Source organism: Grus americana, chromosome 1 (genome assembly GCF_028858705.1).
Source record: "Grus americana isolate bGruAme1 chromosome 1, bGruAme1.mat, whole genome shotgun sequence".
Taxonomy (NCBI): Eukaryota; Metazoa; Chordata; class Aves; order Gruiformes; family Gruidae; genus Grus; species Grus americana.
This window is the reverse complement of record NC_072852.1, coordinates 116,973,966-117,550,681: the sequence shown is the minus strand read 5'-3', so window position 1 is coordinate 117,550,681 and position 576,716 is coordinate 116,973,966. Positions and strand designations below refer to the sequence as shown.

The 576,716-nt window shown below is 41.0% G+C and overlaps 13 protein-coding genes across 40 annotated transcripts; 6 read left to right on the top strand and 7 right to left on the bottom strand.

Annotated features, from left to right (window-relative positions):
- Nucleotides 1-81,542: 81,542 nt before the first annotated feature.
- Nucleotides 81,543-127,655, bottom strand: MRPS6 (mitochondrial ribosomal protein S6). Its single transcript, XM_054819074.1, has 3 exons — nucleotides 127,041-127,655; nucleotides 93,915-94,054; nucleotides 81,543-82,177 (listed from the first exon to the last, which is right to left on the bottom strand). The coding sequence occupies exons 1-3, from the start codon at nucleotides 127,653-127,655 to the stop codon at nucleotides 81,997-81,999; spliced, it is 936 nt and encodes a 311-aa protein (XP_054675049.1). The 3' UTR covers nucleotides 81,543-81,996.
- SLC5A3 (solute carrier family 5 member 3) lies at nucleotides 105,091-127,176 on the bottom strand. 2 transcript variants are annotated; one of them, XM_054808778.1, is made up of 3 exons: nucleotides 127,041-127,176; nucleotides 122,129-123,068; nucleotides 105,091-113,409 (listed from the first exon to the last, which is right to left on the bottom strand). In XM_054808778.1, the coding sequence occupies exon 3, from the start codon at nucleotides 113,105-113,107 to the stop codon at nucleotides 110,966-110,968; it is 2,142 nt and encodes a 713-aa protein (XP_054664753.1). In that variant the 5' UTR covers nucleotides 113,108-113,409; nucleotides 122,129-123,068; nucleotides 127,041-127,176; the 3' UTR covers nucleotides 105,091-110,965. The 2 variants fall into 2 exon arrangements, with proteins under 2 accessions (XP_054664753.1, XP_054664760.1); XM_054808785.1 differs by lacking the exons at nucleotides 122,129-123,068; nucleotides 127,041-127,176 and adding an exon at nucleotides 126,676-127,017.
- A 62,956-nt stretch (nucleotides 127,656-190,611) lies between the features above and the next one.
- On the top strand, nucleotides 190,612-194,142 carry ATP5PO (ATP synthase peripheral stalk subunit OSCP). The gene is made up of 7 exons (XM_054813563.1): nucleotides 190,612-190,751; nucleotides 190,948-190,998; nucleotides 191,112-191,222; nucleotides 191,613-191,742; nucleotides 191,860-191,972; nucleotides 193,578-193,664; nucleotides 193,963-194,142. Exons 1-7 carry the CDS (start codon nucleotides 190,719-190,721, stop codon nucleotides 194,074-194,076), a joined length of 639 nt encoding a protein of 212 aa, XP_054669538.1. The 5' UTR covers nucleotides 190,612-190,718; the 3' UTR covers nucleotides 194,077-194,142.
- Nucleotides 194,143-200,615: 6,473 nt separating this feature from the next.
- Nucleotides 200,616-342,868, bottom strand: ITSN1 (intersectin 1). 8 transcript variants are annotated; one of them, XM_054813498.1, is made up of 41 exons: nucleotides 342,671-342,861; nucleotides 322,293-322,373; nucleotides 309,439-309,498; nucleotides 304,617-304,709; nucleotides 302,510-302,573; nucleotides 294,707-294,867; nucleotides 293,036-293,215; nucleotides 292,314-292,407; nucleotides 289,495-289,595; nucleotides 288,800-288,863; nucleotides 286,485-286,622; nucleotides 285,424-285,539; nucleotides 281,453-281,715; nucleotides 279,893-280,042; nucleotides 279,577-279,717; nucleotides 274,086-274,173; nucleotides 273,772-273,911; nucleotides 264,271-264,395; nucleotides 258,737-258,966; nucleotides 257,315-257,436; nucleotides 255,289-255,303; nucleotides 250,307-250,551; nucleotides 248,506-248,665; nucleotides 247,433-247,638; nucleotides 246,638-246,720; nucleotides 244,296-244,462; nucleotides 237,520-237,565; nucleotides 232,831-232,952; nucleotides 229,618-229,735; nucleotides 225,444-225,635; nucleotides 215,280-215,401; nucleotides 214,280-214,386; nucleotides 212,681-212,864; nucleotides 212,128-212,226; nucleotides 211,119-211,286; nucleotides 209,264-209,476; nucleotides 208,607-208,728; nucleotides 206,246-206,328; nucleotides 206,062-206,145; nucleotides 205,456-205,629; nucleotides 200,616-204,504 (listed from the first exon to the last, which is right to left on the bottom strand). In XM_054813498.1, the coding sequence occupies exons 3-41, from the start codon at nucleotides 309,464-309,466 to the stop codon at nucleotides 204,356-204,358; spliced, it is 5,157 nt and encodes a 1,718-aa protein (XP_054669473.1). In that variant the 5' UTR covers nucleotides 309,467-309,498; nucleotides 322,293-322,373; nucleotides 342,671-342,861; the 3' UTR covers nucleotides 200,616-204,355. The 8 variants fall into 8 exon arrangements, with proteins under 8 accessions (XP_054669473.1, XP_054669482.1, XP_054669506.1 ...); XM_054813507.1 differs by lacking the exon at nucleotides 322,293-322,373 and having other exon boundaries at nucleotides 342,671-342,868; XM_054813531.1 differs by lacking the exon at nucleotides 293,036-293,215.
- Nucleotides 342,869-343,338: 470 nt separating this feature from the next.
- Nucleotides 343,339-367,624, top strand: CRYZL1 (crystallin zeta like 1). 7 transcript variants are annotated; one of them, XM_054833297.1, is made up of 15 exons: nucleotides 343,416-343,467; nucleotides 344,176-344,257; nucleotides 344,645-344,716; nucleotides 347,374-347,451; nucleotides 347,980-348,052; nucleotides 348,668-348,712; nucleotides 352,902-352,970; nucleotides 355,018-355,151; nucleotides 355,967-356,078; nucleotides 359,905-359,928; nucleotides 361,061-361,159; nucleotides 361,879-362,000; nucleotides 362,481-362,586; nucleotides 364,288-364,333; nucleotides 365,020-366,387. In XM_054833297.1, exons 3-15 carry the CDS (start codon nucleotides 344,651-344,653, stop codon nucleotides 365,117-365,119), a joined length of 1,074 nt encoding a protein of 357 aa, XP_054689272.1. In that variant the 5' UTR covers nucleotides 343,416-343,467; nucleotides 344,176-344,257; nucleotides 344,645-344,650; the 3' UTR covers nucleotides 365,120-366,387. The 7 variants fall into 7 exon arrangements, with proteins under 7 accessions (XP_054689290.1, XP_054689272.1, XP_054689280.1 ...); XM_054833305.1 differs by lacking the exon at nucleotides 343,416-343,467 and adding an exon at nucleotides 343,478-343,500; XM_054833286.1 differs by lacking the exon at nucleotides 343,416-343,467 and adding an exon at nucleotides 343,488-343,545.
- An 85-nt stretch (nucleotides 367,625-367,709) lies between these two features.
- Nucleotides 367,710-374,357, top strand: DONSON (DNA replication fork stabilization factor DONSON). Of its 2 annotated transcripts, none has more exons than XM_054833239.1 (10): nucleotides 367,710-368,004; nucleotides 368,346-368,426; nucleotides 369,677-369,880; nucleotides 370,309-370,448; nucleotides 370,954-371,132; nucleotides 371,231-371,354; nucleotides 371,475-371,576; nucleotides 372,576-372,774; nucleotides 373,462-373,677; nucleotides 373,974-374,357. In XM_054833239.1, the coding sequence occupies exons 1-10, from the start codon at nucleotides 367,729-367,731 to the stop codon at nucleotides 374,109-374,111; spliced, it is 1,659 nt and encodes a 552-aa protein (XP_054689214.1). In that variant the 5' UTR covers nucleotides 367,710-367,728; the 3' UTR covers nucleotides 374,112-374,357. The 2 variants fall into 2 exon arrangements, with proteins under 2 accessions (XP_054689214.1, XP_054689205.1); XM_054833230.1 differs by having other exon boundaries at nucleotides 370,270-370,448.
- A 2,453-nt stretch (nucleotides 374,358-376,810) lies between these two features.
- On the bottom strand, nucleotides 376,811-418,202 carry SON (SON DNA and RNA binding protein). 7 transcript variants are annotated; one of them, XM_054833170.1, is made up of 12 exons: nucleotides 417,902-418,201; nucleotides 416,036-416,202; nucleotides 402,864-413,639; nucleotides 401,172-401,332; nucleotides 398,816-398,956; nucleotides 396,806-396,994; nucleotides 392,416-392,526; nucleotides 391,904-392,020; nucleotides 384,514-384,661; nucleotides 380,258-380,326; nucleotides 380,047-380,162; nucleotides 376,811-379,499 (listed from the first exon to the last, which is right to left on the bottom strand). In XM_054833170.1, the coding sequence occupies exons 1-12, from the start codon at nucleotides 418,021-418,023 to the stop codon at nucleotides 379,341-379,343; spliced, it is 12,276 nt and encodes a 4,091-aa protein (XP_054689145.1). In that variant the 5' UTR covers nucleotides 418,024-418,201; the 3' UTR covers nucleotides 376,811-379,340. The 7 variants fall into 7 exon arrangements, 5 of the variants coding, with proteins under 5 accessions (XP_054689145.1, XP_054689156.1, XP_054689191.1 ...); XM_054833181.1 differs by lacking the exon at nucleotides 417,902-418,201 and adding an exon at nucleotides 416,946-417,140; XM_054833216.1 differs by lacking the exon at nucleotides 416,036-416,202 and having other exon boundaries at nucleotides 417,902-418,200.
- Nucleotides 418,203-420,801: 2,599 nt separating this feature from the next.
- On the top strand, nucleotides 420,802-460,656 carry GART (phosphoribosylglycinamide formyltransferase, phosphoribosylglycinamide synthetase, phosphoribosylaminoimidazole synthetase). Of its 3 annotated transcripts, none has more exons than XM_054814036.1 (22): nucleotides 420,802-420,949; nucleotides 428,464-428,612; nucleotides 433,568-433,663; nucleotides 434,385-434,559; nucleotides 435,251-435,362; nucleotides 436,602-436,670; nucleotides 438,619-438,744; nucleotides 439,612-439,699; nucleotides 440,653-440,738; nucleotides 441,351-441,519; nucleotides 442,112-442,343; nucleotides 445,041-445,135; nucleotides 446,321-446,430; nucleotides 447,024-447,222; nucleotides 450,313-450,561; nucleotides 450,901-451,053; nucleotides 452,213-452,416; nucleotides 452,756-452,887; nucleotides 453,508-453,638; nucleotides 454,830-454,971; nucleotides 457,989-458,104; nucleotides 459,330-460,656. In XM_054814036.1, exons 2-22 carry the CDS (start codon nucleotides 428,468-428,470, stop codon nucleotides 459,510-459,512), a joined length of 3,012 nt encoding a protein of 1,003 aa, XP_054670011.1. In that variant the 5' UTR covers nucleotides 420,802-420,949; nucleotides 428,464-428,467; the 3' UTR covers nucleotides 459,513-460,656. The 3 variants fall into 3 exon arrangements, with proteins under 3 accessions (XP_054670011.1, XP_054670022.1, XP_054670000.1); XM_054814047.1 differs by lacking the exon at nucleotides 420,802-420,949 and adding an exon at nucleotides 424,296-424,316; XM_054814025.1 differs by lacking the exon at nucleotides 420,802-420,949 and adding an exon at nucleotides 425,355-425,506.
- Nucleotides 460,657-462,763: 2,107 nt separating this feature from the next.
- Nucleotides 462,764-484,863, bottom strand: LOC129202051 (trifunctional purine biosynthetic protein adenosine-3-like). Of its 2 annotated transcripts, XM_054814070.1 has the most exons (21): nucleotides 484,695-484,863; nucleotides 483,803-483,898; nucleotides 482,972-483,146; nucleotides 481,293-481,404; nucleotides 480,770-480,829; nucleotides 479,799-479,924; nucleotides 479,019-479,106; nucleotides 477,740-477,825; nucleotides 477,069-477,237; nucleotides 474,696-474,927; nucleotides 474,466-474,560; nucleotides 473,622-473,731; nucleotides 471,361-471,559; nucleotides 470,550-470,801; nucleotides 470,111-470,263; nucleotides 468,661-468,867; nucleotides 467,498-467,641; nucleotides 467,061-467,191; nucleotides 465,032-465,173; nucleotides 463,962-464,077; nucleotides 462,764-463,514 (listed from the first exon to the last, which is right to left on the bottom strand). In XM_054814070.1, the coding sequence occupies exons 1-21, from the start codon at nucleotides 484,861-484,863 to the stop codon at nucleotides 463,236-463,238; spliced, it is 3,141 nt and encodes a 1,046-aa protein (XP_054670045.1). In that variant the 3' UTR covers nucleotides 462,764-463,235. The 2 variants fall into 2 exon arrangements, with proteins under 2 accessions (XP_054670045.1, XP_054670035.1); XM_054814060.1 differs by lacking the exons at nucleotides 462,764-463,514; nucleotides 463,962-464,077; nucleotides 465,032-465,173; ... (4 more) ...; nucleotides 470,550-470,801; nucleotides 471,361-471,559 and having other exon boundaries at nucleotides 473,627-473,727.
- A 3,721-nt stretch (nucleotides 484,864-488,584) lies between these two features.
- DNAJC28 (DnaJ heat shock protein family (Hsp40) member C28) lies at nucleotides 488,585-492,065 on the top strand. 2 transcript variants are annotated; one of them, XM_054813297.1, is made up of 2 exons: nucleotides 488,585-488,708; nucleotides 490,663-492,065. In XM_054813297.1, the coding sequence occupies exon 2, from the start codon at nucleotides 490,716-490,718 to the stop codon at nucleotides 491,832-491,834; it is 1,119 nt and encodes a 372-aa protein (XP_054669272.1). In that variant the 5' UTR covers nucleotides 488,585-488,708; nucleotides 490,663-490,715; the 3' UTR covers nucleotides 491,835-492,065. The 2 variants fall into 2 exon arrangements, with proteins under 2 accessions (XP_054669272.1, XP_054669271.1); XM_054813296.1 differs by having other exon boundaries at nucleotides 488,697-488,821.
- Nucleotides 492,066-496,625: 4,560 nt separating this feature from the next.
- Nucleotides 496,626-512,855, top strand: TMEM50B (transmembrane protein 50B). Of its 2 annotated transcripts, XM_054827045.1 has the most exons (8): nucleotides 496,626-496,727; nucleotides 503,681-503,856; nucleotides 505,271-505,383; nucleotides 506,495-506,562; nucleotides 507,487-507,579; nucleotides 507,785-507,842; nucleotides 510,195-510,288; nucleotides 510,390-512,855. In XM_054827045.1, exons 2-7 carry the CDS (start codon nucleotides 503,758-503,760, stop codon nucleotides 510,238-510,240), a joined length of 477 nt encoding a protein of 158 aa, XP_054683020.1. In that variant the 5' UTR covers nucleotides 496,626-496,727; nucleotides 503,681-503,757; the 3' UTR covers nucleotides 510,241-510,288; nucleotides 510,390-512,855. The 2 variants fall into 2 exon arrangements, with proteins under 2 accessions (XP_054683020.1, XP_054683010.1); XM_054827035.1 differs by having other exon boundaries at nucleotides 510,195-512,855.
- Nucleotides 512,763-527,244, bottom strand: IFNGR2 (interferon gamma receptor 2). The gene is made up of 7 exons (XM_054827022.1): nucleotides 526,725-527,244; nucleotides 522,564-522,690; nucleotides 521,902-522,077; nucleotides 519,175-519,323; nucleotides 517,634-517,787; nucleotides 516,452-516,606; nucleotides 512,763-513,965 (listed from the first exon to the last, which is right to left on the bottom strand). The coding sequence occupies exons 1-7, from the start codon at nucleotides 526,804-526,806 to the stop codon at nucleotides 513,792-513,794; spliced, it is 1,017 nt and encodes a 338-aa protein (XP_054682997.1). The 5' UTR covers nucleotides 526,807-527,244; the 3' UTR covers nucleotides 512,763-513,791.
- A 19,128-nt stretch (nucleotides 527,245-546,372) lies between these two features.
- Nucleotides 546,373-570,339, bottom strand: IFNAR1 (interferon alpha and beta receptor subunit 1). Of its 2 annotated transcripts, none has more exons than XM_054844480.1 (11): nucleotides 569,962-570,337; nucleotides 562,110-562,230; nucleotides 560,479-560,672; nucleotides 559,619-559,776; nucleotides 558,311-558,458; nucleotides 557,249-557,363; nucleotides 556,203-556,405; nucleotides 554,854-555,008; nucleotides 553,879-554,032; nucleotides 549,984-550,138; nucleotides 546,373-548,526 (listed from the first exon to the last, which is right to left on the bottom strand). In XM_054844480.1, exons 1-11 carry the CDS (start codon nucleotides 570,212-570,214, stop codon nucleotides 548,299-548,301), a joined length of 1,884 nt encoding a protein of 627 aa, XP_054700455.1. In that variant the 5' UTR covers nucleotides 570,215-570,337; the 3' UTR covers nucleotides 546,373-548,298. The 2 variants fall into 2 exon arrangements, with proteins under 2 accessions (XP_054700455.1, XP_054700465.1); XM_054844490.1 differs by lacking the exon at nucleotides 546,373-548,526 and adding an exon at nucleotides 549,455-549,740 and having other exon boundaries at nucleotides 569,962-570,339.
- Nucleotides 570,340-576,716: the final 6,377 nt, after the last annotated feature.

Sequence of the window (576,716 nt, the reverse complement as noted above, 5' to 3'; positions counted from 1 at the left end):
TCCAGGTAGATGACGTCAGCTGCCCTTCCTTTATCCACCAACGCTGTAACCCCATCATAGAAGGCCACCAAATTTGTCAGGCATGATCTGCCCTTCATGAAGCCGTGTTGGCTGTCACCAATCACCTCCTTGTTTTCCCTGTGCCTGAGCATATTCTCCAGGAGGGTCTGCTCCATAATCTTGCCAGGCACGGAGGTGAGACTGACCAGCCTGTAGTTCCCTGGGTCTTCCTTTTTACCCTTCTTAAAAATGGGGGTTATGTTCCCCCTCTTCCAGTTGCTGGGAACTTTGCCAGACTGCCAGGACTTCTCAAATACGATGGAGAGTGGCCTGGCCACTTCATCCGCCAGTTTCCTCAAGACCTGTGGATGCAACTCATCAGGTCCCATGGACTTGTGCACCTTCAGGTTCCTTAGATATTCTCGAACCTGATCTTCTCCTACAGTGCGCGGTTCTGCATTCTCCCAGTCCCTGCCTTCTGTGACCTGGGCAGTGTGGCTCAAGCATTTGCCAGTGAAGACTGAGGCAAAGAAGTCGTTGAGCACCTCAGCCTTCTCCATATCCTGGGTAACCAAGTCACCCGTTTCATTCCAGAGGGGACCCACATTTTCCCTAGCCTTCCTTTTCTCACTGACATACCTATAGAAGCTTTTCTTGTTGTCCTTGACATCCCTGGCCAGACTAATTTCTATCAGGGCTTTGGCTTTCCTAACCTGATCCCTGGCTGCTCGGACAGTTTCTCTGTATTCTTCCCAGCCTACCTGCCCTTGCTTCCACCCTCTGTAGGCTTCCTTTTTGTGTTTGACTTTGCCCAGGAGCTCCTTGTTCATCCATGGGGGCCTCTTGGTGTTTTTGCTTGACTTCCTCTTTGTTGGGATGCAGCACTCCTGAGCTTGGAGGAGGTGACCCTTGAATATTAGCCAGCTGTCTTGGGCCCCTCTTCCTTCCGGGGCTTTGTCCCATGGTATTCTACCAAGCAGATCCCTGAAGAGGCCAGAGTCTGCTCTCCTGAAGTCCAGGGTAGTGAGCTTGCTGCGCACCCTCCTCGCTGCCCTGAGGATCCTGAATTCCACCATTTTATGGTCACTGCAGCCAAGACTGCCCTTGAGCTTGACGCCCCCTACCAGGCCCTCCTTATTGGTGAGAATAAGGTCCAGCATGGCAACTCTCCTCCTTGGCTCCTCTATCACCTGGAGGAGAAAGTTGTCATCTCCCAGGTGATGGGAAGGCAATATCTAAGTCTGTGTTCAGACTTCTCTTCCAGACCATTTATCCTCAGGATAATTCTTCTGAGGACAGACTGAAGCCCAGGCTTTTCCCCAAACAGAAGCACTTTTGTTTGAGGCAAGCAGTGCTCCTATATCCAGGCTTTGTTAGTTTGCATGCATCAGTATAGCTCCACCTACATATGTGCCAGCTATTTCATCTCAGAGTCTGGGATCCTCTGATTTATATAAGGGAATGATCAAGAAAAACTGGTTTAGGCTTTGAAGGCAGCTGAGCCTTGAGCAGGTGGGAATGGCTTGCTGTTGTTGTCGATCACGGGCACAGGTGTGGAGCAGAGCACTGAGTGAATGGAGGCTATTGCATTACAGTCTGCTGTAAATCACACCTCTTAAACCTATCTCATTTAAAAAGGACTCCCAGGTAGTAAAAGCGGAGTACACTTTAGCCCTATATGCTTGCCAAACACCAGTTTGCAAAACCAAAACAATAAATACTTGTGGTGGAGAGGAATCCGGTGAAAGCAGCACAACCTCATCGTCCTGGGGAGCTGCTCAAAGCTGTCTGTGCAGCACAGTCTGATACCCACTGGTTCAGCACCGCTCTGCCTCCCCAGGTGGGACAGTGGCCAGGATGCTGGTTGGCAGTTAGCACATGTGGCAGCAGAATGGCTTGTCAGACGATGTCCAGAAAGTTTCTGAAACTTCTCCTACAATTATACTGAAATGTGTTTGGAAAAGTGTGTGAGTATTTGCAAGAAGGCTTGGTGATACCATTATGTGAACTCACCATTGTACAATGTGCCATTAACTTTAAGTTCCAGTGAAAGAAATATGGAGAAATTGATTGTCCATACTGCACAGAACAATTGTTTTCTAATGTAACACCTTGCTAAGTTGGTTTTGGTTTTATTGAAAAACTTTATCTGGGTTGATGTTTTTTTCAGACCTACTCAATGCCTCTGGGAGTTATTTGTGAGACCAGTAAAAGAGGCAATGGGTAGTCCTATAGTTTTTGTACCATCCAAAAACTGACCTGCCAGAAGAGCTATTATTTAGCCCCATAATTCCTTCAAGGAAATGACCTAGAAAAGGGTGCCCTTAACACTGAAGGACAATGGGCCCAAAGTTCAGCTGATATCAGCAGTGACTTTGTTAATTATATATTTTTCAAAATATAACTATGAGACTGGGAAGCACTGGAAAATACTGTAAAACTGTAAGGACTGAAAGCCAAATTAAAGGTTAACATAACACTGAATTATTTTGTATTAGAGTTCTGTTTGGTTTTATCTAATTTTCTTTAGCACCCAATTGTACTATAGATCAGCTGCTCCTGAGTTCTGAAATAAATTATTTCTCAAGAATAATCTTACCTTTATATTACTATAATCACCATAACCCTGTTGACAACACTTGTATAATTGATTCAGTCTGTGCATAGGCATCACTTTATGTGCCATAGAAATTATTCCACTTACAGACAAGTCTGTATCGGGCAAGTGGGAAGTAGAGACAACTTGAGAAGAGTGAGATTCATCTTACCTCACTTGGGAAAAAAGCCTTTGTGGTATAGACTGAGTTACTTAAGTTGCCTGTACAATTCTTAGGGAAAGAGACACCATTCCAAAAGGCAGCTGAACACATCCAAGGACAGAATTCTCTCTATATATGGACCCCCAGAGAGTTCCTAATAAATGAGCTTAGGCTGGATAGCTAGCATTTAAATGATGATGCAGAGGTAAGGTAAATACTACCTGAAGCACTGAGCAATTTTTTTCACTTTGAAGTCACTATGGAATTTGGCAAAGCAAAATGTGCGAGTAAAATATTGCCAGAAATTTATCAGAGTTCATGCTGCTGATCTTACACAGAATAAGAAACAAGTGCAAACTGCTTGCTGCTTGATTTTCTTTCTCTGAAACATAAGGTAGAATCAGTACATGTTGGCTCTGTACTGAGTTAGAAAGTTACCGCTTCTCACACCACAGTGAGATCTCCACTGAACAGGGAGGCATTTTTCATGTCCACAAACATATCCTGCAGAAATATAATTTTCTTCTGAGCCAGGTCCTTTGGTGTTCATGTGGTCAGGCAGAAGATAGCATAAAAATAGTCAAGAAGAGGAGATAGCCTGGCTCCTTAGATTTGGAAAGCAGCTGAAATCTTACTACAATTGCAGATTTATCAGAAGGACTTGTCAAATAATCGCAACTTCCTAAATTATTCTTTGCAAAACAGTGATTCATAATCTTATGAAGTATGAGGCATCCATCGTGAGCATGAGATGCGGGAGTTCCAGTGGATCCAACAATGACAGCAGATCACATTTTCCTCTGAGGCAGCTGAACACATCTCAGTAAAGGAGAATTCCTTGGTGTTTCTAAGGAGTTTGAAAAGCTGACTTCTCAGAAGAGTGAGCAAAGAATTCTGCAAGAGGAAAGACCACTACGGCAACTTACACCAGCTGAAATTCTGCCTTCAGTTAACATGCAAGAAAATCACAGAGAGACCAGAACCAAGCCTAGAAAAAAAGGAAGAAGAAATACACAGGCAGAAAGGCAATTAAATTGAAGCAAAATCAGAAATTGAGGGGAAAAGGAGAAAAAAAATAAAAAAGAGAGAGAAGTGTAAGGGAAAAAGGAAAGATAACTGAATGCAGAATCACCAAGCAAGCAAATGAACAATGAACAGATGCGAAGAATGAATTGCTGGACAATGACCAGAAATGTATCTGAGAATTGGGAAAAGAGGCAGAAAAAGGAAGGGAAAGAAACCAAAAATCACAAACCCAATGTTTTTATCTTCTTAGTATTTCTTTGTAATTGTACTGCATGAACCTGATTTTTTTTTCTGAACTAGTTGGAAATCTTGCTGAGAAACTGCAACCTACCACTACCATGCCTCTCAGAGATTCTTCTGTTGTTAATCACACATCAGTACATCCTTTAGTGGTCTTCCCCCATTCTTTCAGGTACGGTTCATACAGATTTTCTCTCTGCTGTGTGAGAGGCCTCTTTTAGTCCCCAGGAGAGGCAGGGTAAATACAATGCAGCTATACTTTTGCACTAACAGAAATAATAAAATGTGTGCACTAGGCTACTCATGCTGCAATGGAATTAGCTCCTCTCTGTATTCAGGGTTAAATTACTGAAGCCCTCTGTCCTCTTTAGCAGGACAAAATACATCTCCTGTGACTCTCAAGCTGCAGCTGTAGAAACATAATTACATGCAAAGTAACCTATTCTTTTTTTTTTTTAATTTTATTTTAATTCTGGCTATTTGTGTCTGTGTTGTTTGTAAAGCAAAACTCATCACACCGTTATATCCTTCCCACTCATATTACAGAAAGGTATCTTTGTTCTCTTCTATGGTTTTCTGCAGGCTGGGAGGTTGCTTACCCTCCGTATTTAAAAAAACACACACACACACACAAACACACAGGCAAGCATGGTATGGTGCTTAACCATCATTAGTTCTCCTCAGACCCTCGCTAAGCAGATCCACCTTTGCTTTCAACCAGTTTTTTAGACCCTTGCTTCTATACAGACTCAGCTACCTTTGAGGTGATGAAACACCACTTTAACAGACTATAATTGGTCTTTTTAATAGCTCTTAGCTATGGTTCCTCTGGCTCTCTTTTTAATATGTCAAAAGTGTTTATACAATAAAACTCATGAGGATACAAAAAAAAAAAAAGTACAGCCTGAAAATCTGTGCAAAACATGCCAGCAAGCTCTGACCTCGTAGCTACGGCCCAAGGGTTAAGGCAGATGAAGATATCATGTGACAGCGTATTCCTTATCCCCCTGCGGCACAATGTTTGTCTTCGAGCATCTGCCTCTGGACAATTGTGTAATACAAGGCAATGAGGTGTCTGCAAGATCCATGTCTCTCAAAGTGAAACTGGAATCCCTCTGCTTACAGCCTTTCTGGGCTTTATCAGGCCAGGCATTACAAGTTTTCATTTGCACTGCGCATTACATAGTTCAATACACAATTACAACTGTATTTCTAAGTGACAGATTAAATTGAGTTCATTATTTTGTGTAAAAACAAATGATCCTTTTATGTTTCCTCCTGGTTTTCACCCTAGGCACATGTAAAAATCTTTCTCCTCTTCTCAGGACTTCTCTGACCCTCTGTAAGAGATTATGTTTTGCAAACCAATTTTACAGCTAAGATAATGCAGCTGAAGTTACCCCAGTTAATTTAGCTAGTGCACCTTGTGTCAGGTAGCCTGGCATCAAACTGGGAACTAGGAGGAGGGGAGGAGAGCTGGGAGGTGAGTGGTGCTAGCTACAATCCTACGTGACCAGCCGGCACAGGCTCAGGATGCTGCTGGAATGCATTTGCTCCTTCACAGGTAGAGAAAGAACAAAATGTACCAGTGATACAGCCTGTGATGCAGTAGCATCAGCCTTGGGAGAAATAATGCTCATGAAAAGCACTCATGGTATAAAAGTTAAATTAGGCTTCAGTCCCCAAACAGTGGCCTAACCAGTGTGTAAATGTAGCACTGAAAGCACTTTAGGCTCAGCAGCAAGGCAAATCATTCTGTCTCAAGCAAGTTCATACAGAGCAAGACTGAGACTCATCCCTCATGCAGACTTACACTCGTGCCACTGCTGTTCACAGCCAGTTCTGTTATTCAGCAGGTGTTCAAACAATTCATGGTGCAAGGTGCAAATTGCTTAAATATAGATGTCACAAAAGTTGCAAAACCTGTAGCCTGAGGGGCAAAATTCTAAACCCTGACACACACACAAAAATTACTCTAATAACTTTCTATTCTTCTAAGAGAATTAGATGTTACATTTTTTTCTGAAGCTAAAATAATCTGGATAGAAACAATGCCCATTTAAAATAATAATCAAGGTGGAATGGAAGATGTGAGCTGTATACAGAGTCTTCAGTGAAAACCATGTGGTGACATATGTCAAATTTTAGACGACAGGTCCTACTTCTTTTATCCTAGAGAGTTCATAAACCTGTGCACAGTAGTTAGAAAATGAAGATGATGAAGATCAGGTTGGCCCCAATTATATATTGCTTAACTTGCCTGTTTATTAGCTAACTCCTTTTATAACATGGCTGCTATGAAGAATATCAAAGTTCTATCAGTTTTATATGGTTTAACTGTGGGAGGTTTGCAATTATGAGACCCACTTTAAAAATATTTAAAGAACAAAAAAGAGCTGACCTTTCAGCAAATGAGTAACTTCACTGGAAATTGTCACTTGCTTAGAGTCAGACATACATGTACATGTTCTGCTGGACTAGGATTTGGAAGGGTTATTTGCAGTGTACAAGACAAAACAAAGGAATTATTTATTACCTGTAATGGGTATTAATTTGAATAAACTGAATCAGTCGATTCAATAAAAAAAAAAAATCACATTTTTAAACCTGCTCCTCCCCCACCTCAAAAATTACTGCTTTGTAATGATTTTTTTATGTGAAACATTACTGTAAAATATTTTCAAGCAGAGGCTGATGCTGTGTGGCTCATACTCAAAACAACTGAGACATTTTGCAAAGACAGGACAAACTTGAACTTCATGATTTTGCAAATTTCTTGAACTATTCTTTTTCTTTCTTAGGGGAGGAAATTCAAGATCTATCTTAAATTTACAAAGCCTCCTGTAAATGTCACCCCGTTCTATAAAGTATCATTACATTTTCTTAAAATGATTACAGCTATCAATTTACAGCTAGGAAAAAATATGCTAGGAGCTAGGGATAGGAGAAACACCTTGTAGAGAAGTGTGGTTAATACATAAACCATAAAACACTGTGTATATATCAGGCCTGATTCTAAACTGATAAATCTCCTTGGCTGCAATTGTTCTGCTGCAGGTAGTGAATTCATTTTTTTAATGAGGGTTTTATCCTGGTTTTCTAAGGAAACAAGGCTTATGTATTCACACAAACTACCCATTCTCACTGATGCCTTTTGAAGCCATTGGCTAATTCACAAAACTTGACAGAAGCTTCAAAGATATTAAATTCACCCAGTATTTCATGGAAATGGGCACGCTAGTGAGGGAGACACATTAGTGCAAATTACTGCAAGGTATTATTAGACACCAGAGAAACCACACAAAACAAGATGGTTCAGAGAAAACAATTCCTCCTCTGTTTACTAGGTCAAATAACCACTTGTTTGTGTCTCTCCACAATTCCTCTTTTTTCTTTTACAGAGCAGAAACATTCCCTAACGTCCTTGTATGTGCCTGTCTTTGAAAAGTACATTACTGTGCTCACCACCAACATATCGAAGTTTCTCATTGTTTCTCTTAGAGTGAGAAGGAAATGAAATTATTCCCATTAGACTGTGGGAGTTGGGTAAATGCTAGGATGGCACAAGCTACCCTCCTCACTAGACCACCTCCCTACTGCTTTACAGGCCCACTCTGCTCCTTTCCTTGGGCTTGCCAAGGCCCCCTGGGCAGAGCAGTGTAATTGTCCAGAATGGATTAGCGTATGAAATCTGGAGTTTAAAAAAATAAAATAAAATCAGGCCTAATTCCAACATCCTTTGAGCTAAAAAGTCCTTGAGTAAGGCATGGCAGAGTTTAGGCACCTGGCACACTGAAGTCATGCTTATCATAATGATGGGAATTTTCTTAAGTGGTATTTACCCCAGTGGGAGCCTGTAAGTGTGATCAGCCCTTAACAACAGGTAAACCAACATAAGAGTTTGTGAGCTTATGAGCACAGGAGAGGGTTGCGGGTCTGCTTTAGGCTGCTAAGAACAATGAACAAATTCAAGGTTATCAACCCTTAATATCATTTAATATTGCCTTTAATATAGCACAACCTTGAGCTCCACTGACCAGTTGCTCCAGTTGCCACTTGTAGTTTCTAGTATTGTTTTTACTTATTAACTCTTTTGGACAAGAGGCTTCTTGTTACATTTGGTGAGGTGTCTGTGTTTATATAGTGAGATGTTGGTCCCTGACTGGGAGAGAGAATGCTCACCAGATAATAATGATGGCAACAGCAAAAATAACCCTTGCCCTGCAATATCCTTGGAAACAAAACACAGTATTTCAGGAAAGAGGGAACTATAAGAGAGAGATCATAAAAGACCAGAGGAGAGAGGTTGAGAGAGAGCAGAGGAGAACGCTGTGAGGGTGATGCAGCAAACCAGGTGAGGACACGTATTCCCTTGCTTCATTCAGGCAAAAGGCTGTCAGGAGTCAGGACGCACAGGACAGTGGCCACTTCATGTAGAGGCATCAAAAGAATTTCTTGTCCCTCTGCTCAGTCCAGGAGAAAAGTTTACAAAAGTGTTCCTCGGCAACTTACTAATTGTTGTGAGATGTTGCTACAGAAATGTGTGAATACTTGCTGTAGGCAGGACATCCTTTGGATCTGCCATCCAGAGACAAGTAACAGGAAAGAAGCTCTTCACTAAAATTAAAGGAGCTTCTCAAAAGTTTCTCTCCAATCCCCTCACAGCCTCAATGAAGAGAAAGAAGGCACTAGATGATCTCCAGAGGTCCCTTCCAACCCCCACCATTCTGCGATTCTGACCAAAGTGGAAAAACTCTTTATTCTGTTGCCTTGTGTTCAATCACATACATTCATGCTGTGCTTAAGTATCCATACAAGGAGGACCACAAAAACCTTGGAAAGATGGTACTTAAATAAAGAAAATGCCTGTAGCCAAAAAGCTAGCCTTTTCTTTGAATCCTGTCAGGGAAAGCTTAGCTTTCACTCTCCTTTCACTGACACAAGCTTGAAAAATCTATCCAGCTGTACACATTACCAGGAGTTGAACTGTAAGCATGTCCTAGTGCTTAAAGTACACAAGTCTGTAAGTGCTCCCCTAACCTACGTGGGAGGATAGAAGAATAAAAGATTCAAAAAAGCTTAAAAGCAGGATAGTGCTGGTTGCCTAGAAAACAAGTCTGACTACTAGTCAAGAATGGAATTCATTTCTTTAGCAAAATGTTACTGAGTGGCTGAAATTTGGGTAAGCAGAACCGCTGTGACCTAAATATAGGGTGCGACCCTGAACCAAAGAAAGGTACAGCCCTTCATTTCTATGAAGAGGTCCTTTATCTGAAAAGATGGTTGGCTTTCATAAGCCTGCTTGTGTAAAATAAGACTGCTCCAGCCGAAGACTGGGGATCTACACTCAGTCCTGCAGATCTCACTGTACAGATAAGCAGAGTTCTGCTGTCCCATGGATAAGTGATGGAGGATCGTTCACGTGAGTAATGTTGCAGGCTTAGCTTCTGGGGCTATTCTCTGTGGGCTGTCATGAACTGATGATGCTCAGCAGCAGTTTTATAAAATGAAGTTAACAGAGATTTTTTTTTTTTTTTTAAAGTGATGTTGCAATTTCCCCCTCGGACAAATTTAACAGACTAAGAAATATTTCTTAGTGAGACAGTATAATTACTTGCAAGAATTGTGTTACAGATGAAAAGTCAAGCCCATAGCCTGATACAAGGCAGTTGAACTAGTTAAGCAGCAAAATTCGCAAAAAAATATGGTTTTGCCCTTTGTTAAGGAGCTCATATTCAAGGGTTGGAATTTAACATACATTCAATTGTACATGTATATATAGCATTTTGTAGGAATTTTGTCAAGGTACAAAATCAGGCTGGAGAAAAGACTAAAAGGAATGTAAGAGTCCCATATTTTCCAGACATTTATACCTGGTTTAATAGGCTTATAATTAGCACACTTACTTAACAAAAATAATCTTACCAGGTTCCCATCACTTTCATCTCAGTTTTTAACTATTTTGATATTCCTCCAGGTTATTGCATGACATGCCAGTAAAAAAGCAGGAGTACAATAGTTTTCTTTGTGTTCCTCCCTCTTAATCTGCAAAACAGATGCAGTGAGTGCGCTGGGCATTCCAGATTGCTTTCAGCAAAAAACATAACTTTGGCAGGTTAGTACTAGTTAAGAGGCATATGGTTTGCTATTCTCTGTGGAAAGATAGCCATAAGTCAGCCAGAAAATTCAGATTCTTATAATTAACAACAGACAAACATTTGGCTAAAAATTCATGAGGGTTTTTTTGTTTGTTTGTTTGTTTTGGGGTTTTTTTTTTGCATGGCTTTCTAACCATTTATCCTTCTCCTTTTTTTTTGGAAAAAAAAAAAGAAGAAAACCCACACAACTATGTGATTGATGGAGTAACTTATGTTGCAATTATCATAACGATGTCCTTGTTATTGTTTCAGAAAAATGTTTGTTTTTTACTACCACCCTCCTCTGATTTGACATGAATTTAAAGATGAAATGAAATAAATCTAGATTATTATAAATCATAATTTGGGGACAGTCTTTTTTGAGTGAAGCCAAGCTGGCTTGTACTTTGCAAACCAATCAGCAAGAGAGAATAAAGTACTTGCCTAGCTTGATATGAAGAAGCTGACTTTAGAGGATAGGCCAGCTACTGAACTTGTATATACTTTCCATTAGCTTTCAGGGGAATTACGTACGTGCTTCAAAAGCAGAGTCTGGCCTATTGCATTAGGCCTATTAGAGAAATTATGAAGCTTTAAAACTTCACGCTGAGAGGGACAAAGCACATCCCTAGCAAGAAAAACTTGACACTTCCTGACTGATATGTTTATGGCATCTAGGGCTCTGCTTCAGAAAAACACTTGTGCGTATGGTGGTTTTTTTTAAGCTGCTGCATAAGTCCAAGCAGAGGTTCAGCAAAGCCCTTGAGCACACACTCAACTTGACAGGCTTGCCCACGAGCCTGGCAGAGGCAGGGCACAGATTCTGTGGAAGGCACAGAGGGCTCACTTCTTCTCGCTTGTACCACTGCAGCTTCTTTCCAATTAACAAATGCCAGTCCGCAGCAGAAGAGGGGTTTCATCATAGGAGAACCTGTGTATCCATGTGCCAGCACCAGCTTCCCGATTTTTATGGAGCTGTGAGATTTATTTTGCTGGGGTCCCATCAATCCTCATAAGCTTCAAGGCTGGTCAGCACCCAGGGACCTGGGGTAGGTGCTGAGGTTCACAACAGGGAACTGCTAACCTAAGCCTGGAAATTTCTGCCTGCAGAAAGCCTGCAGATTTCACAAGTTGTCCTCAGGCTCTGTCTGCACTACAGAGACACCCAGCTGGGCATTAAACGCTCAAGGCCTCTCAGCATGGTAGGCGAAACTGAATGTTGCATCAGCAGGAATGAGACTTACTCGTTCCTGTTCACAAGAGCCAGAAGGACCTATATCTTTCCTGTGGGAGAGGGTGGACGAGCTCTCAGGCTGTGGGCACAAGGGTTGATCAATCAGACTGGTAAGGATGGGAGAGTCCTGCAGCTCCAAGCCAGCTCTTGCTTCTGCCAAGGGGATGAGATCTGACATTGCCAGGGGAAGGGTTGGGGGGTCCTCTCCCTCTCTCCCTCCCTCCCTCCCTCTTCTGCCCTCCAGCAGGAATCACCACTTGACATAATCCAGCTCCTACCTCACCTCCCCAGGACTCTGGTACAGGCATAGACAGCACAGCAATAGCCACTTTGCTGCTTCTCCACTGATTTGGCACCCCAGGTGGCTGCCTGCTCTGCTTACTAAATTAGCCCCCACAGAACTGTGTGTTGGCACTGCTGCAGCCCTCCGGTGCCCAGGCAAGTGCCCCAGTGCCTGCTCACTACCTACTGCAGCCACCTGCAGCAGCCCTGCATGGCATGCTCTGCTGTGAGCCATCCTCCAATGTCACACCAGGGCCCACGTGAGGTGTAGGAGAGAGTCTCTCTCTGGGAATGCATCAAGATAGGACAGTGATCTTGGGGTCCTCAAAGAACCCATGCAACTTTGCAAGACACTCAATCTTCTCTTTCGCTCCCAGTTGCACCTCAGGGGCAGCTATCTCTCTTCAGGGAAGCCACTTCCAGTCCCACAAGGCTGGCACCAAATGAAATTTCCACTGCACACCAGCAACAATATGTAGCTGAGTTTTTCCTTTTTTTTGCAAGCCATGTGCATCCTTTATGCTTGCATGCCGACTAATAAAACAGCAACTGACTGCCACTGAAGCCTCAGAGCTCTGCCACTGTGATGATAATGATGATGATTATTATTATTAACAAAAATAAGTGTATTTCACAGGCTTTTCTGCTCATAATATTTTAATGCTTAATAAAGATTTGGTGCAATACTGTAATTAAAAGTACAGTAGAAAACTTGGAACATGGACAAACCTAAGAACAGCCCGTACCAGCTTAGAGCACATGTCTGTCTAGTGCAATGCTCTGCATTGGGCAGTGTCCAACAGCACACATCTAGAGAGAACCACCAGAACAAGAGAAGTATATATCATTCCTCCTTGATACGCTCCTCCAGTCTCCAGCAATCTACAGCTCCTGAGCTAAAGACAGAGGGTTAGGTTGTTTGGTTATTTATTTATTATGGCCCTCGGTGAATTTTTATTTCAGTCAGTCTCACCTCTGTGCCTGGCAAGATTATGGAGCAGACCCTCCTGGAGACTATGCTCAGGCACAGGGAAAACAAGGAGGTGATTGGTGACAGCCAACACGGCTTCACTAAGGGCAGATCATGCCTGACAAATTTGGTGGCCTTCTATGATGGGGTTACAGCGTTGGTGGATAAAGGAAGGGCAGCTGACGTCATCTACCTGGACTTGTGCAAGGCATTTGACACTGTCCCGCACGACATCCTTGTCTCTAAATTGGAGAGACATGGATTCGATGGATGGACCACTCAGTGGATAAGGAATTGGCTGGATGGTCGCACTCAAAGAGTTGTGGTCAACGGTTCAATGTCCAAGTGGACAACGGTGACGAGTGGCATTCCTCAGGGGTTGGTACTGGGAGCGGCGCTGTTTAACATCTTTGTCGGCGACACGGACAGTGGGATCGAGTGCACCCTCAGCAAGTTTGCCGATGGCACCAAGCTGTGTGGTGTGGTCGACACGCTGGAGGGAAGGGATGCCATCCAGAGGGACCTTGACAGGCTGGAGAGGTGGGCCTGTGTAAACTGCATGAAGTTCAGCAAGGTCAAGTGCAAGGTCCTGCATGTGGGTTGGGGCAATCCCCAGCACAACTACAGGCTGGGTGGATAATGGATTGAGAGCAGCCCTGAGGAGAAGGACTTGGGGGTATTGACTGACGAGAAGCTCAACATGAGCCGGCAGTGTGCGCTTGCAGTCCAGAAAGCCAACCGTGTCCTGGGCTGCATCAAAAGCAGTGTGACCAGCAGGTCGAGGGAGGTGATCCTGCCCCTCTACTCCCCTCTTGTGAGACCCCACCTGGAGTACTGCGTCCAGCTCTGGGGGCCCCAGTACAGGAGAGACATGGAGCTGTTGGAGCGAGTCCAGAGGAGGGACACGAAGCTGATCAGAGGGCTGGAGCACCTCTCCTCTGAGGACAGGCTGAGAAAGTTGGGGTTGTTCAGCCTGGAGAAAAGAAGGCTCTGGGGAGATCTAATTGCGGCCTTCCAGTATCTGAAGAGGCCTACAGGAAAGCCGGAGAGGGACTGTTTATCAGGGAGTGTAGTGACAGGACAAGGGGTAATGGGTTCAAGCTGAAGGAGGGTCGATTTAGAGGAGATGTTAGAAAGAAATTCTTCACTGTGAGGGTGGTGAGGTACTGGCACAGGTTGCCCAGAGAGGTTGTGGAGGCCCCATCCCTGGAAGTGTTTAAGGCCAGGTTGGATGGGGCTTTGGGCAATGTGGTCTAGTGGAGGATGTCCCTGCCCGTGGCAGGGGGGTTGGAACTAGATGATCTTTAAGGTCCCTTCCAACCCAAACCATTCTATGATTCTATGGTTCTATGATTTATCTCATCAGTTCCTGAAGCCCATCAAGGCTGGGAAGTCTTGTGGTGGCAGGTTTTCTCCATTGCTGCACATTATCATCCACCTGGCCTGTTCTCAGACTTCAGCTCCCACTGTAAGCTGTAGGGTAGACACTTTCTTTTGCTAGGACTCTGCAGAGACCAGTGTGTCCCATGAATCAGAATAAACTGGCTAGTCCAGCATCCTTCCTTCTCAAGGGAGCACTCTTACCAAAGAACAGCCAGCAGAGACAGCAGGTTTACACCAATTTGCCATGTCTCCCAACAAGCATGGGGAACTTTGTTTACATGGTGCCTAATAGCTGAAAATGTTTTCAGAGGCCTAACCAGCCTGTTCCTGATTCCAGGACTTAACATTTCAGAAAAGGGAACAAATCTGCCTTCATTTCCCCATCTTTACACCCCAGATGAGTAAATAAGGAATGATAGATAATGAATAGCCAATGTATAATTTGTACACAGATAGCCTTGCTTATGTATTATTTAATATACTATTTAATATCATCATTGATGACATAGATAGTGGGATTGAGTGCATCCTCAGCAAGTTTGCTGATGACACAAAGCTGAGTGCTGCAGTTTATACCCTAGGGTGAAGGGATGCCATACAGAGGGACCTTGACAGGCTTGAGAAGTGGGCCAATGTGCACCTCATGAAGTTCAACAAAGCTAAGCACAAGGTCCTGCACTTGGGTTGGGGCAATCCCCAGTATCAGTATAGGCGGGGAGAGGAAGGGATTGAGAGCAGCCCTGTGGAGAAGGACTTGGGGATATTGGTGGATGAAAAATTGGACATGAGTTAGCAATGTGTGCTTGCAGCCCAGAAAGTATTCACTCAGTCATATCCAGGGCCGCATAACAAGAAGCGTGGCCAGCTGGTGGAGGAAGGTGATTCTTCCCCTCTGCTCCACTCCATGAGATCCCACCCAGAGTACTGCATCCAGGTCTGGGGTCCCCAGCAGAAGACAGGCATGGATCTGCTAGAGTGGGTTCAGAGGCAGGCCGCAAAAATCTGGGCCTCCCATTTAGGAAGGCTGAAGCACCTCTCCTATGAAGAAAGGCTGAGAAAGCCTGAAAAAGAAAAGGCTCCAGGGAGACCTTATTGCACCCTTTCAATATACAAAAGGGGCTTATAAGAAAGATGGAGAGAGCCTTCTTACCAAGGTCTGTAGTGACAGGACAAGGGGCAATGGTTTTAAACTGAAAGAAGGTAGATTTAGATTGGACATTTAGATTGGAGGAAGAAATTCTTTACAATGAGGGTGGTGAGACACTGGAACAGGTTGCTCAGAGAAGATGTGGGTTCCTCATCCCTGGAAGTGTTCAAAGTCAGGTTGGACAGGGCTTTGAGCAACCTGATCTAGTGAAAGATGTCCCTGCCCGTGGCAGGGGGGGTGGACTAGACAATCTTTGAAGGTCCCTTCCAACCCAAACCATTCTATGAGTCTATGTATGAAAAAGGGACAAGCCATACCAAAAAGCAGTGTCTCCCTGTGGTTGACACAAAAAGTGAACACAAAAGGTTGTGAATATGACCAAGATAAGCAACTGTGAGGGATGTTTGCAGCACTGACCTGCTTTCCTTACCATTGGACAAAGACAAATCAGGCATTCCCCCCTGCCTGGACTGTTTTACACTTGCTTCAGTTCATCCCTTTCCCACAAGAGGGTGATGGTCCTCGCTCTCCGGGCAGTAGTACACAAGTGACTCCCAGGGAGGAGGTAAGACCAGGTGGAGCAGATAGAAAGCTCCAGAGCATGCAATGAGCTGTAAACCATGGCTGTGAAGGTTCGTTCACACTCCAGTTACCTGGTAAACGAAAAACATAACTGCTTTATCACAGCCTACCGATAGGCTCCTGTTAAAAAAGCCAGTATTTAGCCGTCCAAGGATGGAGTTGGACTCATACTAACATCCCTTCTCTCCTGAGAAATTCAGGCCTCACTGGCAATTGCCTGGCTGCACTGGCCCCTTCCTCCTGTCTGACCTCCTCTTCCTCCCACAGCAGCGCAGCCTCCCAGTGTGCCAGAACCAGCATTACAAACCTACACAAGAAGTGATTCAGTAAATCGGTCAGACAGCACAGATTCCCAGCGCAGCGCCTTTTTGTATGTGGATAGCAAACATTATTCACATTCTCAGTAGTTCATTAAAAGAAAAGCCAAATCAAGATATTGCTTTTTTTCAGTTTGCCTGCTTCCAAATACCTAGTAATAAAATATTAGTTACATTAGAAATGATTCACACAGACACTGGGCTTTGAAGGGGAGAGAGGCACAGTCAGTACGCAATAGAAAAGGCTGCCCACATGATTTGTTAGCTCTGGAAGGAAAAGACAGCAGCTAGCACAGTGGAGTCCTGGTCCCAGCCTAGGGCTACAGGGCATGCCTGTAATCCTCCTAATAAATAATCTTGAACATATTGCTGAACTCAGATTCGGGTCCCAGGAGTTCTCCCAAGCTCTCCCTCCACAGCAACCTTACAGTCCCCATAACAACCTGGCTAGCTCAGCTATCCCTGTCTTTCTCCACAGTCCTGTTTCCCACTGCTCTGTAATAAAATACTCAGACTTACACCCTAAATCCCTGTTCCTCTTTTCTTCTCCCATTTCTGCTTACATTCCTCTCTCAAGCACTCTCCTTTGTCTCTTCAGCCCATCCTCACAGTGACCTGTCCGTGCTAGGACTGGGGTGACAAGCAAAGTGCACCTCAGAGGTGCCTGACTGGGGTACTTAGCACATCTGCTCCCAACCCCTAGGCTTGAGATCATGTAGGAATTTTCTCCCCGGAAAGCAAGAATCTGGGTTTTCTTCCATTCCTCTGTCCCAGCAAAGGCTGTCCCCTTCTCAGTATGATCTGGGTGCTTTTACCATACCCAACCCCTACTACTCCAGAAATCAAGAATGTTGATGGTCCACTTGGCCAGACCCGATGCTGTTCAGTCACACATTGTGCTCTGACAACTTTTGGTGCAGTTTTGTTACAGCTAGCAGTTTCCAAACTGTGCTTTGCAGACCCTGTTGAGAGGTTTATCTGTGGACAGAAGCATTCCTCCCTACCTTTAAGGGCATCTGCAAAACGACCTTTTATGGTCCCTGTGCAACACTTGTAAATCAGCAAGTCAGCACCTTGCCAAAGAAGTTGCAGGGGCCTACACTCTGGAAGGACTTGAAAACTCCAGCACATGAGGTTGAAGGTGGCTTGTGCCCATGGTTGGTGAATGGTGAGAGAGACTGTTTCTGAAATAACATGTTGCATGGTTGCCTGATGCATCTACAATGGCTTTCTATTTCTTCCAAGCTTCCAAATCCTACCAGATATCTAAAAACTTATTTACTCCCCTCCTTTTCCCTCTGCTGAGCAATTATAAAGAACCAAAAGTCTGGAAAGTATTTCAAACAAATTGGAGGGAATTGTTAAGGAACACTGACTGAATTATAAACTGAAAAATTTATCGTTATCCTGAATGATGGACGGTGGACGGCAATGGACTGAGAACAAGTAGAAATAATTTGTCTTTCCTTGAGCTGGTTAAAAATTATTTGTTTAGAAACGTTGCTGCTTGGAAAAAAAAAAGAGTGTCTTTTTGTGGTTGTACCTTTTCTTTTCCAAAACTGTCACTATAGGCAGAAAGCCCTGGTATTCCGCCCGTAACACAGTTAGGCCCATGCTGCACACGCATCAGCTTCGTGCCTGCAGAACAGGCTGCAGTGCCCCAACGCTCTGCACCTTTCAGCAGAGAATCTCAACTCTTCTGCAAACGCTGCTGGAGTCGAGTGGTGGAGCGTTTGCCAAAGGCAAAATGAGAACAAAAAGCTCTTCTCTGTCCGGCCACTCCCTGCCTGCCTCCCTCCCTAACTGCACAAAAACAGTAATTCTGTGTGTGAATAAAACATGTTTGTTTGTGTACTTTTGGACAGTGGAACTGCAGAATTCAGCTAAATACATCCCTGATCTGTGAGAACTGAAGCACAAGTGCTCTCATTTCCGCCCCCCCCAGCCATCTCTTTCAACAAACTTACCCTTCTGAGCCATCCATTCATTTCCCTGAGGCTACGCTGCTGCTTAAAAGAAACGAAATGTTCAAAATATGGTAGAGTAACCTATTTTGAAGAAACAGGGAACAAAAACTGGAATGACCATGTATCTGTCAAAGCCTAATAAGTCCAACACCATGAATTTCTGTCCCTGACCTGCCTTTGTCCATTATACTTTGACATTGACCGAGGCTTTCCAGGGCATTGCTACACTTCATGAGGCCATGCCCAAATTTTAGATGCTGGGTTGCCATGGGGAATTCACAGCATCCAAGATACGGGGGCCTCCTTTCCCACAATGAGGCATGAGAACAGCACGGCTTAAAGCAAGAGCCACAAAGTGCAGTTTGCTGAGCCAGCCAAGGGAAATGCCAAAAACATGAGTATGTCTCAGTATTGTCCCTCTCCAGGACTCAGATGCCATCAGGAGTTTTCAGAAAAGTCCTCTCCCTCCCAAAGCCAGCTAAACGCTTCTCGGCAGCGTAGGCAAAACTGAATTTTGCTGCTCCAAAACTAAGAGGCACAAGGAGGAAAGAGTTAGACAAAATGGTAGTGCTAGATGGAGAATCAGGGGATGGAGACTGGAAATCCAGGGTTTGCTGGTCCTGCTGGCTTCTGTGGAAGACAACTAGGGGCAGTGATGCTTGCTGGCAGGATCGTCACAGTCCCAGACATCCAGACGCTTCCCTGGGTAGCAGCAGCAGCAGCATCCTGCCCAGAGAAAGGAGACAGTGGTGTGGTTTTGCCTTCTCATCGCTCCTACATAGGCTGCTGCTGTATCTGCCTGTGCCAGGTCTTCCTATATATTGCATACAATAGTATCACAACTTGCAGCCAGGCTTCTCTTTTCTAAATATTGCCTTGATGGCTGGGCTAGGGAGTTACAGGGCACATCTGTACAGTCAGACACAGCACATGACCACGTTAGCTCTGCCCAAGCCAGGAGGGTGCAAGTTGGTGCCAGTTCCAGCCCTTTGCCACCACAGAGCATGGGACTGCACCCACCTTGCACATCCAAGAGCAAAGCAGACCTCCTTACTGCCAACACAGCCTTGATACAACACGTAGAAATACCTTGTAGGACTGGCTGAGGTCCCACCTGCTCAGTGTCAGCATGGACCTGGCATGACACTGACCTCACCTGCTTCCACAGCCATATAAACCCACACCATCCCCCCACCCTTCCTGCAGGTTCAGCTGATTTTGCTGATGCTGTGCCCCTGACACAGCTCCAAAGGGGCTGCAGAGTGCTCCCCTGGGCAACCTGCGATACAGATCCATATCTGGTCAGGCAGGAGAGGGAACTGGACCCCAACATCCCACAGCAGGGATGAATGGGGGAGCCTGGAAATGAGAGGTACTCTTGATCTTCCTTCCCATGATGGGTGATGTGGTACAGGGAGTGTTCTCTGGGCACATTTGGTCAGAGCAAGAGCACAGCAGGTAATACAGACTGGGAGCACCAAGCTTATGATCTTTAGAGAGGTTGGGCCTGAGAGAGAGGCTTGTTGCTTTGACCCCATCAAAACAGGATTACTGCCATAACACCCAGAAACAGGATCTTGGTTGCTTTGTCATCAGAGAGGCAAGTAAACATGGATTTGAGCTGCCCCTGAGGCAACTTAGCAGTGGAGCTAAATTTGGAATCCAAACATTCACAGTGAAGTTAAGGTAGCTGTGTCCCACCTGGGCTGCCCAGCAGAGCTGGGTCTGAGTCTGAAGTATGTGGCGTTGAGGACTTTTTCATCGTTTCATGAAGGATGGGCCACAGTAGTGAGATACATTGCTATGCCTATATATACTCAAAGACAATGGTTTTGGTCAATCAGTAACAAGGAAACCTATCATATGCCTGATTTTCAGCCACTGGCCTGAAGTTACATAACAAAAACAAAACACTCATTTAAGCTTCTCCATAATATAGGGGTGTGCGTAGGGAGACGGGGAGGGGGGAACCAAAAACAAATAAGTTATTCTTGCAGATTTGATGAAAGGTTCATGGGCCAAACAGTTTTGCATGAAACCCAGTAATTTTTACTTCCCTGCTTAAACTTGAAACCAGCCAAATTACATGTGGTTTGTGCTATTGCTGTGAACAGCTTATATGGCCATACTAAGAGTAGTAGTAATTAGACTATCAATCACAGCTATACATTAGTTAATAAATAACATAAATAATCATATACATGCCATGCTTTGATGCCAGGATTTGACCAATTCAGGCAAATTCAACAGTGTTTGGCACAACCGAGCATTCTAAGAATTTGTACATAATCTGCTTTTTTGCAAACCTTTTGAGAAGGAGCTATTTACATGGTAAGCATGTTTTTCTTCAAGAGATTATACTCATTCCAAGTCAATTAACTACATTCCAATGAAAACAGGGAGAATTTTAAATAAATGATACTAGCCTGATCATAAAGAAAGAGAGAGGGAGAATGAGAACACAATGGAAACTCTGAAATTGTGGTCACTTAAATAAAAACCCTTCTGTGCACAGCTGAAAACATTTTCTCTCCTAAAATACTGACATTTTACCATGGGAGAAAGAACAAGAGCATTAATCTTACAGGGGTTTTCACTTGTTTTGGTTGCCAGAGTCTCTCTGTTACTGTCTTACGTTATGATTGGTATACTAAACACATTAATTACACAATTCAGTGACAGAACAATCGGGAGGAAAAAAGGCAAGAGAAGTCTGCTGTGGAATCAAAGCTGAACAAACTGGAGGATAAACCAGCAAGGATCAGGGTACAGCAACTTTTCTTTGCTGAAAGCACAAATGACCTTTCCAACATCTTAGGCAAACAGCTTATCTTAGCATTAGACCACAGTACCACCCAAAAAATGACTACCTACCATAAGAGATGAAGATGGGTTTCTGAGGCAAGGTGTTTTGATGGCCATTACCCAGGAACTCTGATGCAGGGGGAGGTGATCAGAACAACATGTCAAAAGCAACTTGTAACCTGAATGGGTCCCATTCGCTTTGACAGCTACCACTCCTAGTGACCCCACCATGTGAAGAGCAGCTGCCTCTCAAGTGAAATTCAGCATAGAGCAGCTTCCATAGTAGCTTGAGCCGCTAACAGGCTAAAGGAGGAAAACTCTGCATCGCCCAACCTGCCATCTTCATTACTGAGGAGGAAGAGGTCACTCAGTGTGAAAGCACTCATATACTTTTCTGTGCAGTTATATTTGAACAAAAAGGAAGATCCTGACAGCTGAATTCCCTCCCTCTGCGTGCCCCAGATCCACCAGAGGGGAGCAAAGCTGAGCTGGGAACACTGAGTGCTCAGCTCTTATCTGAGTCAACGCATTCACATCCCTGTAAATATCCCATTACATGCAGGCATCCTCTGAAGGTGTAGCATACGTACAAAGCCAGGGCTGCCACAGTCCTTCAACAAGGACAGTCCCTGTCTGCCACATGGAGAAAACCACTAGGTATAAAACAAGTTTGGGTATCAACAACCTGTAGTGTGGTCACTATGTACTCAGAACTTACAGGTTGTATTCTTGGTACTTTAAATTCCACACTGGGGTGCACATCTCCAATGTATCCATCTTCAATGGATACCTATCTGCCTATATGCAAAGGCAGAGCCAACTCTCACATTCCTCCTTGCTTGTCACATTGATAAAACGTGAGTCATATTCAGATGTCAAAAAGGGTCCATCCGCACAGAACTTAAAAAAAGCTTTACAAGCCTGTCAGGTCAAATCCCAGCCTACTGCATTCTGTGTCCATCCTGTGAGGAGCCCCCTCTGAAAAGGGAAAGACTACTGTTGTTGTTATTTCTATTCCCTTAACACTATGGACCAGGGCCCCTTTATTTTAGGCACTGTACAAACAAATTACTCAAACAGTCTTTCCCTCGGGTGCTCCCCAAATAGGAGTGCCTAAAATCTTTCATTTGTCTAGACCTCCCATTTCCTACAAGAACATCTTGTTACGTCGCGATTTATGAATGTGAGAAAATAGCTGAAGTTCGTCTTTTGTGAGCTGAGCACTGCCAAGGTTAGAAAGGAGCTTTCCCTGAGTTCATACATCATGCAGTGGTAGGGTTGCTTCTCTGGAGCATGTGGTTCCTGGTTCTAATCTCAGCTGTGGTGACGACCAGTGTGTTCAGCTACTGCATGAGAAAGTTTGCTAATTGCCAGTGTCTGTTCTAGCATCTGACAGATACAGCAGATGTCACGGCCAATTTTCAATTATGTCCAGAAATAAACTGCATACCCTAGGAGAAACCAGAGCTTTCAGGACTTCCTCATCCCCCAAATCTTAGGTGTTTCATCTGTTTGCCAATAAAAAGAAGGCACAGTGAATAGCAGATTAATAAAAAGCTCTTCCAGCTCTAAAGCTTTATTAGGGAACTTGAAACACCCTTCCCTCTCTTTCACACGGACTGTGCTGTCTCTTGCAGTCCAAGATGCAGGCAGGAACTCAAGGCCTTGAAGAACAGCGCTCTTTTGGACTGTTAACAGCTCTAAGAAGAGCTATGTTTGAACCGCTGTCTATTGCTGCTGTGCATTTATTTCATAGTTTTATTGCCCGTTCAGTAGACAAACACCCACTGTTCTTGCACCACTCCCAGATACAAACCAAAGGCATACAGGTCACCTTTGAACATGCAAGTCGCACTTCAGTAGCTTGGTTCCAAGGAACTTTCACTAGGCAACTGTGGTTCTCTCTCTTGACCAACCTCAAAGTTATAACAAGCCTCTTCTAGCCAGCTTTTCTTGATCACCACCAGCAATTAGCTGAATAGCCTCCCTGGATTTCTGCATTATCCTCTTGTTTTCTAAATCAAATTTAATAATGTTTCCAGGAGTTGAAAAATATCATAGACCAAGCTACAATTGTTTTTTGTCTTTGATGCCTAGCAGAAGCAAGTCTTGACTAGGCCTCCTAGCAATTGAATTCCATCTTTTTGTTTGCTTCCTTTCCTGGTGAGCTGCTACAAATGAAGGTTCAGTTTGTCTGACAAATTCCACAGCTGTGTGAAGTGTTCTTAGCCTCCTTTCACATCTTGATCTGTAAATCTAAGTCCAGCTGAACATCTACAAATTGGCCAGCTGTTAATTTATCTTGGAAAGTCCCATGTGGATATGCCTGGAACCTAAGTTTTCTCAGGTCCTCAGTTCAGATGGGGCCCCTTTTTTTCTCTTCTAAGTCTCATGTCAAGTGTTTGAGCCAAATATGGATATATCTTATCCTACATCCGGATCTAAATAAAAACTGTGCCACAAATCATATTTCCAAGATTTTTTTCTTCCAGCAACTTGTCTTTTTTTCTGAGGAGCACATTCTACCATACTATTAGAGCTAGTTGCTATTAGGCTTGTTTACGGAAGGAGGAAAAAATTAATGACAACATCAGAGAGATTCTTTGGTGAGATCCTATTTACAAAGTATGCCCACAAAGTCCTGTTTCCCAGAAAAAAAGTAGAAACAAATGACAGCAGAACATTTTCTTGCTCACAGTTACTAAGTCTCCCCCTTCTGTCAGTTCTGCTTTTTCTCATGATGACACACTTAACTGTTTCTGTATGTTGGCTTGCTTTTTTTGTGTACTGTGATCGCCAGTGACTGTAGACTCTCCATTTTGCAATTAAGAATATCTCAGCCCTTATCTCTTAGCATCTGACTAGGTCTCATCTATTTTTTTCCTCCAATTTCACTGTGCAAGGAGCTTGCTACAGGGCAAAGATTTTGCCTCAAGGCAACTAGTAACACTTCGCTATAAACAGCTCAGTATCACATGCTATATTCTGCTCTGCATCTTCTGAGGCCATAGTTCATCCCTCAGTCATGTGAAAACTCTGTGCTGACAGGTCACGTAGCAATTGAAGGCATGGCCATGTGGGCAGACTCTGAAGGGTCACTGCTGTTAGCTAGATCACACAGCAGTGATTTTGTGCCATGGACACACTGCCAGGAGTGTCCCAGAGTGCCTCATGCTCAGCTCCCTGCTCATTTTTCCTAAAAACAGTAGGATGCCAGCAGAGAGAGAGTGAGGCTGGGGGATTGATGCTGGCTTTGTACCTTCTGGACTGCTCTGACTCTGGCTACCCTGTAATGCCACGGCTATTATAAATCATGACAGTTTCTCCAAGACTGCTTCTCTGCTATTTCCACAGCCCTTCCATCCCTAACTACTTTTTTATTCCCCCATCCCTAAAACATTTCTTCTGATTTAGCTCCTTGGGCTACATCAAGGGCCCTTATCATTATCCAGTATCTCACTGTGTGTAACCTGCATATGTACCTCAAAGAAGCTGGATTCAATCTTTCTCAATCACAACAATAGGGGTTTGTGGCCCTTTTTGGACAATTGCTTCAGATCATGCCTACATAGACATACACAGACAGAAGACATGAGGTTTTCTGTATGCTCCAGGATGGCTGCATGGCCAGGTGTGCTAAGGCAGCTATTTGACTTCTGGGTAGAAGTTAGGCTGTACTTGCCCATGAAGATATGCCCTCTGACAGGTTTTCTGATACTCCCAAATACAAGCCTGGAAAATAAGTTTTACCTTGCACAGCTCTCCCTAGTGTCATTTCTGGAAGCACCAACTCCATAAAAGCAAAAGCATCCTAGGAAAAATCAAGATACTGCATTTCCCAGAGGTGCAATCCCCTTCATCTTGCTCTGAAAGGTAAAAGGAAACTTTTTTTTTCCCCATCACAATATTCATCAACTTTTTGTTGTGCATAAAAACCTCCAAGTCAGGATTAATCTACATCAAATTTAGACTTCCCTGAATGCAGTCACCAACCACTGAGCTAAGCTTCCTTTGTAGTCAGCCAGCTGAGGTGCTTTGCAGGGCATGATTCATCCCAACCTCAAGCAGGTATCTAAATTAGGGCAAGAAAGACCTCAGGGTAGCAGCTCTGATGTAGACATCTACCCCCAGACATCTGAAGTTCGGTAACATGAATCCCACCTCCAGACACTTTTCAGCTGACCCAGTTTATCAACAACTGTCATTTACCTCAGCAAAAAGCAGACACTTTCATCTGTACTTTTATTTCTGTACTTTTATTGAAAACTCCAGGCTTGTACCTAGGAGAGGTGCTGGGAAAGACTAGCCCTTCAGACAGCACCAGGGACTTAATAAGAATGGAAGCATCTTCACAACACAGTTGACTTCCAGTTTGAGAGCTCACCTGGACCTTTGTCATCTGATTTCACACACAGCTGCATTCCCAAATCAAATATATACTTAATCAAGCACCTTACAGGACTCTGAAGTATATATTTTGCAGCATTTCAGCCCAAACTACCTGCTATTTACTTACTATTATTGTTCAAACAACTCCCAAGACATATATGGAGCTTTATAAACACATAAAGGAGATAGATCTCAGTCCATAAAAGCTTTGAGTCTAAACAAAACATAGCAAATTAAGACAGACTACTGTGTGAGAGCTGAGGAAATGGTTACAACCAGCAAGGACAATTTGGTATAGACTTTATGTATATTTTAAAAAAAAATAGTTTGCACATTTTTCAGTTGCTATTTCTGGCCCTGGTATTCTATGCTTGAAAAGCTTCTTCCTGGCCTCTTTTTATTTGCATTGAACCATTTCCTTCATCAGAGTTTCCCAAGAGACTGCAGGACTGTCGTAAACTCCCTGCCACTCTATTTTAAGCAGGCTATCAATGTACTTGAGCATTGGAACTCTTAGGAGCTGTCTCCACCCTTGCTAGTAGCGAGGCAGTGCTAACCACAGCCCCCTCTCAGGTTGTCTCCTAAGGTGCTTTGAACGGCAGCCTTCCTTGGAAGACCCCACTCTGTTTCCCCGTAGCTGGAAGCCCCGCTGAGAAGAAAAGGAGATGGGAAGAGTTTTTGTGCCTGCTGCACTTTTGCACACAAGACACAGCAGTCTGGCACCTTATTTACTGCTTGTGCTAGGCACGGAGGAAGTCCAGAGGTACCTTGCCCAATACAGCAGAGCCTTGGCGGGGCATGCAGAGGCACAACAGGAGCATGGCAATGCTTCTCCCTTCACCTCTGCCTCTCTCTGTACCACCACGGCTCGTGCTGAAGGAGCACGAAGGAGCAGGGGAACCACTCCAGACCAAGACTCCCTGTAACCCTACAGGCTAATCCCAGCCTGCTAGGCAAAATTTCTCTGCCCTGCTGGGCAGGAGACTAAAGGAAGTCAGGCTGGCAGAGGACAGCAAAGCTCACTGCGGTGGGGAATGTCACCAGCACTCAGGGCTCAGCCCTGTCCTTCCCTGCTCTCAGCCAGCCCCCCGCCATGCTGGCTGTGCCCCACAGGCAGCTACACCATTTGCTGCAAAGGGGAAGAGGGGGGCCATATGAGAAGGAAGGCACCTATAGCACAGAGGGTGGGATTGCTTGCTGCCCCCGGGCAGCTTGAGGCAGTTCCAGCAGGCTCCTGCCCTAGGCAGGCAGGGAGGTCAGAGCTGCTATCTATGTGGTTTCCAACTCCCCTGTAGCCCAGACTGCTGGCTTGCATGCACGACCATGGAAGCCAAAACAGTTGATAAGATTAGTCTTTTGCAGTAACAGATAACAATAATTTTAATTAATAATACAAAACATCTTAGCCTAGATATGATAATTGAATATGATCATATGATCTTGCCCTACTATAAATAAGGTAAAAAATATGTTTATTGGCTACTCGACTAGCAGGGAATTTCTTCTGACATTTTGACCCAGCTCATCTGTCTTCTATCCGCGCCTCTGATATTTCTTGATCATCGAACCTCTGTTTAACATACTTAATTCTATGCTGACACACACTGCCTTGAACAGCTATTCATCCGTCCTAAATTACTACTCTTACTCTTATCGTAATCTGTCTCTAACAGTAATTACACATTATTCCCAACATCACCTCATGCTAAATCCTGAATGTAAGCCTACCAAGACAGTTAGGACTAAATGGTACCACACCATATTAGACAGCTGTTGATGTATATATGTTGCTGCACACAAGCACAGTACGGTGACAAGTCCCTCTACTTTCCATCCCTCCCTGACTGCGTGGCCTGAAGCTTGTGCCCAGCACATGGGCTTGCAGCAGCAGCAGTGTCTCCACTGTAGGGTTTAACATGCAATGGAAGGAATTGAGGAATCTCTGACCACCAAATATGGGGCCAAAATACTCACCGGGACCTCTGCTACAACCACACTTCAAGCAGCACCAGCAAGAAAACATCCAACATGCCTTTTAAGAGAGAACATATACAGAGAGGTTTTCTGTCCTACCTCCAGCCAGTATTGAGGTTGTGACACACGTCCTCTTTTCCCACAGCTGCCAATACCTCTGTTACACCCTTCCTTCAGGAACAGCCATTGACACTGGTTCTGCACGTGCCGATGAACTACCCATTGTGGTTATAACTATAGGCACAGGAAGCCACGCACACGTGCGTAACATGTCTGTGCAGAGCTCTTTTGATGAGACCTGAAATCCCTCAGCCTGGGGATGCTTCCCTAAGCTTTCTCTAAAACGCAGGCCAGGACCTCAGCACAACCTCCTCTGTCACTCTGGTACACTCGTCCTGCTGATTCTTCTAATGACAGTCAAAGCCTAGTTGTGCCTGCCCATTACTACTATCCATAAAACACAGGGATGAAGCTCCCCAGTAATCCAAGGACTATTGACCCCTATAACTCTCCTCAACCTCCCTTCAAGAGCTTGTAGGGAAGCCTTCAACAGAGCATAAGCTTTTCCACTTGCTGCAGAAGGGTGAATTTTATCCCTAGTGCATGCATACTGTATAGTGGCAAAAATTAAATCAAAGTGGAGCTGAGGAAATCAATTAGAGTGGAGTCTCTGCAGGATTTAGATAGTTTGCAATAAATAAGGCCTGGGGCCACACACTGAATGTTGAGAATGAGCAAGTAATAACGAATTGCTACCCAGTCAATGAGCACCAGCCAGCCAGCATGCTAGAGGGGCCATCGTGTCACAGAAAAATAGAGCACACAAGCATGTTACTGGAAACCACATCACACTGCATACATGGAAGCAGCTGGAATGGACAACACACAAGCAGTTTAATTCTTCTTCTTTGTAACTTCTGAGCACTTTATGTCCCAATCTTCACACTTTCTCATTTCTTAGATTGAACGTACTGATACATTGTAGGGCAGAGACTTATTAACCATCAGCATTACCTTCATCAAACTTGGCTCTGAGAAACAACTAGTGAAACTGCATCCTGAAGCAATTAAGGAGTATTCAAAATAGGCACATGGGAAGTAGCTCATGGAAATGTACTGGGCTGGAGCACACTAAGTGTGCCTGAATAGCCCTTGGGAAAAGCATGGCTACATGCTGTTTTGCAAGGGAGGCTGCACTCTGCAGAGAGGTAGTTCAAAACTCAGCATGACTACAAATTCCTTTGTGTGCTGCCATAGTATCTTATTGTGGAAGCATATATGGATCTGCAGAAACTTATTCCACCTGCCTTGAAGGGACTAAGATACACAGTGCAAGCTTGTAAGGGCTGACAGTTGTAGAACATCAATAATTCAAAACCTGTATATAACTCACACTGCCCAACCCATCCCCCTAAGGTTACTTTTACTTAATATTCACAGAAAGCACATTGTTATTTCTTCTTCAAAGAAGTCATGAATAACTTACCATTCGTTACTCAAGCACTTTTTTTTACAATTGACTTCATCTGAAAGAATAAGTAAGCGTAGAAAATGTTGATTCCCCAACCTTTTAAAATCTTCTTAGTTCATTGTTGAGCATAAAAGTATTATTCAGAAACTCTTAGTTTGCAGAAGACTACATTTTTGGGTTTTTTGTTTAGAGGGCTTAATTTTGCTTTGTAAGCAATATTCACCTCTGTTCCTAAAAAAGTAACCCAATGAAAAAAAAGAAAGCAAAAGTCAGACTAGATGAACATTTCCATTTATCTACAAATTAATATATCAGAATTCACACTTCAGACTACCAAAGAAATGTGGACTGCTGGAGTCCTGTTACACCCTGCTTGGCAGAAGATGGTAAATTCTCAAGCACTCCACCCTGGATGATTTTACATGTCTCAAACCAGAGTGGCTTCCTCTACCCACCATGGGAAGAAGCAATCTTCCCATTGCAGGCCTCTTCTATGGGAAGAGGTGGAATCTCTCACCAGTTAGCTGCTGGTTTTCTGCTTATGAATCACACATGAACCCACTGGGAATGGCACCACTTTGAAAGAAGTGTGAGGTTTATCATCAGTTGCCACAGAAACAGTGATTTTCATGCAACTGGTCCACCTGGTTGAGCTAGAACTTTATTTTGGTTTCAAGACAAGTGATGGAATTGGGATGGGATTAGGCCATTGTTTCACCATCAGCCAAAACGGAACCTCAAAAAGGGGTCTTGCCCTTAGCCCCCAGCTGCTCAGTCTTATCTCATGCTGCTCACTTCCTCCCATTATCCCATGTGTTCAGGATGCCATGGGGAATCCAATTGGGATGCTGATCTGGGTTAATACAAACCTTTCCTTATTGAGAGGGTGACTAACTTGGACCAGTTTACAATCCAGTTCTCTCTATGGCCTTGAAAACACTTGTGCTAATGTATGCAAGACAGGGGTGGTGTGGGAATTGAAGTAAGCATTGAAGCAGTGAAAGGGCAAGGCTGTTCCACTCACTGGTTTCTGGTAATATAAAATTATCTTGAAACTAAAGCACTGATGTCACTAGATGAAATGAGCATCTTACATCTAGCTTGAATTTGCCTCTCTTATCATAGAATCATAGAATGGTTTCTGGTAAAACTATAGGGCCCTCTCTAGTTTCAGAATTTTTTTGCTTATGTAAATACCTAAAACTGTGATATCTCCGACATCTTAGCTTCCCATTAATAAGGCAAATCAATTGGCCTTCATCAGTGCCTAACATGCCTATTTCATGGCACAAGTATGGTCCCCTACATGACTTTCTTTCTAAAAGTCCTCCACAGAAGGAAAGGGATGCTATTGCTTTGTACTTGGCACTTCAGCACCTGTTTGGTACAGCAGCTTCACATCAGGCTCGTGGTCAAATGCAAGCCAGTGTCTCTCGCCTCTACCAGTAGAAGCTCAAATAGGAGTGCAGAACATGCCTCTTTGCCTCTTGCAGGTAGGCTCTGCACACACACACCCACACCACTTGCATTGCCAGAACCTCAGCCCCAGAGGAATCATAGAATCACAGAACAGTTTGGGTTGGAAGGGACCTTTAAAGATCATCTAGTCCAATCCCCTGCAATGAGCAGGGACATCTTCAACTAGAACAGGTTGCTCAGGAGCCCGGTACCTGTGGACACTGGGCAGCCAAAGGGGCAGGAGAGGCTCTTTACAAAACAAAGGGCCTGTGTGCAGATTTCTCTTTCCAAGTGCATTTCTCCTCTGAGGGAGGGAACCTGGTGTAGCTACTGCAACACCAGCAGTGACTTGAGCTTATCTGTCCCCTTTGCACAGAGCAGTGCTGGGAGGAAATGTCGGCCTTGGTCTGGGCCGAGCTGACCAGCCCTGCATCCTGGAGATCTTTCCATGACCTCTCCCTGAAAAGGAGAGGGACTTTCTACTCCTCCTTGAGGTGGAGAAAAGGCCTAGAAAATTTTCAGTTGGTCACCTGCACCAAACACATGCCCGTGCAGTGAGTGAATGGCTGTGTTCATTCCCTTACTCTGCTCAAAACCTCAGCATTGCCCTGATTGAATTTGTCCCTCTGCAGCTCCCGCTGTGCCTTGTCAGTCCTCTACTGACACATCTCCTATGTCAGCCCTTTGGCTCAGAGCAAGCAGAGCTTTCTGCTAGTCAAACAAGAGTTTAGTGAGGACAGTGCTGAAGTAGACCTTTACTTCTAATTGAGTTCAAAATGAAATCTTATCCTCCGGGACATAAACATTCTGCAAAACCACCTCCTAGAACAGAATACAGAACGCAACAAAATAACAGCAGAGCGCACCAATTCTGAACTCGGAGACCAACAGATCCAAAAACTTTTGCCAAAGACATAATGGTAGTGAGCAGCTCAGGTTTTAGGTCTCCCATCAGCTGCCTAGAAGCAGGCTAAGCTTGAGTTTTGCAGCAGAACTCTGCAGTGGCAGAGAGGGATTGAGACGAGGAAAACACCTAGAGATCAGTGGTGCCTAAGCAATTTAAATTGAGCAACATATCATCAATATGTGCCCCAAAATAATTAGAAAATAATTTCTAAGCAACTCTGGCTTTAATTTGTCTCCTACCATCACTGAAAACTGAAAGTACATGTAACACCATCACTATAACTATAGGATAAATCTATCTAGCAAGTGACTTACAACTGTAATAGCCATGCCACTTTTAAGTTTATGTATGTGTATATATGCATATATATATTACATAGATATTTATATGTATACATACATATACATATACACATATATAGAGGAAAAACTTTTTTTCCAAATTGTTACGCTATGGGCCATATTTCTTTAAAAAAACCCCTATCCCACAAGGCACAGTGAGCTCTTCACAAAAATCAGCAGTTCAGTGTCATATCAGATGCTGCTTGGTTATGAATTTTTTTTTTAAATCTTACTCTGGGTGGGGGTACCAAACACCAGTTTGCTCAATTTAGACAGTCGCATTTAGCTTCCATGAGGGAAAAGTTAGAGCATGACACTTGAACTATTGGACTAAAACCTGGCCTTGTGTGCCACTACAAATTCAATAGAAGAAATTTAGCAATATGATCTAAATCCCAGCAGCCCAATTCTTCTCTTTTCCCTACAGAGTTTCAATCTCCCAGCCTCTTTTGTCAGCACTAACAACCAAGCAGAGTTCAGGGAACTGCCTGAACTCAGATCTGCTTGTGATCTCATCTCCAGGTTAGTTTTTCAGTCAGAGCAGCCCTTTTCAGTAGCTCACTGGTGGTCACGTGTATGTGAGGGCTCCCTTAGAGTGAAAAGTGTCAGCAGGGTCAGAAAAAGGGGAGCTTTGACAGAGATCAGCTTGAACCCCTGTTGGACAACATCTCACTTACTCTTGAAGCTGTTCTGCTGTGCGTGACGTGACATATTCCCTGGGCCAGGACTCAGTAGGGGTCTACCACTGCCTTTATGAGTGGTACCATTGCCCCAGATACTGACACCACTTGTGCTCACAGGAAGCCATTCATTACCAGCACTTCCCAATGACTGAGACAGCATTTTCCAAATAACGTAAAGGCAGGAAGGAAGAAAAATAGCCAGAGACTTCCTTTCAGGTGACAACTCTGCAAATAGCAGAGGTGAGAGACCCTGGCAGCACTATGCTGATGTATACACGTGTGGAGGCCTTGGCACATGCATGGCCAGTGCTCTGCTCTCCCTAACTGGTTTTCAAAGCTTCTGAGCACTGCTTGTTATTGGCTGTTACTGTCTGCTATTGCCTGCCTTGAGTGTGTGGATACTGAAGGCCTAGAACTAGCAGTGCGCAGTGCTAGGAGCAGCATATTCACCACATTTTAAAAATAACACAATGCACGCCTTGCACCTTTGCTTGAAAGATATCTAAGTGCTATATAAATATGCATGAAGCAATTCCCAGTGATGTGCCAGAGATGTTCTATAGACTGTGCTGAGGCATGTTCCCAAGAGTGAGGACCTGCAGAGGCAAGTCACAATAAAGAAGCATTATTATTGCCTGTTCTTCCCAGTTCACCTTGAGAAATGAGATGTAAATACTGTAATGGCAGCTCTGTCTGTATTTTTCAGTCAATGCAGCCAGCCTCAGAACAGCACAGTAAAGAAAGAAGCATTTAGATGCAGCTCCCAAGTTATATTATCTCCTATGAACACACAGCCCATTGCTTTTTCACATGTATAATGACCTCTATTGCTCCTCAATGTATGCTAAATCACATTCCTGCCTCTGCTGACTAGCAGAGACTTCATATGAGAGCTATACTCAACATGCTGTGGCATAAACCCAGAATTATAAACAAAATGAGTTTCCAAATCATAGTATCAAGTAGTTTGGCACCTACCTATCCAGCCAGCTCTCTGGATCTGCAGTTAGAAGGTGTTGAACAGGGCAGAGTTCTGAATTTAGAGAGCCTGATGTGATCAAATAGGGAGTAATCTGTTCTGTGACTATGCAGTCAAGTGTGTGAGCCTGGCAGGAGGAGATTAAACAAGATTGGGGTGTAAATTTACATTAGTTGAAAGTATAAATCAGGCCTTAGACACATTAAGCAGATACTAGGCCTGTAAATAATGACACAAGCACAATAAACAGACTCTTGGCAGGAGGCTGCCCTTAGGATACAATGGTAGAGGCTCCTGAGATTTGATGAAGGAATAGAAAATAACCAAAAAGGGAAGGGAAATGCTATCAGTCCCCAGTGTGTATAAAACAGGGGACTAAACAAATCAGAGTAACCTTGAGGCATGCAGGCCTCCCTGATCTTTCTCAGCTTCTCAGCTGCCCATGTTCCACTTACAAAGTCGTAAATAATGAAAAGAAGGTTCTGAAGCACTTCAACAACAAAGCAGTTTCCAGGTATTCTATCAGCAAGAGCAGTTTCCAGTGTTTATCACAGAGATAGAATGGCAAAAGCATTGTTCAGGCTTAATCTCATTGGCCACTATAAGATCAAAATCAAAACCAGTCTCCTCTATCCCTCAACTTCTCTAAGATTTGCTCTACATTGGCACTTTTAATTCCTCTTCTGAGGTGGAGAGCTCCAGAACCTTCCCAGTTAGTCAAAACACTGCTATCTAGGATACTAGCACATGGATGCCATGTCTAAACAAATGAGATGCTTTTTACTTTTTCTCCCCAGAGATTCATATGGGGTTTTTGTCCTCTCTGAACTCAAGTTGATAACCGCAGGGTTTATTGGTCAGCACCATTGAGGAAGAAGGCCTTTGACTGGTTTGGGAATAGCTTCCAGGTTGCTATGCAGTCACTGAGGGATGAATAGTGGGTGACTTTTCCATATACTCAAAAAGACTTTCAGTCCAGACCCATGTTCACATTAGCAAGTGAACAGGAGTGAAAGGACATCTATACAAGAGGGAAACAGACAGGAAACAAACACTAGAAATATTTGTGCTTATTCACACATCCATAGGACCTGGTGTCCCTAAGGCTTGCTGCTTCCACAAGTCTCAGTATGCCCAGCATAGCCTAGAGTGTCAAATGAGTAACTGCAGAATGACTGAACTACAAACTCTGCTCCCAGTGTGTTTTGATCAAGTCTACCCAATATGCTGAGACTTTTGTCCCATAAGCACTCTGGCTCTCTCTGTCTATCCCTCCTCCTGCAGCCTGGAGAGGGGAGCTGAGCATAGTACGGGCCTCCTGTATGACACTGTGAGGCAGGAACGAGGGGGAGGATGGTGCTGGCTTCTGTCAACAAGAGCATAAGCACCAGGAGGCTTTGACCCCAGGTAGCATAGAATTCCTCCAGTGTTACTTTTCTCCAGCCAAAAACTACACCACTTGGTCAATCTTGGCCACTTCCTCCAAGAGGCAGGGAGATAATCCATATTGCCAAGCCAATGTTCCTCTGCCCAGACCCAGACTGTTTTTACTTTGCTTCGTGCCCTCTGCCTCACTGACAACACATCTCCCCATTTCAACAAGCCTCCAAGCAAAGCTGTAGCCAACACCAGTCTCGGTCTGTGCATGACTCCAGTTCATCCAGGAGGCTGAGTCCTGGAGGAGGTGAGCACGCCCAAACAGCCCATGTAAATACAGGTGGTACCAGCATTGCTTACGTAAAGCAACAGGGATTAAACTGAAGTTGCCTTCTTATCTTTAATTCTCACCATCTCCCATGCTGAGATATGACAACTGGTCATAGCCAGTTGTAGTCTGTACATACTTTGTGAAAACAGATCTCAATTACTTGCTGGGCTTTACTGATCAAGTCTTTGCCTCTTCCTTTTCAGTCACTTGTACTGCCCCTTACATTCCCTTGGTAGTAAGCCAGAAAAATTTCTCCATCTTGCTTGCTGGCATGCTTTCTGGAGCACTAAGAGCACACAAAACAGTCTTTCTGCTCTCAGTCTCTGTGCCTAGCACTACAGCATTCCCAAGCAGCCACCTATAAACTTCTGCTTAGGTTCTGAAGTCGTGGTCTGAAGCACACCTCAGTGCCAAGTTTTCTAAATCTCTCTACTGACTACATGTGCCTGTCAAATTTCAAGAGTTGCTAAGCAGGCCAAATAGAGGCAATTTATCTTGGAAAAATAGCAAAAGGCATGCCCCTGACACTATGGCATCCCATTGCGAAATCGCAAGCATGGAAACACCAAAGCTTCTCAGCAAAACCTCTGAAAGAATTTTATTTTTTTAATGCAGTGTGGACAAAACAACAATTTTCAGTATCCTTATTCTTGGAAAAGATTGAACTAATCTAGACAAGTTTTCCCCAAAAATATCAATCTGAAGTGGCTACTTGACCCACGAAATACCTACTCAAATGGTTCAAGATAAATGTGTAGGTCTAAACTTTGGACAATGCAAGAGACATACCTATGCTATACATGTGCATGTAATACTCATGCATGTCACAAGAGAAAATAATTAATTTTTCAGTAACAGGCATCATCCTGCTCTGGCACCTTTTGGGTTCTTCACTAGTTTGTCTGGCATCAAAAGAGTCTCCTGGGGTAGCAAGAAACGTTGGAGCACATCCAGGTTTCACCCCCACTGGCTGTCAGGATGCTCACAAAGATGTGTACTCGAAGGTAACGTGCTGCCAATGCCAACAATTTAGAAGTTGCTGAAGTGCCCCAAAAGCTAGGAGGAGGGACTGTTTGGAAAACCAGAGAGGTTCAACACACTGTTAGCTTTTTTTAAAGTCAGGCAAAAATGTAACATTTTTCTCTAGGACAGTAACAGTTTTGGGGGCAGGGGAAACACAGTTGCCTTATACCAAACACTTCCCAGATGCTGTACAGAACAATAGACCTCTGACAAGCTATCTTAGCTGTATCCATCTGCATCCCAAATGTGAAACACTGGCACAAGTGAAAATTCAACTAAAGCCTCTTTTATTCACATCCAGAATCTACATGATGTCTCACAAACCCAGACATGCAGCCACCACAGCCACGCGTCTGTGCAGTCCCCACTACACTCCTCTTTCCCATTTCCCTTAAGGAATCTGGACGAGGAAAGGTTTATAACTGGAATGACTAATGTGAGTGGGTAAGACAGAGATTTTGAGTAGAGGAGAGATTCTCCCTGTTGTCCTCCTCCCACGGATTTCACATTTGTCCTTTCTTCATACAAGGTGTTGCTCTCACTATCCAGAGAATGACCTAACACTTTCACAGGTGCAAGTTTTGCTGCACTCCCGGAGATGCCTCCTTCTTCCACTCAGATGAGACCTCACAGGGCCAGAAGAAAGGAGAAGACTGAGGTTTTTCAGCACACTGATGGACTGCATATCTAACTGCATCCAGCTTAACTCATAAATCCCCCTTACGAGATAATGGGTGGACTGTCAGGAGGAGGCAGTGGAGCAATCCATGTGTGCATGTGTTTCAAACTACCACCTGCACCGGAGTTGTCATGCATTTAGTTACTACCATAGTTCTCAGCAGCAGATCTGAACTGGGAATTCCTCTCTTTAGCAGCCCTGTTGTGACAGCAGATCAGTATTTGCAAGGAAAGCTGGCATTCAGCTCTGATACTTGTTAAATGTCACAACGGGTAGTGGAAATAAGAAAGCAAACTCCTCAGAGGAAGAGGGAAATTCAGCTGAAGTTACACCCCTCAAACTTACACCTCTATTGAACGGAGAACTTGCAGCCTTTCCAAAGACTCCCATGCATTCACTCTCAAATCTCCATCGCCTCTCCTGTTGTGTAGTACACTAATATATAGGTCTATTTTTCTCCTATTTATTTTGTTTAGCATACCATTTCTAAGGAGCAGCTTCACCGTGTGTTATGCAGCAGCTGCCAGTAAGTCACTAGGACAGACAGCCTTGTTTTCCACAGGGAGGTGTGTGTAGTCAGAAAGAAATGAAGCATCTAAAAATAATGCCCTTAACACTCTACATGCAGCTGGTTTTCTCCAATTTTCCATTGGCCTGCTGCTGTATGCTGATGACAGTGTAAGAGGAGATCAGAAAGCCAGCTCAGTACTTTTCCATGGAAGGATGAAATCTCTAAGAATAACAATTTATCAGAGAAGCTGTGTCTGTTTGACCTGGCTCATTTTCAGAGATTAGAAACCAAATAACTCACAATGTATTGTGTTGACTTTGTGGGCTTTTTTTAATCTAAGAAGTGATTTTCATGTTTCATCAGTTCTCAGAGAGGGGGGAAAGAACGCACATCTGTCTTCCAAAGTGGATCAGTGAGAGGATCATAACAAATAATGATAACTTACCCACGTGGAGTGCCTTTCATCTTGAAGGATCCGAGAAATGCTGTGGTTTGTGGTCCAGTCCTGAACTGCTGAATTCACTGCTAATTTCAGTGAGAACAAAAGCATAACTCAAGGCATGGCAGCATCCCTGCAACCCTGCAGGTAACTGGCTAGCCTGCAGAAAGCTCCATATATGTTGTTGGGGAAACAAGTGCTTTTGAACTGACTAGTCATATGCTAGTAGAATTTGCATGCTCTTCCTTTCCTGCGGCAGAAAGAGATCTTATACAGAAGCAACCACCAGCCCTGGTCTTCCACACTGCCAGATGAGCAGGTCAGTTGAAGCGAGTGGTAGACAGTCCTGTTGTGATGGAGGAGACTGTCATGAAAAGAGCTTGAAAAAAAACCTCATCATGACAGTAACTAGCAGGCTCACTATCATGATCTCACATATAGAAATAGACCCTGCATCACTGGCTACACCTGTACTAATAGACTGCACATTGGTAAGGCCCACGCACTGACCCTGAGGTGAACTGGCACAGATTTGCCACATCTGTGCTATTAAACTCTCTTAGCCTACAAATCAGGGTGGACACGTTCAAACTGCTTATGAGGAATGTCCTTGCACTGAGGGAGCTGGCTGCCCCTGCCACCAACATCCCAGGAACTATTAAAATATTAACTTAGTAATTAAACAGTAGGGAAAATCAAGTTGCAGTGCCTGGGTTCAGGTCCTTTTAGTCTTTATTTTACTAATATAGAACTAACTAGTGGCTTCAACAAAGTAGTGTCCCAGTTGGTGGTGGGCTGGCCTATACCCAAAGATGTGGGTGCACACAAAGTCAGGGACAAGCTGGAAAAGGTTGCAGGTTTTACCAGGCAAAGCCTGCCTCCATGCAAAGCCAACAGAGTGGAAATGAAGTGGCCAAGGATGTTTGCAGATTATGCTACTGAGATAAAGGGGCTGGAGCATCTGTCCTATGAAGACAGGCTTGAGAGAGTTGGGCTTTTTCAGCTTGGAGAAGAGAAGCTCTGTGGAGACCTTATAGCAGCCTTCCTGTACCTGAAGGGGCCTACAGGAAAGCTGGAGAGGGACTGGTTACAAGGGCATGGAGTGATAGGACAAGGGGTAATGGCCTTAAGCTGAAGGAGGGTAGGTTTAGATTAGATATTAGGAAAAAATTCTTCTCTATGAGGGTGGTGAGGCACTGGAACAGGTTGCCCAGAGAGGTTGTGGAGGCCCCGTCCCTGGAAGTGTTTAAGGCCAGGTTGGATGAGGCTTTGGGCAACGTGGTCCAGTGGAGGATGTCCCTGCCCATAGCAGGGGGGTGGAACTAGGTGATCTTTAAGGTCCCTTCCAACCCAAACCATTCTGTGATTCTATGGTTCTATGAAAAAGCAAAACCCATACACGAGTAAGGGGTCAGATTCCACTGTTGGTTACCTCCATGCAATCAAAGACATTTCCCTCTGCCATCTCCTCCCCATCCTCCTTCACACCATACAAAAACATGTGTGTTAAGCTCATGAGATGTACATTCCAGCTCTTTCCCAACTTGAGCCCTGACAACTTTGATGACTCAGAAATGCCAGGTGCAACTTCAAAGCAACAATTTCAGTAGGTTATTACAATTGGATCTCCAAATTAGATCTCAGGGATACACATATTAAAAATATAATGGCAAATGATGAAGATATGAATGCATTGCTTGAGTCCCTGGAGAAATTGCTCAAATTCTCAACAGAGAACTGAAATAAAACTACCTGGCTTCAGCAGTGGAGAATGATATGAGGATTCCCTCAGAGGAGGCTTGCTGAAGTCCCCAGCCAACCTAAGGGACAGGGAAAAGTTCTTTCCCGTCTCAGTGGACATCTGTCAAACAAAATGGGATACATTTGCAAGGACTCTGCCAAATTTAGACGTTGTGCACTCCTGCCTGGCTGTCATGACCACTCTAGAGGTCATGCAAAAAGAAATAGTTCTCACAGCACGAACCCAAGTGAAGCAGATTGCATAGCAACCTACTCTTTCAAGTATAATACAAGCTTCTCCATTCCCTCCAGGAAAATCCTGTCTACGTGCTGTGATGCCACATCCCATCTCGACTGCTAAATTTGTCCAACACACAACATCTGGGAGATATTCACATGCACACAAAGAGTCCTGTCCTGCGACACAGAGGGAGGAGCCATGTGGAACCATACTTGCTCTGAATGTTTGCCAGGCAAAATAGCACTGGATACTATATATAAAAAGGTGCAATTTAGAGGCCCAAATCTGCTCCTCCTGAAGGCAATGGCAAAATTGCCACCATCTGCTGCAACTGCTGATCCTTCAGGAGATCCTCAGAAGAAGCAGCAGTGAGGCTCTGTCATTGCGCTGGCAGTAGAAGCTCAACAGCATGGTGGCAATACATGGAGCAGGTGGCCAACAGTCATTCACACAGCTGTTGCAAATGCCTAGCTAGGCAAACCCCAGTGCGAATTACAAATAAATTTAGCCCTTTGGAAAATACTTATGGCTAATATCATAGTCTGAATTTATGATCTGGGCAGCAGTGAAATCCATTGTCATTAGGGATGTGGCTCTTTTCTCATCTAGCAGTCTCTTTCCAGATGTCTCCGTGATATTTTTATGTGAATTTTCTTTCCAATAATCTCATTTCAGAATCCAAATAAACTCAGAAAAACTCAAAATATGGTGCTGGGGTGCGTGCCATATGCTGCTGCAGCATCCCCCAAAAAACCCAACCAATCATCATGCTATGCCTGCACACAAGTCTTAGGCCCACTCTGAGTACAGCATTGTCAAGATGCGCTTGGAGAGGAATCTAGACTACATTTAAGAATGGCAGAGCAGATCAAGATTGCTCAAGTCAGTCCCAATAATACTCCCTTCTTTCTCCAGAAATATCTATCAGACAGCAGTTTCATATCTTTTCTGTTAGCCTCTGATCAGCCAATATATATCACGCTGCAGAGGTCATTCTCATAGCACGACATGAACCTGGATTGTCCCCATGAATTTGGAGACTAGAAATACCTAAGGAGTTAAGGTTAAGTGTTCATTAAGGTACTCTCTGACCCCTGTCACAGTGCTGGTGTTTTGCCACTTCTTTTGGCCTCCACAGGGTCTGCTCCCTATATCCCAGCCCAAAGTCCAGTGAAATCAAAGAAAAATTTCTGAATCCAGAATAGATACAAAGTGATCTAAACTGGATTAAGAGTGAACAAGCCAGAGGGTTATATGCTTTGAAAAAAGTGGTTCTTAGAACATTTGGATTTGACCATTATTTTGTTCCATTTCAAAATTAGGCTAGGAAAAATAAATGTATTTTACAATCAAATAATATTTACTTTGTTCTTGCATGTTCCAGCCTGTAATAACGAATGTGTGCTGCCCTGAAGGCAACTCTATTTCAAGGGAGTTTACTTCATAGATCATGCTTTCTGGGAGAGAAGTAGAAAAAAGATTAACTTTGATGTCCTGTAGCCCAAAGCAAATTGTTCATGAGATACACTCTACTACAAAGAAAGGAGCCTTCTGAGTGTCAGCAAACTATGCATGAAAATAAAACTTTTAACATACAGTAAAATTGTTGTTGATTGTAGAAATATTCCCACAGATTATGATGTCAGTCTGAGTACACGGGATGACCACAGGATGCTGCGTGATCAGGTCTCCAGAGCCAAGCGAGGAACTGCATTTACAGTATTATACATCACTCCTGCTCTCATCTTTTCAGGAAGCTGAATTCCCCAAGTATTAAACAGGCTACACTGAACTAGCTCGATGGTGAGTGTGCAGGAGGATGGGGGAAGAAGAAATTCTCCTGTTGCAGGGTTTTCTCCCGGCTGTGCTACTCTAAAAGCTGGTAGAGCAGGAACACTTCCACCCTTCAGCACAGATAGCAGGCCCTCCTAAAACATGGAGAATGGCAGTCTGTCCCCACTGTTGCTATCAAACTGCAGAGCTGGGAAAATCATTACATCACCCCACACCTCCATGTCGTGAGCAACACTCTGTCAGCCTTGGCTATTTGGGCCGTGCGTTCATTCAGCCAGGGACTTTTTTCTCCGAGGTGTTTGTACAATGCCTGGCACACTAGGATCTCTAGACACTCTCACAACAGAAACTGGTAAGAATCATCATCGTGCCCAAAGCCTGCCAGGGCAACTGCTGGGGCTGCATCCAGGAGGCACAGTTGTGTAATGCCTCCACTTTTAAGTGTTAGGACTTGAAATTTCCATTCAGAGCCCATTAGGCACCACTTGCGGGGGGGGCACAGGGAACAAGAAGTACTGGGTTAGACTACGTTTGGAAGCTCCTAAGTAGGACACAGCTAAGTCTGAACTTTCACCCTCACTCTGAACTCATGACTTGCAAGTGCTCGCCTCCTTACTCCAATATTTTCTTTTATCTTAGTTATCACATGGAGCAGGGGTCATCTGTAGACACAAGGTTCCTTTTTCACATCTACAGTTACCAAACTCTGCCTTCAGGTAGATAGAGTATATCTGCATGTTGCAATAGAGAATGCTGCCATTTTTCCACACTTCTCTCTTTTTCCCAGGTGGATACATCCACAATCCTCAGATTTCATGCACCTGGGAAGGCCTCTCTTCACATCTCCTACAAGGGAAAGTTGTGAAGGGTCTAAAGTTTCCTACCACTCTGGGAGCATCTCTATGCCCAAAACAGTCTTTCCCCTGGACTGTAAAAGTGCTGTCAGCACACCCCTTCCTCACTTCCTTGTTCCTTAGCTCTGATTCAAACAGGGAAGAGGGTCAACAGTACATGGCTTATTGGCCTGGTGGTGCAGTCCAGAAGAAAAGCATCAATGACCTGTTTGGGAGAGAAGAGCTATGAATTTTCTTAATTCTTATGCCAGTATTACACAGTAGTTGTAGCTAATAGAAAAAACATACCGTAAATGCAGGAAGTGTAATCCCAAGATGAGGAATACTTTGCTTGAGATGTTTTGGAGGTGACTGTGAAGAGCAGGGCTTAAATAAAGCCTCAGTGAAGAAGGGAAGGTGGTATATTCTCTCACCCTGCCTCCAAGAATCTGGAAGACTGGGGAACAAATAAAGAGGATTAAAAAGGAGTGAAAGTGTCCCTGAGCCCCCATAAATCTGCCCCAGAATCGGCACACTAAAAATATATTAAAAACCAAACATTGTTTACAAGCAGTATACGAATGGAAAAGAGGTCCAAAATCATCCCACAGAAAGGGAGACGTGACAAAATGCCTACCCAGACATGGTCTGTAGGCATATCTTTGCTCTTACTCTAATTGCTTAACAGAGAAAATTATGTGAAAATCACCTGATTTCTTAATTAGGCAGTAGAAAGATTATTTGGCCCAAATCTATAACCCTGAACAGGAAATAGTTTCTGGTGAAGATAATCCAGTGGAGTAGGATGAGCTCCCTTTGCCTTTTTCAAGGCCTATGACATTCATTTGCAGGACTATTATCCTCAAATTAAATACTTCAGTGATTTTCCCCCCACCCTCACTATCCACAGCAGTGCCAGAGCCTGGCAATCGTGCAACTCTGAATAACAAACTGGCAAATTCACAATGGAAGTAAACCATTTCAATTAGGAATCAGATTTCATTTGTAAGCTTCCAAGAACTTACTTAACTAGAAGCAAAAGAGACCATGTTCCCCAAAATTAGGAATCTGCTTACTAAATGAGAAGTAGCATAGAACCAATACAAGATATCCATTATTGCAGAAAATTTGGTGGAATAGTCCACTGTTATCCTTATTTTGCTGTTGGTTACAAAACAAACAAACAGAGAAAGAGAGAAAAGTTTTAGAGAATAATGTGTCCAAACATCAGTTTCAGCTGTGCTTGTACAACTCCAGTGAGACCAATGCATAACTCAGGGACATGATTTGGATTTAGACTACCCAGTGTAGTGATCATCTCTTAAAGGCCTAACACATGCACACCTCAGTGGTAGGACAAATTTCTGGACTAGAGCATCATTACAGGAAGGAAAGACAGGAATAAACATGGAGGTTCGTCTGTCCTCTAGCAGATAGATCCATGAGTCTCAAATAAGGGAAAAGATGGCTTTGTTGAACATCAGGTTTAAAATAGAAATGGAAAAAATGGCACCAATATCATGTTAGAAAATTACTAAAGACCACCTAAAAATGGAGAGGGGGACAAATGAGTTTTTTCTTGAGCAAATATAAGAAGGACCCAAAGAGAATATCTGATGGTACATGGACATCTCTTGGACAAACAGTTCAGTGGGACAAATGCCTACAACACGCTGAGTGCAGCTTTCTATTTTAGGTAAAGGAAGATGCTAAGGTTTCACTATGCCTTTTGTCCAATTCCAATTGATTGGCAAGTGACAAATTGAGAGATAATTTGAATGAAGTGACAGAGTTCAGTATTCTATGAAAAAGGAAACATGAGAGCAGCAGAAAAGGAATAATAGATCTCAGGAGATCAGACTTCACCAGCTGAGCAAGTGGCTGGTAGAGTCTTCTAGGAAGAAAATTGGGGATAGCTGTGAGTTAGTACTACAGGATACTAAATTGAATGTGCAGTGGCAAACCACAAGATTCAAAAGAAAGTTCTTGATGCAACTTCTGAGCCTGCAATGCTGAGTTCCTCAGTGACCAGAATATCAAAAAGAGCTTGTGCAAATAATGAAAGCAAAAGCATGTAACTCAAGATGAGTGAAGCGGAATAGATAAAACACATAGGAATGAAAATGAATGTCAAGTGACAAGGGATATAAAGGCAATAAGAAATAAATTAGAAGAGTAAAAGTGGTGCTTTTCCAAGCAGGAATGGAGAAGAGCCCACAGAGATGTGAAGTATATGATAACATGCTTCTTTCTGTATTCACCAAAAAAAAAGTTAACTATGATAGTATTAACAAGGAAATAGCAAGGTAGGCCACAGTGTAGAAAACACAGATGAAAAATATTTCAATAAATTAAGGGTGTTCAAACCACCAGGGTCTCAGGAAATCCTCCCTCACATGATAAGGAGCTATCTACAGTAATCTGAGAGCCTTGAGTGATCGCCTTGAATGGCTGGTAGACCAAGAACACAGTATTTCTCTTTAAAGAGGATGGGGGAATTTCAGACCTGTCAGCAGAACAGGGATCTCTGGAAACCAGAAACTCTTATTAAATAAAACTACCATTTTTCAAGTACCCAGAAGATGATAACAAATAGTTACACTGGGCTAGTCAAGAACAAATTGTGCCAAACTAATACAACTCCCTCCTTAGAAAAGACGACAGATCTAGTGGATTCGGGGACATTATGATACAAGGTGTTGTTTCGCCACTGGATGTTGACTTACATTCTCTTCAGTGAGCAAAGATGGTCTAACTCTGGGTCTGTCTGGTGGGGCTTCTCGAATAGGAGAGAATGAAGTATGAGGTCCCTTGCAAACCTTCCCATGACATAGGCATGAGGGGACTGTCTGCTGCGTGACATGATGCTGAAGCCAAACTTGCTGAGAGGTGCTGTTTGAGGTCCACAGTTCTCCTACTCTGACCTCATGGAAAGACTCAGGTTTTTAACTGAAAACACAGCAGAAGTAATATTAAAGGAGGGCTCCTCAGGAGCCAGGTGCTGGCCCTGCATACTACAGGGACTGGGATTTCCTGCCCTAGACCTAACCATCACCCAGCAGACTTGGGTTGAACAATTCCTCTACTTACAAAGGAGAGGAGAAAGGGGAGTAAAGCTAATTAGAATATAATGATTTATATGTTCCCTATTTCAGGACAGGGAGAAGACTAAAAGATCTCTCAAGATGCTGTTCAGATCACTAGTTCTATGATTTTTAATTTTTTTTCCCTTCAGTGTTATGGAGCTATTTTGACTTTCCATAGCAAAGTACCTTCTTTATCATCCACACCAACTGAGTGGTGTCTGTGTTCCTCTTCACTTTGCAATGGCTCAGGTTACTCTCAGCAATAGACCATAGTGAGGCAATCAGTTGAGTTAGAAGACAGGTGGCCTTTTAGGTCCTTATACATCTTTGCTTCTGCAGTAGGGAAGCTGGGAACTGGCGAAAGAGGGCTTGAAGGGTAGTGGAGAAAGACATTATGAAAGCATGAAGGAGAGAGTCTGACTATGCCAAGAGAAGTATGGGGCTATAATATGAAAGGAAGAGAGGTTAAGGGAGGAATGATGATGCTGTGGGAGGAGGATGCCTTGCGAGACACAAAAATGCCAGAAATGATAGAGAATTCAAGAGGATGGGTAGGGAAAGACAGCCAGCAGACACACGTTCCTGGGGAGGGAATAATTTTGGAAACCTCATTTAGTTATTCACGCAATCTTTCCTTCTCTTTCTCTCACATGCAGAAAAACGCACACATGGTGCACACAGAGAAAAATTTTATCCAACTTACTTATGTTAACAAATACACGCAGATAACCTCACATATCAGAATGGTCCCAGAAAATGGCTTAGTTATATTCTTTTATCTAATCTGGTTTTGGTCAGAGGGTGATACCAACATAGGGTATCTTAAAGCATCAAACTTCGAAGCTGATCTCCCTGGGCATACCATATGTTCAAGGGACAGAGAGAGGTTCCTCCAAGAGGAAATTGAGAGCAACAGCCTGATTTACATGTCCAGAATCATGCTGTGTAGCAGGTTTTTTCTCTGGATTACACAGCCTGGGAGCCAGTCTTCTGAATTAGATACCTAAAATTAGTGCAAGTATGAACTAATGTGTTTCAACAGAACAAAGTAAGTGATTGCTTTCAGAACACACTTGGAAGTTCAGGTCATTTTTATGTAAGAAAGATACTAAATACAAATATTTTAATACATTTACAGTCTTCAACAGAATTTTTCAAACTTTCACCGCAAAATTGAAACCCCTCCACAAACTATTTTCCAGTTTTCTACGATCAAAAAATATAACCCCAAAAATTCAGCCAGTCAGATGACAACTAGCCAGTTTGTTTAAGTTTAGGTTGCCAGACACAGGAAGATTTTTTAGCTCTCAGTTTTCCTAATGGAAGACATGAAAATGTAATTAAACCCAGATATTTTTACCAAGGAAATTTCCATTTTGGCTAACATTACAGTCTTCATTTAAAAAGCCATTTCAAGTTAAAAATTCCACTGAAAAGACATTCTAAAGAGATTTCTACTGCAGGCAACGGTGCAATATAAATATCTGGACTGGATAGGAGAGAAAGAAGTAGATGTTTTGATTTGGCAATGTACCTAAACGCAAGCAAACTCTGACCATACAAGTAGTTCTGCTGAGAACACACACTGCAGGACTTTGTAGTTGTTACACTAGATAATCAAAACATAAGCACAAACATCTTTGCATTTGCTGTACTTGGAAACTGCCAATTCTCATGTTTAAAATGCTGGTTTGGCTTACAGTTGCATGCTAGCTCATCTGGTGGCCATTTAGTCATCTAAGATGCTGAATCTTCTGTAAGACCTGAGAAAAGGACAGTCATAGATTTATGCTGTCACTTAGTGACACACTTTCTCAAGACAGACTAATCTGCTGAATGAATGAGGAGCCTGCTGTAAAAAATGCACATTTATTTTATTAGACAGACAGCTAATGTTTGGAGAGTGTTAAGAAGGTAGATTAATTGCTTTGCAATGGGAATTAGAACCAATTCATTGGTGAAAAAATGATTTTATTGTCAAAAAGAGCAACTGAATTAGGATAATTCACATCATTTTAATTAGTAAATGTTTTCTGTCTGAACAGAGATGTTTTTGTAGCTAGTAAGAACATCATGTGCATATAAAGAAGAGAAGTTTCAGCAATTCTAACTTTAGTTCTGGAACAATAAAAGCTGAATAGCTACTTGGTTAAAGATATTCTTTAGACTTACGTTAGTCCCATCATTCTGTGTTCTGCTGTATTTCACATGGACTACGACTACCACAGGCAGAAAGGCCAGTCTACATCTGGATTAATCAGTAAAAACAAAAAAGAAAATACTTCAGAGCTGGTCTTCGCTATTTGTTAATGTTAGCACACAGGCTTGGGGGTATGGCAGAAAATGTACTTTGTATTTCCCTCTATGACAGATGCATTCTCATTTATTTATATTGGATATTACCACATGTCTATCCAGTTATGATGTAGTCAGGGCTGTGGATGTATAATAACATGCTAAGGTATCCTGAAGTCCCACAAATCAATCTGAATCAGAGTCTTGTGCCTCTCTAAACGAGGTTACCGACATGGTGCCTACCTACAAAGGTACCTGAACACACAGCGCTCGACACTGCAGCTGCTTCATGTCTGGGTACTGGGCTCCACAGTAGGATTCCCAGCACTGAGCTAGGCAGCCAGGCTCCTTATAGGGTGCCTAAGGATCTGCCCATACAAAGGGATTCACAAGAGGCCATTCAATGGACAACAGATGCTTCAGATGGCTCAGAGGAAGTGCCAAGGATGTACATTCAAATCCTACATCCACCCCAAGGCTCAGCTTGCCTTAATCTGGGCTGTATGAAGTACTTGCCTCCATGCCACTCCACTCTCTGAACCCTCCCCTGTTCTGAAGCACCTCAGCGTTTTCTTTCAGAAAGAGCAGGGCTAAACCACTCCTGTCTTGCGTGGGGTACTGCTGCCATCCCAGCCAGTAAGAGGAGCTGATGGAGCATTCATGAAGGGGTCTGGGGCCAGTTCCCTTTTCTGGTGAGATTCAGACCTCTCTCTCCTACATGAGCATGCTAGCTGCCAGGCTAATTTCCCCCACCATGTAGGTTGGCCTCTCAGGGGATAAATAAATAAAATAATTGATTCAGGTACAGCCCAGTCCCACAGCAGAGCACTGGGTCTGGTGTGGAGCCCTCTCCTTTCCACCTGTGAGGTACGACAGGGCTTGCTCTCAGCTCTCTAAAGGATGTGGTACAGGGCTTGTAACAGTCAAGAAGCAAGCCACCCCTGGCATTCTGTAAGTGAAAGGTAGGGGTTTGAATAGCAGAGACAAAACTGGGGAGGAAAATCGTTCAGGTTACTCAGTGCCTATTGACAATTAGACTCTTGAAGGCACCTCAGGAGGGGTGACCAAGGTCATCAGCCATGTCTGAGACAGCCTAAAGAGTTTCACTCATAATAAAACAACAGGTGAATTAAGCAACCTGAAGGCTGGAAAACACAAAGAAGTAATCCACCAAGGCCAGCAAGCTGGCATCAAATGGAAGAAACTTTTTGAAATATATTTTAGGGAGAGTTACAAAATCTGAATATGCAGAATATGCAAAATGCAGAATATCATTATGAATTTATCTTGTAAGACAGAAACGGAGACAAAAATCTGACACACAGGACTCTGACCCGAGAAATCACACTTCCAGGAGGTAGGCTGCCTGATGAAATCTGTGCTTAGGCGGGTTCTTTTTTCATCTGTGTGGCTTTTCTGCAGACACTCTGTTGAAGGTAGATCAGAGCAACAGGATCAGCAAATGGCTGTCCAGGAAGACACCTTTGGAAGAGAGGCAGGAAGAAGGAACAGCACAGATGGAGCCCTCAGAAAGTGGGTGTCTAGATAGGTGTAGTATCTAGGGAGAATGAGGATGAAGAGCCTAGATACAGCTAGCCTGCAAGGCTAGCTGGACTGATACAAAGAGACATCTCAGAGAAGAAACAGTGCTGGATACTGCTCAGATTGACACAACCAATCCAGAGGGGTCTAAAGGGGCAGGCTGGTGAGTGCCCACCCAGAGGTGCCTCTCTGCTTCTGCAGATCAGCAGAGACCAAAACCACTGATAATCTGGCTCAGATTTCTGCCAAATTTCCATCTCCATATAAACTCCTTAGCATGAAAGCAAATAATTGGCAATGCACTATTAGACAGACACTGATGGTTTCTTTGCCATTTAAGAAAAACTCTGAACTGACCCAGGTTAACTGGAAGACATTCAGAGATGAAGAGGTCTTATTGCTATCCAAGGAGCTTTTAGAATTGTTTTCAGATATTACTGCAGAGGAAGTTGATTTCTAAATCTTTAAACTATTAAGAAAATATCATCAAGCCAGAAACATCAGACGAATGGAAAAGCTGTGATTTTGCATCTTGAGTAAGAGTGACTTGATGTCTGAATCTCTTTTTTATGATGCCATGCTCCTACCTCTTCAGTCCCTCAGCCTGCATGTCAGAGAGCAGAAAAAAACCAGCCTCTGATTGCAAATAGAAAAAACTACCACTGCAGCACTGGTCCTTTCCATGCTGGAGGACACATCACAGCTCTGAAAACTAGGTTAACAACTGTGTGCACTTTTAGCATAAAGCAAGGCTATGCCAAAGGGGAAATAATTGATAAAATTGGTTTCTGTCCTTATAAATGGCTGATAAATCAGTATTAAAGCCTGATTCTGCTCTCACAAAATACAGTGACAAATCTTTATTTGTTTGCATGAAACTAGAGGGAACCTTGAGAACTCAGTAAGGCTTATGTACTATTGTGCACTGAATCAGTGAAGCGGACCCAGCAAACAAGTTGAGAAAAGTAAAGCCACATTCAGGATTGGATTGCTTGCCCTCATTTTTACTTAGAGAGGCACAAAGAATACCCAGAGGATTAGCCAGTTTGATGGTTAAAAGCTCCAATGCCCTGCCAACGCTCGTTCTCCCACTGTTACTGTCTCTGCCAGCAGTCTAACGATGGGAGATTTCCTCAAGTATGCTACTGTAGACACAACCACAGTGTAAATAGCTGGGTTGCTGCTCCTCCAGGAAAGCCAGCCATGCCAAGAACTGTCAAACAGCAGCAGCAACCAAGGTGGATGGCTCTCTGCTCCTTCTCATTCACAGCAGTGATGGACAAGGTACAGAGGATTAAACAGGTCTGTCACAAGGGCCCACATTGTTATAAGCAAACATTTTCCTCTCATTCAGAATAACTGAAACAACCAAAAAGGAAATTAAAACAAATCCAAAGAACTGCATTAACTTAATATAAGCACCTCATGCTTAAAAATCATACACAAGTGCACACATAATTCCAGCAACTACAGTAACAAAAAAGTAGCTTTTGGGTAGCCAGACCCTTTTCTCTCCTGTTCTGTCTACTCTTCAGCCTCTCCAGAAGATGTAGCACTCCTAAAAGGATAGACTGAGGCTGAGTACAGGGAAAGAGTGTATGGGACAGATGGAGACTCATCTACCTTCAAATCAGCCTCTTACCATAAAGACCCTTCACAGCATTGCTTGAAGTTTCAGCTTTTCTCACATTTAAAAGTTTGTCTTTAGCAGAAACTTCTCCCTGCCCTATTCTACAAAGCAGCAGCGTTGCCTTTCCATTTAGCAGTCTTGAAAAGTGCCATGTTAAGCATTCTAGAAGCTGGAGTTGCCCATGGATCTATAGACTAAAACCACCTCTGGCTCAGATTTCTCCTAAATTTCTGTCTCCATATGAACTCCTTAGCACAAAAGCGAGTATTTGGTGATGCACTATTAGACAGGCACTAATGGTTTCTTTGCCATTTAAGAAAAACTCTGTTTACAGATGCGACAGAAGATAAATGACCTGGTTTTCATTTCCAAGAAGGCTCCTTTATACATCTCTAGTAGTCTAATAGGGGCTTAAGTATAGTTTACACCAACTAGCTTCCACCAGATGACACGGAAGCATTAATATACATGAGAAGCAGGTCTCCCCCTCTATTTTTTATTTGCACAAGAAAATTATTATTTTTATGTTTGCTTGCAGTAAATGCCAAGGATTATAATGTAAATAGACAGGGCAATAGGCAAGTACTTAGGGAAGATGTAGCAAATTCATTGTTTGCAGTGATTCTACTAAGTTCAAAAACAGACCTAGCAATTAATTTGCTTTGATAGAATCATGGTTTTCGTTACACTGTTCCACATATTTAATTATGTACTAATCCACCTCCAAGAAATCAGAGTAAGCTAAACTAGAGAACCATTACCTAAAAACATGACTAGGAGCCAAGCATTTGAAATTCACTTATGGATACAAAACATAAGGCAGACTTCCAGCACAAGCAGTCCCTCGGGTTTAATCTTAAGATCTATAATGAAAAATCTCTTCTATTTACCACTGTAGTCTTTCATCTCTTCCCAGGAGAGAGCAATCATCTTCCCAAACTCTCCCTTGTGGTCCTAATTGTCAAAAGGGAGTTTTTCTGTGACTGGAGCACTGTAAGGCTAATGAATTTACTGAAGTAAAGATTGTATCTGACAAAGACCAACTACTGAACTATAGCAGCGTACTGATTCCCAGCAACATGTTCCGGGCAAATCACCTCCGGTCAAACCAGCATCACTGGTTAGTTTTCATAAAAGCAGTTTGTCACTAGCTCAAGAGACACTGACAAGTCAAAAAAGTTTCATATAGGAAAGATAGTTGCTCCTCACCTGGAACTGAATACAGGCTGTTGTCCAAATCAGGGCTGGGAGATTCATTAGGAAATTGGCACACTTTCAGAGAAGACGACCTTTCGCTGGCAGGTAGGATGGAGTGGATTTTGGTTTATCTGCTATTTGTCTCAACCTGTGGAGAGGGTGGGGTGCTAGAGTAGGGCTAAGTTGACACTGTAGACTCACACTGGGCCAGCTGAGATGGTCAGGATGGCGAGGAGATGTGATCTCCAACTATACAACTTCGGTTGCTGCAAGTCCAACTGTTGACCTAATCACCCTTGCAAAACTGGACTCCTCCCAGGATTGCTGGTTTCCCTTGATGGGGGAAAGAAACTTGTTTCTGTAATACCTAGCACAGTTACAACCAGCTGTATTTAGATAGACCCTGAAAGAAATGTTTGCTGTCCTGCAGCATTCGTTTAGAGTTGGGAATTTTCTTGTCCAAGATGATTTGGTCAAAAGGTGTACATTTACAAAGTCTCATAGTCAATCCCAAGCTTGCTTTCTCAGGAGCTAAAACATTTTGGAGGGAAATTACAAATATGTGTGCCATCAGAACAGTATTTTCTGTCCTGCAAACCTCTCTGAGCCCAGCAAATGTTGCCTAGGCCAGCAGCCAGCCTGGAAACTGGCCAGTTCAAGACACTAGCCTCTCTAGCAAACTCAAAGCCAGTTCTCAGCACTGGCTTGAGACCACAAGGGAGCCCAAGAGGTGAGTGTTTAAAGTAACAGAGTGAAAGGGGAAAAGAGACTTTCTCAATCTTTAAGGCTTCCAAGAGACTTGCAGAGGCCATTGAGTAGTCTTTGTATGACTGTAGTTAGCAAAACAGAGTATGACTTATGGGTATATTCATGCTACAACTTTGTGTTGTAATAACTTGAAAAAGTGATGAGTGAAGCTTTCAGGACTGAGTCTTTACTATGTTAGTGAAAGAGAAAACATTTAGCACAGATCAAGAATACCAGCTTTTGTGGTGCACAAAGGCCATTTCCTTACATTTTTGCACTCTCCTTGATAATAGCTGATAATTTTAAGTGAGCTCTGCAGGCACAAATACTTCAAACTAAACCAGTTTTTGCCAGGACACAACACAATCACTGATGAGAAGACCAAACTGTCACAGTTCTACCATGTCCGGTCACCTGAAATTCAGCAAGGGGCAAATTCCCCTAAATGAACACATTTTTCAGAGCACATTGTGACTCAGATTCCTAAAGCATTTCCACCCAGGACAAAAGATGTGTAAATGTAACAGGGCACATGCATTTCAGGGTCAGATTCCCAGAGGGGACTTCCACACTGTGATGCCGAGTGCTGAGCAGCTAAGTCACTGAACAAAAGCTGTGATGTTGGTGTGAGCACTGAGGCCTTCAGGGAAGAGCTGATTCGATATCCACAGAAACAAATGCAACAAGCAAGGAGCCACCTAAGCCAGCCAAGGGTGGAGTTCCAAAGACTAGCAGGTTCCTTAAATCTGCCAAGGAAGGAAGTGCCCACATCCCATTTTCATCCAATAGCTCTTTTGGTATTGCACTCCTCCAGGCCATGGAGTTGGTACCACTTAAAGTTGAGTCAAGGATCTCCATTTTAGGCTTAGGTAGCTAATATTGCTGTTATACAGCTGTATCTAACCCTTGGTACCAAAATAGCTTTAAAATCTGGAGCTTAAGATCCCAAGTTTCTCAGAAGTTAATACAACTATAATTCCTACATCCTTTTTGAAGATGGTTATTTTGAGGTGAAATTCTTTGAATTGAAATGAAAATATTTAGTCCACAATAAATATCTGGACTTCCCCTCTGATCAACATATAACTCCAGGGATACCTTCAGGTATTCCATCCTATTCTAAACTATTTTTGAAGGAATGATTCATACTTTTGGTTTGCTTCCATTTTATAGCAAGTACATAGCTCTTAAATGTTTGCAGAGCTGCTGAGAAGCAGCTGGGAGGCTCAAGAGACTTAAAAAGAAATTCATTTTCCAACAGGATTGTCTGAACTAAGGTGCAGTGAGACTCGTCAACCCACAACTACTGAATTAGGTCGGATAAATGCACCATAGTAGAGTCTAACACAATGGCAATGGGATTTGGAAAGTGATATTCAGTTTCTTGTGATTCTGTGCTGTTCGGCAATCAGTGTTAAGGGAAGCAGAACTGGAGTGCTTTCTCTGAGCTGCTTGTATTTGCTGATAGCCCAGATATAGGAGACAGAGGCGTCAAAGAGCAAGGAAGGCCAAAATCCCCCCATCCACAGCCACACACACATTTGGAATGCAGCTCAGCAGGGAGGCTCCCAAAATCATTGTTGGAAGAACAAAGACAAGTTTTAGATGACAGACATTTCAAACAACAGAAAAGTTTGAGGAGACCAATAAGAATAACAATTAGAATGGGAAAGGATTAAGTGGCCAACAGAAAACAACAAAAGGAAAATTAACATCTTTTCAAAAATCACAAAGCAACTTCAAAAGCAGGGTAAGAACAATGAAAACCCCAAATTATGCACAGTTTAGCAGCAAAGCTCACAAAGAAATTAAGTGACTCCTGCAGAGAAAGGGTGTGGGGAGATCTTATAAATTTACCAAATTCCAAACAGGATAAAAAAAATTTCTCACACACATAGCCTGGTAGGCAGCCAGTACCACTCGGTGCCATGATTTTTGAAGGCCAAATTCTAAAATGCATTTCTAATGCTAGTAGTTTTGCAAAGGGGAGAGCTAGAAAATGAAACTATATTAACAAAGTCCAACTGGCATTAGTAGGAACTGCCAACTAGTCACACAGCACAATGTGCTTTGTCACACCTTGATTTTGTGCACCCATCACCTCGTCAAACTTTAACAATTTGGGATGAAAGCACTAAACTCAGATGGAATTCTGTCTGTTGTTTGTTTTGAAATGTTCAGCCAAAATCACTGTGCTGTTTCCCAGAATGAGATTTGGAGTTGATAAATTATCTCACCACATAAAGCAAAAACTTTGCTCTGAAGAGCTTTATTACTCCCATATCATTGGACAGGATGTTAAAATTTAGCAGAAGCCTAAAACTTAGCCTATCTGTGTTATGGCTTTACATTCTGCCATAAAAGTCCAAGTGAATTTAATGATAAATCTTAGAGAAACCACACTTCAAACATCCTTAGCAGAGACTTTCTCAATTTCAGCAGCTGATGATTCTGGCTGTTCTTTCTGAACCTTTCTTCTTCTTCTCTGAACCCATATTCCTTCCACAGCTGTAAGTGTTGTTCAGGCTGTCGATAAAAACAGGGAAAACCTGCAAAGGCTGCTTTTGGCTTTTCCAGGCTGGCATGAGGTCTGGCACTGGACCTGAGAGCAGGAAACTGCTCTGCTACACTCGGATGCTGCCCCTGCTGGCATCCAACAGTAGAGTGACTCAGATGCTGAAACGAGAAAAAGGATTCGGGAGAAGAAAAAAGAGGATATTGAGATTCAGAGACAATATGAGAGAAATTGTGATGGATAGTTGGAGGAAAGGACTGGGGCATATTAGTAAAGGAGCTCCTTGGATTAGGAGCTGGAGACAGCATGGGAAGGGGGAGCTGGGGTCATAAGGCAAAGAGCGTGTGACTGGCAGCCACGAGGATGGAGGGGACAGGGAATCTGGTCCTGCTTGGGGCAGGAGCTGGAGCCATGGAAGGAAACAGTAACAGTTGACAGGGAGTCACAGAAATAGATGTGAAGCTTAGAGGTGAGGAAACAGACACTGGCAGCAAATAACTGCAGAGAGGCACTAGGAGGGGAAAAAGAGGTCAAAGGAAGAAGATGAAAAAAGGGGATTCAGATCTTACTGGTGTCTGGGCGTACACAACATTCAGAAACATGAGCCTGTTCAGGCAAAGCAACAGAGATAACAAGTCAGGGAGGAAGGGTCTGGGAGCAGGAGAAGACCAAGACTGAAGGAGAAGCCCAAGGAAGGAGACTACGATGTATAAAAATCAGGGGATGTAAGACAGGGCTGTAGCATGGAAGCAGGGCACAAATAAAAATCATAGGAGAAGAGAAACATCAGACAGAAAACTGGAGTATGCTGTGCTTCAAAAGTAATTCCTGAGGGAAGAGAGGAGAATTACAAATTTGCCAAGTGAGAACAAGCAGGGCCACAGAATCAAGTCAAGACCTTTGAGAAGGAGAGACTGGGACAGAACAGGAGGACGGGCCAGAAAGGAGAGGACCCAAGAAAGGACAAGAGGAAGGTGGGGAACATGCAGCAAGACCAAAGGGCTGTCATGTAGCTTAGCACTGAGCAGAACTGAAGGTGCTCACAGCCCACCTTTCCAGTGCACCTGTGAGACACATTGCTGTTGGTCCACACTGGGAATAGCAGCTGCCTACCACTCTTTGTTAGAGTGTAAGTGCCTGCACATGCTGTAAAGATACCCTGTGTAGCTAAATGTCCCAGCCTTAGTATTCAGAGGGCTGGACACAGGATCACTTTCCTTTTTTTTCCCAGCAACCAAGGAATTTGCACGCAAAATGACTGTGTTCAAAACTCGTAGCATTGTTGTAGAACCCTCATTTACCTCTCTCATATCTATATGCTCAGATAACAGCTTTTTAACCACATAATCACATGCCATTTTTCTTTCAGCCCCATGCCTCAATCCACACATGGAATGGGCCACACTTTCTTAACAAACACCTATTCATTAGTTTGTTTTCCCATAACCATTCAGCATTGGCAAACATTATTTACAGCACACAATTCAAATTGTCTCTGAAGAAAGTAATTACCTCTCACAGTAAATTTCCTTCAGCTTATATCCTTAAATATATCCTCATTCACTTCCTTACTGATTTCCTTTTCTGTGGCATTCACAGTGTTAGCATTTCCAAGGCCTAAAGGCTCAATAGTTTCTTCAGGACCCAAGAATGCAGACAGACGTTTAAATAGAGTTTTAATAATTAGGACCAGCATTTCTGGGAGTGTTTGGTATATTGCCCTACATATTTGTCTGTATTTGAATAAACACCTTTGAAAATCTGGCTCTCTGTGCTTGCACAACATCAATTCATTTATTTTCACAACACTTCCCGGAGGGCAGGGCAGACAATATTATTCCCTTGTTAGGAAATTGAAGCAATGAAAGTGTCTGGTCAGAGTGGGTGCCCAATTTGAAATAGGCAGGAATTGCTTTCTGTAGCATGCTATTGGCAGCAGTTCTGCATGCGCCTCAAATGAGCCCCTAGGCTTGCAAGTAATTCAGGAAATAAGGAACAAACCATTCATGACCACCTGTGGCTGCATGAATGATTGTCCCAGGATCACACAGAGGCTTTGTGGCAGAGAACATGGACAACAGCCTGCACTGGAGTAGGCCAGCATGAGGCTTTTCTTTATCACGCAGCTGTCTTTCCACCGCCTGCAAGCCCTTACACATATTCCTACTTCAGCGACAAGTGATGAGACTCCAGGCAGCAACCTCCTTTGCTACACCAGGATTCATCTCTGGAGGAATAATCCTACCCTACAGACTGTATCCTGTTAAAAACCCCGTGTAATCCCACTGTATATTTGACAAGGTAGTGCAAGCAGTGCTGAATCTGGCCTTGCCTAACTTCTGAGTGAACAGGAGCCTGTGCACTTTATTCAGCTTTAATCAGCATTTGTTTCAGAGCCATGCACCTTAGAGACTGGACATAGGATGAAGATCCTGGGCAGCTGGTTCTGTTGCCAGCTATACCACCAGCCTGCAGGACAACCGCAGCTAGGTTACCTACTTCCGCAGGTCTCCCTTTCCTCTCTTGTAAAATAGGGACATTAATATTGACATCACTTCTAAAGCATTTTGAGAACAATTGATGAAAGGCACTATTTGAGAGTTAGGCACTATTACTGTCATTGCACACAGCAGGTTTGATGTGTAATCCATACATACATGTATTTCAAGTGGCTGCTGAGGCGACACACCAGGCTAAACAAACCACTGCTCTGGTAAATCCTAGATTCAGGTCTTCAGGTAGCTCATCATCATGATTCCATGGTCTGAGGACACAGACACATTTGAGTTTATGCCTTAACCCCAAACTGAGTATAATTACCATATTATAAAGATGAAAGGATTGAGTTATAACAGCAACAACTGAATACAAGAAAAATCAGTGGATCATGCTCACCATGCTAGTTTTGCTACTAACCCACTACTAACCTGAAATTTACACCATCATTGAAATTCCCCATTACTTGTTCACAGTCAGCAGAGAAGCTGTGTGCATAGCTGATCTAGATGTCAACGTAGCTTTTTTACTGTTATTTTATGCAACACATCTAAGCCAACAAGTCTGGTGTACAAAGGGAGAAGAACAAGCTCCCTGAGTGAACAGAAAACTAGCATAAGCTTTGGCATTCAGAATCATTTTCTTTGTTTGATTACTGTGCCATTAAACTGACATTGGAATGACACTTGAACTGCACTTGAACTTTGTAGCCAATTGCATCAAAAATTGAGATTTGCTTTTGATCACCTTTTGAAGTGCAAAGCATCTTCAGAGAGCTTGCTTCTAATCTATATAGTTTGCATTGTATCGAATTGTTACAGATTAGTCAGAAATGAATTTAGCTGCAAGTTTAAATATCAGGAGAAATTTAATAAAGGCCTTCCATTCTGATACTTTGTTTGAAAACCGCAGTATAAGTATGCGCAAGTATGTATGATACGGCCACACTTTAGGTAGCAAACTAATGGCATTTTTCTAACTTCTTATTCTCCCTCAGAAAAACTGTTATTTTCTAGATTTCAATTTTCTAGACACAAATCATTATTAAAAAAATCATTCTGGTTGATGAGATTTAAAAGCAGGATTACAGAAAGATTGAAAAACTCCATTCAATTGGAGAAAATAATTCGCTACTCAACAGATTTGTGCTTTGCTGCTGATCAGAAGATAATAAACCCCACATTAATACCCATGTTACTGAGCACCGTAATACCATATACAAGGAACAAGCACACACTTGATGAGATTACAGTTCCATACATTTGGAAATAGCAAAAGGAAATACTTTTCACAGAGGTCCAGAGCCAGTATGGGGAATTTTCTGCAACAGAAAGTTATTGTGATAAATAGCACAACCATCTTTTTGAAAAGAACAGGATGGTTTTCTGGCCATTAAGCAGCTATGCTGGTGAAGATAAGGACAAATAGAAACACACACATTCTTTCCAAGGACAGCCTTATTTTTTCAGTCTTGTCTGTGGCCTTCAGTGACAAAAGGCAGCTCCAGAAATAAAGCACTGGTCTGCTGCTGCGGTTAAGTCCATATTCATGTCTCTAAGTAACCTACATTAAAATTTCCATTGCCTGAGCCTGGCAGAGAGCTGGCCTAGGGCAGGATTCAAGCCTCTAGATAAGCTTTAGGTCAAGCGTGAATCAGAGGTAAAATGTTTATGGAGTTCAGGGACTGCAAATCCCAAAAGCAGTCAGATAAGAGTTCATGTAAATGTTAAATCTTACGAGATCATCTTTCTTATAAGCTTGGTGCCATCTTGGGCCGTAACGGAATGCGAAAACAGCTTTAAAAGAAAATTTCTGAATACAATGCAACCCAAAACCCAGAAAGCCAAGTCTGGTGCTAGGAACTGTTATCCAGCTCAACACAGCTGCAAAGAGCTGATTAGCAATAGCATTGATATTGAACTGATAGCAAATAGCATTGAACTGATAGCAAATAGCATTCAGACCGGAGGGGCAAGGCTGAGCCTCGCTCTGCTGCCAGAGAAGGTCAGTTCACTTTGGCCAGACGAAAGAAGGAGGAGCAAGGAAAGGGACACTGAAAGTGCAAAATTTGCACACATTCACCTCAGCATCTGCAAAACAATTATAGCAACACACTCTCTGTACAGACCACCAGAGATTTGGCATCCCTGAGCTAAAGACCGCACCCAGGCAGAATATGAGAGTTAGCCCGGCTCCCTGAATGGAGCTCCCCAAACTCCTCTCCCCTCAGCCACCCCACCACCTGGAATAAAAGCAAACAGAAATGTCAGTGTGGAGGTTTCCTACAGGTGAGTGCAGTGCTGAAGCTCCCCAGAAAGGGCATTCACATCCCCTGCAAACTGGCCAGTACTTCTCAGAGCCTACAAACTCTCTTCTCCACACCTGGTTTTCACGACTTGGTTCAGTCATCATGATGCGTCCAAGAGCAAAGGCCGAGTAGAGACGCAGATGTTGTGCTGCCCTAGTAACTGTATTTCCATCCCAGGATTTCTGTCATATCACAGAGAGAGAGATTTACAGTTTTCTTTCTGTAGGAAAACACATCTATTTCTTAGCAGCACGAGGCTAATTCCCTGCCTTGCTGCCTGCAGCTAGGCTTTGCCATGTTTTACTACACTGGACTACCCATTTTAATGCACTGACAGTTTCACTTTCTCTGCGCAGTGTGTGTTTTTGAACTCAGTCCGCAGCATGCTGCGAAGCAGACAAGGGAGGAGGGAGTAAAGAAGGAAGGAGGGAATGAGGGAAGGTGGTTCAGCCCCATGGAAATGTTGCACTTCCCTGGAGATTAAGCTTCTGTTTTCTCAATAGTCCCAGTAAGGGAATCTAAATGTTTAGCAGAGAAAATCTTAAAATAAGATTACATGTACCATGTTGTCCCAGCCAAAAACATTACCCCTGCTTAGCGGCAGCCCAGATGCACTGGCATGAGTTCACACCAATTTGCTGGTGGGTGCAGAGAGCAGAATAACTGTGTTGTCTGCCTGCAGCTACTCCGCCACTCACAAGCCCCATGAAAATACCTCGGGGGGCTGCTCTGCGTTATTTGCCTGCCACCATAAATGCAGACGACACTTTGTGAAATGAGGGAAGGTCTGCCTCTCTGTTTCAGGAAATACCCATCACAAGGCAGCAGCGCCCTGCTGATTTCAACCACAAAACTGCTGGTGTACGGTAGACCCAGTTTCAGTCCACATCCCTGCCCTAAGCACCGTACAGTTTACAGCCTGAGCCTGCCACACAGCCCTGGGGCGTTTGGCCCAGGCCACACTGGCAAACGCTAGCTACTAAGCTAAAACCCTCACAGCCCTTTCCATTAGCCCACATTTGACAAGGAGGTTACCTGCCCACTTGGATGTCCAGAGCACGTGGCTAGGTGAGCTCCAAAAAGCATTTAAAAAGAAAAATAAGAAAGCAAGCCTCAGCAAGTTTATAGTCTTTCTCCATTCATTTGTACTCACTGTCTGCATTGACCAGATCAGACGCAGTCAGTTCCCAGCTAATTTCCCAGGTTCAGCTAGTTGAAAGCAATCCAAACTCAACTTGTCCACTGTACCCTCGCAGTTCCCACATGCAGTCTACTACATCAAGGAAACATCCTACAGTTTCATGCCAGGGAGTACAGTTTCTGGGAAAGATGCCACCACTTCTTCTAATCAATTGTTTTAAGATGACACTACTTCACCATGGCTGAAAGTGCCACTCTTGGGGACATATGAAAATAATTCCTTCATTTTTAGGTCAAACATTGCCCTACAGCACCGCACAACCCACATTACAAGAGAAATTGAAGTGAGAAGAGGCCCATTCTGGTATTGCGATGCCCAGAACAGAGCACAGAGCTCCTAGTGTGGTCCCATCTGGAATGTCATTTAATATCCAAGTCAATGAGGTTTCGAGTCAAGAGGGTTAGCTTAATCCAACTAGTCCTCCCTCCTTGGGGGTAAGGGAGTGGAGCAGTAGTTTAGGTTTCAACCTCAAGTGATACCTCATTCATTTAGAAAAACCCCCAGCTAGGAGAGAGGATGTAAGGCCTGAGATTTCTCACACGCAAAAAGAAAAAGAACAGCATTAGCAAGCCCTCATCCATTTGCTGTGATAGGTATTTATCAGGCCATAAAGAAGCAATGAACAGACTAATCCAATTTTGCCTTAGTAAAGGCTCTGCCTTAAGGGAAACCTGAGCTTGTTATAGTTTTCCTACTGAAAAATGTGAAAAATCCAGACAAGATGGATGCTTCTGAATCCCTTGGGCCTGAGGAGCAGCTTGCAGTACCTGAAGCAGTGCCGCTTCCCTTTGGTACACACATTTGGTTAAGGAGTAAACAAGGCACACCTTATCTGCACTAGATATCTCTGCCCACTGAGCCTTAATTAGAAGCTGAGCATATGCAAGAAAATTGGGATCGATTATCTTAGACAGCATTCTCAGGAATTAGATCAAACACCACCACTGGCACCTACGGAGGGCCAAGGAGGAACAGCAGGAGCCAAAATTACCCACCTTGCCCCGCAGCCCCACTGTTTGTTACACAAATAAACCTACAGCAGCAAGGCTCACTTCTGCCACAAAGCTACAAAAAGCCTTTACCCTGGAATCAGCAAAAACACGCAGAAGTGGAAAAGCACTGAAAACATGCAGACGTGGGAAAGCACTGAAAACACGCAGAGGTGGGAAAGCATCTGAGGAATTGACTGCTTCTGAAAGACACCTCACCTCAGACAAACTCACCAGGACGAGAGATTGCCAGGGCACATTTGTTCCCAGCCTAACAGTGTTTTCACTGCAGTACAAATTTGTCGAGTCAGGCCAAACCCAGAATTTCATGAACTGTCTTTTCAGTGCTCTGCGCCCATGAAAACCAGGCCACATGTGCTCATGAACATGTTCTTATGCACACAAGCAGGACTTTAGTTAAGCCACTGTAGTAGGCAGGTCTATAATTAGGCAATTTTGATTTGATATTAAATGTGGCTGAATTTGGGAGTCAAAATGTAGGTTTCTTTTAGACAGCTGACACGCTTCTTGATTTCACAGGTTGAAAAAGGTGATTGGGAAAATGCTAGAACTAAAAGAATTTTTCAGTAAAGAATCCAGTTCTTACAATGATACCTGCCTGCAGTTTCCCAGTTGCTGAGCCCAAATGAGATAATAACTCAGTGAATTGTTCACATATAATCAGCCATCTAATTGTGCGTGCAACTGTCAAGCTAGAATATGCAAATCCACCTGCAAAATGAATATGTGGATTCTGAAAAGTGAACTTTAAAAGGTCTATGATGACAGGCAGCCAGTAAGGTCTAGTTCCAAAAGTCTTCTACGACCTTATCATGAAAATAAATGGCACTCAGTTGAGTTCTCAGTCCTCTTCTGACCATTTGACTTTGAGGTGACTTTTCCTAGCTACTAAACTGCCTTCCCTCCAGTCATCCTTCACATCACTGTGAGACCATATATAAACTTCAGGAAGGTTCTTCATCAAGGTAAAGTGCACCAGCTCTGCTCCATCTCCTGGAACAGTTCAGAGAGCCAGTCCCCTCATTTCAGTCGTAAAGCAGCTGACAGTAATTGCTTGTTCTGTCTTGCTTCCAAGCAAATGAGAACAAGGACCTAAGGAACAATAGAGTAGAAATGACACTTGTGAAACAAGCATGTTGTAAGTCCTAGATAATCAACTATGACAAATGCATTCATAAATGCATAATTGTTACATGAAGGGAAGGGGCTGGGGGGGGCAGCTGGAGAGGTACTGTGTTCAGACTCACAAATCATTGAAATTAGAGAGAGAAAAGAAACAAGCCACCTGGGGCCAACATAGAATCATCACCAATGGTAGGTCATTAATAAAAGGCCCTAAGGAAATAACATATGGCTAAATGGGAAAATTCAAGAGGCTATTCAGGCTGGACTAGCATGCAGTTGCATGTTTTGAAAACCAGTCATAATGGAGGCAATGATAAATGACTGCAAGCAAAAAACAAGAGGAAACTCAGAAGAGCCAAAATTGAGTTTGAAGAATAAATAGCCTGAAGTATTAAAAGAAATGAGCTAGAGGTCCTTTCAGGATTTGTCTACATTAGTGCTTCAGTTCAGATCAGGAGCATGATTTTGAAGTAAATCTCTCCATCTTCACTTAATACGCTGTGTTCATGTCTCAGAACAGACAATCTAGATTCTTCTCAGATGAAACTAACCCAGAAGATGCACTCTGGGAATGCACTGAATGCTCTCCAGTTGCTAAGTGGTGGTCACTTTATGGGACCAGGCCAGAACAAATCTAAAATAAAAGCCCTTGAAACTTGCAGTGTGTGTGGATCCTGCATCCTCATCAGCACCGATCACTCTGCTTTGCAGGCCTTCTCCTACTGGCCATCACCATGTGCTAGCATATACACAGCCTCAGTGTCTCTGAATCTTGCAATGAGAATCTGAAATGAAATGTGAACCAGGAAATGTGTGAAGGAACCTGGGCACTCACTGGATTGGTGAGGCTTTAGGGAAACAGTCACAACAGAGACTGTATTTCTGAGAAGATAAAGGATTCCTTTAGCACTAAAGATGTTGAGGCGATACCTATCCCAAACCTACATTTTTAGCTCATAAAACAGTCTGACCAGGAGATGAATGTGTCAGCAATAGTGGCTTATGCTAAAGCACAGGAATGAGTTTAAAAAGCACCCACTTTCTAGGTTTACCTTTATGAGCCTGGGTGAAATCAAGTCAGGTTCTTACAGAAATAAGCAAACACATTAAAAACAGTCCCTGTTTCAATGGCTGGGAGGACAGCACAGTTTTGTACCTTTTTTTCAGAAAGCTGAAGAGCTGAGTTACACACTACTAGGCTTCACAGGTTAAAATAGTTTAAAAAGAGAACAAGATGACCCCAGAAGATCACTCAGACATGGTCATTTCTCACAAATGTGGTTTCTGTCCTACAAAAATCATGTGTTATCTGTTTTCTAGAACATATTGGTAAAGGCACTGGAGAGCCATTTGACAAAGCTTTGCAGGCACTCTAAAGACTGCCAACAAAGGCCCTGCAGAAGTCACTATAGGCGTGAGGTGGATGTGATCCAGTCACTGCAGTTTGATGAGGCAGTACTCATCAGCTGATCTGCCGAGGCTCTCTATGCCATTGTAACAGAGCGACTGTCACTCAAGTGTCCATGCTCCACAGACACAAAATGATCCTAGGCTAGGAGACCAGGCAATCTCATGCAGCAAAAATGATCTAAAAATCAGGAAGAAATTATGTGAAAATCAAGAGTCAACTTTCCTCATGGCCAAAGGTGGCAATGAGACCTTTCCAGTGCCACGCTAGGTCTGCTGTCTTTAAACACAGGCACTGATGACCTGGAAAGGAATTATGCAGACAGGCAGCAACATTTCCAAATGGTGCACAGTTATTTAGGTTAGTCAGGCGATAAGATTTTCCAAAGGGACAGACACTAGCTATATGATGCCAAGCAAAATTTAATGCTCATAAATAATGCACAGTGCAGAGGAAAACTGTCTTTCATTGTTGCAGAACACTGCCAGAACTGCATCAGCTCAGCAAAGGGCTACGGGTACCACTTCAGATGAGCCCAGGGTGCCCCTGACTCAGGGTTTGAGTGTAGTCAAAGAACTGAGATATTTTGGCTGCAGAAGAAATGGCCTGCAGAACAATGGAGAGAGATTATCATTCCAGCTTCCTACATAAGCGGAGGTGCAGGCACAGCTGGGAAAAGGCACTGGTCACCTCGTTTCAACGTCAGCATCACAGAAGTCATTACTGATCACTGACCTCCTGTTGTCCTATTCCATCTGCCAACTCAGACAAAATAAGCTAAGTTAATTTAAACAGTTTATACAGTAGGGTTTTGCTGCCATAGTAGACTCGCTTTGATTGGAACAGGTTAAGGAGTATTCACACAGGCAACTATGCCATCAACTCGGAGACAAAGTAAGTTCTTTATGCAGTGAGGTGTGGGAAATAGCTGGGGACAAGCTTGGAGGAGTGTGAAGGGATAAAGAACAGGACAACATTTAACTGCAGCACCAGAAACAGGATGGATTGACTGTACTCAAAAACTGGAAGGCAATTCCAGTGAGGCTATTCAGTTATCTAACACCATTAACTGTAAGTGCATTTAATGCGTTTTAATGTGATGGTAGATAAAATGTTTTGAGTACTGGTCTTATGAATCAATCTTTCCAGGCCTAGTGTGGTAAATGTTAAGCCAAGAGGATCCAGAAGAGTAAACTGAGAACATGTTCTCATTGAAATCTCTCCTTGGACATTCTACAGGGCATTTGTGACTCGTCCCAGCTGTCAGCACCCAAGGGTAAAATGCTTGCAGTCACTAGAAACTCCAAAATGCACCCAAGGCTGCTGAGGTAACACTCCCTTCCTCTCGCTACTACGCAGGCAGGGACAGGTAGTTGCCACCAGCACTCCAAGATGAAGCTAAGCAAACTTAGCGGTCATCCTGGCAGCTGCAAGGCCTTATCTGTTTAGATCAGCAGCTCATTTCCCATGTATACAGAGGGCTTGGGCTCATCAGCACTCTCCATTCACTTACACTGCACTGGGCGCTATCTAATAGACATGCAGGGAGCAGTTTGACTTCACCAGGCACTGTCACAGGAGAGGGATAGGGAAAGAGTTAAAAGTAGATAGACATTTGCTATCACATGGTACTCTCATTTTTGCATTCTCAGTGCTCACATTTTTTGGCCACAGAAGGATACATACCTTGGAATTGTTTGTTTGGGGATGGAGGAAACAGGCGATATGTTTATCTGTAACCATCGCTCTCACACGGCATTGTATGTACTTGTTCTGTTAGCTGGGAACCAGTATGCCCAAACATTCTTACGCACACAAGTAAACAAAGCTGGAAGTTACTTAGGCTGTACTTACGTGGTTACTTTAACTCAGTACAAGTCTATGCTGCCACTGGCTGAGGCTGCTTGGCTTTTGCCTTTACCCCACAGCACATCAGCATGCTCCTGCTCACTGCCCAGGGCTTTCGTGCACCAAGAAGTGAAGTAGCCAAACACTGATCCAGATCACGGAACTAATTCATCTGCAAACAGATCTTTCTTTTTTTTTTTTTTTTTTTTTTTCCCTGTTAGGTTCGTTTACAGACAATCAACCTGGCACAGCATGCAACTGCAGTGGCATTAATACCACTAGCGTTTCAGTGGAAAGGAGAGGTCAGGGGAACATGGTGGCCTTTCCAGCATAATCATCTGCTTATCTGTAGGCTCATACTTAAGTTCTCTTGCTGTCAAAAAGAACTTAGGCAGATACTTAAAACTGATCTTGTGTCTCAGATGCTGTATACAGCTTTTTAGCAGTTTTAAATTCTACCATAAATAAAATTATATTCTACTCATAAAATCTCTACCAGCGAGCTTCACAAAAGTAAAATTCTCTGTGTATGACCATCATTGATATTATGAAATATTTCTATAGCAGCATGATGTCATAGAATATGGACACAAAAAAGAAAATTACCTGAGATCATCTTACAGCTGTAGTTCCAACAGCATACATTCATTTCAGAGCTGATCGAAACTCAGAACTTCTTGTCTCGTCAAAGTTTGACATTTTGAAATTTGGTTTTGATCCAAAGAAAAAAACAAGTATTTCAGTGATTTCTTAATAAATGGACAATCTGGAGGAAAACAAGAGTTAAGAGCTATCTGGTTTCCAGAATCCATTTTAGGACTTTGAATTTTGATTTTTAAATATATTCTGTTTTGTGGAAGTTCTCTTACTTCATATTTTCCTGTTATTTCATGACTAATCAATAGAATTATGCACTGACTAATACTGACATGTCATAATATGACATAATCATAATTTAAATACCCTTCTATTCTACCAAAAAGTGTTATTTTTAAAACCATTAGGGGCAGTTGCTGCCTCATACCAATCAAAACATCTTTTTTTCTCTCACAGGATAGTTTGATGCTTTGACACAGAAAAGAAAGGAAGATAAAACATTTCAGTCAGCACTGAGCAGAAGCTGCTCTAAATTACATTTAGAATAAAATACGAAATAAAATTTAAGTGATAGAATGTTTGAACTGCATGTCATATTGTATGTACTACATCAATGCTAACAGTGCATACAATATTTAGAAATAGTTTAAAACAATGAAAAATGAAAAAAAAAATTTGAAATATAAAAGAACATTACAATTATGTAAAATTAGGTTATTTTCCAAAACAAAATATGCAGCAGGAGGAAGAGAGTAGCAATCCATTTAATTCTGCTGCAATTTTTGAGCCCAAGTCTGGCTCCATCTTACTGATGAAGGCATTTTTCTTTGAAGCTTATATGACCGCTTCTGTGAGGAAAAAAACCCAAACAAACCAACCCACCTGGCTCAGAAAATGTCTTTCTCAAAGAGAAGAAAGTGATCAAAAATATATTATACCAAATTCTTCCGTTTTTTTAAACACTTCTGTGTTAGTACTAATTAACAATCATGCCTTATCTCTAAGTTTTCTCTAATAACCTTCAGGTGACCTGGAATATACTGGGATAATACCCGAGTAATTTGCCCCAGCACATTTAAAATGCTGAGACAACTAAATTTAATGCACGGCCTCTTTGTGACTTTTTTCATTTGTAGGGAAACATACTTAAGCAACATCTTTAGCTCTGCCGATGCCTCTGCAATGGAAGAGAAAAGCCTGAAACACTGTCTGTCCATTCCAGCGACCCGACAGGGACCCACCAAACTGCCGAGCAAAGATAAAACTGGAATTTGCAGCTGTGAAGGGCAGAAAAGAGACAAAACACCCACGAGATGCAGTCGCACAGAGGCACATTCCTCCTGGAAGATAAGGCCGCGGGGGGCAGCTCCTCAGAGCCAGCAGCAGGCCCACACCAAAGTAACGCACTGAAATATTGGCATTTTTCAGAGAGCGCTGAAGCATTTCTGTTGCCTGAACTGCAAGGCAGATTTTATTTAATTAGGTAAAAAAAAAAAAGGCCCCGGTTTTGGGACCCTTGGCACACCATTTACAACACGCACAGGGTGCATGGCAGCCATTACATACCCAGGAACCACCAGGTCCCCACCTGCCCCTCAGGCCCTGCCAGGACTTACCTAATTGGTGTCCTAAGTGACATTAAAAAAAAAAGTAAAAGTAAACCGAAATAAAATAAAGGGTTGTTTTAGATTCAGGTTCCATATGGGTTGACGGTCGTTCCTAAAGTCCCTACTGTCAGGAGGCTGCCAGACAGGCATCACTCACATCATGGCTGCCCCTCCATGCACACCCTAAAACTGCTGCATGCCGAGGGCCCCCTCCTGCTGCTGGCTGCCGAGCCCTGCAGCAAGGCAGACATGAGGCTTTTTGGGCATGACCATTGCCACCCTTTGCTCTTACACGAAGGATGAACATCTCCATGCTTATCGCTGGGAACAGCATAAGGTGCTGGCAGGAAACGAGTCAGCGTCAGTTGGGTGCTCAGTTTCTCTCTTGCCCCACCTCACAGAGAGCCTGAGATGTAAGGAAGCCCATTTATGTAAATGGCAGAAATTCTCCTAATGAAGAGTGGAGAAAACAGCTTCATCACCAGAAGCAGCCCCCCGCCGTGCTCGAGATTGGATTTTGAGAACCTGCTCTGCAGTGGGCCGAGGTTGGAGACAGCATCTGGCAGTGACAACAAAATGCCACATCTTCTTGGGGGAAATAAACATTTGAAGCTGGAGGATGCATGATCTGTATCTTAATATCATCCCTGATTTCATTAAAACATGGTGGTGTGATGGGGGAAGACTTGTTCATGTCATATCATCTCCCTACAAATCTTACCCTGAGCACAGCTGTCGACGAGGAGAATCAAGGGGGACTTTTCTCACAACCTGAGAAGGACAGTGTTTTATGAAAGGAAACTCTGACATCTACTTTTAAAATAAGCAGTTAATTTCATTTCTGTGTGTCTATAAAGCTCATACGGGTTACAATGACACACGCTCAGATGCAGCCTTTCATTGCCAAGTATTTTTCAAAGAGTTTTACAAACTCAGCTGGTTCTATATAAGCACACATGCACATTAGCACATTCCTGCCTGTTCCTGAGGTGCAGCTGCCCAGTAGAGGAGAAAAACCCTTTTTTTAAAGCAGCAGTGCAAAGCAGGAGATAATTTAAGGAATGTAACAGCATGCCCTCGAATATCTTCACTGCCCTTGCTGGGACACAGCAGCTCTTGAGTATTCCTCTGCAGAGCTACATGTACCTTTTAACTAAACATCCAAGGCCATACTGGAACTGCACTGACCAGATTTCATGCAGGGACTTAGAGGGTGCTCATGTCCTAGCTCTATAAGATATGTAGCTAGGAGGTCCAGTGAAAGTGCCTGCATGCCTGTGAGGCATTAAACTCCAGATATCCCAGGATGAACAACTTATGGACTCAGGGCAGGACAACCTCTGTGCAGTAAAAGCTAGTAGGCAGAGAATTACACAACCCATAGTTACCATTGTTTGCCTTGCAGTGGGCGCCCTCCAGCCTTACAACCTTCTCACGCCATCCTGATGCCAGTTCCTTCCCAGACAATTTTCCACACAAGTGTGGAAGCTGAATAACCCTTCCAGAAGGATATTCCCTGTCGTAGTGAGCTACAACCCAGAGTGGGATCCTCTGGTCCACTGTCAGCAGGCTGGGCCAGCATCTTCTGCAGCTGGCTGCTGAGAGCAGAGCAGTGCAGAAATGGAGTCTCACAATCCAAGGACTGAAATGCTAGGCAGGTGTGCGTATGCCAGCAGGCAGCTTCAGGCATGCAGATAGTAAATCAGCAGTAAATGCAAAAGCCAGAAAACACAGACACAGGTTCCTGTCGGAAGGCATTACAAGACTATCAGAACTTGGCTTACGGGCTTTGGTGCCCAGATTTTGGTTAACTTCTTACTGCTGGGCAAACAGTTGGAAACTCTTTGTTTTACAGTAAAACTAAAGCCCTAGTATCTGTTCTCAGCCAGGTAAGCTAGCCTAAGCTTTCAGAAAAATGCTAAGAGTTCAGTAAGGAGAGAATGTCCTGTGTAAAGGGAAATGATCTGAGGCAGGAGAGTTTCTTCTAGGTTCAGATACCAGGTTATTGGATATAAAACCAAGACCCTGGCCTTTTGTGACCATTCAGGTTCTTGCCATCAGGCTTCGCTCTATGTTCTTACCTTCTTCAGTCCAACCTGCAGCAACCCCATCTGCAGAGAATGGGTTTTCTTGGTCACATCAGTCCAAATACACAGCAGTCAGTCCTGAAGGCTGACAAAGTTCTTTGCCAGCAAACTGGAAGTGGTGGACACAAAGGCCACCTTAGTCAGGCAGATCTCTCAGCTGTAGCAGTAAATCTTCATCTCTGGTCACCTTGACTTTGTCCATGCTTGGAGATGTGTGTGGTGTGAGCTGGTAGCATCAAAAGTGCCCACAGGAACAGAGCTTGAGTGTAAACTAATCCCCTCCTACACCTACCCTTTCCTGCCTAGAGAGCAAACTGCTGCGCTCCAGGTAATGGAGGGAGAGAGCCAACACACAGGGAGTGTAAAAAGGGAGTTCAGGCTAACGTGTGAACACGTGGCCTAAAGTAACTAGACACTACACGTACATTTTCTGTGTTTATACCTTTTTATCTCAAACAATTTATGGACAACTTAGGAAATCAAATATAAGAGTGCCAAAGGCCATGATTTGGATGATTTATTTCTAAAAATCATTTATTTCCAAAAATCATTTATTTCCTCACTCCCTCTTGAATTTTCTTCTTCCTGATTAGACCACTTGCTTTTTTTAGTCAAGTGTTTTCTCAAATTATTTCATTATTTTCCTTTGCTTCAGGTGTCTCCCTTTTTTCACTGAAAAATATTTAGCCATCTCTCTTTCCCTTACTCCAGGTTTGGTATCTTTGACTTCCCCAGATTCTCCCCTTTTTTCTCATGTTAAATGAGATATCTTGCCTCCTACTGATCCTCCAGGGAAAGGCTCTTGGAAGGAATAGACTTACTTGCTGGTAATATATACAAAGCTACAAATAAACATAATAGCTATATAAATATAGATGACTTTTCCTGCAACGTGTCTCATAAGTCTGTTACTACTAATGGGAAGCTGTACATCAGAGAAATATAATCATGAGCAGTATAAGACATACAAACAAGCATTCTTACAGACACATCTTGGCTTCTGCTTCTGAAGGTGACAGGCACAGTGCCTCATGCTGCCTTTTTTCTAAGCTTACACCTTCCACTTTGTGCTTCTTTCACTCTTCCAGCAGTGGAGGATGCGGAGAAGCTTGTCTACAAAAGCAACACCAGAGACAGTATGAACAGTAGCAAAGCCAGTGGGCAGATCTGGAAAAGCCATGCATCTAAAAAGCCCTACCTTAATAATATTTTATATTAAAAGAGATTGGTTGCTTTTATCATGTCATGGGGAGTGGAGAACCAGAGATCCCAACTTCCTTTTTTTTTTCTTTTTTTTTTTTTTTAAGATCCCTGAGACAAGGGGAAGATGCATTTCAGAAACTTAAATCCATGGATTTCTCAAACTCGAAAGTGGGAACCTGCCTCTCAAACAGATGGCAAGTTGTAGGAAGCCAGGCAGAAACAACACTCATATTTTACAGCGAGAGTGATTAACCAGTGGAAGAGGCTCTCCAGAGGAGAGACTAGATTAGCGTTTACTTGAAATCTTAATTTGAGGCTTGGCTACCTTTCAGAGAGAAAATCTATGCCAAACTGAACTTGTTGGGCCAACTCAAAACAGGTTGGAGTATGACAATAAGTAGAGTCTGTGATAGCCAGTAGATAAAAATAAATGATCTAAGGCACTTTCTGGCCCTTAAGGTGTGTATCACTCTATGAAGCCAGGAGAGTGCAGTTCTAAAGAAATGCTTTGAGACTTGCTGTACACCTCACCTGATCTCCTCTATCATCTCTGCACAGGACACGATAGAAAGTTCCTCAAACAGCTCACTGGCCATGGACAATGAGAGAAGCACTCAAGTAGAAGAACTCAGAAGAAACTGATTCAGGAATGCATTGACGAAGAGATGAGGGAAGTGTAGAAGAATATGTGAAAATTAATCTAATTATAGAAAGGCACCTGAAACAGCTTGAAAGTCAAGTAAGTGCAAGTACCTCCAAACTGCAGTTTCCTACAATAGAAAGAGGATTGGCACATCCTGTTTGAAGTGATTTGTTTCCTGAAAACAAGGCTGAAATAAAAAAAGAAAACTGAATTTCTTTATGGTAAAAAGTACTGTAGAAAACCTACAAAGAACTGGACAAGGGAAAAAAGAGGATTCAAGCATTTCCATTGAAATTCTGTTCAACCTTCAAGTAAGGGACAGAACTTTGAAAGATGTCAGAAACAAATGGCATCTGTTTATCTGAAGTCAGAAAAAGTCTTATCTTTCCCTAAGCATGCCTACAACACGCCAGCCTGGAGAAGCCAGCAGGCTTTCCATAAACTCCAGAAGGCTCTCAACCGAATGCTACAAGGTATTTTCAAATAATGGACACACATAGCAAAGAGGAGAAAACTCATTAAAGTTAATTGGCCCACCTAGAGAGTCTTCTGTCTGCCAAGAGTTGCTTTTTCTTTTATTTTTTTTTTTTTTAAGAACTCTGTTGCTAGCACTGATCAAAGTCAAAACAGTTGAACTCTCAGTAAAATCTTCCAAATTTTTTTCGCCCAGGTCTGAGGCAAAACTGACATCTGAATGAGGAAATAATTGTTATGCGGGTAACTTGATAAACTTTATTTTCAGGAATTAAAAAAAAACAAAACAAAACTATTATTTTTCAAGGAATGTTTGTTAGAAATCTTTTAGGAGAAGTCTGCAGAAAGCTCTGATTTTTGGACCTGGATGACATCAAGCAAGTTATTGATCTGGCTAATTTTCAGGTATGTGCTTAGCTTTGTGCAAGTAAAGAGTCAGATTGAAATCAGCAGAGCAAGCAAAGGAAATACACATTCTCCTCCAGATCCAAGGAGAAATCAATGTCATAGGAATAAAACAAAGCATGTGCATGTGTTTTCAAGAATGAGATACCTTGATGACTGTCTGGACTTCTTAATTTTCATCCTCACAAAAATAACTTAGTAAATACTTTTGGTAAAACCATTTACCATGGACTCCAACTGGCTTCAGTGGGTTGGCCACATTTATCATTAAAAGAACCCATAACATTTCTGTGGATTCTCACATGAGGAAGACCACTATTGTACTTTCTTAAATGCCAGCATTTAAGGACCATGTAATTCAAATCATAATAACACTCGGAGGGAGCTCTTGTCCTTCACAGTGCAATTAACTGGGGGTTTTAGACCACAGCTGTTTTTAGAGTTCCCAGAGGTCAAGAGGAATGTCACGTGCAGGAGTGATGATAATGCTGTGATTTACAATCTTCTTCACAGTCATCGGCCCCACTCGTCTCTGAGTGATTACTCAGTGTCAGCGGAGGCTGCGGAGAAGCCGGCAGCACAGACCTACACAAGAAGAAGTGCCACACTTCTCAGTAGTGATTCACCCACCGAGCACTGAAAGCCTTCAGAGAAACCTGCTGCAGCCTTCTTCAACTGGAAGGACAGGCTGTATCTATGCTGCCTCATTGGCGTGCTCCCTGGCACCCCTTCCCTGACCCTCCATGCTGCCCTGGCCTCAGACTGCAGGGATGCCACAAGAGCCCCTCGGTTGGTACGACAGGCTGGGAACCTCATCAGTGGCTTTCCCAGAGCTGCCCAAAGCCTTCACACACCCGCTGGATAACACAGCGCCAGCCAAACCACTGCACACCCAAACTGCTCCCTGCCCTGCCACAGACAGTGCATCTCCTCCGAGCTCGCACGTCACCCGGCGCACCAGTGCGGGGGGACTGCAGCAAGCTCCGGCACCAGAGGCAAGTCCCGCTTGCTACTCATCCTGCCACCAGGCCCATGGACTTCCTCCACCCACACAGAGCCTGGGCAGCGCCAGCCAGCTCAGCGAGCCCCTCTGGGCACAGCACCGCATGCATGGGCCTGACAACATTTTGTCATGTGCAAGGTTATTGCTCCCCATCCTCCCTGTCCCAGCCAAGTCCGCTCCACCCACCCCAGAACCTAAGCTGCAAAGCCAGGGTGCTGCAGAGAGACAAGCCCACCTGGTACTGTCTCCAACTCAGGCAGGCACCGGCTGCCTGGTGTGGGAATGCACCTCCTGGCACACGATGACCCCAGGTCATAGAATCAGAATCATTTAGGTTGGAAAAGACCTTTAAGATCATCAAGTCCAACCAAGGCGATGCACTTGGGGACAGAGAAGGAGGCGCATATGAGGATCCATGAAGTGACTCCAGCTCTGAGCCTATGCATTTACCAGCAGCTGTGACACCCCTGATCTCTTCCACAGGCCACCAGCCCACGCCTCACTCTGGCTTGCCACCATTTAAGCCCAGGTCTCATGAGAAGTTTGGGTGGCTGAGCTGGCAGTCTGTGGGCAGGAGTACCAGATGATGGTGGGGGGGTGCTTCTCAGGAGGTGGCCAAGGAAGGAGGAAGGAGAAAGGCAGGTGCAGCACCAGCACTCACTAGCCAGGTCTCTCTGTGCACTCCATAAACCCTACGGCATATCCAAGGACCATCAAATGGGCGTTGCTGTCAGCTCTATCAATCACAGGCGACTCCTGCGGACTGCAGCCCAAAGCACAGCCTGAGACACGGTAAGATCTCAGGACAACCCCAAGCATCTAAGTGTACACTGAATAAATATGCACACATCTTTTAAAGCCAAATCTTGGGCTCATCAATCAGCAGTTGATGGTCCTTTTGCAGTTCACTAACTGGAGAATAAAGTTTCCTTCAGCCACAGTGCAAATATCTCCTAGCAGCTCTGCCAGTATATGCAGCCCAGGGAGAGAAACCCTTTGCAGCTCTATCTCCTGATCCACTAAATCACTTTTCAGCGAAGCTTAACAAGGGTGCCAGAGCAAGCTGGTAGCAATTTTTCTGCACACGTGGAACATGGAAGAGCCACCACATCAAAGCGGGGGCGGCCGCTACTGACCTGGAGGCCAGTCAGCGTAGGAACCCCAGGATGAAAGTCCCCATGAATGAGTAGCGAGACCCAACATACCAATCCTCCACCTTCCAGCTCAGCCTGCATCCTGCATAACTAACAAAGCCTCGGGCTCTGGAGTTTCTTGAAAACTACTTTTCCAGCCCAAGATTATGCAGATTTTCCTTCCTGATGATAGTCCTCCTTTCTCTGGCAGGAATCCTAAGCTCTCCTAATGCGGCTCAGATGAATCTGACCAGCATCACGAGTGCACTAGTTCATTTTTGTTTCGTTTATTTTTTCCCATTTGGCTGGGTGTAGCTGTTATGTAATTTTTTCAATCAATATAGGGGAGGGCATTATTTATAGGGGATTACAGGGATTACTAAAGCAAACCATTTGCATTTTCCAGTGGCTGGTACAACTTGCAATATCCTACCCTGCCTCATAGTTAGCAAGTTGGAGGATCAAACAATTTTGGTTTGATTCTCCTCCAGCATGCTGACGCAGCACAAGTCTTGTGTCTACACTTTGAACGTGCTGGGCACGGACCCATACCCACCGGCTGCTTCCAGTACTCCTCTGTGCAAACATACAGATTGCTTCAGGGCAGGAGGGAGGGATGCGCTCTGGTTTTTTACCCCTGACATTCCTACATGGCTCTGTGGCCTGTACTCAGTGTGGGTCCCTTCAGCTTCTCCATGCAGACCCTTTACTCCTTTGACACCCTTCTCCATTACACTTTTTACCCAGCGTGGTCTGTTATGACCATGGCTGCAGCCACTTACTGCTGAATGGGATGCTCAGCCCTGTTCACCCCTCCACCCCAGCACTATGAATCCTAGCACTTCTAAGGTGCCTACCTCATTGACATTTAAGGAGTGAGTGTATTTCTCTCACAACATTCCCACTCGCTGAGCAAGAGAATGGGAATGATGCCCATGCATTAATAAGATAATAAACATTCTGCTCTTTACATTTTCCTCAGTCATATATCTCCCAGGTACCAATGCATACAGACGGAACGGATTATATATGACATTTTCATTCTGCTTGTCACACACAAAAACAGTGGAGCCGACAGCCTGCAAGAACACCGAGTATGCAACGAGCCTTCTCCACCCTGCCTCACCCCACTGCTGCTTCCAAGGTGAATTGTGAAGGGAAACTCAAAATTAAAGCCTTTTTCTCCCTGCATGTGACTTTCACGTCGGCCCTCAGCAGAAGACTGAACTTACCTCGTTACCAGTCAGAAGCTCCACGAGAGCCCTGCACGTGTTAGGCACTCTCCACGGTGCACCAACCTGCCCTTGCAGGGAAGCGTCATGTGAGTCTTCATCAACAAAAGTTGAGAACTCTGCAAACCCTGCGAAGGTGGCTAAAGGATTCCCCTTGGGAGAAAGTGCGTTGTACTGTCAGAATACATCTGCTCCTACAGAACTCAGGCAGAGGCCTCTTACTGATCCAGTGGAGCCGCACTATCCCCCAAAACTATCCTCAACACAAACGCGTAGAAGATTTCAATAAGCCAGACTCTCTGTGCCAGTTAGCATTCTCCAAACAAGGTTGGCTTGGCAGCCTAAGCACAATGCAAAAATAACAGGGATGAAAACTCTCCCAGGTTTACAGCAAGCATTACCTCCCATTAAAAATGCTTTTAGAAGGCAACCTTGAATACTTCAGAACTGGAATCTGTCAATGCATCACTCCCCCTCTTAACTAGCATTCAATAAGTGGTGACTCTCCCACTCCTCCGCAGCGTTGCACAAATAGCTGTGCAAAGAGGAGCAGCAGTAGCCTAAGGTAGTCCACCAGCTGCAGCCGGCGTGTTTTAAAGGTCTGTTGAAGCAGCGCTAAGCAAGCAACACATTACATAGGTCACGGAGAGCAAGACATTTTTAATCTTCCCTTTGTGCAGCAGTTAGGAAAATGCACGTTTTGGCTCCACATAAATTCTCCCTTTTATCCTATCTGAACCTCAGAATTCTAGGAAAGGACACAATAATGATTCCCTTTTTAATTTCCCTTGTTCTGTTTCAGTGGGTGGAGGAACACAGCACCAGTCCCAATGAATTTTATCAAGCATCTCATTTGCTATAGCTTGTGTTTTTCCCCGAGAGCTCTTCAGTCAGATGTTACGTGAAAATCACGCCAGCAACAAAGTTTGAAAAAAGTGAATCATAAAATCTAAAAGGCCAATAAAAAGAACCTCACATTTTAAACAATGCTCATGATTTTTAAGGCTGTGATTACAGCCACAAGTTCAAATTATCTGGGGGGTTTTGCCTTATGATTTGTGAACATTTATGCTGGAGACACGGACAGTGCTGGACAGATCCTAGGAGCCTCTCTGAGCAGGAATCCCGTGCGGCAGGCTGGGCACGTCTTAAGAGAAATCTCTGTGACTCCAAGAGGACTGCTTTAAGTTTCAGTCTTCCTTCGTAACAGAGCGTAGCAACTTATTAAACAGAAACTGATCTCATTAGGTGACAGGTGATGTGGTTCAGTGATCAAAGCCTAGATTCAACAGTAGGAGCCCATGAGTCATGTCAACTGTTGCCATTCTAACTGCTCCTCGGAAGATTTCCAAAGCAATACATCCCTGCGTGTGTGTTGTACCCAGCTCAGCCTTCAGCTCCAACAGTTTACTCATAGTAGAAGTCCAGCCGAAAGATGATTTTCAGAGTGCCATTAAAACATTTAGTGACAGAAATATTCTGCTGACACCGAGGATCCTGAAATTCTTTAAGCTTGCACTATCAACAAACAGGATTTTGACAGACTAGTCGGAAGTACGGAAGAGGCACAGGCTCTGGGTCAGTGGCAGCAAAGCCCTGCATGCACAAACCTGCTGGGGTCAAGCCAGCGGCCACACCGAGTGCTTTGCAAGCAGAGTGCCGAGTGCTTTGACGGCGCAGAGCCCTCAGTCTGCTGAAGAAACCTCCAGAGTGCAAGATTCAACTGAGAAAGAGATCAGGAAGAAGGCGTGATTGAAGACATACCTAAGATCTTCACCATAAAACCACTTGTGCCCGTTTGTTTGCTGAAGGTTAAATGGAGAAAACATTCCTGAGCCAGGAAAACTGCCAGTTGTTATTTTAATACTTACCCAACTCAGTGTTTCCCCACAATCCACAAACAAGAAACCCAGAGTATCTAGGAGCATAAAACTACTTATTTCATACACTTGGGAACATAATCTAAGGAAGGGTTGAAGAGCCTCACTATCGGATTCTTTGGTAAACAAAATTTAAAGTACTGGTATTCAAACTGTTTAGGCCTTTGGGAACACCAGTGGAGTTTGACACTGTAGGTATTTGGCCATGGTTTGGCTGCACGGACTCTTCTGGCTCTCCAGCGACACCACAGAGCATTCTGAAATTTTATTCTTGGAGATCAAGAGTTGCTTACAGCCCAGTGGGACAAACCCGCCAGCGACGATCAAAAAGGCAAACACAACTGAAAGACGTGCTAAGGTTTCCCTTCCTCTGCAGGGCTGATTTATGACCGTTCAGGGTACGTTACTCGCTTTCTTCCGTGGCACAACTCAGACTGTTTGCTCAAACCCAGAACTGCTCCAATCTTCTGATATACTCCAGCATCCATTCCTGCCTTTACAGCTATTGAGAGAAGGCGCATGCTGTTATGCATTAGCTTCCCAAAATAGCTGACTACCAGTCTGGGTGGCTGACTGGGCTAAACAAATTGCAACCCAAGACTCCTTCCTTAGCCTCCCCCTACCCCACCCCCTATTAAAAAAGAAAAAAAAATTATGTTCATATTAGAAACTATCAATTATGAAGAAAATAGTACATCCAGTTGAGAGCCAGCTATTCAGCAGGCTCTTTATAAATAAATCCTGCTGCTGAGAAAGCACCAGTGCTTATGTAACCACGCACCAGTCCGGCAAGCATGGCTCTGCTTGCGGCCACTGGTTTCAGTGGTCAGTGTTTCGATCCCAAAGGCAAAGAAGACTTTCAGTCACTCCCTTTGGCACATTCAGTACTTCAGAAGACAGGAAAACAGGCTGGAAAACATCTCCTTACGCCTTGTTTTGTGGTGTACTGGAGAGCACTTTCCCTCAGAGCCGGCACTGCTGTATTTTTTGGGGATCAGCTGAGGCTACTGCTGATCTGTTCTTGGGATGAGCTGGACTCAGGAGCCCAAGTCTTCTGCTCTTGACGTCCATCAATCTTCTGTTAAGATCAGAAATGGCCCCACAGAAAAGAGAGGCATGAATGTCTGACTGACCAAAGGTCCTAATTCACAACAAATAATGTTATGCATTTAATAATAAGCTGATGGGCTCATCTCTAATGAGCATCTAGGATTTTCCTACTGAATGCAGGCATCAACCTAGAAATTGGAACAAATTAAATGCAAAATTTAATACTACGCTAAAGGAAATTGAATAAAGACAAACATACAACATTTATATGTGTACAGCCTCTGTTGACAATCTTCTTCATTTTGTGAAGCTGAATTCTGCCTTCTACTCAAATGAAATCTAAGGCCCAAAGTCCTAGACAGAGGCAAAGTGACTTTAACCTATAGGCTTTCTCTTCACCTTCTATTTAAGAAAAGCTTCTGAAAAACTTTTGAGTAAAACACATTCTTTAAAGCATTCTCTATTTCCCTACTTGTAGTTTGCACTTTCCATGCTGCGAACCTGAATTTTCAGCAGCTCACCAGAAAGGGCAGCCCAGGGAGCCAAACCCATAGCACAGACTTACAAACCTACGGCTCCTCCTGGCTGAGCTCATGCCTGTATGGAAGGAAGGTCTGTCCTACCACCAAAAATCATTGATGAGAAAAGTTCTACCTGGAGCAGGCACTGGTGCACACAGCAACCACACAATCAAACCTGGCAGTAACTATAAAAAGAAAAAAAATAAAAAGCACACCTAATATAGATCCAGCCTCTGTAAGGGTATAGTGCATTCTCTCTATTCTCCCAACATCTTTTTCCAGGAAAGAAGAGACAAAATGTGGCAATCTGCTCTTAAAAGAAAAGCAGATTTAAAAACAGGAAGAGAAAAACCACGGGGGAGGCACCCACCAAAACCACAAACACACACGCATTCATGTCTCCTAAATAAAGATGTACAGAAAGAAAATTTCCACTTTTATATTTCTAATTCACTTTTTCTTTAAAAAAAGATACTCAGAAGAAACGCTCATTTCTTTCTCCCCTGAAGTTCTGTATCTAAAAAACCCCCACCTCTCCCTCCAAATCCCCCCCAAAAACCACCCAACCCAGCATCCCCCCAAAAAAGTGACCCAGCTATCTCCACAAAAGAGAACAGACAAACTCATGATGAAATAGCATGCTAGAGAGCAGCTTGTCACAGGTCTCTGGGAATCTGACCTTGGCCTCCAGCCTGGCCTTCCCTTTGGCAACGCACAACGCTGCAGTGCCGGAGGAGGCAGCTTCTGGATGAAGGTTATTCAGGTAAAGAACATCCTCTCTGCCTAACAATGTATTTGTGGCAACTTTTTTCTACAGAAATTACACGCATATTTGTGCTCCTTAGTTGGGAGAAATGGCTGGTGCATTCCTTCAGTAGCATGGGGGCAATACGGAGATCCTCCAGAAACTACTGAATTTGTGTCTGACCTGCAGGAGGTCGTACTACATTAATGTCATCCTTCACAGGTGTTGCTGTTTCTCCTGTTTCTACAAGAGCAAAAGACAGACAAAATATGTGTTAAAACCTTTGTCCTGATGTTTTTCTCAGTTTGGAATATCCACCTGGGTCTAGATGATGGTATAACAAAATATCTTTTATTCTTCGTATGTTTATTCTCCAACCTGCCACCTGGAAGTTTCTGGCCTTTTCCATAGAGAATATTTTTTTACCTGTACTTTGAACAGAGTTATTACCTTATAGAAAGAAGTATGACGTGCCTTTTGGCAGTGTAAGTTATTTTTTCTCGTACCTTTTCTGCTTTTAAAAAAATGAGTCAAGTTTTATTTTTAATCATGCTTTTATTACCTTTTTTCCAAAACCAAGCAAAAACCCATCAAACAAATCACATCCTATGCTGCTATATTTACACTGTAGACTTCTTAATCTCTTATGTAAATATACATATTCTAAAGTAATCTGTCTTTAGAAAAGAATGCTATTTTTAGCATTCTGATGATGGATAAATCTTCATTATCAATGTAATGCTCTAATAGAAAAGAAAATCAATTTTCAGGTTGTCAAACACCAAGATAAGCATACAGATTAAGTCTATTCAAATTCTTTGAAACAAAAAGAAACCTCAAATGTTACAATAACTTAAGATAGTGTACTATACCACACACATAACATGGCCAAAACTGATTATTTTCGATGGACATTAGTTATCACAATTGTTTTCCAAAGCAGGAATAAAAAAAAATTTCAAATGTTTCAAACATGCTATTTGGAATATTCACTTTTTGTTGGCAATTAGTTTATCTTCATAGTTGACTGGGATTATGCCACTGCATTCTTCTGTCTTTGATACAGGATGCTTTATAAAACCACGTCTAATTATATCAATATCACGTCCTAAATGATCCATCATGGTCGACACAATCGACGGTGGGCCCTCTAAGTCTATCAAAAAATACCTGCAATGAGAAACATACACACAATAAAAAAAAATACCTGCACTGCAACAACTTGAATTCAAGTAAGTCTGCTGTGGGATTTCCTAAATTAAACTTTCTCATTTTTTCTTACATTTTAGTACCAGAATTGTTTTAAATAAAAGCTCGGTATTTTCTTATTTAAATCAAGATAAGTTCAATTGAAGCAAGCTCTGCCTGAATTTTTCTTTGTTGTACAGCACTGCATATCCAAGGAGATTAAAGAGAGCTTACTCTTCTTGTAGCTATTCCATTCGTTTCCTCACCTTGGTTTGAATAGTCTGAAAAAATAAAAAGGTAGGGTGGCACATTCATCTCAGTTACAACATGCATTCTCCTTCTTCAAATTCACAGCACTGTTTCTTTGGGGAGCAGATGCCACTGTGAAACATCTCAAGCTTATATACATACAGGCACATTTCTTCCTTTAAATTTCTGCTTGGGAGCTGAATGGACAAAAGAAACCCAAGGAGATGGACTTATCCCAAATTAGGCGCATCTCTGATGTGAACAGGTCTTAAATTTTCCATCTGAGAGGGAGAAGCTGGAGCCGCATACAGGCAGGGCCTGCTGGCGCAGTCGGCACTTGAGGAGCACGCTGTCGTGCTGACCTTGGCGGGACTGAAAAGGTCTCACTTCCACACATGCACAGCATGTATAAAATGCACTGCTCCCCATAAGCACTTTGTGTCCACCGCACAGCTATCTTTGACTTCTATAAAAAAAAGTCGACTGCCTACCAATGGGAAGGAGAACATTGCTCCCCATTAATATCTCAGGTCACCAAGGTCACTTCTGCAATAAACTCCTTTGTTGAAGAACTGAACCTTCTTCAAGAGCTCACTGTAATTTTGCAAGAGGCTTTTGAAACTCCAGTACACCCAAACAAGCAAAGAGGTCTACCTGCTGCACTTCGTGAGCCCCATTTCAGACAAGGGACAGAACTACACACTGTGCATTAACTTAATCTCAGATATGCAAATTCAGATCCCATCTCTTAACATGAGATATACCTTAAATTCACTAGCAACATTATGTCTGTCGTTCCTGCAAGTTATGAGCAACCTAGTGCCAGCCAGCATACTAATGCAAAAACGAGTGAGCCATGTCACTGGCTATCCCTCCTCCCTTGAAATGCTGTGAATGAACCTGCATTGTCAATGGAGCTGTCACCAGAACGCTTTTTAATCACTTTGTCTGCATTTGGCATGGCACTAACTATAGTATAGTAAAAAGACACCGCAACTGTCTCAGAAATCCTATTGAAGAGAGCTAACCACGCACCTCGTTTCCAAGACTAGCAGTAATTTAAAGGCTAACTGTACAGCACAGCACTTCCCACCTAGCTATTTCGTTTTAATCTTTATGCATCTTCTTATTAAAGCTCCCCTTTCCTCCTACTCCACTCGAGCACACCTCCCCACGAAGCATCAGTACAACCTGAAAGCGATAGCCCTTAAATGAAGTCATATTACCTAAGCAGGATCAACCATCCCAGTTTGATTTAAAAACTGTACCTAACAGAGAGGAATTTGTTCTGCAAGAGGTATGGATTCTTACTAAGTCAACTACAGTGTGAGCATCACACTTCACAGTCCAACTTCATAAAGGTAATCTTGAATGGTAAGTCCCCAAGACCAGAAGCTGAACTCTGAGCCTGAACAGGAAATACAGGAGGATGGGGTCATGAACAACAAACCCACTCATATTCTTCATGCTGCATGGAGTTCAGTTTCATCCAGCTAAATGTGTTACATCAAAAATATTACACACAGAGCAGACCCATCGGGCCAGAAATTACTCAAGTAGCGTGTGCTGGATTACTGCACAGTAATGGGTGGAATCGACCCGTGGAAAACACAGCGAAGAAACTTCTCCTTAGGCAGACATCCTTATCCTGAAAACCTTAATAGCCACAATTCGGCTCTGAAGTCTGTTTCAGAAAGACCAGACTGAAGCACTGAATGGAAAAAAATCTCCCTGCACCCCGCACTGAAGCGACGAGTCCTCCAGAAGAGATGCCCAGCTGGTGCAGGCTGTGGTCGAGCGTCACTGAAGCCAAGGGACCAGCGCCAGGTCACGTCAGCGAAGGTGCTGCTCCTCTGACTGCAGTAGTAGGGCTACTGAGAACTACAGGAATAACTTGCCTCAAGAAGGACGTGGAGGAACTCCGGTGGGCTCAGTCCTCCTCGCTAGTCCTCACAGTCTTCAATGGGGAACAGGATTCGGCTTAATATATTAACATATTAACTGACCTACCTACCGTTTTCTGGTCTCCAGAATTAAGAGATACCACCCGGTTAAAAGTTTAGGGAGAGAAACAATTTTTAAGCTTGGACAATTCATTAGAAATGCTGCACAGCAACATCTGAAGGACGCACACCCCTTAAAAAGGGAAAGTCGTGTTATCTGTTAAAGCCATTAAAAGCCACTGGTAAATTTAACAGATGACACTTAACTCTTCTCCTTGGGAGGACGCCTTCCAAATCCTCTCACAGTTGCAACTAACAGAAAGGAGGATGAGGGGGGAGAAATTCTAGCTGGTGATCCACCGCCACTTTCATGCCCCCTTCCCTTAGCAAGAGCATTCATTCGTATTGCAGACCCTGCTCTTTGTGGCACCGTTTCAGTCCCACCACTTCTTGAGAATTCAATTTCATTTCTGCTTGCACGTCGTATGCTGCTTTTCATTGTGTTCCTAAAACGGCAATAGTGGTGACTGTTTTTTTTTTCTTCTCCAAAGGCTGCTTTGCAACTTTGTGCTTTCTCTCACATTAGCAAAGCGTGGAAATTTCCACTGACGCACTGTTGATAACTGAAGGAGAAGGGGGGGATGGGAGGATGAGCTGTTACAGCATATCTTTATGACTCCTCCCATAATAGGTATTTTATCTGAGGATGCAAAACTGCAGTAATTGGGGACAATGTGAGGTTTTAAAAACAACCACCACTCTTCAATGTTAACGAGCAATGATCGCTTTCCTGTGCCAAAAAAAGAGAGAAGGAAGAGGGCCGGTGGAAAAAAAAAAATATTTCTGCATTAAAGAAAGCGAAGAAACTAACAGCTACAAAAGCAATAACCAAACATAATTGCCAATGCACTCCCAGAGGAGATCTGGAACCCTTTACTCCAAATATAGACATTTAAATCAGGTGTCACGAGGCCATTGGGGTTTTTTTTTAACCCACCCTCAATATTAGGCATGCAGCAACATTAATTTCAGTGATCTATGACCTGATACACAATGCTGTAGCTACTGTTTGTGTAGTAAACAAACCCAAATCCCAGTCAGCCTTAAAGATAGGGAAAAATACAGGAATCCAGGAGGGAAACCACCTCATTCTTGCAAGCAAAAATGCAAAAGCATTTAGGCTCTCTGCGAGTCAGCCGAGTCATCAGGGGAGAAATGCAGGAAAATTCCACTGATTCACTACAAGACCACAGTTATTTTTGTCATCCTGCTCGACAGTAAATAGAAGGATGATTTAAATACAGGAGAGCAGACTGAAACATAGTAAAATGATGCATTAACTGAAAAAAATTTTAAATCATATGATCCCAAATAAAGGAGAAGATGCCTTTGCGTATGAGAGGGGGGAAAAAAAAGCCAGGTTTCATTCATCCTTTTTAACATATTCAAGCCAGAAATTGTTTGAACCTTAAGTCCTAAGGACACTCAAGTATTTTGCTTTCAAATGGACAGTCTAGGACTTCAAAGAACCCTGAAAAGCACCTCAATCAAAACTCACTTTTAAATCCTCCTAGACTATGACTCTGTCAGTCTGGGGAGCCAAGGGAAAAGCACATGTACGGTGGAATTGGAAGAGGCCATGCGGTCTTGTGTTCATGCCCAAAAAATGCCTGTATGCTTAAACTTCTCCTTCACGTAGTGGCAGAAAGTGTAAGCTTCCCCAGTAGGGAGATGGAAGACAGAAAATGTTGTGATGAACAGGTAGAGGTGAAGCATCGAACAGGGAAACAGGAAACCACCTGGAGGAAAGCAAGCTGCAGCATTCACGTGAGAGCAGCTGGACATTCGTTCTCATTGAGGTAATCCTATATAAATGAAATCGTGTTGCTACCTGAAAGATCGCTTTATCTCTGGGACCACTGCATTGCTCTGAAGAGAGGTAGTTTGCTTTCCTTCTCAACTCTGGTGGTAGCTACCCTTCCTCAGCAGGGAAGCAGGCAAGTTCATGCTCAGAAGGATTATCAGTTTGTAGCTGGAAGGGCTAGTACACATGTTACTTTTAGCTTTTAAAAAACAGGTATGGAATAGCTGGACGTCCCTTGAAAATCACAAGAACGGCAACTGTGAAGTACCAGATCAAAATCAAAAGCTGGTACCTCAGTAACTAGACTGTGCCACAGCAATGACGCAAATAATCCATAACGAGCAAGTACTTTGGGGAAAAATACATTTTACCATCCACAGTCTTCGGAAATTTCATTTGCCAAATTCTATACATAGACGCCTGTTATTAAGCTAATTAAATAATGGAAAGCCATTTTGCAGCATTGCAGAAAAATTTAAAAAAATACTGTTACACTGCAAAAGAGAAACCAGGCCGACATATCTGGAGTATTTAAAAAGTCATGCTTACTGGGCAGTGTTTAAAAAGGTTACAAAATTGTTATGAGCAGGGCTGAAGTCATGCAGCGAGTATTAATGCTGCTAGTGTCATGTCTCTGCCTTCTGTTTAATTCACAGCTTAAAACCCACCAAAATGGTGACTGATCCCCATCCCACCAAACTCGCTGTTTAAGAGTGGCCATCGCATTTAATCAATGTGCTCGCACAAGGATGCTCCAGAATTTAGTGCATCAGAAAATGATACCAGTGCCTCCACATCACCAACTATTGTACCGTGCCATTTCTTCTGAAAAGCACCAAAATTGCAAATTGTTCTCCCACAGATAAAGTGAGGGAAAAAAACCATTTCAGGGCTCTGATACCTGAGGCACATGCACACTTACATGCATGTGCATGTGGACAAAAGCATTTTAAGTAAAAGGAATGGTTCAACTCATCAATGAAGAAAGCCCCATCTAGTGGAAGAAGACAATCAATTTAGCAGAAAATACTACAAATGTGTATAATACTCAATTATTCAAACTGGTTTTGTTCTCATCCAAGTGCATTACAGACCCAGAAGTCCTTTTTGCTCAAACAGATCAAGATGTTCTAAAATATGAACAGAAACAAACTACACAGGTTGTGCATTAGCTATAAATTTAGTTTCGTGGTATTAAGAAAGGAAAGCTTGCAGCCTCTTTCATCTGTTTTTCTTTCGTCCTCTTTGGTCTTCAATAGCCATGAAAATCACACGTCAGTACATTTATCTGCAGGATGAAGTCCTTTAACTATGCAATAGTTTGTATTTTACTCAGGGGTGGGGAGAAGAGAAGGGTTGTTAAAACTTGTAAACACTCCAGAGAACAGTTCTGATGGGTAACTATTATTTTACTCTTACAAATAAAGTAAATAAAATTGTATCCAGACAGCGTGGGTTATCTGAAGACACTTGAGCATCCCTTGTCCACATGGAATACTATTCTGCCACAAGCTGCTTGTTTAAAAATAAGTTGTGTAAGTACAGTTCCTAAGCTCAGATACTTTATGGAAAGAGGAAAAGCTTGAACATGTAACATAATTTACATAGATATATTTCCAAAATATTCAAATCTCTTAAAACCCACGATGCTCAATTGCTGAAATACTCTTCTTAATAACTATCAATTTCTTGTGCACTGGGCCACCGAGTCGCCCAGAAATGGGAGAGTCATTGCCCCCTTGCCTGAGCACGTGCTTTGGCAAAGCAACGTTACATCACGCGCCACATAACGAAGGCAAAGCACGAGGTGCTTCCGCAGGAGGGCCAACTGCTTCAGACCCCGAACCACCCCGAGGAGGTGGGAGTGATTTTTGGGAAGGCCAGGACAGCCTGCAGGCCTTCCCCGCTGCAGCGGAGGGGAGGCCGGTACCTCAGCTTGGTGCTCCCAGCTCCCGGGGGGTGACCGCAGCACCGCGGGGCCTGGAAGCCAAGCTGAGTTCATCACGCTGTGTCCTTGGGAAGGGACCCCCTTGCTTTGCCGTTTTCCCCCATCGCGCAAACAAGTCCACAGCACAACTAACCCGCAACCTGGATTGCGTGTAACATTGCAACCTGGATTTTTTGACTCCTGATCCCATTAGATGCTATCGATATACACCCTGTGCTCCTTAGCGGACCCTCGCAATCGCCAGGGTCCCTGCACGCCTCCTAGAGAAAACTCCCCATGCACATGTTAAGATAAGCTCCTGAAATACAATTCAGCAAGAACAAAAAGTAAGACCTGAGAAGTTTGCTATTTCAGAGAACAAGTGGGCTGATGAGATAACTGGGAGCGAACAGCAAAACAAAAAGATTAAGAGACAAGCAAGCAAATAACAAAAGAAAATTGCCATCTTTTCAAAATCAAATTTGAAAGGGGAAAAAAAACAAGACAATGAAAAACTGGCAAATAGAACATGGAAATTATTATGAATAATCAGAAATACAGACAGTTTAGCTGGAGAACTCACAAATAAAGTAAATGAAATAATAAAAAAGTGGGGAGAAAGGTCTAAAAACATTACTGTATTACAGGTAGATTAAATAGGGGAAAGCACACACATACACAAAATAAAGTAGAAGGGAAAGGCCACAGTGCTCCACTGATTTACAAAACCGTACTAAATCTGAGCACTGACCACACTGATGCATATCATCTCTTCTACCACAGAGATAACAAAAATAAGAATGGAAGCGACCTTTGGGGAGGAAATGAAATCACTAACAACAAATCTCTAGAAGACAGCAAGATACCCAGTATGCAAAAACCAGTTACACCTGGCCACTTTCTTCTCCCCAAAGCCCTTGTCATGGCTCCTTCCAGATGGATAGATTCCTGGTCTGCAAAAGGTTTGAGCCATTACCTTCCCAAAGGAGTGCCTGAACCTTATTTTTTTAAAGATCTGTTTTGCAGCCACCCTTGTACCATCTCCCCTAAAGTAAAAATATCCTACATACCAACCACGTCCCCCAAGCCACCTCCTTTATCTGATGCCCTGAAGCATGAAGTGTCGCAAGGACATGATTAAGGCATAGCCTGGCAAGGCCAAAGAAAACAGGTATGCCGCAAAGTGCAAACCCACAGGCTGTGCTACTGCCATCTATCATTTTACAAGCAGTTGCAATATTCTCCAGTTTGGCGCTGACCAAATATGCAGCAACGGCCCTGCAATGTCATCACCCAGCCCCAGCCTGGACCTTTTGTTTGAAAGCTGCTTTGAGGGATTCGATGCTTCGGTATCATCTTAAACAGCCAACAAATCCAGAATTTAACATTCCTTGAATTCAAATACTAGTACACACCTTATTTAAATCAGTTCACTTTTGTTTGTTCCATAAATAAGCACCTCCTGGCACATTTAATAAAATATTAAAAAAAAGCACCAGGTTAAAAGCAATTTAAATACAACTTGTTAAAAATTCTAAACAAGTAGTGGCTAGTAGAACAAATATTTGGCACAAATCTATTGCCCATTAGGAGATAAAGTTGGGAATCTCTATTTACATTCTTCCACTGCTTTTTCAGAGACAGTGGCCACGGGCAAATCACTCAGGCTCAGTGCCTCAGCTAAATTTACATACCTAACCCACACTGGAGCCAATGCGTCCTTGTCACATTTTATTCATCTCTAAGGTAAATAGCATTTGTTATAATTTTGTGAGATGTTATTTGAATCATGCTCTTAAATACTGTAAAACCAAAGTATTAATGTTCTACTACAGCACTTAATACCACAAATGTGAAATAGTAGCTAATTCAACTTCAGTTTAAAATATCAGTAAACCAGGGATTTAAAAGTTTGATTCTTCAGACATATCCACACAGTTCCTGAAACATACTATTTTCATAATTACTTAAATGCGAAAGCTGTCAATATTGGGTCTCTAAAAAAGGAGGGTGTTTTCTGCCAAGAGAGATGCATTTAAGAGAAAGACCTGAATTTGTTTTAATATACCCTCAATGCACATGCACCACCTGCTCAGTGAATATCATTTCCTGAGAAGAAACAAGTCAATTATATATGTATGATCTGAGGTCTTCAAAGCTGCCTGGGAGAGTAAAACTGCTCATTCTGGTGACAGCTGTGGGCCACAATCCCCTATGGCAGGCTCTGAAAAATCTCAGCTGTACAGATCAATTGGCAGTAAAATTCTCATTCTCTGTAAAGTCTCCTGGATATTCTTAAATTCGTAATGCGCCTGTAACGCAGTATATCCGAGACAGATGATGCCAAACAACTACAGAACTCAGAGGGGGAAAAGCGCTTTATTAAGGAGACAGCTATCCTCCCTATTGTCCCATGAATATGTATTTTCCAGTTTAATTCTTCACTGTTCTTCACTAAAGACACTACCAAAACCTGGCTAAGTCCAGCAGTAGCTTTGCCGTGCACGTCCCACTTGTGTGTCCTTTTGCTGTCAATCACTCAGTTTTATGCCATAATAAAGACTTACATTGCAGTTAAAAATGGAAGAAAACATACAGCAAAAGTCTGGGACAAGGATGACTGCTAGGGATGCCGCAGAGCACGTCTCAGTCAACCTGCGAATAGCTGGTGCTGCCCTACTGATGGCCCTCGATTTCAGCTTAATAGACACAGCTTGGGTAGCACCGGGAGTTTTATAAGGGAGCAAAGCTAGGCTCACTCTGCTGCTGAGGTTTGGTTTCTTGTGGTTTTATTTATTATGAATAACCAGAATTATTTATTTATTTGGGCAAACACCCCGCACAGGTGGGGGATTCCATGCCGTTGTTCTGAGTGACAGGAAGATGGTTCGTGCAGCGGTCACTAGGACAAGAGCTGTCTCTAAGAGACACACTAGTAACCTGTGACCCAGGCTACAATCATTGTATTGCACTAATTTTCATACAATTTGTTGCTATGAATATTGTGTTCCATTAATTTTCATTATAATTCACCAGCCAGGAGGCCCAAGGAAGTAATGGATTCAGTGTACATCCTAAGTCTCCAACCACCTACATACTATTGGAAAAACTAGCTGAAGCTCTGCTAAGAATCACAAAATTGAAAAATAAACCAAAATATTTTTTTAAAAAGCAAACAAAAAAAAACCAAAATGAAAAGCTTTGAAAGACTCACCACTCTCCCCCCCTCAACACACAGCACCATTTGCACTCTCACAGAAGCCCTTTCAGATACTTCAGAAAAAGTCCTGACTAAGGAAAAGGTGACACACTCTGTACTACTTACCACATCACTCTACACCAACTTTCTAAGAAAAGGAACATAGAATTGAAAATTGGCTATGAAGGAGAAAAGACCTTGGGATTTCTTAGTAAGTAGAGGTGTATATCCAGCTTAGTGAGGTATCTTGAGAAGCCTTTTTTTTTTTTTAACTTAGTCCTGTTAAAGAAAGTTATTAGTTTTTACAGATACTGTAAAGTAGAACCGACTGATTTTATAAGGTGGACCAAGAACTGACTTTTCACTTCCTATTCCTAGATTATGTTTAATATGCCGAGTAACTTATTCTCCAGATCATATAAAATATTGGATGGTATACCAGGAATCTACCATACCCGTACACTGGACTGCAATCTCCCTAGAAAAATCTACAGAAATACAATTCTCCCACATTACCAGGTACTGAAACTGCCTGCTGCTTCCCCTTGTAATACCTCGTGTCTCCTGAATTTGAGTTCTCCAATTAAAAGCACACAAAATAACTATTTCCTGTAGTACCCTCTCTCAATCACTTCTCCCTTTCAAGAAGCCAAGCAATTTAGGGGAGGGAACTGTCATATTCAAATACAGAGGATCCAAATCAAGGGCAAGCAGAACGACTGCTAAATATTTAGAGTCACTTGAACCAGGAGGTGGAGGAGGAACAGCGATGATGACATTAATCTGATGGCTTCCTGCCCGTGTTTCAAGACACGATCGCAATTATTTGCTACTAAAACCTTGCCTCATTCGGAACACAAAATATGTCTGCTCTGAGGTCTCTGCAAAGAAGAGGGTTATAGTCTACAGATCCCCTCGTCCTGCTTATTAAGTAGGTAATCTGCTACAGTGAATGAGTTAAGCTAGTTTACACGTCTGAAAGACTCCCTGGAGAAATGGCTTCTATTCATCACTGCCACGTAGTCCTTGCGATGCTGGTTACTGTCTTCTCCTGTCCTGGTTTCCCTGTTGAAGAATCCAAGACCTGATCTGCAGAAACACTGCCACCCAAGCTGAGTGGAAACTGTCATCTGAAGTGCTGAAATGTTAGAGAGTGCTAAGTGCTCTAGGGGGAAAAAAAATATCTAGAAGCTAAAAGTCTCAACTTCAGCATCCAAAATTAGCAGAACTTAGTCCCTCTGCCTTAGCTCCCCACCTGTACAAGGAGAGTAACGCCAGCTCCTTGTTCTGCTGAAGCTGTCAGAAAAGACTGTGATGTTTATAAAACGCTGGTAAACCAACAGAAGGATAAGGTAATTAGTAATTCTGTCTTGAGACAAGGCTTTGATTAGCTCCCGTGCATAGCTGACAAGGCTTCATCCTAAAATCCAAAACTGGCAGGATCAAGCCATGTTTTGAAGGACACCACGGACCAGGAGTGAAAGACAGTCATGGCCATGACGCCATTGCTTTTGGTTAAGCAACAGGCCCGTGGTGGAGATTTCCTCCCCTAGCCTTTCTGTCAGTCTGCTTTAACTGACAGCTGTCACCACTCCCACTTCGCAGGAGAACGAAGAGGTCCGCAGAAGAGGGAGCGAAACCCTGCATCACCCCCGGGAAGATGATCCAAGAAGGGCTTCATCAAAGGTGCACCTCTGGAGTCACCTCGCCTTGCCCGGTGCCAAACGCCCCTCGAGGAAGACGGTGGGTAGGCAGAGCGGCCAACCAGCCGATTACGGGGATTAGGAGGAGCGCGCGGCTAATTGTTATTTTGATTTCCGCAGGCAGCCCCAGCAGAGAGCGGGTTGCCTAGCAACATTCCTCAGTCCTTGGGAGAGCCAGCATCCATTTTGGAGGTAGCCTCAAGGAGCAGCAACGCACCGGCGTCAGCGAGCAGGGGGTGCGATCCACAGCACCTTCCTCCTGCGCTGCGGGGGAAGCCCGACATCCCAGATGCCAATTCACAACTTCATTTACATTTATCGTACTTCCCGTAAACCACGCGGTCATCTTTAACATCCTTAACAAAAACTCTAGCAGAAACACGCACAAGTCTTACAGGGTACACATGGTAATTAACATTTAGTTCAGATGCATTAGAGAAAAAGAATCAATCCTGCCAATTAGCAACCAGCAAGCAGATTCAGTACGACTTTTATCAGTAAACAGCCTGACTGGCTTGGCAAATAGTTACGTAAAAATGACATAACAAAATAACATTGTGTATGTTGGGGAAAGTAATTCTGCAGGCCTGGACTTGGGCTACCGGTAACACGATAACTAAACGCTAACAAAAAGCCAACGCCACACAGAATAAAAGACACTGAACACTTGAAGCAGAACACACGCGCGCACAAACCGCCACCCAGCTCCTTACTGAGATCACAGGCATTACAGGTGTACTCCCAAAAAGCACAAGGAAGACCAAACAGTGAGAGTTACTTATGTACGTTTTAAAGGAGCACTTAAAGGATTTTAAGGAAAAGCATCGTGCATACCCTCCTCTTCTGTGGCGCTCGTTGTGCTTGGAGATTTTGTAAGGTAGAGACCTTTCTCCCAGGTTTTCCAGGTTCCTCACCACGGCTCCTCTCTCCATAAGAGCCTCAACAGTGCGCTTCAGCACAGCTGCAGTCTCAGGCTTTAAAAGAAAAAAAAAGAGAAAGCGGGAAATGTACACAAATCTGGTTATTCTTATTATGCAATTAGAAGGGACGCTTGTACTTGCACGGCTCAGTGCTGGAAGAGATCGTTCTGTAATCTGAGAGGGCAAAGCAGAAGCAGAAGCAGACCTCCTCCTAAGGAAGAAAATTTTTAAGAACAAACAGCCAATTCCTCTGTGAATTATGGCAACAACAAAGTTTCCAGCAATTTTGAAGTCAGGCCCCAACAACAACAGGAAAAAGGAAATAGTTAATGGATTTAACTCACCTGGTACCACTTTGGCTGACCCTTGCACAGGTGTAAGCAAATACATGCGGCAAAGTGCAATTATGATTTGGCAACAGATGTAAGGTCCCTGGACCATCGATGCCCATTAATACTGTTCACCACAACTTTTAAAGTGACCAGTGTAGGGGGAACACTAATCCGTGGCTTGCTACAGAGACAACAATTAGCACCACGTTCATTTTATATTGTCATTTCAACTGCATGTGCATAATAGATATTTGGACCCTCGGCTACACCACTGCACATCTCGTTACTTTTGCACAGCTGACATCCAAGCCTTTTCAAGAGTTAAGGAACTGTCGTGCAGTAATTAGTCTAACATGCAGAGATTTCACTCCATAGAAAAACAAGTTTGAGGGACAGGCAGCCAAAAAACAGTAGGTAAAACAGATGCAACGTTTTCTTGCTCACTGCTTATCAGGGCTCTTTAGAGCGCTGAATCATTTCAGTAATGACACTCCACAATATCTATGAAAATGTTAATAAAGTACAAATTAGAATGTTTTGAAAACAACTGCAAACTTCTACACAAGAGGTATTTTAAGGAACAGAGAAAAGAACGGATGTCCAACTGAACGCAAACCAAACTGTTCAGCTTTCTTCTGCGTTCCTTGCAATATCTCACATCAAGATATATTCCCAAGTCTACTTGTCCAGTGAGATGGCAACAGCTGTAAGCGGAAAAGTAACGAAAGAGCAGATTTTCAGCTTTATTCAGATTTTGTTAAATCAGACCACCATAATAATTTCACTGTCCCTTCTCAGCCAGAAGAAAACTTGTATAAGCCTTCAATCACCTTATGTGTAAGATGACTGAAAGTTAGTTTCCTAAGTCTAAGGTAGAGGCGTACACCAGTGGTGGAGTCGTCCGACATTCCCTTCTTAACAACCACGCAGATTTAAGTTAAATGTTATTGGGTAAGCTTGCTCCTCTACATCCCTCATACCCTCAAATGACACATAAGCTTTTTATCTGTTTTACATATGCCAACAGATCAGCACATTCCCTGAGAGGCTGCATGTCCAACATGATGTGCAGTTTCTAAACACAATGAAGCCCAAGATCGCATCCCATGTATTTAAAAACAAAACAAAACAGAAAGAACAAGAAAAGAAAGCCGCAGATTTCTACATTAAGGATTGTAAAATATTACGCGTTTTTGCAACCTCCCCACTTGTGGACGTACTTTGAAAACATAAACTAATTGTTGGTTTTGAAAGCTTGTCACTGTAATCCCTCTCATTCTTCATCTCCAAAAAAGATCATGGTTTATCATAGCTTGCCTAAAGCCATCAACCAAACTATATATAGGCTAGCCTTTGCTAACCATAATATCCACAGACACAGGTTCCTTGGTTTGCCTCAGAGCCAGACCAGTTGAGGACATAGGAAATGGTACTGCCTGGCTCCCAACCCTGGAGCCACAACATTTTTTCCTGAACAGCCAGCACTAATTCCAGTACCACAGATGTGGGGAAGCAAAGATGGGGGAGAGAAAAGGAGAAAAATGGAAGCCGGTGCCAGGATATGCATGCCGGAAAGCAGGAAGCGCTAGCAAGAGCGTGTAAGCCCTGGTATGTAATTCTAGCTCTGGTTCCCTCCCTGCTGCGTGCATAGTCAAGCCAGAGCCCTTTCAACTTGCTGCACCCTTAGTGAACTTGGTGAACTTTGCTAGTGAACTTGGTTCGCTATCATTCGGCCACGAGTAGTTACCTTGTTCTCAGAAAGGTACAGCCCCATGGAGCCGACCAAGCCATGGAAGGAAGAGGAGGGAGGTCACTGTAAAATGTCCAAGGGCTTTTCCTTGCAAAACTGCCCCCGGATGAAGTAACTCAAGGACTGTTGTCTACACGTCAAAATTCCCCACTCCTCTACCCTCACATTTTTTAAACTTACAACTGCCCAGAAGAAACATGTTAACTAATATGTCAACCCTGAATCTCCCAAGCAAAACAATCACAACAGAGGTGCATCACAAAACATACTGTGTGTTGTTGGCTTTCTTCATGGACAAGGATCACCACAGCCACGTTCACCAGGCAGCTGCACCCCCAGGGAGACCCCACGCAGGTGCTGCTGATGCCGCAGGAGCTACGTGCATCGAGATCACCCGCACCTTTCCACGGAGAGTCCAGTTCAATTTATTTAAAACTCCACTATTGCCATGAAGTTATACATAGCCCCAAGTGTCACGCAAACCACAGCTGAATGCCATGCCCTAAGCACTTCCTCCATACCTCTAGCTTCTTCCCTTCTCGACAGTCTTTCAGCTTAGCATCATCATCACCCAAGTGAGCAGAAAGCTGCTGTATGCGCAGCCTTCTTCAGCACCTCACCAGACCAATGGAAATGGATGGGGGTGCACCATCAATTACCACCCAGGATCAAAGCCACAAACGCACAGTAATAACCAGCAAGTACTGCAACACAGCACAAACAACCTCTTTTTGAGGGGAAGTTATATACCACCAGCGTGAGTATAAACTATAGCATGGTTTTTATCAGTCATACAGAACTCACAGGGCAACCAGCAAGTGTCTTAAAAACAGGCAAACAGAAAAAAAATGGGGAATACTCTGATGGTAAAGTATCTTCTGTTCTACCGGAGGCCAAACAGACATGAGCTTGTCGGCCATGAAGCTGCAAAGAACAGCTTGGCAACAGACCAGAAACGTGGCAAAGGCTTGAAATAAAGCTTTTGTAATGCTGATGTCTCCTAAAAACCAAGGAGCCACCCGCCCAGTCCTAAAGGAAAGGACAATGCTGCAGCTGGAACCAGAGCCATGCGAAAGGACTCTGTGCCACTGCTCAATTTTCCATCTCGTTAGCTGGCCAGAGGGAGCTCAAGAGAGGACAGAAAGTCAAAGGGATAGAAAAAACAACTGGCTAAAAAAGAAGCCTTCTCAAGCCACCAAAGTTCCTTCAGAAAAGTCTTTAGAGAGAGAAAAGGAAGCAGATACCAAATAGTTAGGTTTTAGGTCTAGGACTGTACTCAAGTTCTTCTGGCCACTTATTCAGTTCAACAGGAAGCATTTAAAGTCAGTGGGCACATCTCCTTAAATTATAAACAGAAAGAAATCCATCATAATTAGCTTGATTATCCCTTCAATGTAGTAATAGTAGGATAAAATCATGTCTTTTTTTTTCTTATTAAACAGTTATAAAAGGTTGTTCTGAGATTATTTACTGAGGTGGAAATCAAAGAATGCAAAATCTATATTTACAAGAAAGCTGCAATTCAAAAGCAGCAAAACTGGGGGGTGGGGGAAACAACTCCTTACTGTCATAATAAAACACTAGAAACTTCTTAGTGAAAATGATAAAAAAAACCACACATACATTTGTGAACCAGCCAAGATCAACACGGGCATAAGAAAGAAAAGCTTTGCAATGAGAAACAAAGGGAAGCTGGAAAGAGTCATTTAATTGTCACACCCCGTTTTAGCACACAAGAAGACACAGCAAACAGATGAAAAAATAATCAGCAGATTAAGAATGGACAGCAAAGAAAAAATCAGTGCTAATATTAGTCAAAACCACAGCCAGGCATACAGCACAGCTAGTGGCAGGGCTGCATCCATTTAGGCAACAGGCTTGAACTCCCGGTGCAAGACGCAAAGCTGCAATTACTATAAAAGCACAAACAACACAGAACAGCAGTCCTAAGCAGGGTACAACCACTGAAGGATACGTTCCATTCAGAAAAGATCCAAATAAAGATAAAAGCAAGAAGATCAAGCAAACAGAAGATGTGGGAACCATGCTGCACCCCTGCTAAAAACGACCTGCACGTGATCGATGAGGCAATCAGGATGTCCAGAAACCGAGCAACAAAAACGTGAGGACTCTGGACACCTGCCTGGAAGTTCAGACCCAGTCGGTCTAGGGAAAGCTGGACATATGGCAGCACTAGGTAGGGACAGAGGTTTCTGTAACTACAACAGTACAGTTTTCCTGATATAGAACAAGGAACACAGGGGAGAAACCCATTTGAACATAACAACCATTTTGTACTTCTGTCGAACACTGATTGAACAAAAAGGCGTGATACTATTCTAGAAACAGATTTAGCAAATAGCGAGAAAGTTATAGCAAGCAAGTCACCGAAAATAAGTTTGGGGGAGTGATCAAAATTGACTCAGTCTGAATTAAAAATAACACCCCATCCTCAAAACAGATCTTTAATTAGCATTTCAGTGGGGTATAAGCCAAGGAACTAGCAATTTCACCTGATGCGAACATGAAGCCCAGGGACTTGGATGCAGAGGAAGCAGCAACTTTTAAAATGAAAGTGATGCTACTATCTCTTCTGTTCCAAAATCCACCTTTCTTCTTCAAAAAATCTAAATTCCACAATATATCTTTTCTTTTTTTTTTAACTCAACATTTAAGATCAAAGGAATTAAAGAAACTGAACTAAAACCCAAGCAATACAAGTACCCTGTAAATACCAAGTCACAGTTAAATAACACGTCAGTCTCAACACTGAACTTAGCTGAGTTTAATTCATTTTAGAGAGCTGATACTCTTGATAATTTCTAAAAAGAACTCTAGAAGGTGTCTTGTAAGTCTGAAGTAAACAGCAACAAAATCCTCCATGATTCAGGGCCATTTCAAGGGTTTATTATCGAAACAGTTAATGTAGCAATTGGCCACAACTTCAGAATCAATTAAACACTTTTCTTAAAACTCCGTTTAGAAACTTACCCTCTTCTTCTCAACCGCAATAAATTATAACATAGACTTTGATGTAACACTCCTGGTCAGCTACAGTCTACTTATCAGAAAGTTGCTAAGGCCAAGCTTACCAGAAACTACAAGTAAGTTTTGTTCCTCTCATGACTTTTGGGTGTGAATTTCATCAAGTTTACTTTATATATATGTTAAGCTTAAATAATCAAGACGGGGGGAAACAACAACAAAAAACAAACCAACCACCGAGGGAGTTATTTTCAAACACCTTTTCTCCCTGGCCTTTGAAATCCATGTGTACACACACACTCATACGCAATTCCTGTTGTTTCCACATTTGTTGTCCTTAATATGAAAAAGAGAAGATATTCACAGAATCATAGAATGGTTTGGGTTGGAAGGGACCTTAAAGATCATCTAGTTCCACCCCCCTGCCATGGGCAGGGACACCCTCCACTAGACCAGGTTGCCCAAAGCCTCATCCAACCTGGCCTTGAACACTTCCAGGGATGGGGCATCCACAACCTCTCTGGGCAACCTGTTCAGTGCCTCACCACCCTCATAGAGAATTTTTTTCCTAATATCTAATCTAAACCTACCCTCCTTCAGCTTAAGGCCATTACCCCTTGTCCTATCACTACATGCCCTTGTAAAAAGTCCTTCTCCAGCTTTTTTGTAAGCCCCTTTAGGTACTGCAAGGCTGCAATAAGGTCTCCCTGGAGCCGCCTTTTCTCCAGGCTGAACAACCCCAACTCTCTCAGTCTCGCTCCAACAGGTCCATGTCTCTCCTGTACTGGGGCCCCCAGAGCTGGACGCAGTACTCCAGGTGGGGTCTCATGAGAGCAGAGTAGAGAGGGAGAACCACCTCCCTCAATCTGCTGGTCACACTGCTTTTGATGCAGCCCAGGACACAGTTGGCTTTCTGGGCTGCAAGCATGCATTGCTGAGCTTCTTGTCCACCAACATCCCCAAGCCCTTCTCCTCGGGGCTGCTCTCAATCCATTATCCACCCAGCCAGTAGTTGTGCTTGAGATTGCCCCAACCCATGTGCAGGACCTTGCACTTGGCCTTATTGAACTTCCATGTGGTTTGCACAGGCCCACCTCTCCAGCCTGTCAAGGTCCCTCTGGATGGCATCCCTTCCCTCCAGCGTGTCGACCACACCACACAGCTTGGTGTCGTTGGCAAACTTGCTGAGGGTGCACTCGATCCCGCTGTCCGTGTCATCAACAAAGATGTTAAACAGCCCCGGTCCCAGTACCGACCCCTGAGGAATGCCACTCGTCACCGTTGTCCACTTGGACATTGAGCCATTGACCACAACTCTTTGAGTGCGACCATCCAGCCAATTCCTTATCCACTGAGTGGTCCATCCATCGAATCCAATTTAGAGACAAGGATGTCGTGCGGGACAGTGTCAAATGCCTTGCACAAGTCCAGGTAGATGATGTCAGTTGCTCTTCCCTTACCCACCAATGCTGTAACCCCGTCATAGAAGGCCACCAAATTTGTCAGGCACAATTTGCCCTTAGTGAAGCCGTGTTGGCTGTCACCAATCACCTCCTTATTTTCCATGTGCCTGAGCATAGTCTCCAGGAGGATCTGCTCCATGATCTCACCAGGCACAGGTGTGAGACTGACCAGCTTGTAGTTCCCCAGGTCTTCCTTTTTTCCCTTTGTAAAAATGGGGGTTATGTTTCCCCTTTTCCAGTGGGTACTTCACTGGACTGCCACGACTTCTCAAATATGATGGATAGTGGATTAGCAACTTCATCCACCAGTTCCCTCAGGACCCGCGGATGCATCTCATCAGGTCCTGTGGACTTGTGCACCTTCATGTTCCTTAAATGGTCTTGAACCTGATCTTCTCCTAGAGTGGGTGGTTCTGCATTCTCCCAGTCCCTGCCTACACCTTCTGCATTCCAATGAAGAGAGCGAAGATAACAGTAGGAGCAGAAAAAGGGGAAGGTGAGAAGAAAAGAAACCTTCTCCAATCTTGTGATACAGAAGCTGGAACCACAGTCAAGAAGCCAGTGCTTCATTCACCATCTCCATACTTCTCACTGGTAAACCTCTTCCTGAGTGCATTGCGAGGGGGTACATGGTTGCAGTTTGCCAATTCAGGTCACCAATTCCTCTCCCCAAAGCAATGAGCTTCTAGTTTTAAGATACCCTGGAACGTTTTCTGACTTCTCAAACTTTCCTTTTGATTCCTCAAGCATTTGGACTGCAATTGCCCAACCTCATGGATCCACCTTCAGAAGACTCTGAGATAAACAAAATGTAAAGCCAGACTTAACCATGCAGCCTAGACTCATCAAGATCTGCATCAAGTTATCCTTAGACAAGTTTAAAAAAGAAATCCTGTGCATGACAGTATTTTTAGATGTATTCAGGATTTTAACCACCAAAGAAAGCAAAAGTTTTGCTCTTTCTTCCTCCCTCCCCATCTTCCAAGATTACAGCTGACTGTTACAGTTTACTGCTTTCATGAGAAAGCTGGTTATACTTCCTCTGGGTAAGAGGTCTTGTGGTGTCATTTTACCTAGTACTATGTTTAATATGACACAATTCCTATGAAAACAGGCTGTGGATGAAAAATAATGCAGCCAACCATACAGACAACTCGACACCAGAATTAAGTTGGAACATAAGTTTGGGAGCTTACTTCTCAAGAATGTCACCTATACCATCAAATTTCTCAAGACAAGACTAATTCTAAGTAAGAATTTTAATTCTGGGTAAGATCTCTATTCGCAAATAAACTCCTCCTTTCAATCTCTCCCCTCTAACTCAGCCTTGTTTCCATTTCCATACATGGCGTGCATGGCTCCCCTAGTATATTCTCTCATCAACTTATTTTAAGCTTTTTTATTCACCCACATATTTAACACCAGCTTGGAAGACTTACAGACGCTGACAGAAAGGATCCAAAAGTGATGGCTGCTATTTCCGAGGTAAGGTGAAGCCCATCATCCCCTTGCCCCAAATGTTCAAAAAGAAAAGGCTGCCTGAAAGCAGAGCTAATCGCTTCTTCAGCTGCCTGCCTGGCACATCCATCACTAGCTTCTCTGCAAGCTGGGGAAGGGACACAAATCAAACCACCATCATGCTGGTGCTGTTACCGATTGCTTCCATGGATGCTTCGGGGACAAAGTCAGTGGTATCGAGAAGAAGGGCTTCGGTGTGTTGGAAACAGTACACAACACGACCAGAGCTCGCAACCCAAGCCGCCTCCCTGCCAGGTGATACTGAGCCCGGTACTTTTCCCCGCAGGGAACAGCTCGCTCACCGCACACGCGCAGGCAGCTCTGAACCCACAGAGATTCTTCCAGCGTAATTGCTCTGGGCACCTTCAGCATTTTTCAAATCAGCTTTCACACCTCTGTAATTGGGGGAAATCTGCACAGCAGCAAAGGAAACAGGCACCGCGTGGCTTCCAGAAGACAAACACTAGTTTGGTTGAGTCACGGCTGCGAAGGCCAAACACAGCTAGTTTTTACATTCTCTGGGTTAGAGGCTTCCAGCCTTGGAGTGCCAGCCATAGTCCAGCCTTGGGAGAAATACCTGCAACTGTCCAAAGCATCCATTGTAGCAGTCGGGTGTCAGGATGTATGCCAACCGAGTTTCCAACACTCCAGACCAAGCATATACCACTAGCACCATCCAGACTAGTCTAAGCCACCAAAGAGCTCCCTTCTATGAGAGAAGTCCTTTAAGGACTACAGATCTGGTTCCCAACATGTAGTTGTCACACCCCTCGTGCACATCCTTACTGCTGTAGAAGAACAAAGAAGAAACGGGACTAAGAAAAAGCTGTACGTGGTCAGTAAAAAAGTTTCCAAAGAGTGTGTGAGGACCACAGCCATAATTTTTAAATCCTCATGCTTTTGCAGAAAAGTAACTACCTTTGGCTCTGAACCAGAATAGCATTTAAGGTGAAAGTTGCATTGTTTTGACCAACTGGTGCGCACAAGTAAAAGTGAGCCTTAGCAATTTTTTGCTCAAATTCTCCTGCACACTACAGCATATGTACTGGGATACTCAAAGCTAACTTACAAAATTAGCTTCACGGTTCAGATAAGTATTAAAAATAGTTGCTGACAAATTCAAGGGTTATAAGGATCATGATCGTGAAGTCAAATTGTCACCTTATTCCTATCAGTCCATGAACACCTCAGAAAAACCAGCAAAAAAGCAAACCACTGAGTACAACCTGATTAAACGTGCTTGCTAGAGAGGCAAGAAAAAAGCACAGAGCTGAAACCTCCTGGCTCGTTCACTTTCCTGGCACAAGAACATGCGCAGGGCAAACTGGGACAACCACATCCAAGGAGGGAGAATTCACTTCAGAGCCAGCAGGCAAAGAGCACTCATTCCCACCATCTCCTTGGGTTTTTCCAGTGAACCCTCAAAATAAATGCTCTTGCAGCATTTATTGAACCTGCCCACAACTTGCCTGGGCCAGGACTCCACACCCAAAGAAATGTTCAAGTCTCAAACATCAGTAAATTGGGGATTGACAGAGTCTTTGCTAATACAAATGGAACCAGCTGGTGACCAAGAGGCTTCTTGAACCTTTTTTAAAATCAATGAAATGGAAAGCTGCTCACTGAATAATCACCTACTAGACCAATTAGGTGACCAATTAACAGCTAACTAATGAAAACACAGGAACCTCACTCCCTCCTGGAAAACACAAATCCAAATCAAGTCTGCAGGCAGGAAAAACTGCTTTTCATCCCAAATCCAAAGCTTCCTCTCCAAAAATATTTTTTATCCATTCCTTCAACAAACAACAGCAAAGCTACCACTTTCCTTTTACAACACAGCAGCAGAAGAGAATACCAAGAATAATTTTGATGAATGCAGCATTTGCTCTGCAGCTGAAAATCTGGGTTTAGCATCCTTCTCTCAGTTTTTCCCAACATCCCATCTCTAAAAGAACATCTTAATCCCCAATACTCAGGTGATTAAACACCAGGCCTGCCCCCCTCCTTGCTAAACCATCATCACTGGGCAATGACAAAGTCATGATTCACACCATGCTATCCATGACTACTAGTTCAAATATATCCTTATGGGGGACAGGGATAAGGGGGGAGAAGGAAGTGCAAGACTCACGTTTGGTCTCTGCTTACAGACCTGTGTCGATGTTTTAATCTTTTTGAAATACAAATCATGAGAAAGTATCTATCCCTCCCTCCCCACCTCCCCAAAGGCAACTATCTAAGCACTGACTACCACAAGCTGCAACTGCTTCCTACAAGGGAGAAGACAGCATCGCACGCATCATTCTCTGAGCCGGCATGACTGCTGGTGCAGGCTCCTTGGAGGACTCGGGCACCAGGATCGCAGTCAGAAATAAACAAGACAGACACAGACACTGAGGCATCCCGGCTGGGGCAGTCCCAAAGGGACAGCAATCACAGCTGGAGGTATTTAAAGACACTCCCAAATCAAGTAAGAATTGGCTAAGCAGCAGCTGAACAGGGCATTTGAAGAAGGAAAAAAAAAAAGTTGCAATTTTGCACAATATCCAGCAAGGCTGCTCTGCTAAATGAGGGCTCGCCCGTATTTTGTTTTGCATGGAACTGCTGCTCTGCAGGGTGTTTCAGCCAGCTAGAGCCTTGTCCTGCCAGCATCCTCAGCTCCAGGTGACAGACAGCTCAGTCCAGCCCCATCTCCCCACAACATGAGTTGGCCTACAGCCTTTGCAGCCAAACTCTGCACCCATGTTTTGGATCCTCAAGTTCTTCTTGCAGTTTTAAAGAATCTAGTTTGGTTTGTTGTTTTTTGGTTGTGGGGGGTTTTTTTTTGGGTTGGTTGGTTTTTGGGTTGGTTTTTTTTTTTTTTTTTTTACTGCTCTAACCAAATACCTGTACCCTGCTTCAAGAGGTCTGTCTTTTAATAAGGGAAAAGTGGGAAGTATCTTTATATATAGGGATGCAAGGCTTCCTACAAGTAAGAATACACATGACAAGTATGGACAGATTCTCCAAAATAGCTTCACAAATATCTATTCTGTTGGGTTTTGGGTTTTTTTCTCTATTTTTATTGAAACTTTGTACAGAAGTTTTAAACATTTCCATACAATACTTTTAGACAGGACAAAATGCCATGGTAAAGGAATGTAAACTGCAAGAAACACAGTCTGAAGTATCCAAGTACTCTCTAATAAGAGTTTTAGTTTGAAGACTAATGCAGTAGGCAAAATAATATGCATACAGTATACAAAGAACAGTATACACAGGGCCAGCAATGCTAACTATGAAAATTTTGCATCAGATTTACTTCAAAGATTTATAGCAATATGATAATTCTATACACTAGACCAAAATTAAATTTATCATACATCGTTTCTATGACAAAAAGCTTGTCATTATGGACAGTAGCAACTTACAATATAATTAAGCTGTATTAGTCTCATTAACACTTCTAAATCTATATTCCTACTACAATATTTTTTTTTCAGTATATTGTCTTATAAGATCTTAACAGACCTTGAAATAACACTTTACCAAAAGAGACCTGGATCCATTATAGTGATCTTATCTACATGCCCATTTGGCTTATTTCAAAAAAAACAAGGGACAAGAAAAAAAGGCAGGTTTCAAATGCTATATGATATCATTTGGTTTTGGTCTGAAATGTATTTTAGTTGAATAGTTAAAAAAACCAAAAAGGCAGTTCATTAACTGGTATTTTATATAAAATCTGCAGAAAAATACAACAGCAACAAAAACCAAAAATACTTCACAGATATCTAAAAAAACATTATATCAGAGATACAAGGTAAAGCAGCATCACTTTGACACTGTGCTTTAAAAATAAGATGAATGAAGAGACTGCTCTAGTGATATTAGAAAATTTGCTTTCTTCTTGAAGAAGACTACTAACATTTTGCACAGCAACTATTTTTATAACCACCTCATTTAAAAACGTGTATTCATAGACACAGAGAATTGTCATATCATTACCATTTTTGCTCAAAGTGTCTGACTTTACACAGTGAAACTGATAATGCTAAGTGTCACCAGATGTCACTATACCATGAATTCAATATTAGAACAGAAGTGAAGCAAATGCTTTAAACCAACACCATAAAAGAAATAATAGAAAGTGTTTTGTAAACAAAACAAACCACTTTTGCAAAACAAGAGAGTTCAGAGATCTCACAGTGAAATCAGAAATCCTAATTATATATGTTTACATTCTAGGACTACTCTTTACCTTAGGCCAATTAAAGCACATTAAACCATTTAATTATATACAAACATTTTCTTAAAAAAAATTTAAAACATTGCACACAAGTCTGCTTTTTAACATCACATAACAAGGTTAGTTTTATTTTCAAAACAATTACATTTAAGGGCACAGAACATACAGAATTACCAAATTAACAGATGAGTATTTTTGCTTCGCTATACATGCTAAATCCAAAGATTTCCTCAAGAAAGCTAGAGCTTCGCAACTCCAACTTCTTCCATGTATCCTGTTCTCTGAAAGGGAGCATCTCCCAACACCTCCTTTATCTTAGGATTTAAAAAAATAGATATATAAAAAAAATAAAGCTGTACGTTTTAAAGTCGTAAGCATCTTCTGCTTTAAGTATTCGCGCAGAGATCCTTTGATGGCTCTGCCTGCTTCACCGTAACCTTGTGGGAAATCCTTTTCACTACGCAGTTACAGTACTCTCATGACTTGCATCAGAAGTCTCATGCTGGCCCTTCTGGGATTAGGGTGGAAAGGGGAACACAGAAGTGGAGAAGTAGAAGATACAGAAGTGGTATACTGAAGGCCATTTTAATTTCTTACAATCTCTCACCGTTTCCTTTCAGGTATTAGTAAAAGCTAACAGGAAAAAATACAAAAAACGCCCAACAGAAGACCCCTAAACTTTGGCAGAGTAACATCAAATCATTCATTTAAAAAAAAAATTAAATAAGAACAGCCTCCCAGAATGTACAATTAAGCTCTCAAGAAGCCTCCTCTTTTTTTTTTTTTTTTTCCCTGTTTTAAATAAAAGGCTTCTAACAAACTTCTGGGAGCAAATTCAAATATCTTAACAGAAAAATAAGTTAAGGGAAACAACAACAACAAAAGGTGTCATTCCAAAATAAGTTTTTCAAGACTGTCGTTCTAAGCTCGAGGCAATAAATAAACCAATCGCTGCAAGACAGAAGCACGTGTCCTCCTGGCTCTACCCCTGCATGATTAGCCGGTCCCAACGAGGAGGCGGCAGCCAGGCATTAAAATAGATGGAACTGATTGTCCATTATGGGAGACGCTTTGTAGTTCAACTGGACCAAAAAGTTAGTGTTTAAACCAAAATGTATTAACCTGGGTTAACAGCTCTTCCATGTAGATCATCATCATCAGATTAGCAAAGGCATGTTTACGCTATAAAAAAATCCTCAAGCAGCTTCTTACACTAAGGTCCATAACACAAGGCAAGGTACTTGCTCACCAACAGATGGTTTGCTTGAAGCCTTATAATTTCTTTTTTTCCTAATAAAGGCCTTTTATTAAGTGGTTATTTGTAGCAAAGGACATTAGCAAGTTCTATGACCTCTGAGACATGACAACAGAATATGCCTGAAGAGGCCGGCATTAGGCAGAGAGTAGCATAGAAGCACATTTTTAAATGACTGAAGAGAAAAAGTACTGGAGAAATAATTTGCTTAAAAGCTTCTTCACAATAACAGGTCTAAAAATGGAGGGGGATGCAAAGTATTACTTTATTAAGATCCTGACTGACTGCCAATTACCACTGTGATTAATGTGGCAACTTGTTAGTTTAGCAAAAGTGAGAACACATTAACTGGGAGATGGAGTATCTCAGATTCAACAGTCAAAGGCTGCACCTTGCATTTGCGAAGGATTGTGACTCGCTACCGCAGTCGACAGAATTTCACCGTGGATCTGACTGCAGTTACACTGAACAGGATACAGGCATCCTGTGTATTAACTCATTGAAGTGTTCTCTTTAAATAGCAAATGACTTGGGCAGGAAAGAGAGGAGGAAAAACAAGCTGGGGAAAGCCATTATAAGCAAACCACTCTTCGGGTGGCAATAAAAGCCATGCCTTCAGCTTCATAACCACGTAAGGCACCCTGGGAAAAAAAGCAAGCACAGATGAAGCAATGGCAGCCGAGCAAAAGGGTCCCTGAGCTAACCTGGCTTCACAGGTTAGGTGGCAATGCATTTGTTAATACTGACAGGAAAGAGGACCGGTTTGGAAAATCCAAGTACCAGTCGCTAATAAAAAGACGTGCCAAGTTCCTAAGGGACAGTGCCTGGTACACGAGTCTCTTTCCCTGTGCCAAATTAGGCATGTTAGCCAGATTCCAGCCTTTTCAAGAAGGTATTGTTGGAGTGAGACTCATCTTTGCCCTCCACAAGTTATTTTTCATCCCAATAAGATCAAATTTTGCCCTAATTACTTTATCCTGCATAGAAACAGTTAACTATGTTTTACATCTTTCATATAGTACTGTCCTTCCCAACTCAGCCCACTAATGAAGTAACTTGAGATGCCATTAACATATTTCACATACAATTTTACCATTAAAAGAGATTCAAAATATTTTTCTAAATTAAGCCAGCCACACGAACCATAAGAAAATGCGTCATCACATTGGTATTAACATCAAGACTCAGGTACGGTAACTCTCCTCTTCTACATAGATTGCAACACCACTCCTACACATACTACTGTACTTCCAGTTAAGAGTAGTCTACTTTCCGGTGGCAACAACTAAACAAAGTGGAGAAAGGTGGGGCACCTCAGCCTCTGTTTAAAGTCGCTGAATGAATGGGATTCAATTGATTTAAATCAACACCAAAACAAACAAAAAACCCCACAAAAATTGAAGATAATAATTTTATCTGAAAATATGTATTATACATCATACCACTAAAAGCTATTTGGAAGGCCTGCAGCCTACAGCACCACTGTACTGGAAAGCAAACTTCCTCTGGCAGTCAAAGGCAGGATTAACCCAAATTTCATCTCTACCCAACTGCTTCACCCATAAGGATTGCTTCTTGTTTACGTGCCAAGGAAACATAGCTGGACCCTTGAATTGATGCTGCTGAACCATCAGCAAGGTCCCTCAGACCGTTTTTGGCCTCGCCAGCTTGTGCTCTCCCCAACAAGTCCTGAGACAAGCTCGGGAGCAAAGACAACTGGAGGGATTATTTTCACGGGAAGCCTGGATACGACCACTCTGTCCTGGAGGGTAAGGGAGTTTAATACTGTGAGTGCAGCCACACGCTGTCAGCTGCCCTCTGTGTCCAAAAACAGCCCCTGACTTGGTTTAGCGTAAGGGCGAGAGCGCCCAGGATGGCAACACGTTCTCCTGCTTTACCAAGGGGGAAGCGGACCAAGCCCTGCAAGCTTTCAAGTCTGCTGAGTTCCACCAACCTGCTGCACACACATCCTCCACCCCTGGAAACTGTTCATCCCTGCCTCGGGCATCCATCCTTTGGGAGAAAGGAACCTCAGCATCTCGAGACCTACTGATCAGCTGTGATCGCCTGGGAAAAGCCTCAATTTTTTTTTTTTTTTTTTTGAAGAATCCTAAAGGCAGACCTCAATTGCCGACACAGATTACAACCGCGCACGCTCCTTATCGCCTGACACAGAATCCCTCAGGAGTCATTCCTTAAAAAAGAAGGTTTGACAGGGTGAAATGGGAGATGGGAGAAGACATGAGGCAAAAGGACTCTGGAAAATAAGGAGCACTTCCACCTCTTTCCCCCCCACTTCCCCTTCCTCTCGTCTTCCCACTTTTTTTTCTCCCCTTATAGACTTTGTATGCAGCAACAGTAGGGCTGCAGAGTATTTCCTTCTAGACATACACAGCAGAGGAAAAAAAAAAAAAAAAAAGAGTCATTTTTCAGTATGCTTACCACACTGAAGACATGCAAAGTCTCACACTTCTTTTTCCCATGTGGTAGAACCTACGTACAGATTTTTCTCTAAAAAGAGGCTAAGCCTAATTATGTCCTAAAGGTTTGGAGACTGAAGAGGCTTAATATATACTCTTCTATTTCAATACACTACAAAACCCAAATAAGAGTATTTCTTTTTTTCCTTTTCCCCCTCTCCTCCATTGCCAGTTTGTCATCTCCAGGGGTTTTTTTTTTTCTCCTTTTTTTTTAAATACAGCAACTTTTCAATAATGGAATTTACAGTGGATAAAATCAAAAGACAAAAATTTTCTTACAAAGAGAAAAAAGACAGAAAGCTACTAACAGGTATCATGTTTCAAGTGCTATAAGATGAGACAAAATATCTTCCTGTTGTTGCCATAAGAGAAATGAGAAACTGAAAAAAAAAGCCTAGAAGCAGTAAGCAAAATTAAAAAATGCTAAGTTGGCCAAGGTAATACAGCTATGGTACAAAGAACAACTACACAGTGATATGCATCGCAGCCCTACATTTAAAAAAAAAAATCTTTAAACACAGCTTTAATCATTTAGATTTTACACATCGGTAAATGATTACTTGTTATCTTCACCTTAATGCTGACTGAGCTCTGTAACTGCCTGACTTCAAACACAGCCACCTGCCTGCCTTTGGTATATTTATACATGTATACATGGAAAAACAAAAGGTTAGTACTGCAAATGGAAAAAAAAAAAAAAGGGAAAAAAGAAGAAAAAGACTCCACACGACACATTCTGCCTTCAGCAGAGATAGGACAACATGTCTCAAATGGTCTCTAAATAGGCTAAAGTTGAGTTGATCTTACAATTATAGCGTAAACAATGCCTGGGTTGTGGTTATGTTATTTGAAAAGAAACAAAAACACAAAAAAACAACAACAAACAAAATCTCCAGAGACCTGTATCAACTTCTGTATGTTTAGCCATACCCTTAAAAGCTCACTATTCACTCACAAAGAGAAATAGACAAACATGAATATTCCAAGAGAACAGACACAGACCAGTCCAGTATTTAGTAATAGTTTAACTTTTGGAGTCTCTTCCAGCATTTGTAAACAAACAGTCTCCTCCTCAATCTCCCGAACAGCTCTCTTATTCATGTTTTTACTTTTAAAGCCACAGAACCAGTCTATGAATTTCAAATGTCTCTCTCTGTCATCAGTCTCTTCCTCATGCTTTTTCTCCCCCATCAAAGCCGCTTGTCCGTTCGAATAACAATCAACTGGTGTCTCAACTTCAGAGTGACTCAGAGAAATCACCGGGTTGCTGTCATCTCTGCAAGTAACCAGAAGATTGATATCCTCCGGCTTAATATTTTTAATATTTTCTTCCGACTTGCCATTTGGAATGATATGGTTCGCATTTTCATTGCACTTGAGGATGCTCTTTTCTTGCACTTTGTACAGCTCCCCCTTTGCGGCGGTCTCTTTTACGTTCCTGTTTTTCACGGCCCAGAAAGTGGTCGTCCGAACTTGCTCCTTCGTAGGCGGAGGCGTGAGGAGGCTTACTACAAAGGTCACAATCCCAGTGATCCAGAACAGAGCTGTCGCAACGTACATGTAATGGATGTTTTTGATAAAGCTTGGCCTAGTATCCGGCTGGTTGCACTCTGGAGCACGATAGATAAACGCCAGTATCAACCGTACCGCTCCAAGAACAAACCCGGCCATTCCGCCATAGAAAGCCCCCTGCTCATTGCAACGCTTCCAAAAGATCCCCATAAGAAACAGAGCAGCCACCGGTGGGGTCAAATAGTCCGCTACCTCTTGAATATAAAGGTACATCTGACCACCTTGCATTTCTACAATTATCGGGACCCAGGCAATGCTTATAACTACCATGAACGCAACAAAGACTCTTCCTACAATCATCAGTTCTCTAGATGTCGCGCTCTTCCGAATGAGTTTGTACACATCAAGCGTGAATATGGTGCTGGCGCTGTTGAATATCGAGTCCAAGTCACTCATCAGTGCAGCGATCATCACAGCCATCATCAGTCCCCGCAGACCAACCGGCACGAGTTTCATCACCAAACGTGGGTAGGCAATGTTAGAGCATCCAGCTCTGCTCCCGCAGACTTGAAAACAGTGTTCTGGATTAATGCAGGCGATATCATCTGCAAACAGTATTCGTGAAATCATCCCTGGGACAACTATAATAAACATTGGCAGCAACTTTAAGAAGCCTGCCATCAGAGTGGATCCTTTGGCATGAGCAATGTTTTTTGCAGCTAAAACTCTCTGAACTATGACTTGATCGGCACACCAGTACCAGACAGAAGCTGGGGTTTGTCCCAACAGAAATCCAGGCCAGGGAATATCTTCATCTGTTGGCTCACGCAACATTTTAAGAGCATCGGGCTTTGGGTCGACATTGCAGGAATCGGTATTGGAAATGTTGTAGGTTAACAAGATAGATGTAATATTTGGTGACGCTAACATGTACCTTCTTTTAACTTCTTCAAACCCACCAACCTCCATAATACTTATGATCATAAGTGTGAGGGCACCAATAATCATAAGCAGAGCTTGAAGGGTGTCTGTGTAGATGACAGCCACAAGACCTCCAGTCACAGTCAACAGTGCAGTCATTCCAATAAGGAGGATAACTGACAAATAGAGGTTCCAACCTAGCGATTCTTGAATAAAAAGTGCCCCTGAATACAAGTCAACTGAGAGTTTGGTGAAGATATAAAGAATTAGAGACAATGCTGCAAAATAGATTTGAATTCTATGCCCTCCAAAACGCTTCGACAAGTATTCAGGCATGGTGTATACTCCCGACCGGATGTAGACTGGGACGAAGACCCATCCCAAAAGCTGCAAAAGCATTAAGGCGTTGAATTCCCACGCACCTACTGCAAATCCACTCGCCGCTCCAGATCCTGCGAGCCCAATGAAATGTTCGCTTCCAATATTGCTCACAAATAAAGAGGCACCGATAGCTACCCAGGTCATAGAACGCCCTGCCAAAAAGTAGCCACTTACGGTGCTCCGATTGTATTTCCACATGGCAAAAAAACCTATGCACATTACAAGCACGAAGTACAGTGCCACAATGGCAATGTCTGCTGTTTCCAAAGAAGCCCTCATTTTTGTAAACAAAATGACTTCGCACAGCTGGCGTCCACTTCTCGCCCCCCAGCAAATGTCTTTTAAGCAACACGTGAACCAGTTAACATATATCAACACTGTGGATCAAATTCTTTGTCCCTTGGTTTGCTGTCCTGATGCTGCTGGTTGTGGTACATTTACTTTCTCCGCTTCTCAAATGGAAATTTGGAACTTAGCACGCACTTTTAATCCACATTCCACAAGAGCATCAGCCTTAACTCAGTTGATGTAGGAGAAATTCTTAGTTGCAGCTAAGTTTAGTGAGGCCTACTGTACCAACCCTGCAAGGCAGCAAAGACAAAAGACAAAGATTGAATTAGAGAAGGATTTCATGAAGTAATGAGAAAAAATTTGAAGTCTAGTAAAACAATGACTGAACACCATAGATTTTTCCCCCCTTATATTTCCTGCTGTATTTATGCAATCCATAATACACAATTAAATATTTGTAAAACTAAGTAGTAATGCCTTTTATAAGTCAACTTTAACGTTTACAAGTACCTCACGGGACGCAGCAATTCTCGAGTATTAAATGACCCAAATTCCCCAGAACAAGACAAGGAACAGAAATACATTTTATTTTTCTTCAGAGTCTCACAAGTCTACTTCTCAAGCCACTAAACAGGCCTTCCTCTTTCAAGCAATCTTAGTGGGGGGGAGGGGTGGGTGGCAGGAGGGGAACACCAAACCCCAAAAAGCAACTGCTAAGGAGCGTTAACCTGGCTACTCATTCCCTGTATTGCTCTATCACCGCACCCCACAAATCTTGATAGATCCTGACATCACATGCACACAATTGAGACACCAGCTGGCTGCTAAAGCTAAAAAAAACCCCAAAAAACCAAACCAAAGTGAAGTCACAATGCTGTGAAGAAACAAGATAAACTTAAGCTGGAGAATCAAGGTTATTCCGCAGGTTTTAGGTTAATTTGCATCTGTCTGGGGTACAGATGATCACAGGATTACTTTTTACTATGAAAGCTCTTCATACATATGCTATCTCACTGAAGAAAAAGTCCCAATCAAGTGACAAAAGCAAAACTACACCTGACATCTGGTTCTAGGGTATTTCTGTCTGCCATGTGCCTTTTGATACCCGCACCCACATGGTTTCAGGATTTTTTTGGGAGCACTCTAGGCACAATAGGAAAAAACAGATGGATTTTGGAAGCAGTTGATTGCTGGGATGCCAGGAAGTGCTGTTCCCAGCACCGTCCATTTGCATCAAAGCATGAAGAGGATCACTAACATCAGAAGTAGAAGGTTTCGAGGCAAAGCATACCCTGCCATTCTACTCCTGAACCCTCAATCACACCCAATTCTACCAAAGCATGTCAGGAAACAGGCACTCATTTAGGCAAGCAGGATTGAAGTGCTTGAAGCGGAGGGAAGGGGATAATAAAGAAACTTGCTGGCAGACAACCAGACAGGTAGGAGCACTGAAGAGCTGCACACTGGCTCCTGCCTCTGCCACAGAAGTAGGATGCTCCTATCTCCTATTTAAGCCTTGGGAGGTATCATTTACCTATACCTACCCAAAACCACTGAATGGGTTTAGAGAGTGCTGGACATAAGATTCTTCTACTTCCTACACTGAATGGGCACAGTGAAGGAAGAGAAGATCAAAGCAACCGGTTTAGTCTAAAGGTTGAGAACACACAGCTTTAGTACTCAAGATTATTACAGAAGAGTAAGAAACAGGGTCTGACTCCATTCCTCTTTCCCACCCACTGGTAAAGGTAACATAGGCACAAAAAAAATCACTGGATTTTTTTTTCTACCCAGAAGGTCTACCAGCCTTAGAAGTCCTACAAGCATCAGCTTCAGGCACTCCCCCTTCCACTTCATTTGCAGAAGTGCTTTGGCACTATACTGAAGCTCCCATTTCCCTATTAATTTATATGTGATTAACACAAACACTCAACATATCCTAGTATTTGGGTGGTTTCCTGTTTAGCATCCCTGTAGCATATTATTTTAGAATAAAATAAATAAAAACATTACGCATTCTCAGACAGACCACAACAAAAACTACAGTTAAGGTTGAAAATGCGCACACTGCCCCCTCTGCCTTACTTTCTGCATTACTGAAGGCAGCAACAGTGCTGAGGTAAGAACGTTCACTTCTCATTAAGGCAGATGCATTTTTAAAAAAAGCTTAGAGCAAACCACAACTTCAGCCTTAAGGAGAAATTCACAATCACGTTATTTGTACAAGCTGGCTGTTTTTCAAGAGTAGTTCAGAATCAAAAAAAGATAATAAGGGTTCCCCACCACCACAAACCCACATGAGAATACAGATATTCATTCCACTGGAGTTATAGCCAATATTGACAGACTACGGAGACATGGCACAAAATGGACTGATTACAGTAGCGTGCTAAATTTATCGTGCTCATAAGCTTCAAACCACAGATGTATTTTAAATTCTTCCACAGAATTCACATTTATCCCCACCCGCAAATGCAGAAGTTAAATAGTCTATTAGTTTAATCCAACACAAAATTATAAACACTTCAGATCATGATGCCATCAGATACAAGTTTCATGTACTATTCTTATGTTTAAGCACTTTTGAGTAACACTTTCTTAGCACTGTGTCTTTTACTCCATTCAGCTAAATTTTCAAATGCAGCTACATTATAATGCTTATACCAAACTATACATATTTTAAGGAAAGAGGAAGAAGAGACACAGTGGAAAGAAGAATAACTACTATCCAGAAAAACAGGATAATGGGCAAACTAAAGAAATATTAGTAACCGATATTTTCCCTCTTCTATTGCCCTGTTCTGTTACTGAAAAATGTTAGACTTGAACTTTAGTTCACCTCCAAACATCTTCCCTGTGGGTTAACCAATGACCTTGCAAAACTGTTCTGTACAGTAATATGCATAAATCACAAAAATATTTGTTAAAACTACATCTATTTGATACAGACCCAGCTCATAGTATGACTATTACAAGCACACTCAATCCCTCTGAAAAGTGTGTGAGTAGAAGATGCAGCTGCCCTTGAATAAATTGTGACATTTCTCAATTAGGATATTTGCCAAACTACTATGGACTGATTCTAACCAAAATAAACAATTCATGAAGTTTCTTGAGCATTTTCCACCAGAAGGTACAGCCAGACCATGCATTTAAAATAATCTGTCTACAGAGACCTGAACCATCACCTTTGTAATCAACATCTGAATTTTGCAGGGTTCAATTTGCTTGGATTGAGCAGGAAGGTGGAAAGTTTTCAGCGGCCGCTACAAATTTGCTGCACTGTCACTGAATTACTGTACTGAAGTAGCTTCTTGTACCAGTTTCTTATTAGACCTAATTCTAAAATAACCCTGGAACTTTTTTTCATTACAAAAATGAGATTCATCCCTCTGAACTTTCAGCAAGCTATGACCTCAAGTCTTAAGAAGGACTTTTGAGACACCCCATGTGAGTTTAATCTCAAGTTATTAGAACAGTGTATATTGTGGCACTGGAAAAAAAAAAAAAAACAAAACCAACCAACACGCAGCACTGCTGCCAAGAACTATGAATTTTTTTCCCTGAGGCTGTTTTCTGGCTGGATCATATCAAAGACACAAAACAATGTGCTTCCCTCTTGTCTGAAGATAGAGGGCCACAGCTTTGGTGAAACAATGCATATGTCTCTCCAACAGGCAGCCTGTCCTTTCAGAAAAAAAAAAAGTCTCAAGCAATTCCCTGAAGAGCTATTAGATAATGTGAAGCACATTTAGGGTGGGATTTTTAGGAGAAATTTGTATGATTGTTTTAAAGGAAAACTTTCTCCACAGAGCTTTTCTAATAAGACAGGTCTTTAAATATGCCAGAATCAAACTGCTTCTGCCCTAAAGCAGCTATTTGTTTTCTGCTCAGCCTATTTCTCTTCTCAGTAGATGGGAAGCTTCCCAGCTGACTTCCCTTTTCTCTCGCAGCTAGAGTCAGTCACAATGGTCAACACTTTAACAGTTAATGTGAGAATGCAGATGCCCGTGTCACACAGGAGTGTCCACTGTTATCATTTGTTAGGAAAATAAGTACATACGTCGTTCAGAGACTTCAAAGTAGTTTTGTGGTTCTTTCTTAGAAACGTTTTTCTTCTCTACTCCCACCGTCTTCAAGCAAGGGTATGATAACTCATAGCAGTACCATTTTACCTACTGAACAACTCACTTGCATGAAAGGAACGTACCCAGATTGCCAGGCTCAACACCTGCAGGAAAAATATTAACAATCTCTCTCCCAGAAAATAAAAAAAAGAATAGAACTGTCATGCCTTGAGCAGGCCTGTACAAAATTCAAGCCCCCCAGTAGGTTGTCTGACTTGCTCGCACTGCAGGCCACCTGCTACAGACACGCAAGTGAGCTCCTACCTGTCCACTGCTCCACAGTAAACACAAGGTTGTCTGAGGTAGCCTCTCTCTCAAGGAAAAGAAAAAAAAAGAAAAAACTTCATTCTATTTATTGCAGCACTCTAGAACGCACACACAAAAAAAAGAGGAGCACAACTGTTCTTGATGGAATAACTTACACATAGCAACTTATCTTTATGTATTACATGCCCTTGAGAAAGGAGAGGCTATCCTTGACAGCTGCTCAAAAAAGCCCTAAACATCCAGGACTGCAGTTTCAGGACTTTCCCCTCATAAACCAGCAGACAGGGCAGAGGAGCCAGGCAGGAATCCCGCCCAAGACAAACGGGATATGTCATCGGAAGCAGGAAAGCTCGGAGGCAGAAGTTGACCTGTAGCATCTAATAAATAAGTTAAGGTCTGGACTGGCATTCCCAGCAGCTCAACAGGCTGGAATAAGAGAGTACCACATTTTCAAGTTACCTGAATCAGCAGCGACCTGACTAACCTGTTTGCCACACATGCTCTGCTGCCCCAAAGCGGTACTGCCTCAACACTTCTGCTGGCCTTGGAGAACACAGGTGCCACAGAGGCAACTCTATAAATCATCACTACCATAACAGTCCAATTTGAGGTGCAAGGTTCAAGTCAGTCACTCAAAGGAGTTGTTACGAACACATAACGCGCTTTTTTTTGGTCTGGGGTTTCAGGAATGGCTCCAGTTCTGGTCTTCATTTTACTGCAGCATCAGAAAAAGTAGCTTGCTCCACAATACATTCTTCTTGATTCTTTTCTAACGGACTGCTGAAGGAGACAGGAGAGAAATAAGTAACCTCACAGCACGCAGTTCAGCAGAAGGAACAGAGAACTACACTGCATTTGCCAGTCAGAAATGTAATGCTACTGTGGACTGTTACAGAACCAGTAACTGGAGTACTGAAGGCCAACTAAAGCTGAAGGGTACTGTGATTAGCAGTGTTAGAGTAGCAGATCAATGTAGTTGTTGCTTTTAACCATTGTTCCCCCCCCATCCCAAGTGTATACGCCTATCAAGGAACAGATTGGGGGGCAGGGGGGAAGCAGAAGAAACGGGATGCAGCTTTATTGCAGTGCTCATTCAGCACTCCGTCAACACAACAGAAGCTGCAGTACTGCAAAGCAAGAAGGTGCCTTATTTTCTGAAACCTGTATCACTAGCAGTGCCTCAGCAAGCCACTTTGTGCCACTGCCTATGGCATTCACATTTGGATGGCTTCTTTCCCCGTGAGTCAGTCCCCAGCACTCTGTCAGAACAGTGGATTATGTGCTTTCACTGTTCTTCTGAAAACTGCTAACAGCTCGGGGGGCGGGGGGGGGAATGACACAATGGAAGGGCAGAGGTAGAAAGTTCCTTTTTATTTGTTAAAATAAAGATACCAGAAAAAAGGAGCACCTACTCTGTTCCTACCTAGGCATACTGTAGTCATCTTATTCAGGTCTTATTAAAGACTAGTTCATCACTTTAAGTGTTAGTTTAAAGAAAATACACAGGTAAGTACTTCCTTTTCTCTTGTCAGCCCAAAGCATTGGCTTATGTTTGCACAAGTGACAGATGTTATCTGGGTTCTCTGAAGAGAGCAGAAAGGACAGCTGCTGCTTAGCACCTCTGAGGAACTGGGCTACTCTTCCCCAGCAAATGAACAGAATCATTCATGCTTCTGCTCAAACTCAAGCAGATGACTACCAGAGGCTCAAACACCCAAAAGATCGGTTGTCACAATAAGCAGCTCCATCCCTCAGCGAGGAAACCATGCTTTTCTTTGCAACTGCAGACAGACAACGTTCTTCCTTCTACACAAGAACTCAAAGTGGAAAGAGGGTACTGAGAAGGCACATGATCAACAGTAACTGAGTAAGGAGCATAATAGGGCAAACAGGGAAAGCAAGCCATTTTAACAAAGGTAAGAGGGGGTATCTGCTCCAGGAGATGGCAAAAAAAAAAAAAAAAAAATAGAAGATTGTGGCATCAGGCAAAATTTTCCCTGCCAGGTAAGCATGTCAAGGCATCAGCTGACATACTAAGTTGGAAGCTGCAGAGGGACACTGAGCCCAAAGACTCAAATTCCTTCTTGTGGCAACCTAAAGTTCAGAAGCACAAACATTTTCACTGCCACTGGCAAGTACTATTTACCTAAATTAGTCTGATGAAGTACTTAGTCACTAAGAGCAACAGCAAGAGAATGGGTAAAACAAGCATAAGCATGCAAGTATTTGATTTCTTTAGAGGATCTGGGATCACATAATCACGTTTTCTGGATGTAGAGGACAAACATTATCACCCTATTAAAGGCATGCCATCAGAAAGTATTGCAAAATCTCTACCACTAGTGAAGATGAGCATTTTCTCTAGTTGCAAGGTACAAAGATGTGATCCAGTTGGTGGTTATCACCACTCAGCTGTAACTGATGTAACTGGAATTAGTCCTAGCCTAGGAAAATGTGATGGTTTACCTGATTTGAAGAAGAGATGTTAGCTAGGAGAATACAGAAATCAGAAGTTACCTGGGGAATGAGAAAGGAGCAGTGGAAGTGTCAGTCACCATGCAACTGGGTAAAATACTAAGAAGAAATTCTTCCTAGAATTTCCAGGGAGAATAAAAAATAGACTCATTAAACTTATTCAGGCCTTCCCCAAGTTCTCATCACATTTATGGCTGCCCATAATCTTTCCAAGAACATAAAGCATCACCAGTTTTACTGAAAGGTGAGTCAGAAGTTTCAGGGGCATACATAACCCTAGAATTTAAATTTGAGGCCCTCCAAGCTTCCTGAGTGCTCTTGCAAGATTTATGATCTTTCTTGGGGATTTCAAGACACCAAAACAAGGCTTAAATAAAGTTATCTTGGTTATAAAGCAACTAGTGCTATTCTACATCAAGCTTTGTCATTACCTGTATTAAAAGCTACCACACATTAATTTATTTTTTTAATAGTATCAAACACATCAGCTCCACCGAACACATTCCCCTCCTGGTATCCTTTGGTTTTAATTATTATTCCTTAGATATTTGCATAACTGAAGCACAAGGACTGGCTTGCAAGTGGACAAGCCAGGATTAAAAAAAGATGTGAGAAATAGCAGAACAATAGTTCCTATGTAGTTCCTCACCATCGTATTTCTAGGGTTCATGACCCTTCTTTTACACCATCAGCTTCTTTCCTTCCCCTCTCCTTCCCAGGGGTCATACATTTTCTTTAGTATCTCACTTCCAGCTCTTGCCTTACTTACCATATTTTTACTTCCCATCTTTCCTGTTCCACTTCTACATAGCTAGTTATATTTTGTCTATCTGTCCTCCCCCGCCTTTCACCTTATCAGCTCTTCTACAGAACACACACCAGAGATATCCCTGGGGGTCCACTGGGCAGGCGGTTTTGAAGGGAACAACCTGATGGTTCCTGCTGCCCCCAGCACAGAGGCTGGTATACGCAGCTCTATCAAGCAACTCTTACACTGCCACAGACTTGTAGCAGAGGAGGTCTGGGCTCAAAGAATAAGCAGCCAGCTCTGGTTGGAGTCAAACGAAAAACAAAATAAGTTACTTATCAATAATCAACAGCCACCAAAGTACTTTTTGAGTGGAAATTGCCAGTGTTACGGCTCTAGAACAAGGGAACTGGAGAAATTAGCTCCTGAATGAATATGTAAAGAAAGCAAGAACTTCCATCATTACAAAATATGGTACATATGATGTATTAGAAGAAAACAAACATATACATATATTCATACTTGAATTAATTTAACAACTTATTCTGTGATATAATGGACATCTTTAAAAGAGTCAGTCACTTTTGAGGGTTTTTACAACAATAGAGAGCAATAATGCTGTTTTATCACTACATCCTTCTTTCCCTTTCAAGAGTTAAAGGATAGACAATCTATTCTCATGCTGAGGTTTACAAGCATCTTCCTGTTCATACACATGATGCATCCACGTGTATACATACACATAGCGAACAAATGAGGAGAGATACACAGCCAAGACAGAAAAGCACATTGCTACACAGGTAACAGGGGCAAAGAGAAGCTGTATCTTAAAGGTTAAACCACCATTCCTGCCCACTGAAGAGGGTCTAGCCAAATCCCGCTCAAGTCTGCCAGTCCCAGCATGGGCACAAGGGCCTGCCCACAGTCCTGCCTCAGCACTCAGGCTTGCGGCTCTACAGCTTAGGGAACAAGAGCAGCAGAGTTAACCAGTGCATCCCATGACATACACCCACTCAAGCACATCACTCAGTACACTGCAGAAGCCTGTATAAACCAAGAGGCTTTCGAGCCCCTTATTCTTGCCATCAACTTAGTACTCACTTTGGACAACTTTGCCAAATTCACCTAGCTAACAACTATCTGCTATAAAAAGGCTCAAAATATTTTGCAGAAGAGAATAATCCTCTATCTCCCCCCCACCCATGCCCAAGCTGGGCACACATCCCACGCTTGGCAGAAACTTAGAACAGGACCACTCTTAAGTCAAGATTGACAAGTGGGAAACATCAGCCAAGAGGGTATCATTCTCAAATGCCATCTGTATCATGCACTTCAAAATCCAGTTATGCTTATGGAAATGCTTAAGGCAGAAAACAAAAAGCCGACTCCTACAGGAGAGTCAACGCTGGTTCTTCTGGTTTTCCAGTCTTGTCTTTTAGTTCCAACTCTTTGGTCTTCTTTCCAGCACCACCCCCAACAGAAGGGTCCTTCCCTGCTAGGCACGAAGAGGAGCCTGTTTCAGTCTACTAAAAAAGTCAAAGGAAATACAGGAAAACTTCTGTGTAATTTTAACCTGCTAAGTAGAGGGGGAGGGGGTAGGGAAGATGTACAATTCAACTGTAAGAACAGGTAGGTTCACCAGAAAGGAAAGAAAATAAAACCAGTATCTGCCTGCTTACTGCCCTCTCCATTTTCCCCCTCCCTTTCTTCCTAGCAACTAAGATATCAAAAGCCCAATTGCTGCAGCTGCCTACACAGCAATTAAACGTAATAGTCAAGATGTCAAGCAACACTACTGCCCATTACTTTGGATTTCCTAAAATAGGTAACAATCTCCACAGCGGGTAGGGAGTTTTTGAAACATGGCAACCCGCTCCAAAGGCAACAAACAGACACTGAAGAAAAGTTACGTTGTGTGAACATGCCAGTCAAACTGAAAACCCAGATTCCACGTAGTATACAGAGGTGGGTGGATAGGTCCCCTAGTCTGGGTATTTGCTGAAACAAGGTAATTAGCTTTTAGACTATGCCACATTCTATGTATTTGTCCTTTGTTATAGGTGAAGTGGTGGTAAAGAGTATGCTGCTTATAAAATATTGATATACTTCCTCATTTTTAGTGAAATACTCTAATATAAAGTATTTTCAAACTGTCCGTTCACTTCAGTTCCAGTTACAAAGTTGTTTTGTTGCAGTCGGGTGTCCCAGCTCGCAAGGGTCAAGTAGCAACCAAGAACAGCATGGGAATACCGCCACCTTCTCCTCTGTCCTAGGTTCCCCAGGCTGCCAATTTTCCTTGGAGGGTGTCTCGCATTGCCGCCCTGTGGTCAGCCTGCAAAACAGCATCAGAGCAATAGGAAGCCATTTCCAGCTCTTCCTTCCCTTTCCCCCCCACTTCCTTCCCCGGGCTCTCAAGGGAGTTTTGGCAGGACAAGGAGGGTAGGAAGAGGAAGCCTCCCCGAAGAGCTCTCCTTTCTCCAGCAAGCGAGAACTCCTGCTACTTCACTAGTGGGTCACTACCCTTTCCTGCTGAAGGTGCTGCTCTGCCATAATCCTCCTGCTGAAAGCCAAAGATGACTCTCCTGGGAAAGAGTTAGAAATAATTAGAAATTCATCTTTTGCTATGAATAGTACAATTTAGAACATGAACAGCTGCATCTCTACTTTCACCACAACTGTAGTCTTTGACTCGTGCTCCTGAGGGCAGACGTGTTGTTTACACACATCTGTATGCTACTGATAACAAGCCTGCCAAACTCTCCAAGCTCACCATACTATTTCTCCTTTCCATGTTGGAGCACAAAAAGCCACACACGAGAGCAAAATTCATTCTTTCCACACTAAGTTCCAGTCACTTGACTGGCCTCCTACCTTTCTTTTCCCAAAGCGTCTCCTCCATATGCTCACACAGAGAGTAACGCGACCCAAGTCCCTCACTGCAGCTACTCTTCAAATACAGTGATACCACAGAGAAGTAGGCTTTTATTTATTTATTTATTTGGGGGTGGGTTTAGGGGTTTTTTTATTATTGTTTCCCTAAGAGTCACCGACTGAGGTCTCTGCTGATGGAGGACTCTGTCCACAGGCAATTTACAAATATGGTATTTCGAGAGCAAGTCAATTACCTGATCATACGCTACCTACAGAACAGGACAGAGAATGGCTGCTCAGCTTTGACTTTACTCTGAAGTCATGAGCTTTTGTGACAAGCACATGCAGACAAGTGGTGACAAAGTTTGAAAGTAAAAGTTTCCCCCCCTTCCCAAGCTCTTGGGTGTTGCATTTTTAAGACACAAAAGGAAAGCTGAAGAGGCTCTGAGGAAGTCTGCCAAGAAGCAAGGGGACACAGAAGTATCCGGTAGGACTGAGAGGTCACGCTCACCCTGTAACCACGTCCAGGCTAGCTGGGTAGTGAGGCTACCAGCTGCACAACAAACTCCATGGGTCACAACAGAAGCCACATGCAAGAAAAGAATGAGGAGGGATCCCTGGCTTGAACACGAGCAGTGCTAGGGAGCAACTGAGTTTAAAGCAAAAATGAATTGGAGGGATTTATTCTGCCTAGATCTATGAAAATGCCAAGGTAACTATTAAAAACAATTGTGGGTGGGGGAAACCCCACAGAATCATGAAATTTGCCTCTGAAGAGGCAAAGTCTACCAGACTGTAGCTCTGAGGAGGTTTGTGCTCAAGCTGCCAGGGAGCTCAGAGGAGTTAACAGCGCAAGAAAGCCAGGCAGCAGGGGCTTTTTTTGCAAGGCAAGGGAGCTGTCAGAGATGAGGAAGGATGCCACAGACACCAAGAGAAGAACCAGCACTTGCTCAAGCCTCAGATTAAAGCAGGCACTGGAGCATGCAGCCACCACACAGAGGGACTGACATGGCAGGACAGTGGACATCTGCCCAGGGTAGCTTCATCAGGAAGCACTAGTGTTAAGAAGCAATGTAATTTACTCAGGACTGTATATGATCTCTACAACTTCTACAGGAAGGAGTTATGTAGTCACTTCATAATTTCAGACTGTTTTATTAGCTCCATACTCAGGTCTCCATGTTTTGACTAATTTAATGTCAGCATTATGATCAAGAATATGCACTGCTATGGGGGTCATTAGAGCAACCCCTTTGTCAGGATTCAGCAACACCATGTAGCATATAACCACTACAGAAGTTTTTTTCAAGTGTTCTCATGATACAAGAAAGGCAGCCGTGGCAAGATACAAAAAGAAAAAGAAAAAAAGCACTTAGATCTGGTGTATTGTCAACAGCAACAACAAAAAAAAACCCACCAAACAAAAAACCCAAACCCAAAACACCCAGCATCTAGAGATGGACTCTCTAAATTTTAGAGTTACAAGGGTAGGTTAGAAACAGCAATACACCTGAACCAGAATTTAAGCGTTTTAACATAATCACAGAGCTAAAAAACACCTTAACATACATCTGTCAGGAAAGAATATACTAGAGTGTCAAACTTCAAAGAGGAAAAGGTCACAGATGTTAAATCCTAAGTGCATCAACGATCATTAGAAGCATCTTACAGCTAAAAGCTTGTCTCTGTGCTTAAATCCTAAAAACCAAAGATCCTTTCCACCAAACAGTGCTCCATGGCATTCTTTCAGAGTAGTCAGTTTATTCATGTCTCAGTATTATGTCAGCGTTGCTACGCTTTCTGCCCTGCTCTGCATTTATAGTGTCTGCATGGCATAAAGCATCTCCCACATTAACAGCATGTATACAAAAAGCATCTCATCACCTTACCTACAGGTTATACACGGATGAAGCAGGGTGTGGAAAGAAAAAATAAAAATAATCACATGTTTACAATTGAAGTCCACCCAAAGCAGCATGTTTTGTCAGAGCAAATGCTGCTCTGAGGTGGTGCAGCAACGTCACCAGATTTTTTTCCCATTGCTGTATTTCTCCACTAGAGGACTCACCTGAGAAATCTACTACAGCTTCTGCAGTTAAGCCAAGTTAAAAAAAAGCCAACCCTGACATGTGGATGCTACATGTAAAATGAATGGAAACGTACTAGTATATGTAGCACATGTAATACATGAAGACGTGCCCCCATAACTACAAAAGAAACACAGCAATGCTATTTAGCTTCCTGTTATTCTATGACAAATACACACATCCATTTAAATGAAGGTTGAATGTGAGAGCAAGCATGTCCACGCTGGGTCAGATGAGAAGGGTTACAGCCTAGCACGAGTGCCGCTACATTCCAACACCAGCACTGCATATTAACCTGGAAAGTAGCAGATTAAGGCTACAGAAGGTACTAGAGAAGGGCCAGTATCAGCTATTATTTTCCAAATAAAGGGTCCCGTCTACAGAGAGGTTTCTATTTTGTTATTATTTTTACGCACAAGTACACACACCCCCCACACCGATTCAGCTCTTGTAAAATAGAAAGAGCATCATAAAACCTCACTCGCTCACACCACGGCTTATCATCATGCCACCAAAAACAGCGGCAACGGCTAGCAACCCTTCCCGTGGGCGATACGGCAAGCCGTATCAGCAGAGCTCAACTGGTGTTAGCAACGGCAGGGAAAAAAAAAAAATTCTTGAGACTTCCCTGGAACAGAGGGGGGCTGGAGAGGCAGGGAGCTGGCACCACACGAGGGTAAGCTTGCCCGAGCGAGTGCTTGCTTTCCCCCACCACGGCTCACCGCAAGGCCTGCCAGAGGCGGGGGGACCCAGCCTGGGGCTGCTGCGACCTAGCAAGGTACCTAGGGAAGCCATCGCAGGTGCTGGGGCGGGGGGGGACAGGCACAAGGCAGTGGAAAGCGCTGGTGCTGCAGAGGAAGAAGGGGACGTGCCGGCACCCATGTAGAGGGGCAAGGAAAGGGCTAAGTTCACTTGCACCCAGCCGGGGCGGGGCAAGAGGGAGAAACGCATCTATTTCTCTAAAGTGGGGGATCTGCTTACCTGCGGACCAAAGGGGAGAGGAGAGAGAAGGGGACTGCGGCTCTAGGGGAGCAACTAAGCAAACTCTCCGAAGGAGCAAGGGTGAAAGGGAAAAAAAAAAAAAAAAAGGAAGGGGACAGAAGGCAAAGAAAGACAGAGGAGCCTCAAGCACGCTGCGCAACTCCGCTTCCGAGCGTGGAGAGTAGGACGGGGAGGGCAGGGCTCGTCCCGGGGCGAGGGGCCGGTTGGGCCGTTCCCCGCCGGGCACCCGGCTGCCGCGGGGAGGCCAGCACGCGGCGGCGGCGAGAGGAGGCAACGAGGGGACGCTGGGGGTCTGTTGGGTCCCACCTGGGTCCCTCCCTCCCGTCTCCCCCTCCCTCACTCACCCTCTGCATGGCTTTCAGGATCAAAGCCAGTTCATAGCGGGGCATCTTAGAGCTGGCTGTAGCGGGAGGAGCGGGGATGCAGCGGGACAGAGGGCGGTGGGGAGGAGGGGACGGCGGCGGCGATACCGGAGGGGGGGGGAACCGGTAGAGGAAGGCGCGTCCCCGGCGGCAGGCGGTGCTGGTGGCGACTCCTGCCCGCGCGGCTCCCAGGCTGCACAGACACCCGGGCGGGCGGCGCGGCTTAAAGGGCGCCGGCAGCTGCGCAGGCTCCGCCGCACCGCCCCCGGCCCGCGCGAAGCGCCGCCTCCGCCGCGCACACGCCCGCCCGCTGGGGGGTCGCCGCTGCTCGCCCGCCCCCGGGCTGCCCCGCCGCCCCGGCCCGGGGGGAAAGGGGCCGGGAGGGGGACACCCGCCGCCGGGGAGCGGGCCCGAGCCGGGCGGACCCAGGCGCGGCGCGGGCGCCGCCTTCCCCCTGCGACGGCTCGGGGCCTGCGCCCGCCTTCCTCTTTCCCGCCGCGGCGGCGGCTGTGGCTGCTGCAGGGAGTGGAAATTTCCACTGTGTCCGCCCCCTCGCTCCCCCCCTCCGCACACACACACAAACCCGAGACCGCACATGGGGGGGGAGGAGGACAGTGCCGGCGGCGCGGGGGGCCCCTGCGCTTGGCTCCCAGCCGCCGGCGCCCCCACGCACCTGGCCGGGTGCACTGGCAGTGGGCGGCACGGCGAGGCAGAAGCGCCCCTGTGCCGGAGGGCGAGGCGAGGGTGCCATGCGGGCTTGGCCCGCACGTGTGGGGCACCCCCGGCTCTTCCAGAACCTTCCACGTCGCAGCGCCTCAGTGCCTGTCGCCTGCTGAGAGAAGCGCAGGTGGATCTGACCCACCTGCAGCCAGCTGGGAGTAGGGACCCGAGGGGTGACGGGATCAAGGTAAAACTGCACAGCTCGAAAGATGGCTGGCCTTGATGCCTGGGTGCTCCTGGCAAGGGAGCTTCTAGGCAAATATTTCCCAGACGGCAGTGCTCAGCATGCACCCTTGGCATTGTACTCACACGCAGCCATCAAGGTCAATGACACAGATACCCTCTGTCAGCAGTGCATCCGACACTGGCATCCAGCCGTGGCTGTGCCGGAAGCCTACAACCACCTGCATCCACCAAAGAGAGATGTTTGGAGAACCTGGTACATCAGGCTTGTTTTCACAGTATTTATTTCCTTCACAGCAGAGATATGGCCCTCCAGGGGTACCACCTTCCCTCACAGGTACCCCAGAGCACCCAACACATAGGATAGCTTTAAGGAGAGCAACCTCACACCAATTTTCTGCCCAAAGTTTTGAAGCCCTCATGACTTGGCCCTGTCTGCACTCAGAAAAGAGGGAGGCAGGGGATGAGTGAGCAGAGCCACCATGCCATGGCAGAAGGGGAAGCAGGGAAGAAGGCAGGTCTTGAGATTAAAAAACTTTAATGAAATAACTATTTTTGAAATGCCAGCCCCATCCCATCACGAGAGGCCTCGGTACCTCACCTGGGAAGCCCAGCCATGCCCTTCCACAAGAAGTAGGGTTGCTTCGCACAGGAGTGATACCATAGTTGGTGAAACAAATCCCAGGTGCAGGTATTGCTAACTGAAAACTTTTCCCAGCACCTTCCACCATGACTTGCACTGTGGGCCTTCCTCGTCTTAAGAGATGTGAGTTCTAGGTAGTTCCCTACAGGTACTGTGCCCTACAGCACAACAAAGCCTATGTGGGTGCTAGGAGCTGTTTTGTGTACCGCTACAAGTTACCAGCTCTTCAGGATGAATTGCTGATGCAGAAGTGTTTACACATATTCCCAACCTCCCCCCACCCCACCCCCCCCCGCAGTGCTTAGGCAGTAATTGCCAGTCAGCTGGCAGGTATAATTTACTGCCTGTTGGTGCTTACCACATACAAGCCCTCCCTGGGTTACTTCGCTTGTTTGGTTTTTTTTAATACGGTGATATCTGGCCTGAGCTTCTTCCTTGTTCTGAACAGGTGCCCGGTCAGTTCCACAGGAAATCCAGATAGTTTGTAAGTGATGGTCCCTAATGGAGGCAAGAATGCCCAGGTATTCCTGCTGTACAGATGTGAATGGACAGTTGTTCCCACCCACCCAGTGCACCCTGCCAGTGGAGGCACGGTCACGCATGAACCACGCTGTTCTCTTCCCACAACATGAAACCCCTATGCCCTGCCACTCTACCAACACTCTACCTGCTTAAAATGCTCCTCCGCCAGAAAAAAGGAAACGTGTTCAATCCCTGTTCCTGAAGTCTTTCTCTCTCACACAGAACTTTATTCAAATCCCCAAGTCTATATACTGAAATACCTAGCGCCGCTTTCAAATGCCAATATTTGATTCTTAGTTGGATATACATTTATATTCACCGTTCATACTCGCTTCTAACTACATTCCACATGCAAGCCCTGCAAATACACATCTGCATGTGGCCAATAAACCCTCCTCCCCTTTTCTGTGAATCCCACCCACACCCATACCTCAACGCTGCATCCAAAGACCCCACAAACATAAGACCGAGCCTGAGTCCACTTATATCTGTCCCGGGATTTGCTCACTCATGCAGAAACGCTTGTGCATGAGATCTAATAAGCACACTCCCAGACAGGTGTTCCTGTATGTATTCACTGAATGAGATCTGTATGCCTGAGGGTCTCTGATGCGTATTAGCAACAGAGATACAGTGACTATATCTATCTGTGAATGCCACACATGTACAGGTGCCTGGTCTCATGCATCATGCCTACATATAGCTATGCACACTCGCTTATGGACTGACCACTGCATACATCTGCAACGCCCTGTATCTTTGTGGGAGTTCCTAATGCTTTCTGACTTTCTCGCTACTGATGTAGTGTGTCCACCAGGTATGAGCTACTTTGAATCCCACAAGTTTCTTTCTCCCTGAAAGCGCTAAACACAAGTATCCAAAGACCATAGGAAACTCTCATTTAATATTTAAAAACACATGTTATACAGGAAGGTCTGAAAAACATGTAGTGGCCATGCCCTAAATACTCAGAAAGGAAATATAAACTCCCCTAATATAGATTATTTTTTTTTAAGTAACAGGTGCAAACTTTTGACTTTTGAGAAGCTTGAGTCATGACATTTTCATGTTGGAGGTTGAGTGTGCTACAAAGGCAAACTGTCCTCTCTGCATCTTCGTGTCTTTCACATCCATCCCTATGCCAGAGAGCAGCACAGAGAGTGCTAATGAATAACGCCACTCTTTCCAATAAAGCACAAGATAAAAATCTGTCCTTGTGCATTCTATATGCATAAGTAAATACAGAACCTTTTCTGTGAAAAAGCTGTTGGAAATGTTTTAGGGAATTAAAAAATGTCATGCAGTATCTCATAGACTCCTGACAAAGAAGCTAGTCCAGCATGGCAGGATTAAGGAGGGAAATCAAAGAAAAAATACTGCACTTTTAAAACCTCAAAATTACCATTAATAGTCTCTCTAAGCACAACTATATTGCACTTCGGTGATCTCTTTCTTATGATGGAATAAATGTAGTTTTGAAACAAGTACTTTGTGCACCACAGAAAAGCCAATTCTCTCCTCTTAATAAAAGCTTTAATTTCTAGCTCTGATACATTGCACAATATCAAACTAAAATCAAAATTTATCACAGGTGTAGGACTAGGACATGGGGTGTCTTGAACTTTAGATCAGGACAGATTTTCAGAGGTGTTAGCAGAAAACAGGAATTGCCTGTGAAAGAGTAACTACACCACCAAGTGTGGGTTTGTTTGCCTGTACTGGTGTTTGTCTATAGACTATAGACAGGGATATAGATACAGATACATGCCTGTTCTCCTGAGTATTGACTCACCTTCTGAGGAAGGTTTGTAGCTGAGCACTGTACGTTTGAGGTAACAGCAGGTGAACTAGGTAGTACAAAGCCTGCATGGGAATACCTGCGTGGCTCTGCAGTCATGGCAGGGATTGTGGTCCAGACGTATTCCAAGGAGGTGATGAGTGGGTCAGAGCAATGAAATATCAGAAGTCGTCTGGTCCCAAGGGAGCAGATGAGTGAGCAAAGCTGAAGCAAAGGAGATAGTATTAATAGATGGGGCTGTTGTAAGCTTGTACATAGGGCTCCTGAAGTATCTGGGTGGGAATGTGGCTCTTGCACATGGGCAGGGTAGCCCCTGGAGGAAGGATTGGAAGGAAACAGAGCTGAGAAATGAAGGCAGAGTGGGACTGTGAGGGTAAAGTGTGGGCCAAAGAGACCGGAGCAGGGACGAGTGGGAAGGAATGTGGAGACTGTGATGTGGTGCTCTCAAACTGGGACTAGGATCTAATGAGAGGATATAAAAGAGAGGATGAGGGGAAAAGGAGAAGTAACAATGGACGGAAAAAGACTACTATGGAAAAAAGGCAATCTTGAAGAAGACTAGGACAGGGAAAGATAGGGTAGTAGGAAGCTGAATGGGCTGTGCTAGAAGAGAACATGAAGAGTCATGTATTCCAGAGCTTCCAATAAAACCACAGATCTCTGGATTCCCCACCCCCTCTCACCCCTGCCACCAGTCCTCTTCTGTCAGCAAATACCTGTGAATCCCCCAACAAAGTAAATTTGTCTAATATTCCTCCTGTCCACACACAGATGACAACCCACCGCTCTTATCAGTTTCCCTGTTAGCTCAGAGTGGCAGGGAGCTCTGCGGTAAAGCTAAAGGCTTCAGCCCTAATGACATTTCCAACAATGGGATGTTGCGTGATGGAAGGGGTTTTGATGTTTTTTCCCCACTGTTTGCTTTTTTAAAAGCTAGATAATTGCACGTATAAAATCTGCTTTAAATGAGGACTAGGTTGCAAAATCAATACTACATAATGAGGAGTGTTATTTTCTCCTTCCCCTTCTTTGCATATACATATGCAAAGTATATAATTGCATACTTTTCTTTCCCTGGGATCTCTGCCACATTTATTTTTCAGGGTGGAGCTGCTCTAGAGCTGCATCAGGACTACATAGTGGGGGAGGCCGCTGTCTACAGGAGTTTTTCCACATTTGTTTCAGCAAATGGAAGATGTGCAGTAAATGACTGAGCAGGATCATGTGAAGAAGGATGAGCTCTTGGTTAAAACACCTGAGCTCTGCCTTAGGAATGGATTCACTCCCTCCTTTGCCACATAGTTCTTGTATGATGCTGGATAAGTCAGTTAAACCACACTTCTTGCAGGTGGCCACGAATTTCATGCTCCTAGTTTCTGGGTATCTGAATTGACATTTTCTGTTCTAATTTGCAGAAGTGCTGAATGATCCCAGATGGAACTGAATTCAATTGGTGCTAGACATATAAAGTGCTCTGAATAAAGAACATATCAACTTCTTGAAATAGTCACTTGAAATATTAACTGTCTCAAACCAAGTAAGCAGAATCTACAAAACCTTAAACTACAGATAATTCCAACGCAAGCCCATGCCAAAACCATCGCACCCGAGAGGTAACAAAATGTATTTATGGCTGATGATTCTTTGCCGCGGACAGGGGAGGAAGAGGCATCTTTCTGCCGTTCAGCCTGATACCCCAGGAGGTGTCCTGCCCACCAAAAACCCAAATCCAAGATGGTGCGGTAAGGTTGCTGTGGCTCACCTGGCCCTCTCACAGAGACCCTCTACTGCTCCTTCATGTGTGTGTTACTGGTTCTGTCAGGTAGGACCATGAGCAAGTCAAATACGACTGCATGGTGGTGAAAGTGATGGTGGAGGGGTCAGGGGCTCGGACAGTGTCCAGTTCTTCCAGGCAAAGGCACTGGCTTTGGCATACTGCAAATTAACGTGTGGTTGGGAAGGTGGAGTCACCGGGAGGGCTGGGGTGAGTTTTCAAGAACTGCTGAGTGCCAGCAGGACCTAGGGAAAAAAAGTGGGAAGAGAGGGCTCAGCTGTGTAAGGAAGGCTTTAAACTAGGAGGTAGGCAGGGCAGTGGTATGAGTCCAAAGGTAATTGTAACAAATGGTGGTTTATGGGGAATACAAGATGATGAGGCAACATCTATAAATGCATGAGCAGGTAGAGGAAGACCCCGAAAAGAAAGCTGCAGAGCCACAGCAGGCACACCATTGGTTTCTGTGGCCCAGCTTACAGGCAGCAACTTGTCTAAATCTCAGCAAGTGGCTCATTAGCCCTCCAATGTGACCATACACTACAACAAACTAAGGACAAGAATAAAAGCATAAAAGGAGCCTGTAAGAATAAAATCAGAAAGGTCAAGGCAAAAAAGTCAATATAATTAGCAAAGGAAAGAGACGGTAACAAGAAAGCACTTCTATGCATTAGAAGTTAGAGCAAGACAATGGCAAATAAAATTATCTACCCTTCGACAAGGAGGGAAAGCTAGTAAGGGCTGACACAGAAAAAGCCAGTGATTAATGTTTTTTTCCCCTCACTCCTTAGCAAAAAGAATTAACTATGATCAGTTGACTAGCCATTAATGTCTAAGGCTAAATAACAGGAAGAACAGAATAGACTACTTCAGTAAGTCAGTTATTTTCCAGTCAGCCAGACCTGACAGAGACCAACTGAGAGCACGCGGGAAACTGGATGAAGCAATCCTAGAGCCGTGAGGGATCCTTTCCTGCAGCGCTTGGGGAACGGAAGACCAGAGACAGGTGATTGCAGTGCCTGGTTTTAAAAAAGAAAAGCAGTTTGAGGAATATAGGCAGAGAAAACAACCTAACTTGAATTGCTGGAAATATATTGAAACAAATAATCAAACAAAGTTTTCTTTTGTGTGTGGGAAATAATGAAATGATAAGTAGAGGCCAAGAAAGACTTGTCAGGAACAAATCATGCCGAACCAAGCTAATTTCCTTCTCTGACAAGTAGCAGGTCTTATGGACAATAGATATTACATATCTTGACTTGAACAAGGCTTTCAACACAGTCTCTTGTGATTTCTTGTAAGCGAGCTAAAACGAAACTATTGTAAGGTGGACTCTTAGCTGTTTGAAAAAAACTACTTGAAGAGGAATTATCGTCAGTTCATTGTTGAAGTGGAAGAATTATGGAAAGCAGATCTGCAGATGCCCTTCCCGGGACTCATACCATTCACTGTTTTCATTGTGTTTTGGAAGATGGCATATCAAGTATGGCTACCAAATTTGTAGAGAAAGATCTACAAGCACCTTAGCAGGATTAGCATCTTGATCAATTGAAGAAATGGTCTAAAACCAATAGGATTCAGTGCAGTAAGAACACATGTAAAACACTGCACTTACTTAGGTAAGAATAAACCCCCAAATGGAAAGCAGCCAGCAAGGCAAAAGACCTGCACAAAAATGCCTTGGAGATTTTGGAAGAGCTCGAGCTGGCTATGAATTAACAATGCCATACTGGTGTGGGAAAGCAAGTATTGTGCTGAAATGTATAAACTGTCTAGGTGAGATATATGAAATAATTTCTCCCCTCCTACTCAGTACTGGCGAGGTCTCAAACTGGAAAATGGACTGATTCACTTTGGTCACTGAACTCAAGAGAGGAATGGGCAATTAGGGAAAGGCCTGAGAGTAACAAAAAGTAGTAAAAGTCTTAAAAAACTGACCCTGGAGGGAAATGTCAAAGAACTGGATTTGTTTAGTCTAGAGAAAAGAGGACTGAGAAGAAACATGATAATGGTCTTCAAATATGTAAAAGGTAGCTGCTCAGGGAAGGCAGTAGGCAACTCTCAGTGCTTAGAGGGGAGCAGGGAGCTTAAACAGTATCTAGAGTTACAGTTTCTGCTATACATAAGGAAAAACTTCCTAGCTAGGAGGCTAAGACAGCCTTGGTGCTGGTGGAGGTCATTCAGTCTTTAGCACTGATGGTTTTAAACACAGCTGAAAAAGGTGTCATTTAGATATTGTTGAGTGTGTTTGGGAAGCGGGGGTACTAGACCCAAGGGCAACAGCTTGTGAGGCAAGTGTACGTAACAACTTGCATACACGTATTTGAAAGGCACACGTAGCATCTGGAGCTGGGAGTCATGGCGTCATGAGAGTGTCATCATTGGATGAAGCAATGTCTCAGCTCCCAGTATGTTCTTTCCAGTGTATGTAACCTCAAAGCAGGGAAAAAGAAATGGGATCTAATATGCAAACTTTGAAAGGTTTCTGACCCCTAGATAATTTCTTGAGGTCTTTTCCTACCTTCTACAATTGTAAATAGACGCAGGCTGTGCCAGAATGGTGGAATTACTGCTGCAGTGGTTTTCTGTTACAGGTGAAAAACAGATATTAAGCCTTCATTGGTAACTTATGCAAATAAAAAAAAATCTAGCTACATCATGCACATTTCTGGCAAAAGGAGCTTGAAATCCCATCACCTGGGAGACAACCAAGTACTAGCATTTCTCCTTTATGAGAGGACTAACAGGTTTTGTCATGAACCTGAAAGACTGTTTTTGTTGCATTGCTTTGCAAACATTTGGGAGGCAACAGTCCTTGTCCTTGTCCTGGGGGCCTGCTGTTCTGAATAGCCAAGCCAAGAAAATGGTGTGAGAAGCAGCAAAGGTACAAAGAGTGGGAAATGGCATGCATCAAGCTGCACAAAACGTGAATGACATGAGTGGGAGTAAAACCCAGGTCTTTCTGGTGTTCACACCAGTACCATCCATCTTTGTGCACTGCTGTCAGACTGTAGCAGTATTGGTTTCAACAGTTAGGTTTCCTTTACAGAGAACTCATGTGAAGGTTGTATTTTATGTTGGCAATGACCGCAGACAGTGTATATTGCTAAGGCATCTTTCTAGTGCTATGAAAGTGATAATGTAATTCTATGCAATTAAAATGACGCCTCCTACATGCATAATGCCTCTCCATAGCTTTACAGCTGTTTGCCATGTTCTCTGTGAGGGCATTTGCCAATAATAAAATGCGTTGTGGAAATATAATAACATGAACAAGGAAATCTAAACTGATCCAATTGTTTAATCTAGTTTAAACCTACATCTTCTCAGAGGAATCCCTAATCCAGATTAATTTACAGAAGTGATGAGGTTTGATCCCATCGCCCTTATAAATCAGACATGCAAACCCCATGCTATTATGTTGCTATTAATAGTGCTGACGTGTATATATATATATACTCATAATCTTGTAAATATATGAGAAAAGCAAAAAAATAAACAAGCAAATACAATTCTCCCTTGTTTCAGTGGAGCCCACCTGTCTCCTGCTTCCCAGGGGAAGCTCTGCATCATGGCTTCAGATTATTCTCTTCCCAAACTCAGGTTTATTAAAGCGAAGAATGTTCAGCCAGCCTTTGTCTTTGCCTCTCTTACAGAGACAGTAACATCTGTGCCAGGTTACCATATACCCAGGTTTCCCTGGACATTTATTCTTTTTCCATTTAAAAATTGTGTGGGGGCAGAAAATGCAGATTTCATACATTTCTTCAGAATTTTCAGATATCAGACAGTCTGCCTGGAATCATGACTTTAAGCATGGCTGACAGATATCCAACTATCATTGACTCACCTATTGCACACCTGCAGATCACCTCTATGCTTCATGCATGGTGAAGCTGATACTTCCAAGAAGCATGAGGGCTATTGACCATGTATTGCAGAGTTGATTATCATCTGTGCAGGACTTCTGATGCAACAGGAATGTTCTGGATTTACTATGCATTCGCAGACCAACTATACCACCTTGCAGAGCAAATCTAATGATTTCAAAAGCCTCAGATTTGGTGCACATGTGTTATCCAGAACACGCATGAGTATTTTTGTCTGAGAAATCCCTGTGAAAAAACCAGCCTCTGTGTCTCTGTGGAGATATTAGAAATACTCATTAAGCAAGAAATAGTTAAGGCTAAAACCTAACTTACGCTGTGCTTTTTCAAAGGTGCAGGGGAAAGAGCAGGTGAGAAGAGAGAGGAATATTTGGGAGAAATGGCCAGTTTATGCCAAGTATGTTCAGCAGGTGAGGAGGCAAATCTACCCCTCCCCAGGCTGCCTGCCTGGCAAGTTAGCTGTGACATGCTTTACTCCCACTTTGAGAAGTGTTACATATCCCACATCATTCATTCCACAGGATTAAGGAATTCTCTCTTGGCATGACATAAAGAGTGTTCGCCAGGCACCTTCTCTGTTTCCCTCTCATGCTGCCAGCCAGAGAAAGATTGTCGCGGGGAAAAAGGCCTCGCTATTAGTCTTTGTTTCTTAATTATGGAGCCACAATTTATAATTGTCCATAACAAACAGGATCGCCTATTTTTCCCAGTATTAACTTCAGTGAACAGAGCTCACTGGAGTCATACCACACGGGAATGTAGTCCTAGCAGTATTATATTAAGAAAGCTATTCAGTGCAATGTGAATAATTTCAAACAGAGAATTTTAACTCTTTCAGATAATACAGTTATGCATGCATGTGCAACCTGCAGTAGATGCCTATACTGTTACAACTGGAAGCTTCAAGTTCAGTTTTTACAGATAACTAATACAGTTGTTACTCAGTTTCTACAATTAACATTTGTGCAAATGTACTAGCCTTTACAAAGGTCAGGCTGTTTACAGATGTTTAATGTTACTGATATCATCCACATGGGACATGAGATCACCTGGGAGTTATGTAGGTTTTAAGAATTTAATAGTAATATTTTTTCTAAAACTATTATGACATTTCTGGTAATTTGTATTTCTATCTGGATGGGAATTCAGTAGCAAAATGTCTTTTTGATAGCGCTTCAAAACCCTACATAACAACAAGACTTCCAAACTGAAAGTAAAAGCCAGAACATTCATCTGAACTCCCCCAAAATCTGGAAGATTTGGGGTTTGGAATGAAATTATAGATCCATGTCTGAGTCTCCCGTTATTTTTCACAAGAGAAAAACCCAAGTCTTGGAAAAGTTATGAGATAGCCTGATATACACTGCACTGGAATGACTTTGAGAATCACTTGGCTCTTCCCTTCTCAACAAACGCAGTCAGTTGTGTCATTGAAAAATGATAGATAGCTTACAGAAGGTTAGCAGCTGGCTAAGGAAGCATTGAACAGCTCAGTCTGAAATCAGGCAGGACCAACACAGTCACGGTGGGACAGGAAAAAGCTGGGTGCAAACTGGAACACAGGAAGTTCCATCTGAACATGATGAAAAATCTCTTTACTCTGAGGGTGACCGAGCACTGGGACAGGCTGCCCAGAGAGGCTGTGGAGTCTCCTTCTCTGGAGAGATTCAAAACCTGCCTGGACACGGTCCTGTGCAACCTGCTCTAGGTGATCCTGCTCTAGCAGGGGGGTTGGACTAGATGATCTCCAGAGGTCCCTTCCAACCCCTGCCGTTCTGTGATTCTGTGAAAAACATTGTAAAAGGCTAGCAAGCACACCAGCACTGCCCCTTCATTTAGCAAGGAAGTATTAAAGAATCACTCCAGATTCTGTAGGTTGCAAGAAATGCTTTCTCCAAGCCTCAGTTCAGAAACCATTCTACCTCCTCCTAATGAACATAGAAACATTTTCAGTCACCCACTTAACCTCTGCATCATTAGAATAATCTCAAATAGCACAATCAAGAGCAGAGAGAGGGGCTGCATCTTTCTCTAACTTTGATCTTTCTGCACTTCTCAAGTCACAGAAGAAAAAGCATAACCTTGATGAAAACACTTAGCTGAAGATCATCTCTAACGTGAAGGCATTTCTGGGCACAAAACCGGTGCTTGGTCCTAAGGTCTTGCAGTTGCAGGTGCCTAATAAAATGTGCAGACCACAGGGATGCTATATAGTGATAGACCAGGATCATCTATGACCTTTAAGAACTAAAACTCCCAACAGATTTCTAAACCACTCACACTGCCCTTCTCCTCCTTGCAGATTCAGCTCTGCCAAGACAACTCACCCAGATGTTAGAAAACCAAAATTGTTCAGGTTTTTGTTTTCATCTGTCACATTAATCAAGAAGAGAAAACATTGTAAAAGAGCTAGGAAAAAGTGTCCAGGTGGAAAAAAAAATGATCACCATAAATTAAAGTACAATGCTAAATGCTAAATCATCTCAGTGGACATTGGGGAAAACCACACTGGGGGAAAACACAGTTTAGGAGATCTTCACAATACAAAAATACTGATACAAAAAAGGAGAGTAAGCCAATGTTCTTTCTGCTGCTAGCGTAGATTAATTTGGAATGACCTGTCGTGCTCACCCAGATCCATTTCTTTTTTCAAAAAAAAAAAAATTCTTACTAAACTATCCCAATGAAATTTTCTAGCTAAACAATGAATATATAACACAATGATAATACCTCTGGTTTTAGTATCATTTTGTTTTTACTTGTCCGATTCAACTACAACTACAAATTAAGTTCTCTTAAGACAAGGAACTGATACAAGTTTACTAAATTTTTTCATGGAATACAACATAATGAACACATATACTAAATAAGTAATCGGCTGTCTCACTTTTTATTATGTTTTTTAAATTTAAATAAAATATGGGATTCTGTGAAATTATTTCTAGCAAGCAATACAACATATCTACATAGTAAATATATTCAGCTATATATCTAATTCCCAGCAAACAGAATCAGTGCATGGATCTAGTGTATTTAAATTATGGGTATATTCAAACCAATCCACATTAAGAACTTAGTGGCTTTCAAAAAGCTAATGAAGCTTGTATTAAATCTTCAGCATAATATACTGCAAGTTCCTCAGTGAATGAAGTGACAGAACAGTACAAGTCTGTCTTAGTGACAATTACAGGCCAGTTCTGCATTCATGAGCATGAAACTTTCAATTAGTCTGAATTTTTAAATGGGATTCTACCATGAAAAAGGCCTGAAATAGGAATCAGAGCTTCCATATTGAATGGAATGACTTTTTGCGGGAAAGGTGCTCCACCTAGAAATGAGAGCATACTCTGACCACCAGACCTGAAAAAAGCATGGGCTCTGAGGATCAGCCCAGGGGTATTTTAATAGCATATGCATCATTTCCAGCCATAACTCTTGTTGGCCTTTTTATGCCCTTAATGGCATCTTAGCTATCCCATTGCCTTCAGTGAATTTGCACAGAGTTAACTCAATGTAAGCAGTAAACAACTCTGTCTCATCTGTAAGAGGGAAAAAGCTCCAGCTTGCTCAGTCTTTTTTTTTTATTCATGGTGAAGTAACAAAGCAAAAGCCATGGAAGAAAACACTGCAAGCAAGAAAATCTGGATGTGCAAAATTGGAGGATCGGCTATGTCTTCCATACTTTGCATAATAACTCAGAAACCTCTCTCAGGACTGTAACCTCAAAAAAAGAGACAAAAATGATACAGCCAACAGATGAAAACAGTTTGCAGCATCATTTCTTACAGATACCAATCTGCATCCAAAATCTCTGACTTCTCAGCTTTCGAGAAAAGCACTGGGATTTGCTTTCTACTGACAGCCCTGCTGGGGCTGTTCTGCAATTTAACACACAATTTAATAACACAGCAAGCTTGATAGGAGTAAGACTATGTTGAACCTGAGTTACTGAGCACAGCAAGTTAGGACAAGCACGGAGTCTGACCGCAATACACACAGCCCTCCCAAGTGTGCGTGTGTGTGTGTGTACAAACACACATGTGCATGCACACATTATTGTCCAGCAAGTGAGAATGAATTGAGACTGGCTTTATGAGGTATCGCAGTGCTCCTCAACAATGCATCCCATTAAAATAAGCACTTTCAGACTTACTTCAGCAGCTACAAGTGTTTGGGAAAGAGTCGCACCTCTTTTAGTGGAAGGTGATCTAGCTGTCACATTTACTGGGACTTGCAATGCGTGCAGGGCAATTACAGTATTGACAATGCTACCAAAAATGAGGTGAATCAGAACAGAACTTTGCTTTCAGAATTGTATATTGTATTTAGCAACATGTGAGGATCTATATACAGAAGTTAGGATTAGCTAAGTCACAGAACAATTTCTATAGCAAATGTGTGTGAAAAACAATATGTGGAAGATACAGCAAAACAGATGACAGTTGCAGGAAAGCAGGAAGTCAAATAGCCCCTTGCAGAGACGTTATGAGTGCTGATAAACAAAAAAAATATTCTAGCAATTCCCATTTCCGCTGGTGAAATTAGATACAAAAAATGGACACTGTGAAACAATGAACTGTATCATTGTTTTATGGGATGTGAATTGTCTGCATTGTGTAATAAGATGTTACAAGTCTGCGAGGCAGAACAACTTGTGCTATTCTCAGCAGAATAACTCAGGGCATAACAGCAACACCTTTCCTTGGTTTTTAGCAGTGGAGCCTGCACAGTTCCCTCCCTGCACAAAATTGTGCAGAGGATATGATACAATCAGTAATTCTCAAAATCACTTCTTTCAGCTGGAGCTTCTTTAATGTGTCACATTCCTAGTTCTCATGGAAAACCTAGATTATAAGATAGGAGGTACCAAACACCTACCTCATGTTAATAGGGCAGTAATGCACTTAATTTTACCCAGTGCTTTACACCCTCTTCCTCTCCAATATTGGTAATGCAGCAGCTGACAATATTGGCATGTTTCCATTGGCACCACCAACTACTCACGCTCAGTGCTGTGCCAACATCCCCTGATGTAAAATTAGAACAGTAAGACCACATCCTGCCTTCCTTTGTTCGCTCACCTATTTAGGCAGCGGTTTCAACCGAGCCTGAACCGTCCATTCCTATGCACATAGAGGGAACCGTGCCCAAAGGAGCCGTGCTGTCCAGCACTCCCACAGCACGCTGCGATAACACAGATTGATACCAGTGGAGTCACAGACTGCTGCAGACATTGGTGGTGCTCTGGGCAGCATTCACACTGGGGATTTTCTTTGCCGACAGAAAGCCTACTGCAACACCCTGGTTGTTTCTCTGCTCATAGAATATGTGCGATAGAGGCTAAAGTCTTAGCTGTAGCCTATGATTAAATGACATGACGTTTTCAGTTACCTGGGGTACAAATACAATGATCTTCCGGTGGTTTCTTCAACTTCAGAAGCTACGAAAACTAGCAATCATCTTTACTGGCTACGATCATTTCCATGGCAATGCTGTTATTTATCTAGTGCTTTGTGTGTGCCAGGCACTCTGTGAAGAGGAAACAAGACAAAGCCCTAACTATTTACAGTTTGATGGCCTGTGTCTGCAGCCCATGGTACTGCTTCTACAGTAATTCCAAAGGCACGCATGTGTGTGTACACACGTGTACATGTTCATGGAGGAGTTGTGGGGCTTGCTTAATTTTCAGGCAGATCAAATCCATGGTTCGGCTCAACAACTGGCCAAATAAATGCTAGTGTTGGCAAGCATATATGGGAGGAACGAGCATGTGGAGAAGAAAGAGCAGCAGAGATGAGACCACGTTTTTGGTGGCAGTGTTAGCATAAACTGTGGAACTACAGTACCAGCATCACCGTAATCTTGTATTTTTGGTGGCTTAAACTGCTGTGGAACTGTGTTACAGCTGCTGCAGAGATGCGAGCAGGACACTCATGCAAGCATTATCACTTGAATACACAATACAAAACCAACAAAGAAATTACTAAAGTAATGAAACAGAAGTTTAATTACCTGTAAGAAACAGCAGCTCCAACCTGTGTAGCATTTGTGGTGGAGTTTCAGACAGCCATGCTGAAAAGAGCAGTAAAAATTGCACTTAGAAATACATAGGAAGTGACAAATGTCCTTCAGCAGAGTGGTAAGGCCAAATTTGCCTTTTTTAACTTTAACTTCCTGGGCTCTAAACATTTCTAAGTCTTGAAGCTGAGCAAGCCCATTATCAGCATGAAAATGCCAAAGAAATGGAAATACTTTGTTTGCTTTCTTTCCTATCTTTCTCAAAACAAAACAAAACAAAACAAAACAAAACAAAGGCTTTTACCACTTTGTAGTTCTACCAAAACGAATAATTAACAATAACAAAATTGTTCCATATCATATGAACAATGGTTCCATACCTCACTTTTTTGTAGACGATTTATATCTATCCTTTCATTTGGCAAGGGTAGCAACAGGTCTAGCTGTATCTATAGATAAAAATATGAATATATGTATCACACAGCAAATGTCTGTGAAAGATTTGAACTGAACCTGTTGAAGTTCTAATAGGTTCAATCCCAGTTTATTCCATAATGTCACCAACAACCACTGTTTATTATCCATAGTAGGGTGTTAGAGTTTAAAGAGATTCTCTTTGGTTTCTCAAATTCTGCAGGTGATATGCAATGTCTGTACCCTCAAAGGATCCAAGTAATAGCCAGACTTTTTCATCTTGTGTCACATCCAAAGATCACTCCTTAGACAGACGATCACTGAACAATGCACCTTTCCAGAAAATTGTATGCTTTCTAATACTAGGTCTTTGTCAACAGACCAGCTCAGCTGTTTTGCTATCTGGACTGCACATGAAAGAATGATCCGTTTGTTTCCTGTTCTTCAGCTGACGACAAACAGGTTTCTGTGTGGGACCCAGGAATAGAAGGAGGAGGACTAATATATAATATGTAACTTGGCATTGCATGCTTTGAGAGTGGTGTTTGGAAACAAGGAGAAAGTAAAAAACAATATGTTCAGTGGAATTTTCCTTCATGTATATATTTTATCTGCAGCTGCAATGTATGGAGGCCAAGTTATTAGAGGTGAACTGGAAAAGAAGCAATAAAAGGCCATTAACTTTGGAAGTTAGGGATGCAAATGACCCATAAGACCTCTGCCAGAGAAAGATTGCTCCTTCCAGGACTGCAATAAGAAGTACACCGAACAGGGGAGAGTAGGAAGCAGATGCACCGTACTTTAACCCTGCCTTTCCGCCTGCTCATCCATCCCCTCTCTCCCCTCTCCTAGGTGGCAGGCGTTCCAGCAGGCGCTGCTCTGATCCTGTCATTGCCCACCCACAAGCTGCACCAGCACAGGAAGCCAGCTGCACGGAGGGAAAAGGAGGGGGAGAGGGGGGAACGTGGACTTTCAGAAACAGGCTGCCGAGTTTTCATGGGCACTTTTCAACAAACAAACGTTATAATAAGAGAAAATGAGAGGCTTTTCCTCACTGAATATGGTTGAGAGATTTAATATGAAGAAAGCCTACTATCAGTATACAGTCACAATATTTTCATAAGGATTTGTCCTTCGGAGATGGATTATACAACTTTTCGTATTACAGGAATGTGAACATTAAAGATCCCAAACGCTCTATATTTTTGAGTTGTTGTAGTAAATGTGCCAGGAATCTGGGGAGATTTCCAAAATGCATTTTAATCCATAGTAGGCTGAAAGTTGTGCACTGCAAGCAATTTTCATTGTTAAGTGGAAGTAAATATAAATTACTGAAGAATCAGAAAACCCTGTTCAAACTAGCAGCTCGCACAGTATTTCAATCGTATGCATACAGTCTTTTGGAAGGAAGGAAGGCAAAAAGCTGTGATAAACTACCACTTAATGACACATTTTCAAAATCTAGATGCTGGTTTGCGCATAGAAAAGCTTTTCCTGCACCTCCTAAACTGCACAAATAGCTTTTCTATACGCAAACTAGCATCTGCAGTATGTACGCGCCTATATCCAGGATGGTGCATACACAGAAATAGATGTGAAAATTGAGACTTACAATTGTAGAGGCCAAGCCGAGTTCCCTTTCAAACTTAGTTTTCAGGTACTAATTTAAATATATAAAAGAGAAGAAATCAGGAGCTAATCTTTCTCCCCTCCCCACTCTACTTATTTCAGACTTTCCCAACTGTGCAAGATATGAAGGGGTCTGAGAAGAAAGTATTATCGTAGCTAATGCAGTTCCCCGGGGTATGAGTCATATACCAGAGTGCCCGCTCCTGCGTGTGGACAGAGGGACTTGTAACACAAAAGGCTCTGAGGAGGAGGAGGGACGGCACTTTAGCAGCCCCCAGCTACTGGGAGGCCGGAGGTGGAGCTGGCTGGTGATAACTGGATGAATTGTTTCCATCACATGGTTAATGACTCAGTATCATTATTCCAGAGTATTTCTTTTTTCATCTCTACCAGCTCATCCAGCACATTTGTGTGGAAAAATGGGGGGACTGGGAGAGGGGAGGTAGGCATTAGGGTTTGTAACTTTTTCTGAGTGAGCATCATGCCTATTTTCCATGCTGCTGCTTTGCCCTTTCTAGGGTTGTAACACTACGACTGTAACACCGTCAGAGAGATTGCCACTGACTTCAGTGAGGCTTGGATCAGAGCTCAGGCACTCCTCAGTCAATAAATACGCCCTTCTCTTCCACAGCAGCAAGGAATTTTAACCCAGTTGCCTATGTGCACATGTATTGCTTCTACATGCACACACGCAGCTGGAAAGCCATCACCCAGGCTGACAACAGGGAGGGGGCAAAGCAAACACTGACTACTCTCTTCCAGCATTCTCCAAAATATCAGGAGTTGTGCCTCTCCACAACACTGGCAATTGCTAAGTAGAAATGGCCGTGACAAGAGTGGGAGTAATCGGCGTATGTGCAGTATATACTGATACGTAGCTGCGGCAGCCCTCGTTCCCTTTAGCTGGTTCCCAGAATAAGAAAGTGATAGTATGTGTAGGTTTATTTTAAGTAGGGCTAGAGCACACATATAGCTGGCTTGTACACAGTCCCCTGCAAATACTGCTTTTTCGGTGGGATATATTATGTCACCATGGCCCTAAATACCTCTGCTTTGCAGACCAAATTCAACACATAACTTCTGAAAAACAGTAACACTTCCAATATCTTTTCTGTTGTCAGTGGAGAAGTGTTAATGTGGATTTTGGTGCTTATCTGTATTTACTGCTAGCCTGCTGGCTCTCTGTCACTAATGCTCATAAAGACACCCACAACAATGAACAGTGGAGCCTTGCTAATGCCTCCCACCAGCCACATGGCATGCAGAGCTTAAGGTTGGAAGGTCACGTATTCCTTCCCTTTGTTTTTATTCCCCATTTGGTGAAGACCTGCCATGCAAGGGCACTCAGTTGCCCGCACTGTTTGGACTGGAAGGCCTTTTTCCACCAGGAAGTACACTTCTTCCCTAGTCTTCAAAATGAAACCCAACCAGCACAAAGAAGATGATCCCAATCCTGCACAGAAGTATTTAAAACAATCGATTGTTGTAACTGAAGTATTAGGGACTGTCCTGCTCCTGTGTCCTGCCCCAGTCAGCAAAGAACAGAGCTACTGGTGACCCCAGTTCATAAAGAGCACAATCACTGAAGGCCAATTTGTACCAGGCAGCCTGGCGCCATGGGACGCTCCTTGCTCCGCTTTCCAGCACCGATTGCACATTGTATCAGCACCTGCTTTTGCCACTGAAGTCAACGCATGCATATGCTAACACAAGACATAGCCCCTCAGCTATTTTCTAGCTACTAAGAGCTACCTCAGTGTGCAGTCTGCTCCATGAGCAATATCTTCTAGTGCAGAGAGCAGATTTGTTGGCTGGGCAGTCATACTACATGTAAGGTCACTACTTTACACTGAGCTTTTCTACCATCTGTGCTTCTCTGCTCTCTTACTTAGGGGGGGCAGCTAAAGGCAGAATTCAGCTCTTATTTTAGACCCCCAATGTTATATAAAAGTTATTCCTCCCAGATGGACTTGGTCCCAGAAGTCACTGTTATAAAAGACTTGCTAAACAGTCAATTTTACAAATGAAGATGAACCAATGCCTCCCCGTGTTATCTGTGTTTCCTATTCTCTACTTCTAGGCATGTACTCAATAACTCAGGTACACACCCAACGAGTTGGAAGAGCCCCTTTGAACTTAACAAATAGGCTATCTTACTAACTAAGAAAATGCAGTTTGTGCTAAATGCAGTTTGTGCTTAGTTTAAATTTGGTGAAGTCTGACACTTTCAGTCACCTTGCATATCAAACAGAAACAGCCCAAAGAGACTAGAAAGACTATCAGCCAAATTATCTCCTGATGAGGGATATTAATATTTGCAGTAATTTCCAAGAAGAAAAGTGGGATGGAAACCAGCGTTATCAAAAGCAGCACCCCTTGTGCATGCGTTCAAGCAGGGTTCACTTGTGCCTGAATTTCTGCCAGGCAGCCACCAATTGCAGGTGGCACTCCGAGGACTGCTTTGGTCCAAAAATAAAATCCCAGGTATCTCAATTTGATAGCTCAGAAATGAGGCATCCTAAACCACTAATCCACTCTTGAAAAGATGGCTCGAGCTCACTGTGTACTCAGGAAGCCTGAGAAACACTAGGAGCAGAAACTTCACCTCCAAGTCCTGTCCTGAAGGACAAGATTCGCAGGCAGACCTAATGACACAACACGCACTTGTGCTGCCTGATCATGAGCAAGGTAATCAGCAGTTGTAGAAAAGATGTGCATAATGGCCATATCCTCACTTTTGCAGATAACATCTTGGGAGGTGAAAAGAGGAACATATCAATTACATGAGCAAGTACGGTATTTGTCCTTCCTTTAACCTAATGTTCTGAAGTGTGTGAAAGATTAGCATTAAGGATTGCCACGGGCCATTTGCTATAACCCTATCTAGACAACTTCCTGAAATAAAAGAACAGATCTCAGTTCCTAGGTAGAAGCCTTCAGGCACACGAGAATATAACCAAAGAATAATTTACCACAAATGTGGGCTAAGCGTAGAAATGAGACAGAGCGGTGGTTTATTTGAGTCAAGAATTGGTTCTGAAGGTAAAAAGTCTCCTGAAGTGCCTGCATTTGGCCAGCGTAACCTCACTGAGGCATCTAAGATCTCACGATTATTTCCTACTCTAAGCATTAAAAAACACTGACATTTTACTGATAACATTATATGATGGCTGTGGCTAAAAGATGCTTTTTAAATACTGAACACCTTAGCTGGCAATATGCTCTCCTTTCTTTTCAGAGAATTAACCCTGGCCACAGTAAATTAAAGAAGAAGAAATCCACACATTAAAATTGCTTGGAAAAGTAGTCACAGGGCTGAAGCATACATTAACAAACCCAATGTACCACAGTGAAGTGGGAAGCCCGCTAATAGCCTTACAATATCAGACACAACAGGTTGCTAATTTAACAAGCTTCACTAATACAGGATTTCTTGGCTGTTTCCCCCTTAAGTAGGCATTTTTGCCAGTTTTAGTTCCTCACTAATTTTGATTCTTCACACTCATTTTTCTGAATTTTTCAACATGCTCATTTTCTAGGTATTTATTTATTTAAGTGTAACAAATCCATCTTCACAGTATTCATCATTCTTAATACACCCAGCATGGATTATAGGAGGTTAGCTCTCTGAATGCATTGGAATGGGGGGACTCGAGACCATACCTGGGAAGTCACTGGCTACTAATTTAAGTGACTCTAGGTGCCACCTCAATGCAAGGTGTGCCTTCTATAGTGCCAAGACTTCACCCTACGTGTTTTCAGAGAATCATAAAAAAGTGACTTGAAGAATCATCACTGCCCTGCAGGCCCATTCACATTGTGGTGTGAAAATGCAAGCAGAAAACAAGCCAGCTCCTCCACAGCAAGCGGTAAAACTTCCTGTGAACTCAGTGAGACCATTTTGCTTCATCTGCATATTGAATCTGCAATTTCCCAGTAACCTTGCTCTACACTATCAGTGAGATAGTGCTGCCTTGTCCCGGCTTCTCCACTGGGATAGATAGCTGGCAGCAGGTCCTGCTCACACTGCCTGCCTCTGGCACCGAGCAGTGGGACCCTCAGCCTGGAGAGGCAGGAGCACAACCCCCCTGCAGCAGAAAGGCTGGCAGGGAGCAAGGTCAGGACCCCACTGCAGGAGAGGGGGAGCAGTCTTTGCAGAAGCAGGAAGAGGTATAAGTTGTAAGTGCGAAAGCAGGAGGTGGGAGGCTGGGACTTTCTATTCCTCAGCTGGGTAAAGTGTTGGTTGAAACAGAGAAGAGGTAAGGGGGGGTTCATGCTGGCCGGGAGCAAGAGGAGGAGGGGAACAGCAGTGGGATGCAGAAGTGAACTTGGCGGGAACAGAATTTATTAGGAGATTATTAATTCATTCACCAGATGACGGCAGGTTAGCCAATGTTCACTGCAGTTAAGTGCGTGCAGACTTCCACACCACACACAACAGCACGTGTATTTTTCACTTGTACAGGTAGGCTTACCCCATGGACAAGAAGTAGTGGGACTTCTGTTTTTCTGAGTTCTGGGCCTTCCCTGCTGTGAAAGGGATCAGTGCCTATATCAGCTGTCCAAGCTGAGAGAGTGAGATTCATCACCAGGTGACCATGATCCAGGTATTCTGCAACAGGCAGAGGCCTAAGGGACAACCAAAGTGTCATCCAGAAAGAGGCACCTGGAAAAGCTTTTGGCACCCCAGACTCTCAGAGTATCACACATAGCAGAAGACACTCTCTCAACCGACCAGAACAAAATCTGGAAAGAAGGGTAAGTGTCTCTCCTTCTAATGGCAACCAGAGGTCTGTCATCTACTCACATAAGAAGAATGAGGCTAAACTGATCTGCGTCTGCTTTAAAAATGTCTTTAATGTTGCTATATCCTTTCCCTACCTCTGAGCTCCCCCCTCATCCTGCTTCTCTCCTTTGCTGACTCCCAACTCTTGGAGACATGATGTGATGAAGCACATGGGAAGGATGTGCCCTACTAACTGGATGCAGGATTCGTTTAAATGAGATTTACACTAAAAAAGTACAGGGACCTTCTCAGACACACCCAAGCGCACCTGTGCTCTGCAGAACTGCCTAGTGTTGGCAGAAAGGCAGTGAAGAGGGCTTGCATCACCCTCCAGAGCTTCCCAAGAACTGGAAGATCCCAGGGGGACCTCCCTATGAAGAGGGCCACGTCTCTGTAGGCAAACCTAGCCACCACCGCACACTGTTATTGTGGCGGTGTTGGTAGCTGTAGCAGTGGACCAAAGGCAGATAGAGTATTTAAGGACCTTTTCTTTTCTTTTTAAACCTGTGTCACAATGATAAAACCCTTTAACCTCTTGTTGCTCCACTGTTTCCAGCCCTGTCAGTAATGGCTATGGAACGGCAGGCTCTTCTCTCCTGTGGGAAAGCAGCTACTTTAGAATCACAGAAAGTAAGCTTTCATTTTGAATAAGCTGGGGAATAATTTATCAGAGGGTGCCCCTCCAATAGATAGAGCAGAGGGGAACACAGCTGTTTGGGCTAGGCCTAACAGGGCATAGCTGTTTTATAGGGATATAATCCTTTCCTAGGTTACTTTCTATTTAAATGGCTTATGCCTTCATTTTTGTTTGTATCACATGCTTCTAAGCCAGGGAAGGAAGACCTGGTCTTGTAATCTCAGACATTTCTGGTCCAGAGTCAAAAAAACTCAGAGATGCAAAGGCTACGAAGGAAGATTTCGTGAAAAGCGTCCTTTGGGATTTGCTCCTGTCTCGTGATACTGACCCTGAGCCTTCCCGATGGCCAGCAAGGGTGTTTCGGGTTTAGTCAGTCCTTTGCATTCACATCCAGGACAAGTGGAGTTCAAGTTCTTCCCAACAGACTAATTAGGCAAAATATTTAGAAATGCTGTAATTCCATTCATGCTTTTGCCATAACATTTAGAGAAACAACAATGCTTTTCATATTCACTGATACCAAGAGCCTCTGACAACGTCTACGCTGGAAAAACACATAGTTCCCTCAATGTACACACACTAATACCCAGGCCTTCATGGCTTTTATGACAGAAATACCTGCTGTACCAATGCACATACACCTCAGCATCCAAAATTTGCTCATATGGGCATATCTGAGAAGCCTTTCCTTGGATTCAGAAGGGCTTACATCTGCTCAATAAAAGGGCGATATCATTTACAGCAGTAGCAGAAAGATAATCAGACAAGTTTATTCTCTGCCAAAATGGGCAATGTATATTTACAAAGCTTTTCTAGTTCCTTTGTTGTGCATTCTTTCCACACACCATTACAGAAGGATCATGTTAACAGCAGTGGCTGCTGCATCGTATCATATTGCCTTTTTATTTTTCCAAATAATTAAAGAAAAAGGAAAGGAAAGGAAAGGAAAGGAAAGGAAAGGAAAGGAAAGGAAAGGAAAGGAAAGGAAAGGAAAGGAAAGGAAATCCTGGAAATGTTAAACTACTCTACTTTCACTAGGCTGTAACAAAACCATTAAAAACACTACTCATCTCTGGTGGGGGGGGCAATACAAATTTTCTCCTGGTTTTTTTTTTTTTTTGGATTAGAGTGTGTCATGATGAAACCATCACTGCGTCATGATCAGCATGCTTAAGACTGCAGCCAGCCAGTTCCAAAAGGGTATAAAAGCTAATGCCCAAGAGTTTATAGAGTGACAGAGCCAATTCTAGTACTGATTTATTGAAACTTAAATTGGAGCACTTAGATTTCATTTCTGCCAAATGATGTCGTTGGAATGCCTAGTTATTTTCTCATGCGAATAACTGAAAAAAAAAAAAAGGCTCTGGAACTCTTAAAATTAAAGACCTTCTCTCTTTTTGTCAGGCTGCAACAAAACCAGCACATTTCCTGGTGCTTCTCTTTTGCCAATGCTTTTTAAAGCATTAAGGTGTTGTTTGTTTGCTTTTTTTAACACGAATTCTGAATGGATCTTCTGGGTCCACGTACATGACACAGCAATCCAGGGAGGCGTGGGCTCCTCCCTTGCCCTACTCCACTCCCGTTCTCTGGTGTGTGCCTAATCCTGTAAACACCTTAAACGAGAGCTGGCTTCGGGTTCTACTATTTGTGCTATCAAGTGGGAAGGCATTTTATTTTTCTGAAAAGAAAGAGCCAATTTATGCCCTTTTATGGACCATTTGAGAACTCACTGCAGTGGAAACTTTTCTGCAATAAAGGTTCCTTTGTTTATGAGCCCTTTGTGTTGCAAGTTGCAGTACCACTTGTTACACTTAGGGAGCATCCTGCAGGCTCTGGTAAGGAAATCAGACCTTCTCATTCCTTCTCCCCGGGATTCAGTACAGGTTTTCCAAGGCTCTCTTTAGCCTGCCATCAACTTATTACAAAGCCGGTGAAAAATACTCTATCATCTAAAGCTAGTTTGTTCCACATGTGGCATGAAAGTCTTCCTCAATATGAATAAGTGCATATTTATGAAGTAAACAACGCCATGGGATCTAACACAGTAAAACACCCTGTATTTAAAATATGAAACTTCCTGTCACCCGAAGCTTGGTCACATTCAGTTAGACCACTTACCCCAGTCCTGTCCTGTTCATATGGTCCCCCATTTGTTCCCCAAAGCTCTGAGACATAAGCCAAAAAAGCTATCATTAACAGGAGAAATTCTGCTCTCTGTTAAAACCAGTTCCATCAGTATTTACGCTGCAGTAAAAAAGCAGTCTTTATGCATAAATTGGTCCTGCCAGAGGTTCTTGTTGCCTTTTCAGTTTTGAAACAGTGTTTTTGTTTCCAATTTACAAAAAGCTTCCTTCACTGCTGAGTGAAAGACCAACCTGACAACCAGGGAAAGAAGAAATTTAGCTAACAGGCTCTGTCAGGGTTATAATAAAACTACAGAACATGTTTGTATCGCCATTTAAAAAATGAATGAGAGGGAAAAAAGAGACAAAATATCTATCTATCTATCTATCTATCTATCTATCTAATTTTAAAAGCTCAAATACTACTTAATACAGCAGTATGCAGTAGGTGTTATTTTTGAAATGGGAACATAAAATTTCAGTCAGTGATATATTTTTTTGACAGTATTATTTAACCACAAATGACAGATAATAATCAACTGGAGCAGCTGAGGGTCTCTTAATAGCATTAAGTTATGAAGTTGTAGAAATGACAGCAAAATAATTATTGTTGTGCTTGTTGAGTTGTAGGAGCTAAGCTCCATGTTTCCATGGATATAGAGTTTCCGGTTTACAGTTTGGTCTTTTCCTATTTAAAGATCAATACTGCGCTAAGGAGAAAGCAGGATTCAATTCAACATTTCTTTTGGTATCTAAACATCAATATTCCAAAGTGCCGGGCAGCCTGAGCACGCACATGCAACCCAGGCCCAATCCAGACCCCTCATTTGCGTGATGCAACCACCTTAGCCGCCTGGCAGAAGAGCCCTGTCATGCTCACAAACATCTTGCCCCAATGCTAAACCTCCAGGACATCTTTACTCCACCTCCAAAACCATGATATGGCAAGAGGTAGAGGTGGCAGGGCCAGGGCCCCTTGGTTTTTGTGACTTCCAAGAAGACACATGGACTGGAGCTCCATCAGCTGTGTGTCTGAGTGGCTCTGTGATCACCATTCAGTCAATCTTTTCCCTCTGGTGCACGGCCCTGCCTCCTCCTCTTTCCCCATATGCATATGCCCTGAGCATCACCATGAGGATATCAAGCCAGAGAGGAATGTCAACAGGGAATAATACGTGGAGGAAGGTGGTTGCATGGGCTGAGATCAGCATAAAACTGTCCACAGGGCGGTGTCATGAGTACTCTGACTTACTTACCCAACCAGCCCTAAAGATGGAGTTAAAGAAGAGCCTGATGTTCACTTCTCCTCTGTACCTATCCCACGCTTGGCTCGCACAATGGAGAAGCTCATACCAGCTAAGCAAATACCAAGCTGTTGCTGGTTTATCCATTTTAGGCTTACAAAATCGGCTGGCATTTGGTCAATGAGGTTATTATTTATTAGTGTTCCATATTCAGAGCAATACTCTGCTGGTCGGTGTAGAGGTGCCACCCCCACTAAGTCAACAGGGTGCAGGAGAACAATGTCTGCACAAAACGAATCACACTTCAGAAATATATGTGCCCCAGACTGAGGAGCTTTCAGGGCTGCATCCATGACGCCAGCAAAGGCAAACAAGTCAAGCAAGAAATAACGAGAAATCATTGTGGAAGATGAAAATGGTGAGAATTTATGGAGTAGGTGGGCAAAACACACTTTCAGACCAGGCATTCGATCGACAGAAAATGGTAACAAAAGCTGTTTGACATTTAATGGTGCAATTAAACTTGTGTGGGGGCAGAGGGTAGCTCTAGTTTGCACATTTTTAACTGACCTAACTCCAGACTCTCAATAGTGCTGTTAGTGAGGTACGGCAAGGCTGTCTGATGCCAGCATCTGTGAGCATGAAGAAGGATCAGGGTGTTTCCCACCACTTCCTGGCACCCGCCTCCTGGCAGCCCAGTCTGTCTGTGTCCTTTCCCAGTTGGTGCCCTCCGTGCAGCACTGCCCTCCCTTCCCCACTACGTTCCCGGACAGAGGGAGTCAGGAAAAACAGAAGCTTTGAAGGAAGTAAGTCAGCCAGCTGGACTGGAAGTCCTCGGTAAGAGTGGCTGTTTAGATGAAGAGGAGCTGGCAGAGGAGGATTAATATTATCAGTAGCCATCACTTAATCAAGGACTTGAGAGAGAGAGAGAAATGGTTTTAGCAGTGCGGAAGGGGCTGAACTTCAGCTGTTTAATAGAGAAAGCTAGCTCGGAAATACCATGCTCAGAAACTCTGCAGGTGGGGTGACTAGACAGAGGTATTGCCAGCCTAATTTGCTTCCCACTCTTGATCAGAATACACAAGCCTCTGGGGTAGCAATGGTTTCGCTTCAAGCTGCAACGCTGTTCTTTTGAATCCCATTATCACCCATTCCTACATTTCTGAGCAATTCTCTGCTCAGGCTGAAGTTTCCCCACTTTGCCTCTGCGTCAGAAAAGATTTTGTTGGATCCTTTCAGCCACAGCAGAATTTTGCAAGAACAAAAAATACATCTGCAAGACGTGCGGGACCTGACAGCCCTTCCCATCTCCTCATCACACCAAGGAGCACAGCCCTTTGCAGCGGTCTTCAGCAAGGCTGAGCGCCTGCATCTTCCCCCTCCTCTCATCTCAGTAGGATGTGTGTGGTGCTCAGCCACTTTGGAAAAAATCAGGCTATTTCCACAGAAATTAAGTCATCTCTTGGCTAAATCCTATCATGTGCTGTTCAGCAGATGTAGGGGGCCTCTTTCTCCGGCCCATGTAGCTGATCAGGTTCTTCGTGCTCAAGAAAGCACTAGCACAGAGGACCAGCTCACCATGTGGGCAAGCTCACGCAAGAGTTTACCACGGCGTGTGGTTTTGGCGGGGTGGCTAGTTTCTTAGGCTTGCTAGCACGACAGCTGCCTTTGGAGGAAGGCCCGGGTGTGTTTTCGTTTCTAGAACGTACTGCCTCAACCATCCCGAGGAATCTTGGTTTGGCCAGGAGGAACCCTGCAAGTCAGGGCCTTCCAGCAGTGTCTCCTCCTCCCTAATTTGGGCAGGATTTAGCTCTGCAAGAGCAGTGCGGCTGAACTTTAAGACCAGTCTTTTTTTAAATTTTTTCTTTTTTTTTAATTTTTAAATAAGGTATAATTACATGCAGCACGGAGACTCATGAATCAACCTGATTCTGTTGTGACAAGTTTAGCTCTGGGTGTGTGATCTGTCCTAGGAGATCACACAATTTTTCCTTCTCATCCCTTTTAATAGTAAAGTACTCTTGCCTGCCCCCTCTTTCTTCTTATTTGATCATCAGCTATTAAAATGACAGAGAGAATAACACCTCCATTTGCCCAAACTGTTCAGCCTGTCATTTGACATCTTTCTCTCATGATCACAAAACAGTTTCCCTGTTTACTCTCCACTCTGACATAGACCTTCTGGTTCCTTCTTTGCTTTCTCCTTTCTGTGCGTGTCTAATACCAACTTGTCTACTGCTGTCCTGCTCTGGTGGGGAAAAAAATGAAGGAAAAGAAGACTACTAAAGGCCATATCAACAGGGATTTCTGTGGAAAAAACGGGACTGAATGACTGTTTATGTCTACAAATAATCTGACAAGGGGCAGGTAGACAGTATGCCGGCATCTGTGGTCATTGGGTTAATCAGTGTCCTTTCATGTCCTTTGCCTCCCTCCTTTCTTATTGCTCTTTCCCACCTGCTTTTTAGTCATATGAGTAGATGGCCACCATAAGGTCTTTGCAAAGGGGACTCTTTTTATTATTTGTGGCTGTGGTAGCCAGAGAAACAGGATTCTTAAAATGTAAGCAATGAATTGTACTAATTTATATCACCCTATGAGATGTTACATGCAGGTCAATTATCATTATACTCCAGATCTAAGATTCACCTTCACTCATAGGACTTGACCTCTCCAGTACTGATGTACACCACACAATTCAGCATGCCATAATTGCCTTACGACCTTGTAATTCTCTTTTTAAAAGATCAATACAGTTCTTTCAGAAGATTTCATGAGAGCAGAAATAAACACTGCAAGCTACTGGTTGTCTTCATCAGGCAGAATGAAAACTAGTCCCATCATCACAAATACTACAAGATCAGATGGCAAAGGACAGAGTAGTGTTGAAGAGAGAGTAATGGCATCTGAACAGCCCTGTCGATGACCTTTACAGCTCCTTGAAGCAAACACACCAGCCTGAAGGACATGTAAAATGCTGCCAAGATGTACCTTGAAGAAAAAAAGGCCACACTCCTGAACCAAAGTGAAAGCAAGTGGGCTCCTTACGTGGTTTCCAAGGTGGAGCTGAAGTATGTCCTGCTGTCCCTGCTGGGCTGCAGCCTGTGCTAGTCTGCTACCTAGAAGCTGCAGAGGGTGGAAAATCACCAGGTCCAGAAGCTGTCCCACCATTGATTTATTCTGAGGCATTCATTATTGAGCTAATCTCTGCTCTACAAAGAGACTGTCAATAATGCCCTTGGAAACAAACCTCTGCCTGCGGAGCAGGCACAACCCTTCCCCTTCCCCAGGCAGCTGGGAAGCAGGCTTGGGACTGTCTCACCTCTCTGGTCACTGCAGACAGTCCCCTGTCTCACTGCCACCAAAAGGGGCAGGGGTCTTTCTCCCACTCCTCCACTGCTTGCTTCTGTGCTCCAAACCCTGCCTCAGCACTCACTTGAGCCCTTGACGAACCAGTGCGGCTCACTAAGCCATCAGAAAAATCTTTGCTGGGCTTGTGCTTCACTACTGCCTCTTGGCAAGGACGGGTGAGCAGCCCTGCCCTGCAGACTGGGTGGTGGGGAAAAGGCAGAGGGAGAGAGCAGGCACAACTATGATGCCAGCCTGCCGGGAGTCAGCCAGCTCAGCCCATCACAATGAACAACACCCTCAGACCATGGGTCAGGCCTGCCATGACAACCCCTTGGTACAACTGCACCTCTTATACCTCCCCAGCCTCTTGCTCCACCTTGCATCCCACCGTGCAAGAGCAGCTCCTGACAGTCCCACCGTGGGCTTCCACCTTGGCCTTGTAGACAGTGAGAAACCCTCCCCATCGTGGCAGTACACAACCAGGCCCATGAAACCCATGTGGCTGTGCCATCATGGGAGAGGGCGTGAAAAGGGGCTGGCGTGCCGTGGGTCAGTACTTGGAGCTGGGTGCCTCCTTGTCCGCAAAGCTGGCAGCTCGGTCCCGCTGCCTGGTCTGTGGCCTGTCTTTGTGCCTTGATATACTTTGTTCTGACCACCAATATAAATGACAAATGGCTGCAGTAAATTTTCATCATTGCCCTCCTATTGCCTGTAGGTTGTTAATTGTACATGACTGAAGTTATAAATCACTGCAATAAATTGCCATCATCGAGTTATCACCTTTAAATTGTTCATCAGTTAACAGCATCCAAAGGATAGCCAGAGTGATGGGGAGCAGGTTTTATGACTCCTCTGTTTATGGCTACAGAGCAGGCAGCATCTCCTCCACCACACACAGACATATCTGCACACTGGGCCACCCAAGCCACTCCACAAAGGAAAAGAGTGGGGAGCAGCAGCAACGCTGCACAGCAGAGGGAAAGGGCATGGCTGGACTGCACCTTTCCTTGCACCCCATTGACTTGGTGCCACCTACGGATTTCACAAGATTTGCTCTTGTTTCACGAGACCCACTCTCATTTAATGATCGCATGGCTGCTGGACTGGTGAAGATGGCCAAGCCTCGCTTCTCTGTTCACCGCTGCTGTAGCCAGCGGTTCTCTGCTCTCCAGACGAAGGAACTGTCTCCTGCCCAGGGAAGCACCGCTGGGTTTCCCCGTTGCGCGGAACAGAACGGCTGCCCTCTGGCTAGGGCTGAGCTTTAAAAATAATAGCTACACTACCACAAACTATCATGAGGCAAATAAACAAGTCATCCAGACATCAAAAATTGTCAAGGAGCTAGTCTCCTGCTGCTTCTCCAGCACTGAAATAAAGTCCTGCTACTCTGGATTTATACCAGTTATATTTGAGGCGAGTTTTAGCCTCAGGTTTCCAAATCCTTTTATTGAATTAAGGGCAGAATTCCTGTTTCCAGTTTCACATCAACATGACAACACTGGTCAAACAAGAATAGTCTATTTAAAAGCAGGCAAACATTTCGCAGATGAAAGACAAACACTGTAGGTATTTATTAAGGCCCTAATCCAACCAAGTCTCTAATCCACTTAGCAAAAGAAAAAAGCTTCAAACAACCATTTTCAAGATTGTCAAGAACTCCAAGGCATCTGAAATGCTTTACTTCATCTCTTTCCTCAAAGGTATCCTCTCTGTGAAAACTTCCAGGGTTTTCTGGATACTGCTGTGATGAAGGACCACAGGACCTTTTTGTGTTTTCGCAGCATCACAGACTTTGAGACCCTCTTTGCAATCTTCTCATTGCATTGCTTTTTTCTTTCCCTGTCAAATCCAGGCTGGTTTTGAAAAACTCCATAAGTGGTTGGATTCAACACTTTATTTTGGAGTACTCCTTCTCAATTTCCCCCCACTCACGGCTTTTTCATACAAAAGACTTGGAAGTTGGTGGCTGAGAACACCTAGATAACTTCTCTCCTAATGGAGCAGTGTTTTCAAAGGCTTCAGACATCACCACTGCAAAATATTTTCATGTGCAGGATGCTCCCTGCATACACATAACATATCTGGAGATTATTCTGCCTTTCCCTTTCTTCCTTTGGCTCTTTCTGCTACTGCTGTTACAGAGCTGTCACTCCTCTTCTGGGACAAAAGGGCAGCTAACGTGGCTTGAGGATATGTGTTTCCATCTCACACTTTTTCATTCTTGGTCTAGCTTCCTCCAGGTGTCTTCAGTTCTGTCTTCTTCAGGCGAGGTCAGAGTGACTGCCATGAAATCCAAGTTCTCTTTCTGTGACAAAACACACAAAGTATATTCCTCTGGTGCCTATTCGGAGAGCCTACAGAACAGTTCTCAACATAGCTGGTATGGTAATGGAGCTTATATATAATTCAAGGTTTTTTCATTCCAATGGCTTTTCTCCTAACAAATAATGAAATTTAAGTTTTAGGAGAAAAGCTGTTTGAAGAGCTGCCTAAAATACGAAGTTTTCCGGAATTGTCTTGTTTCCAAGAAGAAAAAGAACATTTGCCTGTTTTTAGATTAGCAGAGGAATAAATACAGATGATTAAATATATCATGAGTCTGAATTTATTTTTATTTTTCTGATGATCAAATGCTGTGCGACTGGCTTTGTTGTGCAAGGTTTTTCCCATTAGTTATTTTTAGGGGTTTTAGATTGTATTTTCCCCTAACTGGTGACATAATGTCTTGTTAAGACAATTGACCCAGATAAGACTATGCCAACTTCATCAGAATTGGTCTTACGCATCTGGATTTTTGATATTTTGGTGGGTCACAGACCAGTAGTCTCTGTGGCATGGAAAATATTTAATTTTTTTTTTAGACTGCCAGCTTCAGCAAGACTCCTCCAAGTTGACACTGGTTAACAGTGACCTAATTCAAGCTTGATTGGACAAAGATGCCTGGCCCTAAGGGAAACAGTGCAAAGCAACCCACAAAATTCAAGGGTGAGGCAGAAAAGCCTTGTCTTATGGGTCAGCAAGCAACCTGAGGGAATACTGCTGCTTCAGAATATCAACAGCTATCATTTGGAGAAAGCAAGTCATTGCATCAACATTTAAAAAGCTCCTTCAGTAGCTGACTAATCAATCATCTTCCTTCTCCAGACTAAAAAAAAATCGCTCCTAGTGGAAAGCAGTATGCCAGCAAAACGGGGCCACATCTGCTCTGTACTTCCAGCCCCTACTACACAAGCATGCAGAAGACTCTGAGAACTGAAAAGCTTGCACTGCCCTTGTATTTTTAATATCTTCTTACTTTTCTGTTCCTTAGTCTGGTTTCCCAAGGGCACAAAGCTACAGCGTTGTTCACCCAGCTACTAGTTCCCACAATAATATTGCAACCCAGTTGTCTGTTTCTGCTAAAACTGACCAAGAAGGGGAGGTTCCAAAGAGGTGAAAGGTGAGGTTTCTATGCCTTCCTTTTCACCTGGCAAGGGAGAGGTGCAGGACCAGTGCCCCCATGGGATCGAGGCAGCGAAGCCGGCACCTTGTGTATGCCACGCCGTGCTGGCCAGCCGACCAACATGCAGGCAGCAAATGGCGGGGAAGTCAGCACACCTACAGCCAGCTGCTTGCTCAGCCAAACAGGAAGAGAATTTAGGAAACCGATGGTTGAGAGAGAGAGGGCACAAACCCACAGGAAGCAAAGCTGCAAAGCTTCTTCCTTGTGGAACAACTTTTCTCATCTTTTGTTTTAACCAGTTGGTGCGCAACCTAATCTCTTAATTTTTAAGGTGCAAAAGTAAAAACGTAGCAGTGTGCTTGTCCTGTGTACAATTATAACACAGATTTTAAAAATACAATCTTCATCAAAACAAAGGGGCACCCAAAAATAACCCTTTGAACTAACTATGAAACAACCAACAGATTCAGATCATTAATTTCAGTGTTCAGTACAATAATTTACTTGAGATTTATAGCAAAACTTTGCATTCCGCCTTCTAGACTTGAGCTCAGGATTGCTCAAAGCTGGTATTCACATTGGTGACTTCTTAGTATTAAGATTGATTTGCTTTTTATTTAATAGAGTGTTTTAATCGTGGATCAGTGTAGTTTCACTAATAATTGCTTCATACTGATCATGTGTCTCTTGGTTTTATTTTGCTTTAAAAAAGCGTTTTAATAGCATTTCTAAAATAAATGCTGGCACTGAGTCACTTTTATTTCAGTATGTAACATGGGTCCAGAATATTACAGGGCCTGCTATGGAGACCAGGTTTCCATCTGACTAGGTCTCTCTAGGGAACTAGGGGTTTTATAATGTTGTTATATTTTGCTCACGTATTTAGAGTTGGCAGTAAATTTGTGGGGGCCCTGGTCCCCTCCCTCCTGCCATTGACTCACTGGATGACTTGCATTGCTATCCAACCTCAGCCTCTCCCTCCTCCCAGCCTTACTGCTCACCCCCAAAACCAGGTTAGTATCTATTAATCATTTTATTAATGGGATTACATGATCATTTTTCAAGCAATGACCGCAGTTATGGGGAACACAAAGCCACTTTGATCCTGACAAGCAACTACCCTTTTAACTTGATCACTGCAATTTAGTCCCAAAGTAATAGAAGCTGTTGAACTCTTCAGCTTAAAATTTAGCTACAGAGCAAATCAGATGAATTGTTATGTATTGAGCCTCCAGAATGCTGGCAAAGCCCTTTCCAAACTTTCCAAATTCGTCCCCAGATGAGTCTGCTTAGAACTTGACTGGTGCAAGGGTACAATACACTGTGCCCTTTTACAAATTAAGGACAATGAAGCATTTAAAATCTGAACTATTTCTGGACCTTGCCAATGCAGAATCTGACTGTAGCTACTGAAGGAAATGTGGGCAGGGCCAGAATGTCAATATAGGTAAGCTGCACGCGTCCAATTACTGTAGCAACCCTAATGTTTAACAGAAGCAGTGTCTCCAGGTATAAAAGCCAGCCTACTTCTTTTATGCAGTCAGGAATAGCAATGATGTAAACTAACTTCTTGCATATTGACAGTTCCAAGCGATAGACTGTTCCTGACTGACCACTACAGCTAAAGTTGTGATGCAGAGTACACCTCAAAACTCTCTGAGCAGGGATGAAACATTCTGTCCTGGTTTTGGCTGGGATAGATTTAATTTTCTTCCTAGCAGCAGGTATAGTGCTGTGTTTTGGATTTAGGATAAGAATAATGCTGGTAACACACCGATATTTCGGTTATTGCTAGGCAAGGTTTACACCAAATCAAGGACTTTTCGGCTTCTCATACTGCCCTGCCAGCAAGGAGGCTGGGGGTGCACAAGAAGCTGCGAGGGGACACAGCCAGGACAGCTGACCCAAACTGGCCAAAGGGATATTCCATACCCTATGATGTCATGCTCAGTATATAACTTGGGGGAAGCTGGCCAGGGGTTTAGACCGTGGCTCGGGAACTAGCTGGGCATCAGTGGTCTGCAGGCGGTGATTAATTGTGCTGTGCATCACTTGTATATTCTTTTATCATTATTATTATTATATAATTATTATCTTCCTTGTCTGTCCTATTAAATTGTCTTTATCTCAACCCATGAGTTTTACTTTTTTTTTCCAATTCTCTCCTCCATCCCACTGGGGGATGGGGAGTGAGCGAATGGCTTTGTGGTTATTTTAGCTGCTGGCCATGTTAAACCATGACACATTCAAAATGAGAAAAGGTAAACTGCATAAGCAACTTATACACAACACCTTCAGCCAGAGCAAGTCAGCAGTGCTCCATTAATATCTGCAGCTTAGTTCCAGCATGGTGGCATGGGCATGTTTTGCAACAAGCAGCTCTATGTATGCAACTGTGGTGATGAGTCTCCAGCTAATCATGAAAAGATCACTGTCACTGCACCTTTCTGGATAAGGATGACTGTGCCACGGCGGGCATCTGTAAAGCTAGCATGGCATGTGCTCAGAAGCCTTTAAGCACCCTTTGTCACAGTATGTCAGCCAAAATGCTGCTGCAGAGGTTAACACATCCTTTGCCTTAAGCACATGTGTGCATTATTGCTGCTCTACAGCCCTCTGCCCTGAACAGATACTTTGGCTTTAAATCATATAGGTTCAATTTCAGTAGCCTTCAACCTGACAATCTTGTTCCAAGTGTTTTTTACAATGGCTTATGTTGACCACTGGAGCCCAAAGTCACAGATGTAAAGCTAGTCTGCTAAGGAAAAGCTGTTTCTTAAACATCCAGAACTCATTTTTTTCTCAAAGGGAAGTAATAACCAGAAGACCTTACTGACATGTTACTCAACAATATAATGCTATCTTGAGCTAGTGGAGGGGCATCACAGGAAAAGGGAAAGCAATGTGTTTGTTTCAAATTCAACTCGTTGCACCATTGTTTCTGTGCAGCTGAAGAAAAAAAATACAAGAATTTTTTCTAAATGCCTTGTTGGTATGTCATGAAAATAAGGTAAGTGCCCAAGAATGAGTCTATACGATATATATGGAGTACTTACAAAATCTGTGTCTTCTTGAAAAAACAAAAGCTCTAGAGCATCAGAAAGATCCTTCAAACTCAAAACCAAGAAAAAACACTCTGAAGGCTCAGCATCACCTTTCCAACATTTTTTCCAAGGTTTTTTTCTATATTACAACTCTGTAGTGCATTATTATTCCAATACGATTAATCTTCATGCTAATACATCCTTTACACAACCACGTGAAGAGCTGTTTATGGCAATGCAGCTATTCCCAGGCACTAAGTGGGATACTTTCACCACAACAAGTGATTTTTCTCCTGATATAACTGCACTCCCACTAATGACTATACCTTTACTACAACAACAATACCAAGCCATAAAACCCCACACTTCTAACCAAAACAGTTATATTGGCAAAACAAGTAAATGTAGGCCAGTCCTTAGCAATGATAATGTTGAAACACTGGCAACTTTATGAACAGATGAATGCTCTGTTGAAAAAACTGTGACTAAGAAGACTGAAGATTGAGAGTATGGCTCAGTGGGATCTGGCTAGCACCCCATAAAACAACATCACACTTCCCTTATAAAAACCCTGCCACTGAAATACCACCCAAACATTAGAGTGCTTGGGAATGAGCAATGAAGGAATCAAACTGCTTCCCTCCAGCTGAATATAATCCTTCATCACTCACTCCCACCTCATTATCTCAGTCACTCATGGCCATGCATGAACTGCTCTATCTTAGACCACAGCTGTCTTCCAATACCCTCCAGTTCTTGGGAGATTATGTATTTGCTGTTCAACCCTGCTGCTCCTCTACCTTCCATCACATCCACAACCTCCTCCTCAAGTCCCCACTGTTCTCTCATCTGTGCTGTTTTTGCCTGCATGCTCTTCACATATCACCAGTACATGCATTTTCTCCCAGCAATCTCCTTCCATTTTCACTCCCCATTAAGGAACAATGCCTCGGCCCATACTGCCTGCGGTTCAACAGCTCTCAGATGCTTCATCTCCTTCAGGTTGCCTAAAGGTGGCTCTCCCCAAGCCTCTACATTCCTCACGCCATGTCGTGTTCCCATTCAAGCCCACGCAAGACCATGGGCTTCTCCCAACCATTACTCCTGTCTGCAGTAAAGGATTCTGGGGCACTCACACATGTAGCAAAAGCTTTGCTTTGGGAGATATGACACATTTGCTGAAACATTAATGAAATGCTTAAAAAACATGAAAGCATCTGCCAAACATTGATTAAAAATTTAATGTAGCTGCTTATGAGAAACATAAAGGCTTGTTTGAGGCAATGCTATACACTGTTGAGAAACATCATCATTTCGTTGACTTAGTCAACTTACCAAGTTTTTTTTTAAACAATGAGCTTAAGTCACTACCCCTTACTTTAAATTAGGAAAACTTATTTCCTCTTTCATTCTAAAGCCTATTTCTTATATTTTTATATTATGAGGATAGTGAGGATCTAATTAACCCTTTACATGAGCTCCGCTAGGCCCGTTCCTGCATACCTGCTTATCTTAATGTAAGCAAATAAACTCCGAAGATGACACAGGAGCATTCACATGACTCAGGTTACTAACTCCAGAAAGTCACTGCTCTTTCCAGGACTGAAACCACAGTGTGAAGATTATTGCATAGTAAAACCATTTGAATATATGTGTACTAGCCTTTAAGATAATATTTAGAAATTATTCAGAAATAAGCTACTCTTAGGATAAAAACTGGCAGTATAAGATCAGGGTATTCTACAGTTTATGTAGACTTTGCAGCCCCCAGTCGGCCCATGCTCAGCCCAAGACACAGCAATGGACCCCAGGATTTACACACACCCATACACAGAGTTCCTTCAGATCTGCTGGATTTAATCCAATATTTCCAAAACTCTTGGCTGCTACTTTATACACTCCCCACTATGTTAAACAAAATCCTCTTCTCAGTATCATACCACATAGGCCATTAGTCTTTGCAATTCCTTGTAAGGAGTATGCAATTAAAACAATGCAGAGCTGATCAAAATTATCACTGTCTAAAATGTCTCTCTGTTCCCCATGGGTTCTTGGCCGGTCGCTGCTTCCATCCCAATTCCCTGAGATCCTCTGCTCCTAGACACAGCAGAGGGGCTACAAGGGAAGGAACAAAGGTGGCTCCAAGCCACTTTCATATCTCATAACCCAAGCCAGGCCTGCTTACACTGCGCTGGCTTGCAGGCAGCCACCCGGGGGCCCTGATGTCAGCCTAGAGTAACGGGTTGCAACACATTTGGGTTCCTCCCTGCCAGCTCCCCTTGGCTCCCCTCGCGTGCCAGGGGCTGCAGCGGGGAGGGGGGTGGGGAGGTGGCAGCGAATCCCTCTGCCAGCCCAGGAGCCTTCCCTGCTGGAGCCCTCACCCTGAAGGCTGAGAGCAGCCAAGCTCCCTGATTTCCCACTCACCAGCATGAGGCAGAGGGGCCAGATCCTAGCAAAGGCTGCAGGCGCTGAGTAGCTGGGATGCAGAAGGGCTGGAACAAGGTAGTAAGCCTTGTTTTCCAGGGAAATCTTCCTCTAAATACCCATCCGAGGCAGATAAAAGTCCTGTTTCCATGACACAAAACATCACTGTCCCTTAACAGCGCTTATAAACAGGACACGCAATATTGCAAAATGATTTCCAGGGCTAATAAAGTGGAGGAATCACTAGGGTGAGATAAGAGAAGCACTGTTAGTCTCACTGGTCCCCCCATGTAACCCACTCAGTTGCTCCAGCATCACCTTCAAGCATAGCTTAGATTAAGCTACAAGTCTTGCTCTCTCAAAGAACTTAAACCATTAAAAAATGTTGAAATACACATTTTCTTTTCCCTGCCTTTTTCCTACCTCTATTTGTTTGCTTGGTAATGATTACTTCAGCCATTTGTGTTGCAAATTCAATTTGGCCTTTAAAAAATACATATAATTGTTTTGTTCAAAATCATGGGATCTACCCACCCTGCTCTAGCCTGGTGCTTGGAAATGCACGTTCAATTCCCTGTTGTGCCACAGACTGCCCACATTGCCTCGTCCACGTTATTTTCTCTGCATGTGGCAACAGAAGGGAGATGGCTGCATTTCCTCTGGGGAAAGAGAACATAAACCAAGAAAGTAAATCCAATAAAGAAAGCACGATATTGCAATACCTTAGACAGATAGAAATACATGTAAATGTAATGCAATCATTAATTTTCTAGTCACTGGATTAGCACTCTGAATAGGCAGTGATAACATTTGCTACAGCACCCCATTACCTGTATAATCAGTACTGGCACAGGAGGATTACAAAGCCTGCGACTGTGATTACAAAGACTCCTGATTTCTGGAAGCTTTAAATGTCACTGATAACACAAATCTTTGTTAATCCTTTCTGGTTTATGTGGTGATGGTGTCAGTGGGGAGAGGAGGAGGGAGATGAGAAGCCAGGGCAGGGGAAGCGGGGAGGAAGGGAGTGGGGAGGTGGCAAAGTGTGTGTAAGTCTCCTTTCTGCGTTGGTACGCGGCCCGATCAGAGTTCATTGGAATAAATGTAAAGACTCCCACTGATTTCAGTGGACTTTGGACACAGCCCCAGAAGCTTCAAAATGTAAACAGACAGATATGGGTATGCGCCTGCCAGTGTAATTTCCCCTAAATAAAAGCACTCCAGCATGAGAACAGCCCCTCAAACACGTGTGCGGGATGCAAGCTTGGGGAAGAAGAACACGCCAGCCTGCTGCCACGTGTTGGTAACAAAGGATCGCCAGAGAGCCTGGGTCCCCCAGCTCTGAGCAGGGACACTGGCACTCAAGGATGCCGTGGCCTGTGCTCCCCTGTGCTGCCAGAGCTGTCACACACCCCACAGAGGAGTCTGGCTCTCCAGGAGGCACATACCACCTGGATGTGGCCTGCAGCCTTAGCTCCTGCGTAGTCTTCCTCCTGGCTGCTGCCGCTGAGCAGTCCCTGAACTGAACATCAGCACAGCCTTGAGCCAAGCGGAGGGGAAGCTCAATAGATGGGCTGGCTTGGCTCCAAGTTACCACAAGGTACCCAAAGGGGGGGGGGACTTCTAACATGAGCCGTTTCATCAGACAAGGCCAGTGCAGGTGGACCACGGACAGGGAAAGGGTGAATGTAAGGGGAATACCAGGATCACACTGCAGTTTCCAATGCCCTCCAAGCCATTAAAGGCAGCCAAAAGCACAGCCTCTTGAAGTGCAGGCTGCTGCTGGAGAGCATTGTAATATGTCCTGCTGTTTCCTTTGACCTAGGTCTAGCTTTCACAAGACCAAGCAAGAGGCAAATCAGGGAACTGAAATGGCTGAAAATTAGCCCCGTGAAGCAGCTGCGACAACCCCGATCACACAAATACCAGTGCCAGCATGGGGAAGGGCAACACAAACTGGCCAGGGTCAGTGCCTGGAGCAGAAGGTATGTCCAGAGGTGGTGGCATTGCCCTTTAGGATGCAAGGAGAGCAGAAGTCAGGAGGCTGAGGATGGGAAAAGGTTTCTACAGCTGGACTCCAAGCAGTTCCTCCAGATAGGGAACAGAGACAGAGGGAAATTAGGAGTTTGATCCTGCTCCCGGTGAGACCAGTGGTTGTGGCACTGAATGCAAGAGCAGCAGGATGGGCTTCAGAGGCGATTGTCCAAGGATGCGTGCAGGATCTAGGAGCTCTGGGCAGAGAAGTGAGATGCCTGCACCCCTTGTCAGTATGGCAACAAAATGCTTGCTGAAGGGCATGCCGCTGCAGTCACCAGGATTGCACCCATTCACCCAGAGTCCACGCTGTCCTTCACAGAGCAAGTATGACTCTGAGAATTTAATTCCACGCCTTGACTACAAAGGCTATTGTGAAATCAGTGTCAACACACCTTGTGTTAATGCTTGTTGCTCCTCTGGCCATTTTGCACCCGTGCCTCGTGAAAAGTAAGTAGCAATGGAGACTACCGAAACATTTTGAGAGGTCTGAGACTTTCTATGCAACTCCAGCTTCAATTGCACAATTTCTTTAGGAATTTTACACTTGTCTCAGTCTATTAACTCTAAATATTATAATAATGAACAGAATATTCGCAGCAGGAAAATAGTTTTGACCTGACATTAAAGACATAATGATTAATGTCCATATTTAGCTGCTCATAGTAAACATTTTTCTCCTACTCTCAGAACAGGAAAGTATTTCAACACATACCAGGATTCATTGTAACATCATTAATCATGATGAATTACCCTAGTATTCATGTGGATGCAAAATATAATTCCTTGGGAATTTCACTGTAGCTTAGCATTAATTTGTATTTACTCTATTACAAACTCCCATTCCCTTTCAATCCTTCTTTTTTGCAGTTCCCCCAGGTTCTCTTGTGTAGTCACATACTGTAACATTTCATTTATTTAATATTGCTTTCTTTAAGTTTGTATTATTTGTTTGTTGTTCTTTGCCGCTCTCACCCACTCAGCTATTCATTCGTTCCTGTTAGAAATTAACAGGCTATGGCAAAAGCAACTTGTCCTGAGTGAGAGTCATAAATTCACCACCGCACTTCACTAAGGATACATGACAACAACACAACACCATAGTCTCCTCTCTCTTTCCCAGCTCCCCTAGTCGGATTTTCGATCCTCAGTCCTGCAAGTCTATGTAGCACTTAAGCACCTGAAGCTCACTGTCTCCAGCTGGTTCTTATGGTATCCTGCACTTCTTAAATTCAAGTACTACAAGTTACCAATCTTAACAAATTATAGATCTTAAAGTGAGGGAATTCCACAGTCTGGGATCAAACAACATCTCATCTTCACTGAGAACAATCACAACGACAAAGTTATTCTCTCCTTCTTCAGTTTTAATGGAGGAACTGGTATAAAAGCCCTTGGAATTAATAAAAAGCATGAGCCGTACACAAGTTTATGCTTAAACAAGATGTCCTGAGGGCAACTACTGAAGTAATCTGGCTGGAAAGACCAAAGAGCAGATTTGTTTGAATTAGTGCAAGAAAAAAGAAAGAAAATTTCCACTGCCCAGAAAACGAGGACTACAAATACATCCCAATGATATGTCCTCCAACAATAGCTATTATGTTTAACATGAAAAAAAATCTTTATTTATAGCAGGCTTAGATAATATACCTCAAAATATTTCCTTGGTGCGTAGATGTGCATTTTGAACATCTGATTAAGACATTCTTAGCCACAGGCACAGTATATTTTTCTTCATACGTCATCCTTTTTACGCAATTATGGTGCATTTTGTACATATTTGATGCATGGAATATTTATGTGAGAAGATGCTAGCAGAAACATAGGCACTGCCATAACAGATGAGGCAGCTTGTCCATCAAGCCCCAACACCCAGCCTGTAAGGAAAACATTCCCTATTGGTACAATAGGAAAAAAATACCATCCAAGAGAGGTCAGAGCCAGAATTCCAAACCGAAAACACTCAGATTTTGAGAAAAATAGGACCCGTCTCCAAAGCACTCATTTGGAGCCCTTCTCAAAAGGGTCCAAATCCTAGTTACAAGTCCCTCTACTGCACTCCCTTAAATATCAGGAAAGATCAAATACAGATTCAGGACACTACCTTAAGTTCAGCTTCTTGAAGCCCTTAATTAAATCACTGTATTAGAAAAATTAAACACCGAGAAGGAAAACATCACACGGGAAAACTCCACACATTATTGTACAACCAGTGGTATGAATAAAGCCAGGTTTTCTGCCATTTGTTGCCCTTTAACCGCTACCCAAACCAATTCCCTGCACCTTTCCCTATGAGATTCCTATCAAGCAAGAAACAGCACACAATGCAGCTAGTCCAGGGCTACGTATGGGCTGATCAGCCCACAAAACGCTCGCTATCAAACAGACAAACTAATCCCTGAATTCTGCCCACCTGCCCCTCCATGGTGATGTTGAGTTGACCTTCTCTCTCTCCAGATTCTGATTTTCATGAAACTGGTAGGAATTTAATATCTATCTCGTGTAGCTGAAATTAGCCAAAAGGGTCCAAAGTGGTAGGGAAGAGGAGGTGGATTGTAATTACACAAACCTCAGTTCCTTAGGAAACCAAGTTACAGCTATTGAGGACCAGTGTCACTTCTGACTCATACAGGTGTTGCCTTAACCAGGGTGGGGCAAGGGGTCTTTACCCTCACCTTCCTCTTCCTTGCACAGTCCTTTGTCTCCCCTGGCACATGACGTTGCTGTGTATCTGCACCGGCTGCCTTGTTAGGTAAGAGCTTATCTTCCCCAGCGTGTACAAACTGTATCATCCGATGGCATTAGATTGCTCTCTGCTATCAAACAGTAAATCTTCAGTTATCCATAAATCTTTGGTTGCCACTTTTATTACACAAAACAGTGAGCAATTACTTAAATTTACCTTATGACTCATTATAGATTAGTTCATTAAGTGAGTAACCCTTCCTCGTTCATTATGAGATATAAATTCACTCACGTACAGCACTTCATTGTATCTATACCCATCTCCTACCGCACACATGTATTAATATTTATATATGTGAGATAACCTGTGGCATTTATCTATATGCAACTTGTGAAATATCAAGTTGTTGTGAGATACCATTGTGTGGCTCTGGAATTCACCTTTTGCTGACAAGGATTATATCACTTATTGCAAGACACGGGAGCAAGACTGGTAAATAAATCCTAATGGTTTGTCACAGTATCACAGAAGGGTTGAGGTTAGAAGGCACCTCTGGAGGGCATCTCCTCCAACCCCCCCCTGCTTGAGCAGGGCCACCTATGGCAGGTTGCCCAGGATCGTGTCCAGATGACTTTTGAGTATCTCCAAGGATGGAGACTCCACAACCTCTCTGGGCAACCTGTGCCAGTGCTTGGTCACTCTCACAGTAAAAAAGTGTTTCCTGATGTTCAGAGGGAACCTCCTGTGTTTCAGTTTGCACCCATTACCTCTGTGCCTGCCACTGGGCACCACTGAAAAAAAGCCTGGCTCCGTTCTCTTTGCACCCTCCCTTCAAGTATTTCTATACATTGATGTGATCTCCCTGTGCCTTCTGTTCTCCAGGCTGAACAGTCCCAGCTCTCTCAGCCCTTTCCTCATAGGACAGATGCTCCTGTCCCTTGGTCATGTGCAATGTGTCCATGTTTCTCTTGTACTGAGGACCCCATAACTGGACCCAGCACTCCAGGTGTAGCCTCACCAGTGCTGAGTAGAGGGGAAGGATCACCTCCCTCAACCTGCTGGCAGCACTCCTAACGCAGCCCAGGGTACCATTCCCCCTCTTTGCAGCAAGGGCACATCGCTGGCCCATGTTCAACTTGGTGTCCTCCAGGACCCCCAGGTCCTTTTCTGCAAAGCTGCTTTCCAGCCAGCTATTCCCAAGCATATACTGGTACATGAGGTTATTCCTCTCCAGGTGCAGGACTTTGCACTTCCCCTTTTTGATCTGCAAGAGGTTCTTGTCAGCCCATTTTTCCAGCCTGCTACTGTCCAGAGGTCCTCTGATGGTAGCAGGACTCTCTGGCATATCAGCCACTCCTCCTAGTTTTATGTCATCTGCAGACTTGCTAGGGGTACACTCTGCCCCATCATCCAGATCATTAATAAAGAAGTTGAATAGGATTGGACCCAGTATTGACCCCTGGTGTATACCACTGGTCATTGGCCTCCACCTGGACTTTGTACCACTGATCACCACTCTCTGGGCCCAGCCATTTAAGCCAGTTTTCAATCCACTTCAGTCTTTGTCTACTGATACAAGGGCTATATGAAGCAAGTTTTCTCCTGCTTTTGATTTGCAAATGCTCTAGGACATGGCAAAGGAAGAAAGATGTTGACACTCGCCTTCAGACCTCCATGGGAAGGTAGATGGGCAGACTCCAGGTCCATGGGGAGAAGAGAGAAACAGCTAGTCAATATTCTCACAGTTGGGTGGGGTCATGAGCTGGACAGCGGTGAGAAGAAGCACAAAGCTGCAGCAGAAGAATCACAGGCATCCACAAGTAAAAAACTTCAGAAAACAGAGGCAGAAAAAATATATAGCATTTTATGCTTTATTTGCGGGGGAGGGGAGGGTTAGTTGGTCAGTGTATTTCCTGTGCCCTTTTAGAGTTTGACTAAAGGCTGGTACCTCTAATACGTGCTGCACCTAACACACGACCCTTAAAACCTACACTGTAACCATAACGCAGGCATATTGCTGCTCTGGAGGAACATGTGTGTGTGGTACCAGGTGTGGGAGGCACTGAGACTAACTCTATAAAGGGGGGAAAGGAGGGAGCCTCTGTGCTGAAAATGGGCTAGAGGACTTAAGCCAAGGTGTTAATGATATCATGGGACATGGAGTGAAAACAAGTGGAAAGTATTTTACTCCCTTGACAATTTGTTCTCGACTCAGTCAGTTGAATAAGGATGATTTGTGAGATTTTAAATTGGTCTAACCTTCGAAATCCACCAAGGACCTAGCAAGAAACACAGCTCAGATCGTAGGCTTCCTCTCTGGTCAAAACCAAAAGGCCAAGACCCATCTCTGCTGTCATTGGACAACTGAAAGCCAAGATAAAGGCACATGCCATGCTACTCAGCTAAACTTTGAGCTTCCACATCTCCAAATGAAGGACATCACAGGCCCCGATCTGATATCACAATATTGACAGGAGGTGAACGTTCTCACAGCAACAGCTGCCAAAGGGCAAAGTCTTCCTCCTTAAAGATAACATCACCCAAAACATGCGCACTTTTTTTTTAAATAGACTAACGAGCCACTGTATCTGGGTGGATCACACAGTTATTGTATGAGTCAGACCGTAAGATTTATTCAATTATTACCCCATTAAGATGAACTGTCAATGAAGTCAGTGGGAGTTTAATCTGAAAGGGGAAGTGGGGAGTAGAACAAGGGAAACATTTACCCCCTGGCCATGTAGATCTTATTTCAGTCTTATTTTGTGGCTGAAAAGCACTTCAGGTGGTCTGTAAGGCTGAAACATGCTCTTCTTAACAGCAGTCCATTTCTGTGAACACAGAAGATTCTGCCAAATTCTGCACATGTTTTCATACATGTTTAATTTTACTCAAGAGTATCCCAAAACAACCAGGATTGAGTTTAAAAGACATACAATGATCTGGCCACATGACAGCGTTTCATATTTGGACCTATTTTGGCACTGCTTGTTTGGCTTTAAAACATAGTTTAAATCCACAACACCTTTAGTCTTCAATTTTTTAAGTAATCTTCTCTTGAAGTTATAAAACAATTATATCCTTTAAAAGGTCCAGTTCTGCTTGCACAACACTGGCTGACTTGACTTTGCTATGAGAGGAAGAACTGACCTTAATGCTCCACTTGATCAAAAGTGATTGTTTTTTAAAGTAAGTTTTAAAGGTCATCTGAACTAAGGAGCTTCAAATAATTGCATAGGCAGCTGGCATAATAAATAGTTAACTTGCTATATGCTTTCTCCCGTGCACTGTTAAACTGATCAAATTGGCAGGATGCTTCTAAGCTACACCTCTTCGATAATAGTGTCCAAAACAAGCAAACCCTGCGTGGTTTGGTTTGTACTATTCTTGTTTAATCTGGAGCAATCTTGTTTTAAAAAGAATTGATCAGTGCCCAGCAAGATTTTGTGATTAAAACCAAAACAAAACATGTTGGGTCAACTTTCCTCCTGATGTCATTTTACTCATTCCAATAAAACAACACTAGGAATGCCTATGATCTGTGCTACATACTTGCCAACAAACTGTGATCAATGTACTACTAAGATAATAAAAATAATAACAAAAAAGCAGAGAGTGAAACTGGCCTCTTTCCTGCTCCCAGTGAAGGCAGAGTAAAGACCTGCCATTCACTTGGAACAGCCAGCATGAATAATAGGAGTATGAATGCTAATTAAACCAACCGATTGTTTCCTTTTTCATTTTTGTACTTCGATTATATGAACGGCCACTTTTATCTTTGGTGCTTCTCAACAAAACATTCCTTTATTTTCACTTGAAAAGCAGTGTGGGCTGGATTGTGCTGCCTCTCACCAATTTTACAGTGGTTGCAGTGAAATTATCCTGTGTCTACACTGGCAGAAATGTCGGAGAGCAGTGCATCCCTACCTGTAAAGATACACGGTGATACTCATTCAATAGTGGATGTGTAAAAGCTAATCACAATTCCTCCGGAGCATACACCAGTGTTAGAAGCTACACTGCAAGCCTCCTCAGAAACCCTTTTCTGCCTCTCTGCCATCCCACCTAGTGTGAGACAGAGTGGAGCAAAGACTGGGACATCGCAGTCTGTTCCTGAGATCAAGCTCCTGCAGACTTTGGGCAAGAACTTTATCTTAGTTCTCATCTTCTTTAAAACATCCCCTAACAAGTGCTTTGAGAGCTACAAAAGAAAGCCTCTATGTAAGAACTGTCTCAGGCAAGAAGTAATCTGAATAATTTAAACAGCTAAGTTCTTACACAGTCATAGCTGCTTTCACAGAGGACAAGAACCAGATACGCTTGAGTCAGCTGTGATTTGCTGACCTTGGAGGAGGAACTAAAAGTGATTATCCTGTTTCTCTTGGCATTTATGAAAGACATGTTACCATATATAAGAGGGGGAGGGAATGAAAGGAAGTGAAGTGCTCATGTCGTGATTAAAGGTTGACTAGGCTAAAATTGGATAGTTGATTTCAGTGTGATTCAAAGTGGCTCATCCATTTTGAAACACCAAAGGTCTGTTGCATCCTCTTCCAGGAAACAAGGCAATGGTTGAGCTGCAAGGCACTTGCGGGGATTAGGGACCAGCTGGGAGGAGCCGATGACCTGAGAAATGGTGGAAACCCATTAACCTAGTTAGCCATTATTTACAGAAAATATCCTACACATAGGCTGCTATTGCTTTTGCAGTCTGAAAGTGAGGAAAGCAAAGAAATACATAAGAAAGAAATATGAGGGGGCTGGGTTTTGAGGTGGTGCCACTTCAGTTGGTGTTTATTGAGCCATCTCTTGACAAGCCGTGACCTGCAACCACTTGAATCCCTTGAACCATTTATCACTGTTCTCTCCTTGCTTCACACAGAGTACATGGGCAGGAAAGTAACAGAGGTGTATTTTGAGGTACGTATGTTAAATAAATAAATATACATATGTAAGTATAGGTATGTGTATATATGTGTGTGTACATACATATATATGTGCATATACACACTTCAAAGTATATATAAGTAGGTACGTGAATTATCAATGGCATGCATACATACCTATATATGTAGCTCTCTTCAGAGTAAACAGAAAACCACATCAAACAACATAAAATTGTGCCAAAAGCCAAACTCTACAAACAGGCCCTGCAAAGTCTGCCACCTTGGTTCACTCTAGCATTTTACACTTGAACCCAATTCTACCTAACCTGTATTTTCAAGGTTTTCCAGTTTGCAGGCCTAGAAAATTTTCAGTGGAGCTGCAGATCCCTCTGTAGCGATTTGATTCCCACTTTCTTTCAACACCTTTCAATGACTGCATAGGAACAGTCACAGACCAAGAAGAAGCTCACAAACTGCAGGTTGACAGTTGCTGTGTGCACATATGGCTCTTTAGTGGTGATTTTTTCACCTGTTTGTCACTGAGGCTCATGAGAAGAGCCATACAGCCTTTTTTCTACTTACATATCCACCTCAGGCTCCCATTGTTCCATCTGGGAAATCTCACCAAGACGAGATCATGCAGTGCTGGAACAGCTCTGGTCTTAGTGTGAGCACACAGATCAACCCTGCAGACTAAGAGCTGGGCGCTTAGCACAGCCCCGACATTCTGGACTTGTCACGCATCCTTTGCACAGTTATTCTACGCAGGCACAGTGGCCGTCTCTATGGGACTTGGGACATCTGCCCAGCAGCTGAAAGTTCAAGGTGGAGGCTTACCTTCGTCCATTTCTGACAGCATAAAGTTTCTGGGTGGAAGAAGGTATATCGACGTGTGGCAGTCCAGCTTTTGGATAAGATGTTGCGCGCGCAGAAACAGTGGCAGATTTTAACTGTTATGTTTCTGTTGAGAATAAACAGATTCTCTTAAAATCCTGTTTAAATCTTTAAAAATCTGACCTACATTTCCTTGCTTTTACCATATGTTACCAGCCGTTATTTAGTCCTTTTTCTCTATATCACTTAACATCTAATTAGCACTCGAACCATTCCAGTTGTTAACCATCATCACCATTCCAATATTTTCTGCAATTCAGCAGCTGTTGCATTTGTCTATACAAAGTTTTTGAACAATGAAAGAAAAAGGAGAAGGAAACTCAGGGAATATTTTCTCCCTCCTAAGAGTTAATTATAACTACAAATCTGAAATTCACAAGCTTTCTTCTGTTCAGTCTGTCAAACACCAGCACCACAAAATATTTAACAAGATTTGGATCCTGAAAAGATTTATTTCTAGACTTAACTTTAACCAAATAATTACTTGCGTTCTTAAATCCAGGGTTAGTTTTGTGTGGAAAGAGGTGTCAGAATGCCAATACATATGGCCAGTGAGATTTTAGCTGATTGAGAAATACAGGCCTTTTTTTTCTTTTTTCTTTTTTTTTTTTCCTGGAAATAAATATGTCCATTCTAGAACTTTCTGTTCCCAAATTAACCCTGTTTAAATTTAAATACTGGAAAAATTTCTCCCAGAAATGGGGTCTTTATCTTCCTTCTTTGTATCAGAAGTTATTCCAAACCTCTGGCCAGCAATTTTACATGTTCTGTATTGATTTGCCTTTGCTGGCACCTTCCAACAAGGCAGCAAAGCCCAGAGCAGGCTAGCTGAACTCAAGGGTATTCGCAGCATTTATTGCAATAGACACCTCCCTGAACAGGAACCCACATGGGAATGTTTAATCTGGCCAGTCAGAACAGGCCAGTTAAACATCAGCTAGAAAAAGCACTTGACCATAATCTGTGGAGCAGCAGCTAAGCACTGACAGGGGCTGATGAGCAAATAGATTTTCCCAACCCCGTTTCCTGTGACTTGCTCTACAGAACTGTTTAGTGGATTACAATATGCAACTCATGAATATTAGTTTTTATTTTTTGTTTATACCATCACAGTGGTTTGAAAGACATTTTAAAGATAAATTAAATGAGATTCCTCTGAAGAGATCACTGTTCATCAAATACAAACTGAAGCTACGGGAGAAGATGAAAACACCTGGGAGGAAGGACTGAATGGCTATGTGACAGTCAGATGCAATGAATAGCTCTTGAAACTTGAAGATGAACAGGAGTCCCTCTGACCTGCAGGTAGAATTTAACATGAATTTTAGTGGGCTATCAAGGCTGGAAACAGGACCACAATGGTCATCAAGGGGAAGTCGGTGTGACAAGAAGCCAGCAACAAATTTTAGGCTGTCTATGTGAGAGGGAGCCTGGGCAAGGAGTTGGAAATTTCTGTTCTCCTGTCTGTCCTCCTTCTGTCCTCCTAACACCAACAAAGTGAATAGAGTTGCAAGAGAATGACTACTGTGTAAATTAAACCATGGGTTAATTCTTCAAGCCCTTCTCCAATTTTAGAGCAACGCAGCTCCAATGGTTCTAACTAAATTACCTGTGACCTTCATGGGGCTTCTCACCCCATGAGCCCCATGAGATCTGAATCAAACTCTCTTTTTCCCAACTAAAAAGAAAAAGAAAAAAAAAAAAGCATTGACTCCATAACATATATTACAAGGATGTACAATTTGCTGGAGTAAAGAGCAGAATGACATGCTGACTAAAGCATAGGTTGGCATCACTTTCATTGACACGCTGTCAACGATGGGTTCACATTACACCTGAGCACAAATGTTACGACGCAGAACAACAGTGTAATATCTAAAGCTAGATCACATTACTCACCCAGACTGAAACAACAGATTTATTGACAGAGAGTAAGCTGGCTATGGTAGTGTTGCTATTACCCCTAATCAGTACAGCTACATTCATGAATCAGAAAGATTTCTGTAACTGTTTTTCAATAACTGAGTTTTTCAGTGAATTCTTAGTTCGTAGCAACAGCATGGTTTTATACTGTGAGATGGCAGCAATATTAACAGGATTTTAAGGAACAAACAAAATGGCCCCACCATCCTGAAACCAGCAATCAGCAGCCTCCTGTGTACTGGAAAAATATCCAGGAGGGTGTTACTGTCACTGATCCAGGACCGGGGCAAAAAAATGCATGCTTAGGTATTTCTGTAATGCATGTTCATCTTCCAAACCAGCTTTTAGGACTCTGGTATTAAAAATGACTGAATAAAGGAAGGAGTTATACTATTTTAATTTTCCCCCCATTTAAAAAGGGAAAAATGTCTTGAAATGTCTACATCTACAAAAATCCTGATTTCTTTCTCTTCTCTGCTTAGGAGGAGTGTTTCTTCAAACAAACAAAAAAACCAAACAAAGAACCCATAATTTTTTGTTCATTTTTCAAATCACTGCAATCTGAAATATAAACATAAATAAATGTTTAAGTAAAATTAAGAGTAAGTATAAAAAAAACCCCAAAACATCATAAATGTGAGACTGCTTCTAGCAATATTTAAAATATAACTTTGCATACAAAGCTTTTGTGCATATCTTCGTAAGCAAACCTGGGCTGGCTACTCTGCAATACCAAACCAAAAGTGCAAGGCAAAATGCAAGTAACACATTTAAACTAAACATCAAAAGAATATGATCACAGCAAAGTCACATATATTATAGCTCAAACAGTAGTCAGAGGGTGAAGGGAGGAACTGTAGTTTGAGGATCAATGGTCTGACTTTTGCAGGAAGATGATCGTGATGGTCCAAATGGGTTTAACTGGCCTTTTAGTGCACTTGAATTACTATATCCTTTTATTACAAGATCAGATATTCTTTTATCTAAGAATACCTACCACATTCAGTGCTCAGGACTGACAGCACTGAGCTAAAGAACAAGTTGACTTTTTCCTTTTCATCTTCACAAGTTAGCTTGTGACTTCTGCATCATAATCTGTATGTATGCTTCCAGTTCTTCACTGGGAGGGTTCCTGAAGGCATTTCTATCACACTTTCACCCTGACAGACAGGAGTCCAAAAACACTATTCAGTGGTCGCCACCTGCTTTGAGTCGGTGAGGTGGGTATTCCATGAACAAATAGCAGGTGACTGTTTAATTAAAAGCTTGTCCTGAAACACATGTGTGTGCAGGGGCAAATGATCAGGCTAATCTTCTTCCATTTATCCATTCTCAGGGGTTTGGCTCATAACTTTAATACTGTTTTTTTAAGTATCAGACAGAGTCAGGGAAACCAATACCCCCGCAAACACACACACATCCTATCTGCTTGCACTTAATTTATATTAAGTGCTAGTTTTCACTTTTTTTTCCTAATTATATTCATTTCAAGAGTTCTTCCAGGTAAAGTAGGTGACATGTAACCTCTCTGACGTACCACATTTGTCCACACCTTATAGAAGAGCTGTTCTGCTTCTGAACACGACTACATGTTGTCCCTTATCTGCACATGCTGGATAGATATAAAGGAAAGAGAAACATGCAAATAGTTTCTGGAGGAGACCAGCACTGGATTCAGTTCTTGTGGGTTTATCTCTGTTAGAGTTGCTTTTCAGATTATGTTGACTCTGAGTCATTTGGAGAGAAAGACGACTGTGACATCTCTTGTAGCATAAAACAAACAAACCTTATTTCTTGCAAATAAATAGAAGAAAGGGAAAATTGAAGCTGTGATAATCAACTTAAGGAAGTAGAAATGTTGCCTCTTCTTTAAAAAAATAATTGCAGTTCCCAGTAACTGTAGTGGAGTTTGTAGCAGCCTCCTCCTTTACTTTCTCACAGCAGATGCCTACAAAACCGGATTAATGGATCCTCTCTTCCAGCCAGGTGGTAATGAAATGATGATACACTATTTCCAGCTCCTAGCACAACCTCCAACTTGTAAAATGCTGAGACGTGCCCATAAAACACAGACAAAAGTAGGTGGGGCTACTGCTTAATAGTAGTCATAATAATAATATGTTAATGATACCAAAAACTGAGTGGTATTTACCATGAAACTCACAGAGAGAAAAAGTCCTTCGGCTATTTTCTTTTCCAAATTCATTAGAGATTAACTTGTTTCTTTTTTTACTCCTGCTTAACATAACACTATTCAGCTTTCTGCACAAACTTAGATGCTTGCATGTGCTGTATTTGGCACCGTTTTGTGGTAAGGTGTAATTTATCTTTTAAATTTTGCTGTGATGACTCTCAGCACTCAGGAAGAGCTGAGATAGATCATCATTTGTATGAAGACTCCACAGAGGTCTTGCAGCAGGTATAAATGACATTTGCGCTCATAGCAAAGTACCTTGCTGCTGCTGAAGTCCTCACGTTGGCAGGAACCAGGCATGGCACCTGGCTGTCCTAGACGTGCGCTGGGTCTGGCATTCCTCTACCACTCACCGGAGTCCTTCTGGAGCAATTCATGCCTCTGCTTGAGTAACAAGGGGAAGCCATTCCTTGAGACATCAGTGAATGTGCACAGTTATGGGCCTGGTATTTTTTTGCTTGGTCTTCAGTCACCAAAAGTAGAGCAGCTTCCATCTGTTGTCAAGTGATCAGCACTGAGAGGCTTTGTGAACTGACAGAAAGATTTGCAAATTTTTCACACACCTTGAATTTTACTGTAACTGCTGTCAATATTTGTTGAAGCGTTTTATGGAAGAACTATCTTGCTAAAAATCTAGCAATAAACCTGGGCAATCATTCCAATTAAAGTCCTTCAGGTTAAAAAAAAGACAGATTGTAAATATTCTTTTTTATCTCACCCAACAAATATGGCTGCAAAACCAGAACCGACTTGTAGATGACACTTGTGTCTGAAGCACAGGCACAAGATGAATGATATTTTACTTGTCTGTAACAGTAGCTTTCACTTGAAAATGCTAGGTAGATATACTATTCTCAGTGCAAATTCTGAACATCTCCTAGGATTAAATTGGCCTTATGTACAAACAAAGATTGAGAAGCCTGATGGAGAAGCTGAGCGCTGGGCACTGAATTGGCTTCAGTCTGCCATGATTTGGTGAAAAACGTGAAATGGAAGTTCTGTTGCTGTCTTTGTTCTGCTGTTGGACAAATGCCATTGAATGCCATGAGAATGGTTTCTGTATCAAACTGCAGTTGCTGTACTCCTCCAGGATCTGTATTGCAAAGACATACCACTCTATTGTAGAAAAGTACAATTTATCTGGTTCCACCATATGCCCCAAGATGCAGTAAGGTGTGCCTACAATAGGATGGGTTGAGCTAAAACTAAATTTCTGCTCTCTTCAAAAATAATTTTCGGACAAAACACAGTTTTGCTGACTCCATCGGTGCTGCCATATCTGCAAGTACAAACAAAGGGTAATGCAGCTGTTCATCTCACAAACCGTTGTGTGTTTTGACAGTGTGGTTTTCCCCTCTTGCTTCCCTCTTTGCTTGGCTCAAACAATGAGTCTGTCCGCCGATGTGCAGAAGAAAAACACAGTGTTCAGATGCCAGAAGCTATCTGCTGCTGCCTTTTATCAGCTCTTTTGCATCCCTCCCTTCTTGTGACCTGCTAACAGTATCAGTAATGATATGTCCAAAAATTGAACATTTTAGGTGCAGAGATTTCAGAACTATTCCAACCCTGTCCCGTGTAGACCCTTTGCAGAGGCCTCTGGCTTCAGACAAGACAGCTCCTAGTCCTGGGTCCACACACCTGAAGTGAGTTGCAGATGCCATCTTATCCACAGCTCTGGGGACCGGGCTCTCTGTTGTTTGCCTTCTGTAATAACCCCTCAGCTTCTTATAGAATAAGATTGGTTTTCTCTTTTTTTGTGTGCGTGTGTGCACGCAACAGCTGGTTATGCAATAATTTCGGGGAGGGGGCTTGGCAGGCAAACTCCACTGAAATCACACTCATCAGCCTAAAAAACCACCACTGGTGTTTGTGATATGAGCTCTCATCCAACAACGCCATGGTGTGGAGGAGCCTCAAAAATATCCCAGAATGTCGAGTAAATGTCCCTCTTTGTGTACATAACCATGCAGTCCTCACAACAGGATTTACTTATGCCAGTCAAAGAAGAAAAGTGGTGAGGGGGTATATGTTACGTTCCTTACTCTGTCACCTCAACTTTACTGCCTTGTTATTTATTTATTTATTCATGTTAAAGACAACCTGTATTCCATCTCAGGCATGGCAAGTGTTTATATCTCAGAAATCATGTCCACATTTTACATACCGGGAGGTCAGCTCAGCCTGGGGCTGCTTGTGATTCCCATTATAGTCAACAGGAGCTGCACATGTCCACCCGGGAGGCAGTGTCCCTCAACCTCCTGGTGCCGCATCTGCTGGCGAGCAGAAAATTAATATTTTATAGCAGAGAAAAATAACTAGAAGCAGCCCTGCTACACTGTAGTAGCCAGCGCTGTGCGTGATGTATAGCATGCTGCCTAGCAATGTTGCTAAGCAACGCAGCACCATCCAAGAAAATCCTGCATTAGCTTGTAGTGGCTGGTGGGGTGGGTTAGACGTGACACTTTGCACACAGAGCTATGCGGAGAGAGGTGTGCTTTGCTCAAGACTGTTATGGTCATCTCCGATTGCTAATAAGTCTCCCTATTATTCTCCCTGCACTGATGAACTACATCACGATGCACCGTGTGCCACAATAATTCTCCGCTGAAAAAAAATACCTCCCCCCACCCCCCGCCGCTTCCTGTTTCTTAATGCTCTTCAAACCTGATTTAGAGAGTAGCGAGTAGTGGAATTTTACAGCTACATCCCATGATGCTCTCGCTCTCAATCCCATGGCCTGGCTCATACCTCAAACTAACCGTAAAGTCAGATCACAATGATGTGACTCACTATTATATCTAAAGATAGATCTTGTCAAAAGCAGTCATGAGCCCTGGATGCTAGAGGTTGTTTATTCAGCGTTGTGTTTTGGGGTGGGTTTTTTTCCCCTGTCTCGCCTGGCTCCCTAACTTTTGACATTCAGAGGTCTATCCCATGTTAGTGAGTATTTGGGTGAGCTGGCAGGTATGGTACACACTTTTGGTGATCTGGAGGAAACCATAGACAGGCTGCACAGAAGTCTAGCTGCAGGTGTGACTTCAGCCTCACACAGGTCCCAGGTCAGAGATTCACAGTGGCACAGACTGGGTACTCCCAAACACCACATGGGCACAGGGCAGGACGTCCACAGAAAGGAGGGAGACACATTTTTAAGAGGGGTTTCTCCTAAGCCTAACAACCTTTTTTTTTTTTTAATTTACATACCAGCTGTTTTCAAGTGTGAGCAGTCATCTGGAACATTTAATATCCACACAGAACAAAGCAGTGCTGGTGCAGGAGAGAAAGACAAACAACCTAGACACGCACCAAGACAAGAAGGGCTCTCGCCTCAAGAACAGCAGCTCCTGCTAAGGCTGCGAAATGTTCAGCATCAGCTGGAAGCAGATAAATGGCAGGACAGGCAAGATCTGCTCTGTTGTTGGCCACCTCAGCCACCCCATGCGGCAGTGACCAGGCAACGGGGACACAGGGCTCTGGTGAAGGTCCATAGGTATAACAGCTGTGCAGGGCAAACACACCTGGGGAGATACTGTCCAGAAGGAGAGCAGCTCCTGCTGCTGCAAAACGATCCGAATTCCCCCAGCCTCAGACACCCAAGCATGAGGAAAGGAGGAATGACTTTGATTACGCCTTAAACGTAGATACAGAAACTGGAAGGTGAGGGAGCTGGAGATAGTTCTTTGTTGGATGTATTGGATCCATTTCAGCCCTGTATAATTCCACTAGTGTCAAAGGCATTACATCAGGGATAAAACCAACCCATTATTTTTAACCTGGCCATTTCCTTTTATGCCCTTCATTCAGAAAATCCCTATGCAAGTGCATGATTTTAGTCATGTGAATATTCTTACTGGAGGCAGCGTGACTGCTCATGTACTTAAACACATGAATATATACATGCAGGACTGGGGCCTAAAACAGCATTGGAGGAAAAGAAGACCAAAAAGTACTGTGGGAATACCTGAACAACAACGTACTGTGAGGGTCTGTGAAAAGTGTCTGCCCACTTGGGTGACAGTAATATTTCTGGCTATGTTTCCCCTTTTGAGCTTGACAATTTCTCTGACACCAGCAGCATCTTTAGGATTTTAAGGTATGACTGCTGTAAAGGGCCAGGGAGGCGGAGCAGGGGTGTGGAGAACGAAATACCCAAATGCTCCTAAAGTATTTAAAAAAAAAAAAATTAACAGAGAAGCTAGTTATGCAAATGTCCTTTGGGGACTGCAATCTATGTCTGTGACTTTCACAACCTTGCCCTGATTCCCTCTCTTGCACTTGCAAGGAACGCCCTAGGGGGTCTTCATCGGAAGCCTCAACATACATGTTTTTCTGCATTGCTTATGGCTTCACATTTCTGCTGTTCCTCAAAAATTATGACTTCCAAACACCAAGAATTATGATCTCTAACCAGTGTCATATGTCAGGAATGCTCTACAGAAATCTTCTGAACAGCAACGCTCATATATTTCTATCTGGCAACAATCTAGAAGACAGACCAGGAAAACATCAACCAAATTTCTTTGGTGACTCCCCATTCAGTTTCTGTGTTACACCCAGACTATTTTAAAAATTCTCATTTGCAAAAGCACTGCTTTTACCACTTTATGAAGACCTTTTCCAAAAGGCTGCATACATATTATAATGTCTGGCTGCAAAATGAAATGTAATGACAAATCTTGACCTATCAGGTTTAAGCCTTCAACATGTGATCTGAACAAGGGTGACTTTCACAGATACCATACTGCAAGATAAGTGATTCAATGAAGTTTCTGAAATCAGCAGAGTTACTCTGGTTTGCAGCAGGGTAAATGAGATCAGGTTTCCCATAATAAATGAATCCATAAACAAGGTGCTCACATACATACCAAAGAACAAGGCTAAAGAACAAGAGTCAGAAGGCTTGCTGAATTAATTTGTCACTACTGTGGGGTAACAGCTACTAGAAATAGTTATGTTTATGACTCCTAGAACAGTCTTTAATTTCTCATGCTCAGCCAAATGAGGGAAAACATCATCTTTATTTTATCAAGTGGCATGCCCATCGCACTTCTCCTTACTTACATGTGAAATGTTTAAATTTGCTAAGAAAAGAACTAGCTTAGTTTTGTCCCAACTTTCTGTTTCAGGTTTATGTATTTGCCATTCAAACAAGCCAGGCAAATCCATGAAATTCATTTCACAGGAGACTGAGCAAATGGAACGTGGAATAATGTTCTTTAGTTTCTGACATATGATCAAATGCACGTTTGCTACAAGGAAAGGGGAGACATGCAACAGCCTTGAAATGGATAAAAACCTTGCCACAATAACCATAGTTAGTACACAAATAAAGTTATATTATTAGTATTGGCTTCCCTCTTGTGGCAATGAGTAATCTGTAGCCCTAATACGTAATCAGAATCTGCTGAGGCATCTGTCTAACACAAAATGCTGCAATATGCACGCTGGGCAAGATCCTTGCATCCATGCACAAGACAGCTAATTTCAGTTCAAGGTGGATATGAAGATCTACACATGGCAAGTGGATGGCAGAGTGGGGTCTCAGCTCTGCAGAAATACCCCTGATTTGAGTATTTCAGAGATCTACCCTGCTATGACTCAGGCCACTATCTGGACCAAGTTTAAACTGAAGGAAGAGAGGTCTTCCACTTGAAGGTGCACTTTCAATCCTGGCTGAGAAGGGTGGTTCATGTTCTAGACCTGGCAATGATCTCTGCTGATTCTGTTAGTTTAGCAGGCATTGCTGTGACAGACCTCAAGAATATAGACCAACACCTCTAATTCACTGCGTATGTTGCCATTCAGACTCCAGAGGTGAGTCGAGGTTAACATTTCATTTTCCACAGCAGTGATGGAGCAGGCATGATAGTCCTCCTCTTCTTTATTTTCTCCATAGCCACTTGCACATTACCATAATTTGACTGACATTTGTGAGTTTACAAATTTAATTTTTTTTAACAGCAGCGTGTGTGAGAAGGTATCATTGCTATTAATAAAGTGTGTTTCAATAACAGAATTCAAAGCTGTTTATAAAGGATGTTGGTCTCATTCTTGCTTTTTTACAGATGGGGGAACTGAGGCGCAGAATAATTTGAAGCCAATCAGCAGGACCAACGCAGAGCTGAAAATAGATTCCAAATCTCCTGAGTCTCAGTGCAATGTTTTAACTGCTCCTCTGCCAATGTGTGAAATTGTAAAGCTCAGCTATTAGTACTACCTACACCAAAGCATGTCTATTATTCACATATTTTCCCAAACCAGTTATTTTTACCATTGATATTTCATGGACAACCTCTAAAAAAGTCAAATGTCCAAGTGGCCCCACATCACCTTTTATAGTATAAAGCCTTGCAGATTAATGCTTATTTCACCAACCTGTAAAAATCATATCATAGCTCACCCCAAAATTATTTTTTCAGGCTTTCTAAGGTATCTTAAAAGAATGTAGACTTTTTTAAGTCTACACTTAAAAAGTGTAGATATTTTGCCAAGGAAGCTACAAGCACCTAGTTGCGGTTTTCTTCCCCTCTTACAACAGATTACTATGGTAGCATGGAAAATAAACTAGAACACCATGAACACCCCAGAAGTATCATGTACAGAATAAAATCATAATGATTAATCATTTTATCATATAACAATGCTAGACTGAAACCTCCATTGGAGGGCAGGAAAATGTAGGCATAGATGCTTGGTTTTGCAATTATCCCTATGAAGAGCTTTCAGTAGAGTGCTCTGATGCTGTCAGTGAGTTCAGTCACCTAACTTGATTAATATTGCTCTGCTCCTGTTCTGAATTCCTCTAACCATTTTTGTGATTTACAATCATTCTTTCCAGTTTGAAGAAAAAAAGGAATGTTTTCTGTCCCCTGCCACTGAGCGAAACCCCCCTATTTTTCATGGGGAAAATAAGTTAGGTCTTCCCTAGGCAGCAAGATTTTAGTAGGTGGGTCACTCTGCCTGTAAAGGCTTAGTCCCCAGGGAGTCAGCGTGACAGAGCACTTGAACTTACCTGCCCAAGCGGAACTGCTTATGGAGCAGAGGTATGGAAAACAACCAGATGAAGTAGATTCAGTGAGAGTACCAGCTGTTCCTGTGGAAGATAAAGGGCAGCCCCTGGGAAAGAGAAAAAAAGAAAAAAGAAAAAAAAAAAAAAAAAACAAACAAAACCTTCCTTCAGCAGCTGCAGGAACAAAACACAGTAGCAATGGGAAGGTGAGTTGGGTCATAGCTTTTCTATGCCATGTTCTCCCAAGCTTAACTCAAGCACCCTGAGAGGAAACCTCCTCCACTAGTAAATAACATAAACTTTTTACAGAGGTCAGGAACTTGTTTGCAGCTACACCCTGGCTCCTCTGAGACTCTCCCATGCTGAGTCTGAGAATCCCAGGCTTGGCCAAAGGGAAACAGCCAGGCACAATTACTGACTGGCAGGTGCAGAACAGCATTCAAAACAGGCCAAAAGATCATGTTTCAGGTGAGTTGCAAAGTGAGGGGGAAAAGTACTCAGTGTTTTTAGCCTTGCTTAAAATTTGGGGCCACTAGTGTAATTACCAGAATTTTTTATGGGTGGTGGGGTTTTTTGTTTGGTTCAGTTTTTTAAAGGAGCTGGTCAAAGTCTGATGGAGGGTGAGTTTGGCATGTTTTGTGGCACTGACCTGATATGCTCTCTCATCACTGTGAGGACCTCAGATGCAATGTTACAAACCTCATCTTATTTTTACTGCTACATTCTGCAAGTTCTTTGTGGAATGGTCTAAGTCCTGGCACAAGTTTTATGACACCTCACGCAGCTGAGTCCTCATTGAAAAACATCCCCCACCACTACCACAGCTGAAGAATCATCACGTTCTCTCTAGACATAAAATTGCTGATTACAGTGAACTCTGTGGCTGTCATGCCTGTGTGAGCCCATGTGTCTTCAATATAAGCACAAGGGTGTGTCTAAATGTATCTAAACTCAGACCAATTGCTTGCAAAATTTCTCAAATAAAAGGAAAATAAAATATATTTTGCATTATTTCAGTTCTAGTCTGTCTCAAGAGGAGAAAAATATCATGTTTACAATATCACCACATTTACGAAGGATGAGTACTTTAAGGTTACAATCCTACAAGCACTAAAGTGGCAGACCTACAAGTGAATGTTTTTCCAGTTCAAGTACTTACTAAGTGAGCAAATTGAAACCACGGACAGAGGTAAATGTCAAATGATGAGGGACTGGCAGTATGGGGAGTTTAATTGCTTTGTAAGAGGAAAAAACCTCCTAAAAACTCCCATATAATGATGATGGAGGAATCCATTATGATAACAGATATCCAAATACAAGAACCGACTTTATCAGGATTTAAATATTCCTTCCAGTATACGGTATAAAAGTACAAACTGTGTATCACCTGAGAGATTTTACTTGTCTAAAATTAACCTGTGAGAGGTGCTCTGATTTTAATTCTTGAAAGCGCTAACAGGATTTGACCCAATCCCTAGTTCATTAAAGTAACCTCAGCTCTCAGTGATTTGACTGGCCTCAATAAGCCAGACTTCCTGTGTATTAAAATGCTGCAAGATCACAGAGTGTTTCGGAATTACAGTAATGAAATTTGAGATACAGGACCCCACTTCAAATAAATCCATTCTCCACACCAGTCCAAAACTTCAGTGCATGCATATTATCACCAAAAAAAAGACAAAATATGATTTTTGCTAAAGAAAACCAAAAATTTTTCTACATTTTAGATATGATTTCTTAGTACCATAGTTACTAAAATTATCAAGAAGCATGATGTTATGTTAGGCTTAAACCTGCCATGGACTATACTTGTGCCTTTGAATGCCACCACAGCAAATACAGCCAGGGATAGAAGAGGGAACTAAATTCCGACATCTAGAATAAAACCTGTTGGTGATTCTGTCTTATTTCTGGTTGGATGGTAGACCAGCTCTTTTATTCAGACTGTATTTCCTAAAGAGCGTTATTCTAATTCTCTGGTTTTGACGTAGCTGAAGCCATCGCTTCACTTTCAGTTTGTAGCAAGAGCAACATCTAGCGTTTAAAGTCTGCCCTGCAGACTTCATGCAGCATGCTTTTCATTAACACCATGCTTTGTATTTCAATAGAACCGACCATCTGAGCTACTCACAACACAGAAAAGAATTATTCAAACTTGGTAACAGCTCTACAAAGCAGGCAGGCATTTTACCTTCTCTTACAGAAAAGATGGAAGAGAAAGAGTTTAATCATTCAAGATAGTTCAGTAGTAGATAGGACCTGAGTTGCTCAAGGTCACACAGAGAGACTGACAAAGTCAGAGCTGCCTACCCTATGCTTTATCTGGAAGATTGTGCCTTTGCCTCAGGAGACATTTAGATCTAGTTTATCTGAGGGGAGGAAATGGCTCATTGCCTTTCAGAGGTAGCTTCACTGTGTTAGCAGCAACAATGTCTGTGAGGAAAGCACAGCTGACACCTTCTCTGTTGAAGAACTTGTGCAACGCTTGCTCTCCTGGTGCATCTCAACAGAGGGATGTGCGCAGGTGTGTGTTACAGAACCTTTACAGGAACATGAGAAAGGGCAGTGGGTTACTCCATCCTATTACAGCAATTGCAAGGCCCCCAAGCATCCCCTGCAGCCTGGACTGCACTTCCCATCCCATGGCTCCTCCATCTGAAAAGGCACAAACACACGTGTGGCCAGCTGCGGGGCTGAGTGAGACTCTGCTCGTGCAGGACAGCCAGAGGCCGGGGTGAGGCCCACATGGGGAGCCATTACCCAGGTCACTGTGGTCCTCTCCAGAGGCCCACGCCGCCAGATTCTTGCCTGAGGAGCCACCTTCAGCACAAAGTCTGGGAAGGGACAACGAGGGGGACATTTCACCCAGAGCAATGGCCCCTGCAGGGCAGGGATGCCAGAGGGGCCCCAATCGCATTTCCTTCACCCGTGGGCCGAACGGAGGCCGCCCTGCCCACACCAAGCCGCAGTTTCCCACGGGCGGAGCACCGGCGCACAGCAGCCTGTCGGCGGGGCCCGGCCTCACCCCTCGGGCCTGGCTTGGCTTGCCGGGCGGCTGGGGCGCCTTAGCGCTCGGCTTTTGCCCTAACCGCCAGCAGGGCCTGGCGAGGCTGCTCGGAGAGCGCTGGGGAGAGGGACACCGGGCAAGGCGGGAGGGAGTCAAGTGTGAGGAGAGGCTGGGGCCGCCCGCCCTGCCCGCACTCAGGAACTACAGCCCCCAGCAGGCAGCGCGCAGCGCGGCGGGAAAGCGCCTCTCCGAAGAACTACTTTTCCCAGTGTGCCCCGCGGCAGAGGACGGCGGGTAGAGCGGAGCCGGGGCGGTGGCCGCCGTCGCGCCTGCGTGCTGCCTCACCTCGGGGACCGAGCTCAGCTGTGACCTCGAGCGGCGGTCGGGGAAGATGGCGGCGGCAGCAGCGGGGTTCTCCCTGAAGGTGAAGTTGGGGCGGCGGCACTGCGGCCCTCACGGCGTACTGCGGGCGGAAGAGGGGGGCTAAGGAGACAGCGGGAAGTGGTGTGTCGCGCGCGTGTCCTTACCCACCTCCCCCCGTTCCCTCCCCGCCCCCGGCGCGCGCTCCCGTCCCTGAGGCGGGGGGCGCGTGTCAACGCCGGCCGTTATGCGCCCCGCAGGTGCGGCAGCTGAGCACGTCGGCGGCGAGGCCGGTCTCCAAACTGGTCAAGGTGAGAGGGGCAGGGGGGTCACCAGCGGGGCCGCCGGCCTGGCGAGCGGCGGGCAGCCGCCGGCTCCCCGGCACGGAGCCGCTCTCAGCGTCCGCCCGCTCTCTCGCCCCCAGCCCCCCATCCAGGTGTACGGGCTGGAAGGGCGCTATGCCACCGCGCTGTACTCCGCTGCCAGCAAGCAGAAGAAGCTGGACCAGGTAGAGAAGGAGCTGAGCCGAGTGCAGGTAGGGTGTTCTACAGCCTGCGTTCGCCTAAGCTCGCACGGGGGGTTTGAGAGCAGTGAGGCTTGCCTGCTCGTTCTTCTGAGGAGGGAGATGGACTCAGCTCTAGGCGAACTGTGAGACTGCCACTCAGAGCTGGCCTGGCGTGCTGCCGTCTGCACTGCGCCCCCAGTGTTAAGTCGCTTGGAAGCGATACGGGAGGAGCATCGGCTCTAAAAGAAACATACTGTAAATGAGCTACACCTGGAGCTGCCATTTCACTTCCCATCGGCTTCAGATCTCTTTGTTTTTACTTGAGTAGTGACCGTGTTGTCTGCTTTGGGTAGTCCACTTAAGCCTTGTAATGCTTGGAAAACTCTTGGCCTTTATCACGTTGTTTGTGTATCCTCTTAGACTCTCTTGAAGGACCCCAAGCTATCGAGTATTGTTATGAACCCTCACACCAAGAGCACAGTTAAACAAAAAGCCGTGAATGATGCCTTAGCAAAAGAGAAGATGTCCCCTATTATTGTCAACCTGATGAGTGAGTAACCATTTGACTTCAGAAAAACATCTAAGGCTACCTTGTTATTACTGTTAGCTAGCCAGATCTGCTTCTAGTGGGTGCTTTAAACCCTTTCGATGCATCTGCCTCTTCCAGATTTGCTTGCTGAAAACGGTCGCTTGCGTTACACACCAGATATTGTTTCTTCATTTGGGAAGATCATGAGTGCGTACCGAGGAGAAGTGCTGTGCACAGTCACCACTGCACAGGTGAGTTAGGAACCTCCAGATTGAGCTTAACCAGTAGCAGTATAAAAGGCAACTTTCTTTAGCTTAATTTTGCTCTCTGTAGTTTAAGTATTTCCTTCTAAGTAGTGAGGAAATATTTCATGTCTACCAAGATGAAAGTCTTTCTGCAAATAGTTTTTTGATACCCAGCAATTATTGGTCAAAAATTAAACCTGTTCCTCCTATTTCAGCTTAACAGGTAACATCTTTCCTTCCTATGTGTGAACCCTGAGGCTGCTAAAAGTCAGCCTGGTCTGCAGATACAGCTGCCCCTGTTCTTATTTCTGTCATCAGGTTCGTGCAGATCAGGTCAGAACCAATGGATGAGCTATGAGCTAGAGCATGGCAGATACCTGGTAGGACTGAGAATGCCTGTGGTGCTTGGTGCTGTGCTTCACGGGGAGCAGCTACCTAATTCAGCATCTCCAATAGTCGGGACAAGTGGCAAACTCCAAAACTGCACGAAAACTTTTTCAAAAGTAGCAGACAGGCAAGTCTGGCTGGTGCTCAGGAAGGTGAGAGGGAAGGTGGTGCCTCCATGAGCTGTAAACATCAGCCTGGAGGCACAGTGGTTCTGGCACTTCACTAATTTTTTTGTTAATGGATCCATGCCCAGGTCTGTTAGAGCGGGAAGCTGGTCAGCTAGGTATGTAATGTAAATCTCTAGCCCTTGGGTAGGGCTACAGTGAACTGCCAGCCTGGACTAAGTAAAGAGACTGATCCACTTCAGATTAACTGGCTCCCTGTAGGCCATCAGCACAGATTGTCGGCCTAGTTGGTAGCCTTCAGGGACATGTGGACTCACAAGCCTGTGCAAACCTTTCCACAAGTCTTCCTAAATATTTCATACATAATGTTCTTTTCCTGCTGCTTGTTTGTTTATGTTACTAGTTTCTTTTGGCCCTCAAACTGTTAGCTATCAAATAGAAATTATTTAAATTGTCAGTAACACAAAGCCACTACTCTTTGGTGAAGTCTCTGTTGTCTCTATCTCAGTGGCATCCGAGTGACTTGTAGGGATATCAAGGACAAATTCACAATGTCTCTCCCACAGGGATGCAGAGCTCTTCCCTGGTGATGGAGAGAGGTGCACTTAGCCAGGAGCCTTCTGCAGGCCTGCAGCAGGGCTGGGAGCTTGCTGACAGTGTCCTCGGTCACTGCCCAGTGTGTTACATGAAACCGTGTTTCTTCTCAAGCTGATGAGCTTAATTGTTAGAAGCAGCAAAATTAATCTTTTGTTGTACAGCCTGAACACTGCTGTGAGGCAGATCTCAAGATTTTCCATCGAGTGCTTACCTTGGCAAGGATGGGTCCCTGACGCTTGCCACCTGAAGATGTCGGCATTGAACTTTTGCTGGGAATACATGCACAAATAACACGACGTTTCATGAAATTAGGAGGGCACAAAGTGACTACTGTTTCTGTGCTGTCCTTTAGCTATTCCTGTTCAAGAAGGCTGCTTAACCTGCCTTCCTGGTGGAAGTGTCGGTCTTCAGAAGAATCTGAATAGAAAATTTGGGTTCTCATTACACCATTTGAATATTTTCAGATCCTTCAGTTTCCTTGTCTTCTGTTCATATTTTTCAGCCCTTGGATGATGCCCACCTTACTGAGCTAAAAAGTGCTCTGAGTGGATTCCTGGCTAAGGGAGAAGTCTTGAAGCTGGAGACCAAGGTCTGGATTTTTGATTTGTAAATAAATTTCCTCAAGTTCATGTTAAGCTGCACTTCTGTCTCTCTGATCTTTAAAAAAATCATTTTACTGAGTCCAGTTGCTCTATTACGTAGTTCTGTGCTTTCTTGTAGACCTGATGGTGCTTTAATTACTAAAAATCGTAACTTTGGAATACAGTGAATTCAAAGTTATCTTCAAAAAGGCTCTTTTAAAAGCTTTTTTCTTTACAGTGTAAAATTTGTATACTAGTCTAACAAATTTTTGCTAATAGAATTTCTGTTCAATGTTTCTTCTTTAGACTGATCCATCCATCCTTGGTGGCATGATTGTCAATATTGGGGAGAAGTATGTGGACATGTCAACAAAGTCGAAGATCCAGAAACTCACCAAAATCATGAGAGAGACTGTCTAGCAAGCTGTCCTCGTTGTTCACGGTGAAACCTGTCAGATGGAAAAAATAAAAATATTTCTTCTTGAATAGACCGTGTAAAGTATTTTGACTGGGGAAACACAGCACTGAGGGAGACAGGCAATGAAGTTCCACTGCACTGAGTTTCACTCGGTTCTCACTGAACGTTTCATGAAACGGCTTTGAAAATGTAGCTCACCCCGAATGCGGGCGAAGGTCGCTCTGAAGGAAATGGAGAATAATGCTCTAGGAGCTGATAAATAAATGGGGTCATTGCTCCTAAGGTTCTGTCAGTCACCAGAGAAGACTTTTGTGAGAGTGGCAGTGCAACAGTCCTGCTGCTGCACGAGCTGTTTCTGTGTGTGGAAGGCATGAACACACGAGGTGTGAGTGGTGGATGCTTTCAGAAATACAACAGGGGCTGTTAAAACACGCGTGTCGTCAGTGTGTTCTCGGCAGCAAATGCTGTATCAGGTGTGGTTTACTTCCATGTCTCTTTCGTTGGAGTGAGTTTTGTATATGCCTTAAACTAAAATGACGCTTGAAAAGCTTACTTGTGAGAGGCTAAGGTGTTTGTGACTTAAAACTGCATACAGAAACATTTGGAACAGGACAGGGGTTCAGGTCAGGTGATCACAACAGCAGTGTGTTGTGACCGGCTGTGTGTGCTTCCCAGTTACCATTTGGACATGGATGTGTAAGTGTCCAGTTTCTGTTTTGAAGTGCTGTGCCTCTGCTTTCTGTTTAGATTCTCTTCGCCAGGCTCGCGAGGGAGCCTAAACTGCCTGTTTCTCCCTGCTGGTCCTTGGTCAAGAACGGATGTTTGGCTTCATTTTGGATGGATAGATACCATTCTTGTGGGAATGGGGTGTTGAACTGGTAGCACTAGCTCGTTTCAGTTGCGTTACTGAAACCTCTTAACCAGCCACATGATTTATATATTTAGGATATTTGTAAGAAGTAGTTCCAGTAGGGGAGAGACTGTTTAGCCCTGTGCTTTCTCTGGTGCTTCACGCTGGAAGTGAAGCCGCGCAGGGCTGCTGGCCACGCGTCCTGCCCGGAGGCGGGTAGGAGAAGCAAGGGGTGGTGGGGAAGGGCTGGGAATGGAAACGCCCGTGGCAGAACGAAGTGCTGGTTCTGGGGGCGGTGGGAGCGGCAGAGTGGGCTCGTGCTGGGGAAGGGGAGGGAGCGCTGAAGCTTGAGGGGTCGATGAGGACGGTGGCTGGCCCTTGGGACGCCCCAGGAGGCTCAGAGGCGGGGCAGAGGGGCTGCTGGAGGCCTGCGGCCCCAGGAGAGGGGCAGGCTGAGCCAGCTGTGGGTGGCCCAAAGGGGCCCCCTGCACCCCACTTTTCACTCCTGGTGGTGCATGGAGCTGTACCTGCAGCAATGCAGCTTTCCGAAGCTCGGTGCTGTGCAGCAGAGATGCTGGCCCCTTGCCCGGCTGGATTAGCGTGGCCTGGACAAAGCAGCCCCAAAGAGCAGGCGAGCTTCCTGACGCACCCCATCTCGCAGGGGCTCTGTGGCCACGGCGCTGCCCCGTCGCGCCCCCCCAGCCCCAAAACAGCCATGAAAAAATTATATCCTCAAGGTGCAGGTGTTAGCAGGTGTGGAGCTAGACAAAGGGCCCCACTGCTGAATAGGCTACAGAGGGTATTGCCCTCAGGGCAGCTGGCCAAATCCAGTCATTGTTAATAAAAATGAGGAGAAAGATTCTCGGGCAGCAGAGCCACAGGTGGTCACTGACGAGCAGCATAAAGGTTGCTGCTGGTGTGCCCAGCCATGGAGCAGGGCCTGTGCGCGTCTGATGTTACAAAGTAATGGCACCCTGCCTGTTAAGCAAGTGGCTTTGGTTGGGGTTTTTCTAGGGGGGTGAGTGGTTTTCTAATAATTATTTTTTGGTAATTTATTTTTGCTATCTTACTACAGATTTGGTCAACTCTCAATTTTCAAATCTGGAAAAAAATGCAAACAATGCGTTACAGAGATGAAAAGCGGTGTGTGTCAGACACAAAACACTGGTGAGTTATTTCCCTGCCGCTGGGTCTATCGCTTTGCTTATACCTGTGTAGTCCTTTTGTCAAAAACGCTCATCTGAAGATTTACTTAATGTGGCAGACACCATATCACTCTTCTTCAAGCGCTTCTCAAGAATGTAACAGGACGCAGTTGAACTTTAAAAAAAGAAAGGGATTTATTCTTGCATAAGTTCATTTGCACAACTACAGTCTCATCTGTGTCAAACAAATTGCAAAAAGCCCAAAACCGTATCGGCAGTTTCCACCTTGGTGACTGCAGGCTGGGAAGCGGCACAATTTCTCAAACAGGTGAACACATTTTAAAGACTTTTGCTTAATTGGACCTTATAAATTGTAAATCAGATTATTTAACCAAGCGTGGCTGAGGAAACAACACATTCACAGCAACCAAAGTACAGCTGAAATTGTCTAACGAGAAACAGTGGTGTCTGATTCATAATTATTCATTATACCTATGACGAATGCTTTAAAATCCAAAAGAAGCCAACTTCACAGTATGAACGTTTTACTGTAGAATAGCTAGATGTGATGTAAATGAACAATACAAATTAATTCCATTTTCTCTGAAAAAAAAAAAAGTAACTTTTTCTTCTATTTGGCCAGCTCTTATTTTATAATGCCATTGTAATTTTTAGGATCATATGAATACTACAGACAGTACAATACTTCCTTTTTTAAGGGGGAGGGAAAAAAAAGGAAACTAATTGATACTATTTGTTTGGCAGCAAAAAGTGCACTGAAAAAGTAACACCACCACCAGCGGGGAAGGAGGTTCCCCAATTCTAAGTATTAACATTGAAAAAAAATACTATGGCTATTTTTTTTTTTTTCCAACAATTTACCAACCAGGACAACCTGCCCCTCAGCGGATAGCTTTGCCTTTTCCCCATGGGGTAGGGGTTGTCTCACCATGGCGGGGGGGGCACGTACCTGCTGCAGTGGCGGCTTGCTTTGGGCCTCGCCTGGGTGGGATGGGCATGCCTGCCCTGCAGGAGGGTTGCTGCAGGTCCCTCTGCACCAGCGTGACCTTTCAAGGCGTGCTGCTCCGTCACCCCAAAAGCAGCCCGTCCCAGGGTGAGCGTGGTCGTGCAAACCTAGGAGAGCCTGAAGGACGGGGTGAGATGGGGCAAGGGGGAGCGGGAGCAGCGAGTTGGCCAAGCACCCGGAGCCGTGCCCCATCCCGCACCCAACCTTCCCTCTTCCTCCTGGCGAGAACGGATTCCACCATGAGGCCCTTCCCATGGAACAGCCACCATGGCTGGGGGCGGGATTTCCCACCCAATCCATCACCCGATGGACACCGGCTCATAGGTTTTTGAGGGGGGGCACTGCCTGGGGGGTCTGACAGGAGGTCTCAGAGGAAGCACTGGCTCCCTTTGCTTGCACGACACGTTAAAATCCTAGAACTGACCCCTAAATCCAGGGTTAGTGACACTTTTGCAGCTTGACAAGCAGCGCAAGGAATTCACCTACGGTCCGAGCAGAACGTTTGACAACTATATCAAGCAACTAGGCTAGTTTAACATAGTCTTACTGCAGTTCTTTATTCTTTTAAATTAGGTCCTAAATATATCCTCCTATGTACAGAAAAATACTTTCCCAAGGATGGTCCTTATTTTAAAATATTTAAACAAACAAACAAAACTGGGTGCCTATAAACACTTCTCTGTTAGATTTACTCAGTATTTGACAATGATAACATAGCTGTATTTTTATATTATATGTACAAATAATCACACACATATATATAAGTATGTATTGAACTATAGATACATCGATATGCAGGTAGGACAAGAGTGTTGGGGCTAAACAAACGCCTGGATACACGTGGAATGTAGGTACGGAGCAAACCCCTCAAAGCTAAGGTGATTTAACCTGTTTCCCAGCTTTTCTGTATATTTCAAGGGTTTTGATGGCTGGATTTGAATAAACTGAAATATCACAGTGGCAAGCAGAGCAGTATGAAACTAGACACCACTGCTGCAGGAAAAGTCTGGACTTACCACATTTTACTTTTGGAAATGTATTTAATAATATTACAAAAAAATGCATTATCCACAATGTTTCCCCCCCCAACCCTACTCACATGTAACAAAAAGTGATTTATTTATTTTTAAAGGGTAAAAAATTGTAAAATGAACATCTAAAAAGTTCCCTCATAAAAACTCATGTTGAGAAAATATATAATAATTAAGTGCATCTAGAAAAACATTATGTAATTTATTGGTTATTTGGCTTAGTGGCGGCTCAGCGCCATGCTCTGTCTTTCAAGGTGCCCAAGACAACTCACTGGCTGCGTGCAACCTCTCAGGACTTCCCAAACTGGCTTTCTACCAGCACCATACTTGGCAAAGTACTTGGTATTTCCAAGGCCAAAGTCAGCCTAGTGGTTGGGGGTTTTTTTAATTTTACAGTGCTTCCAAATGTGTTGCAATCTGTAACTATAAGAATTATGATTTGCCCAGTAAATACAATTCTGGTGAGTTTAGTGGCTAAAACCACTCTTGGGAAGAAAAAGAAGAAAACAGATCCAGCTGCAAAGACTACAAACTACTGTATTTTGTCTTAACCTTGACTTTTTGTTTGATGCTCTATTACAATCTTCCAATCCTTACAGAGCTTGAACCAACTTCAGAATGTAGGCTCTACATTATCAAAACCTTTTGAATTCCTCCGCGTGTCCCCAGCAAAGCACGTAGGCACCCGGCTGGCTTTACGCACGCCTTTGCACTGAATTGGGGCACGAATTAAAGTCAAGCATCTGCTGAAGTGCTTTGTTGAGCCAGGGGCTGCGGGGCTGCGGCAGATGAGCTGTGAGGGAGAAGCCTGGAAAGGAGTCCCTAAACCAGCACTGTTTCACACAGCTGAGCTTTGGGAGTCGGGGTTAAAGGGAAGGAGAGAGTGATGCTTTCCAAAGGACTAAATTAATGGCAGGACAGAAGCACCAGTTTACTCACAAGATGTACACAGAAGAAAAAAACCTAGTGGGACTGCGACAGAGCAAGGCAGTGAGATGAGGTGAGATGCATTTTCCAGCCACCCACTGCGTTCGTTCATGCAACACAACTGGTGTTTGGCTTGGAGGGAGCCAACAGGCTCAGCGGGTGGGGAAAATCATGGCCAGGAGGGGACCTGGCTGATCTCAAACATGAGCCTGAACCCTGATGGCAACAAACGGGAGGCTACGGGCTCGCAGCATGGGTGGCTGCCAGCCTGGCACTGCTGGGAAGGACAACATGGATGCATGCTCAGGTGGAGGGCTGGACCCCTGAAAGGGAGGAGAGCTGAACCTGCCCTGGACATAACGACTTCCAGCTACATCTGACCAAGCACAGGGAAAATGAGCTCAGGTGGTTTCCTGGAGAGGTGTCTCTGAAGGGCTGACTCCTGTCCACAGCGAGAAAATGCTCTCGAGGCAGATTGACAAGACCAGGCTGATTCTTACTGCAATCAGAGCAATGATGGAGAGGTCCTAAATGGGGAGGGATACGGGTGAAAGGACAGACATCCACCCGGTTGATGTATAAAGGCATTGCTAGCAAATACCTCATAAGACTATAGGCTGGGGAAACAAGAGTGACAGAAAATTGGTATGTTGATGCTGGTGCAACCAATGCCCGTATGGAAGAGGCATGTACCCCTGTACCTCCTGGAGGGTCGTGGGAGCTGCCTGCATGGCACCAGGAAAGCAAAGAGCCTGACAGCAATGTCTACAAGCCTATAAAGTCCCTGTGAAAGCATCTTGGAACAACAAGGTGCCTAAGCACCCCAGAGGTAATTCCTGCACAGAGGAGTACAAGGGCTGTTACAAACACCAAAAAGCTCCACTTCTATAAAAAAAGTGCATGCAAACGCCTGCATAAATACAGAGCTGCACTAAATCCAGTGTGGCTCTCCCAGGCTGAGGGCAAACACATGGTTTGTTATTAATCGCTGTTCTTATATTATGGATGCTTGGGGTCCTGGATAATTGAAGTTCTGCTGAGAGACTTAAACTAACCATGCCCGCCTCCCCCCCCCCCCCCCCCCAAAAAAAAGAAAAGAAAAAAAGATTCCTTTCTTTTCTCTTTGGCATCCTGTTCTGTGTGCAGCCAGAACAACGTTGACATTCTGCTTGTTCCCAGCTACCAGCATCCTTCAAAAGTCATTTTAATTTATTTCAAAAAGTGGTGGTGTTCCCTTCCAGTTTCTGCCCCATTAACTCAGTTCTACTACAAGACTTCAAACCAGGGAAGCACTAGGGAGAAACACTATTCTCCTTGTGAAAATTAATGTACCTAAGGGGAAAATGCAATTCCCAGGATTACAGCTTGGAAACCAAACTACCAGCGCAACTGTTACCATTGCATGTTTTCTCACAGCTGCAGATTTTGCTCTTTCTTCTCTTAGGGCTTTTTTCCTCCCAGTTTATCCAAAGCAAGACCACTGTTTCAAGGAAGGCAGTGAAAGCATTAAAAAGTCACAGTATTATTTTTTAGAAAGGCTTGATTGCCAGCCAAGGAGTTTGATGCTGAAGAATTACTTCTAAGCAAAACGTCTTCTCCAAAAAAAGTAGAGCCTGCTAAAAGGTAGATATGAAACCCCATCTTGAGGGCCAGTCCCAGTGTCCCATGCACCAGTTCAACCTCACCAGTGCCTCATTTTAAGGATAACAGAGACACCTTGTACTCAGCCGCTCTACAAGGATGAATTTTACTAAAGCAAATGCAGACAGCCAGTCCCAGCACTCCACAATATACAGGTTTACAACCTCTGCGTTTTAGTGGGGTGCTTAACGGCATGAATCTGCTCTTTCAATCCAAAATGTGACCGAGCGTTATCTGGGCTTTGATTTTGTTGTTGCGGTTGTTTTGCATAACATTAGGAAAAGCGTACACACATCTTGATGGGGCTGGAAAGGGACCTGCGAGATAAGGTGTGCTATTTTACAGAGATACCCAGAGATCAATAACCAGCATCTGGAAAAATAGAGTCTACGTAAATATATGTATTCAACACGGGTAGCACAGCCTAGCAGAGTCTGGCCTGACAGCCAGCGCGTGGCACTCGTATGGCTCGGCCTTCATATATTGTGGTAATGCCAGCTGACTTGCTAAATACACGAAAGGATATCTAACTTCCTAGGTATTGCTGTGTGCCTCTCCCTTCCCCAAACTCTTCAGAACACAGCAGGCATTCACACAAGCCCACGAGAGCTCACCGTTTTCTCTGTGAAAGCACTAGCAGGAGTACAGCTAGTGAGTCTCTTTTTTTTTCAGTAAAAGGCCTGAGCTTTTACAGCACGAAGTCCTGGATGAGCAGGAGGTCTATGCAGCTACGGCGGGTAAAAAAAAGCAGAAACCTGCAGCCCGCGCAGCCACGGAGTTAATGCAAAGGGATGTGCAAGATGGTAGCACTCCTGAATAGGGAAAACCAGGCAGGAGTCAATGGGTTTCTGAGAACTTTTGGCTAAGCCTGTGAAAGCAGTTCCGTCTGGGAAGCCGGCAGCGCCAGTGTGCTACAGGGCACTGAGGGCGAGCGAACGAGCGAGAAAATAGCGACATCCCGATGCACAGTCGGCTGGCTCGAAGGGAATATCTACATTCTGTCCTCGGTGCACGGGGATTAGGACAACCTTCCTCTTTAGGATTAGACCGATTACGAGGGATTCATTAGATATCCGCAAGCCGAACCCCAGCCCTTCATCATCATCACATTTGCGTAACTCCTATTGACATTAACGGGAGTTAAACATCGCTGTGCATCGAGGGTAAGTGGGAAATCACAAGTGACAGCAGTCGGGAAGGTGCTCGGTTCTGTTACAATTCCCCAAAACGGCGCAGTTGTACAGGCGCGTGATGAGGGGCGCAATCTCAGAGGAGCCCCTGCAGCTAAGGGTCCCTCGCTTCCCACGCCAGCTGAGTCTCAGAGGAAGGTGCAGCTCCTTGCGGCTCCCTTCGAAAACCCGGCCAGGATTTCTGCATTACGCCTGCCGTCCTTTTTTTTTTTTTTGTCCTGTTTGTCTGTTTAGTTGTTACTGTAATTCATGCTGGTGAAATGATAGCATAAAAAAGTGATGCTACTTTTTAAACACTGAAATGAATGTTCACCGTATTTACAGCTACTGAGTAAAATTAGGACAGCGATAAAAGGTTAGACAATGACATTTAATGTTACTCCATTAATATATTTTATCACTTTTTTTTATCCTACCACAACAAAGTGTATTTTCATATACATTATATTTAATAAAATGTATTGATATGGAATTAGGAAAGCATGGGTTTAGTACTATTTACATATTTTAATTGAAACAATTGTCTTAACAACATTGAAAAATAGAAACTTAAAGTTCTCTTAATCGTGTTTTCAGCCAGTTAGTGGTAAACAAATGCATGCCTAGGAAGTTACACTCCCTCTAAGATGTGGTCAGTTGAAAGTTTCTAACTAAAGTGTGTATCTCTGTTTTGTTTCAAAAAATACATAAGTATGTCTGTCATTTCTGATACAAAATTCTACACTATCTTCAATAAATAAATAATAAAGCGATTCTGAAAAGTATGAAATGTAAACTTTGTTGTCCCTCCAACATACATTATTTTTTTTTTTCCCATTGCTTGAAACATTACAGTGGTCTTTTAGGAAATTATAATACACAGACACTTCCCAGCACAGTTTACACTTATTACCATACTGTATCTACCTATCCGTTATGAATATATCCTAATTTCCTAATGGAAATCAATAAGACTTGTAGTGCTAGAGAACACCGCCTACACAGGAAAGGTGGAAACCAGTACCAAAAGGACATGCAAGGAACACCAAAACCTAACAACAGGCTCCACAAGAACATTCACATGCTAATGAAACAGGCTGACACCTCCCGTTCGGAAATAAAGTCCTTACAAAAATACCAGTGTATGCATGATAGGTCATGAACAAAATGAATCCAAGCAGAACAAAGAGGAATTTTACTCTTAGGGGTCTATTCTCTCGCGAGTCCAGACTCAGCAAAGCACTTACGTGTGTGCTTATGGGAAACAAGACGTAAGTGCGCGCTTAAAGCCGGGTGCTTTGCCAAACAGGGAAAGTTTGCGGGATGTGGGCCTATACGTGCGTATTTGTAGAGTTAAATGGAAAGATAAGCTCTGGCATTCCCCCAGATGACCGGGGGAAGGCTTTTGCTTGGGGGTTACCCACTCTGCACCATCACAAGCACTCTCTGGTCGCATTCGGTATCGCTGCCACCGAACCTGCGATCACCCCGGCTTGCCACAAACACCTCCGTGAGCTACAGTATGCTGCTGCCCTGAATGCGGTAACATGATGTCAAACACAGTTAGGCACAATACAGTTTAATAACTGGTCACCACCGATTGCTTTGCAAACGAGACTCTGCGGGGTAGAAATTGGCTTCCCGAGCTGGAGCCGGGATTTTTTTTCTTCCCCGCCGCAGGTGACCGATCATCCATCTACAGTCACACAATCAAGCAGCGGTAGTAAAGCAGTATCGAAGTAGTATAGCGCAACATTCAGCAGGGCTCTATGTTAAATCCTTCGCTTACTGTTCAAACATTTACAGTCCCACAGAAAACAGCAGCTTCCGAAGGTACCGAGTGGGTGGACTCTTCTGGAGTGCAATGCATCTCTGTGCAGAAGGCCTGTACATAATTTATTTTCAGGGGCAACGTGAGTCATGAAGTGGTATGTTAATAGATTCTTCTCTGTTTATAGATATAGACTATTTATTTTCTAAGTCTTTTCAGTACCACCATGAAGATCTTCAAAGATCTTCTTACCGCATAACTGCTCCTTCCATTCACGTTACATTTACACACCATTTTGCTGAGCAATAGGCACAGAATTCCTTAAGGGGGAAAACCCTGCAGAAAGCCTCCAAAACATACCAACCTTGCCTTCTTCATGTAAATCAAAGAGTAGGGTAACTGGAGCGAGCACAGCAACCTATGTGGTTTGCCAGCCTTTCAGACTGGAGCGCAACGAACAACTAGGTTATTTCATAAACCCAGGAAACTAACCTCAAGTTCCACATAGAGAAATCGAGGGAGATCTCCTCACTAAATTGGGATTCATTTTTCAGTGAGAATTATCAAGGCACAAAGATGCTCCTGTTTGCTTTGATAACCCTCTTACGTGTGAAGGGCAAGCAGTAGTTTCATACCACACCAATAAGGATTTTGTGACAGCTTCCGCAGACACCTATTGCAGTGAACTCAGACTGAAATAAAACATTGGTCCCTTTCCTCCTAAGGCTCATCGAACAATTGCAGGTCTAGTCGGACGACTATCTCTCCTGTTGGGACTTCATGCAGAAGGAGACACTTTGTAACTGGTCCCTTTGAACCCTGATCCTTCTTAATGTCTGCCACACGGATCTCTGTTCTGCCCAAAAAGTCTGAAATGCAAAAAGACAGCATGCTCAGAAATGACACAACTGGTTTACTTTGCAATAAAATGCTAATTTGCAGAAGGACCTAAGCTTCCATCTACACACAAAAGAAGGAGAAAACAAGTCTTCAGCCCAACTATTTTTTTGCAGTGGAAGGTGGCCAAAGGCTGGCTGTCTGCATAAAAGAGGATTTTATCTGGACCATATTAGACAGCAGCAGCATTAAAAATAAATGGTCTCATGAGCAGAAAAATCCACTATGTACGTCACAGCGGCCTTGCTCCAGTAGCCTATTTATTTTACGATACGTTAGAAAAAAGGCCTAAGGCCACCGCACAGTTCAAACTGAGTGTGAAGCCCTCTGGAGATGATAGAGCCAAGGAGTGCATCACACTAGTGATGAGGTCAACAGGCCAGCTGGCAGTGGCCACATGAATGACAGACCTATCCAAATACTTCCTGAGAGATTATGACTCCAAAATACATTCTTCCATGCTCCATATGTCTATCCCAGGTTATTAAATAAGAATGGGTTATGAATCTTGGGTTCATTTTTGCAACTGTTAGTGCATATTACAGGAACGTGAAGACATTTCTCTTCCTCCTGCATTACTCTATCCATTTGCAAAGAGCATCCAAAGTTTTCTAAAGACTTGGCAGAATTGCAAACCACGTTTTAGTTGTCGTCAAGTTGCCCAAGAAAGGAAACCCAAAGAAAACCAGAGAGCTTGATTCTTTTTGCACTGATACTAGCTTGACTTCACTGGGGAATAAGGGTGAGCAGGCTCCCAATATGCAATATGCAAAGGGGTTCAATATCAGGGTTGGACTAGATGATCTTTAAAGGTCCCTTCCAACCCAAACCATTCTCTGGTCCTAGGACCTCAGGAGGCATGCACCTCTTCAAAACAGGAGATCTGAAAATACCCTTGGAAGGGTGGCAGTCCCTCTACGTACCATCTGGGGAGAACTGGTCCCTCTCAAACACCGTAATGCAGAGCACATCCTGCTCAAGGTCTTTGATAAAGAACTGGCAGTTGGAGTTCCACTTCGGATTGAGGGTGTCCTGTATCGTCTTGGTAATGTGGCACTGAGAGCCCATCGTCACCTCACAGTACGGGTTACTCTTTCCTGGGAAGATGGAAACGAACATAAAAGAGTAATCGCGTTTTTGGGTGTATTATCTTCTTCCTAAACATCCTTTTACTCCTACAGCCAATGCACTGGGGAAAGACTGTGGCCTCATTGCCATTATGAAGAACAGGGACACAGTTCTGCAAGGCGCTGAGCACCTTCCACTTTTCATTTCAGGACTTTGTGGCTTATATCTCTTATGATATGGCTTATGTGGTAGAAAGTAAGTCTGTCTGAAACAAATGCTTAATGCAGAACAACTGCAAGACTGCTACTGAACTGCACGAAATCACTCCCTTATATTTTAAGTTCATTAAAATGGCTTCATTAAACAAAAGCATGTTTTTGAAAGAACCTCCTTCAAAGTTAGCCTGACGAATAGAAATGTCATCGTCTTAGAGCATATTATGAAAAACTCATGGCACTTACCATGCGACCTGCAAGGTTTTAGTTCAATGCCTTCAACAATATTCACCATCAACCTCCCAATGCCTGTTGCTCTTTGTGAGCGAACTGTGGTGAAACAGAAGAGGAGAGAGAAGAGTCATTAATGTATTTTCCCACCCACAGACTTACCCACAGAAGATGAGACCCCCCACATCCCATGCTGTACCTAAGTAGGCCTTTTCCCTCTTCTTCTTTTCGGTCTCTATGTAAAGTTCTGAAGCAGCTTTGATTTTCTGAACCCAAGCAGTCCTTCGGAAGGAAAGGAAAAAAAGTTGCAAAATATCATTTCCATTTTTTCCTCCCTGGAGCACAACAGACAAAAATAAACCTGGCCCTCCTTCCCAACCAAGGCTCTGGCCCCATCACAGGCTCTGCCACACTGAAGCTGTGCGTCTGAAGAGATCTTACTGGAAATCATAGCACCTGCAGAAATTTAACCATCCCAAGCCAGAAGATCCCACCATGTGAAGAAAGCTCAAGAAAATCACAGGCAGGAGGGACTTGGTGAGAAAACCAAAAGGTACAGATAACAGGTTTGTGTTCACCAAGCCTTTTGCTTTATTGTAATAAACTAACTTCATGTAACACTGGCAAGATACGACAGCTATGTTGCAGAGATGGCCAGTTTTCTTGATCCTAGAGGTTTCATACCAAAATTTTTCTGAGCCACAGGAGGACGCACGAAGCATATCTCAGGCAGTACACATTCAGGTGATGAATGACCATGGTTCCCTATGGGCCCTTCTGGGAAATCTCTTAAGACATTTCTTAATTCTCTTAAGAAATAAAGAGACTGAGTGGAAAGATTGAGAGAAAAATCGTAGAAGAAGGGTTCCCAAGGGACCTCAAGGGTTTAGACGAATTGCTGTGACATATAAGGGAGCCTGAGACCTGAGCCAAGGCAAAATGAGAATCTAGAAGTTGTGGATCCACTTCTGATCCCAAAATGAAGAGCTGCTGCTCTACAGGGCATTGTAGCTACTTACACTGGCCTGGATTGGGGTCTAAACACTCACCTATATACTGCACAGGGAGGTGTTTAAGAAAATAAAACACTTAAGGACAATTCTGTCTTCCAGCTCAGCCCTAAATGGCAAACGTCAGCTTCAGAAGTATACCAAGCCTTTGATCGTAAAGGTCTTTTAAGATTAAATGGGCAAATTAATCACTCGTTAATGCTAATGTTTTATTTATGTTGCTCTTAGTTAAAAACAAGTGAATGTTGAAAACCTGGAGGTATAGAATCATTTTGGTTGGAAAAGACCTTCAAGATCATCAAGCTCAACTGATATCTCATCTAAAATGTTGCACTTATTTAACAAGCAATCGTGGTATAAAAAAAGTCAAAGGCTGTATCTCATATAAGTAAAGGCATTTGACTGGAGCGCCCAAATTTTGATAGCCATTCCCATGTGTTCTCCCTCTAGTGAACGGAGAGAGGCAGGCACCTCCAGAGGGCGTGCAGTATGTGAAGATCTGGCTCCTGCTGCTGCTGGTTCAGTGTGGCGTGCCTAAGCATCTCGCTGAAGTTCCTCAGGCTAGGTAGGATGAACGTAATACAGAGTTTAGATGTTTCTGACTACTGCTGTGAGTGCTCTGATGCAGAACAGATGATTATCGCTATAGTCTGATTTGTGCAACAGACCCTAAGTTGAAAAGACCGTATCAATTTTCATCACCAAGGGTCTAACCACAATGCTCATTCATTCTGCGGCATAGAGGGACAGACAGCATCCCAAAGTACAAATGGGATCCAAAAAAGCAGGATCTTTTCAAGAAAAACTATTTGTATAAATAGTAATGAAAACCACTGTCAGGCAGGCAGAGAGCAAAGATGTTTTATGTATTTTTCTGCATCAGAATGTTTAGGGGCATACATTTGCAAGCTGGCATAACACAATGTCTATACTACAGGGGAAGGGTTAGCTGCACTTTTGGCTTTCATTTTTTAACAAAAGTTATCTTTCAAGAATTTATAATTGTGTAGAGAAACCTTTTTAGTATCAGTCAGTGTAATCTTGTCTCCGTAAGCTTGCCAGAGATAAAAATCACCAGCTGAGGTTTTGAAGTTGCCGTTCTTTTGACTGTTTCAGTCTGAACTCAACCAGATTAAAACTAACTGGGTTTAGTTTGGTAGGTTTTTGCTTCAAGTTCTAATTCTGACCTGTTCCTCAATCTCATTCAACATAAGACCATACAAATGCTTGCACTGGCACAAACAAACAGATGTTAACAGAAGAAGATAGGATGGCATCTTTTGGCTTCCATACGCTAACATAAAATGTTGTGAAATATAGCCGATATATCAGCCCTCCTAGCCATTTCACTGTTGGTCTTATCAGAATTCAGGAAACATCATTATGTGTCCCTCCTTTTCATAGCTTGAGTATCACCGTATTCTCGAGCAGAAGGAATTCTCCAGTCTTGTAACATAAACTGCTCGGAGACTGCTACGCACGTGTACATTGAATACATTTGCACCAGACTTTTCAAATTCAGTACTAACATGACCTATGCAGGTACTTACCTTTCGTTAATGCTTTCAGCCCGGAGTGTATAGACTCTATCAATGTGGGAGATATGGAAGATGGGCTCATCTCCAGAAGGGTCTGTGGGTAATTTTACTAGTACCTCATTTAGAAAAATGGGCTGTAAAACATTAGGCAAAGCTAGAGTTCTACTGCACAATATCCAAACAGATGCATTCAACACAGAGCAATTTAGAACAGATTTATCTTGTGCCTGCAGTATCTTTCCCCTCCTGCCTGCCTCCCATCTTTCTTTAGATATGTCATTTTTGGAATTTTCTTATTATCAAAGACATAGGTGCCTCCAGAGTCTGGGAACACTTCTCCTGAAGTCAGAAAGCAGCCTCATGAAGCACACCAATCTCTTCTTTCCCACAAAGAGCAGCAAGCACTACTCTCCCCATCACTCCCTGATACACATCACCTCTGTTGGAGAGGTTATTTTAGCAAAAATTCAAAAGTGTCTTCTCTTATCTCGCTAAAGCAAACCACCAGCTTTCTCACCATCAGCCCCTGGAATCTCCAGCCTATGCCAAAGCTTTCAACCCTCTTCTATATAAAGGCTATTGCCTACGCATCCAGCACAGCAGCTGCTGCCCGCTATATGCACTGTTAGCATATAACCGTCCTAGTCACCATATAAGAGTGGTACTTACAGTTTTGTACATTTTGTATTGTAGATTAGACTTGGGGCTGAAGACCTTGTCTGTGCCAGAGGAGCCAAGAGGTTTTATGATCTGAGTCAGGAGGAGGAAATCGTTGAACAGAAAGCCATACAGCTCCTTGTTACTCTTGGCTTTATAGAGTTTCCCACTGTGCAGAAACTTGCGTGGTCCCAAGCAGTTTGTAACAGAATTAAATACGAGTTGCTGCGAAAAGTAGAAGAAGAAGAACAACGCACTGTATAAAGTAAAACAATCGAGGTTCCCCTGAAAGAGATCAAATATAGTTTTGAGTCCTGACATTGGTTTTAATTCGTGTCACAGGGATGATGAGCAATGTCTCTGCCTTGCGCATGAGAAGCGGTGCAAATCATAGAAATGCTACACGAAAATTAACTTTAAGGCAGCCCATCGGTTGCACAGGGCATCTCCTGGACAGTTGGAGAGAAGCCAAAAGCATTTGTGCCTCCTTTCGAGTTGCTCTGCCACACGCATGCATCTCTGTGAGTGGAACTCGGCTGATGATGACTTGTCCTGGATTAGCAAGAGCTATGCAAATGGCCTCTCCAAACGCTGAGCTTTCTTAACAAGGCCTGGATTTCTGAATTGTGTTTGAATTTCACCCATTAAAACATACCAAAGGAATTCCAGATAGCCTGTCTTTGTGTACCCCCCATACCTGGAGTTATGGGACAGCTGCTGACTAGTGGCTGGAACTGGCAGAATTTAAGACTCATCTGGAGGTTGTTACCATACAAGTAGAGGCTTGCACTTTCCTAAAGCCTCATTTTCAGGTTTATTTTCACTAGGTGATGGTTTGGTTCTTGCTATCTTAGCTGGCCAAGCAGTTAGATCTGGAGTGGCTCCTTTTACAGATTAGAAACATCGCAGCCAGAAAACCGGGGAAAGGCTGCACTGCTCCTTGCCACAGATTCAAGGCTGCTACTGGTGTTACCATATCAGCAAGCAGTCAGCTGGTCTTTCAGGTATTCTTTTTGGTGTTCTAGGGCCAGACAACATGTACAGAAGATAAAAGCAGCCATCTTGCAGTAGTTATAAGACAGCTGAACATGACTTTGACCCTTCTAAGATTGTCATGCCTGTCTTTCCCCTGAAACAGTTAGATTTCACAAGATGAAATGCAATGTTTTCCAGTTTATAAACCAACCAGTGCTTATTATTTTTTATCTCCTAGAACTGAAAACTCAATGCATACTGTGAAAATCAAGTTGTGATCTGCTTGCCTCTATTATCTTCACCAATAATAGGGAGGCCATCAAAATATCCTCCATCCTTTTGCAGGACATACCGACACAATATTTTCATTATAGTTGCAGTAGAGGAACTTAGCATGTTACCATAAAAAATAATATGTAATGGGAGGCAGTGATTCTCTCTGTAAAGTCTTGAGAGAGACTTGATCTGTAGTCTTGAGTTTTCAAAATGTATACAAGGTTTTGCCACAAAAAATATTTTCTGTGATGAGTTTTAAAGCACTCCAGGATGGTCAGGTATAGCTGAGGATGAGATCTAGCGGTACAATAAGCAGTGTATTGTAAAGAGCTATGAAACCGGAAAACGTGGTTGAAAATTGCAGCATCAAACCTGGCATTCATCCAGAGGCAGGCAACAAAAGCAGCATTTATCATACAGAAGGCAATAACACGAGCAGCAAAAAGGATTACGTGCAGGAGTGAAAGGGAGCCAAAGAAAGATGAAAACAAAGGATTGAAGATCATATGACTTGATTAATTACACTGTTTGTCCCCTGATGCAGTGCCATGGTTTCTTCCCGACCGGTGGAGAAGTGCACCCACATTTGCGTTACTCTAGATAGCACTTTGTTTACCTCCGACAGGCCTTCACACTGAACGTGAGCCTGGATCCACTCCAGCCTATCTGAATTTTCCTTCTCCCGCACTCCTTCATTTACTTGAGAACATAATTCTTCTGCTTTCTCAAGAGCATGCTTCAAGTGACTGTGGTCTGGGTGGTTTTCCGGAGTGTTTTCTATTATCTACAGATAAATACAAGACATGAGCCTTTTCTGTTATCTGCAGTTAAAATGTATTTATATTGTCAGCCCCACACTTCTGTTTTATGTCTTTATTTTCATCGGAGCCAGCCAGTGTGTTCTGAATTTCTTTTCCTCCTTGATAAACATGAAAAATAGGAGACAAACTCACAGTCTGTTTGTGAGCAGATGAAATGAATGCCTGCCTGCCGATCCTTTGCGTCAGCGCACTGCTCACTCTTCTGACATAAGTATGCAAATTCCAGCCATATACAGAAATACATCCACGACCTATTAAGGAATCTCTTAAATGCCAACATCCAATTTGTAAATCTTTCCTGAGAAAGTCCTGGGCCAAATTCAATAGCATTATTCAGGATGGTAAGCGTTAGGCAGCAAATGAAAGTTAGGAAAGGGTTGTAAGTTATCCAGCAACATAAGCTGCACAGTAAGGTAACGTGCAACAAATTGGCATTCAGGCTTGCACACTGAATGTCATTTACTGGACTGGGGAGGGAATAACACCATGGAAAAAAGGCAAAGAAGAGCATAAGGTTGACCCGTTCCTCCCGTTATCTGAATTTTAAAGTTTTCATTTAGCATTTACTACCTTCTGGTTCTTTGTGTGCAAGTTTCACCTCTGTTTCTAACGGAAATACCGAGTCATTTCGCTGATGCCAAATGAGTTACTGCATTTGCTCTAGTGTGATCAAATATAAAAGGATACCCCTGCGTTCCCTAGCACATCAGATATCTAACAGTGACAAAGCTTGACACAAACTGCCCTGTAATTAAGCTATAAGCAAAGCAGCATCAAAAACATCATCTTTGCAAAAGAACGTACATTTTTAATTATTAGTGGGTATCTTGTTACCCGTTGCATAGGCTTTAGTAGAAAACTTGATAGTGGCATTCCTTTACAGCGAGGATCCATTGCTAACCTCTGAAACATTAGAGAGGTAAAATGGTGTTAGTCAGTTTGTTTAAAACCCTGCAAAATGAGCTCCTCTAAGAAAGAAAAAGGTAAGGTAACAAATGAACATCATGCCTCAGCTGAATCTGTTCTTAGATCACAAACAATGTCAGTGCAGGAGAATTTCGTGTATTTTTTTGAAATATATTCTTCACCTGCCTTGAGAAGGGCCTCTTCTTACTCTCCCAGTACTCACTGTTTCTTACTGTCCCAGTATTTTACAGCAAACCCAATATTAAACAGAATTATTTTATGGCTCTACAGTTGTTTGAAAAAATGCACTCCTTCAACGACTGCTTAAGTTTGAAGATTCTTCATTCTAGCCCAACACAGAGCACTATTTGAGACTATGTTTTGCAAATTAGCGAAATGATGAGCTGAATTTACGGTGTACAAAATTCATGGTGATTGCTTCTTTTCTTACTTTAACAAACTCCTTGAACTCAGGGACTTCATCTGTTTTTTGCTGGATGAGCGCCGCCCCATTGAGCTGGCAACTACAGAATCGAATGTAAGGCTGCATGTGTGGCAGCTGCGCCGTCAGTATGTCACCAATCATTTTCACTGGCATCTTCTCTCCAGACATCTTCTTACGCACACGCAAAGCCCTAAACATGAAAAGGTTGTGTGTGTTTTATAAGTGGACCACTAAAGAATGATTCCTCGTTTAGGAAATAAATGGTTTGGTTCTTATTCATTACTCAGATAAAGAGACCCCTGAATAGTAAATAGATCAGCCACTAGATTTATTGCATATTTTAAGAATACAATAATCAAGTTTGCACCCTCAGCCAACAACATTTTTCTCTCCTGTGGTCACCAACTGTTATTTGACATTAACTTAATGCAATGCCAGATCAGACACAATATAAAAAGGAATGTGATTTCCTTTTTTATTAGTTTAGAAAGAGAGTAACTGATATGCTCTTGTAGAGGTAAGGTTTTTATCCCTCATTCTTTAAGCTCAAAGCTACTTCAAGATTTTAGCCTGGTTTCCTAAGGAAAGGAGGTTTATTGTCATTGAGCTGCCTGCATTTGCCCTATCACTGTCATAACTTTCCAACTTGTCAACCGTTTTCAAATACGTTTACAAAAACAGAGATGTCTCAAAGTTACGGACTTGATGATCTTAAGGGTCTTTTACAACCTAAGAGATTATCAAATCCCTATAAGTTCAATGAAAATTAGCAGCTCAGTAGGGAAAAAAGGCATTTTATTAATCCTCTTGCTTACAAAGATGCAGGTTTAACTCAATCCTTACTCAGTTTCTCTGGCAATGACCAGAGGAGCGACCTGCATGCACGTGCCTCCAAACCAGCCACGGCATTTACTGTGCCTTGCTGAAGCGGTAGGGATGGGTGAGAAGGATGCAAGTAGGAAGATGGATCCATCAGAGGCCACAGAGAATGAAGGGAGAAATAAAGGTGCTTGCACTGCGTGGAGTTTCATGGTTGCAGTACTTGGAGACTTTGGAAGGAAGGGCACAGGGTACACTGGACACAAATCCATAAGAAACCAGGCTTTGTTGGCACTGCTTCTCACAAAACGGCTCGTTCAGGTGCTATAAGCCTACAATAACTAAAGGAATACATCAGCTAACTCGGAATAAGGGAGGCAGAGGTGGTTGTGCCTTGTTTTGCACTCATGGATAACAGGACTGGAACTGAGTATGGGCTGTGACAGAACCAGAGGAAGTAAAAGTCTACGACAGGACTGTGGGTAGCCTTGGCAGGCGCTACTCTTCAGGAGAGGCTGATCTTGCTTTCTGGAACGCGTGTACACCCAGAGCAAAGCAAGTGCAAATACTTACTCAGCAAAGAACTGCTGGATTTTTCTCAACAACAACCACAGGTCATAGCAAACATTGTTAATACTTTGTTTTTTCCAACAAGGAAAAACACACAGCCCTTTCGGTTACTACTTGCATAAGTGGGAAATATTTTCATGCAGCTAAAAGGAGAAGTGGGGGGAGAGACCCATGGTTTTGTTATTGCTAAGTACGAGGGGAAAAAAAATAACTCACTTCAGTAGTTTTATATTGCACATAATCAGCTCCTTCCAATTAACGAAAATCATAGCAACTTCTTTTTCTGTTAGCAGCTCAGATTCCATTAGTGGTTTCTGGAAGATCTACAGATTCAGAAAATTAAGCAATTTATAAAGTATATGCTAAATATAATCAAAGTGATTAAGACTGATGATGCTCACTTCCTTAGTTTGGAGGTGAGAAAACTTTACATCAGAATAGCACTTGACACACAGCAGAACAGACTTCAAACACGTGCCATGCCCTAGAGATCCATAGTGTTCCCTGATAATATGTTTGTGAGCAGCATATGGCTTTAAAAGAGGATACTCTAAATTTGTGTTGGTGGTGTTAATTATCAAATCTGTTTGAAACTTGAGAATTTTAGTCAGAGGTCTCCTGCAAAACATCCCAGGACTACTTTAAGAATACAACTTAAAATACATTTTACTTTGGACTCTTTTATGGAAGTTCTGACATCTCAAAGTGTCTCAGTTTGCCAAGCTTGACCTCTTTTTCAAAAAAGGGTTTTCCCCCTCTGTCAAAAGAATTGTCCATGTCAGTTGCCTGTACAAATTCCCTTTTTTTTCCCCACATAAGAGATGTACCTTATAACATGTAAAGAAAATTACAGCCAGTGATAACTGAGTGCCACTATGAATGTGGAAACTGGCACATAAAGCACTTCAAGCTTTAAGAACGGACACATGAGAAATAAACATTCAAAATCAAGAGCAACAAGGGTTTACTAGAATGATACTTCAAACATCAGTGTTTGGTGATGGTAACACAAGGGCTTAGCATTAGTTTCGCCCACGCCAATACACACATGCATATATATCTAAATATATATATATATATGAAAATTTAATACAGACCATCCCTAGGAAGTCACACATGGCAGTGATATAAAGTGAGTTTGAACAGTGAAATTATGGATTTAATTTAAAAAGATGAGTGAATAAAACCTGCTCCTAAAGCTGCTGTGCTGTCTTACCTCTGTGACCAACTGCAGATCATTTACATAGTTCTCTTCCGTGACAATGAGCTCGTGGATGTATCCCTGCCTTTTTCTTTCAGTAGGCGTCAACATATCCAGAAGATGCAAGTCTGCACACCCTGGAAAACACAAAAGGATCCTAGATTTTACTTACAGTTGTTTGCAAATTGATTCAGATCTGCAGAAGTTCAAATAATGCTTAATGAACAGTAACTACTGCCTGTTCACCTAATCATTATTGACATGTAATAGCACAACGCTAACAATGCTTCATCTCTTCGGGACTCAAAACATCGAAGCCCTCCTCACCGCTACCTGTCCACTTCCAACCTCACTCCACAGTTCCCTTTCCCCTTTAGTCGTGTCATTCAACTGGAGCCACGCTGTAAAACAAATTCCCAAATGGATGGATGGCTGTTAATTAAAAAGGGGGCAAAGACTTCCTCTGGTATTACTGTGAAAGAAAATGTAAAGACATCCTAAAAGGGAATAGCATTAGGAAAGAGTGCTGCAGTGACCTTAAGGCTCTGATGGACACTTTGGAATTTCAGCTTATTTATACTCTAAATTCAAGGCTAGCCTCCATCCTTCTCATCAAAGTAGGCATCCTAATCAAGAAGGTCCTGCAGAGCTTATTTACTTCTTCACACTTCAATTAAAAGTCGCTTCTAAATTTTCGAAGGACTTGAGCCAGAACACATGCAAGTCAGTGGAATTGCTCCACAGGTTTCACTCATTTATAGGCCAAGCCAAAGGGGTTTATTACTGTATGCTTTTATCTTTAAAAGCATGTAAAAAGTTTGTAACTAAGAACTCATCTCCCATTGGTTTTGTCCTTTAATTTTTGCAAACCACCTCCCTTGTGTTTATCCTGTGTAGATGCTAGAATTTTTGTATAAATTCTAGAATCTCAAATTTCATTCTCTATTCTGAATTAGAAGAGAACATGTAATTACAATTTCTTCTGTAAGCCAGTATTTTTCAGCTGAGCTTAATTAAATCCTTCTGAGACTGGCAAGCAGAATGTTTTCTTCCAGTTTTACTTTTAAAGCTATTTTTATTACTTTTCTGCATAAAATCAAATGCATTTCAAAAAGCAAAGGTGATTTCAAACAGGTTGAAAACATTTCACTTTAAAAATGCACCATTTACAACTATTTCTACACAATCAAAATTCTTCAGTTTAATTCTTTCCCCCACCCCTCAGTGAACTCTGGGCAAATCCAGTATATTCCCCATTGAAACAAACTTTCCTTATGAAAAAAGTTCTGACTGAAAAATATTGAAAGGGACCTTCACTTCATGGGGTTTAAAATGGTCAAGGGTCGAGGGTTTTTTTATGTTGTTCACCAGCACCAACAATGACACCAACCTACTGAGATCTGACAGGGATGTTTTTAGATCAGATGTTTGCATATGCTTTCACAAAGTGAACCACTGCTGCTCCTAATCACATCACACCCTGGACAACTCTTTCAGTTCTTTGCATATAACATTCTTAGACAGTAGTTACCGCATTTTTAGCTTCCTGAATGTAACTCAGGAGCTGATTCTGCACTATGCCACTAGCAAGGTCCACATACATCACCGTTAAGTTTTCCATAGACTACCTTCAACTGCTGCATCAACTAATCTGTACTCCTGAAAAGGTAATGATAGATTTGACTTTAAAAAAAATAATTTAAAAAACTCACAAAAAACCCCCCGACAACAACAAAAATCCCCCCCCCCAAAAAGTAGATACAGACAGTCAAGGTAGATTCCTCTATGATTAAACAGCTGAGAACAGACCAGATTGGAAGCATAAGCACATTGATAATGCTCTTTGAGATACAGTACATTGCAGTCCTTTAGAAGACGCAATTGAAACTTTGCTTGAAATAAAATAGGTTTTGAGAATTAACAACTTTATGCCAAAAGAATCAAATCGCTAGGCACATTTCAAAAGCCAAACGTTTCATTTCTGTTTAATAAATGGCTGCTTTCAGAGCGTTGTCTTAGTTCTCATGTAAATCAGAGGTCTAATAAACAGAACTAGTTCTCCCCATGCACCGTCAGCTTCATTAAAAGTGAACAAGGTGCGTAATTATTTTTCTCTAGAGACTGGGAAAGTTTACTGTTTAAAGATGCTGATGACCTTGGTTTGAAGTGTGGTTTCCAACCACCAATCTTTTCGAGGAAGCATTTAACATTTTGAATCATAATATATTTTAGCGGCTAGCTTGACAGCCAGCCAAGTGGGATGTAAATGGGCTACTCTGAACTTCAATGAACGGTCTACTTCTGAACACTAAATATTTGCGAAAACAGCCTGCTTCAACCTGAGCAGAACATGCAGGAGACACTTTTCTGATAAGGGATTTTCTTCATGAGGTGCACAAGTACAAAGATTTCTCTTGTCTTTGTGTTAAAACCACCAAAGAACTGAGTTCCTTTCCAAGTGGAAATGTCAGGCCATAGGGCTCTAGCTAGTTTTTCATGGACGTCAAAGTACTGTGCAAAGGACTTTTATGAACATCTAAATTCCACTTGCAGCTGTGATAATATCATTCATGAATTCAATTCACTAAAAGAGGCTCCTGCTAGGGGCTAGAAAGCACCTTTGATATCAGACATGTCCACTGATGGTTGGGAAAGCTCTGCTGTGGGCAAATTATAGCACCTTCCCTCTGTAGAGAATTGCTTAATGTTTCTAACTTAAAGCACACAGACAGTCCCTTGTGCATACAGCCATTCAGGTACTTAAAATTAGGCATTGGCATTTCTTTCCAGTTATTGAGCGCCCCATTATTTTATGTTTTCTCTCCTGCTCTGAGAAAGTAGTGTTGGAGCCCTTCTGGAAGGTGCCAAATTTGAATCCTTAGCTACAATCTAGTACACTCAGAAAAGAATGGGGAAATTACAATAGCTAACTTTGTACATTCATAGCACGGTGAATATGTGAATTTCCGCCCTTTTAACCAGTAGGACCCCAAGCAGAGGCATTCACACACACTCACCAGCCTGGTTACTGTGTCTGCGCTTATAGAACCAACATGCAAATGCTGTAACTGGAAATCTGTGCATTGACCTCCTATCACCATAGGACCTGTAGGACTAAGGGATTCTAGAAATGTAAAAAAAAAATTTAAAAAAAAATTAAAATGCCACTGTAAAAAGTAAACGTGTTGCTCCTTTTCCTTGCAAAGGTGGCCCTGAATATACAGGTCTTTCAAACTGACCTCTAAGCTTGAAAGCAACGCGCAAGAGATGCTGCATCTTCAGAGGGAACTCACTGATCTATGTGCATGGGCACAACTTCTAATTTCTTCTAATTCAGGCAGGTTTTCTAAACAATGTAACTGCCAGATTTCACTGGAAACCTCATGCTGGCCCAGTCCATAATGGCAAGGTCACAGCAGACAGGTATCTATTCTACTATAATGAACCAGAAGCAGTAAAAAATGATGTCACAGTTTTCCTCCAAAGCCTTAAGCAGGAGGGAATAGCACACCATGATAGCATTCCTTCACTCAGACAAATTACAGCATTTCACCATTCGGTCTTCTTATCAACTAGCTTCAGATGCAACCACCAATTTCCCATAAATATCTTGTGGGACGGACCCTCCACTGAAAGACTATCTCAAGCTTTTGCTGAGGACAGCACTGAGTCTGGTGATCAAACAGATCTCTCCATCTCAAGCTTCTGTTCTGCAAAATCCCATTTCACAGCTATTTTCAACCATTTCAGCATCTTTAGAATTTCTCAACTGGACTAATACATCCATTTATTGCTAGAGCAGAGTGTTTCCCTCTGAGGCAGATGGAAGTAGGATCTAGAAACAAGTCCGGAAAGTCCCACTTGCAAAATATTAAGCATTACTTTGTTTTTGCCAAGAGCAGTCACCACGGACACACACGCCTCCTCCTCCTGTTCACACCAGTCAGCTGGTATCAAGTGGAGGGATTGCCACTGGCAATCCACACAGGCCAAGCAACACACTCAAGGATCTTTGGTAACAATTTCAATTTTTCTTCTTTTTCTTTTTTTTTTTTTAAATTCTAGAACATGCCCAAGTGTTAAAGGCAAGGTTTGTGGTCCTCAACAACATACAATTGTGATACACTACCACCGTCTTCATTTTGCAATAGCAAAATCTTTCTTCAGCGCTTTAGGTTAATACCTTCTTTTCTATTAAAAAAAAAATTTTTACTTTTCAACCAAGGGAAGGAGGGGAAGAAAACAGGTGAGACGGTTGGGAAGGAAACCTACTAAGTCCTTTCAGAAAAAATCCAAACATGTCTCCCACTCCCTTTCCAGAATCTGCTTGAGAATAAAATCCTGTGTGTGAGGGCATGGATGCATCTAAAAATATAAATTGGCAGAGTTAGCCGATTCCTGGACTGGCTTAACTCCCATCAGGTAACTTTAAATCTCACCACTGAATTATGACCCAGGACCTATCTTGAGTCCCTGAGCACTTACTGTACAGTAACAGCACATCAGTCAAGAGCATCAGCCATAGATCCAAGCTGAAGGAACTACACAGTCCAATTTTACACTGTTCTCTGCAAAAATGAAGATGCTGTATAGGTATTTCACTTGGAGTCAGAAACGTTGTAACTAAATGTAGTATTCTAAAAGTTAAAATACAGTATTTTTTTTTTTCCCACTTTCTTGGGCAGACCTCCAGCCATCATCTTTCCTGGCTTCAGGTCTTCCCCGCAATAAAAAAAAAAAAAAAAGAAAAAACAATTGAAGTGAAAGAATCAAACCAGATTGATTTGAACACTCATTTGGATCCAGAATTACTCCAACATATGAAACAACTCAGCAGAGAAAACTGCACTTGGCAGAGACGAGCGTGACAGAGAAAACATGAAGCCGGTTTCAGCCATCTCGGCCAGGGCATGGAAAACCTCTAATCTGTGACACCGATTTAAGCCTGGTTCAGACCAGCGCTCCGCATCACAGCTGTACATCGGTGGGTATCAGCTGAACCAGCAGCATCAGATCAGCACGATCTGGCGAAAGCGGGGAAGCGAATGGCCCCCATCTAGGGCCAGCTGCTGCCCAGGGCCCAGGCTCAAAAAGGTAGGTAGAGCACGAAGAAACAATTGAGAAACTTGTGCTAGAAAATGGAGCCAAAGCCCGTGATCAGGGAGCACCACAAGGCCACAGAGAATCCAAGACCTTCCAAAAGCTCTACTTTGCTCACTTGCTGTAGGACGCCTACCTTGGGTATAAACATCTTTCCACCTTTAGACACTAACAGCTACCTTTTCTGTGAAATGCTTAATTAAAACTATTTCACAAGACTAAACTTGTTCTAAAAATCTGGTGTCTTACTCTGTGTTGCTCCCCAGGATTAACAAAAGTTACAGAAGAAGAGTTACAGGTCTGATTCAAATTCGTTTCTGACTCTACACGGACGTTGCAATCTGAATTTTTTGTGCTGAGGAGGAGCACCACAGGGCCACAGGGGTACTTCTTGGGGGTTGGGTTTTTTTTAAAGAAGTTTCCAAATTAAGATGTATGAAAAGGGAAGGGGAACGAAACAGCTACGAAACTTGCCGTAACAAGCTATAGAAATTTCTTGCCTATATCGGAATTATGTTTATGCATACTGTTAACGGTACTAGGTAACACCAGATAGTTAAGATAACTCTCACAATTCCTCCTTGCAGGGACAATAACTCAAAATGAATCCTTATTCATGGTAAAATACTCCTTTGCAAGCTATCAAACAACAAGTACAAAAGCCCATAACATCTACATGTGGGAAAGGAAGTATTCATGAAAATAACATACATTTTTAACTGCATCCACGACAACCTTCTGAAAACATGCTCTCAGGGTTTGGAATCAAAAAGTCACCTTCGCGCTCCCTATTTAGCGAAGCAGCAGCTTGTTATCCAGTTGTCTGTGTGCCTGCACTTAGCTTGCAATTCAAGTGATTAAATAATATTTGATCTATGTTGTCCCTGCACTTACTGAAGTTGTCTTAAAAAAAAAAAAAAAGTTTAAAATAAGCCATTTATTGTAATCAGGAGAGGACTGCATATAAGGAGCTATTTAACAAGAAGTTAAATAGCTGGAGTCAATGATCACAAAGAACTAAAAAGAACTGCTTTAAAACCGGAGAACAAAACCAGAAGATGCAGTTATTTTGCTGCCTCACGGGAAGGTTATGGTAATAGGCCATTTTAAAAACTGTTCAGTGAGCTCACGGGGACTGACAGAGATGCCACGGAAGCTCCAAAAGAATTGAGATTTAAATAAAGCTGAGTCTGAATATAAAGCAAAGCACTCTTGATAAACCTGCATCTTAGACTCTGAGTTGTCTTGGACAGATTTAAAGCATTGGAATCGATATTAACAAATCCCCTGAAAAAACATTCATGGAAATTCTTCCTCAGTAGCTGAATACAGAGGAAATTTTTCTCAAAGTAAACAGAAAAACCGTGACCAAAACCAACCACCACCACCACTTGGAGTGGTCTCCAGATCCAGTCACCTCTACATCCCTCAAGTGACAGCTCCTCTTCCTGAGCTCCTGTGCAAAGGGAAAAGGTATTTGGCAAATGAAAATGAATGTAAAGAATGCATTTAATTAACTAGGCAAGCAGTGAGACTGCTCTTTTTCTTAATGTCGACTTAAAATACAAATAAAATTGAAAATCATCTCAATGGTGTCTTAGTTTTGTCTATGAAAATCTTTCAGCCTTGACTGAGACTAGCACTTGTTGGCTTTGCAGCCACAAGTTCAAGGACCAAAGAAACAAGAGCACGGGCACATTTCCATCACAGGGTGCAAGCGTTTTTCGGAAGTAGGTTTGCTTGCTGCAGTTCGGATCTGCAGCTTTGGGAGGGGACTGTGTGCCCTAGGAAGTTAAAGATCTTTTCAGATGAACCAGGAAGGAGGAAAGAGAGTCAAAATTGGATTGAGACACAACCCTGAAAAACTATTTTTTGGATGGAAACAATCCATTTGCTTTATTAAAGAATTGCTTTCATATGCCCTTTCTCATATATATAGATATATAAAAAAATATGTATATAAACAGAAATCCAGACAGATAAGAGAGAGTAAGTGCAATATCTTGTTCCCTGCTACTCAAGGGAAATAACTGATTATGAGGAAGATTAAACACTACCATGCCAAGCTATAGTAGTACAGTTAAGAACTTTAATAATTGAGTAAATAAACATTATAGGTATTTCAACAATGTATGTCGATGTAAGCCACAATGGTTTGAACCTCTTCGTCTAGGACATTTTAAATGTGTTTTGAGGGGTTTTGTGAGTTAACTATTCTCAACAACCGACCGATTGATAAAGCTGTTGAGTAATACAGAGTACTCTGCTGTCTGAGGAGCTCTGGCACAACATACGTGTGTGTGTATGTGTGTGTGTATTTTTAAGAAGCATGTTAGGAAACATGTACCCTGCAGATTATTATCATAACTTTATTTTTCTTCTCACTTTAATTAATGGGGAAAAAATAAAAAGCAGCATCTGAATCCCCTATATCCAAAGTATTGCCAATATTTCAATATGTAGAGAAAGTATGTTTCTGGCCCAAAGTCGTAAAAAACAAAATGTCCCTTAGGACAAAGGCTTTTAGTCAAGTTACAAATCTTTCAACACAACAGCTCATTATGGGAAAATAGAGATCTCCTTTCATTAAAGTAACATTTTAATGCATGAAATATTGAAATCGTGAGTAAAATCTGGCTACATCATTCTCAATAAGCAAAACAATGGGCACTGAAAATGACAAGTATTACGTTCTGTTCAATTTCTGTCATACCACGCAGCATAGTTTTCAGCAAGTGGCTATGGTGGAGAAGAAAACTTTTTTGTTTGTTTTTATGGCACAGAGGTAAATGAAAAATGTGTGCGTGTTAAATACTATCTTAAAAAGAAAGAAAACCTGTGCAATTGTGCATGTTTTAAGACTAGAGCTTCTGGCATAAAACACAGAGCCAAAGTCAATGTAAACCCATAGTAAAACAACAGAGTACTCTTAATGCATCTACCAGTATAGTGTCAAAAAACATCAACTGATTTGTAACACGTAGAAAGCATTGTATAAAGAAAGGTGCAACCAGCTGCAGATAATCACGATCAATCTGAGTAATTATATTGAAGTTATATTCCAAGAAACAAGACAAGTGTCATTCTGAAATTAAATAGTTGGGCTTCAGGCTATTCTGGCGGCAAATTCATTCCATGCACTAATGCCACTTGGTGAATTCTGTGTGTACACAGCAACAAGACAACAAACACATTTTTGTCTATCTTTTATATGAAGAATTTAATTATCTATACATGTAACTAATTTTAAAGGCTGTATTACAGTTGTTAAAGCTGCAGGTTTTTATATATTTATATAATTTACATTCATGTTGATGAAATACTGAAGTGCAATTGAATAAGGAGCTTCACTTGCTCTTTGCACCGCATGACGGGTCAGAAGGAGGGAGATGGGATAGGATTAGAAATGCTACAACACTGCCAGCATGAAATTTAGAAATAAATGAAATACATAAACCAGAACATAACTAAATGGTAAAGTAATTAGTAGAACGGCTACATTGTGCTTGAGGCATTGGGAAGAGAGGGGAGAGGGTTTCTGCACTGACAGCACCAGGCATTTCATCAAGAGCTCGTAACTAATGCTGGAAAGACAAACAGGGCTTAGCTACAGCACATCTACTACATAAACTCGACTGTAAGCTCCATTTCATATTAATTTGTATAAATTCCACAGTCTAGTTTAAAAAATGTAAACATTGGAAATTAATTGCAGGGAAGATATTTCTATACATTCTTTCTTGTCAGGAAAATTACTTGTTCAAAATGTGTTGTTCCATAGTCACAGGAAAATAAAAATGAGAAATCAAACTTCATGTAGCCAAGATGAAAATAAAGAAGTTAATTCTCAAATCCCACATGAATGTAGCATTCTATTGATTTCTGATATGAAAATGCAAAAAACGAAACATCTGAGACAAACACAAACCAGAGTCTTTTCTAACTGTTTGCAGCTACAAGTAATGTGCAAAATAAAATTAACATAACTAGGATAACAAGGTTATGCAAGGTTAATATCTCTTGCATTGGAAGGAAGTTAATTTCTTCTCTCCACAATGAATTACATACTCAACAAGGAACACCTGATACATACAGTACAATAACTACAACAAAATATCTTATCTGTAATTGGGCACATTTAAAGTTCCTTAAACTGATTTAACTCCTTCTGTTCTTTTGTAATTAAAAAAAAAGACAAGAAAAAAAAGACATATTGACAACACTGGACAAGTGAACAATAAAAAAAAGGAAGATACATAAAGTCTCAAATTTATGGACATTTGGAACAATTTTAATAGCACATGCAGCATTCCTTGATAGTGGGTCTTTTTGCAAACAACAAAATTGCAATGAAGAAATTTAATTTATACTTTTCCTTTAAAAGGCTAAAATATATATTTAAAAATAATTTTAAAACTACTGAAAGCACCTGTGCAAAGGTGGAAAAAATTAGTTTGGTAACTATGAAAGCCACAAAAGGACCCACTATCCTCTGATTTTTTTTGTGTTTTTTTGTTTCATTTTAATTTTGCGTCTATATCTGTAGGTAATTAACTCAAACATTGCGATTACATGCAACTAATGTAAAATGAGGTAAACTGCTCTGCAGTGTGTTCTTCTACTCAGAAGGCAGTAGATGATCATGCTGGAAGCCACATGATCAAGGCTGCATCTCCCATCATCCCTCTGGGCAGTGATATGGGATAGTGGGTCTCTTTGAGGACTTTCAAGCCTGAGTGGGGGATGGACAACATATGATTCCTAGAAAAAGGAGGAAAACAACACATAAGCAAAACAAAACAATGAGCAAATTCAAGCTAGGAAAATGAGTCAGGCATGTAAACAGCATGGTGCAAAAATGATAAAGGGAAACATGCTACAAAAGGGATGGGAACTAAAAATAAAACAAACGTAAAATAAGGTTTGCATTACAGAAGGTCTTCAAAGAGACTTTGACAAGTGCAGCAGTGGTGAAGCTTTGAGTTCTGCAAACCACAGCAGAATCACAGCAATGCTGCATGTTTCATCGTAAAGTACTACACGAATAATCACAGCACGGCAGCAGAGAAGGTCACTTACATTGCTGGCTTGGGTCCATGTCTGTTGTCAGCTTCACATAGTTGGACGGAAAGAGACCCACTTGTCCATTCACCTCCCCTTTCCACCAGTCTGGGTCTTCCTTGTTAAGGACGTTTATAATCTGGCCTTTATTGAACGCTAGCTCATCGTCATTCTGTGCAGTGTAGTCATACATGCCAATTACTTGGCACACTGTAAGATAAAGGAAGAGGTCTATCGCACTGGTAACGTTTCAGCAAAACATAAGCTATGCACAAACCAACTACATAAAACACTACAGATGTCACAGTAGAGTTTCAAGACGCTACACTGATGTGATCCGGTCCTGCCCCTCTCTCCTGTGCCCCTGTATCAGTGCTTAGCTGACCCCTCAACAAATTGGCTCAAGGTGATTAAAACAACCAAAGAGTTTCCTAGCAGCGCTGCTCTCTCAGTCAGCTTACTGAGGGGTCAGGATCACGTTAGGGAAGGCTGAGCACAGAAGCGCAAACTGAGAACAGTGTAACCTGCCTGGATCTGTACCCAAGATATATTTGTTTGAAAGTGCTCAACAGTAGGAGCAGATTGGAAAAATTGAAGATTTTAGCAAAAAGTCAAACACTTCAAGGATGTTAGCTTTCTATTGACGCTTCTCTTGCACTTGATATATATTTTTTTTGCCTACAGAAGCACCAAATTTGTTGTACATTTATAAAAACAGCATTCTGCATGCTCGCCAACCCGTTCTGAAAAGTATCCCTTCCAACAGAACTGGTCAATGGACAGAATAGTCTGGGAAACTAAGTTGCACTACCTGAAGTCTGAAAAAGGCACTTTTCTAGTTAGCACTGGACAGGCTCAAAACAGCTCTGTAATTCAAGAGAAAGCTAACGGTCATATCTTTGTACTACCACTAAGATGTTAGGAACACAAAGATCTTGGAAAGGATGAGAAAAATAAAAAGCATCCTAGGCCATTTCGGCTGCTCTTCTGGCACCACAGGACTGCTCCCAGCAGCCTATTTTCTATTCCCTTACTGTGAAACTCATCAAATCTGACTGGTTCTCAGAATACAGCCATTTCTGTTCAATTATAATAGTTTTCTTAATTCTCTAAAGCAGCAGGACTATTTATTTAAGTATATAATTTTCTCTATTTCTCTGATGTTTTCTCTATGCCAAGTCATAGAGCTTCTGGTATTTTGCCTTGAGACACAAGACTTCCATCTAATTAGCCTTGCTGTCAGGTTTTCTCCATTACATTAATCCTAAAATTTTCTTTTATTTTCATTCTTGTACTCAGTCAGCAACTTATTTAAATTTGTCAAATAGCTCCTCTTTTTTTTTTTTTTAATTTATATTTCAGAAATTATTCAACTCCTTTTAGTTTATACAAAGATCATAATCAAATAAACTCCACATTTAACAGGAATCTACATGTCTCAATATCTAGCTTTGTTACTTGCAAAAGGGAAAAAAACAATTTAAAAGGGGCACTCACTGTCATTTGTCACACCTAACACGTCAACTAACCAAACTGTACATTTCCCTGGCATACTGGAGATAAGCCAGTATTTCTAAAGGAATGTGTATTACGGTGTACTCCTGGTTTAGGTAGTTTTGTGCTAACACAAGTTCAAATGTGTGAACACCACTGTTGTTCATATTTCACTTTAAAGACCTGTGAATCTGTTTTACAGCATTCTTTTTACAGGTTTACATGTTATTACCAACATTAAGAACGATACAGGTAAAGTTAAGCTAGACCATACCCGAATACTATATGTACATTAACAGATTTGTAACCTGCTCTAGGGTTAATTTCTTTCAAGAATTTTTCGTTCGGATCATTCCCTTCTACCTCAGAGAATTTTATGAAATTTGGTGGTGTTCAGTAGTATCATCAGAACAGTCTAAACAGTCCAATGGGATCCCAAGAATCACCTTAAACTTGGGGAGGTAATTTAAGAGAATTCTTGAAGAGACAGGACTCCTCAATTGAACCTGAAACAGTGACCTCATCTTGATCTTATTTACACTTGGTCACAAAGCTTAGAATACATCTTAGTCCTGTATAGAAAGTTCCTACAGTAGTCCCAGAAAGAAAGTTCTTCACTTACTTTAAACTCCAAAAGCCACTGCCAACAACAGAAGCAAGCTATAGCCTACCTTCTCTGAGCTCCAGTGCTTTTCAGCCATTTGTTACCTTTTTAGAAAGATTGTCTATTGATTAATACTAGTCTTACTGCAACAGCAGAGGGAAACTAGGCTCTCATATAACACTCATGATGAGTACAATCTATGATGTTGTCTTTCTTTAAACAAGCATAATGGTTGAAATAAGTTTCCCACTATTCTTATATTGTGAACTTCCTCATGCCTGACTAGCTCCAAGTAGCACTAACAGTTCTTTTCATTTCTCAGCACCAGGAAGGACATGTTCATGACACAAGCTTAGAAGGGAACACATACAAAGCAGTCAGAAATTAAGAAAACCTCAAAGTATAAAGCAAAAGCATCCATGCAACAGAATTAAAAAAGAAAGTTGTTAAAGTCATGCGGTTTGCATTACAGTATGGCAGATGGAGAGCATATACATTAAAAAAATGACAAAAGAAACAGAGGTTTGGATGCTACTAGTTTCTGATGGATCCCCTACCTTCAAAACCCAGACAATAATGGCACACTCTCAGACCCTTCATAATGCACCACCTTGGGCACTGTTCAAGCCTTGCAGATGGTTTTCTTCAGGCTTTCCATGTCTTTTGCTATAGTAAGCCTGCCCACTAACATACTTCCGCTATGAAGATGCTTCTGAAGCATTAATCTCAAACTCTTACATTAACCACACAGTTAGTGAGGTCATCTATCATAATGGAAAGACAAGAATCTTTTTATCATCCTCCAAAATGAAAGGTCCATAACAAAGTTGAATTTGATAAAAATGAATGTCATTAAGATTGTTATGTTCTGTAGGCAATGAAAAAAGTGCTAAAAAGTTTATTCTGTAGAAGTTTTATTAGCATGTGTGAAAAGTGCCAGACTGTCAAACCTAAAATAATTAAAAAAAAAAAAAATCCCTTCATATGGCCTTGTAAAAGCATGTCTCAATGCTGAGTTACCGTTTTAACTGCAGGACCCAAACTCAAGAGTCTTTACAGAAGTCTGATTTTCTGCACCTTTATGACTACCGTCAAAGGAGCCAATTAGCACCATTTATAACGTTTGCCTTCTCTGATACAGTACTTTTATTTATACCAATGACACGTGAAACTAATACCACAGTATTTTATTCTAGTTCCATAAACCACATGATAATCCTTCATACACATTTAAAGAGGAAAATTATGCTTGCTACCATTTTTCATTTAGAAACATGTTTCATTTTAATGATAGACATTCAAAAAATGGCCTGTGGAAGCAGCAAGCTTTTGCACCCTGCCACACCCAACTAAATCCAAACAGATGACAGAAAACCACGTCAAGTCTTTTGGGTGGCTTATGGAAGAAGACATCCATTCTATGTGGTTTTGATTGACAAGAATCCTCTTTGCTTAGTACTACATCAACTCACAAGCCCAAAATGGTTCAAGACTGAAACAGTCACAAGGAATGAACTTTTTGTTCTCAGTCTTCTGCCTGGCTCCATACCTTGCAGTAGACTGAAAGGACTGTTTGATGTTGCCTGTGGCGGAGCTGTAACAAATAGCTTTAAAAATAGAATGGTCTATCACTCTTGTATCCTTTCATAAACCTTAAAATAAGTAGCTATACAGGACAAAAAGCTACATCTTTGTTTGAGTGGTTTTCTCATGCTTCATGTTAGGAAAAATAAAAGGTTCTGAATGAGAAGTGCCTCAACTGCTAGGTCCATGGACCATTCTGAACCTTTAAAAAACTCCTTTACTACAATAAGTGCAAACAAATATGACTGAATTTGAATGGTTTACTCTTTAAGATGTAATGTCACAGATGGTTTTTTAGCACTCAACAGTTCATATGTGAGGGACCACCACCATCAATATACAGACCAATTTTATGTTTTTCTCATGTAAAAGAAAAAAAAATAAAATGAAGAGTTTAACCAAAGTGCCTAGTTTAACAGATACTACAGAATGTCCACTTATTTTTAGAAGTCCTATTGTAAACGACGCACATTACAAAAACAACTTTGTTAATGCAACTGCATTGCTTACCTGAAGGTAATGCTGTTGATTTAGGTAGCTCGGTTGGTGTAGTTTTACTGGTACCAGGGCTCAATAGTTTTACATAATTAGCAGGGAACCATCCTATCTGCCGTTTTTTCCCTCGTGCCTAGCAAAAAAACAATTCTTTTAAGAGGATTAAGCACATCAATAGATCCTTAGACAAAGTAATTCAGCTAATATTTTAACAACTGGCAGTCACACTGACTATTTTAGAATTAAAAAAAAAGGCATTTTATGAGAAAAAAAGCTATTTTTGTGGCAATAGTTTAATATTATGATACTTCTATTATGTGAAGTAAGCTTTCATAATACATAAACAGTAGTTTATAATATCTAACCAGTATTATTTACTGCTAATTTGAGTGATTTTTCACTTAAGTGTTCCTAGTTTGTGTGCTTTATTATTAATACTACAGCCCTGATTCTTCAGAAAGATTTCTCCTGATTCTGTTTAAACGATAACTCTAGAATATTAGGCTAGCTATTGCATTAATGAGTGGCAGCATTTACATGCTTTTTCATTATGCAAAGAATTGCATTTAAATAGATACCTAGATTGTGATAGATTAAGTAGAGATTAAGAATCCCAATTACCTCTTTTCTTCTAAAAAAACAGTACCTAAATTTTTTATAGTCTCTCCTACCCAAACAACAGAGTATAAACATGTCACATTAACCAAGTGCTAAAAGAACAGCAAAACATCACAGCAAGAAAAAAAGGGGTAAAGTTTGGATTCAAATACAAAATCCCAAAGCCAGATTCTAATCAAACAAAAATTAAGCTTTGGCAACTACAAATACATATGGATAGACACTGTCCAAATGATCTTAATTAACAGATGTTAAGGTTTTGGAACGTACACTAGATGTTCTCGTGCCTATCTAATCAGAGAACATCAGCAAGAAAATGTGGTGCACACGTGTCTTAGTGTGCGTGTGGTCCACGTGTGTGTGCTGAGAGAGCAGCAGGTTACTGTACACCTGGCCTACAGCAGTGCTCTACAGTTTGTAACGTAGCTGCAATGAGTCACTCTCAGAGACAGGGTATTGTTGGGACTGACGAACTGCAGGTCCGATCCAGTGTGACAACGCTTGTGTCACCAAAGCAGGATAGGAATTTGACAGAAAGTGCATCCTGTTATTTTGCCAACTGCATTGTTCATTGCAAATAAAACCAGAAGAAAAATCTTTACTGTAAGAAAGGTTATTCTAAAACTTTGAATCAAATCTCAGCTTCTATTAGATCTATGTTATGAATTACTTTATTCTCTTTTTGTGTTAGAATAAGGTTGGAATTTTGGGCATGTAGAATTTTGCCTTTAAAAATAAAACATGTTAATTTTAATGAAAAAAAGTCATCTAACACATATACTATTCTTTCACTACTTCCTTCCCTCTCTTTTTCTTTACTGAAAAAGAAAGCACTTTATATCAAGTGTATCTAGATCATTCATTTTAAGATATTCTGGAAGACTGCATTAAACCTGGCAATATAATGTAAGACCACACATTTGTCTTATTTTACCTTCACTCTGATCCCTAAGACAAGCATCATCAAAATTTACTTGAGGCTGAAACCGAACAGTACATACTCTTCTAAAATATCTGCCTCTTTGAAATTAAATGCATAAAGAAATGTTAATATTAGTGTCCTTCTCCAAATCTTGTCATCATTTCACTACCTGGGGGGAGGGTGTTGCTGTTTTTATTATTAACTAATTCCTCAATCCATTTCACAATACTGCTGCATTAGCCTTTGTGCTCACATAACATAGGAGCAAGAACTAGTGTTGGAACGGGAGAATGAAAAGAATAGGTAGGGGACTCCTAGTGAAATAAAAATAACTAGTAAAACCATATGTAAGAGAGTAAGGTATCCAAAACTACACATAAGTATTTACGCAACCAAAAACTAATTTAAAAAAACCCCTCACATTAGCTGTTAGGTGGTCATTGTGACAGCTCTTGTCCAGTGAAGCTTATTATCTTAAAATACATTTAATGTGAGAGTCTTTAAAGCTACAAGTTAACAACAACATAAAAGTTAGTGAGAATGAAAACCAAAACCATCCTGGAAGTTGAATTCTCCACAAAAGATAAAAAAATATCACCAGGAAAGGCAAAAAGAACAGGCAGTAATGTGGAAAAAAAATATTTGAGCTAGTTTGAGCATCTGCATTGCAAAAATAAATCAATTACATTCTTTCATGTAATATTCCCTGTTAAAAAAACAAAACCAAACAAAACCTCATTCAGTGGTACAGAACACAACTGGAAGAAAAAAAAAAAGGCAAAAAAAAAAAGCTTTGCCACTGAAATTCACAGAGAATCAAAGTTTCTGAATTGTCAAGTTCTACTCTTTAAAAAAAAAACCTGATTAAAATATTTTATTATCTATTACCTTCTCATACAACTCTACTTCTGATGCTTGCAACAGACACTATTCTTTTGACTCTTCTACGTTAAATTGAGCTGTTGCTGAGATGGAGGCCATTAGACTGGTATTCTACACTGCCACATTCATTAAGTAACCTGAAAAAGTGGTGGCCATCTTACAAAAGCCACTGCTGTAAAATACTTCTCAATCTTCCAACAAAAGGGATAGCCAAACTTTTGGCTGAAGGAATTCAGAAAGCTTTTTAGGAAGACATTCAGGACTGCGCAGCCCAGTATTTCTTCCACTTTCCCAGCGTGCACATGTATCAGCTGAGCCGAATGCACGTGATATGCATGGTCACGTGTGGAATGTGACGTACGACCCAGCAGTCCCACGCACTCCTGTTGCGTGGCTGGCTTTCCTTACCACCTGACATGACAACTGCTTGTTTGCTCGCATGAAGATGACTACTAGACACAAAACTGGGAGGATTCAAAAGCAGCTGAAGCAGTACACCCTACAATCCACTCCTTCCTTATTTCTGAAGGGCCACCAGGAAAATGAACAAGGGAGTGGACTGCAGGATGGGCAGTATCCTTGACTTACAATGAGCACAATGGCTTCCTCCTGCTGTCCTCCAAAGTTATTTCAAGTTCAAGGGATTGGAATGTATGTATATTTTTGTAAAGGCATTTTATTTGTAAATGTTTAATTGAGGAACATTTTCAAAATTATTTATCATTGATGCATTCATCATTTTGAACTATTAAAAAATTACCAATTTTTTTACATGGAATTTTATTTTAAAAAAAACAGTAACTAACTTGGAGCTCTCCTTCCCACCAGCCACCTGGATTCTTCTTTCTGATAAGAATCAATTGACCAGGAGCAAGAGTAAGCTGTTCTGGACCCGTTGCTGTGTAAGAGGCAATAACTTGGGCAATTTCTGTTGAAGCAGGGGGGGGAAAAAAAAAAGTTAATTTGGAAAAACCTGAGCACATTCTATACAACATTAACTCTGCTGTTATCACTGGCACAGTATATCCATTTTGTATTCCTTTCCATAAAATTGCTATGCATTTATGTAGTTCCATGAAAACATATGGTAATTATAAAACAGATCAGAAGTTCATAGCACTACAGGAATAAAACAGAGGTGCAGCAGCTCTATAGGTAGGATATAAAAAATATTTGAAATAGACAAGAATAATGACCATCATTAGAGCTATATGGCTCTTAAAATCAAGTGTCATAGCAGTGTTTTCCAATAAGTACATTTGTGTAGCATCAGTTTGGACTAAAAAGAGGAGATATGTGTTGATGACAATATAATAAAGAAGTTGCAGTAAGAGGTACAAACTAATGAAGGGCTGCAGAAAATTTTTTACCACCAGACTAGACAAAAATGAATATTTTCAAAAAGTAAACAAACATTTTAAAGGTTTGAAACCTTTATTCTATGAACAGCAGTACAAAACTGGTACCTTATCTAATCACCTATAGCAGGAATCTAATGCAGAGTATCAGTGAGCTCACAATTATCTCTCCGTTCAATTAGCTAAAGTAGACAATGCAGTTTACTCCATTCTACAGTGGCTGTGGAAAGACAGATGATAACTAGTCACCACAAAGTCTGGCAGGGTCAACCCGGTTTTTGAACCAGTTTGAACCGACAGGGGTTTATAAGCAGCTGTAGGTATTTTGATGTGCTACTGATAGCTTTTAAGTCAGGTTTAGTATGTCATCAAACCACGTTTAGGGTGATGGAGAGTATGTTTAATACTATGATAATTGGGAATCTTTTGTAAACAAAAGATGGTAGATTTAGAAACTTTTTAGCTTTTGGTAAGCTAAACCTTTTAGGCTGCCACATTTACGTAGCCCTTTTTTAGCCATGAGTTAAGGGGAATCTATGGGGAATTCTGTTTTAACCTTCATTTAGTTGTAAAGGGTCTCAGACATCCAAAGCAGCACAAAACTAGTGTTGTTACTGCTGAAAACTCCACTTTAGGATCCCAGTACATAGTCATTCATCACTTAAGCATTCTCCTTAACAAAACAATCTAGGGGTTGGGGTTTTTTTTTTGGGGGGTGGGGAATTTTGTTTTTATGAAAAACCTTTCCTAGATTAGTAAATTCCGATCCTGTGTTGAAGACAAAGGAGGTTTTTATTTGGCAATGCATCAAATAAAAATAGGGACCAAACAGCTGATGTGGGCACTGAGTTTGACTGGTTATGGTTGTGGTCTAAGACTATCCTAAACAAGCCCACAGCAGAGCTGGTAGTACAAGATCACAGAAATGTGTCTCAATTGCTTCAGTGCAAAGACAGCCAGCTTAATTTAAAACCTCAGCAATTATCTGATCACAGATCAATATGCTGCTTGAGATTTTAGCTTTTATTTGAAAATCTTGATAAAAAATATCTATCAGTTATTTTCACTTATGATGACTGTTTGTATACATTTTCAATCTAGTCCATCCTAAAAAATCAGCACTGGAAGACTAAGCAGAAGAAGGTCACGCCTGCTGTCAGTTTGTCCCTTTATAAAGCAGCAGAAAGCAACATGACAGTGTGAGGCAGACTAGCAGTCAACACAGCAACAGCAAAAGGGACTGAGGCTGAAGGGAGCAAGCACAGAGAAGTGGTCTCCAGCTTTCACCTGGGCAGCCGTACTAAGAAAGTAACAGAGCGCTGGGCACCGTCCTACTTGGCCCTCTCTGTCAACAAGCGCCAAACTTCCTGTGGCCAAGAGAAACAGCAAAGGAGCTCAGTAACAACACATCACCCACAGGCTGGGAAAGGAGGGGGAGTCTGTTGGTAAGGCAGAGAAAGGGAGCAGTGATTGAAAAGGCAATTGTAGGCAGAGGAAACTGCAAACTCAACTCCCTTGAAACAGAGGGAGGTTTTATTGCAGGGAAGAAGCAACAAAGTGATTTGAAAACCGCCAGGAAAATGATCAGATGGTTTCCTTAAAATTTGGAAAAAAAGGATGATTTGGAAAATTAAAAATGGCCAGAGAAGCATTCAAGATGTAAATGAACAACATAAGGAGGATGAAGAAGCAGAGAGATGACAAGCAATCTGAGGTCACTGCAAATGATGACACATGCAGAATTAACTACGGCAGAACCTCCCTCATGATACCTCAAAGAGGGGAGAGGCAGGCACATAGAGGTGATGACAAAGCCAGTAGCTGTTAGAAAGATGCTTTAAACCTGGATCTGGAACTTAGCACACAGTGTGAAAGCAGAAGATAGGAGAAAGAATTTCTAAGTAAGATATAGTAGGTGATGACAGGAGAGCAGAAAGGTTTACACAGAGAAAAGCCAGCAGCAGCACAGTCTGTCCTGTATGAAGGCAAAGCAAGCAAGCTATTTGGCAGGAAACATGGCTATACTGCTAGAAAGTCTGCAAGCTCCCTGCATTTGCAGGTTTTTCCACAGAATTACATTAATTCTTCCACCCTGGGCTATTCAGTAGGCAAAATGAACACAAGCAAAGTAACTGTGGGAGTTTGTCCAAATCAATTTATTTTTTTTAAATCAGGCAAAAACCTCTCTCATTACCACGACAATTATAATATTCAGTATATCATACTGAAAGAGCAAAAATCTTATACCTTGCATCTCTCTCAGAACAAGAAATTTCTCATTTTAGTCTACAAAAAGGTGATTTACAAGGTTCCAGGTATCAGATATCCTCTTTCAGCAACCAACAGCATAAAGAATTTTTACTGTAGACGGACTGTGTGTTAAATAAGTTATAATACAAATTACAAATTTAACATTCAGATCTTGCATGTCAGAGAAGCAGAAAGTTAGAGAAAACAACTCAGCGAAAAGTTAAAAAAAAACCCAGAAATAGCCTTCCTTCCAGGAAGGACTTTTTAAGTACTGAATTACTGAGAAGAGATCCAATTCAACTACTGTCCAGGCCAAAAAATGTGGTCTCTACTAAACCAGGTACATTTAGAAAAAGAAAGAAATGCCTTCTCACAGATATAATTGTCCTCATATTGCTGCTTAAATTTGCAGACGGCAGTTTCTTTTCCCTTGCCCTTCAACACACACTGTTACCAACTCCCACCCACTCATCCTGCTGCTTCTAGAATAAACAGGAATATTTCACCTCATTCATTAGCATTTCACTTGTATTGGCTGAGTGCTTGCAGCTCATTTAGAGCAAAAACATCCATGAATCTCTTTGCTGAAAAATAGGCAGAACTGTTACCAAACTGTTCTTAAACTCCAAAAGATTCTGAACACAGCTTTTGTCAACATACCCCAGTCTCTACTTCACTGAAAGTTCAAATGTAGGAGACTAGTGAATATAAGGCTAGTACTCTAGGCTGAAGTCTTGCCATCCACCATTCTCTCATGGATGGAAAAAGCAGCCAGACCCATCAGCATCTTCCCACTATTCCTAGCAGGTATCACCTTCTAGAGGTTTTCCAGGAAAAGGCATGAGTGGTTTCTGTCCAAGCCCTTCTTTTCATCAGTGAGATTTGACAAGAGCAGCCCATTGCTCATATGTCAAGGTAGAATAAGCCAAATGAAGTTGGGGCTGCTGCAATCTACTCTCCCCCCCCCCCCCCTCCTCTTACACACTTACACAGTGAACCAGTTCAGGGAGACAAAGCAAAACCTCCTCCTCACAAGACAAAATATGCATATACATGCGTGTGTGTGTGTAAATAAGGCCAGATTTGGTAGATCACATCCTTGAACCACCTCACTGTGCAACTGAAAAAGCCTCAGAGAAAAAGACAGAACGGAAGCATGGTGCACCCCCTATTTAGTTTGGTTCAGTTCAATGCAAAGTCACCTCTTTGGTACAAAAGCAAATAAATACACTGAGGGGAAAAAAGCTGTCTTCTGGAAAGTTTACAAATGCCTGCCAGTGGCAGAGAATTTACTTGTCTAATGATCTTTGGAAATACAATGGCTGTTTGGAAGGACAGCCCCCACCACCCCAAGAGCCAGGGGACCTCATTCTAGCCAACAGTAACCCACAACATGAACTTCTGTAATCTGACCAGGCTTGACAGGCAATAAGCTACATAGCATGGATACAAGGTATGCACTCTGGAAAATGAGAAGCAGGCACAAGAGCTCACAAAGTCCACGTATCCATATTGTGTGGCATTCTGGGCAAAATACTATAAAACCACAGAGTAAGAATGAGTACTTCCATTTTCAGCGGCGCTGGCAAACTCGGGCTTTTTGTAGGCTTCCAATGTTCTGTTCACCAATCTATCATGAAGTTTACATTCATTTTTGAGCAAGCAGATTTTTATTCTTGAGCTACATGCTATTTAGTGATTGATACATGCTAGATAGGATCATTGACAGATTAGGCATTATTTTATTATAGACAACAGTTTTCATCAGTGTGAATTACTACAAAATGACCGAGAGCAAACAGTTTATTTTCATGGAAAACATTGTGTTGCAATTGAACTTAAGTACTTAAGAACAGATATAAGGTGCTGTCACAATATATGACTCACCAGGTTTCTTCCCTAAGCTTCCTGTTTTTCCAGATGCTCCAGAAGCCTTGAAACAGAAAGTAAGATATGTTTAGCACTCATATTTATTTCTCCAGTGTATGAAAATGATTTACTATGCTTCACCTTAACACATTAAACAAGGATGTAAGTAAAAAACACTCACAGGAAGATTCTATTCTTACAGAAACGCTTAAAATTTTAAATGGCAATTAATATATAGGAATAAATACCAAGCAGTGTATGGAAGTGGATAACTAACTACATAAATGTGTAGACTTCTTTCCTGATCTTTTCTTCCTTTCATGGACTGCAAATAGCAACGTAATTCCAAATTACATAGCACTTGAATTGTAAATCTGCGTATCTGCAGAATGTGAATTCTGTCGAGTCAAAACAACAATAGTAGTTTTCAACTCTACAAATAGATTGCAAATATGCCTAAAAAAACTAACTGGACATAATTATTTCAATATTGTCCATATTACATTCTAAAATTTCTCACATAGCACATTAGCATAGTCAGTGTAGTCACTGCATCTTCAAGACAAGTCATCTGAACTTTGTAGGTGGTGTGCGTTGCAGTAGTAAAAGTCTCACCACCATTTTTGTGCCCAAGTGAGAGCACAGGACACTGAATAGCAAGGTGCTATCTATCTGTAGCTATTTCTTCTGAACCTAACTGAGGTAAGAGGGATGAACATCATCATCATTCAGGCCAAGAGATTTGCAAGAAAAGCCTTTGAACAGCCACAAGAAATCCAGGAAGCAGTCAAATTAGTTCAGTTCAGTTATGTACAGGAAAACAGCGATACTGAAAGATGAAATTTAACATAAAAAGCTTTCATAATTTACAAACTCAAAGTTCTCTTCCTGGAAAAAAAAATCTTTTCCCTTGAGGCCACTGGTTAGTTGGGAAGAGTTATCTTTATTTATTTATTTTAATGCATTCACAGGTCTATTGATATACATGCAATTAGAGTATTCAAAACAGTGTGTGGTCTCAACTCTGCCCCTTGCATGCCCCCCTTCCTCAGTCATCTTCCAACCCTTTTAGTCACCATCCCAGTCTAGGCCAGCTTCCCCCTGTACCCTAAATAATTACTTCAGTTTCTTCCCAGTACATTGCCAGTCTTACCTTCTGCAATAAAAAGGTTTGATATGGATAACAGCAACATAACAAAGCTAAACTGTACTTTGCTCAGAAATGTTGAATAATCATAAATATCCTCTTGCCTTCAAGCAAGGCTCACAACACTTCTTCTCAAGTCCCCTCAACTTCTCCTTTAGGATTCTCCTTACAAACTTGGAGCCTACATCAAATGACCTGAAAGTTTTCACAGAATCTGAATTCCTCTATGGAAAAGAACAGTTGCATCCTCAATCCATATTAACTTGATTCTTTGAAAACTTGGGGATTCTGGCAGAAATTAATATAAGGAGCAACTACAAAACTAGTTAAATGACTGAGAGAACAGAGCCATTTAAAAAATGTGTATTGGTTTTGAACGCCTCTATAAAATAGATTATTACATAGATCTTCAATCTGTCTTGAAGATTACATAGCTGCTCTAAGATATCCACGTTTTGAACATCTGTCAGACTGAACTATAGCACCTCCCAACACTGTATTAGTCTCGCCAACATCTAGTAACAGCAGAAGACCCAGAAGAGTGGGCGTTGCCTACCTTGCAAGCTGTAACTAGGATTGGAAGGTAAGAGTGGGGATGGTAAGAATTTTCTTTTTTTCTTTTTTTCTTTTTTTTCTTTTTTTTTTTTTTTAATTTGGCACCACAGCACCTTATATACATCTAGTATATTATGCTTCTCCTTGACATTTTGCAACTTCAATTTTTGGAAGGATTGTGGAAAGTGGATTCTTTAAGTTAAATGATACTTGGATAACCACTGTCTCAGTGGTACTTTCTTGTCATTGTAAAAGGCTGACTATAGTTACTTTCTACAAGGCCAGCAAATCTTCCTTTCTTCCCTATGTTCCTTTCTTTCTCCTCAGTACTCCACCTTTCTCTACAACCACTGTGACCTATATTAACAAAAAAAGTGAAATAGGAAAGCATCATGCAGAGATAAGATACAAAGACTAAGTTTAGGTCTGGGGAAAAGGAGAAGATGGACCAGACAAAATGACTGCAAGTCCATTGATGGTCCCAAGTAGGGAAGATTAAAAGGTGTATAACCAAAGGTGACAACAGGCACCAATATGGTAATATCAGGAATTAATTCTGCTTTGGAAAGTGTTTCTGGCAGAGATACACCCTCCTCCCTCCTCAATAAAGAACAAGTGTTTGGACCTTCAGAGAACACATTCCTTCAAAATATCACTTGGTCAACATCCATGTTGCCAGATTAGGAGCATATGTACAGATAAAACCAACTGTAACGCTGTATCTTTACAGTTAACTGCTAAACATCTAGAAATTATTTTAAGAGAGAAGCTTCAAAATCACCTTGACCAGACTGAGCCTGAGTTCTGTTTGAGGATTCTCTGATCCTTTGTAAAAAAGCAGAAGAAATACATAGAGATGTCCTGCAGTACTTCAATAAATAACTAAATTAATAAATAATGTATTTAAGATGGACCCAACTTCTGGGCCATTCAGTAGATGGAGAAGTATTTTCCATTCTTGCTGTTGAGAGAAACACAGTGGATAGGACATACCCCAGCCTATTTCCTTTTTGCACACTTGAGACACTAACTGCATTTGAAGATATTTTGTGACAAGTGATAAAGTCTCTTGAAATGGTAGAGCAAGACTTGATTTGTTAATTTAATAAGACACAGCACTAGACTTGCCAATTGTGTTGTACACTTAAGACCCTTAGAATCCAGATTTTTTTTTCAGAACATTTATGCAAAGTTTCATAACTAGAGGTGTCTAAATTTTTTGTGTTTCCAAGTCCACCATATGAGCTCAGTACCTTATGGAGAGGTAATTATCACTAGTTTCAAGAAAGGCAGGGCAGAATAAAAACCTGTTACAGATCTGTATTCATCTACCTCAATCTAATGAAAACTCTGAGACTGGACCATGAACCACTGTCGTCATTTATTTGAAGAACAAGGACTTTCAATCTGTTAATAAGTTGAAACTTTAAGGGCCAGGAAGTTTAATTTAGCAACTTGAGGTGAATGGGTAGCCTGGGACTAGGTACAGAAGAACAGATTCAAAAAATTTTCTTCTTATGTATAAACCATTGATATTTTGAGGCTTACAACCATTTCTACAAACTCTATGCTTGCTGTTGAAAGACCAGCATTACCTTACTTCTTCTTCAGGCCTAAGTCAATAGTGCACAACACATTCAATTATTCAATTAATTTACTCTTTTAGTAACATTTTCCACAGTCAGCCAGCTGTCCAAGCACAGCGGCACATCTGAAAGTTAACAGACAGCCACTATTGTGAAATCCTTTGTAAAAACTGGCTCTGTGAACAAGCTGAATAGCAAAACACTGTATGTGTAATGGCAATTATCCACTTGGAACAAGAAATATGTCCTGCGGGGTATATGAATCACTTTATGAAAATAAGCATCCTGCATATCAGGATCTCCATGAGCTCTGTGCTTTTTCCTCCCTCACTCATCAAGATTTTATCTGAAGATTTGATTTTTACCAGCAAAAAGGGCAGTTGGAGCACTTTTTGATGAACTGCACTTAGCTGTTTCAGCCCCAGACAAGTTGAGATCAGAGAAACATCAAATTGACCTCTCTAATAAAAATAGTTTTCAGTATTAAATGTCTATTCCCGAGTTCTCTACAAAGATTTGCCAATATGTGTGCCTGTCTCTCACCAGACAGGACAAGCATTCAGTCCTTAAGGAACACAAAAGGCAGCTCTGCACATCTGAATATATATTCCCAGGTTTTGAGACTAAACTCTGTTGAGAATATCTTAAGGGGAAACAAAACCAGTTCCTTCACAAAAGTTCAAAGGAAACTTAACATTAACTAACAAGAATGTAGCTGAGGTTAAGTAACTAATTAGCAACTATCTACCTACAAAACAGGCCTCACAGGGTTTTAGAGGCTGGCAGTGCAAGTTCCCACTCATCAACTACAATACGAACTTACAGGTAATATAAATAGACATAGGGCGCAGTTTCATGATCACGAGATATTCCACAGGTTAGGCAATTATCTGTACACTTGTTCCTATACCTGTGTGGGGCAAGCCACCATCTTTTTGATGTATGTGAAGAATTACTGGTAGGGCTGAACGATAATCCACATCTTGGACTGCAAAAAGCAGTGCTTTTCTTAACCAGGTAAATCCCCTGATACAGACCCGCAAACACCTCCGCTGCCACAACTGAAGGGATGTTGCACTGCGCAGAGGAGAATCAAGCTGCTAGACTTGGGGACAAAGTGTTCAGGATCTCTTGTCCAGACCCTCACTGAGCTCTGTTGTCAGGGCAAACCTATATCCTGCCTAACACCACAACTTACTACACTACAAAATTTACTCTAAGTGTCAAAAAGGCAAGCTACCCTGCTGTGATGGGCTCCATAGTGCTACAGCTACAATGCTTCCACTAACTGAACCATTAAGTGCTCCTCTTCTAGTCTAGGATCTGATCAAATTTTATCTGCTGCTCCATAGTCACTAGATTTGATGCAACTGAAAGGTAGGAATAAGCACAGGCATATCCAAAACCATATACTAAATGTAAGGTATGATGTTTCGCTTCTAAAATGAAGTATTTAACACAAAAACCAACTAAGGATACAGTTCAAAACCAGCTCAAGCTAATCTAAACTGATACTGAGGCAATCTTGCCTCCTTCACTACTCTCCCCCTGTACAAATTCTGGTACTGACATTTTTCCAACAGCAGCAGAGCTGCTTCAGAGTACCATCTTAGAAGTATCTATTACTTCTGCTAGACTAGTTTTCTGCTCTGCTTACTGTCCTGCTTACTAACATGTCAGATGAAAGACAGTGGCAGGTATGACTGTACCTGTGCTCACTTACAATGGGTTACATACAATCATTTTGTCTCAGAAACAGTGTGGCCAGCAGGACCAGGGAAGTCCCTTTGTACTCAGCACTGGTGAGGCTGCACCTTGAATACTGTGCTCAGTTTTGGACTTCTCACTACAAGAAAGACATTGAGGTGCTGGAGTGTGTCCAAAGAAGAGCAATGAAGCTGGTGAAGGGTCTAAAGCACAAGTCTTATGAGGAGCGGCTAAGGGAACCGGGGTTGTTTATGCTGGAGAAAAGGAGGCTGAGGGGAGACCTTGTTGCTCTCTACAGCTACCTGAAAGGAGGTTGTAGCCAGGTGGGTGTTGGTCTCCTCTCCTAAGTAACAAGCAATAGGACAAGAGGAAATGGCCTCAAGTTGCACCAGGGGAGGTTTAGATTGGATATTAGGAAAAATTTCATCACCGAAAGGGTTATCAAGCACTGGAACAGGCTGCCCAGGGAAGTGGTGGAGTCACCAGTCCTGGAGGTTTAGTGGTGGACTTGGCAGTGCTAGGTTAACGGTTGGACTTGATGATCTTAAAGGTCTTTTCCAACCTAAATGATTCTATGATACTATTCTATAAAACCACAGTCTTAATGTGGACAGAAAAGCGTACCTCACAACACAATGGAACAACTAATCAAAAGTGGGGCAGGACTTCTCCAGTATAAGACTGATTAGTTCTCAAACTAGCAGTGCTAAGGATTGAAGAAAATTGTTACATGATGCAAAAAATAAATGAGAAAAGTTTCTAAAATGTTTCTGAAAGCAATAGCACAATACTATTTCTCCCAAGGACTGCAATACTAAATATCATTAATTACAATTTTTTTTAATCCTGTCTCAGAAGATGTTATTGAAATTTCTCTTCTATCTAGAAATTCGTTATATAAAGGCTTTCTACAGCTACATATTTCACTGCAGGTTTTATTCTTTGGCTTTTCCACCAACAGAAATTATTTTAAGGAGTGACTTTGCTCAAGCTCTATATTGCAGACACAATCTTTCATTAAGTTGTGTCACATATGCATAGAATTCAAGACTTGTGGAAAAAGCCTTACCACCCAGATTTCTAAAAATCCAGTAATTTTTACTTATTTATTTACTTTTAAAATCCCTATTACTCTGAGAGACATAAACAAGAACTCTCTCTCATCAAGATATTAGTATTGTATTCAACTGTGACTCCAAGCTAATTCCTACTAGTAGATGAATTATCCTCTCAAACAGATGAGGAATATAAAGGAGAAAACGTCTTTCTTTAGATTGCCTACAAAGAAAGAAAATAATGTAATACGGACACATTCTATTGGATTATTCCAGAATAAAAATCGGATGAAACAGAACTTCTATAATTCAGTCAAGAACTTTCAAATAAATATGGTAGTTAGCTAAGTTTTGTTGTGAAATTTGTTACCCTTGATTGCAAGAAAATGACAATAGGGAAAAAAAAAAAAGATAATAGACTGAAATATTACTCTCTCTATCTTTTTGTAAAAATAATGGTAGTGAGATACAACTCAGTGATTAAAAACTTACCTGGGGAACAAAGTAGTCAGCTATTCCATTAATGTATGCAAGATTCATTTTAATATGTGATCCACAAAGTTATTTACAACATTATGTTGTAAAATGCAACTATAATTGTTTTCCTTTTCCAATCTCACATTCAGTAAAACTGCAAAATATTTTTCCTTCCCTTATGATCCACTGGCTTGCAACTATCACCACACCACCAAATAAAACATACCTCCCCCAGCTCAATTTTATAACATTTCAATATGTCTCTACCTCGGAATCTTTGAGTCTCACATAATTAGATGGGAAAACTCCTGATTTATCACCCAGGGTTCCTGTCCACCAGTCGCCATCTTTCTTTGTCACAAGAATCATATCGCCTTGTTGAAAAGTTAGGTCTCCTTGTTCAGAACTCTCATAAGTATACATAGCAATGTACTCTGTAAGAGGGAAATAAATACAGAACATGGGAAAACACTTGATAAACTGCTCAATTACCATCTGCAAAACCTAACTAATATAATGTAGTCTATCTATGAGCCAGACAGAATACAAATTTATTAATTACTATTCATAGAAACCTCAACATTTAATGCATAAAATGGTATCTATCAGGACTAAATACAATCTATCAAAAGGCTGCTTCTGGGGAATTTTTTTTTTTTTTAAATAATTTGCTAGTGTAATTTAAATGTACATAAATTATTAATTTATATCAGAAACTACTCTGAAAACATGTTTCCAAATGGTTTCTCTTTTACGCTGATGATTAGAATTTTCAGTCTTGGGGATGGAAAGTTTCAGTATCCAAATATCTGTAGATACAGTCTTCATTTTACATATGCTGTTTGGCTCTCGTACACAATGAATTCTTTCATTACTTGAAGCTTTGCATGAAGGGCCCACATCTCATTGCATCTTTCGCAACAGATGGCTGGGAAATGTTAAGACAAAGCCTGAATGTGTTCTGTTTTGTTAAAACACAGTCAACTACTTAGTATTCAAGTGCAAAAACACTAAAGTAGACTGATGTTGAGAAATGCAATGCAACTACATGAAAAGTTTTTACATAAATGATTACAAAGAAGATTTTCAGACAATTTAGTCACATTTTCTGTACAACTTGATACATTCTTATTTAACTGAGCATTATCACGCTTTATATGGGCACAAAACAGATTTCTGAAGATTACATCCTCTGCTTCTAGGACCAGCTCCCGACCTAAGAGCAGTTCACAGTATTTCAGGAAGACCTTCATGCATATGCAACAAAAGTGTTCAAGTATTCCACTGCAGCTGGCAATTGTTCTATCTGCTTGAACACGAAATCTGACCAAAACGCTTAGCTAAGAGAAGTTCAGCAAGAATTCAAACCACAATTACTATCCTTAATGAAAGCTAAGACATGGTTTGTTTAACAACTGCAGCTGAAGAATGCACATCTGTGTGTATGCACATACACATGAACACAGAGTTTAAAAATCATAACGTATGCTATACACATGAAATTTTTCTTAAATCCTTTAAATGTAATAGAAGATGCTAAACCCATGCTTTATTATTTCTTAAAAATACAGCTTTTTTTGAAATGTTTTATGAAAATGTTGTGTTCCTTTTCAATACAGACATATAACCCGAGATATCCCATACTTTACAAAAAAGACTTAGCATTTCTACAATTGCTTTTCTTCAAGTATATAGTGAGCAAGAATAGTTGTATTTTGAAATAACTGATTATCTTACTTTCCTCATTACATGGATCTTTACCATCCCCTCCTTTTAATTTCTGTAGTGTTCAGGCCAGTGGCAAATTAAATACATCAGTAACCAATGAGACTCTTAAAGTTGTATGTAGAATCGTAGTTAAAAACCATAAGGTGTGCTGTAGAGATTATATACAAATGTTCATTTATAACCTATATTTAGATTCATTGATTTACTCTGACTGCGATTTAAATTAACCTAGCTGACTCCGCACTGAAGTGGATTAAGAGTGCCCACACAGCCCGTTAACACAGCTCTTGTGTGTGGAGACATTAACCACCAGCTGAAGGGTGCTACCTGCCAGGAATGCGTCTTTTAAAACCCTTTAGAGGCCTGACAATTATCTGTCTGTGCTCCAGGCTCCATCTTTCAAAATGAGGGGTAGCCTTGCCCATAAGGATCACAACGTTCTATAACTGACTGTAATTTCTTAATTAAAAAGAGCTTTAATGAAACATTGGAAATGAGCTTTGGGTGAAATTGAGACATTTGTTAATAATTCCTGATATCATGAAGTACGCGTACAGATGTGCTTATTTGGCCTTCTTTGGCAAAAATCCATTCCAGATCAGGAATTGTTACCAACGTATTTATACAAGAAACAGTACAAACTACAGAAGATATTTTAATGGCATGTGAAATTATTTCTTCTATATACACAACATATATAAATTCTTACCATAATAATTTAAACTCATTCTAGAGGCAAATTGATTTGCACTTCAATGTTAACAGGCTCGATCTTAAAACACTAAGATCTGATTCTAAGCTTGCTTCTGGTAATAAGTAAACTTATTCTATTTAATTACACAGTAAAATACTATTAATGACATTCAGTTTGAAATGCTTACCTTCACCTGACATAGTTGCTTTTGTTGCTGGTGATGCTACTCTTTTCAGACTAGCAGGACTTTCTGAGGAACCAGAATCCATGCTTTAGAAGAAAATAATGGTTATTTAAGAAATTAAATCTCTTCAGAAAAATTATTATTATATTTAAAAACTAAAAAATGCATATGCATCCATAAGCAATTCCCTAAATTTTAAAAGAAAAAGCAGTAAATGTGCAAAACAAAGTTTTTAAGTACAATGGCCAGTCATGGTTATGTTTAGGTATCTGTCTTAAGATACACAAGTTTCTGCACCTCCTCTTCTCCCTCAGCAAAAAAAACCAATTAAAATCATTCTCATTTGTATTACTAATGTTAATGTTGCCTTCAGATTACACAGAACCAGATTTTGATTGTTTTATCCTCCAAGAATAACAATAAGTGATTACGTTCTGAAGTATACCTTTGATTTTGGGGAAAGATAAGCCATGACTTACGTAGCTGTAATTCATAAAATCCAATACACTAATTTTTTAGTTGCAAGTCACAAAATTAAGACCATTAATTAAGCTTTGGGTCTTTTGTGGGTGATGACCCATGGAGAACTGAGGTCAGTTTTCTTATTCCTCACATGAATTTCCAGGGTTGGAAGTCAAAACCCCCACAAGAAAGTCATATAAAAAACCCCACAAAAAAACCCAAAAAACATCCCAAAACATTTTTACAGAGTAGATTGTACACTTGAATTTTAAAGTATGCAAACTTTTATATTTATTTAACTATTACAGTAAAGTACAGTAAAAGCAAATAAAATACCTCGTTGACTTCCTAATGGGGCCTGAAATAAGCTTCACATACGATTTAGGAAACCACCCCTTTTGTCCTTGAACCTCTCCAAACCACCACATGTCTTGCTGCTCCAAAACTGTGATGATATCATTTTTGTTGAAATTAAGGTGGTTGTCTTTTTTCGCTCTCCAAGGATACAAAGCCTGTGCTTGAAGCCCCTCAACTTTTTCACCCTATTGCAATTTAAAAAAAAAAAGAGAGAGAGAGAAAGAAGTCAGTCATGCACCACCTCTCATAAAGAAACTTAATTAAGGAATTACACTCTTATGCTTCTTATATAACAAGAAAATACACAGACTTTCCCTAAACTGTATAAAGCAAACTAAGTCAATTAAACTTACAAAGTAATACCAGAAATGTTTACAGTCCCCCTACATTTGTATCTGTTAAAACATAATCAATACAATGCAAGATTATCAGAGGTTTTGCTTAACAAGTTATATAAAGTTTTACAATTAAGATATACTTCTAATAAACCTTCATGAAGCTATTTTGGTAGGACTTAAAGTAAACTTTACAGAAAATGATGCTTTGCTGCAAGTTATTCATTGTACATTCCAACTTTTTTTTTTCCTCTAAGATACTAGGATATTTAGCATTTTTCAGAACATATTAGCTTACAAGAACAGTATGTTGTTCAGTTGCAGAGAAGGAAATGCCTTAACAGATGGACAGAATTAATCTGATGTGAAGCTTTACCATTGCTCTTCCTACATAATGCACTTCGGAGTGAAGGTTATTGTCATGTGACTCAGGATAGCCCCAAGAAGTGACCCAGGACTTCTGCCAAAACATTAAGACTGGATCACCAAAGCCTAAAAAAGCCAGCACAGAGTAGCACAGAGTAGCAGAACAGAAACCGTTTCACATTAAATTCTGCCACAGATTTTGCAAATGGATGTACACTACCTGTCCATCACTTCAAACTGAAATAGCTTACCCGTCTCAAGGGACTGTTTTAATGCATGGTCAATGTTCATACTTTGCTTTCCAAACGTTTGTGCTGGGTCAGAACAGCTTTAATTAATATAGGTGCTCACCTGACCCAAGACAGGAGAAGGAGATGATCCTGTAACAGTGGCAGGAGTGAAGGCTGATCGCTGCCGCAGCTGCCCTGCACTGGGAACAGTCAAAGACGGCTGAGCTGCCCAGGCATCCCAGTTATCAGTTTCTGGTTTCTCACTAGTGTTTGTCGGCCATCTGTAAAAAAAGGGAATGACAAAATTCCTACTGTTTTCATCTGAATAAAAACATTCATGCAGGAAGATTGCGCAGAAAAAGAATTTCTACATTCTAGGTCAATTTCTTCTAATTGAATATTCCGTGAGCATCGTAACTCTCAGGTGGAAGTAGTGCAATCAAACATAGGCTAACAACAAATTTATCTTAAAAAGGCAATCTCTAAATACAGTTGCTTGTCCTTGCTACTTAAGACCAGCTGTTCCTGTAATTTAGTTTTATTTCATAGCTGTGCCCCAATAGAACAGAAGTTCCAGTAGTGCAGTCTATATTATGCACTGTGGAAAGAGGTAACTTAAAATAATAATAATAACAAAAAAATATCATTCTTTTCGAAATTGGTTTGAAAGCTGCACACCTGCACATCACTGGCCTCTCATATCCCTTTCTCCTATGCATCATTTTGCTGCTTCTCATTCAAATCCTTGCCTTTTTCCTTTTGCTTAAAATTCTTTCCTACTGACTTCTTTCAACTCTTTGGAGTTGTATGCAATCTCTTATCCTTTTTATGTTATCTCTTGTCCTTTAAGATGCCTACTAAATCTCATAATCCACATCTCTGCTTCCAAATACCCACTTAAATGAACAAAATCCCCTGAACTCTAGGAGTGTAAACAAAGCATCTATCTTAAACCTAAGTTTCCTTTGCCTGTTGCTTGTGCTATTAGTTGATCAATTGTCCACCTAGATTTTAACAGTTACCAAAGGTCACAACCATCCCTAACCCCATAGCATGTCAAGGACAGTATTATTAGTATAAATGCTCTGGGACTCACTTTGTATTGAACTTGAATATTAATTTTTATGAAAAGCATAAAAGCATGCATTATCCATATAAGGTAGAAACAGCTTTGTCTAAAGTATGATTTAGTCAAAACAATAAAATCCAGTATGTGCCAACTATCTCCAGGAAGCTCAAGATTTAGTCTTACCCTCCTCCCTCAGAAAAATCACTGTTTGTAGCAAGTTTAAATAACTGGAAAAGTTACTGTGACCTATTTGATGAAAATTTTGAAATAGAACATATTAGGTACTGTAATATAGCACTAAGATATTTAGGTTTTAATTTGTAAATCTGTATTACATGATCAAAAGATAACACAGTTACTTACCCAACCCCATTTACATAGGGCTGACAAAACTGCACAGAGCACTGAGTTAACAATACATCTGAGGAAGGGCACATGTTCTACTTACATCAGTCTCATTAACCTTGTGATAAGGAATTAATAAATCATCTTTTCATGTAAACTCTGTCATGATCATATTTTGCATAATCCAAGTTGGAAACCTTCAATGAGGATTGGTGTCAACTAATTTAAGAGAAGGAAAGTGAACACCTTGGGATTTCCACCATGTTACCATCCTTAAGAATGTCTCCTATTTGTGGTGTGTCCTGCATTGCTCATGCAGATATGATGGGAGCACAGTTGAAGTTCCACAGGGCTGTGATTTTAACTATTTACTACAGAAAAAATATTTTACTTCAAACAAGCTACTTTTATTTTGCAATCTTGATACTCTGCGTTAACTGCCACCACAGTCAAATCAATTAACAAGGACTCTACCACATTTCAGGCGATAATCACTACCCAAACATACGTTGAACTGAAGTCTGCCCAGTTATTGGTAGTTGTAGTACACTCTGTAGAAGCAGGAGTTCCTAGCGATGTAGTGGTTTCATGCACAGAAACTTTTGGTGCAGCAGCTGCCTCAACTGCTGGCTTTACAGAAGCTGGAACTTCATTTTCAGGTATTTTCTCTGCATAGTTTGCAGGGAACCATCCAGTTTTCCCCTTCAATTCTCCACCAAGCCACCCTGGTTCTCCAGTCTGGCTTTCATCCACCTGTAGATGCATTAAGTTGGAAAGTTAAGAAACATAACCTACAAATGGATTTTTTTACTTAAAACAATCCACCTTATCCACAGTAATTAACTTTCTATAGTTACAGAGACAGGACACTTTCATTACAAATACAAGTTCCACCTAGGCAGAAGTTTGCCGTCGTTATTTAATTTACCTTTGGAGGATTATGTTGACAGCTATTCCTTCTATGGCATATTAATAGATAAGGGAACATTTTGCAATGCAATACTGCTTTGCAATTATTTTCTTTTTTTCCCCCAAGCCAAAAATTGAAAAGATTTCTTGGTAATGAGGTAGGAAAATTTTATTTCAGTCCTAATACATAAGCCAAGCATCAGTTTTTAAACAGTTGCTTCAAAGTCTGTTGTAGTACAGCAGACCTGGGAGAAGTGAGTTCTAGAGAAATCCCGTAAATATTGATATTTCTGGTTTAACTAACACAAAATGCAGCTTTTAAGAAGTTTTTCTAGATTTTCTCTTGCAGAAAATACAACAAAAAACCACAGCATATTAAAACCAACATCCATCAAACAATTCAAAACAAATTCACAGATTTGCCAAAGTATTTATACAAAACAATTCCATAGTAGGTTTTCACACGTAAATTTGGAGGTCTCTGTTCTTTCCCCTCACTCTGTTATCTTTGCCAAGCCATAAAGTACTGGATAAAACAGGGCTATTTTTGCAGCTGTATTTGAATTCCTACTTATTATTATAATCTTGTTAAGCTACAATTTTGCAAATTTCACACTTTCCTGTTAACTTTTCTTAAACATTTTGCACATTTGTTCTCCAAGCTCTACTGACAGACTACTATCTTAGTCTGTTATTTCAACAAAAGTGATCAGTTGAAATTCTGTGAGCTGCAGCTAACCACATTCAGCAAGAATTGCAGAAGAAAAGTAATTCACTATGGCTACCCCTGGTGAATCAATATGGTGGCTAAATACCTCCAAGGAATGTCAGTTACAGAAACTTTTTAGATAAAAAAAAAAAGGCAGTAATTGTATTTGGTAATAATTTTGGTAAATTTGGTGTTCTGGTTATCTAATTGCTTTGATAGGTCAAAAGAATCTCAGTTTTCAAGCAAATCTTTACATATGAATAGGGTTTACACCTTGGACACATTAACACCTACTTTGTACAGCAATCTGCTGTTTATAGCTGCAGATTCCCCACTAATGAAAAGTCAGATGACCAACTCCAAAAGAGTGGCTGTTTTTTGGCAAGAATTTCTCTCATCTGTTTAGACCATTAGCAATCAGTATTTCAATACATGTAAGAGTTCAAACAGCAGCATAACTCAAGAGCTGACTGTGGCAGATAACAGTACAGCAGTCAGAGATGCTTAAATTTGTACTTCTAAATCACCTGACACTATTTCCTAAAAATCCATTATCAGCGTGAGGGGTTTGATGATAATAGAATGCTTCATGAGCTAAGGGATAACAAATAGTATCCTTTTCAGTCAAAGGAGCTTTCAGTATATGACATTATACAAAAATAACATATAGTAGTGTCTCAAGCTAGATACTTCTACAGTTGGAAACACACCTATGAAGTCACACTATAGATTTTAACAAAATATAACCTGATCAGCTGCTTGTTTGGAGAAAAAAAAAATAGTGCCAAAAAAAATTATTTGTGGCAATGGTGCAAACTAGTCACTCTAAACTAAAGGTGGGACCATTCTTTTGCCTAGAAGTGACTGAAACCTAAGCAGCAAAGCTTCTGCCTCTGATAGTCCCTGGACTACTCATCCGAGCTGCTAATAGATTGCTTTGCCGTAGGCCAGTTGTTTGCTCTTTGACTGCCTCCTATTGCAATTTCTATCTCACACCCCTCTTTTGGTGCAAACCAATCCATTATTTCTGCTTTTTGTTGGGTCCACCTGCTGTCTCAGTCCCTATTAACTCAAAGCAAAGCCAGAAATAAATGGACTACATGCTTGACTGGTTCAACGTGGTTTTACTGCAGTGCAGAGCAAAATTTCCACTGCAGCACTGAATGGGATTGTTAAAGCAGCAGTATGAGTGATGGAAGGTCACAGCAAAGGGTGAATCTTGGAAGAGAGAGGGAGAAATGGATTATGAGCACCGGACGCCAAGTTGAATAATCTAAACAGTAATAACAGTCGCATCGTTTCTACTCATTCAATTGGTCAAGTAGTAACTAGAATCACTAATGTACAAAAAAATCGGGATTGAAAAGCCAAAAATCTGTTATGGTGATGTTCTGAAAAGGGCATCTTTGAAATGAATCCCAGTCATACAGAAAGCACTGCGATTTTTCAGAAAGAAATGTTTTGTACAAGCAGAGAAGAAAAAACCTACCAAAGGGTTTTAAAAACAATTAATTTAATGTCTCTTTAGAAGACAGTTTTAAGTTAAAATATTTCATAAAACAGCCTGTTAGGATAGTCAAATTTATGCATATTTAATCCAATTAAGTTTTCTATGTATACTCATGAAAAGGCACTTCGAAGGATAATTTTAACTCTATAATTCATAAAAAAATCTAGTTTCTCAGTTATTAGTATAAAATATAAATTGCATCTTTTTTTACAGTACAGTACTGGAACTCTAAATAAATTTGAGCCTTTTTAAAATTAATTTGTTCTAATTTCCTTATATTTTCACACCCACCATCCCCAAGTCCCTACAACAAACCATCCCAGATTATTTTTTTCCAAAATACAACTAGACTTTAAATGTACACGTGAACAGTGAATTATAGTGTGTGTGGTTTTATTTTTTATTTATTCAACCATACTTTACTGCCATGCCTTATAACTACTTATTTCCAGCGACTGAACACAAGTGACAGGAGTACCAGCAACACAACTCTTAGCAGCAAAAGCAATAGGTCCAGTTAATATCTCTGCCAACAGAAGGGCTGGCTTTGCAGTGGCCTACTCCACTTTGACCTGGCTTGTGTATCACCACTAGCAGTGCATGCATACAGAAAGAGAAGCCCTATTTTATGGCAGATATTCTCTCTACATACAAAGCCAAACCTTAATACTCTCACAAAAAGCTAAACAGAGTACCATCATCTGTCTTGTTCAACTACCTGTCCATTAAATGACCATTTTAATTCTATTCCACTCGTAGGCTTTTGATCTAGATATTTGAGACTACTGGAATTTCTGTTATAATGCTGAATATAAGCCCTGCAGGCCAGAGGTCATATGCTGATTACACCCACACAGCATCTAACACAACGAGGCTGTCTATGTGTCTAATAGAAAAGAACATTCATTCTAACTCTCACAATTAATAACTAACAAAACTGATGAGAAACTATCATTATGAATTTGTTTTAGACTTTCCATGGAAGCTTCTTTATGAACTTCTTGTTTAACTTATGTTCTCCTGCTATCAGAACCACTACAGTTCAGTAATTCAATAATTCGCCTGTATTCCACTGAATTATGCATAAGTTTGTTTAAATAAGCTGTATTACATAAAATATTATCAGCAACAACAGGATCCATTCATTTACTCAAGCTGGAGCCTAACAGCAGAAAACGCCAGCAGGATTTGCTTTGTAAGAGAGCTATCCAAAGAAAAGAATTCCATACATTGTATACATATATTCATACACATAACAGAAACTTCTTGAACAGATAGAGTCCTGAAAGAGGCATGGCTTTCTTGGCTCAGAGCATTTGTTGCCAGACGAAAACTTGGTTAAATTATAGTTAGGATTATAAATCAATCTAGTTTACAGTGAAAGAAATTTAAAGTACATAGAAAAGAGGGAGAGAAAGCAGAAATCCAAGTTAAGAGAAAATATAATAATCCTGTAGTTAAACAGTGGAAGACTTAAAAAAAATACAGCCCACGCCCCACACATTCTCTAAACCATTACACAAGATACATCAGTGCTACAGATAACTAACGTGTTTTGGAAAGTCAGGTAGAAGAAAGTCCTCCTCAAATTTGCAAATACTTTTCCTTTCAGAATAACCCCTCATCCTTCTCCCTCATTTCCACCAAGACAGGTCTCAAGAATCATGCACAGTGTAAAAGTGCATTACACTATTGTAAAAACTATTTACAAGCTATACATCTATTAAAGCCACACGTCATTCTGACATAATGAATTCTGCAGTCCTAATTACACCCAGGATTTAGGCCTGGTTCCCGTGTGCGCAGTTAATGGATTTGGGCTTCAGCTGGATTCTTTGCTCACGGCAGTTACTGTTTCGGTGGAATCTTCTGTACAGCGATAGGATTACAGAACATGATTGCACAAGCCCGCACGCACAAAGCCACTTACAGTGCTAAAATGGTGAAGTGCTAAATTTGCCTATGTTAGAACACAGTTATTCTAAGCAATCCTTATTTTGTTGCACACACTAAACTCCTAACTATATAGGTCAGCTTAACTACAGAGTTGCATTTATGTCATAAATTAGACACACTTTAACATGTAAGCTTGTAAATGATAAAAACATAACCAACTCGAACCTTTCAGAAGCACAGGACATGACAAACACTTAAGGACACAGAAGAGTTTAGGAGTCCAAATGCCCATTATCAAAAGTAAGTTATGGTCCATTGCACTTAAATTACTTTTGACAATGTGAGCTAGTTTGTTAATTTTACCCTAGGTGAATTCAAAAACAAGTAAACTACATGGTAACAAAATCTGTATTTATGAAAATGAATAAATTGCATAGACTTCCTAACAGTCATATAGCACACTTACCCATTCCCTTTTAACCTCCATCAGGAAAGCAATGATTTAAAGCAAGGCAGAATTATAACACATTTCACAAAAGTGTCTTAGTTATATTAACTTTTCTAAGAGTAGCTCATTTAAGTAATTACTACAGAGCAGGAGATAAATCCCACAAGAATCAGTCATCAAGTTTAATTATTGTCAAAAGTAAGTTAAATAAAGAAGATTGAGAGTACTTAACTCTACTTTTGTAGAGTAAGTTAAAATAAAGTCCAAAAGTAACATATAGGAAGACTCAGATTACCTCAAAGTCTCTATTTAAAATGTTTGAAGTGCTCCTTAAAATCATATATCTTTGGCAAAAATGTTATTTCCCTGCAACTCTACCAAATAGTGATCACTTCCTCAAGAGAAAAAAAAAGTTTAATTATATGCCTAGGCTATAATCTATTTCCCAAGAAAGCAAGACAACCCAGCATTTTTCAACAGCCGAAGGAGACCCATGTACCTGTATCCTCTCTCATTTAACAGCTGACTGACTGATACTATTTCTTGATGCAGAATAACACCACATTGCATTGTTGTTCTGAATAACAGGCAGGCCTCTTCCTGAGTCAATCAGTAGTACTACTAATCCAGGATTCACCTCTTATTTTCCAAAAGCAGATTCTAATGTCACAAACACTTCAGTGTGACACAGCTGAATCAATTAAAAAAAAACCCAAACAAAAAAACCAACAAACCACCAAACCAAAAAGGTTGAGAGATGAAGGCTCATCTCCCCAGAATACATGCTTTTAAAAAAATAGTTATCATTACAACGTATGAGAGTCTACCAAGTGTATTTTTTCCAAAAATCCATTCTTACTAAACTGTGCCAAAACATGATAGGTCTTAAAATCTACCTTGTAGGGGTAGAACACTATAATGAATATACTTTCCCACAATGAGTGAGGTATCATTTAATAGTTGCACTAGGAATTTTCATTATGAATAGACATATGCATGTTAAGATCATACTAGCAATTTATTAATATACACATTTAATAACTGCAGTCATTAATAACAGAACTATAATTTTAGAGATAATTAGAGACAAAAGCAGAATATTGCTTTAGAGTTTAACGCAACAGTTACAGGCTGACCATATTCCTGTATCTCATTATCTACTTAGAAAAAAGAAAGGAAATTATTCTGTACCAACACACCTGCAACCAAAATTTTTAGGTTTTGAAGTTTCCATTTTTTAGAAATGACATTTTATCTACTGTATATCCTCTTTAAAATAAATTTAATAGTATCTCAAAAAAGAGTTAAGTAGATTAAAAAAACAAAACCAGAGTAAATTGTCATACAAACAATTCCAAGTTACAATTATGCTAGAACATTATGTTGAAAACTGCCACCAAAAGAGTTGTATAAAAAATTTCCAGTATTACTGAAGAAGTGTCATCATCATACAAAGACTATGTTAATATTTATGTGATCATGACAGAACTGTAGCCATCTTGCAATTTACCATAATTGTTTCACACAGTACTACATAGTACTGGACATAACATTCTCTTAATAAAGGCAATTTTCCAAATTAAAAATTTTACACTGCTCTTGTACTATTTTTATAAAAAGGTAAATTTCTTATTAGAAACATACTTTATTTATCAAAGCCAGTATTTGATTCCACACATAATAGCCACTCTCTCAATAGAAAATAACAGTGACTTTATTCCCTAGAGACCTTGGAGGACAAGAAGCCTCTTGCTGAGATAATTTCCATACAGGAATCTTTTCAAACACATTGACAGACACACAGAGCTCAGCATACTAAAACTGATACAATCTACTCCTAGATTATGTTTAAACTTCACACTTACAATGAACTGTAAGAAGCTATCTGTTACTATAATAGGCTTACTATGTCATACCACATCATTTTGGGATTCACTGAAATACTTCTTTCAAGTCTGTAAAAAATCTTGCTATGTATAATTTCAATCACACAAGTGCAAAAGCTTAAGTGATTTTTTCAAGTAACATCACAATCCCTTCTTACCATGACTATGTCGCCAGGCTGAATAGTGATTTCATCGTGGCTTCTTGATTCAAAAGGATACAGTGCTCTATAATACACTATTTTTACATCCTCCTGAGCAGAAATGGTTAGGGGAGCTTTTTCTGAGCAGAAAAAAAAAACATACAAAGAAAAAAACCACCATAACACATTATTTTTAAATATTTGAAAAATGAGGAGGAAGTCAAGACAAAAATTAACAAACCTTACACTGTCTGTAGGAAGTATATTATCCCCCTTTTATGCAAGGGAAAATATGAAAAGGAGTTATTTAAAATACAATTTTTGTGCTATTTTCTTTTCTAAACATCAGGTAAAATATTACTATATTTTACCTTTTATGATATATACAACTATTTTCACAAAAATTACTTTTCATGTGCTTCAATGATTTTGTAGGTTAAATCCGATCAGCCACAGGGTCAAGTTATACAGTGGTGCTCTTGCATGTATCAACAGTACCCCAGATACTTTTAGAGTCTGCTTGTGTAGCTGCTTCATTTGTGGTGGCTGAAAAGAGGTCACTTACAAATGGTGTTTTAAAAAAATTACATGCTAAAGATACACTATCAGAAAAAGAAGAATACAAAAACCCCCAAAGATATAAGCTAAATTGCTCTTGTATAAGGCACTTCCTGTTTTGCCTATTCAGTCATAAAAGTGCCCTCTGCTACTCTGCACAAATAATACCTAGCAAGAGGACATATTACATTAAGTCAATTCTAGATTTGGACTAAAAGATAGAAGGTAATTTTCCCTTTATGCAATCCTTTGATCAACTATTTAAACAAATATTACATTCCCAATCAGTTCTTTTGTGTATGTATCAAAGGCACTTAAGGGGAAACCATGATTCCCAATACAGGCAAAAATCAGGTGATAATGCAGAGAAAAAGCTTTCAGCTGAAAGTGATCATGTGTGTAGCAGAAAAAAGGTAATTAAATCTTAGACTTCAGGTCATTTGTTCAGTAAACAACATGCATGAGGAAGGGGGAAGAGGAAAAAGGATAACTAAATGACATATTGCTACTGCTCTAAGAGATCCCAAGGCATATTTTCCACACCAAAATAAGAACTGTAAAGAAAAGTACAGAAATAATTTTTGACATCTTGCACCAAGATCTTACAACAACTTAGAGCTAAGATTCTCTCTTCAGTTGGCACTGTGAGTCTCATCAACTGTGCTTTACGCTCTGCTAAACACCACACTTCTAGGAAGACTAGCGAAGCCTAAAAGAACAACTTTTTGGAATCTAGAGTGCAATCCATATATGATTTACTTTAATAAGACTAGCAATCCAATCTTGAAACATAATATTCTTCTGTATTAAATGGAAAGACAAAACAGAAAAGAATTGTTCAAGAGGCACGCGCAACAGCATTTCTTGATTTTTTTCCTCTACCTGCATTTGACCAAGGAGCCTGGACAGCTGGCTTGACTGGCTCTTGATGTGGTTGGAAAAGCTTACTCAGTTTCTCTTGCATTTCCTGCTTCCCCTTATCCTCACTCTCCTTCTTCTTGGTTATTTCTTCCCTTTTTTGCTTTTCATCTTCCTGAATTTTTTTTGGCCACTGAAGTTCTTCTTCTGGTTGCACTCGATCAAGCCGCTGTTTATCCTGTTCCTGGATTCGCCTGTTGGACAATTAAAGTGTTTTTTTTTAAGCCAGTCAAACAAAAGTTAGTTGTCCTTGTGTGTGATCTATAGTATAAAGTGTACACTTTATGGCTTTCGCATACCCTGTAAGAGCTTTTAATTTTATTTTGGTGAGTTATCAACCACTTCACAGCATCTTCTTACACAATGACTCCTAGAGGGCAAAGAAGAAATATACAAGAAGATTTGCTATGACTCCATATGTATTCATAGAGAAAAAGCTGTGACTCAAAGACAAATGAGAGAACACCATTTCATGTAACCTACTACTAAGCACAGGCCTCCATTACCTTGAATTGCTTTGTCTTTGTGCTTAAAAAAATACCTTTAACATAATTTTTCTTTATTTTTATGCATATCAATTCTGTATCCTCGCAATACGATTCCACAGAACTCTAAGAGGTACAGAGCAACTTGAGCATACAGAAATGATAACCTAGTTTTGTTTTGGAGCTGAATGTAACATAGGAGAAAACATTCAACACCATTTTTTCTTTTCAGAGTACTTCAGAGATTTGTAAATGCTAAACTTTATCTTCTTTATGTGATCTCTTCTCCTCTACAATGACATGAAAATATTTACCTCTGTTTTTCTAATTATTGTATGCAACTTTACACAGGTATCTTAGAACAGTCTCTTAGTCAGCTCACAGTGCTCTGAAAATTATAAGCTTGACAACATTCAGTATCTTACACTTTCAGTCCCACTTCTTCAACTCAACAACATCTGAGTCTCAACTCGGGCATTCAACAATATTTGTGTTTTCATAGTTTTCCATCGGATTTATAAATCCTGTGCAGCTAAGTGATGAACCATATGGAGAATGGAAGACAAAAAAGAGAAAAAAAAAATGTCCCTTGGCTGAAGAAACAAAACTCCTCAGCATCCAAAAACCCAGACATGAGCCCTTAACTTCCACGTAACCGTAAGGCTGCTTTTCAAAATCTCTCCCCAAGCAGCCTAATTCAAGCAATCCAAGTATCCCATTATATCAGCATTGCAAGTTACCATTTTCATTTGCCTCACAATTCCTTTTATTTAATCTAAGCCTGTAGATATTAGCTACAGTTATCACCAGACATTTTCAATAATGAATTCTTACCATAAAGTTTTCCCTGAAACCCAATAAGCAGCAAATTATACACTTGAATTTTTATCTCCTCAGCACTAACTTCATCTCTAAAATGCAGGAAGAAGTCAGGAATACTGATCAAACAAATTGGTTCTCCTTATTTTCTCAAAGCCACAAACATCCCTAGGTAAGGCTCAAAATAGCCAAATCGGGAAAAACAAACAAAACCAAAAGCAGTAATCAGAAAATGTGGCAGTCCTGATTCTCCTGCTGCGGGGCAAGGAATAAAAATATCTGCAAGTCTCATACAGCACTCTTGCAGAACTATTCAGAAAGTTTCACATTCCCAACTGTGAAAGCTAACAAGTCCTTCCCCCCCAACAGAGGACAACAGAATAATATTCTCTGCTAGAAACAATTTGCACCAGTAAAGATAACTCTAAAGGGCTATAACAGATGCGCAGTGTGCTTTATTTTGTTCCATGACCTATTCCACTTCAATACTTTCTTCATACTTACAAAATTAGTGACAAATGCATGACAACAAGCTGGTCATTACAGACTTGGCCTACTATATAGAACATATTTTGTCCAAGGGCAACGTGACTTCCTGGCCTAAAACTGTGCGAAAAAAATTAATTCCTTAAGGGGAAAAAATCCATTTTCCAAACAGTAGGTTGGCACCAGAGGGCAAAAATCTCATCTATATCAATGTAAGTTTTGAGTTGACAAGAATATTTTCTGAGAGATGCTAAGGTACCCAGTATCTGCTTAAGACAGCAACTACTAACTTGCAAGCTCAAAAAAAAATAATCTTTGGTTCTCAATGAAATTGCTGATACCATTTCAATATTCCACATCAGTATAGTATGAGTAGAGGTTAAGACACCAATGTGAAGGATATCACTTCCTCCTCTATGAAGTGCTGCCACATTTTTCTGTCTTCAATGTAAAGTCGTCTAACAAGTTAATAAATTCACTGTTCTGATAACCTCCTATTTTAATCACTGAATTTGTCCTTCGTATCATAGAATACCAGGTTGGAAGGGACCTCAAGGATCATCTGGTCTAATGTTTTTTGGCAAAAGCATGGTCTAGACAAGATGGCCTAGCAACCTGTCCAGCTGAATCTTAAAAGTGTCCAATGTTGGGGAATCCATCACTTCCCTGGGGAGATTATTCCAATGGCTGATTGTCCTCATTGTGAAAAATGTTCCTCTTGTGTCCAATTGGAATCTCCCCAGGAGTAACTTGCACCCATTACCCCTCATCTTTTTCATACGAATCCTTGTAAAAAGGGAGTCTCCATCTTCTTTTAGCCACCCTTTAAGTACTGGAACGTGGTGATGAGGACTCACCTAAGCCTTCTTTTCTCAAGGCTGAACAAACCCAGTTCTCTCAGCTTTCCCTCATATGGCAGGCTTCCCAGTCCTTTGGTCATCCTGGTGGCCCTCCTCTGGACCCTCTCCAGCCTGTCTACATCTTTCTTATGTAGTGGGGACCAAAACTGAACACAGTATTCCAGGTGTGTCCTGACAAGCGCTGAGTAGAGTGGGATAATGACTTCTTTATCTCTGCTGGTGATGCCCTTGTTGATGCAACCCAGCATCCTGTTAGCTTACTTTGCCACTGCAGCACACTGTTCGCTCATATTGAGCTTGTTGTCGACCAGGATCCCCAGGTCCCTTTCCACTGCTGGGTTGATCCCAGTCTGTGCTGCACTCCTGGATTATGTTTTCCCAGGTGCAAGACCTTACACTTGTCTTTGCTGAACTTCATAAGGTTCTTGTTAGCCCACTCTTCCAGCCTATCCAGATCTTCCTGCAGGGTCGCTCTCCCTTCCAAAGTGTCTACTTCCCCACTCAGTTTGGTATCACCGGCAAACTTCACCAGGGTGCACTTGATCCCATCATCCTGATCATTTGTGACGATATTAAACAGTATGTTCATTTGTGAAGTATTCAGAGCCAACTACTACTCAGTAGTTTTGTTGGAACACTGAAGCTGCACCACATACACAGCTCAATTTTCTTTTGACTTGAGTGGTGTCTTACCTGGCAAGTACAGTCAGATGGGTTTTAGATGAGAAATTGAGTTTTTAATTATGTTTCTAGTAGTATGATTAAGTCTTCCCATACTTATAAACCAAGTTTGCTCTAACTGCTGGAGCGAGAAGAGCAGATGAAAATGTATCCTGGAGGGTTGTGGGGTAAGTCTGATTTACTTTTTCCTTCCATAAAAGGTGCAGAATTTTCTTCTTTGATTGTTATGGAAGCTAATATCACAAGTTGAAGACAAGTAAGGGAATAAGAAGAGACAGAGAAGCTAAAGAAACACAAGCCTAGGTGTGAGCTCCACAGTTTGGTGGTAGGAATAGAAAACTTGACATTCTGCTCTTTTCCTTACTTCAAGACTCCTGATATGCTAATTATTGTGGAATATGACCTCCAATCTGGGATTTATCTATACTTGCATTTTTACTCTTTTAATTTCCTTTTTTCTCTCACCAACTGCATTATACCACTTAGGCAGTTCTTATCCCAAACACCAAGAGTAAGCTCTATTCATTTTACTCAAATGTGGAGTTTTTTCCCCCTCTGAACTGTATATTACTCCCACAATTGTACAAGTCTGCATGGAATTAGCCTTAAGATAATTAAGACTAATGAGCCACAAGAGATCTTCAGAAAGACCTCTACCATCCCCAAATATGTATGTCTGTATCTTTGCTCAATTAAGTAAGTTATGTGCACAATTCAGTGTATAATTACCAACAAAAAATTGTTAAGATGATTCTCAGTATAAAGTGATCGTGGTAATCCATTAAGCCGAAGGTTAAAATGTACATAATTATGATCTTAAGATTATTCTTTCTTCTTTTGCTTTCACTAGAGCTATAAAAAGGCAGCATACTTCTGTAATCATTATGGGGCAGTATGCAGGTTGTGAGCAATAATCATTTACCTTATCCATTTTGGTGTCTGTTGGAAATCAGTAAGACTGGCAGACTGCTTATTAGCAGGTATACTAATTATGATTATTTAGAAGCTTGAATATTTGGGCAGCATGAAGTTTTACCATTACCAATAATGTCTGAATGCTCAGCTAGAATGAAAAGTCAGACATGAAGTTTTCCATGGCTGAAGTTTTTCTTTTTTTAAATCTGCTTTTTTAAATCTCCATTTTTTCTGGGAAGAAGTATTTGATATTCTGAAATAGATTATTTTTAGTGTTCCTACACTTGCAGTACCTCAGCAGCCTTCTTGTTTTCAATGGAAGTTCCAATATAATTATTCTATTTAGTGTAGTTATTTCTTCATGATAGAAAGCTGTTTTCTTAGAAAGTTTGCTATTTCTGAAGTTGATCTTTAAGATTTTTAAATGCATAGGTTTTATGCAAATGATTTAAGAATATCTAAATTTAATTGCTTTCTATGTATACGATTTCTGTTTGAAGATATGCTTTTCACTGACACTGTTTTGGTTTTGCCTGAAATGTAAAAACTGTGTTGGCTTACCGAACAGTAACACAGGCAATCAGTTTGCTTTAGGTCACAGTCCATGTAATGCTATAACCAATAATTTAAGATCCCTCGTTCCCAGGCTTTTGTTTTCATCTCTTGACCAACATCTGTCTACATTAAGAGTATAAAAACCCTGCAATTGCTAAAAATTAAATCAAACAGCTACTGATAAATGATGTCAGAACAGAATTAGTTGCTAGCCTATATGCCATTCACTTTACTTAAATATAAGCACATGTAGAAAAAACAAATTGGAGAACACGTAGAAAAACAAAGTGTGTAGCAAAAAAACATTAGCTCTGTATTTTATGTTAGTATAAAAGAGCTAGTTAGTTACACTGTTCAAGACCCTCTCTAGGTGTAGAAGTACACAATGCCTTTAAGTAACACTGCTAAGATCTGTATGTACCACTGACAGTTAGGAGTCACAGACAGATGTAGAAGCTCATCTACACAGCACACTTCTCATCCAAGGATAAATCAAGAGATTCCCCTAGTTTTAAGAGGGACCATCTGCATTGAAATGAAACTTGGTCTAGGTCGTGGGTATTCTTGCCATTTACTGATACATTATTTGAGATCAGATTATGCTCCTGGAAACACCGAGTTTTATTTTACTTGTTTGCAAAATGCTTTGCCCTCTAACATCTCTACAGAAAGGGCTTAAATTAGAGCAATTTGTTACCTTTGAGCTTCTTTTTGCTTTTCCAGTTCTACTGTCTTCCTTTCTTGTTCCTTTTGTTTCAGCCTCTCAGCTTCCAAGTTCTTTTGCTTCTGTAGTTGCTGTTTGTTATGTATTTCTCTCAGCTCCTACAGAAAAAAGTAAAATATGTGTAAACATATACTATGTGAATCATAACTAATGGCTCCATATATTTCATTGTGAAGTAACAAAACTTGCAAATGGTTGGATACCTCTGTTCAAACCTACAGTATTGCCAAATGCATTGGCAGACATTTAAGGTAGATTTCAAAGGTCTGTAAATCAATCACTGTTTTCCTATTTTTATGCATATAACTTGAGATGTTAAAAGGTTAAGAAACAAGAAAGCCATTTTCAAATGGGACTAAAAAGTTGACAGAAGTTTGACAAAGCTTAATCTGAAAAGACACTTATGTTTTATTTTAAGTTGTTTGCTGATTTGTTGAATTATTACATTCCATACAAAAATTTGCCTTCTGAATGGCTCATAATAGCAATTGTTAATCAGATTTATTTTGAACATAACAGTGATTTAATAAAGAATCTTCAGGATAGTTTTATAACCAGGAGATTGAAATCCGTAAGCCATGTCTTTGGGATGAATTGTGGCACAGAGAGTATTCATACATATACAAGTCAGTTTTCCTCTAATTAACTGGAAGGACATTGCCTGGAACATTTGGAACATAAACAATAATAAAATCATATCTTCCTCAAGATTTGTCTTCTGCATGAACACCTATTAACACAATTACAAATTTTATCCTGAATCTCTTTGCATAACCTAGAATTTTGCATCTGAACTCCTCAGTATTACAAGGAAAAAAGGATAACTTTACCTATGACAACTGAAATTTTTCATTGAGAATAGTTCACTTTAAAAAATGTATATGTTTTAATGAAAATACAGTGCAGACAAAAATATGCAGAAAAAGTTTGTAGCAGGAAATTGCTTCTAAATCTGTATTTTAATAATGTTTACTTTTATTGAAATATGTTGACTTACATCATGCAGGTTTGTTTAGTTTGTGTATCCTTAAAAGCTTTATCTTAATTCATTCAGGGATTGAAACAGGTAATCTTAAAAGTATTTGGATAGTTTTTCAGAAATTCACAATCTACAAATTAGCCAGATGAAGACTTCCTGTAACTAGCCTCATGCACTGACAGAAACATAGAAAATTGCGTAAGAGTAAAAAAAAACCCCAACCAACTAGATATCAAGTGATTTAAAGGGCCAAAATGAGAAAAGATGGAATAAATTAATTTCACAACATTAGTAACTTCTTAGCTATATTTTCATAAAAGCTGAAGTTAGTACTTGTTTATTTACAGACTGTACTTGCACTGTCTAAAAATTTTAGTTGAAGTAATACATGCATTAGTGCTGAACGACTGCACACTGAGCAACATCAAATTTTAAGATGTCAAAGTAACTACATTACGAAGAAGAGTAGCACATGACCATTGCAAGGTATTAAGAACACTTCTCATGTATGGATGGAAGTGTAAAAAAAAGTTAAGATGAACCTCGTGTCCTACCTCTCAGTCTCATTTCATTAATGACTCTCAGTTTTAAATTCAATGAAAACAGAATTCAACATCATTAAAGAGATAATCAGTTCTTAGACAAGTTTTAATTAAAACTCTGCTAAGGCCATGAAACTCACTGGAATACAGAGATAATCTGGGCAATACCATTTTTTATGAGCATCATTATTTTCCATAGTCACATTAAAGCTTAGCAGACAGTTAGGATCTAGAATGGGTATTACGGAACGTAAACTAAACTGCTCTTGCAAAATCACTAGAATTATTCAGGCAGGGTATTGTGTTTGGGAAAATTTTTAACCTCTGAATGCCCGTGGTTATAAAGATTCATGCAGAGCCCGAATAGAGCAACAAGAAAATAAAGGGATCGGGAGATTGCAGTGAACACATGGTTGGTCAACTGCACCCGGAGCTAAAGGTGGCCTCTGACCAGACTATGAATTTCTGAAGTGCTAGCTAGAGTGAAAAGTCATTTTCAATAACCATATGGTATTAATTCAGCTTCTTTAATGTTGTTACACTTGTACTATATTGAGGTACAAAGGATTTGACCCTTGTTTAAAATTAACTTCTCTGGGGGAATCACAGTCACCGGATTCTCTACACGATTACCTGAACCCTTATTTGTATCAATAAATACGTACAAGTGCAAAGGACAAATATACAACCATAAAAACATTAGCAGCAGCGTGATTTACAAGTATTCATCTGAAAGGACATAGATTAGAAAATGGCACAGTTGAAAGCAGTTTTCCGCTTGGCCAGCAGCATTAGGAGTTTTTGTAGATTGCAGAAATCCATAAAACTAAAAGCTCTTGAAGCTCAAAATACTACTTCTGTGAGGTTATCAAATATCTTGATAAGTATTCATGATTTTTAACAAGCTGTTTCTCTTTTTTGGATAAAGAGACTGCTATCCAAAGCACTAGTTTCTCACTCTTTAGTTCAGCTTTAGCGCAGGCTTCCACTTAGAAATCTGTTTTTGTTCTACTTGCTCTAGCTTTCCTTCACATTGACATCCCCTCCTGTCACTTAACTTCATATGCCAAGAAGCTCAAGATTCTGAGTCCTGGCTGATGAGAACTCCTCTTGCTATTTAGCAGAGATCTGGGATAGTCACGGACTTCTAAGAAGGCAACGCTGAAGATAACATGTTGTAACTTGCAAAATTTTAAGTTATTTAGACAACAGCGCTCTCCAGGTTTGTTTTTACTTCCCCTTTGCATCTTTATTCCAAACTCTGGTGTTTGAGCAGTTAAACAGAAATAATCACCAGGCAAAGAAAGAGGAACCAAAATTCTTGAAGAGTACGAAGGCTATCATAGTTAAACAACAAACCCCGACAGATCTCAAAAGCTTTAAGTGAGACAACCCAGATGCAAGTATCTGAGCTTAGATAACTTCTTAAAAAGAAATTTGTAAACTAGAATATATGTAGAATCAGGAGGAATCTACCTCTAATTCAGAATAATTGTATTTTCATCCCTTCAGCATAACTTCCTGAATTTGCAAATACATAAAAACAAGTTACAACTTGCAAGACATCTGTGCACCAAACATTATTTACTTCCATTAGATGTCCAACTACAAGGCTAGCCCAAACTTTTATATTTATTATAGTTTAGACATGTTAAGTTTACCTCACCACTAAACGTATGATATATGCCACTTTTACTGCCAAATAGAAAACTGGGGAAGTTGTAGCTATGAGCCATGCCTCCATGTCTGCCTGGAGCAAGTAGCTTCTCATACTAAGTATGTATAGTAGGATCATTAACTGCTGCACCATAGCAGTTAAGTGCTGCTGCCAACTCTGGTCCAAATAATTAAATTTTTTTGTTTGCTTATTTTGTCACTTTATATGTTCAGCTAAGTTAGGATCTCAAGGCACATTTTAATAATTATTTAAGTTTTCTATAAACATTTTAACACATTATTCCCTCTCAGCTGAGCCAATGTGCTAGTTCAGTATTTGGTGAAGAGATTTTTCTGTGACATAGCTGTAACAGTTAAGAAAATCTAACCTAGCTTATACTCCTAGCACTGGATGGAATATTTTTGGAGATAAAAAAATACAATATACATCCTTCTTTGCATTAACTAAGAGGAAATAAAGATTTGATTGGGATCTTATGCAACAGATACATGCTCTGTTGCTTTGCCAAGTACCAGTGGGAGGATGGAGGAGAAAGAATCAGCATGTCCCACAGTGGTTATAGGACACCAGTTGAACAAAATTATAGTAACACTTCAACAGTCAACAGAATGAAACATTTGCCAGCTGAATATTCAGCACAGTCCTACACTTATCTTTTACAGACAAAAGCAACTTAAAAGCTGTACATTTACAAATTGTATATTGTAACTCCAAAGACATAACAATGCTTTCCTTATTTCTGGTGTGCAGGACAAAGCATGTCTTACCTTAAAAGCAGAGAGAAATTGTTACCTTTCCACTTAATTCACAAACAGACTAACAACTATCATTTTGAGATGCTACAATAGCCACATTTAGGTACCCACATAATATTGAATATAAATTATGAGTTTCATACAGCTGAGTAATACTCACTATATACAGACAAGTCATATTGCTATGAAAACCTTAATGTTAGAAAGGTAGTTGTTTAAGCCCAAATTTTGCCTTTTGACAGAAAGGCAAGAGAACTTAAGATACTTCAGGGATTACAATCCAAGGTTTCTGTCGAATCTTTTCCCCTTGAGACAAACCAGAGCATTTAATCCCAGAGGAGAGAACCCTACAGTTCTGTGCTCACTGAGGCTTTCCCACAGCAATACTTTTCTACCCATTCCCCAGCTCTCAAAGCGCCTGCTTTGTCCTTGACAGAGACAGTTCCTCCTTTCACCCCATATTATAGCTCTGGGGGATTTGACAAAGGGAACATACTGCCATCTCTCTCATACCTAGAATCACAAATTACAGAGCTGCATAGGAATACTTAACATAAAAGTGTTTTCTTTTTAAAAATTCTGAACATCATGACCAAAATAGGCAATTAACTTAAAATCTTGACGTTTCAGATAAGCAAAAGACAAAAATAACTAACTGGTACCTTGCCCAGGTTGCAATTCAAGGCACAATCCTCAACTAGGCAGTAAGGATTAGATAAAGAATCAACTCTTCTCTTTAGTTATGTTTTAGTGCTAGCACCTCTTATTAAATACTAACTTAGTTAAACACTGCACACTCATCTGTTTATGGTAAAGTGAAGTACATAACTGGAGGAGGTTCATCACTCAGATTGAGATAGTTGTGTACTGCCTGAGTATGGCATGGAGACCTTTAGAAAGGAGTCTAAGTAGTTGACGCAGCCCAGGAGAACTGCCAGGCACTGCAGCATTGCATCTTCCATTGCCACTGACTGGAAGAAAGAAATGCTCAAATGTAAACAGGCATTCATATGCAAGACTTGTCCAGTGCACACTGACTAGACAGGGACTGACAACAACTGGAACACAACACAAAAAGTAAAACATTTTTAAGAACTTGATTCTACTTGTTCATTGCTTTTTCCAAGCACTGAGAAGAGCTTCTCAGCAAGATTAATGTATTTCAGAAACGCTAATTTAGTTGTCTTCTCCCGTGCAATAACAGAGATAAGCTCTAAATATTTGACTCTTCTATGCTATACGAAATGAGTATTTGGGTTTTGGAGAGCAGAACCATATTAAGAATTATTTTAATTGCTTTATTTGACAGTGTATAATGACTGACCTTTGTAAAATTTAAATTAAATTCACACTGAACGTAGAAATAATCTGTAAAGGTAAATTATAGTAGGACTATACATACACAAACAGGAAATCTAATATAAAGCCTTCTAATCTACAGAATTATTTTATGAAGTACAGAAAATAAACAAATGCCTAGTTACATTTTACTAATAACTGTATCAATTTTAATTATTACATTTCTAGGCTAAGATTTTTAAAGAGCAATAGAAGTTAAGACTCCTTCAACCATAATTCAGGACACAAAAGTGGCCCAACTTTCAACCGTGTTACACACACAGTCACTCTATAGCCAAATACAGCACAATCCACAAGACTATTATCTTCTCTGATAAAATGCCTCAAATCTGAGTTAAAACGATATCTGACCAGCTGCAGGCTAAGGTACCTATTCCTCCGCCAAACAAATACTAACAGTTTCTTGAAATCATGTGGTTCTACCTAAAGATATTCAATAACGATACTTGAAACTACCTGTTTTGAAATATTAATAACATTTTATACTCCACAAAGTTTTTGAAAAGGAATCAAATTCTGTGAACATTTCCAGCTCTTAAGATGTTAACTTGAAACAAAAGTAACTGAAGTACTTGAGCTCCACAGGGCTAATCACAAGAAAGTTAAATCAGTTGTTTTGGAGAGATGACAAAAGATCCCATGGAAAAAAAGTGTTTCATTTATCTCCCTATTCACTCATATACGCTATTAAGTCATGAAGCAAAGATGAGGTAATTTAACACTTGTTTTAATTATTTACTTATTGCAGTACATAAAACCTATAATATGGAGGCAGATGCAGTGCAACCCACTGTATACTACTACGGTGTTAACAAGTTGACCTGTAACCTAAAATATATTGGAACATTAGGTCTCCTCAATGAAAAGGCACACTAGATACTAGTTAAATCGTTCCTTTTATCTTGTACTATCGCAGTATATTTCTGTATTCATTATCAGTAGATGAAGTGTAGCCTATTTCAAGAGAATGAATCAGAAATGGAGTTTTGCAAAATTTAAGGATATATTCACATAGGAGATAATGCAACCAATATTCATAGTCAATAAGGAATAAACCTCAACAGTGATGACAAAAGGCTATTATTTAATATTGCTGTCAACTTCACTGCATTTCATCAGAACTAGTTTGTCATGTACCTCATACTCAGCAGTAGATTACATATGTACAATTTTGGTTCTGTTTTCTATTAAATTAAGCATTTTGACTACGTAAAGACATGTATTACTCCCTCTCCCCATAGGAAATAAGTGCAAAACGCTGTAAGATGATATACACCTAAAGACTATTTAGATATGCGATTTTTTTTTCTCTAGGGGTTTGCAAACAGTACCACATCATTCTGCTTCTTGTCCAGAAGCTAGTTGTATTATAGAAGACAAGGCAAGCATCAGTGCCACTCCATCACTTGTCAGAGAACAAAAGCTGCACAAGACAGCGTCAAGTATGGCACTGCCGTCCTAACAGCCACTTCATCAAACCTGCATCTCCCAGTTAGTATACTGGAGCACAAAGTAAGAGCAGATCATCATAAAAGAAGTCTATCAGTTTTAAGCTACAAAATAATTTAGAAACAGCCTTGATTAAAAATGGAGTTTTAAATTTACTTATTTATTTAATAAAAATACATTTTAAAAATAAACATTTCTGTATTTCCCATCCTTACATATTTCCCCTTAGTTTACAAGATAATAAACCTTTGTCATATTTAGAGCTCAGATGTGGTAGAATTTTTCATACATTATTTGAAAAGGTTTTGCATTTAAATGTGAGCGTTACACAGTTGACTGATAATTATATAAATTGCAAGGTATTGTAGCACCAAATGAGTCTGCTGTATTTATGCACCCAGTTACTAATAAGTAAACAAAAAAGTTCTTCTGTTAATTGGGGAAGCTATTAATTTGGCAATTATTTATTTATAAGCCATTTTCTACCTATTTCAAATGTAACAGTCATCTGTCCAGTGGCAGTTCCTAAAAGTTGTCACAGATTTTTGATTGTTTAGGTAAAAGTATCTGAGAATTATGCAAGTTCCTAGACTAATTTGTTTAGAGCAATATTATTACCTAAGAGATAGGTGTGTTCTGCCTTGGTTTAAGAACAGAACTTCCGCTTCACACAAACCCTAATAAAACTATGAGCCTCACGAAAGCTTTCACTAGCTTTGTGCATAAAGTCTCATATGCAAGGCATTCTGAGAGCTCTCTCCACAAGAACAACAGCCACTCAATTACTGCTGCATGCACAGCATCTTCTAAGAGGTTTCTCTGGCACTGGGAGTACTACAACCATTCCATGCTGAGTCCACGAAAAAGTATATATGCCTTTAGAGATATTTAAATCTAGTAATAAAATCAACCAGGTCCCCCAAAATACATCTAGCGAAACTACAAAAGGGAGAAGATTCAATAGTACAACTGCCCCACTGTCTTGTTTTTGCCTCTTAAACCCATCTCTTCCAAGCAAGCAAAGAAAGCTGCAGCAAGGCAAAACCACCAACATACAGCATCAAAAACTGGTCTTCCTGTTAAGCACTACTTCTACACGTTATGAAATGAAGAATACAATATCCTCAAGCCAGAGGAAGCTTGCTGAAGTCTTCCCAAAGAACTGTCTACATAACTACTTTTCAGCATTTAAAGTGATAACTCCAAATACTAAGATTTGAACACAAATTATTTTTCCCATTAAACTGCAAAATGGTTTACAATTAGTCAAGGCATTCTTGGACAGATGGCAGACATTCTGATTAATCAATGTCTTTGTTTAATGTGCATTTTCAATTTTTAATTATTATTATTATCTTATTATTTGTTAAGTTGAGCCCTCCAGTATTTAAAATATTGAAGTTTGTTTGCTTGCTTGCTTGCTTTGGGGTGGTTTGGGGTTTTTTTTTGCTACTGTCACAGTACTAAGATTATTCATCCCCCTTTAAATTTATAAGTTGTTTAGGTAATTTATGATCAAACTGAATGCTGACACTAATTTTAAAATTAATATCCTTTGGTCATATTTATCTGCAAAACACTTCAAAAGGACTCCATTTAAAAAGAAAAAAAAATTATGTGTTAAGATGCATCCAAAAAGCATGTATTAAAAAAAGAAAAAGTGAGGTAAACCATTCTGTTTTCTTTTAAAATAAATTGTGAATATTTTGTTTTGTGTCTCTTATGACTCTGCAGAGATTCTCCCCTTTCTACCTCACTGCCTAAGATCATGAGAGTCATCTTTGAACTGGCATTGAAACAGGTAGTGGTATGATCTACAGCTTTTAATTTTTCCTCTAATCATTAATAACTTTAATATTAAAACAAACAAGCTATTTGGTGCTTAACTTCAAACACGCCTTCCATTCTAAAACATATGATGTAATCATAGTTGATCTAATTTCAAAACAACTAGAGAAACATTAATGTACCTATCATAGTGTTTTTCCTTCTAAATACTTGAAGCACAATTTATTATACCTTGCAGGAAATTGAGTATTTTTTTAGTCAGCTTTCAGGAGAAACCATCAGTTGAATTGGCAGATAAAGTACTTTAACATTTGAATATTTTATGACAAATTGAAAGCTATTAAAAGTTTGTAACTAAGGAGTGATATACAACCTCTCTCTGAAGAACACTTCCTCTAATGACTTTTGCAATTTCTGTAATTTTCTTGTGCAGAAATAAACAAAAATCACACAAGTTTTAACAAAAGACTGATCAATAAAGCATGAAACCACAAACAACAAACAACTACATTCAGAAACAAGTATGAGCTTACGAACAGCAGATAAAAATTCTGCATGTCAGTAGAAAATCAAGTTTGTTTATTAAAGATTTCTATTTGAAGTACTGATTCCAGCAGATTTGCTGACTACAGTCTCGCAGTTCTTTGATGCAAAAGGGCAGAAACTGGCAATTTCATTTTTGCAATCATGGATCTGGAATCAGAGCTCAAATTTATTCTTAAATAGATTCTGCAGATTAAGTTGATTCAAACGCTGAGTTTGGATGCTAAGTAGTATTTTCTTAAAAAAAAAAAAAAAATTTGAGAATGTTCCCAAAACTGACATTCTAAATCAATAATTCTAGTTCAATATTTTTTCCATCATCAAGTTAGAAAAAAAATCAACTGACTATTTAGAAGAAAGGGTTAAAAAGTCTAGGATTACCTTCAGTTGATTATTGAAAATATCAATTTCCTGAAGTTTAGATCTGGTTTCTTTTTCGACTTCATCTAGTTGGTCTCGAAGCTGTTGACGTGCTAGTTCCTTGGCTTCTAAGGCTCTTTTGATAGTGAGAAGAGAATCTCCTGTTTTTAAACATATTGTCAAGTAAGTTTTTTCTTATATGGAGAATTTTAGGTCATAGACAGCAACATTTTTCAACATGCATCTTGCAACACAAAAAAAGAAATTACAGAATACACTGTGCAATGCAGCATCACATCCTAGACAAACTTAGACATGTACAAAAATATACTTACTGTGCAAACTGTTCTGTTGAACTTGCTTTAGCTGGTCATTAAGCAATTGCTTTTCTGGAATCAACCTTCCAAGCATCTGCTGAGATTCCTGAATAGAGGACAATGAGAAGAAAGAAAACAAGAAGAGAAACAGACAAAAAGGTAATAGCCATAAGACCTCTCATGTTCATGTCTTCTGAAATGACTCTACTTTTTCTCTCACTAAATTATGTATTATTGCCATTATCCAAACACTATCTGTGTGGTACTACCACTCAGACATAGTTTTCTGCCGGTACAAAAAAGTGAGCATATCGCATTTAAGCATATTACTTGAGAATTGACTCTCATTGAATACATAACTTGGCTTGGAATTACTTGAAATTCAGGGCAAAAAGACAAGGACAGATTTCAGGAAAAGTTAAAACAAGCACTTACTAACCATTTAATTCTCATTTTATTAAATTAACTTTGATCAGGAATAGAAAGACAAATGTGTAGTTTATTTAAAGAAGAGAAAATAAAGGCCTTCACTTTAAAGGAATATACTATGGCCAAAAACTACACAACAGAAGCTCTGTTAGATGAGAATACTTGAGTCCTAGATCTCTCAATTTAGCATTCTTGAAAGAGGATTATGGTCTCTCTCAATTTCAACACACGGTCATATGGTTGTACACCGTTATATTACAGGGGATCTTGTAGATGAGAAATTCCTCCTTTGGTGGATCATATATATATATATCTATCTATCTCATATATAATCCTTGCTCTTTCTGGAGGATGAAGTGCTACTTCATACACCTTTCATAAGCCTTGACCTCTAACTTCAGGTTGTCAAAACATATTATAGAAGCATGATGCGAAACAGCTTGTTTTATAAAAGCCGCCCAAGTGTCAACACCCCATCGTTCAGACAAACTAAGTAATTTATTTCAGCAGTTGTCTTGAATTGCAGGCTTTTGAGGAATCAGCCATCTGACAATTTCAATTTGTCATGAAGAATACAATCCTAAGAATAAATGTCACCTAATCGTTTAATACCAGAGTGAGTCCCATGAAAAGTTTTTAGTTTTTCTTACAAGAACACAAAGTTGACTGTACTGACACGAGTTCATAGTTGTTCCACTTTACTCATGGCAGTCTTTGATTGGGCCTCTACAGTGTACAGCTCGGATCTTATAATTATGCAATGACTGCAGACTACTGTAATCTCTTTAGGTTCCAAAAAACATACTTAGATAGTACAGCAGAGTCAAGGACTTTATAAATTCACAAAGTATCAAAATTAAGATAAACTATGCCTTTGACTATTAGGAGTTATGTGTCCCTCACTGTTCAGCTGCATTGCCTATAGCAATATATAGCAAAATATCCCTTCAGGGATATCATGAAAGCCAGATACTCCTATCAGGGGCTATTATTCCCTACCTAGAACCAAATGAGAAACAGCAATATATAATGCAGCATTTTCCAAATCATCTGCCTGAGTGGGACTGCCTCCTTCCCAACAACCACCATTACCATGTTCTTAAACTACATGCAAATCACTATCCTTCCTTTTCACACTTTCCCTTCCATCACACCCTCCCACCCAAATACCTGCACGCCCCATGCCATAGTTTGGGATGAAAAATTTAAACAGTATTATTAAATTAGTATAGCACACACGCATTGCAGAAATTAAGTTTTCGAGTAGTATAATCCAAGAAAGGTGGCATCTAGTAGACTAAATATATTGATGGATAAACCTCAAGAGAAAGAGGAAAAGAAATCATCTTTCAAGACACAAAGATAACAAACCTGTATCATTCCAATTCAAGAACCATTTAGACAAGCCAAACAGCATAATGGATGTCAAAATGAAACATGACTTACAGAAAAATTATCATTGTTCAAGCACAAAAGGTAACATAGGACAGTATTTCAGGGTGGAATGTTATCCTAACCTTAGTTGTTTATTTTTAAAGGTCAGAATACTTCTAAACTCCAGACTACTCAATCTTAATACACAGAATAGTTTGGAGAGCATTTAAGGACAGAGAATGCCAAGGGATCATGAGTGTCAAGTTCTGTTTCCTGAAATCACAGACAACTATGTAATAAGCATCTATTCCGAAAGCATCCACAACATGCTTTTCCACATCCTTTCGTTGTACTGAAGAAACAGATGAAAGAAATTAATGGCATCATTAAGACTGAAGTTTCACGCCACAAGAAATTTCCAAGAATTGAATAATGTCCCATACAGCAGTAGAAGGCAAACAAAGTAATTAAAAGACAGTTCCTGTCAATCTAATGAGGGAAATTTCTCTTCTGATCCTATGCCCTGAGCAAGAGGGCGTATGAGGGACTGAGATACCACTATACATCTTAAGTCTCTGACACATACCCTGCTTTCAGTCCTTCAGAGGAAAGCCAAATTACTTGGGAGCCAGAGTGCTCATCAAAGGAAGCAAATAATCCCTGCAGATAACTAGCAGAAGCCCAGCAGACAATATAAACATGATTCAAACACAGATAGTTAAGGTGTTTGGAAGGCAGGATCCTTCTGAACATCCCTGGAAATACCATTCTATCAGATAGCTCAGATTCATATAAGTAGCACAAATCTTCATCACCCAGGATTAATTGTTATACAATTTCTTCCACAAGTTTCATCAAACTCCATCTTGAAACTAATTAATAGGTTAAAGAATAATTACTCCTTTGAAGTAACTCATCTTTCCATAGCAAGTGTCAAATGTATTAAACTAAAATATTTCCAAGTGAAGATACATCATTCTACAAAGATAACTGACAATACTGACTTTTTAATCTATTGGAGAGTTTAGAGGATCAAAACCTCCTTTTAAAAAAGTCACTTACTGGTTCAGTCTTTCCTCTACAAATTACATAGGAAAATTTACAGGACAGTCGAGAAACTAAGCTTTTTTTTTTTTCAGGAAAAAGCTATCCACCATTTTAGGCTCTCCCCAGATAAAATCTGGCCATTTCTACTAAGTAGTGAAACTTCATTCTGGGATCATAATTGTCATAAACCCCTCAAGCGACACTAACTGAAAAAATAATGGTTGAGATCAATGATCAGCTGAGAGAAGAGCAAAGCCACAGCTATTGCTGTCAACCTAAAAAAAAACCACAACAAAAAAACCCCACCTCAAACCCAAAAAATCCAACAAAACAACTGCCAAGAAAGGCAAGCGTGATTTTCATTACAGAAGTGCTCTTATAGTCATTGTGAACAAAGCAACTTACAAAGTGAATAGGCATTAACTAAGCTGCTGGATACATGCCATATAGTACCAATTACAATGACTAGAGATGGTTAAAAAATCACTACAAATATAGCAGTGATTCCAAAAGAAGAGTAAAATGTAGACAACTGTGCAAAACTTGTTGTATTTCATCAAAAGTTTCAATAAACTTTCAGAGTGGTGTCAAAATGCTGAAGACAAACACATACAAAAAAAGCAATCTGCTTTTTGGCCAGTGTAATGAGGTAGTAAGTAGCACAAGCTAAATGTCAGAAAAGTGAAGAATCCCCTTGCCTTCCTTAACTTTTCATTTCATGGTGATGTAGTTGAAGCCTAAGCATAAAAGCTGCAGGTAAGTAAAAAGCACATGTACGATCAGCCAAGCTAAGGAGTCTACAGAGAACACTGCCCCTTGTTTATCTAGTACTTTTTAATAAGCTACTTAACCACATCTACTTGCAGATAGATTATCTTTCTCATTGCTTGTTTCCCAATAGTGTTCCTTTCACATTTTTTTCTTCCTTCTACACCTTTCATTTATTATACCCAGTGTGGAAGCTCATTCCAAGTTCTTGATAATAATTTCTCATGGTTTTTTACAATCTTTGTTATAATGGGACCCTAACCTAACTGTAGCACATCGGTCTTTACTACAACATAAAGGACTTAAAGCTTTTTACTGTAACAGATAATTTTTTTCCTTCCTAATTTGTTGTATTATGAAAAGCAAAGAGATGCTTTATCTTTTCTGACTACAGAGACTAACTGAATAAAAATTACCAAGTTCACAGAAATGACATATGAAAGTAGGATATGAATTCCATTCGATTTGTTGAAATAGCCTTTATCTATCAATGGCTATGTAGCTGCTTAGCTTCTTCTGAAGCAAGTTACAGTACCTTAGACCACTTCTATGGAAAGCTTTTGGAACAGAAGGGTTAGAGGGAAATTCAGGTGGTTGTTGCTTTTACATGGAGATTGGCTGTGCACACAAGATCAAAAGTCTTTTACTTATTCAAGTAAATGAGGGCTTCTTCACACATTTTATCAAGCATAGTCAGTTTTTTGTCTTTTTGAGCTAGTACTGCTAAGCGTAACTTAATTTCCCACCTTGATTCAATGCTTTCTGACCATTTTCAGTTGCCAATACAGGAGCATTTCATTAAAGAGAGAAGCGTGGTTTCAAGCCTAACAATGGCAGTTGTTTATGTCACAAGCATCCCCTAGTAGCATTTCTTGTTTGCTATTGCTTGCATCAAGTGGACACAAACACTGTGCAAGAATGATCCCTAAATTACACTCTTTATAACAAGCTGCTGCCAAAAGAAAGATGGCTTGTGAAAGGTGTAATAGTGTACACAAAACTTCAATAGAAATGTAAGATGTTTTAAGAAAAAAGAAAACAAACAAACAAAAAAACCCAAATCCCAAAAACCCCTCATACATATAAAAAAACCCCTGAACTTTCAATTCCTGGTTTTGTTCACATGAATGTACTGTATTAATTATTCTTAGAAAGTTGAAATAGGTTTTAAGGTAGGTTTTACATCTAAGCCCTCATAACATAAGTGTGAGATTCTCTCTGAGTGGTGGAAATCACTGAGAGCCTCCATTACTGGCCAAGAACTAATTTCAAACAATATAAAATATTAAATAAGAGAAAAATCCCTAAATCAAATACTACAACTCATCTAGAACCCTTTACAAATTGCAAAGACTATTCTTTCACTAAAAGCAGATCAATTCCATCTTTAATTTGAAAGAGAATTTTAGATAGAGAAGTATGAAAGACGAATGCCATGGTCAGACCAAGAACTAACTGGTTTAACTGGTAACTTCAATCATTATTTTATAATTTTAAAAAAAGGCATCATCAACAAGCCACTTCACTGAAGTCAATTCTTTCTTTCAGCACACAAACAGCAATCACTGCCAACAAAAATACATGTTGTAAAATTTCATTCTCCTCATCCCCCCAAACTCTTTAACATCTTCAGCCAATTTATTTACTGCTCCCCCACAACAGGATTCCATGAGGATGAAATGATAATCATAGACACACCTTCAAGTGTAGGAAGCCATTCCTAGACATGTCTGAAGAACATTCATTTAAAAGAATGACAAATTACCCACAACAATTCCTTCTGTACAAGGAACAACACAACATCTATTGTGGCAAGTTTGCTTAGGGTATCGATGCAGTTGAAGAGGTCAAAATGCAAGGCTAAGAACAAAACTAGAGAACATTTTCTCACCTGTAGCTGCTGTTGCAAATGGGTGATTTCTGCAATTCTCAGTTCTCTAGATTTATTTGTACTTTCAATTTCTTGTCTTTGGGTAGACAGACGACATCTGATATCCTGAAGCTTTCCCTCCAACTGATTTTTTTTATCATTCTTTAGGAAAAAAAGAAAAATATCTTTCTTTTTTACCAGATTGGTTTGTCATGCAAGTCAGGATCTCAAAAGTACTTTTATTCCATATTTAAAAGTTGAAATCACAGAAAATAAACATGGCCATATCACAGTCACTACTGTGCTCACGTGTCTTATCTGCAACATGATCACTTACCAGAGCTTCCAGCTCAAATTCTAAGGTCTTCTTCTTGGCCTTCAGAACAACTATGTCCTCTTGTTCTTTGTTTCTTTGATTTAGTAGTTCTTGCCGACGATTACGCTCCCACTCAAGTTGCCGTTGCCTCTCAAGTTCCCGTTTTGCAGCCTGTAGCATTTAAATAAATACATAAAAAATATGAAATATCTATTCTGAGAAACTATTCTAATCACTGATATTTATATTCTAATGTGCAATTAAAACATTAATATAAACACACTGCTAAACTTCGGACTAAATATGTGCCACTACTCAAGCACATGAATTGCTCAATTGTTTAAATGCTCACTTGAAAGCACTGCTGAAACAGGGCTTCACTGTATAGCAGATAGGTGACTAAACAGAATATAAGTCCTTTTTAATCAGCTTCCCACAATCCAATTTTCTGATTTAACAAGTTGTTTCATATTAAGACTTCAAGAACTCTCCAAGATAGCATCAAATCTCTTTCTGACCTCCAACATTAGACATTCTGCAGCTTTGCAAAGAATAAAATGTTACTTCACTGAATGCATCATTATTTAGCAAAGTGAGAAAATAATAGCTTTTCAAGTTAATCAGTAGTGCTGGTTTTGGCTGGGGTAGAGTTAATGTTCTTCATAGTAGCTGGTATGGGGCTGTGTTTTGGATTGGCGCTAAAAACAGTGTTGATAACACTGGGAGGTCTTTGTTGCTGCTGAGCAGTGCCTACACAGAGCCAAGGCCTTTGCTGCTCCTCACACCACCCCACCAGCGAGTAGGCTGGGGGTGCACAGGGAGTTGGGAGGGGACACAGCCGGGACAGCTGACCCCAACTGACCAAAGGTATATTCCCTACCATATGACGTCAGCATATAAAGGTTGGGGAAGAAGGAAGAAGGAGGGGACATTTGGAGTGACGGTGTTTGTCCTCCCAAGTAACCGTTACGTGTGGCAGCGCCCTGCTTTCCTGGGGATGGCCAAACACCTGCCTGCCCACGGGCAGTGGTGAATGAATTCCTGGTTTTGCTTTGCTTGCGTGTGCAGCTTTTGCTTTCCCTATTAAACTGTCTGTATCTCAACCCATGAGTTTTCTCACTTTTACTCTTCCAATTCTCTCCCCCATCCCACTATGGGGGAATGAGCGAGTGGCTGTGTGGTGCTTAGCTGCCAGCTGCAGTTAAACCACGACACCAGTATGTGTTTTCTTTACCAAATTAACTCATCACAGAAAGTCACGAATGCCACCAATGCCTGTAAGTTTTTCTTTGTTCTTTCAAGCATCTCTTTATATCAAAGAAAAATAGTAATAAAGAAGTAAAAGGTTAGGAGCACGTTGTCCTAGTTCTAAATGTCTCATCCATTCATTTCACATGAAAAATAAAGAAAGAGATAGTCAACTCTTTTCCTTACTTTCAAAAACCCAGAAATTTAAGTTCATTCTTTAAATGTTTGCTTACTAAAAATGACAGCAAAATACTTAGTGTAAATATTACATTTTGTTCTAATCAAACACAGCTGCCAGTAACATAACCACCTCCCTTTAATCCAGTTGGTTACCTCTCTTCTCTCTATTTCTTTCCTCCTTTCCTCTTCTCTCTGCCGTTCCAATTCCCGTTGTTTTTCCAACTGTTTCTCTAGCTCCAGTTGTCTTTTACGTTCTTGCTCCTGCCGCTCACGTTCTTTCCTTTCCTGTTCTGCCCGTTCCAGCTGTGCTAGACGCTCTTGTTCTTTGCGTTGCTGTTCCAGGAGAGCCTGCCTCCGTTTTTCAAGTTCTAGATTGCCACGTTCAAAGTTCTCCCGTTTTTTATCTTCAAATGTAACTTGAATGTGTGGAAACATGGGGCAAAGGAGAATTAAACTCTGCTACTGAGTTAAAAAAAATACATCTATATATGCTGAATCAAAGTGAAACAACCTTCCAACTGTACTAGATGCAGCTCTCAACTAGCTGTACAGGTAATTCTAGGTTATATCATTAGCATATGTATTGTAGATCTCCTTAAACCCACATCCTCAGGAAATCAAGGTGTGAATTTTGGTTCCCATTCCTCAGGCTTCTAGGTTTTTCCACAAAGCCCAAACAAGTGGGTATAGTTTAAACAAACCATTCACCTACTAATCTTCTACGAGGACACAGGATCTGCAGTTCCTCTATACATTTGACAATAGTAGCAGTAGAAGAATGAACACTTCAATTACTACAAGGCAGAGAATTCAGCTGATGATATTATCAAAAAGCCATTATGCAAATGACCAGAATGTATTTAAACTTGATATTCTCATAGGATTACTCATTACTGTCAGGAAAAGGAATGATTTGCTTAAGTACTTGAGCAGCTGAAGTCACGAAGACTGGATTCCTGCAGATTCCCATCCTCATCACTGTCCTAAAAAAATGACCTCAGTTCCAGCACAGGTTCCCTGACATTCTTCTGCACTATCAGGGATTGTCCATCCCCTGTTCCACATTCCACGGCCCCTCCCTCACAGTTCCTCCAAATTATTCTTTCCACTTCACCTTCTGTTTCTTTGCATACCCTGTATGTCCCATTCCCATACCCCATTATTCTACATTTCTCTCCCTGAATGCCCAGCACATACATTTTGGCATGCAAGTCAAGAGATAGCACATATTTACTTCAAAGTGTGCACACACTAATTATTTGACACATTGGCCCGACATCTGCTGACCCAGTTGAATTCTTGTCTTTTTCTAAGTTTGGGCCCCTTTCCTATTGCCAATCACCAATTTTCATAAAACTTGAAAAAAATGATGACATCTGTCAAATTTATGTAAAATTAGCCACCGGGTTCAAAGAATATTAAGATACAGACTGATAGACAGAGAATGTGATTATAACCCCCACTGATTTAGGAAACCAAGCAAAAAGGTGGCGGAGTGGGGAAGAGAGAGAAAAAAACCCAAACACATTTATGTCAAGGAAGTCAGTTAAAAGGAATAGGTAGACGGGCAAAACATTTGCAAGTAGCATGGACATTAAGATACCACGTTCAAGGCTCAGAAAACACATACCACTAAGAAGAGACACCAGGTTCTAAGATGGCCGCCCAAAAAGCTAGTATGGTTACTCTGCATAATCAAGGTAGCTACCAGAGATAACAAAACAAAGTATAGCCAAAGTATGAAAATAGAAGAGAACAACTTCTAGCAAATTAAATAAGTAGCTATTGGCTTGTGTTACTATGCTTAAGGGAAAGCTTCTAAAAGGTTATAAAAGCCAACAACAAACTCTTTCAAGTGTCTCAAAAGAAAAAAAAACAACACACCTAGCCAGATTTAGCAAAGCCAATAAAGAAGCAAGACAACATTCACTATTATAAGTGATCTTTAAAATGGATAATCTATACATCAAATACAGTAAAAGGCTTATACACTCTAGTCCCTCTTCAACTGAAAACAGAAACGGCTTTAAAACAAAAATAAAACCAAAAAATGAAAAGTAACAGGTTGCCAAACCCAGACAATGCTAATCCATAGCTCAAATAGAAAATTGATGAATTACTAGCTGCGCTGTGCAATCCATCCTTTAATCAACATCAGTGCTGTAAGACTAGAAGATGAGAAGTGCAACACCAGCCTTTAAGAAAAGACAGTATAATGATCCTGAAAGCTACAGACATGTACATGGGGAATAAAAATAATCCTAACTAAAACCACACACAGTTATGAGTTCTAAAATGGTTGATAGATCTGTGGAAGGATGTTGGCATTACTGCGGAAAGTCTTCTAAAACATCAACTCAGATCTAAGCTGTGATCAAAGAGGCAATGCAGTGTTAGGAATCAATTAAAAAATTGAAAACTAATTTAGAACAAAAGAGAAAAGCATTATTATGGCACTGTATAAATCTGTCATGTTGCTACATCTTCAACTGTGTGACATTCTGGTCATCTTAGAATAAAATAGAGCACAAGTAGGTAAAGTACAAAGAAGAGTGAGGGGATGATCAGAAGTTTCCTAACATTTAGCATCTAGGAGGCTTTCTACCCTTTCCCCCTGTGTTGGGTTTGCGTGGCAGGGTTTTGGTAGCAGGGGGGCTATCGGGGTGGCTTCTGTGAGAAGCTGCTAGAAGCTCCCCCTGTGTCTGACAGAGCCAATGCCAGCCAGCTCTAAGACGGACCCACCGCTGGCCAAGGCCAAGCCAATCAGCGCCTCTGTGATAACATATTTAAGAAGAAGAAAAACACTTAGAGAGAGCGCTTTTGCAGCCGGAGAGAGGAGTGAGAAGATGTAAGAAACTCTGCAGACACCAAGGTCAGTGCAGAAGGAGGGGCAGGAGGTGCTCCAGGCGCCGGAGCAGAGATCCCCCTGCAGCCCGTGGTGAAGACCATGGTGAAGCAGGCTGTCCCCTGCAGCCCATGGAGGAAGGATGAGGGGGTGTAGCGATTCCACCTGCAGCCCGTGGAGGACCCCACGCCGGAGCAGGTGGAGGCACCCGAAGGAGGCTGCGGCCCGTGGGAAGCCCACGCTGGAGCAAGTTCCTGGCCGGACCGGTGGACCCGTGAAGAGGGGAGCCCACGCCAGGGCAGGTTTGCTGGCAGGACTTGTGACCCTGTGGGGGACCCACGCTGGAGCAGTTTGCTCCTGAAGGTCTGCACCCCGTGAGAGGGACTCCATGCTGGAGCAGGGGAACGATGAGAGGAGTCCTCCCCCTGAGGATGAAGAAGCGGCAGAAACAACGTGAGATGAACTGACCGTAACCCCCATTCCCCGTCCCCCTGTGCCGCTGAGGGGGTGGAAGGTTGAAGCCAGGAGTGAAGTTGAGCCCGGGAAGATGGGAGGGGTGGGGGGAAGTGTTTTAAGAGTTGATTTTATTTTCTCATTCCTCTACTCTGTTTTGCCTAGTAATAAATTAGATGAATTCCCTCTCTAAGTTTGGTCTGTTTTGCTCGTGACGATAATTAGTGAGTGATCTCTCCCTGTCCTTATCTCGACCTACAAGCATTTCGTTATGCCTTTTCTCCCCTGTTTAGTGAATAAGGGGAGTGAGAGAGCGGCTCTGGTGGGCACCTGGCCTCCAGCCGGGGTCAACCCACTACACCCCCCCTCTTTCTTTTTTGTTTTTTAATTTTATTTTCCCCAAAGCAGAGCTGCTAAAGCTTGTATAAAAAAACCATATTGTTACACAGACTGCAATGAAACAGGCCTACAGGCCTCCCTATGTATATTGTGATCTTTTAAAGAGTACAAGTCAAAATTACACTCCACCTACATCAGAAGAGGGAGGTAGTAAAAAGTTTTCTTTGCAGAAGCCACAAAGTGCTGCCTCTGTTGAAAGTGCATAAGCAGCCTGAATGTTGTTCATAACTTCATTATCACTAACACAAAGGATCATGCAACAGTCAGGAATTAGCTGGACCAAGCAATGCCTTGGTTATGTCTCTGACATGTCAGAAACTGATGTGGAAAGAAAACATTTCTTACTAAGCTTTTGTAACTCCACAGCATATAATCTGACACCTGTCTGATAACAGCACACAATACATCTCTATTTTTGCTTGCTCACCTGGTAATTTCTTTTCCAGTTGCTGCTGTTCTTCTTCTAATGCTGGTTCTTCTGGTAACCTTTGGTCTACAGATACTGAACTTACAGCAGATATGCCACTACCAGAGCGTACTCTTCTGTCAATAAAATGATAATTCCAAGTTGCTTAAAAGTACCTATGTCTGCCAAATTTATTTATGTTTTAATGATGAAATAATAAATTAAATGCAATGATGTAATGTTTAATGATATTTAATGTTCCCTCAGTGTTGCCCCGATGATTTTAGTCAGCCATTGCCATTAATGTAACAGTATCCTCCAGGGTCCCAACAACACACACTGGTGACCTGAGAAACCTAGTTCAAAGTTCACAGCGCCATGCAACTTACAGATCTGTTCGACCCTGTCCCCAAGATCTCTTACTTGTGACCAGTCTGAAGCTGGGGAAATGCTGACTTAAACTACAGCAAAAGTTGCAATGGCAGAGGAAGAGCTCACTATAGTCAAGCTAAAAAGAAGACCCCCCCACATGGAATAAAAAAAAAAATTGTAATCAGGAGGGTACTTAAAGAACATGAAGTTATGGTTGTATGCAAACACTCCTCTCCATTGCTGTTACTGTCTTTCCACCCATTTCTCCACCAAAAAAAAGGTGAAATAGAGAAATAGAAGTAATGACTCACCACTACTATTCACAGATACAACTGTATCAAAAGATGTCTGAATTTGCTACAGTGTAAATTCATAGCATGTTTTGAATCCCATTTGGTCTACAGAAGTACGAGCTTGAACTTTAAATTTATATGGCCAGACTGAGTAAGTTTTAGAAGGTATGCTAGCATAAGACATTTGACCAGAACTGTATTCTTACAAGGAATTCTTGTTACTTCCAGCATCCAGTACTTGTAATAAAACCAAAAAGCTAGACAAGCATTTCCCAATGAGAAGGCACTCTGTGCCATAGATGCAGTACAAAAAGGAAAGGGGTCACATTTCAATCTCTTGTATTTTACACTCAGAGGACAGCTTTCCCAAATGAAATAAAAATTTAAGAGTGAGATTTCAGAATTATAATTAGTTACCTAAACGAAGGTGGAATATACTCTGGAGGCAGTACAGGTGGCAGTGGCTGACCAGACATAGCTACATCAATTAAGTGCATAGCCAGAATAAACTCTTCGGCTGTAAGTTTTCCATCTTGATCGATATCGGAAAGATTCCTTTTTAAAGGAAAAGTATAAAGTAAGTAAATTCTGAAATATTAAAAATCACTGTCAAAAAGCATAGTTTTAACATATTCAATTCCAAATGAATTCAATTTTTCACTATTTTTTTCACACTACTGTGTTTCTTCCAAACAAATAAAAAGCAAAACCCAAATGCTTCACTATTTCTCAAGTTTCTCACGCATGTCTGCCTTGAAACTATCCATGTAGCCATGGCTTCTACTTCACTCACTCTTTGAGTGCTGCCTGTACCACATGCTATGTAAGTAACGTTAATCAGTGGAGTTTTCTTGAACACCTTGTGAACATCCACTACACGGTATCGTTTAGAGAAGAATCAGCTGTTTGGCAGAACTGTTTGGTTGGGTCTCCTTCCCTGGAGGCTCCTATCTCATACTCCAGAGCACGTATTTGCATTAAAATCAAAGGCATTAACATTCTAGTCTTGATAAGCAAAAACATTTTACCATTATGCACATATTAAAAATTATGGAGTAACGTCTCTGGATGGCCTAAAACCAGTGCTCCAACAGATGCACAAAATGTTTTTACTTACATTAAGGTGGCATTAGACAAAATTTAACAGCCTAAACATCAGCTTTGTTTCTCTAGCATGTTGCACTCTAATCATGCAGTAGTCTCCCATGAAAAATTTGTGAAAATCAAAGGTAAGCAATTGATACATTTTTTTGATGTCTCAAGGTACAGGACTTTGTTTATGGGATTTAAATTTGGAAGACAATTATAGCCCCATTTGATCTATGCTTGTATTCTTGAACTCCTCAGCTGGAGCACAAGAACAAGCCAGTAGAATGTAAATCTAGCACAGAAGGATGTAATTGATCCGCTATCCTAACAGTCTGGGTCCACTTCTTTGTTACGGAAATACCAAAACAGCTGCTACAGAATAGCTGACACCCTGCACATCAGTACTTCGCTTCGTGTGTCCATGAGTCAGTGAATCCACCCCCAATACAGACTGACAAATCTTGCCCCAGAGAACAGCAATAGCAGTTCCACTGCCTGTCAGTCAGGATCAGGAAAGGGACCAACACTTAGGACAACAAAAGCTGTAAAATCCGTTCCTTATCTCAATAGACTTGGCAGTTCTGAATGTCAAAAATTAAAAGAGTTTAGAACTGGAGTATGCTGGTGTCATTCCCCTGCCCACACAACCTACTTAAGTGCTGGCAACAAGCAGAGTATTTTTTTGGCTAATCATCTGCTTGATAACTGGGTTGATTTTTTTTTTCTCCTTATAGTAGCTTTGTTACAAAAGAGGGAGTGCTTTTTAAGATATTAAAAAAACATCACTACTTAGCAAAGAAAGCAAGTGCCATTGAACCGCCATGTTAGAGTGACAACACAGCTGACATCCTCACGCAGAAGTCAGATGGGTTAGTGAGTTGACAATGGTATTCAAGCAGAGACTTATAAAGTACAGAGGTTAATTAAAAATAAGTTGTAGAGGAAATTAAAAATATATAGAAGCAGCATGAGGGCCATTTAAGTTACCAAAGATAACCATAAATCAACAATAACCAAGTACTACACAAGTAACAAAGTAGAAACTTTACACAGTACATAGGAAAGCACGACCTTCCCAAGTATGAGGGAGGAGAGAGGCTAATCCATGTGACAATAAGAACACAAACTTCAGCAAACAAGAAGTTGAAAGGAGAAAGAGAAGCCAAGACAAATCCTTTTAAAATCCATTCTTTTAAACATATGTAACTTCAGCCCCTTGGAAATAAGCCCTTAGAAACTCGCATAAAAAGCAGACAAGCCCCAAAGAAAGCATGGTTTTGGATTAAGCTTTGTTTTGTACTACCTGTGCAAATGTGTAAGTTTCACTGGTGCTGTATCACATCTGGCCAGCAACGTGGAAGACAAAGGAGGCTGAACATTTGATCTGCCTTAAGCCCCCATAACTGAAACCCAACTTATGAGACATCTAAGTGCAGAGTTTAAAAGATGCTCTTTTTTACTTTTGTGAAGTAATATTAATATAAGCATAGAAGTGCAGGGGTTTTTTTATAAAGTTATACATTAAAAAAAGCAACATATAGTGATTTATCAGTAGAGGGAGATTGAAAAGGGAGAAAAACCCCACAGTATAGAGGTTTAAATACAGTTTCCGGTTTGGTAGAAATTGATAGATATACTTTTACCATATTGTAGCCAGCTGAGCCTGGGGTAAACTTGACTGCATAAGAATAGTTCTTGCTTGTGGACCTAGCAAAGTGAAACAAGGATTAACAAATGAATAAGCAACCTTCCCTTTTTCTTGCATTACCAAGTAGCTACTGCTCAAGCAGAGCTTACCTCTGAATAGCTAACACTGAAGAGATTAGCACAAACAGTCTATACATACTGCTATCCCTAGGCCCCCTCCCTCTGGCCTCAAAAGGAAAATACTTAAAAAAAAATAAATACATAACCCTTCCCTTCTCCACAACATTCACTCAGATTTTAAGAAAAAAAAAAAAAGTAAAACTAAGCCAGTGTGCCATTCTAGTTTCTTTCTGAAACTGAATAGGTACCCTTATTGGTGGATGAACTGAACACTGTAAATGACCGCACAAGTTTCCACATAGTCCACATAGTACGCTTCCTAAGAATCATTTCCCAGTGTCAACATACTTTGCAGAAAATAAAGAAAAGAAGGTGATAAAATGATCCCAGCAACAATAAATATTTACTCCTAAACAAGATCATTAAACAGTTGGGAGATTTGAACAGAAAAAATTGATGGTGACAACAGAGAGAGATGACAGTCTCTTACTATCTGAATAGCATTCTAAATACTATTATAGTTGGCCTTCTACAGTCTGAAAAAAGGAGACAACAAAAATCGTTTCGATACCTGTTAAGTGTCCGCTCATTGTTTTATCATGGCTATTGAACAGCTGTCGGTACTTCAGTCTTGATGACTGAGGTACAGCCCACTCTGCCACAGGAGGCACACTAGAATTAGAAAAAGGAAAAGGGCAGGGGGGAATATAATTTTAAATTTAATCACATGAAGCTAGCAGGTACAACAGGATGAAATGCTGCACAGAGATCAAGTTTTATGCCTGAAATGGTTCTTTTCACAAAGATTCCCTTCTATTCCTAAAACCACAACAGCTTTGACTTCTTGTTTGAAAACGTTTATCATAATTCAGTGTCTTAGAAGATGTTTTTTGGCACAGTGAACGACAGGCCCAAGAGTTTTGTATTCTTCTTTACTAGCAGGGAATTAAGTAACTTAAACACTTTAAAGGAGCTAAAAGCTTTTACCTAAACATATAAAAAGAAATGCCTTACCCCAGTCAACAGAAGTAATATCTCATTTTACCCTATCTTTAACTGGTTGTCTTAGCCAAACAATGCATAAGCTGATTAAGGAAAACAAATGTAAAATATGCTGAAAAAATGCGAAAAAAGTGTGGAAAAGCTACACTCAAAAGCAATCAAAGTTTCTTGCAATGGAATAAAACTGACAAATGTAATATTCCCAGTTCTAATTCCTCCACATAGTCAGTTAAGTGCTGTTATTTGTAGCTATAATTTTTCCCATACCTGAAGGGAAATTTCAGTCTTCATACTGAAAAACAACAAGCACAGTTTTTCTGGTTTTAGGCGTATTCAAACTTTGTCCTTTTTTGTTAAGGTTAAAAAAAAAAAGCCAGATTAAATAAGCATTTGTAAGAGCATACCAAATTACAGTAAAAAAAAAACAAACCAAACAACCAAAACCACCAAATCCATTTTCCCTGGTCCACTAAGGAGACAGCATGGTAAGATGTTTCAAAGTTGATCTCAGAAGGATTATAAGGATAATCTACTAATTGACCTCATATCCTATTCTCACATGACAAGACCCAAACCAGCTAATACCTCTATTTCTATTTTCTATTTCCAAACTGTTGTGCTTTAATAATACTCTTTCATGAGAACAAAGCAAAAACAAGCCGCAATAATGAAAATAAGACTGAAACTTTAAAAAAAGAAAAAAGCTGATTATTTTAAGTTTTATCCATACGAATTCCTCCCTCACCAGTTTTGCTAGATTGGGACTTTCCACACATTAAGTCTACTTTTGTCTTACATATGTATGTACCTTGATCTGTGAAGTAAGGTTACTGTGCATTAAGTAATGAAACTCTCCTTCATGGATACTTAAACGGTAGTTTTGGGAAAAAAAAAAAAAGCTGGAGGACAAAACAGTTGACTCATGTATGCCAAACACCATGTATGCCAAAAGTTCACTACTGGTGACTCGGTAGAGTGATAAAAGCACTGCAAGTGGAATTTTGAATTTCACCCTTCTCAAAATTCAAAATAATTCTCAGCTAGGAAAAAAAAAAGCCAAACCAAAACAAAAAAACCCCAAACAACAAACTTCAACTTCACATTTCAATTTAATGGACTTAGCTCTTCTTCCTCCCTTTCCATAAACTCCACAAATCAATTACCTTGCTATCTGTTTTCTCCAATATAAAACTGGAAGACACATGCCAGTTCATCACTCAGCATTAGCAGCAGTTGTGAAGGAATATCCCTTGCAGCGCTGGCAGATGTTTCAGAGTTACTGAAGTAACTGCGATTGAGCTAAGGAAGCTCCAACCCCGGCCCAAGCAGATTCAGAGAACCATGCAATTTCACCTCAGAAAAGAAGTCATCGTATCTGAGGTTCAGGCCTCTGTTGGCAATAAAAGTGACCAGCAAGATTCAGATATAGTTAACCCCCAAACCGTGCTAGCACTCTTATGGAATACCTAGAAACCATTTCAGCTGACGTTCCCTGAACTTCATTCATCGTAAATACTAAAAGTTTTGTTATAGACAAAGTTGATAACTTCTTGTACCTCTATATCAGAGCATCGCTACTATGTTCCTGACAGTACTGGATTTCAAAGAGAGAGTTGTTTGTTTTGAAAGATTTTTTAATCCTAGTTGCCAATAATCAGTAGTGTCGCTTACCTAATAGCAGGGCGCAAGAAAAACCCGCAGAAGAAAAATGAAAATAAAAAAATATAATTAAATAATGTCCCAACCCTTTTGCTTCTTGCAAAAAAATCTGTAGTATAGACCTGTGAGAAAGTTTTGATTTATAAAGACTTTGGGAAATTACTATCTTAACTCCTCTAATGAAGTTTTATTTTGTTAGATATATTTCTTCAGACTATTGTAAAATACATTTTGCCTGAGCATACATTTTTCTAGGCCTTGAACTAATCTAAAAGCCTTTCAGGTGATTTTTCATGCAAACTTGAAGAATATATAAGAAGCAGTTATGTGAAGTGCATTTAAATATTAAATATTTTGCTTTTAAAAATAATCCTAGAGTTGCTAATTTTAAAGAATATTACTTGCTATGTTTTCACACTAGCAGGAGTGCCTGTGCATTATTACACAATGCAGATTATGTTTACAGCAGCAAATGCTTTTCTAAAAAATAAGTTTTCAAGAGTCTGAAAATGGTGTCAACACATACTGTAATAGTTAATTATTACATTTCAATGATTCACTACTCATGGAGCATTCCTTGTAAAACCACAGCATTCTATGAAATCCTGAAGTAGTATGTCAGCAGGAACTGATTTCTGCAAGTAAATATTATTTCAGAAAACAACTTTGCAAAACAGAAGTTTTTCTAACATGTGGCTACACACATACACTGATTCCATACCAACTTACCTAGCCACATCAAATGATTGTGCCTTTTGCAGTTTTGCATTTAGCTGTGATCCTGGACCAGATCTACTAAAGGAAGAACTCTTTGGCAATGTGGCTGTAAATAAGAGAACACATGTATTTATTAGTATTAGCATTTTAAACTGTAGAATTTCAATGACATTCATTTAGTTCCTAAGATCAAATACAAGCATTATGGTTCTTTTGATGGTATCCCTTCTAAAAATATTAAGATAACAGTGTCTAACAAAATAGGTGTAAAACACACAGGCACTTCTTTCATGTCTTTTCACTTTTGCAGTTTTATGCAAACACAGTTCATATCAAATTATATTGTGATCAGTGTTAGAAATCATATGTGTTCCAGTATTTTAAAGTAATCCCAACAAATAGCAGCACTTGAATAGTTATAAATAGATAGGAGAGGACATATTTTTAGTTTATTGGCAAGCTAGATTTATGACACTGCTATTATATAACAGGGTTAATATTCTGCTCAACACGACTGACTGTAACAGTATGGTATGTCCATATTTCTTCTTTTAACTTTTATACAAACTAAACAATTTGCTAACAATTACATTGGGCTAAACCAAAGTACAGCCCTTACTTTAAAGAATGGCTTTGGGTAAGTTAGAATGTCTACTGTTCTCTGGATCCAAAGAAAATGGCAAAATAGTTTGTTAATAGCAAGAGAGTAAACAGAGTCTCAGTATGTAGCATACCAGGATGAGCAAAAGCAGGCAGAGGCTGTATAACAGCAGGAGCTCCATTAGCCAGGGGAGGTACTGCTGCTGCAGGAACAGAAGATACTAATGGTGGAGACATTCCTACTACTGGAATAGATGCCATTGGCACTGGGGCAACAGTTGTAAGAGATGGCATGCTGGCAATGCCCCCAATACCTATGGGCAAGAAAAGGAGAAATTTTTCTGAATTTAGAGACTCCTAATACGATACAACAATTTAATTGCAGCCTGCAACCCAGTGGTAAATGCAGAATTAAAGAGCAAATTGAAATGGAAACTTCCACACAACCCTTTAAAGAACTCTTACAGTCTGCTGCACCATTAGCATGGCAGGGGAACATAAAACAATGCAGAGGGAACAACATACCACTTTATAACGTATGCATATAAGATCACACTGGATGCAACACTGACCAAAAAGGTCTATTAGCATTTGCTGAAGAAAAGAATTGTTTGCCTTGAACTAAATGAAGAGCAGCACTGTCAACTTCCAGTGAGTAATGAACCCAAAGCCTACATTTAGCCACAGCTGAAAAGAACAAGCTTCAGGATAACTGCTTGCAGCCTATTGTAAAGATGAAACAGTGCAAAGCTAATAGGGTAAAGCACAGTAATGAGGTATTTTAGGTGTAAGCACAGTTGCATGGATAAGAGGGAGGTTAAGGAGGTCCAGTCATGCCAATGGGAAGAATGAGGCTGTGTGCAAACAGCTGAGATCAAGTCTACACTGAATGAGAAAAAAGAAAAAACACAGATTTTGCTGGTTTTCTCGGGGGTTTGATTTTATTATGCCTTTTCTCACTGAAACTAGTATTTGTCCTGCTCGATTTCACTGATTTCTTACAGTCAAAAATAACACTGTAAAACTTGTGGAAGCGACAACTGATCAAGCAACAAAGTTGCATGCAACTCATCAAATGCGCTATTCCCTTTTCTTAAGGGCAGCAGTGATTCTCAGGTACCAACCAACTTCAGTCACAGCAACAACTGAAACTGAAATACAAAGAACCTCTCACTACAGAATATAGCAGAACATCAAGGTGTCAAATATGAGGTTCAGCTTCATTTTATTAGATTCCTCTCACTATCTCATTTTCCCTACTCTTTTCCTTGAAATGACGGTGACCTTGGCAGTACTAAACATGAGAACTGAGTCAGCAGCTGAACTAGCTAATACCAGAGCAGCACTGCTCATAAAATAAAAGCAAAGGGGTGCATTACTAGCATGTTTTGTAAAAAGTCAAGAAAAACATAGCTAATCTTGCCAAAGCTGGAGATCCCTTAATGAAAAATAGACACAAATAACAATAGTTTAAATAAAAACTCCATCACTTTGGAACGCACTAGCCCTGCTACCTGATGCATCATTTTGCCCCACAAAACGCTTTTGTTTGGAACACATGGGGAACAGTGTAAGACTGGAAGCAAACAGGACCTCAACTTCTGTTATTCAATATGGTTGGGTGCTAAAAGCTCATTGAGATTTTTTTTTGAAGCATGTGCATACATGTGGAAGCATTTGGTTTTGAGTCCACATACCTTTAGAAGTACTTTTTCCTAAAATTTTATTTTAGAAACTGCAAAGCAATCAAATTCAATGTAGGTTGCTATAATACAAGCTAACAAGAAGGAAAACAAAGAGCTTACCAAATCCTGGTGCATTAGGCAGAGCAATAGGTGGCTGCTTCATGACAGGAGGCAGTGCAGATGGGAGTTGATAACCTTGTAGTTTTAATTTGATAAGTTTCATAGCTATTGAAAACTCCAACTGATCCATCCTCCCATCATTGTTCATGTCAGCTAGAGCCCTACAAAATACACGATTTTCACAGTTAGATTTGTAAATTATGAACTTTGGGAACTGACATAGGAGCATGCACACACACATGCATGTCTATTCAAGACTAATTAATTTCCATTCAAAATAGTTATGCCAGGCTAAAAATGCCATGAAACAAGACGGTGTTTAAACTGACAGTTTCTTGATGTCTTTCTTGGAGCAATTAATAAATATTTTTAAAGTCACTTTTCAATGAGGAATTACAGTGAAGTATCTAGAGAAGAAGGATTAATTTAGTTCTACAAAAACTTTGCAAAATCACACAAATGAAACTATGGTACTACAAACAGTGCCACAGGGAATCAAATTATTTACTCTGCAAATCTGTACTTTAGCTACACTTAAAATAAAACGTTGTTTAAATCTGTGCACTTTACTAACACATCTGCAAGTGTACAAATGTGTTTTCAGTTAAACAATAGTACTTCAAGATAAAACACTGAGCCTAGACCTTGAATAAGCTTTCATGTAAAGTAGTCTGACTTAAACAGTCGTCTTTTTGTTTCTTCATTTGATGGTTAAGAAAAGCATGCTCAGCAGGGAACAGGGTTGGGAGGTTGGGGGTGGTGGTGGGAGAGAAGCAGGAAGAAGAATGTTAGTTCCTGCAATTGCAAACCAAAACCCAGAGTAAATGCATATTAATAATGCAATCAGTTGTAAACTTAGTTTTAAACATTATGCTTATTTTTTTTCATTCATGTGAAGAATTCAGTACACGTTTCAGTATTGGAATAATATATATGTTTAAGTTCATGCATACATTTGCACGTCACAGATATGACAACACAAAGGACCCAGGCAGTCTAGTTAAACTAGATTTTTATTTCTGATCAAATCCCTGTCAAGAAAAGCTTTCATGCAAGTATGTGAAAAGTTATCAAAGAAGTTATTTATAATTGACAGTTATTTATAATTGATACTTAAACAAGTAGACAGTCAGGTAAATGCAGTGGCAAGCATTCACAAAATGAAAATCATCCCACCCCAACCGAAAAAAAGCAACCCTAGGAAAACCCAATGAAGAGGCACATCCCAGCAGGGGTTGCCACAGGTCAACCATACATCTTAAAGAGTTTCCCCTGGTTTAGATCACCAGTGGCATTTCCCCAAAAAGGCTGACACTCCAACCCTGCCCAATATTTGTAAGACAGCATTTTCAGGGGTATAGCTGTCCTAAACCACCAGTTTTGATGTCAAGAGGCTAAATAACACTACTGAAAATGTGGCAGCAGTATTTAAAGAAGAAAGAGAAAGTCTGGTGAGGAAACTGTAGACTCTGAGGCTTACAGTTAAAAAGAAAAGTATGCATTGCACCACTCCCTGAAAGATGTTGAACTATTACATATATTTCATTGAAGAACAAGTTTTGGCTGTGAGAACTTCTACCAGTCGTTTCCTGAAGTTTCATATCACAGGGAAGCTTAATTTAGACATAAAATCTGCCTGCTCTTCAGTAACTCTTAAACCTTCCTCTAATTAACAAGTCTTTGGAAGCCTAAGTTTTGTCAAAACTGATTCTGGGACCCACACAGCATAATGTGATTTGGATTCAAGTTTCAGTCATGATCTCTTCATATGTGGTTCATTTGACAAATAAGCAGTTAAACTTCATATATGGTAGTCCAACCAGCAGAAAAGGGAAGGTCAACATGGCAAACCTAGATCAAAAGTAGTACAAATTTGGAATGGGTATATCCTCTGCCTTACAGAACACCACTGCTCTAGAGTCTCAGCTTCTGATCACTCTTCCACAACGACCAAGCCACATACTGGTACCTCCTGATGTATTGGTAGGCTATGTTAAAGTGGAAGATGTAATGTTTTTGTCTTCATGCAACTTGCAGAGACAAGTGGAAGAATACCAGTGAAGGCAGAGGAGCCTCTCTCCTATGAGTGTTAACCAACAGCAAGGATAGACAGCAATAGCTGTTGATGAAAAATGTGTATTTCAAAATGAGAGCTACAGTTACTTATAGAAAATAGTTAAAACACAAAGTATGTTTCTCACATTTTGTTACTGAGGTTATCCATCTTCTGTTAATTCTGAAGTGCAATGGCTTTCTCTGGATATAAAAATACTAAGAATTTATTAGCTTCCATCATATATTTCTGTCCAGTGGGGTGTACATACCACAAGCCACTATATGCAAACCTGTAAACAGACTGCATGTATGCAGTATGTAGTGCTTTTCCTTCTATACAATGAAATGGGTATAAACCTCAACAGGACATGTTTGCATCTCTCTGAAATTTTCTCTACATCAGAAATGTTTATGTGAATTTAAAATTCCTGTAAAAAGCCCAAATTAATTTTGAAGGAATTCACAGTTTAACTACGAAAATTAAAAATATTCACTCTATTTTTCAACAATAGCATGAAAGTGTCCCACAACATGCTGTAGAATTTTTGCTGCCCAAAATCATCACTTAGACTTACAAGGAACAGTATTACTCAGTACATTTTAATTTTCTTCTTCATACGTCTTTTACGTTTTACAACCAAAACAGTTCATATAATGTCTATTAGCCACCAGCTGTTTTATGTTTATTAAAAAAACCCCTTTTTTTATGTTTCCAAACAGTGATGTTAGATTTCTAAAAATCTCACTTAGGACAAATCCATCCTGCAAGTCTTGCAAACCCAAAACATTCAAGAGGCAAAAGGTATTTGGAGTATTAGAACGTCAGAAACTTAATGGCTAAATGTATTTTCTGAAGTGCTCCCTTTTGTGGGTTTTGCACTAGAAAGTAAACCAGCATACAGTGAATGAATACCAAGGGTAAGAAAGCCTCATTGGAAAATTACAGAGTATTAAGGATAATGGAAACCAGGAGTGGATAATTAGCTTCATTTTAATTGATGCTTACAAGCAGACACCACACCTTTTTGAAGGCAACTAAAGAAAATTCAAAAATGGAATGTGTGGGGTTTTTAACAAAAGCTTGGTTCAACACTTGATTAGTCATCCTTCTGTCAGATAGCCAGCGGAAACAGGCAGTGAAAACTAGGCTTATATAGCTAGCGAACTGAGGATGTGCATAGGAACAAAGCTAGAGAAATTGATCAGGATAACACTATTCTAGCAGATTTTTGACTGCACTCCAAGCAGTCAGTGGTCTTCCCAAAGACGACTAGTTCCTCAACATACGGAGAAGTCAGTCAGCTCCGTAGTGACCAAGTGGCACCAACAGCTCAAACGGTCACAATGTTCTTTACATCTTTGCATTTAATGAAAGTAAGTACACCAGTTGTATTTTAAATAGTCTTATTTGTTCAACCTAAGTGGCTTCTACACCTGCAAATACTTTGATTTATAAAATCTAAGCCTTTCTGTTACTAAAGCACAGGCAGAGTCCTTCAACATGTCACATGCAGTAAGAGTAAGTATCACACTGTAGGTGACCTTGATTCTCCAGACACTATTTACAGTGTACTGCTAGAACACATTAAGTTTTTGCATTCTACATGAGAAAATATTAATTGTCCAGTAATAAGAAACTTTGATTTGCACCAGTCTCATTGCTTTAATTGAGCTCCTATTCACATAATTGTCAGTAGCTTTTAATTTAACATCTGACCTTCTGTTCCTCATTTACTCTATGTCAATAGCTTTGTTATTTAAATTAACAGCACAAATTTCAGTGAGAAAAAAATATGCACACACTACAGAATTTATACACATATTTACAGCATGCTAACAAAAATCACCTTTTGTCTGACAAAATTTCCATTTCTAATTGCTGAACCTAGTGTCATGCTGTTAGATTACAGTGCTATTTTGGAATAAACATCACCTTAAATACAGTGAGTGGCTGACAGTAAACACTACTTAATTTCACTGTTCTGCTTCTAATGAAATTTGGAAGAATGTAGTGGCCTTAAATTTGTTTCACTTAAGGTCTGGCCGGAACCACTGCAGAGCAGTAAATGGATTAAACATTGAATAAATATTTATCATATTTTATGGAACAGGGCTGTGTTTCTAACAAGGGGTTTCTAATGAGAATAGCTGCAGTGGGCTTCATCACTATGCTAGGTTTCAGGTGCTGACAAAATTCTTCTCCTACAAGTCTTTTCCTCCTCCTTTCTCTCCTCTTTTCTGCAGAATGTAAATCCAACTTGACTATTTTTGCATTTATGAGGTGCTGAAACCTGTGTGCAGGTTTTTTCCATCAAACATGCTTACGATTAGCCTACAAAACATCTATCTCCATGAAAATAGCAGAGAGCGTTAAAACAAGGAAACCTTGCAGTTCAAATGATCTGGATTTATTTAGCTTTACATTCCCATATGAGATTATACAATCCCATACTGCATTATAAAACTCAGCCATAATGGGAGAAATTAAATCTTTAGCATCAGCCACTTAATGCATGTATAGTAAGAGTTACAACTCACAGAATTGCCACCCATAATCTTTCAGTACCACACTTGGACACAAATTTAAGAATGAGGCGAATGAGTGCAGCGTATGCCAGAAATAGGTAAGTCAACCCATGGCTTTAGTCTGTCCTGAAAAAATAAGTATCTCTAAATGCATGAAAAACAGATGGCACTGATTATTTAAAGTTTTCATTTAATACCAGAGAGACAGGCTACACAGAAGATGTTTTTTGAGGCCATCATTCATAAGGGCTTTAAAAGAAAGCCAGATTATTGCCTACTTAAAAACAGTTATCTTCTGAGCCATTGCAGTCTCAATTCAAAGCCTACTTAGAGGCTTCCTTATAGATTACCAGCTTGGCAGACTCCAAAGCTTGTAAAGGGCAGAACAGTAAAGAAGTTGTCATGACAGACCATAACAACTCCACTATTTTGCTCCACTGAGGTCCCAAAGACTTCTCTTTTCTTAAATGAATGATGAGTAGAAGGGACGCAGGAGTTGCCAATGCTAAAAACCACAGAGCTTCTACTTTTAAGAAACATGAATTCTGGAGAAGCTTTGATTAATAGCAGAAATTAAAATAAAATATATTCTCCTTAGAGTCTCATCTTAGAAAACAATTACACCAACTGCAGAATATTCTCAAAGAAGCTCTTGAGGCAGAAGACATTTAACTGGTACTTCAGCTAGCTAGCTTGCATTTCTTGAAGATCTAGTGAAAAATATTTTTTCATGCTACAAAAATGGCAATTCAATTTTAATTAAAATTAAAATATAAGACAGCAAAAATCCTTATACTGCTCACTTATGCAAACAAAATTCTCTCACTTGTGAGATAATACATTTGGAAACTCATAAAGATAGAAGATTTGCTTTTTCTGCAGAGCACTCTGAAAGCAATATGGCCAATCAGTTACTAGGCCGATCCCTCCTGCAGTTCCTTTCCCAGTTGTGTTTTTCTATACAAGAACTTCCATAGCCAACAAAACAGATGAAACTTTCTATTAGCATAAGCTTGTCTACATACAGCTGTAGGTAATCCTTTATGAAATAAATGCTAGGCTCCTATCTTGCAGACAGATTAATATGATCAACTATTCAAAATAAGTAGACACAAAAAGAATAGGAAAACTCTTCCAAAACACAGCATGCATACACTTCCATATTTCTAGGACCAGAAAATTAAGTTGAAGTATTACAAGTTGCTCTAACTCAGAATAACAACTTTCCTTCCTTAAAGACTGTTATACCTTTCCTTCACTCCCTCTAATAATCAAATGCTATCTAATTAAAAAAACCCCATCTATTCAAGAAATAAAGAATACTGATAGAAAATAAGTTTTATGCAGCCTGTATCTCTCACGGAGATTCTGGGCTTACTAAACTAGAACTCCCCTCTTCTTTAAAGTACTGATGGATCTGTATCACTGTTAGTAGAGATTTCAATAGACAACATTAGACAGAATATTGCAATTAATCCACAATGCAAGTGTGCCACTTCAAAATCTTACCCCTGGGAGCTAAGACAAACAATGATTCACATTTTTCAATGCAGTCTTCAGCACATTGTGTCCTTTGCAGGCTGCAAAGGACTTCTTGCCACTAAACAGTTTAACTTCTATTGTTTCTGTGGGATAGCAGTAATCTGTGGCAAGTTCCAGGTAAATATTCGCTGATAGATCAAGAGAGTTAAATAATTTGAGTTGTGGGAAAAGAGGGGAGGAGGTTCCTTTCCTTTTTTTGGGGGGGGGGTGGGGGGGTGGGAGGGGGGGAGGTTGTCTTAAGGGGTTTTACTATCACTATGCAACTATTTTCCTACTTGGTTATTCTAATTCCAACTGGGAATATATACAAGTGATCTAGATTTTTACTTAAATATTTACTTCTCAATTCAGAGATGATTGAAAAAAGAGTGAGAAAGGGATGTCTACATGCTTTTTTATTATTTATAAAGGCAGCATGAATAAGTTTTAGTTCAGCTTTATATAAAAAAATGTGCAAGTTCAGGTCTTGTCTCTATGACAACTACAGAACTAGTGGAATGATTCTCTCTCTCTCAAGAAGCTGAAAAACTGAGTAATTCAGAGAGGAAGAGATTTTTAGTCAGACTATTTATAACTGTTTAGTTTTGTTAACACCTATTTAAAGTTAATGCCTACGGAACACTTTTGGAGAAAGGATGTTTTGTTTAAGACAAAACTTCTTTCCTTGTTTAATTAAGAGGCAGGAGAAGTTCCAAAGGGACATCTGAACTTTCACTGAGTCTTCAGCAAATAAGATAACCAGACGAGATTTCATATTTCTAAGATGAAGATAATTTGAAAAGAAAATAAGCTATTTATTTAAAAGCCATGGAAATCCAGCCCCTATTTTAGGCATGCGTATTTCCAGAGCAATTCTTTTTCTTGCAAGAAAAGAATTCTCTTCTTTCTCCAGTCAGAGCAAGATTCTGCATTTAGAAGTCCTTACTACAACAAAAAGTTTTTATAACTGCCATAACTACTCTCTCTTTCAAACAGTTAACAACAGAGGAAAAGTTGCTGGGGTTTTTTCCAATCTAGAACGAAAACCAGTAGTATTTCACACTCCATCTAGCACAAAAAAAAAAATAGTATTATAACTAATGTAAATTATGAAAAATCTATGCAAGTTAGTATGTCCAAGTCTGGCAGGGTCACATAAGCTGGAGCAGAAACAATTGCAATCCTGCACAAAGAAACTGGCAGGCTGTAGAAATGTTTGTGATGTATAATATACAGCAATAGAGATTTTAATCTAAACTCACCAAGGAATAGTAAAAATTTCAAACTTTCAAGCTGCATCTCCAACTACAGTCTTAATTTTGTAACAAATTTTGCAAGTCTTGCATAGGTTCTCCCATTAGAAGATTTATAATACTAATTACTGTGCTTAGTGATTGTATTAGTACAGTTTTAATAAAGCTGAAAGCATTTAGTAATTTGAAAGGAGGGCTGCAAATAGCCAACTTCAAAAATGCCATTTGTAGAAGGACAGCTACCTCCAATAACTGAACTAGTAACTTAAAAACTCAGCTAAAACTTACTGCAAAGCATATTTGCCTTGTAGACTTTTGGAAAGCACACTGAACTAAATAGGTGATTTTAAACCCCAGAATGTGAAATATAGTTACTGTCCAAGTCTGTACCAATAAATTTCTCTCTGTGACATAACTGCAATTCTCCCATCCCCTACCATATACTCACCATATCTGTGCTAACACCGGTTGAGGTAACCCAGATTGAAAAAAAAAGTTTCTAGCTTGATCACCTATAAAATAAATAGGACATGATTTCAGAAAATGCTAAAAATACCTGTAAGATGACAAGAAAATCATGAGTCAAAAATATCTAAACCAGAAGCAACAGTAAAACCATAAATACTTAACGCTATGCATACATAACAGAGTATGAGATTTAAACTTATTTTGTCACTTGCAAATCTACTAGGTATTTCCAACAAACACATACTGTTTAAGTCTGCAACAGTCAGCACCACACGAAGTCAACTGGGCATGAACATTTAGAGTAATGGGAAACTCATGGTTCACAGTCCCTAAATTTTGTTAATGGCTCTCTTTGCAGGAATCATACACTTTGTGAGAACAAGAAATTTTTTTCTTCTTCTTCCAGAGGAAGATAAACTCTATCTTAGATTTTTGGAAGTACAATGGCAGTCAGCTAGCACAAAGTAAAGTGGTCTTTACCCTGATGTGAACCTGATAAGCCACCATTAAAGAAACAATGGTATATTTCAAAGTCATTTTCCAACTATCAATTAAAACTAAGGATAGCAAAACAATTACAAAAGGATTAGGCACTTGGAAATGCTGTGGTCTGTGAAAGAAAGTTGTAAACAGACTAGAAATAGCACTAAATATCAAAGGAGGTCAATAAACACAGTAGTATTTTGTACCATATCTGTCAGGTAACAGGAGCAGAAACAATCAAATTGTGTACTTGGAGGCATGTATGGCTGTGATGAGACTCTCCTAAGAATCCAATTCTGATTTCACACTCTGGAAATCCTCTTGATGGATCAGACAGCAAGAAAGGTAAATCACCTCTATACCTTTCATTTCAATTGAGCATCAGAGTTTAGATAGCACTAAAGAAAATTAAATGCAACAAAACAAGCTAACAAAAAAGTAAGCATCCTATTGCCTTTAAAATCAAAGCAAATCAGTGATGTTCATTGAAAATTTATTAGGATCAGTGCAATTTCTTTACTTGCAGCTTTACTTCCCACAACTTAAATCAGTTTTGCCATTTAGATTTTTTTAAAGAGGTCATCCACACCGATTTCACTAGTTTAAACAATCAGTTTCTGAAACAGATTTCAGTTAAATTAATACATCTTTATTTAAACAAACTTCTTAATCTATTAGTATGTTAGCATGGTGGGTTGACCCCAGGCAGTAACTAAGCAGCCAGCCACTCTCTCACTTCCCTCCCCCCAGCAGGATGGAGAAGAGAATAGGGAGAGCAAAAGTGAGAAAACTTGTTGGTCATGATAAAGACAGTTTAATAAGTGAAAGAGCAGGGGAAAAACCCCAAATGATGCAAAGGTAATCACTCACCACCTCCCTCAAGCTAAGTCTCTGAGCAATGGCTACCTTGGAAGACAACAACAGCCTCCCTTCAGCTTTTGTTGAGCATGGTGGTACGGGATATCCCTTTGGTCAGTTGGGGTCAGCTGTCCTTGCTGTGTCCCCTTCCCAACTTCTTGCCCACCTCCAGCCTATTCGCTGGAGGGAATGCGGAGTGAGAAAGAGTGAAAGCCTTGAGGCTTTGCACGCACTGTTCATCCACAGCCAAAACATTGATGTGTTACCAACACTGCTTTAATCACAAATCCAAAACACAGCACCATATAGGCTGCTATGAAGAAAGTTAACTCCATCTCAGCCAGACTCAGTACAATGAGTTAATTCATTGGGCACATTAAAAGCACTATAAATATTACCAGGCATCAGGGTGATTCCGCATCCTGAATCTCTAAAGTTTGTAAGTATCAGCTGGCTCTACACAATAAAACTGCTTTTTAAAGCCACAGTTATAAATAATTTTAATCCTACTCACAGAAAAATCAAGTGTCATAAACCAAATACATAGCTGGTAAATATGAGAACAATATCAGAAAAGATGGGGTTGAGACGGCAAGACGTATGAAAAATGGAACACAAGCCAAGTAAGATCGGTTCAATTTTTTAAATTCTTATGCCCAAATGCCTCCCAGGCAACTCTGTACATATTTAGGCTTGTTAATTAAGATTTAATTAAATGAAATTAGAAGTGAAAACGATTTCATTACCAGTGATAAATCCAGATGTTGGTTTCAGACTATGGAACTGTTGATCATGTTTAGCTCTCTCCTCCACAGTAATAGCCCAGATATCCAGGTTGCCTAGTTCAAAACAAATGGACAAATAAAATTAAGAACCGTTATCTACAAACTACACTATTTTTATTTCTGAGAGTAATTATATCATATCATACTGAACCTCAGAAAACAACACACATACAGAAGCTGGACATGAAACAGGCAGTTATGACTATTAAACTTAGCAGAACTAAGCATTACCAAATTGATTGCTGGGAACTGATTCTCTTACCTGTCTCACATGAAAATTTAAGTTACAACCACACAACTCAATGTGCAATCAAACTTACAAATGGGCTATTAAAAGGCAACATCAGCATACCAGAAGATATAATGCAGAAAGTTCATTAGACTAGATATTTAGGGGGTGGGAGGTCATTTGCCTCTCAGAGTACATACAGCTAAAATGCAAGTTCTTTTAACTCAAAAGGTACCTCAAATAATCCGTTGTGTACTATGTGGTTTTGTACTATTATAACAGAAGAACTCTTCTTACTTGTCTAGGAAAAGTGTGATTCAACCAGATAGTAAACATTTTTCATGGGCAACAATAGCACAGGAAAGCATGCTCCTCATTCTTCTGAGAATGAGAAATCTGAGTAAGTATATGTTACACAGACCAGATTCTTCACACCATACTCATAAATTGGAGGTGAATATTTAGTTTACATTGAGATTTACTACCCTTCTACAGTGCCATGCTTCCACTGCTTTTTCCAGTTCCACCACCATTTTTGCAGTAGCTCCTCTCCCTCCTCTTGCAGACATTTCGCATTCATCCTTCAGATTATTTGTACACAGAGCAAACATATCTCAACTTCCACCTGAGACCTCCAATGAACTAACACTGTTTTTCAAGTTTGTCTGAATAATTTCCAACCAGTAAAAATCATGATCTCAACAATGGTAGAAGTACACTGCACCGGTGCACCTTCCCGTAACTCCTACTGTATAGGAGTGTAATATGAAGGAATCTAAGTGAATGGAATTGCTGTTTTATTGAAGTAATATTAAAAGAGAAAATGTAGACTTGCAGAAAAATAAAGAGGAGATCTAACATTGACTCTGTCTCAGCAATAAATTCTCAGAGATTAAATTTCAGGTAATATGATCCACAAATATTTACAGCAAGTATTTCAAATTGCTTGCAGGCTGAGGCAGAATCAGACTCAGCAGTTATGAAGAACATGAGAATTTCCTGCCTCCTGAATTTCTTCTATTTAAAATCTACTTTCATGTGGCAAAATGTACTTTGGAGAGAAAAGGAAATGGACAAGAGGAAGAAAAACATTCCTTTAAATGGCAGATTTCATTAATGAAAAAAACCCTACATTCTTGGTAAAAAATTATCATCTCAGTTTCAGGTAACCTATGTATTTCTAGAAGCAGACAGGCTAGTAATATCTAATTTGAAAACAGGCATTTTAAAATTAGTCCAAAAATCCCAGAATTTTAGTAATTACGCTCACAGAGGCACTGTAAACAGATTTCATAGCTGTGCTCCCTGTGGGAATGAAACAGGACTCTCTGGATATGAACATCTCAAAACACAATAGTTCATGTAAGCAATTTTCTCCCCCCATCTTCTCATGAACTCCTGACTGGAGGAAAGGAATGGTGTTGATTAAAACTTTATGACTAATAATGCAGACTAGGCCAACTAGGAGCAGATGAACATCTCCCTGTATTGGAAATATGACTACACCAACCCAAGATCCTAAGGCTGGATGTGGTAGCTTACACGAAGAGGGAGAATTTCTTGAAAAAAAAAACAAAAAAAACCCAAAAAAACCCCAAAACCAAACAACAAACAACAAACCAACAAGAAATTTGCTATCGTTCACCAGCTTGCTCTCTCTCAATTTGAGGTATGCATGACTTGTACCAAAAAAACCCACCTAACAAAAAACCCCAAACCCAAAAACCACCACAACAAAAAACCCACCAGCTCTTCCAATCCTTCCACAAAGGCGGCAGTAAAACCCAAAACTAAAAACTCTTATGGCAAGAGGTCACTAAAAATGTATTCTATTAACTATTTTTAAAAAAAAAAAAGTTGATTTCTTCTCTGGAGGCCCTGTAACTAGAACAAATGATTGTCAATATTTACTCTTCCAGATGGAGATTTGGTTGGTTTTGAAACAGCGGATCTCCTTTGTGGGATATGAACATCAAAAGAGCCAATGTTAAACCAAGCAAGCCTAGTAGCCTCTTCAGTCAGAAAAGTATGAATGGCATCTCTGACACTGCCTTGTTTCCATCTTTTGTTATTTGAGGAAACAATAAGACCTATGGGTGGGCATGAAGCAGGATCTTACCCAATTACCAAGACATCATTCATGACTTCAGATCCTGGATGCCAATACAGAGGTTGTGGGGCTTTTCAATATATTCAGATACAAAGGAGGCAGTCACCAAACCACAAAATTGACTCATAAGCAAGTTATTGAATGCAGCAGCAAGCCCTTTAACCATCTTTTCTTTTACATGGCTTAGCAATCATCCCATCTGCAAAAGTGAAGCAGTGGGTTCTTATATATGAAATGGGCACTTTCTTCTGGACAAATCAACAGAAGGTCAAGCATACCACATTCTTCCCCACAATTACAAAAATCCTACCATGCCTATTTTTTTTATTAGTCATTCTTAAAATGAGCAGTGTTCTGGAATATCAGTGAGTCACCCCAAATTAACTGTTGGGTGCTGTGCTCTTTCCATACCCATTTCTCAAGTTGACTTGAAAGATTCTCTAATAAGAAAGGAAGTGAAACAAAAACATCATTATTGGTATTCATCAGCAGAGGGATACCCAATATTGCACATTTGGAGTGAAGGCTCTCCGAGGATGGAGACTGCGTAAATTTTCTCCTCTGCATCTTGTTTGGTGACTACAGGTAACAGAAAATGTTGCATTCTTGAAAGGATGATAAATTTCCCCTTAAAAATTGGAATCTTCTTTACACCATTTGTTTCCTCTTACAACAATCTTAGACTCTTGCTCTCATTCTTCTGAGAGGAGGTATGATGCTACTTGGTAGACTTGGTTCAAGTATGAATATCACAATAAACGTCCCTCATACCACATTGCAAATTAAAGATACTCCAGAAACTACATTAGCCACATGCTTCTTTCAATGTCCTGTTTGTAAAGCAATCAGATGAGAAAAGTTGTTTGAGAAGAAATAGCAAATTCCTTCCTTCCTAAAGCCATGTACAGGAGTTAACAGGATCCTGGACAACAGATGCAAGATCAAACGGTTATATATATATAAGTTGAAAAAAGAAAGCTGCTATCCATCTGTAATGCAATGAGAACTCTCTGAAGATGGCAGAGGAGAATGCTTTGAAGACAAGGTTTTCATTAAAAATGTATGTACATGTTTCAGTATGGGTGCATGCAAACCACAGCCCTAACTCTAAACAAAAGGAAATACTTCAGTCTGAACAAGCAGATTTCATTCACATCAAGACTTCTCTTAGATTGTGAAAGTCATGGTGAAATTAAGCTATTCACAACCTTTTACATGACGTGAAAGGGTATCCTACATGAAACTGTCCAGTGAGTTTATTTGATCAAAGCTTTTGTAGCCAGTTTCACCCCCAAACGGAGAAAGTCTGGCACCAAGCAAGATTTAATTCCAGAGGGCTGGACTTAAAGATAACTGAGGCAATGAATGGCAGCTTCCAATTATATGTTTGTTCTAGCTACAATGTGCAAAGAGATACTTCTATTGTGCATCACGGACTTTTTCACACTGGCAAAGATTGCATCCAATGAACTGTGTTTAAGAAGAACTGGGTTTCTCTAACAACATACTCTGAACATGCGTGTTTCCTGTAGCCTCCCACTGAAACACTAACACTAGATTCACATTTAGTTCCTAGCTATACCCAATCCCAAAACCCAGACTTCCATATATATTTATATACATTCATACACGCACACTTATTTGTGTCTGTATGTGTGTATGCATATTTATGCATATGTATGTATACACAAACATACATATACACACAACAAGAATCATATCTGCATCTCCAGAGAAAAGCCCTTAACAGATGCAACATTTAAGTGGAACCAAACTAGTTACTAGGTCTCAGCACTGAAATTTATCTTTGTAAACTTTCTTCAGATCGGTTGCAAAACTAGAGTCAAAAAATGTATTTCATGTGAATAGCAAAAAGTGATGTCTCTATTGCACTACCAGGGCCCTTCCTGGATCTTTTAAAAAGAGTAAAGTTCAAGATGCTATACCCTCTGCTGTCATAAATGGAGAGCTAAAATTGCAGCACATTTGTTGTAATCTAAACATGGGTTATGGGCCAATAAGGAAAAGAAATTTGAAGTGACAGCATCCAAAGGCATCTGCTGTACTTTTTAACAATGAAAAAATCCAAGAATCCTCAAAAAAACCCCCATATCCACTTCTTAGCCACACCTAGTGCAGAATGAGGCTATGCCCTACTGTCAGTGGCTGAGTGGCCTGGATCTGCCCTACAGTTACAAACTGTAATGGATCAAGACACAAAAAAGGGATACAGCACAGAGTTTCTGTTTGACTCCTCTGAGATGTCTCTGCAAAATTTCATGTGTGTTCTCTACTAGGTCTGCAAAAACATCACAAATCAGATAAACTATCATCTCAGAAAGATACACTTCCATAAACACTTCCATACAGAACACGTTCGGAAATCAACGTTTATGCAGTTTTTGCATATAAGAATAGTTCAGAATACATTATAAACAACTTACCCCCAAAAGGTGTTGGAAACTGAGCCATGGTTCTGTCACTTTTAGCTGTTTAATAGATGCCTGAAAGCAAAAAAAAAGAAAAAAAAAAACACACCAAAATACCATGAAATAATCAAACAGTTACAGTATCTTCCATTTTCAATATATTTTCTGTACCACCATATAATTAGTACAGCAAAAATAAAGGTAATGAAGAAGTAGGATCATATAAATACAACGCACAAGAACTGTTACTTACAAGAGAACTGTCTCATTTTTTTGCACTACCCTATGCATCCATGAGTGTGTTTTCATACTAGCAAAAAGCTACATTTCAGTTCTGTTTCAAGAATGTCATCAAAAACAATCTTCATTTATAAATACTCAGTGATGTAGTAAATAACAGAGTTAAGTCAGCCCCAACAGACAAGATCTCAATGACACTGCTTCATGCTGCATTACTTTACCGGGTGTTAGAGCTCTGCTCCCACTTAAGAGTAAAACTGGCTCTATATCCAACTGTTGAAAACATACAACATTGTCAGTGATCTGTTTTTTATTCCTGACAGAAAAAATCATGAAATCCCGTGTCTTGTTTAGAGTTCCTTTGTTTCAAATAAAGTACATTAAAAAATGAAACTAGATTTCAAAACTGCTTTACCTCCAAACTAGCCCACAAATTTAATAAGCACATCCAAAAGAACAAAGCGCTAAAGGTGACATCACAAGCAAAAATACACTAGTTGGTGGGAGGTACTCTTAACTGCTTGCTTTTCAAATAAAAGCAATCTACACAGTCTAGAAATTTAATCTTTAAAGAAAAAAGGAAAAACATTTTTCTTACTCCACACAAAGGCTGACATGAACTGCCTGAGCCAAGAGGACAATAGCTAGCAACAGAGCCACAAAACAATGAAAAAGCAGCCTCTTGTCCTACTAGATTCCACTCATGTTTTCCAGGCAACAGGAGAAAAGCAAAAGGAAACAGCGTCAGAAGGAGAATAATTTAGACTGCTTGAACAGCAGCAGAAATTTATCAATATCACTAAGAAAAGGCATTAACTTGCATCAACAATTTCCTTTTGTCTGAATTTCTTGTTTGCTCCCTTCCCCCTTTCACACTTCCCACATACTCTTCTGGCTTCCAACTTGGGAACCTACTATATATACACTTCACAGATGTCACTGCAGAAAAATCCACAGCACTTTTGTAAGCCAGTCTCCTCATCAGTTGTAATTTAGAGAACTATGAAAAAAATACTGAATTTTTTTCTCATAATTTGGCAGAGCGATCAAGTGTGGTACATGACTCAGAAATGTTCTTCCAAATGCCAGGTAACACAGCCGATACTAATTTCATGCACAGCAAGCATTATCTCAAAAGTTTTAAATCACATGCATACTGAAACAGTGTTATCAGAATAAGCTATCTTTCAAAAGCATTTCTTAATTGCTAGAAGATCAGCACTTTAATCTTTGCTTATGTTTTCTTATTGTACTCTGTGGCAGGCAATACCTCTATTGCTTCTGTTTTTTTAAAAGTGCAAGCAAACCCTGGGGGAAAAAAATAGTTCTCTGAACTTCCACACATGTACTATTGAATCTTACAGCACAGGCAGTTTTTACACTCGAGTGTTAAAAAGATAACAGGAGAGAGACCAGCAGAGCACAGATTCGCTTCCTACTTCAATTTCCCAAAGTATGCAGAAGGACAGGAAAAGCAGTTGGGGCAGTAACCAGAGGACAAGAGACTTAAAAAGGAGAACTAGAGGGCGGGTTGGGGAGGGGTGGTGGTGGTGTTTGTTTTGTTGTTTTGGTTTGGGGATTTTTTTGCAAGCTAAGAAAACTTAAATATTGTAAATACTGGGACAGAAGACTGCATAAAAGGACTGAAAGTGTTTAGTCACTTAAGGGAACATTCCTCCACAGGTTACTAGTACTCCAAAGGAATTGGTAGTTTATTCCTCCTTTACCTTGAACTCATCAGAAAGAGGGGAGGGAGTGGGAAGTCTCAAGACTAGCCCTGTGCTGATGCCAAAGAAAGCATAAAACCATTCTAAAGAGCTTCTAGAGAGAGAAAGGAATTAAAAAAAGCTGGGGGGGGGGGGGGGGGGAAGAGGGAAGGGGAGGAATTAGCAGTAAGCAGATTAAATAGTGATGGGTAAAATGGAGAAAAGGAGCAAAAAGCTATGTTTAAACTTGAGACTGAAAACCAAAATAAAATACACTGCAGACAGACATACAATAGGAAGCAAACAGAGGGAGAGGAAGATCAACATACTCCAGTAAGAGAATAATTTAAGTTTGCTATTTATTGCTAGTCTAACACCCAACTTCCATAACCAGAGGTTTCATTTTACATGCCCGAGGTGACACCAGGGGCCCTAACTCTGCGGAATTAAACTTTGCAACTGTGGACAGTTGATTCCAACAGTTTGTTAGATATGAAAATGATGGCTAAAAGAGATGAAGTATTTCACAGCATTCCAATATTGACTTCGTAGTTTTTTGTTTAAGTATGAAAGAGCTGGAGAACCTGCCCTGTGAGGAAAGACTGAAGGAATTAGTTCTTTTTCTCCCTGGAGAAGAGAAAGCTCAGTGGGGACCCCATCACAGTAGTCCAGTACTTAAAGGGTAGCTACAAAGAGGACAGAGGCTGTCTTTTCACAAGGAGCTACAGGAAGAAAACAAGGGGGAATGGGTACACATTGCACTTGGGAGAAGTTTCATCTCAATAAGAAATTTTTTACAGTGAGAACAATTAATCACTGGAACAACCTCCCCAAGGTTGGGGTAGGGTCCCCATCACTGGAGATTTTCAATATGCAATTGGACAGAGTGTTAGATAATCTCATCTAGGCTCCCTCTCCCATGAAAGATTGGGCCAGATGGTTTTTCAAGGTCCAATATTACCTGGGCTGTTCTACGACTCCATTTTTTTTGGTTGAAGATCTCAGGGGTGGAGACGAGGTATTATTTATCCAAAAAGCATCTGACATAGTCATCGTATTACAAATTTATCATATATTTGCAAATTTTTGTAATGAAATACAAGCACTGACATTTCAAGTTGCAGCATTATTTTGAAATAGTAACAAGTTGTTCTAGATCTGCATTCCTCGTACCCTAATCTCTTCCAGTTCCACAATAGCGTTAACTCCTCTACCTTTTTTCTTCCTCCTGACACCCCCAACAAGAACAAACGCACTGTGGGACCAAACAAAAATTATGTAGGAACCAACTGACTGTAAAGCCGACAGAAAAACAGAATGGGTAAACTGAGCTCTGTGCCACTCCCTTCAGGAAAGCAGTAATTTCTCTCTAACTAACTAGTGATATTCGTATTTGTAGGAACTTAGATATCTCAGCAATTTTTTGAACTCTAATTGTTCTAACAAATTCGACTGACATTGACCTACGAGTTCAGAAATTATTCAAGCAGGAAGAAGGAAAGACAATAAGAGGAACCACAACTGCACTGTCAGTCAGTCATATGCACTGTTTCCTTAGAAAGCCATCCCAAAACTCTTACCACAAGCAAAATTATGCTTGTAATGAACTGTTAAATAACAGTCCATCAAATAGCTTATTTTCCACAAGAATCAGAAGAAGCAAGAGATATTTTATACTGCTTTTAGAAAGAACAATAAAGAACACTGAGCTACTCACCTTCACTTGTCCACAAAAAAGCTTAAGCCATCACTGCATGGAGACTTAACAGATCCAACGTTAAACACTTCCTTCTAACATACATCGCTTAATCTATACACAGAGAGATATATGTCTAATCTACACACAATATAAACCACTAAACACTACGATCATTTACAAGTTCCATATTTCCCAACTCTCCAGAAAAGGCATGCACACAAGCTTTCAAATTCACAGTGCGGTACCCACATCAACCATATCGCACGCCCTCTCCCCACAAAGGTCTGTGCAGCACCAGAATGTGTTTGTATTCTCAGGTCAGTGAAAGCAGCTGAATGAACAAATGATGTTCCAGTAGATCAATAAATTGCAAATGCACACAAGACCCATTATACACACCTGCCCTCTGTAATTCTTTTCTCATCAGGATTATTATACCATGTTGTTACAAGTAGGCAGAAAGGATGCTGGTTGTGAGCATTGTTCCAGTTTCACTCAACATCCACTGTGTTTAGAGGTTTTACCTCTCTGTCACTTGGGAGGTGGAAAGCCCACAAAGTCTGGGAGTGACCATTTCCAGCAAGGAAAGTAGGTGTTATCTCTCACAAATATTGGGGTCAGTAGGACCAGATAAGCCTATGGTTTTCAGTCTGAGGACCAATGCTATTTCTCAGAGCTAAGGACATGGACAATACTTGGAGGTAGGTTATCAGCCCTGATTGTCTTCCGCTGCGGCAATCCTACCGGAATAAATACAATCCTCCCATCCCCGATCTCCTATGGACTTCGGAGCACAATGAGGCTTTCCCCATGCCTGAGCATGGGGGATGATGAAATGTCACACAGGCACATGGATGTAAAGCATAGAACAAACATCAGGACCACAGCATTCAGACAGGCATAACTTTCATATTCTGTACAATCAGAACTTTCATAATCTACACAATTATTTTTATATACACAGAGGGTGTTAAAACATACATTTAACTAGGTCAGTTTATGAGAAAAATTTACTTATACCCAGCTCTGAGCGAGAGAGACAAGGAAATGCCAAGCCATCTCAGCTGTTAGTGCTCTCTCTTCCATCTTATACTATTCTAGATAAGCCTAGAAATATTTTATTTCCTGTCCCTCACTCCAAATCATTTACTTTCTTCTCATAAACCAATATTGTACATTCAAGTAGTACTCTTTTTTATATATACAAGAAGTACTCTCTTAACATTCTGTTCTTCCTCAAACATAAAGGAGGGCTTTCTAGACTAAAAGTTATTCATATAAAGGTAAAATTTAAACTTACATAGAGTCTAACTCCATATATACATAAGCCCAGATCATATCTAAATTTAAGTACTGATGTTTTATCTAAGTTTTTACCTTGAAAAAAATGTTCATGTTGAAAACAACTACACTAACAACACTTCTGCATAAAAGTTGGACAGCTATGAAAATGCCTTCCACTGCGTATTATATATGGACTTTAACAATGAGGCTCAAAACTTTATTATAGTTTCTATTTAAAGTTGTCTGTGCTCTTCTAAGGGCATGTTTACACAGAAATTGTAATAAAGCCATAGGAGGTATAAATTAAGAGCAATTTAGCAATTTCAGTGCTATGTGTCTTTATATGGACATGTTTCATATGAAAAAAATCATATTTTTGTTTTCCTTAAAATGCAGCACAACATTTCTATTCCTAAACAATCACTCACAAGATAACTTGGGCAGACAATTCAAGAAGTAATTCCTGAGGCAACTTATCGGTCACCTTCCTCCTCCTACAGGAGGAAAAAGAAACAAAACCAACCAGATAAAAACCCCACATCCTTCTCAAGCATTCCAAATTATGACAAAATACCCCGAAGCAGGATGTCGTGTGAGAGTATCCCAGACTAACAGCATGTTTTGCTGTTTTCCCATATTATATGGGAAAGTCTTTAGACTAGTATTAATAAAAGGGCTCTGATAGTTTCAGCAGAGCCTGGTAATTTTAGGTAGATGTCAGAAAATAAAAACAGTTTGAGACATTTATGCAAGTTTGATTCTTGCTCTTTGGAGATGAGATCATTAATACAGTTACCAGTTTCAGTCAAACTTTTCAGAGTTTCTGCTCTTTACAGGAATGACTTCTAACTGTAAAAACCCTCACAAATGTTAAATTCTACTTTTCTTGTATGTTCTGCCAAGCACCCAAATGAGATTAACAAAGCTAGTCACCACTGCAAATGCTTTTCAATTTTTGTGGCAATGATCAAACTGCTGAGAAGGTCACTTCTGTATGGACAGTATCTATCTATCTATCTACCTACCTACCTTCTGCTATGGGGAAAGGATAACCTGGTCACAAAGGAAGAACCACCACTATAAACCCACCAAGCAGGTAAAAGATGTAGTAGCGAGGCACACTCTTCTACACTCTGAAGACAACTCAAGAGTCTAACAAATAAAGAACTCCTTACTTTCTAAAAACAGGAAAAAGGGAGACATTCATCAACCTAATGTTGACATTTATCAACAACTGTTGTGGAAACCCTAGACTAACAACACAAATGGTGTTTGTGTGTGCAACAAATTTGCAAGCAGTTAAGGACATTGTTTATTTTCTTGCCATGGCACTGTCACTTTATCTTGTTCAGTCATGTGAGCTTTAAGTGTTTTTGTAGGAAAGCCCTCCATAAGTACTTCCACAGGAACTACCAGGTTTTTGTCTGTTCTTGCTGAAGTACTACATAATGGACACACTGTACAAAACACATTTTATTACTTCAAAACCTTAGGGTCAAATTTTAAGAGGATGGTTATGAAGAACATTCTTGGTCAAATCAGACCTATACCACCCAAAGTTCTCAGAGAAGTTTAAGATCCAGGCAACAGACGACTTTGCCATCCAGATTAACAGTTGGCTTGCTGTTTTCCACAATTTGTCTTTCGTTAAAACAGTACTGAGTTTCCCAAGCTATATTAACTCATACGCTTCTGGGTGAAGGTATTTCTCATTTCTTTAACTGACATTTAAGTATTAATAACTATTAATTTAACCTGAGCAAGGTGCTCAGAACTTTTCTTTAAGGAACATACAATATTATTTCTTCAGAGAGAGTTCAGAGATTAATTCCTTGAAAATTTAGTCCTTTTCTTCTTCCAATAGATGAGAAGCAATCAGGTAGCTGTTATTAACATTAATATCATCCCTTCTGAAGCAAATGAAAATGACAATCCCCATTTGAAAGCTGGGGAAACTATGGCAGGAAAGCATTCTAATTCATGGTAAAAGTTAATCATGTATATTGGAACGGAAACCTAATTCAGACTGATCATGAACCACAGGAACATGTTTTGCCCATGGGTATTACAAACAGCAGAGAAACTAAATGATAAGGTTGGAGAGAAGTTAAAGAACCAGAGATCTTCCAGTGTCATTACATTCTGCATCTTCATCCAGATAAGAAATGTTGCTGATGACTACATATTAACACCAGTACTCCAACAGCTCCCAAGCACTACGGTTAAAATGTTTCAGGGTAGTACGGGCTGTATAACCAAAGCAAAGGTCTTTCCCTTACGGACTTCCCAGTTTAATCAAATGGCATTAACATTAGGAGGAAAGCAAGCAAAGGCTGCAGTGATAAGATCATTTTGTTGTATAGTCTAGCTAGCACAATTTGAATGACTGTTTCTATCTTTTACATATATAGGCTGGTTTTAATTTTGACAGCATTTCACCTAGTAATTCCAGTACTGAGTGAACTGTGACTGAATTACAGTATCTTTTTAAAGAGATGATTGGCTTTCATTTTAAAAGATATAACAGGATGGAAAATCCACTGCGCCGCTCAACTGTTTCTCAAACCCCTATTAAGAAATAAAATAAATATCTTTGTTTATTTTCACTTTAATATTTACATCATTCTGAGCCACCAGACCTTGCAAAGTATGAATTCTCATTTTTAGAACAAACTTTTAGTAGTTTCTTTGCACACACAAATTCTATTTTTTTCTTTCTAGTTGTCTTTACTTACAGAGGTGAAATAATAAGCTTTCTTTTTTGTTTGTTCTGGGGGTTTTTTTTGTTAAAAAACTTCATGAACACAATTGCAGTTGGCAAGTTCTGACTCCTCCCCCTTCAAAACAAGTTCTGTTATACTAAAAATCTGAAGCACAAGAATTACAGAGCTAGGAATACATGCCACACCTACAAGATAGCCTTAACAGTAGGCTGGCATTAACTTGAAGAATGATTCAGTAAGGAGGACAAGGAACTGCATGATATCACTGCTAGATATCAAAGTATTGTGCCTAGACACTCAAAGTCTGTTTTGTTTTGCAAACATGAACTTAAGCAGCTATGTCAACTGCCAGTAAGTAGTGGTTTATAGTTATACTGAATGCTAATAGAATCAGATAAAGCAGACTGGTTCTGCAATTTACATTACATAAAATGAAGACAGTCATGCTTTATTTCAGAACTGTTAATCTGGCTGTCTCCATGGCTCGAGGATCACTAAGCAATGGCACTTAGAAGATACACTCAGAACAAAAGAGAAAAGGGGCCAAAGCCTGGAGTCCAGCCTTAGCCAAAGGAAAGCAAAGTCTGAGTGCTCTGCAATACCTAAGTGCTAGTTTTATGTTATTTGTATATTAGTGTATTATTCTAAGAGGCTGATAACGTCACACCTTTAACTTAGCCACTGTTAACTTTTTAACTCTAACTTTCTGACAGTACAGCACAGTTGTTTTGAAAGCCCAGTATAGCACTAGATCATTTCTATTTCACTAGGTATTCTTCCCTTATCAATTTTCTAATCTCTCCAGACCACATAACAAGTAACCTTGTTTCTTCCTTTACTGCATCAGCAAGAAATAGCCCAGCTACAGCATAATATGATTATGCTTTTTTTTTTTTTTTGCAGATTCTTTCCTTATTCATACTTTAACTATCACAGCAGAACTGCTTCCACTCCCCCTTGGGCTACCTCCTACAGTGAGGTGGACACTGCTATATTACTTGCAAGCCAAGAAGGTCATGTAAACATACCAGAGGGTAGCTGATAAGTCTCCCCCACTTTCCTACAGATTCCCACTACACAACTCTATGTGAACTCTCCCATGTTTCACCACATTGGTCCAGCATTACTCCAGTGTCCCTGCCTTCTCAATGCAACATTTTAATCTTTCTTGCCACGTACCTCCACTGCAGCTAAAGCCACCCTAACCACAAGGATTCCTTTTTCATACCCCTGCATGAGCTCAGAAGTGATAGGGAGGTGGAAATGGTAGATGTGAGCTGTGTTTTCAGTCACAAGACTGAAAAGCAAAGACATTATGGACACAGTTTAGACCTGTGCTCCTCCTTTTTGAGTAGGCCAGCATAACTGTCTCTAACGTTAGACAGATCAGAATCAAAGGACTCATAACCCAGCTTGATGTTCTCAGAGGAATGAGGACAGCCAAAGGAATAGGTCAGAGCCATCAAGTCTTTCTTGGACAGCAGTGGCAGTCTTCTATCCCAAGATTTCATTACTTGTAGGCCTAACCTAATCCCATGTAGCTATGCTGTGCAAATCCTCATTCTTAGCTGAACTTGACAGCTGATCGTTTGAAATAGGGACAACGAAAAAAGGAAAAGGGGAAAAAAAAATAATCAGATGTTCTGAGTTTTTTTACTTCACATTCTCCACCTCTGCCCCAAAGCAAAAGTTATGCTGGGGGAAGAGTAAGAAGGAAGAAAAAGCCCAGAGTCAGCATAAGTGTAAGATGAGAGAGTTCAGATCTGTGTCCATTCCCTTTCCCCTCCTCCTAGGCAAAACCATAAGGCAAAAAGGTCTAGTAGGGCAGAGATGGGATAAAGTTGGTGATATAAGAGAAGGCACAGATGGTTCTGTTCCGTTAACTACTCCAGTGTGGGTCAGTTTGTCCTCTATAAGCATCTGCTCTTCTGAACTCTTAGAGGAAAGGGGATCATCAGTTACATAAATGCAGTGGTATGACAAAAGCAGTTTGCTATAGCAGATTTGTCAAGTAGATTTTCAAAATAGTGCTTTAATACGAGGAATTATTCAGTGTCTACCAAGCCTTATCAGTAGTTGTGTCAGATCACATCACTATTGACTGAAGTAGCCAACATCTCCCACACATATGCCTTCTGCTCTGAATCTCTTCAAAGCTCTGTCTTCCCAACTCTTTCGCGTGACAGTAGGAGCGCTTTCAGATCCAAGAACAGACATATATTACGTCATTTAGACAAGTATTCCTGTTATTCGCCTTCCTTCTGGTCACACTTAACCCTGTTGTTCAGACACAGTTTGATAGCAGTCATTCTCTGTGGCTTACTCTATTTTCTTCTTCTAATCAGTCATATTGATTGCCTTGAGAATATTAATTCAAGAACTTTGATCTCAGGGCAAAACTCTCTGAAGGGGACCCCACGAAATATATAAGCAGTCCTTGAACCTGCCCTGATGAGCAGCATCCCTAAGGGATGGCTAACCTCCCTGCAATTCACTGAAATAAAAAGACTCCAAAGCAATGAAGGTGAATGGCAAAGACTCGCCCATTGGGGTTTTTTTTTGTTTGTTTGTTTTTTTAAAAATCATTTCAAAAAGAAATCACATATCAATGAATTGCCCAGCACCACTGAGCAGTGTGTTGTGAGAGAAGTTTGATCTCTGGGGCAAGAACAAAACAGGCATTGAAGCAAATCCTGAAAATGAGGATGCTTTCCTAACTTTTTTGGAAATTACTTTTTTCTTCCACAACAGAACTTCACAGAGAAAGGGGTCACGCAAACACTCTGCAAAAAGTTATAATTCCAGCTGTTTGGGTTATAGTGACTAAGCAAGCACTTCACAAAATTCTCAAAATTTAATTATGAGGATTCTCATATTCAGCCAAAAACATCTTATTGACCTATAAATCTACCAATGCAGCACACACCAGGAAATTCTCTGCTCTGTGGCACTAACACACAGGTACAGTCCTGACCCCAGCGCTGTAGGGTAATTGAATATATTTGTGTACAATGCAGTGATCTAAGTACTGCATTCACCGCAGTTATCTCACCCTTTTGATTTCATCACAAGCAACACATATAATTTATATGTAATAAAAAGTATATAGCCATAAAAATAATATATACGTAGCAGAAGCTTCATATGTGTGGGTATCTACACAAAGTACCACATCACTTAGCATCAAACAGCAAGGTTAAATCCTTTTTGTTACAAGGATGAGTTTAAACAGTTATGCGGAGTGCAGGTGCCCAGGTGCCGGCAGTGAGGGGCTGCAGGGAGGCCTAAGGCTCCAACAGACCCACCACAGGGCACAGCTGAGCCCCTCAGCCAAGATGGTGGCACCCCAGGGAAGGTGTGTGTAAGAAAGGGCAAAACACTCCCCGGCAGTGAGGGGAAAAGTGTGAGAAACAGCCCTGAGAGCACCAAGGTGAGAGGAGGGGGAGGAGGTGCTCTAGATGCCCCAGCAGGGATCCCCTGCAGCCCGTGGAGAGACCACAAAGGAGCAGATAGCCACACTGCAGCCCATGGAGGACCCCAGGCTACAGCAGGTTTATCCTGGAGGACCACAGGCCGTGGAGAGGACCCACGCTGGAACAGGGGAAAAGCATGCAGAGGAAGAAGCAGCAGAGAGGAGCTGTTATGGACTAACCACAGCCTCCATTTCCCACCCCCCTGTGCTGCTTGGGGCGTGGGGGAGGTAGAGGAGTCAGGAATGAAGGAGTGAAGCTGAGCCTGGGATAAAGGAGGGGGAAAGGTGTTGTTTCGGTTTGTCTTTGTTTCCCACCATCCAAACCTATTTTAACTGGTGATAAATTAAATTCATTTTCCCCAAATCAAGTTTGTTTTGTCCATGACAGTAATTGTTATGTAATCTCCCTGTCTTTATCCCAATCCATGAGCTTTTTCACCCCATCTTCTCCTTCATTCTGTTGAGAAGGGGAGCAAGTAAGCGGCTGGGTGGGCATCTGACAGCCAACCAAGGTCAACCCATGACAACATACTAATTTTTTTGAAGAAACCAGTATTCCCTCTGTAGGTGATCCTGACCCTTTCAGAAGTATTAGAGACTACATAGGAAATGACACAGAATTACAAAAAGCATGAAGAGACACAACTGTTCTGATTTAGAAATTATTTTTATGTAATATAAATATCAATAAATAATGAAAATATGCATGGACTGATTTATACAAAGATTACCAAATTTTGGCTTCTACTCATTTTGCACACAATGGGCTTTAAGAGAACTCAGCCAAAAGTTCTCTAAAAACAGTAACACAGTGAATAAATTACCAATGCTACATTTTAGTTAAGGAAATTGTGACAAATTATGTTTAACAAGAGATGAAAGAAGAGGACATAGTCTCTTTTCTACGTCAAATAAGAAACTTATACAATAAACTGTACTTGCTATACAGGATACAATTAAATAATCCTCCTCAGTCTCTCTGAAATTGAAGACCACCTAAAGGGAGGCACCTTCAGCAGAATATTTAGAGAACTTTATTAATAAAACAATACAAATAATAGTTCTCAGGTGAATATAGAGAACATACTTGAGTCTAAAGCAGCTGACATATTGCAAGGAGTTAGTTACTGAAGCTTCATTTCTTTTATAAAGCAGATCATTTTATTTAGTTAGAGATTTGCCTGTGCTAATATCTGGAACTCTTTTCCATGAGTAGGATCATCCATTCTCAGCTTTACAGAAAATGAAATACTTCTTTTAAAACCAACCGAATTAAAGCAATGGTATGTAGTTTGATAAAGGAAAAGACACCTTTTGGGGAAAAAAAATATTCCAAAGACCTACCTGACATTACCTAAGCATAGTAGTATACCATTTAACACAAATACACTTCCAGCAGAAATGAAAAGACAAAACAGCACTTTAAATAGCAGCTTTATTGGGAAGAAATGCAAATGTTGGATGAACAGATACTGAAACTTCCTGTGCTGTTTTTTCCACAAAGTGATAAGGTCACACCCTTGGGCATTTGGAAAATTAAGGTATTTCCTTACACTAGAAAGGCTGCTTATCAGACAACAGTACATATGGAAGATAAAGGATTCTCCTACATTGTCAAGAATGCACCAGTTGCATAAAGCTTAAAGAAGGAATTAAATATGTTAAAGCTCAATTGTTAGAGGTAATGTCTCCTATTTAAAATACACCGAAGAACATACTAATGAACTGAAGTGAAAAGGGCTTACCTGCATAAGGCAGGGTATATCCCAAAGTAAGGTTTTTCTGTTTCCTTTTTCCATCAGGATACCGATTCCCCTCCAAAATGCCTAGAAGCAATTTTTACAAAAGAGCAAAACCATTTCAGGTGTGTCCACAAGGCTAGGCAACTGATATATGCAGTGGGATAAAGAAAAATGTTTTGCAAGATGAAATGGTAAATTGTAGATACATATATAAAAATGTAAAAAAGCATATTCCAACTTATAAATCCTATTTCTATATTAAACAGAATTATCAATTGACTGCAAGTGCAGTTGAATGGCATAAAAAATTGTGTAAGGGCATGTGACAAGTTTCCTTTCCAGATGACAAGTGTGCTTTCTATCAGTTCCACATCAAATCAGTCTCCTGCATCTCAACAACAATTGGAAAAGTTTCAATCCTTGGTTGGGGTAAAAGATTCTTCAAATGTTAAGGTACAAGGACAGGAATAACGCTGCTGAATATATTACCAGTGGTAATAATAAGTTCAGAGGCAAAGAAATGAGAAGAGGAGACACAAAAAAAGGAAGGCTTTCCATATATGTCACTCGAGTTGAGGTGCGAGTATTTATGCAACACAGGCTCCTTCAAAGCACACATACAGTGAGGTTAAGATTTTCCTCCCTACAGAAAGAGATACATAGAAGTAAGAGTTTATTGGAGTTTATTTTAGTCATAACAAGCTGGATGTTGCAAACACTATTCCACAGCAGCACTTTCTAACTGCTGAGCAGCTGAGGGAGCAACAGGATCACTCAAACACGGTGTCACCAAGTTCCAGGCTACAAACACTGCATTTCTGCCAAGGGTTGGGAATTATTTCAAGCCCATGCAAGAGAGAACCAGGACATGCACACAAACAAACCAACTCCAAGAAAAAAATTAGATACAGAAGACAGGACATTTTTTTTTAAAGTTACATATATCAAGCAGTTAGAAAAGAAGTGCTCATTCTCAGTGTATAAATATTTATAGCTGATAAGATGGCTTCTCTGAAGAATGCAGGTTACAGCGGGAGGGCACCATATGCACAGGCATTATTCATGCTCCATCTGGAAAGCAGGCTACTTTGTAATGGTCCTTCTGTAAATGACCAAAAAAGTCTCTATGGCTAATAATACTGAAAAGAGTAATTTCCCTGTACTGAAATGCTTTAATACCTCCTTCAAGGATAAAAATTCCTTTCCTTAAAGAGGATAAGAACATTAACATTATTGTTAGTGCTAATGGTTTATTTACTGTAAGTCACAAATCTGCAGCATGGGGAGGTTTATTTACTGTAGCTTACAAATTTCTCCCCTGTGGGTACTTCAAAAGTCATCTGTTTTTCAGTACCTAGTAATTGGGAAAATTTGCTACAAGTCACATTATGGTTGTGGGGCTGTCTTCGACTAAGAAAAAAATCAAATTGCAAAATTGTAATAACAATACTCTGATTTCCCAACATAATAGATCTAAAAAAACCTTTCAAGTTTGATTCAAGCAGAAAGTAAAGACTTCTATGAAAAAAAGCCTACCGAACACCTTAAAACCCCTCACATTTGCAAGTTTTTAACATGCTAACTATTAATCAGTGCCAATTACACATATAAGTACAGTTCTGCTGGTATGTAACATGATCCTTATTCACTGAAGTTGTGTGGCGGCAGCAGGTTGATAACTATGAAGAGACACCCTGAACTCTGCAGCCTCAAGAGACTTGTTTCCTCAGCAAAGACAAGGACAGAAAAAAGTGAAGAGGTGAAACATTTATAGAATCATAGAATGGTTTGGGTTGGAAGGGACCTCAAAGATCATCTAGTTCCAACTCCCCTGCTGCAGGCAGGGACACCCTCCACTACACCACATTGCCCAAAGCCTCATCCAGCCTGGTCTTAAACACTTCCAGGGATGGGGCCTCCACAACCTCTCTGGGCAACCTGTTCCAGTGCCTCGCCACTCTAACAGTGAAGAATTTCTTCCTAACATCTAAATTTATATGGGGAGTAGTAAAGAAGGGTCACAGAGAGGAGAGCCAACAAAGAATGAAACAAGACAAGCCTCATAAAAGCATAGGAAGGGCATGATGCTACAGTGGACTTTGCAGTTCATCCACCTCATAGTTCAAACACAACTCATCCCATTCCTCCATCAAACTCCCACAGCTCCTACAGCACTCATGTAAAACCTCACAAAGATTAAGCTTTCCAAGTTTCACACTTCTGAGAAGAGATCAAATATGCTCAGAAGATGATGTTACACCCATCACCCAGGGATGACACAAAGTGATGATTTGAAGACAGAACTTTGTTTTAGGATCTGACTTGCCTAGAAATTAGTATATTTCTTTTTTCAAGTAGTCAATAACAGTGTAAGACTCCTTTTTCATCTTTCCTCACAATACAATCCCTCAACAAGGTTCTTGTAGGACACAGATGTTGAAGAAGCAACAGACTCCAGCCATCTTGTTAAATGTGTGAACTTTAAATTCCTATACAAGTCATCAGCGCTACATCTCACCTAGACAGTTTTCTCCTAGTATGTTTGTTGCCATGAGCTTACTTTGGTGCACTGAAAATTAGCGTCTGTCAAGACAAAGCCATGGTTTGCAGGGCATCAGACAGAGATGTCACCTCTAGTATCAATTTAAACAGTTACCAAGTGAAATCCTAGGACCAAGTCAAGAAATTTACATCATCTTCACTAAAACAAGAATTCCGTGCCTAAAAATCTAATTCTATAAAAAGACCACACTAAATTCTATAAAAATAACCACACTAAAAATAGGAATCTGTGGTGTTTAAGTTACATCATTACAAAGGCTATGAAGCTGTCTACCTCCTCTCCATTTTTAATCTTGCCATCAGTATATAAGAGAAATTAGGGCATGTTATTTCCCATGCTTTGTTAACAATTACAACTCAAGCTCCTGAAAAGCTGTCTAAACCTGTGTATCCTCAGCATATTCTTCTCTCTTATGGTTTCAGGATTGATAGGATGAAATACATACACTGAGAGCAACCAATATACTGATATCCCTCCCAAACCAGAAAAAAATATGCCTAGTCCTTACGCTTAATCTCAAGACAGCACCTTTCTTTCTATGCTGATTTCAAGTTCAGGATAAAGCTTGCGGTCAAAGCTCAGAAAGATTCTGAAATAGACAGCTCACGTAAAAATATATGCATACACATACGTAATAAGATTGAAAAAAAACATTTGACTACATATAACAGAACGGATGTTACACATATGCTACCCTAATGGAGATACTTTAGTGAATTTAGTTCTCCTGATGCAAAGAATCTTTCTCACTTGCAGCAGTTTTACTCTTTCTCAAATTTAAAAAAGTGGATTTAAGAAATGATTCTGCCTTTTTGTAAGGTAGTTTTTTTGTACTCTGGTTGACCAGTTTTGATCTCATCTTAAAATGCAGCTTTACATATAGGATTCTGATTTCTTCTAGCTGTTGAGGTGACTGTAATCTACTAATCTAATTTGACTAAGTAGTTCTCATAAGTCACTCTATTTCCAGCCCGGAGAGCACAGTATTGTGTTGGGTTTGCACGGCAGGGTTTTGGTGGCGGGGGGGCTACAGGGGTGGCTTCTGTGAGAAGCTGCTAGAAGCTCCCCCTGTGTCTGATAGAGCCAATGCCAGCCGGCTCTAAGACGGGCCCGCCACTGGCCAAGGCCAAGCCAATCAGCGCCTCTGTGATAACATATTTAAGAAGTAGAAAAACAGAGAGAGAGAGCTTTTGCAGCCGGAGAGAGGAGTGAGAAGATGTAAGAAACTCTGCAGACACCAAGGTCAGTGCAGATGGAGGGGGAGGAGGAGCTCCAGGTGCCGGAGCAGAGATCCCCCTGCAGCCCGTGGTGAAGACCATGGTGAAGCAGGCTGTCCCCTGCAGCCCATGGAGGAAGGATGAGGGGGTGTAGCGATTCCACCTGCAGCCCATGGAGGACCCCACGCCGGAGCAGGTGGAGGCACCTGAAGGAGGCTGTGGCCTGTGGGAAGCCCACGCTGGAGCAAGTTCCTGGCCGGACCGGTGGACCCGTGCAGAGGGGAGCCCACGCCAGGGCAGGTTTGCTGGCAGGACTTGTGACCCTGTGGGGGACCCACGCTGGAGCAGTTTGCTCCTGAAGGTCTGCACCCCGTGAGAGGGACTCCATGCTGGAGCAGGGGAACGATGAGAGGAGTCCTCCCCCTGAGGATGAAGAAGCGGCAGAAACAACGTGAGATGAACTGACCGTAACCCCCATTCCCCGTCCCCCTGTGCCGCTGAGGGGGGGGAAGGTTGAAGCCAGGAGTGAAGTCGAGCCCGGGAAGATGGGAGGGGTGGGGGGAAGTGTTTTAAGAGTTGATTTTATTTTCTCATTCCTCTACTCTGTTTTGCCTAGTAATAAATTAGATGAATTCCCTCTCTAAGTTTGGTCTGTTTTGCTCGTGACAACAATTAGTGAGTGATCTCTCCCTGTCCTTATCTCGACCTACAAGCATTTCGTTATGCCTTTTCTCCCCTGTCTAGTGAATGAGGGGAGTGAGAGAGCGGCTCTGGTGGGCACCTGGCCTCCAGCCAGGGTCAACCCACCACAAGTATCCATGGCAGACATATGTCATACCTAATTCAGTTATCACTTCTCACAAATTGAGAACAGTACCCTAATAAGTTTTCTTAAAAAAAAAAAACAAAAACCCAGATTAAGCAAGTAACGTTAGTTCTTCAAGATTCTCCACTTTCTGGTCATTCAAATAGGCACTTAGTATAAAATAGCAATAAAATAATATTGCTAGGTACCAAAAATTGCTTGCAGAAAGAGGAACCTCATTTTATTGGAAAAACAGGAACTCGCCTCACTTCGCTAACAGGATCACATCTGTAGGTCATGAATCAGGTTTGTCTGTATGTGTGTGTAAATATATACATATATTTATACATGGGGGAAGAAACAGCAGAGATCTGTAGTTTAAGATTACAAGTTACTTTTTTTCCATTACAAATACGTTAACATATCTTCATGCAAAAATGATAGGAAAAGTTCGTACAATTTATAGCACAGGAGGAATACAAGTTTGCACAATTTATAGCTCATACTTGCAGTAGCAGATTAAAACCTGACAGCTAACATGACTACAGTCCCCATTGATTCAACCTACTCCAGAAGCTACTGCAACTTCTAAGGTGCTTTCACTCTTGAATCAGGATTGCTTTATTTCTCAGTTTGGCTTGTTAAAAATAGGGGCAAGTTTACCTTGAAAATTGAGTCTTATGACTCCAACAGAATATAGCTTGAGGGCCATTTTCTGCAGCAGAGACATCATCAGAAGAGGTTTGGGGACAGCTGTGAAGGAAGCTTGAAAGAGCAGAGGCTAGCATAATTGGCAGTACATTCAGCAGTAATTTTTCTGCTCACACTGGCTGGCTTCAGTACAGCACAGCATACTCTAAGACTTGGCAACTGACAAGTCTTTAAAAATAAACTTTGGATTCTAAAAATACATTTCTCATTATTTACCTTCTGAGTTAAGACCTGAAAATGAAAACTGGCATTATAATGAAGCATCCACTCCTTCAGCAATCATTACAGCTAATAAGTTACCTTCTGAAATGACAAGCAAGATTTTCTCGTAATCACTTGTCTATAGAAGCATAGGTTAAAGATATTTTACATTAAAAACTAAGTTCTTGATATTTCAGCTGTTCAAAAACCCCATATACTGAAGCACTTCCAGTCAAACCTTCATCAGACTTAAAAAAAAAAAAAAGCGCCTTCCTCAAAAACTCAGTCTAGTTTTCAACTCTCCTGAAAAATACATATGGCATTGGTGCTTGAAATGAAAGGTAAAAGATAAAATGAACTTATTGGAAAGAAGAGTTAGCTACGTACAAGGGAAAGAATCTGAACTTTTGCCTCAAAATTAACTTGTCCCCCTTTGGGGAAAGAAAAGGTAGTAATACTCAACTACTATTTGACATCAGAATAATGAGTACCTGTCTAATCAAGAACCAATGGAGGTACTACATATGCCAAGTATGATATACAGCATTTTCTATCAGATATATTCAGTTCCAAAGTTGTGAATGGTCATAACAGGTCCTACAAAACAGTAAATTATAAGTGTGGGACACAGCAAGAGTAAGATTGTTGAATTAATTTCCTCTGAAAATCTAGTGACAATAACTAATTTTCCTAAAGCTACAGTACTATTTTCTATCACTTTTAAAGTTTCCAGAGCAGCACTAGCATAAATCTCTTAAGTCAAATCAACTTTACTTTCTCAAATAAATGAGCAATAAAGTACCCATAGAGATAAAATTACATGAACATGCCTCAGTTCTCGTCTGCTTAAATAATGCTGCTGAGTTTCAGAACCCAAGTACTCAAAGTACTCCTTCAAATGTACAGCTGTTTTAGTGCAACTTTTAAGCAGGAAATCCCAAATTATGCAAGAAAAAAATTCCAGTTCATATGCTTAAAGGAGAAAAAGGCAGCAGCAAGTAATCCTCAATAAAGCCCGTCAGCAAGCATTGCCAAGAGATGCACTGACATTCTAGACTGAACAGACCATTTACTCCATACTTCTTTTCTTTTTCCTTTTTATTTTTAATTCTCCAACAAACAATGTCCATGACAACTGTTTCAATCTACAGGAATTCTACTACATGGTAACAGTTCATGTTCTTACTTTTAAGACCTGCTGAAAGAAATCTCACTAATTACTTTGACTACCAGTTCTTAAATGCTAAATACACAATGACAATTGAGAGAACAACACAAGTATCTTGGATATACATTTGTCTGTGGCTCATTTAATCAGTGCTTGTACAGCTGAGAATTGAAATGCCTGAGGAGTGAGGAGAAAGTTGAAGGAACTGGAGGTGCTGGTTTTTAAGATACTAACTGTGCTGACTTTGGCTGGAGTAGAGAGTAGCTAGTATGGGGCTATGTTTTGGATTTGTGCTGGAAGCAGAGTTGATAACACAGGGATGTTTTCATTATTGCTGAGCTGTGCTTACACAGAGTCAGGGTCCTTTCTCCTCCTCACCCCACCCCACCAGCAAGTAGGCTGGGGGTGCACAAGGAGTTGGGAGGGGACACAGCTTGTTTTCATTCGCATCACTTGTCTTTCCTGGGTTTTATTTCTCTTTTTGTTATTTTCCTTTTCGTTACATTATTATTGTAAAATTTCAATTATTAAACTGTTCTTTTCTCAACCCACAAGTTTTCTCACTTTTACCCTTCCAATTCTCTTCCCTCATCCTGCTGCGGGGGGACTGAGTGAGCAGCTGTGTGGTGTCCAGTTGCTGGCTGGGGTTAAACCACCACACTAACAAAAGAGAAAGAATTTTCAATTAGGCCAAGCTGAAAAATCAGCATCTTCCAACCCTGCAATCATTACTTTAGCCTTTTGAAAAGTTCCTGTTTGTTTAACAGCCCAAAAATGAAGTCTTAACAGAGGCCTCAAGAAATGTGATTGCCAACAGCCAGTACATTGTCAAAGCATGCAGTGCTAAAATCCTCAGAGAAATGAAGGTACAAAGCAGAAGAATCAAGTTGAAATAGAGGCAAAGAATCTGGGTAACAGTACAAACATTGAAGACTAACAAGAAAATTTAATACCTCAGGACAATGTGTAGTATTTACTTGTCAGGAAATAGTAGGAAGAAACCTACTGTTTAACAACAATGGAAGAGGGAGACAAACTTTCTCAAACAGGGATTGGTAGAGCTAAAGCTAGAAATGACAGCTGGTGGCCAGCATCAAGCTACACAAACATAGTAAGTTTTCTGTTTTACCTACCTGTTCCCTTATATTAACCTACTTTGACATTTGGGCAGTATTCCATGGGTCTTTCTGGGAGTTTAATTTCATTATTGAAAATAAGAAAGCTATCAGACTGTTTCCGAACTAAAACATATAGCATATTAAGACAGAACTAAACATAAACCTGCCTGACCATGCAAACAATATACAGGCATTAGAACAATACACGTAGCTTATGCCAACCCTTGAGAAGGCCATTCTTACAAAATTCTGAAGGGATACAAGATGAAGTGCATGAACCATCCTGACCATAGCCTATGTTTCAGGCTAACTGATTTAAGGATAATAAAAAAAGCTTTGATTACATAGACAAATCCTTAAGATTTGATCTTCTAGAGGACTGCATATATCAATCTATCTGAACCCTGGAAAAGATTCTGTCTGTGACAGGAGAATTGGTCTGCTTTGGTAAACAGCCATTTCAGAGTATCAAGCCCCAGCTACATACCTAAATCATTTGTGAATTAAGCAGTATAAAGAAAAACAAAACAAAACACCAAAACCCAACCCACACCCAAAAAGCCAAGGAGGTAGATCACAGTTGTTGGAAGTGATATCTAACAGTTGCAAGACAGATGTAATTTTGTTACTGGTTTTAGTGCAAAGTTGCAGACCTATAACAGAAACTCAGTTCAACCTGATTTTTTAAATGCTTACCTCTAGACTGGCATACCAACCGAACTGATACACAAAGATGCAAGAAAATAAATGAGCCATAGCATTAAAATGCTACAGCCTGGCCAAAAATATGAGTAACCAGATACTCAGTGCCAGAGGTCACAGCATCCACCAACAGTACTGCTCATGCAAGCCACTGAAAAACAGTAATAAAGAAGTCCTACAAAGAGGCACTAAGCCAGCATCACCCCAAGAGAGAAAGAACTTAACACATTTTTTCAGTTACCTTGCCAATAACCTCCCCACTGTATCCAACCCACTAAACATTAAAATCTGGAAGAGATATAATGATTCTATAGCAACCAGCTGCTGAGATATTTTTCAAACAGAATGAACTGAATACAACTGCCAAATACTTTCCCAACAAATTTAGCCTATTCCTAGTGGGAGGAGAAAAGTATGTTCACTGCTGTGATTGAAGATACAGTGTAAATCTGAGGTCATTACAAAACTAGGGCAATTTAAAACAAACCAGATAACCAGGAATAGGTAAATAAACAGACACACAAATTGTAGGTATGCAAGGACAGACACATCACTCCAGAAGCCTCTCCTCTGGAGTAGCACTTCCATGAGACTTTTTTTCCACACGGGTTAATCCCATCATCACTTTTCCAACAGGCCAACTTCAGTAATACTTTCATGTCCCCTGTAAGAGTCTATTATGGAATTTTAAAACAAACATCCACATGAACAAGTCAGCTCCACAGTGGCAGCTGCACACATATGGAATCTGGGTTCTGTAAGGTCTCAAAATAAAGCAGCAATTTGGTTGTCTCTGTGTTCAGATGCAACCACTCCTGCTGTAAGTCTCCTGATGCATGTATCCATAAAAAGGTTCAGCTTCCCTACTACAGGCCTACAAGCACATCAGTTAAAGCATTTTTCTCAGCAAAATGAGAATCAGAGACCATGAAAATTCAAGAGCATGGTTTCCCTTTGCTCACATACAAGACACAAGAAGACTCTAGGTAACTTGAAAAAATAACTGAGAAAAATTAAGCCTACTATTAGGTTTATATACATTGTCCCACATGTGTATCCTTAGAAAACATATTTTAGAAGTCTACAAATCAAAAGAAAGATGGAAGCCATCTAACTAGGTAACCTCTGTCTGTTTCCTTTTATCGCAATAAGGCTTTGTTTCTATTTAAATCTTCACAGAATAAAGTCTTTAATCTTTAATGAGAGACAAAGCCAAGCTAATACAAGATGGAATTATTGGTAGACTATATTCATCTAGTTTCATAATACAGTACAGGGATAACAACTGAACTCAACAAGTAGATGTTTAAAATACCTTGAGACAGGCTCCCATCTTCCCTCTTTGGCTGGTGTTGTTAACCTAGTGTTTTTCCATCTCTCTTCCCCAGCTGTAGAGCATGGCTCATCATAAATACCTAAGCTACTCCAGAAAAGTATCTGAGGACTGTCAGAAAATCCAAGGGCTTCCTCTTGTACGTGGCCTGGTACAGAACTAGAAACTGCTGCTGCCACCTTAAAAATGATAATCGGTACAAAGAAAGTTTGGAAACCTTCATACTGGTGCATCCATACTATTTGTAACCTTCCGCCCTTTTCTTGACCCTTACTGTATTTTTAAACCTCTCTAGCTACAAAGTATCTCACGTGGAGAGTAATTGCATGCATTGTTTGCTCTGGAAGATTCAATTAACTTTTTTTATTTTATTAAATTTATTTATTTCTCCCCTCCCCCTCCCTTTTTTTTTCCTTTTTGAAGCTGGGAAAGGGTAATAAAGCACAATAAACCTCCGCACAAAAGGAAATTAAATTTCACAAGAATTTCAATATGCAGGCTTCCCAGGTTTCATTTCAGTGCACAAAGTTTAGCTGAGTCAGCATTCTTGATTCATAACGCTTGCAGGTTTTTGAAGGTTTGTTTGTTTTGTTTTAAGTAACAGGACTAAATTTCTGTCACTGTTTTGAACTTTACAAGCCAAATGACTAATTTTGATTTTGAAGATAACAATTTAAGAGATTCAGCATGATTATATTCCCTACACACACTCAGGAAAGTTATTTTAATATAGTTGTTGTGCTGCCCCAACTAGCCTGTACCCTGCTTTTCCTAACAAACCCCAGGTGGTTTAATTCAGGATTGGATCAACGTAATCCAGGAAAAGCAGGAACTTTTTGCCATAACAAATTCCAGAAACTCTACGAATTAAGCAACTCCAGCAGGGAATCCCATTTTCCTTGGAGCTACAGTGTAACATTTTCCTGCTCGAAGCATGTAGAATAGGAAAAAAATGCAATATTATTTCTGAGTGATTTCTGATCACAGAAACTTTATCATCTATCAAAACTACCAAAGGAAGAATCCTCCCTCTCACTTATACAAAAGTCCTTAAAACTCCATGCAAAAAAACCCCCAACACACAATAGGCAGAAGGTTTATTATTCAGCTATCAATGGAGACTACCAAGTATCCAGAAACAACTACCAGCTGAAAAGACTACAGTCTTTCAGTCTGCTGAAATTTCAGCTAACATGTAATCCCTGGAACACTTTCAATTCCTCAAGCCAGCAACTAATAAGAGCCAAAAACACCGAAAGGTCGAAGCTTCGTTTCTCTTATCCCTGCCTCCGTACAAATGGTGAGACCAGGAGAAAAAAAGAAAAACAATTCTACATATTCCTACTTTTTAGGCCTGCAGTTCTCCTGCTTTCTCAGTAAGGACTTGGAAGCCTGTAACAAGACACAAGCAGGAGCAGAGGGAAATTAACCCCAGATTCTTCCAGTTCATCACCTGCCCATGAAATTCTGAATTCTAATACTGAAACCTAAAGTTTTCTGCTGTAGTTTGACAAAGAAACAAGTAACAGCATAAACAAATGGTGGTGCCTAAATACTCAGAGATATCACATCAAACCAAATCTAGGCTTTGCTGTACAAAGACGGTATTCAAATTAAGAGTTAGATTCTAGGATCAGACGATGTTCACATCAAAAAGGCTTGCACTCAGTGTTTTGTTTGTTCTGCTCTTGCTCTTTTAAAGAAAGGTTTTATCAATTATTTTCAAACCTATTTTTCTACCACAAGACCAGTAGCTCTAATCTGGGGGCATTAAGATGATCTGATGCTAAGATGACTAGTCTTAGACACACACACACAAAAAAAATACTGTGCTGTTTTTGTTAATCCAGTATTCCTTTCTTTCTTTCTTACATAGCATGTCAAACACTACCACTTGGTTCTGCACAATAGGCTTCCAACACAGATTTAGCTTTTAAATTCCATTTAACCACCCATACAAATGCTATCACTAACTAGTCCACAGTCTTCACCAGGATCTTCCCCATAACATCACCTGAAAAGTCTTAGGTAACAAAAAAATAAAATTTTGTCAGATTTCTTAAGATAGAGGAAGAACAGGAACAGGCACCAAAGTATCAGGGTCTTATATAAGTTTGTAGAACATATCAGGTTTTTGTTTGTAAGTTCTAAACTAATAGCAGATTAAACACTTTGAGGTAAATTCACCCAACTAGCTAAAAAAATTAGCTCATTTGTATTGTCATACAATAGCATTTATCAGCAGTTCACAATAACGTTGAGTACTTGACTCAAAAGGACGCATCTTTTTCCCTCCTCCCGCCCAAAAAACCCCACAAAACAAAATTGTTTTCTTCACATCATCTACAGACAGCACAAGTTTTAAGCAATCCTCTCAGATTTAGATGTTGAGTTTAAACAGTAGCACCAAATGTACATTTGTGATGCATTTAAGGAATCAATCCATTGCTGCATTTTACATGTTAAAGTCAGCACTGCATCTGGAGTATTGCATACTTCTGTTTCACAAGAGCAGATTCCAGTTACTGTGCAGAGCTATTTGACTTATGGTTCATCCATAACTTCTGATTGTGCAAAAAGAATGACTGATTAATCAAAAAAGCATGAAACTTAAAGCGAAAATGCTGCACAACTCCATTCAGATTATTCTGATAAGAACTGTGGCAACGAAGCATGTTCTGAGCGTGGGTTACACCCTTAGCAACTTCCTATCAGCAAGCCTGGTTCAGCAACCATAAAGGCATAACAGCGGGAGGAACCCACTATTAGAGTGGGAGGATCCAACTATTTTAGTTCTACGTCAACTACAAGATCTCTTCTTCAGAAGTCCAGTATCAAACCCACTAATGCCATCTGAAGGGCTCTTGGCAAACAGGAATTTTCAACACTAAGACAGACTTAGTGATACCAGCTAAGCCACTGACTCCTGACCACAGCTAGTCAGAGCTTATCAGTAATGCCAACATTACATCTAGTCGAGTGCTACAGCACTAAAAAAATTAAATGCCTTTGCTTTCTTCCTCTGCCCATGTCATCATAGAGTTTGGCAACATTTCCTTGAAGAAATACCATTTTTCAGCAGACACTATCTACAAGACAAACTTCATTTCTATCATATTTTTTAAAATTAGCATATTATGTTTGATAGTAAGTTTCTAAGTGTTCTTTTATAAGCATATTATGTTGCTTACTATGGTTTTAAGTAGAGTAAGTACAGAACAGCAGAACATGCAGAAACTTCTAAGCTAGATAAGAGATGTTTTCAAACTTCGTCATTAAACACCTCCAAAATCAACGATGTCTGGCCATTTAAGTATAAATGACCTTCCCATGTGAAAACATATTTTAACACTTCTATGTTTTGAACTTTTCCTCTGAATTTAAGTTTTGCAAACTGGAATTATAAAAGAGACAACTATAAGGAATAGTTGGAAAAGAATAGGGGGAACATGTCTAGTTACTTGTCTAGAACTTGTTACATGTCCAGTTTTTAGATTTACTATTTGCCCAAATACCTACAGCAACTTAATTCCACACTACTTTATTCTAACAAAAAAAAAAAAATCTTCCTCCTCCTTTTTGTTGTTATGCTATCTTGCAGTTTGAGCACACACTGCAGAACAGAGGTATTAAAATGGAATGCTGCTTTGTGAGAAAATTTTAAAAGAATTTCAGGTAGCTCTACAAACTATTTCTAGTAGTTTACTTTAGACAATCTTTCTTTGTTGGGACTGGCTCTTACAAATATCAACAGAACAAAATCAACAAACATCAAAATATAAAGCTTAAGTGGGAAAGAACACCTGCCAGCCTTCAGATAATGCTGAAATATATAAGATCATTAAAGTGAAGAAATACAGATACAAGAGGAAAAACAGAAAAAAAGAACAGATAGGAAGAATGTTGACTGGTGAAGACAAGAAGCTAGGAAAGCAAACATTGCAGTAACATGGGCAGTAGATACACCGAAGGACCAGGTCAGAGAGCTGCTATCTAAAAAAACCCCAATTATGCTGGATGCCCATGCAAAAACAACTAACCAACAAAAAAAAAAAAATCCCTAAATATCACAGGAGCCTATCTGTCTGCCTGAAGAAAAACCAGAGAAACAAGTTTATTCAAATGGGACTCACACATGATTCAAAGAAAAAATGTCAGTATTTTTGTGCAAGAAATTAAACTATTACACCATCCCCTTTGGTACGTGATCAGATTACTGGCATTTTATTACAAAACAGAACTCTGAAGTTGTCAGCTTTAGTTCATGATTGTAAGAAAGAAAGAATCTTACTTCCCTAAAATACCCTGAAGACTTATGGAAGTTATTGGAACCTTACACTGGGTAATTTAGCTTCTGTCTAAACCTCCTCACCACAAATACAGGAATCCGTACAGAATCCGTACACAGCTGAAGGCCATGTACCTGCAAGGAAATTGTCACAGATTCTCTTCAACTGCCGGCATTGTATGGGTACAAGCATATGTTCATACAGAAGAGCTTGCAGGATGAGGGATTAACAACGTGAAGCTGATGTCTAAACATAGTGTAATATAACTGGAACTAGGCAATTGAATAGATCTGCTCAGCCTTTATCTTCTTTCACTGCAAGACTGGCAGAAAAGATAACACTGAAGTTTTGAGCAATCCTGCCATGACCTATTAAAAAACTTAAAGAAATGTTAAGTATTGCACCTTACAATTTACAATGCAGTCCATATTCTTGTGCTTGTTAATTTGAAAATGTAATATAAAGCTAGCATGCATGAAAAATGTATTTTTACTATTACTAATAAGAGGGGTTTTTTAATAAAAAGGTGGTGACCTCAAACCACAAAATTAGCTCAATCATATCTTCCAATTTTCAGATCAGTCACATGAACACTCAATATACAAGCACTAAGTTTCCAAAACACAACTATAGGTATAAAATTGTAACATAAAATGAAGATAGCCATCATTATAAGCATCTGAGTGCTCCTGCATAAGCTCACCTTGACCTTTGAAAGTTAGATATGCAGCTAACTACACAGCTTCTTCAGCTAAATGGGCACCCAAGACTGTTCTGTATGGATACACAGTTGAATTACCCTCCCAGCAGTAAATATTGGATTCTTCTTTTACAGTTCAACTGGTAGGGCAACTAACAAAAAGTTAATGTATACTTCCCAGGCTAAGCATTATTTAGATACGACAGATACCTTTTTTCTTTTTCACCAAGATGGGTGGTTGCTCTTTCTTAAACATGCAACTAGACATCATTTTAATATTTTTCTCATATACTGTTTCTAGGTGCTCGCACTGAGAGACTTAAAAGTACTATCAGAAATTAATAAAAGTTCTTGTTTCTCCAATGCAACTCTGACATAGGTAGTTTTGGATCTTAGCAGGCCTGCAGAATCACAGACAGAATGCAACAATTTGATTTGCATATCTGTTACATTTATTGACAAATTACTTTGTAACACGTTACAAAACTGTAATTGATTGCTTAAAACAATTACTGTCTCATTCAGGAGTTAGCATACAGTCTTTACCTCAAAATCTTAATACGGTTCTACAGATGTCTCTGATTACAAAGCAGAGAAAGCCGAGGAAAGCTACCTGCTGGTAAGCTGTGGTGTGGTGGTCTTCAAACCCAAATAAAATTATCAGTACAGAAACTCTTGCTGTCAGATTTGAGAAACTAGAAATCTGTGCTCTGCATTACTTGCCACTCAGTATCTTCAGTAAGTGCTCAAACACACAGCTTTAATTTTTAATTAACACAGAATTGCTTATTTTGTTCCTGTAAGTCTTAAAAATTCTGTTGAAGAAGTCTGTGGGCAGTTAATACAATGAAGGTTATTTAGTTATGCCTAACACACCATTCAGTAAAAAACATGTAAGACCAAACAGTCACAGAAATTGGCTGTTTCTTTCTTCATAAAGTAGGGGACCAGACCAAGATAAAAACTGCAGTTAACTGTCAAGGATGTTGATAAATCCAGGCTACCTGCTCACAGCACGTGTGATTCTAGCTGGAAGTTTCTACTATGAAGTATATATTCCATTAAAAATTTAACTTTCCATTGCTTTATCCTCAGTAGTAAAGTCTGGGAATTACTTTTGGAAAACATCTTTAGAAAGTATGGCTAAAAGATAAGTAGAGCGGCTAACTAGTAAACTGATCCAAAAATACTACTTCAGATTTGTGTGGTTTAAGTTAGAAATTTTCCAAATGCTGTAAATAAGTCCTCATATATAGCTCATGAATGACTGCATAGGTATATTTAATTGTTGTAAATATTAGTTACAAGTATGTATGAAAGTACAGAAAGCAATGTACTACAAAGGAGTTTCATTGCATCCTCTGGAGAAGTCCCAACTATTACAGGTGGCTCTCCGTGAACACTCTTTCAGAAATCTTAGATTTAAACCCAGGTGTTCTCTGTATTTTGGAAGTATATTAATAACTATTATCTACAAATTGTGCATTTATATGGAGGCAATAAAACTGTATCTTGAAATGACACAAAGATGAATCACTGTCCAGTCATTTACAGTAGATTAGTAATCCTCAAGTCTAGATCCTTAAGAGATATTTAGGTAGAGAATCCACAGGGAAATTAGGAGCTATCCATCAAAATACAAAGGGAAACCTGAACTCTTGTGACAACAGGTCTTCAATGAAATTATTTTAATAGTGTTACAACAGCTTGCTAATCTATAATATTAATACTGGTATATTTATCTCTAATACTAGCACATACCATCAAGCCCATGATTTTCAAGGACTGCCATCACACAAAAACTTACTCTTATAAATCCATAGTATTTAGACTTCAACTGTCAAAACTGCGGTCACCACAAATATCCTGTGGGCACACACAACCACGAGAGACAGAGCGGGGGAAGGGAGATTGAGAACTATTGTGAAAGAGAAATATACAGCAGAGATTTAAGTTTCAGGCAATTAATAATATGACTATTTCAAAATTCCAGACACACATTTTACACACACAATGCTCGTGAAAAGTTTACTTTACGGAGAAAAGGAAAGACAACCACTGAAATGACACTAGCACTAATTAATTCAACCTCCTTAAAAACAACACATGAAAAAGGAAAATGTAATATCCAACATATGCAAGTTTAATACATTTCATAAGAGATAACCAAGCCAAGTATGTACTACGTCATTTCATTTTTCTCCATTTTGACTGATTGCAATGAAGGCAATGTTGTAAAAACGTACCTTTACATGTGAAATAAAAGAAAAAAAAACCCAACTTTCTTTCTGGGGAAGACAGAGGATACCTCTCTTAGCTCCTCCCCCCATAAAATTATTTAATATCCATTCATTTTCTATTCTGGCCAAGAAGTTAATCCTCTGACACTCTGAAGTAGGTAGATAAATTCCAGTTTCAATCGTGGAAAAGCATTTAAGACCAGTAATTAGAAACTAATCTCTCCTATACTAATGGTGCATGATCTATCAAGGACTTGATCATCTCTACCCCTTACACACACACACACAGATATTTAGAGATTCATCCTAACACAGGTGGATTAACTAGACATCTATACGCACACTCCAAAACCATACAATTTTTGTTTTGTTGTATGAAGGATTGGCAAATACTGTTATGAATACTGCAATCTGCAATTAAAATATCAAGGCATGCCTACAATAACAATGCCACTCAAAAATAATCAGTGGAATCTGTTATATTCTTTTTTAATTTTAGAAAGTGTACTCTTAAAAAGAGGATAACTACTTTCACCACGTATCACAGAAATTTTAGCATCTCACAGTAAGGTTTTATGTGCACAAGTAATTTAGCATTAGATCTCAGACTGGACCAAATTTCTAACGGTCTACCACACCACCCAATTTCATGCTATGCAAGTAGAAACAAAACCAACTTGCTGTGCAGGGGGTATTTCAAGTTCAGCAGCTGTATTAAATACAATAGCAATGAGCATTCAAAGTTTCTAGCAGACAACAGGAGAAGCAGCAATCTTTGGTTTATTTTTATAGTAAAATAAAATAAAAATCTGACCTCTCTGGTTCCATGCAGGTTAACTACTGAGCCAGCGCCACCTTAAATGTGTACTACAAACAAATCTTTCTGCTAATATTTATTCTACTCTATTACTAAAGACAGCATAAACAAATGTTCATAGTTGATAACTCTCCATTTTCTCCCTATTTCTCAAGCCATTGCTGACATTTTTTATTCTTCTTTTTATTCTACAAATGGAACTGTGATATTCCTGTTTTCCCTGGTATTATCCTATTAAAAACTAAAATTACAATCTATGATTACGGTACAAAGATAGACCAGAAAAGACTATTCAACATCATCATTTAGAATTATTTAATTGCTAGATTCACATTCTTTCCTGAATCCAAATCTATCCTAATTGCATGATTAGAGGTATTAAGGAAAGGGCATGCAGACTTTCCACCAAACAGCTAACAGCAGCAAGAACAGGCACTGCAGGTCATTGGTTTATTTTGAGATAGTAATTCTTATTTTACTGTATCTAAGTAGTTATTCCACTGAACCAGGATATAAAGGAAAATTATCAAGAAAACACAGCTACTCTAAAAAGGATTTTATCTGGAACAAAAGACAGTGGGATATTATAGGGGGAACACTAGAACTGAAAGAATTAAGTGTGGTTTTTGAAACACCAAGTGCAAAGAGCAGCCTGCTCAGCTCAAATGAAGTTTGAGCCTAATACACTAGAGAAACTGTTCAGAAACAGTTCATCTGTACGAAACATGACCCCTGTAAAGCTGCCAAAATCAGTGAGAGCATACAAGTGCTAATCATGCAAGCTAAAATGGCTCAAGCTGCTTTGACTTACATGCACGCCTAAACATAGATGGCTCCCTATTCTACATTATAAGTTAATAAAAAGAATGCAGCTGTTTTCTTTACCTGTACTTCTATATGCAATCAGTACACCTCCTCATCATCCACAAGCAAGTACATCCCCCACTCCTGTACCTGGAAATCTGAATACAGCTGACATACAAGACTCCTCCTTCCATACCTCACCCCCTCAAGCAGGGCTTTAGAGATGCAGTATGAGCATTTTAAAACAGAAAGAAGAATTCAGTAATCAATTCACTGGTATGTTAAAAAGTATACTGTATAAAAACATCACCTGGTCACACTCATCAAGGGAAGTTACTGGTGACTAGAATAAAAAGGTGAAAGAAAGAAAGAAAGGTTGTCTAACACGGTGTGGAATAACACTGCCCAATCTAACACTCTCCAGAGTCATCAGTACCTAAACACACAGTTTGGCTTTTTGATTTAGGAAAAAATGCATGCATTTGGAGGTTGATTTCAAAAATTTTGTTAAAATAACATAGCTTTTACCTTAAATATATATTGCCATACAACCTCTAAACAAAAAGCATACCTTAGAACTTGGGGGTGGGAAGAGGTAGAGGAAAACAGAGTGTTTCTTGCTTTAATGAGTAACACACTATCACATCTGGAATGTTAGTTATTCCACTTACAGAATTATTTACTAAACAATACTTTCTTACTTTAATGATCTATGTAAGTGTTTTCCCTATCATGACATCCACAGCCCACAGAAAATATTGTTTACTAAAAGCAAAACCCACATTTCTTTCAAAATAAAGCAGCAGCTGAATCGGAACAAAAGATGTCCACAGGAAATATTATCCACAAAGTTGTCCGGTAATCCGAAGCAAACAGAGATGAAGGGACAAAAACCCGACCATATACCGGTTTCCTTTTCCTGACGCCCTGACAACACTCCCTCGTTCAATTGGTCGCGTGCCCTTTTCAAGCCGTAAGGGATGGCATTCCTCCTTCCCTTCGCACCAGGGCGGACCGTATGCGTCGAAGGGGCAGGGAGCAAAGAGGACGGAGGCAGCAGGAATAATTGTTATTTAACGCGGTAAAGGGAAACCCGCTACCCGCAGCCGCACAACCCACCCCTTGCATTCCACGTCCGAGAACCCCCGGAGGACACGGGTGGCCGGGACACGGCTCCCTCCGGGAGCGATGGCTGTCTTGTGACGGCGAGGGCTGTGCTATCACCGAGCCAGCGCACACGAACCGGGGCGCTCCCCCCGCCGCATTGCCCCGCTTTCCTCTACCCACAAAACCGTAGCTGCGAAAACGGCACCCGCGAAACCCACCCCAGTGAGGTACCAATAAAAATTAAAATAATAATAATAATAAATAAAGGCCAGCCCGAGGAAGGCAAGCAGAGGCGCCCACCCCAGCGCGCAGCAGCCAGCGCCGGACCCGCACGGGGGGCGCATCCCGCGGCCGCCCACACAGGCGACGACCACGGCACTGAGGGAGAGGAGGAGGAGCGGGGCGCCTGTCAGCGGGCCCGGGCACCGGGATACGCCCGGACCATGCGAAGGCGGGGGGCGGCAGAGGCAGCGCGGGGCAGAGGCGCCGTTGCCCCCCCGCGGGTGCCCGCTGGGCGCCGTTGGCCTGGGGTGAACCGTCGCCCCTCCCAGTGAGGGTCCGTCGTCCCCCCCTTCCCCGTCCCCTCCCGCCGCCGCTGGGCAGTACCTCATATCTGCGCGGGCCGGGGGGCCCTACTCACACCCATGGCGACGGCGGGGGGGATGGAGGAGCCGGAGCGGCGTCCGCCACCGCCTCCGCCAGACGCACCATCCCCTCCCGCTGCCTCCTCAGCCACCGTCTGGCGGGCGGCGGGGAGGAGGAGCCCTGGCTCACGCTCACGCTCGCTCTCACAGCCGCCGTACTGACGCGCGGACTCGGCCTCCCTCCCGCCCCCCGCGCGACGGACAGGCGCACACTGCCAATCAGAGGCCGGGAGCGCCGCAGGGACCCGGCCTCCTCCGACCAATCAAGGCTCCGCCAGGCCCGCTCTCGCGCCAAGGGGGTCAGCGCGCAGGGAGCGGAGCCGGGGGGAGGGGGCGGCCGGGCTCCCTCCCCACCTCCAGCGGGACACGCTCTGCGCGGGCGGGTGGTCCCTTTATTTTACATAAGGGTAATTTAACCCAGTGTCTCCTTCTTTCCCCCCACGGCCAGGCTGCCAACCCCGCGCTCAGGAGGTCACGCAAGGCAGCCACAAGACAGGCGCCGGGCGCTGCGCCCCGGACGCTGTAGTCCGCCGGGCGGCGCCGCGCAGCCTGCTGGGCCGCGTAGTCCTCGCGTGCCGCTGGGGGGCGCCTGCTCCCGCCGCCTTTTTTGTAGCGAGTGACAACCGCTCTAACCAATCACGCATCGGCTTTTACGTCGAGCGGCGGCCGCCGTGGCCAATCACGAGCTTACGTGGGGCCTCTCTGGACGTCGCGGCTGGGAGCGGGGCGTGGTACTCGCGGTTGCCGGAGGGCGCCGAGGTAGGAACACGGCGGAAGTACCGGTTTGTCATGGTAACCGCCGGTCGCGTGGGTGGCGGCGTTTCCCGGGAGCCGCTGGTGCGTTGTCTCGGTTGCCTGGGGCTCTTCCCGACGGGGACCCCGGGGTGAAGGAGGCTGGGTGCCTCGGGCAGGCTTGGAGCCCCTCAGTTTGGCGGCGTCTCTGCGCAGGTTTTTTTTCCGGGCCTGGCCCTCGGCGGGCGCTGAGGGGCTGCTGTGGCGCCGCCGGTGTCACGGCGCGGAGGCAGAGGCGGGCGCTGGTGAGGCATTGGTCTGTGCCCCCGCGCCGAGCTGCTCTCCAGTGTGGTAAAGCACTGGAATAATAGCAGCGGCGTGGCCGGTGGCACTAGCGGAAGCGGGCGCAGCTTGGCAGCTGCCCTTGGGGAACGTGTGGATGCTGGGGCCGCAGCGCGCCGAGAGCCGGGCGAAGTGGCCCGATGCTGTCGAGCTCGGGGCTCCCTGCAGGTGGGGCTGGGCCGGGCCGGGCCCCGGCTGCCGCGCTGCTCTGCGTTCCTGAAAGGAGAAGTGCCTCAGGGTGGTCCCTTCAACCTCGGGTGTCCTCTGAGGGGTTAGTGCTGGCTGCCAGAGGCAGTATAGTGGCCGCATGGTTTTCTGCCTCTGCTCTGTGCTCTTCTTTTTCCTATAACTTGGAAGAGACCTCTTTTTGGCTTTTTTTTTTCTCTCTAAAAGGCTTTTGTTTGTTGAGAACAACATACTCCAAGTTGGGAGAGGAGACCAAAAACCCAAGTTGTGATTTTTAATGAAGTAATATGTAAGTTTCTTTGTATTCCTGCACTGGTTATATTGGCCTTTGTGCTGCCTCTGAGCTAGTCAAATTGTGTGCCTTCCAGCCTGGGTGGCAAACAACCTATCTACTGCATTGGATCACCAATCAGTAAATCCTGTGTATCATTCGTTGCCTTTTGCTGTATATCCTCAGTCCCTAATATTTGCTATGTTATGGTCAACAATACTTATGTAACCTGTTGCAGGTAATGCCATATCTTGCCTTATCTGATGATCTGTTTTAAAACTTGGAAGGACTCATAGGCCATGCGTTGCTTGCAAACAATTGTTATTCTGCTTATAAAGTAATGCAAAGCTTTAGTTACTTGTTTGCTCTTTAGCTACTACGTTTGGTTGCTGTGTCTTTTTTCAGATCACTATGAAGGCCCTATATTGTCAGCAGAATTCACCTGGAGAGGAAATGACATTTGTCTTCCAGGAAAGAGTGAGTTCCCATCATAATAGCACTATTAATTATTCAGTGGAAGAAGAGAGTGTGACTGAATGCCACAAGGGAATTTAAAGCACCTAACTTTTCTGTAGACTTAAAAAAGAACTGGTGTAATCCTTGCACATACAGGCAGGTAAATGAAGTAAGGGAGGTGTATTTTGCTATCATCATGCAGCACTTGGCAAGACCAGTGCTAGATTTCTCTGTGCAGTTTTGGTGTCCATATTTTAAAAACAAGTTTTGCAGGCATAACAAGTGAACCCTGGTTTCATATGGATTCACGTCTCCTGGTTGGATTTTTCTGGTCACTGAAAAAGTAGAAATATAGCTTGAGAAATTCATTGTGTTTAGAGTGTTCCTACTGTTATTTTCTTTCCTCTTGTGAGCTCTTTGCTCCTAGTGAGGATTGAGATCACAGTGCAGCCTTTTTCTCAGAGGCACCAATAAGTCTCCTTTGTCTAGCTACCTATTTTCCTACAACTTAAAGGAACAACAGGAAGACAATTTTTCTGTCAAATTTAGCTGAAACTGTTGTGCTAAAGAGTCTTTGTCAGTTTGATGTAAACATTAATAGGCTAAGTGCGTGCACGTGAGCTTGTGGCGTAAGTCTAAAACAGGATGTCAATGAGTGTATATCGATGCAGTATTGGTGTCTGAAATGTAGAAAAATGTGTACGTGGTTTTGAACCTGTGTTCTTAAATCTCTTACACGTACAAAATAAATTACTATAGATACCTACGTATACCTGTTTAATATAGATACCTAAATATACCTATAAGCTGTGTATCAAAATGAAAAAATATAGTACGGGTGAAAGTCTTGCTTGAGCAGCTGCAAAGTCCCAGTAGTGAAGCACATCTAATGAGCCACTTGAAGAGAAGGATGCAATGAGATGGGTGATTTTGATACAACCAAGGTGCATATTATGGAGCAGTCTTAGGTATACTTAAACTGGTTGTGAAATTGGGCTTTTGCTGAAAAGGTTTGTTCACCTTTCAGTGGCACATTCTTGTTCTCTTCCTCATAATGGTTTTAGGAGTCATGCAGCTGTAAGGTGAGATGGATCAGCCTACTTATCCAGGTGAAAACTAGTAATTTGTTGCAAGTTCACATTATCGTGATGGCTCCATCATTGCTAGCTCCAACAGAAAGAAGATGATGGGAATATGTAGATGCTGGCAACAGGTTAGCCAGACAGCTCTGGTAAGGTCAAAAAGTCAGTAACTTGGATGAAGAATTTCCATAGCAAACCTTCTTTATATGGTGCTTGGCCAATTCCTAATAATGACATATTTAAATTATGGGGGCAGGAACCAGTTAACAGCAGAAACATTTCATCATCTCTTTTTGTTCTTAAGACTTGTATTCTTTTATAAAGAAAAGCAATTTTATTATGTGCATTGTAGCAGTACTTGGGTTCATTGAGTTATGCATACCAAAATGATAGTTCCAAAAGACAATACAATTTTAAATTTACATAAATTCCATAAGTCCTATAGATTCTAACTTTTTTCTTTTTTTTTAAACCAGAGATGTGGTATTCATATAGTTCAACAGTTTAACGGCTTTTCTGTGTTGTGGAACAAAGAATGAGAACCCACTTTAGTTTGTTTGAGGAGCAGGAGGTCAGTCTGACTGGCAAAATGCCTTGAGGTTTTAAAGGAACAGCATGTGTTTAACTCAGCTGGGGTGAGAAAAAGTTCAGCTCAATATTCCTTGGACAGCGGTTACTGTTTCTGTTGCTAAGCCTAGGAGAAAAGCAACAGCTGTTTCTTGGGAAGAGTTTAAAAAAAAAAAAAATCAAAGAAAGCTTAAATGCTTAAAAATATATCTTAACTTCAGAAGTAGAAACAAAAACTCTCTCATGACTTTTCTGGTAAGTGTTTCACTTCCAGTTCCAACAGGCATCTACACTGCAGACTACAGTATAACATGGAAATACATGATTTTGCCTCCAGTACCTGAGGTAGCTCTTCAACGTGGATAGTACTCAACTACTTAAAATCATTTCAGATATCAATCCCCAAACCAAAATTTGAAATAGTGAGGAGAGGCTTCATTAGTAGAACGCTTTTATATGTGAGGTAGCCATCATTTGTGGGACTTAACACCAATTCTTATCAGTGCTGTTTCTTTGACATCATCTGAACTACTTGAATATTTACTTCAATAAGTTTGTCAGTACAGTATGTCAGACATTCATGTCAAAATCATCTTAAAATTCTCCATCACTCTTGCAATATAGTTTTAATATTAAATATCTGCTTCCTTCTATTTGTTAGACAGACACTAGGGGGATAATTACATACTAATGTTCTTTCAGTTAAGGGTGTGGTATTTAACTTGCAGAAAAAAGAAAAAAACCCAACAACAACAAAACAGAAAAATAATGTCAGTGTCTGTTGAGGTTTAGTAAGGTCTAGTGGTCAGTTTGTAATAGTAATATACATGTACTCAAAATGGTGTTGTAAATCCATTGTGATATCAGTACTCTTTTCATTGGAAAAAAAAAAAAAACCAAAAATTCTTGCTCTAACTACAAAACAACCTAAAACAAAGACTGTGGAAAAGTGCTTTCAAGAGCTTGAGAGGATCCTGCTAGCACATTCATGTTGCATTGTATAATGTAACATCTGTAAATTTGTCCTAGGAAAACCTTCCTCCTACAAGAGACAATGATGTGAAAGTACAAGTTAGAGCCTGTGCACTGAGCTGGATAGATACAAAGGTATTTGCTTATTTTTTTATATAAAAGCTAGAGGTGTTTACAGTTTCTGTTGAAGATCTAAGCCAGGGCCTTAGCTGGTAATTGGCACGGTTCCATTTATGCCATCTGAGGATATGGCTTTACTGCTGAGAAAGATGGCACAGGATAGATGTGGTATTCTTGCATATCTCCTTAAATAAAAAGCACCTGTAATTTAATTCCTAATTTATGGAGAAAGATCAGTTGTCATTTGTGAGTTCTCTTATAGTAAAACCCTTTTATCATTCTCTGCATACTGATTTTAAGTCACAGTTTGGCTTGCCTGTTAATAATTCTTTTTATTTTTTTATATGCTTCTAAATTTAAATAGAGAAAATCAGTGCAAAAGTTTTAATAATAAATGAGGAGTGTGTCTACTTTTTTCCCCTCCACATAACATTTTGGTAATGGCCTAACTTTCTTACTGTGAATATCAAACACTGTAAGATGATAATAAATATGCAAATTTTGAGCCTTAGTAAGAATGTTCTAACCATTGTTTTCATCTAGCTTTTGTCAGAAATTAAACTTGAGAAGGAGCTTCTACCTGTTGGTCGAGAAATTTCTGGAGTTGTATTGGAAGGTAAGTTAGTATAATTGTCTTCTGAGGGTATGAAGCAAGAATTAAGGTCTAGTAATCCAGAACAAATAAATACTGTTTGTATGGTACACCTTTCTTAATGAGGCTTCCCCTAAGTCAATAATGATACTGAAATGAAAGTTAAAAAAGGAACTGAACTGTAACTCCTGCATGTCTGTTCAGAGTTAAAAATAAGTTGCACAGCCGCTTTCTAAATAAAATATACTGAAATCTTAAGATATTACCTGCACGTGCTATAACCATATTTATTTGTTAAAATCATTTGTTGGAATAGTGAAGAAAAAGTAACATTTAGGAATTTCGGCAGTGTTTCACTGACATATCCACCTTTGATGTGTAGTTTAAAGCCTGGATCTTTCAAACACATATACGTGTGTGTACTTGCATGTAATTGTTTGTGGATGGGGTGACAAAGTTTAGTGAATTAAACATTTGGTTTTGGTATGTGCAAATTGAATAAAAAATTTTTTCACTAGCAGGGTATATTTTTAGTTTTGTGAGCTAGTGATAAACAGTGCTTTCAAATGCATGTTCCATTTCAGCTATAAACATTTATCTTCATACCTTCTTTCCTCCTTTTCATGTGTTCTTCTTGAGTTGGAAGAAAGGTGACCTTTTTTCAGCCAGATGATGAAGTGGTGGGTAAGTTAATGCTTGTTTGCCTTATCAACTAACACAATTAATAATCTTTTTATAATGAGCAGCTGAGGTTATAATAATTGCTAATGCTGAATTAGACATATATTTTCAAAGATTCAACTAGTGTCACATAAATAAACTCTTATAAATGAGAATTCTAAAAGTGTTCTCTTAGGGAAGTTTTCGGATTATAAGAATGGAAATTCAGGTCCCCAGCTAATGTAATCTGTCATAGTCCTACTGCATTCACCAATTGCTTAAGAATATACACATGGGTCCAATTAGCCATGTGGAGTGAGTGTTCTAAAGGCAACCATCTGAATATATACACAATTATTTGTATTTATAACAGCCTCTTGATGTAATTAATATGTATCTTTTGATTTCTGTGGGTGATACAATGTCTAGGCTTATGTTTCCTGTGAGGATGATATAAAAATAAATCTTTAACTGCTAGTGATGAATCTCATCCTTCAAGCATACTGAAGACTGTTCAGTTTCTTCTATGTCACGTCAATTTCTGTTTGAGTAAAGAAATCAAGAGTGGTCCTAACTTAAATCTGCAAGTAGGTTCACCAGTTCTATTGGATTTTCTGAGTTGCCAAAATCAATTCACATACTCAGGTGTTTTGCTAAATGCAAGGCCACATTTTAAAAGAAATGCTGATTCAAGCTGCTCGTTTTCCAGAATCTTCATTTTTACTGCGCATTAGAGTTCTTGAAAGTGGACTTGTTTCTCCCCGAACTTAACTGCAGGGAGTCCATGCTTTATGATCCTGCTATGACATTATTGTCAGAGAAGCCCGTCAGAAAGGCAAGTGGTAATCACTGTATTTGTTGTTTAAAACAGACTTCCAGGTCAAAAATCACACAGAAAGTGTTTGGGGCTTTGCTTTTCCTGGTAAAACTTTGACAGACCTTTTTATCATTAGCTTAAATCTAATGGAATGAGATGTGTGATTATTATTATTTATTCACCACAGAAGGTATAATCGTTACAGTTGGGAATTAATATTCCATTTTATGGGGTACAGAAGTGGCTTTGCTTTGTTTAATAAAGTAGAACAGTTATGGCCAGGCATTTTCTGGTCTTGCATATGAATTTGAACTATGAATAGTGTTGTTATTGTGAGCAGTATTGCTCATTTGGTTAAATATCTTACTGACATATGCTGCATCTGTTGAATTATTTTAAAATAGTATTTGTGTTTCAATCACCTTCTATTGTAGCTGAAGGAATACTGTTTCAGTAAGTAGTTAGGGGGGAAAAAAAACCCCTTTGAAAATGTGCTATGTGGACCTGAGAGGTCTGAGTGACGTTCTAAGTGGCTGTGGGAGGGTTGGGGGTTTTGGTGAATTAGGACTTCATACCATTCTTGTTAAATATAGAATAAGTAGTTTGAATCAGTTAAGCTACTTCAGGGTCAATCTAACATTAAGAGAATCTCTACTTGGGTCATGAAACAAGGAGATTAATTTTGTCTGAGACTTCTGTTGTCTGTGTTTTTTATTCTTGAATAATCAATGTTTGTGAATGCAGGTACAGAAAATCAGAATTACACATATGGAAATAGGAAGATGACTAAAACAGCATTAAATACTTTTAGCCATAAAAGAAAGAAAACCCACTTATTTAAATACTGAAATCTCCTAGTGCTCCCTTTCAAACAGCTGTTCAACCTTATGCACCCAATACAGATGCTATAAAGCCAAAAGATAGGAGTGAGAAATATTTCTGTTAGGGTAAATCTTTCCTAACAAGCACTACTTCCCAGTTACTATTGCTGTGTATAGTTAATGAACGAGCAGATTTAAAAGGAAATGAGCTATTGCCAAATGGTTTGGTTACTTGCATGCTTAATAACATCAAACTGTCCCAAAATATACAATTGTCAGAAAAATATTTCTACTTGAATTTTACAAAAAAGCCTGTCCTTCTATTGAAGACTATAGTCGTGATAATACTCCTTACTGAGTTTAGCAGTAATAATATGGTAATACGGTCCTTATTTATGAGTCTACTCTTTTTCATGTAAGAATAGTACTGTGCTCACTGGAAGTACTTGGGGTGTTAAATCATTAATCTGTTCATAAAATCATACCAGGTATTGTTTCTCGCTTTGAAAGTTTTTCTGATCCCTCTTTAATCTTCTAGAGGAGATTTCTTTGTCTGTATAATGTATTCTCTTATACATAATCATAGCATCATAGAATTGTTTGTTTAGTTAAGGAAAATACAGTAGTAAAACCTCAAACCAGCCAAAAATCTTTTGTTTTGAGATACATTCTTGACTTTCTTTCAAAGTCAGTTTTATTTGTTGCTCTCAGAATCTTTTAGCACTCAATTATGCCATATTCTTTGTTATAATAAGTGCAGGGGAAAATGTTCTGAGAGTTAAATTGGCCACAAACACTTGGAGATGTGAACCTAAATATAAACATACATGCTTAGATTTACTGGTCATTAGCCAATTTGCATGTCAGTTCTTCCGTATGCCTTGTTACTGAATACGTATAATCAATGCATGAAAGCCCTGCACTATATGGAGTATTTCTGACAAGTAAGGTGAAAAATCTGATTTTGTACTTGTTTCAAATGATTGATGTGTATAGCATACATAAAATAAAGGTGTATACTTCATGTTGGAGCTTCTGTAAGCATTATGAGGTATACTAAGGGGCATGGTTCTTTAAGATGGCTATGTCTTTCCCTCAGTATAAGGGTCATGTTTTTGTGAATGGATTTAGAGACCCTGAAATCAATGTGAGTTGACAGCAATGTATAACAACTCCTTGGAGGCTGTCTTGAGTGTTAGGAGATAATGTGACTTGTTCCTGAACTTTTGTGTCTGTCAAGAAAATGAATGTCTTCATGTATTATTCATTCTGTGTTTTGCTTTTTCTATAGTAACGTTAGAATGCAAACTGGTTTAGGTGCCAAGGCTATTTTAGTTTACTATAAGGAATTTTTTCTTAACATCTGAAATAGGATGTTGTATTAATCATCAAAATCTGAATGATGTTTTAGAATAGAAGAGATATTTCTTAGGGACGTTCTTTCATAAGTGTTTATATTTTGTATGCTAAGTTAAAGGATTAAAGGATGACTTAAGTTATAAAAGTAAAAGAGAATTGATGTGTTGTAAGACAGTGTGTTCTGTTCTGAGATTCTTGTCCTTGTATTATTTCCTAATTGCACAATGGCTGCTGTAGATAGCTACTTTAGACTTTTTATTACTATTCTTCTATAGAAAAACCCTTGAGATACCTGCAGATGTATACAAGGACTGTAGGGTAACCAGCCAAATTTGCTGAGGATTTTAAGCTAAAGCCCTTGCTTTGGTCTAAATAGAGTATAAGATTTGGATGGGAGAGGGAAGAAAATATTGTTTTACCAAGGATAGAGGGTACATACATTCAGAAGACTGGTCGAATGCCAGAACCTACTGTTCATGAATCATCTTCTCTGGCCAGTGGAGGAAAAAAAGCACTGTTGTGACTAGGATGGGTTTTCTGTTCTTTTCTGTTCTTTTCTTTTCTGTTCTTTTCTTTTCTGTTCTTTTCTTTTCTGTTCTTTTCTTTTCTGTTCTTGTTCTGTGTTTTGTTTTCTCTGTCTTCTATTGGTGTTTCTTCCTTCAGTTCCTCTTTTCTGTTCCAACTTTTTAAAACAGACTCACACACTCTTGCTGCTTCTTCCTCTGCTTCTTTCTGTCCCTTTTTTGCTGCCTTTGCTAACAACACGTGTACAGGTGTCAGGATGGAAGAGTAGAGGTATCTGTAGTGTGGCTTGGAGTGTGTCCATTTGCAGTATGAGAGCTCAATTTTCTTCTTTGTTAGCCACAGCCCAGAGTAGAAACAGGAGCACTCAGCAGAGTGAGAGCAGTGTGAAATGAGTTCGACATGACTGGACAGAAACTAAGCATGCCAGTAGCAAAAAGCACTCAGTAGTGTCCCTGTTCTTTCTCTCCCCAAACCCAAACTGCTGTTTGGAGCACCTTTGGAACCATCTTGTGCACTGTGGCCATAGAGATTACAGGCTGTTACCTTGCCAAGTTCTTTTAACCTGTCATAAACCTGAGAAGGCGGCAACTGAACCAGAGACCAAGTGGAACTAGCAATTTCACTAGGAGCTCATTTTGGTTATAACGTATGCTTGTTTGAAATTAAAGGTCTACATTCAATTTCGTTTCAGGAATTTTGCCCCTGGATTCTGAAGAGTCGGGTCTTTGTGAAGTTATTCTAGTTCATGAGCATTATTTGGGTACGTAATTCATATGTTTTGCTAATATTTACATTTACTGTATCTTTAGACTTCAGTTTAGCTTTTCTAATAGGGAGCTAATTAACTTGGACCTCTGGGCAAACTTGTTCTGTATAGCAACATTCATTCTGTCTATTCGACTTGTTCATAGAAGCTTTGAATACTATGTACTCTCAAGGGCTTTTTCTTTGCTGTTATCATTTAATGAGTTAATGTTTTGCCTAAACCACACAAGCTGACTCTTTTTTTTTTTTCTTGTTTCCCTTCTGACTTCCCTTTTTGGTGCTTCATTGTCTTTCTACTTTTTCCTTACCTCATCTGTCACAAAATTAAATGAGAAGAAATTTTCTTTTTTCCTCACTTTGACTCAATCTAGGAATATCACTTGTGACCAGACTAACAGATGGAATAAAATTAGCAGACTAGAAGCTGGAGAAAGGAATTTTCAGGGAATGAAGATCAGGGAAAACCTAGTATTGAAGCTTTCTTTTCAATTATTTTGAGTTTCCAGTTTCCCCTTTCTGGGCATAGAGTGCTTTCATGTGTAGACTACTAAATTTGGGAATCTCTGTGCTTCTCCCAGCAGTTTGTTGTGTTACTTCGAGCAAGCTACTCTTTTGCTCAAATTAGTTTGTACTGTGTTTCTGCAACTGTCCATGAATTCAACCGGTGTAGTTATGAGGTGACTCCTTTAAATTTGTTTATATAAAAACTGAATCCCTACTTTGATTGTGTAAAATATGGTAAAATATCCTCTCCATGGTTTGGGGTGTTTTTATGTATGTGAGAGGTAAACAAGCATTAATTCTGTTGACTTGTTTGAAGATGAAATCTTCCTGACTAACTATGACAGTTTTTGCAAAGTAAGTCATGGACTCATGGAGATGAAAAAATAAGGTTTATTCTTTCTAACACCTAAAGACCACATCAAGCAAAACAATATCTAGAGGTTTGTGCTGCCTTATCACTATTTACAGTAACTATAGGCAGAAAATATTTCTGGCTTTATGTTACCTTCAGTAGCTTGCTTTGTGCTAAGTAGTATGAACTGGCACACAAAGTGATGATGCTGGTGATGATCCCTAGAATTCTTTTCCAGCACACTGATAAATGATCCCAGGGGATCACATTGCTTATGGTGGTTTATAGCTTCCCTGATTCAGGCTAAACTGTCAATTCTTTTGCTTAAAGGGACAGACCAAACTTTTCCTGTCTTTTTCCTTTCTAGTGTGCCTCAAGAGGATTGCACTTACTTAGTTCAGTTCTATGCTAGACTCTCAGCTGGGCTGCGATGGTTTTGTAGCTTAGTATCAGGGTCTCTGCTAAATCATGTAAATTGCTCACATTAAAAATGGTGTTTGAACTTGTCATTTCTCGTTAACAGAGTACTCCATTAATATTACCTCCCCAGGCTTTTAAGCATATGGATAGAATGGGAAAACTGTTAAGTGTCTTGTAGGTAGAGACAACAGAACACAGAGATGATAAATAATGTTATCTTGACCTTTATCTCTCTTAAAATGTGTTGTAACCTCCAGAAGCTGTTTATAACAATGGATTGTGAAGTAGTAGATTCTGACCCATAGAGAAGGAGAATTAGGAACTCACGGGTTGGAACTCGCATTGTATGTTTTCTGTGTTAGAATTATCTTTTTGAAAAGAAGAGACCTTCTCAGATCATTTCTGTCAGGAGGTTATGGTAGGAAGTGTGTCTCTTTCTCTTTTTTCCTGTTTAAATACTGTATTTGTATTTGAACTTGCTTGCAGGAGTGCTTCAGAAGCCAACCGATTATTCTTGGAATAACAATTGCATTTTCCACTTTGACTCTCTTGTAGCTGACCTAACACTGCCATGAGCGACAACATCGGAATATTGCCTTTGTGAAATAGATCATAATTACACCTGTAGATGATTTCACTTGTACAATTTTCTTTCATGGTTTAGAAATTGATGAAGTCTAAAAACTAATTCTGAGTGAAATGCCAGGGACTTGCTGGTTTTTCTTCCCCATCTGTTTTTTATTTGTTTGTTTTTCCCCAAACTTAGTTCGTAAACCAGAAAAAGTTTGTTGGGTTGAAGCAGCCGGGACTGTTCGTGATGGTGTCCGAGCATACACAGCTTTGCACTACCTTTCCCAAGTGTCTCCTGGAAAAACTGTCCTTGTAATGGATGGAGCAAGTGTAGGTAACAACTGCGCAATAACAACAATTTTGGAACAGAAAGATTACCGTTGCTGTAAATAACTGTCTTTTCACCAGAATGATAGGATTTCTTACAACATACTAAACTTATCAAGCCTTGTATTTTATTCCTGGCAGTGCCCTTAACTTAACAGAGTAATAGGAAAGGCCTTCCCACATAAGATACTGAGCCAAGAACACAGTCCTTTACATGTGTGGGTAGTGCAGAGAGGTGGTTCTTTTCTGGTGTTTTACATTGACATAGTTTTACCCTAAGCCCTCAGGTATAACTGGAAGAAAGTGTCTTAATTTTTTATTCCTTTCCCACCACTGCTTTTAAACTTCTCTTAGATATAAATAATTTCATTTGCATTACTGCAATCTTTATTGCTAATGAAGATGTGGAACTTGCCTCAGCCAAGATTCATTAATGTAAATGTGGCTGGGGCTTTTTCCTTGGTAGCACTTCTTCCTTCAACAACCAAGCAAGCCCAAAGCAACAAGTCACAATTGCAGTTATGGTACTCACGTTACATAAAGTAGAATCCGAGCTATTTTGTTGAAGAGGAGAGCTAGTTAATTACTAAAAGTTACTTCAGAGCTTCCCAGTCAATGAAAAGACTTTTTTGGCCTCACTTAGAACAGAAGCAGATCTGGGAGTATTCAGATTCTTGGTGCAGGTGTGTTTTATTGAGGGAGTAAGTTCATTACTGGATACTCTCCTGACTTCTGAATGCCTGTTGCGATATAATCTTTCTTAAACAGCATCAAATTGTTGCTGTAAATAAATTCATCTACCTTTTTTTCTTTTGCAGCCATTTGGTACAATAGCTATTCAGTTAGCACAACATAGAGGAGCTAAAGTAATCTCTACTGCATACAGTCTTGAAGATAAGCAGTACCTGGAGAGGCTTAGACCTCCTGTGGGTAAGTTATATTCTTCAGTGCTAAAGTTTTGCTAAAGAATATATCAAAATATTTTATTTTTTTTCTTTTTAGACTAGAGATTTATTTCTGTAGCTGAAAACTGAAATACAAATCTATAAATAGTTTTAAAAGTTATTCTGTACTCCATATGCATGTAATTTCTGGTTTAGGTGTATTTAATGGCATTTTTATTCTTCATTTAAATTGTAATGACTGTCTCTCAGTACTTTCAGTCTCACACGATAGTGCTTGAGTGCTGGCTTTTGGCCCTAACAACTCAAGAAGTCTTTTCATGTTGTAAAGTTGTTGCTTGTGAACAAGAAGGAAGCATTACTAAATCACCAGTATCACAGTGTGTAATCTAGGTACCTGAGCCAGAGTTCAAATGTAATCGTATGCTTGAGATACAGTATTCATCGAACTCAAATTACTTCTAATAGGATTTTATCAAGCTGTGTGGCAGCTCAGTTTCAAGTACTGTCATAACTGTGGCTGGATGTTCAAAGGCTCTGCATTTTCCTATTTTCTAAATGAGTTTTGCATTAGACATCATACTTGCATTCGTCTATGACTTCTTCCATTTCTTCTCTTTGATACTTTGAGGGAAACCTCCCCAAAACTTAAGTAACAGTGCTATTTGGACTGTGGGAAAATACTCTCTAGAAGCTACTAGCATCTTTCCTGATCAATTTTTTTCTCATTGCAGTGCTGCAGAGTGGAGGAAAGTAGAATATTTCTTTATTCAGTTTTAAAATAAAGGATGGCATTTCAAAGTCCAGTTTGATTGCAGTCCATGAACTTTGCTGTACAGTGAACAAAAGGTTAAAACTAGTGTCTGATATTTCCTCCTCAAAATGCAAAGACTGCCGCAGTATAATCACCAAGTTTATTTGTCAGTGTATGATTTTTGTTGTCGTTGAAAGAAGTATAGGTGAGAGTAGCTGTGTCTCTTGTAAGAATACCTTTGTGAGGGAAAGTATTGTGTAGTCAGCTACCACGTTTACATATATTACAGTTGCACCAATCAAAATGTATATGGGTTAGATGAGATCTGATTAAAAAGATAATGTCGAGGTTAACTGTCCCTGACTCTGACTCCTTTCTCCTTTGTTGTTTTGCGTAATAATATTGTTAGCAATCTTGGCTTTCCAAACAGAGAATTAGAGCAGTTTTCAAATCTCTCTTCTTAGCGACTCTCTAAAACCAGGCATTGCTGATAGGCAGGTGCACATAGTATTGTCCTTGTGTTCTCCCTGCTGGCTCAAGTATAGCAAGCTAGAGAGGGATGAAATAAGCCAGAGAGTTGCTCTTTAGACACAGAGAGAACAGAGTTCTTGTCAATTTTAATTCCTTTCTGGCTCCCGAGAACAGAACTAGCAATGGAAGCACAGAGACAACACAGTGTGCATGTGCATTCTGGGGCTGCACGTTCACACACATCTGCAGTGCTGGGGAGTGATTCACTTCCAGCCTACCAAGTGAGTATTTAGCTCTTCCAGTAGTGGCTTTGGAGTGTTGATAATGCAGCAGGAAGTGGAGTGCTGTGCAGAGGTCATTACACAAGAGCAGGGAGAAAGACATTTTTGCTGTCTGACCTAAATGATCTTCAAGAGGGAACTGCAAAGTTTTGTGTTGGGAATGTAATAATTTCTTCTAAGATCTGACAGACTTATTTCTCTAGGCTTTTGTATTACTTCCAAATTTTTGCAGCTTCACAAAAAAGCTATTTTCTCCTTATTTCAGAAGTCTTTTTTACTGTAATAGTAGGCGTTGCAGACATCAGAATGTAAGGCGTTTTTGTGAATGCTGTTGATATGTAGAGGTTTGTTATGCCAGCTGTTACAGGGTGAAAGAGTAAATACAAAAGATCTAAAGCTTCGCTTTGTAATAATTTCATGAGTATATTTTGCTAATGATATGAAAACTTCATTAGCTCAGAAAGGACTTTGCAATTACTTTTATTATCATAGTCCTGTCGGCACATATGAATATGACTTCGGGTTGCTTGGCATATTTACTTTTTGCTGCCGTTTTTAAGTTCTATGAATGTTGATATAAAATAAATGCTCTAAGTAACCCAAGCATAGCTAGCTATATCTAAGCTGCCTTCTAATGTCTGTGGGCAGAGGCTTTTTCAGTTTTCTGCTTGTTTAGGGGGGGTTTTTTGTTTAGTTTTTAGCAAGAGTCTATCAGTTGTCAATGAGCAGCAGTTTGTGTTATCAATGTATAGCGTAACTAGCCGCTTCTTAAAATGGCTGAAATAACCATCTCTTGCAGTGGAAAGGCCATTGCTTATGTGGCTCATGTATGTGCTTGTTTTATAACAATAGGAATTTAATTTAGCGTTTTTGCAAGTGTTTGTGGGACATAAATATTAGCGGGAAAAAAATTAATTGCAACTTCAAATAAAGACATATAACCTGGATACAGCATTAAAAAGAGAAACAGTTTGAGTATGAAAGCACAAAGCCACTGTTTTTGTGGTTTGGGGTGGGTTTTTTGGGTTTTGTTTTGGTTTTTTTAATAAATATGATTCCAGTGTCTGAAGTAGAAGTTCCTGTTCATGCTTAAGGATTTATATTTAGACCAACAGGATGAGGTCTTTGCATGTCTTCAGTAATCTCTGGAGTAATTTAATAATAGTATGAAGGAGGGGATTGTAACAAATGTTGAAATTTTAATGCCCATATTTCAGACTAGAGACAGAATATTACATAAATAATGTGATGAGTTTCTGTTACAGAACAGAAGAAAAACATATAAGTACACAGGCATATATTTCTTCTGTTCCCAAGGTTACTCCCTTCTTTTTTTTTGTTTGGCTTCTTGTTTGTGGTGGGGTTTTTTTTGGTGTTTGTTTTTTTTCTTTAAAACAATATTGAGCTTTCAGTGGATACGTTTCTGGTAAGAACTCATCAGTGATTTCATGGCTTTCTTGAGCATGTTCAATAAACAAGTACCAGATCTTTTGTGTGACAGTTTTTAAACTCTCTAGCTGAATTTAGTGGGTGCAAGTAAACTCTAGTAGCAAGTTGTGGAAATACTGATATTTCTCACCAACAGTGAAAGAAGAGAAAAACTGAAGCCTTTGTACTAGTCAGAATAATGTTACTTAGAAGTCGTGCAGGTCACAGAAGAAGAAACTGAACTAATTTACAAATGTTTTGTGAGAAATTTTGCATAAATTCCAAAGGATTATAGGAAATTATATTATAATTTGTGTCTCAGCCTTTTCCACAGTGGAGAGAAATTGTTACAGCATTTTGCTAGGAAGGAAACTGAGTAGGATTTTGATGAGTACTGTTTGAACTATTGTATTGGGTTAAGTAACAAAACTGTGGAAATTTTTGCTAAACAGAAATCAGAAAATAGTCAAACTGATAAAACTACTGCCTTTCTTTTGGATAGTCGGGCTTTGAGTCTATTAAATCAGAGTTATTCTCAGAAAGTGAAACTATTTGCAGAAACTTTATACCATGTCAAATTGTCACGTTAAGAAAAAACTTTTAACTTCTTGACTGAAGAAACTAATAAGAAAAGAATATTATGTGGGTTTATTTGCATATGAGGAATGTGACTATAGTTATTAAATTGATGTGACATCTATATTAAATTATGACAATATGTGTTCTCTTCAGCCAGATAAGTTGACTTCAGTGAAAAAATTGAATGATTGACCTAAGAATTTGAATGCATGTTATGATTTGATTGGAAGGGGGAAAAAATCCCAAAGCATTAACCGAGTACTTGTTAATATTCTTCTTAATAACCAGTTTCTTGCAATTCTTCTTCTCTTTCCTTCCCACCCCCTGTGATTAAATTCAAGAAGGCATACGGCAGCCTTTAGTGGGTAAGTACACATCGCAAATTTGAGTTTAATCCATTATGCTTTGGAAATGTGCCTCCAGATTTATTTGACATTATTTCAGTTATCATTTTGCTGAGAAGTCTTTGGCCTGTTTAGTTTCTAAATGTTTGTTCTGCCTCATAATTATGAAACAAAACTGAAAACCTTAGCTGCTACTTCTCTGCCCTAGTTATTCCTGGTGCTGTGGTTTATCTTTACAACCGTCTATAAATATGGTATCGCAGATGTAAGTCACTAATACATTTTCTTTTCATACAATTCAGAAGTATTTCAAGAGGAGATGTAAATACTTCCATCGAAATATTTATTTAATGACCCAGAGAGCCATTTAGAGGTTAAACTTATTAATATATTACTTTTTGCATGATGTTTTTATCTATGCTGTGAGATAAGTAACGATGTTACTAAGCATTATTTTAAAGAGAACATAGATATTATAAGATTAAAAGACTTGTTGGGATCATAAGAAAAGTCAAGTCAGTGCCTTATAAGCGACTGAATTTATAGTGGTTTTACATGTTTACTTCTGACTTGCACTAGGAGACAGGGCTCCATGCCAGGGAGAGTAGGGTTTTGTGTCCCTCTCTGATGTGGAAGCCAGAGAAAGGCTCTGCAAGGGACTGGCAGGAAGCAGTGGAGTTTATGTAAAGTCAGGAAAGCAAGCTACTCTTGGAAAACTCTCCCAAACATTACTGCTATGGTTATTTGATAGATAATTTGAAAGTTGGGAGACATGAAATAAGGTGCCTCCTTATCTTTTGGCCACTCTCTTTTGCTTCAATAGCATGGCTAGTCACTCCAGAACTTGGTATTTTTGAAGGCACTATTGGAAAGGAAGAAAAGCAAAGAATGAACTTACAGGATTTCTAATTCTTACAGCAGCATACTTTATACTTTTGGCCTAAACAGACTTCTGAGTTTTATTTCTGCATTAAGCTAATATGTATTTTTGGTGTTGATCTTGCGCCGTATTGGAAAATTAAAAAACTATTGGCTAGTTTTTTAATTTAGCTGCAAACTTGTAATACTTTCAGAAACTAGAATCTTTCTGTTCTGCTCTGAATCTAAACTCTGCATTTTTATTGTAATTGACCAAATGTACTGCTCTTTCTAGCTCGAGTGATAGATGTGTCCAATGGAAAGATAGATGTGGCAGAAAGCTGCTTGGAAGAAACGGGTGGCCTGGGAGTAGATATTGTTCTAGATGCTGGAGGTATGAAAATCTGGTCTTCAGAGCCCCATTAGTGTTTTATTATTATTATTTCCAAATAATATAGGTGGAGGCTGCATCACCTCAAATGGTTACATTTAGTTGCTTGTTCCCATACAATTTTATGTATGTATCTTTACTCAACAGATCTCCTTAAACAAGATCTCTTCAAGATCTCCTCATATCACCCTCTAGTGGAAGCATCTAATACTGTTAAGGCATCTGCTATGTTTGAAATTTTCCTCTATTTAAAAATGAAAAGAAAAAAATGCGTTTACAGAGTAGAGCTGTGACATCATTGTTTGTGCTACCTTTTGTTAATACAAAAATTACACTAACTTGTCAACCCATATTCTAAAACAATCATAATAGTTGAAAAGTCTGAAGTTACAATTGTTAGCTGAAATAATTGAAGAACTTCTTAAAGTCCCACTGAAATGTGTTAAAAGAAATATATATTGAATTTCTTAAATCTTCTACTTTCTCAGATATTCTCATGTAACTACCAGCATAATTTAATTATAGTGCTGTTCCAGACAGCCGTCTTTCATTGTTTTCATACGCGTATATTGCAACTCATTTGTATCTGAAGACATAGGACTGTAAAGAATCCCAAGATACATGGTTTACAGTAAAGGAAAAGATGGACACTTCATTCTGAACAGAACTTTCTTCTGAGCTCGAATGAATTTTTCTCCCCCACCCCCCTCCCCACCCCTCAGTAAAATTATATAGTGCTGAAGATGAATCAACTTCAAAATCACCATTGCTGCCTCATAAGCATGATATCATTACTCTTCTTGGCATTGGGGGACACTGGATAACCACAGAAAAAAATCTTCAGGTAACGATACTGTGCCAGTAAGTTAAATTTGTACTATGGTGTGTGTATATATATATGGATGTGTCTGTGAGCTTCTGTCATGGCTGAATGGTTCCCCACTGTACAGTAACATCAGTTGTCACTTAAGAAAACCTTCATATCCAGAAAATGGGAAGTATATGGCATTAATAATAACTGTTTTTATTTTCCTTTGGGACAATTTTGGGGCTGTCCTCTCCAAGATGAGAATAAGTTATATTAATGGCTTGGCTATACTGACAAATTTTAAAGGACCTATTTTGTTTGACTCAGGGTAGTAAACTGTTTGACAAGACAGAAAAGTATCATTTAAAGCTGTAAATACTACAAGTTTGCTAAGTTTTAAGAATGGGCAAGGTGTGGGGTTTTTGTTTGGTTTTTAACCATCAATATAAAATAACCATTTAACATTTATTTTTTAATAGGAAAATATAAATAACATTCTTCTTCATTTTGTTTAAGCTGGATCCTCCAGATAGCCATTCCTTGTTTCTTAAAGGAGCCACAGTCTCCTTTCTGAATGATGAGATATGGAACTTGTCCAACATACAGCAAGGGAAGTATCTCTATATCCTTTTGATGGTCATTTTGAATGCTGACTGCTAATATGAGTGAATGGAAATAGAACTGAAAATCAACTAATAGATTCTCTTCTACTCAGTCATGTAACCACAGGCTTAAAGGTCAACACAGTTAAGCATGCAGTGTAACTAAAATATAACATAAACTCATGTTTTAAGCTAGTCTTTGCATTCCTTTTAAATAAATGTCTCTACGTGCTTCATTAAAAGCAGTGCTGAAATAGAAAACACACATTCTGGAGAAAATGCAATATTTTGGTTCAAGATGGAACTAATTAACCGATGATTTGATTCTATAAGGTTTTATATTATGCATATGACATTTTGGAATTCTTTTTTTATTTTGGGGCAGTAGATGCATCATCTGTAAATCTTAAGGCAGTCAGTTCAACTGTAAAAGTTAAAGGTTATGAAGCCAAAATATGTTTCCTTTTTTGCAATGTTACGTACATAAAATTTTTTGAGTGAAGACATGGGTGCAGGAAGAGGAATGCCTCCTTCGTTTGCATTACCTACGTTTGGCCTTAAGCAGCTGGACTCCGAGCTTTCCTACTAGCATGACAGTTTTCAGTGGATCGCTTCAAGTAATGGAAGGTTTGTCTTTTTACGGCTTTAAGGACCCTCCCTGTTCTGTTCTGTACTGCACTGCAGATTACGAGATCTGCTGAATCACTTTTGCAGTTTAGCAGAACGGCAGAGGCAGGTGAGGATTAAGTCATTATATTTGTGAAATGACTAACTGTACTGCAAGGATATCCTCCCCTCCTCCACTAAACTGCAAAGGAGATTAGGCAAGGTCAGGCACGGTAAGGACGTATTTATGGGATGCAGGTTATCATGAATTGGTTTATAGTTTGATATTTTTGTTGAATGCTTACTCTTACTGAGTAGTTACCCACATATAAAAAGTAAGCTGACTAAACAGTAAGATTTCTTCTGTCGTTTCCTGGGGTATCTTTAATAACAACAGCACATTTTATTACAACAGGCTTTAAAAGTTGAAAGGAAAAAAATCTGCTTGCTTTTTTTTTGTATCTGTATATCTTGTGAAATTCTTGAGCATATGGCATTAATATCATCTGAAGAAAACGCAAGGTGATCACTTATTTTAAAATGGCTTGAGCTTTAAATATTAACCAGATTGCTCTTAAAATGAAGGAACATTATTTTTTGAATTTCTTGTAAAGACTAAATACAGCCTCGTCTGCTGCATTGTCATGAATGTTAGTCATTAATTCAAAGATCCCTTACAGATGCGCAGTGGTGTGCCAAGAATTTACAGACTGCTACATTCCCAACTTTATTTTGATTTTTACCTCACGTGTCTGTATGAATAGTAGGGATAGTTAACAGGTACCAAAGTCTGTCATCTTCATTCTGCACCAAAAAAATGCAATTGATTGACAAATGCAGCCTGCACTAGTACAACATTAATCAATCTTAACTCTTTTGCTTTATTTTTCAAAATTCTATTTTCTGTATTTCATTTCTGCATACTATTTCAGGAAAGGAGGTTTCTGATATATAACCAAGTGCATAAATCTGATCCAAAGATTGGAATTAAGGTTAACTTTCATTTTGCCTTGATCCTGGTGGTTTTGTATCAGTACAGGGCTCTTGCCAGCAAACATGATTATAGAAAGATTTATCTGTAGATATGCTGTTACCTTGACAGTCCTCTTAGATACCTATCTTAGAAGATATAATGGAGAAATTATCAAGTAGCATTTTCAGGTGAGAGATGTGATTTTTTTTTTTTTTTCCTTCAGCATTAGAAGTAGAAAACTCTTGTCAGCACTGTACTGCAAATTTACATTGGGATGCTCAAGAAAAGATGCCTTACATAGTTTACATGCAGCGGTTTATGGTCTGTTTGTAATATAGCAAGCTAAGCACAGGGAAATTTGGTAAACCCCAGAACTATGCTGTATGTCAAAATTTAACAGTGGCAGCACATTCTTTTCTTGGTGGAGAAAGAGCACGTATCTGGGTGCTCAGCAGCGTGTCTGATTGAGAAATGGTGTTGGCTGTAAAAGATGTTAGGTCTGGCTAATACTCCTCTGGGAAGAGTGACAGCTTCATTAGGTACGAAGACTCCTATAATGAGGTGGGAATGGAAGCTCCTTTCTCTTAATGCAGGATAACAGTACTGCTGTTGAGCAAAAGCCTCACCACCACCTTTTTTCTTTTTCTCCCCCCCCCCCCCCCCCAATAAGGATATCTTTTCATTAAATTTTGTTTCCTGTTTGCTTTAGGGCTCTTCCCTTCTTCTGTGAACCCAAGAAAAGCTATAAAACTTTTATTTTGTTTAAGGAGTAAAGTTTACATAGTGAAAGTAAAGTCTCTAGCAGTAGTCCTGTGATATTTCTGTTGATCTGAGCATGCTCACCAGACACTTCTGACATAGTGTTCCGTTTTAGGCCTCAGCTGGATGAACCGATCCCATTGTATGAAGCCAAAGTTTCTATGGAAATAGTTCAGAAGAATCAAGCAAGAAAAAGACAAGTCATCCAGTTCTGATAGACGATTTCCTGATTTATAAGCCTGTGGAAGACAAAGAAACGTAATGTATTTGAGAAGTAAATGAGTGTATACTTTCAAATAATTCTGTAACCAGAATTTAAAGATCTTTTGTACCTCAGCACAAATGGTCTGTGAGGCTCCTAGGACTTCAAGGGTTTTTTTGGATCCACTTGCACAGAATGTGCCCATCAGCAACTTATAACGAGGCAGTCTTGACATACAAATCTTGTCTGTCCTGCCCCAATTACAAATGTCAGGAAGATCTACAGGCAAACTCAGTTGCTGTTGTTTTTCAACCATAAGAAATTAAAGGGGAAAAAAAAAAAATCTGGTGGTTTTTATTAGTACTACCTTCTCCAGCCCCTACCAATATTCACCTTTATATTTACCTTTTGCTTTTGACCGCATTGAGACTTAAAGCCTTTGATCCACATTTGAAATTGTTATTTAATTGAAAGATGGGCAAACCATTGCCATCAGAATTGGCAAGGATGCTAGAGGGGAAGGATATGGTACTGACAGTAAGAGTTCCCCCCACAGCTGATTTTCTTCATTTTAGCAGCCAGGCAGTACACCTAGTAAATCTAGAGTCCATAAGCTGATACAATTGCATCATTCAGATGTTTGACACACTTCATGTATCTTTGAGATCTTTCCAGTAAGACCTTCCTATGCTGTGCACTTTCACTTCCCCTCTTTTACCCACAGTCCTACGCCTAGCATAGCTCAAATCTGTTTATCCAACATTCTCCATTACTGTGAACCATCTGCAAATCAGCAGTAGGGAAGGAGCTGCTGTTTTTCTTTCTTCAAAGCATGTGGCTTCCTACTTGCTCTTATTTGAGAGCAAAAACACTTTTTTCTGTTCAACTGTGCTATTCCTTTTCACTGTGGGGATAGCTCAAACAGTGGACACTAGCACTTTAAACCAGTGTAAGAAGCTGGAACATTTGGGTAAAAATAGATTGTCTAGAACCATCATTAATCTATTTTCTATCATTCACTGGACTTGTAGTAGGTTCTTGATAAAAGATGCGAGAGAAGCATATAAAAGCATGAGTAAATATTATTTTACTACTAATGTGATGTAATGCAACCTTGAAAATAAGTGATGCTTTTATGCATGTGTGTACACACATTTAAAGCATGCAAAACCTCTGTTTGACATTTATTCTGAAGCTTTGTACCCAACTGTTTGGTTTTTTGTTGGTGGTGTTTGTTTTAGCTTAAATGTTTGCAAAATAAAGTAGATCAGAGGAAACAAAGTAAGAGTTAAAAAATAAGGTTTCATAAAACAGGAACAACCACTGACAAAGCTGCGGAAGAAAGATTTTTATAGTATAGTTTTTATTTTACTAGATCTTTTGTTAATAGATATGTTGCTCCTAACTACATATGTAAATGTCTTTTGAACCTCATGTACAATAGACTTAAGGCTAGCTAGTGCTGAAGAGGTCTTGGTCTTTCAGCCGGAACAGGTTATGAAGCAAATGTCTGTCCTTTGGGTGTTAAGCTGCCTATTGGTGCATTTAGTTGGCTGAGATGTCTCAGCATTTTCTAATGCTCTTTAGTAATGTGAGGTTTGGATTTGCATGGGCTTGAACAAGGGGGTTGACGAGGCTCCTTGAGCAGCTGCCTCCTCTTTCGCCCATTCCCTGACAGAAGAAAGCAGCAAGTAGTTTGGAGCGCGAGAGCCAGGCTCCCCAGCTCTGGGCGGAGAGGCTGCCCCATGCTTGCCTGTTCCTTCATAGCTGTGACAAGAAAGGCGCAGGTGCTTCACTGCTACCTGGACACTGTTCCGACAGCCCCATGAAGGCTGCTGTGGTCTCCTATAGCACTAATAACAGTGTGAGCCACGCCAGCTCAGGCTCTTGCCCAAGTTTTGCTAAGGATGTGTCCATCTGCTGTGGTGAGGTTAAGCCCTGCACAGCCAGATGACGTGTGTATGATACATAGATAAGGGCAGCCACGTCTTCAAACACAGCTTTGCATCTGGATTAGTTTTATAATCCATCGCTGGTTTATTTAATGGCCTTCAGAGCTGTATTTTGGAAAAGATGATACGTCTAGCATGGGCTGAAAACTACTGCCCCTTTTTTGGTGGCGAGGGGATGGGTGCCTTTCTGCAACACTCCAGCATGGGCCCTAGCCAGTGCCCTGAATCATCACCAAAACTACTTTTCTGTGCCAAAGAGGCAGTGTGCATTTAGTCTCACATTTCACACAACTGGAACCACGTTTTGGTATCTTCACAGGTGGTTTTTGCACTGGTGCAGCCACCTGGCGATTTCCTGGATACCTGACTAGAAATTCATGCTGGTTTCAGAACGGATTCAGAACTCCATTTACGTTTATTTAGCAGTAATGCTTTTCTTATTTACTAGCCGAAGCGGGGAGGAGAGCGGTGGCAGAACAGGTGCCGCCGTCCCCGGAACTAGAGGGGGCAGCTCACCGCCCCCTCTCCTCAGGGCCCCGCGCCCTCCGGGGGCCGGAAGAAATGGCGGCGGCCGCCGCGTTACCTCAGCACCGCCCAGGGGCGGAACTCGGCTCTTTTCGCGCCAAGCCGGGACAGCGGCTCCCGCCTGGCAGCTGCTCTCCGCTCGGCTATGGCTGCCTCCGCCGTGCCCGGCTACTCGCCCGGCTTCAAAAAGCCGCCGGCAATGCTGCGGCTGAAGCGCAAACGGCTGCGGAGCAGTGAGCCCCCCGCCTCCGCCGCTCCTCCGCCCTGCGGAGCAGCCCCGCGGGCCCCCTCCGCGCCCGCCCGCCGCAACCCCTTCTCCAGCCTGGACAACGCGCCGCGGGCGAGCGGCACCCCCCAGCCGCGGGTGCGGGACCGGCGGCCACCGGCGGACGCGTCCCCCTCGGCAGCGCCCTTCTGGCAGGTAGGTCCCCGGTGACGACGCGAGGCCGGAGAGGTGAGGGGAGAAACGGGAAGGGCCCCGTGGGCAGAGAAGGGGCTTCCGCGCTGGCGCCGGCAGCCATCGCGCTCAGCTGGGTGCGGTAGCGCCGGCCCGGAGCCCGCTCCCCCTGGGAAAGGCATCCCCCGAGCCTGGGGCCTGCCTGGGCTTTGTACGCAGCTTGAAAGCAAGCTATGGCGCTTCAGTGCTTGCAGCATGTGTGTCTGCTTAGTGTCGCTCTTGACGTTTCACTGAAAGGGGCATTTTTTTAAATTATCAACCTGGTTCTTATTTTGTCCTGTATCTTACGCTCCTTTTTGCTTCAGCTTTTAGAGCCTGTTTATGAAGGGAAGCCGGCCAGGAGAGCAGAGCCCTCTGAAAGAACTGACATCCCTGCCCTAACCGATGTACGAAACAGCACATACTGCTTCTGAAACGTTTGTAGCTGTTCACAGGTCACAAAAAAAAGCTGAAAATGTGTAACTTCATATTTGATGGTCCATCTCTGTGTAAAATGATGTACTAAAACATCAGCATTCAAGAAAAATTCTTAAATTGCCTTGACGTTTACTGTTATGCTGACAGTATTTTAAAAGCCAGCCTTCTGCTTGACATTGCTGCTGTTGTAGTTCTAGTTGACAGAGGTTGTTGTCTTCTTCCAGTTTTATTGCCGTGTTTACTATAATTCTCCTGTTTCTTATTTTTGTGTTTTGTTGAGACAAGGATGTTCTTCAAAGTGATAGATCTCCTGTAGTCTTTTATTAGGCTACAGAAAGGGAACAAACAACTTCACTAGGCACACAGGAAATACAGAATACCTGAAAACCAGTTCTTGAAAGAGAGTTTCAAGCAGATAATATCTGATGCTATAGGTGCAGAAATTTAAGCTCAAACTAACTTAGCAGAATAGAATAATGACTTCTCAAAGAGAACAAACTGTCAAAGAGCTCCACAGTGGGGTGTTTTTCCATCCTCTAGGAAGCGTCTGACATTACAATCACAAAGAGAAGATCAAATGAGACACTGTTTTGGCACGGAAATTATTGTCTTCATAAACTTCAGGCTAAGTTTTCTTTTTTTGAATCATTCATCCTGTTACCTGTTCCTAGTTTATGACTTCTGGAAAGACTGCTGTGAATGAAAACCATCTTCTGTTTTTTTTCTAAACAATATAAAACCGTATTTCTATTAGAATCTGCTAATGACTAAAATATTCAGTTGAGCATAGACTGTGACTTTGGTTAGCTTATGCACAGGTAAACTGTGTGTAACTTGGATTCTAGAAAATCTGTCTGCAAAAGGTTGGGTTTTTTTTAAGTATGGCTCTTACCTTAATGCAAGTACTTCCTTAGGATAAGAATGAGCTAGGCATTTTTGCTGTTGCGCTGAATTGGACAAAAACATGGAGGATGCGACAGGTTTAAATTGTCATTTTATAGGCTACTAAACTCAAGACATTCCATGTAATAGTCATAGTCCTGTCTAGTCCAGTGTTGGCTTTGCCTGCCAGGAAAGGTGTATTAAATCAACATGAGAGGAGACCTGACCTTGCTAAAATATAAACAGGTAGCTACATAGTTGGTGCTTTTTTTTTTTTGCTTTTTTTTTTTTTTTTTAATTTTCCATGGGTTAACTGATGCTGTTTCTGTTTTGTAAGGACCTTCATTTACCTGTTGCTGTACCCGAAGTTCCCTCCTCACCAAGACATGAATTTCCTGCAGACTGGAGTCTTAAAACACGACTTTTATTTATGTCTTCCCATCCTTTTACCTGGGCAGAACATTTAAAAGCACAAGAGGAAGCCCAAGGATTTGCTCAGCATTGCAGAGCTACAGAAACAAACTTGCCACAGAGCGTACAGGTAAAACTTGCAGAGGGCAGCTCGAAGCTCCAGCTTTAGAAAGCAAAGTGTACCTTTGCACTGTTCCTTAACCATCCTGCCAGCAAAGGTTTGATTGTGTCTTGGATTGATCTTACTTGCATTATGAATAAGGCTCATTTAGACTACTAATCTCATTCCATCCATGGCTTGTGCTCACAGTGGCAAACAGTGATAAGTGAGAGGTTGTTTAACTTCAGCTGTGAAGCAGTTGCCAGTTGCTGTCCGAATTTCTTCAGTCTGGCTTATTCACAAGCCTGGGAATATTTTTTTTTTTTTAGTATCTAGTGTAGTATTTTTTTAACCCATCACTTGCAATGCTGCCTTAAGTAAACTATTACTGGCTTCATGAAATACTTTTTGAAATCTAGGAACCAAAACTGTCCACAGAACTGCGTTGTGCCTTTCAGCAAAGCCTTGTTTACTGGCTTCACCCTTCACTGCCATGGCTGCAGCTGTTCCCTCGGATTGGAGCAGATAGAAAAATAGCTGGAAAGGCTAGTCCTTGGTCACAGGATGAAGCCTTGCAACAAGTGCTAATGAGCGACTGGTAAGTGGAACCAAACAACTGATGTATTAGTACTTTTAAGACAATGGGATTTTAATTAATGCACAAGTTCTTTCTATTTTTATGAAAAAGCTTTTTGTTTTTTTTTTTTCCCAGCTGTAGAATGCTTGTTATTTTGAGGACCAGGCTAGGGGAATAAGTTTAAGACTAAAGCTACCTTCTTGTGCTAAATGCTCCTCTCCAATCCTAGTTATTGATTTGGGTAGAATTCTGTAAATCCGGCTAGCAAGTTGCCTTTGATGCTTCGTGTAAACTCCACATGGTAGAAAGCAAGTATGCTGTAAGAGCAAGGCACTCACAGATGGGCTGTGTTTCAGAAGAGTGCAGCTTCCTAGATGTTGAGCGGGTCTGAAAATCTGACTCATGATTCAATGTGCCCTCAAACCCGTGCAGACTACACACCAGCACTGCCCAGCCAAATCCCATTTAATGTGTTGATAGCAAAGAATTAACTTCAGTTACAGAATTGTTTTATTGTCACGTGCAGGTCTGTCAGCTTTACTTCTCTGTACAATCTGCTGAAAGCCAAGCTGTGTCCCTACTTCTATGTGTGTACCTACCAGTTCACTGTCCTGTTCCGTGCGGCTGGTCTTGCGGGAAGTGACGTTATCACAGCCGTAATTTCTCCCACAACTAGAGGGTTAAGGGAAGCCATGAGAAATGAAGGTAAGGTGAAACCAGTCCAACTGGGATTTGAATAACTGATAAAGTGCATTAGCTGTGTTACAAAACCATTCCTTGCTTTCTTTCCCTCTCTATTGAAGGCATAGAGTTTTCTTTACCTTTGGTAGAAGAAAATAGAACCAGAAAACAGAAAAGCTCTGAAGTGAGTTTGGAAACTGAAGTTGCTAACAGCCTCGAAGCGGGCAACAGCATGGAAAATGGCGAGTATGTAATAAGTTTCCTACAATGCTCAAACTCAAGGGCATCTATAGACTCCCATGCGTTCCACTTGGAAAGCCTTTGTAGGAAGTATTGCCCTCCTGACACTGATTCTGTGTTTCCCAGGGAACTAGTTCCAAGTGATGATGATGATGAAAGTTTCTCTTGGCTTGAGGAGATGGGAGTCCAAGACAAGGTTAAGAAACCAGATGCTATTTCTATTAAACTGTATCCTTTCTCTGCACATTGAGATGTATGACACTGGAAAACTCTGCTGGTGTTATCTTTTTGTAGTATAGATTTAAGTTTTGTAAAAGCTTTTGAGAACTAATTTCCAAATATTAATTGTCATATTACTGCATATTAAGAGACTCTGCCTGCCTTTTTGATGTTCTTTATGGCAAGTATTTCTAGATGCTGCTCTTCTTGAAGGAAAAGCCATTGTAAATTGTTAATGTAGGCTTTGTAAAGTCCATCTCTTAGGCACAAACTGATTGTGTCACCTCACATACAGGTTCACTGGAAGGACTCATTAGATTTTTTTATTTTTTTTTAAGAAAAAGGTATATGTTAATGTAGGCTAGGTGTACACTTGGAAGTAGTATTGCATAGTAGGGACACAGCTGTAGACCAGAACAGCTGTTGCTGAGAACCTGTAGGTATTTCAGAGGGACCGATTACCTCTGTCTTCCTCTGGTTCCATTTGCACCTGGAGCAGGTGAGGTACAGTGCCCCACACAGCTTCTGCTGGCTTTCACCATAGAGGAATCTCATTTCAGCCCCCTGCGGCTGCCCCACAGCAATGCACCATAAGTGGGGACCGTCGGGGAATGCGCTTCAAAAGCAGACTCCTGATCTGAACTCTAAATGCCTGCGTTTTTCTGTTTGGTTTGGAGCAAAATTCAGAGTAAAACTAGGAGCTGCTAACTTCATAGGTATTTAGTAAACATGACTTGCCAGCTGTGAGACATTGGACTTGCAAAATGCTTTTTATTTCACAACTTCAGTAATGAAAACTGAAGTCAGGTTTAAGTTGCTGCTTAATATTTGAAGAACAAATCCGAATCGGTGTAAAGCTTGGTGGAGTTTTTTTGGTTTTGTTTGTTCAAATGACTTGCTTGGTCAGAGGCGGCTTCTTCTGGAGTTGCACTGCTCTGATTCTTCTTCCTGTGGTGCCTTGATGCTTTTCACTGCCTTGTGGTTTTCCTTTGACTCCAGTCAATACAGTCGTAAGGAGAAGCATGAGGTGCGGATGGATCACAAGCCTGAATCCCTTGCGTTAGTGAAAGGAACAAACACATTCACCTTGCTGAACTTCCTGATAAACTGCAAGAGCCTGGTGGCTGTTGCAGGCCCACAGGCAGGGCTTCCACCAACTTTGTTGTCCCCTGTTGCTTTCCGAGGCGGAACAATGCAAACACTCAAAGTAAGTAATGCAACCGTGTCTCATCTCTTTGAAAAGAATATTGTTTCTTCACTCAGGAAATTAGACAGTGACTTTGTATAGTCTCCCTCAGGTACAGCAGAGTAATTTTTGTAGCTGTAGCCTGAGTTAGCACCCTGACTGTGTAACAGGTGGCCTCCTAAATCGTTTCCATCAACATAGATCTGTGCTGCTGAACTGAAATGCCTACGTTTCTATTCTTCATGTCCTGATACCTAAGAGGTTAAGCAGACTTTCCAGACACTAAAATGATTCTTAAAAGATTCTCATGAGCTCTTATGGGGTCTCAGACTATCACAGCTGCTTGCAAATAGGGAGCCTCTGAACCACAGCTCACCATCTGTTACTATGAGGAGGTGGTGGATAGTAAAGGATATGCTATTAATACAGGTAGTGCAGCCCTCTTTCACTACAGTAGTTCAATACTGTTCTTCTGCAGTTAACTTCCTTAATGCTGCATAGCATCCCTGCGTGTCACAGTTGGTACATTTTGGGAATTGTTACAAAGACAGTCAAACCATCATAATACTCATGTATTGAACAGTGAGTTGACAATATCTAAAAGTATTGAACTTTTAATAGGACTCTAGCATTGCAGCTTTCAAGTAAATGAAAATTAGGACTTGATTTGCTGCATCAAAAACTAATCCTATGTGCTCTTGTCTTCAGGCTCGAAGCATAAATGCCAAAGCCAGGGTTCACTTGGCCTACGAGGATATATTCAGCTTGGAGATCGTAGGCCCAGTCATGCCTCACTCCCTGCATTCGCTGACCATGCTGCTCAGGGTGGCGCAGAGGGGAGCCTTCTCTGCTGCGTTACATACACACGAGCCAACTGCGGTGTTTAACACTAACCTTGACAACGCGAGCCCTGCCTCAAATAAGGTAAGGAAACTGGCAGAGACAGTCTTTCCTGTTCGGAATAGTAGCTTTATTAGAAACAATAGGACACCGAGTGACACAAAACTGTCCCTTAATACCTGGGTTTACACCCAATTACTTGTCATCACCACCTGGCAGTCCTTGGGGCTTGTCATTCCCTCAGAACTGGAATAATCAGAAAACTAGCTTTTCAGGAGTCAGGAATTCCCCAGAGGTACACAAACGAACATTAAAAACTGCAGGTATTTCAAACAGAAATACCCATTTCGTGTCTCTCCTCTTCATGTGAATTTCCGCAGGAACCCACAGGCAAAGACATTCCTAGCTGTGGACTGCATCCCGAGGCCTGGGACCAACTGACTCAGTGTCCAACACTGGGAAAATCTGCCATCCGATTTCTGGAAATGAAGGATTATGCTTATACCTGGAAGTCCTAGGTATGCTAGTTCCATCTAATGGAAGAGAATGCTGTCTAGCATGCAGTTGCTGTACTTCATTGGGGTCTACGTGGGCAGCACCTGTGCAGTACCAGGAGGGATACAATCTGGTTGAACGTCGCAGACAACTATTGCACATCACCCATCATAAAACACTTCAAAGGACGTTTGAGGGAAATGAAGGAAAAGGCCTTGGACACCTCCTTTTGTATTTTAGAAAGTTTTAAATAAAACATGATAAAAACATGATTATCTATTTTACTCGTCTGAATTGCATCTGGAAGGTCTGTATTCTTCATGCACATGCAAATTCTGTTCTGAAGTACAGAATTTCTGCTACTGCTCTGTGCAGTAACTCATCACCATTTTGGATGGGTGGACTTCCCAGATGATTCACAGCACCCTGCTAGAAGCTCCTTGATAGCTACACCTTGGTACGTTGCACCTCTTGGTTTAGAGTCAGCTCTGAACTCCGCACAGATCAAAGTCCAATAGCCACAAGCACAGAGTTTGAATCGGATTCAAAGGTTGATTCCTGAGAACTGCTTGGCACAGCTCTCTAGTCTTCCCATACCCACTTACTTTAAAATGAGCTAGACGCTTAAAAAGCAATTTGTACAAACTATAACCTGAATCCAAACAAGTTGGAGCCACCTAATCAAAGCCAGAGAAAATCAGCAGCAGCAGGGGGATGCTGATCTGCCTCTATGTCCATAGCAATAATAGAGTCTACTACCAGGTTTAATGCAGTCTGTTTCACTTCAGGTAGTCAAAGCTGTTATTTTGGAGGCATGTTATGTCGCTTATTACACAGCTATCAGGAGGTCGGATTCCTGCAGCAGAGAATACTAAATCCAAAGAGCAATTATGTAGAACACCATCATGCTTGTGCACTCCAGCAACATTTCTAATTCAACTGTGCACAGAAAATAAAGCAGTGCTCGCACATCACGGTCAGCTGCCCTCATCTTTACTACAGTGCTGTTCTGCTCACTGGCTCAGAATCCACCTGGGATGCTGAAACAAGTCAGGTTAGACTGTAGCCAGGTCTTACTTGAGGAAACAACCCATAAACTTCAAAACATGGGCACGTAAACAAGTTAATCTGCAGATTTGAGGCATGATGGAACCTTCCTCTGCCATCCAGTTACTTGGTATCGACACCACTTGACGTATCCTAGCCCGCAAATACAACAGGTATACAATTATACTGCAATACTTTATGTTTACATTTGTTACCTTACAGTAACTACCATGACACTGTGAGCCTACTGGCACACTGAACAAGAAAACACCTAGAAAACCTTGATAAAGGGAAAGTTCCTCTCTTATGCTGGGAAAGAGGCACCATAGAATATAAAATACTTAGATAATGTCAAATACTCCATTTCTGCTGGTAACTCCACTTTCATTCCCACTTTGTAAGAGAGTAACAGTTAATGCCTTTTTTGATCTGGTTTGTATGCCTCCATCAGTCATTGCCTCTACTACCGGGCACTGCTGTCTGCCAAAACTAACCTTTAGCCTGACGCTGTAGGTCATCAACAGCGGCTCTCACAGCAACTGCGTTCTGGCGTGGCTTCCCCTGCTGTTGCGTGGGCGAGCCCTTCTGAAAGCTGCTCGTGACCCGAGAACCCACAACCCCAGTTCTGAAACGGGCATCTTCTGAGCGTGTGCTCGAGGAACAGGCCTATTTACAGAGCGTTAGCACATGAGGCAAGTTACTGCAAGCAGTAGGGAAAAGCAATTCTGCAGCTGCCTCTACAGGAAAGCAATTTTAATCAAGCCAATAACCATTCTGGTATGTGGACTCAAGCCAGTTTCTAGGAAATACAATAATTACTATTAATTTCAGTTTGTTTGTATTTTCACATCTAGCCTGAGAGAGTTATGGAGAGACACTAATGCCAATTAACAGCTTGCAGTCATTTAAAAGAATCTGAATTGCAATTACATTCTTGTAGTCTAGAAGTGTTTAATTTCAAAAATTTACCACCACATTCTTTATCACATGCCTTGCACCACTACCTGAGCTGTAGCTCCTCCTTGTACTGTAAACCATCAGTTGGTTTTAAGTCATAGCTTTGCCTGTAATTTCAGTAGTATGCTACTGAAATTACTGCTCCAGTAGCTTACAGCTCAGGCATTCAGTGCTGTTCTTGAAGCGTACTTGACTCCAGTGAACGTTCCCTGAAGCAGTTCCAGCATTGTGCTACCCACTCTGCTGCTCTTCCACCTCAAGGTATTTTCAGTAACTACTGCCATTATTCCAGATGCTTCTGGAGCAGTAAGATTGATTTACACTGTCCAAATGGGTGAATTTTCATCACAAACTATGATTCATTTGGCAGAGCTATACTGTAGCAGTTGATGAAGATTTCATCTAGGTTTTTGCACTTTAAGAGGCAGTTTCACCTTCCCGCTCCTCCAGTCCTAACTATTTAAAAACTACAAATGAGAAGACTGCCAAGAAATTGTTCTGGTGGAAGCCGGTTACAAGTTCTCAGGTATCTGCTTCCAAATGCTCCTCCCTCGCGTGATGGGGAAGTCCGAAGCACTTTCAGCAAGGTTACTTCTAGGAAAGTAATTCTGCAGCGAAAGGTAATCCAACAGCCAAACAGCTCATCTCTTCCACCAGCAGGAGTCACAGACTAAAGACAGCTAAAGCGCTGCATAAATAACCAGGTTCCAAGAGAGTGTTTCCTAGTTGTTCTTTTTAATATATCACTACTTATCTATTCCTCCATGCAAAGGACACTCAAACCAATTCAAATTTACAAATTTAACAGAAGCACATTGCTGCTCTAGCTTTAGATTCATATATCATTCTAAACAACAAGGAATGAAACTAAAACAGAAACCTCAAAATCAAGAAGTGTCATAATTAGGGCATTACAGACCTTAATTATTTTCTTTTTTTAACTCTTCCGTAAGACCAAAGGTTAAATCCACATACAGTACCACGTCTTTTAAGGCATGAAATCCAGAACTTGCCTATACAGTTATTTTTTAAATTAAGTCCTCCATGGGACTGAATTCATCTGCTCCTTGCTGCTGTGAGATAACATGTGTCTTTACATTATACATGAGGAATACAGACCCAAAAAAAAGAACATGACAACAAGTACAACAGATTGTATGTTCCCAGATTTGATACTGTACAGCTGTGAAACCAGTGCTTACATGGAGGCCACAGACTAAACAGAATGATCAACATCTTCAATGTTTCAGCTCTATCAAATCAGACATTTAAACGGAAGTCTGATTAGGAGCTGCTCCCACATCCCAAGTTAATTACTTTAAGTCATACACCAAAAAGCCAGACTTCAGCCAAGACAGATACAACACCCAGTTCTCCCAGAGTAGATCTTTCCATCACTGTACCATCGTGTTTACTTTTGGTTTTTAGACACACCTTCTGACTAGTTCAGCAAATGAGGCAAGGAGATCTTCAAATATTCAGCCAGAGACTGAAGGTGAGAAGCCAAAGGGAAAAAAGTTTTTAATTAAAAAGACAACTATGTCCATGAAAATTAACGCAGGCATTTCTAGAGCGCTTTGACAGACTAATAAGGGGCTTTATTTCTTGGAAGTGTGTGGTAGAGAACCAAATACGTTTTCTTTGCTGTACACAAGACATTGATCCATGGCCTTTCAGGGCAAAGACAGACACCTTGTTCTGTAACAGCTGGCGGAATACACACAGTCACCTTACTCTGTGGAAGAAGCGGTACTAGTAATTCCTCACCTCCACGTTCCTACTCCCATCGCAAAGATAACTCGCTTTAGGCCAGAGCACAGTCTTACTGTGTGCAAACTGTCTTTTGTTCCTCTCCCAGATGAAGCTCTGGACAGTAGATGTCATACAAAGAGACCTCAAAAAGACTTTTCCGAAATAAGCACCTGAACTACTAGAGTCCCTAAGTCCTGGCAATCTGCTCATAACTCAGACAAATCTGGCAAGAGGTGTACAATGCCCTTTCGAATTCAAAGTGCACATAGCTAAAGCACTAATACTACTTAAATAAAATTAAAAAGGAAAAAAAAACCCCAAACAACAAAAAGAAGGAGGAAAAGCTGTCTATATCCCCTCCCTTGTCAAACTGCCAGAACTCTGGATCAGGCTGCCTCCTTGAGGGCAGAGTACCATTATGGAAAATTTAAGCCCCAGGAGGCAATTTGGTAACAGTGCAAAGCAACCGAAACTGACTAGAACCGATTCTGCAACCCTACCAGCTGTTGATAACCTTCATAAAGCATACTTTTATACTGTGCGTTTCTTCCAAAACTTGTTTTGGCATATGTTTCAATTACTGTTTACTGACCAGTGATTAAGATTATGAACTTGTGCTGCTTTATTGACCAAGTTGGGTACAACAATTTAAGCATCATTCTATCCCCTCCCTCCCCCCGAATCCAGTTGTAGATCTGTTAAGAGTTTAAAATTCACATTAACCACAAATTCATACAATCAACATCAGGCAGTGTGTTAATTTGTTTGGAATAGACAACTCCATCATCTCCCTTCGTAGAACATGCAGGGAGAGTCACCTTTACATTGCGAGTCTTGTCGGTTCCATTGCTGGACTTTCTGCCATCCCTTCTGCAAGCAAGTCTTTTGCCTAATCGCCTCTGTCCTAGAGTACGGGCTGTACGGCCAGGCGCAGCACGCCACCGAGTTAAACCCCCAAACAAAATTCAAAGAGAAGCCACGGCATTAACACCGTACAACAGGGCTGCTGCCGCATGCTCTCTCACAGGGGTCGCGGTACTGGCCCAGTATCTGTCCAGCAGTACACGCCAGCCTCGACTAGACTAAAGGTAAGCCGCACGACCTTTTACCAGCTGTTGGCAAAAGCGCACGAGTAGCTTTACCGAGACCAGGGAAAACTGCAGCATAGTACAAAACGGTATGAAAGTGTTAACATTCCGTATTGAAGAGAAATTGCATGAGTTTTAAAACAAGGGTTTAGATTACTGTTGCCTCCAGAGTCTGTCGTCTGATTTAGTCATTTAAGAAATAATTACATCACTAATGTAAACAATATAAACATACCAAAAACTAAGTATGATTTAAATACATTTGGATGGTACAAAAGAAAAACCTGAAGGTGTCTGTACAGTTTTTACAACGTGGGAATTGCCAATGTATTTACAACATGAAAGGGCAAATACCATTTTTGTGCAGAGTAAAATTATCTGAAATAATGTCAATATAAAAAACAATATCTAGCGGTGTGAGGCACTCCTAAACATGGTGGTATTAACCATGCTTTCCTTTGGTACAAGTCCCATCGCTTGGAGAGCCGCAGTTGCTGCTGTGGCTTTAGCATGCTTCTTATTAAGGCTGGCAAAAGTAGGCCTATATTCATTTCCATTGACTCTCACCTGTTTATGAAAGAGGGGGAGGAAAAAAGAAAGCATTAGAAAGTGCCTCTTCACTTTTGTTTCGAGGCAACGCTACAGGGCTCCTTTAAGCATGTGCTCTATGTAACTCCTCTTTAGGGGTAGACAAAATCCACATCCGGCCTGTAAGCACCATCGCTGCCAAACAGTAACTGCTAACACAAGGTATTACGTGGAAGAGAAAGCCCACGTTGTAAGGTAACTGAAGAACAAAAATAATTAAATCTTGCTCGCTACCTTTACAACTATAAGGCTCAACACCACACCTGCAAGTAAACAGCAAGAATATGACACCACATAGGTGGTTAATTTTAGTAAGAAGTGGAGTAGTGTCTGTCTTGACAGATTTACAGATTAATGTGCTTGAGGGACTCGATTTGGCCTTTACAGAAACAGGACTCTGAAATTCTAGCATCAAGACACTGCTTAGCAGTCCTCAGCTACCGCTGGAATATACAAATATAAACGTGAATTCCAATCACACCTTTTAATAGAGAAACCAAGAGCAAACAACGAAACTTAAACGCACCTTGAAGATAAAATGTTTGCGATGATCAGGCCCACTATCATCCACCAACACAAATTCAGGTGGTGACCATCTTCTTTTGTTACAGATCTCCATCAATGCAGAAACTGGATGTTTACCTTAAAGATAAAATGTATTTGGAATTTCAATGCTGCTATCACAGCAACCATTTTAAGTGAGATTTTTTTTTTTTTTAGACAAGTAAGACTCTCACCTGAAAGATCCTTCATCACAACATAATGTCCAGATCTCTTTTGTGCCTTCTCTCCCACAGCAACAAGCCCTAAACAAAACACAATAAAGTTTACATTTATGATTCTCACCTGATTTCCGATTCTCATCACTAAAGCAGTAACATGTATCAGTGGCAATGAAACCTGGAAGCACCATACAACTGTCCGTTCAAGAAGTCTTTCACACCTCCCTTTCATCCAGCATTTTTCCTCCCTCCGTACTACACAGAACATTCTTCTCTACTGCTCCAGTAAGACACTGAACAAGCCAGGTAGGAGAAACCTTTGAGTAGTCTCATGCAAGTCAGGAAACACCTGGTTTCCGTGCCTTCTCTGGAGAAACACTGAACAAAACAGAAACTTAAAAACATCCTCTCATTATTTGTTTTGTGCAACCCAAAAGTCATCTGCTATCTTAATAGTTTGCCTCTAACACACAAAGCATCTGAAGTATTTCCATTAAACAATAAAAAAAAGGTGTACCTAAAATGGCCTTTTATGATACAAATAACATGGTGGTGTCCTTATCACACGTGCTCTCTTTTATTTAACAGTATTCAAATATTTATATCACAAATATATGTGCAAGTTCACAGCCCAATTCATTTGCATCTGAACATAAAGCAGCAGAAAAGCACATAACTGGGCCCCAAGTCACTACAAAGAACACAAGTTCCAGTGGCAGTCACTGCAAAACACAGAAGCTGAACGTTTTTAATTTTAAAATCTCACAAGAGTAAGAAATAAAATGTAATAATTGCCAAAAATTTATCAAATGCCAGTAACCATGCCATGCTTATGAACTGACTAAAGTTTCTTTCCATTCCTTTTGCCGTTACCTTAAATACAGGTGAACAAAATACATGATTGGTTTTTCAGAATTTCTTGACTTCAATCCTTCAATAGGACTTTGTTTCTTACCTCTATTTGTTTCTGTTCCTGGCTTTGGTGAATAAAGACAGGGAGATACTGCAACTGTTTCCAGTTTCTTCCCGTTCCTTCAGCTTTTTGTTGATTGGCTGTTTCATTTTGCTTTAAAGAAAATCCTCCCCTCCTTACCAGATTTTCATCCTAATATTCATGCAGCTCCTAAGCAGGGACTTTTCAAGTGGCACAAAACCCTCATAGACAACAATCATTGAAATAAAGTTTCTTTTTTTTTTTTTCCTTAGGGAATTTTATATCCAAAATAACCAAAGATTTCCACCAAAGAAAAAAAACCCACAAAACTCTTATGTCATTCTCCACATTAATACTGTGTCTTCCTGACTCAGTCACTAATGCTTTTCTCCCACATCTTGTCCCTGGTACCTCAAGAGGGATTTTCTAAAAAGCTGCAACAGACTCCGAGACAAGCTCTGCAGATGGATCGAGCTTCTCTGAATACAACCAACCAACAATTTACTGGCTGACAGCAACATTCAAGAAGGGTTTGGTTCAGTGCTGTCTGTAAGAGAACTACAGATCTCACCCAGTGTCTGGAAAAACCAGGGTCTAAGGGAAAGCTATGGCAAAGGCAGACAACCTTTTGGTTCATGCCTTAGGTACTGAGTAAATCCTTAGCAAACCGCTTGTTCCTGTATCTAGAAATAGTATTTTATTTGGGGGACAAGTTCTAAAAACATGTTAAAAAACCTCACAAAACAGAAATGGGTTGGTTACTTAATAACAGACACCTTTTAAAAAATTCTGACTTTTCTTTAAACCTCTACGTAGATCTATAAAAAAAATTGACTTTTTATATATTTAAGCATCAAATAACACTAAAGTTTGAAGAAGCTTTTCAGCTACTCCACCTAAATGTTTAATCCTGTTTAGCTGCTTCTTTGTAACGCATGAATCACGCTGCCTCTTCATACTGCAAGTTGTCTCCCTAGATTATAGACTGGATTGGTTCAACATTAAAAGATTCTTCTTTATCAATACAGAACACCTTTAGATTTTGTGTGGAAATTCTCAGATAAGACTGCATATATGATAATAATAAAATGTTTTAAAACTATGGAATTAAAGCAAAGCCCAGCCATCACTAAGGTTACCAGTATTATCAGATCAATCTATCACGTGCCAGGAAGAGGCATCCTTTAACTTCATCTAACATTTTTAAGTTATTGAAGATGGAGCGTTCTGAAGTGGAGAGAGGAAACTATCTGTTACGGAATGCCCAGCACAATGAGGACCTGATCCTGGCTCAGACCTTAGGGCTCAACCCTTCAAACTTCAGTATCAAATTATGCAAGCGTTAAGGAAATTTGTATCAGAAGCCACATCAGGATCCTGGGACACACTTCTAGAACTGGAAGCTTGAGCGGTGACACAGCTGCGTATCACCAAGATGTTTTTAACCGTTCAAAATGTTCACAGGTTGTGCAGCAATACTGCCTCTTTCCTATGACATGACAAGGAGCAAGCAACAAAATCCATCATTATGTTATGCAGGCTGCTTGAGAAAATAATACTGAAATTGACTGTTTTCAATTTCTTCCCTCTGACTAATACAAATCAAGCTAAATTGAAGCAACTCTTACCAGCAGTGAGAACATTAGGAGACAACATCCACAAAGATCACAGTAACTAAGTAACAGCAACAAAATACTTTTCAAAGATTTTCTTGGCAATCACTCTGCCACCAGGTTTGGTGTGGTTTTGTTTGGTTGGGGGTTTTTTTGGGGGTGGGTTGGGGTTTTTTTTAGGTTTTTTTAATCAGGAAGGTTGCACAGAAGAAAAACAGCTGAAAAGCAAGTTTTGCCATTATTCATACAAAACGAAGATGTCTATTACTGTGCTCTGTACTTTGAGACTGTTGCACTTTTCTATTTATAAAACCATATTATGCTGCTAGAAGGTCTTCAGAATTTAGAAAGCAATGGATAGTTTTCATAACATAGGCTTACTTTTGCATTTTCTACCTCTCTGCACTTAATATTTAAATGCTTAAATTATATTTTCACTGCTAGCTTCGTCACCTGGGCAGTACTGAACTCTCTCTTTATTAAGAACTAGTGATTCTGACACCTAAATATTCCTCCAACAGCATCTCTGCAAATAAACTTGACAACATTTGAATTTATATCCTTGGTTTTCTTCTGAGCTCAATTATGAGCACTGACAAAAGCTAACACAAAACCATAATTCAAAGTATTTTCATGCTTCAAAATTGGATGTGATCAAAATTGGATGTGATCAATTTCATATATTAAAGGTTCCTAGTTTTAAAAAAATATTTAGGAGAACAACAGTAAGAATTTGCTTTCCTGCAGTCAGTGTTAAATTGCTTATTTTGGCAACATGCATAATAGAACAATTAAATCATAAATCTTGACTGCTGAAATTCTGCATCCTGTATTTAAAATGGTTAGAACTTGTATAGGTATTTCAGATGGAAAATTTTCATAAATATTCAATTCTGAAAACAGAACTCTTGCTGAATATACTGTCGAGGTGGCCAATCATATAAACCATGCTGCCAGCCTAAGCAGCAGCACGCTGCCTGTAAATAAAAGGATGGTTCTTTTGAATCAAATGCGACAAGTACAACAGTTCTGCACCTGCGGCCATGGACTATATATAGAGGAGGAGGAAAGATTGCTAAAGCAGCCTTTGGAAACACTCGGGGAAACATCCCTGTAGTTAGCAGAGGTGCCTGCAGCAGGATCAAAGTAGGAGATGGAACAGCATGGAGATCAGATGGACAAAAAAGGAAACAGAATCCATCCGGAAGACCTAAAAACATCAGTATGACAGTCTACTCGTGTCAGGACTTCAGCTGAAAGGCAGCAGTAACTCAGCTCTGTAGCTCTCGCCTCTGTCCTTCACCCCAGTTTAAAACTGATCCAACTATTCAATCTCCAATCCCACCCTGGTCCTGCTTCAGCCACTTTCTCTAGACCAACCACAACAGCTTCTCCACAATTCCTTTCCCTGGCTGCGCCGTCTCCATACATCCAACTGAAGCACATCCCTAACTTCAGAACCACTGAGAAGCACTTTTTAAAATGGAAGGCAAAGGTTAGGGAAAGTTAAATAACGTCTGGAAGAGTTCACAGGCATAAGGACAAAGCCTATATATATAATCCAGGGCCTGAAAAACTAGTTCTGAAATCACCTATGTCATTCTGTTAATTTTTACAGTGAAGCTGTACCCACAAAAAGCTTACTATTTTGAAGTTACTTTGCCTATCTCCAAAACAGATGTGAGAAGTTTACACTGTCATAAGACATTTAAGGAACGGCTTACCTTTTCGATCTGTCTTAAAATCGACCATAATAGGCTCAACGCTGCCTTCTTTGTTTTTTCCAAGCCCTTCTCCTTCTCTCCAGCCCATTTTTCTCATCAGTTGAGCTCCCATTCCTCCAGTTACAGGGGCTGCTCTTAAGAACTGATCCTATCCAGAAAAAGAAAAGTAAAACAATTCCTAAAGTTAGCACTGGGATTTTAAAATATAAGTGGGAGCTTCCAAAAAATGTTTCTAACAACCTTTCACAGACTCAATTCAAAAAAAATACACCTTAGCTTTATATACATTAACATTTTGTATAAACCAGAATTCACGCAGACACACGAGACACAAATCAATATTTTCAAAAATGAACAACTTAAGAGAATTCTAATGCGATCCTGAAGTGGCAAGTGACCCATTTCAGACATATGTATTTAATAAAATGATAACCGTCCATCTTTAAACACGCTACTTTGGTTCCAATGCATCTCTTCTCATCTTGTGAAAGGAGGCAGTGTTAACTGTTTAACTGGCAACATGTGTGCCAAGTGTACCTAGTTGTTGAACAAAATACAAGCACATTTAGTAATGACATTCACATAGTGTTTAGGCGTATTTTAAATATAAAAAAAGTTTCACCGTTTTATTATACAGCAGTTGCACATTCAAGTTCTACTCTGAAAATCCACGAGACAAACAGGTTTTTGTTTTTTTTTTTTAAAAAGGAAAAAAGGCGCTTAGCCACACAGTTTAGCAGCAGTAGTCTTCACATTCTTTCAAATCATCATTAACATAATAGTTGTTAAATGGTGAAAGCTTATAAACAGAAATTTTAAAAATCTGTTTTGATGTAAAGAACTTTAAAAACTCCTTAAATGTTTACGTACCTAGGCCTCGATGGCCGCAGTGTTGTGAATAGTAGGGCTGGCATTGACCGTGGCAAGAAGGCAGCTACAAGGATTTGACCCTGAAACAAGTTTCCATATAGAGGGGTGAAAGTTCACAGGTTATTCTGTGAACTATCATCTCTCTTCTGCCCCCCCCACTGACCCAAGTAAGTAAGTCAATCATTTCCATCACAGCAAAAAATTGCTTGCCTTAAATATACAAGTTTACACACTGGCACTGATAAGTCCATCAGTTATTTCGCACAGTAGGTTAGATGATACAATGCCTAGTATTTTTGTGAAAATTTTACTTACTATCAAAGTAAATTAATAGAACACTTTTTTTTTTTTTCCTCCTTTATTCTGAGTTGTGCTTGCAAAAGTAAGCGTTTCCCAGACTTGGATAAAGGACTGACAGTCCTTGTTTTTATGTAAACAAAACCAGAAGTCTTACTTTTGCAGTCTAAGGATAATATATTTTTAAGGGGATTTCAAATTGGCAACTGACATGCACTAATGATGCACGTGTGTAATCCCCACTATACATGGTGTTAAAAATTAAAAAAAAAAAATATTTCTGAAGATTGTGGCAGGACTTCTCCAAATATTTACCTATTAAACAGTAAATACCTATCAGTCATGCAACTGGATGCTGCATTTAATAACAAAGTGATCTGATGGAAGAGTAAAGAGGCTAAGTGCACCTTTCCACTTCACTTTTTTTCTGACTGGTGCAGACCATGCAGTGTGTGTGTGTACAAAGAGACAATCAGTTTGTTCAACATGAACTGCCTCAATCTATACACCTAGAATGGCTTTTACTTACTTCCATTTTCATCCTCCCCTCTTTTCCAGGAACCTCTCATAAGAAAAGGGCAACCATGCCGAGAATGATACAAACCCCAGTCAATGTCACCCTGGGGTCCGATTCCTCTTTTGTACCTGCTTTGCAATGATAGAATTTTCAATATAAACATCTGTTTCATTATCACCAGCGTGTATTCAGTTCACAAATAACAGAGTGCAATTTCTTGATGAGGTCATTTTAGTGTTACACAGCTTTCTCATCACACCTGTAAATGTAGTAATTTGGGGGTTGGGAGTGGTGTAGAAAGAACAAAATCAAAATATTGCTCTTTGTAGTTAAAAATCAAAGCCCCAAGTTCCTATATAGGAATTACCAGAGCATGAACAAATTCCAAATACTGGAAATAAAAAGAGTTCTAAATTCCAAAGTGCAGTTTATTAAAAACACCTCTTCTAGTGTGGGAATTCAGAATCCTGGTAACTTTAGTAGGAATTTTTTTACACTAGGCTGACTCTTAAACAGGTACAACAGAACCAAGACAACGAGGGATTAGAAATGAAAGTTTTGTTTCATTACAGAACAGCTGTACTTGTACATCACACTAAAAGGCTAAATGAAGTAATTCTGGTACTAATACGAAAGAAGCCAGGAGAAGCCTACTTTGATTCAGTTTACTCAAGAAACAAAGAAGGCCTGCAGCAAGGGGAAAAGGTCTTCTTTCAGTTTTGGTTTTCACTTTTTTTGAGGTTTTTTGTAATAAAAAAATGAATATAAATCTCATGACACCTGTACAATTATATTCTCTTTATCTATTTTTTTGGTAAATTAATGACAGACCACTCAGCCCATGATTTAATAGAGCACGGGTAAAAACTAGTGCTGTGTTCGTTATTACATTTGAAAATGTAAAATAATAAAACATTAAGAAAAGTAGGGAAGCAAGATATACCTTTCTTTTCAGTTTAAAAAAATCATAAAAGGTTGAGCCTCACAAAACTATTTAGCAGCTCTGTACCCTTGCAGATCTGTCCCATAAGGAGTACATCAAATTGAAAAGTAGGCAATACAATAAATCCCCAGGCTTCTAAGTATTTGGTTACTGTTGTTGGAATTATGTAATTATTTAGAAAATAATTGTTCTCTTTCATTCACTAATCTCACTTTGAGTAAGTCTGCATGAAAATTTAATATAATTTTTTCTCATATTTTGAGTGCTAAATTCCATGAAAGGCCAGCCAAATAAAGCACACTTCCATTCTGCCAGCAGATGGAGACAACCGATAAGCCATGTTCTTGTGTCAACACTTTTTCTTTGAAGAGAAAACTACATAGTAAAACCTGATCACTTAAGAGGTTTATTTAGTACATTTAATTAAAACTATTCCTCTTTTAAAGCTACGTTATGGCAACAAATTTGGGGGGACACGACTGCCTGAATTAGCATTTAAGGGCTTAAACAAGCAAACACCAAAAAAAATAAAATCACAGCTGAAAGATGATTTTAGAGGGTTTTTTTCCTAAAACACAAGTTGGACAGTCACAGCCGTTTAACTGCAACAGCTGTCTTTGTGAAACGGACAGCATACAGCATTGAACTCAACAATCTATAAAACAGCACCACAACATCCAAAATATTAATGCCATAATTATTTGAGACATCTTAAAATATATCATCAATTTTTGCTCTCTGAAAAGAAAATACCCATTCCTTCTCACAATGCTGACATAGGACTAAAACATAAGTTCTGTCAGAAGGAAGGTTTATTTCTTTTGAGCACTAATTTATTAAGCAAAAGACATCAATGCCTTAAAGGCACCAGGCAGCCAGTTTCAGCTGTAGCACAATGGATTGTCTTAGAGATTACTTTAAGACTAATTCCAAAGAATTTCTCTAAGTCAAGTACCAGGAACAAGCATCTATCTTTAGCAAAACTTTCGTAAAGTAGCTGCATTTTCCATTAAATAAACTGTCACTTTCAGCAACACCCACATTCCTTCCCCAAACAAGAGGAGGAACACTTTTCTGAAGAATGCCATCAAATACCTTATGAAACCTATACTCACAATCAGCTTCAGGATTTCTGTTGACAGCTTTTGCATACATTCAGTAGAAAGCAAGCTGAGGATAGCTGGGGAAAAAACCCAACATTATGAGGACTGAATAGGGAGCCAGTCCTATATAACTAACATATATTTGATTTGCCTTGCCATGTGGCCTTCATTTCCAAGGAAAGCTCATTGTGTCATATAAGGCAATAGGAATACAAGTATTCTGATAAGTGGCCTTGTCAGAAGGTCGAGCACAAGCAACAATCACACGACTTAGTTTTACCTCCATTGTTAGCATGAGTTTTACTCATCTGCTATGACTGTGGAAGAATGGAAGGAACACTTAAACTTTTCAGAACTTGCTACACAAAGCAGAGCATTCTAATGGCCATAGTAAAACTGTGTGTCACACCTTAGCACAACTGAATGAAACAGGCATTACCCTATGTGCATAAAACAATGCAGAAACCTTGTTTTGGAGAGCAAGTTTAGGCTTATAGAATTAAGCTGATAAATCCAAAAACAAGTGGTAAGTCTGGGAAAGTCTGAGTAAGTAGACCTCGACAGAATTTGCTTGGACAAAAATATCTGACCACTTCCTCTGATTTGACATTTATTCAGCAGTATAGCTTATTTGTAAGAAAATGAGAACAAAAAAAAAAAGCAACCTCCAGAACAAGTCATATTTGTGAACTGATTACACCAATGATGATGAACTGAAACAGAAACCACTTTTCAAAAGAAAAAGATAATATTGTTCATAAATCTGTTTTAATGATACAAGAAACCTAACGACATATTATTCCTTTATGAATACTGCTCAGAACCCTATGCATGAATATCATGAATTAGCACATCACTTAGATAAATAAACCATCCTTCTAATTGGTATGTCGATCATTCAAGTATGCCACGTTAACCACTTCAGTAACTAATACCCTAAAAACTCTGATAAAACTGAAAATGCAGGCGTGTTTTGGTTTGAGTACATATTACCTCTCCAGAGTAATTTTTAAAGTACAAACAAAGCTGAAATCCAAGAAATGCAAAGACAGCACTTATCAAACAAGTTCCCTGAGTAATTTTTCTCCCCTCCTGATACCGTTCTTCTGTTTTGTTACATCTATCTAGTTTTGTGATTATCTCTGACAGGCATGATGCCTGTACGTGTTCTAATTCTTTGTCTAATGATACACAAATAACTAGCTAACCTGGACTCTGTTTCTGCTAAACAGCGCACATCCACAAGTTCGCTTATGGCAATTGCTTACGGCAATCTCCCAAGCAAAATGCCTTCAGTAAACACCTTCAGTCAGAAACGCGCATACCCCAAGAAACTCCACAGCCCTACTAGCAGATGAAAAATTAAAAATACTAGGGCTTGTTTAAATGTTAAAATACTTTTTCTTAGGACAAAGAAGGCAGTACAAGTCTGATTTCTCAGTGCTACATTGCATAATTAACAGGAACTAAGTTATACAACTTCAAGTGCCTAAGTAAAATACAACTTTGCATTTCATGGTTGGTTTGCATTCATGTTACTGAGAAAGATAACATGCATTCATAACCCATTATCCCTACTGCACTTTTTTCTGTGAAATCATTCTCTAACCACAGGACGTGACTCCACATTAAGTTCATCAAACCTAAGTTTTGTGAAGGCTTTCACAGGCCCCACCATTCCTAAAAAAACAAAACAAAACAAAAAAAAAAACCCCAGGGCGAGTCTTGTGTAGTCCCTAGTGCATTTTGCAGAGGGCACATGACTGTAACTACTTGTCACCTCCTGAGTTTGATGGCAATGTGCGTGCAAATATGGAACCTGGAAAGAGCAAAAGAAGTCAAGCTGAGGAATGTCAGAGCAGGGAAGAGGACTGTGTCCTCATCTTCTTCACCCAACAGCTCTTCTTGTTTCCAGTAGCAGCCTCCTTTCTGACAAACCACATGATGCTTGCTAGGGAGGATGCCTACTACTGCAAACCACTACATTTTTACAGCTATGGGAAAGACAGAAATGCTTCTGCTGGCTCACTCTTATTTCAAGATTCAACAAAATGTTCCAGTATGCTTTTGCTGCTCACAGCAGTCATGTCCACAAGCAAAGACCAGACTCTTCTCCCATTGTCTCCCTATAAAGCATTTTGTTGGTTTTTGTTTTGTTTCTTTGTTGTTTTTTTTTAAAGCAGATCACAGAGTGAAGTTGTAAGACCGAGGGAAAACACACTTGCCTTCTCCCCTTAATTTTTATCAGTGGACTGTTACTGTAAGGCACAGAAGACCACCACAGAACCTCAAGGAATGAAAATGGGACGGGAAGAGGAGGCTTGGGAAAGAAACGAATCAGAGATGCTCCCTTTCCGTTGCCTTGGGAACCCACTCAAGATACTGCAGAAAGGGAGATCCCTCCTAGGCTTGCTGATCTCTTTCACAAGCCTCATGGTGGAACAGCTCTCCTTTTCTCACCAACACATCCCTGCTGAGTGCTTTGTACTTCTAAGCTCCTCTGCCAGGGACAATTACTGTAATCAAAGCCAACATTTTGTTACAATCTCAAAAGTTAGTAATTGTTAAAATAAGACTTTATCATGTACGCTCTGTATTAATCTGACAAGAGCCAAAAAGACTCCCATCTAGCAAGTAACTAGGATCTCTGTTTGCCTGGCTCTCTGTATTGCTTGGCTATATAAAGTGGAAAAACAAGTTAGTGAATCCTGGCAAAGATGTTTCTATTTTTAGGATGTTATAATTCTAGACTTTTTGTGTTCAGTTTACACCAAGTTTTACGGAAAATTCTACCTAAGTCTCAAATCTAACCTACCAGTTTTGAGGGTTGTCTTAACACTGCATTCTGGAAGGATAAGCAGATACAGTGTATACTCAACTACGTTACTTGCAAGATTGACCGCCGTAAAACTCATTATTCTTTTTGCCTGAAAGGTGGACATTGCTTGAATTCCTCAGTTCTACTTCTTGAAATAGAACCAGTTCAGCATTCATTTTCAAAGATGAAGCATGAATTGTTAAACTTCTAAAACGCATGTATGTATGACGCACCACATCCCAAAAATAAGCCAGTATTACTCTGTAGTAAGAAGTAACTATTTCACTGTAGGATATTATTGAACTTATTAACCCAACTGCAACTCCTGGTTTAATACTCCAGATCTTTGGCTCCCAGAAAACCCTGGTGATACAAATAGAGGCAAAGTAGCAATCGGATAGAACCAAGGCAAACAAAATCGCAGTTTGGGACTTGGTTCACTGAAGTTGAAGCCAAAACATCACTGACTTCAGTAACATCAGGATCAAACCTTGCCTGATCTGTCCCAATCCCGTAAAAGTAGTGATGGACCTACCACTGCAACCATACCATTATCATGAATGTCATTTCAGTATAAGGTAACAGTATACATGAACCAATCTGACTCAAATATGAGACGCACATCTTATTGAAGTACTCTATATCATGAGCAACACCTTAATGCACAACAAAACGGACACAGCAGCAGCAAGTAAATCATTGGTTTTGATCAATTTAGATAATGTGTTATACTTCACACATGCATTACCATAGGTTCTTAAGGCAGATTTTTTGCATTTTCCGATACTTCCACTGTTATTTAAAATGTGATAGTTAGACAAGTATGTCTGCATAACTTCTACCTTTCTAATCCATGCTTGGGGACCACTGTTGGTCAGCTCATCTGAGGACAATATCTGTGCTCCAGTACTTCCTGTGAACTGGCCAGGTATGGAGTTTGATTGAGCCCAGGCGTCAATCTATAAAATAAAAATCAAATATAAGACCAAAATAAAAATTTGCACATTTTTCCTTTGCAATTCTCTGTTGCTTCTCAATAATTTTAATAGCGATTCCTCATTTATGTTTAGTGCTATGTTCATTAACACTCGTGTGTAAGCAGACACTCAAAAAAGCTGAGTATCTTTGTATGTTATCCCTAAAGCCTGAGCTCAAAGTCTAGCAAGTTTTTGGTTCGTGGTTTGCTTATCCTCAAAATCAGTGTTATTAAATGCAAAATAAAGGCAGAATTTTTAAACACGTGCCCATAAACTGGGCTTCCAAAAAATCTGTACTTAAATACCTAAGAAAAATCAGCTGGTATGAAGGTTAAACATTAAGTTCATCAAAATGCTGATGAAAATTTGCAACATACCTGTTCCTGTGCACGATTTAACATGCACATGGCCTCTAAATCAAATGTGTTTTCATTAAGCCTTTTCTGAGCCACTGCTCGATCATTCATAGCTGTAGTTATGTCCACGCCCTAGGAAGAAAAAGATTATTTTTAAAACTATATCAGACCACAATAATATCCATTTGATCTGGAAAAGCTGTTGTAGAATAAATGCTACAAATACTACAAAGTTGTTTTATACATTGATTAGTTAGTTTGATATATAAATAGGCAACATGAAAAAATCCTGGGACTACTTGTTAAGTATAGACAATACAGGCTTTCCTAAACAAATACAAAATCTGAAGTTGAAGTATAACACCCTGACAATTTAGTATCACCTGTACATACAAAATATCAAAAGAATTATTTTCAAAGAACTACTGTGGTCACAAAAATTCTGGTGTATAATACTTAAATAGAGAAGCATATTATTGTTCAATGGAATCATTAAGCAACAGAATTAAATGTAATTTAGCAAAGAATCTAAAAAACCCAAAAAAAGTCTTCATATAGAGCTGTTCACATGAGCACCCTACTATTAAGTCATACTAAAACTTCAAGTTGTATGTATAAAAAAATTACAGCAAGAATCAGATGTATTCCATGAACTTGGCTTTAGTGTTTCAAATCTTAATCTTCAGCCTAAAACAGACTTGCGTAGAAGTAAAACCAGACTGGTAGCTCGTAAAATTAACTGTTTTGGAAAGGATTATTTAGATCTGTGCTGCTGAACTAGAGTAAAATTTAAAGAAAAATAAATTTGAAACTATCTTGCACATACTAATCAGAATAATTCGAGTAAAAATATGGAGCAAATTAAGATGCTCAATGCAAACCTCTACTCTACGAGCAAAGCAATCAAGAGAGAAATCCAAAACATTTGGGGGTAACAAAGCAGATGCAAGAAATTATGACTAGTATACAGCTCTTTTGTAAAATTACTTGTGCCTTGTTCTTCAGATGATGTGAATTTTAGGTATCATTCCATTTTGAAAGGAGAAAAGGAATAGTGCTCAGAGACAAGTGAAATTTCTTTGGAGATGAGCATGTGAAGGAGACTGAAAGGGCTGGAACTGTTTGAAGCACAGAAGAAACCAAATAGTCAAAGAGCAGGTGGCATATAAACAAAAAGCAGAGTTGATGGATTAATTTTTGTGTGTGTGTGTGTGTGTGTGTGTTACAAGACTTCTACCTTTTCTTAGTCATTACCTCATAACCTTAGCCTCTCAGACATTATACTAGAATAAAGGGCCAGTAGAAGAAACTGAAGCTAATTTAAAATTGACTCTGCTGTACAGAAAAAGTTAATCCACAAAATCTGTCACAGGAACCACGTCAAGAATTTAGTAAAAATTGAAAAACAGTAAGACAGACAAAAATGTCTACAATTGCATAAAACAGAGTAATTATTTTTGTACTCTATTAAATCTTATTTTAAGATGGGGGATTTTTTACCATTTAGGACAAAAAGTATTTCTGTTGGAAAGATCATTGCTGAAACATCTGGCACTGACCAAGACAGACTTAAAATCCCAGAAGTCCTATGTGTCTATAAAACTGACTTCAGTGTTTATTTATTGTCCCAGCTGACAAAAACACAGATCATAAACAAGGCACAAGAATTAAAAGATTTTCTAACAATCACCTAACATGACAGTCACATATGCAAAAGAATGCCTGTTTAAATACACACTTTCTTGAATTAATACGTTTCCCTTACATAGTTAAAATAATTCTTTTGTGTTTTGTTTGTGAAACTGGTTCAGGAGACAAATAAAAGTTATTCTACTCACCAAAAGCTTCAATCCAGCAATACACATAGGCATGCAAGTAGTCCACTGAAACCACATTGGGACCACTCACATACTTAAACATACATGTGTACTTTAGTGCTTTACCGGACTGGGGCCTATTAGTAGATACCCTGGTTAGTTAGAATTCCCATACACTTTCCCCACATGGTCAGTCACCATTTTGGAGACCATCATGGCTTTGTATTATGTCAAGACACTCGATGGCAGCTTTGGATCTTGAAAAAAAAAAAATCTCTGCTTGAAGTATGAAAAGTTGTTATTATTTAGTCAAGTAAAACAGTTTCAAGTTCAGCATGCTATTCTCCGTAAGAGTTCTGCCTTTCCAATCCTGACTTTTAGTAACATTTTCCCCACAGACACAAATCACAAATATTAAAGCAAGAAGAGGCTGACAATAGAAAGCAGGCATTTTTGACATACTTTGTAGGTCCACTGATACACCAGATGCATTTACTACATTTTTAGATCACAACGGCTTCTCTGCATTAATAGTCACCTGTGTATACTCCAAACTTAAATACAACACTTCAACTCTACTTTTAGACTTTCACATATAGCTTCTTTCTCATAAGTTTCTCTGGCTTCTACAGACATGCTGATACTTCAGATTACTCAAGGCTTTTTCCTCCATCTCCTCTTACTACAAACAACTATATTAACAGCATCATCTTTTATTAAAACAATTTGTAATATATTAGCAGGGCCATTTCAGGCTGCTTATTCCCATAACTAATTCTGTGACTTGAATAAAAACATAACAATAAAACCAATTACGTATTTTTTTAATGTCAATATAGACTTGCATCAGAATTGTCACAATCAGATTTCAAAATTACCAACAATGAATGAAGGTAAATTATATGTCAAACTTCCTGAGGATCCAAGCACACTCCCCCACTACTCTACTTCAACAGCAAGGGAGCTTATCTGGCTTCTTTTGCTCAAAGGAAGCCATTTCATCCACAAAGAGTCCTCATAAGCATTTAAAAATTAAGCACAGAAGTAGTCTGTTACCTTTCAGACTCCCTGGAGAAATATACATAGATTCTGTTACAACAAAAGTATTCCTGTATTTCAAAATTAAGGATTGCCAAACCCAAGGGGATGGTATGCTCTGCTGTCAGCTAACGACCCTTGAAATCACCCTTAACACAAACCAAGTTAAGGTAAATGCAAATAAAAATATTTATTTACAAAATATAAAAACAGACAACATTGTTACAAGCATTTATAAAGATACACGTGACAGAAAGGAAAGAAAGTTATCTTTAATATATTCACTCCAATGTCAATTTTTAAGGCCTCTTCTACATAATCAATACACAAACCATCAGTGCTTAGCTAACCCAATTTGTCAAAGGCACAAGCCCAGTGTCATTGCCAACCTGGATGCAGACATCTACAGAACTCGCCTGAACTATGAGTATATTATTAACCATTTGAATGACAAGACTTCTTACCACCTGGTAAAAACATGGCCAAATGTTAGTATACAATGTTTCTATGCTCTGGACTTTTTACATATGCACTAGTAGCTGGGAATGACATTCTGCACAAAGATTCTGAAATGTATGCCTTATTAGTGGTTCATGACAAAGACCAAACAGCAGTTACCATCAGCACTGAAGGAACAATGAATTGGGTGCCTGATCATCAAACTTGGAGGTATATCATGAAAATGTCAGACGAATTAGATTCACTGTGTTTTTGGTGCTGCAAGACCCAGAAAAGAATACCTTCTGTGCTTCAGGAAGTGAACTGTACAATCTTAGAAAGTTCTTGAAAAACAAAACGCACCAACTGAAAATACTGTTTCATCAGAAACTGATGCCAAGGCTTTTTTGTTTATTTGCTTTGAAAGGTATGAGAACAAGTCTTCAGATGGAGTGAGGTTAACATCAACTTGAAAACATTTACATCTGTCTTAAATATTTACTTAATTACAAAAACCCCACAAAATATCCTTTTGAAGACATTTCAAGGGGGAAAACATTTGCTTTTTTTTAGCTTAATATACATACAATTAGATTTTCCTTTCAAAGGCCACATGTAAGACAACTATGTAAGAAAATGTGACTATAAACCTATAAAATTAGTAGATACATCCAGATGAAATGGCAGTTTTAGAAACTACTGTCAGATCTATTTTTAATGGATTACATTTCAATGCAATGTTATTGCTCTAAGATTGATAGGACAATTTTAATTGTTATTAGATTTATAGTTATGAAAGTCTCAACTTAGGGTATTAACCTCTGCAGGAAACTGGACAAGACACTTGCTTTTCATCTTCAAGCAAAAGTTTAAATTCTATTGAGACAAAAGTTGACAAAAGCACACAGTATGGGTACAGGCTGCTTTCATCACTGTCCACATAAGCATGGCAACCAAATTTGAAGAGTGCAGCAGTTCAGATAATTAGCTTATTAAAGTATTAGATACTACCTATGTAAGTGTTTTTTTTTCACAGACTGCAGTTTGATACCAGACTGACCAGGTAACGGTTTTGGTTTTGGTTTTCTTATATGATATGCTTTCCTTCCCTTCCTTACCTCAATGGATGGTTTGGGGAAAACATCATCCTTGCTTTCTTCTTTGCCTTTTTCAACTGGAACCCATTCTCCATAGACACTATCTGCTTCTTTTTTCCTATGTTGAGACCCAGATGAAACAGGAAATTCCTTTGACAGGCTGACCTGATTTTTCGGTTGTGGTGGTGGTGCTGGTTTTATACTGGGAGTCTTAAAAAAATAAAAATCAGAAGTTAAAATTTGAAAAACACACAATACTCACAACATGTCTTTGAGAAACAATTTATTGTATACACTACACTATTAAGTTTTCATCAGTCATCCTTCTTACTAACATCAAACTGAAAGCCTTTATAACAAATAATTTTAGCACAGCCCTGAAATACACACAAGTGAGCAACAAACTGCAGTTTAAGAGAAGATGAAACGGCTAGAAGTTAAAATCGCCTAATCAGCTTCAGCAGCCAAAAATACACAAAATCTCACTCTCACAATTAACCTCCCTGCTTTCCCTCCACCCAATCATAAAGAGAACAATTTTAATCTGCCACACATGCATTTCATAATGGAAAGCCCCCAAATAAAAATCCTGGACAGCAAAACACATTAGCTGTGATATCCACATGATGATAAAAAGCTCTATATTACTATACATAAAGCAGTTTTCAACATTTTGTTTTCTAGTTTTTGATTATTTTTTAATAGCAGCATGAATCTTAAAGTAAATTAAGTCTAAGAGGTATACAGTCTAAGGAAAACAAGCTAATATATTAAGACTCCAAGAAATCTCTGACAGTTTGCTCTTCTAAGAGGCAAACAGAGCCCAGACAGCTCACAATATTGGGTACACTCCTAATATCAAAGGAACACAGATGGGAATAGTAGAATCCAGAAAGAATGGGAAGAATGATACTAAGAGGCTAAAAGCTGTGGAAAACAGGCAGAGCAGCCCATAACCACTAAAGAACATTCCTCTTTGCAGCCTGCACGAAATCCCAAGGTTTCTTGGGTTTCGTCGTACCACTATCTAACAGCACAACATAAAGTATGAATCTATTTCTACCTTACACCTTATGTAAATAATGTATTACTGCTTATTTTGTGTACACCACAAGCTATATCTACTTCTACATAAAAATATAAATGCTATTTGTATTTTTCACTTAGCATATTAATGCTTTTATAGTAATTTATACTCTGAAAAATCAGAGCAGACTTTCATGGGTACAAAAAACCCACCAAAGATAAAACTGTAAAAAAAAAAAAGCAAACAAAAAACTTCTAGACAAATTCTAATCCATGCTTCAAAGCATATGAATCCCAGGCGTCTTTAAAGATACGCTCCCTCATTTTACTCCTTCCAACAAGCTCATACACAGAAAGTGTCAACACAAGCTCTGACAAGAGTCAAAAGCAGTTCCCCCAGGAAGGGGTTTAATGGAACATTTAGACCCTCTTAGTAACAGGCAACATCAGTGATCCTCATTCTTAATGCAGCATTTACTTCTCTATTGGCTAACCTCCAAACTAACACAACTTTTTTCTCCTTTAATGAACACTTGAGATCAACTGAAGAAGCAGACATACAGCATTTAGAGTCTGCACAAAGCTGATGGCATAATCTTATTTAGAACACCTCAAAATGCTTTTAGAATTTTGCTGGGGTGGGGGGTGCTGTTTGTCCTTTAAGAAAAACAATGCCATTCCAAAAGTATTTCCCAATTCCAATGCTGTTTGTAAATTCATACTGCTATTTTTGCAATGAAAGCATGAAGTAAAACCAATCTTCTTTATGTTATTTAAGCCTTAAAAGCTGCAAAGACATTACAGAAAAAAGTTTCAATCCAATTATGGGAACTACCACAATTTCGTAGACTGCAGGTTAAGTTTCTTACTGTAGCAAGAGTACTTTTAACAACATCCTAGTGCAATTTCACAGGATAATCAATCCCTGTTTAATTTCTGCAAAATTACTTGCACTATTTAAAAATAACCACAATTTAAAGTATTGAAAATTAAAGAAGTACTCACACTTAAATTGAAAAAAATAGGTTTGGGTTCACTGAGCTTAAAAGGATGATTATAGAACGGACGTTCTTCCTCCTCTTCATCAGAAACATGAGGTTTGTTCACTATCACATCATCTGTGCTTTGAGCGATTTTCTTGCATTTCTAAAATAAATTAAAAAAACAAAGAAAAAGATACATGACAGCTCTGAATAAACCTGGACTTTCAACCAAAACATAAAAAAATAACATTTTTACAAAAAAGTGTTTTTCTTTTCTAAAGCAGGAAGTATAATCTGACAAAATCTTTTAGCAATATCATCAATATATGTACTTTTGACATTTTATACACATTATCACAAACACCTACCTAGGTTTGCCAGGCCCTCATGCAGCGAGTAATTTCACCAACTTAAGACTTCAGCAAGCATACTGTAAAACTTGCTACACAGTGCTAGTTGTAGAAAGTGTGTCTAAGTCTGCAACCATTCCAGAGTAGGAATTCACTGGTTGTCTGGCATTCCACAGAACTAGCATATTGCAATCTCATAGAAACTTCAGTGTAACTCAAAACTACTACACAGGAAAACCTAAGAATTAATAGTTACTAACTCTAAGTTCCACTGGTAGTGCAGGGACCTAGTCAGGTGCAATGGCTCCAAAAGATCTGATAGCTTCTGAAATATTTTGACATTGGTCAGGTACACAAGACACCCCCATTTTATATTCAACAGAAATTGAATGTAAAACATATAGGTGCTATGGGGATACTGCATACAAATAAGAAAAGAACTTCCAGGGAAACAAAAAAAGAAAAAAGACATTCTAGAGAGGCTAGAATTTTATGACAAAAAATTCTTTACTGATCATGGTTATCTGCACTGACTGTTTACCAGTAGCAACTACAACTTAGTTCAAAACGCATTTGAGATTATAGTCTAGTATCATGCTTCTATTATGTCACCATTTATGAAAAGTATATTTACAAGACTTACAAGACATTTGAGGACATGAAATAATACCAGCAAAGTAAAGCCATCACTTGATTCGATTCTAGTTCAAGTTCATACCACTGTAAGTCACATTTGTTTGATGACCCAATTGTTGGCATATAAGGAGCAGACAGGCAGCTCCATCACTAAAAATCAAGACACATTGATGGCATTGTTCTCATCAGTCCTAATAAGAAGAGACTCCTGCGCTCTCCTGTGCAAAGACGCCTCCAAACAACGACAGAAGCACATGATTTAGGCAACAGGAGAAGCCTGCAGTATTTGGAAAGCTTATGTATTATCTATAGCTATTATTTGGCTCCCAACTAACTGGAAGCAGTTTGCCTAGTTTGCAGGTTACATTGCAGAGAGGCAAGAAGCTGAACAGGCTCTGGAAGGGTTCTCCCCTTGGGCACACTACCGTATGAGAATGGGCTGGACCGCTTCTGTGGCCAATTCTGATTCAACTGAACAGCATCATCCAACAGATTCCCAGAGTTGGAAAGGGCAAGGAAGGGGCAGGTTTTGTCCTTCCAGACTACCACGAACTACACTGGATCTTGGTCAGGTTACATGAAGAACCACTTAATATGTCTGCGCAATCTCAGCTTTTTCATGAAGTACTTCTGCTTCCACTAGCCCATACACAGCTAAGAGATTACTTTTCAGCAATTTGACATTGCTTAATTTCAGATGTTATTTCCATAAATAGATTATTTCAGAACTGTCACACTGATGATGCAATTAAAAAAAAAAAAAAAAAAAACACCAAAAAACCCACAAACCAAACCCCAAAAACTTTCCCCCACTCTTTTCTCTAGTTTCTGGGGGAAAAAAAATGTAGGGGAAAATTAGCTAATTGAACAAGGTGAGTTTACTACAGTAAAAGGACAAGTAGCATTTTCTTCCCCACAATCAGAACAAACCCATCACATATGCAGACTAGAACTGCAACAATAATTATCTAAAAATATCTTGAGTACATATTAAAATATATGAAGTGAGCACTGGATTTTTAACCCAAAGATAACCTTTAACAATATGAAATTCACTAACAAAAGTAAGAACATAACTAACACCACCAAAACCAAAAACTAGAAGTGAAAGCTTTGTTTTTTTATTAACAGGACTGCAAAGAAAACTACTAATTTGTACAAAATTAGAAAGGAATCAAAACCAAAAAGAAAGCAAAAGAAACAGATTTCATGCATTTCCATGGAATTAAAAAGCCTGTTTTCACAATTTAAAAAAAAAAAAAACTGTATACGGAGTAAGGGCTCAAACCACAAGCCAGCTTACATGCGAACCAAGCACACAGAATGACAGCTTGCCTAGAAGTCACAAAAAACCAACTTATTTCCAGGTTTGATACTGTTGTTCTCACTTACCTCAGTGAGCTCCTTTAGTGTATCTCGTGATGACTTCTGACTGGCTTTGTCGTCTTTCTTTTGAGATAACAAAGGCATCAGGCTTGGTGGTAAGGGAACACCAGACTTAGCACACATGGCGGCTGCATTAGCTTTGGCTATTTCAAGTAGCTGAGCCTTGTCTAAAAAATATTATTTTTAAGAAAAATTATTATTTTTAGAGATTGTTTTAATAATAAATAAGCATTTCTGGCAGACTAAACAGAGTACAAAGAGAAAACACAAGATTTTACCCACACTGTGCATTTTTATGTTCTGTGAAAATAACTAAAATTGTACTTAGTTGCTCTGGACTTTTTAAAATTTGGTCTACGCAACAAACAAGTGAAATTGCAAATTTAACACAAAGCACACGAGTCCAAATTACAGCACTCAAAATCCTCCAAACCTCAGAAGTTCTGATCATCAATTAGATCATTCTAGTTTTGGAAATACTGGGTCATTTCTACACAGCATAAATTCCGAACTCTACTTCCTAGCTGTCTCTGAAAAGCATTCAAAGGTCTTGAGGAAGTCCCCTCAAGTCCCCCAGTACATAGCCTGAAAGCTACTTACAACCAATCAACAGAAAATATAAGCACTGAATAAAATGTGCACTTGTGTAAAATACAATTACACACAAAACTGTTAATAAACCAGGTTTTTCTTTATTAAGGAAAAAAGCACGTGACCCTATCACTGAAATCACATAAAAAGAAAGTATGTCTTACCTGACCTGCTAGTTTGCAAATAAATGAGTTACTACTACCTCTGCAAGCGTACAGCTTTACAAAAATCCTAAAAGGACAACATGCCTTTGCTTCTTGAGCATTAGAAGCATATAGATACATACTCGCTGCATAATCAAAGCATGAAGGCAGATTCAAGGATGCTCATTAATTCTCAGGTTCTGTACAAAAATACTTTTCTGGTAGAGAGGCTTCTGTGGTAACTTCATAAGACAGGACTAAAAGGATCAGAACCTGAGCTCCACAAAAGGCAGCTTTCTCACACACTGTACAAGAGCTCATCTCTCAAAATTAAAGCCTTCTTTCTCCTTACGTAACTTACTACCTAACAAAACTTAAGGCCTCTCTTCCTCCAGTCACAGAAAAAAGATACAGTTCATTAGGAATTTTTCTCTTATTTTCCAATCAGCTGGGTCTGGAAACATTTTCAGGAACAAGTCTGCCTTGCCATTAAATTCTTACCATGGGAAAGAGGCAAGACAGTAATGGAAACAGGTAAAAAAGCATTACAGCTGATGACAGAGCCAAGAACTCTCCAACTGGCACTTGCTTTCAAATGTTCTTTCATGCCCAATTTGTTCTCAGGAGAACTAGAAATTCTTAAGTTTCTTATAGAGGACTTGGCCTTTACTAACCAGTACAATGACCAGTGTTCCTCAAGACTGCAACATACCACCTTTGTATAAAAGCTCTATAACCAAGATATAACCTGCTCTAAATACACCTTCATCCAAATGGTAAACATTGATTCAGCTCCAACATAAAAGTTCCTACTAGAAGTCACTGCCTGAAAGTAATGCACAAAACTACTTCCAAGAAATTCCTTATGAATGCTACAGAGATATGTTAAAATAAGACTATGTAAATGAACACATTATCACAGAATAATTATCATGGAACTACTGAAAATAAAATTGTCACTTACCCAAGTCTGTAAGACGTTTAGGTGACCTGCTTGAAAATCGTTCCGATGACCTTGACCTACGACGATCAGGCGATCTGCTGTATCTTCTTCTCCCTGAAGATCTTGATCGCCGTAGTCGAATTGGTGACCTACTAGAGCTCCGTCTTCTTCCTCTTGACCTGGATCGCCTTTGACGAATAGGTGTTCGACTCCTGCTGCGTAATCTGAGGGATATTCTACGATCTCTTGAATCTGATCTTCTTCTTCTTCTATCAGTAGATCTTGATCTATTTCTCTGAGATCTCTTACGCCTGTCTCTTGATAAAGAACGCCGCCTTCTTGATGCTGACCTTGACCTACTCCTCCTTCTGTGCCTTGAACGTGACAATGAGCTAGACCGAGAACGACGGTTAGATTTTGATCTTGATGCTCTTCTCCGTGTTACTGATCTGGAGCGATTACGTCTAGAGCGAGATTCTGTATCATATCTCTGGGATCTATGCTGAGAAGACCTGGAACGTCTGCTTCTAGACCTCCGCGAAGATTCTTTGTCTGCTGTTTTTTCAACAGATTTGGATCGACTCCTCTGGCGAGCAGTGGACCTGGAGCGTCTACGTCTAGACCTCCGGGAAGACTCTTTGTCTGCTGCTTTTTCAACAGATGTCGATCGACTCCTTTGGCGAGCAGTGGACCTGGAGCGTCTACGTCTAGACCTCCGGGAAGATTCTTTGTCTGCTGTTTTTTCAACAGATGTGGATCTACTCTTCTGGTGAGCAGTGGACCTGGAGCGTCTACGCCTAGATCTCCGTGAAGACTCTTTGTCTGCCGCTTTTTCAACAGATGTGGATCGACTCTTTTGGAGAGTAGGAGATTTTGAGCGTCTGCTTATAGATCTTCGTGAAGACTCTTTGTCAGATATTTTATCAACAGATTTGGATCTAGATTTTTCACGTTCAGAAGACTCAGAACGCCTACTTTCAGGTATAAAGGAAGAGTCCTGTTCCTCCAATCTCTCAAGATGCACAGAATCCTGTTTATCTTCATCCGCCAGAGAGGGCTCCACATCCTCACCCTCTTCACCAGTGGTAGACCTTGACTCATGCTCATCTGATGACGTGGAGTCTCTTCGTTCAGCTGTCAAGGAGGGCTCCACATCATCTACTTCTTCACCAGTGGTAGACCTCGATTCACGCCCATCAGGGGATGTAGAACGTCTGTGTTCAGTTGTCAAAGAGGGTTCCATATCCTCACCCTCTTCACCGGTGGTAGATCTCGACTCATGCTCGTCTGATGATGTGGAATCTCTTCGTTCAGCTGTCAAGGAGGGTTCCATATCCTCCACATCTTCACCAGTGGTAGACCTTGACTCATGTTCATCTGAGGATGTGGAGTGCCTACGTTCGGCTGTCAAAGAGAGCTCCTGGTCCTCTGCCTCCTCACCAGTGGTTGACCTTGACTCACGTCCATCAGGAGACACGGAGCATCTATGTTCAGCTGTCAAAGAAGGTTCCAAATCCTCTACTTCTTCACCAGTTGTAGACCTTGACTCATGGTCATCAGAGGATGTGGAGTGTCTACGTTCAGCTGTCAAAGAGGGCTCGCCATCTTCTACATCTTCACCAGTGGTAGACCTCGACTCATGCTCATCAGAGGATGTGGAGTCTCTTCGTTCAGCTGTCAAGGAAGGTTCTGCATCCTCTATGTCTTCCCCAGTGGTAGACCTTGACTCATGCTCATCAGAAGACACGGAACACCTACGTTCCGTTGTCAAAGGCTGCTCCAGATACTCTCCTTCTTCACCAATGCTAGATCTTGACTCATGCTCATCAGGGGACGTGGAGCGCCTATGTTCAGATGTCAAAGAGGGCTCCAGATCATCCATTTCTTCATCTATGGTAGATTTCTGGTCATGGCCCTCAGGGGACACAGATCGTCTATGTTCAGAAGTCAAAGAAGATTCTAGACCCTCTTCGTCCATGGGAGATTTCAGCTCACAACCTTCCTGATATGAGGATGTGGAATGTCTACGTTCAGGTATAAAAGAGGGGTCTAGATCCCCTGATTCTTCACCAGGGCCAGATTTCACACTGTAGCCATCAGGAGACATGGAGCACCCACTTTCATGCATTGAAGAAGGCACTGCATCATCTATTTTTTCAACAGGGATGGATTTCAAGTCACTGTCATCAGGGGACATGGAAGCTCTATCGTTTAGCGTCAAAGGTTCGAGACCGCCTGCTTTTCCAACAGTGGGGAATCTCAACTCCTGGCCATCAGGGGATGCTGCATGTTCATTTTCAGGTGTTGGAGAAAGCTCCCGAACACCTGCTTTGTGAAGAGCGGTGAATCTTACCTCCTGGCTCTCAAAAGACAAAAGATGGTCATTTTCAGATGTCAAAGAAGAATCCATATCCTCTGTTTTCTCGGCATGAGTCAATCTTGATTCATACTCTTCAGGGGACAGAGCACGTTCATTTTCAGATGTAACAGAAGGTTCCTTAGCCTCTACCTTTTCAGCAGGACTAGACTGCAGCTCCTGACCTTCAGGGGAGAGGGTACATTCACCTTCAGACAAAGACAACTCCTGCACCTCTGTTTTTCCAACAACAGTAGACTGCAACTCCTGGCTATCAGTGGACACTGAACTTTCACTTTCAGATGTTTCAGAAGGTTCTTCCGTTTCTTCTTTTTCAACAGGACTGGATCTCAAATCATGGCCTTCAAGGGACACATCATACTCATTTTCAGACAGCAAAGAACACTCCTGCACCTCTGTTTTTTCAGTAAGAGCAGAGCGCAACTCCTGCCTTTCAGGGGATGCAGCATATTGACTGTCTGCTATTAGTGAAGGCTTCTGCACCACTGTTTTTTCAGCAAGAGTAGATTGTAATCCTTGGCCTTCAGGGAAGATGGTATATTCACTGTCAGATATCAGAGAAGGCTCCTGCACCTCTTTTTCAGCAGGGCTGGCTGTCATCTCCCGGCCCTCAGGAGATGCAGCATATTCATTTTCAGACAGCAGAGAACACTCCTGTACGTCTGTTTTTTCAGCAAAGGAAGACGGCAATTCATGACATTCAGCAGACACAGCATATTCATTGTCAGGTACTACAGAAGCCTCCTGCATCTCTATCTTTTCAGGAGAGCTAGATCTCAACTCCCGGCCCTCCCAAGATACAGCATATTCATTTTCAGAGATCAGAGCAGGCTCTTGCACTTCTATCTTTTCAACAGGGGGCGACCCCAACTCCTGGCTCTCAATGGACACTGAACATTTCTCCTGAGACATCTGATAAAGTACCTGCATCTCTGTTTTTTCAGCAGAGGTTGATGTCAACTCTGGGCCATCAAGTCCTACTGTGTATTCATTTTCAGACATTTGAGAAGGTTCCTCTACCTCAACTTTTTCAAAAGGGGTGGATGTCAAGTCATGACTATCAGAGGAAACAGAACATCTTCTTTCCAGTATCAGAGGTGGCTCCTGCACCTGTATTTCTTCATCATAGGCAGATCTCAGCTTGTGGCCATCTGGGGATACAACACATTTCAGTTGGGAGGACAAAGATGACTTTCGCATCTCTACTTTTTCAGCAGGGATAGGTCTCAATTCGTGACTATCGGGCAACAGGAAAAGCCCATCTTCAGATGTCAGAGAAGTCACCGAGGCCTGTAGTTTTTCAGTAGGTGTGCTTACTGACTCACAAACATCAGTAGACTTGGAGAACTCACTTTCCAGTTGGAGAACAGGCTTCTGTATCTCTATTTTTTCAGCTGCAGTGGATGTCAATTCATAGCCTTCAGCAAAGACAAAACACCTAAGCTTAGATGCCAATGACAGTTCTGCACCTTCTGTTTTCTCAATGTAATTGTGTTTTGCTTTATGGACATCATGGCACACAGGAATTCCGCTTTTAGACATCAAAGAAGATCCTACACTCTCTATTTTTCCAGCAGGCAGGTATCTAGATTCATACATTTCAGAAGATTGAGAGCAGTCGATTTCAAGTACTTGTGGAAGTGTCGGACCGTCTAAATCTTTGTCAACAGATGATCTGGACTCATGAACTTCAGAAGACTTGCAGCTTTGTCCTACAGTTGTGAGTACAACTTCATGCATTTTTTCAAAAGATGATGCTGAACTGAGGTCACCTGAGATCTCGACAGGACCACACTCAGATGTGAGGGAAACGTCTGGAACCTTTACTTTTTCAACAGATAAAGATCTTTGTTCATTTCCATCAGGTGACTTGAAGGATCCACCTTCAGACATCAAAAGAAGCTCCTCTCTTTGTGTAGCAAAGCTGGATCCTGATTCACGTCCATCAGGAGACTTGAAGCATCCACTGTCAGAAGCCAGAGAAGGCTCCTGTATCTGGCTCTTTTCAACAGGCAAGGAGGCTGACTCACAGACATCAGGGAATGCAGAGCATGTAACTTCAGGTGCTGGAAAAGATTTTTCAGCCTCTACTGTTTCCAAAGATAGTGACCTTGACTCAGGGCTGTCAACCAACTTGGAAGATTCCCTTTCAAGTACCGCAAAACACAGTGGTTTTGCAACACGAATTTGTCTCAATTCATGATCATCAGCCAAGTCAGAAAGTACACTTTCAGACATCAAAGACCCCTGAACCTCCACTCTTCCAGAGGATGAGGAGATTGTCTTGTAATTGTCAGAAGATACAGAGCATCCACTTTCAAGCGTCGGAAGAGGCTCTGGACCCTCTATTTCTCTGAGGGAAGTAGATCTCAACTCATCTTCATGGGATGTGGAGAGCTGAAATTCTGTTACTGAAGAATTTTCTGGATCTCCCCTTTTTTCAACAGATGAGGATCTTGACTTGGATGTGGAGTATGTAAGTTCACATAGTGATGAAGACTCCAGAGCTACTGTTTTTTCAGCTGATCCATTTTCAGATGACACAGAAAGCTCTGAAACTTGTGTTTTTTCCACAGGCATGGATCTCAATTCCTGGTCATCTGAGGTTTTGGAGCTGTCAAATTCAGGAGTCACAGAAGGCTGCAGACCTGCTGTTTTTTCAACAGATGAGGAGCTTTTCTCAAGACCATCAAAAGTTTTGGAAAATCCACTTTCAGATGCTGGCGGCAGCTCTGGGCCATTTATTCTTTCAACAGACAAAGCTACTGACGTGGGACCATTAGAGGATTTGGAGGAGCTGCCTTCACTTGCAAAAGAAGGTTCAGGAACATCTACTTTTTCAAGACATTTGGTTGACTCCTGAAGTTCAGAAGACTCCACATGCTTGCTACTGCACTTTACTGAGGATAACTTACTCTCTCTTTTTTCTACAGATTTGGACCTTGACTTAACACTATCAGAGGACTTGGAACGTTTCCGTTTGGATTTTTTTGAAGATTCCTTGCGTTTTTTTTCAACAGACCTAGATCTAGACTTGTAACGTTCAGAAGATTTTGAGCGGCGGCGCTTAGATTTTCGTGAGGACTCCTTCTTTTTTTCCACTGATTTGGATCTAGACTTGTAACGGTCAGAGGACTTTGAGCGCTGACGTTTAGACTTCCGCGATGATTGCTTTCGATCTCTTTTTTCTACTGATCTGGACCTAGACTTGTAACGGTCAGAGGACTTTGAGCGCTGCCGTTTAGATCTCCGCAGGGATGCCTTCCGACCTCTCTTCTCAACAGATCTCGACCTAGATTTCGAACGATCAGAGGAACCAGACCCCCTATGTCTGAACCTCCATGAGTATTCTTTGCCTCCTCTCTTTTCTGAAGACCTGGATCTAGATTTAGAATGGTCAGAGGACCTGGAACGTCTGCGACGGGATCTCCAGGAGGACAGCCTGCTCCCCCTCTTTTCCGCTGACCGTGATTTAGACCTGTAGTGGTCAGATGACCTGGAACGTCTACGTCCAGATCTTCGGGAAGACAGTCGCTTTTCCGCTGACCTGGACTTAGATCTGTAGCGGTCAGAAGACCTGGAACGTCTGCGTCCAGATCTTCGGGAAGACAGTCGCTTTTCCACTGACCTGGACTTAGATCTGTAGTGGTCAGAAGACCTGGAACGTCGGCGCCCAGATCTTCGAGAGGACAGTCGCTTTTCCACTGACCTGGACTTAGACCTGTAGTGGTCGGATGACCTGGAACGTCTACGTCCAGATCTTCGGGAAGACAGTCGCTTTTCCACTGACCTGGATTTAGATCTGTAGCGGTCAGAAGACCTGGAACGTCTGCGTCTGGACCTTCGGGAGGACAGTCGCTTTTCCACTGATCTGGATTTAGATCTGTAGTGGTCAGAAGACCTGGAACGTCTACGTCTGGACCTCCCAGAGGACAACCTGCTCCCTCTCTTTTCTGCTGATCTGGATTTAGACCTGTAACGGTCAGACGACCTGGAACGTCTGCGCCTGGACCTCCGGGAAGACACTCTTCTCTCTCTCTTCTCCACAGATCTGGATCTAGATTTGGAATGCTTTTTTCTGGAATCTGAATAGTTTCTGCTCCTAGAACGTGCTCTTTTAGAGGTCAAACGTCTGGAAGCAGAACGCGACCTGGATTTTTTCTTCCGCTTCCTAGACCTGGACTGAGACTTGGAGCGACTCCTTTTTTGCTTCTTTGCATCATGTTTTTTATCACTGCTTCTGTGGCTACTTTTTTCAATAACTTTCTCAAGTCTCATTAGAGTCTCCCTCATTCGTGCCGCCACATCAGGTTGCACATCAGATGTTTCCGAATCTCTCTTCTCCGACTCCTGTTCTGGAGTTGCTTCTTTGACAGCCTCAGCCTGTGGAATGACTTCTGACTGGCTTGCCTCTGCCACAAGTACTGGAACTGCTTCTGTAACAGTCTCAGGTACCGAAGCTGCTTCCAAATCTTTTGTCTCTGCCTCCAACCCCACAGCTGCTTCTGCATCTTTCAGTTCTACAACAGTCTCAGGAAGAGGAGCTGTTTCCAAATCTTTTGTTTCTGCCACATGAGATGTAGATGCTTCCGATTGTTTTGTGTCTCTGATTATTTCAGATTCAGGAGTCCCTGCTGAATCTTTTTCATCTGCTGCACATGAAGCACTAGAAACTGTTTCTGCTAGTGAAGGCTCAGATGCTTGAGTTTGCTCTGCATCTTCCTTCTCAACCAGTATCTCACATTCTTGAGCTTCACCTGGAACTCTCGCATCCTCCATTTGTTGAACCTGCACCCCTTCTGCATACTGTACTTCTGCTGCCACTTCATGTTCTAGTGTTTTTTCTAGATCTTTCACGTCCCCTGGTTTTGGAAATGCTTCAGAAGATTTCATTTCAGCAGCACTCAAGATTTCTGTAGCCTCTTCTTTACTCTTCCATTCTGGAAGCAAAACCTGCTGCAGAACTGCTTGCAGATGTTCCTGCTTTTCAGCATGCAAAGGTTCTGGAACAGCTTCTGAAGCACCCTCTAAAACATCCATCTCCCCCACATTTCCAGACTTTTGGGAAGTTTCCAAACCTTGGATATCCATGTGTACCTCGGGCTCTTTGACTGTTTCAGAACTTTTCACCTCTACTGTTGCAGACTCTTTCATACTTTCCAACAATCTCACTTCTCTAGCTTCTGACGCTGGCTCCAAGTATTTTGCTTTCATTGCCGTCTCAGTTTCTGAAGCTTCTTCCAAATCTTTTACATTGATATGCAAGGGCTCATTTCTTTTTGTGCTTGTCCTCCTTGTTGCAATTATATATTCCACAGTAGGTCCCTGAGTTCTCACATCTGTCAAAATCTTAGATTCCAAAGTTCCCTTCAAGTTTCTCCCGTCTGTCACTATTTCTGATGCCATAGTTTTTTCTCCCACTCTGGACAAAGACTCTAACACTGCTTCTGAATGGCCTACTTGTTGCTGTATAGATTTTGAACTTGTTTCTAAAGTTTGCACTGTCACTGTTTGCACAGGTTCTAGTACTGCTTTATTTGGATCTTCTGGAGAAACTTCAGAATGTCTCATTTCTCCAACCCCCTCAGATGCCAATGTCCTTCCCAAGCCTTGCATCAGTGTCCCTGTTTCAGATCCCACAACCATTTCCAAATTTTTCATCTGTGTTACGTGTGAAGTTTTTGATCTTGCTTCCACATCTTTTACCTCTGCAACTGCCTCAACTTTCGACAAGTTGCCTAAACCTCCGACTTCTACAGAAGCAGAACTGGTAGCTAGTTCAGAATCCTTTATCTCCCCTACCACCTCAGTCTGTGAGGTTCTTGTATGTGTCATGACTTGAGACTGAGAAATGATGGAACTCTTTGTTTTGCTTGCACCAAGAGGTTCTGCAACCATTTCTGCACGTTTTGGTTCTCTGTCTGCTGTGGTTTTCAAATGCGTCATTCCTGCTAACGCATCAGACTCTCTAACCGGTTCCATGCCTACATACGCAATGACAGATTCAGGAGTCCTTTCTGACCTTTCTTCTAAAAGGGTTCCAGGCTGCATGACTGCTTCTAAAGGTTGTACCTTTGCCATACCTACAGATGCTGGATCTCCTAAGTCTCTCACACCTTTCACATGCATGTGTGATGAAGATGTCTTCATCTCTGTCCTGGCTCTCTCAAGGTCTGCCTCTGAATCTTTCCTTTCTGTCTCTGCTACAGGTCCTATAGTTGTTTCCAAACTTTTCACTGCTCTCATAGATCTGACTTTCATAGCTAGGAGACCAGCATCTGAGCCTGCTTCTACTCCTGTCATACTATCTAAATTTATTTCTGGACTTTTTGACACTGCTGTTGAATCTAGTGTTGCTGCTAAACCTCTGGCCACAGTCTCACAACACACAGCTGCTTCTGAAGCTCTCATACCTTCCATTTGCAAAGACAGTGAAGCTGTTTTCAAAGCTTTTGCTTCCACCACAGCCATTGGTCTTAGGACTCCTCCTAGACCTTTCACATCTTCTTGCTGCGAAGACAGGGGAGTTGCTTCCAAAGCTCTCACAGTCAATTCACTCCCAGATCTTGATTCTCTCGGCAATGAAGTACCTTCTGAATGTTTTGCCTCTGCTACAGCTACAGGCTTGAGAGTAGATTCTGAAATTTTTGAAGCATTAGTATTTTCCAGTTGCAGAGTAGTTTGACTTGTTTCTCGACCTTTTACTCCTGTTAGTGCTGCAACTTCCATGGTTGCTCGTGGACCTCTAAAACCCTCCGCCATCGGAATTTCCGGAGTTGTTCGGGGAACAACGGTCTGCACAACTGCTATGGGTTCTAAAGTTGCTCTTAAACCTTTTGCCTCTGCAACCACATTCACATCTGTCAGTTCTGCTGGAAGCGCAGATTCCTGGGTTCTATCCACACTTCTTGTTTCTGTCAAGACTTCAGGTTGTAGGAGCAATCCTGATGCATTCGGCATTGTTGCCGGATCAATGTTACCTTCCACATCTTTAACTACTTCAGCTTGCAGACATTCTCGAGCTGCTTTGACATCTCTTGCTACAATACCCACAGGTTCCATGATTGTTTCCAAAGTTTTGGGCTTTACTACACCAATCGGCTGCAGAGCTTCTTCCAAAGCTTTCACATTTTCCATATGTGTAGAGCTTCTAGCTGGTTCAACATCCTTCACTTTTGTAACAGCTCCTGGTCCCAGGGGTATTTTGGCACTTTTTACTTCCAGCTGGGTCACAGCAGTCGCTGCAGAAATTTTAAAAGGATGCTGCAAAGATACATCTGCCTTCAAGACACTTGAACCCTCTGTGGGGCTGCACTGTGTCACTCTCAAATTATCAGATATAATCGAGGGCTTCAGGGCTGGCTCCAAAGTTCTGCTCACATCTCCTAATTCCAAAGATCTTTCCACATTTCCTATATGCAGAGATTTTTCAGGTGCTTCTGGAATTTTCACTTCTTCCATGGCCACAGACACATGAGTTACCTTCACAGTATTCAGATCTGCCTGATTTGCAGATTTAGGAATTGTTGTCACATCACTTGCCAAATACACAGATTTTGAAGGTGCTTCTAACTCTTTTGCTCCCTCCCGTGCCACAGATTGCAGAGGTGCTTCTGAGTATTTCAATACCTCCATGGTCTCAGACTCAAGAGCTGTATCCAAAGCTTTTACTTCCCCAGTGTCTTTAGATTTCAGAATAACTTCTGAACCTTTTAGTGCTTGTATTACTTCTGAAGCTAGAGTTGCTGCTGAATCTTTCTGATTTTCAGATTTACTGGCAACTCCAGATGGGATGCTAGATGAAGCGTCATTTCCAGTATCAACAAGAACACCCTTTTCACTTGCATTAATACCTATGGGATAAATATTTTCGTGAGACTGTTTAATTTGTTCTTCTCTAGTGCAAATTTTAGTTTGAGTTATACTAGCATTTTCTTGGATATCCGATTGGCTGCCTTCTAAATTAAATGGAGGATTTGTTACACACAAAGTCCCCTTCTCACTTCCAAGATTTTCCGTAGATTGAGGAGAATCAGTTCTTGAATGAGAAACAAGTCCTAAAGCTTGTCTATCAAGCTCCTCACTTGCTTTTGAGCACAGTTCTTCTGGCTGCACGTGGACAGCCAGATTTGCATCTCCAAATCCTCCTTGCTGTACACTCAATTTGGAGCTTGACTTCTCTGGCATCAAGAGAGAAGCAGGCTGCAAGTCTGCATGTTCTCCATGACGTGTACTCAACTTTGACTCCTTTGGCTGCTTTTTATGCTTCTTCTCTTTCTTTCTTTTCTTCTTCTTTTTCTTCTTCTTCTTGCTTTTGTGTTTCTTGTTCTTCTTTGATTTTTTCCTAGGAATTTCATCTTCAGCAGTAGAGCTTCTTTTTGTAGACTGAGTACTATTTTTCACAGTATTTTTGTCCACATCTAGAAAAAAGGATATTTTCCTTGTAAATGTTATTAAAACTACATTTTAAAAATTCTTTTAGACTAGTGACCAAGTACATGGACAGAGGTACAAAACATTTAAACTTGACATCCATGCCTTCTTCACTAAACCACCATACCCAAATAGCACACACTCCCTTTTCAGCCCTTTTACCCTTCCTCTCAGGAGTCACTTTAAGTAAAAATAAGTAATTCTTCTTTCAAAAAGTTAACCAAAACTTCTTAGTCAGCAACATGGTTCCAGTGGGAACATGACCCTTTCCAAGTAGCAGTTGGATATCCTTCCACTTATATTCAACTGAGCAGTGCATTCTTCCAGGAGACTGAACATATGCTTTTAAACTACACTAAGCTGCACATGAACTGGAGCAAGAGCTCCCATTTTTCAAGCAAATTATCTAAGTGGTGGTATGCTTATTGTATAAAATGTGGCCAGCCCATTATTCCCTCCTATGCTTTAACTTGTGAGTGAGCCAAATATTACTAGTGTGTTAGAAATTATCTAAGCATATTTACTGATTAAGTTCCTCACTGACTAATTCCTTCAAATAAATTTAGAGAAACAGCATCTACCTTCCCCAATCCCAAACAAGTTTTAAGGCACTGCAGGCAACCAGCTGCTCAGACCAGACTGCAGTTGCCACAAGCAGCTGCAAACCTGCAAGTACCTAATAGAGCTTTTGCTTCAACAGGAAAGTAAGTAATAAATCTAAGTGACTGCAGGGACAAGCAATCACTGAGGGGTAAAGAAATGAGGAAGACTGAGGTTTCGACCACCTTCTTTAAACTCCACACCTCATTTCCCTCTGAATTTAACCTGTGTTAGATTCTTACCCTTCTTTGGATCTAGTGCCATGTTTTCACAGTAAAGGCACTTCTATTAAAGGCAACTTGTCATAACTTGCATTAAGTATCAGCTACATATTCAAGTCTGCTTCCCTGTTATCTTCAATAAGTATATATATATGGGCCAGTGCAGCAATATGGCTCTCCAATTATAATCTGGCAGTGATTACAAAGCATAGTCTTTCAAGTAAACAATGCAAAATCATTCAGCAACTGTTTGTAATTAAATACTATTAAACAAACATGACTTAAGATTGCATAAGCAAGTACCTCAGGTAGTTTTAAGCACATGCATTTTTACGGAATAAACAGCTTAACAAACAATAGTGTTTCCACCAATATTGTGAATGCAATGGAAGAGGACAATGAAGCAGAGTCAAATAACCTTTTCTACACAGCGTTTTCAGAAAATTTCTGTTGTCCAACAGCAACATTAACTCCTTTCCAGATATGAACAGTGGGAACATTTACCATAGATTAAGTTTATTAACTAAATTCTAGGTTAATAGGTCTCACTTACTTATTACCATATTAGCTTGCCTCACTCTTCTACAAAGAAAATACAAAAAAACCCAAAAAACCCCACCAAACAGAAGCCAGCCTAAAGCGCTGTTTGTACAGCATAAGTGAAAGACTGTTGAAAATGCTCAAGGTAAACAAGCCACTGTGCATAAAAGAAAAAGCAATTCCAAAACCTGGCAAAGAGCATCTCTGAAATAAACAATTTTCTACACTGCTTCTTAAAAAAAAAAAATCACTCTGGAACTATACTTACCAAGCACATAGCAGTCACCTATGTTTCAACTCAAAAAAATTAGAAATGCATTAATTAGAGCCTTCATCTCACTAACTCTACCGATTCAGAAATTTTACAGAAAGGACTAGTCCCATGAGAAGGGATACTCATATGCAACTGATCTGTTGAAGCTATGAGATTGCTACATAAAAATTTCTTAACCTTTGGAAGATTGCAATGTGAGTATCTGCATTTTAAAGATAAGTGCATTATTAATCTTAAAAAAACAAAGCATCTTACTCTGACAGAATAGTTAATCATACAGTTCTGAATTCTAATAAATTTTTAGAAATAACCTTGCAAACCAATCCCAAACAACACAATAAACAATACTACTATCCATCAGTACCTGCTTTGTAGGTAAAAACTGCTCATTGAGACCCTAAAGTAGATATATACAAAATAAAGCACAATTATATATGGATATTAATTACACATTTTATCATTATTGTAATGGAAAGAAACAAAGTAACTTTTTCACACAGTAAGTAATGCTTCCATATAATAACCAGCTTCGATTTTTAAATTACGTATTTCTCTGTCCATCTATGGTTGTAAATCACAGCACACAAAAAAAAATACTGAAATATTACAATACAACTTGTCAGATGAAGCTTGGTGAGAGGAGCAGTACTGAAAAGTACTTTTTCATCTCTGTAAAATTGATTCAATTTTAAGCACTATGACAATCTTCTTAAACAAGAACATATTTCCCAAATGTGTTTTCATTTACCTGATTTGCACTGCAGCTCTGTATCAAGGGCTCCAGAGAGCACTTCCTCTATTTTCTGCACTATCTGATCATTCTGACGACTCCCAGCACCAGCAACAGTGTCATCTGAAGGGTTGGCTTGCTCAGCTGGGATTGTGTCACCATTGGGCTGGCCTTCTACCTTTCCACTAACCAAAAAAAATATCAACATAATACAAGCAATTTTGAGCCTTTTTTGATTTTTAATTCATAAGCATTTATTATACTCAACCCTTCAATACAGTATTTTAGCCTCCTGAAGAAGCCATGCTTTTAGTGAAACATCTGCCTTTTGATTAACTTTCACTTATTCACAACAGAACACGTTGTGACAACTGAGCATTAGGCACAAGGGAGGAAAACGTGTTCTTCACTGTGCCAAAGTCCCCGCGCTTTATGTAAGAACTCGTACAGGCTCCCCTGACAAAATAAGCACCCATCACTCACTTTCCTCCAGTAGATTTTGCTTACTTTGCGAGATAAGGCCGGTAAAAACTCGGCGGGCTTAAACATAGTAAAAGCAGTAAGACAAATTGCACAGACGCTCGCCCCTTCCTCTTTTGCCCCGACACAGGAGACCGACATCGAAAACCCGTGAGTGAAAATGAGTTGCGCGTTCGCCAGGAGGCAACGCGTGCGTCCGCCCGCCCCTCCCCCACCCGCCGTGTTTTCGCTCAAGGCGCTCGCAAGGGCGCGAGCCCCCGGGCCCCGCCATGTTGACGCCGAAACGACCCGCAAAAACCCTAGGCCCCGGCCCGTCTCCCTCCATCCCGAAGCGGGGCCCGCGCACCTCCCCCGCCTCCACTACACCCTTCCTCTCCCCGCGCACTAGGCCGCGGCGCGAGCGCGGTTGCGTCGCCACCCCCACCGCCGCCCCGGTCAGGCTCGTTACCCGCTGTGCTGCTGCTGCTCTTCCTGGATCTCTCGGAATTTGCTAACCACAAAGGACCGAAAGATCTGCTCGATATTAGTCGCCATGACAGCCCTACCGCACCGGCCCACACACACACCCGCCCCCCCCCCCCCCGCGCTCCGCTTTCCTTCCTGCCGAGACGCGAGGCCTCCAATGTCCCACAATGCACCGCCGCAACTAGAGGCCGAGGGCCCTTGCTGACGTCCTCGTTATAGGCCCTCTCGCCATTGGCTGTCCTCTAAGGGATGACGTAGGGTGTGGGGGGGGAGAACAACCCGGGCTTCTGGAGGGCCACTCTAGCACTGAGCAAAAGCCATAGAGCGCCAGCCTCGTCTGGCTTCCGCGGGGGGGGGGAGGAAATCTCGTGTCTCGGAGAAGTCCGCCGCTCCCCGTCCCCCCCCGCAGGAGCGCGCTGCGCCGCCATGTTGTTGCACTTACCCCCACCTCCCCCGCCCTTCCCTCCCCACCGGCCACGCGCCCACGAACAGGCAGCCGTGCACCTCCCGGCGGCACCCCCCAGTGCCCCCCTCCCCCCACCGCGAGAGGCAAAGCCCGGCAGGCCGCCCTGCCCCCCCCCCAACGGATAAAACCGTTAACTGCCGTTCTGCCCCCACACCGATGCCCCCACCACTCCGCCATTCTCGGCCCCTCTCGCGCCCCGTACACCGAAAAGCTGCGTCTGAGCCCCCGGGAGACCGGGGTGGGGACGAAAAGAAAGGGAAGTCGGTGGAGGGCACCATGTTGGCCGGCGACCGCCGGTCCCTGCGGCCCTATCCCGGTCCCCGTCCCCCCGGCACGCACACCCACCCCACCCCCCCCCTTCTCCCACACAACTCCCCTCCGCTTCCCCCGCCGCGATCGCGGCCGTCTCTGGTGGCCACCGGGGCCCGGAACCGTCTGGGCCTCCGCGGAGAAGCCCGGCGGCCGGCACTCACCTCGCCGAAGGCCGGAGCTGCGGCGGTGGCGTTGGCGGCGGCGGTGCCATGGTGGGCTGAAGCGTGCGGCTGTGCGTGCCGGCGGGCTCGGGGCCGGTGGGGGTGGGTGGGAGCGATGCCATTGGTCTCCATGGAGCGGGGCCAAGCCCCGCGCCTCCGCCGCCCCGTGTGCCGAACGCGGGCAGCGCCTAGCAGGGGGGCCCGCCCGCACACGAGTGCTGCATCACAGGGCCCAGCGCTGTGCTGCCCTCACTTACCGAGCGGCTCCATGCGAAAGGCGCCCTCCCCCTCCGCTGTGAGAGCAGGCAGCCCGGCTGTGACACGCACATGTGCTCCGGGGGCTGTCTGCGGGGCCAGGCGGCGCGGGCGGGCGCCCCGTGAGATGGAAGAAAAATTAAAGGAACAAAGAAACGAGAAAGAAAACGCCGCCGCCGTGAATAAATAAATGACACCGGAGGGAAAACCGGGCCCGGGCCTCAGCCCGCCTGCAAAGCCGTGTCTTCTGCGAGGTGTTTTGCTGGAAGGCACCAAAATTTATCCCGAGTACAGGCACCCTTGGGGGTCCCCTTCATGCTGCCCCTAAACCGATTCTCAAGTATATATATTTAAAATGTCCTGTAAAACCAAACAATCCTACAGCTTCCCACATAGAGTTTCTTCTGGTGTCATGAAGTACTAACTAAAGGGGGCTAGTTGAACTGAAATAAATTTAAAATACTTCAAAACCTAGGTATAACCATTTAATTGTTGCTAGGGTCTTTATTTGCAATGTCAACCTGGTGGTTTAATAATCACTTGGAAGACCCTTTAAAAGCAGCGTTGTTCTTTACTGCATATTGCTGGGAGATGGTCTGCCTCAATATTAACTTTGGAAAAATAACAGATTTGATATGTGAATCAATTTGCTTACTTAAATGTCACAGTCAATTTATTACATTTAAAATAGATGTTCAAGAGGCCCTTTTACAAATAATCTGTACCTTTCATGCTGTGCCAACATTGAGATTTTAGATCTTACCAATAGAATATGGTATCTAATTCCTGGTATTCAACAAGCTAAAGATTGAAAACATTTCCCTTGAACAATTTCAGATGTATTTAGATTCCCCTGATGCAAATGGCCTTGTCTAGACCAGGCATGCCTTTACCCAGAAACAAGTAATAATATTCTACATAGACATAAGGTTGCTAGTAGGGGCCTTGCTGTAACAACAGAGCTGCAAAGGCTATAATTGTAACTTACACCTTCCAAAAAAACCCAAAAACCAGCTGTACTCAAGAGAGCAGCACATTTGAGTGGCCTAACTCAGCCTGAGTCAGGGGCTTCAGACAGAAAAGCTGTTCCAGGCAGGGATCCAGTGCTGGCCTAGGAGAACCCACACCACGGACCTGCCGCCCTTGGGAAAGGGACCCTTTCCAACTGCAGTTAATTCATTCAAAGTAGCTTAACTACACTGGTATCCCTACCAGTGTAGGCCTCCATCTATACAAGAAAAACCATGAAAAAAGGTTAAAAAAAAGCACCAGGGAAGGATTTTAGCGTGTACTGTATATTTCGCTGTTTCCCTAAAAATTAATACAGACAAAGTAATAACTACAAAAATTGCTGTTCATAGAAATGAGGATCCCCAGCCCCGCAGGAAAATAACTATTCCTGCTCTGCCTTCCCATCTCTGCTGTAAAAAACATACAACCCTTTAGTTAAACACCTTCAGTTAGGTGTTAGGTAGCTTTCAGATTAATTACATGAAATATTTTACTTTCATCTTGTCAAGACCAGTGACTGTTGCCGACACATTCAGTGTTCGATGTGTAAACATAGCATTATGGGACTTTACTAAAGGCAGTTCTGCTGCAGTTGTCAGTACTACTTAGAGCATTTGTTCATGTGACTGTTCCCTTTTAAAGCAAGAGTCAAAGGTGTGCTTAAATATGCAAACAGTATTTATTAAACCTGTATTTCATAAGCTAATTTACAATGAACAGTGAGGTTTTTCACATTGTAGCAAAAAAGACAGGACTGTAACAAAGGCCTACTTATATGTAATAAGAAACTATTCATTATTACTTTAGGTAGAAGGCTAACAATTCTTAGAATGAGCACCTGCTACACATCATGATAAAAAGGAGCTACAAGACACTTCAAGGCCCTTATGTACATACTTTTCAGAAAGGGAGGACACTAATTGCCTCCAGAAGCATCCTTATCTTCCTAAGGCATATAGCAATTACCAACACCGAAGTACTGAGAAACTAGGGGAAAGGTAATTTGGGCCAAGGTCCACACAACCACTGACCCATAAGCCCCCTACCCAAGTTATACCACCTACTCAAAAGATAGAGGCGGAGAAGGGAACCAAGCATGCGTTCTAGTTTGCATACTAGGCAAAGAAATATGAATCAATTATTGTAATGGGGAGTGTACCACTTTGTAATCTTTGGAACATTTGTGTATAAATATGACAAGAGAACCAGCAATAGGTGTGCCTGATTAGAGGAACTATCCTCCTGACACCCGACGCTGCAATAAAAAGAAATGCCTGCTTCTTAATGCTAAACTGGTGTTAAGGAGTTTTCTTTTATCCCCGAATTTCGGTGACATTATAGCTCGGGAGGGTGGGGAGGAAGCAAAACTATGGATCAAATCTGTTTTCATTAACAGTATTGTTGCACAATTGTAATGCTAAATTGGACTAAATGTTGCCCGATACTCTTCTGTTTCATAAAGTAGTAAGTTCAGCGTGGCACAAACTCAGGAGTTGCTCCTACCCAGTACTTATAGATAGGAACACCCCCCGAGAGCACAGTCCTATCCAGCCAATTTCATAAACCTTCACCTTCCTGTGCGATACTCCCTGAAGTAAAACCAATAACCTACACACAGGCAAGAATTTTCGGCCGGCTCTAGCATGCAAGCTGCAAGCTGCGACCCTTACTTCCTTCCTTCTTTCCTTCCTTCCTTCCTGCCCGCTTCTCTCCCGCCCCGGGGTGGCGTTTCGGCAGGCGCGGCGGAGGATGCTTTCCCGCTTAAAATCCCTCTGAAGGAAAGTAAGTTCTCTTTCGCTCTGGAGAAGGGCACACTCTGCGGGCCACTCCCTCTCGGTGTCGCTTACCCGTAGCCAGTCTCCCGCGGCCGGGCTGTTCGGCGGCGGCGCGGGAGGGACGAGACAGCAGCCGGCAGCGGCGGCAGAGCCATGTGCCTGCCCGCGCAGTAAAATGGCGGGGCGGCCCGGCGCCTTCATCGTGGTCCCGGCTGCGCCCAGGCCGCCGCGGAGAGCGGGCCTCGCCTAAAGACCCGGGCGGCTTTGGTTTAGCCCGAGTCCCGCTCTGCTCCGCACCCGTTGCCATGGAGAGGCGCGTGGAGATACGGTTGCTAACGGCTTATTAGTTTATGTATTTATTTTAGCTGTGTCTCTGCTGCCCAAATTTACTTCTGGGGAGCTTAGTGTATAGCGGTTTTAAATGTACTGCACTTAAAAGTATTTTAAAAGGTACATGGCTTTTATTTCTACGGGTTTGTTTGGGTTTTTTCATTTTTTCTCTGCTCTGTTTGGCTTTGAAAAAAGTGGTGAAATATTTGCTTTAAAGTAAATACTAAACTTATGACCTCTCTTGTTTTGGACTTTGGACTTGGACTCACTGTCTTTCCCCACTGTTTGCAAAGTTGGGGGCTTACCAACTTTAACATTGGACTTTTTTTTTTTTTTAATCCATCCAGTGGTACTTCAAATTAATAAGCAGAGTTAATCCTTATTTCACTATGCTGTGTGTATAACTGAAATAGTAACAGAGAAAGGGCATTTCTCCCTCCTCGTTCATTCTGATTCTCACCTAGTAGCTTCTGCTGAGGCTTTGATGGTGAAAGACACTGAGCGCTTCCAGCTTCCCACATAGAGTTTGATGTGTCAAAATTTAGTGCTTTGGGGAGGGTGATAAAACTTTTAAGGTCAGTTTATTTTTAGTAGTGGAACTTGCAGTAACATTTTCTGCAATCCAGCTGTTTGGAGGATCACACCAGGAGGTGGGACACCTGCCTTGCAGATCCTCAATTCAAGCCGTGAAAGACACGTTTTATTCTCAGCTCTGATTCAGGCCTTTGGTGTGATGCTGTGGTCTCTTCATGGGTGAAACATAGATAATAATTACTTTTCTTAGGTTTTTTGTTTTATAAAGCTGTCTGATATACCACACTCTATGGCCAGGTGTGAGCCAGGAATTAGTCCTAAATAAAAGCATGAACAAAAGAAGCTTATTTAAACCCAAAGCTATAACTAAAAACCATAATTGCCACCTGACTCTGGAGGCTTCTAAACTCCTTAAGCAACTCTTTATGGTATTGAAAGCTGAGGAAATTCAACGTTCTCTAAGACCGTGCTGTTTTCCTTCAGGATGAGCCTAATGCTATCCTAGCCTAAGCTTACAGTTTCGTCATCATATTTTGGCCATTTTGCCAGTTTAGGCGCCATTGCTGTTTGTTTCTGTACCTTGCATTGCACCAGCAGGACTGCCTCAACAATTGGTATGGTGAATTCCCTCAGGAAACTGATGCATATAGGAAAAAAAATGTGGAGAGACAGGGATCCCTTCCCCTCCCCGTCCCTCATTTGATTCTCTGATCCGACTCGCCCTGTGATCATAAACAGGCGGGGGCAAGAGGGGGGAAGGAGCAGTTGGGTGAGAAGGTAAATTGTGAAGCAGCACTTGCCACTGATTGCATTGTGGTCTCTCAGTTAATCCAGATGATCTGAGGGTGCAGTGTACAGGACAGCTGCACTGATGAGCAGTTTGCTGCAGCAAAAACCAAGCTCTTCACCCTCTCTGGCTACCGCCTTCTGTTGCTTCCCTTGTATTGGCTGTGGTGATCGCTTCATCCCTCAGCAAGTTAGTTTAGCTCACTAAACTGGCAGAAAAGTATTTCCTTTACATGTGCCTATATATATGTATATTTACTGCATTGGTTACTATTGTAGTGTTAGTTTTCCAACGTTATCGGCTGCCTGATCCAAGTGACTGCACAGCCTTGGCACGCAGGGATGGGAGAGGGAAGGAGAGGCTGGAGGTGGAGAAGTTGGTGAGACCAATGGGAAGCGGTACCGGCAAAGGGCAGTGCGAGCCAGTTGTGAAACACCAGTCGGTGAACCTGCAGCGTGCGTGCATTTCAGCCTCTGCTTGGTCTCCGAGCTTGAATGGGATCCAGCAGTTGGCAGAAGTTCACTGAGAAGGCCAGCTCAGAGCTCCCGTCGTGTGTGCTGAGATCTATGTGCACTCATAATGTGAAGCGGACTCTGAAGAAATGACTCGAGTGTTATTTCAGAACAGGGTTCAGCCCGAGGGGGTTTGGGACAATGCGATCTGACTGCTGGCGAGTTCAGAAGCAGAGCAAAGGATGGCAGGTTTCTGGGAGGGACTATGGCAGCAGCCTGGCTGTTGAAGTTGGGAGGAGGAATTCCCAGGTTTTGGCTTCTTCTCCAAGTAGTTCTTTCAATATTTTATCCCATTACAGATCTATGGGAAAAAAAAATAAACTAAACCAACGCATAAAGGGTCCTGACTGCTAGGGCTAGAAACTAACACTGTGCTGAGTGGGGAGGCAGCTGAATTGCACGGCCTTCCCAGTTTTGTGTTCTTGCAGTGTCCTGTGAGTCTTTGTTTCTTTTCCTTCTCCTGCCTAGCTTCAAGAGGAAGAATGAGCCTTCTCCTGTCGTCCAAAGCCACGTGATAAGAGCTCTTCTGCAGGGACTGGGGGGTGTGGGTTTGAACCTTCTCATTGATGCTGGGCTTGGGTCCTTTGTGTTTGGGGTAAGTGCTATCATAGCTGGGCCATTTTGTAGGCTAAGCTCTAGAAAAGTAGGAGTTAAGATGCTCTGGGCAAGGAATATATCTTTATACAGAAGATATGCCTCCATCAGGTTTCCTGAATCCCAGTGTTGGGAAGCTAAGGTATTGCAGCTTTTAAATAGGCTAAGGTTAGATGTTACGTGTGCAGTGATAGATTCTGCTGCCTGAAAAGCAGGTCTTGCCCTTGAGTTCTTCTGCTCAGCTCTGTTGTCCCATTCGTTCACTGTTGGGTCTCTAGACCTTGGCTGATTGCACTTTAAGCCAATTCAGCTTACAGCAATCTGTTCTGGATTTTTTTTTTTTTCCAATTAGGTTAGTTTTATGAACCCTCAAGTCTGTGCACAGGATCAGTTCAAGGAAGAGTCAGTGTCTCCTGTCCCTTCCCTGTTAATTAGGGAAGAGGCAGCAACTCAGTAACCTCATCTCACTTCTACCTGTGTTTGAAATCTCACCATGCCTCATGGAGGAGATGGATGTGGATGGAAAAAACTGTCTTACATTATTGGTTTTGCCTTCCTCACTTTATTGTCTCTGCCCCGCAGACCCTGACCTAGTGGAAGAGCTGCCCGGCTTCTTGGTGAGCCCTACTTTTTGTGGAGGATAAAGGTCTCTAGGCTGGTGCTCATCCCTGCTGATTTACTGGTGGCAACCTCAGGGACAGGGTCCGGAAATCGACTTGTTTTCACACTCCTCTTGGATACATGGAATGATTAGCTTGTTTCTGCTTTCCTGTTCTTATTTCCTATAAGTACCTAGTAATAGACCCTTGCTTGAAATGCCTTCTGTCTTTATTTTAAAACATCTTTTAAACAAACATATCTTCCTTCTTTACAATAGCAGACAATGGTTGCTTAAGGTAATTATGTACCGTGTCTTGGAATCTTTTTGGAGTTTAAGGATTTTACATATTGCTTCCAAAAAAACCCTGAGTGTGTGATAATCCTCACAGAAGAAATATGTACCTTGCAAATGGCTTTTAACCTTTTGAGAACAAATTTTTGACTCCTGGATAACTGACAAAAAATAAATGTTGCCTCTTGGAATTTTCATTTTTAATGCAAGATATTGCAGAGGGCCTACACGGCATCTTTTTATGTCAGTGTGAAAAAGAAAGGCTGCAACTGCTAGATTTGAGCCTCCTAAACTGTGACGCCACCAGAAGTTCTTCTCAAGCTACTTTTCCCCCCTTTACTTTTGGGGAAAAAAGGGAGTGGTTATTTAACTGAGTTGCCAGCATGGTGAGGTACTTCAGCTGGCAAGAGAGTCACTGGATCTTCGAGCCTGTCCTACTATTTTCAAGCAGTAGGCTTAAAGGAGTGTGAATGTGCATCATACACCTTATTCTTTCCTACTGTTGATACGCATAGGACTATGCATAGCCTCATTTTTATGCATAGCAAAAATGTGTAGCCTCATTTTTAGATAAAAAGACAATGTTTACGATCTGATTAGTAAACAATTTTTAACTGCAAAAAATACCTGCGATGGGACAGAATTTATTTTGCATCTTTAGAAACGACAGGGTGGGCTTCTGCTCTGCAAGGTTTTTGCTCCTCACTCTTGGACAATTTGTAGGCAATTTTGTCCCCTCTTCCCAGCAGGAATGGCTCAACTTCAGCCATTGTTCATTGGCTAACTGCACAGTGTCGTCAATGGGGCTGTAATATTCGGACAGGGGTACTACATTTTAACTGGAGGCTGCTTATCTCCTCTCTCTTTGTGTATCTGAGCTCTTGAGCACTACTTTCCTCAGAGGCAGCACATAGAGTAAGTATGTTCTCTGTTCGGGTTTGAATCTCTGCACGCGGTTCTGAGGTACTTGTACGAAAATGCTGTAATGTGTCTAGTTCCACTTACTATTGATAAAATTGGCCTTAAAAATTATTCTTTGACAACTATCTGTGGACAGCACTGGCAACATGCCTGTTTGGTTTAACTTTAGTGTAGGTGATAGCTGTCTGCTACTTGAGAAATGTTTATTCTTTTATATTGCATTCTTTTGTCCCAGGTAACTGTCTTTATCTAATTCATCCCTTCGTTGTAGCCAGCTCCTTTTATGTTTTGGGGTTTTTTTTTCTTGAATTGTAATATAAAAGAGGTTTAGCATAACTCGACATCCCAAATATGTATACCATAACTGATAATTTTTACCCCAACATTTTTATTTTTTTTAAGTAATCCCAGAGTTTTGTAATTAAAACATCTCTACAGCTTTGCAATATATACTTTGTCAAACACTGGTTATTTCACATGTGAAAGCTATTGGTCTCGCCCCACGTAAAACTACAGTTAAATTTTAACTCTAGTTGTGTTTAGTTCATAGTGAACAACTCAGTGTTAATATTTTGTATGTTATCCTTCTATTCCTGTTTGCTTTGTCTTTATTCCGACTGTTTTGCCTAAAAGTATAACTCTCTGAACAAACCATTCCTTCGTTGATGGATTAAAATAAATTAGCAAATGGCATAGGAATACCTTCTGAAACACATGTGAGCTCTTCCTGCCTAAATTTTGTTACAGAGGACTTGGATTTAAAACTCCAAGGCTCACCATATGCGTCACATAGTGCCCTCAGAGCAGAAACCGTTTCCTGCATAGTCAAGGTCCTTGGGAAGGATGGGTTTCTCCAGGGTCGGAGCTATCAGAGCAGCTTTATTCAAGTCAGGCTGTAGCAGTTGAGATGGGGGAGAGGCACATGCTCCTGTCTTATCAGTTGGCTGAAAATCTGCTTTCTGTCATGTCTTTTTGCTTTTCCCTTTGAAATCTGGGGGTTTTTTTTCCTTTGATTTTCTTTTAAGATGTGCTTTGTGCTAGTCGTCCTCTCTTGTCCTCCTGCAAAGGAGAGGACCATTCTGACTTTTCGTTGCTTTTGGAAATGGAGCCATCACCTGTGAGTTATTTAAGCTGCATCTTGTTTTGGGTTTTTTTTCTCTGAGCTTGTCTTGGGAGGCACCGTACACATTGGCGAGCACAGGTCAACGACCAGCCGCTTAATGGAAGAGGCACAGGGAGTGACCAAGGGTTGCATGTTACGTGTGCTGGGATTACAGCAGGGACACAGGTTGTTCCTTTTGACTAAAACTCTTATCTGGACTGCGTTCTTCCCTCCGATACGTGGGAGGTCATTCATACAGTGGAAGGACACATCAGGCCTCTTTGCTGGCCGTGCAAAGTCCTTTAAATAAACCATACCATTTTCCACATGAAATTATTTTTGTTTATTCTCATTACTTAAAAGGCTTTAAGCCATTTTTTTATATGTTTAGATCATTATTTTGCATATATTATCATTTAAAGCTTTTAGATTATTTTCTGCAAGTAGCGCACGCTGCACTTGGGCTTATGACCAACTACCAATTTGTAGCTGCTCGCTTTGTGCTTCACTGAATAGCTTCTTCAGGGACCATTTGACTTCTGCACTTAAAACTCTCACTTTAACCAGTGCAGTAGCATCATTTGTATATGTAATTTATATATAGTTGGATTAATATGACTCTAACAGCTTATTCTTTGAATAGCCTTTGCTTTTCAAGGAACTCCAAATAAAGACATATGTACTTATTTTATAAATTATGTACTTACTTTATTTCTTTATTTACCATTTTCCAAATTCCGGTGGGTTTTTTTTTCCAGGGTAAGTGAACTCTTCCATTCCCTTGCTAGTTGTGTGGCATCATTGTTGGGATAGCAATTCTGAGGTGACGTACATCAGTAAATACGTAGAGAACATACACAGAAGTAAACATGTCTTAAAAAGCAAAGGCTAACTCTCAAAGCTGCTCAAAGAAAAAATTGTGATATTGACACGAATCCAATATAAGTTATGTGTACACACAGACACATTGAAGGACATAGGGAGGGTGAAACAGAGAGTTCCTTTCATTTTTGTGACCTTTTTGTTTCCAAACTGCTAAAAAGGTTTTGGACAGTTTATAATGAAATTGCAACCTTCATTCATATACCTACTTTCTGCAGGCCAAGAAAGTCCTAATGTGTTTTTCTGAAACTCAGCAGAATGGGAGAGAGGAGTGGATGTCTTGCAGTACCTTCTCAGAGCAAGCCCTGTATTAATGACACCTGGTGTTCCCTGTTGTTTGCTTCGTGGTTGTTCTCCCCTAAGGAAAGACAGAGCTGGAAGTTGATTTCCCTGTCTCATTGCTCTCAGCCTTTCCTTTTCCTGAAGCATTTAGAACTCTTTCAGATATTGCCTCTACAAAGTCTCGAGTGGTCCCATGCAGCTCCCTAGCATTGTAATACTGTGCTTGTACAATTAGTTCATCAGAAGGGATTTGCCCTTTGCAGGCTTGGATTCTTCAGGAATTTCTATAGGTTACAGATCACAGCCCAGTCACTCATAACAGTTTTTCCTATATCACAGACTTCTGTATAACTTGGAGCAGTTGCCAATCTGACTGAACGAAAACCAGGATGCATTGTCCTGCGGGTTACTTCTGTGTTCTGGAGCAGTTCAGTCTTTGACATTTATTTTATATCACATCTGATGAAGTCAGTTATCCATTTTCTTGTACATATTTTTTATTTTAATTTTTTTTAACAACAAAACCCTTATAGAAATATCATTGCCTGAAACAAAGTGACATCATCCACCTCTGTAAGGAGTTGCATTGCACCCAGCACTTAAAACCGTGGTCTGTGAAGCTCTTACTTTCCTAACCTCACATGCCTAATTCTGGCTGTTTTGCTTGTGTTCTGGTTTTATGCAGGCTAATGGCTGATCGAGTGCTTGTGATTGGCAGTGGAGGCAGAGAGCATGCGCTGGCCTGGAAATTGGCCCAGTCCCCACATGTAAAACAGGTGTTGGTTGCTCCAGGAAATGCAGGAACAGCGGACAATGGAAAAATTTCCAATTCAGGTAAAAAGAAAAAATACTTTTTTTAGATTTGATAACAAGTTGTTCCATTCATGTGTCTATTAACCTGAAAGGATGATGATGATGATGACTATTATTGTTGTTATTGCTATTTTTAAGATTCCAGCCATGTGAAATAGATGGTAGCAGTTAAGAAATAAAAATGTCTGAGCAAAACCTTTTGCAACTACCAGTCATTTTATATGATCTCACTTGTGATAGCTAATTCTTTGGGTTCAGGGGTGGAGGATGCAGCCAAAACTCCATCTGTCTGATGTATGTTCCTCCGGTAATACAGCCTGGGATAGCTGCAGTGATTCAGGCCTCCCAACAGCCTAGCAGGGAAGGGGGGTGGTGGTTTCTCTTGGTACGCAGCGCAGTTCAGCAGCTGGTAGGTAAACAGCTGAAAAGTGCCTAAAGCAAACACCTGCACCTAAAGTACTAAATTCACTACTTTATTCTCAGAAGTGCGTTGAAGCCATGTGATCCCTACAACCTTTCACAGAACCACAGAATGGTAGGGATTGGAAGGGACCTCTGGAGATCATCTAGTCCCACCCCCCTGCTAGAGCAGGATCACCTAGAGCAGGTTGCACAGGATCGCATCCAGGAGGGTTTTGAATCTCTCCAGAGAAGGAGACTCCACAACCTCTCTGGGCAGCCTGTCCCAGTGCTCGGTCACCCTCACAGCGAAGAACATTTTCCTCATATTGAGATGGAACTTCCTGTGTTCCAGCTTGTGCCCGTTGCCCCTTGTCCTGTCGCTGGGCACCACTGTCTAGCCCCATCCTCTAGACATCCACCCTTTAGATATTTACAAGCATTGATGAGATACCCTCTCAGTCTTCTCTTCTCCAGGCTAAACAGACGCAGCTCTCTCAGCCTTTCCTCATACGAGAGACGCTCCAGTCCCCTCATCATCCCTGCAGCCCCCCGCTGGACTCTCTCCAGTAGTTCCCTGTCTTTCTTGAACTGGGGAGCCCAGAACTGGACACAATATTCCAGATGTGGCCTCACCAGGGCAGAGTAGAGGGGGAGGATAACCTCCCTGGACCTGCTGGCCACACTCTTCTGAATGCCCCCCAGGATACCATTGGCCTTCTTGGCCACGAGGGCACACTGCTGCCTCATGGAGAGCTTGTTGTTGACCGGGAGTCCCAGGTCCTTCTCCGCAGAGCTGCTCCCCAGCAGGTCAACCCCTAACCTGTACTGGTACCTGGGGTTGTTTTTCCCTAGGTGGAGGACCCTACACTTGCCCTTGTTGAATTTCATCGATGAGAATACTTTCTCATTTGAAATGTTCAACCGTAGAAAAACACTCATTCCTTTGTCTTAGTGACCTTAAGAAGTTAAAGTTATTTTCAAAAGTTTCTCTCTTCGTACCTACTGCCTGTTTTGAGTTTCTAGATTGATATGTTAAGCTCTGTCTGGCTGTAATTGAAACTATTCCTAGTTATTATTTTTGAGAAATCAAGCTTAAGGTATTTCAAATTGAGCATCCTAAATTACATGCTGCATTTAAAAAAAATACTTGTCTAAGGTGCTTGCCTGCAGCACACAGTGAATCAGTACAAAACCAGGCCAATTAGAGAGTCCTCTCTCATGTCCTTTATATAACAGGTTCTGAATTAGGTACTTTAAACAACCAACTTAAGTTTCCACTTTAAAACGTGATAACATATGGAATTAAAGTTAACATAGTATGAATGTGAACATGAATTATATACATCAATTTTCTGCATTCGTATCTGTATGTGAGTAAAATCTTTTTTTGTTACCATCTCATGTGGAAACATGAATCCTGTCAGATTCTTGTACTGCAGGTAATTATCATACTTAATTCCATTGGAATGCGTAATTACAGGCTGTTTAAATAACTTTGTCCTTAATTTCTTTGACTAGTCACAGTATTGTAAGTAGTTTTTTGTTCTGTTTGGTCTCTGAGGAGGGGGCCCAAGTGAGAGCCTGACACAGGAAAGTCATACGTTTCCTTCTCATCCCAGAAAGTCAAACAAAAATCTTTATCCTTGTGCTAAATGGAGTCAATGCCAGTCTGTATGGCCTACAGAATGCAAATTTCACTATTTTTTCATAAGCGATGTCTTTTAAAAACTGCTCTTCTTTTCTCTCACCTTGTTATTCCATAACAAATACTGCACCTTCAACAGTGGAAAATATTTGAGCATGTGTGTAATAGTGCTCGAGCCAGGTCCATGAAATCTACCATGCATACTAAAAATCTTTTTGTCTAGACTATGGGCTCACATGTACTTTGGGAAAGAAATCTTCAGCCAACCAGGAGGCGAGAAGAATCTAGAATTTGTGAAGAGTTTGACTTCTTTAGTTTTTAAGGAAACGATTTGTCTTATCTGCTCAGGCATTTTAGTCTACCGGTGGGGTCTAGATTTTAACGCAGGGGAGAAAATGGAAAACAGTTTTACAGAAGCATGTGAGCCCTATTATATTGTGTGAGCCTGGCCAACAATGTCTGTGAAACTGCTACCATTGTTCCTGGTTTTTTGGCGTAATCAAGATTTGGCTCTGAAAGTTCATCCTCCCCTCATGGTTCATGAGATTGCCTTTAATTAGCATTGCAACTCTGGTTCTCAGATGATTTCTGAAGCATATAAAGGTGAGCTTAAAATTATAAATAACCTTAAATGCTTCAAACCTTGCCTGTATCTAAGTCAAAAAAGTTTTCATGGTTAATTTGAGTCAGTAATTGTTTCTGACAATAAAGACAGATTTAGGTTGAGTGGCTAAATATAGTTTGATATTCAATTTATATTTAATTAGAGGGCAATTTTGGTGCCAGAAGGCTACAGAATGGCTTGCTGAAAATCACAGATAGACATATGCGTGTCTGTGAACGGACTTTAGCATCCTGACACCTCCTTCCATCACATTTTAGCTCTCAGTATAACGTATACATTTAAGCTCTAGCTTTGAAAACCTTGGTCTGAGGTCCTTGTGTCTGATGCAAAAGGAATGTTTAGCTGTCATTTTGAGAAATGAAACACCACTACAAAAATGTCCCCTTTAAGTCTACGTCCTGAGAATGATGTTTGGGGGGCAAAGTTAAAATTGCTTATGAACAATGTGATTTATTCCTTTCCATTTGTTACTAGGACATTTCCACATCATGTAAATTTTGTGCCATATTCACTGTTCGTATCAGTAGTAGATCAGGCCTGTGGCAAGACAATTTGGGATGAAAAGCGCAATCACCTTACGGGCTCTTTCCTTTCCCTGCTCCCCTTCACATGGATTAATCTTGTGGGAAACAGGGATCGTCCCTCTTTGATGCCCCACCACAGCTCCCACTCTCTTCGGTCAGAATTGGCTGTTCTCCAGCTGCTTTCACAACAGCCCCGTGGGGCTGAAAGACTATATTGACCTTTATGTTAATCAGTACTTTAAAGCCAAGTGTGTTAATGCTTTTGTTTTTGCTCTCTTGTGAGCCAGAAGTCAGTTGGCAGAAATGGTGCACAGAAGTCACAGGTCTTTGCTTCTCCTTACTTATAAATTCTGGTGGAACAAAGTAATTGAACTGTTACATAGGTATCAAGGAGGTAACTTTTATTAGTGTTCAGTCAGGTTTTTTTCCCCACACTCCACCCAAATAGGGCAAACCAAAACCTAGGCTTCAGATAGTTGCTTTTATGCCATCTCTCAGGCAGAAAGCAGGCAATTTATTCACACAGGATGGCATGAGTGCAGTGGACAACAAAAAAATCACATCTTTTTGTCCAGCAGAAGCTGCTGTATCACTGCTGCCTCTCCTTTCTTCTCGTCGCTTCCCCAGAAACTAGCTGGAAGAGACCATCAGCCCCTGGCATGCTTGACAGTACGGTCGCTTAACGGGAGATCACAGACAAAACTCAAAGCAAAGTAGTCCAGCTGCAAGGAGGGTCTGTGCCGTGCTGTACCCTGCTCCCTTTGCCCACTTGGTGTGCTGATGTGTCAGTCTCCTCCCCGCAGGGACAGCCAATCCACACCGGGTCACCCTCACCACTTTTTTTGGCTCTCTCCAGGTTCACGTTCCTGTCCTCTATAGACCTTGGTTTTATTTATTCTTGATAAAAGCAGTGGAATTGCATTGCCTTTGCGTAAATTTTTTATCATGAGACTTGATATTGCTGTCTTTCATGCAAGCTTTTTCTTTTGTTTACGCAGTTTTTGGCATTCCGAGTATCGTCATGTTAAATGTTTATGGAAAGATAACGGTCCTAAAAACCTAAGACCAAATATCCTTATCCATAATTACAGCACCTGCCTTTATTAAGTGCAGCCTAATGTACGAAAAAGCGTTCAGATTCCCCTTTGTTTCAGTGATGTCACAGTTTAGTATGGCAATTTTGAGCTGGCACTATGGAAAGAAAAGAGAAAAGAAAAGAGAAAAGAAAAGAGAAAAGAAAAGAGAAAAGAAAAGAGAAAAGAAAAGAGAAGAAAAGAAAAGAAAAGAAAAGAAAATGGTTGCAATCCCACCACCAGCCACTTGTTCCTGTCTCCTACACCATGCTGGCATGAACATGTGTAAATCTTCATGGTGACCCTACTCAGGGAGGATGCTTTCTAGCTGAAAAAAAATTTTTTTTTTTTTTTTTTTGCTTATGCAATGCTTCTTGTGCTGGCAAACGGGATGTTCCTAGAGATGAGAACAGGTTACTGTATGACTGTATAGGGGAACCCAAAACTTTTCTTCTCACCTTCAAGAGCAGGGTGGGTTGACAATGCATGTCAAACTACAGCCTTTGCTTGAGGGTTTTGGTGGTGTGTATTTTGATCCAAGCCTCGTGTGTAAGTCTATATATTAGTGTATACCTCGCTCTTACAGATTCACACTGACCTGCCATTCAAGAATGTGAGAGTGGTGAAAATGCTGCTTCAGCGTTATGTGATAAGTGCTATGCTGTAGTAATGAATGCAGTCTTACCACCCGTTTGTCTCTTCGACAGCTGTTTCAGTCAGCAATCATGCTGCACTTGCCCAGTTCTGCAGAGATCAGGAGATCAGGCTGGTTGTGGTTGGTCCGGAGGTTCCTCTTGCTGCTGGTAAGAGAAAGCAAGCTAAAAATCATAGCCTTTGTAATTTAGGAAGAAAAGTAAATTTCAGTCCCTGTCTTCCATGCACCACTCAACAGTATCTGAGTGTCTGCAATAGGAATGGAAACAGATCCTCCGTGGCAGTTGCCCTGAAATTCAGGGCTGTGATGAAAACAAATTTCTGAAGGGTATTGTGTCAGCAATATCACAGTTAAAATATCCTTTTAAACATTCAGTTTCTTTTTAAGTGCTTGGGATTAGTAAAAGAGGTATCAACGCGTTTCCATGTAGGAACCTTAACTACAGTTTTGATTTTCCTATGGAGTTTTCATTTTTTTGAAATAGTAATAATTTGGGACTTGGTAAAAAACAAAAGATAAACGTTGATAATTTTTCTGTTTTAACCTTTTACATGATCAACAGTTGTCATCTTCACAAAAGACTGATGTTGACTTTAGCTAAAAACTGTAATGAAACAAGGCAGGATTGTCATCTCTTACAAAATGGAGCAGATCTTCTTAGCCCCAGATATTGCAGGGTTACCTGCTCCTGATTATAGTGAAAAATGCATCTAGGGCCCATCTGGTAAAATAGGCACTGGATAGATATATATGGCCTATCATTCCTGACCTACTTGTTCCAACAAATCAGTGCATCTGTAGACTTGGACTACATGACTCCTATAAATCACCTGGTGATTTAACACATTTTTTTGTGTTGCCATTTTTAGGAATTGTTGATGACTTGACAGCAGCTGGAGTAAGGTGTTTTGGTCCAACAGCAGAGGCAGCTCAGCTAGAGTCCAGTAAGAGCTTTACCAAAGCCTTTTTGGATCGTCATGAGATCCCAACTGCGAGATGGAAATCTTTTACTGATCCTAAAGCAGCATGTGGCTTTATTAACAGGTAAAATTCTTGTAATTTTAGAAATTTATTTTTTTTACAGCAATGTACATTGTGCCAGGTATCCCAAACAATCAGTTGATTACTAATGTATCAATACTTTTGGCTTTAAGAGAACATCTGTAAAAGTTTTAAAGGATAATCTTACATGATACTATTACACTGCAGTAAGTGTGATAATTAAACAGTTCTTATTTACTGCTCTTAAATGAAAATAAAGCTCAGTATTCAGTTTACAGAGAATATAGGACAAGTTTTTATTTTTTCAAATTGCCTACTGTGGAAAACCAGCTTGCAGTCTGATAGTCATATGTTCTGCTGCCTTTGTACCTTTTCTCCACGAATATAAGTTCTGCTTTGGAGACTTACTCAGCAAATGATGATCTGCTCATCAGAATACAATCCAGGTGACCCAAAAATGATACAACAGTAAATTATTAAAAGGAAAGCAACCTTTCAGAACAGTAATGAAATTCAGTGCTGGGGAATGAACAGGAAGCAGAAATCCTTTACAGGCATAGCATAACAAGAGAAGCCTGGGTTTTATTTGTGTATTATTTAATAAGGTAAAACAGTTGCTATGAAAACTGGTAAGTATTTTGATTTTTCAACTATTGAAATGTTCAAAATGCGTACAAAATATATCTGCAATACAGAGAGTTTACTGTTGAATCTCTCTTCTCTATCTTTGAAGTGCAAACTTCCCTGCTTTAGTTGTAAAAGCGAGTGGCCTGGCAGCCGGCAAAGGAGTAATTGTGGCTTCAAACAAGGAAGAAGCCTGCAAAGCTGTTAATGAAATCATGCAGGTGAGTAGAAATATCCTGCACTAACTGGAGGAGTTCTCACACAAAATAAGTTGTTAACCATCTCAGAGTCTCAAAGATATTCTTTATGTTTATATAATAGGAATTTGGCTAAAAGACATCAAATCTTTTACCCGTTATTTTGACAGCTATGAAACACTGTCATATTTATTGCTTGAGGCAGGGTACTCTTTCACAGCATAGTTCCTGCAGGCTAAACTAAAGTCATTCTTAATGAAAACCCACACTTAGTTCTGTATGGATTTCCTTTTTTCCTTACCATTTGAGACCACTGCAATCAAACAGGTACTACTGCACTGTAATATTAACACCATGATTGAGCTGGATCTTGACAAGCAACATCAGGTTTAGGACTCCAGTCACACAGCACTTAAATGTGTAATGTGTAGTAAAACTCAAGTGGAATTATTTCAAGTATATATTTAGGTAGGATATTTAGCAAATATATTATAACCATCAAAATCTGAAGAGAAGCAAAATGAAGCGATTACATTTGAACAGTTAGGAACATAGAGCTGGAAAGTAAGACACATACAGGTCAGGTCCTCAGCTGGTGTCAGCAGCACAGTAACTTACAATTCAGTGGAGCCATGCTGATTCGTAGGAGACATTATCTGACACGCTTGTATTTCAAGAGTCAGAATATAGGGTCGGCACTCTCATTTTTATGTGTGTGTATGATTATTGGACAAATACATATCTTAACGTGGCCCAGTGTATTGAACAAAAAAAAAGTATGTTAGTGTTACAGACCCACAAAATTATCTTGTCAGTATGGGTTGGTGGTTCTTTATTGCCTAAATATGCAGTCAGTGTTGAAACACTGCCTCATAATATGAAAATATTGCCCCTTTCCAATATATTCTATAGAGTCACACTTTCTTATAAAGTAAAAGTTCAGATTATAGACTTAACAGTCATTGCTCTTAGTATCATGGGTGCAAACTTCAGAAGGTACAGCATGAGGAGTTGCTCAGTAAGTCATAAATATCATCTGCAATTTAAAAATATTCAAGCATAAAATCTGCATTTATTTAAGAATAAACAGAAAAGAGGAGCGAAGATTTTACCATTGCTGACATACCCAGGATGGAGAATGAATTAATAATCTCAAAACCATGCTGCATTTTTTTTGCTGTTTTAAAAAGAATTTTTCTTGTTGCATTTTGAATATTTTAAAATAACTGAAACAGAACTCACTAGATTTTGTTTTTACTGCAGGATAAGACTTTTGGCACAGCTGGGGAAACTGTTGTTGTTGAAGAACTTCTTGAAGGAGAAGAAGTTTCTGTAAGTGTACATCTCACTGTAACACTTTGATTATACCTGTTCTAAACTAGTGTTAGGAAACACTATGTAAGTACCTACAGCAGGGATGTGTAAGATTTTATTACTTAAATTAAAAATAGTTATCTGTTTATAAATAAAATTATATTCATTAAAGACAGCTGTGTTAAGAACCAAACTTCCTGCAGTCTGTTAGAATAATTCAAATTAAATAAAAATAACTCAAACGGTAATCAGCTGTTGCCGCATGGAGAAAAAAAATCAAACCTTAAAAATTTCTAGTGTCACTGAGCGTGCAGTTCTGTGTTATGACTTCTCTGACAGCAGAGACAGTAATACTAGTTACCTGTTCATGAAACTACAACCTAAAGATCTTTTTTCAAAGCAATCAATACCACCACCTTGCATGTTTTCTGTGTTCTCGTTTAGAGCCCAGTGCCACTTGAGTCAGTACAATTATCAGGATGGTGAAGTGCAGAGCAAGGCAAGGAGTGGTTGGGAGTAAGGGAAGATGGAGACTGTCTTTAATAATTTTTGTCGATGAAGGGAATATGTTGAACTGCATCATGAGGGAGCAGTAAGCTCCTTCGGAGCAAGGGAACAATCAGCTCAAGACGGGCGTGGGCAGGATCCTCTCTAACCAGTTTCATTGCCAGAGAGATTGCAATGTGGAAGTGCAACTGGTGACAAAGGATCTGGAACGACAGGCTGTTGAATGATTTGACGGTGTTGATTTACTCTGCAGATGTAGAGAGAGCATTTCCTTTATTTTAAGCTGATTCAACGCATTGGTTTAAAACAAGTAGATCTGATTTAATTAGCAGAGTGTGAAGGAGAAAAGGAGAATTAGAGCCTAGGTTTTGAGATGGCAGGGCAACTTGACACTTGCATCACACAGAGTAGAACAGCCAAGTACCAGCTCAGGTTCCCGAGTCCTGGAGCTGGAATTGACTTATACTGGGTGTTGTGAACATTCGTCTTGGAAGTGGTGGTATTTATAAAGTAAGCGATCATCTCCAACTGTTGCCAGTCTTTGCAGAGTCTGGTTTCCTGCCCGATATGAAGAAATTAGGCAGATATTGGTCATCCTTATTCTTTGCTGCTTGGCTTGGCCTTTTTAGGAAGGGGTTATCCAGATCTTCATTCTCTGGTGGAAAATATGTAATGCTCTTCACTAGTCCTTAGAATACTCTCAGACTTACTGTAATATAACACAATAATATAAACATGCAGTTGAAAGGGTTTTTTTTCTGTGGTGACTGACAACAATGAAGAAAAAATCCTGCTTGCCCTGCCTGTCAAAATAATTCACCTTCTGTAGTTTTTAATATATTAATATTTTGGCATTTTCAGATTTTGTCAGGGAATCCTTGATGTTTTTTAATTGGCATTATAAAATGTTTTTATGAGTACCGCTAGCAGTAGTCCAGACAGCCAACATCATCATCCAGTTACAGAAGATGCCAGCAGGCTTGTTATTATGAAGATGCTGAGGATAAAAGCATCTGCTGTATAAGTAATTTATAAATAATTCAAAAGTAAATATTTTTATCAACAAGGAAAAGGAAATCTTGAAAGGAATGCAATGCCTTCCTTCCGGGGCAGCGGGGAGGAAGGGGGAGGGAAGAAGTAGCTTCCATTGTGGAGTATTTTTTTTTAAAAATTAACCTTTGGGGTATTTCTTTTTAGTACAACTACTGATATTGTACTGAAAAAATGTCGTCTATATGTTATACGAAAGTTAATTTCTGTAGGAAAGTCATATAAACTGAGGCAATGCTTCCTGAGGGAAAAGGGCAATGTTTAGAATACTGTAGTTTGTTTTATCAGGGAGACAGAATTTATACTCTTAAATATCCGTTTGCAACACTGAGAAACAAATATATTTGCACTTTTTACACTTTAATTTTAGTCATACACTAGGGTTTTAATTATTCTCCTCATTTTCTAGTGCTTATGTTTCACTGATGGCGTCACAATTGCTCCCATGCCTCCAGCCCAGGACCACAAGCGATTAAAGGATGGAGATGAAGGCCCTAACACTGGAGGGATGGGAGCTTATTCCCCAGCACCTCAGGTAAAAATGTATTGACAAGGAGATGTTTTGCCAAAGCTGTACTACAGCTCTAGTATTGAAAGCATGTGTGAATTTTTAGTTCCACCGTAATGAACACGAGAGTGAAGAAAGTGGGCTCTTGTGCATGGAAAGAGTTGCCTAAAGCAGACATAGTCAAGTAAAGTCCATAACTTAAATTTGTTTCTCTAAAGAGGATATTTCTACTGAATTACTTTTAATTATAAAGGTGGAAGTGTTATTTCTGCAACCTTGTATTTTAATTTGTTTTTTAAAAGTTATGAAATGCTGATTGTTAGAACAAAGTGCTTAGAACCACGTTTTTATCTTGTGGCAAACTAAGCTAATGATGAGCTCACTTCACTTGCTGTAGCTTGAGGTAGTTTGGTTTCTGTTTGGCAAGGAACTATTTGTAAAAGGACTTTGCTTTCTATTCACCTGTGTTATGATTTTTCTTTTTCTAAGTTCAAAAAAATTATAGGTTTTGTTCGTATAGAAAGCTATTAGTCTTGTTTATTGAATACAATTTGATCGTTTATCACTATACTTTCTAGCCATGATTTGTCTTTCGGAGGCTTTATCTTGTGTCTGTGCAAATGGTTTGTTCCAGTGAAGCCAGTGGGATTGCTTGCACGTGTAGATCTAAGCATGGCAAAGAGTCTGAAGAAATGCAGAGGGTTGTTTTAATGCTGTGGTACGTTGTCTGAGGAGAGAGACAAAAATACTAGCTTTCTGTTGTATGAAATGTTTTGGGGTGAGCAAGAGACCATCCAAGTGTTGTGGTTGGCTCTTAAAAATGTTAGCCATCGCAGTAGGAAAAATCATGCACTCCCTTTTTACAAACGCTGTTTTCTAATCCTGTTTTATTAGATTTCTAAAGATTTACTGCAGAAAATAAGAGATGCTATTCTTCAGAAAACTGTTGATGGCATGAGGAAAGAAGGTGTCCCCTATTTTGGTATGTACAGAAGTTTGAGGGTTTTAAACATAAGGAGAAAGACATGGTTTTTTTACTTTGTCCTCTTTATAGGCCTAACTCACACTGTAAGTTAAGGAAGTTAACTTTGATCCATTTGGAAACTGGATTTAGTATCAGTGGCTTGATTTAGAGTCCATTGAAATCAATGGATTTTGTTTCATTAACAGTGGATGATCATCAGGTAAGGAAGAACAGAAAGGACAACATTTGAAAATAAGATGCAAAATTGTAACCTCAGCCATTTCTACCTGATATATTTTTAACATTTCTAAAGTTCATAGAATCATAGAATGGTTTGGGTTGGAAGGGACCTCAAAGACCACCTAGTTCCAACCCCCCTGCCATGGGCAGGGACACCCTCCACTAGACCAGGTTGCCCAAAGCCCCATCCAACCTGGTCTTAAACGCTTCCAGGGATGGGACATCCACAACCTCTCTGGGCAACCTGTGCCAGTGCCTCACCACCCTCACAGTGAAGAATTTCTTCCTAATATGTAATCTAAATCTATCCTCCTTCAGTTTAAGGCCATTACCCCTTGTCCTGTCACTCCATGCCCTTGTAACCAGTCCCTCTCCAGGTTTCCTGTAGGCCCCTTCAGGTACCGGAAGGCAGCTAGAAGGTCTCCCTGGAGCCTTCTCTTCTCCAGGCTGAACAAGCCCAACTCTCTCAGCCTGTCCTCATAGGAGAGGTGCTCCAGCCCTCTGATCAACTTTGTGGCCCTCCTCTGGACTCACTCCAACAGCTCATAGAATCACAGAATGGTTTGGGTTGGAAGGGACCTCAAAGATCATCTCGTTCCAACCTGCTAGTGTTAACATCCTACCTTTAAATTAACACAGGTGGCATGCTTTTTAACACTATTGTGATTAGATTCAAAACAAATGACCTATGCAGTTGCTTAAATGGCTTTTTATATAATTTTTTATTCCAGGTGTGCTTTATGCTGGATTAATGCTTACCAAAGATGGACCTAAAGTTCTAGAGTTCAACTGCAGATTTGGTGACCCAGAATGTCAGGTGAGTTATACTGTAGGTAGATACGGTTTGCCATTATGGGAGGAGAAGGTCTGTTACCATCTACCATTATTCTTAACTAACTTTTGGATGAACAATTAGCTAATTGCACTGAGATTTAAAATACTCGTTTATTCAAGACAGAAGGTCTGTTATGAAACTGTTCCATTCCAGAGAAGATTTCAGCAGGTTATACTCAAGTATGGGATTTACAAGAGTAAGCTTGAGTGAAACTCAGCACTTTCCTATCTTTTCCGGAACAGAACTAGATTTTTTTTTTTATTTTATTGAAGAAGTGAACACTTCTTTTCCCCACTCCCTGTTGACAAGTGGAACAAAACCATTTCCATTCTTCAGGACAAATAGGGTTCTTTGGCTTCTACTTTTTCCCCTCCATATGTAGCAGTTCTTTTACCCATAGAAATTATCTTCAAGAAAGAGTATTTTTAAAGGTACATAGATTATGCACAGTATCTAGATATGTGTGGAAATACAGTATATGAACATAGATGTTTAATGTTATTTTACAGTTGCATTAGTGTTTTTAAAAGCTCGGTGAAGAAAATGTAACAATGCACATTGTTTTCTTTAATTTGCTAATCTGTATTTTTGTAGGTAATTCTTCCACTGTTGAAAAGTGATTTGTATGAAGTTATGCAAGCGGTTATCAATAAAAAGTTGTCTAGTTCCATGCCGGTTTGGTTTGAAGACAGTGCAGCCGTGACAGTGGTCATGGCTAGCGAAGGGTATCCAGGCACATATCCCAAGGGTTTGGAAATAACAGGTAAATATAGCAGGAGAAACTGCAGAAGTCTGATTTCTCTTCTCCCCCTCTTCATTCTCTCTTTTGCCAAATGAAGGTAAATCAGTGTAACTCAGGTTCATGGAAACTTTAGATCTTGTGCTTATGGGTCAGCAAGAGATGGCTGAATTTTCACACATAAAGTTTATTGGTAATGCACTCATAGCATTTTCAAATCTCCGCACTATATTGTTAAGTGCTGTAGCATTTCTTTGATATGTGTTACAGTAAAGTAGTTCTGGGCTGATCGCTGATTCTTATGTAGTGTTGATGCTGATATGTTTTGTAGTCTCTATGTCAGTCAAGTATAAAATCCAGCTTTAATTAAATGTCTGCAGATGTTTCAGCAAAATACCTCTTTCTGAGTCTCTAAGCATAAAAGTAGCAGACTTGTCTCTCCTCAAAATGTAGTTTATACAAATTTATTCCTATTTCTCAGCACGATCACACTGAATTCAATTGTGGTTTCTAGACACAGTCAATAACTGCTGAATATCTGTTCATGTGGAATTTAATAGAGAATGTTCTAATCGACTGATTTCTCTGCATTTATTTTATTGAACAACATTTGCAGGACTTTCTAAGGCTAAGCAACTGGGATTGGAAGTGTTCCATGCAGGCACATCCCTAAAGGATGGCAAAGTGGTGACCAGTGGTGGAAGAGTCCTTACAGTAACTGCCATTAAAGAGGATCTAATGACAGCACTGCAAGAAGCCAACAAGGGAATAGCAGCCATACACTTCAAGGGTGCCATTTATAGAAAGGACATTGGTTATCGCGCTATAGCTTTCCTGAGACAATCCAGGTAGATATTTGAAATACTTGAGATAAGTGGTGTAAAAGAGACTTAAAGACATCGCTAGTTTACATTAATAAACTGATGTTGATACTATGCATAGCTCTAGACAAGTTTTAACTAGCGTTTTTATGAGCAATGTAAGCAAGACCAGCCAAGCAAGGAACAGGCTTTTTGATGGCTCTCTCATCCATGTTCTTATTCACCCAAGTCTGAGTTAAACTGCAGTGACCAGCACAGAGGAGTAACTTGTAGTGTTACTGTCATTGTTATGTCTGTTTTAGGGAAGGTGACCTTCTGGTCTAAGGGCCTAAGGGCTCTAAACCATAGCTTTTGCTCCAGATTTGTGTTGTCCCTAAGTCTAATATTAATATCATGAAATATATGTATGAACAAGGTTTGAGCTATTTTATGGGTTTGTTTTAGAGTCTTTAGAAATGGTTAAAATGGTCTTGAAACACCTACCTTGTTGGGAAATGCATTTTAATGGAATAGCTGGCTAACAACATGGGTAGAATTTATCCCTCCTTTTTGTTATTATTCCTTTTATTTTCACAGTATTCGGTTTAACAGTCTTGAGATGGTGTGGGTGCAGGGGTTTCTTAAAGCAGTGTGTCCTACGGTCTGTCTAATGTTATTGAGAGCTTCTTGCAGGTTTTTAGACTATTTTTTACCTAATATGAAGCGTATCTGACTGCCTACTCTCCAATTAGCTCAAAACATAACTTTTGATAGTAGGTTATTTTGTAGTCTATGAAGCATATTAGCAAGAGTTTCATTTTTGCTGACAGTGTATACCAATTAGTATATTGTAATATTATAATCAATAAACTTACTAAATGAACAAGGGCATTTGTATCTAGTCTTCTTTCTCAACTACTGTGCATCTTTTGAGAAATTTACGTGAAAACGTGTAATTGGTATTTGTGTTGTAGTAGAAAAAAAATAAGTCATTGCGTGAGGTGAGAGAAGAAGGTATTTAATGAACAGTTCCCTTTAATCACTGCACTCATGGGCCATGGCCAGCAAGTTTCTTGACTGGAGTGCCTGTATGCTGGGAGGATGCCCAGCTTGTGAAGGAAACTTCTGGGAACTGTTTACAATCAGCGCCTGTTTCACCGTCCTTGAGTCTGCACCGACTTTTGCTCAGACACCCTAAAATTTGAAGAACAGGCAGTCAGGCACGCTTCACTTTGGACTCTGTGTTGCACACAGTTAAGGAAGGGTGATGGTTGGCTCAGTGAAGGTGGGGACGCACCTCTTCTTGGCGGATTTGCAGGATTAAGTCCTGTGCGTTTCACTTTGTGAAAATATCCAGAATAGTTATTTAATAACAAAACATTTTAGAACAATACTCTCCTTTTAAAGAGTCAAAGTAGATGCCATGCTTTTAAAAATAAGGTGAAAACATGTTGAATATTCATCATGTTCAGACTGAAAGGGCCTGCCTGGTCTCATGTTATTGCAGGCTAATACTTCCTTGACTCTTATTCACAGGCTGAACCGCAGCTCTTTGGCCTCTTTACTTTGTTGTACATGTCCTTGTTAATCAATAGCGTGTTTCACCCTTGGAATTCAAACTTAATACTGAATCACATCACTAAGAGAGCTAAAATAGGTATGAACCTACAATAGAGATGCACCAGGTAGCCTGGTTCATGCCACCGACAGTGTAGAAATAATAATTGCTTAACTGGAGTGAGACATGTTTGGTACAACTAGTAATTAAAAGTCATTAAACTCACTATCTCCAAAACCAAAAGGTGCCTCTGTAACTATATGATGCTTAATGTCTCCAGTCAGTCGTATGGACAGACAAGTTACATACATACACCACTTTGTAGTAAGGGTATTTTCTGTATGGTATGGCTATATATAAAAGGAAAACCTGGAGCTTATGGACATTTCTTTCTAGATTGCTAAAATGGACTTTAGGAACTTAGTTCTTTTTAAATAAAAATATACACTTTAATAGAAAGTTCATTTAAGTAAAAAAGAAGGGCGGTTTGGTTTTGTGGTATCATTCCAGGTGATAAGGAGAGGCAATCTGTAAGCTACAGTTGTAAAGCTCTCAAAATGTCAGGGAGGGCTACTGATTTATGCGATACTTCTGTTTTGAAAAGCTAACTTGAGCTTGATCCTGCAAGGTGCTCAGGTGGTCTGATTTAGCAGTGCATTTTTGTATAAGTTTTATTTTAAGCATAGGAACTACCAATGCCTGAGTATCCAGACCGGGCATTCAAACCTTGCAAAATCAGATTCATCATTCCACATGTTTTACCTTGTTGTTGGATTTTCCTTTTTGGTTGTTTTTTATCTTGGTATTTGGATAGCATATGATGCTGATGCTCTGATGCTGTCTTTGAATATTGCTTATGGCAAACTCTCTGTAGTTCAAATCCATGAAGTTTTGTTTCTTTGGTGTAATACTCCCTATCTTCAGGTATGTGTGTGAGGTCAGGTTCCAAACAGCAAAAAGAGTAACCTTTGAGTCTGCCTGAAATGAATACTGCAATACTTAGAAATCATTTTATATAAGCAGAGTTACTGTACAAGTGGGGAAAATAGCTGTACTTGACAGGAGAACAGGATTCTGAACAGTTAATCCTCTTAGCGATGCAATGATGTCAAGAAGTAAATAGTATTTTAAAATATATTTGTGTATTTAGTAATCAATTGCCGTAACATTTTTTAACAATCTTTCAGAGGCCTGACTTACAAAAACAGTGGGGTAGACATCGCAGCAGGGAATACTTTGGTTCAGAAAATTAAACCCCTAGCTGCAGCCACATCAAGGTCAGGTAAGACTTGTACCTTCTATTCCTGTTTCTGTCAGTTCATGGCAGCGAGGCTTATCATTTGATCTTGATGCAAAAGCTCATATTTATGTGTCCTGTGTATTTCTAGATTACACAAGATATATCTGTGGTAAGCAAATGCCTGTGATTTCTTAAAAATGTACTTAATTAAATTTACAGATTTTCTTCTCAAAATGACTCTAAACTGTATCTCCTGAATGTCATGTGTGTTAAGGATGCTATAGAATACAGTTCAGCACTCTGAAAGGTTAAATGCAAGCAAAAATCCTACCATTTAGTGCATTTTGATTACGTGGATTATTATTTCTTGCACAGTGAACTATACAATTTTTTTAGATAAATGTTTAGAAAGGTGTACAAGATGTAGAATTCCTCAGAGATACTATCTGTTGCTTGAGATAGATATGGAAGACACATCTTTTGCTTGGTTAAAAGAGAATTAATTCATCCTTTTTTGCTGTCATCTTAGGCACATCTTGCTTTTGCAAGTCCTTGTAATTCATTTGATAGATTTAAAATATCAGTCATGTATATAGTAACCCTTTAACCTCAAATTAACTGAGAACCTTAAGACAATGGCAGATATACAGAGAAAACTATATAGAGACACGCAGGCACACAAGTACAACTCGTCGCTTCTTAGCAGTCATAGTATTTTCTGCTCAGGTTTGTTTCACTCTTAGGATTTAACCAATTTTAGTTCTCAGGTTACCATACTTACGTATCATAACTAATCTTAGGAACAAGGAGTCTTAATGTACTTTAAGTAGCAGTATTAACAAAGAGATAAGGAATAAGAGTTGGAAAATGCCTAGTTACAATCTTTTCCCAGAAAGCAGTAGGCTTCAATCTGTTACAGCAGTCGCTTTTCTGTTTTTCAGAAAAATGCCACGTGCAAGGGGGAAATAGATCAGTCACAGTAATTATTGAACATTTAATCACAAAGTTTTGGATTTTTAGCCTTATGTAATAACAAAGAAATAAGACAAAGCAAACTTAAGAGGATTAAGAGCTCCTGTGCTTCTCTGAAGAGGCTCTAAATGTCAGATAAAAGTTTCCTGGTGACAAAGTCATGTGGACAGATACCAGAGAGAATTTCTGTTGGAGATCCTGGAGAAACCCATGAATGTAAAAGTTAACTATTTTACCCTGTTTTCTGACTGGCAGGCTGCAATGCAGAACTTGGAGGCTTTGCTGGCCTCTTTGATTTGAAAGCAGCTGGTTACAAAGATCCTATCTTGGTATCTGGAACCGATGGTGTTGGCACAAAACTCAAGGTAATGTGAAAATCCATGTCAAGGAAGGAAAATAGCACAGAAGGGAAAATGCTTAATCACATCATTAAAGTTTTAACAGAAAATATTGTCTTTTAAAAATACTTATTTGTATTTTGAAATTGGAATGAAAAATGAAATTCCCCTCCTTCGGGCAAAAGAATGAAACACATGTTTAACTTCTGGCACGTAAATAGCCATACTTGAAACAATGCTGAAAATAACTCATTTTTAATATTAAGTAGATAATCAAGGAGTCCATTTCATTAAGTTAGAATCTCCACCCTCAAAAAGATTACTCATGGGGAAAAACATTTAATTACGCGGTTGCTATTGTGTTTACGCAAGCTGCAATGAAACCCTTTCCAGTTCAGTCTCCTTCTGTAAAATGCCTTTTGTACTTGCCAATTAAGAAAGTAACAATTCCTAAAATGAAATGTTAGGAGAGGCTCACAGAGGTGGTAACAACTGAAGCTGCTCCTCAAAAAGCACCTAGAGGAGCAATGTGATTTCGATCCCCTTCCCAATTGCAGACTCTCTGCTTGCGTTTCAGTTTCTCAAAGCTAACCTACAGGTTCTCTTGCTGTGTTTTGCAGATTGCACAAGCGTGTAAGAGACATGACACCATAGGTCAGGACCTGGTTGCCATGTGTGTCAATGATATCTTGGCTCAAGGAGCGGAGCCCCTCTTCTTCCTTGACTATTTTGCCTGTGGCAAACTTGACGTTGAAGTGGCTCAGGGCGTCATTGCAGGAATAGCTGAAGCTTGCAAAAAGGCGGGATGTGCTCTTTTGGGTATGAACGCTCTTCTTTGAAGGATATGAAAAATCTTATGCAATCTCTTTATAATTGGTTTTAATGTGTTTGTTTTCCTACTCTATTGAAGACTCTTAGAGGAGTGAAAAAAACAAAACCAAAGCGTCACATGTCTTTGCTTTCAGAGAACATAACCTCTGCCCGCTGGAAGGAGACAGTACTCTACAAATGTTGCCATTAGTATAAATTTTCTTATTCGTACCTTTTCATTGAACTTTATATCAGCTACCTAGAAAACTAACAATTCATGTACTTTAATTCTCTGTATTTTTCAAGTAAATTTTAAAACATGCCAATTAGGGGTTTTATTTTTATCCTTTATCCTAAAGGAAATCCTCAAGTTTTCCTCTACATACAAGATTTATACATGTTACTGTGCTTGCACATGTGCCTGTGTGCATACATATTATCCTTGGAACCTCATGGCTGATTGTGACCAAATTTGACAGGAAAGGTAGAGACCTCACAGTCATCGTGTTCCCACAAGCTTCAGAAAACTAGAAAGCCAGAGAATGTCCTTATCAATGCAACAAAAGCTGCAGCTGGAGCTCAGTATTTAGGACACAAAAGTTAACCACAGGACAGAAACATAAAAGAAACCAGGTTTCATTAGTTAGAAAATTAACAGCAAAATTACTTGTCTACTGAAGGCTCGCTGAAGATTTATTTCACCAAGATCAGCGTATTCCAAGATGTTAAGAGTCAAATTTAAACACTTTCCTTTTCAGTCCTGTAATACCAGTATGTAATACATTTTACTAACAGATTATGAGTATTCTGGTTTACAGTAATCTAGTTGTCCATAAAAATAACACAATATTTCACTTCTTGAATCTTAAAAAATACAGATTTAAAGCTGTTCAACTCAATAAAAATATTTCTAGATCACCGAAAAATGCATTCTTTTGTATAAGTCTTTAGTTTATGAAAGGAGTACAACACAGGGTTAAATTTTAAAGCAATGAAACCCAGGAAGTTCAGTTTTCTCACATAGTTTTTATTTTTCCTTCTTTTTTTATAAAAAAACAGACATGGAAAATTACCGTGATTTTTTTAAAAAAGACCTTTAATTTGAGACAAAAAATGTCAGTTCTCGTGTCTTACTTAGGTACCACTTTATAACTGGTAATACTGTAGCTCTTGCCTTTTTTCCAACTCTTTAAGAAAGTGAGTAACCAAAATCTTTACTAAATGGGAGTGCGTCACGTTGAGGTAATTTACAGGCTTTGAACAAGAGGCTATTTTATGTTCTGGTTTATTTTTTTCTGCATGACCTGTTAGTCAGCTTTATATTTGTCTTCAGGTGTTCTCTCAGTTTATCGAATATAATCAAACCATTCATTCTTCAGCATAAGTACATGTTATGTGCAGTCTTGCTATGAAATTGCTTACTGCAATTTCAAGATTTTATTTCCAGTTGGAAGACTTTAAAACTACAACGGGCTTTGGATGTTGTAAATTAATTACCAGAGAATAATTTCTCAAAATTGTAAATGGGTTAGTGAATATTTTTTTCTGGTAATATAAAAATAAGTCCAAACTCATAAATAAAACAACCATGATTTCTTGCCCAAATTTCTGGCACTCTCAGAAAAGAAGGGACAGGGATGATGCAGTAACTCTGAACCTGAGGAGGAAATGCTTTTCTGTAGCCTGGATCATCGAAATAAATTTCCGTTTGGGCTCCAGCTTCATGCATTCATTTCACTGTGCATTCACACAGCACGCATATCTGTCTTTGTATAGTATCATCTCATAAAAGTCTCATTTGAAGCACATTCCTAAATTCCTACCTTGTATTTCTGCAATAGCTGAATGTTCAGCTCAACCACCTAAAGCTCATCCCATGTGATAGCAAGGTACTGAAGGCCTTATCTACATGCTCGGTTTTGCCCAAACATTATTAAATACAGATTTAAACCAATGTATCTAAGCAAATGAACTTTGATTTTATAGTTCATTATAGCAATGTAATGTAGAAACCTGGAGAAGCTTCCTGAGAATCTAGTATTGAGCACTGAGCACAAGAGCAGCTTCCAGCATCACTCAGGTAAATTTGGAGCCCCTTCAGGGACACTTCCTGGAAAGAGAATAATTTTGTATTGAATGAAACCTGCTGAGTGCAAAAGAAAAACAAGATGGTACTGGTCAGCATGTTGGGCAGAGGTCATAATATAATCATAGAATCACAGAATGGTTTGGGTTAGAAGGGACCTCAAAGATCATCCAGTTCCAATCCACCTGCCACGGGCAGGGACACCCTCCACTAGACCACGTTGCCCAAAGCCCCATCCAACCTGGCCTTGAGCACTTCCAGGGATGGGGCCTCCACAGCTTCTCTGGGCAACCTGTTCCAGTGCTTCACCACCCTCACAGTGAAGAATTTCTTCCTTATATCTAATCTAAATCTACCCTTTTTCAGCTTAAATCCATTACCCCTTGTCCTGTCACTACACAGGACAAAACAGGAGGATGTTCTGATAGTCAGGATATAAGATGGTAGCCTAGACAACAGTTCATCTGCACAGATGGGTAGGAAAGGTCCTTTTTTAGAGGTGTTCTCCCAAAAGAGATTATAAACCTTAGATGTTCAGAGTTGGCGTGATAATGATGGCCAGGTTGTGGGCAGGAGTGGCAGGCAGGATAGCGCTACGTACAAAATCTTCATGAAGGCAAGTGAGACTAATAGCTATGTCATTCCTTTGATGTCCTTGGGTGAATTTCTTGTATGTCTTGTATCTGGTAGATTTTTCATGGAGGATATGAAACTTGGCAGAAGTTTGAAAATATGAAGCACTAAATGTATGCTTTGATTTTAAAATGTGAATGCACAGCAGTTTGACATTGGTTGTCAGAGTGAGGGAGGAAATGTTCTCTCCCAGCTTTTTATTGCTTGTTCAGTTGAAGGGCCTGTGACAAACGTATTTTTAATTCTTTTTCATGTTAGTATAGCTAATTAAAAAACCTAGTCTGTTAATGTCTTATGAGTTTAAAACTTTGAAAAATTGCATGCCTACAGGTCCCAATGGTTTTCCAACATCCCCCTTTCTCTTTTTTTGGCTCCCACAGGAGGAGAAACTGCTGAAATGCCAGGCATGTATCCACCCGGAGAGTATGACCTGGCTGGCTTTGCTGTCGGTGCAGTGGAGCGAGGGCAGATGCTGCCCCAGCTGGAGAGAATTGCTGATGGAGATGTGGTTATTGGAGTAGCTTCTTCTGGGGTTCACAGCAATGGGTACAGCCTTGTAAGGAAGATTGTGGAAAAGTCATCGTTCGATTTCTCTTCTCCAGTTGGCGTCTCCGGTGATCAGACATTAGGTACCACTTACAACACAGTTTCTTGCATTATAACTTGAACTGCTGAACAGGCAACTGTCACACAATTGTTTTGTCTGTGCCTTTGCTTTTGTAACTTTTCTAAGGCACTAAAAAAATTATTCCATTCTTGAACATGTTTTTGTCATCTTTTTTCCTGTGAATCACATATGCAGGAAAGAAATTTAGGGAGGGAGATAAATAACTAATTGTATGCTAAAAAGGGTAGAACATTGTGTTTTTCTCTGTAGTACAATACTGATTAGTATCCAGCAAATTAATATTTTGAGATTAACGTTTCTGTGCCGTAACTGGTTTTCTTTCATCCTTTTTCATCTACAGGAGATCTTTTGTTAACCCCAACTAAGATCTACAGTGAGACTCTGTTGCCTGTCCTTCGCTCAGGCCATGTGAAAGCGTATGCCCACATCACAGGAGGGGGCTTGCTGGAAAACATCCCCAGAGTTCTCCCAGAGTCCTTTGGTGTCATTTTAGGTGAGATAAAAAGAAAAGCTGTAGAAGTAGCTGCATGTTAATATGGATTGGGGGAAGCTGTGTACATGGGGCCACGTCAACTGACTTGCCCTGTAAGAGCTAGACTTGCCTGTCTAGAAATAAGTTTGCCTTTTTCTTCATTGTTGCTGAATTTCTCCTTGTGCCTGAAATAGAACCAGTCACAACGCTTTGTAGTCTTAAGACTGCTGCTCGTTTGAGTTCACTTCCCCCAAGGGTGTTTTGGATTGGATTTTTTAGGAAACTCTATCTGTACTTGCAAAAATAAAACAACTTTAAAAGCAACCCAAAGTGAGCTGTCACCATTTGCAATAACCTACAAAATTATTGCTAATTAAATGACACTCATAAAGTCTTTGATTAGCATTCAGGTATGGTTACTAGCTCAAGCACACCTCATGCTATTCGACATACCTTAATGCATCCTCACCACAATCTAGTCAGGTATGCTAGAGGTAGTATTTCAGTTATGGAGAAAGCATAGTATGGAAAGGTAAACGACTTACCAAAGGTTATGTAGTCTTCATTGGGTTGTAGACTAAAATAAGGGAACTAATACTGAGTTTTGCACTCCAGAACTGCATGTAAACAAGTCTTCCACGTGTCACTTAAACAGTGGTCCAACAGTGGACACTAGTATATATAAATGGGGTTAATACCATTTTAAATAGAACATGACGAGGGAGTTCCTTTACAGTGACTTTTCCATCAGCATTTCTCATGCTGCTGTAAATCATCCTTGCCTTGTTGGAGTTGGGGGCAGCGTGAGACTTTCGTGACAGTTTTTAAGGCTATCATTCTGGTACAATAGTTTGTCTAGAAGCAGAGTTGTCACCTTCAAGAAGAGGATTTTCCAAAGACTGCCTCAGAACCTGTTTTGAATTCCTGATTAATGGATTGCAGTGGAGCAGTATGATGAATTTCCTCCCAGAGTAACACTTCTTTCTACTCCCAAGCCTTGTTCAATAAGGAAGGAAAAAACATCTGTTTCCGTGCACGGAAGCTGAGTTTACTCAAGCTAATGCTGCTGTGGGACTTTGTGCTTTCCATCCAGACCTTGCCTCTTAATGCTCTAATAACCTTAGTATTTGTTCGTTGGTAGTGATTTCCACTCTACATTTGTATTTTCAATTCTTTTCAGATGCTCTTACCTGGAAGATTCCTGAAATCTTTTGCTGGCTCCATAAAGAAGGGAATCTCTCTGAGGAGGAAATGACTCGGACGTTTAATTGTGGGATCGGTGCAGTCTTGGTAGTTCAGAAGGAGCTGGCTCAGCAGGTCCTCAAGGACATACAGAGACATGAGGCTGCCTGGCTGATTGGGAAAGTTGTCTCCCTGCAAAAAGGTTATTAGATTTTTATTTTACTTTAAAAGAAAAAAAAAAAACAACAGATCTAAATTCCTTAGCTGGTGAGTCTCCATGGAGGTTAGGTGAAAATCTCTTAAATGGCACCTCCATCGCTTTTTTGCACAGAGTATTAAAATGACAATCCTCACAACTTCAGTCTTAGTTCATAGACCATATGCCTAGCAATGTCAGATGTCACCAGAATTATAAATAAATAATGAGAAGTAAAGCAGCGCCACTAATCTCTTTTCATGTGTACTTTTCTCCTTTCTCTGTCTCTCCCTTTACTTACATGTTGTTGGTTTTGTGTTTGGTTTTTTTCTTCTACGTGTTCAGGTTCTGCCCCTGTTAAAGTCCATAATATGCTTCGAGCCTTGCAAGCAAATAGGTCACTGTCTGTGCACAGCCATATCCAAGGCAAAATCCAGACAAACAAAGTGAAGGTTGCTGTCCTGATCTCTGGAACAGGTGAGAGCTTATATTCTTCAGTACAGTGTAAAACAGGCTATTGAAACTTCAGCTCAGATTCAAAATCTCTTGAAGTCCTTGCAATTCTCCATGGAAGCTCTGACAGGCTTCTAATAGGCTTTCAGTAACAGGCAGAATAGATTTTGCCCTTGGATTAATTTCAATCACAAACAGAATGATCTGTAACCTCTGCTGCAAACTGACTATGAATTGCATCTGTGTTCATTTTATCTACAAATTTCTGCATGCCTCTAGGTTCAAGCAGCCGCTGCATTGCACTTTAGGGACAGCAGCATTATTTCACAACCAGATCAGAATTTCTTCTTGCCATATAGGCGCTCCCAGGGTTTCTGCTATTCTCACTTGCTGAGAATTAGATCGTCATTCCAATTCCAAAAATTACAGTTGACAAATTTAATTGCTGGTAAAAACCCTGTAGCCTCCAGCTGTCAAATTCAGTTCCCAGTAAAAATAAATGAAAAAAAGATTACCATTAACATCAGTGTTTTTTGGATTGGGTCTCACCCATATTTCTGCTTGTTTAAAACCTCTTCTAGCTGTTAAATATATTTATTCTCCAGGAATGACTCGATACTCATTAATTATTTTTTCATTCACAGGCACAAACCTGGAAGCCCTAATAAATAGCACAAAGAAGCCCACCAGTTTTGCACAAATAGTTCTTGTTGTTTCTAACAAAGCTGGTGTGGAGGGGCTAAAGAAAGCTGAAAGAGCTGGTATTCCTACAAGGGTTGGTATTTCTCATCTTTTTTAAAATTAGTTATCATTAGCTCTGACTGCAGCAGGAAGGTACTGTGAGATAATTGGTTTTACTGGGGTAAGAGATGGTTGGACAGGAAGCTTTTAGCTTTTATTTTTTCATCTGTCATGAACTTGTGCCCTTGGGCAAACTACCTAACATGGGAAGCAAAATGCTTCCTTTTCTCCTTCTCAGAGATGTTGCTAGCAATCCTGATGGTTTGGGGAACAGTCATTGTATTAAGCCAGTGCAAAACTTTTACAGTTGAAACTTTGCCATTTATTTAACTGCAGTGCATTTGCTCTAAAGTAACAAGCTATTTTATCTGAAATTAATTTTAAAATTACACGCTAAACAGATGCAGTAGTTCATTTGAATGAAATAGAGAGGTCAAACTCAGTGGGACCATCCATGGATGATGGTCTTAGTGGTTGAGATGAAGAATGAGTGGTGAAACAGAAACACTGAGGAGTACATGCCTTGTCAGTCATTACCTGGTAGTTCATGGCAGAGTTCAGCCCAATGTTGAGCTGGGCTCTGTTTCTAGTGCCCTCTGCCACCTTTTCAGCTAACCACTTCTGGTTTTTCAAAACTACTTTGTGATACTTAAATGTACCACCACGGTAAATCTGGTAAATTTAAAAGGCTGTGGATGTTTTAAGTTACGTAGCGCTGCCTTCTTCCTCTTTAAATTAGGGGATGTATCCTGGATGGAAATACTTAACTCAGTTATATTGACCATTTACAGTAGGGGCTGTTTTATCACCTTGTGATTAGCCTTTCCTTCAAGGTTTTGCGATATAATTTTCAGAAAGGGTCAACCACTTAAAACTATCAGCAGCCTTAAATTGAGTGAAATCATTCGAAGACAGATTATCTTAACAACCTACATTTGTAGGTTGTTAAATTGTGTCCAAATGCTGGGACCTACAGCTGTGGGCCTAATAAAATAAAACCCTCATCTATTGTGCTGATTGCTCTGTGCAAATAGGAGTAAAGACTGCATGTTTGTCTGTTAGCCACGTGCCTTTATGAACTGCTCTTCTTGCTGCGTACGTGCTCTCGAGTCGCACATGGAGATTTACTTGGGTTTTGTTTATTACTACATTTCATTGTGCTCTTGAGGTGTTTAGATTAAATTAACACCATGTTCATATTTCTTCGTCTTTTGGATTATCACAGGTTATTGACCATAAATTGTATGAAAGCCGCACTGAATTTGACAGTGCAGTTGACAAAGTCCTTGAAGAATTCTCAGTTGAACTGATCTGTCTGGCTGGATTTATGCGAATACTGTCAGGTCCTTTTGTCAAAAAATGGGAAGGTAAGCACAGCATAGTAGTGTATGCATTTTAAAAAAAGTAATTTTATAGCTTATCCTCAGGAAAAATGGGAAAAATATAGAGAAGGGACCATATTAATGCTGGGTTCATAGAAAACTAGATTCTTCTTATCTTGTAAGGAAAAGGATGGGAAAGAGGCAGGTTTTTTCCCCTTCCCTTTATCATTTCCACAGAGGTTTGAGGAAGCCAAGGGCAAATAAGGCGATGAAAACTTTAGACCTCCATAAACATGAAGTGAAGGGGAAATTGTTGCCTAAGCAGTAGGTGTTGGCTGGGGAGATGTGAGCATCCAGCCACCGAGAATTCTTTCCCCTAACAAATGAGCTGCCTTGGCTGCCTATAAAACTGCAAAACTGGGCAGCAACATGCAGTTCCTGTTAACGAGACCCAGGAGCTGTCTGAATCCAAGGGGGGGATGTTTCACAGGCAGATTCAGCTCTTGTTTGTCCAAAGTGTTGGCATTGTCTCCATTCTGGTCATCTTTTACAATTTTTCCAGGTCTTTGTTAGGGGCTAGTAACACCTCTGCCTGCTTCAGTGGCTGCTCTCCCTCCCCCAGCTGTTACATTCCTTTTCTTATCTCTTTCTGTTTCTTTTAGGGAGTCCTGAATCACAGGGAGGCAGCTGCTCTTCTCACTGTTTGCTCTGCTTTGGCTTCAGTCATGGTTACTTAAATTAGTTCTTGCTCATACCAGTTACAGGCTGGTCAGCCTATACATTGCAGCTCTCCAGGTGGCCTTTGTTGTTCACCTGGTGACTTTTGTGTTACTCTGGGTGTGTCTGTGACACAGACCTTTTACACCTGAGCTACTTTTCAAACCTCTCTTTAAAATCAGTGGAGTGAAACAGGCATTCCTAGGAGGCAATTCATTTTATGCTAAAGCTGTCAGCTAAAGTAAATCGGATGAATTGGTTTTGTTTCTCTCCATTTGTTACGGAGTCCAGAAGACGAAGATGTAAATGTCTGTGTTGTAGACAGCTGTAATTAGGAATCCCTCACTACAAGAGATGTGCTTTGAGTATAGTATCTGTGTAGAGGATGGCAAAGAACTTTCTCTAGTGCAGAGATCTGGTGCAAATAAAGGATGAGTTTAGCTCCCTCTGATTTAGGGACAGAGCACTTCCAGCGCTGATGATCGCACTGGACAGTGCAGGATTTGCGTTACATGTATGACTGGCCTGAGAGCAAAAGAAAAGACTTTCTTTGCTACAGGATGGTTAACTCATTTTTTTAAAATGTCCAGTACTGAATTGAGCTTGAAAACAGATACCTACCAGAGCTCTGACCAAGAGTATGCTTCAGTTAGGTCTTAGATGTGAGCTCAAACATTCAGTTCAGCTCAGGGATCTGTGCCAGCTGACAGGAGCCTGCTGTTAAACTCTGACCTGGCCATGCCTAGGCACTGACTACCCTGAATTATCCATGAGTAATCAAAATTCTTCTTGCTGCTCTCTTAAAAGCTGTTACTTTATCTCGCAGTCCCAAGAACATAGAGTGTGAGGTTAGTTGTGAACTTCTTTCTTGCTTAATGGCCCTGAAGTGTTAATTTTGAATGTTAATATAAAGGACAGATTAAAAAACAAAACCAAACCAAGCAAACGGAAACCCACGTTCCTTTAGAGCAGTTTCTGACAGCACTGTAATGAGAAACTGGGGAAACTCAGACAGAAGTGCAGAGTGTTGTTTTGGGCTCACTGTCCCCAGTGCTTTTTCGCTCAAGCAGCAGGCAGGGAGATGCCGACGCTTAAAAAGGTGTATTTTTGAGATAGAAACCACATCTGAGATATTGTTGAAGATCATTTGATACATTTGCCTCTTTAAGTTGCACGGGTCAGTATCTGCACGAGTTATTGCCGTGAGAGTGCAAGTTTCGCATCATGCTGCCAGAAATGGCTTTCACTTTGCATTACAAAACCATAAGCCTGTATTTCAGTACGCTGCTGCCTCCGCCAGCATATGCCAGCTCAGTCTCGCTGCTTGGCATTTAGGTGGTGTTCAATGAATCCTGATGACATACAGGCTTCCTAAACAGGAGGCATGCAGAGATGGTGTGGGCGTAGCATGCTGTGGTATAAATAGTACCGATGGCCACTTTGGTTTTTTTTATCCTGTAAGGGTTTGTACTGAATCTGAGAGAAGATCTAGGGCTGTCAAGCACCTTTTGACCTCACTCTGGTCCAGAATGGGCAGGAGGAGTTGTCACAGACATATTAGGAGCAGATAGGGGAAGCCTGCCAGAAGAAAGAAGGTTTTCTAATGGTTTAACCATCGCTTTGCTGTAGTGGTGAGACTCTGAGGTCACAGGCAGCCACTTTCCCTTACTTTACAGCTAGGTAGGAAGTCAGGCGTACACTTTCTCTTTGAAGGGAAATGGAAGGAACAGGCTTCCCAGGGTTACAACCACGGTGGCACCTGGTTGAGCATTAGAGGTTGCATTATCAATTTCAGGATCCCCCAGCCAACTTTCCGTGCGGAAAAGTAGTACTGGTAGACAGGTGCTTCTCAGAAGGGCAGAGAGAAGGGCTCCTATATGAGCAGCTGTTGTCTTTTATTAAGCCAAAACAGGTGTGGAGGAAGAGTCCAGGCTAAAGAATTTTTGCCTTGTCACGGGGGGGGACTGTTACGTCATTTGAAACTGCACCAAGTTTCTTCCGGGTGCTGAGTTTGTAAGAAAGAGTGATCAAAGAAGAGAAGGACAAGATGCTGAGGGAAAGGACAGCTACATCAAAAAATTAATCAGTATTCGTCACCGGAGAAATATGCTGTAGCCATGCAATTAATAGTAACTGATTGCCGTCTTTGATTTTTCTGAAATAGTGAGGCATTCTGAAATGCTTTGGGCTGGTTATCTGTCAGTATCCTCAAAAAACAAGCATATGCAAAAGCTGTGAAAGATCTTTTTTACAAACGTATTTTGTTCCTCTGTTGACTGTGGTACTTTGAACGCTCTGGTAAGGCTGAATGCTAAAAGACAATGACCTCATTTACAATATTCCAGGAAAAATACTGAACATCCATCCGTCTCTACTGCCTTCCTTTAAGGGAGCAAATGCCCACAAATTGGTGTTACAAGCTGGAGTCCGAGTCACAGGCTGCACTGTACACTTTGTAGCTGTAAGTACTTCCTTCTCCCTCCCTCCCTCCCTCCCTTTAACTCTAGTGTTCATTCGCCTGAAGATTTTCACCTCAGAGCTTGCTTGGAACACCCATATAGCATCATGTTTGATTACCTTTTCTCCTTTTTTCATTCATGACGTTATTAGACAATATAGTGCTTTGGTTTGCTCTCCCTGGAGAAGGAACTGGAAATGAATAGGCTATACAGGAGTTTAAGCTTTACCTAAGTTAGCTTCTTCCCTAAACATTCCAGCACTGCTTTCCTCCAGTTGGAGTGGGGGTACTCGTTCATATAAGGCCTTGGCTAACCCAAAATCTTTATTACTACACAGCACCAACTTCTTAGATTTTATCATACAACCTTATTTTTTGCTTTCAAGAAAAAAAAAAGCAACACTGGAAATGGCACAAGAAGCTTAGATTTGTTAAGAAGTAATCCAATGTTTGTGGGAAGGGAGGAGAAACTTGGCAATTTATGTAAGTCAAAAAATAAGAAAGCAAAAGCCAGAGATCTCTCAACTTGGAAGATGCACATTTTTTAGCAGTTCAGGGGGCATTTTTTCTATCTTGTTCAGTTCTCAGGGTTGACAGTAACTAGCCTTCCCTCCTCTACTGCATTCTTCAGATTATCCCTCCCCTTTGCCACTCCTCCTGAAATTTGTTCTCATGATTTTTGCTTTCTCTTGGAAAAAGAGACAACAACTATTTTTCCAGATAGAAGGAAAAATTGCATTCCTTTCTCCGTGAGATGACTTAGGGTTTCTTCTCTGTGTGGCAACGTACTGAGAAACAATCACTAAACAGCAGGGATCTGCCTCATTAATGTGCAAAAAAAAGATCTGCTGGGTCCTCTAGTCCTGCTCTGTGCCAAGGCTTGGCTAATTCACTCTTCTGAATTGAAATGTCAGCATTTTGTCCAATTTAGCCTGTCGTGTCCCCAGTTAACACAGCTTTTGTTGTTTCCTGTAGCAGAAATGTTACTCCCTGGTGTTCTGCCTACCTTCTCTTTTTCTTTGAACCCTACGCTTCTGTTAGTTCCTCACGGGCCAGCGTGAGTGCCAGCATCTTTTCTGCATTCCCCACATTAGCCCAGAATTCATGTTTCCTGCAATAACGTAATGATGAACAGATCCCCGCGGCAGCTGGATTACATTCATTGTCGTACAGCTGGTTCCCCCACCCTGCTTCAACCATACAGATTTCCTGGCTATTGCTTTTACAGGAGGAAGTTGACGCTGGAGCAATCATTTTCCAAGAGGCAGTTCCAGTTAAGATTGGTGACACGGTGGAGACCCTGTCGGAAAGGGTGAAGGAGGCCGAGCACCGAGCCTTCCCAGCTGCCCTGCAGCTTGTTGCCAGCGGGGCCGTACAGGTGGGGGAAGCCGGCAGGATCTGCTGGAAGTAGGAGCAGCGTGTCCGCAAACGTCCTCAGGTGGGACAGCTGGGCTGCCTTAAGGGATTGAAACAGAGGTCACAGCCTAATAACACGCACACTGTATTCTCTTCACAAAATGTTTTCAACAAAATGTTTTTACCACGCCATGTTCTCACTCAAATTGTTAAAGATTTGAAGTAAAATCCAGAGAAAGCCACAAATGGAACTATTAAGGCAGGGGGCTGTTCTCAGTAGTTTCAGCAATGGCTCCATTACATGCTTCCTAATTATAATCACTTCTTTGGCCAACATTCTAAACAAACAAAAATACTCAGTTGGTTACAGAGAGATCTGAGCATCTCTGAGACTTGACTTAGGAACATCAGTATCATTCTCTAACAGACCATGCAGGCTGTAATGGGATTCTTTTGTCGTTTCCTGTGAAGTATTTGTGAGGAAAAGTAATGGAACTGCTACAAGGGAAGAGACAGGTAAAGGCAAATAACTTTATTCATAAAAATCTCTAGCCAAAACAAGAAAAACTGGCCTGCCAAAACACTAACTATTCCTGCAGATAATGAAATAGATTTTTTTTCCATATAATTTCTGTTCTAATGGTGGAAGATGTTGTCTGGCCCAGATTCTGGACATATTCCGTAATTTCAAATATTGGACCTGCTGTCCTGCTGACTGTCTGCTGACCATTTGCCTTTGGGTATCTCCATGTGAATCCACATATGAATTCCTCTCAGAGGTTTGGTCAGAGCCAAAAGAGTTGGGGTTTGTTTTGGGTTTTTGGGTTTTTTTTTTTTAAATGACCAGAAAGGGAGCTAGGACTAGATAAAAAGCAATGTGTTCTTGGCTTCCGAGACATTCTTCAGAAATTCTGCTGAAGTGCCTTTATTCTTGGAATGGTATTTTCACCTGCAATAATACTGATGGAAACCCAGTAAATGTTATCAGTCTGAAAACTAAGGGGTTTTGTACAGCTCAACTCTTGTGAAAAAGCACCTGCTTTTCTTTTAATGTTTTAATATAGTTGTGAAAACATTTTGATGTATTTACTAAAATAGTTGATATTCCCCCATACAAGCCAGAAGCATCTGACTGAAGGTGATTATATTTTATGGATTTGAGATAAAGTCTAATAAAGGTAAAAAATTAAATATCAAAATCTTTCCTTGGAATTCCTTTACCTGGAGTACAAGCTGGAGGAGGAGTTTGTGAAACAGAATCTAACTTCATCTACAGTACAGCAACTGTAAATCAGTTGGTGAGGCTACAGACACGTGCGGTCCTGCATAAGTTAGTAATGATTCGCGGAGCGTGGTGACCTTACTGTTTCACTGGCCAGATGGTCTGTGATGAAGAAACTTGCTAACAAAATATTCCTGTCATCATTTGTCACCGAGGAGAAAGCTAACTCAAATACAGAGGAAAATGACATGGTCAAATTTAATTTGGTTGTAAAGGGCAAAGAATAAAAGCTAAGTCTTCGGCCCGGTGTTTTTCTTTACAAACCTGCCCTCCCACAGCAGGGCAAATTGCCTGCCAAGGCTTGAAATCCAGCCTGCCTCAGTCAGAATGTAAAAGATGTGGGCAGCGTCCAGCTCTGGCAAGGCTTCAGCCTGCACAAGTTCAGTGCCTTCGCCATGATGCAGCAAACCTTTTACAAGTCAAAAGAAATTGTACTTAAATTAACTCACATAGAAGAAGCAAGATTACTAGCGGTGAAATCACTACCTGTACAGTTAATAAATACAACGCTACTGAAAAAAGCGTTTTGATCACTGCCAGAAAGGCCAACAGCAGAGACTCAGGCACTCCAAATCTGATACCCCATTCCATCACAGACAGCTTGAGCAAGACTCGGGTATTTTGCCATCTAAGACTGATGACAAATGGGATTTAAGCACCTATCTGTATTTCTACAAATACATAAAAAGAAATTTCACCTTAGACTGCTTTGCTTAGGTTACCACTCTGTAAAAAGAATAAATAGATTAACAACCTATCACCACACCCAGTCTCAGAGGAATGCCAGGAACACAACTGTCTTGAGTTGTTCGATACCATGGTGATAGTCTGGAGACCTATCCAAGCACAGTAACTAGCACCCTATTCTCTTTTAATGGTTTATTTGTTGAGTTTGGAACATTTGGCCATGCGTGCTATGCAATTCAAATAATATACAACATGAAGTTACTACACAGTTACAACAGATCAAAAGCAAACTAAGCAATGTGTTTATCATAAAAATTACCTATATAGACCAAACATTTCTTAATCTTGCCTTGTTACAGTTCTTCCTATTTTTGCCAGGTCATGAAAAATACACGTTCCTTGCTGCAGGTATTGGAGTGCAAGAGACAAATACAGATTTCTGTACATAAATGGCAGAGCTTACAGGAGGGAACTGAGTTTTTCTCCCCTCCCTAACTACTGAAACACCACTAGCTACACATTTAAAAAAAAAAAGGGAAAAATTTAGACTTTTTAACTGAAACTGACTCATGCTCTCAAGACAGCCTGATACAGCCAAGAGCACGATATACTAGTACACTACATGTAATACCAAAACAAGAATACATTTTTTTTCACTGCATCTAATGGCTATTAGGGATCCCTCCTCTGGAGAATTCAGCTCTGGCTACTTCTTTTCTAGTTTCTTCAAGTAGCTTCTTAGCTAGCTTTCTTCCGCCGATTTGTTACTTGCATGCAAGTCATTATTCTGGCAGATATAAAATAAGCTTCCACAGAAGAAGGTTTTACTTAACAGCAGCAACTCTCTGGACCAAGCCAATCATTCAGTCAACAAAGAAAACAGATTTTCCTGCTACTGCAAGTTAAGCTGAGGATGTCTTGTTCTGCTGATTTCAAGGATGAAGGAAGGAAAATGCCTGAAATCTGCTGTTTCTAGTCCCTGAAATCCAATTTTCATCTCTCAAGATCCAAATGTTTTAGTATGAAATTCTGGGAATGTCCCTTTCAAGGAACAGGGGAACGTGCCTAGATGTATGTTCCATGCGTGCTTTTACATCATATTGACAATCTGTGAAGGCGAGTTTGGTTTGTTCTGCCTTCCGAAGGTTCCCTGCCTTTTTGGCCTTTCGATTTTCTGCTTGGCAGCTCACTAGACTCTGGCTCCCACACTGGTGCACGTGTTCACATCCCCTCCTCTCCTCTGTACCCTGGGGCGCTCCCACAGCGGTGGAGCTCACAAGGATGAGGTCCTTGTAGACTCCCAACTCCTCCCACAGAGCTATGCATTTATCCCTAATGCCAAATCCACACCATGCCAGGCTGGGCCTCACTTCTGATCTGCCCCGACATGCCTGGCCTTTTCCATCCAACAGGAGTTGGTCAGCCTCTTGCAGCAGCATGGTTCCTGTTTGTGGTTGCTTTGTGAAGCTCTCGGTGCTCTGCAGCGTGATGCAGCCAACAAAAATCGATCCCTCAGAAGAATTAATTTCCCTCTGAAGAATTAGAACACTTGTACAGCTTAAACCCCCTCTTTGATTTGTAACACAGTATCTCCTTTACTGATGAAAAAAACCAACAAAGAGATTTAAAATCTGAAATGATAGCTTGGCTTCTACCGCCAATTTTGCAAGAGGAGCGTAACTAAAGCTGCAAGCTAAGGGAGACGGATCACAGCTCAGAATGGAAACCTGTGACACTGATATGCCTGCAGTCAGAGAAGCACATCAAGGGCAGGGGGGAGGAGGGAAAGATGAGCAGAGAGCAAGCTGCTCACAAACCTGCCCACACCACATCGTTTTCTTGAGGCTCCAGAGCCATGAGAGAGGACATGCACGTCTCCTCTTGAAGACAGAGACTTTGGCTCTCTTGTTTCCAGTAGGTTTTACCATCAGCTCCTAACTGCACTGCTCCACTGGCCACCAGCTGCAAGGCGATGGGAAAAGCCCGGCACTCAGCTTCTTTAACCCTTTCTGACAGCATCTCCTCGGTGTCGTCTGCCTTCACAGATACCGGCTCCTGGTGGATCACTGCTTTCGGACTAGATTCCTCCTAAAATGGGGATATTGGCAGCCTTTCAGAAGCGGTCAGTTAACAGTCTCAGGAAGGTTATGGACAGTGTGGACAGGGCAGAGAAAGTCTCGTGAGAGATCTTGGCCAGCGCATCTGTAGCGTACAGGAGGCTGAAAGTACATCTGGAGAGGCTTACGGCCATTTAGGGGTACCCACATTACATTGGGGGTTACAGCAGGGACAGACATGCGTGACAAGACGCAGAGGGCAGTTTGCCACTGAAGAAAAAAACGTAATATGAAGGAAGAAGACAGGACCTCAGGAAATCACAAATGCAATGTAACCCTCACATCTTCCTGTTTTTACTGGTAATAATCCGAAGATTTCCACACATTCCTGTTACCTCTTCCTGTTTCTGCCTTCAGAAAGAAAAGAAAAAAAGCAAATTCCTTTTTGTAACTTAATGTTAGACAAGAGGACACTTACTAGGACAAAATGCACGGTGCAGCCTGTGACTTTGAACCCACTTTGCAAAGCTTGCTGATGGGCATTTCCATCCTTGATTGGTGGGAAAAGTGATGGGGAAGCATTCAAAATTTTCCCTGGACATCAGCGTGAAAGGAGAAAAAAAGAAAAAAAAAATCAATTTGAACTGAATTTCCTTTAAAAATAAGTGTGAGATGCGATCATCAGTTCAAAAGAACAGCACTGTGAACCACTCAGGAGTTTAAATGGTCTCAACTGCAGTCAGAATGTAAAAGGGCATAAAATGAAACATATACATGGTGTTACAATCTCTAAGGAAATCCAAGGAAGCTCTGCTGTGATCTGAGGAAATACTGCTCTTCCAGGAGCACAGGTGATGGTGTGCAGGCTTTGACAGTAGCCAGGCAAGCATGTTTCAATTAAGGCCGAGGACCTCATTTGCTTTCACATCTGTGGATTGACAGAGTTGTAAGTCTCTCTACTCCCAGGTGACCAGCCCTCATGCTGCAGAGGAGGGGCTTGGAAGTGGACTTCACACTGCAGAGCCACTGCACAGGTGGAAGTGATTTTCATAGGAAACATCATTCCCAAAGGAGCCTCTCCCAGTGCAATCCGCACAGTGAGCAAATAACTCATGAGCCAGGCCTCAGGAGCCGGCACTCGGCGCCCAGAGCCAAGAGGAAAGAGGAGTGTGCGTTCCCCGCTCTGCTGGCCTAGAGTGGATCTAAGGAAAGCTCTGCGCCACAGCAGGGCCGTGCTCACTCAGGGGTCTGCGATGGCTGCAGTGCCAGCACACAGTCCAGAGTACTGCTATGCTGCGCAGCCCTCAGGGCAGCACAGGAGGGACAGGCATTGAGAAATCAGTCTCCCTCCCATTTTTTTCTGAGTAACAGCTGCAAAGAGTAAGTTCAGCACAACTGCCCAGCACAGCTCCTTCAGAAATGACACAGTTATGCTACCTGTCCCCTGCTGCAGACAGAACCAAACTCCTGCCTGCTCCATAATTCTGTAATTCTGGTGAGACCAAGCATCCATAGTTTAATTTCTCTTTTACAGTTACAATTTCTTACCTTTCCATTTTCTGAGAAAAGGGCTAGACAAAATTCTCATAAATCCTGAAAGACATACTAGTTCAACAGCGAATTCTTCAAGAACTCGGTCAATTGTGCTGTCAAATTCAGAGCGACTCCCATATAACTTATGATCAATCACCTAAAACATGAAAACAGATCAGAAACCATATCAAGGAAATAACTTTGTGTGAATGAGAGCAGCTGCTTGGGTAACAAAGAGGAAGCAAAATGGATTCATTCCGGGACATTTGAGGATTTAAAAGTTCTAAGTTTGTGTATTAATCAGGATATTTGTGATTTTTCACATTCATACAAACATTCTTGGGAACACCCCAATCACTTGCTATTTAACACTGGCTGTTTCACACAGGATTCTTTCTAGGATGTGTAGAAAATCTGCACAAAGAGAAGCCAAGTGTGAAAAGAGAAACGTGGGTAATGCGGTGTAGAGGGAAATATGGCAGAACGTATCAGTAGATACTGACCTCTTACTCCAGAATGTCTTGCCAAAGACTAAAGTAAAAATAGTAAAGACACATCAACAACAGCACCAGCAGTTAGTCTATAGTTGCTTACTGAAAATCACGAACTTCTCTTAAAAAGAGAACAAACTGGCCAGACATTCTGTGTAAGGGGAGGAGTCAAGTCTTGTTCTGTTTCTACTCCACCTCTCAGCTCCAGTTCCCAAAGTAAGCGTTGATTCCTGACTCTGTTCATGAAGATATTCAAATAAGGGACTAACAAAGCTGTCATACTCTTGCCTATGAAAATGTGAATTAACTTTTTTTCCCAGAGATGAGTCTTTATACTGCCAGAAAAAAAGTAACATGAGTCCAACTCAGCTGTTGAGGAAGCTTGCTGAAAGCTTTTTAATGCATGGAGACCCTCTAACAGTATTTATTGCCATCTGTGTGTAGCTATACAAATATGATAACTGCTCAAAATCATTAAATCTTAGAAGGAAGAGTTGCTGGTGGGCTGCATTTGAAATCCCAACTTGTTGAATGTTTTCAAAAGCCATGTTCTATACTTTGACAAATATGTGACATGATGTTACTTTTTTGTTTTGTTTTGTTTTATGAAACAAACCAATGAAAGTTTCCATAACATAGTGCTATTATGGTGACACTGAAAGTGACTGAGCACAACATGAGACAAAGATCTTTCTAGGAAGGGATGAGCCAAGGAGACAATATGCTTATGTTAGTGCTGGAGCACATCCAAAGAAGAGCAATGAAGCTGGTGAAGGGTCTAGAGCACAAGTCCTATGAGGAGCGGCTGAGGGAACTGAGGGTGTTTTGCCTGGAGAACAGGAAGCTGAGGGGAGACCTTGTCGCTCTCTACAGCTACCTTAAAGGAGGTTGTAGCCAGGTGGGTGTTGGTCTCTTCTCCCAAGTAACAAGCAATAGGACAAGAGGAAATGGCCTCAAGTTGCACCAGGGGAGGTTTAGATTGGATATTAGGAAAAATTTCATCACCGAAAGGGTTATCAAGCACTGGAACAGGCTGCCCAGGGAAGTGGTGGAGTCACCATCCCCGGAGGTGTTTGAAAGATGTGTAGATGTGGCGCTTAGGGACATGGTTTAGTGGTGGACTGGGTAGAGTTATGTTTACAGTTGGACTCAATGATCTTAAGGGTCTTTTCCAACCTAAATGATTCTGTGATTCTATGTGTTTCACAGAGCCTGAAGTCTTACTGATTTCAGTTAAAGCTTGAAGCTGCATGGGCTACAGTCTCAGACTCTAATCATCAAAGCACTTGCAATTTTAAGTCCCTTCCTAACTCTGGCCTGCAGCACTCACTGAAGAGATGGGAAAGACACAACAGCCTACAGTGAGCACTGTCCATACAGCTTTCAGCTCTGCCTCTACTGGTAACTTTGACAGCTTTGTGCTACGTCCACTTATCCACGTAAAAGTTTTCAAGAAAAGTGAAACATGAATGCTTACCAAGCATTTCATAAAGACCTACAGATTCAGTAGCTGTGAGTTGATGATAAAAAGGAAAGGAAACGAGTGTCTTTACCCTCGTGGGAATTCCAGCCCGAGCTGCATTTCGTAGTTCTTCCACACCAGACTTGTTGGAGATGACAAGGACAACTTGAGCACAACTGCCTGGCTCTTTTGCATAACTGAGGAGTGCAGCAAGGTTTGTGCCTCAAACAAGGAGAGAGCAAATGTTCATGAAATAGATGAGCATCTATGTCACTGAGAATTGGCTCTCAGTCCCGTTTATCTAACAAAAATCTTGTTTTCAACAACTGCACAAATAGAAGAGGACTAAGGAGTTTGTGCACTAATAAAGCTCATTTGTTAAGCAATACAACACATCTTCTTGACTTCCAGTCAAAATGCAACTTTGGTTTCAGAAGGCTCCACAGACTCCACTGAAAAAAAAGGCAAGGTGGATGCACTTGTATGAGGGCTGAATTCAGCCCTGTGTGATGATAAATGAAAGCTCACCTGTTCCAGAGATGAGAACAGCCACTTTAACTTTGTTCTTTCTGGGCTGGCGTTGACTCTCAAAAACAGCATTATTCAGCAGATGCTGGGGGCTGCTCAGCTGCAGAGCTTCAAGAAGATTCTCAACTTTGATGTCAGAACCTCCTCCAAATATGTGAGGAAAAAGTTAAAAGTAAAATACCTTGAGTTTTACTTTCCCATTTAAATTTACTTTGTATAGTTTACTAATCGTAAGCTTCAATTAAGAGAAAAACCTATCAACAGTTAATTTATGCTAGCATTAACTGAACTACAAAGACATACATTACTTGAACGAACAAACTCATGGTAGTTGTGCTGATCTCTTTTGTGTTACTTGCAGAATCGTCTCCAAAGGCCTAGGTATGGCATAGCCTTTTCAAGCATTATCCCGATCTTGTACACCCGTCTTCCTCTTTCTCTCATGTTGCAAAATTAAACTAAAGATGATGTTGACAGAGCTGTTGCATTTTGGCTGTTCAAACTGCTCCCCAAGCTGTTTGGCTTCCAGAGGAATTTTGGCTCATGTCTTGCTGTATGTCAAGCAATGGGCATACCAGATTGAAGACTTACCATCACATGTCTGTACACAGCTGTGGCCTATCCTCAATCTTTACACAGTATCTGTGTGAGTTGGGAAGGGGTTGGAAAGGAGGTGGGTTGATTACCACGATTGTGGTAAAATATAATCAACTAAAGAATGTTTGAGTTCTCACAAACAGTCATCAGAGGGATTTACTTGAGTCTCAACAAAGTACCTAGGTAAGACACTATTTAAGCACTGTCACTCTGAAAACAAGTCATTCACTTCTCACTTTATTTAATAATGAGAGCTAGATGTGAAGGTGTCAAGTAGCCTCCAGCCTAGTGAAATGACAGAAAAAAGATATGAACTACACAAACTCTGCAGTAAGGGGTCTCCTCAGTGCCTACAGAACTGAGGATACCTCCCAAGAAATGCTCAGCACTTGACAGAATCACACTCTAAAACAACTTACCCTTTATCAACTTAAAAATTAAACAGCACATCCTAAAGTGGAACCCCCTCTGCAGGGAGGCAGATGAATCTGTTAACACTTTAAATCAAACCATACCCTGTTTAATTTTTGTGAGTGTCTTCATTTCCCATTAGGACACCTGCTAACCTGTGTAACAAGGGGCAACGACCTTCCCAATCAGCCAAGCTTCCTCATGTCTCTGTATGTCCTTAAGAACATGCTGAGCCAGGTCCTTCTGCACAACCAAGACAGCACCGATCCCACAAGTAAACGTCTGAGCCATCTCCTCCTCAGAGAGGTTTCCCTCTTTATAAAGCCAGCAAAAGATTTCAGGAATTCTCCAACTGAGAGCATCTGAAAATGATTGAAATTTGTATATGGTCAGCACAAATGTTTGCTCCCCATCTTTTATTGTACACAATGACAGTGGTATATTACAAAGGTTGACAGAGACTAATTCCTGCTATTTTAAAAATACTGTGCAAGGAGGACACTGACCCAACTTCCAGTCAAGTTTATAGGTGCTGCTTAGCTAGAGGTTTCTAGTTATAATTTGTGTGAGCCAAGTCTTCTCCAGGCTTTCTAATGAGAAGACGTAGGAAATGGTGGCGAATTAAAATGTATTGATCCCTCATCAGCCAGAAGGACAAAGCTACAGATGACTTACATCTCTTCCGTAAGAGATAAAAGAGCCGTGGGACAAATCATCTGGCTTTTTTGGACTACTTAAGCAGATCCTGGTTTTCTGTTTCAAAGAATCAATAATTAGTACAGGAGTGTATACTCAGGTGTGTTGATGGGCGGACTGGAACAGGGCTGGGCAGTCTACACACAGATGAGAAGCCTGGATGGGCTTTCACAGTGACCCTACTCATGCAGGCATGGCCTTAGGCTGTCTCTGGAAAGCTTGATGGTCCAGACTTGCCATCTTGACTTCACTTTAGAAAACTAACAGTCCCTTGGGCTTGTTATCTTTTCTGTGGCTCTAGGCAGTGACAAGCAAGCTGGGCACCATGTTAGTAAGCTGGGTTTCTTTCCTTTCTAATTTTGTTCTACAGAAATACAGGCAGACATACAGACATCTGCCTTCCCCCCTCCTCATCCCCACAATATTTTTGGATTCACATGAATATAGGTTTCTTTAATATTTTGAACTTACGAATGCTTTGCCCAATTTTGACTTACACAAAAGAGGTTCTACCTTACTTACAGATGTCAAATGCTAATCTATTATGAGGAAGCTACCACCTACCATAAAATTGCTTTAAGTGTGTGTGTGTGTGTGTGTACACATACTGTGGAGCAAATAATGCAAATTAGTTCTCTCAACAACCTTCACTGTTTGGTCAAAACATTTAGTATGGAGAGGTGTCTTGCAGAACATACAATCTTCTCAAATTCCTTTTCTCCTAGAAATGAGCTGCCTTCAAACTCTCCTTAAATTTCCCTTCTCCAGTGAGACGCTTCCTTGAAATAGGAATGGTTTTACTAGGCTCTTTGGAAAAGCATTGACTTCAGGTCATAACTGAAGCTGAAAAGTCAAGTCCATGCTGTATATAAATTTTGTCAAACAGAAACAGTCATCTTTGATATTTACCTAGGACAGCGCTGACATGTTCTGGCAGGATTCTGGAGATGCCTTCCAGCAAGCCCTCCTCAGCAATGAAGGCAAAAGCCTTCACGTGCCCTGAGCGAAGGACAGGCAGCAAAGATGGACTGTACATTTTTGCCGGGGTCAGCAATATATCTCCTGCAAACAAAAGTGTCAATTCAAGCAATTTGCTTAAAAGGTCATTAGATGTTTAGTGGGGATGCTTCTCTGAACAGGTTCACTTCTGCTTTTTGTGGCAGATAGCCTTAGGAAGTAGCAAAACGTGCTGGCCCACTCTTCCAAAACTGTGGATGCAAGCCCACATACCTGCCCCAAAGACTGAATAACCCTAACCCATCCTGAACAACCCTTGCAGCATCTAGTTATGAAAATGTCCAAACACAATTCGTTTGCAGCTTTGTTTTTGAGAAGAAAGATATTGTACCTAGAGTCTTGTCACCACTACTGCCAGGCGCTGGTGAGGAGTAGTGTAAGGAGGACATTAAGAGAATCTTCCTTATGATGCTAAAGCCACGGCCGTGAATCCCGGAAGAGGCCAGTCCAATAAGCACATCCTCCTCATCAGCTCTCTGCAGCCCCAGAAGCATCTGCCCTCGCTCCACCGCGCCAACCACAAAGCCAGCCAGGTCATACATGCCAGAAGAATACATGCCAGTCACCTCAGCCATCTCCTTCCCTAAGCGGGGAGAGAAAGCAGTCAGCACTAGCTGTAAACCTTTTTTATTAACTTTAAATCTATAGCATCTTCTAAAATAAGCAATGTACCCAGGATAGCTGCAGAGACATGAAGCCTAAGCAGCGCATTCAGATACATTTTAAAAATCCTTCTCACCTCAAGACTTCAACAAAACAAAGCTTCATGAAGTTAAAGAAAGAAGAAAATTTTTTTCCCATTTCATGCTACTTATCTGGCACGTCCCTGCTATGACTGAATATCAGAGAGGAAATGAAAACATGTTAACACTTCAAGAATGTGAGGCATCCAGTTTTGCTGTCCTTTGTAGAAGGATAAACAAGCAAGAATCTGGATCCAAATGCATGAATAGTAAAAATCATCCCTCTGTGCTGACTCATTTTAGAGATAAGGAAGAGTTTAAGCCCAAATGATTGACTGGTTTTTTTCACCAAACAGAAACAACTGCTCTAATGCCACACAGTGCCTCTGCCTACAAAGTCTGTTTCACTAGTAATCATGTCAACATCAGAACCTAAAAATCTCAGAGAAGTGTTCATACCCAGAAAAGCACATCCTGCATTTCTGCAAGCTTCAGCTATTCCTTCTTTAATTGTTTCTGTCACTTCAACATCAAGTTTGCCACAGGCAAAATAGTTGAGGAAGAAGAGAGGCTCTGCTCCTTGAGCCAGGATGGCATTGACACACATGGCAACCAGGTCCTGACCTATGGTGTCATGTCTCTTACATGCTTGTGCAATCTGCAAAACATGGTGGGAACCAGCAGTGGTGACAAGAAATACACAAACTCAGATATTAATCAGTCAAATAAGCAGAAATCTTCTTTTCCCTGAAAAGAATCACAATAGAATGTGCATGCAGAAGATTATCTGGTACATCATCTAGTTTAAATCAAGAGAAAACAGCTCATTTTCTTGCAGAGAAAAGAAAAATCTATTTTGTTTTTTGAAACATGACTTCAAATTCCAGCTCCAGCTACCCAGAAATTGTCATTTTCAGTTGTTTGTTTGTTTGCTTTCTGGAATATTATGTCAAATCCAGAACAAGAGGTGTCTAAAAGCAATTACAAATCCTGAGGGTATTCAACCTACAGAACATCCTAGCAATTTCCAAAAATAAGATTGGGTTGCTTAAACATCACTGTGTGTTCTGCTTTACTTTTGCCTACTAATTTCACTGGGCTACGCAGCAAAACTGAAACAATTTAAGTATTCTTCTTTTTCTCCAAGACCACAGAGAATTAAATTTTTCACTCCCACCCTCCCCAAGGAGTCTTTTGACCTCAGCTATCTCATGTCACAGACAACAACGTGGGCCTGGTCTGTAGCCTCCCTTGAAAGACAGGTCTTTCATAAAGCAGTATTTCCCTCCGGAAGGCTGCTACTCGGTTTTAAAAAAATTATCAAGGTGTTTGCATCCTCCAAGTAATGAAACCTGATTCTGACATCATGGCTTCTACAAAGTGGCAACATTTACACTACTTTATTACAAGCAGAGGTTTTCTGCACTGTCAGGGGTACACCAGAGCAGTTCTGCTTGTGCCAGCTGCTGATGTAGATGCACAGCACCAGCTCACACAGTGCAATTCACCTCTGTCAGTTACCACTTCAGGGACTGAAACAGGACACAGATTGCCTATCTATGGGTACATTTTCAAGGTAACTTCCTTTTACTGACACAGCTCTATCAGAGTAGTTATACCAGTGCAGAAAAGCTCAGTACAGAAAGATGAGCAAGGGAAAAATGCAGATAAATACAATCACTGACTTCAAAATGGTAACAGATCAGCACCTAAACAAAGTCTGAGTTTGGATTACAAACCTGCTTTCTTTCACCGGCTGGTGGATTTAGAAGTGCTATGGAAACCATTATCCCATGTCTTTTGTTGCATTGTAACATCTCCCTCCCACTGATCTAATAACATTTCGTATAGGCATCGGCCAACTTTTTTTGGCTAGGGAAGAGTCTTGGGAACAGTCTGTAAACACAGTTGGGAATGTCTCTCTGCCAAGCAGTTGGAACAAAGACGCACAAGAGCCAGCACCAGTCGCTTTTTCATGCTCAGAGGTGTCTGTCCATGGATGTAGGATTGCAAAAAGACCTTCTGGATTATTATGTTCAGTCTCCTGCTGTTGCAGGAAGCCACATCATATCATCCCATTACTAAAGGTATAAACACCACCCTGAAACAAGTTGACTTGCTGTGCTTGATCAGTGAAAGGCAGCTCCAGACCTCCACTCCTCTGATGGCTGAAAGCCTTCTGATTCAATATATAAATATATTCCTGGCTCAACTTACCCTATGTGTTCTTGTGTGATTGATCAGCATTCTTTATGTATTGGTTTTTCTTCCTCTTTAATGTTTATCTCCTCTGTCCTTCTTTTCCCCAGTGCCCTAACAGCAGTAATCATGCTACCTCTCTGCATACAATTTATTAAGCTAAATCTGACAGTTACCATTTCAGCACTTCACTGCACCAATTCCTCTCTGAACTGATCTTTCTCAAAGCCAATGGATCCTCTGTTTTATAGTACAAAACCTGGTTCTCAGTTCCTCAAGTGCCCAGCTACATGTTTTGTTTTGTTATCATTTCATCACAAAATATACAGAACTTCCACATTCTCAATGACATATGCACAGGCCCTGCTCAAAGGATCATCTACAAAGTTCAAATGACTGCTGCAGTGGCCTTGAGATGTATTTATAATGCTCAGAAGGGTGCAGATGGTGCAATTGGCTGTGGCATTTAAAACAGTGTTGGGAGATAACGTAAGCTTTGCTACAGTCAAGTTGCAAGTTACCTGCAGTTTAGGTCCAAGGCCTTTAGTTTGAGATACCAAGATAGGATCATCATAACCAGATGCTTTCAAGTCAAAGAAACCAGCAAAGCCTCCTACTTCTGAATGACTGCCTGCCAAGTACAAATATGTCAAGGATCATTTTTAAGGGAAATAATAAGACCCAAAACACTTGTCAAGTACTGCAAATTATGATTTCTTGGAGAAGACAGCGCTGTGTCCACTGACAGAAACATGCACAGCTTTATGAAGCATGCATGCCAAAGTCACATATTTCATGGTGTTGTAAATAGATCTTTATAATTCTGTATTTGTGACCTACGGATTGTGTATAGCAAAGGTTAAACATTTTACCAAACTGCTAACAGCTCACCTTTTTTCTTTATGCAGCTACTTTTTTCTAAGGGGAAAAAAATCAACATGAAATTTTCCTTAGTAGATCACTGCTAAAAGTAAAGAACATAGTCTGGAGAGCAAATAACAAGTTCAGTGATTGTCAGCCACACCCTAATAACTGTTTGGATGTTGTACTCATATATACAGCTGGTAGGATGACTTCTGTCCAGTGACATACAAAAGCGTTCCATTAATCCAGGAGTTATTCTGTTCACTAGGCTAACCTTGAAAAAGTGCAATCATCCCCATGTTAAGCCAACTATTTTTAATTAAGCAAAAGAGGAGTGAGGAGAAAGAAATGAGAATTTTCTTTCTTCGTGGTGACCTCAGCCCAGTTTCTCAAGCTCAATTTCAATGCCAAAAATGCATTGCTTGCCTCCTGTGGGAAAAAAAAAAAAGTTCTGTTGCATTCAATATACTGAGGAAACACAAAGATTGTTCCCAGTCTTACCTGATCTGGTACCACTTACAACTGATGTTTCTGGCTGATGAAACAAAACATCACAAGTTACAGCTTCCACATGTCTCTCTTTGTATATTAGACCCCTGCAGAGAGTAAAGGACATGCTAGCAGCAGTAGTGACATTTTCCGCATAGACCATCATTCATCACACAAATGGGAACAACAGATATAAAACTTTGGACTAGCATGTATTTCTGCTAGTGCCTTTGCTTACATACAGAGACTGTTTGAGAAGCCGTATACCCCGATGGCCAATGTCTTTCCTGTAAGTGGCACCCTTGAAATGTATGGCCGCTACACCCCTGTTGGCTTCTCCCAGTGCTTTCATCAGGTCCTCCTTAACAGCAGTAATGGAGAGGACTCTGCCACCACTTGTCACCACTCTGCCATCCTTCAGCGTTGTGCCAGCATGGAACACCTCCAGCCCTAACTCTTTGGCTTGCAGCAGCCCTACAAAAGCAAAAGGAACTCTCTTGAGTATTTTAAATCGCAGACTATGTTGGCAAAGCAGTGAAGATTGAAGTCCTTTCTTCAGACAAGAAAGAGCAACAATAAAGCTTCCCACTTTACCTTTCTTCCAAGAAACAGCATTACCACTGGGGTACCCTACTCCAGTGGCCCTAAGACTCCCTTCTGAGATGTCCAGTAAGGACACAGATCACACAGGAACAGAAATAAAGGATCCAGGAGCCACAACAGGACATGTAACTAGCCCATGCCAGTAAAACTGTGCTGAATATTGTAATTGTGAATAATTTGTGCAGGGCTTTCCTGTATGAAATCACAATCCATAGCAGTTTACTGCTTGGAGTCTCTCCTCTCCCCAATATTAAACCATTAATGTTAATGTTACCTCAGCACTCCTCTCGCTATTCTGTTGTGCTCACTCCACATTATTGCCTACCACATCTGGAATCAATGCTCTGCAAACACTTGCAGGTGGCTGTCCAATAGCTAAAACAAATGACATATTATGTTCTTTTAATTTGTTTCCATATATTTTCCTGTTAGAGGAAAGCAAAATTGCTCCAGGGTTTTTTTATAGATTTATATCTTGAGGAGAAGATAAGGGAAGAGGAGGAACTGCTGCCATCACTTGGAAAAAGCAAAACAAAACAGAGTTTTCCCCTTGCTGTCAGCTAAACAGATTTTATAAACAAGCAAAAGGGACCTTTATACTTACTGAGAGTACAGTGTGTTACACTGACACAGCACTGCCCTGACAAGGTCAAAGCTGAGCCCCAGCTGGCTGGCTGGAATGGAAACCTAACTCCTTCCCGTCATGTTTTAGCGAATACTCCAGAATAAAATGCTTATTAAAGCCATTAAAATGTGGGAATCATTGCAGAAAATAGGAGAAAAAACTAATAAACCCCACACAACTCCAGGGGTTGGAGTATAATAATAAAAGAATGAATTGAATTTCATTGTTTTGACTGGGGTTTTTTGTGATTAACAAGCAGGGTGGTCATACAATTTCATTCCTAAAGGTATGAATACCAACTTTAAAAAAGTTAAGTTCCTGAGTCTGACTAATGAAAGGCAGCTCATTAGCAGAGGGATTCATTCAGATATGTGGTTTGGATTTTTACAGTTACAGAAATGCAGTTTCCCAAAAATCACTGAGAAAACAAAATAAATACAGTGAGTGAACTACAAAAGGAGGGTGGGCAAGGAAAACATGACAGCAGAAATCTTGATGAGGGAAAAAGCAGTATGACATGACCTCCTCCCTGGGGGCTGTAGGGTAACTGGAGTTCTGACAAAAATAAGGTGTCCTTGATAGAAGATCAGTTGTCCGGGTTGCCTGACACAAGGCATAGTGTTGGGCTGGCAAAGCAGTAGCTGAGGGGGAAGGAAATAGTCCTGCAACAGTTCCCTCTGATTTTAACCATTTTTTAAAAAAATTCATCTTGATATTAAACCACAAGAATTTTTACACAGAAAATGAGTATTGATCTAAAGCCCACATGCCAAACTTCCCAAAACCCCTTCGAGCCATATGAAGAAGAGGTCCTTATTAGTATTACACAGTAATGACCTGGCTGGCTGGCACAAGAGAAGGAACCAAGCTGATGGTGGGTGGAGGCGTGAACCGCTCCTATTTTAACAGCCATAGGTCCTCAAGTCTCACCCTTATCACTTGGTCAGGCATTAGCTAAGATAAAGTGACTTCCCAGGAAGGGAGCAAAACTAGCAATAAGCAGTCATGTGCTGACAATGCTGTGGTCCATGTTTCCAGTACAGTTTGTGAAAGTACTCCACATGGATGCACCAGAGTTGTTCAGGAGGACATAATGCCCCATGACCTTCTTATCTCAGCAACCAGCTGCAGATAGGGCTTTATAGAATGATGTAATTTAAATCATTCAGCCCTCTGCTACTTTGGACAGGCATGCATTCCAAGTAAACAATCTTACTGAACAGCTTTCCCCTTCCAGAAAGACAAGGAGTGTCAGATGAAGGTAGATGCTGCTCAGTGTGAGGGGTAGGATGGAGGAAAGCAGTAGAGCTCTCTGGCAGAAGAGTTAAATGCAAGCTTACTGAAGTACTAGGCTAAAATAAAAGAGTAAACAACCTTCTGAAGTTACCTGTTATCTCCATGCCTTTGTCATAGTCTCCTGGGTAACCTGGACTTGCCATGACCACACACACAGCTGTAGTATTTTCTGACCAGGCTGGCATGAAGCTGCAGAGTTTGCCATCAATTATTGCTTGAATCACTTCATAAAAATCGTTTTTAAGCAGTGGAAGAATTACCTGTAGAAAATTTTGGTAGTGATAGAAGTTAATTCTTATTTTGCTGACTTGTTGAAATTCAACTTAGGGAAAATTCAATTAATAGAGTAAAATCTATACCTACCAAACAGAAAACACTATGTTTCCCTGTATCAGTAGATTTGGAAACTATAGGCAAGCATTAATTTGCAGGATCTCTTTGTAACAGGCAGAAATTTACAATATGAGATGTGAGATTATGTAGAAGGAACATGAATTTAGGCCCCTCACAGTCTGCTTCTATCCAGAAGTATAAAATTGGAGCAAAAGCTCTTTAACTTAAGTTTTTAACTAACAATTCACAGAAGTTGACTAGCTAAAAATTTTAAATTGCCTCATATATTGTCTAAGACATTCTCATTCAGATCTGTGTGTTCAGGGGAAGGAAGACATACATCTACACCTATCCCGCACACTTCCCTAAACGTAACAATCAGAGATAAAAGAATGAAGCATATTTAAGTTTCCAGTATCTTTCACTCACCTGGCACTGAGGGTCACCAAACTGACATTTAAAGTTTAAAATTTTCACACCATCTTTGGTAAGCATTAAACCTGTTTGCAGCACACCTGAACAGAAAGAACACAGCCAAGCAAATGAATTTAAACATTTATTTTTCAATAACTCCTTTAAATGCAACACAGTATTTTGGAATGTGGGATGCATTTCTGCAAATCATAAGGCATTAGGAGCAAGGATTCTGCAAGCACTTATATGCAAATCATAGTAATTCCACAATAACCAACAAAGTGGCAAGCAGCAACCTGAGCAACATTGCATCACATTTTGAATACAATGGAAAGCAACCTCTTTGCATCAGAAAGTCAAGTTCTGCCTTCTGCTACAGCTCTCTAAATGCAGGCAGTCAGAGATCAGAAGGAACTGACAGGATGAAAAAACCAGCTCCCATAATACCCCACTAATTACACAGACCTTGCAATTTTCATACCATTAACTGTACTATTGTTATGCATAAATCTAGATGCATAATTCTGTATTTCAGGCAAAAATACCAAACCAAAATTCACTACTGCTACTACCAAAAAACCCAAGCAAAAACTTACTGAAGTTGGTACTGGGTAATTTCTACTGCAACGCACATACATGCACATAGTGATCTAAAGCAGGCCTTTCATTGCATAATCAGAAAAACAATTCCCAGAGAATAACAAGTGTTAAATTTTAAACCCCGCAAAGCATCAGGTCCTCCAGCATCATCGTGAAAATGCTCAACACCCACTACAGTCTTACTGCAGATTTGGGCATTGGGAAAAAAGTTACCAAATAGCAGAGAATAAATACATCGCAGACTGGAACCCAACTCTTTACATGTATGTGATCTTGACAGTCTTCAGCACCAAAAGCAGCCACTGCCATTAAGTGACAGCTCTGAGCATCACCTTCCTTCGTCAAAACAGCCTCAAGTCAAAGATCTTAAGAAAACTTACATTCCTATATATATATATATAGGAGTGAACAGTACAATTGAACTTAAATATATATTATACCCTGAACTACCAAGACTCTGGTTGCAACTGTTTTAATAAAAATATTTAATAAAAATACAGTATGTTTTGTGGAGAAAAGACAAAAGTTCTCTCCAAAGGAAGAGCTATAAATCAAACCAGTGAGGCTTCGTACTGCATGAAAAATGAACTTTTTTTTTTAAAAAAACAAATATCTGGAATTAAAAAACAATCCCTAACAATGAAACTAATCTTGATATGACTTTACCTTGTTTTTGAATTGAATGCTTACTTACCTACATATGCTGTTCCTTCTTGTCTCATACTATCAACAACATGTTGAAGGACAGCATCATTGATTTTCTCTAGAAGAACTTCTGGAACCTGATGATCAACATCAAACTGATTGAGACAGTGATGACATTTGCTGGACTAGCTCATAGGACCTGGAAGCTCTGGGGTAAGTAAATGCCTCAGCTATGTTTTCTGCTCTCCCACCCCCAACCAGCACGCTCCTTCCATCACGGTGCTGCTGCCTGAAGGACAGATACACCGATCCTCTGTCTCCCAAGATTTTTTGTTTGGTTCTTTCTTTACAAGGCCAATTTTAAGGAGGCTTGAGACACTGGCAACCTGGGCAGTACATAGTAAGATTGTTTCTGTACTTAGAGAAAAACACACTAGTAATATACTTGAGTAACATATTTAGAACAATGCAGTCAGCTTTAAGAATTGACACCAAGAAACCCAAGGTTATGTTCAAGACACAAAGACTCCAGGTATACAGGGAATTTTGCAGGGACATTTCAAGTGATGCTAAGTGGAGCAGAGAAACACCAAGTTTAGGAATAATGGAAAAGGTAAAAGAGAGAAATTCCTCAGAACACTGGCTCATTAAATCCTAAAGAACGACTACTAAAGTTTGAGCCCTGTATTGCACTTAGACAAGCAAAGCATCAGTCAATTCGACAAGAATTCTGGCCTATGTGATAGAAACAAGATTGGGCCCTAAAGGTGATATCTTAACCACAGATCTGATCAGCCTTATTGCCCGCTGAGGAGGAGGACTGCTATACCTGAGGAACTGGGCAATAAGCTCCCATCCCTCCAGTGTTTGGACCTTGGTCACCATCCAATAACCGTTTGTGGGCCTGGGCTGGGGGCATTGAGGCAACAGTGACACCATCCGTGAAGCACAAGCACTGTTAAGAGACACACAACACACAGAAACAGTGACAATGTCCTATCCTGAATGATGTTAACACTGCTGGTCACAGGCTGAGGCTCAGCTCTGCCAGGAAAATTTAGGAATCAAAGATAGAAAGCAATAGGATCCACTTATTCTGCTGCAAGCCCACTGACCTGAAGGATTCATTGAGCTTGCTTTCTCATTTTCAAATAATCAAGACCAATGGTGGCCCTCATAACAATTCCTTTCTGATGAATTAGCTCTTGACCTATCAGTCACGTGGACATATGCTTACCTTGAGGCATGTGAATAGTCTTCGTTGACTTGACAGACTTATTAATATGGTTCAAGTTAAAAGTGTGTGTTTGCAGATCTGGGGCCTGAATGAGTGTGAGGTATTCTCCGTGCAGGACAAACCTTGCACAAAGAACTTGTTTTCAGTTTTCATGTGGCATATAATATGCATGCAAGGTTTATCCTGCCACTGAGTAGAAATCCATGGTAAGGAAAGTGCTAAAATAGGCACTAAATACTAGCACAAAATTATTGATGTTAGTAAGAATTACCAAGACAAAGTCCATACAAACATGGTTTAGGTCACCTTAGGAAAAAAAAGATAATTTTCCACCTAAAAAGATCACCATAATTGTACTTTTACGGCTAATGTAGAAGGAAATTCTACTGACAACATACATTGATTAGTATGACATCAAATTGCTTAGATTGCATATTTATGTAAGTGCAAATAAAACAAATAAACCCCCCCCTATTTGAAACAATAAACTTGTGTGTTTATGCACAGAGCATAGCAATAATGCCAAAGAATAAAAGCACACAACCACGCTATCAATCACATACAGAAAGTTCTTCCCCTTGAAGAAGTTCTTCAATAACAACCATCTCTCCAAACATTCTGTCCTGTACAAAAAAAAGACATAAATTCTCCAGTTAGCAAACATGGCATCTACTAGCTAAATCTTCTCTTTACTTTCTTTTAACAGAAAAAACAATGTGTATGAAAAGTACCAGCTTGCTTGAATTCTGGTATGTTGAGCAAATCTAATAGAATCTCACTTGGAGATAAGGAAGAGACATTGAAATACACCTTATCAGACCTCAGGAGCCAACCAAACTGAAAAAGTTGGAGGGGCAGGGCATCAGGACTCAGTGCTGGAACGAGAGTTCAGTCACAAACTCTACAAAGCCCTGCCCACTGTCTGGGGCAAACATGAGGAATTTGAGGGTGGTTCCCAGAGAAATCCCTTAGTCAAATGGGCAAGTTTCTCCTGAAGATACTTGCTTCCTGTGGCTGAAATTACAAACTCATAGGCTACAAACATCAAGAATTGGATTCCCACTGATTAATTAAAGATTTATCCACCTGCATAATCTCTTGGACAACTCTGCAGGCTTCCTCTTTGCTGGCTGCAATAGTCACTTCTTTTCTAGCAGCAGGGCCCCTCGCCCGTACAACTCGTGCAGGGAAGTCTGTGCTTTAAATGAAAACAAAAGTGAGATTCAGGCATCCCTACTGCATTCAGTGAAATTACAATTTTTAAGTTGAATGCCTCCCATATTCTTCCTTTTTTTCTGAATGGTTGAAGAATAACACTTCAGAAAAATATATTCCCTTCTAGCCCATCCTGTCATGGAGGGCAATGGGCTCTTATAGCCCTGAGCTTAGGACTGTGAACCAGAAATCCATGAATTCTGTTGTTGGTTCTGACACCAACGCAGTGTATATCCTTGGACAAGTCACTGAACTTTGCACCTCGCAGTTTTTTCCTCTTTTCCCTGAGTTGAGTTACTATTTTATTCCTGTCATAGGTTTGGAAAGATGAACTCACTGATGAGTTATAGTTTCATAACACCAGATTATAGTACATAATCCTATAAACCACCATGGAAGTTCTCTTCAGGATTGTAAGGTTGAGTTAGATCTTGCACGTAAAGGATATGTTAGAACTAGTGTATTAACACCGTATCCCCAGAATTGCTCTGCTTAATCTTAAACACAAACTAAATCTAGAAGAAAAAAAGAACAAAATACCATAATGTTAACATATTTTAACTACACTTTATCCATTCACTTCTCTCCAGCTTGTGGACAGTCAACTAAAATGTCCTTTTTGAAGAGCTGATTCTACACACTAGTAGCCTGTTTCCTGAAAAAACATCTCATTCCTCCTTTCCACATTACGATTTATATTAGGATACATCTCAACCCTAGATTTATACAAGCAGCCAAAGCAGGCTCACACAAAGCTCCCTTTCTCCACATCTCAGTGCGCTGACCTGAGTCTTATGCACACTTAGAGACATACAAGTTTCTCTACATGGCAGCAATACAGACTAAATGCTGTTACAGAGCAAAGTCAGTGAAAAGGTTGTTTTCATTAAAACAAACAAACAAACAAGTTCCAGTAGATTATACCACATGTAGCATGTGACAGCAAAGACAAGAAGTTCATGAAACCGCCACACAGCCACAGACCCGTGTAGCTTAACACAGCAGCTGCTGTGAGACTGGACCAAAATAGCCACAGCGGTAAGTTACTCTTCCAAAAGGAACCCCAGTGACTTCAGAGGCATTACTGCTCAAAGCAATTGCAGAGATACGCAGTTACATTTCTCCCTCCGTGTAAGAGAGATGCTGTCTAGCCCTGAAGAAATAAGAGTATCCTCCTTAAGTTAGGAGTATTTGACCAGTTCCTCCCACATCACTCCACAAATAGTATTTTGCTGGTATGCGTCCGTGTAGAAATTACCCTTACAGAAAGATTTATTGAAATATTTTTCTCTGCTACAATTTTTTGTCTTTTAAATGGCTAACTAACATCCTGAAGAAGCTAATCAAAGGGAAGAGCTGTGATCTGTGAACAGAAAAATCAACCTGAGTTCCCTGCACCATCACCATCTGTCTCTAATTACAAAACTAATTCATTCCATAGCTACTAAGAACAACAGTTGAAAATTTACCTAGCTCTAGGTAACCATCCTAGGTGAAGGCCAAATGCATAGATAACTTGACAGAGGAGTTTCCAGTATCAAAATATTTACCTGATAATAAACCTACAAGCTTCCTGGGGATTGGTGAAGGCTTTCCATCTTGCTGTTGGGATCCCATGACGATCCAGAAAGGCTTTGGCAAAACTGGTGTTGGACACCAGCTGAGCTGCTTTTGCAGATGGTCCAAAACACCTAACTCCTGCTGCTCTCAAGTCATCAACAATCCCTAATTATCAAAAATAGCAAAAGAACCAAGTCATCTCTTTGGAAACATCAAGTCATTTTGACAAAAGGAAAACCACATAACCATTCCAGCAATTTGTTGCACTTTTCCTTGTCTCAAACAGCTAATTCATCCTTAAAATAAGGCTCTGCATATCCAATGACCTGTTTCATCATTTAATTTTAAGAGGTCTTTAGCTCTTTACATTACTAAGCAGTGTCACAGTTACCACCACAGGACTACTTAGGACTGTCGGGTACTTCTGTTCACTATTTAAGACATGGAGATATTACTGTACCGCAATACAATAAATGCACGTGATGGTCTGGGTACTGTTGCATACAGCAACAGTGTTAGGACTATTGCAAGAAAATTCTTCATATAAAGGAAAGCAAAGCAGAAGACACAAGAGGACTTGTAACCATTACTGATTCTTGATGCTGCATGATTTCCCCTGCTGATTTCCAACATACAAAAAGCAGCATACAGCTATGAAGCCAAATGTTTTAAGTGACTACAGTTTATGTTTACAAATAATCCAAATTTTCTTGTTCTTTAGTTTAATTAAGTCAGTGTGTCCCAAGATCCGAAAGAGGTAATTTTAAAGCAGAATTCAAGGTGCTGATTTTTACTGTCGAGTTAATTTATTTCAGCCTTACCAGCTGCCAAAAGAGCTTCTTGTCCAACTAACACAAGTCCGATGTTATGATCTTTGCAGAACTGGGTAACGATAGTGTGATTGCTCACTAATACAGCTGAAAACGAAAAGGATATATAATTAAGTTACCATCGTAAGGCCTAAATAAGAGATGGGAGATGAGAATGTCATTGTTCCATCTCCCTAAGAAGTATGATTAAAATAATGAAACAGCCCAAGAAGGGCAAGGTAAAACAAATAATATAATAATAACAGAGTCCAGAACAAACAGTGAGCATTTCCAATTTGCACTACTGATTTTAATACACATCTGCTAATTTATTAAATGTATTTTATTTGCTATAAGTAATCAATATAAACTTTTAAAAGCTGCTTATCATAACAGAATAAAAACTTTAAAAAATAAAACTGTAAGTTCATAAGGAAACTAATTTTCGACTTCTGAGCAAAGATTTACTCAATGCCAGTGCATGATGTAGCTAAATTTAGCTGAGCAGCCTGGGCAGACACCAGAGAAGTTTCAAACCAGAAGTTAAGAAGTTTAAGCCTTTTATTCCTCTGTTAAGTTTCACTGAAATTGGTCAGTGAATTCAAGCATAACAGTAGGAGGAAAGAGATGAGGTGTAGAAATGCACAGTCTCATATAAGTCTCACTATCTTAAAAAGCTAGGCTAAAAATATAGTATGATGTTTTACTAGGCAGTTCTAAAATTCAGAAATAAAACATACAGAAAAAAAATATATGTGCCTTAAATAACTTGTGGTACCAGTAAAAGAAAAGAATAATTGTTATCTCCTGCCAACTCGATACAAATATGGTCAGTTTTGTTTCAGTTCCAATACCGGTATTATTGATTGTTTGGTACAATGTTCTATTTTTTCCCCCTTTTTACCTGAATTGGAAATTTTTCCATTGTCAGCTGTTCCTGCATTTCCTGGAGCAACAAACACTTGTTTTACATGTGGGGATTGGGCCAACTTCCAGGCCAGCGCATGCTCTCTGCCTCCACTGCCAATCACAAGCACTCGATCAGCCATTAGCCTGTGCAAACCCAAAATCATAATATATAGTACTAACTATTTATTTCAAACACCCATGTAAAAATAAGCAAAAATGTATAAATTATATCCCTCATTTATAATTGGTAAGTAGTATCAATCCAGTTCATATTAGAAAGGTATCTATAAGATCCAAAGAAAGTGACTGCACCAATAGTGTCACTGGATGGATGCATCATTCATATTTTGGTTTAAATACTGACAGCAGTGAAATCACTGAGAATTTTTTTCACTTGTTTCAGCATAGTCAAGATTTCCTCTCTTAAGCATCCAGGCTGAAATAATCTTGTCATGACTAGGTCTTAATAACACACAGGACAGGACAACTACACCAGACAGGACAGAAAGTTTCATACAAATGCTCTATGTAACTTACCAGATAAATATATTTCAAACTGAACACTGTGGTCAGTCTAGGAACTTTTATGATTCTAAAAATCCTCAGTAATAAATGGCAAAGACAGTTTTCAGACCAGATATTATACTTTGACAATTGCTAAGAGGGTAACTTCAGCAGAACAGCATACTCAATAAAGAACAACTGTTAATTTCACTAGCACACTGACATTTAAAACAGTTCCTCAATAATATTTCTAGGCAAATTAGTTTTGATTTATTTCAGAAATATTATCATACTCAACGTAGGTCACATCTGCAAACTTAATTTTCCTTATGTGCTGAACGTGGACAAATGTCAGAAAGAAAAAACACCCCAGAACATGACCTTTAAGGAAGATGCTAATGGCATAAACCAGTCCTTACCCAGGAAATAGATAATAAATTAAAGATACCATAAAACAGCAGCTTTGCAAGCAACATGTCAGCATTCTTTTCCCAAAAAATCATAACCATTAGTTTGAGTTCATTACACAGCTTCCAAAGGCAAACAGAAGCTATACTGAAGTATATTTCAGAAAAGATGTTGGTAGAACTGTGATAAATCAACAATCATGTTTTGAGTTCCTGAGACAGTACTAAGATTTCTTAACCTAATATCAATAAAATATAACTGTTTCATAATTACTAAATTGTCCAAGTACAATGTAAGTACTTCAAGTAGCCTGTCCCTGGGGATCACAAACTGTTGTGGATTATCTAAGAGACTAATTTTAAGTTCACCAGACTGATTTTCTTGCAAGAAACTTTTCTAAGTCTGTGTACTATCCAGTATGTCAGACTCTGTCTTTCCTTTTGTCACTGCTTGACAAATAATTCTGGAGTCACTAGGAAGTTGCTGTGAACTTCAAAGTAACAGCCTACAACTGTTCTATTTCTAACAAAGGCATCAATATGCTCTCTACAAAGCTTCATTAGGCACTTTGGTCCAACTGTTATTAATAAAAAGAAAAGTGTTTTTAAAAGCAAAATTATTTTTTCCCTTAAATATAATTTCACAATTCACTGAAGTTTTCTAAGGCAGAATAAATTAAAGTTCCTGACTGGGAAGAGAGTGAAACCAAGCAGTGCCTCCTACCTTGTGGAAAAAATGCACGTTTCCATTCCACATCATAGTGAGGACGCTAAAGACATTTTTTGCAAAACAATTCAAAAGCACGCTGGAAGAAAAGCAAGCTGGTAAGGCAGTTGGTCCTAGAGGAAAGACCGTAGAGAGGGACATATTCCCTTACCGTGTCGGATCCTGCTGTTTGTCCACACAAAAGGCTGAGGAGTCCTCCAGTCAGATTAGAGTTCTTCCTTCAGCTCCTGCTTCAGATCTGAATGATTTCTGATCTCCTAAAGCCAGGGATAAGGGTGAGAGGGTGAAAGAAGCAGACAGACTCGTATGCTGCCCTGTCCCCTTCTATCCTCCTCTCTGACAGGAAAAGCCCCAGCAGGATCCCCTTAATGTCACCCGCCCTTCAAAACAGACCTCCTCACAGACTTCAGCAGCATAGACCATTCTCTTCTCTTTCATTTTTTCCTTAGCTAACAACAAAAACAACTCCTCCCCACCAATCAGTCCTACAACGTTAACAGTATCCAACCCTAGGGAAAAAAAAAAAAAGTAGCTACAATGTGGTATCAAAAAGCTCATTGCTCAGCTCCTATGTTAAGAGCAGTTTTATATCCTCTGCAAGTAAAGAATTTCAAAGACAACTTATAAAAATAAAACGTAGCTTTCATGGCCTACAACTAAACAGAAACACTCCTGTTAAAACCTGCATGTGTAACTCCCATAGACCTATTCTTTCTAATGGGACATATCCTTAGATGTACATGTAAAGGTTATTTTAATATCTAGCACACACTTGAATTGTGCCCCACTTAATTACTACTCTTTTTACCTTTTGAAGAAATTTAATACAAGAAGTGCCAGAGATGTAGTGTATATAATGTGTTATTTTATTCTCCATTGGTTCCTACACCATCCTTTTCCACAACCTAATCCTTTCATGGTAGCATCTGAAGTCATTTGGTTAATGTGTGGCAAGCTTGCAATGCTACCATGCTTTACTGAAAACAAAGTTAATGTATCCCAACACAGCACTGAAGAGTATCTGTGTGTCTTAAAGTCATGCAATGGGAAATAAAAAAAATACATTAATAGAAACACAAGCCATTCCTTTCACATCACTAAAACAATTTTTAAAGGAAATCTGCAAAGTTTGATGAAAACTTCTATGGAATTAACAGCTTGTATAGTGTTGGACAGATGCTGTACCTTAACCTCCCGGTTTAAGGAGACGTGCCTGCTACAATAGCCTTAAGCATCACTTACTGAGTATCTGTAGACTGCCTGCCTTAGATGTGCAAACTGACAGTTCTATGTTTTCAGAGTATAACACTGGAAGCTGTAAAACAAAGCAGATTAATCTATGTGATTGTTGCTTCCTTTTAGACGTCAGTGCTACCATTTCACTGGCTGAATACGCAGCATGCTCAACCACGCCCCATCAAAGACCATTAATAAAAAACACAAGGGGGTTTGCTTGTTTGTTTTTTAATAATGGATGCTGGTGTTTAGGGAGGAAACAAATTGTTACTTGTCTTCCATCTCCTGGGCCGTTCATTTGTGCACATGGGTCCTCCTTTCCAAGCTGAGAACTTTCTTGGCTTGGGGCTTCTTTAGCTGAAGTTTCCATTTCTCCTCCAGCACGGAGGCCATAGGAAAACCCACCAGGCGTTACCTGGCTGGCAGCATTGCAGTGGAGGCCGGGAGCTCTGGGTCCCAGTGGGTCTAGCATGGCCTTGTTGAGGGAGCCCAAAGAAGACCTGCTCACCCCGCTGGTAGCATGGGTACTCGGAGGCACTCACAGCATTTTGAAAAACTGGGTATGGGCAACGCTGAGAACGTTGTGAAAGACCAAGCCTTTGTCAGGGGAAGCACTGCAGGGGAAACTTCACAAGCCCGTGAAGAGGCAGGGGAACTTGTCATCTACTAAGGTGAAATTCACACAGGCGAATGAAGGCTAAAAAGCGGTTAAGGTCTACAAGTGCACATATAAAAGAAGAATAATGAAAGTCACGCCTCCCATACAGCCTCACCGACCGCCGTTAACGCGCCAAACCCGGGGCCATGTTGGATACCGCCCAGCCCCCCACTATCCCCCCTTCCCCGCCGCACTGCGCATGCGCTGGCCGGCCGGCTCGCCACAGCCACGTGCGCAGGCGCGCTGACAACACGCCCCTCCCGGCTCTCGCAACCCGTCCACGCACTGCCTAGTCACGTGGCCCCGCCCCGGCGGCCGCCGTTACGCGGCAGGCAGAAGCGAGCGGCTGCGGCAGGCCTCGGGCTCTCTCTGCTGGTGAGCGGCGCGGCAGGGCGCGGGCCGGCCGGCCTTCCAGCTCACACATGCGCCCCCTCCCGGCCGCCCTTCCTGCCGTTAGGAGACGTCCTTGAGCGAAGGGTAAAACCAATCGCCCTTTCTCTTCCTCCTCCTCCATTGGTAGCACTTGCCGCGCCCCCTCGGGCGTGCGTCGCTGTGCGGGAGGGGGAAGGGCGGGCGGCGGCGGGGAGCAGGTGAGGCGGGGGTGCTGGGCAGCGGGGCTCTGGGCGAAAAGGTGTGTGTCGCGCTGCGGGGAGCCCGTCCCCGCCCTCCATAACAGCTTGGGGAGGGGAAGGGTGCCGAGCGTCCGGCTCCTCGCATGCCGGTACCTGCTTTTCTCAGCCCTCCCCTGGCACATCGCCTCAGGGCCCTCGCCCACTCCCGGAGCGGCAGCCCGTCCTTGTCGCCGCAGCCCGCGCAGGGCGGCAGTTGAGGGGCAGCCGCCGGGGTTCTGACGGCAGCGGGGCGCGCGCGTATAGCGCGCCAGGCCTAGTGGGGGACGGGGGCGGGGCGCGCCCTTCGGTGCCGCCGCCCTCCTCGGCCTTCAGGGGGGATGGGGGTCGGTCTTGTTCCCCCCCCTTACCTCGCCCCAGCGGCGGGAGCTGAATTCAAACGGCCAGGGAATAAAAATCCCCCCAGCTGGTACCCCTCGGTGCCGTGGGTGAACGCTATGCATACAGTTTGATACAGCGTGGGGTTTTTTTAAACACGAATATATTAAAATCAGGTCTACAGAATTATGACAAAGTCTGCTTCTGATCAGTATGTTGAATTTCAAGAGTGTATCCATTGATCTTTCCATTCAGGTACTGGTTATGTGGATTTTTATGGCCATGCAAAACTAAATTATCTTTGCCAACCACCTAGAATGAAGGAAATCACTGATCTATATCATAAATGGGGGGGAAAAAAGGCCCATTATAATAATGTCAAACTGATGACTTAATACTTTACCTGGATCAAAATCAGCTGAAAATATTTGGGATTCATCCAGTCTTTCATCCAGTCCCAAGTACATCTCCTTTCCCACCTCTTTTCAGGCGGGCTACTGCAGAAGGGCAGTTTGTTATATGCAGAACATATAAATACTATTTATTCTTTAAACTTAACCTTGATTTAACCTAGTTTTGTGTTTGGAAAGGAAGTCAGCAAAGGTTATGTTGCAGTCACTGATGAATCTGCAAAAAGAGACTTTAGCACCACATATGCGGCATTTGTCTTAGGATTTTCATTAATAAAGAGAAGCTAGCTGATGTGTAAATTGTGTGTGAACTTTGTATGATATTTTTCTACTTTTGATTTTACATGAAGACTTACTTATGTTGTCATTTGCTAAAGGTTTTCCTTTTGCTGTTTCCCAAAATCATTCAGAAGCACTGGTATTCCTGACAGGATGAGACACTGCTATTGATCTGTGCCAAGTTCCAGATTTATAACCTTACCGGGCACAAATGAAGGAGATCAGCCACTAGGATGTGATCACCCTGTATCCTGCTGGGATACAAGAGTTAATCTAAATGAATCTATAATCCGAACGCAACTCAGTTGTTGCAGAATACCAAAAGGGTACTGTAATTAAATCCTTTGAGAATGTACCAGTAGATCTGGAGGCATTGACGTATGTGAATAGGAAATTCAGTTGATGGCTGAACGTAGGTGTATAGAGGAAGAGGGAGAGATTTGTTTCAGCAGAGTTACCGCTCAACATAAAGCATATTTCCAGTTTACATTGCACTGAGTTTGTAGAAAGGCAATAAAGCTTTGGCTTTTGGGGAATTCTGCAGTGCAAACCAAATCTATGCTACTGTTGGTTGTTGTATTGTGAAATAATTTTCATTTATATCGTAATACTATTACTTCAATAGTAATTAATAAGCAATGGAGAATTCAATATTAATCTGTAAAAGAAAGAACATTGCACACTGTTCTGAAATTTTGTAGGGATTTCTTTAAATAATATAACAAGAGAAGACAAATCATGCAAGTTCTTTTAAAAAGCATATTTAACACAGTTTTTGTAAAAATGTGTTTATAGGTCATTGTTTATAATGTAGCTGCATCTGAAGAAATACAAAGTGGCTTTGTGTCATGCTGACTAACAACGTAGGGCATCATTTAATGGTACATCAAGCAATGATTCCAAGAAACCTGAAGCTGTTGCCTTACATTTGTGGCAACAGAATGTTTTCGGGTTACAAACCGAAAAGCAACATCCAGGACTATTACAAAATTCTTGAGCTTGAGGAAGGATGTTCCCTTGATGATATCAGAAACTCGTATCGAAGTCTTGCCAAAAGATACCATCCAGACAGCGGTTCTGCCACAGCCGATTCTGAAGCATTTATGAAAGTAGAAGAAGCGTACAGAGTCGTGCTCAGTGATGTGGCAAGCAAAAAGAAATCGAATGAGAGTAATGAAGAGGAGGAAGACCCATTCAAATCAAAAGCACCACAGCATAGACACTACCTGAGTTTTGAAGGTGTTGGTTTTGGAACACCAAGCCAAAGAGAAAAGCAGTACATGCAATTTCGAGTAGACCGTGCTACTGAACAAGTGTTGGAGTACCGGAAGCAGAGACTTGAAAGCCAGTATGCTGTGACCGATCTAATGAAAGCCAAAGATGTGAGGCAGAGCAAAAAGGTGAAAATAACTCAGGCGGTTGAACGGTTGGTTGAGGACCTCATCCAGGAATCGATGGCAAAAGGAGACTTTGACAACCTCAGCGGCAAAGGAAAACCTTTGCAGAAGTTTTCAGACTGTCCACATGTCGATCCTATGACTCACAACTTGAACAGGATTCTGATAGACAACGGATACCAGCCAGAGTGGATCCTGATGCAGAAAGAAATACGGGAAACTATTGAACGGTTAAGGAAGAGTATAGTGGCATCTAGAAGTACGCTTGGGGGCCCGATGACACCATATAGGCAAAAGCAATGGAATCGTATTTGTGAACAATTTATAGAAGACATCAGGAAATTAAACAAAAGAATTGACAACTTCAATTTAGTTGTTCCTATTCTGAGCAGACAAATGGTGCACTTCAGTGCAGACAAAGAAATTGTTCGAGCACAAAAGACTTACGAAGCCTTGATGGAAAACAGAGAGGCTTCTAATTCAGACACAAAAGAAAATGAAGAGGAAAACATTAAAAGGTTTGGGTGGAAGTCTTCTCTGTTGAAGTGGTTAAACCTTACACTGAAATAAGATAATACTAATTCATCTGTCTTGTCAAGATTTTGAATGCACTTTATTACTGAAACTTGGAGCACTAGCAAAATTTCGGGTACACTGAAAATGTGAAATCCAGCTGTCCACTGTTATACCAGTTAAAAGAAATTGGGTTGTCTGATACGCATTTGCAGATGCTTAATTGATTTATTTGTTAATATTGTTAATGAACAAATAAATTCAGTTATCCTCTTGCAGTTCATTTTACTTCTGCTTAAAATTAATGCTTCACTTTAGCATAGAGTATAATCACTTTTACAGTCTGTTATCTCTTCAAAAGGTGAAACTGAGGCATAACAAAAACACATTAAGGACAAAGTGGAAGTAAAAGTCTTGCTGTGCTCTGTTAGTTCAGAGTTCAGTCCTTTCTTATTTAAATGCTTACAGCTCATAAATTGTTGACAGGCTTCATGCGCTTTTTTTAAAAGTGCATTCATCTCTTCAAGGTTAAATTAAATGGGAATGAAGGGAGGGTTCTGGATGTCTGGCCTTGGACTGTACATTCTGCAGAAGTCCATTTTTGAATCTGGCTTTTAATTCACAAGGAGGTCTCAGAAAGGATCTGAGCAAATAAGGAAGACTGGCCAAAACTGTACCCTAGTCGCAGGGCTTTTTGGAGGCAAGAGGAGAAGGGAATATTAATTTTCAAAAGTAATTGTACCATTTAAATATTTTAGAATATTGGCATCAAAGAACTTACTGTGAAATATTGCTGTACTATTAAATGGCTCGGAGGGTGAGAAAACCTCCACGATGCCAAAGATTTATTTACCTTTTGTAACTGGACTTTGCCTTTGAAAAGGTGTCACTGGATATTTCAGTCTCTGTGTTGAGCTCCCTCCCTCCTTCATGCCTCTGTGACTCCGACTGTCATTGTCTCCACCTGTGCAGTTGTACCAGTCTGTAGGAAGGTGTCCCACACACTCTGGTATGCCACAGAGGGGGAATTTCCAGTTTCAGAAATGGAAGCCAGATGATGATCGCAACCATCCTTTGGCAGATGCCCCAGCACCAGCGGAGTCTGGGTTAATGTGTTTTGCTTTGGGGCAGATAACACTGCACATGCTCTTCTTGGTCTTTGTGCTCTTGCTCATCTAGGTGAGGTCTTAACATGCAGGCAGAACGTTGTTCATATTTGTTGGTAGAATGAATTAATTGAAGTAGCATTTGTCAGGGGGTATTATATAATCTGGTAATACAATTGAATATAATTTATTTATTGGTAAACACTATGGGTCTTCAAAGCCTTTGTGTTATGGCAAGTATGTAATAGTGACAAGATGTTTGTCATGTTTTAGAAAATAGGGCTAATTGCAGCTTCCTTTAGCGTAGCTTTTTGTAGGAATTACAGTGGCAAAAGTAAAAAGAACAGCATTACGTGCGGACTGAGCTATGGCCCATAGGTCGTGCCACTGGGATGCTCGTGCCGTGCATTGGTGTTAGCTGAAAGGATTAGATCATGACTAGTAGTTCCTTTCTGCTGAGATTCAGTTAGGAGGCAGGGGTATATTCGCGGTGCATGGATCAGTTGGGCCAGCCAGTAATTAATGTACTCTTCGGTGGCTCTCCAAGTTTGCAAAGATGGTAAGAAATAATGGGTGTCTAGCAGATATAGGGGTTAAGTCCTATATAGTGGTGAAGTGGGAACAAAATAGGTGTGTGATCTTGATTTGCCATATAAGTGGCCCCAATCTAAATACTGAGAAAGAAGAATGGAGTTACATGGCAGTCCTCTCTTTTGGGGGACTCAGTAAGAGTTCAGATCACTGTCCTTTGTGATACGGATATGATTCATTGAGATCGTGGTGTTAGATCAGGCGATACCAGCAGGCTTTGACCTCCTAAGTTCCTCATTCATTTTAGCAGCTGTGTGTATGAATGTCTGTTTATTTAAATGACTTATCTATATGTTCTTGTTTTTAATGAAAACTGTAAGTAAATTAAACATACTTTCATGGAAGTCCTTTGACATAATAGTCTTAAAAAGATCAGATTTTGATTCTCATTATGATCTACAGGAATTGGATCTGAATTGCTGTTTAATCTAATCCAATGACAGATTTAAAAAGAGCTAATTGCAAATGAAATTCATTGCACAAGAGTAAATAGAAACCAGATTGCAATAAATCCAGCTTTGATGGAATCCACTTTGGCTCACAATGAAGATAAGTATCAGCAGTTTAAATATTTAAGTTGCCATAATGGATGAGTCAGCATACTGAGCAATTTTTATGTTCCTTTTAAAACTACTTGGTTTTAAATAGAGTAGATGTGACCTGACTCTCAGCACTTTAAATGAGCCTTACGCTGTTGTCATGAAAAATTGCCAGGTACAAAAATCCACTGCTTCAACATTTACAGCAATGATGATGAAAAAAAAGAATTTAAATTTTTATTTTTCCCCAGTGTGTGGAGGAGTATATTTTTGCAGGGCTGGTCTATTATTTTGTTGCTCTGAGCTCACAAAATCCTAAGAGCAGTATATAGTCAGTACTTCTAGAACAAGTAATACTAAGTACTGCATACAAATTAGAACAAACCCAGGAGAGAATGGCTTTCAGAAGTCATTTTTCTATCTGACACTAGAGTGGTAATTTGGATTTGATTACTGTTACCTTATTACTGAGCTCAAAAGGATGAAGTCATTGCTGATTCCAGATAGAAATACATGTTGCTTATTCCCAGAACTCCCTATGTGTTGGTCTAATTACCATACAGCTTGTGGCTTAAAAGGCTTATCTAGATGATGTCTTAATATGAAGACAAAATATTATTTGTATGTATTATTAGGAGATATTAATTGAGGTATCAGGTTTTTTCGGGGTGATGAATCTTTCTTGCCCAACAGTCTGATGGCTCTTTCAAGCACTGTTAGCAAGCTGTACAACTACATGTTAGTAGTGCTTTCCAGTAAAAGGAAAAGACACAGCTGTAGGCTATCGGAAATAACATTGCAGGCTGTCCTATAAACTGAAGAGTTTCTACATACGCTGTAAATGCTGGGGCCTACTGAATACCTATTTCAGAGTAATAACGGCTCTCGGGATGCACATGGGGTTACAGAGAAGGGTCTGAGGAGAAGGAATAAAAGTCACGAGAAGCAAGAGCAAGGCAAGAGACAAAGACAAGCTGTGGGAGAAACTGCTGCTGCGAGGGAGGAGGGTACGTGTGGTGTCTCCCTTGAAGATATTTCCCTACCGGTTGTGTTTCCCTGGATGTGGCAACCACACAGTTCACCTTCCCACAGCTGGGATCAGCTGTTGAGAAAATGGAAAGGTGTGTGTACACGCGTGGGAGTGGGAGGGGTGATAGGAAGGGCCTAGCAAGGAGAGAGGAGACAAAGAGGGCAAGCAAACAGTGTGGAATGCTTCCAGATGAGGGTGAGAAGATGGTGGCACGTGTGTTAACAGGGGTAGAGATTGGAGAGCAGGCATGTATGAATTACAAAAAAAAAAAGTTTACGACTTTTAACTTTTAGTGGGATTTCAAGGGACCACAGCTTAACTGTCTTTTAATGAGAAACTGAATATTCTGTTGCCATTTGGTTGCATCTTTGTAGGCCTTTCTCACAATTCTGCTTTTCTTACTTGGTGCCCCATATTGCTCTTTACTGTTCTTGAGCAATCTCCTTGAAATGCCTTCCCTTTTTTTGTTTACCCTGTTCCACTCTTAAATTTCTACTTCCCACTTTTCAGACTGCCTCTGTACGTTTTTTATGTTATCTGAGTGTGAATTTTCTAGACTTGCCACTTACTAACTTCAATACTTAATTCAACTGCAGCATAGTATCTCTAAAATTTTGACATCAAATCTTTTGTAACTGGCAGCAGTCTGTATTTTCTGAGAAGATGGTTCTTTCTGAGGGTACCTCTGGTGGTGGTATAGCCCTCTTTCCAGTGCTCGGGCGAGAAAAAGAGCAGTGAATCCTGTGCGTGGGGAGTATGAAGGGAATTCATTGAGAGTCAAAAATCTTGGATCGATTGGTCTGTTTTGGGCACGTTCAGAGCCACGTTGCAAGCAGACATGTATTCACGTCCAGTGTGCAAACAAAATGTTGTGGAGAAGTGCTCTCGGCTCTCCGTGGCCACGGCAGGCATGGAGAGATCCCGGGGTGAGTAGTGCCGGGCAGTGCTCCCCGCTGGCTCGGCCCTGGCCCCTGCTCGCTTACCGCGTTTGGGAAATGGGAGTGTGACGAGGAAGAACGTGAGCATCATCAGCAGGCTGCTAATGAGGGTGGCGTACCGGTGGTGCAAGTACTGCTTGGACTATGTTGAAGCTGGCTGGGAAGTGGGGTGAAGTCAGGAAGAAATGGTTCAGATGCTTCTTCCCGGACAGCTGAGAGGAACACAATTACTAATTCTCTTTATTCTCATTAAAGCAGACTCAGGGCTAAGGTGTAACGGCGTTTTGTGGTGAAGTACATATATTCCAACATGGGAGCCGCTTGAAAAACGTTAAGGTTAGCACATCGTACTTCACTCGTGAGCCAGTGCTGACGTGGGTAAGAAGCGTTTTGGTAGCTGAGGTGACCGCAGGCGTCAGATGTGGCGCCCAGACCCGCAGGCTGGGGGGGGCGCGGGAGGGGGCAAGGCGGGCGGGGGACGGGGCGAGCCGGGCCCCGCCCTGCCCGGCAGCGGCCTCCCCGCCCAGGAAGAAAAGGGGCGGGGCCTGCGCCGGCCCCTCCTGCCGCCGATGGCTCCGGTCGCTGGCGTGGGCTGCCGCGTCGGCCAATCGTGGCGCCCCCTCCTTACCCAGCCTCCGGTGACGCGCAGCGCTAGCTTCCGATTGGTGAGCGGCCGCGTCGGTCGTGGGTCTCTCTGCCCCCCACCCCCGCTCCCCGCAGGCGGAAGAGTCTCGCCCAGGACGGGGGTACGTGCGGCCGTTGTTTTCCTGCCGCTGCGCTGGCGCCGGTGGGAGCGAGGGGCGGCGGGGGACGGGTGGCGGGATGGGGGCGTTGGTGGGAGGGTAGCGCGGGACGCCCGTGTCCGGCGGCAGCGTGCGCCCGCTTGCCTCCAACGGCTCTCGCGCGCCCCGGTGCCCGGAGCCGCCTCCCTCCGCTTCTCCTCACCAAGCCGCGAGGGACCCTCGCCGTCCCCTCCGCCATGGGGAGCAGCGGCTCTTCCCTCCGCCTGCGCTCGGAGCCTGGGGCGGCTCCGTCGGTCCCGGCCCGGTGCTCCCACGCACCCCTCGGTGCCGGCCCGGGGCAGCGCTAAGGCGCTCTGCGAGCTTGGGGCGGAGGGCGTCCGGCCGCGCTTCCCTGCCCCTCGCGCCGGAGCCGTGACCTTTTGCTGTAGCGCGGCCTCAGCTGCAGGAAGTGGCGGGCCTGTGGCCGGGGGGAGCAGCAGGGCCCGTCCCTCCCCGCTGCCCTGCTGCAGGGCCGCGGTCAGGTCTCTCTCAGCTTGCCATTATCCGCATCTGGGAACGGCAGCGGGGGTCCTGAGCAGAAAGTTTGAGGTCCGTCGATGAAAATTTTTAAAAAAACTACTTAATTTTCTAAGTAATGCTGCTCTCCGCGTAACAGTTACTGTCAGGACTTTGATTGCAGCTTTAGGATTCTGCCTCATATTGCCCTGTCATGGCTTAAGCCCATTAAGGAAATATTGATGCACATAGTAGACTCTTATGAGCAAAATAGGCCTGTGGATAATTGCAGAATTGATCTTTTTTTTTCTGCTTCTCTCAAGTCTTCGAACTTTAATAGCACTCTTAAAGAATACTTGCTGTAGACAGCAGTCACATTGCTCTAGGGCTCAGCATCACGCAGATTCGTGTAAGGTGATTACCTGTTTAATAATTTCGCCACACAGCCTTCTTTCTGTATAAGTTCCTTTCTTTCCTCCTTCTGTCTTTCTGTAATACTTAAAAACTAGATGATGTAGTATAGGGCTATGGTGTATGTGAAACTGAAAGTGAAACTGCATGTAATTACTAAAATGAATGAGTGGTCTAAAGATCCCCCTTAAAAAAATTACAGTGAGCTTAACAGAAATGTTCGTGTAAACTCCTTACAGTGACCATGCCAAATATCTTAAAGCATAGTCTGGTTGGTGGCTTGTAGAAGATGCTATCTTCTTTGAGGAAAATAGAGTTTTCTTCTTGACTTTAAATTTCTTCTCTTCCTCCTGTCTATCTTTTACTTTCTTCTTTGGAAATAGGAAGTTCCGTTCTTTGCTAACCTGAAGGTATTCCAGGGCCCTTGTGCAGCTTAATACGGTTTTCTTTTTGTAGACTTTTTGTATTTTCTTCCAACTGCTTTTAACACTTTGTTCATGTAAAATCAGTTCATTTTGGGAGTGAGAAACTGATTTTCAGATGAAAATTTTGAGCTCCAATTCTTGTGTTTTCATTTCACTTCATTTGTCTGAATAATATACTAGTTGTTTTAACCTGATTGCTAGTGTCTACCAAGTATTATTTTTACAGTGAGTATAACTGTCCTTGTTCTTCAGTCACTAGTCTTTTTCTTGCAAGTGTTCTTGTGTTTCTGTTTATTGGACATGAGTGAGAAATATTTCCTGAGAACAGTGGGAGAGCCTGTCTGCCCTTGGAAAAGGGGAGGAGACAGATTGTAGGAAGGGCATTGAAGGACAGCTAATGCAAGGGGGTTTGCCTATTTCCTTGCTGTGAAGTATGTGGATGTAAAAGTTTAAACCAAGAGACAGAGTTTTGTACCTTTATTTAGGTAAGAAAGTCAGCTGAAAGCGTCTGTCTTAGCAGAGTTTCCCATCTGTGTAGTAGGATACATTTGGGCTAAAGCCTATGTGTGTGTCCGTATTAACCCATACGAGGATAAACTTTAGCCTAGATCTTGTCGTCTTGGTGGAGACTCAACTTCACAATGTCACTGGTCTTTCACACTTGAAATATAGCTTATTATTTTCTTCATTCTTTGCTAGGGATATTGAGAATTACATACATACGGAACATTATCATAGAATTGCAGAATGGTTTGGATTGGAAGGGACCTTCAAAGATCATCTAGTTCCTACCCCCCTGCCGTGGGCACAGACATCTTTCACTAGATCAGGTTGCTCAAAGCCCCATCTGACCTGACCTTGAACACTTTCAGTGATGGGGCACCCACAACATCTCTAGGCAACCTGGTCCAGTGTCTCACCACCCTCATTGTAAAAAAAATTCTTCCTTATGTCTGGTCTTAAACTTACCCTCTTTCAGTTTAAAACCATTGCCCCTTGTCCTGTCACTACAGGCCCCAGTAAAAAGTCTCTCTCCAGCTTTCTTATAACCCCTTTTTATATATTGAAAGGCTGCTATAAGGTTGTCTTGGAGCCTTTTCTTTTCCAGGCTGAACAACCCTGACTCTCTCAGCCTGTCTTTATAGGAGAGGTGTTCCAGCCCTCCCAAATGGGAGGCCCTCATTTTTGTGTCCCTCCTCTGGACCTGCTCCAACAGCTCAATGTCTTTCTTGTACTGGGGCCCCCAGAGCTGGATGCAGTACTGCAGGTGGGGTCTCACGAAAGCAGAGTAGAGGGGCAGGATCACCTCCCTTCATTTGCTTCTTGTTATGCAGCCCAGGATACAATTGGCTTTCTAGGCTGCAAACATATATTGCTGGCTCATGTATTTATTTTTTTTTTCCCCACACGAATGCTCTCATTCCATTCATCCCCAAGTCTGTATTGATATTGAGCATTGTCCCAACCCAGGTGCAGGACCTTTCACTTGGCCTTGTTGAAATTCATGATGTTTGCATGGGGCCACTCCTCAACCCTGTCAAGGTCCCTCCGGATGGTATCCCTTCCCTCTAGCATATTAAAACCAGTATTGTATAATAGCTAGGTGTTTATTTAACAGCTTGTGAGAGGGTGGCCAACCTGTTGCATTTGGGTTGGCTCTGTACTGTCTGTCCTTCCAGTAAGTCTGCTCGGCACTATGCTTATCCTTTAAATGAGAGCACAGGAAAGTACTTGGTTGGACTTCAGGCTGGATTAATTGTTCTGGTATCCTGCAGTCTGCTTCCTGACATCCTTTTTTGCGGAAACCCCACAGCCCTTGTTTGTCGTGCCCTCTACACATGGGTGCCCTCAATCGGATGTGCGTTTGAGCAGAGATGGCGTTGTCCTAGAACAAAAAGAGGAATATCCACATGTTGGTTACAGAATGTAGGCACATTTAGTAATGCTGGAAGAAATGGTGTATTGCTGCTTTTTAGTCATGTATCTGTGAAGTCATATGGAGCTATAACAGTAGTGAGAGAAATGTTTAATAATTTTTACTGTTAAGTAGGGCTCTCTTGAAATGCCTCTATGAAAGACTCCCCTGCAGAAATAGGAATGACATCAGTTAATGTTTAGATCACCTTAGAAAAAGGGCAGTTGCATTAGCACCTCTGTTTCCTTTTACTGCCTTGCATGGATTCTTGCATGCCTGCTCTAGCACTAAGCTTTCTTTGTGAAATCATTAGCCACATGTAGAAATAGTTCTAGATTTCTTGTCTGTGTTCTGTTGCAAATTCTCTGCACCTTGTTTCTCCATGTTTGTCATCTGCAGTGAAACAGGAGAATTGTGTTGTCAGTTACGAGTGTTTGTTGTGGAAATACCGCCAGCAGATAGTGTTTATTTCACCTATTCACATTATGTAGACTGCTTCTCTCCTCAGCACAAAGATAAGGTTAAAGCAAAGTGCAGGTTTGTGAGCTAGTATCAAGCACCAAAAATATAATTTCTGATAAAATAATAAACTTTGGCAGAAGGTTGCCTTGTATTAAAAAAGAAAAAAAAATCAACTTTTTCTGGTCTCCCTAGCTTCACTTGTTTGTCACTAACACAGTTGTGAAAACTCCATTTGATATCCAATCCAATTAAGTATTGAGAGAGGTTTTGTCTCAGATTTCTGAAGTGAGCCAAATGCCTCTGATTTGTCACCTAATGTTTAAAAAACGCTTAATAATTAGGACAGGCTTTTGTGCAATGTATGATATCCATGACGTTTATCATTATTGACTTTAAAGTTGAAAGAGTTTTGCTAGGATAAATGCTAGTCAGTTTTTTGGATTGAAAGTTGGCTTAATTATATTAGCTGACAAAACAAACTATATATCCCCTTTAAATCATAGAAGGGAATGATTTTTTTTCATTTTGTTTCAGCCTTTTGAACTAGAACAATTTTGTAAAAGTAAGATTTCTTTCATTAAGTCATCCAAGAATTTAACAGGCTATTTATTAAGTATCACAGAAAGGTTGAGGTTGGAAGGCACCTCTGGAGGGCATCTGCTCCAACCTCCCTGGTCAAGCAGGGCCACCCAGAGTCAGGTGCCCAGATGGCTTTTGAATACCTCCAAGCATGGAGACTCCACAACCTCTTTGGGCAACCTGTGCCAGTGCTTGACCACCCTTACAGTGAAAAAGTGTTTCCTGATGTTCAGAGGGAACCTCCTGTGTTCCAGTTTGTGCCCAGTTTGGTCCTGCCACTGGGCACCACTGAGCAGAGCCTGGCTCCATCCTCTGTGCACCCTTCATTCAGGTATTTCTATACATTGATGAGATCCCCCCGAGCCTTCTCTTCTCTAGGCTGAACAGTCCCAGCTCTCCCAGCCTTTCCTCACAGGAGAGATGCTCCAGTCCCTCGGTCATCTTCATGGCCTTTCTCTGGACTCTCTCCAGTGTGTCCATGTCCCTCCTGTACTGAGACCCAGCACTCCAGGTGTGGCCTCACCAGTGCTGAGTAGAGGGGAAGGATCACCTCCCTTGACCTGCTGGCACCACTCCTAACGCAGCCCAGGGTACCATTCCCCCTCTTTGCAGCAAGGGCACATCGCTGGCCCATGTTCAACTTGGTGTCCTCCAGGACCCCCAGGTCCTTTTCGGCCAAGCTGCTTTCCAGCTGGGTGGCCCCCAGCATGTACCGGTGCATGGGGTTGTTCCTAGGAGCAAGATGTGGCACTTCCCCTTGCTGAATTTCATGAGGTTGCTGTCAGCACGTTTCTCCAGCCTGTTGAGGTACCTCTGAATGGCATCCAAGTAGAGAGTGAAAAATAATTTCTGTTGTTGTTGACATATCTGAAATAATTTTTCCAGTGGCTTTTCTTGACCTGCTTTCTGAATTGCAGTAGAACTTTACATTATGTTTGAAGGAGATGATTTTATTTCGATATTTTAATACTATTTAAATGGTCCATTACGTGACAAAATTCCAAAGGAAAATATAGCTTTGAAGAAATACAGCTTCCGTCATTCTTAAAATGACAGTGTGTTTACAGGCAAAGTAATAACTTTGGTCAGTTTAACATAACCACAGTTGTGTTCAGAAAAGAAAGAGCACAGCATATTTGTCTATCTACTCCTACCCATGGCCAGCCGCGCCGCAGGGTGAGCACCGTATAGTCTGTAGCGGCGACAGCAACGGGAACCAGGAGCTGTGCTCCAGTGCGGGTGGGCGAGGGGAAGGGAAGGATGGATTACTGCAGGGTGAGAAAGAGACACGCGCAGGGTTGGAAGAGGAACAAATAAAAGTACAGATGGAGCCATTTCAAGGGCGGAGAAGAGGGAAGGGCTGCAAGAGCAGTCATAAATCTGTAATGGCAATTTTGTATCAAGGTATAGGGATCTGAAAATTTCTAGGTAAAAGTGTAATCTAGGAAGATAACTATATGGTAGACACCAGATATTATACAAAAGTAAAATAATTTTGGAATTGAGTGATTGATTTTAATACTTTAAGATAGCATCGTAACTATGGATGGACTTTTGGAACTAGATTTAGGAAGACAGGTTTTTTTATCTTATTCATAGAAGGTGGCCTGTGTGTGTAGTGTAGGCAAACTCTGTTTGTTTTTATTTTACTTCTTAGTATAGACTTTTAATCACAGTTATTAATGAGAAAAATGTTCTACATCAGTCTTTCCTGTAATAGAATCATAAGGGATGTTTGTCCGTTGTTAGCCTTTGACAAGCACCTGGAAATTATTTAAGGCAGATAGGGAAAATACAGAAGTTGACAATAATAAACCAAAATAGAACGGCATTAGGAGTGACTGTGAGTCAGTGCTCAATAGAAAAACTAAGTATTTTCACTTCTGACACTCCAACTATATATGCTAATCGTCTTATAGTGTGACACTAGATGTAGTGTATTACAGAATCTTTTGCAGCTACTGTCTCTCCAAATTGTTGGAGAACTGTGTTGTTTCAGTAGTCACTTTGTAACACTAATTAACTTTACTTTCATCTTCCTGTATTTAAAGTTCTGTGTGATCCTTTCTCTGTGAGGTGGGACATTCTTTACCCTTGGTATTAGTTGATTCACTGAGTTTATTCCTTTTCCCTTATGTTAGAAAGGCACTATATTATCTACCTTATCTGGAGATTTGAAATACGGGTATCTCACGTGAGGTTCCTTGGCCTGACTCAAAGACCAAGTTCTGGTCTATGTATGGAGCCCTGTTGTATGTATCTTACTGTTTTTAACTGCTAAGGCCAGAGAGAGGATTATGGTTTGAAGATGAAACTTAGATTAAAATATTTGCTTTTTTTGCTTACCTTGTTTGTTTGTTTGTTTCAGATGTTTGAGCAAACAGCACATTCTATTTAATTTTTTCTGTTGCAGGTACTATAATTTATATGTAATGCATAAGTTTTTGAGTCGTGTGATTATTTTATTTTGTAGTTCTGTTTGTAAGGTAGGTTCTTTTTTTGACTATAGCTCAATATAGAATTCATAGAGTATATGAATACTTAATTCTGTAAAACAAAACAAAAAAAAAACCAAAACACCAAAACATTGTAAAGATTGCTCATGGTAGTGGTCAAACATCTCGAGATTTTACTGTTTTGTATTAAATGCACCTTTGGCTGTGTTTCAGGTATTTGGGACACAGTTGTTAATGGAAGAATTCATGTATAAATACAAAATAAGAAAGGCAATCTAATCTTTGAGGAAATGGCAGGATTCCTAGACAACTTCCGGTGGCCAGAATGTGAGTGTATTGACTGGAGTGAAAGAAGAAATGCCATCGCTTCCATAGTTGCGGGCATATTGGTAAGTTTTGAGAGGGTGTGAATGAATCATAACCATGTAGACAAATTTGGAAGTACGACACGGTTACATTTTTGTGTCATATATTGTGAAGGTTCAGTCTAACTGCACCTTAATTCAGTATATTGCTTTAAACTTTTGAGTGTAATTGTTGGGCAGATTTTTTACAGGTCACGTAACTTTGTGTTTTGTCTGATAATGACGTACCAGTTCTGCTATTTCTTCTTTAAAAAAGATTGAAGTTCTTAGTGGATTTTTGGCACAATTGGGTATGTTAGAACTCCTATGTTATACATAGTTTGTATCTCACAGAATCACAGATTGGTAGGGATTGGAAGGGACCTCTGGAGATCATCTAGTCCAACCCCCCTGCTAGAGCAGGATCACCTAGAGCAGGTTGCACAGGATCACGTCCGGGTGGGTTTTGAATCTCTCCAGAGAAGGAGACTCCACAACCTCTCTGGGCAGCCTGTCCCAGTGCTCGGTCACCCTCACAGCGAAGAACATTTTCCTCATATTGAGATGGAACTTCCTGTGTTCCAGTTTGTGCCCATTGCCCCTTGTCCTGTCGCTGGGCACCACTGTCTAGCCCCGTCCTCTTGACATCCACCCTTTAGATATTTACAAGCGTTGATGAGATCCCCTCTCAGTCTTCTCTTCTCCAGGCTAAACAGACCCAGCTCTCTCAGCCTTTCCTCATACGAGAGATGCTCCAGTCCCCTCATCATCCCTGCAGCCCTCCGCTGGACTCTCTCCAGTAGTTCCCTGTCTTTCTTGAACTGGGGAGCCCAGAACTGGACACAATATTCCAGATGTGGCCTCACCAGGGCAGAGTAGAGGGGGAGGATAACCTCCCTGGACCTGCTGGCCACACTCTTCTGAATGCCCCCCAGGATACCACTGGCCTTCTTGGCCACGAGGGCACACTGCTGCCTCATGGAGAGCTTGTTGTTGACCAGGAGTCCCAGGTCCTTCTCCGCAGAGCTGCTCCCCAGCAGGTCAACCCCTAACCTGTACTGGTACCTGGGGTTGTTCTTCCCTAGGTGGAGGACCCTACACTTGGCCTTGTTGAATTTCATTTGGTTCCTCTCTGCCCAACTCTCTAGTCTGTCTAGATCGTACATGTTTAGAATCTGCATTCTTGTTCTTAAAGCTGCACGGGAAATTTATCCATACACTGATATTTAATTTGAATAGAAAATGTGACCTAAATGCTTCTCCAAAAACATCAGTGTTAAGGTTTATGCAGAACTTGCATGTCAAACAGATTTAGAGTCTGACTTAAAGATAATAACTTTCTAGAACGGTTTATACTTTTTAAAAACCAATTAAACCAATGGTATACATCAACATTTATCATGTTTTGTCTGCCTCTGTACCCTTCCAGCCTCATAATACTGGTCCATTTTATTTCTAGTTTTTCACAGGTTGGTGGATAATGATAGATGCTGCAGTAGTTTACCCTAAGCCAGAACAAATGAACCATGCGTTCCATACCTGTGGGGTGTTTTCAACACTAGCTTTTTTCATGTAAGTGTATATAAAGGGAGTTCTTAGAAAATAAACATGAGCTGTTAGACATAGTTTTTACTAGACAATATGGTATATGATAAAACTTTGAATCACTTGGTTATAAATCACTTATTGAGTAATCTTGTCGTACCTTTTTGCATGGCAATGTAAAGGCCTTTTTTCTTTTTACCTGTGGCCTTTGTTGCTGATCATGGTCTGTTTATTCATTGTTCTGTCTACACCGCCCCCCCCCCCCCCAGTCAGTTTAGGGTAAATTGCTTTTCCCATGCACTTTGGCTGAATGTAAGAAAGCAGACCTTCCTTTATGCAGGTGGCTTTCTATAATAAGCATTTAGATTCCTAGATCAAAATTCATGTAATGCTGCTCAGTTGCTTACCTCAATATAAAATATTTGACTGCGTTTTCTGTTATTTAAATAATTTTTACACCTGTCTCTGGCCCAAAGCTTCCTCAAATGGAGAGGCAGTAGTATTATAGCTATTGCTAAAAAGACGTAAGTGTGGCAATCTTGAAGGAGAAGTAATAGCTTTTGTTGAATCGTACAATATTGGTGAGAAAAAAGGATGCATTTAGATATGCAAGACCTTTTTAACACTTGGTTATCTGAGAGTTTCAGGGGGTTTTTCCTCAGCAATGTAACTAATTTTAAGAAAATGTATTGTCTCTCCTTACAGAGTGTCTCTCACTTGAATGCTTACCATATTCATTGTGAAAGAAAGGCATCAAAAAGCAACTTGTATCATAATCATGAAAGCACTGTATTATTGGCTGTTGTTACTCCTGTGAAGTGGCTTTAGATGTTTTAAAAACTTAAACAGCCAGAAAGTGACCAGCAATATTTCAATCACTAAAAAGGGCAAATCTTTCATCTTACAGGTCTGTTAATGTAAAAATTTAAATAAAACTTATGAACAAATACAGGGTTTGCTTGAAATCCAGTTGGAATCCTTTCATTAAGGGACATGTAATAATATGTGACAATACAGAATGTGAAGTAATTTCCTCAGCTTTTTTTCTCATCTTAAAAAAAAAAAAAGCTAGCTTTTAACTTATAACTTTAAAGTGATTTTCTAAAAATCTGAAGTGTGTACACTTTTTTGTTCCTAGGATAAATGCTGTATCAAATGCACAGGTGAGAGGAGACAGCTACAGTGATGGATGTTTAGGAAGAACAGGTAAATTAACTCTAAAAAGCATGCTGAATTGAAAAATTGATTATTTAGCTGCTGGTTAGTTGGTTGTTTTTTTTTTTTTCCTAAGTGGTGGTTAAACCTCTGCAAATCCTGTATAGCTGCTGGAAGAAATAAATTTCTGCCTTGTGGTAGGCTATGGAGCAGACATTCCTTAAGAACATCTTATTGTAGAATGTATCACAAACATTCTGTTTCCTCTGTATGTCACCTACTGTGGGGTGTCTGTGGACCTGCTGTCCTCTCTCTGCTTTCATTCACAATTCCCTTACTGTTTCCCATGTGGATCCCAGTGTCTGTTTTCACGTGACTTGTAGAATGCTTCACCAGAAATCTGGTAGAGTTTACTGATTTTTTTAACTAGCGTACAGTGGTTTTTTGTGTGTCTTTCATAAATCAGCTTGAGAGAATCTTTGCATAGAAATATTTTTCCTTTCCCATGAGCAAGCGGGTTGATTATTTTCAATGGCATCATCTTTCTTTTTTCAGCAGGTAATGTCTAGCTATGGTAGATGTTTTCCATCTGAAAATACCTTTCTGAAGTAAACACAGGAAGGGTTTGCTTTATGTACCCTATGGGAATGCCATCTTTATCTCAGAAACATGAGTACCTCATCATTGTGTTAAGTGTTGTGTTAAGTGATGCTATAGGCATTCCCTACAGATGGGAGGAAATTTCTGGTAGTTGTGTCTGCTCACTCAAATAAGGGGAATCCAACTACTATGTGAATTTACTAGTGAATGCAAATTTTAGTTTATCTTGTCCTTGATAGGGGGTTGAATCCTTTTCCTTTGTGCCTTCAGCAAGATAACATATTGCATCATAACAGAGTTGTATGATAATTGGATAATCTGTCACTATAGCTAATACTCTATGTGGTTCTCAAGAGTTTTTATTATTTCCTGCAGGTGCTCGTGTCTGGCTCTTCATTGGCTTTATGTTGATGTTTGGTTCACTTATTGCTTCAATGTGGATTCTTTTTGGAGCATATGTTACACAGAGTAAGTTTCTTTATTTTCACATACAAAAAAGTACTTTTGCTGTCAGCCAGAAGGCAGAGAATCCAGAAGAATGGAAGCATGTGGTCTGTTCTTGTCAGAGCCATACCATCTAGTTTTGTGTCAGAGAGTGATACTATGAACAATGTTTTAAATACACCTTCCAATACAAATGAACTTAATATTTCCTTTGTTACTTACTTTGCAGACACTAATGTTTATCCTGGATTAGCAGTGTTTTTCCAAAATGCGTTGATATTTTTCAGGTAAGTTATCTGGGCAAATTTCCCACCTTCCAGAGGGGTATCTGACTTACCTGCTTCCATGCACAGTGACACTGCTGGGAAAAAAAGCTCCAAAAACTGGAAGCTGACTCCAGGCTTGGACCTTCCATGGTGTGGAGCTTGCTGCTCTCAGTGGAGGACCCTCCGTATTTCAATTTATTACCACCCTGACCTTTACTCAAGGAGGGCGGCATGTATGTAAGCCAGAGGGAACTCCTGGGTCACTGAGTAAACTGACGTACAGAGAACTCGTGATATTATTTAATGCATAAACTGATCAAACTATTTCTTCAAAACTAATTTTTTCACTCTGCTACTGTTTTCTACTCCTTTTGCTCCAGTGCTTAGAAACAATGTTTTATTTACCCCTTCTCAGCCCATGAGAGGCTCTTCATTTCCCTCATGCTCCTGTTATTCCAGCTCTTTCTGGTCTCACTGAATTCACAGCTCTAGAATGCGGATGACCAAGGATATAGACAGTATTCTGGGTGAGGTACTGTCAGTATCTTTGGATAATGGCAATAATGCTTTCATCTCTCTACTACAAATACTTTGCCATATATCCTAACGGCACTAGGTGGGAGATGCTGTCACCCTTTTCATGACTATTTCATACCAGTGGCTTTGATTATCTGATAATCAGAACACCTAGATTTGTTTCTACTGGGTGAGCTTTCAGTTATTGAGAGTGATAATTTTTTTTTTCAAAGAGAATGATGGTATGTTTTGTAATATTACACTTTATTTCACTTAATATAATTAAGTATATCATGTGACACTTTGAAACTATCTGTATCTGTAATAACTCTATATGTGTAATGCATTCTGTAATCCATGATTTTTTTTTTAATTAATAAGACAATGAAAGCATTAAATAGTGTAAGTTCTGAGATCAGTCACTGAAGTTCACATAACCTCCTCTTTTGCAAGTTCTTACCCACTTAAATTACTGCGCTAACAATTTTCCTGCTAGTACCATATCAAATGCTTTGCAGCAAGCTAGATCAACTGGCTCCACTGTGCTTCCCTGCTTGGAAAATCAGTTACATGCTTGCAGAAAATAGCAGTTCCTGACTCTCTTCTGTAGTCTGGCACATGATTGAAATGGGATGCTGATGAAGGCAGACTTTTCAGAATAGTTTCACCATCCCTGAAATCTTAAGTCTTACTTCAATAGTTTGATGATCATATTTCTTGAAGCTGCTTTTTGTTTCTGAAAGTATCTTTCCTTAGTTTCTATTGTACTCTGTATGTAGATATATTTTAGGTTTGTTTTCTTTTGGCTTCTAAAATTTGTTTTCTGGGTATGAATTATGAGACAAATTACAACCTTTTTATTTAAAAAAAAAGTCTGTGTTTTTTATCCCACCACACACTTTGGGCAGTAACATTTGCTAAGTCCATCCATCGCTGTAGACTCCTTTCCTTAGAGCAGACCTAGGTCAATCAGCAATGCCCTTCTCAACGTCCTTATCCAAAACTTTTGTTCCAATTGAATCAGATTCTCTTCCATCAGTGTTGTTGCATAGTGTCTGTATTCCCTGAACCATGTGTCACCTTCAGGATTTGTGCTTCAGTCCTGGTTGTTACTCCACCATGGTTTTTTACTTAGTTTAACATGCTGTATTAGTAGTTCTCTAGTTAATTGCCCAGGTGTCTGGCTTGTTTTACTTCTCATTGCTTGTTATTGTTGTTCTCAGTGTCAATATTTCTTATTTCTCTCCCTGATCATCCTCTTATGATTCAGTATGACTGTGCCCTTCTTTACCACCTGTTTGTTTGCTATAAGAAAAAAATAAGGTATAAGGAGCGATAAGGTTTTGTTCCCTCAACGGGTTTTTTTTTGATTCATGACAATATGTATTGCATCCAACCTTACAAAAAGAATTTTGGAAATCAAATTGTAATTTGCATCTCACTTTTCCACCACAGGATCAATATTCTTTCTGATTTGCTCATAAAAATTTAATTGCTTAGTTTCTCTCCTAGCATGATACATTATGAGACTTGCCGCTCTGCAACTCTTGTGGATCGGTCCTAGAATCTCTTAAATACCAGAATTTTTTCCTTCAGAAGGGCAGGTGCTTTTACTGTGAGACTGGCTATTTTATTTGAGCAGTTGCTTCAGCTGGATCTCTCAGTTTTAGCAATGCATAGTAAATGGAAGATAAGTACAAAAAACAGATGCTGACTTGAATAAAAGTTAAGGTTACTGGAGGGATGTTGCTTTGCAGTGTAGATAGTGTAAGATTATAAGGATAATATTAAAATTATTTTTTTCCATGTTATATAAGGTCTGATTTTTTTTTCCCCCTTTTTTTTTTCCCCCTTTAGTACTCTGATCTACAAGTTTGGAAGAACGGAAGAGTTATGGGGATGAGAGATCACGTATAGCATTGTCTATGCCATAGTTGCTATGTCGTACTATGTATGTAGATATATTTACATTTATTTGTTCTTGTTTTGCTTTCTAAATTGTATGAACTGAGACAAATTCCGGTTTTGGTAATAAGCTCCCTCTTTTCACAGGACAGACTTGTGAATATGTACATATGACTGTATATATCTTAAAAAGGGAACGTCAGGCTTTCTTTCTGAAGTCTTCGGGCTCATTTCTTCAAATACATGGGTTTCCATCAACTCCCAAGACTTGATCTTACCAAACCTTCACGTGTGTCAGAGACTTCAGTGGAGATATTAGTGAACAAGCAGGATAAAGCCCATAGCTGATAAAAGGGGTTATTACTTTTCACGCGTAGGTGAGCTAGAGCCAATTTTGCAAGGGCTGCCCGCGTAACCTGAAGTAGTCAGTCAGCACGTGGAAGGGACCCAGCTAAGCCTGTATTTCATGAGGGTAAATTCTGTTGTATGCTGGGATAAGAGTTGATTTTAAGAATTTTATATAACTGTTGAGAAAAATATAAAGTAGCTATTTTTTTGTAAAAGGTTCTGAATTTTTAAACAAGGCCCTATATTAAGCAGGTTCTGCATGGCAAATCAAACTGTCGCTGACTTCTGATTGCTATAGCACAAATGACATTTGGTAGCACCACAGTCCTTAGAATCAATTTCATGCTGTTCAGTGTAACAGATACCAATTAGTATTTTATGTATTTTCTGACATTAGAATAAGAAAAAACCCAAACTGATGCCAGTCATACTTAAGGAATATAAAGAATAAATGAGAGTCAGACTAACATCTTTAAAATTATGCTAGCATAATTTTCTTCAGGGGAAGCTTTTTGCTGATAAATGAAGTTATCCTGCTACCTATTACCTTTTCGATTTAAAAGGCGAGCATTTCAAGTGGAGATGTAGTAGATGTATTTATTGCTCACAATCTTATCTTGAAATAATTGCCAGTTACAGGACTACCATTTGCCCCAGTTAAAATATATTTATCTCCTAAATTTCATGGGCACTTTACGGGAATGCTTCCAGTATTGAAATTCAGCTCCTTCTAGCTGGAGTATGCAGAAAGGGAGAACAACAATGTTTTATAGCTTCGAACTGATCTTGCATCTTCATCCTGCTGTTGGTGACTTCCTTATCTTATAAATTCTGTGCGGGTGGTTTTTGTTTTTCTTTCTTTTTGTTTGTTTTTTTTTTTTTTTAAAGCATTTGAACCTACCTTGTATCTAAAAGCTTTTAGAACTTTCCACATATCAAGATTGCTGACCAAGTGGTAGGAAACTGCAGAATGTAACTTCTGTGCACGGTTACCGTGTGCTGTTAGTCATCTAATTGCTCCCTTGTGGGAATCTCTCCAGTGGACAGAATATGAAGCAAATACTGCAGCTGAAATTGTGCTACTGGCTAAACTAACTTCATCCCGATGTCATCATCCTGCAGTGAGTTACCATGTATTCGCTGGTGTTAATCACAGCTTTGTACATAAGTTGTCCGTTTGGTTGTAATTTCAGAAAACTGCAATAAACTTTCTTTCATGTTCTCAAAATAGCAAACTGCACAAGGTGATTGTACAGTAGTACTCTACTTAACAGCTCAAGTAGTACTGACCGTTAAGCAAGTCTTACACCAGCTAGTAAGTACAACCAAGGGTTTTGTTTTCATGTCTGTCACTATCTTGCTTGGGAAAGGTTTGTTGTAAGTGAGAACCAAGTGTAGCCTGTAACCAATCCCATTTACAGTATCTTGCACCTGACACTAAACAGCACAAGCCAAGCGTTTGGCTCTGGAAGAACTCTTACAGCATGCTTTAATGTAAGTTCCCCGTTAAAAAGCAGTTTTCTTGAGAGCAGGGCGAGAGCTCCTTTCTGAGGTTACCTGCATCTTCTGCCAGAAGTTTGCTTTCTTGCAAGCTTGTTTTAGATAATGCCTTGGCCTGCTACAGCTGGCAGTTGTGAAGATAACTCCTGAGTTACTCTTAACAAAAGGTTTTTAAAATCCTATTTGTGTAACTGTAAGCCTATTTAGTAACAACTCTAACGGAAGTCATGTAGGGCGTAGTCAGCAAGTTGGATGCTGTATTGCTAAATATTCACGGGAGATGTTTTAACTGCTGCCTTATTTACGTCCTCTGTTATGCATCTAGGTGTGCGAGCCTGTGGTTCTTCAGTTGTTTACAGCACAGTATATAAAAAGAACATGGATGAACTTAAAAGGTATCATGCAGCTTGTGGCTGACTTGCAAATTCTTATCACTTGAGGTATGACTAAGTCTTTGGCCAGCTACGTTGTCGTTGGCATGTTGCCCAATCACAATTGATTAGATTAGTTCTGCAAGGAAACAACCTCATGAAACTTTTGAAAAAAATGTTAGTGCTTTTTCATGTTAGTTGCATGTATTCCTGGAAGGAGTAGAACAGCATTACCTTGAATAAGCCATGGCTCTGACAGTGACCAGATTCATTAACAGACCTAAGTAACTTGAACAAGTTATTTGCAAATAAAGAAGCATATTTATTTTTTTTTAAACAACTTGTATCAAACCCAGGAAAAACATCAAACAAATAAAACCAGTCTTTTAGTACAGAAGTGGTTCATTTGTTCATTGTGTTTTATTAGATGCCTTCCAGACCTCCCAGGATTGTGATGTGAGGCTTAAGGTGTAGTCTTCTGCTTTAAGGGACTCAAACCACAACCCTCAGTCAACTTTTCATGTGCAGGACTAATCTGATTGATAGTCAACAAGAAATTTTAGTGTCTGATAGTTACCAATAAATGTTATATAAATTTTGAGCAAAATTATTTTAAAGTTTCTTTTGCTGTGAACAATGCTTGTCTCACTGCAAAAGATTAATGCTTCTCATGAATGTGGCAGGAGGCAGATAGTAGGAGGCCCTTCTTGGAGGAGTTCTTTGCATTAGGTACATGCTGAGGAAAGTAAATTTCTTGTTAGATTGCCATTTTTATCTTGAGGGAAGAAGCTGCCCCAGAAGACTGCATGTACTTCAAATGATTCAGAAAAGCGTACTGGGGTGGATATAATACACATTGAATGCTAACACAGCCTTCACAAATAGGCAACAAAACAAAAGCACTATAAGAGTAATTCATGGTTCAATTATTCACTCAACAAAAAATTCCAGGTTATACTACATCCTACTGTAAAGTGCCATTACTTCTCAAAGCTTTATTTCAATTTAGGGTGGGAAATACGATGATGCTAATGTAACAATTTTATAACCATCTGTCTGTCTTAAGGCAATTTAGTGTTCATTTCCCTTTCACGTTCCACCCGTTCAGTCTCTTTGGCAGAACACAGTTGCTGTTGTAGCACAGTGGAAGCCATTTAACGAAAGGCTCAGGGTCCACGCTATTCTCAGGAAGCAACATCTTGCTCAGGATTTGTCAGCAGCTGCATTTTGTCCAGAGCTGGCTGTCTGTCCTGCCAGCAGCCACGCAGCACTGCTTGTGGGCAGGAGCCTCTGCAATGACTCTGTACAGGCGTTCTCACTAGGGCATCACTTAAGTTATGTCACTGGCACTGGAGACGCTGCATGAATGAGCTTGACCATCCAAACTGCTGCCACAGGCTTGGTTTCCTTCTCCACAAAGTACAACAGATAAGGAATCATGGGGATCATCCTCAGCATAGTTGTCCAACACCTCTAAACCAGGCATGCTAGGGTCCCTCAAATACTGGAAAAAGCCAGAAACAACAGTTTAGATATCTCTCCACAGAACAGATTATTAGAAATTACAGAGACAGAACAGGTACCGCCAGCTACAGGCAAGTTGCTTCAGACCAGAATTCACAGCAAGAGCTGCTAAGTGTATATACTATTCTGGATTTCCTTGCAACTATGTTGAACAAGGAGAAAGTTAGAAATACCTTATTTCTTTGGGGAAAAAAAGAAAAAACAAACCCCAAACAACAATCATGCAGACACCATTTAAGCTAGTTAAAGCAGCCTGCATTTCCTTTTTTTTTTTTTTTTTTTTAATAAGTTTTAGCTAATATTCCTTTCATGTTAGTTCAAGCAAATTCCTACTAGTTTAGAACAAACCACAAAAGAACATGCTTCTTTATCACACTGCTGCAATTGGGGGAACATGTCCTCAGCAATCTAGCAACTCACAGCTTGTCTAAAGCACTGATGGAGCAAACGAGATCTAAGATTCTGGTTTGTTCGGTGTCGGGCAATTCAGATCTGCATCTTTTATAGTTACCAGAAAAATCTAGTGGTAGTCTTCTCGTGTAATTACTTTTTGCTTTGACTTCCCCTCTGCTCCCCTTTCCTCCAGCATTAAGTCATCAGCTTTACAATGAATGCATGATCAAAGAAAGGAGCATTAGAAAAAAACATGTAAGCCACCCCCTACCACCCCCATGTACTCTCCTTATCACTAAGCTGATCTTGTGTTTCACAGGGAATTGGAGCTGTCTACTACTAAAAAAAAAAAAATAAATCTGCCATTGAACACTTTTTCCCCTGATTAAAAAAAAAAGAAAAATTAAAATGTCTGGAACACAGACACTTTCAGATTGTTAGAAGACTGACGCAGCTTATAGATTTATTCAAAAGCTTGTTCTGTACTGTAGGAGGTGTCATACTCTGGCCAAGATGGGACCGTAGCTCAAGTCACGTCTGTTGTGGGACAAAATAACCTTAGTTTCAGTTAAGGCACCGCTTTCTCTGTAATCATAGCAAAGCTAATGAGCAACAGGATTATTTTTTCAGGTGTATTAAAAACAAATGTTTCATATCAGAACCCCAAATACACCCACTTTAGCAAAGTCAAGACATAAATGAACCTCAGTTTGGTTTTGCTATCTGAAGGTGTTTCTGCAGTAGAACTGCTCCCTATAACTCAGATCCTTCTGTAAAAGAAGGAAGCGTGATTTTTCTGACAAATCTAAAAGCGTACATATGGAACTGCTTTAAAATAATCGGTACTCTGTACTCATGGAAGGTGTTTTAAGAGGAGAAGCCTTAGGCTGGTTGATTGCTTTCAGAAATACACATTTTAAAAATTCTGCATATTTACTGATTTTCCTTCATTTCTTATCAGTGTTTTGCCCAAAACCAGGATCACCATCGCTCAAGAGTATCTACTTTTGCTGCACATTTTCCAGATTAATACAATTACTCCAGAACATGACAGACGCTGTTCTTGCAAGTCCTTTGCATGAAATGCTGTACTATTTTAGTACAACCGTACAAGGAATTTTTTTTTTCCTATGTGAGATATACTTTGCTTGATATGCGATGCAGCTGTCTCCACTGAGCCCCCATGAAATGGTAGCTGAAGTAGCTTGAAGAGAGAAAATTATGTGCTCAGGACTCTGCAGAAAGTCTGGGTTCATTCACCCATAATTCTGTAAAAATCTGGAAAAACAGCTCCACAATCACAGAACTACCACAGTACAACAAACTACTCTGATATATACAAAGAAATACACCTCAAAGAACTGCAAACAAATAAGAGCTTTTAAAAATATGGAATGTATGCTGAACAAGAACTTTTAAATCAAGAACTTCACTTAAAAGACTACTTCCCATTTAAATACTAAAAAGAGGAAGATGAACAGGACTGAAACAGTATCATTTAGTACAGAAATGTGTGAGCTACAAGGAGAAAAAAAGTCCTGGGGTGATTTTTTTCATCTGAGTATTGCTAAAACTACAGGGAAAAAAAAAAGACAAAGCCTAAGAACATTTCCCTAGGTAGTCCTTAGTCTTCAAGTCAGTCCCTGCTCCTAAAACAAGCAGTGTTTGCGTTTCCATGTTTGACTTCTCATCAGAGACCTAGGTCCCAAGTAGATGTTCTGCAGCACACAAAGCTCTTTGGTTCAAGTGAGCAGCTGTTCCAGGCCTGATGACTTAGATAAGCAAAGAAAGGGGCGGGTGGACAAGGGGCAGTCAAGGAACAGAGAATCTTACTCAGATTTCGTGACAGGATTATAGCAGCATTCATATCTTAGTGCAGAGAAAAAAATAATTCACTTGAGTAAAAGAGGAATAAAGTGGGAGATCACGCATGAGAAAAATAAGTTTACACTAAGTCAGCAATTATTTATATCTATTCCTGTTATGCAACAACTAGCTGCATTCATATTCACTCCAATATCATCACTGTCTTTTACAGGGGGAGGGAGAGAAAAATAAAATGTCTCCACATACCTCTTCAAAGTGTGCTGGGATTTCTAAAGGTGGCCGAGACCAATATTTAATTGTTTTGTGGTGTCTCCACAGAAGAAACAAACCAACTGCTACCAGATTTACAAAAAGTAACACCAACACAAATATTAGTACAATATATCCAGCTCTGGTTGCCTCTGAAAAAGAAAAAAACCAACCACCATATACTATGGTAGGATCATATTTACACATTATCAAATGTAAAACAAAATACAGCAAGCTGAAATTTACTATATTGGTAATCAAAGTATAATTTCCAAGGCTAAGATCGCAACTCTACCACAGATGCACGCTAAACGCCTGCGTTCAGAAGTAGCCTGCTTTGTGATTCCATGTGGAAGTCACCAGCCCCCACGGGCTTCTTCCCCTTAACCACACAGCCTAAGGCACGCTAGCAGGGCAAGCGCGGAGCTGAAGGGATCGTGGCTGGCGGGGAGCACAATCTGTCCTGCCACCCTCGAGCTGGCAGCAAGGGCGATTAATGCCAGGGGCTTCTCTTTCAGAACACGCACCTCCCTTTGGCGAAGGGAGCATCAGAGACTCCAGCATCGCAGCGCGGAGGCTTGTGATCAAGTACTTGGTCAATACTACCCAGGAGGTCAGCTCCCGCGCGGCTTCAGAAACTGCAGAAGCAGGTTTCATCTACACATCTTCCAGTGAGTTCAAAGCATGCTAAAGATTGGCAGTGCCTGCGTATTGGTGGTCACATGGAGAGATTCAAGAGAGGGGCAAACTCCGTTATGTTGCACAGGCCCTCTCCCTGCCCCCCCATCTCTTATCTTGTACAAAAACATGGGGCTCGAAATGTCAGAGAAGGGAGCAGGTCAGAGAGGAGAGGGACCTTCCTCTTTGCAAAAGCAACACCATCTCCTTCATCAATGACTTCCTCTAAAGACCAAGTACTGGTATTTTCTTTCTTTGCATATTTCTAGAAAGTAATACTCAGAGCAGTATTTCTGAAAGAAAAGGATGAGGGGAAGAGTACAACGCAGACCCTCAATTACTGACTGAAAAATTCCTCATTATTTTGCCATCAAGGACAATCGTGAACTATCGGCGGTGCTCTCTGAGCACTCCTGACAAATACAGGTATGTAACTGGCCGGACTCATGTTCTACACTCATCCCATATTACATACAAAAAATAACAAAATTTGATTTATACCACTAATTGTTGTTCTGTAGCACTCTGGGTCACTTTGCAGTCCAAGTAACTGGAGATCTGAATACGTCGTCAATTCTACTTGAATACTAAAACAATAAAGTGTCAATTCCTTTAGATTTCTGATTTTGAACAGTGTATTGCTCATCTGTGTCTCCTGTTTAAAAGAAAAAAATAAAATAGCTGTTACTCTAAAAACCAGACCCGTCTTCAACACAAATCCCCTCCCCATATTGAAGTTTCTCATTCAAAAAAGCACAGATTTTATTTTTCAGAATTCAGCTGAAGAGAAGCAGTGAAATATATTTCAACTTTCCTACTTGAATGCATTTGAAAATTCATTATTTTTAAATGACATTTCGTTACTTTTAAATAAAATTAAGCCTGACCATTTAAAATCATCTCTAAAGGCACGAACAGCAGAGGCATAAAAACTGATGCAAGGTCTCATTTTATCCACAACATGCTGCTGGACGCTTTGACGCAGCTTCTGCAACAGCTCAGGCAGTGAGCGCAATATAGGAAGGCGGGGGGGAAAACAAGCCATGAGAAGTGCCTCCACCATCAGAGGAGGCTGACAGAAGTGTAGTTCAGTGAAGAGCTTCCACCATCTCAGTTCCTCCTACTGGAGCGGTAAACAGCTGACGGGCAGTGCAAAACCTCCACGGGCTCCACACGCCCACCAGCCTTTTGGGAATTTTTAACCTGTAAGGGGCTAGGATAAGGGCACCGGGGAAGCCTACAGAAGTACACAAGAATGACTTCTTGTCTGAATCTCAAATATGAAGGTATTTTACATGTGTCAGAAAAATACACATTGGTGCAAGAGAGGAAGGAAGTGGAGGCGTTTCAGATTTAGCAAGGTCTTTGAAAGAAAAGTGTTTTTTAAATAATTTTTTTTGCTGCTTCTGTTTTTTAAACATTTGACTTTAGAATGACATTCTTTTGAATCTTCTTCCTCTTTTTTAATTTTTTTTTTTAAATAAATGTAACAATCCCTCCCCTGCAATGCTGGCCTGTCAAGAACACAATTACCAGGGCCCCAGACAGCACCATAGGAACACAGTGAGACAACACCTCTAAGTCTCTGTGTGAACAAGGACAGCTCATCCCAGCACATTTGCAATAACTCTGCATTTCCTTGTCCTAGGAACAGGTTGCATCAGGACAAAGCAGCCTGTTACTGAAGCTGCCAGCACAAACAAGACCAGCACAGGAAAGGAAGAAGAATATTTCAGAGTTTTCCAAACTTTGGAATCTAAATGGCATTTTAAAGCCACCTTCGACACTTGGTCTACAATCTGATTTAACCTTTGTTTCATATGGAGGAAAAAAAGATGGTTTTGAAAATTTCGTAATACATGTAATACTTGTGCCAAGACCAAATTAACTTTTGTCCAAGACACCAAATGGTGACCTTTACGGCTAAAGAAAAAAAAATTACATTAGTTTTCTTCCTCCATTTCTGCATTTTTGCCGAGAGACACTGACTCATTTCTCTTAGTCACAAAGGCATTATGAACAAAATAAATTAGAATACATACTTTCTTAGTAGTACTTGTTGCGTTCTCCCAGTAGGACACATGATACCGAAGGAAGTCACCTGCTTCAGATCCAAAAGGGGGTGTGACACTAATGAGAAGTGAGTCAGAGCTTACAATCACGCTGTTCACTTTAGGGGGCCCTATAGTAGCTGAAAATAGACACAGAAAGAGCAGTGAACCTCTGGAATGTGCACAGCTCATCACACTGTCTCCAGCTTTACTTCGATACTCTCAGCAAACATGCTAAATATCAACAGCTGTTTCTCAAGAAAGGGAATATAACATTTTCTCATCTACTTAATGCATTAAGATACCTACCTTATCACAAATCTAAGGAAAAAGACTTGAAAGCATAAGTGATATTAGATAATTTCAAAAAGTTTCCTGTTAACATTCCCTGGAAGTTCAGTAAACATTCACTAGAATGTATCTGAATTTATCTGCAGTTAATGGTAATACAATTTTTTTTTTCCTTCAAATAGCCTGCCACATACGCTGTGTTCTCTCAAAAACACACAGTTCGGATCAATAGATTGGAAGAGGAATAACTAGTTTCCCCCTCCTTGCTTTGATGTCTCCATTCATCCTACAGATTGTATTGGGTCTGGCTGAGATGCAGTTAATTCTCCCCACAGCAGCCCTCACAGTGCTGTCCATTGGTAGCTAGCAAGGTGTTGATAACACACGAGTTTTGGCTACTGCTGAGCAGTGCCTGCACACATCAAGGCTGTCTCTCTCCAACATTTCTTCCCCCGCCTCAGCAGCAGGCTGGGAGTGGCCAAGATCTTGGGAGGGGACACAGCCAGGACAGCTGACCCAAACTGAGCAAAGGGATATTCCCTACCATATGACGTCTGCTCAGCAATAAGAAACTGAGAGATAGGGGGAGGAATAGGGCAGGGGCATTCTTTTTTTTTTTTTTTTTTTTTTTTTTACGTTTGTCTTCCAGAGTAAGAAGTACGCGTACTGAAGCCCCACTTCCCAGAACGTGGCTGGACATCGCCTGCTGATGGGAAGTAGAGAATAATCCTTTGCTTTTTGCTTTGCTTCCGTGCGCGGCCTTTTGCTTTAGCTACATTAAACTGCCTTTATCTTGACCCATGAGTTTGGGGCTGGTTTTTTCCATCTTATTTTCTCCCCTCCCTGCCTTGCTGAGGAGGGGAGTGATAGAGCAGCTTGGTGGATATCTGGCATCCAGCTGAGGTTAAACCACCACACAGGGTAAAGATGATGACTTCCTTTTGTGAGGTACTCTGAGGGTTGAATCATGACAAATATATAAAGCACTGTCAGTCCTAATACAAGAGACTTGTGTGATCACAGGTCACACATGGTCATTAGTCATTTAGCCTTTCTATCTTGCTTCTTTCAGCAGTTAAGTTTATCAGTATTTGTAAAGTACTCCAGGATCTCAAAAAACCCACTTGTACAAATATTAGAGTAGTTAACAGCTGCTTCCATACTGAAGAGGTGTAACTTAACAGCAAAAAATCAATCCTCGTGTGTAATCATTGCTTATTGTACCTCCAAAAAACTAGCAGAACCTGTGCTGCCCACTGTTACTTCAGAGAAAATCGGCTCCTGCGATCTTTGTATCAGTAGAGAAACTTAGTTTCTTTCTACTTGGTGTTGCTATACAACTGCAAACACTTTGTTGTGTGTCCTTGCAAATTCCCGAAGCTCCCCTGTCAAGTGGGACTGATCCAAACGTTAAAGGAAGAGAATAGCCCCACTGAGTAGCCCATGGTCTTGGAGTCCAGGAACTGATCTTGAGGGTGATCACACAAGAATGATCCCATAATGTTCCTCTTGCTCCCCAAACAACAGACACACAAACATCTCTCCCACACTGAGCCTCTCCTTTGTCTTGTTCCCATCAGCCCAGTGCTCTCCTAACCCCCAAAAGATCCCCCTCCCAAACAATCCTGCATCACAAGCCACAGATACGTCAGTTGTAAATTTCAATGCAGGATTCAGGCAATTCCTCACACTCTTTACTACTAGAGAAATTCCAAGATTTAGAACTGAAGTCATCAGGGAAAGTATCACACTCTTTGCAGCATGGACCACCACTGCTCCTCACAAGGTATGGGAGAACGTGAATTAAAGCGTTACTAAATCCATTCCTCTGCTTCATTATCATGGTATTATCAGAGGTATTTTAACACTCAACATTTACTTTTATCTATTTCTAAAACCAATCCTAGCAAGGCAAAGAGCAGATCTTGTAAAGAACAACAATACAGTTGTTCACACATTTAGCAGGATTTAAAGTGTGCCCTTGACCATTCTACACTGTAGTTAGGACAGTTTGTATTTAACAGAAAAGGGATCTGTTCAATAGAAACAGGTGTTTTGTACTCAGACTACCACATATCAAGGGGGTGTATGCGTGCACGCAGCAGTGCTAAGTGGGGAAATAAGAAAATGGAAAACTCTCTAACAAAATAGACATTGTAGTTCTTATAAGGCTTAACCACTCAAGGAAACTCATCTGTTTCTCTTTTGATACCTGTTGAAAGAGCGCACTGCTAACCCCACTACAGAGGGACTAAGTAGCTTCAAATTCCTAGTGACACACCAAGGCCTTGTAGTCTTCGTTAACCAAACGCCTACAATTCTCTCACTCGGCTTTTGCACATAATAGTCAAAAAAGTCTAGAACAGACAACATTTTTTCCAAAGAAATTCCCTTTGAAGAGAGACTGAAATCATAAATAGCACTTACTGTTTCTCTCTGCCACAAATGGATCTGTTTGCACCCAGTCAGAAGTCACTTGCCCTAGCTCAGCCCTCACCCGCAAAACAACAGTCCAGCGCCGCTCCTTAAGTGACCAGGGGAAACTGCATTCAGTCTGGGTGATACGAGTGCAGTTCATCTCATCCCACTGGTTAAAGGCCCCTCTGCAATGCGAAACAAAGGACAAATGAAGCATCAGCAGAACAGTGCAACTACCTAAAATACAATCCATCCCACTTAGACAGTTTTTGTAGCAAAAGGATGTGTTACAAAACTACCACTGCAATGTGGGTTTAACCCACCAGCCCTTTCAGCACCTTCATCTCCTCGATATCTGGGAAAAAGATCAAAAATGAGCAAGAAAGAATTTGGTAAGGGTAAAATTATACAGCAAACTATGCCACATTTCTGGATGCTCTTCAGGTCTTCAATCTTTTCTCAGTTTAGCAGATATATCACAGGCTAAGAGACTGTCAGTCTTTAGAAGCTGCTTTTGGATATACATAAAAGCATCTGTAATAGACAACTCTTTCCTTCTTTTCTATGCTTATTCATTTTTAGTTTGGTTGGTTGGTTGGTTGTTTTAAAACCAGTTGTGTTACTGGATTAGAACAAAATCAGTTCGGTTGTTTGTAGAACTATTTACTTACGTTTTAAAATGGACCGTATATAACACCAAGCCTCTATCCACTTTAACAGGAGACCACCTCAGCAAACTATGAAAGTTATAGGAATAAATCATCACGTCCTTTGGTGCCGGTAAATGTGGAGAAGATTCTAAAGAAAGAAGAGGAATAAAGATAATTTTTGAAACATTCAAGTACACAGTAGCTAACTTTTGATTGCTAAATTCAATCACCATATGTTACATTTTCACTGTTTTGCAGGCAAAACCATTCCTCCTCCTCATTCCGTTTCTAGGTGTGCTAGTAGCAGTACATTGAAGACACTGCTACCCACAAAGCACTGAATTGCAACTTAATGCTTTTATTTATTCCATACAGAACGTAACACTGAAAGTACAGGGTCCAGCACAAAACTATAACCCCACCCAGCTCCCCCATGAGGCTGTAAATTAAAGTCCACAACCACTTGTCTACTACAAAAGCTCAACTATTTCAATTGTCTGCATCTCACATTTTACTGTGTTAACAACTCAGAACGCATTTTTCCTGACCTAAGCAAGATCTGCCTCTTGCTAACTTGTTTGAAAACACCAAGTTCACTTCATTGAAACTTTCCAGAAAACAGGTGAGAGAAAAAAAAAAAACCTTCTCATACTTAAACATTCACAAACACACAGTGCATTGTTCCACTTGCAAGCCTCAAGTTTTGTCAATTTTGAAATCGATTTCACAATGTAGAAGAGGACACACCTCTAACAGAGGTTCCTGTCTTCTGGCTAGTAGGAATGTCCACCCAAATTCAGTTATGTTATAAACTCCTGGGGGTGAAAAAAGAGCACAAGTGCTCTCGAGTAGCTTGTCAGGAGGCGAGCAACACAGAGGCGGAGAGTAAAGAGCTGTGTCTCTAGTAGGGAAGAAAAGCCACTTCCCTGCTGGCCCATGCAAGGCGGAGGAGGAAGCCCTCTGTTGGGACTGGAGCACAGCCAAAGGCCAGGCACCGAGCCGGGGGCAGAGGGGTAGAAAAAACAAGTGGATGGAGAGAGGAAGGACAGCCAGGTAACAGAGCAAAAGGCAGAGAACCAAGGGCTGGGGAAATGGGGGCGGGTGAAGTAAAGAAAGGCAGATGAGAAGTTAAGCAGGGGAGCAGCTGGAGGGAGGTGTTAGCTGGCAAAGAGGGCAAAACAGCAGCCTGGAGAACCAGAAAACACTTAAAGACAAGGAGACCAATGGCAAGGAATTGGGATAGCCAAAAGAAAGAGACAAAGATTACCACAAGTAGGCTGAGGCGAGGGAGACTGGAAAATGCAGTTATCAAATGCCTTTAAAACCAGAAAAGCCTCACACTTTTAACCACAGCGCTGCAGTCACTCAGGCAGGAAGGGCCCTCAGGAGGTGTCCCAGCCCAAGCCCCTGCCCGGAGCAGGGCCACCTCTGCCGTCAGACCAGGCTGCTCAGGGCCTTCTCCAAGGACAGAGCCCGCACAGCCTTCTTTGGGAATATGGGGACAATGTTAAAAAGTTTTTGTCTTTTTGATTTGTACATCTGATTTTGTTACACAGCACTACCTGCTGTGTAACTATTTGTTACACTGATGCCGAGAGCGCTATTGTTCAGAACAGACGTCAGGCCAGGCTCTTGACATCCTCCACATACAGGAAAGAGAGGACACGAATCACGATAAAGTTGCATTAAACCCAAAGTCCAAAATACAAAATAACTAGTTAAGCTCTCAAAGTTTTAATTAGGTATGTTACTAGTTTCTTAGCCTCAACTTTTGAGTAGTGCTCTTAAACACACATTACCTTAGGCTACAGAGGGATCATTCAGCATTGCAAACCTGTTTTGAGATTCCTTACAGTTACAAACACTACCTAACCTATAAATCTCTCATGTATTTTAAAGGCCACCAAGTAACCTTTTCTTCATTCAAGACAGGTTTTCACTTTCCAGTCACTCAGATTCTTTCTTGCATTCTCACTGCTGGTCTGGCATGTGGCAAGGTATCTCACACCATCAGTAATCTGTGCACTCAGACATCCGATACAAACTAATTTTACAAAATTCAAGAAAGCTGTCAGAACGAAAGACAAGCACTAGCATTTTTTTCTCTCCTCTCCTGCTTAACAAAAAAGAAAAAAAGAAAAAAGAAAAAAAGAAAAGGAAAAAGCAATGAAGGATGAGGGCAGCTGGTTCATCTTTTCCTCAGTCAGGACCGCAAACTGATTATTTTACTTTATAGTAGCATTCAGAAACAGATAATTTCCCATACCAACTTCAAATACATTGAAAAAATTATCAAATCTGTGGGTCTGCAGTTGAACATCAAGGTGCTCACTACTGCAGTGAGGAGCTGGGTCCCTAGCATACCATGGAAATGCAATCGTATTTCAGTTAGATACCTCAACTTGACAAGGGAAGTTACTTAAATTTCTGAAATCACACACTGAATTCTTTAATGATCATTAGTTTGTATGAACTAAGGTAACAAAATGCACACTTCAGAAAAAAACACCTACATATTGCAAGTATCCTAGAAAACCCCAACTACCTTAGCCAGGGAAAGGCAGAAATGCCCCATCCTTTCTGTCTGTCTGGAAGGTGATCTCACAGAACCGGTTCTTTTAAAGCATCTGCCACACAATGCTCAGATTTTTTCCTGATGCAGAGACTTCCTGACTCTTCAAGCCACAAGTCAAAGCTTTCACACAGCAGAGTGTGAAGCCACAAGTTACAGTGAGTGAAAGCAGCTCAGCTTGGCCTAGCCGTCAGTTTCACAGCCTCTGCTCCAGCTCCTGAATGATTTCTGATCCCCTGCATCAGCCTGAGAACACATCATTTTGCTAAACTGGCCAAAAAGAAGTCTTTGGATGGACTGTTGCTGTTCTAGTGTACAAAACTGGCTTCTCACATTGTCAGACAAGCACTAAAGCCTGTAAAAGGTGAAGAGCAGAAGCATGTGTCCAGGTGGGGACATGTAACAACAGCTGGCTATTCTTTTGGCTCAGGTTTTAATGTGTAGCATCTGCATTTGCAACAGAAGAAGCTGCACAGTGCCTACGAGTGAGAGAGTGCAGATGGGGGGGGAAGCACAAGCCAAACACCAGAACAGCTCCCTGGGGAATCCCGCTGCTGCCGATGGGATGGGACTGGGCAACGCTGACTGCTGTGGGTCCCCTGGGCACGCCTCAACCCACGCATGGGCATTTGGATTCCCAAGTTTGGCCATGGACTGCAGGCCTGGAACAGCAGCTGCCCCCAAACAGCCGGAGAGCCCCACGGGGATCACCAGTCATGGGCTGGCCAGCTGGGCCTTGATGAACACAAGGAAACGTGACAGCAGACATGCTCAACTCATGGACGTGCCTCTGTGCCTGAATAAGGACCACGCTGTATGCATACCTCATTCGAGATACATCACTGTAGCTCTTCCACACTTGCTGGGATACATACTGAAGCCAGGATTATACTCATGAGCTATAGCTCAGACCCGACCTGAAGAGCAAACCCCCCACATTATGGCAAAGCATTTACATGGAAGTCTAAATCCAATCCTACCCAAACCTGTCAATTCACAAAACTAAACGGAGGAGGCTCAAGCAGAGTCGATGATGTGGCTGTAGTTTGTGATGTGGCAGCCGTTCGATGACTTATACCCTATCAATCCCTGTCAAGGCTGAACCCGTGCAGGTTTTAGCCGCTCTCTCACAGACACTCCGGTTTGGGGCCACGCCGCCCGGTGCCCGGCAGCTGGCCGCAGGGCCTGCCGCGGCCCGGGACGTAACCCGGTGGCAGCCCAGACGCCGGCAGATTTTCCAGGAGCAGCAACCCCGGGGTCGGCAGGAGAAACACCAGGGCTTGTCCTCCTTCTGAAGGCCAGGCACAGCCAGGTTGAGGAAAGCCTGAAATCCGCGACAGCCCCGCTCTCCCCGCTTCCGCCCCACCCCATCTGCGGCTCCGGCACCCGACGGGGCTGCTTCGGGGATCGGGCTAAGAGGCACGGCCCCGCCGTCCACCGCCAGCCCCCTCCAACGCCACCCCGGCTCTCGGCCTCACGGGCTTCCGCCGCCTCCCAGGCAGAAAGCTTGCCGGGGAGGAGGCGCACAGAGAGGCGCAGGCCGGGCGGCAGCCTCCAGCTCCGCGCCGCCCGCCACGACCGCGGCGAGCCCCGCGCCCCGCCGCACCCACCTGCGCCCGAGATCCGGAGCGAGCCGAGGAGGAGGAGGAGGAAGAGAAGGAGGAGGGAGAGGAGCAGCGTCTGACACGGCATGGCCCGGCTGGCAGCGCCCCGCCGCCCGGCCCCGCTCGCCGCAGAGGCCGCTCGCCGGTTCCTGAGGAGCGGGGCCGGCGGCAGGCAGGCAGGCAGGCCTGGCGGGGCCGCCTCACACCCGCGGCCCCGGCCCGGCCCCGGCTGCTCGCGGGGAGCGAGGCGGCCGCTGCCTCCCTGTGCCGCTCCGCCTCCACTCCCGCCTACGGGGAGGCAGAGCTCGCCCTCGGCCCCGACTGCACCGCCGCGGGCGGCCGCGGGGGGGCTGCGGGCGTCGGGCCGAACGACCGGCGGGCAGGCCCTGGCAGCGCCATCTGCTCAGGGCTGAGCCCGGCCCGGCCTTAGGGCGGGCTGTGGCGTAGCCCCGCGGCCCGGCCCGGCCCTGCCCGGTGCCCGCGGAAGGCCCTGCAGTCCCCGCCGCATGCGGTGCGGCCGCGCTGGCAGGCGCCGACCGTTGCGTGTGCGTTCACGGTGTGCGGTTGACGTGAGAAAATCTTGTCGTTAAGTGGTTGAGTTCCCCAGCTTTCTCTGGCTGCATCTAGCCTAACACCAAAGCCGTGGTTAAGTCTAACCACATTCCTTTAACTGATGCTATTGATTACACCGTATTAAAAAATCTGGAGGTGGTGCCGGTGGGGCAGCATTCCTCCCAAGTGCTTACTATTTTAATAAAACAACTGTTTTTAAATCATTCACTAGGCAGGGATCAGTTGTTTTTAGGATCTTTGGCGCTACTTTAGTTTAAAAGCACCGTAAAGCAGAGGAGTATTTTATATGTCTCCTGAACAAAGTCAAAATATTCTCTCTCAAACACTTCAGAGAGAAAATATGTTTCAGTAGGTTGGGGAGTCAGCAGGACTATGACCGGCAGGACTGCCAACAGAGGAAACCATTCAGAGTTAGGGGACTTAAAACATCTTTAATTAATATTGATAAAGGTGATGTTTGGCCGCCTGAAGTCTCTCTGAGCAAAGTTTACACCACTGCCATCAGATTTCCAACAAAAGGAAAGCGGGCAAGTACGGCAAGAGTATCTTGCCTTCTTCAGAGCACTAGGTAAGGGCTGGGCAGCTTTGATTTCCAAGTAAGCTTGGATGAATCACTTGATTTCTCTGTAGTTCAGCTCTTCCTCAGTTGAAAGGGAGATTCCTCTCTTTCTCTTAGCCTCATATGGCCTGTTCTTATCGATTGCAAGTTTTCAGGGCAAAGATCCTCCTTTTGCAGGGAGGTTCAGTAATAAAATGGGCCAGAATCTCAGTCAAAGCCTTTTAACACTGGAAAAAATAAAAGCTAGAAAGAATTACAAACGGGGGGGGAGAAAAAAAAAAAGAGAAAATGCTGAAAAGCCAACTGGTTGGTTAATTGATTGTGAAATTAAGAAGGGCTAGAAAGGGATGGTAGAGATTAAAGACATTCAGTTATAGATTGAGCCTGTTTTCTCTGCACTTAACATGCCTGACCTCTTTTTGAACCCTTCTGGGAAGAGTGACTCAACTCTCTCAGTCAAGCAGCGCTGTTCTACCGAAACCCTCCGCTCCACGAGCTCTGCTTTGGGATTTCCCCAGTGCCAGGCCTGTGCTGAGACACAGATCCTTTAATAACGATGTCTGAGCCAGTGGAGGAATTTCAGTCACACACTGTTAGCACAACTAGTAGAGCATTTCTGGCGGCAGGTAGCCAAGCAGGTAGCTGGGAAAGCCATCCACAATTTTTAACTGTGAAACTTAAATAGCAAAACGACATGTCCAGAAGGCATGTTAATTATGGTGGCATCTCTAATTCAGGCATTAATGAGATTTTGATTCACAGAGGAAACTTAGATATATTAAAGAGCAACTCAAAACATGAATTCTGAAGTGGGGTTTCCCTTTACCCTTGCACCGAAAGACACATATTTACTGTAATTGTTAGAGAAATCCCATAACAGATCATGTGTGTTTTCCCTTTGCCAAACCAGACAGGAAACTTTGCAGGCTTTTAGTTTTGCTCCAGCTGATTTCTTTCACCTTGAACTTCCTATTAAGTCAAAGCCCAATAAATCACTCTCTTAGAGTCTAGCAAGCTGTTAGGAGGGATGTCAAAATGACATGAAAAAAAGGTTAACAAAATCCATGGGCTTAACCATCAGCGGATGAGGGATGATGTCTTAAAACTGGTAGTTTAAGGAGAGCTAGACAGAGAGAGGAGAGAACTGACAATAAATGGTGAATTAATGAAGATGGAGGAAAGAGAGAACTGGAGTCAATGCAATGTCTGATCCTATCAATCAGCTCCAAAAGAAAAAAATAATTAACCCAAGAAATCTGTAGAACCTACAGGATTTTGGAGATAATTATGTATATTGGCTTCTTTTCTTTTAGCTTAGGGGAACAAAAAGCCAAGTTAATGTCAAATCAGAAAGTAAGGGATAAATTAATTTTTCTTGCTGGTCCCCTTCCCTCACTACAATCCATCACCATGAGAAAGTAAAAGGTAGCAAGTGAAGGTAGAAGGAAATACATTTCAGAGGAGAAATAGCTCCATCTATCCCTTCAAGTTACAGGCTCTTAAAAGAAAAATCACTGAGAAGTCTCACGTGCAGAAAAAAAGAAAATTAATTACTGCACATAACAGCAATAGATTGACAGAATAAGTAGTTCTGGGTGTATTTCACCAACGCAAACAATTTTCTACTCTAAAATCCCAGCCTTGCTAGTTATTGTGGGTGGATGCTTGGCTTCACCCTTGTAAAACTGAAGCCAGCTCACCAATAAGAAGATAGCTAATCAATATCAAAGCAATCATTTTCCTGCAGCCAAATTTCCAGTATAGATTCTTGAAAAAAAATGGAATCCACAAAAGGTAAGGAATTTCTCCCAAAATAACACATAGATAGAAGTCACATGTATCCATTGTAAGGCCCAGGCACACCTCATGCATCAGGCAGGTGAACAATTTTGGGACCACAGTAGTCTAAGAGGGAAATTAACCACCTTCCCTGTATTCCTCCATTACCCCTCTTCTAGGCATCTCATGTAAAGAAGCATGGCTAACTCAGTTAAGAAACAAAAAAAAGTAAGAAAATAATAATTAAAAAAAAAAAAATCCTCCCTCCCCCCCAATTTGTAAATTAACAAACATTTTTAACAGGCACTGGAATTCATCTGCGGTATTTACTCTGCCGATGTTTCGAGTAATATCAGCTTACAGACGCTTACAAGGTACATCATTAATGTGCAAGAAACAACACAAATGCAATGAGAATGGGAAACAAAAGTAAACACACAGCGGAAAGCCCACTCCTACGGAAACTAGACTGCAGCAAGCCTTAAATGAAATAAAATTTTGACAACAGCTACCTCTTCAAACTCTTACCTCTTTACTTCCATCTCATGGTGTTTGCTGCTATGATTTTTAATCTTCTTCCTGGAAGAGAAATGTAATTGAGTTGTTCGATACTGGCCTAACATGAAAAAAAAAAAAAAAGAAATCTTATAGGAAGATTGGTCTCTTCAGACACAAAGCCTCCTCCTGCAAAATTTGCTGTGGTAGCTCTACTAACATGGGAGAAAGCTGGAATGATCTGGACCCTCATCTGCAAACTAGGTCCTTTTGGAGGTAGATGGAAGGGTATTTAGGCATGTAAAGGGCCATCTGCAGTTCAGCAAGACATCTGGGTTCTCTTGAAAGTTCCACTCCCTCTAGGACTTTCAATAACTAAAATGTTCTGGTCCCCAGCACCTGACAGACTAAGGCTTCTGCAGCCCACTTCTGTTCACAAGGAGTTTGTAATGGGAAACATCATGGCATAGCAAATGGATGAAGACATCAAGCTCTTTATCTTCTCATGCTCTTATTCCCAACCTGCAAAGGCAGAGATGCTGCCATCAAATAGTTCAAAAGTTAAAAACAAATCACAAGAATAAAAAGTGCTTCTAATATATTGATATTGGAGATAAAGGTTATATTGCATTTTTGCATTCAGACATCCCGTATATACCACTCTGAATGTATGAGAGAGCGAACAACTATTTTATTTACTCACAAATGCATGGAAAGAGGTGATTTGGAGTGGTGCTAAAGAGCTGAAAAACATCCATTTATTCTCTTTCTATTGTCCCTTGACACAGCCACCTAAGTTTTAGTCCCCCTGTGACAGCTCTCTTCCCTGTCAGCTGTTCTTTAGCACCCGTATCTGTTCTGCTCTCCCAGCTGCTGCAGGATCCATTTCTGACACTTCCTCTTGAAAAATGTGAGGGAGAGCAAAGCAGAAAAGAATCCAAAATTGGGAAAGAGGAGCCAGGAAAGCAACCATGAGAAAAAGCGTGTACAAACTGCTGCACAGCCAGCTGGCATCGTGGCAGTGGGGCTGCAGAGACACCTGCGCTCTGAAGGAGATGCTGAGTAGAACGGACTTTACCCTGCAAGGAGACATGAGCACCCACAGCTACCAGCAGTGCCTGGACCCTGCTCCAGCCTCAGGAAGTGTCAGAAATGCTTGAGTTTGCATGTATCCCTGCAAACTCGGTATTTGTCACCCTCAGCAAGTTTGCCAATGACACCAAGCTGTGTGGTGTGGTCGACACGCTGGAGGGAAGGGATGCCATCCAGAGGGACCTTGACAGGCTGGAGAGGTGGGCCCGTGCGAACCGTATGAAGTTCAGCAAGGCCAAGCGCAAGATTCTGCACATGGGTTGATGCAATCCCAAGCACAACTACAGGCTGGGTGGGGAATGGATTGAGAGCAGCCCTGAGGAGAAGGACTTGGGGGTGTTGGTGGACAAAAAGCTCAGCATGAGCCGGCAGTGTGCGCTTGCAGCCCAGAAAGCCAACCGTGTCCTGGGCTGCATCAAAAGAGGTGTAACCAGCAGGTCGAGGGACGTGATTCTCCTCCTCTGCTCTGCTCTCATGAGATCCCACTCGCAGTACTGCATCTAGCTGTGGGGGCCCCAACATAAGAAAGACATGGAACTCTTGGAGCGAGTCCAGAGAAGGGCCACGAAGCTGATCAGAGGGCTGGAGCACCTCTCCTCTGAGGACAGGCTGAGAGAGTTGGGGTTGTTCAGCCTGGAGAAAAGAAGGCTCCGGGGAGACCTTCTAGCTGCCTTCCAGTACCTGAAGGGGCCTACAGGAAAGCTGGTGAGGTACTGGTTACAAGGGCATGGAGTGACAGGACAAGGGGTAATGGCTTTAAACTGAAAGAGGGTAGATTTAGATTGGACATAAGGAAAAAATTCTTTACTGTGAGGGTGGTGAGGCCCTGGAACAGGTTGCCCAGAGAAGCTGTGGAGGCCCCCTCTGTGGAAGAGTTCAAGGCCAGGTTGGATGGGACTTTGGGCAACCTGAGTGTCCCTGCCCATGGCAGGGGGGTAGGAACTAGATGATCTCTGAGGTCCCTTCCAACCCAAACCATTCTGCGATTTTATGGTTCTGGTGACTCTGGCAGCAGGGGCATGGTAAGGCCCATAAGGTAGGCACGTGGGCACAGATTTTCCAGGCCAGCACCTCGAGGAGTCTGACTTCTGGCCTGGTTCTGGCAAGGACAGAGTTAATTTCTCCAGGAGCCAGGACAGGTGAGCCGAGCTGGCCGGGGGCTATTCCATACCATGTGCCATCACGCTCACCATAACAGGGGGCCAGTCGGGCAGGGGTGGGTTCGGTGTGGCTCTGGGACAGGCTGAGCGTCCGGTCGGTCGGTCGGTCGTGGGATCGGTAAATTGTTCTTTGTTATCACCGATTGTGAATATCTGTTATCAGTACTGTTGTTGATTGTTTCCCTCTCCCTTGCTGTCCCAGTACCCTGCCCTTATCCCAACCCTCGAGGCTTTCCCGTTGTTTTTCCATTCTCGTCCCCAGCCCGCCGGGGGAGGGGTGAGTGAGTGGTGCGTGGCACCCAGCTACCGGCTGGGGCTAAACCACGTCACTTCTCACCAGCTCTTTGCTGAGCCTGATGTTATTCATCATCTCTCAGAAATCAGCAAGTAAGATAGATGCGTGCCAGTTTGGGAATTCATTAGTTCAGTGCTGCCATGGAGCAAGGCTCTGCTGCTGACTGAAGGGGATTCCCACAGCCTTGCACAACCAGAAAATGCCTGAGTCATGTGAAGTCAGGTTTTAAAGATCAGCCCTCTCCTCAGGGGAAAAATGTTACTTAATTTCTCTGAGCTGGTCTGGGGTAAGTTTGTAAAGAGAAAAAAAAGTCACCCTGGTAAAGAGATCTGTGCTTTAGTTAGTTTTTGAGTTTTAATTGGAAAGTTGGTGTTGTCATGCTTTGCATTTTGATCTTACAGCACAGGAAAATGTTTTTAATCGCAGGACATATCAGTTAGCAGTTAATATCCAGGCAAAAGGTAGGAAATATTTTTTATTTGTTTAGTATGTAATACAAACGTATTACAGCAGGAGGTTGGACCCGCTAAACTCTCTGCAAGTTGTCTTCTCCCTCTCACAGGCGCAGCAGCAAGCTGGACTCATATGAGGGTCAGGTTATACTGTTTGTGCCTGTCAACAGGAGAGAAGGCGAAGAGGTCAGGAAGAAAAAAAGAAACACCTCCCTCCCTTGATCTTTTTTGCATATTCTGAATTAGAGCATTATTTCGATCTTTAGTGGTGAAATGAGCAACTAGAATAAACTCTCCTAGAGGCCAAGTGGATTTGAGCCCATTGTGGTATATGCATTACAGCATGCCGTAGTACTTAGATTTAAAAAAAAAAAAAAAGCTTTAGTGATTCATTTACAGTAACTGATGAAGTCTCCTAAAACCAGAGAGGAAGTATAATCAGTTAGTCATGGCATGCCTACTTAGAGCATTTTACATAAGCAGCAGAAACAGAGATGTGCTTGTGTGGATAGATAAACACCCCGTATCTGCTATAGATCAACTTGTCTTCCAGATCATTATTTCTAAGACAAGGCATGTTTTGATGTGTGAAACTGATCATTAATTTAAGATGTCTGGACATGTTGTTGGTAGTTGTAAGTAGTTGTACTAACAAAAAGATCACAGTGACAGAGAAAAGCAAGTTCCTCAAATATTGACATTTAGATGCAGACTTCTTTGGCAGATACAGTTTTTGGTGTGGGAATTTTCAAGGGGACAGGGTAGGAGGTTAAAACAGATTAATTCCGTAAGTCATTCTTTGAAGAGCGCACCTTATAAGGCACATTACCTGATCAAATATTATTTCTGGTAATGGAAGGCTTGCAGCACTGGGAGATGACTTACAAAAGCACCTCTAGAAAGCACGGGTGCCCCAAAACAGTTGAATGAAATTACTCATCTTTCTACTTTGAGTTCTTGTCTAACATATACCTTTATACTGTGGGCAAATACAGGCAGTGATCACATTAAAATGCCTGGGAGAGGCTCCCTCCAGCTTCCTACCTGAACAAAAGCCGGGCCAGCTGCACAGTTGGTTGCTCTGCAAAGAGGAGGCTGCATCCCCTCTCTGGCTTGTGGCACCGGTCCAGCCCGCTGGCCTGGCTGATTTGACACAACTCTTCTCGGGGTTAGTTGAACCAATGCATCCCGGCACCGTGTAGTTACAAGATCCTACACAAGGGAGTGAGGAATCAGTTGGGAGATGAAGGCTTGAGGCTGGGGTAGAGGAGAAGCAACACTCATCCAGTCCAACAGCTGTAAAATCGGCTCTTCTGTAAGGTCAAATCTCAACCTGCAGGACTGCCTTACCCTTAGCAACATCCATCTTTGATGCCTCAACTAGACTGTAATGCTTACTGAAAAGCACAAGTGGAGGTCTATGACATGACCTTCTGAATCTCACCTATTACTGGCATTTCAAATGGATATTGCCAACACCACTCAGGCCCTTGATGAACAAAATCCCAATCAGGCGTTGAGGCTCTGTCCTGGCTCTCTCTCAAGTTTTCAAAAGCAGCTTTCCACTGGGACATCATCCTCTGGGCACAGACTAGGATTGTTGAATCACCTTGTCTTCAGGCTATGACAAAGCATGACTAAAGTAAGAGAAGGCTCAAAAGTAGAGCTTTGAATTTTGTAAGATTTCAGAAGAAAAACATGGATTCACTCAAACCAGGTGATTCTGGCACCACCTTAGGTTCCGTTTGAAATCTGATCTCAGATAATTAGTTCTAAAAAAAGGGGGAAAAACCCCAAAGACTAGCAATGTTTGTCTTTAGGGCCTGAATCTCTCCCACCCATCTAATGGAAATAGCTGCTGCCAAAAAGTCAGACGTCGTAAGTAAACAAAGGTGGCAACAAGCTGCTCAAAGTGTTTTCTCTTGCAGCGTGACTAAGGCCGTGCAGCTGCTGGCTGTTATTGCATTGCTTTCCTTATATATTTTGATCATGTTTTAGCCTTGTATTAAGTAACAGGAAACTTTGATTTTGTCAGGTTTGTGTTTTGTTTGGTTGTTTTGTTGGTTTTCTTTTCCTGCCAGTTTACTGAGCTCTGTTGAAACTAGCTCTGGCACAAGACAAAGACAAACTGCAGTCTAGGGAACTGTGAAGGCAGCAGGTAGGTTGGCTTAGGGTGCCGTGAAATGATAGCCTGTGTTTAAATCCTGTTAAGAAACTGGGTCCTTCAAAGGAAGAGTCTAGATAGGCCTTGCAAAAAACACCTTGTAGTTGAATAGACCTGAACAGAATGGGGAATGAAAAGTCAAAGAAGCTATCAAAAGACTTCTGTTTACTTCATACAGAAAAAATAAAAGTTTTTCCAGATTCCAAATTGCAACCCGAAGGGAAGAGAAACAAACACTGCAGATAGGGACATAATTGAACCTCAGTCCATGAATGTCAGCTATTTTGCTTTATAGGCTTTTCTAGGGGACAGTTGCTTTGCTTGTAGCAATTTTTTTTTGGAGGAAGAGGAGGAGAATTGCATGATTATATTTGTCTAAGCCTTCCAGCATCCAAGTGATGAGGTACAAGCTAAATTTCAGGCAAAGAATTTGGCATGGCAAATTGACAGATCAGGAAGCAAAGACAGAGACTCAGTTTTTCACATGGAGAGCCTTATGAGATCCGGATACCAAAACTGTGTGGGCCCTATGGGTGCCCGCAGAGCCCACTCCTGTTCTGGCTTAAGCCCATTTGGTGACAAAAGACCTGGGGAGAATTCACATCTCGGCTTTTCCAAACCAGAACGGCTGAACGCAGGTAGAGACCAGTTTGCAACTTTTATTGACCTCAGAGGCAAAGATCTTGGTCTTTAGTTGTCCGTAGCTGTGAAACGTACTTTAAAACAAACAAACACTTCCTGAATGTCCAGTTTGGCAGGGAATAACTCTCACAAAATCCATCAGCAAAACTCAGTCTCTGGCTGCTAAATAGATCTAAAAGTCAACTACTGCTGTACTACTTTGCCTGGTTAAGGGGATCGCGCTCCACTGTGCCATCTGTGTAATGTGGTGGTATGATGTACCATTCCCTGAATGTGATGTCCTGTGACATGGGGAGGAAATAGCTGGCGGGCTTTAACTGCAGGCACGCTAGTTGCGGCATAAGTGTCTTCTAAAGCGTAAAGAGCTCAAGCACTCTGTCCCGCAAGGCGTATTCCCAAGGAAACAAGGCAAGTGGCAAACCGAGGAGTGGGAGTGGAGCAAAACAGAGACCAGGACTTTCAAGATAACATTGAGTTTATAATTTTCTGAGGTGAGGCATCTCTGTGAGCCAGTAATTCCATTCAGCTCTTCCCCTTTCGCCTAAAATGGGCACTTCGTGGTCAGTTCTCCCAAAGACTCTGTACATTCGTGGAAAGGCAAAGAGAGGGACATGACTCTAAATTAGGAAAGGTTTGGGACTACTGTGAAGCAAAGATACTTCTCATACAGGACTTAGACGTGATGTCAAAATACGCAGCTTGCAGACTTGAGAGATGTAAATTAATCCGTTTTACTGAAAGGGATTACAGATGCTAGAATAGTTGTACCAAATTTTAAAATATTTAGATAAAAGCACTTAGGTTCCTGAGATCTAAAATAAGCCTCGAAGCACCACTCTTTCAGGAAATAGTGACCATTACACCTCTTTCTCTGAAGATGAATAGGAACTGAATGCATCACTCAGATTGAGCAATATTACTTATGAGAATCTCCTCCAACAGGAGATTGGGTAAGGTCTCTGAAAAAGAACTAGGCAAGATGGGTTTGGAAATGGTAATGCTTTAAGTTAGCTTTCGGCATCATAACCAAATGCCATCTATTTGTCCCACATTATAGTCTACAAAGTGTGATTAGACATTTACTGCAACATCCTTTGGGGATGATAACTTTGGGGACTCTAAAGGGGAACTGGTGACTAAAGCTGGGAAAACTATATTGATTTGTGTCCTTTAGGTTACTCTCAAAAGTTCTTTAGAGTCAAGGGCTGCAGTGCAAATATGGTTGCACTAATTTGATGCATTAATGAAAACTCTGCTTACATCTCAGGGGCTTCTCTATGAGAAAGTTTTCGCAAAAGAGCAGATAGACAGTATGGGCAGAACAAAGTTTTCCTCCTAGAGGTAGAATTCAAGATCTTAATAGTTTTCTGGAAAAAACTTGGTTGAATAAAGCACTTAATTCCAATTTCTAGATATTATTTTCTGCAAATAGTAAGTCCTCAGCACTTACAACCAGAAAATTTGTGACCTAGAATGTCTCTAAAGGACAGCTGATATGGCAGTTGATCTAGCAGGGAAGCTGAAGGCACTGGGAGAACCCAACTTTCTGTCAAAGATGCATCCAGACGCCTAGTATCTGATACAGACTTTGTAGAGTTTCTCTGCAATGTACACAGATTGGGCCTATGACTAGAGAAAGGTTTCACTGTATGCGCTGCTTTGTGTATAGGCAATGGCATTCCCCTGTGGCCTCAGACACAGGGACAAGGAGAAGAATCAGAAGAGAAAGTGGGGGATGAGGAAAAACTGCTCATACCAGAAAAGTGCATAAGCTTTTAGGAGGTCAACAAGGGCCTTACAAAAGAAAAAAAAAAAAAAAAGGCAGTTTGCTAGGAAGGTGTGAAAGGAAATTTGCTATGACTCAGAAGAACGAAAAGGAGGTGTATGCTGCTCCTTGTATAAACATATAGGGCATGTACAGACAGGAATGACTGATGCAGCTAGCGTAAAGAATAGTCTAACGAGTACAGCATATAGGTTGCTGTCCTGGTTTTGGTAGGAATAGTTTTCTTCCTAGTAGCCGGTATAGTGCTGGGTTTCGGATTTAGGATGAGAATAATGCTGATAACACACTGATATTTCAGTTGTTGCCAAGCAGTCAAGGACTTTTCAGCTTCCCATACTGGCCTGCCAACAAGAAGGCGGGGGGTGCCCAAGAAGCTGGGAGGGGACACGGCCAGGGCAGCTGACTCAAACTGGCCAAAGGGATATTCCAAACCGTATGACAGCATGCTCAGTGTATAACTGGACAGTTGGCTGGGAGGCAGCGCAGCTCGGGGACTACCTGAGCATTGGTTTTGGGTGGTGAGCAATTGTGCTGTGCATCACTTGTTTTGTATATTCCATTGTTACTGTTATGTTATTCTCTTCCTTTTCTGTCCTATTAAACTGTCTTTGTCTCAACTCACGAGTTCTACCTTTTTCTTTTTGATTCCCTCCCCCATCCCACTGAGCAAAGGGCTGTGTTTTAGCGGCCAACCGGCTTAAACCACGACAGTTGCTCGGTATGACTGCAAATCTAGGTGTGTATTTGAAGTAGAATTTAGACTGTATCTCATGTACACATTTACAACCTTGGTGCTAGTGCAAGTTAAAAAAGAAAAAAGGAGCAGGGCCCCAGTCCTGCAGACTGGGCTGTGGTGAAAAAAACATAGACGTTTTCTGGGGCTTCATTTGCAGGAATAGGGCCTGTAAACTCAAAGGAGGAAATTAACTCCTACAAATTTTCAGTGGAAAACGTGCTGAAGAGGAAGGCAGATGCACCAGTGTATGTATGCATGAACATATGCCACAGACGTTTATTGAGAAGTGATGATTTAAGAAAAATCTTTCTGAGCCTCTCATGGAAAGATTGAAAAGTTTCAAGGTATCATCATTCCCATAGGGAAAAGACGCAAAACTGCTAACATCTTTTAAGATTTTTCAGCTTTCCAACTATGAACTTTCTTGCGTGTGTTTTACTTCAACACAAAAAAGATAAGAAACTGTGTGCTCACTGTGATCTTTATCATTTGTGGGAAGGAAGAGACATGCTATCATACGGAACTGTGAAATCCCCCTTTTTTTTTCCCCTTCTGGCCTTTCAAAAAAACTCTCAAGTTGCCTGAGAACACAGGGCCAGGGACACACCGGTTCGATAGTGGGGACAACTGGAGGGTAGCACCTTAGATCCTACCAGGGCACAAACGAAAACGATTCACCTAGCAGGAATTTTTCTGGCAAGTTTATGGATATATTTTACATGAAGTGTAAAAGACCTTTTGGCTCAAAATGCCAACAGGTGCCTTTCTTGGGATATCAAGCAGGGTTTCATGGCTAGACCTTTTCCAGGATTGCTTATATGACAGTCTCCCTCAAATGTCTAGATGTTTGGGAGCTCAGTATATGTTTGATTCGTATATTATGAAATGAAGCATCTTCTCAGTGTAAGGTTATGTGGCAGGAGAGTGTCTGCTCCTTTAAGGGTATCATCTCCTCTGGGAGCTATTCCAGCAAGGTTATCTGATCAGGGACCTTGTCAGTTAGGAAACTAAGGGAATAAGAGGAAAACCAGGACAAAGCATACAGAGACACAGACCTGACAGAACAAACCTCTCCACTCACGCCAATCGATGGGGCTCTCCAGCAACTACAGGCCCCGCTCCCAGGACTGGGAAATCCCAACCTAGAATTTGCAACTGATTGTGAACCAGGGAGATCCCAGACACTCCACTTGGCTGGGAGGTGTTCAGGAATGTCAGAGCTGTACAAACCCATGAGAGGATGTGCAGAGGGAAGGGGAAGCAGGAAGGAACAAAGTGTGTGTGTGGGGGTAGACAGGAAAGGGTATAAAAGGGGCCGGTTGCATATAAACCAGGGCCAGTCTGTACGTTTGTCTGGCTGAGCCCTGTGCCTGATCACTGCGGTTTGTCCTATCTTCTTATTAAATCTTTTCTTTACTTATTTCTCTGGATAATCTCATTCTCTATCCCATATGTACATGTATGGCAAGGACTAAGTGCCAGCTATGGGTGGGAGCTGCGTGTGTGAGTGGATTTGATGCCAGCTCTGGGTCAGACAGGGGGTGTGGTGTCAGGTACTGGTGTAGGGATCTTTAACCTCCAGCTAAGGGGGTTGGAATGGTGTGCGTCCTGAAAACCAGCTCCTTGGGGCGACTAGTGAGAGTGAGGTGATCGAGGGGCTCAGCGCCGACGGCTGGAGCAGAACAGTGGGTCACAACCCATGTGCCTGGTGCTGGCAGGGGGACACACAACACGTGTCTGTACCTTCCCTAATCCTGGTGTGCATAGGCTATACACGTGTATTCGCTAGCAAACTCCAAGCTGGACTAGCCAGCCAAGCAGAGGCGCCTCAGGTATCAGACGGACAAAGGTTTGTGCTGGTACCCAGGGGAGCTCGCAAACACGGAGTGCCAGTGGAACAAGTGTGTGAGTGTGTGTGTTTGCTAGTGAACGTCAAGCTGGATAAGCCAGGGAGCAAGGGACCATGAAGCAGGTAAGAGGGCCTGAGAGCAGGGCAGGGGTATGCCAAGAAGGTAGAGGGGCTGTGCTGGTACTTGCGGGGGGGGATCGATGAATGTGTGTGTGCTTTTGCTAGAGAGCTTCTATCTCTGCCGGCTGAAGAAGAGGAAGAGGACTTGGCTGTTACCTAGTACAGTATTAAAGAATATAGAAATTTTGTTTCTTTTGTGATACACTGCAAATCATTTCACAAACAATACTTGCACACCTTCTGTGGTAAAGGACCTCTTTCTGAGGTTTTACTGTGTTACTAGAACATGCTTGTGCTGCTTTTGGCTGGCATAGAGTTAATTTTCCTCATAGTAGTTGGTATGGGGCTCTGTTTTGGATTGGCGCCGAAAAGAGTGTTGATAACACAGGGATGTTTTCGTTACTGCTGAGCAGTGCTTACACAGGGCCAAGGCCTTTGTTGCTCCTCACACCACCCCAGCAGTGAGTAGGCTGGGGGTGCACAAGGAGTTGGGAGGGGACACAGCTGGGACAGCTGACCCCAACTGACCAAAGGGATATTCCATACGGCGTCATGCTCAGCATATATATAGCCGGGGGAAGAAGGAAGGAGGAGAAGTTCTGAGTGATGGCTTTTGTCTTCCCAAGTTACCGTTACCCTGCTTTCCTGGAAATGGTTGAACCCCTGCCTGCCCATGGGAAGTGGTGAATGAATTCCTTGTCTTGCTTTGCATGCGTGTATGGCTTTTGCTTTCCCTATTAAACTGTCTGTATCTCAACCCACGAGTTTTCTCACTTTTACTCTTCCAATTCTCTTCCCCATCTCACCAGCCGTGGGGAGTGATTGGGCGGGTCCATGGTGCTTAGCTGCTGACCGGGGTTAAACCAGGACAGTGCTACCCTGGGTTTCTGCGTATCAGAACACCCCGCCCCACCCCACCCCCAAACCCGAGGACATGACAATGCTGAAACAGAAGGGCTGAAAAGTGTTTTATAAGTATCACCTAATATGGATAACTATATATATCAGTCTAACCTAGTTTAAATGTGCATGACTCAGGGATTCTGTGCTAGAGGGAATGGATTTTGGACATTTATTTCCAGGAGAGTTAATATCAGAGTCCTCAGTGGATATCCTCAAAGAAACAATGCTGGAGGACCCATTAATGAGTCATAAGTCTTATGAGTCAGTATACAAGGTGGCAACACGTGCCTAAAGCAGCCACAGGAGAGCACAGAGACTATTGCCATACATAAAGTACAGATTTCTTTCAGAAGTCTTTAGCTAAAAAGCAGTGCTTTTAAACAAAACTATACATTTATGCACTGACCTTGAATCTCATTTGAAAATACAGGAGAGAAAAAAAATTAAAGCCCACAGAACAATATTCTGATATACTTTAAATCAACAGCTTTACATTATTACACAGTCACTTACTTACAAATTTGTATACGGATTACTGGCGAGGATCTAAGGATAAGGTCATTACAGCAGAAAATTACTGGCTAAATAGTTTGGACATTTTAATTTGAAATCGGTCTCCTTTTAAGAGACCAATCAATCTGAAAAAAAAAAAAGTATTTTTACAAGACTGTTTGAATATTGCTCCTGTCCTTGTCCCACCTTAACTCTTGCGTGAGGATTTTTAATTTGTTGTTACAAGACCAGCAGAGGGAGCTCAAAACTTTAGGTACCTGTTAAAGTAATAAATAAAAATAAATGACACTCAATGAAGGAAAGGGAATATAGTTACTGCAAGCTAGGCAAAACTGCCACTGGCACCATTTTCTTTTTGAATATGCTTTGCCTTTGTCTTAGGAAAAAGGCATCAGCAAGGCAACAGCATTGGATTGGGTGCTAGTTATGGGATGCCAGCAACTGCACCAAAAATAAAATTACTTCAAAATATAGGATTTTTCAAGTTTGGTGTGTCCATGACAAAACGTTGGTACATGATCAAGCAGAAGTTTCTTTGATTCTATGCCATTCCCTGTCAGACTAACTAGATCATGTGTTGCTTGTATGGCGGTAGCTTCCACCAATTACAATAATTTTGCACTTACCAACAGATGCTTATATGGTCATCTGGGCACCATCAATTCAACATCACTGAATAAATTCCAACAGTCTATACCTATCTATATAAAAAAATAGGATTTCCCAGTATAACAGTTGTTTTCTGTGCAAAGAAAGCAAGACAACAGCTGCTGTTCAGTGATTTCAACATCTTTTGGACTCTGTTGTGAAATCAATACAAATTTTTCAAGTGGAAAGTTTGACAAAATATTTTCCAAGAAGCTAAATAAAATAATTTGTCCTGACTGCCCATGATGTCATCATGGATTTTTAAATGAGAGATATATAACTGTGATGCTTTTGTACTACTCTAACGTAACTGGAAAGCCTATCTCACCGAGATATGTGTGAGATTCACTTGCACGCTAGCTGCTGTATCAGACGTGCAGGCAATGGCAAGAGGAAGAAGTTCGACAGAGCCCAACGATGCTTTGTATTGGTTTGCTCTGTATTTATTGTATACTGCACATGTATCCCCAGTTTTGTAATCCAAATGCCTGAAGTAAATAAAGGGTTGATGGTCTGGGAAAGATCTCTTGCCAGAAAAGCTATAGGCAATCTTGCTTACATTTCTAGAAATTTACTTAAAATACTCTGTAGGTGATGAATCACTTCATCTGAACTTTCAGAGACTTGCATACCTGTCACAGACAGCAATGGCAAATAATCCACTTGTCACAAAGTGGCACTTCTTTGATGCCTTCGGATTCTTAAAGCATATCGCTACACTTTTAGTTGGGCACTACAGATAGGGAAATTTGGGGGAGGCATAAGTGGACAGTTAAGAAATGCAAGTTAAGTGTGATAGAAATTTCATTTTATTCAGATGACTATCAGCCTGCAACAAGAGTATCTTTTCCTTAAAAGTTTACAAAAAAATATCTTAGCGCCACAAGCCTATCTGCCAGAAATTTTCCACACATATTTGCAACACCTACAAGCTGGGATTGTCAGGAGGACTGTGCCATGTCTGGTATTCCTCTAGCTTAAGTTTAACTGCTCAGCACTGAGACCGATTATTTTCATGTGACTGTTTATCAACTACTTCACGGTTTGAACTTTGCTGCAATAATACTTTTAACAGGGCCTTGACAGAACATCTGAAAAAAACCCAACCAACCAAACAACCCCAAAACCCCAGAGCAAAAAGTGGCTTAGTTCACTTCTTAAATGTTTTGCACTACTGTCCAAAGAGAGAATCACAGTATCACAGAAGGGTTGAGGTTGGAAGGCACCGCTGGAGTGGTGCCACCCACAGTCAGGTGTCCAGATGGCTTTTGAATACCTCCAAGGATGGAGACTCCACAACCTCCCTGGGCAACCTGTGCCAGTGCTCGGCCACCCTCACAGTGAGAAACTGTTTCCTGATGTTCAGAGGGAACCTCCTGTGTTCCAGTTTGTGCCCAGTTTGGTCCTGCCACTGGGCACCACTGAGCAGAGCCTGGCTCCATCCTCTGTGCACCCTTCATTCAGGTATTTCTATACATTGATGAGATCCCCCCGAGCCTTCTCTTCTCTAGGCTGAACAGTCCCAGCTCTCCCAGCCTTTCCTCACAGGAGACATGCTCCAGTCCCTCGGTCATCTTCATGGCCCTTTGCTGGACTCTCTCCTGTACTGAGGACCCCATAACTGGACCCAGTATTCCAGGTGTGGCCTCACCAGTGCTGAGTAATGGTAGATCATTGAAGCCATCAATCCCTAAGAAAGGCATACATGCCCCAAGACTTACCTACATTTTTTCATTCACATCAAATGCTCCATTACCGGGTACTATTGTACCTATGAATTTCATCTTAATTGAAAATCATCACTGGCATGCATTCAAAAAAATACTTGTACCAATGGGAAGAATAGAACATTGGCACCTACTGCAATTCCTCCTCTGCAGATCTCCTCTGCTTCCCCCTACCCAAAAGACACTGAATTCCTAGTAAAGTGAGAGATAATCTTCCCATCATGCATCTTCAGGTTTTTTTGGGGGGTTTATGTTTCTTGTTGTGTTTTGGGTTTTGTTTTTTTTTTAAATAAAGTCCCAATGCCAAACAGCGGTACATAACACTTATAAACATGCCTAATACCTCAGTACAAAGTACAGTCAAGTGCTAATGGCATTGCACAATTATCATTCAGTAAAGCATCCCTACAAAAATGATCCAATATCCCATAAAGATTTACTACTGAAGGTGTTCTCTGCTGACTATATTTTGATCTGTACATTCTTACCCAGGTTTCAACATCAAGTATATGATTCTGAAATTATATATATAAAAAACAATCCTAATAACAAAATCCATTCCAAAAGCAGAAGTCATGGGAAAGTCACAGCATGTGTGACCCAATATGCAAAATCATTACCAGATGCTGGTTTCCTTTCAACAATCCCATGACAGGAAACTTCTACTTCATCGCCCCTCCCCACACCAAGTCTTAAAGCTGGTTACATTACATGGATTGCACAGTATCAACATTGGTTAAGTGCTTCCAGTTTCAGAAATGATGTGGTTTGATTAACTTGCTTGTGATTTTTACCATCAATACTGACAAATCCAACTCTTCATTGTCCAGTTGAAAGTATTCAATTATTAATAGAGCTGTATCTCACCCCACTGAAAAATTCCAGTGAAGAGAGTCAAATAGAGTTCTTCCTCAGACTTCTTCCATGCCACATTAAGACTAGCTTTCTATTGTTAGAAATATTTTGAACAAGAAAAAACACTTCCAAGGGTCTTATTCTTTAGACAGACTTTGGAAATTGAAAAAAGATGTTTAAACGAAGTTCCTTTATGCACTGTAATAAACTGCTCTTAGAAGGTGAACTGTAAAAATTCTGTCAAATTATTTTTCTAGTATTTCTGGATGCATCTGAAACATAAGGATGTGATTGTCTCAGGTAGTTAGGAACGTAATTTTCCAGTTTAAGTATTAGATATTGTATAAATAGAATGAGTATTTCCATCTTACAGTTCTGGTTTTGCTTCTTCTGGCAACATTGAAAAGAACTGATATAAGATTTTCCATAACCCATCTTACAGCCAAACTTCAAGCATACATATATATATATATATTCATTACCACTCATTTGGTTCTACATTCTGAAGAAAATTGTGGATTGCTTGCAAATTTCAGAAACATTCACTGTAGACTTTTTTGCCATCATTTGAAATCTGACAGTGCAATCCTTCACATTAAATAGCTTTCTTCCAGAGTGATGAAACTCCAAGAGGCAAACGGAATCTTGTGTCACAGGAAACAGTTACCAGCGTAATAGCCCGCAGTTAGCTGCTGAAATATCAGATGAAACATTTTTCCTAGATGGGAAAATCAAATCCCGCCACACCTTCAAAAGCGAAGCTATTCTAAACACGTTTACTGAAAATCCCCAAAATGAAAATATGTCCCCAAACCCTACTGTAGGTCACAAATAAGAAAAACAGACTGGAACTGAAGTTGTCCAGGAAAAAAAAACATCCAGGGAGGCCAGCTACAGCATAAATCACTAAGAAGAACAGCTGCATAAACAAGTTGCATTCTCACAGCAAGCTTAGATTATACTGAAGAGGTATATACAAATATATACAGACAACCTCATACTGTCTTTAAGTATCTCCTGACAACTCACAGATGGAAGCTATTTACCCAAGACCACAATGACTGGAATGCTCACATTCAGGGTTCTCATTTTAAGCCCCAATACAGAGAATGAATTAGCACTTTCTTTCCAGTTTGTCTAAATCATGCAACACTCCCACATAAACCCTAATTAAATGTATACATTATATGCTTCACATTGGGTTTTTTAGGCAGGACAGTAACTGAGGGCTGATGGGCGCTTCCTAAGTATCCGTGGTATAGCTTCAATGTCACCATGTCGAAAATATATGGAACCAAGAAAGGAATAAAGAAAATGTGCAAAATTTATTATGTTCTTCAATGAACAAAGGGACATAAAATGTATGAAATTACATCAAATCTTCAAAGTTAAAAAAAATATAAACACCAACAGATGCTTGTTACAATAAACAACAGTCCACGTGAAGCTTAAAACCAGTTTACGCTAAATCAGTTTCTTCATAAAAAATAAGCTTTTAAGAATTACTTCAGAAAAAGAAAGTGGTATGCAAATTGAAATATTGCAGCATATCCTTATAATTTGTACACAGAAAAGTCTATTGGCAAAATGAGACTACGCTGAAAAAGCTTTGAATTACAAGCATCCTCACCTGTCTGTTAAAAGGCATTTTCTAAATTCAACTTGAGTCCTTCTAATTACAGAAATAAGCTTCTTCCTTGTTCAAAGAGATTCACATTTCTAAATACAATTTAATTAGAAGTTGTCCGGTTTCGGCTGGGATAGAGTTAATTTTCTTCCTAGCAGCTGGTATAGTGCTGGATTTCAGATTTAGGATGAGAATGTTGATAACACACTGATATTTTAGTTGTTGCCAAGCAGTCAAGGACTTTTCGGCTTCTCATACTGCCCTGCCAGCAAGGAGGCTGGGGGTGCACAAGAAGGTGGGAGGGGACACAGCCAGGACAGCTGACCCAAACTGGCCAAAGGGATATTCCATACCCTATGATGTCATGCTCAGTGTATAACTGAGGGGGTTGGCTGGGAGGTGACATGGCTCAGGAACTAGCTGAGCATCAGTTCCAGGTAGTGAGCAATTGTGCTGTGCATCACTTGTTTTGTATATTCAATTATTGTTATTATTCTCTTCCTTTTCTGTCCTATTAAACTGTCTTTATCTCAACCCACGAGTGTTACCTTTTTCTCTTCAATTCTCTCCCCCATCCCACTGTGGGGTGGGGAGTGAGCAAACGGCTGTGTGGCTGTCTTAGCTGCCTGCCAGGTTAAACCATGACAGAAGTAAATGTTTTACACTTCTAGTTATCTAGTCATGGGAAAAATAATCAAGAATACACCTCTTGACATGCCTTGTCATTAAAATAACAGTATTACTTAGTTTCTTCTTACAGTGTACATTTGGCTTGGACATTTGTTGGTTTTTATCCTAAATGCCACGCAAAGTAATTTGACCCAACCTTTGTTTACAAAGAAAATTTTTCTTTATAGTAAAGTGAAGTGAACCTCCTTCTTGCCTTTTCCCCTTCCCATACTTGCCCAGATTAGTGAGTGCTGTGGGAGGAGAGCACCCTGAGGCAGGGACATAGCTACATGAACAAGCGAGGGGACATTGGGAGCATCCCACAGCCATGGCCACAAGGAATTCTACAAGGAAGCGGAGAGGAACCACCTCACCGAGGCTATTGTTGGTCTCTTTGCATCTTTTGCTCTGGACCTGCTGAGCCAAAAAGCACTGCCCCTGAGGGGGCTGGAAGAGAATGTCAGAAAAGTTAATAAAATTGTATCCAGCATGAATTTCCTTCTGCCTGTGTAACCATTGTAAGATTCAATACTGGAATTTAAGGCTTCTGTCACCGTACATACTGGCATTCAAAACAAACCTCTGAGATAGCAAGAAACTCTTCTTGTGGAACAGAGTAAGCTTTCGCTGAGGTTATTGGGTTCAAGTATGTGTACGGATGTGCTCCTCTTTACGCAGATGATGTTCTTTTTATCATATGATGAAAAGTCAGCTGAAATGGTGTAAGATACATGGAGTCAATTGTGTTGTAACTTTGGTCAGCTTGCAGCAGACAGAGTATGTAACTTTCCACTAACAAAGTGCAGATTTGGACACCTGAAGACAAAGATCCCAAAGTCACACTGTCTTACTTAGGCTGCAACTTTCATAATAGAAAGTTTTAAGTGTTTATTACGATGTCAATACATCAATACATGGATTTTATTTTCTTAGAAGTTATACTATTTCCTTTTCTAGTGTTTCTTCTGACACTTTGCTCCCTGAAGTATCGTCATCATTAGAATAATTTCCTGAATCTCGACTGCTCTGTTTAGAATGTTTGTAGTCTTTAAAATCAATTTGATTTACTTCTTCTGTGATGACAGTCTCAATTATACAGCAATTTTCTATTGGTTCCTCTGTAGTCGACATATAAGGACTGCTGAAGAGCTGTTCTCCAAAACCCTGCAAAAAGAGAAGCAGAAAAGAAAGAGATGAACATTCATAATACCTAAATAATGATTCTGCTTAACACCACAGCTGTACAAATCTGTTTTATCATATTCGGTAGCATCATGAGGTTTTCTACCTATAATATACCATTTGTTTCCCTAAGTTCACAAACTCAAAGTTAGGATGAAGTTTATTTGCATTCATATAATCAAACACTAAAGAATGACTCTAACATTAATCTTAACTCTTTTGCTATGCTCATAGTTGTCAATCATCAATATAACTGCAGTATTTCATCGATTATAGCCTCATGAGGCCACACAAGAGCTAAAGGAAAATCCCCATTTAGAACACTTTCAAAGATCATGTGGAAGCACGGGGATGACAGGTGTGTGTTTGCAAAGTCTACAAATCATTATAAAGCAAAGTTTGAAAGAAGAAAGAGAAAGCAAGCTGCTGCAGCAGGATACCAAGTCTTGCACAGGTCTCAACAGTGCACTGCTGTCTATCCTACATGCTTTAAATCTTTTAAGTGGTAATTTATATCAAATCCATTACAAAAGGTTCTAATATGTGTTACATTAATTATTTTATCAGTATTCCACTGAATAAACCAGCTAAAATGCTGCCTTAGAAATAAATTAATTTCAGATTAGCCCTTGTAAACTATGAGACCGGTTTTAAATGACAACTTTATTCAGAAAGCTTTGTATACTATATATGCTAAAAGATTCAGTGAGGAAACGACACACTTTAGGAAGGCCATACACTGCTCAAAATCAGTGTTCTGGGAGACACAGAAGAGAGCACAGTGAAAGCAGTTCTTGCTACATTTCAAAATATATATATGTATGTATACATGTATATATACGTGTGTGCGCATATATATACACACACATACATTGCCCTGTTCATTCCAGGATCCTTACTAAGTACTACCTGTGCCAAGCTGAAATTGGACAACCCCTGCCCTTTCTGAGACCACCCAGGCCGCTAGGTCAGGAGATGGTAGAAGCATTTGCTGCCTGCTACATCAAATTTTCCTCTGAAGACTGGGCTTGTATTTTCACCTCCTCTGAGTTTTAAAGGCTGGCAAAAAAGGACAGAGCATGCTCTTCCAGATAACACAATGGGAAAACATTTCTGGTCTTGCATAGCGGGACAAAAGTACGTTATCACATTGGGTAGACATGCGTGCTCTCTGGAATGAAGGATCATTAGCTACACTTTTGCACAGACAGAAGAAAAAACAAAAAGTTAAAGTATTTGTTAATCACAGAATTCTAGAAATTGATAGTACCAATTTTTTTTCTATAGGAATTCCTGCACTTTATTAAAACCTATACAATTAATTTTGGCATACCCATAAGACCACAGGATAACAGATAAACACTTTTTCATAATATTTTCTGCTAATTTTTCTAAAAATACATCTGCTTAATGAATGAAAAAAATAAATCTCATCTTACCTCTATGTTCAAAGGAGGCTGGCATGATGGAAAGAACACATATTTGATTTTATTGTAGGCTTGATACAGGGCAAAAACGACTGGCGTAGCCACAAGCAGGACAGCAATCAGGGCAGTTACGAATGTTGCTAAAATGATCAGAGGTAAAACTTTATCTAAAAAAAAAAAATGAATAAAACTAATTCATAAACTACAAAGATTAAGGAACAGATTATCTCCAAATCTGCTACAGTATTTAACATAAAATTTCACATTTCTATAGTACTATACCCAGTCATAATGATCATTACAAAAATGATGCCATTCCAATATCTTAGATAACTATAGTAAAAACACAGCACAAAATGTTTATCCAATATAAGAACACAGGCATTTGCAGACAGGATCAGAACCAAGATCCAGTCATTCCCAGTTGTATTCCAGTTATATGTCAGTATTTGACAGCAGGACAAAAAGGCTGCACATAGACAGCTACCATGAAGCACTCGATGCATGTGAATCTATCGTGCTATTGCTTGTGTACAGGGTCTAACCCCAAGGAACATAGTATGTGATTGATAGAGCGCCCTCCTTTAAAAAGGCAGTGATGCAGGAGTAAGAATTCCCAAGGGCTACAGGGTAAGAATGGGCAATTATTACAGTGAAGTTGGCCCGTGGTTATTTAGCCAGGAAATTATTAGAGTGCCTAGACTTGCAGGGTCTTCAAGGGCCCAAAAGCATCCAAATGGTTTCTTGCACAGGAGAGGAACTCCAACTGTAAGCTTCAGATGATTACAACACAGCCAACAGAGAAAAAAAGGATCTTCCAGTAAGCATCTATTCCTTTCAAATGCTTAAGAAGAAATCAATCCTAAGGATATTCCAGTTATTTTCTATACTGGGAGTCTAGACACTAGCTCAGCACAAGATTTTACTTTGGCAGTATAAAAAAAGAGAGATGAATTTCACTTCAGCGCTCAAACATGGTGTCATCGACTTTATGACACCAAGCTGAGAGGTGCAGTGAATTTGCTAGAGGGAACAGACACAATACAGAGGGACCCTGACAGGCTTGAGAAGTGGGCCAGTTTGAACCTCATGAAGTTCAACAAGGCCAAGCACAAGGTCCGGCACATGGGTCAGGGCAATCCTCAGTATCAATACAGACTGGGGAATGAAGGGATTGGGAGCTGCCCTGCCGACAAGGACTTTGGGGTACTGGTGGATGAAAAATTGGACGTGAGCCAGCAAGGTGCACTTGCAGCTCAGAAAGCCAACTGTATCCTGGGCTGCATCAAAAGAAGCATAGCTAGCAGGTCGAGGGAGGTGATTCTGCCTCTCCGCTCTCATGAGACGCCACCTGGAATCCTGCATCCTGCTCTGGGGTCCCCAGTACAAGACAGACATGGAGCTGCTCAAGTGAGTCCAGAGTAGGGACACAAAAGTGGTCGGAAGGTTGGAACATCTCTCCTATGAAGACAGGCTGAGAGAGTTGGAGGTGTTCAGCCTAGAGCAGAGAAAGCTCCTGGGAGACCTTATGGAGGCCTTTCAGTATTTAAAAGGATCTTATAAGAAAGGCAGAGACACTTTTTACCAAGGTCTGTAGTGACAGGACAAAGGGCAGTGGTTTTTAAACTGAAGGAGGATAGGTTTAGATTCGACTTATGTTTCTTTTTATGGAAGAAATTATTTACAATGAGGGTGGTGAGACACTGGGACACGTTGCCCAGAGAAAATGTGAATGCCTCATCATTGAAAATGTTCAAGGCCAGGTTGGATGGGGCTTTGAGCAACCTGATCTACTGGAAGGTGTCCCTGCCCGTGGCAGGGGGACTGGACTGGATGATCTTTGAAGGCCTCTTCCAACCCAAACCATTCTCTAAGTCTATGGTCTTGCATTCCTGTATTAACCCAGGAACTGTGGAAAATCTTCTAACAGGCTGGGCTCAGTTCCAGGACTTAAGGTTGGGACCTTATTGGTAGAAGGAGTTTAGATGATGTAATCCAGTTTTTAATAGTAAAATATTGTAGTCAAAGAAACTTTTTATCTGTATAGTCATAAGCTATTCAGTGCTTAAATTCAAGAGTCTTGCAAGCTTCCTTCTCCCCTCCTCTCTTTGCCTTTGCAACATATTCTCTGGCACAATCTCAAACAAACAAACTGAAGGGAGTTTGAACATACTAAAAATAATACATACCAGGAGACACTTTAAAAATAATCAAGATGAAACAACCAGGTCTTTTTATCTCTATTTCCAGTTAACATGAATGATCAAAGAATGAAAGATTACCACACTGGAAGGTAAGAATGTATGGGAAGTACAGGGAAGTCATTTGTATGACTGTGGCTCTCTATATAGAGTCTTGAATGTGCGGCTTGGTCTTAAATATGCTCATTATAAGAGAGGGATATGAGAAGACTAATCACTAACTAGTAAAACAGATTAAAGAATTTCTCTTATGAAGCTGAAAAAAGTAACATTTGTTTCTTTTTAGGCTTGATAAAGACAAAGCAGTGAGGACTGTACTGTACCAGTAGATGTTAGGGGTTGACCTGCTGGGAAGCAGCTCTGCAGAGAAGGACCTGGGACTCCTGGTGGACAAGCAGCTCTCCATGAGCCAGCAGTGTGCCCTCGTGGCCAAGAAGGCCAGTGGTATCCTGGGGGGCATTCAGAAGTGTGGCCAGTAGGTCCAGGGAGGTTATCCTCCCCCTCTACTCTGCCCTGGTGAGGCCACATCTGGAATATTGTGTGCAGTTCTGGGCTCCCCAGTTCAAGAAAGACAGGGAACTACTGGAGAGAGTCCAGCGGAGGGCTGCAGGGATGATGAGGGGACTGGAGCATCTCTCGTATGAGGAAAGGCTGAGAGAGCTGGGTCTGTTTAGCCTGGAGAAGAGAAGACTGAGAGGGGATCTCATCAACGCTTGTAAATATCTAAAGGGTGGATGTCTAGAGGATGGGGCTAGACAAAGGTGGCCAGCAACAGGACAAGGGGCAATGGGCACAAACTGGAACACAGGAAGTTCCATCTCAACATGAGGAAAAACTTATTCACTGTGAGGGTGACCGAGCACTGGGACAGGCTGCCCAGAGAGGTTGTGGAGTCTCCTTCTCTGGAGAGATTCAAAACCCTCCTGGATGCAATCCTGTGCAACCTGCTCTAGGTGATCCTGCTCTAGCAGGGGGGTTGGACTAGATGATCTCTAGAGGTCCCTTCCAACCCTTACCAATCTGTGAATCTGTGACTACAATATAAATGAATCCTAAGAGCTTAAGATGTGAGAAAGTAGCATTACTATTATTACATTTTCTTAGCTTTAAGTCAGTTTTGATATTTAGTAACTTTTCTAGTGTTACAGCCTGTTAGTAGAAGATAATTGACCAAATTACATTCAACAGATACCTTGCTCTTATGTTCTGAGTGAGTGTAATCCATCTACAAATGTATTCTTCTTTTGCATAAAGGAGGTCCACTCTGCACCTCATGACTCAACAGGAGGGTCTTCCTTACCCTTTTGTGTCTCCAGTCCCTGTGTGACTCATTCTAACTCAATTCTGACTCAATTCTCCTTTGTATGTTTCTTCCATGCAGTAATTAGAGTGAACCTTGCCAAACTTTGTTATGTTGCACTTTTACAACACCATATTAAAACCACTTTTGCTCATACCTTTGACAGTAGTTCCTTAAGTGATCTTAACTTTGTTGAATTCCATCAAATTTACTGAACTCTGTCAAATTACTGGTTTACCTCAATAAAACACATTGCTGCTTCACTCTTCTGAGGTGCATTCCACTCTTTTGCAACAGATCATTAAGTCATGCTGTAAATATTTTTTAACTAGCAAGACCTGCAAAGGCCTACGAAGGGTTGACAATTTTACTTCCAGAGGTATAACAATTCCCAAGCTTGTCCTACCTCCAGGTGTTTTGATGCATTCCTCTTTGCTGAAATGACTGCTTTTGTTGTAAGCTTCTGAGTATGCTTGTACTTTTACACAGTACAAAGTTGAGGGTGTTAGATCAGAGACTGTCCCTATTGTCTGCTTTATCTCTTTCATTTTGATTTCCTCCTGGAAAGAAAAATTGGAAGAATAAGATGCACATAAATAATACAAGAGTCACTCAAACAGATTAGCATTTTGGCCTCTGCTGAAGAGGTAATTCTGTAAGAAGTTAGACACCATTCTGCACTTGGATTAAATAAAACACAAGAAATCACACAACACTCTCCTAAGCAAACACACTCAGGAAACTTATTGCAAGAACCAACTGCCTTCACCACACTGAAATTTTACAATTCACAGCTGTGTGCAAATGAAACTTCTTCCTGTTGCAGTTAATTTTCTTCTCTTCTTCCACACATTTACATATACACATTTACCAATTACTGTAAAATATTTTACCAAAAGAAGCATTTAAAGAATATGGAAAGATACACTAAAAGGTGAGCTAAAAGCATGCAAGACTGTATCATTTTATGATACATATAGCTATAAGACTACAAATACAGAAAGAAAAGAATTGGAGGGGCTGGAAACTACATTAATTAAGACAGTGCACAGTCATACTGTAAGAAAGATGGCATCATAGGAACCATACAACTTCTATTCAAAAGTGCGCCATTTAGCAGCTTGTACAAAACTCAGTGCACTTCTACAAATCGTTACATATAGCCGCATCAATGGAAAAAGATTAAAATCTCAATTACTTTGTGATAAAAGTCATCTTGACCAGATTTTTAAAAGAACCTTTCAGAAAAAAACAAAACAAATTGATTGCATGATTGATACACCATATGTGTGCCTCTTTTGAAAATAAGCTTCTTGAGAGGAACTCAAACTGAGTATTTAAGTCATAATAATTTTTACATACTGTTTTAACTAGCTCATACCTCATTATTTGATGAATTCTTCCAATACAGAACTCGGTAAGACAAGCCATAATGTTCCCTCATGACTTCACTTTCAGATCCTCCTGGAGGAGTAATCTGAATATGGAGCAAAACATCACTGATGTCCAACTTTACACCAGGGGGGCCAATTTCATCTTAAGGCATTTAAAAAAAAAAAAAGTTAAAAATAAGACTGAAAGAATACAAATAAAAATATTGCATAAATACTGTAATTTAAATCTATGACATTTTTTAAGAAACGTATACTTAAGACTAATAGCTTTATTCAAAAGCTTAAGTCCTGAGAAATATTTCAATTATTTTCTCTTTACGCATTCATATGTTGCTTCTGTGAGTTTCGGTGATGTGAAATACACAAACAGAGGGATTAACTCTGTGCAAGTCAAAGTGAAACTACTGAACACGTCTTGTTCTCATCAGGATGTGGGCCCTCTTTTTCACATATACCCTCTCTCACAGTTTTAGTATAGCTGAAAAGCAAGCAGCATTATAGTTTTTGTTTTCTTTTGTTGGATTATTTACCTAGGTCACTGTTATCTTATTAAAGAACAACCTAATTACCAAGAGCTTGGACAAGGGAAAGCTGACATATAGAATAGCTATTGATTCCATCTTCAATATGGAAGGCAATGGAATATTACCCTACATATTAGATCAGCATTTCTTGACGTTTACGATTGGTAATTTTTTTGAAGTCAAACATTTTAGTAAGGTCACATTTCTCACAAAATAAAAAAAGTGTAAAGATGCTCTGGAGAGTGTTACATATTTTTGACTTGCAAGTCACTATCATTTAAGACTGCATTTTCGTGAAGGTCTTCAGGTTGTATGCCAATGTAATACTGCTTCAGCACAAAATTCAAGGGAGCACTGTGCATGGCTAGAAAGAAGGAGAAAACGAGAGTAGATGCACAAGAAAACAGAGACAGTGATTTCCAAAATTATTTGACTTTGGCATCTTTTTTCTGAGATATCAAGAAGCTTTCCCTGTCAATAGCAAAAGTCGAACTAAGGATATTTATAGTATAATCTCCCACAGTGATTAATGTAGTATACAGTGAGATTATAAAATGCCCTATAATGCTTTTTAGTTTAATTTTGTAAAGCAAATGATATGATTCTAAATATAGTGAAATACTGGCTGTGCTGAACAGAGAAGACCACAGAAAAACTCCTATTTAACTTGATGAGGCCAGGATTCCCAACACAGTTTCTGTAGGGGAACTACGTATTCAGTTTCATTAATCTAGCAAGTTTCTTTTTGCAAATACTAGCATTAGGTACAAGTTCCTTGAGAAATGAAAATTTAAGAAAACACATTTGCTTACTTGCTATCAGAGGATCTACTTTCACATCATTAGACAAACATGATTTCTTATATTCATTCACGGCCTGCACACGGAGATAATAAAATCCAGCAGTACTAGTGATGATAGATGAGAAATTGCATTGTGTTTCAGTGATGTTTTCACATCCAGGTACATTTTGCCACTTCATTGAGTAATCATCATGAAGTTTCTTTAGATACCCACTGCAAGAGATATTTTAATAGTTTTTGATGTGAGGTCCTTGAATGCTGAAAAAACCCAACATGTTCACTTGTGCTACATAGTTCTTTTCTATTTTTGGGAGAACGGGCCTCTTAGAAATTTCTCGTAAATGTAAAAAAGTATTCTAAATATAACAAACAATGAAATTAACTAAATCTGGAAATACAAATTAGTGCTCTAATCAAGCCTCCATAGAAAAATTATATATTGGGTTTAGAAATTTTAAAAATCCAAATTAAGATTTTTTCATACAGTTCTATGAAGTCGATTATTTTTATGCCATGCCAAAGGAATGCCAAAAGAAGGCTAGCAGCATCTCTCTTCAGTTAGATATTTAGATGATGGCCACAATATTTGTGCGACAACTAGATATTAAGATACATGTTTATAGGTATGATGGGGGTTTTTTCCACATTGGGATGTGACAGAAGTAATCAAATATGTTGACAGTTGAAACCTTGAACACCTGCATTTTTGCTCACCACTAGTCATCTCATTTCTTCATATTCAAAAAGATACGAAGCAATGCAAACTTTACATGTTTTAAAACATTACTTAGCATATATTTAGTAGTCCATTCCACCCGGTATTTAACACTCTTAAAAGCAGCCTAGTATCCTGAAATTCTAGGATATGATGTTATATGCAATCTCTTTAAAAGCCACTCTGTGTCCAGGTCAGGTACCCAATGTTTCAATGAATACATTAAGCCACTTTCGCTAAGTATTTCACTTTAACTTCTAATAAATATTTGTAAATACAATGGATGACATTTAGAATGGCATAACCTGTTTAAACAGAGATATGGAAATTGTTTAACTCACAGGAGATACTGTACATTATAGATCACATGTTGTTTATACTGATTCTTCCAATGAAGATGAAATTTCATATTCAAAGCAAGGACACTCACATTTGTTGCACAGAATAGGTCATTCACTGCTCAAAATGAAAAGAAAACCCACAGTTACTGAAAAGTTTCATATTATGTACAGCAATTTCTCACTGAATGGGCATTTCTCATGTAAATGGTCACAGTACATTTTCAATAGTTAAAAAATTGTCTGTTTTCATCAAAGATAGCAGATCCAAATCTGTGATATATACAGCGTATTGAGCCTTTAGTAAAAAAAAATCAGTTAAAAATCAATTCAGAAAAAATTAATTACAGAAACAGAGACTAGTAGAAATAAACTGGTTCAGCAATAACTCGATGAGAAAAATGTGTAAAATATGTATGCATAAACACAAAGGAATTTCAATGTACCATCCATTCCATCTAATGTTTGGCTTTCTACATTCACATGCTGTTATTTTTTTTTTCCTGAAATAAACATTTAAAAGTACTTAAACTAACGCCTAAACAGCACACAAAAGAATTTAAATTTAGACATGCAAAACAATCAACTGGTGGCAAACTGCCACTAAGCCATTCTTCAGAATCTGCAATAACAAATTTACCAAGGGTTGCATAAAACCAATATTTTTTTAAGCTTAGCTCAACTTTTTATGCATTCATTTAGTGCCAAATATACAAAAGGCTTTTGTTTTGCCTACATACACATCTCTTTCCTCCTGATTCAAAGTCAGAAATTCAAAAACATCCAGTTTTCCAAAATACAGAAAGTAGGTTTTGCAGTCCAAATTAAAGGACAGAATTTACCTCAGAGCAAAAACCTTTTTCTACTACTAAAAGTCTAATATTGATAGGTGACATATTTTATATTGAGTTAAAATAGAAAACGTACATAACTGTCAAGACTGCTGTTACACCAAAACGACCAGGAACTTCACACTTCTGCATATTCCTATTGCTTTAGAACAATTTACCTTTCAACAGTTTAAACTTAAGTAAACTTTTTAAGATAAAACAATTTACTCCGTACCTTTACGGGTAGTTTTTACACAACGAGTGGGACTGAATAAGCCTTCCTGGAAGTCCAAAGGGAGAGTTGCTTGAACTTTCAAACAGTAGGTAGTTTCTGGTGCAAGACCATCAATTATATCAGTAGGAAAAATACTTTGACTTCTGAACTGTAAGAAACAATTGTAAACAGCATATGAAGATAACTGTTCTTCCTGATAAGCTGAAGTTTTAAAGTATCTTTTTTCTTCCCCAGGTTTCAGTCCATTCATATAATATGCCATCAAAAATGCTACAATAGGGAATGAAGGACAACATATGAGCTGAATAAACACTAAAGGGAAGTTTCCAACTTAGCCGCATGATTGAGAGGAAGGAACATGTGCTCCTTTAACACACAGAAGCGTAGAGGAATTGCGGCATTGCTCTACACAACGCATAACTCAGCACACAAATATTCATGCACGTACTCAGAAGTGGAAACAACACATTTCTGTCTCAATTCATTGAATGAACCCTCCCTCTCCTGCTACCTCCCTGCGATTGGTTTACCAGACTTTGCAGCAATTGACCTTTGTACACAGCTTGTACTTAACTTAAAGCTGTTTTTTCCCCTTTAACGTGTAATGATTATGACTAGGTCTTCCAAACAAACACAGATATCTCTTCAAATCCTATGCTAATCTAGCTGGCACCCATTCCCCTAAAAAGACAAGAAATTAAAGACTGTTTCTACCTTGGTCTTTACAGAAGAGCTTTATCTGCTGTGCGAGACACACATTATGGCTGGCAAACTAGTTCACAATTACAAGACCTCAAAAGAATCCCTAAAAAAACCCAACCTAGAGTATAAAACCAAAGAATTTCACTAATGACACAGGACAGTGTACTGACAGCTGTAGCCAAGCTGTATGGTCTCAGCAAGATCAAGTCAGCCTCTTACCTCTCCCCTCCCCTATATCTATGCCTTACTGTAAATGCTTCTTCCCACTGCCTTGAACTCCTTCCCCTCCCCGTTCCTGCTGGCTCAGGGTGGCTCCTGCTCCAACACATCTGAGATAGTTTCACCTTCTTCCTCATGCACTGGAAAGCAGCTCCAGCATTTAACAGAAATACAAAACTCTTACGACAAAATTTCTAATACAATCCTCTAGTAAAAACAACACCAAAAACCCCCCAGAAAATAACCCCTCCCAACTTTTAAACTGCATAGCAACTGTTATACACACTTCCATAATTAAATAATTCCATTTTAGAGCATTAAGTAATCAAAGTACATCTCTGACAATTATATTAAGGTTAAAAAATGTAAAAAAAAAAGTGATCATACCTCTGCATTTGATGAATTTTCCCAGATAACTAGATTATATTTAAAACGTACATGAGCTATCCACATTTTTCGGACCTGATTTGCTTCTGGAGGAGAAACTTTAATTTTTATGACACCATTTGTGGACTGCAACTCTATTCCTGGGGGACCGATCTGAGCTGCAAATATTAAAAGAAAGTAAAAAGTCAAGCATGACTATTTAAAGAAAAAACACCAAAAAAGTAATTTACATTAATAAATCCACAGTAACCGCCTATAGTATCTTATTTTTAATTCTTTTGAGGCGTAGCAAGATCACAGTAATTGCCAATAGGATCTTAGTTTTCATGAATCTCAGGCACTACCTAATAGCAATCTAACCTAACAATCACTGTTACCTGGTTCTAAAAACAGCGGAGTTAACATGCAATATTACTAGTGAATGTTTTCCAGAATCTGCAGTGAAAATCACTATAAGTTAATCTAAAACATGTGAGGCAAGAAACCTAGTTCAAACAAATCAGTCTGACATTGAGGGAAGGCTTCAGTACCATACTATACAGCAACTATGGAAAAGTCACAAAGTCAGAAGAAAACTTCCAGAAAAGTCCACTGTCAAAAAGGATTTTTCTGAAATCTAGAAAGTTACAGTGTGACTGAGAATTCTGTCAGAAAAACAGCATTACTTAGAATACCTTCCCCTTTCCAGAAAGGAGAGAATCATACCATTCCATGACCTGCAAATACTCTATATTACATTCAGGTTGAGAAAACCACTAGTTCACATTGTTATGAGCAATGGAAACCACATACATTTTTTCCACAACAATGTGCTGAAGAATATTTAACCAAAAATGTTACAGTATGTATGGAGCTCATACCTATAAAATACGGAGTCATTTCAAAAATGCTAGACCACGGAGACACTTCTTCCCTTCTTTCAGCCCTTATACGCACATGGTGTCTATCATAGTATTCTGTTATTGCTGAGGAAAAGTCACATTCCGTGCGAGTAACATTTTGACACCCAGGCAACTCCTTCCATTCTGCGTCATTTGTCTCAAAACCTTCAAGCCTGTAAGAAAAGCCCCCAAAATAAAATCAAATACACAATTTAAGCCTTGAGATTCTTTTTCCTTTTCTTCTTAATGCTAATAAATGTCACACTATTTAACGCTGTTTTATCACCAGCTCCAGTGTAATCAGTGTTATCTACTTAGTTACCCTGGAATTAATATCTTAATTTAAATAATTCAAAATAATTAATTAATATTAGTTTAGCCTTATTACCAAAGGTTAACTATCAGTCTGCAAAGTCTGATACCAGTTTGCTTTATTCACCATGTAAACACACAGTGTCAGAAAACAGCATAAAAGAACTGTCAAAATACAGAATTATATCCTTAGTACATGGTCCTAGTCTGGCGATGATTTTATAGTTCATTAGAAAAACTTTAAAAGTCTTGATGGTAAGAAGTGCTTAAAAGAGCATAAAAGCAGAAAAAAACCCCCAATTCTAATATTAGCGAGGAATGTAGATTAGGGTAAAAGAACAACACAAAGGAGAAAACTGGAGTTCAGCAATATGTGTTGGAATAATTAGCTTTACAGAAGCTATTTTTCTTGTGAGTTAACAGACATCCATACCTTATTTAAGAAAGGGACATTTCATACAGAGATTACAAATGTCCTGACCAAAAAAAAAAAGAGGCACAGACTTGAAGTAGTAATTATTTATCCTCAACTTGTATCTTATCTTTCAGACTAGTATTATATTTTTAAAATAAAACTATTTTCAAAGCAGCCGTCTCTAATCTACACATGGAAGAAGGCAAGCTTTCTTTTTTTTAAAATCCAAAATCATACACTGGGAAAACCTAAAATCAAGAACTTAAGTGATTTTTCTCTTAGAAGTGTTTTTTTAATACTAAATTTTCAGGAAAGTGCCACAAAATACCAAATGTACATGTATGTGCCTGCATAAATATTGGTATATGAAATAATTGAAGAAAATCAAGCAAACATTTAAGAACAAAAATTAAAGTTGCTTCACCTGGCAATTAAAAGTTGCAGATGAGAAACCTGGGCTCATAAACACTGACAAATTATTTAAAAGCTACACTGAAAATTGTGTGTGTGGCCACAATGCAGCTTAATTTAAAAAAACAGAACTGAGAATAAATTAATCTAAATACTACATTTCTAAGCGTACTGGTCAATCTTCTCAAAGAACCACTCTAGTGTTAAGCATTACTACCAAGTGTGTTCTGCATTTATAACACATCGCTATCAGTGAACAATCTAATTTTACATATGAATTAGACAAATGAAGGACAATACTAGGATTTCACTTCATTTCAAGATTTAATCTTCCTGGCCTCTACCTTCTGGATTTCAATAAGTCTCTAGAAGTTTTACATGGCAGTATCAAGAAGCATAGTAATTAATTAATATGCTCTTCTACACAAATAAGCATCAATTATTTCTGGCTCAGAATAAAGTTACTACTTACAACTGGTATTCTGCTGAAAATGTCACATTGGTATCATTCCCAGTGTAGTTCCACCTTAGAGTGAAATTTGTATTTACAACGTAGACCTGAAGATCCTGCGGACTCTTCAGATTAGTTTGGCCTACAAGAAAGTAACATAAATGAATAATAAGAAATAATTTGTATATCACTTAAGAATAACCTGCTTTCAATAAAAAAAAAGTAGAGATGTATAGCGAAATGAAGTAACAGTAAACATAAGAGTTAAGAAAACCCATGCTACTCAAATGGCACTTCAATATATAGCTCAGGAGCTGTGCATCAGGTAGCTCCTTTGCCTATTTGACTACACAGCTCTTTCCCCTGTGCTTAAAGTCTTTCTCCCCACATGCCTTTAAAAAAATATACACAGTTGTAACATTCAAGGCCTGTGTTTGCTGTCACGGGTTGATTATAAGCACTCTGAATACATTTAAACCAGTATTTTATTGGTTGGATCCAACATCTGGATCTCAGCTGCAAAGTGCTAGGGATTGACCTAATGCTATTATTTCACAGTTGCAGAATAGATTGAGCATAGCAAACTTGTTTTAGGTCACATGTTACTACCATAAATTCAACATATTGAACATAAATCCCTTTCAGTGAGGCTTCACCACATAGCAGCATCCTGTATCTTGCTCATGGCAATCCTATGTTTTCTTTTACACAAAGAACAGTGCATAAAATGACTTACAGAAGGCAAGGGCTAAGTCTCAGGACACATAAAAATACCCATAACATCAAGGGAAGGACTAGATCATGAAAAGAGAAGGCTTAACAGGCAGATTCCCAACAGCAAGGAAGCATGCACGCTAGAATCACCTGCAGGATAGCATGCTCTCCTCTTTATTTTCCACCTTTCAAAAATAATTATTAAAAAAACCCAACTGCCTCATAATTACCTTATATTCTGCTTCCTAAAGAAGACTTCTTTACCACTAACTTTGAGATATGCAGAATCCTAGGTGTTCCATTTGGTATACAATTCAGGTATCAGAGGACAGATGAGAGTAACAATGCTGTGGGAGAAGGAATTATCCTAATACTTAAGAAAACTGAAATTTATCTGGCTATTTATAAAGTACATTTTGCTTTGAATTATTTCACACCAGTCTACAGCACTGCTTCGAAGCAGCGAGGCTACAAAGTTACAATGGGGGCTGAAAGCATGGTCTGAAAGTTTTCTACTACTAGAAACTAAACCAGTCTGTGGCTGCCAGAGCAAACGGAAACAGTGTGAAGGCACAGGGAATACGCGTGAACTGAGCAAACCTCTGGCAGAAGTCACTAAAATTACACCAAAACCACGAACTAAGCAGCCATATCCAGATTTACAGAACTTAAACTTCATATAAGTCCTTCTGCCTGGTATCCTGTACTAGGTATCTTTGACAACCCAGACTATGTACAATTTAGGCAGCACATACCACTGTGCTCTGACTAAGAATGCACTTTCAACTTCTAACACGTCAGGGAAAAAAATCACCACAATAATAATAAAAAAATAAATCACTACCCATCTCTCTAACTTGACTTTCTATTTTAACCAGTTGTGTGTTACACTATTAATCACTTCCCAATGGCTACAACTTCTAAAAACTTATGTTAGTGACCAGTAGTGTGAAACTGCTTTTTGATATCAGTCTAATATTTGATTATATTAGGAAGAAATCAGAACAAATATATCCTATTTCACCTGGGAAATCAGTGTGTCTGTTTGCCTATCTAACATGTTATCTTGAATTTGATAATAGAGTTGCTCTTCATTGCAAAAACTATTTCATATTTTACATGATGACCAAGTTCTCTTTATAAAAAGGAAACATAGGTGGAAAAGCAATCTATGAACCAAAGTCTGCAAAATCCTTTTGGAGAACAGAGTTAAAGCAGTACCAACAGACTACTGGCTTTTGGAAATAACTCCTGAAAGCACAAAACTTGAAAGGAAAATAATTCAATAAAACCTCATGGATCCCACTACAGAATTTATTTCCACAATGCATGAACGTGTTACTCTTGTAAGCTGACAGACCAAGATAAGCCCAGAGAATGCCAAATTACATTTGATCATCAAAAAATAACAAAGCAAAGGAAATAACTAATTTTTTTTTTCAGATATTTATCCAACAGATGGCTACAGTTCAGCCAGAAAGCTTATGATAACAAAAGGCAGCTACTTCAGATTTTGGCAAATAATAGCAATTTTGAATATTTATATCCCTTCACAAACAAAACACTCACTTCATGGGAAAACATTATTTTCACTTTATTTGAGAATGTGCATTAAATTTAAGAATCAAAAAGCCAGGAACAAAAAAGTTCCACTAGCTTTTAATAATAATTTAAAAACAAAAACCAAAACTGCACAACTCTGCTATTAAAAGTATAAGCCTGTCAGAACCACTTGGAAAAAAAATAGTAATAATTTGTTTGAGGAATATCATCACCTATGGTAACGGATAGGTTGAATGTTATAATCTTGCTTAGTAAAATTCATGGCTTTATGACCCAGTGGAAAATTATTTAAGCATTGTGATACAACATAAAACTTTCCGTTTCCATTTTAAAGAAACATTAACAGATCAACATCATTCACACAAAGTTCAGGGCAGTGCTTTTCCCTGTAAATACTTGTACTCACGTATTTGCAGCCTTTAAAAAACATAATTCATACACTCATAAACATAATTCAAACATTCATAAACATAATTCATACACATACAAGGCCAAGTGCAAGGTCCTGCACCTGGGTCAGTGCAATCCCAAGCACAACCACAGGCTGGGCGAGGAAGGGATTGAGAGCAGCCCTGAGGAGAAGGACTTGGGGGTACTGATTGATGAGAAGCTCAACATGAGCCGGCAGCGTGCGCTTGCAGCCCAGAAAGCCAACCGTGTCCTGGGCTGCATCAAAAGAGGGGTGACCAGCAGGTCGAGGGAGGTGATCCTGCCCCTCTACTCCCCTCTTGTGAGACCCCACCTGGAGTACTGCATCCAGCTCTGGGGGCCCCAGTACAGGAGAGACATGGAGCTGTTGGAGCGAGTCCAGAGGAGGGCCACGAAGCTGATCAGAGGGCTGGAGCACCTCTCCTCTGAGGACAGGCTGAGAGAGTTGGGATGGTTCAGCCTGGAGAAAAGAAGGCTCTGGGGAGATCTAATTGCAGCCTTCCAGTACCTGAAGGGGCCTACAGGAAAGATGGAGAGGGACCGGTTACAAGGGCATGGAGTGATAGGACAAGGGGTAATAACTTTAAAAGAGGGCAGATTTAGATTAGATATTAGGAAGAAATTCTTCACTGTTAGAATGGTGAGGCACTGGAACAGGTTGCCCAGAGAAGTTGTGGAGGCCCCATCCCTGGCAGTGTTCAAGGCCAGGTTGGATGGGGCTTTGGGCAACCTGGTCTAGTGGAGGGTGTCCCTGCCTGCAGCAGGGGGGGGGGTTGGAACTAGATGATCTTTGAGGTCCCTTCCAACCCAAACCATTCTGTGATTCTATGATACACTCAATCTCTGTTTAAATAGTTACTTGTAAAAGATCTTAATAAACTGCATGACAGAAAACCTGTTTCAAAATATCTTTTTGGAATGTAATTCAACTGCTGACATTTGAATAGCCTCCTAAAGCAGACAGAAAGCAAAATACAGTTTCCTCAATTCTCTAGCAGCACACACACCAGGCCTAAAAACCTGCCATGCCAGTACATAAAGGATATGAACAATATTGGAAAAATACAGCTCTGGATTTTGACATTTGGAGGAAGATACAGTATTCCAGTCCTGAAGTAAGAGCATACACCGTGAATTAGAAGGAATTTATTCCACAACAGCTTTGGTTAGGCCCAAAAGATGACTGTCACAGGTCTCAGATTTGACTGCCTCCGTCTCCGAGAACTTCCTCATGCAAGTTTGAACAAGGCTGGACTCCATCTTGATATTCACCCTTTTTTAATCCTCCTTGCAAACTGCTGGAACTAGGCATTTAAGAGCCCTTTTCAGTGGTACATGATAGCCTTCACAGAACTTTAATACAGAGAAGCATGCTATTCAGAGACATCGCCTGTAAAATTAAAATCCACTACAGGGTTAAAAGTAACTTGTACCAATTACTCAGGGAAGACTCCATAATTTCCAGGGAATTTTTAGGAAGTTGTTCAGTCTTATGTTCAACAACAATGTAAAAGTGTGAGCTTTTGTGGTCAGTGCTCAACAATAGTCAAAAAGAGAGAAAAGTTAGAGATTGATATGGAATTAAGGAAGTAAAATAGAAAGTTTAATGTCATTAGACTTATCTTCAATGCCATGTGCAGCTCTAGAGTGCCCACTCTCACAAAGCAGATAGCAGAACAGAAAAAGGCAGAGAAGGGTGAAAAGTACAATCCAAAGTATGGAGCAGCTTCTGTCCTGGGAGGAATCAGACTATGACTCTTCAGCTTGAAAAGGAGACCGAGGGGAGGATATGACAAAGCTACAGACACCTAACAAGCAGCGCGGGGAATGCAAGTGGCAAAAGATTGTTTGCTGTCTCTTTAACGCAAAGCCGAAAGCATCAGAACAAGCACCACTCTGCTCTAAGCAAACAAATGAAACTGCTGCTTCATTGAACGCTTAGTTAATCTGTGGAATTCCTTCCCCTAGGACTCTGTGAAGGCTCAACTCTTACCTGGCTTATGAACTCAGAGTCAAATACCACGTCTCGATGCTATAGATTACTGTAACACTACATTGTGAAGTGTCACCATATACTTGCTCTTTTATTCTTTCATACTCCACTGCCAACCATCGCTGTAGAGGAACGCTGGACTAGACAGCCTTTTGGCTTCATCTGATATACAACACAACTGCAAAATAAACCCCTCGAAAAACCACAACACTCTTTGTAGATCTAGCTTGAGCTTGATTAGATACTTTCCTCCTCGCCCTGGTCAGAAAACCAGATTATTGCTTCAGAAGGATCTCCCAGTCCTGAGAGACAACCCTGATAATTCAAACTATCTTCACCAAGAAATCAAATTTCTTATCCAAAGTCAAATAACTATTTATTGAAGGTTCCAGGTCACAATTATCTTTTATCTGTTCACTCCATCTCCTGTTGCAGGTAAAGAGGGATGTAGCCAACTGTAATTTATACTCCGAAGAATGTCTTTGCTTGAAATTTGTTAAAAGTTAATGATCACTAATTTACACTTTAACACTTACTAATCATCCATTCATATAATGAAAGCACAGAAACTGAGCTGGAAGAAACCTTGCAAGATCACTAACATTTCCCATTGGAGAAAGCAGGTGACCAATTCTATGTACATCATCAGATATTTGTGTAGAGAAGTCCTGTGGTTTCTACCACTGCATCACCTATTTTTACAGGCCTCCAGTCTCCTGAGATATTTCGCTATCCTTACCATTAGAGATTAGGGAAAGCTTTCTGCAAATCAAAAGTAAAGAACTGCCAAACTGGATTTCCTAGGAGGTCTGGATCTTTGCAGAACAGAGCCAAGTTTCCTTACAGCAAGGATGCTTGCTTAGTTGTCATTCATAGTCCATGACAACTGCAAAACCCAGAGTCTAACCTACGCCTCCTCTAAGCACATTTAGCCCATGTATTTTTTGTCTATGGATATTATAGCACACTATTCTTTACATCAGATTTTTACATATTTGAAAACTAGATTAAATATGACTCTAATAATGAAAACTGAATGGCAACAACAATTCATTTAGTTTTCCTTTTAAGCCAAAATTTCTAGCTTTCTGAATGACTTTAATTGTTCTCTTTTCCATTCTCTCCAAATGTTTGAACTTGCTTGAAACAGTGTACTTCAGAAAATCACAATACTCCAGCTGAGATTAATAAATGGAAGTCTAGCTTACAAGACACACAAGCTACTTTCATTCTACTTAGCACTGCTATGCCCCAATACTTTTGGGGTTTTCTACGGCGTAGCACAAGCTTCTACACATAACTTACAAGGCACTGTAATGTTACATTTTTTCTTTTTTCAGAACTGGTATTTAGATGATCATTTGTCACCCTCCATTTGCCTAAGTACAAAGCCCTGCCCACATCCTGTTTCAACACCACTGTACTTTTTTCTAGAGTATTTCTCCAGTTTGTCAGGACACTTCTCGATTCTACTCCTGCTTTTCTAAACAATTGTGAGCTCCTCCCATTCAGTTATATGCAGATTTAATAAGCTTACACTGCTCTATCATACAGATCATTAGCAGGTCCCTACTTGATACATCCTCCCCTCCTGACAGTGAACTGTAATTTTGTCGAGCTGGAAAAATCATACTGAAGCAGTTTACCATAGATTATTTACTCCGGTATGCTTAAGAGATTAGTACACAATATAGATTCAAAAGCGATACTAAACCAAAATACACGCACTTGAAGCTCCTCTATCCATCTAGCCTTTTATTTTATTACACAATGGCTCACTACTTATCACATTTAGCGTGTGGTAGAGCCAATGGAAACTTTAACTCAACCTTTCAGCACAGGAAGGAAAGGAGGCCTATTAGAAGTGATATTAAAAAAAAAAAAGCCACATACCAAAAATGACCCAACTGTTATTGGTACCATGAGCAGAAAGGTGCTCTAGAGAACCAGGGAGAACTCTTACTGCAAGAACTTTTATGCAGCCGCAGCAGAGAGAACTGCTGGTTTTGACGAGGCACAAGATCAGTGGTGACTGTAGCAGAGCAATGACTTCTAACTCTAGAAGTAGTATGTGGCATGCTCATCATTTACTATGATACCTGTGGATTAATCAAAGTAGCTGCATGTATCACAATGCTTCCAGTTTTGGGATGGAATTTGGGGCTGATGCACAAAGAATTCACCTACAAAACAAATGGCTGAAAGAAAACAAAGAGAAGAGGTCCCAGAGCTGCTTCTCTGCCTGAATCCTGCCATGACTGTGAAGTGTGAGGCCCTGAAGGCTTCCTCTCTATAGTCTTCTTTTGGATATGCCAAACTAGAGCAATACAGTCTTACACAGAATTCAAGAGTTTAGGCACCATCAGAAGCAGCACACACAAACTACTCAAGGCTATAATATTTCCATTATCCAAACTGCTTTAGCCAATATACACTTTGTCACAACTCACGGTGTCCTGTAAATACACAGGAAGGTAATTCATGGCTTATCTAGACTGCGCAATACTTCCCCCTTGAAAAAGGTTTTGTGTGATAATTGGTTTTCGTTGCTTTAGGATGTAAGAAGAGGCACACGTTACTATCCTGTGAGATAAATTCCTCATCCTGCAATTTTACTTCTCTCATTTCCTCATTTATACTTTAGGCTCTGTCAGGCTAGGCTGAGATGCCTTTCAAGCAAATCAATCAATACGTTTCAAAACCTGTTTGCCCCACCCTTAAGCTACAGCCGCTACAATTCACAGATAGCAAGTAAGCCTGAAGCCGACGAGATGAACACAGCTACTTAACTGTAAATGCCAAGGCACCCGACAGAAACCGAACCCCGCTTACCCACGCAGACGCACCTATCCGGACCCAAGGCCTGGATGCCTTTGCATTCCCGCAGCGGTGCCTACGCAGCGGGCTCTGGGACCACGTTCCCCCTCACAACGCCGCAGCCCGAGGCACCGGGCAGCCGCTGCAGGACCGAAGCGGCAGTGCCCGCAACCGCACGTCTCGGCGGGGGACTGCCGGAGACACTCGTGCCGTGCCGTGCCGCGCCCCCCGCAACAAGGCGGCAGCAGCAACAGCACAGGCCGTGACCCGCTCCCCACGCTCGCCGTTGAGAACGGCCACCGCACCAGCTATGGGGTGCGGTGCCGTACGGTGCCCTGCCCCGCCCTACCCGTTCACCGGGCCCCACCTGCGCAGCGTAAGGGCAGCGCGACCAGGAGGCAGGACAGCAACGCCACCACGGCCGCGCGCCCCACACCAACCGCCACCGGTCCGCCGTCCATCCGTCCCTCCGTACGGCCGGCGCCGGCACCGTTACCGGAAACTCCGGACGGCTGCGCATGTGCAAGCAGCCGCCGCGCCGCCGGGCGGGGCGGGGCACAAAATGTGGGTGGGCGGGCTGTCTGCTGTGGCCTTGGGGTTCTTCTGTCATCGAGGCGTGCGGGGAACGATTTACTCCGGGAGACTGGCGCCCCCCTCACGCGTTTATTCTCCCGTGGCGGTAATGGAGGTGTCGCTTAAGGAGGAAGAGGGAGGTTGGGCGCTCCGCGGCCGCGGAAAGTCCCGATAGTTACGCGTGTCCTCAGGTTTCGCCGCCCACCTCCTACATCCCGTCTGTGACAGGGCGTTGGGTCAGGCAGCGCGCGCCTGTCCCTCACGCTCGGTTGGAGCAGCAGCGGGGAGGCCATGCCCCGGTGCGTGGGAGGGAGCGGCGGGCTGTGTCTTCCGAGCGGGTGTAAGGAACCTCCCTCTGAAGGCCGTTTTATCGGGTGCAGGCATAAGTCTATTCTTAACTGCACGCAGCAGCCGCGGCGTTGCTGGATGCGGAACAAGTAATGCAAACTAATCCTCTTGTCGGTGCGGGCTGGTGGCGTGGTGCTTGCAGGGCAGATGCTTGGTGTTCTGGTTCTCGCAGGCCCATCGGGACTGCTGCCCTCGAGGGCAGGGGTTAGCCGTTGGCAGCTCTCGCATCTTCACAGCATTCACACTTCCTCTTTTTGTTCTGCCCTTGTCTGATCACCGTTATTCCATCCCAACCTGTAAGTGTCAATAGAGCCCATTAACACAGCTCACACAAAGAAACGCCCCGTTCGGTTTAATCAAAAATAAAATAAAAAAAATCAGGAAACCACAAGATGCATTGAGTCACAGAGAGCGAGCATAATTCCTTTCATTGAGTAGGGCATTTGTCTGGAGAGGGGGAAATCTGTGTGCTGGTGCGGTCTGGCCTGGTTCTAGAATGTTTGAATGAATGCTACAGTCCTTGAAGTGGGGCTTGGACCCAGCTTAATTTTGCAGGCAGAAGTTCTGGTTTTATGACTAAAGAGCTCATCTTCTCTTTTTCTGTTTCATATTTTTCATGACATTGCCCAGCTGCAATGGTTGGGAGGGTAGAAGTCAGGGTTTACCTTTCAATTCCTATCCCCTCAAAGCAACAAAGTACGAAGTGGTCATAGCAACGTATTCAGAGATGAGGATTTGAAACTCTGGTAGGCAAAGGTCTATGCTCTCTGTATCCTAGGTCCAATAAATATTACATTTTTTGTTGCTTAAGGAGATGACAACCCTTCCAGCCATAGTTCTGGATAAAAGTGTTCCTAGCTGCTGTTGATGCCTCTTTTGCTGTGATGTGCTACACGTACTCTGAGCATGTCTACTAAGCCTAGGCTCTCCTGAGACACCGATGAAGATATGCATAAATGGAGCTTTAATTCTTTTTGGTCTGTAGGTTTTAAGAAATGTTTGAGGATTGCTAAAGGGCAAGATACACAAATCAACTAAATGAATTTTATTTGAGGTTAGAAGTGCAGGGATCCTTCTCAAGTTCATGAGGCAGTCAAATCACTCAAAATCACTCTTACCATCTAAGATGGCAAAGTTTGATCCAGGCAGAATATTTCTATGGTTTGCATCATCTTCTTTTATGTGATAATATTTCAATGATTTCCTTTTCTGAAGTGGTCATCAACATGTAACCACAATGTCAGTTTTGCTTGTTAAAAGCCAGTACCATTAGTATCCAACTGTGCTTATGAAATGCAGATGCTATTGATTCCTGTAAATGAATGAACGTATATGTAGTGTTAGCCAGCTCAGGGATCTAAAAGCTGCAAACCTGTCCTATCAAGAAGACTGATGACTGAGAAGAGGCTGATACCATTACAGTCTGGACAAGAGGTTGTGGATAACCATGTCATTTGAAACACATGGTGCCTAATGTTACGTGGTATGCTACAGGTGCCTGTATCTAGCACAGTTTCTTTAAAGAAAAAATAGTTTATGGAGTGTTTAAACAATCAATGTAATTTTAGTTTCTGGTTTCTGTTTATTTGGATCAATAAATATGCAATGCAATAAATATATAATGCAGAAGTATATTTATGTGTAACAGAACTGAGTGAATAATAAGCTATCAAGTACCACTTGGTGTGGGCCATCATACCTATCATGATCATCATATGATGTAGTCAATAGACAATCAGTGAGGAGAAAGCGTGTTGTGATGAAAGTAACAAAGTAGAACATGATCTGTGAAATATTGTCAGCTTCACCACAGCTTCCTGTGTGATTTTGTGTAAACTGATTGCTCTTTAAGACAAAGTCTGTTATTTATCCTTTTCCTGAGGCTGTAAAAAAAAAAAATGTCAATATATTAGTATTGCTGAAGCACCTTTGAAATCTCAACAAGAGGATTTCAACACAACATTCAATGTAGCTATTGTACTGTCAGTGCTCTTTGATAAGTGGAGTGAAATGAAAACCTTTTATTAGCTCATAAATATTAGGAATGCCATTTGCAGGAGACAAGCCTTTATATGGCAGTCACATTCCTGTTAGTCCGCTGTGAACAATTCTTTGGTAATTTTCTAATATTGATCTTGACAGGCCACACTTCTAACAACAACTAGAGCTCTCCAGGTTGGCAGTCTCCGTGAGAAGGAGCCCAAATAACATATTGTTATGTCCACAGGGTTAATGGCTGACACCAAACAGGCCTTCACTTTGTGCATCACTGATGCTATGCTTCTCCAGCTGAGGAAGACACCCACCATGTTACAGTGTCAAACGCAGCCAATACTAGACAGCTCTTTCCCATCATAAGACAGGCATTCTTGCGTATAAGCAGCAGACTTGTCCCACGAGGGTTGCTCCACCCTTTCCCATGAGTGATGGATCTGCTGTACACGTGCAGACCGTGTGCACACAAGGTTCATTGTTTCCTGGAAGCGTCATATCTTCTGATGCACACGCACTTACAGGAACACTTACACAGACACCTATAAGCAGCATGCTGCTTCTGTGCCAGCAGCCTGTTGCTGCAGAGATCTGAGCAACACCTGGAAGGAGGGTGAGTAGGAGCAGGCTGCTGCTACCAGAGTGGTTCACATGACCTCTCTCAGCTTCCCACACACTCTTGAAACCAAGGTAGGGAGCCCAAGGCTATAGGCTATGGCAGCAGCACTTGCTACATCATGAGAGGAAGGCTTTGGACAACTGAGAATTTTGCTTGTTTCTTCTCATGTCGGCTCTGGAACAGGGTAAAAGAAGCACACACATTATTTCATATTGTTTGAAAAGTGTAGAAATGTAGGTTCAGGGAGGAAGGACCGTAGGGAGTTCAGTGGTTCATTGTGCAGCCCCAAGGTGTGTGACTACCAGCTCTTGGCTAGCACAGTCACAAAGTGCTAAAAGCTAAGAGATGTACTTAGTACATTTTTTTCCAGTCTTAGTGGGAGGAAAAGTATGCCTTTTAGAGTTAGGGGTTGGCTGCAGGAATTATGGAAAATGTATTCTTGCAAGATATAAGGTACTGTGATACTAAAATGATGAGTTTTATTAAAAATATCTATAAGGCAAAGCTGGTCATGATAAAGTCTGCTCAGCTATGAACGCCTTGCCAGGACAAAAAAAAAAAAAAAAATCAGTTCTGCACATCAAGAGTGAGCTATTACTGAAAGAAGTGATGCGTTGTGGTTGAGCCTGTAGAAGATAAATGTATGGATATAACATTATGCTTAGGGAGGATACATTGTTGCAGGGCACTTCTGACCGCGAGTCATATTTATTCTATGATAATTTATTCTCTTGTGCTCAGACAGTTTATAGGGAAACATTTTTATGGCAAGTTATTTATGTAAACCACACTTCACCATAACCATTTTGCGGTCTAGATCATGAACTACAACTAGCTTGCTAGTTTATTACTATTAGAAATATTTAGTAACCTAATAAATATAAGTTTGAATGCCATTTCCTCACTGATATTATAGAAGAAACAGAAACTGGTGTTGATACAATCTGTTGAAAGAGAAGCTTTATCTCCAGTACACAGGCAACCAAACAGAAGGCAAGACAATGTGTGCTCCTGTGGTCATCAATGTCAATCCTAAAACATACACGTGATGGAGGAAACTAAGCCATGCAGGCTCCACTGAATTTATTTCACTTGGCTGACAGACAAAGGAGAAATTGTTTGCTTGTTTCTTCTCATGTCGGCTCTGGAACAGGGTAAAAGAAGCAAACACATTATTTCATATTGTTTGAAAAGTGTAGAAATGTAGGTTCAGGGAGGAAGGACCGTAGGGAGTTCAGTGGTTCATTGTGCAGCCCCAAGGCAGGATCAGTTGTATCTAGTTGTTGTTGCGTTCTGTTTGTTTGTTTGTTTGTTTGAATATGCTACTTCTCAGGCAATATCTCCCAGACTTTTTCTGTTTTCATCATTAGAATACTTTTCCTCATGTCTGTCTTGTTGCAGTTTCATAACTGCTTTCCTGTCTGCCATGGCCATACAACATAGATTATTAATTTCCTGTTTTCAGAAGCCTTTCATTTTTGAAGACTGTCATTATGTTGCCATCAGATTTCTTTTTACCAGACTACATAATAGCATCTTTCTTCACAAAGCATTTTTTTTTTTCCTCCTCCTGACTTTTCCCAGCACTGGACATAGCTCTCCACATGGCCTTATTAGTGCTAAATAGCATAAAGGAGTATTTTACATGTTTGGTGGACTGCAGTGCAGTTTGTGTATTCTGTGTGGCATTTGCCTCTTCCACAACAGCGAGACATTGACTCATTTACAGTTTGTGACCCACTATAAGCCCCACATTTGTCTCCTTTTGCCTAGCCCAGTTTTCCTTAACTTGTCTGTGACAGTATCTTCTAAAATATTATGAAAAATCTTACTAAAGTCAAACTCTAAGCTACCACTTCTGCACAAAGTTCATTGACGTTCACTGAAAGGAATTAGATCATTTTTTTGTTAATACATTGATATTTTGTACCTGAATGAGAGTTTTTCCACATAGTTTTGGAAGATAAAAACATGACAAGTGAAATATATATTAAACACCACCCCCCCACACCTGCTTCTTTCCCAGCACTGTGTTTGTGTATTTGGGCTCTATTTCTACATTTCTTGGACAAAGTGTGGTTGGACTGCTGTGCTCACATGAAACACCACTTCATAAAAGTAGATGTGTGTTGTGTCCCTCCCCTTCCAAATAGCGAGGCTACAGTTGAGGAATTTAACACAAGTAAACTTTTGTCAATGTGAACATGTATGTATCTATGCGATGCAAGTTCTTCCTTCATGTGCTACAAGCAATTTGCTTTTGAGACTTTAATCTCATTGGGACTGGGGTATATAATAGCAGTTCAAGTTTTCTAAAATATTTCAGTATCCCTTCTCATTCTAATTTGCACTTCAATCTGACCAGCTGCTCTGTGGCTTTTACTGTGGCAAAGATCCAATGATGGGGCATTACATCCCTGGTTTCTGCATCTCTGCAGGTTTGTACCGTACTGGGAATTTCTCCCTGACTTTTGCTAGTATTGTCCGGGACATGGTTATAATTTGGCATGAGAACTGATCGACTAACTTAAGCCTTCCAGGTGGTGCTTCTCCTCTACCTTGCAATCCCCACCTCCTTTTCTTCTGCAGCTTCTTAAGGGCTAAAGAATTCCTCCATATGGTCCAGGTGTCCTGTTAAAGGCTTTGGCCACCCAGCAGAGGAGCAAGTGAGTCCCCTAGGGTAAGGAGGACAACGCCTAACACCAGTCTTAATCTTTGTATTTGTTGCTCTAGCAAACTGCCCTTTCTCGTTAGGAAAAATGTGAGCAAGGTCTTGCTTCCAGGAGAGACTCCGGAGCTGTGAGAGTGGCTCTTGCTGCATGAGAGTTGGACGGCTAAAGTTTGTTTCTCACAGCCGCTCCCATACTGGTGCCGAGATGGCACACCCTTTGCCCACTCTGTGCTCCCTTCTGCTCTTGCCTTTGCTGTATTCCAGACATATCGCAGGCACCAGTTCATTGTTTTTCCCAAAGCAGCAAAATACAACGAGCAAGGCCAGGCTTAGAGCTGGAACGATAAAAGTGTTAGTGCCACACCACAGGACTTTATTGTTAAGTGTATCTCAAAGGTTATTTCCTGCATTAGTATTTTATTCTCACATTCATGAAGCTCTAGAAAGACTTAGGTTCAGCTCTTGCCCTTTTCTTTTGACCGTCCACCCTAAGAGCTACAAGGACAAAGTTGGGTTTGGGACAAATACAATTCTGTGTATCAGAAATATTTTCAGCCATGAGATGGCTGAATATTTTCAGCACATGAGAAAACTCAGGTAAATAAAACAAAGGGATCTGGTCAGAACAGTGCATTTGAAGGACAGAGGGGTAATAATTTGCATCATCTAGGCTGGAAGAATGTGGAAAGCCTGCTGTCAACCCGTCTTTTTACAGCCCATGAAGACCTATCTGGTATCTTCAAAATGCCTAACTATAATACATCTACAACTTTATAGATAATATTTCATAATGATCAGCAAGTTGTGCTTAGTTAGGGTGAGTTTCAGAGCCTGGTTGTACTGTTACGTCAGCACGTCTGAAAATCTAAGCCGTGTGAAAAGCTCCAGTTGTGTTTTACATCGTCTTTG

Coding starts and splice junctions, on each gene's coding strand:
- SON (XM_054833170.1), bottom strand. CDS start 418,023: ATGGCATCGCTCCCACCCACCCCCACCGGCCCCGAGCCCGCCGGCACG. Junction 396,995..398,815: donor CTATTTTTTTCAATTTAAGT/GTGAGTACTTCT, acceptor TATTTTTTTAAG/ACTCCCAGTATAAAACCAGC. Junction 392,021..392,415: donor TAAATCGTGCACAGGAACAG/GTATGTTGCAAA, acceptor TTTATTTTATAG/ATTGACGCCTGGGCTCAATC.
- DONSON (XM_054833230.1), top strand. CDS start 367,729: ATGGCTGCCTCCGCCGTGCCCGGCTACTCGCCCGGCTTCAAAAAGCCG. Junction 371,355..371,474: donor AACAGCATGGAAAATGGCGA/GTATGTAATAAG, acceptor TGTGTTTCCCAG/GGAACTAGTTCCAAGTGATG. Junction 373,678..373,973: donor CGAGCCCTGCCTCAAATAAG/GTAAGGAAACTG, acceptor GAATTTCCGCAG/GAACCCACAGGCAAAGACAT.
- IFNGR2 (XM_054827022.1), bottom strand. CDS start 526,806: ATGCCGTGTCAGACGCTGCTCCTCTCCCTCCTCCTTCTCTTCCTCCTC. Junction 522,078..522,563: donor TATACGGTCCATTTTAAAAC/GTAAGTAAATAG, acceptor TTCGCATTGCAG/AGGGGCCTTTAACCAGTGGG. Junction 517,788..519,174: donor CAACAAGTACTACTAAGAAA/GTATGTATTCTA, acceptor TCTTTTAAACAG/GAGACACAGATGAGCAATAC.
- GART (XM_054814036.1), top strand. CDS start 428,468: ATGGCTGATCGAGTGCTTGTGATTGGCAGTGGAGGCAGAGAGCATGCG. Junction 442,344..445,040: donor GCTTTCCTGAGACAATCCAG/GTAGATATTTGA, acceptor ACAATCTTTCAG/AGGCCTGACTTACAAAAACA. Junction 452,888..453,507: donor TGTCCTGATCTCTGGAACAG/GTGAGAGCTTAT, acceptor TTTCATTCACAG/GCACAAACCTGGAAGCCCTA.
- DNAJC28 (XM_054813297.1), top strand. CDS start 490,716: ATGCTGACTAACAACGTAGGGCATCATTTAATGGTACATCAAGCAATG.
- TMEM50B (XM_054827045.1), top strand. CDS start 503,758: ATGGCAGGATTCCTAGACAACTTCCGGTGGCCAGAATGTGAGTGTATT. Junction 506,563..507,486: donor TGGATGTTTAGGAAGAACAG/GTAAATTAACTC, acceptor TATTTCCTGCAG/GTGCTCGTGTCTGGCTCTTC. Junction 507,580..507,784: donor TGGAGCATATGTTACACAGA/GTAAGTTTCTTT, acceptor CTTACTTTGCAG/ACACTAATGTTTATCCTGGA.
- SLC5A3 (XM_054808778.1), bottom strand. CDS start 113,107: ATGAGGGCTTCTTTGGAAACAGCAGACATTGCCATTGTGGCACTGTAC.
- MRPS6 (XM_054819074.1), bottom strand. CDS start 127,655: ATGTGCGGTCTCGGGTTTGTGTGTGTGTGCGGAGGGGGGGAGCGAGGG. Junction 94,055..127,040: donor TCCTGAAAGCCATGCAGAGG/GTGAGTGAGGGA, acceptor TTTCTTTTAAAG/CCTGAGACTGCAGCTGTGCT. Junction 82,178..93,914: donor GAGCGCCACAGAAGAGGAGG/GTATGCACGATG, acceptor TTCTCATTGCAG/GTATTTTTTGATAGACTTAG.
- ITSN1 (XM_054813507.1), bottom strand. CDS start 309,466: ATGGCTCAGTTTCCAACACCTTTTGGGG. Junction 225,636..229,617: donor ATCAACAGCATTACCTTCAG/GTAAGCAATGCA, acceptor TTTATCTTACAG/TGTGCCAAGTAATTGGCATG. Junction 212,227..212,680: donor AGTTCAAGGAGTTTGTTAAA/GTAAGAAAAGAA, acceptor CTAATGTTTCAG/AGGTTAGCAATGGATCCTCG.
- LOC129202051 (XM_054814070.1), bottom strand. CDS start 484,863: ATGATTTTGGGTTTGCACAGGCTAATGGCTGATCGAGTGCTTGTGATT. Junction 483,899..484,694: donor TGGAAAAATTTCCAATTCAG/GTAAAAAGGGGG, acceptor TTTCGTTTTCAG/CTGTATTAGTGAGCAATCAC. Junction 471,560..473,621: donor GCCTTGGACCTAAACTGCAG/GTAACTTGCAAC, acceptor CATGTTTTGCAG/ATTGCACAAGCATGTAAGAG.
- CRYZL1 (XM_054833265.1), top strand. CDS start 343,498: ATGGTAACCGCCGGTCGCGTGGGTGGCGGCGTTTCCCGGGAGCCGCTG. Junction 348,053..348,667: donor TTCTGGAGTTGTATTGGAAG/GTAAGTTAGTAT, acceptor GTTCTTCTTGAG/TTGGAAGAAAGGTGACCTTT. Junction 352,971..355,017: donor AGTTCATGAGCATTATTTGG/GTACGTAATTCA, acceptor CCCCAAACTTAG/TTCGTAAACCAGAAAAAGTT.
- IFNAR1 (XM_054844480.1), bottom strand. CDS start 570,214: ATGACAGAAGAACCCCAAGGCCACAGCAGACAGCCCGCCCACCCACAT. Junction 562,231..569,961: donor CGCTGCGCAGGTGGGGCCCG/GTGAACGGGTAG, acceptor ACTTTCTTGTAG/GCCAAACTAATCTGAAGAGT. Junction 559,777..560,478: donor AATGACTCCGTATTTTATAG/GTATGAGCTCCA, acceptor TAATATTTGCAG/CTCAGATCGGTCCCCCAGGA.
- ATP5PO (XM_054813563.1), top strand. CDS start 190,719: ATGGCGGCGGCAGCAGCGGGGTTCTCCCTGAAG. Junction 191,223..191,612: donor AGGAGCTGAGCCGAGTGCAG/GTAGGGTGTTCT, acceptor GTATCCTCTTAG/ACTCTCTTGAAGGACCCCAA. Junction 191,743..191,859: donor TATTATTGTCAACCTGATGA/GTGAGTAACCAT, acceptor TGCCTCTTCCAG/ATTTGCTTGCTGAAAACGGT.